Source organism: Lissotriton vulgaris, chromosome 1_1 (assembly GCF_964263255.1).
Source record: "Lissotriton vulgaris chromosome 1_1, aLisVul1.2, whole genome shotgun sequence".
Lineage (NCBI taxonomy): Eukaryota > Metazoa > Chordata > Amphibia > Caudata > Salamandridae > Lissotriton > Lissotriton vulgaris.
The window spans coordinates 1,898,044,760-1,898,621,475 of record NC_141685.1 but is presented as its reverse complement, the minus strand read 5'-3'; positions in this window follow the sequence as shown (position 1 = coordinate 1,898,621,475).

Genomic DNA, 576,716 nt, shown 5'->3' with positions numbered 1-576,716 from the left:
CGTGCTTGAAATCGTCTTTAGTGCTCAGACCGGTGGTAGCAATGCCTAGTTCAATGCAGAATTGTTTCAACTCACGATGGTTGTACTCCTCCAATTTCTCCATCTGGAATTTCTCGGTGGATCCGCTCTCTTTGGTTGTCATTGTGGTTTAGTTGTGGGGTGAGCTACTCTCTGTACGATTACGCGTTGATTCGGATCGCGCCGCTGGCAACCAATGTTAGACGGACCGGGAGGGTCGGCCGAGGACTAGGGGAGAGGTCTTCGGGGAGAGCCGTCTCCAGGGATCGTACAGACGAGTAACTTCCCCCCCACAGACGTACACCACACAAAGATAAGGTTTAACGTTCTTTATAAGTAATTTTTAGGTACGAGAAGATGGTACAAGGAGGTCTGGACTCAGGGGTCCCCTCGATTCTAGTCTCTTGGATGGGACAGGGGGTAGCGGGACAGTCTTGTTACCAATCTGGTAGATGCGATGATAAGATGGATAGCTCACAATCCTCGAGCTCGGCGTTCTAGATGGACGGGCCGCGGCAGCGCCAGCAGGTCCCGAGATGATCGTAGGTAGCGACGGTCCGCGGCGGCGCCAGCAGGTCCCGGAGAAGGTGGTAAGGACAACGGTCCGCGGCAGCGCCAGCAGGTCCCGACGAGGATGAAGGATGCGGAAGGTTGCGGCAGCGCCGGCAGGCAGGACAATAGTTCACAAGGCAAGGCTACGGCAGCGCCAGTAGTCCGTCAAGGATGAGTTCTTCTCGGTGTCTCTCGACTCCAGGATACAACTGCCTTCCTGCTCTGGAGTTGCCCCAGTTATAGGTCTGGCCTCCTTTGATGTCCGGACCCTCGCACTTGGAGGTCGGGAGGTCCGGGATGAGGGATTCCAGACACCCTGCAGGGGGGTGGAGCCAGCGCCCGGGGGAGCTGGGGGCGATCGGCACCTGGCGGGGGAGAGCCATCAACACTTCTTTCTCCCATTGACCTGCCAAGTGGTCCGTTCACCTCCTGGGTGGATGGTGGTGCCGGGATGTCGGGGCCTGGCCAGGCCCAGGGTTAGGGTCGAGCTGAGGCCACGCGGCCTCGTGGTGCAGTGTCCAAGATGGCAGCAGGGTCGGGCAATGGAGCTGGTAGTGGCTCGGCCCCATGATACGGAGATGTCCGGGGTCAGGAGTCCCGTAGGAGACGGGGTGCGGGTCGCTTCTGTGGGTAACACCTGGAGGGCCGGGGCTCGGGCCCTGTCATGCGGGGAGGGAGCAAGCCCTTCACGTGGCCTGTCCAACAGCCTGCAGCCAGTCTGCCTTGCTTTCATCCATTATGCCCAGGGGCAGTCAGTGGTGCATGTGCCAAGTCTTTCTGTGTGTTCTCTTGATTTTAAACATCATGTAGGGCATTGATGCTATTGGATTGGGGTGATTTTTGTGTATATTTCAACTTTTTGGGTGTTGTTGGGGTCTGGTCAAGGGCCTGGCCATGTGGGTGGGGGCCATTTTGAGGCCTGGTCCAGGGCCTGGCCATGTGGATGGAGGTCTATGGGCCATTTTGAAGCCAGGCAGTGTGTTTTGTGCCAAAGGCCTGCACCCAGTCTGCCTTGCTTTCATCCATTATGCCCAGGGGCAGTCAGTGGTGCATGTGCCAAGTCTTTCTGTGAGTTATCTTGATTTTAAACATCATTTAGGGCATGAATGCCATTGTATTGGTGTGATTCTTGTGTGTATTTCAATTTTTGGGTGTTTTTGGGGCCTGGTCCAGGGCCTGGCCATGTGCGTGGGGGTCATTTTGAGGCCTGGTCCAGTCTGCCTGGCCATGTGGGTGGGGGTCTAGGGCCTATTTTGAAGCCAGGCAGTGTGCCTTGTGCTATAGGCCTGCACCCAGTCTGCCTTGCTTTCATCCATTATGCCCAGGGGCAGTCAGTGGTGCTTGTGCCAAGTCTTTCTGTGTGTTCTCTTGATTTTAAACATCATTTAGGGCATGGATCCCATTGGATTGGGGTGATTTTTGTGTGTATTTCGATTTTTTTGGGTGTTGTTGGGGCCTGGTCCAGGGCCTAGCCATGTGGGTGGGGACCATTGTGAGGCCTGGCCCAGGGCCTGGCCATGTGGGTGGGGGTCCAGGGGCCATTTTGAAGCCAAGCAGTGTGCATTGTGCCATAGGCCTGCACCCAGTCTGCCTTGCTTTCATCCATTATGCCTAGGGGCAGTCAGTGGTGCATGTGCCAAGTCTTTCTGTGTGTTCTCTTGATTTTAAACATCATTTAGAGCATGGATGCCATTGGATTGGGGAGATTTTTGTGTGTATTTTGATTTTTTGGGTGTTGGTGGGGCCTGGCCATGTGGGCGGGGGCCATTTTGAGGCCTGGTACAGGGCCTGGCCATGTGGGTGGGGGTCCAGGGGGCATTTTGAGGCCAGGCAGTGTGCTTTGTGCCATAGGCCTGCACCCAGTCTGCCTTGCTTTCATCCATTATGCCCAGGGGCAGTCAGTGGTGCATGTGCCAAGTCTTTTTGTGTGTTCTCTTGATTTTAAAAACATCCTTTAGGGCATGGATGCCATTGTATTGGGGTGCTTCTTGTGTGTTTTTCAATTTTTGGGTGTTGTTGGGGCCTGGTCCATGGCCTGGCCATGTGGGTGGGGGTCCTTTTGAGGCCTGGTCCAGTCTGCCTGGCCATGTGGGTGGGGGTCTAGGGCCTATTTTGAAGCCAGGAGGTGTGCTTTGTGCCATAGGCCTGCACCCAGTCTGCCTTGCTTTCATCTATTATGCCCAGGGGCAGTCAGTGGTGCTTGTGCCAAGTCTTTCTGTGTGTTCTCTTGATTTTAAACATCATTTAGGGCATGGATCCCATTGGATTGGGGTGATGTTTGTGTGTATTTCGATTTTTTTGGGTGTTGTTGGGGCCTGGTCCAGGGCCTGGCCATGTGGGTGGGGACCATTGTGAGGCCTGGCCCAGGGCCTGGCCATGTGGGTGGGGGTCCAGGGGCCATTTTGAAGCCAAACAGTGTGCATTGTGCCATAGGCCTGCACCCAGTCTGCCTTGCTTTCTTCCATTATGCCTAGGGGCAGTCAGTGGTGCATGTGCCAAGTCTTTCTGTGTGTTCTCTTGATTTTAAACATCATTTAGAGCATGGATGCCATTGGATTGGGGGGATTTTTGTGTGTATTTTGATTTTTTGGGTGTTGGTGGGGCCTGGCCATGTGGGTGGGGGCCATTTGGAGGCCTGGTACAGGGCCTGGCCATGTGGGTGGGGGTCCAGGGGGCATTTTAAGGCCAGGCAGTGTGCTTTGTGCCATAGGCCTGCACCCAGTCTGCCTTGCTTTTATCCATTATGCCCAGGGGCAGTCAGTGGTGCATGTGCCAAGTCTTTTTGTGTGTTCTCTTGATTTCAAAAACATCATTTAGGGCATGGATGGCATTGTATTGGGGTACTTCTTGTGTGTTTTTCAATTTTTGGGTGTTGTTGGGGACTGGCCATGTGGGTGGGGGTCCTTTTGAGGCCTGGTCCAGGGCCTGGTCATGTGGGTGGGGGTCTAGGGGCCATTTTGAAGCCAGGCAGTGTGCTTTGTGCCATAGGCCTGCATCCAGTCTGCCTTGCTTTCATCCTATATGCCCAGAGGCAGTCAGAGGTGCAGGTGCCAAGTATTTCTGTGTGTTCTCTTGATCTTAAACATCATTTAGGGCATGGATGCCATTGGATTGGGGTTATTTTTGTGTGTATTTTTGATTTTTTTGGGTGTTGTTGGGGCCTGGTCCAGGGCCTGGCCATGTGGGTGGGGCCATTGTGAGGCCTGGCCCAGGACTTGGCCATGTTTGTGGGGGTCTAGGGACCATTTTGAAGCCAGGCAGTGTGCTTTGTGCCATAGGCCTACACCCAGTCTGCCTTGCTTTCATCCATTATGCCCAGGGGCAGTCAGTGGTGCATGTGCCAAGTCTTTCCATGTGTTCTCTTGCTTTTAAACATAATTTAGGGCATGGATGCCATTGGATTGGTTTGATTTTTATGTATATTTCGTGTTTTTTGGGTGCTGTTGGGGCCTGGTCCAGAGTCTGGCCATGTGGGTGGGGCCATTTTCAGACCTGGTCCAGGGCCCGGCCATGTGGGTGGGGGTCTAGGGGCCATTTTGAAGACAGGCAGTGTGCTTTGTGCCATAGGCCTGCGCCCAGTCTGCCTTGCTTTCATCCATTATGCCCAGGGGCAGTCAGTGGTGCATGTGCCAAGTCTTTCTGTGTGTTCTCTTGATTTTAAACATAATTTAGGGCATGGATGCCATTGGATTGGTTTGATTTTTGTGTATATTTCGATTTTTTGGGTGTTGTTGGGGCCTGGTCCAGGGTCTAGCCATGTGGGGGGGAGGCATTTTGAGGCCTGGTCCAGGGCCTAGCCATGTGGGTGGGGGTCTAGGGGCCCTTTTGAAGCCAGGCAGTGTGATTTGTGCCATAGGTCTGCGCCCAGTCTGCCTTGCTTTCATCCATTATGCCCAGGGGTACTCAGTGGTGCATGAAACAACTTTCTCTGTGTGGTCTCTCCTAATATTTTAAAAATCCATTTTGAATTTGGGTGTGTTGTGTTATAATAAATGCCTAGTTGCAAATATCAATTGAAGCACAACATATGCAACATTTATTTAACTGATGTTCCTCTGGCTTCCTTTGCTTTAGGTGCACAAAGGCTGACAACCAGGAATCATACTCATCACCATCACTTGTTGTAGTGCCAGGAAGAAGTCCTGCTGCGGTGTGTGCACAGCGTCACATGACGTCACGTGTGGTAGACACAAACAACTCTGCAACTCGTGCAACTGCGTCCTGCTGTTCTGACATCTAAAGAAGAGGGGCGCAAAGAAAGGAGGCCGTAGCTCCTCTACCAAGAAAGTTGCCAGTGCCACTGCCAGTAAGAAGGAGCAGAAGAAGCAAGAGGCTCCACTTACCAAGGAGACTGGTGTGCCGACAGACACTTTTTTTGGGAGAAAAAAAACTACACTTGCAGCAGCGGTGTCCGCCGGGGAACTAGTGGGGAGCAGTACCTCCCTTCATTGGTCTCAGTGCCACCACGCCAAGTTAGGCCCAAGTCCATGAGTGCCGCAGAGGCAGCCTCTTTAATTGCTCTTTCACCATCGACCAGTGATGTTGGTGTTGACTCATCGCAAAGTAGCATCAACGCAGGGTGTAACTCATCTTCTCATCTTACGAGTGTTCAACCACAGCCGCAACGACAACCACAGGTGCAACAAGGGGAGGCGCAAGGAGAGGCGCAAGGAGAGGCGCAAGGAAAGGCGCAAGGAGAGGCGCAAGGAGAGGCGCAAGAGGAGGCGCAAGGGGAGGCGCAAGGGGAGGCGCAAGGAGTGGTGCAAGGAGTGGCACTAGGAGTGCCGCAAGGAGTGGCCCAAGGAGTGGAGCAAGGAGTGGCGCAAGTAGAGGAGCAAGTAGACGCGCATGGAGAGGCACAACTGCCCACAAAGCTTGTTCCTCCAGAAGTAGGGGCACATCAGGAAATCGAGATTCAAGCGGAGGTATCAGCCGAGCAAGCCACTCCTCCTGATGATCCATTATCTTCCAGATCCCCAGCAAGAAAAAGGTCAAAGAGGGCTAGTACAAGTTCTTCTTCAAGCCCCCTTCCTTCTGATGATCTAGATCTTGATTGGCACCCACCAATGCAGTCTGAGAGGGAGGTACGCCATGAGCCGACAAAGCTGGTTAAAAGGAAGGTTCCCGCAAGGCTTTCACTTAAGGGTGATGACGAAGAAGAAGGAGTGGAAGTGGTGTATTCTGCTGCTGATGAACAGTCTGACAATGACGACCCAGTCATCACAGTCGTCACTCCAGCCCCAGCGGGCATGCAGCAGACAGATATTTTTACCCTATCCAAAAATGCTGCTGTGCAGGATGTGTGTGGCGTGGCACCACTGGTGGTACCACCACCAACACAGGTAACTACTACAACAACATGACCTACAGCTTTCACATTTTTAGGTCAGAAGGGCCGGCAGGGACCTCGATCCAGCTCGACCTCCATTACCTCAAGTAGTGGTGCTGTAAGTGCACAACAGAGTCAAATTCAGCCATGCCCATACTCAACTTCATCTGGCATTGAAAGTAGCATCTCCACCACCACCAGAAATCGCAACTCCCCAGTTTGGGACTTCTTTAGTATTAGCAAAAAGGCAGAAAACCTAGTCATTTGTTCGATTTGTAAACAAGTAGTCGGGGTAAGCTTGGTACCAACTATGGTACCGGAGGACAGAGAGGTCATCTAAAAAAACATCACATTATCCAGTGGGAGGTGCACCTAAGTAACATCCGGAAAGCTAAAAGTACAAATCCAAATGTAGACATTGCATCTGATGACGAGGAGGAGCTAATCGTGCAGTGGGGAGGTGAACAACCGAGAGACATTTTTTCTGGTACACACAGTACCCCTGCCAGCAGCACTGCAGTGGTAGCGCCCACACCCTCCTCTACCCCAGCAACATCAAGGAGGCGCAGTAGTCTGGTAGAGACACCAATACGAAAAAGTACATCACTGAGCCTAACTGGGTTGAAGAGGTCTGCATCCACATCACATATGAAAACGGTCCAGACCACCATTAAAAGCATGTTATGGTCGGAGGCGCCATTGGAGCGCAACCACCCATCGGCACGTCTTTATAATGCAATGCTGGCTAAAATGTTAGCGCTGGACCTTCTCCCTTTTTCTTTCGTGGAATGGGTGGGTTTTCTAGAATTTGTGGCAACAGTCTGCCCTAAATGGAAGGTTATTCTCTTTACCTTGAAAGTTCTTCTTACACGATGTATGTAGCACCCATCGTTTTCCAACATAGGTTGTTTTCTGATATATACTGATGGTAAACGGGAAACATTAGTGGTGTCTGCCATTCCAACTTCTACAGAAGCATATACTTCTTGATCATTTTGTTTTATCACAGGTCTAACTAAGGTAGGCATACTATTGTTAATTTGTATTAGTTCCCCAGCAATTACCTGTAGCTGGCTCTTTTGAGCTTTGGCCAACCAAATGTTTCCTATCAGCGCTTCTAGTATTCCCTGCAAAGTTTTCTACATTTAAAACATGACCTCTAACATAGATGTGGGAGGCTTTTCTGAAATATCAAACCCCAAGGAGGTCTGTGAGAGGGAGGGGAGAAGGGTATCCATCGAGTGTTGGTCCTTGTTCCTGCATTATCCAAAGAACCACTCTTCCCCTTTCCATTTTTCTCGTACCTCAAGACAGCCTCATCCTGGAATAGACCCTCATTGCCCACTAAAAAACTTTTAATCACAAAAGTAAAAATGCCAGGTGATGAAGATACCCTTGGTTCAAGTAAGGGCCTTGTGAAAATAGCACCCCCCTTGGGGGATGTCCCCTCAATGCACAGCGAAATGTTTGTTGTTTACAATAAATCATTTGAAACATATTGATCTGATTTCATTGAATGAATGTATTCAATGTTGTTTTGCAATCCACATTGATTCAAACTGAAGATGGTGAGACTGGAAATTCCAAAATTATATTCCAAATTGGTAATCAAATTAGTCCTCGCGAGGAGTAATCTTAGAACCTGTATACTGGTAAGGTGCCTTATTTTTACCTGCGTTGCATAGCAGAATCGATCATTAATGTTTTAAAACATGGAATACCGGCAAGACACATTTTACCGGCAGATGTAGGGGCATATCAGCAACAGCAAGCAATAATTATCGCTAAGCGCGCTTAGCGGTGCACAGACATAATATCGACTCCAAAATATCGATTGGACATAATATCGAGTATTAAATATAGACTGGACAAAATATCGACAGGACAGAATATACATAACCAAAATATCGTTTTTAAGGTAAGTGATTTAATATCGACTGTTAAAAATATAGAAAGTTAAAATATCGAAGTATATAATATAGATAGTTAAAAATATCGATTTTTTAATAATATCTAATTTTTTATAGTGCATTTTTATGTTATAATATGTGTGAAAAGTGTGTATTTATGTTATAATGAATTTTAATTAATGAATTTTGTTTTTAAAATTACTGCGTAATTTAATTCTGTAGCGGGTTGTGGGTTTATAGGGGAATAGGGTGGGAAGTAATTTAATTATAATTAATTAAATATGTACATTTATTTATTGATAGTAATTTTTAATTAATTGTTAATTAATTTATATATGTTAATAAATTACATTTTAATTGGTAATTCATTTTAATTAATTGATTAATTGGTAATTATGTAAATTTTACTAATTTATTTTCTGTAGCGGCTTGTGGGTTTATAGGGGAATTGGGTGGGAAGTAATTAAATTATAATTAATTAAATATGTAAAATTATTTATTGGTATTTATTTCGAAATAATTATTCATTAAGTATTTATGGGTAATTATAAAAAATGTATTTGCCAATTAATTTATTTTAATTGATTAATTGTTAATTATGTTAATTTTAATAATTAATTTTCTGTAGCGGGTTGTGGGTTTATAGGGGAATAGGGTGGGAAGTAATTTATTAATAATTAATTAAATAATTAAATGTATTTAAATTTATTTAATTGGAAATTGTTAAATAATTTTTAATTATTAAATAATTAATTGTTAATTTTTCATTAATTAGTATTAATAGGTGATCAATTGAAATAATTATTGTTAATTAGTAATTGTAATATATTAATTATTATATTATATACAATTTTTAATTATTTTTAATTAGTTATTAATAGATATTCATTTTAAAAATTTTAAATAATATATGAAGTATTTACTTTCCCTAATGTTGTATTCTCTGGAGTGGGAATAGTAATTTTAACCCTTACGCTATCCAACGTTTTCCCTACTGTTGCACCCACTGGAGTGGGAATAGTAATTTTAACCCATACGCTATCCAACGGTTTCCCTACTGTTGCACCCACTGGAGTGGGAATAGTAATTTTAACCCGTACGCTATCCAACGCTTTCCCTACTGTTGCATTCTTTGGAGTGGGAAAAGTAATTTTAACCCCTACGCTACACAACGCTTTCCCTACTGTTGCACTCTTTGGAGTGGGAATAGTAATTTTAACCCCTACACTATCCAACGCTTTCCCTACTGTTGCACCCACTGGAGTGGGAATAGTAATTTTTACCCCTACGCTATCCAATGCTTTCCCTACTGTTGCACTCTTTGGAGTGGGAATAGTAATTTTAACCCCTACGCTATCCAACGCTTTCCCTACTGTTGCACCCACTGGAGTGGGAATAGTAATTTTAACCCCTACGCTATCCAACGCTTTCCCTACTGTTGCACACACTGGAGTGGGAATAGTATTTTTTACCCCAACGCTATCCAACGCTTTCCCTACTGTTGCACACTCTGGAGTGGGAATAGTAAATTTTACCTCTACGTTATCCAACGTTTTCCCTACTGTTGCACCCACTGGAGTGGGAATAGTAATTTTAACCCCTACGCTATCCAACGCTTTCCCTACTGTTGCACTCACTGGAGTGGGAATAGTAATTTTTACCCCTACGCTATCCAACGCTTTCCCTACTGTAGCACCCATAGTAATTTTAACCCCTACGCTATCCAACGCCTTCCCTACGCTTGCACTCTTTGGAGTGGGAATAGTAATTGTTACACTTTTGGTATTGTACGTTAATAATATTGGCTATTATTTAATTTTATGTTCTTACTATATATATATGTTTTAACAAATATGAATTTAAAAAAAATGTTTTTTACTTTAATTAATTATTTAATTATTATAAGTTAATTAAAGTATTTGTAAGTATATTTTAGTAATGAATTTTTTATATTAATTTAATTTACCATTGTGTTTAGTAAAGTCAATATTTTTTAAAACGATATTTTAGTAAACGATATTTTTAACTCGATATTTTTATACTTACCTGTTTGTAGATAGAAACTCGATATTTTGACTGTCGATATTTTTTCAACGGTATTCTGTCCCTCGATATTATGTCAGTGATCCGCGCTTAGCACGAGGATAAATATCGCCGGCTATCACTGGATTTTATCCCAGAGATATGGCGCTATCAGCAACGCTTATCTCCAATGTGATAATAAATCCAGCGATAACTGCAAAATGTGCGATTAATGCTGGAAATCCAGCGATAATCACACAGCGATAGGCAATACGTTGATGATAGGGCAGGGTGGTCTCATCATTATGATCCACCACCCATAGACTATAATGGCTTAGTCAGTTTACAAGAAGGTGTAAGCAAACCTGCGATAAGCGTGGTTAGCGCTACTTTTCTTGTCGCTACACAGGTTAGTGATTAGCTTGATAATTGGAGAAATATCTGTTACCGACATTCTCCATGGTAGTTTAGCAGGGTACGGCCACTTTGCATATCATTGGCGTTGCAAAGATGGGCGTTAGGGAAACCGGCGCAGAGGCATAGGAACACGCGTTAGCGTGTCCTGGCTGATAGAGCGATAAAATTATCGCAGCTTTTCACCCAAAAACAGACGCTAAAGCAGCGATAATTTTATCGCAGTCCTTGATAATATGCCCCGTAGTTGTAAACCCACCTTTGTTTAAAACAAACTATTACACAAGCTTGCAGTCACAATGGCTACATGTGCTTATCTGACCCGCTTTTACGAGCACGAACACTCCCATTTCACATTTTCGGAGTGTGTTCTTTGAGAGTTAGCATGCACAAGCCATTGCATGTGAATAATTGTGCATTGGCAAAACACGGTTATCCGACCCTCGTCCATAGTATGAGCACTGTTAATTTAAATTTTTAAACCCGCATTTATAAATACACATCTTTGAATGAGAGTGCTGGCATATCGGCCACATGTGATGATCAGACCAGCATTTAGCATGAACACTTTTAGTTTATATTGTGAATGATACTTTACGAGCACAAATTGTTAACTAACAGCACGGCAGGACGCACACATTCCTCTGTTATGCACGAATACAAGCTCACCCCTTGAACACTCACACTTTATGTTTTGAACCACATTTTCTTACTAGTATCCCAAATAATGGGACATTGTCACCCACATGAGCATGTTAACCATTAACCATTTCAGATAGAATGAAAGTGTAGTCACCATTACATCTCCGAAGTATCATTCGCTGGCACGCAATATTTAGGGTACTTTCACTGTCAAGTTGCACCCAATACATGTATTGGATTTTTACAACAAGAGGTAAGGGCATGAACAGTGCTGTTCAGTGACCCCAGCCTTTCTGCTTCATTTTTTTAGGAGTTCAATATACCCCTGATGAAGGGCTCCCAGTAGCCCGAAATGCATTGGGATGACCAATTTGGAATACAATTTTGAAATTTTCAGTCCCACCATCTTCAGTTTGAATCAATGTGGATTGCAAAACAGCATTTAAAATGAATACATTCAATCTATGAATTCAGATTAACGTGTTTCAAACTATTTAATGTAAACAACAAACATTTCGCTGTGCATTGAGGGGACAACCCCCCAAGGGGGGTGCTATGTTCATTAGTTATCTACGCTCAACGATCAGTTACCGATGCCCGATCTGCACGCACAACTTCACTAATTTCAAACAAAAGTGAGAGTGAAAGTCAACCTCCAGAATTCAGGTATGCATGAACCACTGCCTTGCATCAAGTAAGGGCCTTCCCATAGTCTCCATGTCCTGCTCTCTCCCTTGGAAGTGATACGGGTTTGGCACTGATTAAAAACAAAACTGTCATTTACATTCCCCCTACTCGCACCCACTCTTCAGTAAGTAACTTTGGTGACAGTATAGACTGACCATTGGTGCTTCCCTACAATGCTTTTTATGGATTGTCCCGAGGGTGTCGCTCCAACGTCCTCCGCAGGCCTCTGAAAGTTACCACTGGGATCAACCTCCCCTGGTATGTTGACATTCATGTTTCCTTCAGATGAACCTATCACAATGCTCCCAGCGGTGTCACTATGACTTGTCTCATGGGCCAGATGCCTTTTTACTGCAACACCTCCACAACCCCTCTTTTGGGTATAACCACTCCGTGCTTTGGTTTTACATCGCAGCATCTTCCTTCAGACTATTCGTCTGATCAAACCCCTTGTGTGGAGCTTCGCAAGGTACCCACTTATCATATGCACGGGCCCAACCAATACTATACTAGGCCCTGTATAAAGTTGCAAACTGGCTTTTCCCCATCACACTTCAGCTAAGGTGAACAATACAGAATCCCAAGAACAAGCACTTACTACCACACGTCTCCTACCGCCACTGTCATCGCCTCCACCAAACCCAGCTAAACAAGCTATGAGTATATTTAATTCTGGCACAGACTTTTGAAAGGGCAGCTTGGCCCTACTTTTATAATCAGCTCTTGAGTCTTATATCCTGCCGTTTTTTGTGAAGGAAATCTATCTTGCATCCACTGTTTGAGAAAGACATTTGTTTGCAGCCTTTCTATACTTAATATTATGAAGAGAGAGCCCAAACCTTTGAGGCGGGTAATCTCAGGAACCACAGCACTAATCAGAACACCCAATACAGCATTGGAAAGGACAGTTGCAGCAGATGGACAAAGGCTATACAGCTGGCCACCATATACATTCGAAGTGTGAAAGAACCTTAGGGGCAAAGTAGTCCCTTGTGAGCGTGGGTGTTCTGCTCGGGACGCTCTGCTGGGGGCCTGTACGTGTGCCTTGTGCTGGGGGCGTGGCCAAACGGCGGTGGGCGCGGCATTCACTACATGTTAGTACTTCCTTGTGGCCGTGTGCGTTGTGCTGGGGGCAAAAATCTGGTAAAACAAGCATTTACAGGGCTCCGTTGTGGGCATGTGGGGGCGTGGCCAACGCTATGTGTTAGTACTTCCTTGTGGCGTGTACGTTCTGCTGGGGGGGGGGGAATATAGGGGCGGAAATCAGGTAAAACAAGCGTATGCGTTGTGCTGGGGGCAGAAATCTGGGAAGGAAATCAGGTAAAGCAAGCGTTTAGAGGGCTCCGTTGTGGGCATGTGGGGGCGTGGGCATACAGTATCTGGGGCGGAAATCAGGTCAAACAAGCGTGTGCATTGTGCTGGGGGCGGAAATCTGGGGGTGGAAATCAGGTAAAACAAGCGTTTACAGGGCTCCGTTGTGGGCATGTGGGGGCGTGGCCATACAGCAATCGGCGCGGCATTCGGCAAAAAGGGGGTGCGGAAATCCTGCAAAACAAGCGTTCACAGGACTCCGTTGTGGGCGTGTGTATACCCGGGCAACGTCGGGATGGGCTGCCATTATGTTATAAAATGTTTGCTGGAAAAGTGAAATAGGAGTGACTGCAATTACCTTTCTCAGTGTCAATGAACATTTCTTCCAGGAACAATGGATGCAAGTCAAGGTGGGGAATGGATCTTACATGTCCACAAATAGTATTCACTAATGGGGGCTTAACTAGAGGCATATGATAATAACCTTACTTTTTAGTCGCTGTACAATAGATATGGGAAAGCGCTTGCTTGCCTTTGGTGGAGCCTTCCCACTACCCTAAGCAATAGTCACAGACAAATCATGTGCAACACTGATGACAACTTGTTACTTAAAAAAAAACAGTAAACCTTAAGGGGTTCAAAGAAGACTTAATTCACCCTACTCTCATCATCACTCAAGGGATTAACATTGCCAGCGTTGCTGCAAGGTCTACTGTCATTATACCATTGCACTATGAAACTGCAATATATCACACAAAAAGAACTCTATATAAATCAATGTTGTTTTATAATTTATCATTATTGTTATTATTAGCCTAATCACAGGGAACTGAAGTATAAAGTAAAGAGAGAAAACAAGTCAAGTGATGAGTAAATATATTGGTGTTTAAATAGAGCTAAACTTAGTTGGGGTGGAACGGAGCAATGTTTCAAGAGAAGTTTACAGTCAATGTCTTAATAATATAGAGGTAATAAAAACATATTTCATTGTCCAGTACCACTGTGAAAGAAAAGGAATACACATACTAGATGCATTTTGATACTTGCCCAACTAGAACAATGTCCATTAACCCCTTCGCTGCGGGGGTTAACCCCCCGCTGTGCTGGGGGGGAGGGGGGCGCTCACAGCGCCCCCATGCTCATGACGAGCTGAGCTCGTCATGAGGCACGGCGCTCCTGTGCTCATGACGAGCTCAGCTCGTCACGGCCACACCCGTTCCCGTGGAACGCTCAGCACAGCGGGGGAATTATCCCCGCATGCGAGTGTTCCACGGCTCATGACGAGCTGAGCTCGTCATGAGCACCGGAGCGCCGTGGCTCATGACGAGCTCATGAGCCTCGAAGAGGTTAAACTCTTTCACCAGAAATGGCTTGAGTAAAAAAAAGTTGTGTTCGCCCTCTCCCCCATACTATACTATATTTCAGCACCTCCGTGTCCCCTTGCCATCCCTTGTGTCTCTAATGGGAATGCAGGAAGCGGAGAGAGAGAAAGCTCTCAGGCTTCCGAGGTCCAAGCAAGCTCATCCAGGCCAGGTTTTTTATTTACATTCTAGTGCTTGTAGCGCTGAATTTAGACTTAAGCATAAAAAATGAACCTGCAATTGAAAAGGAGTGTGATCAGAAATTTACCGATTTTGAAAAACTCCAGGAACAACAAGCTGCTGGACAGAATTGTACATGCAGGGGGTGTGGGAGAAAGTTTACTTATCAGAAAAATTATCTAAAGCATCTGAAATCCTACATGAGGAAGGGCATTTATGTGTGTGTGACAAGAACGCAAAAGAAAAACCTGAGCTGGATGAGCAAATTTGACAAATGCTCATTGGGCTATCAAATAATTTTGGCTTCTGCTTATTTTGTCCAGTTCTACATTTAACTTAATTTGGACAAAATGTTTTAGAAACTTACCAACACTCTAAGGGTTCCGTTTTAACATTTCAGAATCAGCTTGCTTTTCTGTTGACTCTTCACGGAAACGCTAGAGGCGTGTTTCACGTAATGCACTTCATTCAACTTGCCCGTCCTACCTGGCTGACTCCTACGGCGGATTCAGTGGAATTACACGATTCGAATCGCCCTTGTACCTCACATACAAGAAGCACAAGTATCCAAGAAAGTCGTGCTGACGAAAGGCAGAGGAATGTCTCAGACAAAGCCCTCGAGTACTTTCCTACGCTTGGAGCGAGTGGAAGAATCTGAAAATGCAGAGAGAGCCTACTTTGCCAACACATGTACAGAAGAAAGACGAGTTCTTTTGATGCGTCGAGAACTCCCTCTGAGAAATCCTGCTTAAACACTTAAGTATTTTGACAGCACTGAGAGTTCAGTGTCCCTGCTGCTCCATCAACATCTCCCTGGCAATTCTGAGATAAGAAGGCTCACAGTTTGCGGTCGCTACGGATTTATTTGTCCTGAGCTGAAGTTCCCGTTCTAAAGTATCCCGCTTTGTAGCTGTAGTTTGTTTTTTGAATTAGAGGTATAAAAACAGTCTGCTCCGAGAAGCAAGGTTTTCAAAAAGAGCAGTCTCGTTCTTTGAGGTCATGTCCTTGAAGGTTAGCAGTGCTTTAAAGCCCATGCCTGTCTACAGTTGCTATCCAGAAATACAGCCAATTCAAGCATGCAGCCCTGACGACAAGAAAAGCAAGCAGTGGCCAAAACGGTGTATTGTATTGTACTTGCATTTATATAGGGCTTACTACCCCTAACAAGGCGTCAAAGCGCTTTTTCGGCAAGTAGCACGCTACTCCGGAACCCATAAAGGGTTAGTGGTGAATTAGTATAGTGAAATATGAAAGTAATCTGAGTGGTGGATATGTTAGTCAGTTATTTAGATTGAAAAGGATAGTAGAGGGGTAGAAGAGGGGAAAAGGATTGTATTTATTTAGCGCTTGCTACCCCTGATGGGTTGTTGAAGCACTTTTTCGACACTTGCAGCATTAGCACAGGAAACCGAGACACTTGGGAGGGAGCAAACAGAAGTGGACAGAGAAGACGCAAGTGGAGGAGGAAGTTCTAACCAAGCAGCCAATAACATTAGGCAAGAGATAAATACTCCAATGAGCAGAGCCAAATGTGACTGACAAAATATCAAGGCAATGGCTAAAAGAGGTAGCTCAAATGAAGCCTATGGTTGAAAAAAGTGGAGTGAAAGCCCATTCTCTGCATATTGTTAGCAATATTTACGCGACTGCCAGCGGTCGGCGTTCAATTCTTAAGGGGACAAGTGTTCAGCCACAAGAGATCAAGCAATAAATGGCCTGTGATGTCCTTTGTTGACAGGGCGGCACACACGCTAATAAATGGCTACTTTTTGATGACAGGTCCAGGGAACCTGTTGAACCCGGTTCTTTAAAGGGATTATGGATTGCCATATTGTTAGCAACAGGCTGCTTTGACCGCAGTGCTGTCAAAACCCAGACCTAATAAGAAAGGAGGCAGATGTGTCCTCACTGACACCCTCCTAACTCAATCACAAATAAACACCAAGGTGATTAATGGAAATTATCATGCACAATTATAGTTTATACATATTCATTGTATTAAAATTAAACTACATTATTTGGGTCCAATATTTGAGTCACAAGACAAAATTCCCTAATTTGTTATCTTGCCCTTAATAAGCAATGTATCACTTTCTATCCCCGGTCATGTACCAGACAGGTCCCCCCTGGCCATGCCTAATGCCCCAACACAGCCAGTGCATCTATAAGATAAGGTAAGGCAAGTGCTTTATGATGAGGCTAGCAGGAGGCTGCAAAAAGTGGTTTACTGCAACTCGGAGCTGCAAATACAGTTTATTTTGCTCTGTGGTGCACCCAGGCAATAAAGTATTTTTGTTTGAGACACTGACAATCCTTGCACAATTTCCAGCGCAAACATTTTCTGCATTTTGTGTTTATTTTCATCAACAGTTCCAAGCCTGGGTTTAACAATAGTAAAGATATACTTCAATGTTTCCAACTTTTCTTTATAGTTTTAAAACAGCTTTTGGATGATTTTCGGAGGGAGAGGGGGTTCAAGGGTCTGCAACAACAAGCACATTACTGACTCAACAAGAACATTCATTTTTGTTGCCTCAACAGTACATTTGGAATTTATTTTTCTTACTAACTAAAAATGTTTTCATTGGAGAGTGATATCAAAAGATCTAATTGAACTTGGATTTCCCAATCGAGTTATAGCACATTGAGCTCTTTATCCTTCTGAGCATTTTGAAGAAGAAACTATGCTCAAAGCTACAGGCATCTGACACTTCCTGTGTACAGAGCTGCTACAGTTCACAATGCAATGCACTTGCCCTCCCCCAAGCCACACACACAGACATGTCCCCCTGACTGGGCTGTGACCCGAGGGCTCCAGCTGAGCTTCAATTAGAAACAGCCTCCGTGCAGAGCCCAGCCAACACACATGACAGGAAGACTCCTGCTCTCAGGAAACAAAACAGGAAATGTTTTATTCTTGTAGACAGACTGAAGAGGCGGGAGGGGATAAACAGGTCTAACAGCCTGATTCAACAACGGGCCGTTTTACGAGCCCCTAATAGCGAATCATAGCGATTCGCTATTAAGGACTCGCAAAACGGTAATCATGTAGGAATCGCATAATAAAATGCGATTCCTACTGATTCCTTATTTGCGATTAGCAAATTGCTAATCGCAAATAAGGAATAACTCGCCATACATTCCTATGGGCCAAAAGGCCCATAGGAATGAATGGGGAGTATTCCTTATTTGCGATTAGCAATTAGCTAATCGCAAATAAGATTGCGATTTGAAGGGTGCCAGGGGTGTCCACAGGACACCCTGTAGCACCCCTCAAATGAAATTTCACACAGGTGTTGCACACACACATGTCCAAAGGACATGTGTGTGTGTAACATGCAACTCAGAAAAATGCATTTAAATGCATTTTTCTGAGTTTTCGCAATTTACCGCGAGGTCTGACCTCGCGGTAATTTGCGGCAAGAAATTGCGAATTCGCAAATTTAAATTGGATGTTGAATTGCATTTAAGGAATCTCTAATAGAGATTCCTTAAATGTAATTCCTCGCACATTTGCGACATCGCAATTAGCGATTTTTGCATTTGGGATGCTGAATCCCAAATGCAAAAATCGCTCTCGCAAAGGGCCAGATTCTCAGAATCCGGCCCCTTGCGAGCGCAATTTAGGTTCATGAATCGGGCGGTAAATCACCTACACCGTCGTACGGTTAGAGGAGACTGGGTTCACCTGAAGAAAGCCAATTACGTCATGCATTACATATGGAGATAAATATTTAAACAAAAATTACTCTACTTCCTGTTTTGTTACATGGGTTTCCCTTCGTCTTTGAATTCCGATGCATGAGGCTGAATTGCATAAATGGCCCGGGTGGTGCTGCTCTTGTTTGTCTCTGTTACTACGACCGAGTTGTGAGTTCACCATTTTGCAAAGGTTTGAGGAGGGCTATTTGTGCCATTTATCTTTGCAAAGATAGAAATATTTTTTTATCTACTAACATCAAAGTTTGTAAACTGGCGAATGCAGACACAATACATATTATTGGGGTTTGCCTCGAAAATTGCACAAATCACTTCAAAAAGAACCACAGCAAAATCGCACACCATACACAGGTCTACTGTGGTGTGAAGTAGCACCGACACAAATTAATGCAGACCAAAATCAATAGCACTGCCCAGCACTTTATGCCGTTCTGCTCGCTTCACTCAATAATGTTGTTGTGGGATTTATTTTGCTCTTCAAGCGTAAACAATGCAGGGCATACATGGCAATTTCTCAAATCACCCGGAGCAGAGCTGCCAAGGGGCTACACGTCACAGGTGGCTCCTCAATAGCACTGTGAATCCTTGGGTATTAAAGACCATATTTAAAATGGTTTAAAACAGTACTGAAATTCCTAGTATGCAGGTATGATGGCTTAGAAGCCAGAACTGGCAGAATGTCCAACATTACAAGGGTCCTCTAAGCATGCATCAAAAGACATGCTGAGGTAGTTGGCACTCAATGTCGTGCAAACTATTTGCAGTTGGCACCCGGTTTTATGCAAGAATGTGGCTTCTGTGAATTCCACGTTATATTGCAACTGACACAGAATGCATACTTACCACAGAATCTGTTGATTCCATGAACAAATCAGTTTAATATATTTTAATAGCAATATATCAAACAACATGGAACGAGCTTCAAATTTCCTTCGAGAGCAAGTTGTAAAACAATGATTCATATTATCCTTAGAAGACATAAGTAGACATCAGCAACCAGCGCTGTAAATGTGTTGCTTGATGGGTAAACCAAATTAGCAGAAAATCACCAGAATTCTTTTTTGAAGCCAGACATGAGAAAAAGGAAGCCTAGCCTATGTTAATAAACATGTAAAGTAGCCAATATCTAATCTATGAATGTAAAATTACTATCAAAGTGTTGGACAGACAACGTCAGAATAAAAACATGATTGGAAGATTGAAGAGAGAAAACCAAGATAGACCGTTTTGGACTTTGGATAAAGGGGAGCCACAAACTTTAAGGCTAAAAGTTCTTTATTCGTTGATTTGACTGAAAAAGATTGTATTTTCAGAACCTATAAAACGAAAAGAAAGCACCAGAGAAACTGAAGCCCTATTAGAAAAAGTTCGAACGTTTTGGAACTTACAAGTGAAATGCATGATCAGTGTTGTGTTTTCGCTGTTACGTTATCTTATCTCTTTAGGAAGCTGCAGTTTTCTTCTTGCAAATGGATTGCCTCCTTTTACACTAAGTTTTACTTAGCAATATATTGACGGGGGCGTTCACTGAGGTTGCAATGTATGTTCACAACTCTGAAGTGTAGTGTTGTCTTCATGGATAGCTAATGAAGGCCAAAAAAGAATTTCATAGTTGAATGCATTATTACATGTGGTACATCAACCATCTAAGTGAAGGACTCTAAGCAGTCAAGGGTTATCTGGCAAAGTACCCACTAGAGTATTGCCACACTTAGGTTTGGGATCAGTGCTTGAACCACCTGCCATACGTTTTTAAAGTTTACAGATGATAGAAACGAAACGTAATGATCTTTGATACTTGATCTTCCATAGTTAGGTTAAAGTGAATAGCTAATTCTAGTAATCTTAATGCTGATACAAGAACTGGTAAACTTTCATTTGGTTTCTTCTGCTCAAAACATTCTTCAATGTTAGAATGCATTTTACTGTTTGTAGACAGAGAGCTCGGTTTACTCTCAGCTTTGAGCAGAAGGTTTCCAGATCTTTCAGGAAAAAGTTTCAGCCTACCTATATCCACCAGATATGCTATCCAGAGACAAAGACGGTTTCATCTGCGTATATTGGGTGACTATTTGACATTGTTCCCTGACAGGAAGGTTTTGCTACTTAAAAATTTACTTCTGGCACCTTAAGGATTGGGTCCTTAGGTTTTGTGGAGATACATTTTAATATTAGTGACATGCAAAAGCAGACTTGATATAAGTGTGTAGTATTCACACCTAAGCAACAGTTTCCAATTCAGTGAATGATGTCTAAATCCAATACTTACACATTTCTCAGCTTTATACTCTGGAACTACATGTTCTATAAATACTGGGATTACATAATTGTCAAAGCTTTTATACTGTTGACGCCTAAAATCTCAAAGCATCCAAGATGGAACACACTAGGTGAATTTTACCAGGGCCTATTTAACCAAAACCTTTCAAACAGCAAATACATGGTATTACTTTTTTGTTCCTAGGTTTGTTCTTCCCTCATTAAGTGTGAGGAACTCAAATGTGCACCATTTTTAGGTCTGCGTCTCTTCGAGACATTTAGTGAGTGGCTTTTAAAAGTGCCACCAGAGGCTTTTGCTGGCGTACAGCTTGCGTTCACGAGCTTGTGCACTTGCACAGCTGCCATCTGTGTTTTTATTGCTGTAACTAGGCTCCTCTGCTTGCACTACCCCCCTCCCTTTTCCCCCTTCCGCCTGGTCAGCTTCATTTGAGTGCTCTAGCTGTGAATCATGCTCCTCTGCTCGCACTCCCCCTCCCTTCTCCCCCTCCTCTTCGTCAGTTTCATTTGTGTCTTCTTTCACTGTGAATGTAAATGTAGTATGTAAATGTAGTAGGACTTGTATAGCGCACAAATCAACCATGAGGCATCTCGGCGCTTGTACGCATACCGCTGTGGAACCCTTCCTAGCTTTTCCCTGTGAAGTGCCCACACCTGGGCACCCCCAAGGTGAAGCCAGGCATCCTAGCGTTGTTGGGGCCGTTGTGGAGATTAAGCAAGCTATTGCCCAGAGTTGCAGAGTGGGACCCATGAATTAGATAAGGCACTGAGGCGAGAAATATCAGGTCCGAGGAAATCTTCGCCCAAGACCCGCCGAGGCGGGAATAGAACCCTGGTCCCAGGCTAGACCTCTGCATCAGGGTCTGCCGCTCTAATCATTGAGCCACACTTCTCTGAATGCTCCTGCTTCCACCAGGCACACACACCATCAGTCGTCAGTGCACGCTTCCACCGGGCGCACACACCACCAGCCGTCAGTGCACGCCAGGCACACACACCACCAGCCGTCGGTACACGATTCCACCAGGCACACACACCACCAGCCGTCAGAGCACTCTTCCATCAGGCACACACACCACCAACCATAAGTGCATGCTTCCACCAGGTACACACACCACCAGCCATCAGTCCACGCTTCCACCAGGCACACACACCGCCAGCCGTCAGTGTACGCTTCTAGGAGGCACACACCACCAGCCGTCAGTGTACTCTTCCACCAGGCACACACACCACCAACCATAAGTGCATGCTTCCACCAGGCACACACACCACCAGCCATCAGTCCACGCTTCCACTAGGCACACACACCACCAGCCATCAGTGCACGCTTCCACCAGGCACACACACCGCCAGCCGGCAGTGTACGCTTCTACGAGGCACACACCACCAGCCAGCAGTGCACACTTTCACCAGACATGCACACCACCAGCCGTCAGTGCACGCTTCCACCAGGCACACACCCCCAACCGTCATTCCACGCTTCCACCAGGCACACACACAACCAGCCATCAGTGCATGCTTCCACTAGGCACACACACCACCAGCCATCAGTGCACGCTTCCACCAGGCACACACACCACCAGCTGTCAGTGCACGCTTCCACCAGGCACACACACCACCAGCCGTCACACACTACCAGCCGTTGGTGCATGCTTCCACCAGGCACACACCACCAGCCGTCAGTGCATGCTTTCACCAGGCTCATTCACACCACCAGCCGTCGGTGCATGCTTTCACAGGGCACACACACCCGAGAGTGCACGTTTCCACCAGGCACACACACCACCTGCCGTTAGTGCACGCTTTCACCAGGCACACACACCACCAGCTGTCAGTGCACGCTTTCACCAGGCACACACACCACCAGCCGTCAGTGCAGCAGGCAGGCTCTTCTCCGAGTTTCTTGGTAAATGTGTTCGATGCCTGGGAGGGAGTGAGTGGAGTTTCCTTAAACCATGCTTAGTATGCAGGTGCAGTGCATGAACTCCTGTGTGAGTGAGTCATGCTGCCTGGGGCTCACTCACTCCACACTTGTAAATTGCGCCTGCACCTGACTTTTTCTCATTTGCAAAGTTCGGCGCAAGCGCACAGCTAGGCAGCCCCCAGCCCCCCCCCGACTCCCACCCTCCTCCCCCGAATGACTGCTTCCTACAACCAGAATGGAAACAACATTCAGAGCAATGAAAACAAGTTTGTTTGATGCAAATAACTGTTAACAAAAACCATGTCCAGTTATTGTAGATCTGGCAACTTAAACAAAAGAGCAACGAAAACAAACAAGCATTGGCAAAGCCATAAGGTCTTGCTTTTTGGACCCTATAAGTATTTAGTTATGCAGCAGAAGATCCTTGGTGCAACAACACCAACTGTTGCATGGCTAAACACTTATAAGGTCCCAAATGCGCGACCTATTGGCTATGCCAATGCTTAATTCTATTCCATTCTGCCCGGCATTGTACTTCTTTAACCTCACTGAGGATCATAAGTAAAATTAAGCAATCATTGATGCTCTCAGTCCTCTACATACGGATGTGAAGGTCATGCAGCAGTAACATTATTACCCTTATAAGCATGACAATTTTCACATACCTATCTGTTTGTTGTTATTGATGGAATAGCAGTGATATGTACTAAAACATATGTTCTATATATAAGTATGTTTTAAACCTTGCGAACATGAAAACTTAATTGGAATTCCTGCAACGTCATTCAGGGCTTCCTCAGCAGCAATACAATAATTCATAATGTGTAATGATATCATTATAAACTGAAGATAAAAGACTGGGGTATCCCTGGAACCAAAGGCCAAGAACGCTTGTCATAAACACCTAAACAAAAAATATCCTCATAACTGATGATAAAGGAAAAAGGAAAGTAAATCATACTTATTTGAGAGATGTATTGTGAATAATTTTAGATGAACTATTTCAGAATCTTTAAAAAAAGTCAGCAACAAGTGAGAAGGAAGTGCACATCTCAGGGCTATAGTTCACTCAGCAGGTTTTGTAGGAATATTTGAGAGTCCTTTCCTATCCACAAATGTTCAAAAAATGGAGACAGCCTGTGCATTGCAGCACAATAAGAGAGACAGAGTGTTAGAGATCAAGTGTTTAAATACAGTTGTCAAAAATACATTCTTTAAGGCAATTCTAGAGGGAAATTAATGCAATATAATCCAAGGAACCCTTTTCAGTGTGGCAGTAAATCATGAACGTGCTATAAAAAATGTGTGTTAATTGCAAAACACTGAATAATCAGCGGGCACGTATTTGTGTCACAGGAAAAGTAATGCCTACATGGTACAGTTTGTATTACTTGAAAAAAAATTGGCATCAAAAAGCCTCTTTTAGGAGAAATGGCACCTGTGTTAAATTTAGCGTCAAAGCAAGATGTTCCTCAGTGTTCTTCTTTCTGGAAAAAGCCAGCTGCATTAGGTGTTATTACATGGCTCATTTGCTCAATAAGAGGATGCAGGAGAAGGAGAAGGAGAGCAGCTATCTACTATCAGCTGCCACAGAGATTCGATCACAATTGTGCAGCACACACTAGGGCAGCTGTTGCAACATCTTGCATTGATTAGCAGCAGTGTCCCACAGTTGTGAGACATGCAAATGATATATGGGCTTAACAATAGTGAATCAAAACATTACATATTAAAAGAGGCACGATAGGTCAATAGGTCATGCTGTCTCGTAGACTTGTGTCACACATGCTAAACAGCACTCTGCCACCCCTAAAATTGGCAATTTGTGTCCAGTCACATTATCCTCCCTATATAAAAGCGCTCATAGGTATGCCCTGGTGGTCTAATGAGAAACTATGGTGAGGAATGAAAGTTTTTCTTGTGGAACAGGGTCTGTACTGAGGTGTCCTCTGCAACCTGCCATGCAAACCTGTTTGGAGTGATATGTGTTTGGTTGTTTGTGTATCACTGTGGAGGTGTGGGTGTTCGGTTTTCAGAATAACATGGCGTTCTATTAGTCCCTCTCCTTTGATGACCTGTGTCATCACAAACTACACCCTCCTTGGGGAAAGAACCGACGTAAACAGAACTTGTTGACACTCTTCCTCTCCTGAGAATTTCCATGTTTTTCAGATTCTGGTATTGACTGTTCTGCAGCCTCTCCATTCATCTCTCTTGCACTCTCAGTGATCTCTCCACTCTACTAGACTTATACCACTTATAAGCTCTTATCAAACTCCACAATCCAATCACACATGCCACAACTATAATAAGAGATTTCAACACATAGCCAAGGAACCCTTTTCCAAGGATCGCAAGCCAACTCCCCACTTTGCCAAATCCCTTCCTGACTTTTTCCCACACAGTTTCTTCAATCAAATCCTCAATCTCATAGTGAATGGCAGTGATGTTACTTATATATTTTTCCAGATCTTTGCTGTTGTCTGGTATATAAGTACAGCACTTTTGAACCTTCAAAAGTTTACAGACTCCTTCCTCTTTTGCCAGAAGGGCGTCTAAAGCAAGACGATTTTGTAAAACCATTGTCCTTATCAATAACATCTCTCCTTCCACCAACACCAATGGTTAGCTATATTCATTGACAATTCGTCCACAAAAGTCGACAACCTTCTAACCTTCACGTCATTCAAAATCACTCCCAAAGTTGATATTATTGCTCCAAAAATATCTCCAACCACAGCTACTGCGCCTTTCACCTCGCATCACTCTTACATATTGCCCTCCTTCTAAGAGCTCAAAACCTTCTGTATGATAAATCTTGGGAAAAATTATCGCTAGATAATATGTACCATACCATTTCTCAGGCAATCGCACATAGGCATTTCTCCCACAAACAAAATACACAGTTGGAATTATCTGCACTACACTTTGCAAGAAATCCTTTGCATAATACTCTAATGTAAAAGTATGCTCACATGTGGTCTGTCCCACATACACATTCTCGTAATAAGTCTGTGGACGACTTATGCACCACTTCCCCTTCTGCACTTCATCTAGGGCTATCTGTCCATAACTTCCCTTCGACTTGTGCAACTTCTACTCATCTGTCCAGTCTACTCTACCTTGTTCTGAGTCTTGCAAGTGCTTTTGTTTCCTTTATCTATCTTCTACTTGATCTATACATTTCTTTTCTGTATCTGACAACAGGCACGTCAGATGTTGGCGATAAGCATAAGCTGTATCCAACTCCTGAGTCGGAATGAAATACGTCCTAAGTCTATCTTCTGATTTATAATAATCATACGTATTTAAATGCTTATAAGCTGGCACTTCAGGAAGAACTGCATCATAATTTGAAAAGAAATACTCAAAATAATTTCGTCCATAGAAAATGCTAAGCAACAAACTACATGTAATACCATAGGTCAATGGGAGATGATGGTATCTAATACCCTCATCCACTGAAGCTGGCAGTTGCATACACACATAGCAATCTTTCGCTTTAATCGCATCAATATACTCATACAACAACTTTGCATACGCATTTAGCTTAAAATTACCTCTAGACAGATCTGCATGTTACCTACGACTCTCCTCTACTAGCAAAGCTCTTTCGTTTCCTACTTGACCTCTTATTTGCTAGGAGTAGTAGGTGTACGGGTTCCCTCTACCTCTACTGCCTGCTCATGTGGTGCTAAATACGAAACTACTACTACTAGAATTATGAAGAGTATCACTCCTCCTACAATTGTGCCTACTATGCATCTAGCCCAACGGTTTGTGTTTCCAACCTCCATGGTCTCAGAAAGATTTTTAGCTTCTTGTTTCAAAAATAATAATAGGCTCTTTTCTCCTTCTTCAGATGCTTGTGAACCAACTTGAACTGCACCTCGGAAAGCTGGAAGTCCCCTTTTTGTTTCAGTTCCTTATTTACAGCAAGCAAAAGACAACCGTTACCCTTCTCCGTCCTCTGTGGAAAGCCCCTAAATTTCTACTTCTTCCACTCGGACCTAGGTTATTTAATTCAGCTTATTTACAACAAAGTCTTTTCAATCCAAGATAAGGTTTGCTCCAACAGCTTCTAGAACATGCTGCAAAAGTTCAAGACAAAGAACAATAGATTTATGAGATGGTATTTCAGTTCCAAAGGTAGGGAAAACAGTCTATTCAAGATCAAGTTGCTAATTCTGCTTAGAATCGGAGCGTTTGGAACTGTGATGGTCAGCACTCCTTCAATTTCAAGTCCTGGTACTAACTGTAGGAGAGTAGGGTCTGCAATCCTATGGTCACCCCAGATTTTTGCTTTTTGCTTCACTGGTTTACGACTTTCCCTGGCTGTGGGCCTGCTAATCAGACCCACAGCCTAGCTGTTCTCTCTCTAAATTAATACTCATGTACTTTAGGTGCATTTACCTATTGGTATTGAGTCACTCTTGTAAGTCATTTTACAGTGTACCATAGGTACCCAGGGCATAAGTGTACCCAAGGCCTACCGGGGACATCAGCATGTATTATGCCACCCCTGGCTGGCCATCTAAACAGACACAACTGGCTGGTAACACAGCTCGGGCAAGGTGGTGTAATCACCCTTTTCTGTAGATATAGTATACCTATATCTAACCTCAAAATGGACACATATACTCCTATAAGTCACTCCTATGACAGGCCTTTTCAATCCTGAAGGCAGAGTGCTTGGCATTATGTGAGATGGTGCTCTAGCATGAGCTGAGCCTGTCTGCAGCTTTCGGAACCAAGTCCTTATAGCTGTTCCATGATAACGCTATACCATATACTTTTAAATGCATTATAATCCTCGCGGTTATTGCTAACTTTGGAATTGCATTATCAAAACATGTCGAGTAAGGTGTCATATGAATTGGAATACTACCCCCTCACCAGTTCTGGTGACGGGGGTAGCATTCCACCCTTTTATAGGGACACGACATGTAAGTAACTAGAACCCCGGTTAAAGTTAACCCGAGCCTCAGCATCACAAAATGGATGCTGCTGCCACAGACACAAGTCTGACCTCCTGCTGCTGGGTGTCCTTCCAGCAACGGAGGCCTGGACAAAAGATTTCCTGCCTGGTGAGGTGCCAGCACCACCCCAGACAGGACTTTGTGTATCCAGATAGGCAGGGCTGAAAGGAATGAGACATGCCTGGGGCACACAAGGTGTCCCTGTGCATAGCCTGGTTCAAACCAGTTGCTGGGGCACTCCAGCCCCAGCTCTGGTACGAAACCGGACAAAGGATAGGGGGTGTAACCACCCCCCTTCCTGATACCACCCATGGGAGGGACCTAGTCACAGTACAGCCCCCTTTAGCAGAATAAAGGTAGGAGCTGGTCCCATTCCAAATTAGATTATCCTGAATTGAAACTACACAGAAGAAACTCTGGACTTCGACGTTCTGCTCCACAGAAGACTGAAGAAAATCTCCATTGTGGCCAAGGAGTGACCACCCTGCATCCGCAGGCACCATCAAGCGTCCTAGCGGTTCACTTTGTCATCCTTTCCGGTGGAACCAGACTTCAGAGCCCGATGAGACCCGGACTTCCAGACCTCTCTGACCTCTACCTACATCTGCAGCACAGCTAGACCACCGGGCAAGGCCCCCTCTACTCTACCGGATTTTATTGATCTTATTTATGATCTTTCTAACTCCCACAATCGACTGATAGTTCTGGGAGATTTTAATTTGTGGTCAAATGGGCCTCTGGATTCTGCCTACCATGACCTCTGTCAGGCCTGTAATAATATTCAGCTGCAGCAGCTGGTTTGCTCTGCGACCCATCAGAAAGGTCATGCTCTGGACCTGGTGTTTGCTGATGCCGAGCATGTAGTGGTGAATGACATCATGCCTCAATGCTGGATCACGCGCTGGTTTTATTCCATCTTTGCCTTCCTGCAGCCCCGGGTGACACAGGGAAGAGCAATATTAAAATGGGTAGATCTTGGTCCAGACTTTTAAGATCTTCGGCCTTGCCCACCCTTCTTCCTGAAGGCTTTGAACTTGGAAACAATGTTGATAAAAGTTATGCCAGTTTATGTCGACAGATCTTTGCCTCCCTGGATACGGCGGCTCCAATGCGTCGATCAGGGAACAGACAGAACCGCGCTATGCCCTGGTACACCCCTGACCTTCTGCAGCTAAGGTTGAGATGCAGGCGGGCAGAGAATGTGTGGAGGAGGCACTATTCAGAAGCGGAAAAAACTGTGTTTAGATCGACACTACAGGAATACAAAGCACAGATTAAGTGTGCTAAGGCAATCTATCTGGAGGAAACGCTATACCAGGCAACCAATAAATCTCAGTCCCTATTTAAGATTGTGAATGACCTCTCCCATCCGGTTGGTGCCATGAATACTATTCCAGTCTCACTGGTTCTATGTGATTCCCTGGCAGCCACCTTTGAGGCTAAGATCTCCACCATTCTAAGTGGACTTGCGGGGGAGCCTTTACCTCTGTCGACTTCCTTGGACTGTTTATCTAGTCACTCTACCATGGAAATCCCGGCAGAACCTTCCAGTCGACCCCAGTCGAGTCGTTTGCCTCTCGACCTGGGAGCTCCGGAAGAACCTTCCAGTCGACCCCAGTCGAGTCATCTTCGCTAAAGCGCCGGGACACTCCTACTGGAGTAGCCGTTGCGCTATAGAAGAACCCTAATAACATAACATAACATAACATAACATAACATAACATCTGCTTCTCGGCCTGGGAGCTCCGGAAGTGACCTCCAGTCGACCCAAGCTGAGCCGCCCCACCTCTGGCCCGGGAGCTTCGGATGAGTCTTCCAGTCGACCCCACCCCCCCCGAGAAACTCTTCTCTCGGTGTGGGAGCTCCGGAAGAGTCTTCCAGTCGACCCCCACCGAGAAACTGTTCTCTCGGTGTGGGAGCTCCGGAAGAGTCTTCCAGTTGACCTCGGGAGAGTTACCGGCTTCTCAGTTTGGGAGCTCCAGAGGAACGTCTTAGCTTTAGCCATCTCTGGCGGGATGGTCTTCCTCTTAGTGGGGGAATTATGGCTGAACCTCCGAGTCATGCTCAGTTGAGTTGCTTTTCTCTGCCTTCTTTCGAGGAGTTTTGTAAACTGGCACAGACGGTATCCTCTGGCTCTCCGCTAGACCCTCTTCCACATAAAATCTGGAAAGCATTCCAGGATGAACTTTTTCATCCTCTGTATTCCATCTGTCAGCAGTCGCTTGCTACCGCGACTGTCCCGGAGAGCTGGAAACTAGCGGTGGTCTCCCCCCTCCTGAAAAACCCCTCACTTGATCCCACCTGTTTGTCAAATTATAGACCTATTTCCCTGCTCCCTTTTCCGGCTAAAATCCTGGAGAAGTTGGTCACCCGCTCCCTATCTAGTTTTCTTGAGGATAACGAATGGTTGGATGTGGCCCAGTTTGGGTTTCGGCCAGCGCATGGGACAGAATCAGCGCTGGTGGCCGTGTTAGACAATCTTCGTTCGCGGGTCGACACTGGCTGGGCAGCCTTTCTAGTGCTGCTCGACATGTCGGCCGCGTTCTACACGGTCAGACACTCCACCCTCATCAAGAGACTGGAGGAGAGCGGGGTTACGGGGCTGGCTAGGGACTGGTTAGTCTCCTATCTTGACAACAGACAGCAGGTTGTGGCTCTGCCGCCTTTTAAGTCGGATGTGCGGAAAGTCGGGCAGGGGGTACCACAGGGCTCGGCCATCAGCCCCATACTTTTCAACTTGTACCTCCGCCCTTTGATCCAACTGATAAAATCTTTTGGCATATCGGTGTTTAATTACGCCGACAATACCCAGTTGGTTTTCTCCTTGGAGGGCAAAGATGCCATCCCTCTAGAGACTTTCCACCGCTGCCTGCCTGCTACATCGAACTGGTTGCGTTCCAACTCCCTCGAGTTCAACGGATCTAAGACGGAGGTACTCTACTGCTCTAATGACCGTGTACCACGTGCTCTACCGGACGATTTCTGTCCCCCTTCCTTTTCTGGGACAGTGACGGCTGCAGAGTCTGCTCGAAATCTGGGGGTCATGTTTGGCCCCAACCTTCAACTGGATCTCTTCGTAAACAAATCAGTGGCCACATGCATGATGCTGCTACGGATGCTGCGGAAGGTCCTACTACTTCTTCCAGCCCAGGCTAGGCCAGAGGAAGTGCGGGGTCTGATCCTAAGCAGATTGGACTACTGTAACGCACTACTTCTGGAGGCGCCTAAAACGCTGGTGGGCAGGCTGCAGCGGGTTCAGAATATGGCGCCAAGCTGACACTTTCTCGCCCACGCGCTGCCTCATCTACTCTGGTACTACAGGATATACATTGGCTGCCGGTTCATCAGCGGATCCTCTTTAAAGCATCCTGTCTGGTTTTTAGAGCTTTACATAGACAGGGTCCAGTGTTGTTACAGAACCTTTTCTCCTGGTACACCACATCTCGGAGCCTGCGTTCCTCCTCTGCGTACTTGGTGTCGGTCCCCAGAGTGCAGGGAGTAAGGATGGGAGGACGGTCGTTTAGTTTTGCAGCCGCCAGACTCTGGAACTCCCTCCCGCTCTCGTTAAGAAGTCAGGGTGAATTCCCTGCCTTCAAAAAAGGGCTGAAAACTCATCTGTTTCCTAGAGTAGCCTAACTCTGCATTTGTTTCCTAGAGCAGCCTAACTCCGTATCAATGGTTCGGCTTATTGAGTCAAAGCGCCAGGATGCCCTTTGGGTGACAGATTAGCGCTATATAAGTATGCCAAATAAATAAATAATAAATAAATAAAATAGATCCGTGGGTATGATGAGACACGTGGGACCGGCCATCTTGGAGAAACTGCACTTCGCTTCCAGCACGACTTTAGAGGCATCCTCGAGAAAGTGCTTTAGGGATTGATAAGCCGCAGCCCAGAGCAGCTCCTGCACCAAAGACCAGCCCTCCAGGATCCACGAGATCTGCGTGGGGCCCTTTTGCTTGGCTGCTGCTCGACGTGTTGTCTGGTCACTTGCCGGCTGGCTAGTGGCCTCCTAGACAACAATCCTTGAAATCCACACCACTGGTCTGGTTGCTCCAGACTGGCCCTTACTTCCCTGCAAAGGAGAAGCACCCCGGACTCTCCTGGTCCGCACCAGATGCCATCTCCACTCACCACGTGGGTTGCCTTTGCCAAGGCCTGTTGCCTCCGAATCCGGATCAGACACCGCCGACAGCGAGAGCCTGCGTGGGACAGCTCGTGCCTCCATCCTGGTCATCGAAGACACCTCCTGGTCCACTATTCACCTGATCGCGACAACAGCATCTGGTTCCTTCCTGGTTCCACGCCGGTCACTGGCTAGTGGCTGTGAACATTGTCCCCTCTGCTTTCAGGTCTCCATCTTCCTCGATCCGCCCTTGGATCACTCCGGACATCTTCCTCCTGGTTGCCTGCAGCATCTTTCTTCAAGGCTCCATTGACTTCAACACTTTCACACCTATGCACCCGCAGCCCGTGGGTGAGGTAACGAGAGTATTTTGGTGCTCATAGGTAGATTGACTCTCTTAGTGTCCAGGTATCCTGTAGTTTTGTTCGTAACCAGTCGGACCTGTCCGTATTCACCTATTTTGTAACTTGTTCGTGCCCATTGACTTTGTACCGCATCTCGCGCGTGAGTTCACACTCTGCACACGCGTTCCGTGGGCCTCCTGCTCCTCACCTAAGGTTAGGGTAGTGTAGTCCCAGTGATCCTACAGCCTGTGGGCATCTTCATTTCTTCTATCGTTCACCTTATACCATTTACTTAGTATATAGTTTGTCGTGCCCCTAGGGCACCATTGTAAATTGTGCGACTTACTGTATTTTTCTTGAGAGTCTTGTTATGTGCTTAGCCCTCTGATCTCATAAAGAGTTCAGAGGTGTTTGTTAGTAATAAATATATTGTTTATTTTCATAACAACCTGTGTGGGTGTCCTTTCATCTGGTATTCAAGGGGTTATATGTGGTAAAAAGCTGGCTTCACATGCCAAAAGAGTTTAGCCTAAGACTGCTTTGTCCATGCTACCATTAGGATAGCTGGTCTATAAGGTTGACTTACAACCAATCACCATAAGGGTTGTTTGGACTGATACAAGGTGATCACTAGAACTAGTGAGCATCATATATCAGGCCAACTTCTCACACTAACAACACTACATCCAACTTCACGTTAGGGCTGGTACTAATCCCTGTCACTGCCCTCACCCTCCCCGATCTCAGCACTCCTAGCATCAGTCACAACGTATGACCACTCTGGAGCCGCGTACTTTTGGCAAGCCACTCTCTTTCATCTTGATCTCCACAGACCTCTATCACCTTTCTCTTCCTCACCTTCGTCTGACTCTGTCTCTTCAGACACGGGAGCAAGATCTCTCTCAGAACACAGTGTCAAGTTCAGTCGCCTCTGATTCTCTGGCCACTGCTCTTCAGCTCTGCCTGCTCTCCTGCTTTCTCGTTGCTCAGCCTGCTCACAATTTCTCTCAGCTGAATCTGACTCTGGACCACTTGCACAGCAACTTCCCCTTTCGGAGCCAGTTTCAGTGTTGCTGTTGTGACCCTCCTCAGCTCGATCAAGTGAGCAACCAGCTTCTTCAGACACCCTCACAGATTGGCTTGTCCCCTCCTATGGCCCTGCCACTTCAGCTGGATTTTCATTAGGGAGAGGAGCTGTTTCTTCCAAGGGTGCTGAAACTCGACGGGTGTGAGAAGTATGCACCCAATTCCGCAATCCTCTACACTTTACTGCAGTGTTTGTCACCAAGATAACCTGGTAAGAGCCTCTCCAGCGAACATCCAAGCAGCTTTTTCTCGCGTGCTTCCGAACCAGCACCCAGTCCCCTGGGCTTAGGTTGTGACAGAGCTCACTTGAAGCCGAATTCACAGCAACCTGCACCTGATGGGACACAGAACAGATGACATCAGCTAGTCCCATGCAATAATCAAGGATCAGATTGTCTGTGATGCTTATTAGAGCTGTTGATGGAACTGCTGGTAACCTCATAGGAGGTGAAAGACCTGTTCTCCTGTCTGGGGTACTGCGCATACTCATCAACACCAAAGGCAAAGCATCAGGCTATTTCAAAGACGTGGATGAACACATTTTCGCCATTTGAGCTTTCAAAGTGTCATTAATCTGCTCCACTATCCCAGAAGTCTCTGGACGATAATGACAATGGAGTCTCTGATCAATATTCAGTGCTGTGCAAAGCATCTTCATGATTTCGCTATGGAAGTGTGTTCCTCTGTCTGATTCCAAAGAGGTCGGAATCCCAAACCTAGGCATGATTTCCCTAAACAACTTAGCTACAGTGATTGTATCGCACCTACGGGCAGGGTAAGCCTCCACCCACCTTGAGAACACACACACCACAACCAAAATGTACCTCAGCCTGTTGCACATAGGCATCTCAATAAAATCCAACTGCATCCTGTTGAAAGGTCCTCCTGAGCTTCCAATGTGACTCATTGTAACCACAGTTTTCTTTCCAGCATTCATTTGTTGACATGTAACACATCTCTGACCCACAACCTCAGATACTGCACGAAATTGTGGATTGTACCACGTTTGTCTGAACTCTCGCACCATTGCATCTCTTCCCAGATGTACCGCGCCATGAATCTGTCTTGCAATTGGGCTCAACAACTCATCCGGCAACACTGCCCTTCCATCACATGGAAAGGCAGTGTTGCTGGATGTCCACATCCCCTTTCACACAGCCTGAATTGATCCACACATTCTTCTCCTGGTCTGAAACCTGTTCCTGCAGGCACTTGAGCTCATCCCAGGTATCTGCATGGCCAAAATCATATTGAACTCGGTTCTTTCTTGGCTCCCATCTACATGATTCTTAGTGAAGGAACAACCTTGTTCAGCACAGAAACGTGCAACTTCGTCTGCATAGCGATTGCCAAGTGACACGAAATCTGTCCCCTTTCCAGGACCTGTGCACTTAACAACTGCAATTGCTTTGGGGCACTGTAAGGCCTCTAGGAGTAACCTCACTAACTAGTGATCCTGACAATGTCATGTAACCTCTCTGTGACCATAACTGTCCGAAGTCATGAACCACACCAAACAGGTACTGGCTGTCAGTGTAAATGGTAATTCGAATATGGTCTGCTGCCAAGCAGCCACGAGTCAAAGCAATGATCTCAGCCACCTGAGCGGAGTACACTCCTTCCAGGCACACAGCTTTAACTACTCCTGTAATGGTACATACAGCAAATGCTGCTCTCAACTGACCCACACTGTCTCTTAAACATGAACCATCAACAAAGAAGATCTCATCAGGGTCGGGCAATGGTTTATCAACAATGTCAAGTCTCAGTTTGGTGCAAAGCTCAGTCACATCAAGACAATCATGGTTTGCACAGTCTTCATCAAGTGTGTTTGGCAACGGCATCAGTGTGGCAGGATTCAAAACAAAACACCTCCTAAGGGTCACATTTTCTGCAGCAAGTATAACCTGCTCGTAGCATGTGAGTCTATTATTGGTCAGGTGCTGTGTCTTGGTCCTGGTCATCAACAATTCAACAGAATGTGGAACATGAACTACTAGAGGATGACCCATGACAATCCTCTCACACTTTTTAATGCTGACACCCGTTGCAGCAACGGATTTGAGACATCCGGGCAACGCTGAAGCTACTGGATCTAAAGTAGCTGAAAAGTAGGCATCTGGCCTACGGACACCTCCATGATCTTGAACTAAAACTGACAGTGCACAACCTTCTCGCTCAAAACAGAATAGTGAAAAAGGCTTGTTGTAATCAGGCATCCCCAGTGCCGAAGCACGACAAAGGTACTCTCGGAACGCCTTCATACAGTCTTTGTCCCATGGTACCAGATCACTTACATCATTGTGTGTCAGTCTCTGCAAAGGCTTCACTTTCAATGAGAAGTTGGCAATCTACTGACAACAGTAGCCAACCATCCATAAGGACATCCTGACTTGTCTCTGAGTAGAAGACACCATCATTTCCATAATTGCCTCTATCCTGTCTGGTGACACCTTCCTCTTGGCTTTTTTCTATCAGGTGACCCAAATACTGCACCTTCATTTAAGCAGTGCTGTAGCTTATTAGCGCCACTTTGTGTCCATTCTCTGCCAAATGGTTCAGTAAGGCGATGGTATCAATCCTACAGGCATCTGAAGAACCGGGCCTTATGGGCCTGGCGGCGCAGGGCACGCCTTAAATCTCAGAGTTCACCTGCCTTGTCAGACAGAGACACGAGACACTATGTTAGGCGTAGAAAACCAGGTTTATTAGGTGCAGCTAAGCACAGTTGTCCCAGAAGTACAGAGTAGGTTCTCAGGAGACTGCCACTTTATTTTGTGTCGCACAATCTTTTGTAGCACACATATTCACAATGTATACTCCCAATACATACAAGGCTAGCCAATAGGTAAAGTTGGAAAACAAGCTATCAAGTGTCCCAAATACGCCCTTCTTTCAGACCCTGTGTGTTACCCCTCCCCACAAGTTAATCAGTGCTAGTGCCTACAATCCAATTTGCAGGTGGCAGGACGTATTTGTGTGCCTCAAAGGATAGTTGTGTAACAAGAGAATACAAGGAGAGAATAGCGAAGGCCAGTCGGATAAGATAAAGTAAGGAAAGAATAGGGAGAGCCAAACAGTCAGTCGAGACAGGTATCAATCAACCTAGACATGGATTAGTGAACTCGGCCAGACCTTGACATCGGTTTCGTAAACAAGGGCAGGGTGTTACTTTTTAACAGAAGAGACACGTAGCAGCTGGAAAAGGCAAAAACACTCCGTTCGCCCTGCTGCCTGAGTGAGGGCAACACAAAAGGGCGACGGGACACAAAATGGCGGCCGAATACAGGACAAAGTCGAAAACCAAAGAACCTCACATCTTCAGTCTCTGACGCCACAAGGAGGTCGTCTATGTACTGGACGAGAACGGAGTTCTTTGGCAGTAGAAGACTCTCAAGATTTTTCTTCAAGATCTGATTAAAGATCGATGGACTCTCTGTATACCCCTGTGGGATACAACACCTTATTAAAACATGATTTTATAGATTAAACGCAAAAAGAAATTGGCTCTCCTCATGCAATGGAATCGAGTAGAAAGCCTGTCAAAGGTCAATCACACTGAACCACTCCGCTTGACATGGAATCTGAAACAGTATTAAAGATGGGTTTGGTACTACTGGACAACAAATCCTACTCAATTCTGAATTTCCTGCTCGGCTTCTGCAATCCCATAATAGGTGAGTTGCATGGACTGCCTTTATCTCCTTCAGAATTCCCTGCTTAATCATGGACTCAGTCACAGGCTTTATTTCTGCAACTGTCTCTGGCGTCAAATTGTACTAAGGTTTTCTGGGGAACTCAACATTCTACTTGATCTGAATCTTAACTAGAATCCTCTGTACTTCCCTTTCCCTTATTCTGACGGTTCTGTTTCCTTCCAAGCGTACCTCCACCTGACTGTACTTGGCCCCCCTTATCGGCAGCTTGCTTCTGAACCAGCATCAGCTTGTCCTTGAGTTTCTTATGCTTCGAATTGACCTCATCACTGCAATATCTAACATACCTCAATATTTCATCCAGCGGCTTGTTCTGCAAACAAATCAAATGCTGCTGGATCATAAGACAAATCTCAGGTCTCAACCCTAGAACAAACTTTGTACACAAACTGTCCCATATCCTTAGGATCTATTATATCCAGCCCACTGTACTTCTTAAAGACTTGCAACAACCTTTCGTAATACACATGCACCGTCTCCTTCGGTTCCTGAACTGGCTGACCTATTTTCACCCAGTCAATATCCTGCTGGGGTACCTTGGATTTCAATCACGTGATCACCTGCTCATACTTTTTCATAACCAAAGGATATGGACCATTAGTGACAACATCCCTGTCCGGTTCAGAGGTGGACCATTTGACAGCAACCTTACGTGCTACCCACAAGTCACTCGGAACCACAATGTCAAACAGTGTGTTCAAATCAATCCACAACACCTTTGAGATCTTGACAAACCTCTCAACCTGCTTGTACCAATCAACTGGGCTCTCCCTCAGTTTTGGGAAGTCATTTGTGAATGCCGCCAAATCTCCTCTATTCAAAGGCACATGCACATACCCTCCACTAGCTACTTCCCGTAAAGGGTAGTTCAAATTCCTTGTACTCCCCCTCCCGGAGGAGGTGGTTCTGCCGCATTTCTCTTAACACTCTTTTTCTTCGACCATCTTTCTTCCCACGTATCACGCTTATTCCATGCTCGTATCCCTATAATCAGCTCTCTGATGTGGGTCTTCAGTCCAATTACCCTCTTTTTGTCTAAATCTTGATCAGTATACTGTAACCGGTGACCACCCTGCAACATTTTAGTTTTAGACAAATCCACTTCATTTCTAGTTGGCAATTCAGTTAGTTTCTCATGTGCTGACCTTGCCTTATGGGTCACATCCTTTGCCACAAACAACAATTCATCTGGCTCATAGAGTTCCTCTCTCTCTAGAGGCAAGTTCCCTTTAACAATCTCGTCCACTTCTGCTTTCAATCGCATTACATCTAACCTCTTTGCCCTTATTGCTGCCTTAAGAGTGCCTCGACTCGATGTACCACTCGACCCTGCAGTCACCGTTCTGTTATCTGCACATACTTACTTCAAATGTGTCCCTTAAAGCCACTCTATTCTCTGCATTCCCATGATCCCAGTCTTCCCTTTGCCTGTCACTTGGAGTCCCTTCAACTGGCTCCCATGTTCTCAAATCTGACCTCATTTCTCCCAGGGATTTCGGTCTTGGCCCCCTCAGATCCATCGGCCCTCTTGACGAATCTGATGTAGCCGGCAACGGTGTGCTCGACTCTACAGGCCTCGGTGATGGAACCAACTTATTCACTACATTGTTTCCTCCAAAGCAAACACTTCCTTCCATTCCTGTCTGTGGTGGGCCTCCATTCCTCACCTGCTCTGGATTGTACACTGACACTATGGGACCAATGGTAACCAGCACCCTTGGAGCATCCAGTAACCTCTGAGAACTGACACTTTCGGTGTTCTGCATTTCCCCCATTGAGAGCCTTCCCACTGCGTCAGAACATGGTGGAGATTGTGGTTCCCTAGCTCCCTCCGTCAGGGCTGATCTTCCCCCTCTGACTCCGGGTTGTACAGAGGTGATCTCTCAGACAACAACCTTTCTATCAAGCTATTGTCAGTATCACTGTCTTCATCCTCACCCTTCTTTTTCTGCGTATCCCCTGACTTGACCAACAATGGATACAATGTATCCCCCTCAATCGTCTGTACTCTCCATCTCTTTTCCAATGCATCCCATCTCGCATCTTCAATCAATCAGTGAACTGGTAAAGTGCGCTACTTACCCGTGAGGGTCTCAAGGCGCTGGAGGGGGAGTGGGGGGGAGGGGTACTGCTACTGCTCGAAGAGCCAGGTCTTGAGGAGCCGTCTGAATGTGAGATGGTCTTGGGTCTGCCGCAGATGGGTAGGGAGGGTGTTCCAGGTCTTGGCGGTGAGGAAGGAGAAGGATCTGACGCTGGCGGTTGTTCGTCAGATGCGCAGGACGCAGGCAAGGGCAAGGCTTGTGGAGCTGAGCTGGCGGGCGGCGGTGTAGAAGTTGGTCCAGTGTGGTCGGCCACCAGGAGTGGTCCCACCCAGAGGGGGTGGGGCCGAGGATGAGGTCGTCCGTCTTGTCCGAGATCAGCTTCAGGTGGCTTTTTCTCATCCAGTCGGTGACGGCCTTCATTCCCTTGTGGAGGCTGGTTTTGGCGGTATGTGGGTCTTTGGTGAGGTAGAGGATGTGCTGGGTTTCATCGGCATAGGAGATAATGTTCTGGTGATTCTTGCGGGCCACTTGTGCGAGGGTAGGCCATTTAGAAGTTGAACAGGGTAGGGCTGAGGGATGAGCCCTGAGGTACTCCGCAGATGATGTTAGTGGCTTGAGATCGTATGGGTGGGAGGCGGACTCGTTGGGTTCTGTCGGAAAGGAAGGACGTGGTCCAGTCCAGGGCCTTCTTCTGGATTCCAGCTCCTTGGAGGCGTGTTTTTAGTGTGGGGTGGCAGACTGTGTCGAAGGCGGCTGACAGGTCCAGGAGGATGAGGGCTGAAGTTTCGCCGTTGTCTAGTTGGCGCCTGATGTCGTCTGTGCCGGCGACGAGGGCTGTCTTGGTGCTGTGGTTTCATCCGAATCCGGATGGAGGGGTCTAGTATGTTGTTGTCCTCGAGGTGGCGGGTCAGCTATATGTTGGCGATTTTCTCGATGACCTTTGCCGGGAAGGGGAGCAGGGAGATGGGCCGGAAATACTTGAGGTCTTTATGGTCCGCCTTGTGTTTTTTGAGGAGGGCGTTGATTTCGGCATGCTTCCAGCTTTCTGGGAATGTCGCAGTGTCGAAGTAGATGTTGATTATCTTCCGTAGTTGGGGAGCGATGGTTGCATCGGCTTTGTTGAAAACGTGGTGTGGGTAGGGGTCTGACGGAGATCCTGAGTGGATGGAGTTCATGATCTTGCGTGTCTCGTTGTCGTTGACGTGGGTCCAGGAGGTCAGTTGGTTGGTGCCGGTGGGGGTCGGGTCGGGGTGGGGTCTGTCGCTGGCGGGGCGGGTGATGTGTTGAAGCTGTCGTAGATGTCGGCGATCTTGCGATGGAAGAAGTTGGCCAGTGAGTCGCACAGATCTTGCGAGGGCGGGATGTCATTGGTGTTGGCGCTGGGTTTGGAGAATTCCTTCACTATGTTAAAAAGCTCTTTGCTGTCGTGTGCGTTGTTGTCCAGGTGGGTTTTGAGGGAAGATCTCTTGGCTGATCTGATGAGCTGGTGATGTCTGCGGGTGGCGTCCTTTTGGGCTGCGTGGCTGTTTGGTGTGCTGTCGTGTAGCCATTTCTTCTCCAGCTTCCGGCATGTACGTTTGGAGGTCTGGAGTTATTCGGTGAACAGGTGGCTTTCTTGCTGTGGTGGTTGATGGAGGGTTTTTTGAGCGTGGCGAGGGTGTTGGCGCAGTCGTCGATCCACTGTCTGAAGTTTCGGGTGGCGGTATCCTTGTCGGTGGGGTTGGTTGGCGGGTTATGGGCGAGCGTGGAGGTCAGATGGTCTTCGGTGACTTTGCTCCAGCAGCGGCGGGACTGCTGTTGGGTGCAGTGGTGGTTGTTGGTTTATTGAAGGTGAAGTGGATGCAGCGGTGGTCGGTCCAGTGGAGTTCGGTGGTGTGGTTGAAGGCGATGTGGGTGCTTGTGGAGAAGACGGGGTCGAGTGTGTGGCTGGGATCGTGGGTCGGTTCGGTGCCGAGTTGTCGGAGACCAAGGTTGGCGAGGTTGGTGATCAGGGTGGCAGAGTTGGCGTCGTTGTTGTTCTCGAGGTGGAAGTTCAAGACCCCGAGGAGAATGTAGTCCGTGGAGGCGAGTGCATGGGTGCTGGCGAGGTCGGCGATGGAGTCGCTGAAGTGGGCCTGGGGTCCGGGGGGTCTGTAGTTGAGTGTTCCTCTGAGGGTGGTGTTGGGGTCGGTGTGGATCCTGAAGTAAAGGGGTTCGGCGGAGTTGAGGGAGTAGTCTGCGAGGGTGTGGACCTGGAGGGTGGACATGTGGACGATGGCTATTCCTCCTCCAATTCCGTTGGTGCAGTCTCTGCGGGAGATATTGTAGCCGTCCGGGATGGCTATGTTGATGTCCGGTGTTGAGGAGTCGTTCCACCAGGTTTTGGTCAGGAAGGCAACGTCTGGGGTGGAGGTGTCAAGTAGGTCCCAGAGCTCGACGGCATGTTTACGTGCGGAGCGGGTGTTGAGGAGTATGCAGCGAAGGCTGTTGTTGGGTCTGGTCCTGGGAGGTTTGGTTGTTCTGTCACAGGTGAAGTGGCAGGTGTGGCAGGAGAAGGGCCTGTGGGTTCATTTCGGGGCAGCCTGGAAGCAGCGATGGTCTCGGTTGGTGTTGAGAGCATGGAGGGTGTCGGCATCGCACCGGAGTCTGGCGTCGTAGAGTGCTCAGGATCTAGGGAGTCTGGCGCTGGGGGGCGGTCCAGGCGCGGACGGGCACAGATGGGCGGCACGCGCGCTGTGCCGCCGGGCAGCGGCCGCCATTTAAGGCAGGGAGGGAAGGAGGACCAGCTGTGAGGCGGTAGCGGGCAGCGAGGGGGTGAGGAGGCGTGGCCACAGGGGGCAGCGGCGGGAAAGCAGGAGACAGAAGGCAAAAAAGGAGGGTTGGGGAGAGCGATCTGCGCAGCCGCAGGCAAAAAGGAACAAGTGGACACAAAAACAGGCAGAGAATACAAGATAAGGCAACTTAATACAGAGGACAAGTGAAGAAGGCAAATTAGGGCAAGTCAGTATACAGCGGTGAACTGGGGCACCGGAGCCTCGAACACAAGTAAGGAGCGGCAGCAGCGGGGCAAGCACACACAGGTGGTGCTGTTTGACAGTGGGGTGACCTGGCCTATATTTCTAAACATTATTCCTTTTCACGTTAGAGCATCATGCATTTCTTTAATAGGCAACCTATACGTGCAACTTTTAATATGGCACGCTCAATCTAATGCAGCAATTTAAACACAAAGCAATAATTTCTACATTACTTAAGGCATATTCTCGAATCTGGCACTGCATTAGTTCTTTAAACAATATAAGCACACAGCTACATATTGCACTGATCCCCGGCCTAGTACTACAATTTAAAGCCACACGCTAACATGGTCCTTTAAATGTGCGGGTGCTGAATACTTGGGATTCTGGTGCACCCCTACAATTTTCAGAATAACATGGCGCTCTATCAGGACCAAAGTTAGGGGATGATAGGTGCACAAAGGAAGAAGACATGGATAAAAGTAGGAGCAGGGAGTATTGCGGGAAGTGACTGTGTAGTCGCCATTGAAGTTCAATCAATCAATCAAAGACATTTATAGAGCGCATTACCTACCCGTCTCAAGGCGCTTGGGGGTGTGGGGGGGGGGGTGCCGCTACTGCTCGAACAGCCAGGTCTTGAGCTCCTTCCTGAAGGAGAGGTGGTCGTGGGTCAGGCGCAGGTCGGCCGGGAGGGAGTTCCAGGTCTTGGCGGCCAGGTAGGAGAAGGACCTTCCTCCTGTGGTGGTTCTACGGATGCGTGGGACAGCGGCGAGGGCGTGGCTGGCAGATCGGAGGTGGCGTTTGGGAGCATAGAAGTTGATGCGGTTGTTGAGGTAGCTCGGGCCTTGATCGTGGAGAGCTTTGTGTGCGTGGGTGAGGAGACGGAAGGTGATTCTCTTGTTGACCGGGAGCCAGTGCAGGTCTCTTAGGTGTCCGGAGATGTGGCTGTGTCGTGGGATGTCGAGGATGAGTCTGGCTGAGGCGTTCTGGATGCGCTGGAGTCTCTTCTGGATCTTGGCGGTGGTTCCGGCGTAGAGTGCGTTGCCGTAGTCCAGTCGGCTGGTGACGAGGGCCTGGGTGACGGTCTTCCTGGTCTCCGTGGGGATCCACCAGAAGATCTTCCGAAGCATGCGCAGGATGTTGAAGCACGACGAGGAGACGGCGTTGACTTGCCTGGACATGGAGAGGGAGGAGTCCAGGATGAAGCCCAGGTTGCGTGCGTGGTTCGTCGGTTTGGGTGCGGTGCCCAGGGCGGGGGGCCACCAGGAGTCGTCCCAGGCGGAGGGCGAGGAGCCCAGGATGAGGACCTCCGTCTTGTCTGAGTTCAGTTTCAGGCGGCTCGTCGTCATCCACTCGGCTACCTCTTTCATCCCTTCGTGCAGGTTGGCTCTGGCGGCGGCGGGGTCGTTGGTCAGGGAGAGGATCAGCTGGGTGTCGTCGGCGTAGGAGATTATGTTGAGGTTGTGTTGGCGTGCGATGGCCGCAAGGGGGCTCATGTAGACGTTGAAGAGGGTAGGGCTCAGCGAGGATCCTTGAGGGACGCCGCAGATGACTTCGGTGGCCTCTGACTTGTACGGTGGCTGGCGGACTCTCTGTGTTCTTCCGTCGAGGAAGGAGACGATCCATTCCAGTGCCTTCTCCTGGACTCCGACGTTGCTGAGGCGCTGCACTAGGGTGCGGTGGCAGACGATGTCGAAGGCCGCGGAGAGGTCTAGGAGGATGAGGGCCGCTGTTTCTCCGTTGTCAATCACAGAGTTACACGAAGGGCGGCGCGACAAGGGGCAAACAGGAAGGAAAACGCAAATACGATTAGAAAATACTAATCAGGCACAAAGGAACGACAAAACAAAACAAAACAATAAGCAATCACAGAGTTACACCAGCAGGCGAGCACGGACCACGCCGCTCGAAGGAGGGGGCGTGGTCACGCGGCGGCAGCGAGGCAGGCAGCGAGGCAGGCAGGGCAAAGGGGCACACGCAGCAGCTGGTGGCCGTGCGGCGCGGGGGTGTCCTACAACTAGGTCACTTGGAACTCATCTTTGGGCAACAGACAGACAGTGGTGCAACAATGTAATTTCAGTGCATCATTCAGAAAGAGGAAAATGTTAGGGTAAATGAGATATCAATCAGACCACCCTCGTGTATAGGGAGAGAGAGCCGCTGAAAGTAGCAATAAATCAACAAGTTGCAGAAATCACTGGAATGCAGATCGATAGGTAAGGACTGTTCACAGAGAGGCTTTAAGTGGAATTGAACATCTGTACCCGAGTATTATTATCCCAGTTCACTTCTCATTAGAGCCTTCACATCCACCACCTCTCAACCCTATCCTTCCTGGGTGCAAACAGTTTACATTCAACTAATTAGAATGCACCCAGAAGCATGCAAGGTGCCTAGTTAAGGGAAAATACCAACTGGTAGGAATGACAAACTAGTAAAAGTTTGTTTAGAATATCATGTTTCTGTAAGCAATGCTACTACATGATTCTTTACAGTGGCGGGTGCTTGTACTGCAGAAAGTGTACCATCACATTGTGTGTACTGTTACACAACTATGTATGTTTAATAATTAATTGTTTGTGCCTCAACCAGAATATGTGTAGAATATCACTCTCTATACAAGGGCATGTTGTTGTACATTGACTGGGGTTTTTATACTAACAGTTGTGTGTGTACAGTAAGGCAAGTATGACCATGAGTTTAACCTAAAGAGCACTGTCTTTGGACAATTGTCAAAATAGAGATAGTGTGGAAACTGTATATGACGGCCGAGGACCAAAAAATGGATTAAATTACCTTAATTTTGGATTGGTGGTTTGTACATACACACCACGGAATAAACAAGGTTACTTCAATTATAAGGGGAGTAGCCATAGAACCAATTTTCCCCGTAGACAAACATGTCTAGTAAGACCATAACTCTGGGGGATGCAAAGAAGGTAAAATTGGCAAAAGGGATAAAAGAAGCAGTGGCAGGATTTATACCTTTAGAAAGGGAGCTAAAAATGTATATGAGTGTCATGGAATTATTGTTCTTGCTTACCATTGGTTTTCAAGACTCAGTGGAGAAAGAAAGTGAAGAGAGTCCCCCTTTGAAGTTGCATTAGCTGTTGTCTCTTCATGACAAAAAACAGCTGTGACAGCTGTTTAAGCGAGAAAGAAAGAGTTGGGGCTTGCAGGATTAGAGTCAGGGCTGCATATGAAAGATCCATATTTAGAGTGAGAGACAATCACTGCCCGTTGAATACAGTCTGAACCTGGCGAGGCAAGTACAACTGAGACAGGAGTATCCGTTCAACCAAGAACATCAGGCAGCACTAGTTGCCGAAGTGACCCAGAAAACGGGTCTAGATGTGAAACATTGATAATCTGCATGTGCAAAGCTTGAATTCAGTGTTTTCTGCAGAGGTCGTGGTGCAATGAAGCCCTCCAGGTTTAATGTAGATCATCAGGACAAAGCGAATAATGAATTTCTGCGTACACCAGTATCAACAAGGAGTACAAAAAGGTTACGTCTGCAATTAAGTGCTAAAGACTTTTTTTTTATTTATGAAGTTTGTACCATAGCCTTGCACAATCACCATAAGTTTAGCAAATAAAAAATACTAGTATGGGGAGGACATGTGGAGGACAGATGAAGATTAAAATGTGGAAATAAAGCAGTCTAACCAATCTAGTCTGAAGGGGTACAGATGTGTAAAACATGTCCAGCATACAATATGTTTGTGTGGTAATTTAGGAATAATGTTTTAGTAGGTTGTTATAAGACAGAAAGTATTTAACTAATAATGTGTAGGTGTCTCTTTTTTTTCTCAATGGTGGTTCAAATCTCCCAGGAAAATGTAATCACAGTCAGATATGGGTGAATCAGTGATATAACTAGAGAAACATCTATAAAACTTTGTTGCCGGTTGGGAAGTATAAGATGTCTGCCCTCAGCAGATAAGGTATCATGTGTGTAACCTCAACATTGAGGCACTGGCACACTGAGCTCATTGAGTTAATCAGTTTACTTTTAATAGAACCTCAGTGAAGAAATCACCTGCTTTGCTGCCCTCTCACCATGGAGAAAGTCATATCCTTGACATAAAATAGGTGTATGGAGGATGAGAAGAAAAATGTTTTATTTGTTGGGGCAAAAACCACATTTAGGTGCAAGCACATGTTAAGGTACAAAATCACATTTCAGCATAAAATCACCCTTGGTATAACACTAAACGGTGTGTGAAGACACGTTTATGTGCAAAAACACATTAAGGAGCAAAAATCCTATTTAGGTGCAAACTCATTTTTGATGCAGCCAGCAGGAGGATGGTATCACATTCTGGTGCACAGCCACTAATCAAGAGACAACATGTAGTAGTAACATGAAACTCAGCATAATGAAGTGCAAATTAATGCCTGGTTTGACATCAGTCTGAATGTAAAAAGTATTAGAATTATACATTTTGTTTAGCAATTAAATCATGAGTAGGTGCAAAATCCCTTTCATGTGCAAAATCAGCATTGGTACAAATAAATAGCTTAGGAGCATAAAATGTATTTGTAAATATATGAAAGTTATTTAGAGGTCACCAGAGGTAACAGGAGCTACATCTGACTTGCCATTGCTACCCCTGGCACAGCCAGTGTGAACCCTTGGCCTGAGAGGTTGTAAGAACAGTTCCATCAACAGAAGGTAACTATTGTAATCATGAGCCCTGTTCATTTTCCATAGGTGAAAAACCAAAGGGGATGAGAGACGGAGCGTTGACAACACAAACACTCACCCCCAGTCAACTGCTCTGGGTTTAATCCATCACCGTTCTTTAGCTCACTCCACCACCCCAGTTCAGACATGGCCATATGCAAGTCAGTCTGACCCTGAGCCTCATGGGAACCGTCCAGCCCGAACTGCCAAGCCATGTCTTCCCTGGACCGGAATCAAGCTTCCCAGGACCGGTTTCTGGCATTACAGCCGTCTTCAGCCGGGCTTGCTTGAATCCAGTGGCAAAGTGAGCAGGGACTCACGTCTGAGCATACCCTGCCAACTTAGGGCGAACAAAGAAAAACCAAAGGGGATGATGGACGGAGCGTTGACAATACAAACACTCACCCCCAGTCGACTAATCTGGGTTTAATCCATCACCGTTCTTTAGCTCACTCCGCCACCCCAGTTCAGACTTGGCCATATGCAAATCAGTCTGACCCTGTGCCTCATGGGAACAGTCCAACCCGAACTGCCAAGCCATGTCATCCCTGGACCGGAATCAAGCTTCCCAGGACCGGTTTCTGGCATTACAGCCGTCTTCAGCCGGGCTTGCTTGAATCCAGTGGCAAAGTGAGCAGGGACTCACGTCTGAGCATACCCTGCCAACTTAGGGCGAACAAAGAAAAACCAAAGGGGATGATGGACGGAGCGTTGACAATACAAACACTCGCCCCCAGTCAACTGATCTGGGTTTAATCCATCACCGTTCTTTAGCTCACTCCACCACCCCAGTTCAGACATGGCCATATGCAAATCAGTCTGACCCTGTGCCTCATGGGAACAGTCCAGCCCGAACTGCCAAGCCATGTCTTCCCTGGACCGGAATCAAGCTTCCCAGGACCGGATTTTGGCATTACAGCTTGCTTCAGCCGGGCTTGCTTGAATCCAGTGGCAAAGTGAGAAAGGGACTCACGTCTGAGCATACCCCGCCAACTTAGGGGTATGGATTAAACTCAGATCAGTTGACTGGGGTTGAGTGTTTGATTTGCTCAAACGTTCCGTCCATCATCCCCTTTTGTATCGCTTTGTTCGCCCTAAGTTGGCAGGGTATGCGCCGACGTGAGTCCCTTGCTCACTTGGCCACTGGATTCAAGATAGCCTGGCTGATGAGGATTATGAATCCGAAACCGGTCCCAGGATGCTTGTTTAAGGTCCAGGGAAGACATGGCTTGGCAATTTGGGCTGCACTGTTCCCATGAGGCACAGGGTCAGACTGATTTGCATATGGCTATGTCTGAACTGGGGTGGCTTAGTGAGCTAAAGAATGGTGATGGATTAAACCCAGATCAGTTGACTGGGGGTGAGTGTTTGATTTTCTCAAACGCTCCGTCCATCATCCCCTTTTGTATCCCTTTGTTCGCCCTAAGTTGGCAGAGTATGCTCAGACGTGAGTCCCTTGCCCTCTTGGCCACTGGATTCAAGAAACCGGTCCCAGGATGCTTGTTTCCGGTCCAGGGAAGACATGGCTTGGCAGTTCGGGCTGCACTGTTCTCATGAGGCACAGGGTCAGACTGATTTGCATATGGCCATGTCTGAACTGGGGTGGCTGTGTGAGCTAAAGGATGGTGATTGATTTAACCCAGATCAGTTGACTAGGGGTGAATGTTTGATTTGCTCAAACGCTCCGTCCATCATCCCCTTTTTGTATTGCTGTGTTTTTACTGAATGTCACAAATGTGGTCAGCAACAGAAAGATTTATTTTCAAAACATTTAAAATATTTGGCGTAACCAATTATTTTGGCAAATAAAATAAGTGGAAACAAAACAATTGTTTTACATTTTGAATATTCTATGACTTGGGAAAAACCAAATACTTTCTATCCCTAGATGCCCAGGGATAAAACGTACTCCTATGTTTAGGGATTTATTTATGGAAGTTGTATTAAACTAGCTAATAAGAATATGATAGAGCTAGCAAGATGACCAAATCTAAAACTGACTTTACCAGGAAGAATAAATCAGGCAAAAATTATACTAATTCCTAGAATACTGTTTTTATGGCAGTCACTCCCTATGCATATTTCAGATTAATATTTTTCCACATTCAGACAGTTTTAAACGGATCTATCTTGCATTATTACCAATCAGGACTAGCATGGGGAAATCTTTGACACCTGAATTTGACAGCAAACTGAACATTACCCACTGTGAAATTTCATTTCTGTTTGGCAGAGTTGAAAAAAAGTTCAGTGTTCAGAAACCCTCTGTTGGAAAGCCACACAGATGCTAGCATCTGCAAAGCTTTAAAGTGACTGCTAAATTTAGAGTTATATGTATGTAAATCTCTAAATCTTAGGTTTCTTCGAACTTCCCCATAGAATTTACAATGAAATGAAACAGTGGCTATAGAGATATTGTAATGAAAGATATAATGTAGGGAGTGGAACTGAGGAGTCTAAGGTTTTTTTTTACAGTTTGTTTGGCTGCCCACCATCAGCTGAGGAGCAGAGATAATAACTTTGCTATCCTGCAGGTTTATGTCCACCGTGCTTAGTGATCTCCGCTAGCTTACCCTACGCATTCATAGGAGCTGCTGCCATGCTGGCTCATCTGAAGGCATTGTAAGATTGCAAAGCTGACCCCTATATTTCATGTGGTCTCTCAGCAAAACTTGCTTTGCAAAAAAATGAATTTCACTGCCGTACTTTGTTTTTGTAAAACAATAAACAAAATGGCCCTGACCCCCTGGGAATTTTCTTCCATGGCTTGCGGGTAATTTTGTATTTTTTTGTATAGGACCACAAGGCTGTTCCAGGAAAAAAGTACACCAGACCATCCACTCTAAACAGGGAAGATGGCTCGTTGTACTTAGATCAAAAGACGAACTCTGTGGGGTCATCAATCTAAGGTTGTGTCTGGCTGAGCCAGAGTGAATACCACCAGCGAAATCTTGACATCCCACCTGACTCTAAATGGAAGGGGCTGATATCAGTTTAGCAGACAGACTGATACTTTTGGCAGAGGGCCCTTTCTGCCAAACCCAACATTAGCCCCTAAATGGGCTTTCTCAATGTAAAATATAGTTTGGGGTACAAATACTGAAATTATTTTTCAAGGATAATAGGTTATATATGTGGCACAGAGAATCAAATAAGTACAATGCGTGGGAGGTTTCCCAGTTATATTAAGCTCCTCTATTCAACAGGAGACAACTGGCAGCAATAGTTTGATGTGAATATTGAGGAAAGAAGTGAGCCAACATATGCAGCACAAATATAAAATTATATCAATTTAGTTATGATTGACAGACTGTATTACATGCTAGATAGAATCTCAAAGTTTAGGTGGAAATTACTGACTTCTTGTTTGTTATGTGAATGAGCGGTTACTTAAAAGTAATTTTATATTTTGCTAGTTGCTTAATGTTGGTAAACCACCGGTAAGGAATATTTAAGAAGATATCAGAAAAGTGCAATATAAACTGAGATTCTGAGTTTCTTACATTTAAATGCTGATGTGGTTTTATTATTTAAAATTAATTCAACAAGGGAATTGTGCATTAGTAGTAATGAAGAGAAAGGAGAGACACAATTCTCTTAAAGGTCTGTGGGTGGTGGGAGGAATTAACAAAGGACCGGACAGTGGAACACAATAACTTTTTCAAAATAGCTAACAAAGTACTCTGTATAGAGTTTAAAGGTTTTCACATTCATTTATTACATTGATTTATGGGAGGACTGAAGGATGGTAACATCGATGCTGAGCAGCATAGCTAAAGAATAGTAAAAAAAAAGCATTTGACCCAGCTGCCCGCGTCATTTTGTAGGCGGACGCACCACACATGCGCATGCCTACAAAAAGATGTGGGTGCTTTCATTTTCTGTTTAGTTACCTAACCCAATTGGATTGGCAACAACAACAAATCTGCGTGAACATATCCACAATTCTATGTAAGTTGCAGGATTGGTTTTAGAATAACACATGCATGTGCTTAATTGCACATATGTTTAAAGTAACAAGTATATATGTGTGTATGTGTGTGTCTGTTTGTCTGTATTTGTATGTGAGTGTGAAATTCCAAACCAAGATGTCTTCAGCAAAACAGGAGTAAGTACATGTGTGCTATGATACATGTTCTGGAATATGCATGTGCTTTAATGCACATATGTTTAAAGCAACAAGTATGTGTTTGTTTGGGAGTGGGAAATGACACAACACTATGTGTACAGCAACACATGAAAATGTACGCTCCCCCAGCACTCTGCTCGCACAACGGAAGCCTTCTCCTCGCTGCTTGCCTTGCCTGCCCTGATACCTGCTGCCTGTTACAGCGCATTGCTCAGATCACAGCGCTTGGTATTGTTTTAGCTCGCATTGCTTTATTGTAATTTTTATACATCCACGAACTGCATAGCGGCTGATGTAATTGCTGGTGAAGCGTCTCTTTGTGTATTTTGTATCAAGATTGCATTGACTCAGGCTCCGGCTGTGCCACAGTTTCGATTTATTACCGGGCGGCCATTTCAGTTTCTATTTACTTTTACCCGTGTCTCCTCCCAGACCCCGCCTCCCAGCTGACCCTCCCACGCTCCGCCCCCTCCAAACTTCATTTATGCCTGATGTCCCAACGTGCAGCGTCCACGCGCTGCGGCCGCGCCGAAGGTGCGCCAAAGGTAAGCCCGTCTATGCCCGTCCACGCCAAGCCCGCGCCCAGCGCCAGACCCCCTGGTCCCCGCACCCCCCACCCCACCCGCACTACATATGACGCCTCCACCCTCTTAGCCCTTAATCCCGGCCGTCTCCCCACCTGCGTCCAAGCCGCCCCTGGACACACCCATGGACCCTTCACATGTAACTCCTGCAAATTTGACGGCACCAAGACCAACTCCACATCCACGAACACCAAACAGAGATCTGACACCAACCACCTAAAATGCATCCTGCTCAACACCCGCTCGGTCCACAGACACGCCATCGACCTTTGGAATTTACTAGACACCATCTCTCCGGACGTCGCCTTCCTAACAGAAACATGGATGAACGCCTCATCAGCGCCGGACATCGCCATAGCCCTCCCGGAAGGATACAAGATTATTCGTAAAGACCGCACCAAGCAAACAGGAGGAGGCATCGCCATCGTCCATAAGAATTCCATCCGCATCTCAACCAGCTCAGACGGCAACCTCACTAGCGCCGAACACCTTCACTTCCAGATCCACACTGACCCCAAGACCACTCTCAGAGGCACCCTCCTCTACAGGCCACCAGGACCCCGTGCACAATTCAGTGAACACTCCTCACGCCCTCCCCTCCGAGGACTACATTCTACTGGGAGACCTCAATTTTCATCTGGAAAAGAGCAACGACAGCAACGCCACCACCTTACTGGACAACCTCGCCAACCTTGGACTCAAACAACTTGTTAACACCCCCACTCATCACGCAGGCCACACACTCGACCCCATTTTCACCTCCAGCAAACATATCTCCTTCAGTCACACCACAGTTCTCCAATGGACAGACCACAGCTGCGTTCACTTTGTCTACAAAAAGACCACAACCCACAACCATCCTCAACCCACTCTACGAAGAAACTGGAACAAAATCACCATCGACCATATCTCCTCCTCGCTTCTTCAAACCCCCCCTGCCCACTCTTCGAACCCCAACCAAGCAGCCATTAACTTCACTCAATGGCTAACCAACAGCGCCGACAACCTAGCACCTCTGAAAAAACGTCAAAACAAACTAGACCGCAAAAACGCTCCCTGGTTCAACGATGATCTTAAGAAATCCAAGAAACTCTGTCGCTCCCTCGAGAAGGCCTGGAAAAAAGACCCGAACACCAGCACCAAGGACGCCATCAAAAACGCCACCCGCACACACCACCATCTGATCCGGACTACCAAGAAAGCTGCACTTAAAGATTGACTAGACAACAACGCCCACAACAGCAAGGAATTATTCAACATCATCAAAGAATTTACCAACCCCTCTGCCAACTCCAACGACATCACTCCCTCTCAAACCCTTTGCAACTCCCTAGCCTCGTTCTTCCACGACAAAATCGCAGACATCCACAACAGCTTCGACAACCAACCCAGAGACCAACCCTCACAACCTTCTGCCGTACCCTCACCCCCCTCGAACATCCTCAACGACTGGAACCCTATCTCCACCGAGGACACCATCCGCCTGATGAACACCATTCACTCTGGCTCCCCTACAGACCCATGCCCTCACCACATCTTCAACAAAGTAGACTCCATCATAGCACCACACCTCCGAGACGTCATCAACTGCTCCTTCAACTCCACCACCTTCCCGGAAAGCTGGAAACACGCCGAACTCAGCGCCCTCCTGAAAAAACCCACAGCCGACCCCACCGAACTCAAAAACTACCGCCCCATCTCGCTACTACCTTTCCCGGCCAAAGTCATCGAGAAAGCTGTCAACAACTAGCTCGCCGCCTTCCTCGAAACCAACAAATCCCTCGACTCCTCACAGTCCGGCTTCCGAGCAAAACACAGCACTGAGACCGCCCTCATCGCAGCAACAGACGACATTCGTACTCTACTGGACAATGGAGACACAGTCGCCCTCATCCTCCTTGACCTCTCCGCAGCCTTCGACACAGTCATACAACGCCTCAGAAACATCGGAATCCAAGGAAAAGCACTGGAATGGATCTCCTCGTTCCTTGCCGGAAGAACTCAAAGAGTCCGCTTCCCACCATTCAAGTCAGAGGCCACTGAAGTCACTTGTGGAGTTCCACAAGGATCCTCACTCAGCCCCACCCTTTTCAACGTATACATGAGCCCCCTCGCGACCATCGCACGCCAACACAACCTCAACATCATCTCCTATGCTGATGACACTCAACTGATCCTCTCACTCACCAAAGACCCGACCACTGCCAAACCCAACCTACATGAAGGAATGAAAGAAGTTGCCGAGTGGATGAAGCACAGCCGTCTGAAACTGAACTCAGACAAAACAGAAGTCCTTATCTTAGGTACTTCTCCCTCCGCCTGGGACGACTCTTGGTGGCCAGAGGCCCTTGGAAAAGCACCCATCCCGACGGACCACGCACGGAACCTAGGCGTCATCCTGGACTCCTCTCTCTCGATGAACAGACAAGTCAACGCCGTTTCATCATCTTGCTTCAACATTCTTCGCATGCTCAAAAAAACATTTCGCTGGATCCCCACCGAAACCAGAAAAACGGTCACCCACGCACTGGTCACGAGTCGCCTAGACTACGGGAACACCCTGTACGCCGGCACCACCGCAAAACTTCAGAAAAAACTCCAACCCACGTACACAAAGCACTTTACGAACTTGGACCCGAATGCCTCAACACTCGACTTTCCTTCTACACCCCCCCCCGCCAGCTACGCTCCTCCAACCAAGCCCTTGCCACTGTACCTCGCATCAACAAGACTAATATGGGAGGAAGATCCTTCTCCTACCTGGCAGCTAAAACCTGGAACTCACTTCCCACTCACCTTCGCCTCACTCAAAACCATCTAGCATTCAGAAAGCAACTGAAAACCTGGATATTCGACAAGTAATTCCCCACCCCATCAAGCGCCTTGAGACCCTAGTGCGCTATATAAATTATTTGACTTGACTTGACGTGAATTGATGGACAGAATGCAGAACAATGTCATACATTCACTCCAGTACAGAGATCTGGGCCCAAATCCATTGTTTGTTTGCTCACCATGCCATTCCAGTTTGGACCCAGCCATATGCAAGTCAGTCTTGACCCAGTGCCCAATGGGAACTGTCCAGCCCGAGCTGCTAGGCCAGGTCCTACCTGGACTGGAAACAAGCATTCTAAGACCGGTTTTGGGCTTTCAGCCCTCATCAGCCAGGATAACTTGACTCCAGTGGCATGGAGAGCACAAGACCCACATCTGGGCATAACCGTCCCACTCGGGGTGACAAATGCAAAAAGAACAATTGATGGACACAATGCAGAACAATGTCATACATTCACCGCTGTACAGAGATCTGGGCAAAGCATCCTAGGACCGGTTTCGGACTTTCAGCCCTCATCAGTCAGGATAGCTTGACTCCAGTGGCATGGAGAGAACAAGACCCACGTCTGGGCATACCTGTCCCACTCAGGGTGACAAATGTAAAAAGAACAATTGATGGACAGAATGCAGAACAATGACATACATTCACCCTGGGACAGAGATCACGGCCTACATCCATCATTTTTTTGCTCACCATGCCATTCCAGATTGGGCCCAGCCTCATGCAGATCAGTCTTGACCCTGCGCCCAATGGGAACACTCCAGCGCGAGGTGCCAGGCCAGGTCATCCCTGGACTGGAAAGAAGCATCCTAGGACCGGTTTTGGGCTGTCTGTCCTCATCAGCCAGGATGGCTTGACTCCAGTAGCATGGAGAGCACGCGACCCACGTCTGGGCATACCCGTCCCACTCAGGGTGACAAATGCAAAAAGAATAGTTGATGGACAGAATGCAGAACAATGTCATACATTCACCGCAGGATAGAGATATGGGTCTAAATCCATCATTTTTTTGCTCAACATGCCATTCCAGTTCGGACCAAGCCCTATCCAAATCAGTCCTGACCCTGCGCCCAATGGGAAGAGTGAAGCCCGAACTGCCATGCCAGGTCCGCCCAGGACTGGAAACAAGCATCCTCGGACCAGTTTAGGGCTTTCAGCCCTCAGCAGCCAGGATAGTTTGACTCCAGTGGTATGGAGAGCATGGGACCCACGTCTGGGCATACCAGTCCCACTTGGGGTGACGAATGCAAAAAGAACAATTGATGGACAGAATGCAGAACAATGTCCTAAAGTCACCGCAGTACAGAGATCTGGGCCTAAATCCATCGTTTTTTTGCTCACCATGCCAGTCCAGTTTGGACCCAGTCATATGAAAATCAGTCTTGACCCTGCGCCCAATGGGAACAGTCCAGCCCGAACTGCCAGGCCAGGTCCTCCCTGGACTGGAAACAAGAATCCAACGAACGGTTTTGGGCTTTTTGCCCATATCAGCCAGGATAGCTTGACTCCAGTGGCATGGAGAGCACGGGACCCACGTCTGGGCATACCCGTCCCACTCGGGTGACAAATGCAAAAAGAATAATTGATGGACAGAATGCAGAATAATGTCATACATTCACCCCTGTACAGAGATCTGGGCCTAAATCCATTGTTTTTTTGCTCACCATGCCAGTCCAGTTTGGACCCAGTCATATGCAAATCAGTCTTGACCCTGCGCGCAATGGGAAGAGTCCAGCCCGAACTGCCAGGCCAAGTCCTCCTTGGACTGGAAACAAGCATCCTAGGACCGGTTTCGGGCTTTCAGCCCTAATCAGCCAGGATAGCTTGACTCCAGTGGCATGGAGAGAACAGAACCCACGTCTGGGCATACCCATCCCACTCAGGGTGACAAATGTAAATAGAACAATTGATGGACAGAATGCAGAACAATTTCATACATTCTCCCCAGGGCAGAGATCTGAGGCTAAATCCATCGTTTTTTTGCTCACCATGCCATTCCAGTTTGGACCCAGCCATATGCAAATCAGTCTTGACCCTGCGCCCAATGGGAACAGTCCAGCCTGAAGTGCCACACCATGTCCTCCCAGGACTGGAAACAAGCACCCTCGGACCGGTTTTGGGCTTTCAGCCCTCATCAGTCAGGATAGTTTGACTCCAGTGGCATGGAGAGCACAGGACACAGGTCTGGGCATACCCGTCCTACTCGGGGTGACGAATGCAAAAAGAACAATTGATGGACATAATGCAGAAGAATGTCCTACATTCACTGCAGTACAGAGATCTGGGCCTAAATCCATCTTTTTTTGCTCACCATGCCAGTCCAGTTTGGACCTTGCCATATGCAAATCAGCCTTGACCCTGCGCCCAATGGGAACAGTCCAACCCGAACTGCCAGGCCAGGTCCTCCCTGGACTGGAAACAAGAATCCTAGGACCAGTTTTGTCATTCTCACACATTTATAACATACATGTTTACTGTAAGACAGCTCTGTTTACAGTATCAGCAGTTTGTGCAGTTATGCAAATACATATATACAATAGGACATGTGGATATATTGTGTGTGCAGGAAAATATATTTTGTATGCAACAAAACTTCTTTTAACTAAGTGTGTACACTGTAAAATAAGTGCATATACAGGCACACAAACGTATGTATTGTAGCAAATTACAATGATAACACAATTAGGGAATGAGAACTAAACATGCCTAGAGTCATATAGGTTGCTGTATAGCACCATGTGTGTACAGTAAAAGCTAATTTGTATTGTAAATGAGACTGTATTAAAAATAAAAATCATTGTGCACTGAACCAAATGATTTGTGAGAGTCTCCTGAGCAACCTCTAATATTAAGAAAATAATGGGGCATATTATCAAGGGGGTTTATCTCCGCTTTTTTGGCTTTAAAAGCCAAGAAAGCGGAGATAAAATTATCTCCCTATTACCAAGCTGTCGCTAACACCAGTTAGTGACAGCTAATAGGAGATAGCGACCATCTTGGGCCCCGCTTTGCATGTCAGTGATATTTATTGGGGACACTCGCACGCCGAGGGCTTACCGGCGTTATCCTGTGATAGCTGTGGACACCACTGTAGCTGTTGCTGCTGTTGCTGCCTTTGCTGCCTTTCGCTACAACTAGCCGCACCCGCTCCGCGGGTGCCGCGTCGCAGCTCTGGTCCGTGAGGCTGTTGGGAGCACGTTTGCTCACAGCCCTTAACAAGCACTCGAGGGAGCAGGCCCACGCTCTATTCACCAGCGCTGCCGCTGCAGGGACTCAAAGAACCAGGAGTCCCTGCGTCCCGGCACACCTGCAGACCTCTTGCCCCTCCCACCCCTCGCTCAGAGGGTGGAAAAGAAGCTGAACGCTCCATTCCAGCGGGACACTCGCACGCCGAGGGCTTACCGGCGTTATACTGTGATAGCTGTGGACACCACTGTAGCTGTTGCTGCCTTTGCTGCCTTTCGCTACAACTAGCCGCACCCGCTCCGCGGGTGCCGCGTCGCAGCTCTGGTCCGTGAGGCTGTTGGGAGCACGTTTGCTCACAGCCCTTAACAAGCACTCGAGGGAGCAGGCCCATGCTCTATTCACCAGCGGTGCCGCTGCAGGGACTCAAAGAACCAGGAGTCCCTGCGTCCCGGCACACCTGCAGACCTCTTGCCCCTCCCACCCCCTCGCTTCACGCCCCCACAAAGGAACGCCTTCATCCCGCCGTGCGGGAGCACGTGGGAGCATCGCGGGAGAAGCCCGGGACAAGGGCGGGACCATCTGTGGCCATCAGGGGCCAGAAGAGGCCGGGCTGGGCCACATCTCTTGGCTCTCCTAAGAGGGAGGGCGAATTGTAAGAACATGGCCACAGGCACAAGATCAAGTAAATCAAGGAAAGCTGCGAGAGACGTTGTTATAGGCACAATGGACCAATTTATTACCCGGGCTGTTTCCATCATAGAAAAGGAGATAATCCTTGCTGAACGAAGATTATCCCGGGACTCCAGGGGTCTATCTCAAAAGCGCTCATCCTTGGGCGCCCTTGCCCTAGCCCCCAGCCCCGCAAACGTGCCTACTACACCATTGGTCGTAATCGACTCTCCGGACATTGACGAGAGAGTAAGTTGGATTAGGGCAAGCTTAGAAAGGGTAACCACCACTGCACCAGTCATTGCTCAAGACCCAACACATCTAAATCCTCTTGATCAAACTGACCCTTCGCAGGGGGCCCAAAATGATGATCTTTACTCAGAGATCAATAATGCCCGTAGCCCCACAGCGTTGCCTAACAAAGCCACACAACCTTCCCCCACAGTTGAATCCATCGAAGTTAGCACCCCCTCAGCAGTAGTTCAAGAAACTACCTCTACTGGGAAACCAGCCTTAGGACAAGTTGCACAAAAAAAGCGAAAGCGTCCTGCCAGTCCTCGGAAGGGGGGGTCTCATAAGCCACACAGTAAAGTGAGTAGGCAAAATGCGCCCAAAGGGGGTTCTACTACAAACCATGCCCCATACTCAAACACTTTTACCATCCACACTAGAGATATTGCACCTGAGGGCATACCAGGCCCGTTGGCTCCTCTAGGTTCCACCATACTCCCCCAGGCTGTGCACACCGACTTAGATGTCGAGAACTTAATCAGGTCTGTGGTAATGCCGCTCGTAGATAAGATTGACAGTCTCACACGTAAATTAGCTGCCCTAGAGCAGTCAATGCTGGACAACTTTTACGCTGTGAAATCACTGGTCAAATTCCATGCTAAGGTGCAGGGAGAAGAAAATGGCGGGTCAAGGAGTGGAGCTGTCACCCTAGTCCCCTCTGATTCAGTGCCTCGCCAAAAACCGCCTGCACCTGGGGAGATCCCTCAGTCACTCCAACCCAATACTGGAACCAGTCCTGTTCCAAAAACTCCCGCTCTTGAGCCCAGCTTGGGCCGCCAAAAGAAAAAACCCACTACCCAAGCGCCCAAGGCCCCGAAGGTTAACTTTGCTCCCAATCACAAGCCTATAGCCTTCAACCCTAATACAGTAGGAAACTTGCCTACCACGTCGAAGGGAAACACAACTCCATCCCTTCCCACTCCTGGCAATCAGGCTACGCCTAAACCCCTAGCCAAACCCTTAGCTAAACCTCCGGGCACAACACTAGTAGATAGAGTAAAAAGGCACACACCCAATGCTAGCCTCCCCCCTGGTTGTAAACCGTATGTGGTAATCTTAACGGGAGTCCCGGAGCTCGAAGAGGGTTCTGTTGAGCTATATTCTGATCTTAAACATAAGACACTCTCCTGGCTCAAAGTAAATAGACCCCTCCCAGGGCACATTGACGGCAGAATAGCCTATGTTCGCCGTGTGGGGTGGATCGGTAATAGACGTAAGGACCTAACAGGGGACTGCGTACTGATCAATTTTAACGATCCCAGAACAGCAGGCATGATATGCAGCCAGCAGTCGCATTATAACTTCTGCGACATTCAAACTAGGGATTTGGGGTATTTCTACCGCCCCCCTCCTTCATCGAGGCATAAGAAGTTCTTGCCGGATGAGGGTAGAGGTGCATGGTTCCCGCACCACCCAACGTTAGACGCTAGAGCAAGGGCATGGACACCGACCCAAGCGGCCCCCCCGCAGGGTTGGGGTTGGTGACTCGGTGATAAAGTGGTAACAAACGCCCCCTCACCAAGGGTTATTACATCACGCATAGCCGAGAGGGTCCCTCCGTCACCAGCCAACATTTCTGTGCCCCAACCCACGCCCAACCCCCCCATCCCTTCTTCTCCAGGCTATTGGACCGGGTCCACTGAGTCCGTGGATGGAGTACAATCTACGGCTGAACAGGGTGAGGAAGTTGGATGTGTTGAGTCTCCAAATTGCCCTACCCTGAAAACCATTAGTTGGAATGTGGCAGGCTTAAACAACAAGTTGGATGCCCCGGACTGGGTGGCGCTCACCGAGCCCCACGCAGTCTGTGCATTCCAAGAGACGTGGTGTGTGGAACCAAGGCATAGAGTAGGCTATGCTACCTTCTTTGTCCCGTTTAAAGTTAAGGAGGTAGGTCCCGGGACGTAGGGTAGGCTGGACCGTATATAATTTTTAGAAAAACAAGTGCCACCCCACCAATTCTCAGTGCTCTTTACTGCGAGCAAACAAATCAAAAATGAATTACAGATTTGTTTGGTATATTTATTTTTACCTTTTGCTTTAGAAATTTCAACGTATACACTCAGACGAGTTGTCTGAGAAAGACACTCAACATGTGACAACTACTAGACAATAATGCAACAAAAAAGAATATACATCACAAAACTTTCGAAAAAGATTTCAAAAGGAACACACAATTAGTATGATACACATTTCATAGTGAATGATCGTTTGGAAACATTCATCAAATTGATTGGAACATTTACTCAACCAAAAACAATATGGTGCCATTGGAGGAATTTGCAAAGGATACAGAATTTATTTCTGGGTCTCACTGACTATATGATTAATTTGTCTATATTCTTCCAATGTTTTTCCAGAACGTGTCTCTTTCATTGAGTTGATATATTGTTTTTGGTTGAGTAAATGTTCCAATCAATTTGATGAATGTTTCCAAACGATCATTCACTATGAAATGTGTATCATACTAAATGTGTGTTCCTTTTGAAATCTTTTTCGAAAGTTTTGTGATGTATAATCTTTTTTGTTGCATTATTGTCTAGTAGTTGTCACATGTTGAGTGTCTTTCTCAGACAACTCGTCTGAGTGTATACGTTGAAATTTCTAAAGCAAAAGGTAAAAATAAATATACCAAACAAATCTGTAATTCATTTTTGATTTGTTTGCTCGCAGTAAAGAGCACTGAGAATTGGTGGGGGTGGCACTTGTTTTTCTAAAAAAAAAAAAAAACCTTCTTTGTCCCGGCAGGTATTCCAGCTTCGGGAAGAGGGCGCCCGTTTGGAGGCCTCCTAGTCTGGGTAGATATATCTTTAGGTTGGAGGGTACATCATCACCCCCAAAAATCTCCAGACCTTATGCGGCTCACTGTAAAATGCCCAAGGAAAGCCGTAAAACTGGAGATTTTTAACATCTACACACGTGGGGATTCAGGGAGGGCTTTGTCACCAACCCTTACTGCTTTGGAGGCAGCCTTAGGGGAGTGCCATAGAGACTTCCTAATCCTGGTTATGGGAGATTTCAACTGCACATTTGAGCCCCTGTTAACCGATGAATCGCTGGACCTGTACGACGAAGATTCAAGGAGAGGTGTTCCGTCCCTTGATTTACCTATTGTCAAAAGATGGACCCCTAGAGTTGTTCAACTAAACTCCCTCACACTTGAGTATGGCTTGAGAGCAGCCAACGGGAGAACACGCTCTGACCCAGCGGGGGCTCACACGTATAATAGGGTGGGTCACTCATCCAGGATAGATTACATTCTTCTAAACTTTCCTTTGTGGGCCCACACGAAGGACATGACAGTTTTACCTTCCCTGGATAGTGATCATAATGCGCTCTCATTATCCCTAACATACTGGTGGAGGGACAGTGGCTAATTTTATCGAGATCGTGACGTTCCAGAGCAAAGGTCATCGGGGGGGGGTGGTCCCCTCAAATTGCCTCAGACGCCTAAGATGGGACAAAGTGGCTATCGACGAAGAAAAATTATCATGCATTAAAGCCGTCACTGCTGCAGCCTGTGAACTCCCGGAAAGGCAGCCTCCCAGTCCGCACAGGATTGCAGCCATGTTTAGCGAGGTTTCAACGTCGATTGGGGATTTGTTCATGGTCAAGTCAAAAAAGGGGAGCAAAAACCTTGACAAACGACAAGGCAAATCAGGCTGGTATTCGTCGGAGTGCCATGCTGGAAAGAAAGCCCTAATACTGGCAGTAAAGAGCGGTGATCCAACATTAATAGCTAACAAACGCAAGAGCTATAAAACTGTGCTAAGGGCAGCAAGGAGAGACTGGGAAGATGCCTTCTGGCAGGAACTCCGTGCCGCCAGTGTGGAAAAAAATGCTAAAGGCTTCTGGGACTTATTGCGAAAGAAAAACAGACCCCTAGATACTGTCATCACATGCAATATAACCGAAGAACAGTGGCTTGCACATTTCTCAAAACTGTACACATCATCTGAAGTAGAAGTAACGGACTTCTCGCTACCACAGATCCTTCGAGGTGATGGGAGTTATGAGGAAAGTCTGTTTACCAGGAAAGAAGCTGAAATTGCTATAAAATCCTTGGTTCCCCGTAAAGCAGCTGGTCCTGATGGCCTTCCTGGCGACCTTCTCCGCGCAGACCCAGATGACTGGAGTATACTAATCGCATCTGTACTAAATTCTGCCATGGCAGGGGCCCCCCTCCCTACTTCATGGAAGGCCGCTGAGGTGGTACCCCTGCACAAAAAAGGCTCAAGAGACGATCCAGCCAACTACAGGCCGATTAGCCTGATAGATTGTTCTCAAAAAGTAGCGGGCAAGGTCCTCTTATCCAGAGTTCAGCAATGGGCAGAGGAAAGCATGATACTCTCGGACTTCCAGGCTGGGTTCAGAGCTGGCACAGGAACAATAGAACAATCGCTTAGGCTGCTCATGATTCACTGGAAGACCGTCACGATTGGGAAGGGTACCTTATACCTGGCCTTCATCGATCTCCGAACGGCTTTTGACTTGGTACCCAGAAACAACCTTTGGAAGGTACTGAGTGACCTTGGCATGCCACCCTATCTGCTTCATTTGATCATGAGGTTTCATGAAAAGAACTATGCTCAAATACGCTGGGGGCCAAATGGTCAAAAGACCCCAAAAATAGAGGTGAATAGAGGAGTGCGGCAAGGCTGCGTACTGGCCCCGACCCTATTCTCCCTCTATGTCAATGGGGTGGTGGACTTCCTAACCAAGTTACCAGCAGTTGCCCCCCGTCTGGCAGGCTGTCTAATCCCTACCCTGCTCTTTGCTGACGACACCTTACTATTGTCAAAATCCCCAATGGGCCTCCAGCAACTTCTTTCTGGATTTGACGATTTTTGCAAGCAAAGAGGCCTCTGTATCAATACAGATAAAACAAAATATCTAATTTTGAACCCCCCGCAAAAACTCGGACCCCCTCCTACACTGGGGTCCGTTGCATTGGAAAGGACTAAGACGTTCGACTACCTGGGCATTCGGCTGGTGGACTCCATGAAATGGGACTGTCACTTGACCAAAAAGTTATTGAGTTTGAAAAGAGTGACCGGGGTCTTGTTTAAAGAGCAGAGAGCAGCTTCTACAAAACCAATAGCGGCAGTAATGGACATTTATTCGGCTAGAGGAGTAAGCGCAGCACTTTACGGGGCAGAGCTCTGGGGGATGTCAAATATGAAAGAGCTAATCCGAGCAGAGAATACCTTCCTGAGAAGTTTAATGTCTCTCGGCCCATCTGTCCCCATCTTACCATTGCAACTGGATATGGGATGTCGGGCGATCGAAGACCAAGCAAAGTTACGCCCCCTGTTACTGTGGGCCTGCATCTGGAGAGTACCAGAGCTCTCAAGTTATGCGGATGGCCTTCGGGAAATAATTAAATCCCCGGGTTGGGCAAAAATTAAATGGCTAAGGGACATCAAGGCCCTACTTGCCAACCTGGGGCTGGAAGAAGCGTGGCTCCAACAGTCAGCCCCGCCCAAATCCACGATAAAAAAACTCTATTGGCAGTGGGTGGTAAACAGAAGAAATTCTTCAACAACAACCTGCAAATCGACTAGAAACTTCTTGGAGATCAAAGATGTCCCTATCAGAGAATTGTATTTGGATACTATCACTGCCCCATGGGAAAGATCACTGTACTTTAAATTCAGATTAGGTCTCCTCCCTGTAATGGAGCTCACATGCCATTGGAAAATTCCTTACCAGACTGCTCCATGGTGCCCCTTTTGCCCTCAGCGGCGTGAATCTGTCCCCCATTTGTTATTCGAGTGCCCTGCCTACAAGGTTCCTCGTACGAAATGGATGAAACCGATGTGTCTCACCTTGGGCACCAGACATTGCAATGTGGCACTAAGAATACTACTTACAGACACTCGTACATTTTTTGCATGCGCCACCTCGAAATATCTTGGGTGGGCATGGCGGATCCGGTCAAAAAGACTTAGGCAAATTGTTTAATCTTGATTTTAAATTTACGGTCCGTTATTGGCCTATCTCTTTTAGGTAATTTATTCAATCCCCACATCAGAATTGGCAGGGAAAAAACAGCTGATTCCTAGCACGTAGGGGTTTTTATGCTTTTTATCTAGCAATGTTAAATACTGAATTTACTATGTATGTATGCTTTTTAAGATACTTTTTATGTCGAAATAAAGCCTATTTGACTTGACTTGACTTGATATTTATCACTAATGACATGCAAAGTGGGCGTGCCAAGATGTTAGCGACTGGAAACAGTCCCTAACATCGCTATCTCCTATTACCAACTTTTGGAGATATTCGCGCTAAGCGCGAATATCTCCAAAAGCTAACACCTGCCCTGAGCAGTTCTTAGCCATGTTATCCAATGGGAGGTGGATAACATGGCTAAGAGCATTTGCTCGATAATGCATGAATATCGCTGACTTTTCAGCGATATTCATGCATTGCGGCCGTTTTTTATCGCATTTGCGATAAACCTTGCTAATAGCAAGGTTTATCTGCGATAAAAATCACCGATTTGCGGCGATAATTTTTGTCTCTAAACAAGTTAGAGACAAAAATTATCTCTAGTTGTTGGTAATATGCCCCAATGTTTCAAAAGTCAGTCCAAAGTTAATTGTCCTTCTTTCTTTTTTATTCCTTGAACTTCACATGTATTCAAATATCTTCGATAAAAACCCCGTAGCCAACATGTGTTACTTCATTAGGTACATCAACCATTGACCCACACTCAAGTTTTTAAGCAGATCTGCAATTGTATTGCAATCTTTTCTAGAACTCATTTTCTCCCTCAATTCTAAACCTAATTTTAGGGCACAGATGCAGCAAAAAAACAATCTAATACATAACACCTTTTTCACATGGAAAAGTAATTAAGTGTGCAAAACTGTGTGTACCTACTAGTAAATCTTCGATCTATCTTTGAGTGCTCCAAGAAGAAGCAGCTACTGTCACTCCAAATATCAGAGACAAACAGCCCCCAATTAAACAATGAAAGAGTCTCCTGAGCAACCCCTAATATTAAGAAAAGAATATTTCAAAATGTAGTCAAAAGTTAATTGTTCTTTCCTTTTTATTCCTTGATCTTCATATGTTTTCAAATATCTTCGGTAAAAAACCTGTAGACAACACGTGTTTTGTCATTCTGTACATCAACCAATGACCCACAATTTTAAACAGATCTTCTGCAATTTTATTGCGATATCTTCAAGAAATGATTCGTATAAATGAACGCAAGAGTTTCCTGGTTATGAATTAGAGACAAATAATCAAGTTAAGCAAGAAGAAGATAGGGAAAAATAAGCAAACGGCTAGTAATGGCATGATCTGCAATGATCAACATCGCCAATGTAAAATTATGTTTCTCCTGCCAGTTTTGCTGTATTATAGTAATACACTCAAATTTGATTATAGTAATAAATATATTAATTTATTAGTACAGATGCTCTAAATACCATATTATAGAGAGACACACACAGATATACATTTATATAATTCATATATGGCTGTATGTATGTGTATATATTACACAGTGGTAGTCACAATTATGTAGGTATAGTTTGCTCTGTTTCATAGTAAACCATGTACTCTCTTTAATACGCTTGACAGTGCTTGGCACATCTGCACAAGACCTTCCAAAGAACAGACCATCCACATTGGCTTCTTCGTGGAAAGTTTTGCACTGATCCCTGAAGCCAGGGCCAGGACCATGAAAAATAAAGTCCAAAAGTGCACTTTCCCCTGGTAATTCCCAAAAGAAAGTTTACTAACCAGTAGAGAGAAAAAAATCTAAATGGAATTGCATCAGGTTTTCCCAAAAAATGTGAACTTTACTCAGAAAGCATGCTTTTTGTTACTTGGTTTTAAGAAGATGCTCGGGTGAGACTGTAGGGGCTAACACTAGTAAAAGATAGAGATAGCTGGACCGTTGGTCAATATTTTTCAGCAGCCATTACAGGACTAGGGGACTTGGCCACGAGTCCTGAAAAAAGAATTAGAGGCCATATTTGGGTGTGCACACCCTGGCCCCAGGGTCATATGGGAGAGGGGGGATTTCCAGTGGACCACCTTAACTAAAAAGTTTACAAATGTATATTTTGGGCTGTGGGTATCACCAGTTGGCTACCAGGGAGGTGCTGGTGAAAAGCCTGACTGAAAGCCAGAGCCTGTGTGTAACACTGGCACCACAATGCCACCCCCCAGTACTACAGTATACAGAGAGGACCACAGTGAGGTACTGAAATACCAGTACTGTTGTCAAGGAACTAACAATACTTTTAAAAAAATGGGAAGTGTCCACTCATAGCCCAGATGCTGCAGCCAATTGCCAGCATGCAGCCGTAGGCAATGAGCAGTGGGGGTTGGCAACCGGTAATGGTTTGGGCACCAGCAAAGCAACCCATTTCAGAGGGGTTTGGGCATCCATGGTTGATTGGCTGCAGGGTCCTGTGGCCATGGGCATCAGAGGATCGGGTTCTGGTTGCCCAATGAATTGGCGTATGCTCAACTTTGAATATGATAACAAAAACAAAGTAATTCACTAAAAAGCAAAATGTTAAAGTAATGCTTATGTCAAACAAATGAGAATGAACTTGCTACCATCCAAATGTGCTGTCACAAATGTCTTTCACTGATATCTCGAACAAACCATTAGGTTTTTAAAAGAACCCTCACCCACTAACCTAGTTGGTGGCATGCTTCAGCATTGGGTTCCCACCTAAGATGCTGAATGTAACTTAGGTGTGGTATGACACCTTATGTGAGAGCTGTTTCTTTTTGTATGATGTGGTGAATTTGTGAGTGGATTTAAAACTACCTATAGGATATCTGTCCCTTGAAAAATTTCTAACCGTGGATTCCTTGGGTAGGGTTAAGAACAGTGATGGTGGATGTGCAGGGAAAAATTTGTGATCTCTCACATCCTGGTATTAAGTCGACAGGTGTCAGTCAAATATGAGTGCAGATTGATTCACAGTGGCTTTCTTCAGGATACAAATGCTAGGGAATACTCTTGTCAGTAAATGCATACACACTAAGGCATGCTTGTGTAGGCTGGAACCATCCATAACATACAATTGTTATCCAACTCTTTTTTTAATCTAGAGTGGATATAAGGAGAAAGGCATTATGCAAACATTCATGGTAGATAATATCATTGATGAAGATAGTGCAGAGTCAGCACAGACCTCATATGCCATACAATGTGCTCATCATGCATCTATATTTCCATTGTATCGGCATGCGAGTGGAAATCATAACACATATCATTTCAAGTGGTTGTTCCTTTCATTGATTTTATTAAAATACTCTTTTTGTGATATTCATATCAGTGTGCTCATCATCATTCCCCGCAACATATATGTAAAATAATGGTACATGATCAGCTCAATATTGTCACCTTTCTGCAAATGTTCCTGTGGTATTTGCAGTTTGCATGGTAGACTTGCTTCATACTACTAATCAGGCAGAAAGCGCGTGGCATACACACATGCGTCACATCACGAGGCTTGCAGTATGATTAAGGTGATTAAGAAGAAAGGCAATGTGTCTCCACAATTTATCACCTACTTTTATTGCTAATGAATAGGGTGACATGGATCTGGAGAGGTGGTGGTGCATATAGTCACACTTTGTGGGAAAGAAAAATGCACTGTCAGTTTGTGTTCCCCACATCCTCCTCCTCAATTAATCGCCCAACTCTCGAAATTGTTCTCCTCCGTAATCACATCAGGCTCATCATAACGATGATCACCCATGGAATTTCATTCAGTGTGTGTGGCCTTACTTAAGAAGTGATCTATCATCCTTGTGTATTCCCTTTGCCTCTAACATTGCTGTGATGCTTGCAGATCCGTGTTTTGATATTCTTACTGGTCATTCCTACGTAATGAAGCTGGCAAGGACATGTGATCATATATATCACATTCATTGAGTTGCAATGAATGTGTTTGTTTATCTTCCAAACCATACCAGTTTCCAGATTCTGCGTTTTTGTAGTAGTAGTAAGATGGCACATGCCACAATTTCCACAGGTATATCACCCACTACATAAGGTAGACCCCAACTATTCAGTATTGTCTTCCTAGGTTCTGTTGGTCTGCTGGGGCATGTGGAGCCCAGGCTGTCCTTTCAACTCCTAGCTCTCCTAAAGGAAAACAACCTTTCCAGTTGAGATTCCCTGTTTGTAATATGTGTCAATGCTTGCTAATTCAAAATAGTATTGAAGGTAGTTACCCACGTCAAGGGTGTGGTAACGTCCATCCGAGCTTGTTCTTCTAACAGGGCTTCCCTGTTCTGATTGCGGGCCCGTTTTTGGGTTGTCCTCCGGGAAGTCAGGCTCTTGTAATTTTTCTGTGAGAGATTTTGCTTGCGTTTTGAAATCTCCTGTTTGCTGTAGTTTCCCATCATCTTAGAAATTGCCACAGGGTACATTCTTCGTAGGTGCGCTTGGGTAGAAATTGTAAAATTTCATTAGTGTGTTCTTGTATGTGGGTTTTTGGTAAGTTCCTCCTCGAATATGGTAACATCCAGAAAAGTAATAGATGTGGAGTCCACCCTGTGCGTGAACGTTATGTTCATGTTACAGTCGTTGATCCATTCTAGGAATGGTTCAAACAATGGTATCTTTCCATTCCAGATGATCAGAATGTCTTCTATGTACAATTTCCACAATTGTATATGACTTCTGTAGGAGTTGTTATCTTTGATGATGTGTTTCTCTCAAAATTGAACACATATAGCTCTGCCACTAAGGGGGCAAAGGTACTCCCCATTGAATTCCCAAAGGTTTGCAGGTAAAGGGTATCCTCAAACTTGAAGAAATTCCTCATTAGAGCTAGGCACACACAATTAATTATGAATTCCCAGGGAGTGTTGTATTCCCAATTCTCTTGCTCCATCTCGTCCCTGATGATTGTCATAGTATCATCCTGGGGTAGGTTTGCATATAGGCTTTCGATATCAAGGCTCACCAATTAGTTGTTCTCAGGGTCAAATTCTATGTCAGGAGATCTTTTGTATCCTTCAAATACGTCAAGGTACCCTGCACTTTGTGTTTCTGAAAACACTCACAAAACTGAGAAAGTGCTCCAAAGGAAAGTCTATTTTATTTTTATTTATGCGATTTTATATAGTGCAAACTCTACCCGAGGTATATATTCAATTCATATGACAAGATCACCACAACGTATGATAAAGTAGATAGACGCCGGTAAACAGATGTAGCGAGAACCAGGCTCAGGACGAAGCAAGAACCCGGATTCTTGCTTCGTCCTGAGCCTGGTTCTCGCTACATCTGTTTACCGGCGTCTATCTACTTTTTCCACCATACGGACCCCCTGAGGAAGCGCGCTTTTGTGCGAAATGCATTGGGGATTTAAAACAATGTGGATGATTGGCATACTGTCTATGGAAAATTAATTATGGAATATACGTTGTGGTGATCTTGTCATATGAATTGAATATGATGACAACAATAAACTGTTGAAGAAATTGCAAACTTTTATGGAGTAAAGAACATATTCTACTTCGGATAAATTGTGTTTACTAGTACACAGCACAGATTGTGCCCAAGAGTACCCCGGGTTATTCTTACACGCTGTAAGATTTTCTAGATATTTGACTAACAGCACCTCATGATCCAGGAGGTGAACACCCGGTGTACCTATAAGATTTAATAATTGGTTTACCTTCAAGAACCTTCTATACACATTTGGAGTGCAGCGGTATTCATTTCTTTTGAAACATTTGTTTTAGACACAGAAAGGATTCCATGTAATGGGAACAAGCACAAAAGCACATGGTTCCTGAAAGATAACAAGTACATGTCTGCTACAGTGAACAGAGCAGAGTGGCTTCAACACAGGCTCCAAGTGACTTAGCTAAAACATCAACCAACCCGCTCTTCTTATGTTCACATCTTCGCCCCTCCCTCTCACTTGGAGTCATAAATTGGAAGTTGCCCTTATCATGCCATGTTTTTCTGTGTGCTGCTGCAGTCCTCACTGAGCACTTTTGGATCAGCAAGGTCTGTCAGTCTGGCTTCTTTCTTCAGAAGGTGTTGAATTTTACCAGCCATTGATGAATAAAGTGGACACCGAGGCTCTCTGCTGGGCTGGTTGATCTATTTCATCCTTGGAGTCTGGCAGTTTGGTATCCAGGGACTGGCAGCAGCATACACACTTTGCAGGGATCCTTGTTTATCTTTACCTCGATCAATTGGCTTGTGCACTCCTCTTTATATTATGGAAAACACCCAGGGTTTACCATCTCCTGGCTCGGTGTGTGTCTTAATCATTGGCAGGAAGTCTCACCTGACTCTGTCTCCAGCTCTGGAATATATTAAGACCCACGTCGGAATGCTTTAGGGGATTGTGCCTTGGCAAAGGACTGACTTCACATTTAGAGAGCTGTACAGGTGGACCCTTGTTGGGAATGTTGTGGATCTTGATGTGACTGTCTCTGAGTTTGTGTTCCTCTCATTCTGCAAGCTTATGTGCCTTTGCTGCACAATGTGCTCAACTATACCTTGATCATGTAATCCAGCATCTGCTCGATCATTCTATTACTTCCTCCTAGGGTAGTGACTGTCTGTTGTCCTTGATCAGAAGCATGCAGGATGGCTTGAAAGGGTGGCTGCTTCCACCAAACCTTGAGCAGGGTTTTTCTCTTCCCCTTCGAGCATCTGCTATGGTTATTTATTGATTGAATTGGAGGGAACTGGTAGCTGTGCTCAAGGTCTGCTCTGGTTTGCTTCTCCACTGAAGGGTGAGTGGTCCTGCTCAGGCAACACACTCATAAACTCTTATGTGAACAGGCACTCAGGAATGGATTTGAATGCTCCAGTGTCCCTGGCCTCCCAGACTTGGGTTGAGCACAGTTCCACCTTCCTGCCCTGTCAGCCCTACACATTCAGATAGTGAGCATGGTGTTCCCTCTGTCCCATAAATGTGTTATGGATCTCGCACCTTAACGAGTTATTTGGTGACCCTTTGGTGGATCTCTTTATGGGAAATGCTCTTTTCTCCTGCTCTCTTTCCTGGTCCCAAGGGGTTTTAAGGTGGATGCCCTGACCTCTAATTGCCCCTCTCTTTCACTATACATGTCCCACCTTTTCCCCTGATTTACAGACTTGTGAGGCAGTTTTGTGGGGAGATAGATAACAGCATTCTGGTGGTCGCCTTCTGACCTCCTTTCCCCTGCTGTGGTCGATGGAGTGAATATTTCCCTTGGATGCTTGCCAATTTTATTTTGTAGTGCTCTTCTGTGTTAGTTTGTTGCCAGAATCGTTGCCTGCCAGCTTGGCAATTGAGAGGAGTGAGCTTCAGGGATTAAGTCTATCTTCCCCCTTTAGGAAACTCGCAGGAGGTCATCCAGGTGATCTTTCAAACGCCTCTGGACTTACATGTGCAAACAGTCCGGCTACTCCATAAATTGGTCCAAATCCCCAATCTACATACTATATGGACCACCCCCAGGTCTTCAGGCAGAATGTGAAGCAGCGGTGATAGTAGCAGGCTTCCGCTATCTTGGGATATTCATGACGGTGACCTAGATCTGCTTTATGCCCAAAATTTACAGGCCCCTCTGAAACGTCTCTGAAGTAATGTCCAGCATTGAAGATCACTGCCATTATCATTACTGGAATGTGTAGCCCTATTCAAAATGATACTCATACGAAATCCATCAAGCGTTCATCCGGGCGGTTGAGAGTGAGGCGCAGGTTCTGCTCTGGGAAAGGGAACCTCCACAAATAGCTATGCAGAATTTGATACGGGAGTGGTATGATGTGGGCATAGCTTTTCCAAATATCCTGATATATTATTGGGCAGCCCAACTGGCAGTCATAAATCAATTAGTGCATCAAGCACACGATGAACTGACCTACAGGATGGATAAGTTTCTGATGGGCACAGGGGTACACTCGGGACTGGTATACCAAACATAGAGAAAATGCACTCACAGGACCCACTGCCCAAACAAACCTTCTTTGACCCAAGTAAACAAAAAGCTGGGGTGGTATGACACTCTAACTCAAATCACACCACTCTGGGAAAGTGAGAAGTTGGGCTGGCTACATACCAGCACGGAATTCAACAAGTGGGACCTTATAGGAATCTTGACAGAAGATTTATGGACTGGGGGGGAGCTATCCCTTTTGCTGATTTACAGTTAAAATGTACTCTTGCCACAACTGAAGCATTCAGGTAGCTAGATGTGAAACATGTCCTTATGACTTCCATTCTTCCAGGTAGTAACCTCCCCGAAGCCTCGCCGTTAGAGGACAGATATCTTACAGACTATATGAAACATAGAGCAATCTCCTTGACCTATCAAAACATAATACATTACTCCTCCGATCCCCTGCAAATCTTTATAGACAATTGCACTGGAACCTAGAAGAGCTGGAAGACGAGAATTGGCAAGAAGCCCTCTGTTCCCGAAAAGAAGTAGCAATCTCCATGACATTACGGCTCATCCAACTTAGAATCTTACACAGAGCCTACCTCCCTAAAGCTACATTGGTCAAGATGGGTAGGGAAACTACCGCACTTTTTCAGCCTTTATGCGGACAGGAAGGAGCATTTTATCATCTGTTATGGGAATGTTCGACAATTAAACAATATTGGAAAGCAGTGGTGAACACAATGGCACATGTGGGTGGGGGAGAATTAGAACTCGAACCAAAACAGTGTCTCCTCAACATGAGGGAGGGGACTGATGTGATCTGTAAAGACCAAATTTAGGTAACACTGGGAATGGTTATAGCAAAGTGCAATGTAGCTAGAAACTCGGGGGCTCAGACTGCACCAGTCCTGATGAGTGGGGGAAAGATATGGACTGGTAATTGATCACTGACAGGGCAGTGTGTGATAGCAGGGGATGCCCCAGGAAATGGGACCAGGTCTGGGGAAAGTGGAATGCTCACAGTGGAGAAATCTGCACTAGCCCCTCTCTGCGCCCCGGTGGTGCAGCTATGTTGTATACTACCAGTAATGATTTGGCCAAGGAAACAATGGAGATGCATTAATATAATCTGATTGAACGCTGCACTATTTTGCGATCAAATTATAGAATTGCACGACTGCGATGTCATAATGATTGCATCCAATTTGATTATATTTTTCTCAAATAAAAAGGTATTTAAAAAACAAAGAAACTCTGGACTTCTTTTACTTCTTGATACCAAGACAGAAACATTTGTTTCAAGGAGATGGATTTGATCTAATATTAGCCGTTGCACTCTTAATATCCAGCGGACAGCTAGGAAGGTTAAAGAGGTCCTTAGTAATGTTTTTATAAGATGCAGGGGATTAGAAATTGCCGTCGCATGGTTTTAATCTATGTCTCCTTACTGCTATGTTAGTCACTCCTTCATCAGACTTGCTGCTGTTTCTCAGTCCCCTGCACCAGCCTCCCTGTGAGTCTCGGCTGAGGATGTCCTGACATTTTGACTCTCTAGACATTCTTCATGGCAGCTTTCACTTCCACTTGTTTGATCAGTGAATTGGTCTGTGCCTATACCATCGCTTTATATGGGGAATTTTCACAACACAGTGGTGTTGCACCTGGGGTCTGACTTTTGTCCTACGATGATGTCTTCCTTCCACTAGGTGTTAGAGATTCACTTTGCTTCTTTTCTTACTTCTCCCCTTTTTGCAGAGGAATAGGCTTGGCATAGCCATAATGTGACCAAGGTCTGCCCATCCATGATTGCAGACTATAAGCTCAGCAAGAGACTATTTCTCAGTTTTGCAGCCTTCTGACAGGGCTTCCTTTTTAATTCACTGGAACAAGTCTGGGCCTCCCTTGCCTATGACTTTCTGTTATCTTCTCAGCCTGGTACTATGCTTAACTGGTCCACTAGTGGGATGGTTGATTTATGGGTTGAGGCTGGGTGGGCTTCAATTCTGAATAGGGGTAGGCCACTTCCTGAGTGGCCCCTCCCACATTTGTCTGGCACTATCGATTGGATGTGGGGTATCACTAGTTCCTGGCCATTGTGATAAGAGTGACTGCTGCTTTTTTGTCTGACTGAATTCTTCTGTAATTATGTTGTTTTTATTATAATTGTGTGCTCCTTTGGGGCATGTTTCTCATGATTAGTGCTCAGGCATATCATCATTCAGTCAGGATGGGAGGCATCTAATGGGGAGGTAACACACCGATAATCCAGCACTTTTGATTACTCTGATTACCCTTCTTCACCTTAGTACCATCAGTCCACCCTCCGTTCCTGTTTTCATAACCTTAATACCTCAGTGCTGGGTGATGACAGGATGTGGTATAGGTATCCTATCCAGTACTGTCACTTGTCTTTTTGATTACTTTCACATTTTAATTGTTATCTGCTTCTAATTTCTTGAACCCCTGTACCCGTTCTAGTTGCCTTCACCTCGCAGCCACCTCGCAACCCCCTTGCTGCTTCTCAACGCACAGCTGCGCTTTACCTCCCCCTCCTCTATTTTATGGTGGCTGCTGCAGGGATGATTAAGAAAGTCCTCTCTCTCCCCGCAGCTCTGCTTCTACCTCACTGCCGCTGCCTGGTGCGAGCAGCGTTTGAGACCGCTCTCAACCCGCTCTCTGCCTGCCCCTGGTCCTCTCGGATTGCCCGACTTGTCACTTACCTTTTTGTCTTTTTGATTATTTTGTAATTTTAATTGTTGCCATCTGCTTCTGTTTTCTTGTACCCCTGTGCCCGTTCTCGTAGCCCTCGCCCCGCCGCTGACCCTGCGGCCCCTCTCCCTTTGCCGCGTCCCACCTCCCTGCTGCACTTTCCCTACCCCTCCCCTATTTTATGGCGGCTGCCGCAAGGGTAATCGAGCAAGTCCTCTGACTTTCTGGCCAGAGACCTGCTCTCTCTCCCCTCAGCTTTGCTTGTCCATGGCTGCCTAGTGCAAGCAGGGTTCGAGATAGCTCTTGACCTGCTCTCTGCCTGCCCCTGGTCCTCAGCCGGTATTGCCTGCCTTGTCTCTTGTCTTTTTGATTATTTTGTCATTTTAATTGTTGCCTCCTGCTTCTATTTTCTTGTACCCCTTTGCCCGTTCTCGTAGCCCTTGCCCCTCCACTACCCCCGTGGCCCCTCCCCGTTGACGCTTCCCACCTCCCAGCTGCACTTTCCCTCCCCTATATTATGGAGGCTGCTGCGCGGATGATCGAGCAAGTCCTCTGACGTTCTGGCCAGAGACCCGCTCTCTCTCTCCGCAGCTCCGCTTGTCCATCGCTGCTTCGTGTGAGCAGGGTTCGAGACCGCTCTGGATCCTCTCTCTGCCTGCCCCTGGTCCTCTGCCGGTATTGCCTGACATGTCACGTGTCTTTTTGTCTTTTCGATTCTTTTGTCATTTTAATTGTTGCTGTCTGCTTCTGTTTTCTTGTACCCCTTGTAGCCTTCTCTACGTGGCCGGCCCTGTTGCCCCTCCCCCTTGTGGCTTACCACCTCTCAGCAGCGCTTTCCCTCCTCCCACCCCTATTTAATGGCAGTCGCTGCATCGATGATCGAACGAGTCCTGTGACCTACTGGCCAGAGACCCACTCTTTTTACCCGCAGCTCTGCTTGTCCATTGCTACCCTTGCCTGGTGCAAGCAGGGTTTGAGACCACTCTCAACCCGCTCTCTGCTTCCCCCTAGTCCTCTTATGGAAATGCCTGCCTTGTCAGTTGTCTTTTTTGGTTATTTTGTCATTTTAATTGTTGCCATCTGCTTCTGTTTTCTTGTACCCCTGTTCCCGTTCTCGTAGCTTTTGCCCCACCGCTGACCCATGGACTCTTCCCCATGCGCTTCCTGCCTCCCAGCTGCGCTTTCCCTCCCCTGCGCTATTTTAATGGCTGCCCCTGCGCTGGTGATCAAGTTAGTCCTCTGACATTCTGGCCAGAGACCCGCCTTCACTCCCCGCAGCTCAGCTTGTCCATCGCTGCCATTGCCTCCACTGCATACACTTCCTCGTCGACAAATCCAAATCACCCAAACCTGCTCCAAAGGAACTGGAGCAGAGTCACCGAAGAGCCGCTCAACTCCACCCTCAACCGCAACAACACCCACCGCTGTAACCAAACCCAAACTCGCAGCCAGGGAATTTCACACGTGCATCTCCAACTGCGTAAACAAGCTTTCCAGCTACGCAACTCTGACAGACACCGCCCCAGGAAAGCCACCTGGTTCACCACCAACCTCCAAGAAGCCAGACGCACTTGGAGATGCCGCAAGAAGAACTGGAGCAACAGCAAGACAACTAATAACCACACCATCTACAATAAGGCCATGACGGAGTACTACCAACGCATCACAACCACCAAAAGAACCTTCATCCCCAACAAAATCCTGACAACTCCAGCAACTCCAAGGAACTCTTCAGCATTATCCAGGAATTCACCAAGCCCCCAGTGAAGCCATGGACGTCACCCCTTACCAGGATTTCTGTGACAAGCGTGGATCCCACTTCTACCTGAAGATCAAAAACCTCTACGACAACTTCAATGACCAAGCTCCTGACTCCGCAACCATCCCACCCTCCGGAAACACCAGCCGGCCCACCATCTCCTACTGGACTCTGTCATGAAAAAATAGACCACCACGACCATGAAAGGCATCCACCCAGGGGCCCCAACAGACCCCTGTCCACGACACATCTACCTCAGAGTCTGCACAGCCATTGCGCCAGAATTACGGCGCACCATAAACATCACCTTCAAGACAGGCACTTTCCCCGCTGACTGGAAATGCGCAGAAGTCAGACCCCTGCTCAAGAAGCCCTAAGCAGACCCCACGGACCTCAAGAACTACTGGCCCATCTCGATCCTCCCCTTTGTGGAAAAAGTCACTGAGGAGACCATCAAAGCACAACCAACAGGGTTCATCGAAGACAACTCCATCCTCGACCCTTCTTAATCCAGATTCCGGAGCAACCACAGCACCGAAGCAAACCAGGTCCAGAGCACACAACAAATGTTTTGATAAGTGTAATCACAGTATGTTGATAAGGATAGGATCGCACACAAATGTTCTTTCTGTTGGTTTTAATGAGTGAAGTAAAGGTCTTCCTTTCAAAGGAGACCCAAGGAGCATGAAACCAGCCGACACGTGTTTCGTCAGAACGGGTGTTAACCCGTGACTCTTCAGAGCTGGGGGTGACACAAAAGGGGATAGTACAGTAATAATGCGAAAGAACACATTTCTTATTTAACCAAAAAAAGGGAGATGTAAAACATAGGTGGTTGGAAAGGACACCTGGTGTGAGTGGAAACCATGGGGATTAGTGAAAAGAGGCTAATGAGGTGACTAATCACCTAAAACACAGACAGAAAACCAAAGTGAGTGCGGATAACCAATTAATTGCTAGCAATGGATGTTCATAAATTCAATTAACAGGTGTTTCTTAAACTGTAAAGAGAGAAAACACAGAGAAAAGAATGATAATGGGAGGAAGGGAGAGAAAAAACACATCAAATGAAAATTCTACATTTCCTAAGTTGAGTCATGTTGCCTGTAAGGGAATGAGACAAAAAGACAATAAGGTGGGCAGCAATGGTGAGTGTAGGGATGTGAGTACCTGTGAAGAAAAAATAGTACAAACAAACAGAATGTATTTTTAGGAAAATGTAGCAACCTTCATGCAATGCCGCGTAAGGGAATCACCAGAACCTAGGGAGAGATTTTAGCACTAGAGAGGAAAAACACATGTGGTAATGAATGTATCACACAGTACTACTGGTTCTGTTCTTCATTGATAACGGTAAGTTCTGTGGAGAAAGAAATGCCTATGTACCAACATCCTACTATACGAACCACAAGTCGTGTTTATTTCGGTCTTCGTTGCCTAAAAGTAGTAACATTGCGATGAAGCTCAAAGAACTCAACAAGAAGACTGCTGTGTACAGGAAGGAAAGTCGAGAAAAAGGAAAGATTTGAAGAAAAGATAGTAGTGAAGCTCGTCATCAGAATTCTGTCCATACTTCACTGAGTGAAGACGCAAAATCCAGGTGGCCTCTTGCTGTCTCAGTCTCATTTCCACCCCTGACATTGGCCTCAGTTACGTCAATACCAAAGAAACAAAAATTCTTGGTCGTCCCTTGTGAGGGGCAGGTTGCCATGTGTGTTGCCATGGGGTAGCGTACATCTTGATGAAGAATGGCTCGTGCATGTTCCCTGATTCGTTCTCTCAGGGGCCTGATTGTGCTGCCTACATATATGCTGTGGCAAGTGCATTTAATAAGGTACACCACGTATCTGGTGTTGCAGTTGATGTTGGTGATAATCGGGTCATGTGACCTAAAAATAACACTTTTTATTGGTTCAGGACAGTTTTGGTTTCCAAATGATGAAAGCCCTGGTCATGTGACCTGAAAATAACACTTTTCATTGGTTCAGGACAGTTTTTTTTCCTAATGATGAAAGCCCCCACCTTTTTTCCTCATTCTCACTTTGTGCTTTGAGTGAGGAAGACCTGTTTCCAGAGCTATTACTAATTTGTACTCAGAAATGGCTTCAGTAGCAGCAGCAGCAGGAGCATCTCAGCCACCACCACCACCACCACCAAGAGGACCACCACAACACCACAGTGGTGGAGATGAAGAAGAGGAGGAGGAGGAGGAGCAGGAGGAGAGGAGGAGGTTTCTGCCTGAAGATACTACCCCATATAAGCCAAAGGAGCACATCATCTGGGAGTTTTTTTCAATCCCAAAGGACCTCAAGAAAGTAAATGCGCCATGGGTTACTTGTCTAATCTGTGGCACTGTACTTTCCAGGGGGAACCCTAACAAAAAGTACTCTTTTGGCAATAACACCATGATTTGCCACATGCAACGCCGGCACCCTAACAACTATGCTGCGGCAGAGGTCCGAGAAATGACCAGAAACCCTCCCCAATCTTCATCCAGCACCTCCAAAAGTAAGCAACCCAATCCATCGGGTCCAGAGACAAGGGAGATGGTCCCAAACATACAAACCCAGTTTGGACAATACAAAATCGTTTGTATATTTTGTGGAAAAACATTTACCTATGGTGAGCAAAGCATTAAACTCATCAACCGTTCTGGTGACAACCACAATTGCCCAAAAATCCTTAATTTTTTTCCTGATTTTTTTTGCTCCAGTTGAGCCGTTTACAATTCCCTGTTTTTTGTTTGTCCCCATAAAAATATCAAAAAATATATAAAATTGTTCATAAAAGCCAAAAAAGTAAAAAAATTCAATAAAACAACAAAAAGAAGAAAAAAACCAGTTCTTTTTAGAACTACCTCCAATTTATAAAAAAAATGCTACATTTTAAAAAAAATCTGTCATTCTTTTTTCCCCATGGTGCGCTCCCCGGTACGCTCCCTTGTGTGTGTACCGGGCGCTCACCCACGCAAATCGAAAAAGAAAAAAAAATTGTTGTTGCCCCGCGGGGCCCTTTTATGGCCCCCACATAAAACCTAGGGGGTCAGGGGGGTCTACCCTGCCCCCTTTTGGTCATTTCCCCCTTTGTTTTTACCACCTCTTGTGTCTCGATCCTACCGAGACACAAGATGGCGGCCGCTCTGGACTGTTTCGAATGTTGACAGACACCTGAGAGCCAATCAGCTTTCCGCTCGCAAACTCGCGTAGCGCGCTGGTACTTGCCCCGGTGCGCGTACCGGGGCGCGCTTATAGATATATATATTTTTTTGAACCTAAATTACTTAAAATCCACTGGACCACATATCTTGAGACATAGCAAAGGCACATCGGGCTACCAGTCCCTACAATTTTGCCAAGTTTGGTGAAAATCCATTCAGCCGTTCAGGCGAAAAGGGAGTCCAACCGCCCTATGGAAATTAACATGGGGAAAAAACGTTTTGGGACCCCCCTTTTATCTCGGCCCCCGCTTGACAAATCCCCCCAAACTTCCAGGGAAGGAGCGGAGCGCCGCAAGGCAAATTTGAGGAAAATTTCAGGCAGATCCCTCAACCGGCTCCAAAGTTATCCCCAATAGAATGTTGCGGATTCCGTATACAAACTAATCCTAACTATAACTACCTACTGGCGACCGCCAGTAGGTAATATCTGTGCTTTAAGTAAACTACTGGATCCGCGTGATTTCCTGGGTCGCTGCGGTCGGAGCCTGGGAGGTTGCACTTGTTCGATATATATATATATATATATATATATATTCACTGAAAAAACCATAGGTTATAGACCATATATAGTTAGGAATTAGCATTTACAAAACCTTGAAAATTCACTGAAAAAAACATAGGTTATAGACCATATATAGTTAGGAATTCGCATTTACAAAACCTTATTTTACTCACACAAAACCATTGAAATTCCATATATAGTTAGTTGCACTAACTATATATCGCGCACCCGCAATCCACTGCTGATGATGTCACATATTACATCATTCATGACATGGTCAGTGACATCACTGATGACATCACTGATGACATCTCAAATGACATCACTGATGACATCACTGATGACAACATCCAGTGACTGTATGTTTCTGTAAAGTTAAAATATGTCTTACATATTGAAGAATGAGTGGATGTATAAGTGTCTGGATGAAGGATTTAGTAGGTGCATGACTGACTGTATGAGTGAGTGATTAAATGTGTCTCACTGAGTGCATGGGTTAGTGACTAAACTGTCTTAATTTGTGCATCATTATGTCTGTTGTTCTGTAAACTGTTGCATGTGTTGATAAGTAGCTATATGAGTAACTATATGGGTTATTGATTGGTTGCCCAAGTATTTGTATGGGAGACTGAGTGTGTGTGTGGGTGGCTGGGAGGTGTATGACTCTGTGCCCTTACTTGCACCTTCTTGTGACTGCCTGAAGATGCTTATCAGCATTATCTAATGAAAAGACCGACAAGGAATCTAGCAGGCCCCTGCTGCTTCACACCCTCATCGCCGCTCCGCCCCCTCCCCTGTCTGCCGTTAACTTGTGTTATATGTTTTGAAGGAAATATAATTTCGAAAAACCCCGTCCAATGGACTGAACTCATTTTCGGCGTTGAAAAAGACGGCCTTTAAACCTGGGGGCCGGGATATCGAACGCACTTCTCTTCAATGGACTCGCTCATACAAAATGTATGTTAACTTATCACTTATCTTCCATCAACTTAAGCTATTTGTATGTTGATTACTAAGGGGCGCATTTATCGGCAGGGCTGCAAACACATACAGCAGAGAGAGACGGCCTCAAATCTGCAGGAGCGCACCCCCGGAACTTTGCTGCCATAACTTAGTCGAGCCTTCATTGCACGCTCATTTCAGCAACGCTACCCTTGTGCTGGGCTGCGCTGCAATCAGAGTGGTTTACGGGGGGTTTCCAATGCTCCCCGCACCACTCGCAAATAATTGTAATACTAACCAAATTATATAAATAACGCATTCTATTTAAAAATCAACAGATATCTTAAAAAAAAGGACAAGGTATCTCGCGCTCTTCCCGCCTGTTGGGATCCACGCGGCCCGTGCACTGCAGGAACGTAGCATGCACCAATCCCCTTCTCTTGTCCACCGGCCACTCACAAGATAACAACTATGAGTGTGCCAATGAACCTGAAAAGAGGGTGGTATTTTGAGGAGACACAAAGTCTTCCACCCTGTATATAATGATAGGACACAGCCAGAATCAGTAACCATGTCCTGCCATGGCATTCGCAATATCTCTTACCAGTGGTTAGTGCAGGCTCAGCTTCGTGGAGACACCGGGGAACAGGTGTAGAAAAAAGACTGTTCAAAATAGTGTCTTTCAAACAGAACAAATAAACAGGAGTGTTCAAAATAAGTGTCCTTCGTATAATATACTTGTGCAATGTGAGGAGGGGAAAAGGGGAAAAAGGACACGCAACAATTATTGGCATGTACCAGAAAAAACCTCTCTGTGTATTCTTACAGGCAGCAAAGGGAAAGGGATAGGTAGTAATCCACTCGGAATACCGAGTAACCCAGTTTCTGAAAACAAAGCCCTTCGCGGAATGACCCGAAACGTTACTTCCGCGTACAATGAAACTGAGAGGCGTCTAAGTGAGGATGCGCGAACACGGAGCATAACGCTCCGAAAACACCATCGCGTCCTCTCCTCACCAATACCTCCAACAAGGGCACAAAACCACCAAAGAACGTATGTGAACGGGAGCCCCTGAACACTAAAGCCCAATAATGATTACTGGGAATAATACAAGGGAGGAAGGGGAAACGAAAAAACGGGACGGGGCAAACCTGTCTAACTAAGGCGGGGAAAGGAAAACAAGCCAGGGGTCCAAGGCAGGAACAAAAAATTCATCTCACGAGCCCGTGAGGAATGCGAGGAACTTCAAAAATAGCAGAAAGCCAGCCAGCAAACAGCAACCAGGAGATCAGGAAACTGGAACCCACACAAATGGCAATATCGAGCAAGGAAGTAAAGGTAGGACCAACTTTTATCCCACTGCCAGCAGGTCATGTGATGTCAGTTCATGGTCACTGAAAGAGGACTAGCCCCAGATCCTAACAGTACCCCCCCCCCGATGATCCCCCCCACCGGGCGGGGTTTTAAGGGATGTAGTCTATGGAACAATCGAACCAAACGTGGTGCATGCACTGCCCCAGCTGGCTCCCAAGTCCTATCCTCCGGGTTGTATCCCTTCCAATCAACCAGATAGAAAAGGCGACCCCTAACACGCTTGGAATCGAGGATAGCCTGAACCTCGAATTCCACCTGTCCATCAACTACCAAAGGTGGTGGAGGGGGCAACGCCTGAATCGAGGAAATGTAGGGTTTCAACAATGACGTATGAAACAGAGGATGAACCCCGTAGTCTTGTGGCAACCTGAGCTTCATAGCTACTGGATTAATCACCTGAGTCACTGGAAAAGGACCCACAAACCGAGGCTGCAACTTGCGTGAACCCTGCAATCTCAGATTGCGATACGCCAGCCACACTAGATCCCCCACCTTATATGAGGGAGTAGGGACTCGATGTTTATCGGCCTGTGCTTTCATAGCGGTCTTGGCGTCCAGTAGGCTTACCCTGGCCAAACCCCAGATGTCTCTCAGTCACCCACACATATCATCTATGGCTGGCATGCGCCCAGTAGGTTGGATAGCTACAGCTCTAGGATGGTACCCCAGTGAGCAATAGAAAGGTGTCATGCCCAAAGCGGTATGCAGACTGTTGTTATAGGCAAACTCCGCTATGGGTAAAGCAGTCACCCAATCACATGACAAAGATGTAACAAGACACCTCAAGTATGGCTCCATGGTCTGATTTGTTCGCTCAGTCCGACCATCAGACTGAGTATGGTATGCCGAAGACATTCGTATCTCCGTTTTGAGCACCAAACAAAGCTCAGTCCAAAAATGGGACACAAACTGAGCTCCCCTGTCGGATATTATCACAGCCGGCAAGCCATGTAACCGCACAACCGAGGACATAAATACCACAGCCATCTCTTTTGCCGTAGGGACCTTGGCGAGCGGAATAAAATGTGCCATTTTTGTGAATGAATCCACCACCACCAGAATGGCAGTGTAACCAGACACAGATGGTAAATCAGTCACAAAATCCATACTTATGGTGTGCCAAGGGGCAGGAGGTACTTCCAAGGGTTGCAGAAGCCCAGAGGGCTTACAGTGCGAGGGCTTGCTGATGGCAGATATAGGCCAAGCGCGCACATATCCCTGTACATCGCTATGGACTCCCACCAAAACCACCTCATACACAAGTCCTTAGTTTTCCGTATCCCTGGATGTGCCACCAGGGCAGAGGAATGACACCACTCCAAAACCACTTCCCTCAGTACGGGGGGAATAAACAATCGACTCTCATGATACAATAAGCCCTCCTTTACTACTACCCGGGGCAACGACAACCAAGGAGCCAGATCCAACTGACTCAACCGCTCTTTCACCAATGCAGGAAAGTCATCGATAGTAAAAGCCCCTATGAGCCTCTCTGCCTCAATCATAGGCCTACCTTTACCCATGGAACCTTCTTCCCTGGGATCAACATGAATCCGAGAAAGGGCATCAGATTTGATCTGCTGAGCTGCAGGTCTATATGTAATAACAAAGTCATATTCGTTAAAAAACAAAACCCACCGCATCTGACGAGGTGTTAATGCCCTAGCAGAACGGAAAAACTCTAGATTTTTGTGGTCAGTGTAGATGTTGATAACATGCCGAGCGCCCCATAAGTAGTGGCGCCATTCTTCAAAAGCCAATTTTACAGCTAACAATTCTCTTTCTGCCACAGTGTAGTTACGCTCCGCCGGCAACAGGGTTTTAGAAAAAAAGGCAATGGGGTGCATATGACCAGTGGCTTCATCACGTTGGGACAACACCCCACCCACCGCACACATAGAAGCGTCAGTTTCAACAAAGAATGGCAGGGCAGGATCAGGATGCACCAACACAGGTGCCGATGTAAACTGCTCAAGCAATAACGGAAGGCGTCCTGAGCCTCATTGGACCAATCAAAAGGAACACCCTTTCTCAAAAGGCGGGTCATGGGCGCTACTATGTCGGAGAAATGTGATATAAACCGCCGATAGAAATTGGCAAAGCCTAGTAGCACCTGAATCTGCTTCACGGTAGTCGGTACCGGCCAGGTCACAATGGCCTGTATCTTTTTTGGATCCATCCGAACCCCTCCCGCCGAGATTATAAACCCCAGGACCTCCACCTCAGGGGTACTGAACTGGCACTTCTCCAACTTTGCATACAGTTGATGTTCCTGCAATTTCTGTAGCACTTGTAGCACATGTTAAGTATGTTCGGTTCCAATCTCAGAATAGACAAGGATATCGTCCAAATAGACGATTACTGTTCGATCTAGATATTCACTGAGGACCTCGTTGATAAAAAACTGGAATGCCGCTGGCGCATTACATAAGTCAAACGGCATAACAGTGTACTCAAACAGGCCATATTTGGTTTTAAAAGCCGTCTTCCACTCATCTCTGGGTCGAACCCGAATGAGATGGTAGGCGCCCCGCAAATCCAATTTGGGGAACACCGTAGCTTTGCGGAGCTGGTCCAATAACACGGAGATGAGTGGAAGAGGGTACCTGTTTTCACTGTAGCCGTATTCAAGGTTCTATAATCTACACAAGCCCTCAATGACCCCTCCTTTTTCGGAATGAAAAATATGGCCGATGACACAGGCGAGGAGGAGGGACGAATGAAACCCAACCGCAACATCTCATCGATGTAATCTTTAAGCTGTAGTTCTTCGTGTTCTGTCAATGCGTATATGCGGCTACATGGCAGCGGAACCCCTGGTACCAAATCGATCTTACAATCATAAGACCGATGCGGGGGAAGACCCTGAGCACATCCTTTGTCAAAAACATCCTTAAAAGCGGAATACTGTGGCGGGACAAGACACACATCAGCCACAGCACAGGACAAAGGATGGATCCGCTCCCTAGCCTCATTATAACAATGTTTTAGGCAATGCATGGAATCCAGTGTCACCAGTCTCTGTACCCAGTCAATCTTAGGGTTATGTTCCTGTAACCAGGGAACCCCCAACACCAAACCAAAGGAGGGGGCATCAATCAGATCAAAAACCACTACTTCGGAATGCCCATTCTCACACAATAACCTAATGGGAGCAGTCTGACGAGTGATACAACCAGACGTTAACTCGGTCCCATCAATAGCCCTCACTGGTTCCGGCTGCTCTTTATAAGAACAAGGTATCTTCAGTTTCTCTGCCATAGAAATATCTATAAAATTTCCAGTAGCACCGGAATCCAGCAACACAGACACAGGGACATGGTTCTGTACCGAAAGTAATAAATGGGCATTAATAATGAAATGTCTAGGGGCTTGGTCTACGGCTCCCAACACCTCGTACTGTTTCTTCCATTCCTCCTCTTCGGACCAATGACCACCCACCTGTATACATGCTACTTTCTTGCCATAACCCGCACCTGACGGCTTCACAGGACATTCCCTATCAAAATGACCTCCCTGTCCACAATAGAGACATAGATTCTTCTCTCTCCTCCTCTTTTTCTCTTCCGGGGTCAAAGGTCCCCTCACCCCTCCTATTTCCATTGGTTCGGGCACTGACTTACTCTCCCCCACCTGCTTTGGTTCAGCTTTCACATAACTACCCGGGGAAGCTTGGAACCGACCGCGTTCCCCACGCCTCTCTGACACACGATGGTTTAACTTGACCACAAGGTCAATGAACGCCGCACAATCCTCAGGCGGGTTCACCACCTGTGATACGATGTCCTTGAGCTCTTCACAAAGACCCTGATAAAACAGGGATATCCTTTTTTCTATTGGCCAGTGAGTCTCTGATATCAACCGGTTAAAGGAGGCTATATAAGACAATAGATCCTGCCTGCCCTGCCGCAGCTTCAGGAGCTCTGCATCGCTCGCCTGCATAAACGCATGCTTGGCGAACAAACCCCGCATCAATTCCTTAAATGCTGAATAGTTATATAGCACACAATCATCGCTTTCCACTAAGGGACTAGACCACTGAGCAGCATTACCAGCCAAATAAGATATCGTGAAGGCGACTTTCGCTGAGTCATCGGGGAAAGCACTCGGTCTGCACATAAAGTGAAGCTGACACTGGTTCATAAACATCCCAAATTTGTCGCTATCCCCAGTGAACCGCTCAGGGGGGGCTAAAGGTACAGCAACAGGGGATGTCACTGTAACCACTATGGGATTGCTACCACCAGCCGCACTTTGTCCCGTCGCACCCCCATACTGAAAGGTAGCAGGCTGTATAACCGGACCCGGCCCCCTGTGTTGCAACTGCTCTCTAGCCCTCACCGCCACTAGCTCTTGTTTCAGACCCACATTCTCTTGCTGTAAATCCTGTACCTGAGCCTGCAGTGTATGTACTTCCCCCATTATGTCCTGCATAGAGGGACCACCCGTACCCCCACCTAATGGGTTCCCGTCCTCATCCATGCTCGTCCGGGCAGTGCTATTTATCCTGGGCTCGATATTCTGTTGGGATCCACCCGGCCCGTGCACTGCAGGAACGTAGCATGCCCCAATCGCCTTCTCCTGTCCACCGGCCACTCACAAGATAACAACTATGAGTGTGCCAATGAACCTGAAAAGAGGGTGGTATTTTGAGGAGACACCAAGTCTTCCACCCTGTATTTAACGATAGGACACAGCTCCCTCCTCCACGCTTCTGCACCTATGTAAAACAAAAGACACACACTTCACAGTATATGTACTAAACTTCACTTCCCCAGAATCAGTAACCATGTCCTGCCATGACATTCGCAATATCTCTTACCAGTGGTTAGTGCAGGCTCAGCTTCGTGGAGACACCGGGGAACAGGTGTAGAAAAAAGACTGTTCAAAATAGTGTCTTTCAAACAGAACAAATAAACAGGAGTGTTCAAAATAAGTGTCCTTCGTATAACATACTTGTGCAATGTGAGGAGGAGAAAAGGGGAAAAAGGACACGCAACAATTATTGGCATGTACCAGAAAAAACCCCTCTGTGTATTCTTACAGGCAGCAAAGGGAAAGGGATAGGTAGTAATCCACTCGGAATACCGAGTAACCCAGTTTCTGAAAACAAAGCCCTTCGCGGAATGACCCGAAACGTTACTTCCGCGTACAATGAAACTGAGAGGCGTCTAAGTGAGGATGCGCGAACACGGAGCATAACGCTCCGAAAACACCATCGCGTCCTCTCCTCACCAATACCTCCAACAAGGGCACAAAACCACCAAAGAACGTATGTGAACGGGAGCCCCCGAACACTAAAGCCCAATAATGATTACTGGGAATAATACAAGGGAGGAAGGGGAAACGAAAAAACCGGACGGGGCAAACCTGTCTAACTAAGGCGGGGAAAGGAAAACAAGCCAGGGGTCCAAGGCAGGAACAAAAAATTCGTCTCACGAGCCCGTGAGGAATGCAAGGAACTTCAAAAATAGCAGAAAGCCAGCCAGCAAACAGCAACCAGGAGATCAGGAAACTGGAACCCACACAAATGGCAATATCGAGCAAGGAAGTAAAGGTAGGACCAACTTTTATCCCACTGCCAGCAGGTCATGTGATGTCAGTACATGGTCACTGAAAGAGGACTAGCCCCAGATCCTAACCCGCCTCCCTTCATACACATATGCCACCCCTTCACCCCTTGCCCCGGATCTATCCCCACCCGCTGTCCTTCTCCATCCTCCGTCTGCCCCTAGGATTCCTCACCAGGATTCTGCCTATTCCACCACCACCGCTCCTTCAGCAGCGTTTCAGCGGCGTCCGTTACCAGGGCAACAATCAGGTTGAAGGGCCGTGTGCACTGTGGTTGTGCCGACATGTAAGCTCGAGTAAGTACGACCCAGGCTTAAACTTATATTGAAAAACTTCAATAGCGAGTGTCTTCATATTTTTAAGTGTGTATATTTATTTTACATTTCATAATGTTTGATTCTATTCCTTTTTTAACTGCACAGCGTTTTTAATATTTGCGAACAGAAGTGGTATGGTTGTTACTACGTTTATCAGAAGGCTATACTTTTGTCTTTAAAGATGGCTACTTCGCTGATGTCTGACTTTACTTTCTGCTTTATGCAAACGTGCCATTATGCATTGAGCATTTTTGTATTGCCATTGTGCAAGCGCATACAAATGTTTTTTTTTTATTCATCACACACCCTCACATCCTCTCACCCTCACAAACCCTCACCCTCACCCACCGTCGCACCCTCACCCACCCTCACCCACCCTCACACCCCCTCACCCTCACACCCTCACTCACCCCCTCATCCTCACCCCCCCTCACAACCCTCTCACCCTCACTCAGCCTCACACCCTCACCCTCACCCACTCTCAACCTCACACCCCCTCACTCACCCTCACACACTCACACACCCACTCACCCTCACCCTCACACCCCCTCACCCTCACATCACTCAGTGCTACAACACATATGTGTGTGTAGGTGCAAATGCAATGTTCTTGGATTTTCGTAACAATAAAATACACTGAACATAATCTTCACAAAATGTATTTACAAACGTTTAAGCTATTGCCATTATAAATTACAATAACTTTTATTTAAGTATTAATTATTTACAAAATTAAAAGCCATTGTTATTTGTAATATCAATACATCTAAGTCACGTAAATGCAACACACATTGCATTACAAATGCTATAGGTGTCACATTTGCGAAAGTTAAAACTATTGACATTGTAACTGACAAAGCTATTAATTTTGCTATTTTCAAAACCAACACATAAATTTAAAAAGTGTCATTTACAATACCAATCGCTCAAACTTTCCTAATGCGAAAAGTTAAAAGTATGGGCATTGTAAATCACAAAACAAAAAAATAAAATGTCATTTAGAAAACCAATAGCTCAAACTTTCATACTGCGAGACCTATTGGCAACGCCAGTGCTTGTTACTATTGCCAAACAACATCTCCTCCCTCTTCCTAGTTTGAGTTTTCATTTCTTCTGCCTTCAAAACTTCCTCACTGTAGCCTCTTGTTTTAAATCTTATAAAGAGATCTTTGGTGGCCTAATCACATGCCTCCTCACTACTGCAAGTGTGTTTCATACCCAAACATTCTGCATAGGGAATCCTATTCTTGAGTTTGGTGGGATGAAAACTACTGGCATGCAGGATTGAATTACCTGAAGTGGGCTTCAGTATGTAGAGGGTTGTTTTTATGTTTTGCCTAGCCAATGCGTACGAAGTACGCATGCGCTAGGAAAAACTTAATGATATCTGTGTGTGGGGACTGGACCGTCCCCACTCTCTCATAGGCTAGCTCCATAAATGGAGGCTAGCCATTGGGAGAGGGCTCTGTTCGACAATCTCGGACCAGATTCGGGGGCGTTCCCGAGAATTTTTGGCTTTTGGCTACGTCAACCGAAAGCCTGTTCTCGGGAACGCCCCCGAGTCTGGTCCGGCATTGGAAACACCGGAAGAAGATGTCCGGCCCACCGCCTGGTTGTGGGTGGGGCCGGGAGGATGTGGTGTCCGCTTCCCCCTTCCTTGGGGAAGCCATTGCCTGCCTTGCCGGTCTCCCGTGTTGTGAGGGAGACCGGAGATGCTGCCCGCAGCGAGAAGCCGGCCCGTAGGAAGCAGCCGTGTGCCTCCAGCCAGGGCCGCGCTGGGATTGGCCCAGCCGGCCGAGCCTCCGCCACGTCATCCGGAGGAGGAGTGGAGAGCAGGAAGCAGCCTGCGTCTGTCCCGAGGCTCCCGAGCAAAGGAGGAGCCCCGGGGAAAGAGCAAGTCCTGGCGCGGCCCCGGAGAGTCCCGAGGAGCGGGAGCTCTCCTTCTGCAGCAGCCGCCAGACCAGGTGAGTGGGGCAAACGTGTTCACTGTCGGCACTGTGCAGTACCGCCCTCAGAAGCGGAGCACAAGGACGAGGACGAGATGTGGTGCTCATGGGCGTCCGCAGGGGGGGCAAGGAGGGGCACCTGCCTCCCCCTGGATCTTGTGTGTGTGTGTCTGCAAGCACACCTGCTGCAACGTGTTGCCAGTCACCATAGTCAGTAGTGCGGTGGGTGTGCAGTCTGTGGGTCTTGTCCCTGCTACTACAGATACAGTGAGTCACTAAGTAAGACCAACGGGCAATGGATTTCAAGAGTCCCACTTCCGGAGACTGATGGAAGATGGAAAACAGCCCTCAGTAAGCAGAGAGCCACAAGGTCACAAGCACAGGAATGGAGCATACTCTCAGGACTGCAGACAACCATCCTTAGTGTGGCGTGTGCACAGTGTGTGCGGTGGGTGAACATTCAGGCATACGGTGGTAGGAGGCGAGAGCAACCAGCAGGGCACAACAGAGAGACTACCTCATGCGGTGTCATAGGTCATTGCTAACGGTTTTTATAGTATCCTGAGTTGATTTAGATACTTGAGTCTTACCTCGAGGTGGCAGGGCAGAGTCTATGCAATTCTTGTCCTGTTATCTGCTGTTAATTAACCGCAAACTACCTACTTCAAGAGTATCTACTGCTATAATCCTTGGCTAACACAGGAGGAAACCTATTCAGTCTGAAGCCATCACTTTATTATTGTTGCTATGAATGGTTCTTGTTTTTATTTTTCTTATGATTATTGGCTTCGTTATCATTGTTCTCACTGTTGAAGTTCTTCTCTTCACTACGATGATAATATTATTATCACTTTCTTATTTTTATTATTATTTTTATTGTCATCATCATCCTCTTCATCATCACTTTACTGCTTTGTTTAGATGCCTACGCTTTAAGCAAAATCTGTGTATATATACGAACATAAGGTCAGATGGAGAAACATGACCAGAGCATATCCTGCTACGGTCAGCTGCTCATTTATGTCATTATCACTATAGAGGGCTTTAATATTGAAATCAGTATTTTACCACTAGCTGTAGCCTTATCTTGTTTCGATGTATCACCTTGGTTAATACACCTGATAGCAGTAACTTTATGTCAAGACAAAGATGGAATGGGATAGAAATGGGGAGGAACAAGCCAATAAAAGAGGAGAGAGGAATCAATAGCAAGTTGCAAGATGGAAACAGAGAGGAAGTGGAGATGATGTCATCTTCCCACCATTAGTACATTCCGATTGGCAGTAAACAGATCGAAGAAGGAACAGGGACAGGTGTAGAGGAAGGCAGAAACAGTGGGGAGATCGGAAAGGGTGTAAAAGGGGTGGTATCGGGAAACACGAGTTTGCAAGCATCAAAGGGACGCGCCTAATGAGATGCACGGCTGAGACAATAGACCGGCACGGCAAGATGAGCCTCGAGCGGGGCCATCTGCCTTACAGTATCATCCCCCACATCATAAAGACACTTTCAAAGGAAAACGTGTCTTCCACAAGAGTCTTGGGAATCCCAGGGTCGCGAAGCGGACAGCGTCCGTTCGCTGGCTACTTGAGGGCAAGAGACAAAATGGATGCCGTATCTAAGATGGAACCCGTGGGTACAGATATAGAAACCCACGAAACAGACGAACGGTTTAGGTTAGCACAGCGAAACTGCGTACACCCACTAAACTCGTCATTTGCGGTTCATAGATACCAGACTCGACCATATTCGTGCGAGTCAAAAACACCACTTACGATCGTCACGGGACCTCACATCCAACAGTCCCCAATGGAGAGGGCCAGTTCTGGGGGATTGGGTCCCCGGGGCTAGAAGGGGCCCGGGATGGAGCCACGTGCCCCCCCCCTCAAAAAAATAATAAATAAATCAATAAAGGCCAACCCCGGGGGATGGAATCCACGGGGCCAATAGAGGCCTCAGGAGGGGGTCCACGCAGCCCCCCTCCATAAGAAAATGTTGACATGTATGTGGCCATGCCCCTGGGGATGGGGTGCCTGGGGCTGGAATTGACCACGGGAGGGGGGCCCACGCGGCCCCCTTCCGGGTCAATTATTTTTTTTTTCAATAAGGGTAAGGCCCTGGGGGATGAGGTCCCCAGGGCTCAAAAAAGTAAAAAGAAGGGGGCCACACAGCCCCACTTCTAAAAAAAAAAAACTGGATCGTGCCGGAGGCCCCACCCCCTCACAGCAACAGTCTGCAATTGCACCCTGTGGCACCATGTGGTGCGTTTTACAATGGAAAATTAATTTCCCTTCAATACTGGGGGTCCCTGGGGGTTCCTGGGGGTCTACTAGCCCACAGGTACTTCCAGTAAGCGTCACAGGGCTGCGTTGCAGAGAGGTGGTACAGGCCACGCCCCTTTTTATACCTCTCTGCAATGCAGCTCTGTGGCACTCACTGGAGATACCTGGGGGCTAGTTTGACCCCCGGGACCCTGAGGATTCAAGGGGACTTAATTCCCCAACTTAAAACGCGCCATGGGGCGCATTTGCATAGAACACATCAGTGATGTCGTTTGAGATGTCCTCAGTGATGTCATGAGTGATGTCACTGACCATGTCATGAGTGCTGTAATATGTGACGTCATCAGCAGTGCATTGCCAGCGCGCGAGTTATAGTTAGCTGAACTAACTATAACCTGGGAATTTCTATGGTTTTGTACGATTGAAATGTCCAACTAACTATAACGCCCCTGAAACCTATGGTTTTTTCAGTGAATATATATATAGATGAGGTCCCAGAAGCTTGCCTAACAATGTTTTGCATAAAGCATGGCAAAACAAAGGAAGCAGTAAAAGTCAAAATGCTGGTGGCCACCACCAGACCTACTGGCTTGGCTAATGTTTTCTTTCGTTTGTATGGCATTTGAGAATGACAAACATGCAAAATGTTATCTCATACAGCTGCCTGTAACATGGAAATGCAAAAAAACTGTTTTAATGTTCCCTTTGTATGTTTTGGATGAAGGCCCAAAGTACTTGAAAACTAGTGATGTGAGGCCTAAACAAGGCAATCGAGTCCTTTTGACAGCGAAAGTGAAGAGGATTGGAAGGAAACATAAACTCCGCCAAGTAATGATTCTAAATTAAGAAGCTCTGTCAAGTCTGAAATGGTGAGGCGAAGAGGCAGTTAGCCATTTAACTTTGTTTCCATAGTGTGTTTTCAGAAGGCAGTAAGAGGAGTGTTGACTGGTTTGAGGCCCTGTTATTGTCTCTGAGCTGGCACACTTTTCTTTCAGAGGCCAGACAGACTCCTGAAAATCGTTAGGTTATCGAAACAAGTTGAAGCAGCTTTCTATTTGTTCTTAAGACTCGTCTCATTTCATCTCAAACAACACACTGAAATCAGGTCGTACAGAAATAACCCCCTGACTAGAGCAAAGAAAATAACGTCACTGATCAACATGTGCTTTCTTTAAGAAGGAAAGAAGATAAATGACAAACCATTAAAATATTTGTCTGTGGGAACTTGAATAAATACACCGCACGGGGATACACGATTCAAGCTTTAAATTCAGTACTGAATGAACAGATTTTGTTTCTACAAGTTCAGCAAATTCTATTAGTTTTCTTTCCCATAGGATACGAAAATATTTCCTAGAAAATGCCATTCGAATGGTAAAAAATGAGCTTGCTCTGAGAGCTTCCCCTTTGTAATAAGGGCTGCTGTCAACAGTCAGACTGTCTTGCGGCAAGCACGAGACTTGTTGACATGTTCTACACGTAACAGGACAAAATGGTTACCAAAGCATTCCTGCTCCGGCGGGCTCGGCGTTTATCAGCTCCACGCAGCTTTCCGATAGATAAGAGAGAGCCTGCCCTGAGACGAGGCCCACGGGCGTACTGCGTCTGCAAATTGTTGTGGCTGTTAAAGGAATCATCCTTTCAAGGAGAAAGAAGAGCTGGTGTTCAAGCCATCATAAGCCCACAACATGGAAGGCTGATGACAAAGTCTCAGCAGGACTGAAAGCAGCCGGCCATCTTTGATGTACAGCTTCCAAAAGCTAGTCCAGCTACAACAGATGGGTTTCCTCTCCTGTAACAGAGCAAGCTCATCAGCACAGTGCATCTGCTACTTCAGCCAGACTTCAGAAGGCAGATTTGCATATTAATTATTTTATATTGTCTTTTCATCCTCCACGGTATTAGAAAATGATAGACAAGTCGTTGTGCTCGCCCTAAGACTTTTTGTGGATATTGAGATACAAAGAATCACTGAATCAAAAAATACGATTTAATTGACACTTCCTTCCTGTCCTTGTTTAGCCCCCTCTTTGATAGTGATACTTCAAGAAAAGAGCAAAAACACACTTACTATACGATTTCCATTATTGATCAAACTCCAGGGGGCATTCAGGTACATTTCGTCATTCAATCAAGACTTGAAACAAACGTATAAAACAAGCTCCTCGAACCAGAACTGGTTTTCCTGCTCATTCTCATCCCTGGGTAGGATTACCTGTATTAAAGTTCTCCCAGAAACCAAGGCTAGAGTATGGGCCACACTGCATTCTGGGTTCGTAGAGTGGCCTGCTGCAGATTCGACTTAAGCTTTGACAAGAGTTGTTAAACTTCCATGGACAAGCTGTTCCCGGATCTGCAAAAATCTGCTTGGCTCTCCACTCTGTGAGGGGGGAGCATATTGACGTCATGCTCCTCTTGTTCACTGAGGTCGTTTAGTGAAAACACATATGGCAGGCACATCCTGCATAACTTAATGACACCCCACAGGGATCAAATGATGTTCCTGTGAGTAATTAAACTTCTGGTCACTTCATGTATTAGATTTAATCTAGCTTTTCATTTCCACACGTTTAAATAAAGATGTGCCACCATAGTTTAAGGATGTATTTACCAGGGATTATGATCTTCATAAAGGCATTTCTATACATTCCTTAAAAATACCACTTCTCCTGGTTCCTCTTCCGTTAAAATAATACATTATTATACATTGTAACCTAAAGTAAAAAATAACTTTTGAACATGTTTGCTAACTATGTGAGACACCCTATTGATTATAAACTGTGAGAATCAGACAAGGTGGTGTGAAATAATGAGAATGGAAAGTACAGTTATACATAGTACTAGTTTGAAAATATGCTCTTTAGCCCTGAACGGGTAGTACTTATTGAAGCTCTGTTAGAAATTGAATTTTTGGTAGGCTAGGGCATGTGTCAAAGTCAGGCAGAAACCACCAATCTAGTCAGGATAAGGGAGTTACACTCATAAAATGACCCCTGCTCACCCCCTTGGTAGCTTGGCACGATCAGTCAGGCTTATCTTAGAGGCAGTGTGTAAAGCATTTGCACATAACCAACAGTAATACAGTGTAAGCACTACAAACAAATACCACACCAGTTTAGAAAAATATCCAATATTTTTATATGCGTAAGACAAGACCAAAAAATATAAAAATCCACAATACAGTACTTAATAATCTTCAGTTATCAAAATATGCTTGAAAAAAAGTTCCTGATGTCGATAGGTCTCGCCCGGGGCTATCAGAGCGCCATGAGCAAACAAATCCAAACAGTTCTGGCTGACAGCGGCATCGCGGGCCAGCTACGGTGTCAGGAAGACCTGCAAACAGTACCTTTTAGAAATGCAGGGTGTTGGTGACCTCTCGTTGGGCTTCCGAAAGCATGGCATATGCAGGCGTCTGTTCCGGAGGTCAGTGTAGGAGTCGTCGGGCCCTCAAAGTCACACGCTTTGCAGACCGATCTCTCTGTTGGAGTAAGAAGCGCTGGCATTGGCAGGCATCAGGTGCTGCAGTACAAAGTGCAGCGGTGCGGTGCCCTCAGGTCGTGATGCAAGCAGCGGCCTGGTGGTGGCGTCAGATGGCGTCGTTTGTGAGACCAGGGTCGCGGTGCGAAGTGAATACCGTGCTTGTCGCGGTGCAGGTAGTCGTTGCTGAAGCTCTGTCATCGGCTGACGAACTGGAGTCAATGGCGCCGGCATCGGTAAGCCAAGACTGCAGTGCGGGATGAGGGTGATGCATTGTGTAACTTTATGAGCGCTGCCCTTGAACCACTGTGCAAGCAGCGGAGTAGATTTTGGCATGGAGCGTCATCGTCAGGGATACCAAGGAATCGTTGAGAAGCGAGGCAGTGCAGAATGCGGTGCCCACAGGTCGTGGTGCGAGCAGCAGCTTGGTGGCAGCGTGTGCAGGCATCGTCGGTAAGACCAGGGTCGCAGTGCGGTGTTGCGGTGGTGCTCTCTGTGATGCCTTCAGGACACAGAGTCGGCAATAGCGTCATCAATGACGTCGGGCTGCTTCTTCTTCTGTTGCAGCACAAAACACACAGTCTCCAGTGCTGAGAGCAGAAGAGATTGAAGGTCATTGCTGTTCCTGAGACTTCGTGAACAGGGGGCGAGCTCTACCTCAAGCCCTTGGAGAAACTCACAAAAGTAGATTGCAAAACGTTCAGTCCAGTCCTTTCACTGCCCAATACAGAAGCAACCACTGCAGGCCAACACAGCAAAGCACAGAGCAATGTGGTAGTTCCTCCTCACAGCTTCTCCAGCTCTTCTTCTTGGCAGTATTCTTGATACAAAAGAGTTCTAAAGTTCAGGGGTCTGGGCCCCAATATTTATAACCAAAAATCCTTTGACCTCTTAGGCAGAGAGTGTCTGAGTCCAGCCAGAACCAGTTCTGCTTTTCTGGTGTGACTTCCTGGAAGGAGGTGGAGACGGCATGGTCCGAGGCAGACCAGGCCCTTTGAGGTGCAGGGAAATCTCCTCCCCCTTCCCCAATTGCAGCCCAGGTCTATTCAGCCCTTACTTGACCTATCTAGACTATCTGGAGCTACTCATACTCCCCAGCATTCTGTCATTCAAAACCCAGACAGGCAATCCACATTGCAGCAGAGGCACACGGGATGACTGAGCAAGAAAATACCTACTTTCTAAAAGTGGTATTTTCAAACACAGAATGTAAAAATCCCCTTCACTTAAAGGTGCATCTTTAGATTCGGAGTTCAGGCATACTAAACTTTATTTCCCTACTAATTCTCCGGGCCAGTTATGTTTATAAGATATGTTAAACAAACTCCCCATTCTATCCTATGGAAAACATGTAGCCTTACAATAGCGAAATACGAAATTGGCCATAATTCAGTACCAGGACATGCCACACACACCAGGGCATGTCTTACCTTTCACATACACTGCACCCGGCCCATTGAGGTACCTTTGGCCTACCTTAGGGATGGCTGATATGTAAGAAAAGGGAAGGTGAGGGACTGGCAAGTGTGTGCACTGGTCAAGTCGACATGGCAGTTACAAACTGTGTGCAGACTCAGCAATGGCGGGTCTGAATTAACTTTCAGGGCTACTCATGTGGGTGTTACAATCAGTGTTGCAGGCCCACTAGTAGCATTTAATTCACCTGCCCAGGCACACTCAGAGCATTTTACTAGGGACTAACAAGTAAATCAAATATCCAAACATAGAAACTTTCCCACTGAAGCACTTGCACTTTACCACTGATCACCAGTGAGAAAAGTACGCAGAAACACTACACCAGCAAAAACAGAGTCAAAACTGGGAGGTCAGAAAGCAAAAACACTGGAGAAACATGCTAAAAGATGCCAAGTCTAAGAAGCCCAGTCTGCCATACTCAGTAACATAATGTGACCAATGTTATGCTATGTTGGTTATACTGCTAAATTTCAACACCCGGAACGTCGTGGTACAAGAATATCGAGCACAGATTATTGAGTGACAAAATATAGAAAGGTAAGTGCATGCCCTAGGAAAGCATAGATTTTCTATTTCCTAACTCTACATCTATGTACCATGAATATATATATGGGGGAGGGGCGGCTCCTCCACTAGGGCAGAGGAGCATCACCCCACTACTTTCTCGCAGTGCGAGAAGCAGAAATATAAAATGGTAAGAACAACCATTTTATGTTTCTGCTTCTCGCACTGCAAGAAAGCAGCAAGGGTTGGTTGGGGGTGGGCGGGGCTGCTCTAGGGCAGGGGAGGAGTGGTGTGCCCACTATATAGTTCTCCATGCCGGCTGCAATGCAGCCTACATGGAAAACATGGTCTCCCTGTAAGTCCACAGCTGGGCAGTGTCCCGAACAATCACAACCCTCCACTGGAGGGTTGTGATTGACTTAGGGGAGGGAAGGGAGACTCCCTGCTTCTTGTTGCATGAGCCGAGAAGACGCGGCACCCCGCCAGCGAAAAGGTAAGTTTAATTTTTTTTAAATTAATTAGATTAACACCCCGTGCAACACTGCCTTCCTCATGCACCCCCTCCCGCGTGCCCCCTTGGCCCCACATCCACAAGACATGACGGCTGCGACTGATATGGGGCCAAATATAACAAAAAGGCTGTGCACCTCCTCCCCCTATGGAATGTGGCCCCGGGGATAGGCCACCAGGGTCTAAAATTGCTTGGGGAGGGGGTCCGTGTCCCTGTGTCCCCCTCTCCTTAATTAAAGTATGTAGTTGCCATTTTTTTTTTGCTGCAATCCAGCGGGAGTCCTGTGGGATCGCTGCAAAAATTGCTGATTTTTTTGTATTTTGGACCTGGGGTCCCTTTGGGCCCTCCCCACAGCGGCCAGAGCGGCAGCATTGTTCTCATGTTGTTGGCCACCAATTAGAGCACTTGCTCCTGTGGGAGACTGACTCCTGCTGTAGAAAAATGGTTCAAGGGAAAAAAAGCTTTGTCTGTCAATCAGAATACTCTGGGCCCGATTCACAGAATTAACTTAAGACAAAATCCTAAACTTAGTACTTTTGGTATTCACAGAATGCACTTACTACTTTTGGTATTCACAGAATGCACTTACTACTTTTGGTAGTCACAGAATGGATTTACGACTACTAACTTTACGTCCGCACTCGGGCCGGTGATTCCGGCCCGGAGGCGGATCTTCTGGCCCGGAAGTGGAGCTTCCGGCTTAGAAGCGGGGCTTCTGGCCCGGAGGCGGAGCTTCTGGCTTGGAGGCGGAGCTTCCAGCCTGGAGGTGGAGATTTTGGCCATGGCTAAATCTCTACCACCGGCAGGAAGCTCCACCTCTGGGCCGGGAGCTCCGCCTTTAAGCTGGAAGCTCTGCCTCCGGGCCAGAGGTTCTGCCTCTGAGCCGGAATCTCCGGCCCGAGTGCGGACATAAAGTTAGTAGTCGTAAATCCATTCTGTGAATACCAAAAGTAGTAAGTGAGTCTATGAATACCAAAAGTAGTAAGTTTAGGATTTTGTCTTAAGTTAATTCTGTGAATCGGGCCCTCTATTTTTATATTGGCGCTCCCGCGATACTCTCAAGATCCCCTCATGGACCCAACTGTCAAGATATAAAAATACTTTTAAACCTTAATTTGTCAAAAACTACTGAATGGATTTACACCAAATCACAAAAAGGACTTTCTGTGGACCAAGGATTAGCTTCCTGCTAAATTTTTGTGTGATTCCGTTCAGCAATTTTTGTGGTAGTGCTTTTTCTAGAAGTCTATTAACTGCAGGGGGATTTTATGTTTTAGGGCCCTCCCCATTTCTCAACCACCCTCTGAAAGTTCACCCCAAAGATTTACATGTACAAACTACGCAAAGTAAAGAGCACTTTTTTAGAAAGTTTTATGTAGATTTGTCAAACGGTGCCAACGTTATCAGCAGCACAAAAACATATTTCCTACGGAAATGCTGACTGAAATATAACTACCCAGTTGCGATTGTCCCTTTGTAATATATATCTATAGCAATATAACTCTTAGGCCACTCATGGTGTTGACACTATGGCCCAGATGGTGCTGCTTACCTGGCTCATAGTGGTGACTCGCTGAGGACGTGGGTCACCACTGTACTGCTAAGCTAGTGATTGCTGGTGCTGGTTTGGGTACTGGAATTTGAGGAGCGTCTTCTTTCAAGGGATAGCCTGAATACTGCTCCCACTCATCTTGGTGACAGGTTACACCATGGCAACAAAGACCTGGAGTGGGTCTCAAGACTTGTTGGCTGAACCTGTCTGTTAACAGTTATATGGAGCAGACTGTCATAACCAGTGTTTTTCTGCTGTTCTGGCCAAGAACATGGGTCACAAGCTGCCTTACTTTCTTTCTTTCTTTTGATCAGTCATTATTGGCAGCACCCAGGACCCAGGCTTACTAGACTGTGCTGTCCAGGTTAGAGTGACTTGTACCAATCCAGGGCATGTGGTACAGCGACTGTATTATACACTCAGTAGTGACACTGTTACTCAATAGCAGATGGACACCGTTTTTAGTATGCAGCCGGGACAAAAATGTGATGGTCTGACTTTCATCCTGTGGCTTTTCCTAATACTTGACAACTCCAAACGATGTATTGCTCACTCTAAGGCTCCAAAATTGAGAACCATTAACTGTAATAGTAGTAGGCAAGTCAAGTGCAACAAAGAGCCGTAGGCAACAGCACGAAACAAGATGTTTACTGTCATTTTAATCACATGTCCCACATATTGGGAGGAGGCCATTATTGCCCAATGACATAAACACAAATATTTCCACTCACTGACTACGAGCCAGAACCCTACTGTCATTACAACTAAGGCTCTGGGGTTTTGCAGCTGGCCAGCTACCTACTGTTATTAAAGTTGAGGCATGCAAGTCAAAATTCCCTAATAATTACTAATCGCTTGTTTCAGTTTATATATTACCCAATTTAAATTACGAGTACTCCATTTATCGCCTGCAAAAAGATGAGAGGTGTCAATTGGCCTGCTGGGATTTGGACTGGAGACTTGCAGGTGATACAATTGTCAGTGGTGCATGCTCTCTTACTCTCCTAATAATTGAAGATTTTCCTGTGATTCATTGGGAAGGGTAGAAGTTGTAGTTAGGCAGTGACCGCATTGCTTGTATCTTATTTTGTATCTGTATTTTGTAGGAGGTTTAATCATTTTGTGTTACACCAGCCCCGACTGTGGTATTAAGCAGCTGGTTGGAAGATGTGCCAGATTAGGAGATTATGATGTGAATTCAGGTATTTGCAGCTAAGAAAGCATCCTCTTTTAACTACATCCAGGTGGATTTCAAGGGAGATATTTTAACCATTGTCTAATGGATTTCAAGGAAAATATCCGTCTTCAGTAAACTTTTAATATTGTAAATCCTTGTTCATAGAATTGTCAAAATGGGACCATTAGTAGATGTCAGGTCCTGTTCAGTGGGCTACAAGGCAGACAGAGGCTTCTGGGCCCCATCCATTGGGGTTGTTTGCCATTGCACGATGGCTGTGCAAACTGGGTCAAATACATCCCCTCTGCCATTGACTGGCAGGGTAGTGAGGCAGACCTGTCAAAGGCTTATCATAGAGTTAATGTGGGATGCTCAAGCTCAACACTCAACAATCAACCAACAAATACAATAAGTCCACTGTGCCGTGCTGGGCTTTATCCCTTCAAAGAAAAAAAGCACTTTTGATAACACAATTGTGCAAAATACGACACAATGTAATGTTTTATATGTTAGTGTTTCTCTGTGTGATTCATCATCATAGCGCAATAGTCTCCCCGATCCCTCTCTTCAATATTTTCCTTGGAAAACCCCAACCTCTGAGAAAATATTACATGGCATAAATCAAGTGCAGGTGCTGCCTTTCTTGCCCACAGTCAAATGGGAACTCATTGTTTAATCTTACCCCCTTGTGGTACTGGGATGGCAAGTTCAAGTTGTCAATTGCCCCTTCCAGGCTCTGTCAGCACCTCCCATATGTCTACTGTAGGAGCAACATGTTTGCTGGGCAGCAGTAGAAACCAGGTGCTGGCTGCATCCGACTGCTCATCTGCCCATTCTTATTTCTTTGAGTCTGCTGAGCCAGAACAGATGCAGACCTGGACAGAGGGGCCTCCGATGCAAGCGGTGATGCAGCCCTGACATGACCAAGGACAGTCCCAGCCCAGAACAGGCCAACAATATCCACAGAAGCTTCTGTCCTAATTGGGCCAAAAGAATGTGAGGCCCCGATTGGACATATGTTGACCAGGGTAGTTGCAGCCCCTATCTGGGCCAACAATTATCATGCAGTTGCAGCCAGTGTCCGGCCCTACAATTATCATAAAATTGCAGCCCTGTCTTTGACCTACAATGATCAAGCCTTTGCAAACCTAACTGAGCCTCCAGTGATCATGCCAGTTGCGCCATCTGTCCACACCTATGATGATCACGCAGTTGCAACCAATACAGGGCCTACAACGGTCACGCAATTGACATCCCTTGATTGGGCTTTGGTGATCACAGCAGTTATTGTTTTCACCAGAAACCAGAATGAGAAACCCTGGGGTTACACTTAACACAAGGGTCCTCCCTATCTCACTCTTGCGCAGTCAGCTCTCTGTGGATTTCCCAAAGCAAAAAGGGAAAGACTGCTCCCCTCACTCAGAAAGAAAACAGGAACCATGTGCTTCAGGGCAGTTACACAGCTCTTTCAGCAGAAAGTGCAGACTTCAGGTGATGTCCAGTCAGGCCTAGTTCTAGAGACTCCTTTGAGAACTCTGTGGAGCACTTAACTTCACTGGTCATAAAGGACTTGGAATTGTAATCTATGGTGTGGTACTGCTCTTACTCTTAAACACAATGTTCTTGAGAGAGGATGCGGATCCACTGTCTCCTATTTATTATTTGTATTTATTATTTATTATGTTTTGGCTCTCAAAAAGAGGGCCACATAAACATATACATAAAACACAAGACAATAGAAAACAAGAATTGTAAAAACATACTATACAAATCGAGGTAGGTGCACTGCAAACCATCAGTCCCACAAGCCCAGGCCAGGACCACCTTCCAGAAAATTAATAAATAGCTAAAAATCCTTTAAAAAAGTTAAAAACATAGGCACAGAACATTTCATTTGGTGGGCAATAAAGTGCATGAAGAAAGTCTTGAAAAGTGACGATGCTGAGGCGTAGACAGATTACTTTAAGCCATCGGATTCGCAAGCTACGTAACATAGGACAAATCAAAAGTACATGCATACAGTCCTGGTTATTCAATTTACATAAATTGCACAACGGCGAGGTGCCATGCCATTTGGACAACAGCACATTAAGAGGGATTAAGTCATACCGTAATAAAAACCAGAACCTGCGTATGCCATGTGGTAAATTCCACAGGGCGTATGGTTGGGGCTGTTTCAACCTATAGGAGGAGATTAACGACTCCACGTTCCTTTTGTCACCAACTGTTTTTTTATCGGATAAGAAACAGTACTCCCATGAAGCCTCCTTAAGGGCCTGTTTTAACTGCGTGGGAGTGTAGGAGAACAGTGCGCTTTCCTCCAGCCCCAAAATTTTCACAGCCCTTCTGAAATTGGCAACGAGTTTGGAGAACTCCTTGAAATTGCCCAAAAGTTCTTTTTTGAGCAAAGCTCGCAAGGTTCCTTCTCTCGCTCTAGCCAGACTGGCTACCCACCTTATTAAGGCGCATAGACCCTGCACCCAGGCACTCCTGAGTCCAAAATCCAGCCTACAGGCGGCCAGCGAACAGGCATTATTAAGAGTCGAGAGGGATCTAAGGAGTTTTCCCTCAGTCTTGTTGCAAAAGTCCCAATATTTTAACTCAATTATTTCTATACCATACAAAATGGTTGCGGGGATTTTAGCTCTAAATACTTCCAAGAGACTAGAAAAATGTCTTCTCCCCGTTGCCAGGTATAGGGACTTTAACCCGTTGCCATGGGCGAGAGCTTTGCGAGAGCAATGCTCTATATGAAGACTCTCGCTCATATTGGCCGAGAATATTTTCCCTAAAAAGGTATAACAAGTAACAACCTCCAATCTGTGCCCTCCGATGGCCCAACGAAAGTCTGTGGAACGGCATTTCTTTCGACCAGCAATACACATCACTTTACTTTTATTGGTATTGATCTTCATATAGTGCTCCCTGGCGAAACCCTGCAAAGCCTGAAGCCGATTTGCCAGTCCCACGGGTGTTAAATCAAGCAATAATACATCATCGGCATACATCAGGCAGGCCATTGGCACCCCTCCTATCGATGGAGCGATCCCCTCGCTGAGGGACACAGCAGCAGGGAGGTCAGTTGTATATAAGGAGAATAACAGGGGCGCCAATAGACAACCCTGTTTAAGGCCATTCTGAGCTGGAATTTTGGCCGAAAGCCCCCTTTCACCCCCCATTAAGACCCTGCACCAGGTCTCAGTGTGCAGAGCCCGCACCAATTCCAACAGGTGTGAGGGGAGGCCCAGCATCGCCAATTTTCTCCACAGCGTTCCCCGATCTACTTTATCGAACGCTGTGGAGAAATCAATGAATGCGGCGTATACCACTCCTCCTCTCACCTGGACATATTTATCTGTAATAACCTGCAGGGCAGTCAGGTTGTCCAGCGTACCATGTTCCCTTCGGAAACCGGTCTGTTCCAAGGGCAGGATGTTGCGCTCCTCGACCCAATCGGAAAGAGAACTCAGGAGGCATTTCGCAAAGACCTTTCCGATGGAGTCGAGGAGCGCAATCATCCGATAGTTATTGGGACTGTCCCTTGCCCCCTTTTTAAAAATAGGAACCAGAATGCTTCCTCTCCATGATGCAGGGACACATTTAGAAGAATGGCACGCCTTAAACAGGGGATACAGGATTTTACTCCAGGTCAATGGATCTTGTTTTAGGACCGTCATCGGAAGCTCGTCCGGTCCCATGGCCCCAGAGGATCGCATATTTTTTATAGCCAACTCGATTTCCTTCTCAGAAGGAGAGAAAACCGAGTCGTCAGGGGCAGAATACGAAAAGTTATCAGCAACTAAGGTCCCATTTCCAGCATATAGTTCACTAATATGGGAGAACCATAGATCTTCTGATATAGCTATCGGGAGAGGGGCGTGGCGTGTACCACATCCTTTCCCAATAATTGCCCAGAAATCTTTAATGTTGCCATGTACAGCGGATTCCCTTAATTTAATCCATACCTCATCCTCCCTATCCCTTTTGATTTTTTTCTTAAGTCTGCTTCTCTTTCTTCTTAGCCTAGAGATAACTTTCCCACGTTCCGGTACCCTATCAGCATACTGTGCACGGATTAGTTTGTTTAACTCCCTGTTCAGATTACGGAGGGGAAGAGGCACTACCTCTCCTTTTTTCCTAAGCGGGGCGGATTTTTTAGCATTCAACAGAATCTTTGACATGAATGCCTCAAAGCAAACTATTTCACTTCCGTACCACAGTTCTATTTCCCTGAGTGTATCGAACAATAGCTCCTGGACCCCATTAATGGCAGTATTATTCCAGAAGCATCTTCCAGCCTTTGGGTTGAAGGTAGCCTCTTTACCATTTAGAGCCCAGGATGCCGTATTCAGAGAATTTAATGAAATTGATAGTGCTAAAATACTATGGTCACTCAGAGTCGTGGGTATAATCTTTAAGTCAAGAATCATGGGAAACAGGCTGTAACTGGCGATGGCATAGTCCAAAATAGATGATCCAAAGGGGGAATTGTGGGTATAATTTGCGGGGACGTCAGACGGAAATCTTCCATTTAATATGATACCATCCCCGATTGCAAGTTCTTTTAACAAAATCTTCCCCCTTTTATTTGTTCTTAAGTTTTCCGGGAAAAGCGTCTGGGGGATGCAATAAGTTTCCTCCTTAGCTTTATCCCTGAAAAGTGTTAGACTAGCATTTGATACTTTACAATTCAAATCACCAATTAACAAAATTACAGGGAAAGGAGGAGAATTTTTTATATTTTCCATATATTGGAGGACCCGCTTCAATTTATCATTAAAACCCTCCTCAGGCGGAATGTACACATTAAAAATGACCATGGAAAATTTTGTATTATCATGGTACATATTTTCCAAAGTGATTGTGTGAAAGAGTCCGGTTGGATCAATATAATGGGAGAATCTCCATTGGAACTTAGTAGACAGTAAACAGGCAAGCCCCCCCCTGGCATGCCCTTTTTTAGAGGGTGCAGCCGGTACTTCCAATACATAGAAATCTTTTAAAGGCATTAACCTATCTATGCACCATGTTTCCTGGATACACCATATATCGGCCTCCAGGGTGGATAAGAAGGCCAGTTTCTCCGGGCTACTATGAAATCCGGCCGCGTTCCAGGAAATTATGTTTAAGCTTGGGTTAAAGGCGGGGAAACAATTTGGGGTTATCCTTATTTTTTGTTGATAAAGCACTATGGAGCCAATTCCACCGGTTATTGTCATCATTGAGTGTGGAATTCTCAACTAGTGGAAGTGGCTTCACGTGTGATACAGAACGTTTTCCCCTGGAGACCCAAATTTTCAGGTCCCTCAGAGGAGAGGTTATCCAATTTTGCTCTCCGCCTCTCAACCCCTGCTTACCGAAAGAGTTTGGCTTGCCAGGGGTAGAGATAGGAAGGATATCAATTCCTAAACGTTGGAAATTTTCAGCCTGTTCAAGGATCAGATTGGTTATAATCGGGGAATAAAATTTCACCTGAATACTCAATGCCCGGCTACCCCCTAACAGAGATACCAATTCTATGTCTCTAGACTGAATATGATAGAGACATTCTACCTCACTAAAGCGCTTAAGAAGCCAGGCTCTATTCAATAGGAGGTCAGTATCAAATAATGGAACAAATTCTAGCACACGTACATCCGCAGTAGCCTTAGGTACATTTACAGGCCGAGCAAGAGGACAAGCATTTTCGGAGTCAATTGTTACCACAAAGGGAGCGGCCAACGGATTTAAAGTCTCAGATGGAAAAGAAAGTGGCCCTCCTGCTGCACTCCGAACCGGAGAGCATGGGAGAGGGCTTCCAGTTTGTGGAAAGACTTCCAGGGAAGACAAGCTGCCTTGATCATTTTCCTCCTCCACTGAGGTTGAAGTGATTAAGTTCTCATCCAAATCCGCTTTTAAGGAAGTAGACAAAGGCTCCCCGTTCCTTATTTCATTCTCCCTTATCTCTGTGTATTTTTGGAAAATGATCCTCCGTTGCTTCTTCTTTCTATATTTTCGAATTGGTTTCCTCTTGCTGGCTTTGGTACTTTTTTGTTTTCCATGTTTTTTCTTTTCTTCGTTAAGTTGGGGTTTGTCGGCCAAGAGTTCTTTCCCAGCATCCGGGACAAAGATAGGAAATAACTCCTGAGCCGTTTTGGGGTCAGGCAAGACTTTATCCACCTCCTCTATCTCGAGGACTATGTTCTTGATGCAGTTTGAAGCTGCAGTATGAAGCAACTCCTTATCGGGGACCAAAGAAGGCGGTTCATTATCCTTAACTAGTTCGCTTCTAGCGGCTTTGATTTCCCCCTCCGATGCAGGTTGTTCAGGTTGTTGAGGGGAGAAGGCCTTACCCAAATCCGGCACTTTCTGCAGCATTAACTTTAAGATTTGGGTAACTGATTCAAGGATACAGTCCGAGCTACCTACAAATTTTCCTAGAAGCATCAATATTGAAGCAAGAAGTTGTTCCAGCGCGATCATAGATTCAGAGATCGGCTTTTCTCGTGCCTCCACCATGGAAATGTTATCCAGAAGATTAAGATCGGGACTCTTTGATGAATTTAACAGGTCAGAGATTTCATGTCTGTTTAGTGACGGAGTGCTACTATACAACATTAGTCCTGATGGGGTGGCTCCCCCCTGAACTTTAAATTGCTCCAGGGATTCCACTTTGGCAGGGCTTATGTAGCGACCCCATAGTTCCAAGTCAATAGATAAAGCGGACAGATCATCTCCCGGCCTGTCATTCGTGGAAGCCTGGGGGATCGATGGTATATGTACAGGCTCACTTACTATCGTCGGCTTCCCGACTGTAGGGTCCCGTGGGGAAGACCCTCCTATCATGAGTTGGGAGGCCCCCTGCTGGGCCTGGGGAGAACGAGGCTCAAAGGTGGTTGGTAAGTGTACTTCCAGTACCTCAGGGGCTTTGGAATCTGAGTTGAGTAGGGTAGCACATTTAGGTTTGTTACTAGCGATTAGATCCCACAGTTCGGATAACTGACATTGACCTTTCAGAGGAGGATTGTTTATTGATTTATTTCTTGTGCGGATGGAAGGTAATTTCCGGGTGGATTTTTCTCCCACTACCCTTCCAGAACGTAAAATTTTAGACATTTTTCACAGAAAAAGAAAAAGGAAAAAAAGAAACACTATAAAATGGATAAAAGTCTGGAATGAAGTTGGTCCCTAGCAGGACAGGTAGGACCAGGGTGCAGTATATCTATCACAGTGTTTACGGCGAATTATCCTTCTACTCAAATGGGCACAGACACAAATAAATAATAACTGTGCATGAGAGAAAAAGTAAGGGTCCAGGCCCAGCCCGGCCTACCTCGGTCACTGAGGGCCACAGAGGGCCCGCCCTTTGCCCGGGCTTAGCCCGGCGTCGCCCGCGCGCGTCCCGCGATGCGCGGACCCTCTGCGCAATTGTAGGCAGGTGAGGGGGGCGTGGCGGGGAGTTGTTCTTGGCCCCGATGGTTTTGTGGGCTTGGTAGTTCTATTAGCGCTGACCTGCCACCATCCGCCGCCTTCACTCCTTACACGAGTGTTTCCCGCGCAGCGGGAAACGCGAGCTGTTTACCACCAGCGCTGTCAGCTAGCGCCTTGAAGAATACTGGGCAGGAAATCGACGAAAAAGCGTAGCTCCCAGGTTAGGAGATGCAGGTTTCTCAGCAGCGGCCAGGAATGCAGCAGAGTGAAGAAGTTCTCCGCTCCACAGCGGACCCTCTGCGCAATTGTAGGCAGGTGAGGGGGGCGTGGCGGGGAGTTGTTCTTGGCCCCGATGGTTTTGTGGGCTTGGTAGTTCTATTAGCGCTGACCTGCCACCATCCGCCGCCTTCACTCCTTACACGAGTGTTTCCCGCGCAGCGGGAAACGCGAGCTGTTTACCACCAGCGCTGTCAGCTAGCGCCTTGAAGAATACTGGGCAGGAAATCGACGAAAAAGCGTAGCTCCCAGGTTAGGAGATGCAGGTTTCTCAGCAGCGGCCAGGAATGCAGCAGAGTGAAGAAGTTCTCCGCTCCACAGCGGACCCTCTGCGCAATTGTAGGCAGGTGAGGGGGGCGTGGCGGGGAGTTGTTCTTGGCCCCGATGGTTTTGTGGGCTTGGTAGTTCTATTAGCGCTGACCTGCCACCATCCGCCGCCTTCACTCCTTACACGAGTGTTTCCCGCGCAGCGGGAAACGCGAGCTATTTACCACCAGCGCTGTCAGCTAGCGCCTTGAAGAATACTGGGCAGGAAATCGACGAAAAAGCGTAGCTCCCAGGTTAGGAGATGCAGGTTTCTCAGCAGCGGCCAGGAATGCAGCAGAGTGAAGAAGTTCTCCCCCACTGGGTGGTGCTAACAGAATGTTGCAATGTCAGCAGAAATCGGAAGCTTGGATGCGCGCGCAGCTGCATGACGTGTGATAGACGGGGTGCAGGGGACTTGACATTTACACTGGCGGAAAGAGACAGAAGTCTGGCATGTCAGATCAACTTGTGCTTCTATCATATCTGATATCTGATGTTTAGGAACTAAGCTATCTGGGCAGAAAGGTTTCTAGAGCAGAAGCTATTCTATACTTGCTGTGAGTGCGTGTATAAGCGCCTTAATGTCTGTATGAGAAGCGTGGGGGCATGGGGCCTTCCATGGAAGCATGGCAACAGAGGCTATGAATTACTTGCATAAAGACAGGTCGGCCCTTTAGCCCTTTAGCTGGGGAGGGATGTTTACTGAAGCTAGCAGGCTGGAATGTATCTTCGGGAGGAAAACAGATAACTCGAAGGTTATAGTCAATCTTGGCAGGCAGCAGGCTGAGCTGAGCACGGAGGGCCGCGCTAGAAGTAAGTCAGAGTTCACGGGAACGGGGGCTGCTTGGGCAGAGGCCCTCGCAGTCAGAAGCCAGGAAAGAGGCTCGATGGCAGAGATTCAGGGCCTACTTTCAGCCAGGCTGAAAAACGTAGGAGTACACTTCAAAAAGACGTTGGCATAGCATACTTAGGAACGGACCATCAAACCCATTCATGGTGGGTCTGAAAGAGGACAAGTTAACGTTGGACGCAAATGTATTTGCGTCTTCATAACTGATACAGGAGGGAAGTTACATGCACTTTTAACTCGTACATGGAGTCGGTGGGGTACTCGCTAGGGAACACAACATGACCATAAAATTTATATTACCTCATTCCCTCCTTGTTCCCTACGGACCCTTCATGATATATCGATCCTCATAAATCGATCGTAGTCCAGAACCAACCGGACCAAGTCCAGGTGCCTGGATTCTGATGTATCTGATTTGCAATTTTATGTAAACGGGTGATAGCTTGATAGACAGATGGTGCATTTTGTGGAATGAAAACACAGCAACTTGACCCGATGACCTTACAAGCTCCACCTCTATCTGCCAAGATGACGTCAATCACAAGACGATTTTGAAGGACAACAGTCCGTATAGCAGACTGCTCCTCTGTTAAGTTACCTAGAGCGGAGGCAGTTTCGTTCACTACTGCTTCAAGTGTTCTCGTTAATCTGCGTATTAATTTACTGTTTTGGACAGGTCCTAGGAAGAAAAAGAATCCTTTATTGAAATCAGTGTACTGTTCCCATGCCGTTTCTGTGTAGTCGACAAGGGGAATATCTCTTTTGGGTCTATTCGGTGCTAGATTCGTATTTCTATGGTAATCAGGAGGAGCTAGAAAAACAGGTGGCAGAAGGAATGCAATGTAACAGGTACCATCCCAATCTGGGGGCAAACGTATGTATGCGGTATGACCACAAACAAAGTAGGAATGACTGGTAGCTTTAAAAGACGATTTACCATGGTCACTGAACTCGACCACAGTAGTGCATTTACTATGACCTACGTGTACTGAACCTTTCTTGCTAACACATAATTCACCTGTGACTGGTAACACTAACATATGGGGCAAAACTGGAGCAGTTTCAGATTCAACAGTGAGGATCATAAGGCTAATTGTGTAATTACCTAATCCATATACTTCATTTTCTAGATCAGTTCCTATTCGAGTGGGAAGTCCTTCTTTATCAGGATAACAGACGTTGAGCAGGACTAAGTTCAAGTTTCCCCAAACCCAGCCCCCATCGAAAACAGCAATATCAGGATCTAAAGAATTAATTATTTTAAACCATGCTCCACAGGAGCCATTGTGAGTGAATGGGTACGGAAAGAGAGGCAGAGCTCCCTTGTAATTCTGGTAGGGAGGGAGTCGACCACATATCCAGCAGTCTGTAGCATTACTTGTCTGATGGGAATGGTGTAACATACTAATGAATGTATTGTTGCGCAGCGCAAGTCTGTAAGAGAGTTCATGTGCAGGAAGTTCACTAAAAGTGTGTTCAGCAGAGACATTGTAAGCAGATTGTTCACGCCTGAAAATAGGCCAGTACATAGGAAGCAGAATGCTGGCAATAATAATTAGAATACTCAGAATAAACATGATTATTAGTGTCACTATGCAGTGACTACGAAGTGATTTGCAATATGTTCTTCTCTTTTCCTCTCTCTCTCTAACTCGATCTAGGGGATACATGTCAGAAACTATTTAACCGATTCACCTAGGGGAGGACTTAAACAATTAAACTGTCTGACTTGCTAGATCGAAGCTTCATTCGGTAAAGTTCTTGAGGAGTCTTTTCTCTTTTAGGCACAGTAACGTCTTGTGCTTCGACACAGTCTTTGGTGGGGGTGGACGAGTCAGAGTCCTGTTTCAGTCCGTTTTTTAGTTCATTGCATAGCTTGATGTGACTCGTGTGGACCCACCCCTTTCTCCCCTCGATTTTCACGGCGGTCCTGGTGGTAAGCAGAACGGTCTTTGGAGACTTCCAGCGGGGCTCCAGCGGACTTTTCCGGTCGAAATTCCGGACGACTACCAGGTCACCTGGACGGACCTCATGCGCCTTTACATCGGTGTTGTCAGGGAAGGCTGCGGCAACCTGTGAACGACATGATTGGAGTGCAGACATCAAGGAGGCAAGGTAATCTGTCAACATGTTACAATCAATATCAGTGATCTTTTTCGGAACGGGCGTCCCCCACATATTCGGTGGTCTGCCAAAGACCACTTCGTACGGGGATAGCCCTGATCTTGAGTGGGCGACCATTCTCATGTATAATAGTGCCACGGGCAGGGCGACTATCCAGTCGACCCCTTTTTCCTGACAGATCTTGGCAAGACGGATCTTTAGTGTCTGATTATGCCTTTCTACAAGGCCAGCTGCTTCAGGATGTCGGACACAGTGGAACCTCCACTGATATCCTAGCAAGAGGGAAACTTGTTTCATCAACTCGGACGAGAACGGCTGTCCGTTATCTGAGTACACGACACGGGGCAAACCGTACCGTGGGAAGAATTCACGAACCAACTGTCTGGCAGTGGTCGGAGCAGTGTAGTCTGGGACTGGGTATGCTTCGGTCCAGCGGGACAGAGCACAAACAATTACAAGGACATACTTAAATCCTCTACAGCTATTCATCTGGATATAATCCATCTGGAGGACTTCAAAAGGGTGATCGGGAGGATGGAATCCACCTTGCTCAACAGGGACGCTTTTACCTGGATTGAACTGACAACAGATCATGCAAGTACGCACTTTCTGTTTTGCTGCTGCTCGTAAGTGTTTGTTGTACCAGAGGTTCTGTAAACTGTCTAACATGGCTTTCTCTCCAAGATGGGCAGGACTATGTGCTGTATTTATCATGACTTGAACCATTGAGTCGGGGAGAAACCATATAGATTTTCCCTTCGTCACCCAACCTTGATCTGTCTGAATCCCTCCTAGTTCAGTCCATTTCTTTATTTCCTCTGGAGTAGCATGTGTCTGGATGTCAATTACGTCTAGGGCGGGATCTCTAACTGTCATACACTGTGTTTGTACTATTGTCTTTGTCACATCAGTAGTCTGGGTGTGAGTCAATGCTGTATGTTTTGCTGTCTGGTCTGCCAGGTCGTTACCCTGGGAAACAGAATCTGTGACTTTAGTATGTGCCTTACACTTCATGACTGATATGCCCGAGGGCAAATGTATTGCTTCTAACAGTGCTTGAATGAGGGGGCCATGTTGTATCTTGGCCCCATGAGAAGTCAGAAAACCTCGTTCTTGCCAGAGGACTCCGAAGTCGTGTACAACTCCGAAGGCATAGCGGGAATCTGTGTATATGTTAACATTTCTGTTCTTGGCTAGAATACAAGCTCGGGTCAGAGCGATGAGCTCTGCTGCTTGAGCAGACAGGGTGTCAATACGATGTGTTTCTTTAATTTCAGTTTCAGTGGTCACGGCGTACGCGGCCACTAATTCTCCTGTACTTGTTCTCATGCATGAACCGTCCACATAAAGTGTCAGGTCTGGATTTGTCAATGGGACATCTGTTAAGTCTCGTCTAGGCTTAGTTACTGCATTAATTATTTCTATACAATCATGCGGAGCTGGATCTGTCATAACTGTAGGTAACAGTGTTGCTGGGTTCAGGATGCTGCAACGTCTGATTTCTATGTGTGGCTGGAATAGTGTTAATTCATAACCTGTCAGTCGTGCTATAGTTAAGTGTTGAGTCTGGGTTCTGTTTAACAAAACCTCTACAGAATGTGGTACTTGAACTGTTAACTGATGACCTAAAACAATTGAATCACTTTGTCTTATTGCTAACGCTGTTGCTGCTACTGACTTTAAGCACGCAGGGAGTGCTTGAGCTACTGAATCCAATGTACTAGAAAAATAAGCACACGGCTTATGTGAACCTGCTTGGTCTTGAGTGAGGACAGACAACGCTGTGCCATCACGTTCTGTAACAAAAAGTGTAAACGGTTTGCTGTAACATGGTGTCGCTAAAACTGGTGCTTGGCATAAAACTTTCTTTAATTCTTCAAAAGCTTGTGTGTGTTCCTGAGTCCAAGGGAGGACAGTCGAAGTCGCTGCCTCCTGTGTCGTTAACTGGATGAGTGGTTTAGCTAAGAATGCATACTGGGGAATCCATTGTCTGCAGTACGAGGTGAGGCCTATGAAGGCCCGCACTTCCTTTTGTGTCTTGGGTTGCGGCATGTTCACAATTAACTGAATGCGATCGGGAGTGAGCTGTCTCCCCACTTTGGACAGTAAGTGACCCAAGTACACAACTTGCTGAGCACAGAATTGTAGCTTCGAAGGAGACACCTTGTGTCCCTTGTCAGCCAGGAAATGTAAAACTGTCAGTGATTCTCTTTCACATTCGGGCTCACTTCGTGCGGTGATCAGCAGATCATCGACGTATTGTAGTAAAGCGGTGTTAACTGGCATTTGAATACAATCTAGTTGTCTTTTCAGTGCTTGACTATAGATGCTGGGGCTTTCTGTAAATCCTTGAGGTGCGCGCGAAAATTTGAAACTGCGTCCATTTAAACAGAATCCGAAGAGATATTGGCTCCACTGTCTCCTACTTTAGGAACGGTTTGGGCTGCATCTTCTTTCAGGTGCTCTCCTCAGCTGCTCTCCAGTCAAAGCCTTTATGAAAAGTCATGCTTCTCACAGCAGGTAGAAGTAGGGCTGTCTCAAACCTGCAGCACCCACATCAGAGGCACAAATAGGTGTGAGGTTTATAGACCTGGCTGTCATCCGCCCAAATGAAGGAGCAATCAGGGGCAGACAAAAGTACACACCTCAACTAGTAACTTGCTCCCCACTCACAACAGAGACTGCCGTCCCACCCAACACCTCTACCATCCGTCAAATGCAGTGCTCAGCACGACTAATCAGTAGCTCCTTACTAATAAAGGCCTAATGGAAATTTGAAAAGTAGTCCTGTCACCATCCTCTTCACTTCAGTATCTAAATGTCCTCCTTCCAGCTACAGAATTGCAGGCACTACACATCCACTGCCCGGAGGATAAGTCTCACTCTCCATCTTCTGCTATGCCATGCAGGGGCATCCGAAATAGATCACTCTAGATTCAATTACTCAGGCTCACACGCAGGGCCTGATGTAGATCTATGTCTGTACGGCCTGTGATCAAAAGCCTAAAGCTTTAGATGACTCATCAGCGGCTTGTTGTTATTTACATACTTGGCTTGCACTTTTTCGACACTGGCCTCTACTTGCTTTGAGCACTTAGCTGAAGTCACAGGGCAGCATTTGTTGCCTGCTGGGGCAATCTAGTGCCCCACCGCTGTCTGTCACCTAGTCTTCCCTGGTCCTACAGCCGCCATTTTCAGCAGTTCTCAGGGGCGGTTTTGCCTAAATGGAAGGCTCACTATACTGCTTTTAACATAAATAAATGCAGAGGATATTGGCACTAATATCTCGTAATCTTAGAAATGCGGGTCCAGTTTTTCTTTCCGATGTGATGTCATGCAACAACTGCAAGTCACTTATGTAAGTATCATGTGTAATTATTTCTCTGCCTCTTTGTTACCCAGAGTGGTGTGAGTCTACTGGTTTTAAAAGTGAGTTCGAACTAGACACCCTATTAATGCCCTGAATTTACCCCTTATAATGCAGATAGTTCAATGCGAATTTCTACCTACTTCTTTAGATTACAAAATGTATTTTCAGGAAATTATCCGAAATTGTGTGGAATTGGCTTGGACCTTGGAAAAGGCTTGGTGACCTTTTAGCCCTTCCCTTTAACCACTTCCTGATGTTTGGAAACAGTCATTATATTGTTGTGCAACCTTCACTGAACTGATAGCCTCCAAACAGGCTCCGGCTCATTAGCACAATGCTCCCACTAATATTTATGCAGGCTTGTTTGGGGCAGTTAAACATTGTACCAGACGGCAGGGCGTTGGACAACTAGGATTATTGTGAACTGCCTTGGGCTCCACATGGTTTATTCGGTAGTATTTTCAGATTCAATGTATTGATAGAAGCACAGTAAGTAAGAGTGGTCGGGGAATCAGACCGGAGCCTATTCCCTAATTTACATTTTGTTTTGAAATGTTGCACCTTGGGGGACATTGTAGTGTAAACTTTGCACTGCGGTAAAACAATGCTCATTTACGTTTTTCACCAGGTATCCTTCTTGTACAGGAGACCATGGGGGTAAACAAACTATGCATCAATCTGTATTTTACTAAAATATCTGCAAAATCGAAGACGCCAATAGTGAAACCGCTATAACAAAAATACGTTGCATTCACTGTGTGTGTAAGGCATTTTGAATGTCATGTAGCTTTTAATAAATAAATAATCACCGATGAATAAATTACATTAAAATGAAGCCAGCTGGTTTGACACTATTTTTCATGCTAACGCAATTGGGCACGTTTTGCATCCGATTTATGCTTCGTTTTTTATATTTAGAAGGGAGAGAACATGTATTTGCCCCATTTCATATCTTGTAACAGTGCCAATTTTGACGATGCCATTTTTTGCTCAGGCACACAACTTCAATACTGAGATAATCCTGCTTGCTTAATTTCCTACTCTGCAGACAGCACAAGACTTTGCTAAATGTATTTTCGCAACCTTGTGAACCAGTTTAAAAGGGTGCATAACTTTGCACAGATCTCTGTTTTCTCACTCTATGAAATACGTTAATGGTGCCAGTGAGAAAGAATAGATTGAGTCTTGAGCATGCATTTTTTTAAATTGTAATACATGGGAACTTGCAGCCCTTCTATATAAACCTGTCCCTAATTTCCTTATTACAGGCCACGCTCAACTTTAATAACTTATTACAATTCTGAGTTCTGATGTCACAATGCTTGCTATTTGAGGCAGGAGCCCAATGGAAAAGTTCATAGAGCACGTTAAAAAAATAAAAAATAACTGTTTTTCCCTTTTCTGCTTTGTTTCTCTAAGCGGAAAGGAGATATTTATAGAACATATTATTTTTTCTGTACTTTCGGTAAATATAGGTAAGGTAGAATCTCTGCATATGTTCTATAAACTCTGAGGACAATTTTTTTGTAAAAGTCTGACTTGTATTAAACAGATTCTAATATATTGTTGAGACAAATATCAAACTGCTTTTTGGTGTGTTTAACTTTGCACTAGCGATTCTAGTTGCATTCTTCATGTTTACAAACATCATATCATTTTCATATCAAAGAGCGTCACACCAAAGATTTAAATGGTTTGTGGGAAGGTTGATGGTGTGACCATGTATTATAAGGAATAAAGTCCCCCTGCCATACATTATAAGGATATTTATTGCACGTCACCTCGGAGATCCACGACTTTATAAAAGAGCTCTGCTTTTGGCGTAATTCCTCAATATGGTCACAGAACTCCTCAGTGACTTGCAATATCCTTTTAATGTACAGCAGGGGATACTTTATCCCATATGTAATAGCATATCAAAAATAACGTCTGATAGCTGAGCAGCATAAATGGCGTTTCATTTTGTTTCAATAATTATTAAGGTGCTGCATTACAGGCCGCGCACATGAATTCTAATTTAATTGCATATTTATGCATATGTTTTTAATGCTGCGAAGAAGATGAGGGTATTGTTCTGCGCCCTTGAAATGGTACTTTGAATTGAGTTACGTAAACTGGCACGTGATTCATTAATGTGGATCCAATTATAAGATAGACGAAGAAACAATGGAGAATCTTGACACAGCTAATGATATCAGAGGCAGTTAAAGGGACTCGGTGGACCCCCTACCTTTTGCCCCCCTCCATGCTGCAGCTGTGCCACAGTTGGTGCAAAACTGCTTCGATATGACATCCGCCCGCCTTCTCTTTTGTCGTCCTGTTTGAACGAAGAAATGGGAAAACAAATTGCATTCTGCGTGTTATTTAAATAAAAAAAACACTTTCGCAAGGCCGACGTCTGCTGCCTGAGACAAAGTAAACAATCATGGATTAGTCGTATGTGTGGAGGTCTTAATTGCAGCCTGAGTGTGAGTAGGCATTGGGGTGCTCTCCAGACATTAGGGTCGCTCCAGGCTCTGCAGAATAGATGCCGGCTCCGAAGAGCGCCCAGAGGCTTCAGAAAGCTGCCTTCATTTGAACGCATTACCTTAGGCAGGAAATGAACTTTGAGGTCGAAAGTTCACAGGTCGTTGGCTTGTTGGCCTCTGTATATTTTTTAGGCGTCTCTTAATTACCTGCTTACAATATGTAGAGACTGCAGAAAAAAACATGAGAAGGACGTGCAGGATCGCACACTTCTAGTGACAGGAAAATTGCTTCGGAAAAAAGTAATCTATTGTATGTGTTTTGTAGTTGAAAACATATGTCTACACATATAAACAGACGTGTGTGTGTGTGTGTATATATACAGAGAGAGAAATATTTATACACATATTCACACACACACACACACATATATAAAAAAAAATTATATATATATATATTAAACTGGCACTAGACAATGGTAATGCATAGTGTAAAATCTAGCCCAAAAAGAGTATAGTAGGGAATTTTGAGTTGCTAATGTGTTTGTCAAAAGACAGATTAAATGCGTAAATGAATGCTTCACTTATATAACACCACATACATCCATATAGCGTAAACAATCCTTTGTTGTTTGGATGGCGATGATATAGGTATTGTAAAGAAATGATGACAGGTGAGTAAACTAATCAAGCAGAAATAGATGCTGTGGTAGGTAGGTCTTGAACACGCTTACCTGCAAAGTGCTACATAAATATATGCTTAAATCACAACTCTGAGTCTGCCCTGATCGCAGCCACCGAAGACATCAGGACCCTCCTAGACAGGGGAGAGACCGCCATCCTTGTTCTCCTCGATCTCAACAAACATTCAAAACTGTGTCCTACCACACCCTCCAGCAAGGTCTTCACCAATTGTGGATCCAAGGGAAAGCACTCGAATGGGTCTCTTCCTTCCTGTCCGGTCGAACCCAAAGAGTCCGCCTCCTACCCTTCACCTTGAGACCTAAAAACATCCTCTGCAGTGTCCCACATGGTTCCTCTCTAAGCCCTATTCTCTTCAACACTTACTCGGCACCTCTGGCTACCCTGGTCAGATCCCACAGCATGTATATAATTTCCTACGTGGATGACCCTCAGCTCATCTCTCATTATCCTCAGACCTGGCTAACCCAAATCCAACTTCCACAGATGCCTGACCAACGTTGCATGCTGGATGCACAGTAGATGCCTCAAACTCACATAAAACAGAAATACTTAGCTTTGGAACCAATAATTCCCTGTGGGACAGCTTCTGGTGGGCCATAGAGCTTGGCTCGGCATCCGCACCCTTGGAGCATGCAAAAAACAACGGATTAATATTCAACAGCAAGCTCTCAATTAGGAAGCAGATAAACGCTATTTCATCCTCCTGCTTTCTCAACCTGCACCTGCTCAGAAAAATCTTAAAATATAGCACCATCACCCAGGCCCTCATCACCAGCCGCCTGGACTATGGCAAATCATTCTACATGGGAATCACCGCTCATATTCTTAACAGACTCCAGACTATCCAGAGCACAGCCGCCAGGCTCATCTTGACCTAATGAAGACCCACATCTCTCCAAACCTCAAAGCCCTACACTGGCTCCCGTTCAGCAAATGTTGAAAGTTCATACTCATCACCCAGGCCAAAAGATCTTTATAACAAGGGTCCGGCCTACCTTAACCACAGGGTTAACTTCCACCAACCCACTCAGAAATGGCGCTCCTTGTTGCTCTTTTTTACACCCCATGCCACCTGCATCCACAGAAGCAGGAGAGGTGGCCGGGCGTTCTCACACCTGGCACCCAAGTTCTACAACGCCCTCTCCTTCCACCTCCGCACATCACCCACTCTGCTAGAGTTCATGAAAGACCTGGCTTTTAGATTAATTCAGCACAACAGCAGCACTCCCACCTCCCCAGCACCTGGATACCCTAAGGGGTGCTAAGCAGCGCTTTACAAATCCTATTTGATTGATTGATTGATGTGTTTATCACACCGTATCATGATCATGGTCAGTGGCTCCCAACAGGCGTGAAGCAGATTATGTGCAACTTAGTGAGGAAATTGCACTCATTAACACAGTAACTTTGCATATACACTGCAGATGTCAACTGGCAGAAATACCGCACAGATGGTTGTGGCCTGTGCTTCTGAGCTCCAGTGGCCCAGCACTTGAACTTACTCATCGAGTTGCAGGGATGGTGCATCTTTTCAACTAGCATTGGCAAAGCCAGTAGGCCTGGATTAAATGTGCTAATGCATGCAAAAGCAGGGGTTTTTATTGCATGTCTGACTAAAAATAACTGAGATCAACTGAGAAAGTCGCTCAGAATTCCACCAAAAATCAGCCTTTGGTTGGGAATATCTTGCTTAAATCGAAGCTCCAGCATTGCCTGGCTGCTCTTCAGTCTTCACTCCACCCATTTGCTTCGCTTCATGAGGAGTTCTCAGCACTCAGAGTTTACTTGTGTGACTGTTCAGATTAGTGTCAGCTCTGTAGCGAGATTGATTTCTTGTATAATGCTCTCTCTCTGCATTAATAGGCAATGTCTCTCATTCACACTATACATTTTCTTCTCTTTCAAACATATTTAGCATTTCTGTACTGTGAAAAACATATTCATAACATGAGGTACACAAACAAGGAACTAAAGTAGCCTAGGCGAAATATAGCTATTTATTTCAGAACCCCCATGAAGCATACTTCAAAACTGAACAGGTTTTGTAGGAAAACAGACAACTCAGACCCTTTGCTTCAGGTGAGAAAATCGTGGTTCCTATCTGACTTCTTAGTGTAATCCTGGGCAGCTGCTATTTTGTGGGCCACAGCAGATGAGTGAGGCCTGAACCTGTAGGTTCTGTGTTATGCACGGTATAGCTTTGCACTTTAATGCCAAAGACATAGGATTTGTTTCCCCTTACGAAGTAGCTCTGCTTTCTTAAACAACCAGAGTGATAGTTTTTCTGCGTGAGGCTTTATCCTGCAAGGTCTCTGGCATCAAATATGATCAATTAATTGAAACTTTTTTAAGTGCTTGGATTGTACGATGTGTCAATTTATCCCCAGCGTTAGATTGCACATATCTACACAGACCCTCTTATGGAGGTCCTCACACTATCCTCATTTGCCCTCATTCCTTTTTTCTTGGGCAATCCTCTAAAGTATCCTCCAAGCCCCATGCATTTCAATAAAGTCTTCTGGTTGAACAACTGTTTCAACCTTCATTGCATCTGTGATATTTTTTTTAAATGTGATTCTTTACATTTCATTACAACTCTAACAAGTTGAACCGTGGTGAAAGGAGAGTGAGGGTATTTCAAATAGTGAGAGCAGAAAGTGGGTCAGTGTGATTCAGGTTCACCAAGGGGATAAGCGGCAAAGCTGAGTGAAGGGATGCAGAGTGAGCAAAGGTGACGGGGAAAGCAGTGCAAACCTGAGAGTGAGTGAGGATATCACATATTCAGAGCAGATACACAGTGGAGATGAGGGGATAGTTGTAGTGATTTTGTTCGGGCACAGAGAGGCCGGGGGCACAAAAAGTGTGACGAAGCAAAAAGTGGGAAGAGGAGAAACAGAGAGTGAGGGCACACAGAGCAGGATAGTCTCACAGAGTCCGAAGGCAAGAGTGGGTGAGAGCAAAAAGTGTATGAGATGGCATTGTGCACTTGGTCATATTTACAACAGGAGTTAGAACATTTACACTTCTATTTGGACGCCTTGATACCTGTTGTAACAACGAAGATCAATCCTCGAGTGTCAAGCCCCTGGTATGATGACGCTCTGCGCGCTCTGAAGGGAGCCTGTAGACGGGCGGAGAGGGCTTGGCGGAAGACATATGGGGCTGAGTTAAAAGCTACATATGTCGCGTCCGTCAAGCTCTATCACCGGGCCATTTGTCGTGCCCGAGCGGCATTTTATGCTGAGGAATTCCGGAACAGCACTAACCCGTCGAAGGCTATCTTCAAGGCGGTGAAAGATCTTATGTCTAAGCGGTCTATCTCCACGGTTGAGAGCTCTGTCACACATTGTGAATCCCTCGCTTCCTATTTCTTGGGAAAAGGCCAGGCCATATATCGGACATTCCCGAGCACTGGTAAAGTGTTGGGTGGTCCTAAGGAGACACCTCACCTGCCCGCTTTGCTCTCATTTCCCCCTCTCACTCTGGAAGGGTTTGACAAACTTGCTACGCAAGTTAAATCTGGGTCTCCATCCGATCCAGTGAGGCCTGCCCTCTTTCGAGACCAGACCTTCTTGGGACGCGCGGCTATACGCTCCCTTGTCAATCTCTCCCTAGAGACGGGGGTTGTCCCCATTAGCTGGAAGCAGGCGGTGGTGTCGCCGATCATTAAAAAACCCTCTCTTGACCCGTCTAAGCCGGAAAGCTATCGTCCCATCTCGCTGCTACCCTGGCCAGCTAAGTTGACAGAGGCCCATGTCAACCTGGCCCTGTCTGAACACTTAGCCCGGTCCAATGCCCTCGATCCCACACAGAATGGCTTCCGTGCTGGCCACAGCACGGAGACCGCCCTTCTTGTGATGGTGGAACATCTCCGTGCAAGGTTGGATGCTGGTCAGACGGCGGCGCTGATTTTGTTAGACCTCAGCGCCGCCTTCGATACTGTATCGCACAGCATCCTCATTCAGCGGCTCGTGGAGATTGGTATCGGTGGCCAGGCGCTGCAATGGTTCCGCTCCTTCCTAGACAACCGCTCCTTCTGTGTTGCCATCCCTCCCTTCAAGTCCAGGTTCCAGCCTCTGGCCATGGGGGTTCAGCAGGGGTCCTCGCTGAGTCCCACGTTGTTCAACCTCTACGTGAGACCGCTGGCTGATGTCGCAAGGCAGTGGGGCCTAACCATGGTCTCATATGCCGACGACACACAGCTGGCGGTTACTCTCAGCGGGGATGCGGAACAGGATGCCCCCAGGTTTCAGTCTGGACTGAAGGCGGTGGCCAGCTGGTTGACAGGTAACTGTCTCCAGCTCAATGCCACAAAAACAGAGGTTATGGTTGTCGGGAAGGGAGTGGAGCTTTGGGGCGATCAGTGGTGGCCTTCGGAGTTGGGCCCCACTCCGACCCCGGTGCCGGAGGTGAAGAATCTAGGGGTCTGGTTAGACGCTGGTCTCACTTTTATAGGGCACACCAAAAAAATCGCAGCCTGTTGCTTTGGACTCTTAAGAGGTTTAAGGCCGGTGCTTAAGTTCTTCGATGCCCCTACCAGACAGCTTGTGGTCCAGGCAACCATCATCTCTCGTCTGGACTACGCCAGCTCTTTGCTGGCTGGGGCGAACCAGGCTGAGTTAACCCGTCTGCAGCGGGTGCAGAACGCCGTGGCGAGAGCCATTGTTGGACTACCTAAGTTCTGCCCGGTGTCTAATGTCCTCCGCTCCCTGCACTGGCTCCCGGTCAGGAAGCGTATTCTTTTCAAGGTTTTGTGTCTGACCTTCAAAATCTTAAGAGGCATAGGCCCTGAGATTCTGGCCAACTCTATTTCTTTTTATGTCCCTACCCGCAATCTTCGATCTCAAGGTCAGGCCCTTGCTGTTGTCCCCAGATTTAGGCTCAGCAGGATGGGGGGCCGCTCCTTTAGGGTGAGAGCCGCGTTAATCTGGAACACCCTCCCAGTTGAAATTCGGCTACTTGAGGACTTGCTGTCTTTCCGTAGAGCCATAAAGACCTTCCTGTTCTAGCCTCCTGTTTTTAGTCTGTTCTTGCACTTTTCTGTGGCATTATCTCCTTGTTGTGTTATGTTTGCTCCGTTTCTCTGCGCCAGGATGCTCCTTCGCTGGAGTCGCTGTGCGCATAATAAATTGTTATAACATAACATAACATAACATTTACATATGTAGACTTAAACCCGGAATCGAATTCATTCTTCTCTACAACTGGACTGACAATAGGTTTATCCTTACAATACATTGGAAACTGAGATTTGCTGAGGCCAAATGCACATTACACTAATCTTTTGAAAAGACATAGAACAGGCACACATTAGCACAATACATGACCAGAGTTATATGCACTATACTCACATTTTTTTTGTCTGCTGCGACAGAATAGATCAAGGGAGGCCAGGATGAGTTGATCTCAGCATCTGCCCCGAATAGAACAGTTTGTTGTTTGTTGGCTGCCACTGCCTCTCATGACATGTCTCTCTGACACATTTCAGTGCTTCTGAAGATTATCTTTATACGTTTGCGTCAGAAATGTGAAGGAGTGTAAAATGCTGCTCATCTTTCCTAGAATGCAAAGTACAGAATTTGCTGGCCCCTAAATACTGTCCCGAGATCACCTGTTTGATCTTGAACTTGCATGAAGTCATGTGAACAGCTAAAATTGAAAATACCACTAAATTCCCTTTTTCCAATTGCCTGTAGGTTCCTAAATTATTGTATGGGTCATTAATGAAATTTATTTTCAGAATATTGCTGCTAAATTGTTTGAAAATGGCTATTTGATTAAATATATTTTGGACATTTAGGAGAGATAAGGGACCACCTCAAATACTTATTAATAGTTGGACATATATGTTATGCTCAACTGTTACACAAACATCCGTAGAACAGTAAACATTCCATTTTATAACCAGTGCACACCGCTCATATTAGCCTCATAGATGCTCGTAAACATCCCTCCCCAGTGCTGCGCTGTCCATTGGAACTAGTGCTGAATGGACGTCGAATGGTCGTGCTCAGCACTGGGGAGGTAGTGCTGCCGTCGGCCAACGCACCGAGGCAGCACTTAAGGGGTTAACTTCCTTCAGGTTTCACAAAACCGAAATTTGGTTTTCTCAGCGTCATACACCAGGATTTACATCATGTGTGTCTCAGATAAACCAGGTGCTGCCTGTTGCCTACAGCCCGCACTAACTGCAACGTACACAGGGAGAAGAAAGATAAAAAGAACAACTTGCTGCGAGATACCATGGCTTTCATGCTCTCCTGGTGTACTCGAAACATGGACAGACTGCAATAAGGTCCTCTGATAGTCCCTCTGTGTGGCCCAGCCCTGTGTTTTATGACACGTTTCTGAGAATACAAGCTGCCAGCATGATGCCAAACAATATTAAATGTTATGGTGTATTATGTCTTGCCTGGGACCCAGAGAAAGTCAGGGGTAGAGGTAGGCAGAGACGAGGGGCCAGATGTAGGTAGCCTAATACCGGTCGGAAACGGCCGAAAATCGGTATTTTCGGCCGTTACCGACCGGTATTTGGACAATGAGATGTAGGTCGCCCAAATCCGGAAAAAATACCGAATCGGTAGATTACCGGCTCGGTAAATATACCAAATCGGTAATAATTCCAAATCGGTAAAATTAACGAATCGGAAAAAATACTGAGTCGGTAAAAGTTCCGAATCAGTAAAATTACCGAATCGGAAAATATACCGAGTCGGTAAATGTTCCGATTCGGTAAAATTACCGAATCGGAAATTACGAAATGGTAAAAACCACACCATTGAGATGTAGGTGATCCTGAAATTACCGAATTTCACCAAAATTCGGTATTTATGAATCTGTATTTAACATGGATTGCAAGCAGGTGGTAATCAGGTGCAGCCTATAAAAAAGGGCCCCAAAATGCAACACTGGAACCAGAATGGCGGCTTTTTACGTCATAGCAAGACGGCTAAGGCTACAGGCAGCAAGTGAGAGGGTATGGAGAAGGGAGGAGCAGGTCTATAGGCAAAGGATTACACTCTTCCAATTGACAGAGCCAGAGATACTGCAGAGATACAGACTGCACCCCGAAACCACCATGGACCTGATCAGAGACCTGCACCCACTCCTGGACCACCCAAGACCAAGGGCCCACGCCATCCCACCCCATGTCCAGGTGCTCTGTAGCATACACTTCTTAGCATCTGGGAGCTACCAGAGTGTTGTGACAGCGGTAGGTGGGGTGTCCCAGAGCTGCCTGTCGCGTTTTTTCAGAAAGTTCCTGGATGCCATGATGTAAAGAATGGATCATTACGTCCACTTCCCAGACACTGATGCGGACTTGCTCAGGACCAAGACTGACTTCTACCTCATGGCAAACTTCCCACACGTGATTGGCTGCATTGATGGGACCCACATCCCCATTTGCCCCCCAGCTGCCACTGAGCACATATACAGGAACAGGAAGTCATCACACACAATTAATGTACAAGCAATCTGTGATGCCAAGTACATTATCACCGATATAGTGGCCAGATACCCAGGAAGCACACACAATTCATATATATTCAAAACAGTGGGATCTATACCCGCCTGACAGCGGGTGAATTCGGGGAAGGATACCTGCTAGGTAAAGAAATGGGTGACACTCCCTTGATAGATGAAGCAGACGTATGTCAATGTGTGCATCTGAGTAATGTATCTTTTTTCTTCCACATTAGGGGATAGTGCATATGCACTCCGTTCCTTCATCCTGACACCCTACCTCAACCCTACAACCCCCAGCCAGAGACGTTACAATGTGGCACATAAATCCACCCGGAACATCATTGAGCGCACCTTTGGCCTCCTGAAGAGCCGGTTCCGCTGCCTCCACAAAAGTGAGGGGGCACGGCAGAACGCACCTGTAACATGCTGTAAGATAATTGCAATGTTGCACAACCTTACAACTAAGAGGGGCACAGAGGTGGAATTGGAGGACTATGAAGACCATGATGATGGACAGGCACTACCAGCAGCCAACACAGTAGAAGTACCAGCACCCACAGACGGAAGACAGAGATGGGCAGAAATCACACACAACTACTTCTGAGTAAGTATCGAGACAAAGCACGTGTTGTACGTCAATGCACGTAGTTTATTTTGCACTACGTAGAAAAGACATGAGCCACAAATGTGCCTAGCACTACTGTGTGTACAGGGGTTACCTCACCCTCACATGTCCAAGTGAATATGGCAGACTCACTGCTTGCACCCATGAACAGCCCCGCGTGATGCATGAGGTTGGCTCAGTTCCAAGTCTGCTGTGCCAGCGCCGGCACTCTGGCGTCTGCTACTCCTCCTTACTTCAGGGAAAGGGGTGCTGCCCCTGTTACTAGCGGTATCTGTGTCCCCAACACCTTCTGCTCCTGTGGTGGATGACTGGTTTGTCAGCAGCACTTCCATCGCTGTAGTGACTCTCCCCATCCCCCGTGTGAGATCAGTACAGCAGTGCACCAGCCCCTCCTGCATCGCAACTGAACGGCGACACATCAGTGAAGTTGCAGTTGCAAGTTGGCGCATACCGCTTGTCTGCTGGTGTGTACGATGGCTCTCCCTGCGCCTTTGTGCACGGTCCTCACGTAGTTCCTCACAGAGTGTCATCACACACTGAGACATCTGCCATGTCCCTCATGCTGTCTGCCATTGATGCAATGCCCTTGTTCATGTCAGTGACATTAGTGTTCAAAATGCGCATTTGCCTGTGTACTGCACTTATCCCTTTTGCCTGCATGCCCTGCACCTTCACCATTGTGGTCTCAAGGCCTTGGAGCACATCCTCATCACGGCCACTGGCGCCTGACTCCCGGACCCTACGACGTCTTGTTCCACCGGATCGCCTGACAGGAGTGGATGTATGACCTGGTGCATTTCCTGCCATGGACTGCATTGACTCCTCACACTCCCCTTCCTCATCCGAGGATGTTTGTAGGATCCTATGCGGGGGACCCTCATGCCTCACGGGCCTGAAGATTTCTGACACCTCTGTGTCTGTTGGTGTGTCTGGTTGTTGTGACTCATGTAGTAGTGAGTCAAGGAGCACTGGAGATGCTTCCAGTAGCATGGTGTCGTCTGCCTCTGGTATGTCAGCTGCTTGTGTACAGGGTGCTGTAGGTCTTGCACTGCTGGGCCCAGCATCCCTGCCTTCTTGCTCACTCCTATCCCTTTGGGGATGTGTCTTCTCCCTCACCTGCTGTGACGTGCGTGATGTCTCCCCTGTGGACAGATATGGACAGTGTCTTAGTGGTGCTTTCACAGTGTAGATCACTATTAAATTACATTTTTATATCACTATTTTCTGCTCCTCCCATGTCTCTGTTTGTATTGTTTGGCATGCCTGACGACATTTCATGTTGACTGCTCATATGGGTATTCTTATGACTACCACTCCCATAATGCATTGCAGGTGCATACTAAAGTCAGAACTGGATTCCCTCAATACATTGCCTCATTGGGGGAGGAACACAGGGGGTGGGGGATGATGGACATGTCCCTTACCTTTCTTAGCTGCAGCTCGGGCTGAGCTGTCTGCATGACCAATCCCCAGAACTCACTCTGGCTCCAGTGTGGACTCCACAAGCTCTTCCAGGTCCATGAGTGGAGGTGCCTTGTTCTTCCCTTCAGCTGTAACATTGGCCTCCTTGCTTCTTGCTGCCAGTTTTTTCTTAGTGATGATCCTTAGATCGTACCATCGCTTCTTGAGGTCGTCCACTTCCCTGTTGGTCACTCCTATGGCATTAATTTTGGTGTTCCTGTTGACAGCCTCTGGTACCTGCAGGGACTGCTTTCCAAAGATTTTTGGGTAGTGCTTGACTACCTCCTCCACCAGCACCTGACGTTCACCAGTGCTAAACTTCATCTTCCTCTTCCTCTCTGCACCTTCCCTCTGAGCGTCTTGGGGCCCCATTTGTTTCTCCTACAGGGCTCTGCTTCACAACAGCCTGTCTCTGTGTAACTGCTCTCCTGTGTGATCAGGTACACTGCACCTGCATGGGTGTGGCCACTTCCTGGTTGTGGGGTGGGGTCGATGCACAGGATTGGTCTATTGCTCTGTTGGTTGGCTGAGGGACGGGGTGGAGGCACGTGATTGGTTGATACTTCAACTGCCTGATATTTTGTATCCCCGACTCGGTATTTACCGATTCGGTATTTACCGATTCGGGAAATACCGATTCGGTATATTCAATGCATTCCTATGGACCTCCGGGCCCATACGATTGCATGTGAGTTACCGATTCGGTCTTTGCCGTATTGGTAAATACCGATTCGGTAAATACCGAGACGGGGTTTCTGACTTTTACCGAATCGGTATATTTTACCGAATTTTGACCTACATCTCGTTTCCCTTTTCTAAAATACCGATTCGGTAAAAATCGGTATTTTAGAGTCGGTAAAAATGTGTTACCTACATCTGGCCCGAGGGGTTTAGATAGAATAGACAGAGTTCAAATTGGAAGTTCACTTTCCAAGGGGCCCTTGAAATGTGGGTGCCCTGACCAAATGCCCCTTTTGCAGATGCCTGAACTTTTCCCTGTTGCCATCCACGAATGAAATTAAATGAAAAATAAATTTCTAAAGCACGCTAATATCTGAGGGTGTCTACGCGCCGATGCTCAAAGGAGAAGGAAACAGAGTCTAAGTGGAAAGAGCAGCTCCTCACAAGAGATCATCAATTAAAAAGCCAAGTTTTAAGGGCTTTGCGGAAAGTAAGAGAGCAAGTCTGCATTTTTTTTAATCTATCAGCAGGGAGTTCCATAGTCTGCAACTGTAGGTGACGAAACATCTTCCAACCTAATTAGCTTTCCTGACATTGGGAATAACAAGATTATGAGCAGTGGAAGAGCGCAAAGATCTGCCGGGAACATAGCGTTGGAAACACTGTTCAAGGTAGTCTGGTCCCGAGTCATGGACGGCTTTAAAAGCAATACACAGTGCTCTAAATTCAATCCTTCTACTAACCGGGAGCCAGCGTGGGAGTGCAAGAGCATAAGATACAGATTGATGGTTTGGACTGGCCAAAAGCAGCCGTTCTGCCGCATTTTGTACAATCTGTAGTTTGTTTAAAGATTTTTTCTGAATATTGGTAAAAAGAGCACTGCAATATTAAATTTTGAACAAAATGAGAGCAGAGATCACCACTGTCAGCAGTTCTGGAGGAATGTAGGAGAAGATTTTTCTAAGGGTTTTAAGCATGAAAATGCCCAAAGAGGTGATAGAATTCACATGACCTTTAAAGGAGACTTGATTGTCAAAATAAACACTGAGATTTTTAACTTTAGGGAAAGGAGTGGGAGTATTACCCAGTTCCTGTGGCCACCACTTACGGGTCCAGAAGGATGTGTTACACCCAAAAAGCAATACCTGGGTTTTAGCCGAGTTCAATTTAAGACAATTGCCGGCAATCCAGTTCCCTATTTGGAGCATGTAGTCTTGATGCTTGATACTGTGTCATCAGGATTGCTAGCTACCAACACCACGATTTAGGTGTCATCAGCATAGAATACCACTTCCAAGCCGTGAGATCTTATAAGGCTGGCCAAGGGGGTCACATATAATGTAAAATGGGTCGGACTCAAAGACTATCCTTGAGGGACCCCAAATGGCAAGGTGAAGGGGGAAGATTTAAACCCATTGAGCTCCACAAACTGTACTCTTTTTTAAAAGAAAGGATTTGAGGAGCACAGGAGCCTTGTCTCTAATACCTTAATTGAAGAGATTATCAATCAGAAGTCCGTGGTTGGCAGTATCTAATGTTGCTGAGAGGTCTAAATGAAATGAAAGCACCATTGCCACCATTGTCCACGGTTTGCCTTATTTGCTCAGATGCAGAGATGATTGAATGGTCACTTCCCCTGAAGATCCTATTTGCTCAAAATGCCCCAGCCTGCCCCTGAAAGGATGCACACCCCATAAAAAAGCATTGGCAAAACCAATAGGTCTCACTTATGAGAGCTATTGGCATTGGTAATGCTTGTAGTGATGCTGTACAGCAGCATGGATGGATTGCAGTGTGGCTAAAACTAATTTAAAAAGGAGCTATGACGCAGTGAGGGGTAATCTGTTTTTTTGTTTTTAAAAAGTGCATTAAGGCTGTATATATCATAGTTTTTTTTCTTACTATTATTCTAGTCATGCTGCACAGCAGCCACTCTGCTATACGGCATGGCTACAAATCATTGCCAAAGTGGGCATTGCCCATGCTGTAGGGCATGAATAAAAGGCAATAGCAGAGCCGATAATCACCAAGGCAAGATCTATTGGCTTTGCCAATGCTTCTTAAGCCTCAGCAGAACACCCCAGTGATGGTGAGCAAATAAGTTATTCTCTTTCACACGTGAAAAAGAATAAGAAATATGACATTTGGCAAACAAAATGATCACAGAATAATGTAAATTGCTCTTGTGTCCATGCTTTGTGAAAATACATTTGGAAGCAGATATCATCTGTTGACACAATAAAAGCAGATTACATCTGTTGTCACAATTAAGATCCATTTCAAAGGAGAAACAGGACGTTTGAAGTTCAGTGACATAGTAAAACACAGCAACAAATGGCAAGCGGTTCAACAAGGACAGAGAAAATGAAAGAAAAGTAGTACCTCAGTCAGATCCCGATCAGCGAAGGACAGCAATTAAAAACAGAAGCAATCAGTACTTGGCCCAGGCTCTAGACGAAAGAAAATGAAGTGAAGCCAGCATGTGTTGGGAAATTAGAAGGCAGCAAATAAGAGTGACAATGAAGCCTACAAATGTTAGGCGATGAGCAGGGGATGTATGACGTTACAACGCATACCATTACAACTACCTACCATTACAACGCGACCATTACAACGCATACCATTACAACGCATAGCGCTTAGAGGTGCTGGATAGTGGTAAGTATAATTTACTATTCCAACTCCAGTCCCCGTGGACACTAGGGAAGGTGTTGGATAGTAAATTAAACTATCCTATCCTAGAGCGCCCCCCAGCGCAATGCGTTGTAATGGTATGCGTTGTAATGGTAGGTAGTTGTAAAAGTTGCGTTGTAACAGGTGTATACCTGAGCAGGCTGCAAGTCTCTTGCTGTAGGCAATACCTCTCGCAATTGAAAGAGCATGCAGCTCATGCGCTAACAGGACCAAAAAGAGCATTCCCAGGTATTTAGTAATCGGGTACAACCAGAAAGGCACTCAGAGAGAAATATGTCTCATTTGTATTTGATTTAATTATAGAGATATATATAGCATGAACATGACCCAAGAGAGTATTAGAGCACTACAAATGGTCAGGGAGAGGAAACAGGTAGGGCAAAACAACAACATGTTCAAGAGTGATAAAGGAAGTCACAACGCTAAGCTGGGGGACTTAGACCCATATAGACCCATATAGAGCAGGGCTGACAAGTCTATATAGGAGGAGCGCAGATAGGAAGAACAAAAACATGGGTGAATCAATAGAACAACATGTTCAAGAACGATGCAAGATGTCGCAACTCCATGCTGGGGGAGGGAGACTCTTTCAGACCAAGGCTGACAAGTCAATATACAAGAGCATAGATAACAAGTAAAAACATGGGTGAAGAGGATGCATCATAACGTAGACCAGAGGGAAGAGTGTGTGGATTGTACGTTCAGAAAAGTATTCATACGTGGGACTTTCAGTTATTCTTTTAAATATGCAGTTGAGGGATTCAGTCTGGTTTCAGGAGGCAGGGAGTTCTACTTTCTCAGAGCAATACCAGAGAAAGCACTATTGTAAGTTTTAGTTCTATGCAATTGTTGTGGTTTCAGCAATAAAGTGCTGGAGCTTCTGGAGGATCTGCAGCCTCCAAATAGTTCCAGTTTTTGTATAAGGTACAGTGGGGTGCTGAAGTGGAGGGCTTTGTGGGTCACAAAGGCAATTTTTTATTGGATTCTCACATCATATGGAAGCCAAATTAGAAATTTCACATCAGGAGAGATGTGATTGTCTCTTTTGTATCCTTTGATGAGCTGTGCGGCAGAGTTAAGAGATACCCTTAGAGAAGCCAACTTGTAGCTAGGTAAACCGTTGCACTCCCATAATCCAACCTAGAAATGGCCTGAACAGTGGGCTTGAAGTCATCAGGGGGGAGGAAGGTTTTTATTTTTCTTAGAACTCTCCTTTGGACGTTTGCTCCTTTGGTGGCTTAGCTGAAGTGCTCCTGCATGTTCAAGTTCTAATCTAGGACTATTACCAGTGATCTAATGGAAATTATGATGTGTGGTATGCAGTTGAGAGCTGTTAGTTGTTTCCTATATTCTTCAACAATAGGAGATTGCTTGGGTAGGGAGATTAGGAGAAATTCAGATTTGATAGAGATTAGTTTGAGGTGGTTAGAGGTTACACCATTTTGGGTTTTGTGTAGAGTTATGTTGAGAGACCTGATATCATCAGGGACAGAGATATTCATCAGCATGAGTGTCATCAGCATACATGTGATAGTGGATGTTGGAGAATTTGAGAATTTCAGTTAAAAGCTCCATGAACAGGTTCAAGTGAGTGGGTGAGAGCAAGGACCCGTGTGGGATCCCTAGAGTGATCAAAGTAAAATTGGACAGAGTCTGATGAACTTTAATTCTTTGCATTCCATTGTGGAGAACCAAGCCAAACCAGTTAACAATGACCCAGATAATCCCATCCTACATTCTAGTAGGTCTAGGAGTTTGTCATGTTTGACAGTATCAAAAGCTGACAAGAGGACGAGGTGGATTAGAAGGCAAGATTAGGTCTGATCAAGCATTTTTAATACGTCAAATATGTGTAAGGGACAGTTCAGTGTTCTGGCCCTGACAAAAAACAAGATTGGAACTGGTCAAGGCGATTGAAATTGATCTATGTGGTTAAATAGTTGGACATGGACACATTTCTCGAGGAGCTTCATCAGAGTTGGAGTGTTAGAGGATAAAAGTTATTTAGGTCTAGAATGTTCAACATAGAATTGTTGTAATGATCAGTGGGGTCATGGACCTCGCACATGTCAATAAGCGGAGGCAGGGTATTATTGCTAAAGAATAGCATTAGATTCAGGTTTGCATTTTGCATGGATCTTTTGTTATGTTATGTTATGTTATTTGTGTCTTTTATAGCGCTCAGCTACTCAAAAGAGTATCCCGGCGCTTTATTGACAGCCTGAAAAAGACAAACACAACACACAGAATAAAAAAGAACAGGGTCAGCAGAAAAAGAAATCTAGGAAGCAAAAAGCCAAGTTTTTAGGCCCTTCCTGAAGGCCAACAAATTTGAGGTGCTGCGCAATGCTAGGGGCAGGGAGTTCCAAAGCTGTGGGGCCCGGAACGTAAAGGTGTGAGTTTGTTTTTAGTTGAGTTCTATTTGTAATCCAATATTCTATGATGTGGAAGGAGATGCAGTGGCGGTCAGAGCATTGTCACAGGATGATTGATTCTAGTTGAATGGAATTGGGCTATAAATTATTACGTCCAGTATCTCACCCACGATGTCAGTAGGGAGGTCGCAGATTTGGATCAGGTTGAGGTCTACTAGGAAGGTTTTGAGGCTATTCACTGCAGAGTCATTCGGGTCATTCCAGTGTAGATTGAAGTCTCAGAGAAATCGCATGCAGTTTGCATGAACTCACCCTGCAACAACTTACAAGTGCGATGAGAACTGAAAATTCCGGGATTCCTGGCTTCAAAACATTAGGTGAGCACTATGAGTGCTTGATTACGGCACAGTCGCTGCCACAGTTTTGGGCTGACTGGTGTCTTAATTAGTTGAGGAACTGGGGCAGCACTATTTCACCACACTAGACAGTGGCAAATGGTTGCTTGTCTTAGTAATTTTCAGGGCATGTGCTGCTTTTAGCTGGAAATGTAGCAGCAGATCTGCATGTAGCCAACAAAATATAACAGAATAAAAAATGCATAAGTTTACAACTACCGTACAACACAATAAACTTCCATTACAATAATGCAGCAAAAACCACAATAGCACAAAAAGGAGAACACATCACCAACACAAGAAAATTCCAGTCAATGAATATACACAAAACTACTTGTCACACATTAACCTCCATCAGAATCCTGTTTCATAGTACGGTGGTAAAATGTGTTTGGACCAAACACTACCTTAACGTACCACCAAAGAGATGAAAAAGCATAAATCATAAATATTTTGTGGTCTGACCTTAGGTCTCTACATCACTATTAACAATGGCAACTTACTCCGAAATGAACAGAACAAATGCAATATTATTTAAATTCCCTTGAAATAGGTATGTAAAGTAGCTCAGATTTACAATATCAATTTCCTTGTATGCTAAAATCCACAGCAGCCGGTGACAATGAACAAATAGAACAGCAGTGCAAACTAAACACTCCACTCCGGTTAATATACAACATTTGTCACTAAGATAGTCCTAATGCGTACTAACCCCCAGTCAGCAAACATCACATGAATAGCAAATCTTCCAAAACTGGACCCTTATTCCTTTGCATGCACAGTGTTAGGGGAATTTACCACATTTTTGAGGCAGGACATAATACAACAGTGGTTTGCTCTGGATGTAGTAGAACATGAGCTGCACTCCACATTCTGATGTGCTTTTGATAATTAGAACCATGAAGTCTCAAATAAACATTGTAGTAAACTGGATATATACTATACAAAGGCAAACATTTTGGGGTCAGCACAGGGCTGCATGCGGTGCATGATAAAACCTACAACATCTTAACATAAGATAATCTCAAACATCATAACACCATTTCCAGCCATATCCAACAGACATTTATGGGTTTTTCACAGTTTCTTTGGCTACTACAGCCACATGCTTTGTAATAGATTAATGCCATAGTAGGGAGAATGTCAATCTTTAAATATTTTTCACAATAAAATCACCCAATATCATTCACAGGACTATGGTGGCTGGCTTTGTTGTACTCAGTCACGTACAGAGATACTCTCACCTTTCCTGTAGTTTGTAATTTATTCATATCCTAACACATCAAGGCAATTAACTCAAGTTACAAGGAGAAGTTATTGATTCTATTGTATTCTGTCCTGCCTCAAAAATGTGGTAAGTTCTCCTAACACTGTGCATGCAAAGGAATGAGGTTCCAGTTTTGGGATATTGGTGTGCCATATATTAAGGATGCATAGTCCTGATTCCACTTCATGCCTCATGAATCCACCATTAGATATTCCCTGCCTATTTAGCTGACTCTTTCAGGTTCTTTTTCCATCCTACTTTGTGCCTTTGCCAATGTTTTTCAGTCTTTCTATTCCTCCTCCTTACTGCCTTGTGTATTTTTCACTCTCTTGCTTACAGTCTGATGAGGAAAAATAAGTGTTGGTCACCAAAACAACTGCCGGAGGACCCCAAGGACATATTAAACACTGCCTGTACAGATTTTATAATGAAAACGTCTGTCTGTTTTTATACTTCCTGGGGTGATCGTATGTAAGTGGCCAATACTGTAAAGCAAAGGAGATTTTTGGATACCACCACTGCTTATTCTCCACTGGGCTATCTGTGACACTGGAAATGTCAAAGGCAGTGATTATTGGTTACAATCATTGACGAGAGTTTGTTGTTTTCAATGCAGGAATTTGGTGTGAATTAGTTCTTAACATAGACTTTGGTTTCATGACACTAAGGCCCTCATTATGCTGGACTGAGAGTAATCCTGCTGTTTCTCCACACCTTGAATTACCATTATGTGGAGTCCCAGTATTACAGAGTGGGGAAATAATTTTGGTTAAAAGTTTTTGGGAATAACATGTAGGAATTGAAGTTTCCGTGCCAATTACCTGGTGTTTGTCCCCAGGGCTTCTCAAAGAGAAAACACATAAGTTATAACTCCCAGTAACTCTCTGTACAGAGCTCATTCGAATTAATTGCCCACTTATATTAAGTGCCTACAGGGAGCAAGTGTCTGAAGTGGACCTGAGAAGTCATGTCCTTCTTTGTCAACTCTCGGAATGCCTTGGCCATGATCCATGGCCAATCAAAACCCGGCTCCTTCCGCATTCTCTCAATCTATTCTTTGAGTGAAACTCACAATAGAGAGGATACCGGTCTAACATGTCCTTATATTCCCCTCTCTATCTAGAGAGACTGGTAGCCATGGTAACCAACCCAGAACATGGTGAGGGCAAACATGTCAAGGGAGGCCTGGTAACTAAATTGAGTTATTGCCTTCAAGTGGAAAAAGTCCAATTGCTGGAGACATTTCATGAAGGTTGTCAAACCACCTGCCACCTAATGCAACTGGTGATAAGCTTCATTTTCCTATTGTGTTAGTCCAGTATCTATTACTGAGAAAGTCTGGCAAGTTCTGCATCCGCCATGAAGCCTGAGCCCTAGCTGATCCTGTGACTTGCCTGGGAGCTACCATGTAGATGGGCACCTAAAACCTACCATTGTGCAACATACCAATGTGCATGAATCCTAGTGTATATTATCAGTGTCACCAATCTTTCGGAAAGTGGGCAGCACAACATTTTTCTAGTAGGGCTACAGGGGGTCTTTCCTTATTGTATTGCATTCTTTTGTAGCATCTTTATAGCACTTTCCTGCCTCTTTTTGAGGCACAAAGCACTTACAAGATGGTTATGTTAAAACAGTTATTAGTGCTGTAACACATGAACGTAAGAAAGGGGTTGGGTTAAAGTGACATTCATCAGTGTTGCCTTTTGGTGTGGTGTGAGAAATGTGCACCAGTCTTGGTGTGCTGGCATGCACTAACATATTGCTCTTGTGGTTATAGGGGAAAAGTATTTGAGGATAGGACTGAAAGCTTCATATAGTAACCATTCAGAGTTGAGTCATTTGGGGCCTCATTTTGGAAAAAGCCAGGTCTTTATTGTAAATTCATGAGGTTTGATGATTATCATTACCCTCTTTAGGGGAATAATACATCTTGCATATATACACCAAGCAGGAGTTTCCACATATGCAGGAAAACTGAAATTCCACTTGTCAGGCTTCCACATTCTGGGTTCTTATGGGGAGATTTACCAAATCTTCATGCAATGAAGTGCTGTCCTCGTTAGGCTGCACTGCTTTGCGGACAGTGAGGGAGCAGGAGAGCACCATATTTTCAAAGATATGGCTCTCTCCTCCCCTTTCCCTTGTGCCAGCGCTGATTACAGCTGCTGTGCACCACCCACACTCCTTAGCGCCATAGCGCTAGAGTGTGTGTGTGAGTTCAGCATAGGTTTGTACAGGAAGGATACCCTTTCCTGTACAAAAAGCTATTCCTAGAAACGAGGGAAAGCTTTTCCCACTTGTATGCATGCCGCACAGTGTAGCATGCGTGCAAAGTCAGAAAAGGAAGGAGAAATGAAAGCATTGATCCTTCCTTGCACCTAGTTTAAAAGGGTGCAGTTTTCTCACGCTAAACCCAATCTACTGTATTTGGTTAATTGGTTTTAGTGTGAGAAACCTTGGGTGGTTGGATGGGAACACCCATGCACCATCCTTGGCACGCCCACATGGGACAAAGAAATGTGAAGCAGCGCATTACTTTTATGATATTTCCAGCGTGAAAGTAAATTAGGAAAAATTATTTTGTGCCGTTTTGCGTCACTTTTGTGACACAAGCACAGCGCAAAATCTTAGTAAATCTCCCCCTTAGTTTTCTAGTGACTCCAATACAGAGGCCATTTGCATACAACAAATGGAAATTGATTAGGGCTTGAGACAACTGTATCGCAGTAGTAGTACAATTTGGTACCTAAACTTGAGGTAAGATGTTATCCATTGCAGCACAGTGCCCTGGATTCTGGTATCATAAGGTCTTTGGTGGACTTTGGCAAATGCTGATAATATATGCAATAGGAGTAGAGCAGCAAGTCTGCTAATGTCAACAGAATACTTGAGATTGTCCCAGAAGGAGATTGAAGGGGATTTGGTGCTTATTTGGGGTCAGATGCCCTTCTGTTTATTGGATATTTGATTGTTTTGTTAAAGGAATGTAGAGATCTGGAAGACAGCTGCCTTTTTGATAAGTTTTGTTTGTCGGCCCAGCCAAGTTCCTCTTTGTTTAGTATTGGTTTAATGTAGGATGTTTTCAAGAAAATTGAGAATTCACCTGCTGAGCTCACTATTGTGATAGCAGAGGATTCTAGTAGTAGCATAATGATCTTGGAAACATTTGGAGGACAGGAATCCACTGAGGAACCTGTCATGTTTATTCTTTTGATTAGAGTTATGATTTCATTTTATGTCAATGGGTTGAATGAGCATTGTTTAGCTTGAACGAAGGGTCACGGTTGCCAGTTCCTTCAACAAAAAAAACAACAAAATAGGTTTTTGAGATACTGGCAGGGTTTTTGTAGTGGGGCATTTAGTGTCAGTAACATTTTAATTATTGAGGTCCTATCTATTGCGACTCAGTCTTTTGATAGATTTGATTTATGTTTTTTCAAAGATTTACATCTGTGTTTACCCTCCTGCCTTCCTTCAATTAGGTTGCTTTGAGAGGATCCATCATGTTGAATGTCTCTATCAACCATTGATGGAGCTGTTGTACTGTCATTACATGGCCTCAGGTGAAGGATGCATAGAGTTTTCTTGTAGGGAGTTTAGGCTTAAGTTCTTTCCTAGTTGAGAAGCTATGGCTTTCTCAAGGTCATTAGGTGCTTTGAATGTCAAAGGAAGGTTGATCTTAAAATGGATTTAGGTAGTAGTGGTATTTCTAGTGATTGGAATTAGACTTTTTAGAGTAACTAGCTCATTAAGGCTGCAGCCAGTTAAGTAAGTGGGTTCAGTGACCAATTGGTGATATTCAGTTGCTGCAGTGATAGCAAGTACACATTATGTCTGGTGTAGTGCTGGTTACTTAAACCAGATATTGAGACCCCCTATGATGCAGAGGTTTTTATGGTCACTGAGTCCACAATAGCATCTGGGAAAGCAGGACGGAGTGTGTGACAACAATATATTTAAGAGGAAGGGTGGGGGTAGACTGCGGAGGGGGAGCATCACACAGGCTTCACAATTCAGGAGAGTGAAGTCATTTCTGATGGCTGTAGATAGTGTATTTTATAACTTTATAAAGGGCCTTAAGTCCCCCAACTTTCTTACCAGCTCTAAAGAGAGTAGGTGTATCCACAAAGATTGCATTATGTAGTTTGGGTGTTGCATCATTGCCTAGCTTAGTTCCAGTGATGAAAAAAGGAGGTTCGTTTTGGGGTCAGCCAATAGAGCATATATGTGATTTGTTTGTACTTAATGATCTTGCATTGATTATTGTGCATGACAATTGATGGTTGTTTTGACTAGAAAGGGTTGGCCATGTCCTGCTGGGGCAATAGACAGGGCCTGTTGAGATCTATGGAGTTTGGATATGGCTTCATGATTTTAGGTTAGATTTTGCTACTTCATCCATCTATAAAATACAGGTCGAAGGTGTTATTGATTCCTTATTGTTGGTGTTGGTGTTGTGTGGGTGAGTATTTCTACAAATGTTTCTAGATCAGCCTATTTTATATTGGCACTGCTGCAGGTACTGAGCTTCTATGTTTGAAGTAAGGAAGGTGATGTAGATAATTCCATTGAGTGTTCTGGACATTGGTGCAGCTGCAACTCTTTCTTTTGCACTTTAAGTGCGTACAGTCTTTATTTTAGCCCCTGTCTTATTTGTAAATGCCATCTACAACTGTACAGTGCAATGTGTGGTCACTTACTACTCTGCAGTATTTGGATAAAGTTTTGTTCACATTTTGTTTGTGCAGTATCTGACTTGCCATTTTGAATTAGTTTAACACTATTCAAAGACCAATTAATGATAATGCTGATTCATACTGGCACGGGCAGAACAACTTTAATGTCACATCAGATATTGGAAAGTAATCTCTTTGTCATTTTTCCAAAACCAATTCAGACTCGACAGCCGATAGTTCCCACCAGAAGGAGTAGTCTCAAGAAGTAAGGAAACTCTCCAGTGATCTCAACATGTGGATTTGATGTTCAGGCTTTGCAATATCCAGAGATGGGTGGTGCCCATAGTCCACACATTTTTTAGAGCATTTGGAGACCACTCATATCCCAGAGGATTTACTTGCAAAATGCAGGTGCATTAATCTGAAGTGACTGAGAGGGCATTCTCTATCACCGGGATAATCTGAGAATGCATGAGCTGACTAGCAAACTGAGGCCATGCATTGTCTTTTTCATAGCCTTTCAGATAATAAAACATTGTTTCCTTCCGGTGCCCTTCATCTTTTTTTACTTTCACTGCTGCAAGATTAGCTCTCAAGACATGGCTACGCGCTAACGTACTACATTTTGTGTGGCCTTTGCCAGACAATTGTTGATCTATTCTCTGGTTGTAAGATTTTATGGTAATGTACAGTTGTAATACTTTTATTTTCACTAGAACTGCATCTTTTAGGCATTACATTGTAGTGTTGGCTAATATCCCTGGAATGCTTAGTGTGCAACTGACATTTTATCAATCCATGGGCTTTGTGGTAGTATTGTTCCAGATCATTCATGGTTAATAGGCATAAGAATGCTCTGGCCCCTCTGTCCCCACCCCTTGTGATACTGCAGATCTCACCTATAGCTCATAAGCATAGAACTTGGTTACTCAAAGTGGTTTAAGAGAGAGCGGCCTCTAGAGTATGCAATAATATTTTTTCCAGTAAATAGGGCAATTTCCTGTGCATGGTGTGAATTCAAGCTGTTTACACAGTTGACTCTTCTGGAAAACTTAGGAGTAGACCACTACTTTATTTTGAGCCTTCATGATTAGCCAATGACAAAAGAACAAACCAAGAACTCTAATTTAATTGTATCTGGTAATTTTGGGGCCTTTAAAGGTCGACAGTTTGTGACAATGAGTTGGATTTAAATCACCCAAGATTTATAGAGTCAGATCCATTACCTGCAGGTAACACTAGGGTTAGATTAGTCATTGCCAATGCCAAATATGGTAGGAGTTAATATTATGGTCAGGTGTATAATAGAAGATTAATGAACTGCGTGTGTCAGAGTTGTAATCTGTGAAAGCAATTGATGAAAATATCTAGGGAAAGTTATATTTAGAGGATAATGTTAGATATTACTTGTCTGTTGCATACATTGCAACTTAACCATAACAAACTGATTATCTAGGTAGGTGCTGTTATGCTTGCAATTACATTTGCCCGCTCACCCTCTTCAAACATATTCTTTCCTTTCCAGTCTTAGAATAGAGCACCACAGCCTAGAACTTGACAAGAGGATAGTCAATTTTATGGCAAGCTCCACGGACTCGTGTTTTATACATTAGTCTGTTTACCTGAAACTTTTAAAAGCAAATGAAAGGTATTGGAAGAGATTAATGACACCAAAATACATAAGCAGCTTAATATTACCTAACAGCTCATGGCCTACACCTACTACACCTATTTGCTGATATCAATGTAATAAATGTTTGATTTTGGCGACCTCCTTATTTTAATGTACAGCCTTATTAAGGATACATTACATTGAATATGAAGTACAACGCTCTCTTTCATAAATTCCGGAATTTCTTTGCATCAAAAATCAAGAAACTTCTCATAGCACCAGTAAGAAGAGAGCAAAGCAGGACTCTCAAAGCTCTTGAAAAATGGAAGATGCTGAGGTTCTGCTCGTCACCGCCCTCATGGTCCTTTAGAAAACTGGCAGTGGGCCAAGAAGGGGGAGGTATGGCAAAACTATCCCAAACTTTGATCTCCAGTCCTTTAAAAACATCCTCCTTCGTCACTCTTCTTTCCAGCTCATTGACACCCTAATGGAAGTGAATAGTGAGCAAGGCAGGACTGTAAATAAATATAGAGGGAACCTCTCATCCTCCCTACTGTTGCATTGCCAGTGATTTACCCAACCTCATGATTTTGCATACATAACCTCTCATTCTACTTTGGCAATACCTAGTATTATGATACTTTTTAGAGAGCATTTCAAAGTATGCTTTATTCTTTAATTAGTAATTTTGTAGCCTGACAATTGCTGCATATTTTCAGCCAACTCATGCTCAGCTGCACAATTGATTTTATAGGGTTTTGGTAGTTCACATGCATTAGTTCATCCATGGCCAACGTTCAGTTCTAAGGAACTATTTAAGTGTAACTGGGGAGGACACTTTATAAAGAAATTGCAAGTCCGGGGTCTTTATGGTATGATCTACAGCACCAACAGCACCAGACAGTAAGAATTATGTGCCGTTCTTTTAACAGTTTGGGCGGCACCAGAAGCTCCAGCTTGGGGTGTGATGGATGATCCTATCACCCTTGTCACAGCTCTTAATTGTAATTCTAAGATCGATACTGTGATCTGGAGAAATAATTGTTTGAGAGAAAGATGATAGAGGACCCAGGAGGGGGATGCATAAAGAGGTAGCAGAACATTTCTTTGACATTCTTGCTCACTCTCTGTTAGGAACAGAGACTCACTATCACTAGTGAAAGCTATTGCTATTTCTAGACATTTTCTTTTTAGCCCTTTGTCAACCTTGGAACTGTCCCAAGACGTTTCTCCTCAGAGGCATGCCTAGAAATTACTCTATATAATGATAACACATAACAAGTAACCACCGTTTCCTCAAAACAACCAAAGGTTGGCTATAAAAGATTAGCCGGGTGGTCTGTGACCTAAATAAATTCAAAGTCTCATCCAGAAAAAAAAAGCCTGCAGATGCTTTAGTTACTCCTTTCTTCAATCTCAAGAAGCAAGACTTGATGCACGTTTTTAAAGGTTGCTGGGAACAGGGGTACGAAGAGAAATGTAATATTTACCCAATACACTGCCAACATAGAAAAATAATTTACTGTGTCGATGGGTGACCACATTTTGCACTTAGTTTTTAAATGATGATAGTACGTCTGTAGTGCAGTTACTTGAGACAGATAGTTTACAATGATTATTCCAGATAGCAAAAGAATTTAACATAAGGTTATTGTTACCCAGATGGCCTGAGATAAATGCTAATGGAGTGGTTAAATGGAGGATATCTGAGAAAGAACAATTGGAAAGCGTGTATGGTATTTTCATAATGTGCATTTTCAACTGAAAGAGTTATTTAAAAGAGATCTGGATTATGATAGACAGGATTAAGACAGTGCTCAAACAAACATGCAGGAAAGCAAGCTTTGAGATGCATAAATTGATGACAAAATATGTCCAAAGATTTCTTCTTACAATCAGTACACAATCATACCAGACCACAAGACCTATCTCACTCCTGGCATTCTCCTCATCTAACTTTTACTATTTGGCTCCTTGTTTGTACATCCAATCTAAATTATGTTATAGTCTACTTTCAGCATCTCATTGCAACATTAAATAGTTTTGAATAGTAAATCTACATAACAATTTAATAACATAACCTTATTAGAATTTTTCTTGATCAAAGGAGCACATCTTACTTCATTAACATATACTGAACATCTAAACTGACTTATGGAAGAAATGTATGCAAAAAATAATTAAGAAACCAATACAGTTGAATTAATGTTAACAAAATATATGAAACTAATAGATCACAGATGATATTGATATCAAATTGGTGTATCGATAAATCAACATATTTGTATTCAAATAAATGAGCCACAATCAATAATGAAAGCAGGCATTGTCAAATCCAATAGATCTCGACTGTAACACCTACTGGATGTGCTAATGATGTTTTCCCAAGATGGCTGCATGGTATATGCCCCCTTGTTAGTTGGCCACCTTGTTATGGGTATGCTTGATATTGTTTTTTCATCTATGCAGAGAAGTTAATAACCATGAGCTCCTCTGTGGCTCTAGTGCAGCTTCTAAGTTGATGAGGACGAATGTGCACCCCCCAGTGAACCCTGCAAGTGGTGGGTGGACCCACCATGCACCCTTTGTGGTCATTTACTGGAGCATTCATACTGACCTTGTGATTGTGTGGGCTCCCACTGTGTGAGATGGTCCACAATACCTGGGTAGATCCAGCTGAGACTACAATAGGTTGAGGGCACTGACAGGGCTTCTGCACAGAGCAAGGACATACACATCGACCCGCTAGACATATTGGAACTACTTCCTCATAGAGTAACACCCACATGTGTGCTGCTGTGTTGCTGAAGCTTAAGAAGACATTGTGCCGGAAATAGCCTGCTGAGAATAAAGATACATTTGCAGTTTGCTGGTGTTTTGGCTACTTGACAATTGTAATGAGGCTCCAGCACATGCAGGGACGTCTTAAGGATTTTGGGGGCCCTGGGCCAAACATATTTGGGGACCCCTTATCAGAACAGCTTTGAATTTATGATCCAATTTGAGCCCCTGTTTCCCACACAGTTTCCGCTTCCTCAGCTGCGTTAGCGATCCAGTTTGAATCATAGGCATTAGCCCCCATATTCCTTATGTAATAAGGGGCGCGCAGCTGACAGGTGAAGGATTAGGGGGCAGATTTACAAGCCCCTTGTGGCACTTTTACACCGCTGTGGCATCACTTTTGTGATGCAGCGGTGGTGTAAATCATGCACCACAATGAGACTTATTTACAACGTGACGCATCTAGGCAGATGAGTCACATTGTAAAGCCCTGTGTCACATAAAACCTGCGTCAGGTTTCATGTGGGTGTTCTTTCGCAGGGTGGGTGTTCCCTCGCAGGAAAGCCCCGTAAAACTGACGCAGTGAAATCTACAAGATTTCACTGCATCAGTTTTACAACGCTGCTTCGTCAACTCCTTACGCCTGCTTGAAGCAGGCATAAGGAGTGGCGCACCACGTTAAGTATGGGCGGCCACTGTGCATGCAAAAACCACAGTTGATGGACAGAATGCAGAACAATGTCATACATTCACCCCAGTACAGAGATCTGGGCCTAAATCCATCGTTTTTTTGCACTCCACACCACCCCAGTTCAGACATGGCCATATGCAAATCAGCCTTGACCCTGTGCCTCATGGGAACAGTCCAGCCCGAACTGCCAAGCCATGTCTTTCCTGGACCGGAATCAAGCATCCTAGGACCGGTTTCTGGCTATCAGCCGTCTTCAGCCAGGATAGCTTTACTCCAGTGGTGTGGAGAGCATGGGACTCACGTCTGAGCATACCCATCCCACTCGGGGTGACAAATGCAAAAACCACAGTTGATGGACAGAATGCAGAACAATGTCATACATTCACCCCAGTACAGAGATATGGGCCTAAATCCATCGTTTTGTTGCATTCCACACCACCCCAGTTCAGACATGGCCATATGCAAATCAGCCTTGACCCTGTGCCTCATGGGAACAGTTCAGCCCGAACTGCCAAGCCATGTCTTTCCTGGACCGGAATCAAGCATCCTAGGACCGGTTTCTGGCTAAAAGCCGTCTTCAGCCAGGATAGCTTGACTCCAGTGGTGTGGAGAGCATGGGACTTACGTCTGAGCATACGCATCCCACTCGGGGTGACAAATGCAAAAACCACAGTTGATGGACAGAATGCAGAACAATGTCATACATTCACCCCAGTACAGAGATCTGGGCCTGAATCCATCGTTTTTTTGCACTTCACACCACCCCAGTTCAGACATGGCCATATGCAAATCAGCATTGACCCTGTGCCTCATGGGAACAGTCCAGCCCGAACTGCCAAGCCATGTCTTTCCTGGACAGGAATCAAGCATCCTAGGACCAATTTCTAGCTATCAGCCGTCTTCAGCCAGGATAGCTTGACTCCAGTGGTGTGGAGAGCATGGGACTCACGTCTGAGCATACCCATCCCACTCGGGGTGACAAATGCATAAACCACAGTTGATGGACAGAATGCAGAACAATGTCATACATTCACCCGAGTACAGAGATCTGGGCCTAAATCCATCGTTTTTTTGCACTCCACACCACCCCAGTTCAGACATGGCCATATGCAAATCAGCCTTGACCCTGTGCCTCATGGGAACAGTCCAGCCCGATCTGCCAAGCCATGTCTTTCCTGGACCGGAATCAAGCATCCTAGGACCGTTTTCTGGCTATCAGCCGTCTTCAGCCAGGATAGCTTGATTCCAGTGGTGTGGAGAGCATGGGACTCACGTCTGAGCATACCCATCCCACTCGGGGTGACAAATGCAAAAACCACAGTTGATGGACAGAATGCAGAGCAATGTCATACATTCATCCCGGTGCAGAGATCAATGTCTAAATCCATTGTTTTTTTACACTCCAAACCACCCCAGTTCAGACATGGTCATATGCAAATGAACCTTGACCCTGTGCCTCATGGGAACAGTCCAGCCCGAACTGCCAAGCCATGTCTTTCCTGGACCGGAATCAAGCATCTTAGGACCGGTTTCTAGCTATCAGCCGTCTTCAGCCTGGATAGCTTGACTCCAGTGGTGTGGCGAGCATGGGACTCACGTCTGAGCATACCCATCCCACTCGAGGTGACAAATGCAAAAACCACAGTTGATGGACAGAAAAAACTATGGATTTAGGCCCAGATCTCTGTACTGGGGTGAATGTATGACATTGTTCTGCATTCTGTCCATCAACTGTGGTTTCGGCCCCTGTGCATTGCAGGAGTTGCGTCGCGCTTGCGGGGCCACTCCAGCAATGCGCCACCCGTATGCCACAAGATGCGTCACGCATCTGCCCCTCCTTGCACCATGGTGCGCCACATTGTAACTGCGACGCATCCGCCGTGGCGCAAGGGAGAGATGGCGTGAGGCATCGGTTCTGGCACATCCCTGCTGATTTGCAGAGATGCGCCAGAAGTTGTAAATCTGCCCCTTAGGGTTTTGTGCCCTGTTACTAAGTTTTTAATACTTTTTAGATTGTATATGTGTGACTGAATTACTCTGTGCTTTTTAACAATTTCTCCTACCTAGACGCACTTGCACTTTACTTGATTCTGCTTGCCTATTCCTCCTTAGCTGATTCGATTCTCATTTCTCTTTTCCTCCAGTCCTGGTCCGCCACGGCTGATACACCAATTGTGAGGAGGGCTGGGGCTACTATCGGGTTCCTCACTTCCACCCATGCAGTTTCCACTTCCTCAGCTGCGTTAGTGATCCAGTTTGCATCATAGGCATTGGCCTATATATTCCTGATGCAAATGAAGGTGTGCCAAAGGCAAGCCCGTCTGCGCCCAGAGGTGTCCGGCGCCGGCCATGCTGCCCAGTTCCCCTCCGATGAGTTTCTACCACTATATTACAATAGGGAAACACTGCTTAGCCTTAGGCAGCTACGATTATGTCAGTGTACATCGGCTGATTCGAACTTGGAGGTAGACTTTCGACGCAATAAGTGCAACTGGTCTCTCCTCCAGCCCAGGAAACTCACATCCAAGATCCTCCCACGCCACAATAAGTGTAAAAACAATAAGAAAACAGAGGACTTAAAGGCCACCCTTTTAAATTGTTGCTCAATGAAAAAGTGTGAACCACACATTTATAGCCCACTTTTAGACGAACATCCAGAACTTTTATTTTTCAGTGAGTCCTTTGCTGTCTGAAGCCTCCAACCATACTATCACCTCGGCCATCCCTACAAGTTATAAAATCCTTAGAAGGGACCGATCGAGTGGGAAGGGGGGCAGTGTCGCCATCATTTACAATCAAAAACTAGACTGCTCTCCCATCCTGATGGAAAACATTGAGGGCGCAGAATCTTAGGCTTCTGCTGTTTTTGCATTTACCTTATCCCCCATCATAACATAGCTGGTTTTCTGATTTACAGACCTCTCAGTGCAATTGGAAATTTTATTACTACCCTTAATACAGCCACCACCTCCCTGGCCTTAAAATTCAACTGCCTTGTTCTGGGAAATTTCAATATACATATGGAAAAGACCCTCAAACAATTTTACTTATTGGAGACGCTGTAGGCCTGCAATAAGAGCAAGGAAATCCTTTACCGCCCCGAAAGCCAGCACAAAGAAAGCGCCATGCACGGAAGAATGGTCTGAGCAAATAGCTCAATTCTTCCACAAAAAGATCTCTGTGATGCAACAAGCCTTCACTAAAATCTCAGAGAAAGAACTGACCTTCTACCTTGGTTCTAATAGCAAATTTCACCTCTTGGATCCTCCATCTTTACTAGCCTTCCCTGAGTTTCAGCTTGAAGAGTCACTGACTCTTCTCCAAAGCATTAAGTCTGGCTCTCCTACCGACGCATGTCCAGCTAATATCCTTAACCTATTAGCTCCCCCCATAAACCCCACTGTCAATCAGCTCTTTGCTTACCTCTCCTCAGGCATTATGTCGAAATTATGGAAGCATGCAAAGATTCTTCCACTGCTAAAAAAGGCTAATGCAAACCCAATACAGGCCAATCTCCCTTCTTCTGGCCCTCTGTAAAGAATAGAGAAGCATGTAAACAAGGCCCTGCATAAACACATTGAAGATGGGAAGCTCCTTCATGGTTCTCCCCTTTCTCATCCCCGGTGCCAGTCATGAATGTAGGTGTCCCTCAGGGCTCCATTCTCAGTCCTACCCTTTTTAATATATATCTATCCCCCTTGCATTTCTGGTAGAAGAAGAGGGCATCAAAATTGTTTCCTATGCTGATGACACTCGGCTGATTTTTACGTGTGAAAAAGGAACCAACTTTGACGGGCAATGATTAGGTCTTGCCTCACAAAAGTTTTTAACTGGCTTACGATCATTCAGCTGAAGTGTAAACTCGACAAAACTGAAGTTGTTTTCTTTGGTAATCCAGAAAGGCCTGACTGGAGCTCTTGGTGGCCAAAAGATCTGCCGCCCCGCCTGCACACTCTCCATGCGCTTTCAAATCCAAAATCTAACTGGCGCTTGCTTTGGCATACTCCGGATGCTAAAAAAGAAATCCTGCCACTGTTACCACTTGAGAGCAGAAAGATCGTGGTGCAGGCTCTGGTGACATCAAAGCTTGACTATCTCAACAGCTTTTACCTCAGTCTTCCCAAATTCCTTACCCAGCACCTACAAGTAGTACAAAACGCGGCGACCAAAGCCATCCTGAGACCTGACAGTGCAAAGGTACACTCATTTAAATTCTAATGGCCTTATTTATGAGGCCTTGCTTCAATTTTATGCCGCCAGTGCGTCACTTTTTGTGACGCACCAGCAGCGTAAAAAATGTGCCATGTTGCACCCTATTGACAAAAGTGACACACATAGGCAGATGCGTCACTTTGTAAACCCCTGCACCACATTATACCTGCGCCAGGTTTAATGTATGCAGGGTGGGTGTTGCCCCGCAAAAAGCCTCATGGAAGTGGCGCATTGAAATCTATGAGAACACAGTGTGCCACTTCTAGGATGCCATTGCGTCAATATCTTATACCTGCCTCACATCAGGTGTAAGACTGATGCAGGCAAGCCCCATGTGAAAGGACACATTGCTGGCGTTGCGTTTATTTTCAGACACACCCCAGCAATGCATCACTTTTGTGCCTACAGATACGTCAGAAATACTGACATATCTGTAACTCCTTGAGACATGATGCGTCATAGAGTAAATATGGCGCATCTATCATATCGCAAGGAGGGCGCTTTATGAAGTGACGTATCCCTGTTTTCACACAGCGATGCTTCACTTCTCATAAATAAGACCCTAAATGTGTTTACATCTAATATTCAGGGATAGCTATGTGTGTTTTCAATATTGTAACACAGCAGCAGCTCACCAATATTACTGCAAATAATCTCTGTGACGCCCTCCCATTTCTTAAATGTAAGGCCTTGTTTTGATCTAAAAGAAACTTTTTTTATGTATGTTGCTGAAATCTCTTTCTCACCATATTGAAATAAATAATCTCCTGCAGCACAACCAGGCAGGTTTCAGGGCCCACCATAGGCACTGAAATGGTTATGCTGGCAGTGCTGGATGATCTGAGGCTCCAAGTTGACAATAAGAGGCCGTGTGCCCTGGTTCTACTGGATCTATCCGCGGCATTTGACACGGTTAACCACAAGCTGTTACTGTCATGGATACATGATCTTGGAGTCCAAGGCACAGTATTTAATTGGCTCACATCTTTCCTTAGCGGTCGGACCCAGAGACTACAGTTGGCATCCCACATGTCTGTTTCGGGCAGTCTCTCTTGTGGTGTCCCGCAGGGATCGGCCTTGTCTCCTCTTCTTTTCAATGCCTACCTGCAGCCCCTGATAGGCGCACTAAACACCATGGATTGCCAGATCTATAATTATGCGAATGATACCCAACTTATCATCCAGATCGACAATTTCTCAGTTTCCCATGTTAAGACACAGAATTTTCTTAAATTTATCACCAACTGGAATACAGCTACCTCTCAAAAAATTAATCCGGATAAGACAGAGGTCTTGGCCATCACTAATGTCTCCAACCCGTGGAGCAATCTCTTTTGGCCACAGGAACCCAGTCCCGACCTCGGTCATGAAGAGTCTTGGAATTAAAGTAGACTTCAACCTGTCCATATCTCAACAGGTGTCCGCAGTACTGGGAGCCTGTGCTGGCCTGATGAGACAGTTTTTCAAGCTCGCTCCCCTCCTGAGCTTCTCCACTCTTAGACTGATTGTGTCGGCAATGATAATTTCCCGCCTGGACTACGGTAACGCCTTTTACATCGGCCTTCCAGAGAAGCTACTGGCTAGACTTCAGGTTACCATGAACAATGCGGCCAGGTTGATTTTTAAACTGCCCAGAAAAGCCCATGCCACCCCTCTCCTCCAACATATGCATTGGCTCCCGGTAAAGAAGAGAGCCAAAGTCAAGGGCCTCTGCATTGCACATAAGGCCATCTACGGTCAAGCCCCCCATTATGTTAAAGATCGCCTTGTACTCTACATTCCGACTCGGGCGCTCCAGTCCTCAGAGCCCTGTGTACTGAAGTGTCAGCGATTCAGGCTGGTCACAAAAGGGTGTAGAACTTTTTCTATCTATATAAACAAAAAGAATCCACCTTGTGATTTGGTGAAGTGTTCCTCACAATGGTGGGGAGCACTCAGTGTTGTTTAAATACCCCTCACACACCAAAAGGACCCTTAGTGTCATGCTTCATCATTGGGGTCTTCGCAGCGTGCTACGACCTACGACTACGCGGGAGCACTTTAATCAATGACTTTGTATGGTGCGTGTGAGGGTTTTGTATTTAAATGTTTATGTGAGTGAGTGGTGGGTGAGTGAAATGATAAAAAGTACCTGGCTCGTAGGATAGGACTAAAAATATTTTATTTAGGTCCCCGGGCTGGTACTGTTAAAAACTGTGACTTGCGAGGTGTTTATGTCGTGATTATGTACATCACCTCATGTGTGCGTCGACATGTTTTGGAGACCAAGCTCCTTCTTCAGGACGGGGTGCACAAATTCCCCACCTTACTCACGTTTCACTAAGTAAAATCAATGTTATGTATTTACAAAAGTGAAGAAATGATATGTGTCCTATAGGTTATAATGTACCTACAGCGGTGTATCCATAGTTTTTATGCCAATTGCATTATTTGTCTCTATGGTGTCGAGAACTTCATGAGCTTTCTGAACGTCTGGGGTTAACTTGGCAGTCTGCAAGGACTCGGAGGAATCAGAGTCGGTATGACCCCCATGCGCGGCTCCGCGATTCTTTTTGTTTATATAAACTTGCCCAGGGAGTACGAATCCGCTATTGAGACTCTCTCTCCCCTCCTTTGTTATCTTTTGAGCTTTTTCTATCATCATCCCCCCTTTGTGGAATAAACTACCAGAGACAGTGCATAAAGAGCACACCCTTCTCCCTTTCAGGAAGAAGTTGAAAACGGTTCTTTGCCAAGAGGCCTGGGGGTCGGGTTAATCTCTGCCCCTTGTGCTTGTAGGCTAGTCCGTGTCTCTCTCTTCTTACAGCGCTTAGAGACCAGTTGGTGATAACTGCGCGTTACAAATGCAAAATCAAATACAAATACAAATACAAATACATAAACACAACATTTCTCTGCAAAGTGGCTGTACTAGAATTTCAGACATCAGGTAAATAAAACATAAATTAAAGAAAACAGTATTTAAAACAATCTGTTTCAGAAATATTCAAGGTCATTAGGGCAAAACTCTGGAGAATGGAGCTGACTCTATCAGGGGGGGCCCTGAAAAGCTGGGGCCCTGGGCCAGAGCCCACTTTGCCCATGCATTAACACTTCTCTCTGTGCATGGGCTTCACGTTTCAGCCTCTCCTCAATGATAAATAGATAACTACAGCTCTATTTATCAGGACTTCTAAAAAAAGATAAAACCGTGTTCACACCCACTTGAGTATACCTAGGTATAAAGTTAAATCATTGATGCACTACATAACACATTTGCTATAGCCAGCTACCACGAAAAATGGCTGACCACAGTAAAAGGCCCACATGGTGCACAGAGGGAAGTACAGACAGAAAACCAAGCCCTACCAGCGAAACATATGAAGCACCGCAGACGACCATTGCTCCACGCCACATACATTGCATCTCTACCACAAAGCTAATTATGTCACAGCTCATCCACTACTTACACAAAATATTCTGTGAATTAAGCCGAATGTCCTTTGTCTGCAGCAAAGCTCTCACTTTAGCACCTCTGGGTCATCTAACAACCAGTTCTATGGCTAAACATATTCTGCCGTGCATCTGGGAGAGGGATGCACTGCTAATGTGTAATATGGTGTGCTATTGGAGCATATGAATCATTTTAACCAATAATACAGCACAGCAAAAATCCAGAAGTGCTGATTGGCTGTAGTGTCATCTGTCTCTGTCTTTCCGCTTTGACAATGCCACAGTGTTTTTTAAGCTAGAATACATTTGCTGAAGCTCCAGGGTAGGTGTGGCATGAAGGTCCAGTGACAATGATAGTCTGTCTCACTCGACAGCAGACCTGCCAACTACAATAAAAACAAGCATTTACAATGCAACGGTTTCGCCTTTGCCAAAGTTAGAGCTATTGGCATTGTAAATGACAACATTTTTATTTGTGTGTCTATCGCATCACCACAGCATTACTCAGCACCACCACAGCCTCACTCAGGGGCACCACAACCTCACTATGCGTTACCACAGCATCACTCAGCGCTACCACAGCATCAATCTGTGCAACCATTCAACAACTGGTTCAAATATGTTCTCTCAATGTTTCAAGCTTTATTACAAATGTCACAAAAAAATGTTAATATTTCACTTCTGTTCTTGGATTTTCGTCATAATAAAATACATTGAACATAATCTTCACAAAAGTTATTTACAAAAGTTTAAGCTATTGCCATTATAAATTACAATAACTTTTATTTAAGTATTAATTATTTAAAAAAACAAAAGCAATTGTTAATTGTAATATCAATACATCTAAGTCACGTAAATACAACACATATTGCATTACAAAGGCTGTAGGTGTCACATTTACGAAAGTTATAACTATTGGCATTGTAAATGACAAAGCTATTAATTTCCATATTTACAAAACCAACACATAAATAAAAAATGTGTCATTTACAATACCAATAGCTCAAACTTTCCTAATGTGAGACCTATTGCATTGCTTGTTATCCTGGGAGTTCGTTTTAAGGAGCAGGGGAAGATATAAGCAGAGTTAAAGGTACCAAGATTTTGGCACCGCTTCTTTCTAATTTAGATGGAGCACCGCAGCAAAAGAATATTTGCAGAGATCAATAGGCAGTGTAACTTGTTTGTATGCAAAACCCATAATAACTGTGACAATACATAGTTCGCAAGGCGTTGCTTGAGTTGGCGACTTGAATGATTTAGATCGATTAATAAGGGAGCAGAAATGTCAGAAGAGAGGGCTGCAGTGTTTAGGTTCTCCACTAACAGGAGACATTACAAATAATGCATCTTGATTATGTTGCTAAAAGCTTTAGACAAAAGGAGGATATATGCCCTAATGGCTACATCTCCGGCTTTGCCACCTGGAGACCAGTAGCTTATTCTCACGGATTTCCCTCAACTAAGCTGGGTCATCCTTGACTTATCACAATTTCCACCTTAGTCGGCAATCTAGTCTCTACAGAAATAGGGGCCCTTAGAAACAAAAAAAATCACATTTTAAGCATTTTTTACAAACAGGTCAAATGTCATTAGTATTTCCTCAAAAGGAGATAATACTTTCATGAAAACGGTACAGTTAGAACCCGTAAATATATATAAGTAGTGCCAAATAAGATCTGTAATATTTGTTGAGCAAAAAGCAACAAAATGTTAATCTGGTGAGGAGTTAACATATTTTATAAACCAGGGCTCTCAAATGTTATAAAATATCAACTTGACCAAGAGGCGAGATGCTTTAAAAACCTACTTGACGTGTAAAAAGAATTGTTTGGTATATAAGTAAAACACATTTGTTTTTTTTCCTCCTATCATATCACTGAAGGGACACGAGATAGTGTCGGACAGCTGAGGCACACAATAGCTAAAAGTGTGCCTGTTTTTTTTCAGCCATAGACCAGCTAAGGTCTTATGTCCTGCAACTAATCAATACAGTAAAGCTCCTCCTTTTTCATTACATGTCAGAGAATGTATGCATATATAAAGGTATCATCCACGAATGGAGGATAAAATTATGTGACATGTGGCAAAATAATGCAGCAAGATAGGACATTCAGCGGAACACTGCGCCAGTATTCTGTTGGCATTTTACCACATAAACAGCAGAGTCTGCAAAAGACACTCCGTATTTGTACCAGATTAGCACCCAAATACAGTGGGGGTAGGGGGTGAGGAGCTCACGCACACAAGCAACCAGGGGGAGGGGCTGAGGAGCGCACGCACATTAGCAAGGAGGGGGGAGGGGGTGAGGAGCTCACGCACACACGCCAGGCGAAACCTAAAAAAGTAGAGGTCTAGGAACATAATGAAATAAGGTTGGGCAGGCCATGCCCCTTAGATCCCGCCCACTTCGTCCACTGGGATAACATCGACCTGGACTGCAGCAGCTCCAAGCCAAATGCCTCCAAGAAAGTCAACACAAGAGTCAAACTCCATCCAGTCTCGCTGCGATACCGACAACAGATCCGGGCCTGACCGCAATCTGAAGCATTCAGACCGGCCCCCCACGGCTCTCGCAGTCACTCACAGAAAACACTCATCGACGCCAATAAAAATATCCCAGTGAGGGGCGTGGCTGAGACGGCGATGTGAGCAGACGTGTCTCACTTGAGCTCCGTCGCCCCGCTGCTTTATTTAGCCTGCTTCAGCGTAGTTTTCGGGGGGTAATCACTCCTGGGGACCCCTACGCATCACTGATCCTGCTGGTGCCCCTCATCGGCGACGAGACGCGGCCGTGAAAGCTCCGACGGCCACACCGCCAGCCGTCGGGATCCCCGCCAACGGCCGCTGACCGCCATCTTGCCCTGGGTCTGCTGCTGGAGAGTCGAGACGAGCCCCTGGGGAGAGGACCGGCACTGCGGCCCGGAGGAGACACCGGAGCCCTCCTGGCCTCACCTGCGGCCGTGCGGGACCAGCGGACCCAGCCTGTCGCCGGCGGAGCCGCGCCGGAGCTGCTGAAGCCGGACTGCCACCAGCGAGAGGCACAGCGGCGGCCCGGACGCCGCTTCTACCTGAGTCCCCGGCCTCGGCGGGAAAACCAGGCCCGGATCTGCGGGATTGCCGGCGGCCCCCGTGCACGCGAGCCCTGGTCGGGACTCCATCGCCCGTCGCTGGGCCCAGACGGTGAGCTGCAGCGCGCTGCCCCCCCCGCCTGCCATCTCCCGGAGGGGCCCGGCGCTTGCGGGGCCCGGCGGTTGGTCTTCCCGCCACTTCCCCCCTTTGGCGGAGGGCCGACCCCCACACACCGACAATCCCAGCCTGAGCGCCCCCAGCCGCCCTGGACACATGGACTGCGGCCTGGTGCGCTGTTGAGCCGCTGTGCATTGGCGACCCCTGAGCCTTGGTGGGCCCCAGCCCTGCAGAAACCGACCCCTGGCCGCCTTGCCGCCGAGACCCGACCCTGCCACGCCTGGCGGACCTCGGACTGGGTGACCCTGCCGTGAGCACGCGGGGACCCCAGGGATCTCTGCTGCCTGCTACCCCCTGACACTGGGCTCCTCGCCGCTGGGAGGCAGGGACCCTCCTGGACACTCCTTGCCTGCTGCGGTGGGACCGGCTAGACGCTACGCTGGGAGGAGGCCCTGATCTGGGCGGCGCCGGGGGACTGAGCCACACCACGAGACTGCGAGAGGCCCTCCGCCTGCGGACCCCGGCCCGGCCTGCTGTGGCCCATCTACAGTCCTCACCCCTCCGCCGCCTCCCCTGCCTCCGCGCTGCCTTATCTTCTCGGGTGCGCTGCCCACCCTAGCTCCGGCGGCCCCTCCACGGCCTGGACTTCTTCTATTTGAGTGCGGCCCGCGTGGACCATGACCCGCGGCAAGGGGAATAAACCGGACCCCACACCCACGACGACCAGAGGGGCGTCAGTAGCCTCTATGTGGGGTAAGGCGGGCTCGCCATCACCCTCCGGAGGGCCCTCGGCATCGTCAGGGGGAAAGCCCCCACCGCCACCCGACTCTCCACCGGTGACGCAGGCCTTCATGACCTCCTTTATGGCTGATCTGAAGACTGAAATTGGGTCCCTCAGGACGGAGGTCCACACCTGCGTCAAAGAAATGCGCAAGGAAGTCACCGACCTCGGCGATCGCGTCGACGGCCTGGAAAGAACGGTCGACTCCCGCACTGAGGACCTAGAACAAATCTGGCAGAGAGTGGCGACCCTCGAGGAACAGCATATCCAGCTCCAGATCAAACAGGAAGACTTGGAAAACAGGGGACGCCGCAACAACCTCCGCATACGGGGTGTGCCACTCGGAGAAGAGGGGACTAATACCATGGCCTATGTGGCCCTACTCTTGCAAGCGGTGTGGGGCGAAGAGGACGCCCCCCCGCCGCGCCTAGACCGCGCACACCGTGTCTTCGGAGCGGGAGGAAAAGCGGGTCTCCTGCCCGACATCGTCACCAGGCTCCACTACTTCACCGAGAAGGAGGCCATCTTGAAGGCGGCCAGGGATAACCCGGACCTGCGATACGAAGGCCACAAGATCCAGATCTTCCAGGACCTGGCCCCCACCACACTCCACAGACGGCGAGTCTTCCGCCCGATCACAGAGAAGCTCCGGACCCTCAACATCTCTTACCAGTGGGGACATCCCTTTGCACTCATCTTCAGGTGGGAGGGCAAGCGCAGGTCACTCAGGTCCTACCGAGAGGCGGCACAACTGCTGGACATGCCGGAGTCATGAGATCACAGCCCGACACGTCCTCCCCACTCGGAGAAGGCCCCTCCACGCTCTGAATGGTCCACTGTGCGCAGACGTCGGCGGTCCCCTCCGGTGGACGCACTCTCTACCTCGCAGACCAAGCAGGACATCATTGCCCACATCCGCTCCCTCGAGGGCGACCGCGAGGAGCGGGCCTCCCAGCCCACTGCTTCTGGATCTGAGGGTGGGGATCACCCCTCGACTCCAGATGACCACTGAACGTTGCCACTGTGACTCCAGCTACCCTGTACACACGCTCGCCTACTAGGCACTTCAGCGTGTCTTCCTGCTCCATGGTGGCCTACTCCCATTGTTCGTGGAAAGGACGACGCCCTTTGCCTCCTTCAGGTCACGGACTTCACCGCGGAGCCCCGGCGCCCCACTGGCGCCTGAACGGACCAAGTGGCCCCGCAGCCTGACACACCCCCGGACTACCTCTAGGCAGCGGGGTGGATGGGCTCTGAGACGATTTGATTCTACTTCACTTGCCCGGATCTCCGCTCCCTCCCTTTGTCCTGTAGGAAGTGACATTCCTGGCTTCATCCAAACCCTCGGGTAGAGGATGTCCGGTACCTGGGACATTGTATACTGGCCCTGTTGGCCTGTTTTGGTTCGATCTCTTCTTTGCGCCTTTCTTCTTTTTTCTCACCTTTCTCTTCCTACTTCGCTCTTATACTGCCCTTTCCTTTCGCGTTCTTCTCGCGCCTGCGGTGGGGTGGAGGGGTGGGTTCTGCGGGGGCTGGCGCGCTGGAGGCGAGAAGTGGCTGCCGCTGTATTGTCTGCGGGAGGGTCTGCTACACTGGGTTATGCGCGACTCCACTCCCCCTTAGTGCTATGACAGCGAACATCCCTACACCCTTGAAGGTCCTCTCTCTCAACGCAAAGGGCTCAACTCCCCCAACAAGCGGCAGCAGGTATGGCGCTACCTCCTACACCACGCCCCTGACATTATCCTCCTCCAGGAGACGCACCTTCTCAGGGGAGACACCAAACGCATGGCCCACCCTAGATACCCTACACAGTTCTGGGCATCCTCTGACACCAAGACAGCGGGGTGGCAATCCTCTGCAGGGCTGGCATTAGGCGGGGATCCGTGAAACCTTTCAAAAGTGCTGACGGGCGCTTCCTCCGAGCCACGATACAGATGGGCCGTGCGCAGTTCACGCTTGGGTGTGTCTATGCTCCCAACCAGTCGCAGGACAAATACCTCCAGACACTCCTGCGGGAACAGTTCCCATCGGGCGACAATAATGTGATCCTGGGCGGCGACTTCAATCTTGTTTGGGACCCCGAGCTAGATCGGGCGGGAGCCCCCTTTAATGGAGCGGGAGCAATGTCTTCTACTCTTAGAACACAGCTAAGGGACCTGGGGCTTGTGGATGTGTGGCGCTACCACAACCCGGGGGCCCGGGACTACTCATTCTACTCACATTCTCATAGGACGTACTCCCGAATCGACTATCTTTTCACCTCCCTTGAGGTGGCCCGAGACTCTTTAGCTGCTGCTATCTCCGACATCTCCCTGTCGGACCACGCTCACGTGGAGCTCTTGCTACAGGACCCCCTGTCCCACGCCGCTCGTGAACGCCGATGGACGCTCCCTCCGAGGATCCTTCGGGACCCGGACGACGTCGCCAGCATCCGTGACGCCATAGACTCGTATTTCGCCGTTAACGACACCCCTGATCTGCCGTTTCACACGGTCTGGGACGCCTTCAAGGCCACCATTCGGGGTCACATCACCTCCCTGGCGGCGGCACGGAGGAAGGAAGCGTCCAAGTTGGAAACCGACCTGGCAAGCGAGATCAAACTTGCGGAGGCCCGGGACCGGGCCTCCCCCTCGCGGGCGTCAAAGAGAACTCTCGCTAACCTACGGGGGCAGCTCCGCACCCTGCGTACCAACAAGGCGGAACACTCCCTGCTAGCGCTCAAGCAACGGTATTACGAGGGTGGGGACAAGGTTGGCCGACTACTGGCCGGCAGGCTACGGGCACGTACCGCTAGGGCCCACATCGCCAATGTCAAGCAGCAGGACGGCACTTGCGCCACCACTGAGAAGGCCAAGCAGGCCGCCTTTGTTGCTTACTACTCCTCCCTATATGCCGAGGAGCCCACCTCTCCGGAGGCCCGGGAGGCCGTCCTCGCAGACTACGGGGGGTCTACCCTGTCCCCGGCGTGTGCGGCCTCGCTGGAGAGCCCCTTACAGGAGGAGGAAATAACGGAGGCTGTTAAGGATCTCCCCGTGGGGAAAACCCCGGGGCCGGACGGCCTGCCGTTGGCCTTCTATCGCCTGTTCTTGACCCAGCTCCGCCCGCATCTGTTGCGACTATACAGCTCCTTTTCTGACACCGTCGGCCCCTCCCCCGACATGGGTCTGGCGGAAATAGCCCTGATCCCCAAACCTGGGAAAGACCCGGACCTGTGCGCCTCCTACCGCCCCATCGCCCTCCTTAACACTGATCTCAAGATTTACACCAAGGTTTTGGCCAAACGACTTGACCCACACATGCCGGGCCTGGTGAATCCGGACCAGGTGGGATTTATTCGGGACCGCCAGGGAGCCGACAATGTCCGCAGGCTGACGCACTTGGTGGGAAAGGTGCACCATTGGAAAATACCGGCTTGCCTCCTCTCGCTGGACGCAGAAAAAGCCTTCGACCGGATCGATTGGACCTTCCTGCGGGCGGTCCTCAAGAAACTAGGTCTTGGCCCTATCATGATATCCAGGTGCATGGCCCCCTACCTAAGACCGCAAGCCCGAATTCGGGTCAATGGCCAATTGACATCGCCGCTTTCGGTCCACAGGGGCACGAGGCAGGGATGCCCGCTGTCGCCGCTCCTGTTCGCCCTTGCGGTTGAGCCGCTGGCGGAGCTGATTAGGCGTACCCCTGACATTCATGGTATCCCCCACGGAGGGCGCACTAATAAGGTAGCGCTCTTCGCCGATGACCTGATTCTTACTCTTACGAACCCTCGGGTCTCCTTCCCAGCGGTGCACGAAGCCCTTTCCCTGTTTGAGCAGGCGTTCGGCCTTAAAATCAACCACGCCAAGTCTTGGGCGCTTAACCTCACCGTCCCCGACGAGGAGATCTCTTTCCTGCAGGGGGTCACGCCCTATCGCTGGGCGGACAGCCATATTCAATACCTGGGCCTGGACCTCACGCCCCATCTTGACTCGTGGTCCTCGAGGAATTGGGCCTCTTGCCGCAAGGAAGTTCTGGCTGACCTGCGAAAATGGAAACCCTTGATGATTTCCTGGCTGGGGCGGCTCAACGCTGTCAAGATGTCCGTCCTCCCCCGCATTCTGTATGTTTTCCAGTGCCTCCCCACCCCGATCCCGATTCACTGCATCAGAAACCTTCAACGCGACCTCACGTCCTTCATATGGGGGGCAAAAGACCCCGGTTCTCGCAGAAAGTCCTGATGGAACCGAGAGACAGGGGCGGCCTTGCCTGCCCGAATCTCCTCCACTACTATTGGGCGGCACACCTCCGGTACGTGATCGAATGGGGTGCACGCGAAAGCGACAAACACTGGTTCCACATGGACCGATCGGTCACGGGGCGCACCATATGGGACCTGCCTTGGTTACCGCGGGTGGCACGTTCCAGAAGTGCATATCTTGCGGTCCCCACGAGGACGGTTCTTGAAGTATGGGACAGGGTGGCAGTGGCCAAGGGTCTCACCACGTTTCCCTCTCCACACACTCCCATTGCGGGTAACCCGCACTTCCCCCCAGCTGCCCGGACCCGAGCTTTTGAGAGCTGGACGCAAGGCGACTGCAGAGTTGCAGGAGACCTTTTTCTTGGCGGGTCGCCTAAAACATGGCTAGACTGCAAGGAGGAATTCAGGCTCCCCCTCACCGCCCACTTACAGTATGCGCAGCTGCGCCACTGGACCTCGGGAGATGACATGTACCAGGCTGCTACTAGGGCATATACCCCCTTTGAGAAGTTGGCACGATCCCTCGGGGGACTGAAACGGCTCATCTCCCAGATCTACAACATCTTGCAACACCCCACCGCCCCACCTGTGCACCCCTATCAGAAGCAGTGGCAGTCGGCGACAGGCACTGACATCACACCCTCTCAATGGACTCGGCTCTGGAACGACATCCCCAAAACCTACCGCAGCATCCCGCAAAGGGAAAACGCATACAAGATGCTGACGCAATGGTACTACACCCCCCTGCGACTCAGCAAAATGTTCCCCACTTCCTCGCCGTTGTGCTGGAGGTGTGGCACTGCGACTGGTGACTTCGTACACATCTGGTGGTCCTGCCCTACCCTAGCAGTCTTTTGGAAGGAGGTCCTCAGTCACATTAAGAAGGTGTTGGGTTTCCCCCTCCCTGAAGAGGTTTGCACACTCTTACTGGGCGTTCGACCCCCCACACTTAGAGCCCTCACGCGCAGCGACTGGATCCTCACCCTTCACATGTTAGGTGCTGCCAAACAGCTCATCGCCCTGTACTGGAAGCGAGCAGAGGCGCCGCCGATAGCATCCTGGTTCGTGCGCCTCTGGCAGGTCCTGACTATGGAACTACTCACGGCGCGGATACAATCCAGGGGGGTGCGCTTCAAGGCAGTGTGGGAACCCCTAGTGCGTCACTTGTGCTCCATCAGCTATGCCCGCCACATGCCTCCCAGGCTTCGCGCTCTGCAATTGTTCGAGGACGCCCTCATTCCTGCTGACCCAAGCAGACTAGGCTCTTAACCGCTACCCCCAGTGCCGCTTTGTGTTTCGCATTTCCTGTTTGTGGCCACGGGTGCACCCCCCTGCCTCCTCTTCACCTTGACACTGCTAGCTCCTTTCCCGACTTTACTTCCTTCCTACTTGCCACTCTGGCTTCCACCCCTCTTTGGGGCAGTTAGGTCCCTGTTGGGCCTGTTGAAAATGTGACACCATTGCTATTCCTCACATACGTGCCTACCCCACACAACGACGCATTGCCAGCTTATGGCCACCTCTTGCTCTGCTCTCCCCTAAGCCACGCGGCCGGCCCCCCCTCCGGGGGTTGTAGGCAGGGCGCTGTGTTAATGACTCCACCTCCCCTGTCTAGTTTTACCTACTGGCTTTTCTATGCGCGGCCGGCTCCAGAAAGGGGTTGTAGGCTTATCGCTGTGTTCACAATAAAAACAGATTTGAACAAAAATATCCCAGTGAGATCAATCTACCCTCGCTAATAACAAATAGAATGGGCAGCGTGGGAAAGGTGCGAACAGAAGGCGCGTGCCCAGCTGGGGGTACTCGAGAGCTCCAGCTCAGAACACCATCGGGTACAAGGCGCTCAGTTTTCTCAGCGGCCCCATTCCAGAGCTGAGAACAGCAGCACGCCCCGGGGTTTAATTAAAAAGTAATTTCACTGCAGCCGCCGCCTCCAAGGATGCCTGAACAGGGGCCGCTTAAGAGGCGGAGGCGAGGAACACGGGAGGGGGCCGTGATGCCACCAGTGAGCTCTCAATCATCTTTTGTTGATGGCAAACATTGGTACACTACAGACAATCGTAGAAAAACTAAAGGCATGGTGCACCGTGCTTCCAAAAACTAGCGCCAACCACAGCAACAGGGGAACAACCCGTGGAGTGTGAAATAAGCCAGAAGCAAACATTAAACTAACTCGGCTGCAAGGCCACAGATACCGGAAATACTACAGGTCTTGGCTTGGAGCAATAGGGTTTACCGGGAGACATAGCTAAAATAATACAGCTAGAGAAACACGGGGTGTGCTGGGAAGACACAACGGTACACAGAGAAGCCACGATGAAATGATCAAAACATGCCGTCCCCCCCAAAAAAAAGAACCGCCCACCGCCGCAATGACTTCACAGAGGGGCGGAGAGCGAAAAAATCGCTGGAATGCCCACAAATCTGCTCCGGCAATGACGGACAGATCTCTCTTCCAATGGCTAGCCTCCATTTATGGAGCTAGCCAATGGAAGAGCAGGTGGGACAAAGCCCCCGTACTGTTCTAAAATAAGATTTCGCCTGTGCGAACGCTGCTGCGCAGCGGATGCCAGGTGAAACCTAACAAGCAACTGTTAAAGCCACAGCATAATGATACAAGAACACGGTGTGGGGACAGTGATTTAAGTGCTATGGACTGAGCAGTAGGAAGGGTGCACGCACAGTGCCCCCGGGCTCCGCATTGTATTGCATACATTGTCTCACGGGAGCAGCAGCAGCCTTTGTGACGAGATAAGAACAAGATTTATACTCTTTACAACGGAGCTCGAAGTGACTGAAAATATGATTGCTCGTGTGAAGTGCTCCAACATTAATGAGTACAGAGCTACAAATTATAGGTAGGATGCTCCCTGAATGACATACCTTATGGGCAAATGAGAACAACATCTTGTCAGATACCCTGTATGGGTTCAGACGGGGTGAGCACGATTGAGCAAAATCTCAGCTTGCACTTGCTTATATCCAAATATACTAAAGCATAGGGGGGCTCTGTGCATTCGGCCTTCATGCACCTCGGTTTGGCCTATGATATGGTAAATACAACTAGTCTCTGGGCAGAGATGTATGTTTATTTACCTTGTCACATTTTATTTTGGAGCTTTTTTATTAATATGTGATTTTAAGAGAGTTTTTTTTAGCTATGCATTTGATCTATTTTGCACATTAAGGAGAATGTTGTATTTCTCAAATGAGGTGTTGTATATTTGGTATTGCTGGTATACTTTTACGATTTTTATCTTAAAAATAGAGTAAATTAGACAATGAATGAACGAATGCCAAATTAATTTAAGTATATGCTGCAGTCTTTCCATTTTAAAACTGACGATTCAATTGTTGCAGATGCTGTATTTGAAGTGTAGCACCATTATGCACTTTGAAACGTATCATGACAAAAACTAAATCTCACATACAACTTTGCCATTCTCTCTTTCGGGAAACTGAATTTTACTTCTTCTCCGAGAGATTGGGGGACGTATTACTTTGATTTCTTCTAAGGCTGAGAGAGCGCAAACTGACCAAAATGTAGAAATACATCACACTTACACGTAGTAAGCACAAATCATGAAGAGAAATGCCATGAGTGCTGATAGTATCTATAGTTATATTCTGAAATGTGTAGTTAATATAGAAGTTTAAATAGAAGTGGAACTAATACAGAAATGTGTGAAGTAATACAATTTTATTAAGCGTGATTATTCTTGAATCCATGTTGTGTAGCTGCTAAATGTAAGATGGCATATGGAAAGTTGAAATGTGGTAGGCCTCAGGGCCAGAGCAAGGCGGGAGGGGGAAGGTGATTAAAATTCACAATATGGATTGCACTAATGTTTAGTATTAATGAGTAGGCTTTTTGATTTATAGACGTGTTTACCGAAATCAGTAGAATATGAGTACTAACATGCTAATAATTAAAGAAGAAGTTGAATGCTATAAAATGTGGTAGAGCTGGAAAGCTTTAAATGTTGATTTATATGTATTAGTTTGGGTCGAAGAATGTTGCAATGCGGTTGGAAAACCATGAGAATTGGGATTAGGCTGCAGATGTCTGTCTGGAAGAGAAAAGGGGGTATTCAATTATTAATATAATGAATAGAAGCTTGTTCAAGAAATGGACCAGACATGGAGGAGGGTTCCGGAATGTTTAAGGGGTATCAGCGGGCCGGAGACGAGTCTGAGAAGCAAGGTCGACTCTAACCACAAGGCCTCATCATGGAAACAGCCAGAAGCTACACCACGTGAGGGGCGTCTCACGAGGGGCGTCCTAAATGTTGTTGTATTTTTGTATTAGGGACAGCACCCCTGGGGGGAGTTAGAGCAGACGCCTGAGGATCCTTTAGAGAGCGGATGGGTAGGCAGAGAGGGGCCATGATTGGAGAACTATAGGTTTTCACCAAGAGTTCGAGAGTGAGTGGCTTCCCTTGGGAGTCATTCACTGCTGACACCTTTAATAGATTGAGACCTGGTTAAGTAGGGATACCATCTAGAGCAGGGTAGGGAAAGCCTAACCTGTATTTTCCTTCCGCCTGTAAATGAGTGATAGATTTCAATATGTGTCTATGCTAACGGCACTATTGTTTTTAGAACTGGTATTGATAGTTTCCGTTGTTCGTCTGAGGGCTTTCAGAGAACACGTGTACGTAGTGGGGCCCGTGTATTTGGTGAATCTCATCTTGAGATGCTTGTACTTGCAACTTATAATAAATCTTTGAAAGCTAGAAGTTGTTTGTGGTCCTTTGAAGCAGAGTCCTTTACTGGGGGAACTAACTTGGTAACAGATGCACTTTCTTTCCTCAATGACAGGCAATAAAGATTCAGTCGGCCAGACCGGGGTTTTAGATCGATAGTGATAAGGTATTGATCAAAATCTCAACCCTTCCAGTTGGTAGCTATAGAGAATGGTTGCCTTCTTGAGGAAGGTGATCTAGGCCAGGTTAGATTACCCCAAGCCCCCTAGAGACCGATGATCGGAGGAACCGCCCGCGGAAGAAGGACCGGATGACGTGAGACAGAAAAGCAGCAGTATCGGTCGAGAGTGAGTATAAAGGGTCATGCGTGTTAAGATTGCGGTGTTTTGTATTGTATCTATGTTGTAATGTTTGGCGGAGTTGAATGACTGTAGAGAGACTGTGGAACAGGTTGTGAGCGCGCGCAACCGGTGGAAATCTTAGGCTCAAGGAGAGCTTAAGTGGTTCGGGTGTATCGGACACCCAGAAGTAATTGTTAACCAGGGTGAAGGGGGTCATGAGGTACCAGTGACCACCCGAAGGACCAGATAGGGGGAGTGAGTGCGCGAGTAACAGACGCTGGTCGGAAGTTACTGTGTGCGTAAAGAACCTATCAGAGTGACGACAGACATCTCGTCAGTTGTGTTGATAATTACAGATAGACTGTGGACGTACAGTCGAGGGAAGTGACCGCTTGGTCGGAAGTAGTCATTTTTCGGAGTATGAATGGGAAGCATGCATGACCGCGAGGAGAGCTGAGAAAGGAGGGGTGCTGCTGCGAAGCGGAGACTAGTGACGTCAGAAAGTGCCGCGCTGGGATTGGTCGGCCGGGGAAAGACCGCGCTGCGATAGGCCAGCTAGCTAAGCCGCGCTAGGATTGGTGGATTGTCATCAGGAAGTAAACAAAGTATTCAAGCTGGAAATTTTGCGCATAATTATGAAGTGTTTTAAATGGTTAAGAGCGCTGTTTAAAAGAGAGCGCAGGGGATCGTATGAAGGGGAAGAAGCCCCGCCGGAGGGTACGCCAGCTCATTACATGGGGACAAATGTTGGGCTGCACACGATTCTGTGGATCTCAGAGTGGAGTAAGATGACAGATGGAAATGAGGAACTCACGTTCCCGAAGTACGGGACGTATAGATTAGAGGTGCTACACAGATTAAAAGCAATTATGACCTCTACGAGACCCTTGCCTAGACCAACTCAGTTCGAAGCCCTTAATGCATGGATTAGGGCAGCGCATGAGAAGAACATGAATAGACGGCAAGAAAGAGTGAAACGTTCGGTAAGAGCAGTACAGGATTCCAAGTGGGATGAGGATGCTAAACGATGGAGGGTGCATAACATGGAAGTAAATAAATTGTATCCAGTGTTAGAGATGCCCGGGAATAAAAACCCCCTAGAAGAGGATGACGAGAGCGAGACAGAGGATAGCCTGATAAACAGATTATTGACAGACAGGCCGCCTCCGTATAACAGAGCAGGGGGAGATGCCGAGAAAGGGGGGGGCAATGCAGGAGAGCATGGGCCACTTCCCAGTTCCGAATGGGATCCTGCTGCAAAGAAAGAACTGTCCCAGCCTAGCCAAGTGCAACAGGTGGTCGGGAGGTTTGTGGTGCAAAGAGCGCCAGAAATGGAGTGTGCCACATCCTACGCGTTACCTGATGCACTACAAGTACCGGTTACCATAGGTCCTATAGTATCGGTATATGATCCAGAAAGGGCTAGAGGGGAGGAACGGGTACGGAGGGACAGAGAAAGAGCAGAGATGGCAAGGAGGAATGATACGATCAACTCCTCAAGCCAGTTGCCGATACCAAGAGATTGGAGCACCCCAGTACCCACGGCAGGGGATCTGGGGGACATTAGATACCCAGAGGATATGAGGGGACCAGGACGGAAATCCTTTCAGGAGTTAAATGAGTACATGAAAAAGTGGGATGAGGCAGTAGAGGCTCACAAGAACATCATAACTGCGGAAGCTGAAAGGGAAAGGCAGGACAGCAGAGCCCGGACTCACTGCGGGGCTGAAGAGAGCAGTCCGGAGTGGGACGGGAGGGAGAAAGACAGTAGGAGAGGCACCCATTGGGCCCGGAGTGGAGGTAGATCAGACCTGGAAAACGGAGGGGTGTCTCGCCCAATACGTAGTGATGAAGACAGAAGGGCTCGGGAGTACAGAGACAGCTTTAAGTGTATCCACTGCGTGCCAGACAATAGAGAGCAGAGTGGGAGTTGCGAAAGGCCGCACCATAGTCCCTGTGATGACGGACATGAGCGCAGCCCAGGGAATATGGGAAACCAAGAAGGATCGTATCAGATACTGAGTGATACAAGGCCAAGAGGGGATGGGGACCGAAGGGAGAATAACAGGGAGTCCTACTGTGAGAAAAGAGGAGAGAACGGACAGAGTAAGGTAGGGGGTAACAGGCCTGTGTTCCATCACCTTCCAAGATCGGATGGCCGAGCATGGGATCTGGAGAGATGGGAACAAGAGAGAGCACTCCCCAACTCTCCCGAACCCAAACGAAGGGCCCGGAGTTGGGATGGGAGAGACACCTGTGAACCTCCCTCGAAGGAGATATTACGAGCAGAAATAAAAGCCAAAAGGCTCGATGTCTCCAGCTTAAAGTCAGATCTGGATGACATGGTAGATGGTACCCTGCCCTTAGAAAGAATAGACATGTATGAGCAGGGTGAAATTCTGTTCATGGCAAAGGACGTAACTCGAAAGGCGAGAGCAACCCATGAGAAATTAGTGGAACTAGCAGGCAAGTACATGGTAGACCTGTCAAGAACCAAAGCCTTACAGGGCAACCACAGGCTCCATTACACAGACCGAGACCTAGATGAGAGGCGAACCATCGGATTGAAAACACACATAAGGGAACTGATCACTGGAATAAGGACATGGAGGGCCCTAGATAAGTGGGAGGAGAGGTGGTCCAAGAGAGGGACCGTCAGGAGAAGCACACTTATGATGACACCAGGAGGACAGCAGGGAGTAGAGACATACCCTTTGAGGGAAGTCGCAAATGGGACCTATGTCCACGTCCCTTGGAGTAGGGGGGATTTAGCTGCTTTTACCACCTCTTTCCCCAAATTGCGGGAAAACCCAGTGGAGTGGTATAAGCAAGTTGAGAGATTCGTAAAAATCTCAAAGGTCTTATGGATAGATTTGAACACGCTGTTTGACATAGTAGTGCCAGGAGATTTGTGGACCGCATGCAAGGTTAGCGCTGAGTGGCCCACCATAGAGCCCGAGAGAGATGCTAAGACTAATGGGCCGTCCGAGAGTGTGATGGCAAAGTTCGAGAGAGTAATGACTTGGCTGAAAGATAAAGTGCCAATGCAAGACATAGATTGGGTAAAAATTGACCGAACCAGACAGGAACCCAAAGAGACAGTTCACGAATACTATGAGAGATTGCTGAAGGCGTTCAAACAGTATAGCGGTCTGGATGTAATGGATCCAAAGGACATAGGGCAGTTTGTGTCCAAATTCGTCTTGGGTCTGAGACCGGATATTAGTTTAATGATACAGCAACACTTGATCTGTTGGCAAAATAAACCCCTAGACGAAATACTGAGGTATGCCAGGTACTGCTGTGATGAGATAGACTCCAAGGCTAAGAAACTAAAGGAGAAACTGATGGTGGTACAGATGCAGGCAGCAGGGAAGGGGGGACAGCAGCAACAGCAACCGGGAACAGGTACTGGAGGAAAGAAACAGTACAGTCAGAACAAGGACAATGGGGAGAACTCCACCTTTAGACCCAGGATAGATATAACTGCCTTAAAGAAAACAACTAGGTGCCACCAGTGTAACGAGGTGGGACATTGGAAACGCGAGTGTCCCTATAATGTTGAGATAGGAGACGAAGAGGTAGAAGAGGAAGCGACCCAGAGTGCGCCTGCAAGGGGGGTAACGCAGTACCAGGGAAAGGTGCTCAAAGGGGGGGGGCCACCTCCCCGAGCTCAGTTCCCACAGCCACCCAGATTAGGGACTATGGGTAAGACCTATAGACAGATGCCACTGTTTGTCGGGGGAGAGGAATGTTATTATGTGGACCCACTAACTGGACAGAGGGTAGAAAGGGATGACTGCACCCTCGGGGCAGCTCTGGAGGTAGATCAGAGGGGACCCTACGTTGAGGCCGAAGTGGCAGGGTTCCCCACGACCTTTCTCGTGGACACAGGAGCCACCAGATCCACGATCAGGTCAGCCGCAGTGCCAGGCCTGCCCATGTCTGGAGAGACCATACAAGTGGTAGGGGTCGCTAACAGGAGAATGACCAGTCCTCTGACGGAACCCGTGCAGGTGAAAATAGGGAAGTACAGTGATGAGCACCAGTTTGTGGTTTGCGATTCTAGCCCTGTATGTCTGTTAGGAAGAGACCTTTTATGCAAATTGAACTGCACTATATACTGTACACCGCAAGGAGTGGAGGTACTGACAAATGATGATGATGCTGACTTTAAAGTCGCCAACTCCAGAATATGTGTGGAACTATATCCCACTTTGACAGTAGACGAGCTCCCCTGGGATCTGAGAGAGACCGTTGCTCCAGAAGTATGGGATTTCACTGGGGAAGAGATTGGGTTGGTGAAAGGAGTAGACCCAGTGAAAATTGTAGTGAAACCACATGCTGAGTTCCCAAGAACCCCTCAGTATAAATTGACCCCAGAAACGATTGCAGGCATACAACCCGTGATTGAGTCCATGATTAAGCAGGGAATACTAAAGGAAATCGTGGGTAGTCCATGTAACTCCCCGATTATGGGTCTGCAGAAACCAAATGGGAAATTCCGGATAGTGCAGGACCTCAGAAAGATTAATAACATAGTCGTTTCGTGTTGTCCAGTGGTACCAAATCCATCAGTGATACTGTTTCAGATACCGTTCCAAGCAGAATGGTTCACTGTAATTGATCTTTGCCAGGCTTTCTTTTCGATCCCTTTGGACGAAGAAAGCCATTTTCTTTTCGCATTTAAGCTGGAAGGTCGCGTCCTAACATGGTGTCGTATTCCTCAGGGGTATACAGAGAGCCCATCGATCTTCAACCAGCTCCTGAAGAGGAATCTTGAAAGTCTAGTACTGCCCCAGAGGTCAGTTCTGGTCCAGTACATAGACGACCTCCTTGTAGCGTCAGAGACAGAGGAAGCTTGCAGGGAAGACTCTATTGCTTTGTTAAACCATCTAGCCGAAAATGGGCATAAGGTGTCCCCGGGAAAATTGCAGTACTGCCTGACAGAGGTACAGTACTTGGGACACAGAATTGAGAAGGGGAAACGGAAGGTGTCACCAGACAGGATAGAGGCCATCATGAAGATGAATGCGCCTAAAACGCAGAGAGAAGTCAGGATGTTTCTAGGAATGGTGGGATATTGCCGACAGTGGATCGCAAACTTTTCACTGAAAGCAAAGCCCTTACAAAAACTGACGCACAAGGAGGTGAGTGATCCGGTACCATGGGACAAAGACTGTTTGATGGCGTTCCTGCAGCTGAGAGAGGACTTGTGTCGTGCTCCGGCTCTGGGAATGCCAGATTACGATAAACCATTCTTGCTCTATTGCTGTGAGAGAGAGGGATGCGCGCTGTCTGTGTTAGTCCAAATCCATGGGAATGCCCGTAGACCAGTCGCGTATTTCTCGGCTACCTTAGACCCAGTAGCCGCAGCGTTGCCCGGATGTCTCAAATCCGTTGCCGCAACAGGTGTCAGCATTGAGAGGTGTGAGAACATTGTAATGGGGCACCCGTTAGAGGTGCATGTGCCCCACTCTGTTGAATTGTTGATGACCAGGACCAAAACCCAGCATCTGACGAATAGCAGGCTCACGCGCTATGAGCAAGTTATTCTTGCTGCAGAGAACGTGACCCTCAGGAGATGCTCTGTTTTGAACCCTGCCACCTTGATGCCACTTCCAAACGATATTGAGGGTGATGATGAATGTACAGACCATGACTGCCTCGATGTGACTGAACTATGCACCAAACCAAGACCCGACATCGTAGATGAGCCACTGACCGACCCCGATGAAATTTTCTTTGTCGATGGCTCATGTGTAAGAGACGAAGTTGGGCAGTTAAGAGCAGCTTACGCTGTTTGTACAATCACTGGAGTAGTGGAAGCTGGATGCCTGGAAGGAGTACACTCCGCTCAGGTAGCCGAGATTATTGCCCTGACGCGTGCCTGCCTGGCAAGCAATCAAATCCGAGTCACCATATACACAGACAGTCAATATGGTTACGGGGTAGTTCATGATTACGGGCAGTTGTGGTCTCAAAGAGGTTTCATGACCTCTTCAGGCTCTCCCATTCGCAATGGAGAGTTTGTGCGCCTGTTGTTGGAGGCATTGCAAAGTCCAGCAGGTATCGCAGTTGTGAAGTGTACCGCACATACCAGAAATATGGACTTCGTGTCACAAGGCAATAGATATGCCGACGAAGTCGCACGGTATTGCGCGGAAACAGGGTACTCTTTCACCGAGGCGGAAGTGGGTGGAATAAATGTAAGGACTGAATTAGCTATGATATTGGAAACTGTTGATACTTGGGACGAACTGAAGGAGATGCAAGAAAATGCTCCTGATTGTGAAAAAGAAACATGGCAAAAGGCAGGATGTGTAGTGGGGGAGGCCCATTTCTGGGTTTCAGCAGATGGCAGAGCAGTGTTGCCCAACGAGATGGTGAGCCCAATGGCCCGACAAATACATGGTCCTGTCCACCTAGGAAGAGATGCTATGCTGAGAGTGTTTAGACAGACCTGGTACAACCCCAAGTTCAGAGTAGCAGCCGAAGCAGTGTGCCAGCGTTGTGTGACGTGCCAGCAGTTGAATGTAGGGAAAAAGACACCAGTTGCACTGAGCCACATAGGGAGGTCAGGAGGTCCATTCAACCGAATGCAGATAGATTTTATTGAAATGCCAAGGTGCAGCCGCCTCCGTTATATCTTGGTGGTTGTTTGCGTTTTCTCCAGATGGGTTGAGGCATATCCTACACGCAGGTGCGACACCCTCACAGTAGCTAAGATATTGCTTAGGGAGCTTATCCCGCGCTTCGGGGTGCCGGCCTCTTTGGAATCAGATAGGGGAACGCATTTCAACAGCTCGCTTGTGAAAATGATTTGTGCAGCTTTAAATATAGAACAAAAACTACATTGCAGTTATCGACCAGAAGCTTCAGGAATTGTGGAGCAGATAAATGGCACCATCAAGGCCAGAATTGGGAAGGTGTGTTCATCAACATCTTTGAGTTGGCCTGATGCGCTGCCATTGGTCCTTATGAGCCTCCGTAGTACCCCGGATAGGAGAACTGGTTTGTCTCCTCATGAGGTACTGATGGGAAGAGCAATGAGGTTACCTTCTGTCCCAACTGCTGCATTGATTAGCATCACAGATGATATGATCCTGGACTATTGTAAGGGGCTGTCTGACGCCATTCATTCTGTGTCCCTTCAGGTGCAGGCTGCCAAGGTACCATCGTGCCAGGACCCTTGTCATGACTTGCTTCCTGGGGACTGGGTCCTGGTGAAAAAGCACGTGAGAAGCAGCTGCTTGAATGTTCGTTGGCGTGGGCCCTTCCAGATCATCCTGACCACAAACACGGCCGTGAAGGTGGGAGGCCTGCCCAATTGGATCCACGCGTCGCACACGCGGAGAGTTCCAGCACCTCTGGAAGAAACAGCTCCTCTCTCGGATAGACGTCCAGCAACGGACCGAGAAGCCATAGAGGGGGCTAGCCAAGCTGTAGAGGTGCCAGCGGAAGCAGGGAACGAGTCTGACCAAGCTGAGGACGGTCAGTACAACAGCGAGACAGACGACGCTACTGAAGGGGAAAGTAGCTGGGAGTACGAGTCAGATGCTGATAGGTCTGACAGAGAGCGTGAACAAACGAGAAGAAGACGGAGTAGAAGGGTACGCGGAGAAGCTGATTGGCCGCAGAGAAGGAGCTCTAGCCTAAGGTCAACTCTGGAGAGAACCCTTCCTCCGATATCAGAAGACTCGGACCCAGAAGACGGTGCTCAGGGCGCTGAAGCACCGGAGTTGAGGAGGTCAAGAAGAGTGCGGGTGCCTAACAGAAGATACTCCACCCCTGAGTGGACATATCTGGTGACAGATGGCTTCGAAACCAGTGACAGGGAGGATCAGAGCGGTGGTGGTGTCCAGTTCTGAGCCCATCGTAACAGTGGAGATACGATTGTTAGTACCCGGAGTCGAACAAGAAGGGTCACTGACATTCATGCTTCCCCGTCCTCCCCGCCTCAGCAAGATAAAGGACATGTTTCTCACAGAATTGCAATTCCCTGATTTTGGTACAAAGATATCAGCCGCAGAAGAGCACAATCTTCGTCTGGAAATATTGAATTTTGCTGTCGAAGCTGCAGGCGAGCGCCTGATAGTGGATGCTTAAAAGACTTTGTAAATAAGCGTGAAGAAAAGAAGATTACCTAGCGCCTAGGAAGCAGAGAATCTTAGGGACTTTCCCTGAGTTGATGGAGAAGGGCTAGGGTTGTCTATATTGAACTAAAAGGAACTTTGGCGGAAAAGGTTGTCAGCTTCCAGTTGCGTGGTTCTCAAGACAAAAGGAGTAAAGAGACTGTAAAGGAAAGAAAGAAAGAAAGGAACTTTGTGCAGAGTTACGAGAGAGCCACACTATCTGACGAAATGGAGGCTGGTACCCAGAACCGCAGAGCGAAATGTATAATAGGTACACTAATAGTAGGAGTGATAATATTAATAGCTTTAGTAGTAACAGTCTCCTATGTAAAGGGACGTGAGGAAGAGGCAAAGGTAACTGATGTGAAATCTGTAGAGGCGCTTACACCCACCGTTGCGGGTGGGGAAGGGGAAAACACACAAGAGAAAGCGTTATTAGCTGCAGAAGCCCGCAGGTTACACGTAGATGAGTCCCAAGGTGACTTTAGGTCAAATGCTTATGCAAAATTATTGTATGAATATGTGGATGCCATGGAGGTCAAGGACTGCTATGTCTGCATGCAGTTGCCGGCATCTGTAGATGAAGGCATTCGATATCATCACCTCCCGCTGACATATGGCATTACATGTAGCTTATTGCTTAGTATATTTTATGGGAGAGATAGTTTTGAATACTATTTCTCCAATTATGACTCAGTGCTACCAGAAGTCCCAAATTATAAGCAGATGAACAAATGGGACTACTGGAAGAGTGAAGACAGATTGGCCAAGTTCTTCATTCCTTGGATTACATTAGACACTTCACATGCCCGCAGAAATAACCTGACATGTAAGGTGTCAGAGGTCGAGAAACAGTTCATAGGGCAGGTGGATGATCGGAATAGGAGACAAAAGATTTTGAAAAAATCAGGACAAGGAAAAACAGATTGGACCGATGAAGAAAAGGTACACAAAAGAAAGGGTAGTAGTGGTCCAATAGCTTTAGATAGAACGCAGAGAGGAAAGTTATGTCTTCATAGAGCCAAAACGTATTATGAAAATGTATATGTGGGAGAAGTTAGCTGTGAACATGCTTTCAATTTAGAGTACTACACCAAGGACTTCCTGAAGGGAATGCAAGTGATTCCAAATGTATATTTCGTATGTGGAAGAAATGCTTACGTGAAGCTACCTGATAATTGGTATGGCTCATGTTACTTGGCAATTATCTTCCCTAAAATATACCATGCCCAAGACTTAGAGATCATCGAGGGCAAAACATCATCGAGGGGAAGGAGAGATGTAGGAGGTGTAGAAATGGTTGGGGATGTTTTTGGAGCTGTGTTCCCTTTTCTAGGATTAATTCTTAATGATGTTAAAATTAGACGACTAGCAACAGTCGTAGACAGGTTGTCTGCCAGTACTGCTCAGTCCTTAATGCTGGTAGAAGGAGAGATGCAATCGATAAGGGCTATGGTTCTTCAGAACCGTCTTGCCTTAGATGTCCTATTAGCAAAAGAGGGCGGAGTCTGTAAGGCTTTGAAGGTCCAAGAATGTTGTACTTACATTCCAGACAATTCGAAGCCCCTTGAAAAGGTTATTAGGAACATAACTGATATTCACAAGGAGATCGAAGACCTGAGCAGAGAAAATGTCTGGGAAAGGGTGGGCCAAGGGATAAGTGACGCTGGAGGTTGGCTCACCACCTTAGGCAAAAGTTTTGTGTGGAAAATACTAAAACCTATCATCATAATATTGATCTGTGGGATCGTGTTGTGGGGATTGGTGAGGGTATTCAAATGGTACAGATCAAGAAGGTCAGAGAGGGCTCAGAGAAAGCAGCTGCAGAGATTGGCTGCCATACAAGATAGTCAGTACCGGAGTCTGAGGGCTTTGGAAACCCAGAAACGAGTTATGCTAGCAATCACTGCAGTTTGAATATTAATGATGACCCCGAGAGGTCATCAAAGGGGGGAACTGAGAGAGCGCAAACTGACCAAAATGTAGAAATACATCACACTTACACGTAGTAAGCACAAATCATGAAGAGAAATGCCATGAGTGCTGATAGTATCTATAGTTATATTCTGAAATGTGTAGTTAATATAGAAGTTTAAATAGAAGTGGAACTAATACAGAAATGTGTGAAGTAATACAATTTTATTAAGCGTGATTATTCTTGAATCCATGTTGTGTAGCTGCTAAATGTAAGATGGCATATGGAAAGTTGAAATGTGGTAGGCCTCAGGGCCAGAGCAAGGCGGGAGGGGGAAGGTGATTAAAATTCACAATATGGATTGCACTAATGTTTAGTATTAATGAGTAGGCTTTTTGATTTATAGACGTGTTTACCGAAATCAGTAGAATATGAGTACTAACATGCTAATAATTAAAGAAGAAGTTGAATGCTATAAAATGTGGTAGAGCTGGAAAGCTTTAAATGTTGATTTATATGTATTAGTTTGGGTCGAAGAATGTTGCAATGCGGTTGGAAAACCATGAGAATTGGGATTAGGCTGCAGATGTCTGTCTGGAAGAGAAAAGGGGGTATTCAATTATTAATATAATGAATAGAAGCTTGTTCAAGAAATGGACCAGACATGGAGGAGGGTTCCGGAATGTTTAAGGGGTATCAGCGGGCCGGAGACGAGTCTGAGAAGCAAGGTCGACTCTAACCACAAGGCCTCATCATGGAAACAGCCAGAAGCTACACCACGTGAGGGGCGTCTCACGAGGGGCGTCCTAAATGTTGTTGTATTTTTGTATTAGGGACAGCACCCCTGGGGGGAGTTAGAGCAGACGCCTGAGGATCCTTTAGAGAGCGGATGGGTAGGCAGAGAGGGGCCATGATTGGAGAACTATAGGTTTTCACCAAGAGTTCGAGAGTGAGTGGCTTCCCTTGGGAGTCATTCACTGCTGACACCTTTGATAGATTGAGACCTGGTTAAGTAGGGATACCATCTAGAGCAGGGTAGGGAAAGCCTAACCTGTATTTTCCTTCCGCCTGTAAATGAGTGATAGATTTCAATATGTGTCTATGCTAACGGCACTATTGTTTTTAGAACTGGTATTGATAGTTTCCGTTGTTCGTCTGAGGGCTTTCAGAGAACACGTGTACGTAGTGGGGCCCGTGTATTTGGTGAATCTCATCTTGAGATGCTTGTACTTGCAACTTATAATAAATCTTTGAAAGCTAGAAGTTGTTTGTGGTCCTTTGAAGCAGAGTCCTTTACTGGGGGAACTAACTTGGTAACAGATGCACTTTCTTTCCTCAATGACAGGCAATAAAGATTCAGTCGGCCAGACCGGGGTTTTAGATCGATAGTGATAAGGTATTGATCAAAATCTCAACCCTTCCAAGGCCAAGAGGAGAAGTTCATTTCTATCTCGTTTGGATCTTATAGTGTGATGTAGTATTAACCTCGGCGTGGAATGATTTCAGATATTGCCCCCTTTGTTATACTGTTTGACTTCTGATCAATAAAGTAGAATATAGTGTCACATTAACTACCCTTGATTAAGATCTTTCTGGTAAAAACCTTTGGGCTTATGTGGGCTGTAGGATATCTATCTGTTTTTCAACAGAGAGATGGCTAAATCCAAAGGTCTGGGTAAATCTAACGAGGTGGACTCCAGATAAAAGGGGAGCATGTAACATTAGAAGCCACATTTTATTTCTGATCCAGAGGAAAAAACAAATTCTACCTCCAAACAGCCATCCTTCTTAATAACTGTAGTAATTAGCACCATAATATTTAGATCAGTGAACCTGGTCTGGTATTATGCATGAGAGAGTTAGATTTGTGACTGATATTCAACTGCTGCCTGCTGCTCGAAGAAGAGCTGCTCAAGGAGGAGCTGTAGACATGTCTGCAGATCTTCTTTAATACCCCAGTATGTTTTCACTAGATAAATACTTTGTGCACTTGGGCCTGAAGTTACTCATCAAACACCTGATGACATATGATTGGGATGGTCAGAGCGACGGCAGCAAATAAGTCTTTGAAATTAATCAGGATGGATTGAGAAGAGTAGGATGTGTAAGTACTAGCCATCATTGGCAAATCCTCTCATGCATGTGACTTTTTCAATCCTGCATTCTCTATTTGTCTCAACCTGATACGTAGGTGACATAATCAGTTGCTAGCAACGTCCTCCTTTGGGCAATTTTACCACAGACATGACTCAAGTCAGTGTCTCATCCCTGCAGGAAATGACACCTGAGCCACAACCTCTGACTCCAGTCATGCAGGAGTTAAGCAAATTTAGCTCATGACTCCGGGGACTGAAAATGTGGTGCTGCTTTGCCTAGGGTTGTGTATTATGCTGCCATGGAATGTTCAGAGTTATGGGATGTTTGTGTTCGGAGACTAGAAACATTTTGTGATCCTAAGGCAAAATTGGCCGCATGAATAATGGATGGGATATGGAAGAGCAACATGAATGTAATGCTATCATTCCACTTCCTGGTGGAAAATTCAGACCTGCTCTACATTACAGTAGAGAGCTGGATTTGTGAAATATTTGCACAGCATGCTGGGAGAAGACTCACTGCCCTCACTGGTGCTACATGTGGTATTTACATGTGTTGCTCTAAAGCACATTAAGTTAAAACAAATATTGACAAAGCCAATGGGTCTCGCTTTTGGGACCTATTGGCTCTGCCAGTTTTTTTAGCCATGCTGAGCAACATAGCTAAGAGAAATAAAGGTAATAAAAGAGCAGATCGTGCTGTGTGATACTCAAAGGACGAGGGCCCTTGGTATCGAATTACAAGAAACTAAACACAAGAAAGCACACAAAAAGAAAATTTGCAGCCAACACAAAATTCAAAGTACAAACCATGAAGGTTTATTTAAAATTTTGAATCAACACAGAAGCAAAATCATTACAGTGAGTTCAAATCAAAATGCAAATAAATGGAAATTACATAGGACTAATATTTTATTCTAGTTAAATAGCCAGTATCAGATATGGGCTAGGACAAGACAAAATAACGCATTGTAAGAAAACAGAAATAGGTCTACTAAATTTTACAAATAAGGAAAATGTATGAAACATTCTGAATAAAGAACAGTCCCTGTTGGACCCGGCCCATTGGGCAGGTTCACCCCTAGACTTTTTGCTTTTTCCTAGCCTGTTTATGGAACCTGGTGTTGGTGATTTTAGGCCTCTGCGCACTTTTTCACTGTGGTACAGTGTAAAGTGCTTGAGCTCTCTGTGAATGAGTGGTGAGTGACCTGCCCTCCCATAGGAATGAATGGGGAATATGTATGCCATGGTAGTTCCTGATGTGTGGGGAGTGCAGGGCGAGTTTGGTATGTATGAACTCGTGAGAGTGAATTCTGCAAAATGATGTATGCGGCATGACTGTGTCTAGTCTAGAAGTACTACTTTTGGAAGTTGGCATATTTGTGTAAGTTGGTGCTAGCGTGTGATTGGCTGGTGAGCCTGGCCCAGAGTGCCTGGGCCTGCTTGTGGATTGACTGTCTGGTTTGAGGATGACAGGGGCTGGAGAGCCCAGGAGGTTGTCTGAGTCAGCCCATGGATGAAAGGCAGCATCTGCTGCCAGGGAAGTGGGAGGAGATGGCACCTGATAGTGAAGGGCTGTGCCTGCCTAACTACAAAGCTGGCTCCACCTCCCGCTGGGCGACTGTCACCTCTGTCCCTGATACTGAAGGGGACTTCCCTCTAAACCAGTCCAGCTGGTTCTCACACTGAGACTTCAAAGGCTTCAAAGACTTTTCACTGTATAAGAAGGGTCTGTGTCCCCTTCCAAAATGTTCTTGTTTCTAACTTGAATCTGCCAGGGGCATGCTGCTGCTGGGGCTCAGGGGAATCCCTGGGCCCTGCCCATCCCCTGGACCTCTGATGGACTTTCCTGGACTCCTGGGGGACCCCTCTGCCTTGCTGGGCTGAGGGGGGGGACTTTTCTTTGCCCCCTGGGACTCTCTGGGACCTTTTTACAGCATGGCGGAGCTGCATTTCCTGAAGGACCTTACTGCTGGATACTTTGCCCTTTGGCTAAGGCTTATTATAGCCTAAAGCGCCTGGAAGCGCTGTATTTTGGGCTTTAGCGCTTGAAAGCAATTTTTGCCGGTTTGCGGGCATTTCGTTGCACGCATTTTGCGTGAGGTTTGTCAGTTGCCGTTCTGCGAGTGCCCACCTCGCTTATTTTTGATTAATTTGCCCCCTGGCAGCTGCCTACCCTGCCAGGGACCTTGCCGCGATATATTATTTTCCACTTGGGAGCCCACTCCTCGGGAAACTTTGCCTGCCCGCCTGCCTGTCTGAAAACGGGCCGCCGTGCTGCCCGCGGTGACCCGGAAGTGCTTGGCCGGCCGGCCAATCGCAGCGCGGCCGGCCAGAAGTCCCGCCCCCGCAGCCCGAGAGGAGAGAAGCTGCCGAGTAATCACCGCCAGGCCCGGGGAGAAGAGGAGGAAGAGTGATGGCGGCTGGTCTGCAGGGCTCCCGTGAGCGGAGGGAGCCCTGCAGCGAGAGGAGCGGTAGCGGGGGGGGGGGGCGCGAGGCACATTGTCGGTGCCTGCCCCCACCGCGAGTGAAGGAGAGCCGCCGCCCGGAGGAGCCCGCCCCTGAGAGCCCGGTGAGTCAGCAGGGCTGGGGGGGGGCTCCGTGTGGCTGCGGTTAAGTGCCGGTCGAGGCACTGAGGAAGGGCGGCCCCGAATGGCAGTGGGTCACCCCACCATGGTTGCAGAGCCCGTGAGGCTCTGGGGGGGCATGTTGTAAAGCTAGAGTCCCCCGTAGGGGACTCCACCGTGAATGCCAAGTCAGGGCGGCCCCGATTGGCAGCGGGTCGCCCCAACGTTCTAGAGCCCCGAGAGGCTCCCTGGGGGGGCCATTTTAATTGGAGGGGGGCGCCGGGGTACATTGTCGGTGCCCGCCCCCTCCTACCAGAGAGCACATTGTTTTTAGAGCCTCTGTGGCTCCAACAATGGGCCTGCCTAGTCCCAGAGCCTGTGTGGCTCCAACAGTGTGGCGCAGTTTGCGCCTAAGGGCCAGTGAGGGCCCTGGCGCAGTTTTGGTTGATTCTCCAGTTGCCCAGCAGTTTGTGGGCAGCTGCCACGTTTAGGCTTTTGGTACTTTTGGACTGGCGCTGCATGGCAGCGCGCTCTGACATTGGACACAGGGCATCCTTGCCCCATCAAGGCCGGTTGGCCTAGGGACTGCCACATGGTGGCATATGTAAGTTATGCGCAATGTGATTCCTATGTTTTTCATAGTGATTGCCTACTGTGTGTTTTTGCGCTATCGTGTTGTTCTGGCAACTCTGAATGTTTTTAGGCATCATGTGTCTTTCTTTCCATGCGCTGCACCTCTGAATGTTTAGTCATCATGTGTCTTCTTGCGCTGCACCCCTGAATGTATTTTATTGCATCATGTGCTTTATTCTTAACACCTCTGAATGCTTTAGACATCATGTGTTTCTCTTTATTACTCCTCTGAATGTAGGTTATTGCATCATGGGTAATGTGTTCTTTTCCTATACCCCTAAACGCTGAGTGATACTTAGGTGGTTGTCTTTTCTACTCCTCTGAATGTAGGTTTATTGCATCATGAGTAATGTATTCTTTCTTAGACCCCTAAATGCTGTGTGATACTTAGGTGGTTGTTCTTTTTAGTACAGGTGGTCCTAGTACGGTCCTGGTTCCTGTTACCAGTGGTTGCTGGTTGTGATCTTTGTGATTACCATTTTATGTTTATTATTTCTTATTCTAGAAGTGCTATATCTGACTATGACAGTGGCCCATGTGGCCCTGTCTTGTAAGTAATCCCATGTGAACTTTGCCCGTGCCAGTTGGCACCACGTACATGTGTGATTTTATCTGATATGTTTTTACAATACAAAAGTTATTTTTATAATAACCTTGTGTGGAGTCTCTTTTGTGGTGTGCCTAGTATGTTGTTGCTGTTGTGCGCTGGCGCAAATGCTTTACACATTGCCTCCGAGTTTAGCCTTACTGCTTGAGCCAAGCTACCAAGGGGGTGAGCAGGGGATATCTTGGTGTGTGACTTCCTTGCCCTGACTAGAATGGTGGTTTCTGCCTGGCTTTGGCGTCAGCCTTAGCCTACCAGAAATAGCCAGTTCTAACAGTCCCTCATAAGGCCATACGCAATATGTGTTTTGGAAAAGTCTGAGAACATCCCAAAATGCGGCATGTTATGTAATTTCTCAAATGGAGAAATCATACTGTCAACATAGCATGAAATAAATGATGCACCACAATATCCAATGGTATATTAGAAAACACGCCATATGGAAAATTACTTTTGCTCTAATACTAATGAATAATCCTATATTATACAAAACAAGGAAAGACAAAGGCACATTTGAAATGACATACACAACCTCATATAGCCAGAGGAGTGGCCTGTAAAGATACATTTGAGCTCTGCTCCTTCCTCTGGAAACATTAAGAACACAAAAATAATGCATTTTAAGATACAATAGAATAAGTCTGTAACATTGTTTGAATTACAGGTATTTTACAAAATGCTGATGGATGTGTTTGTAAGTCTCAGTACACAGGCAGAGAAATGAGAAACTGTGTTCAATCTAAAATTTGCAATGTAAAACAAATGATAGAGTGAACTGGAGGCATGGCCATGTCTGTCTACTTAAAAAGTCTTGTCATGTACAGCTCAATTATATTATTTGTGACCTATTCATGTTAACTAAACACACGTTATTTATTCACTCTAAATTCCCTCTTACAGGGGTAGATAACACAAAGGGAAAGAGTAGGGATAAGCAACACGGAGGGCTGGGGAGGCAATGAACGCAACACTGCAGGGGTGGTGGAAAGCAAGACAGATGTCAGGGTGTGGAGCAGAAGCAACGTGTGAGAGAAAAGAAGAGCATATGTGGGGGAAGCAACACAGAGGGTGGGGATATGGCAGAGACGCAATGACGAGAGCCACATGGTGTGGGTGGGGGGAAAGCACATGAGTCCGCTAGCAACTGGATGAAGTACAGTGTCGGGAGGGAAAGCAACAGGTGAGGGTGAGGGGAACTGACACCGATGGAGAGGGTGGGGAAAAGAAGCAATGGGTGAGGTAGTTATGTAGAGGAGAGAAGTACATGGGCAAGAGAGTGGAACATGGAGCACAGAGCGGTGAAGCATACTACGCAGACAGCTGGAAATCACATACGCTCTCAAGGAATGCTTACAACTAAAGAGAAAAGTAGGTCTTAAAATTTGAGCAGTGCAAGCCCAGGCGGACTACAAAGGACCCTCTGGTGCTTTGCAACAGAGGGATTCCTTTTTTTAATTTTTATGGTCTGGCTGCTCAGGAAGAGCTTCCAGAGCAGCCTGAGCTTGTTCTTCTCTTGGTAATGCCGATCAGCATGCAGTTCATGCAGATGTCATTATCAATAATTTTACTTTCCCTGTATCAGTGCTCGGGGCACATCCCTTCCCCGAGCACGGATTGTGTTGGGGAAGGTATCATTAGAAAGGGAAAATCTCCCCTAAGCCATGGTATCTCTGTTCATCGGATTCCTGCTTCGGGATCGCCACAGGAGAGAGATCCCCAAGCAAGGATCCTCCGACTAGACACCAGGGATTTGTGGGATTGGCCCCTTAAGGAAGGGTTTGTGTTGCTCAGAAATGACCCCTTGCTGAATTTAGAATTGTGTCTACTTTCCAGAAATCGGAGAAAAACCAAAGGAAATGATGGACGGAGCGTTGACAATACAAGCATTCACCCCAGTCAACTGATATGGGTTTAATCCATCACCGTTCTTTAGCCCACTCTGCCACCCCAGTTCAGACATGGCCATATGCAAATCAGTCTGACCCTGTGCCTCATGGGAACAGTCCAGCCCGAACTACCAAGCGATGCCTTCCCTGGACCGGAAACAAAACCTACAGCTTTCTGGCCTCACTCTTGGGTTTCATACTGGTTTCCACCACAAACGAGAAGCGGGTGGAAAGTACACACATTCGGAAAATTAAGCTACCTCTTAGAAAAATGCCAAAACTGAAAAGGTTGGTATTCCCATGCAACTCTGCATGGTCCTGAAAGCTGGGAAGATGGTGACTCTAGCCCAGCAAACCTTTTATGGATGCTGTTTTTAAATAATAAATAAAATACACTTTTTGTGGAGCACTTTCCCCCCTATTGTTACCCAATTAATTCACAATTTAGCTATGTTTTGGCAATTTTTTCCCTTTTCTTTGGGGAATCCACAAATTCTGGGGACCTTTAGAATCCCTATGATGTTGAAAAAAAAGAGCGCACATTTGGGGGCGTGGCTAGCACCCGCCGGAGATGGCGGCGTTTTTGTGACTCTCCCGGGAAGCGGTGGTGAAGAAGGGCATGGCGTGGCTCTCGCCTGTTACCTGAGATACCAATTTACGTGAACAGCTGTGGGAAGGAATGCAGTGTCGGAGTGTCTCCTTTGCTGCAGTCTACGAGGTCGAGAAAGTCTGCTCTCATACTCCGAATATTCGGCGGAGCCTGGTGAGGTTGCAGCCATTTCCCAGACCCCGCTGACGGAGCCTCGCTCCTAGCGGTAATCCGGTTTGCATACGCTTGTTGCGAGCAGCTTCTCCTGTGGCTCTTCCCTCATGCCCAAGTGCTTTAATGGCCTCATTTTGATGAATGACTAACTCTAAATGCGCAGCGTTTGTATTGGCATAACACGCATTTAGTTTACTTCTGAGGAGACGCGGCCGCCATTTTACGAGCCCCGCTGACGGAGCTCGTCTCCTAGCGGTAGCTCGGTTTCCTTGTTGGGGGCTGCGTGCTCTGCCAGTCCCACCTTATTTTTGCTGCTGCTTCATAAAGTGAAGGTCCCTTCTGCGACATGCTGCCATTTGATAAATATCCTTCACTGTGCAACGTTTTAATGAACTGATGAGGTCATTCCCTATCTCTTCACCATGATAGCCGTTTTTACAGTTCAACTTCTGATTTATACATGAGGAGAACGTTTCTTAACTATTTCCTCGGCACTGCTTCAGTCCTCAGCTACTTTTGTGTTAATGCTCAAAATTCTTGCTACAGCCTTGATGTTTAATTGTACATTAGCCTGCGCTTAATGCTTCAACGTCATCTTTCCCCTGAACTTTTGGAGCTTTATATCTCCTATTCATTCAAGATGGTGCTTCGCTATTTCTACATGCTTCATTGACTTTTATTATAGCAAACTTTCTATAATGTTCCTCACAGGTTCTTTATGCATTATTTACTGTATTGAGGCTTTTGTACAATGTTTTATTGAAGCATTTGTGTGCATGTTTTTCCTCGCCTCCTTTTCTATTATGACATGGGGTTTTTTTTACAGTAAATGTTTGTAATTTGCCCTATTACTATATTATGATGCGTTTTAATATGTTAGTACCATGTGCATAGTAGGATTTTGAATTCACTATCTCTACACCAGTGGCATTTGCATCTTTACTCTAATTCATTGTTTTATTATTACATTACTCGCATATCTCTTTAAGCAAATATTCTGGTGTCACTTTTATTTTTCTTTAAGTTTTCTCATATATACACAGTGTCCTGTGAGGAGTATCAATTTGCTTTCTTCAGCTTTCAACTTGTGCTATTTTGCACTTGTCAATTCCTTGATGGGCAGGTTATTCAAGGATTTGCATAAACCTTTGTCTTCCTCACGTAAATTCCTAATTCATACGAGCTCCAGATATCAGTGCCTTACAATGGAGGATTCATTGGAGTCATCTTCTAAACATTCATCACCATCATCAAATCCGTCCATATCCTCAGCTACTAAAGACACTGTGAAAAGGTTAAAAAAGGACCCTCCTTCTCCTCCAAAGCAGCCCAACCTGGCCACCATGGATATCCTATTGGAAGGAATAAGGGCGCTACGCCCTTTCATCGATGAAACCAGAGCCACACTCCTAACAATCATGGACAAATTGTTGACAGTAGATGGTCATGTTACCCAACTGGAGCAGGATGTTATTTCCTTGAATTTGTCTGTCTCTAAGGTTGACCCGTTGTGCGCACAGGTCTTAGTCATGCATAAACAACTCGAAAATTTAGAAAATCGAAATAGATGGAACAACCTACGAATTTATGGCCTTCCGGAGGGAACAGAGGGGTCAGACCCCTTGGTGTTTTTCAAGACTTTCCTACCAAAACTTCTTTAATTACCTGATACCATCATCCTCAATATACAGAGAGCGCACCGTCTGGGCCCCCCTCCTAATGCGATGTCTACTTCAGCGGTCAGGAAACCAAGGAGTGTTATCATTTACTTCCTTGAATACACTCATTTGCTCAAAATTCTCACAGCCGCAAGAGCCATGAAGCGAATTATATGGTCGGGTAATCCTCTTTTCTTCTCTCCAGAGTATGCCAAGGTTACAGCTGACAGACGCAAGGAATTTTTATCCCTATGTCCTCAACTGCGCTCGCTGGGAGCGCGCTTTGGTCTATTCCACCCATGTCTCTTCAGGGTGACTCTCAACAACAAAACTACCACTTATGAGGACCCATTGAAGCTGTAGAGTTTTCTCTATTCTCATAGCTCTACTGCGATGGATGTTGCATCTACGTCTCATTTTACTTGAGTTTCACTATTGTTGAATTAAGGTTATGTCCACATGCATTTATTGCTTTTGACTGTTAGCTTATAGGCAATGCTTTATCTTGATTAATATTTCTAATCTCTAGTTGTTAATGTTTTTCATATGTTCTTTTGTATCCATGTTTATAGATCATTGCCCTGTGTGTTTTCTCTCCCCTCATTATATTCCTGGAGTCTGCCGAATGGTCTCTTCTTCCCGCCTTCCCTTACGAGTTATGAACCCGTCACTGGCCTCCATCCTCCCTACCCGTACATGTCTTGGATGTTCTGTAAGTCATATTTCTCCCTTCAAATCTTTCTTCAATGTCTTTTTCTTTTCCTGCTTTCCTCTTTTTCTCGTCCCTTGGATTCTAGTCTTTTTTCGACTTTTTCCTCTTCTCCTATTTCTTCCCGGATGATTTCATGTTCTCTCTCTTTTTCTCCTGTTTTCTCCATTCTCTTGTGTTTTCCATCACTTGCTCTTTCATATACTTTTAATTGTTATTGAATACAGTTTTCTTTTCATTGGTTACTATATTAAATGCTATTTGTCGATTTTTCTTAAATTTTTCTGCATACAAAAATGTTGTGTTATGTATTTTTTATGTATACCCACTTTAAGAGTTTTTTGCTGTTTATTTTCAATATATTGTATTGATTGTTATGCATTCATTTTTGATTTTCTTATATTGTTGCTTCGCCTTAACTAGCTTAGTATGTACTTTTTGTGTCTTGTTAACTGCCTTTAAAAATTGTTTCTTGGAATGTTAGAGGTTTGCACTCCCCATAAAGAGGCAGAGAGTCTTAACACACCTAGCCAAGCTTAAAACAGACATTGCTTGTCTGCAAGAATCACACCTCTCACCCGAAGAATCTGTCAAACTCAAAAGAGGTTGGGTTGGGGAAGTCTTCTTTTCTCCGGGAGACGGAAAGCGTAATGGGGTTCTCATTTTGTTTCATAAATCCCTCTCAGTCAAGATAATCGCTAATTCAGCAGATCAGATTGGTAGATGGGTTTTAGTTAAATTTGTTGTGGATAAAACCCCAGTTTCCCTTCTAAACATTTATGCTCCAACTACAGGAGACGCCTCTTTTTGGTCTTCTTTATCTCCTCACATTACCCAACATTATGAGGACATCTTCATTCTAGCGGGAGATTGTAATGAAGTTTTCGACCCCTTTTTAGATAGGCATTCTACTAGCACATATGCTCCTCATAAGTCACATAAATCTTCCAAACAACTCATCCATCAGTTTAAATGTATTGATGCTTGGAGATTATGTAATCCCACTCTAAGAGAGTACTTTTTTTCTCCGCCTCACCAGACTCAATCTCGATTAGATTACTTTTTTATCTCACATCATCTTTCCCAATCCTTGTTTGCCTCTGATATTGGCTCTTTTTTGATCTCGGACCACGCACCAGTTTCCATTCACCTTGATATTCTGCGGAAATCATCCCTTACTAAGAAATGGCGCTTTAATAACTGCTTGCTTCTTGATTCTAATTTTGTTTCCTCCTTTACTGCTTTTTTTCATTACTTTTTCCTACAAAATGAATCCAATGAGGTGTCCTTTCCTGTTGTGTGGGATGCTTTTAAGGCATCCGCTAGAGATTTCATTATTGGGTATGTCTCCCGTAAACGTAAGAAAGCTGAGCAAATTACTAATGACCTTTTCTCCAAGATTAGGAAATTGGAACATTCTTACTTTGCTTCTAAATCTAAAGAGTGTCTACATGAGCTTATAGCTACTAAATTACAATTTAACAAGAATACTACAAATAATGCTTCCAATTATTTACTGCGCTCCAGTGCCAAATTTTACGGAGGTCAAAATAAGGCCGGCAAGTTATTGGCAAATTATTTGAAATGCATGAGGGTGCGCTGTGGTGGCTGTGGTGGCCCGAGTGTTGCCTGCTGGGTTCCCGCTCGAGTTGCAGCTTGACTTGAGTGGTATGTTTCCACTGGTGCCGACGGGTGGTAGGCGAGACCACAGTGGGACTAGCCGTTGGTTCCATTCGCAGCACTGAACTATCTGACCTTGAGGAGATGCCAATGCTCCCCTCAAAATCACTTTCCTTTTTAATCAAAAAATCCCCCTCTTCCTCACTTATCTTTTACAGATAATTACCTTACAGCGCAGGTCCCACAAGAACAGTCTGTGGGTACCAGCACCAGTTATTGAGGGTAAGTCCAAGAAAGCTGATCACCTTTGTTTTTAGTTCTCCCTCACCTAGAGCTAATTTTTGGCGCTATATTCCTCACAGTACCAACCAATGTACTCGGCCATACGGTTGAGTCAGGATATGTTTGTTGGAAACCCAACACGGTAAAATTGTACCTGTTTTAAACCTTCCTTCGATGTTAAGTATTCTTTCTCCTCTCTCCACTTAGTTGTTTAATCACACACCCCGGGTGGGCGTTAATCAGCGCTCCACACTAGGGGTCTAGGATCTTTACACTTATATACAACATTGACTATTTAATACGGATAAGTCTGCGGAGAACATTCATTATTATATGTTTATCTTTCTCCCTTTAGGGTGGATTCCAACGCAGGAACTCCTCCTGTTCCAGTCTCCGACCCCTCAGGTTGTATCTACCACACTCCTCGGCCCAATCTGGGCTCACCATTAGTTTATGAGCACAACCTAGGTCCTTAAGAATTGCCGATAAGGCATGAAACATGTTGACCTGATCACAGACGATGGTTGAACGGGACCAATCCCCATAGCTTGTTTGAGTCCCGGTACCCCTCTCATTTTAACAAGATAGTTAGCTACATGAATAAATTGATCGGAGTAGACTATACTAACCTTTTTTAACACACATCCCCTCACGCTCACTACTTTACAACTTGGGCCCCTCACACTCACTCGATCAATGGCCAGGAACAAAAGATCTCCACAAAAGTGTAACACTGCATGCTACCCGTCAGGCATTGCAGCGCCGGCTTGACGTTGGAGCAGGAAGCCGATGATGACACGAGACGACTAGCTGGCAATATGACAACAGCCGTTAAACCAGCCTGTTGTGTGAGGCATTCCTAGTTCCGACAAGGGATACCTTTCCCTGACCCTTGTATATATCCGTACTTAGAGAGAGGAAGAAAGACCACCCCACCATACTAACACTACCCCCTAGGGGAACTTTGTGCATCTTTTGGATATAGATTGATGGGACACGCACACTGGACCCTTCTAAATATTGTCCCTTTAATGTCCCTCCCTGTTGTTTACAAATTATTTGAAAGTCAAGAAGAATAGAACTAATATAGATAATATTTACGGTAAAGATTCTGTTTTGCGACATAAGGATGAAGACATCTTAAAGGAATTTCTTCAATTTTACAAAATATTATATTCTTCTGAAGCAACTTCCACGACCCAAGATATATGTCAGTACTTTTCTGGTATTGAGTCACCTTTTGATACCCCTTCTGACCTTTCTCCATTAGAATCAGATATAACTCAGAAAGAACTTCTAGGTGCTTTGAAATCTCTCAAAAAAGACAATGCCACTGGTCCAGATGGCTTTACAGTGGAATTTTTTCTCCATTTCTCGGCGTTATTTGTCCCGAAATTACGTATACTTCTTTCTACTTTTCTAGATTCTGGCTCTTCCTCAGGTTCCTTTTCTGACGCTCTCATTTGCATTCTTCCCAAACCTGGCAAAGACCCACAACACTGTAAAAATTATAGACCCGTTTCCCTAGTAAATATAGACTACAAGATTTTTTTTTAAACTTTGGCTCTTCGTTTAGAATCATTCTTACCAGATTTGTTGGGGAAAGAACAGTCTGGTTTCGTTAAGGGCAGACTGCTTTCAGATAACACTAGACTATTCTTCGATATCCTCTCGAAGACTTCTCATTCTTCTCAATCTCTCGCTGCAATTGCCTTAGACGCGGAGAAGGCTTTTGATAGAGTCGAGTGGCCGTATCTTTTCCAAACATTGAAGTGGTTCGGCTTTGGTCCAAAAATTTCTACTCTCATCTATCTCTTATACTCACACCCCAGAGCTGCTTTTGCAGGGAATGGAGGGGTTTCTTCTCATTTCTCCCTTGCTAGAGGGGTTCGCCAGGGATGTCCTCTTTCCCCTTTCCTATTCAATCTTGCCTTAGAACCATTCCTACTAAGCATTCGTCAAAATATTGCCATTAAGGGCTTTACGTTCCAGCAATCCACAATTAAAATGGCGGCGTACGCTGATGATGTTCTATTGTTCTTGGCTGAGCCCATGACTTTGTTACCTGCCTTTTTGACTGAAGTCAACTCATTTTCCTCTGTCTCTGGCTACAAATTAAATAAAGATCAGTGCGAGATTTTACCCTTAACTAAATTCACTTATAAATCGGATTTCAGTACTTCGGGATTTACAGGGAACCCTAATTTTATCAAGTATTTGGGTCTTCACTTTGCCCCTACTCTATCAGGTACGGTTTCACGTTGCATGGAAGATCGCTTAAAAAAATTGACGGACCTTACCACAAAATGGCATCCTTTATATTTATCTTGGTGGGGTAGATTGGACACTATCAAAATGATGCTTTCTCCCTTGGTTTTATTCACAATTTCCAATATTCCGTTTTCTATCCCTTTATTTTATTTCAAGAAAATTAACTCCATCTTATCTTTGTTCCTATGGGGTGTAAAAAGGTTTGCATGTCTATATCTAAATTAACGCGCCTGAAAGCAGAAGGTGGGGTAAACTTTCTGAATTTTTCTCTGTATCACAAGTCCTTTCTATTGAACAGAGCATCTAGATGGTTTGAAGATTCTTCTACATTCTCTCCCTTGTGGACATCGTTAGAATTGGCATATATTTCCCCTTTCTCTTTACTGGAATACCTCTCTTTTTCTCGTTCAACACAGTCTATTTCCACTCCGATTCTTAAATACACTTCTAAAATTCTGCCATCCCCCTTAATTTCCTCCTTTTTTGACCAACCTATTTGGCATAACTCATCGATTTTAATAAATAGCAAACCATTTTTTTGGAAGTCTTGGAGAAGTCGTGGTCTCATATGGGCGCATTAACTATTCCAGCAATCTCGTATTATTCCTTTCTCAGAAGCTGCAGCATCTTTTCATCTCCCTTCCTCTTTTTGTGCTAGATACCTCAAATTAACACAAGCACTTCAATCAGCATATGAATCGCACATCATGTTACATTCCACGTCACCTCAGGAGTCTCCTATCATATCTCAATTGCGCACATTACTTATTAGAGGGACTAGGACATCCAAGATTTACTCTTTGATACATGCGGTACAAAAGCAAGCATCACCACATACAAAGACTAAAACGGAAGAAGTATGGGAAGTGGATATAGGTCTCTCATGGTCTATTGAGATGTGGGACAAGCTGTGGGTAAAGCTCCGGAAATCCTCTGGGGCTGCAAATTCTATTCAGACTTTGCTTTTCATTTTTAATCGACTCTTACTTTCCCCACTCACTCTTAGTAAAAGATACCCTGACCTGTCACATACATGTTGGACTTGCTCTGCACCTCATTGGCTTTGCTACACTTGCTTTTTAATTGTACTCCGGTTCACACTTTTTGGGTTAAGGTGTGGTCTCAAATTAACAATATCTTTTCCACGACACATCCTTTTCATGTATCTCATTTATTTCTAGGTTGTCTCCCCCCCATTTGGGATCACTGCACTTTCAGCATAAAAATTATTGACCTGCTTATTGCAGTAGCTTTTCAACAGATTACTAAGGCTTGGAAGGATCTCACTAAACTCTCGTATCAGGCTTGGTGGTACGCTGTATGTTACAATCATAGGCTAGACACAACGTTTGTTCATCCACTTGCTATGGCCCCAAAACGAAAACAGCTGTGGGATCCAGTCACCTCATTTTTTGATACATGTGCTCTCCGATCTCTGCCTAAATCCCCCTTTCAACAGGAAGTCGCTAAACCTCCATGACTTCCCTTTGTTGCTTTATCTATTTTCTATTAACAAACATTTTATCATCTTTTAGTTCATCATACATCAATAATTGTTGCATATTTTATTACTGCTGGTTTTGTTTATAGTTTATTTCCTTCGGAATGTCTTTTTCTTTTTTATTTACTTTATTGTATATTTTCTCTTTGCATTGATATCTTTCATTTGTATAAATACATTTTTTGACTGTTAATAAAATATATTCTGAACTTAAAAAGAGATCTTATGCAGAAAAAAGGTTATGAAGGCATAGGTGCGAAGTACCCCAAATAGTCCCCCCAAAAAAGGCTCTGCACTGGGGTGAAATAGCCTCAGCAGTTAAAGGGTTAACAATGTGCTTATCAGGCATGTTAAAATGAGCCCAGCCTTGACATGTACTATTGCTCTGTTTGGATAGAAAAAAAACCAGAGGGCTATTTGAAACCAGAGGGCTATTTGAAACCAGAGGGCTATTTCAAACAAGACAAAATAACCCATTACAGCAATCCTTTCATCCAGCGAAACCAAAATGTGCATATTTTCTTCACTTTTATTCACTAAAATGCAAATTCGCAGTGGTCGCCTCCAGCTGAGCCCTTCCTGTTCCATAACTAGCTGGGTTAAGGGCCCTTGACTTCAGCTCCAGACTCTCGTCTCTTGCAGGAAATGCCCTTCCTCTTAGCAATCACTGCAGAAAGATGTCTCACGGGGCAGAAAGACGACAGTCTCGGTGCTAACGCTGTGCCGCGCTGATCTGCTGCGCTTGAATGTCATTTCCTGACAAGCTGCCTCTTGAAGGCGGTACTTAAAGAAGGGACTTCTCCTTATCGGGGAATCGGGATTTCCGAAGCTAAAATGGCATTTCCTGGAGGACTAAACAAGATCTGATTATAACTCCACAGTGGGACTGAGGCTGCATAATTATGTTTGGTAGTGGTCAATGGAAACCCGGGCCTATCCTCGCCTCGCATAACAGCTCTACGTTTGCAGTGTGTCAAAATGTGCACACAATAGTTGATGTTAATGTAAAATGCTGTAAACAAGTTTATAGGCGTGTTTACCTTCGTTGGATTCGCTCTTTTTGCAAACTTTTGTTTTATCAAGAGCAAGTGGGTAACACTGTGTTTGAGAAACAGGTTTTTTAAAAGAGGGGAATGGGGGAAAACCGTTTAGACGCGCTGTGAGTGCGCTGTGCGCTGTGAGGGTCTGTCTTCCTTAAAAGCTGCAAGGATCGAGCGTCGGGAGGATAATGAAACCAAGATTGGAATCACGGTGCTTTGTGAAAGCGTCTTGAGGGAATCTTCCTCAATGTGGAAGTAGCTGTGTTTAGATACTTTAGCCTGTGTACTCCAATCCAACAACCAAGGCCTCTTGAATCTGCAGAAAAGGTACCGATAGAAAACACCATTGTAAACTAGTGTGTCCTCCCCATACACTTCTCGACCCTCCTAGAGGAAGGGAGGAGGCAAAACCTTTAAACAAGCCTTTAGTAATATTTTTACTGCACCATATACATTTTTATCAGACACGTCCAATAATTGTTAGAGGGTACGAACACGTGGCGGGTTCTGTAGCAAATTAAAACTTCCTTCTCTATTCTTGTTGCATTGTTGCAGCTTTTGAGTGCCATTTTATATTTTGAACAACCTCCTCTCTCACAATGGACCAGTTCGCTGTTTTCGATTCTTTAAAATGATGTGTTCTCTGAGGTCTCATTCTGTGCTATCTCTCTTCTGCCTTTGACACCACAAGCATGCACAAAATGTGTAAACAGATGTGCAGCCACAATTCCAGATGTTGAAGCGCCAATTACGCATTTACTTGACAGGAGAATCAAATGCCACAACTGTCTGTCAAAGCAGTGGAAAACCCAGACGTTTGCTGAGCTGAATATTTCCTTAAATATAGAAAGTTAATTTATCAGAAATTATATCTTTCGAGATTCTGTGTATCGGTGTGGATGCTAAATATGTCAGACTACCAAGACCAAGTAATGAAATGATGCGGTACAAGAAATATTGTTGGAATTTACGTGAATGCAGGAGCGCGATTTATTGTCAAATACTCTCCTTATTTAAAGGTGAGTGATATCTCGTTGATTGAAGGACTGCATTCTTCAATTGCATATTTATTTATTTATTTTTCTCTGATTTTAGAATGACGGGGTCTCTTAGTTTTGCACAGTGACAATAGATTGATTTTTAAAATTACTATTTTTAATTAGAACACATAATAAATGTACCGTACGTTTAGTAAACAATGAAGTTGCATGAATATTAATATATCCATAACTGAAAAGTGTTTAAATGTGCAAAATGCATTTTACTAGGCACATTGTTACTGTTGAAGGAAAAATGTGAAAATAAGACTTTTGAATATGCTGTATGCAATTAGGACGCACCACACTCATCTCATAGAACTGGGCACATTTGGACAGAGCTCACAAAATATATATGTTATGTTATGTTAGTGACCTCTTATATAGCACATGACTCACCCAAGGGCATCTCAGCGCTCACCTATAGAATAACCAAAGAGAAGGTCAGGTGACAGGGAACAGTGTCAGAGACACAGCATTAAAACAAGAAAGCTTTAAGTTGTTTCCTAAAAACCAAATAAGAGGTAGATTTACTCAAAGCCTCTGGTAATGAGTTCCAATATTTGGGAGCAATATATGAGAAAGCTTTGCCCCCTGTGCGGCTACGCCGAATACGGAGGATCTTCAAAAGTGCCAATGAGTTACACCTCAGATTACGACAGGATATCTGCTTGCAGAGCTTATTTTGCAAATAGCCAGGTCCTGTTCCGTTGATAGCTTTAAAGGTGAGGCAACAGATCTTAAACAAGCATTGGAAATGCAATAGGTCTCGCACCATTAGAGTTAGTGCTTTTAGAATTGTTTATGGGTTTTTTTTGTAAATGTTTAGCATTTTTGTTTCCTGTAGCCAATGCTAAAGAATTACAAATAAAAAAAGCCATAAACATTTCTTAAAGCTCTAACTGAAATGGTCTGAGACCTATTGCACTGTGTGAGGGTGAGGGGTTGAGGGTGAGTGAGGGTGAGGGTGGGTGAGGGTGAGGGGTTGAGGGTGAGTGAGGGTGAGTGAGGGTGAGGGGTTGAGGGTGAGTGAGAGTGAGGGTGAGTGAGGGTGAGGGTGAGTGAGGGTGAGGGGTTGAGGTTGAGGGTGAGGTGTTGAGGGTGAGTGAGGGTGAGGGTGAGTGAGGTGTTGAGGGTGAGTGAGGGTGAGGGTGAGTGAGGTGTTGAGGGTGAGTGAGGGTGAGTGAGGTGTTGAGGGTGAGTGAGGGTGAGTGAGGTGTTGAGGGTGAGTGAGGGTGAGTGAGGGTGAGGGTGAGTGAGGGTGAGTGAGGGTGAGTGAGGGTGAGTGAGGGTGAGGGGTTGAGGGTGAGTGAGGGTGAGGGTGGGTGAGGGTGGGTGAGCGGTTGAGGGTGAGTGAGGGTGAGGGGTTGAGGGTGAGTGAGGGTGAGGGTGAGTGAGGGATTGAGGGTGAGGGGTTGAGGGTGAGTGAGGGTGAGGGTGAGGGTGAGTGAGGGTGAGTGAGGGTGAGGGTGAGGGGTTGAGGGTGAGTGAGGGTGAGTGAGGATGAGGTGTTGAGGGTGGGTGAGGGTGAGTGAGGGTGAGGGTGAGTGAGTGTGAGTGAGTGTGAGTGAGGGTGAGGGGTTGAGGGTGAGTGAGGGTGAGGGTGAGTGAGGGTGAGGGGTTGAGGGTGAGTGAGGGTGAGGGGTTGAGGGTGAGTGAGGGTGAGTGAGGGTGAGTGAGGGTGAAATTTGTAACTGACATTGGTTTTCCCAAAGGAAACATTCTCTGCACTCATCCCTGAAACCATTGAACAGAAATACGCCAAATTCTAATGGCACAGCAGTCTTTTCGTCATCCAATGCCTCTTTTTGATGCAATTAATTCTTTTTCAGCTGTTTTGGAGATGGAAGCGAAAATGTGACTATTAGGAGTACATGTGCCAATTAGATGTGTGTAAAATATATGTATATACTGCCACGACTTCCTTCGTTTTTTGCAAAAGAGTCAAGCACTCCAAGGGGGTAGCGTAGTGGATCTTTATTTAGCAAACAACTCCACCAAACAGACGCGTTTCGGAAAATCCTTCGTCAGTGTCAACTATGATCACTGCGAGGAAGTTATTTAAACTAATTGACGTCACCCGAGTAACAAACTCGATGACGGTAGGGAACACTCTCACAATGCATCGATAATGGTGCCATCTTAGCATGGTACTTTTCATTGCATCACAATGCTTACTCTTTAAATAACATAATCCTTCTGTTAGAAAACAGTCCTTAAATGTGCAGTTATGGCAGTATCATGCCCCTACATACAATTTCATGTGCCGGTAACATTTGTGTAAAACATTCTCATAATTATTTATAATTCACAACAATCAATGCCGTGTATCAGCTTTCCTGGGGTTAGCGCGGGACGATCTCCCGGGTCCCAAAACAAGCTGAATGCTGGTATTATGGGGCCAGCCGTCTTATCGGGTGGTACTGGATGTTGTTTGGGAGCTGCAGTAGGCGGTGTGAGGATACTGGATGGAAGAGAGGGGAGGGAAGAGAGGGGAGGGGGGAGGAGAAATGCGACACGGCGGGAAGGGGAGGGGGCGGAGCGGGTGGTGCTGGATGTTGTTTGGGAGCTGCAGTAGGCGGTGTGAGGATACTGGATGGAAGCAAACAACTCCACCAAAGAGACGCGTTTCGGAAAATCCTTCGTCAGTGTCAACTATGATCACTGCGAGGAAGCTATTTAAACTAATTGACGTCACCCGAGTAACAAACTCGATGACGGTAGGGAACACTCTCACAATGCATCGATAATGGCGGCCATCTTAGCATGGTACTTTTCATTGCATCACAATGCTTACTCTTTAAATAACATAATCCTTCTGTTAGAAAACAGTCCTTAAATGTGCAGTTATGGCAGTATCATGCCCCTACATACAATTTCATGTGCCGGTTACATTTGTGTAAAACATTCTCATAATTATTTATAATTCACAACAATCAATGCCGTGTATCAGCTTTCCTGGGGTTAGCGCGGGACGATCTCCCGGGTCCCAAAACAAGCTGAATGCTGGTATTATGGGGCCAGCCGTCTTATCGGGTGGTACTGGATGTTGTTTGGGAGCTGCAGTAGGCGGTGTGAGGATACTGGATGGAAGAGAGGGGAGGGAAGAGAGGGGAGGGGGGAGGGAAGAGAGGGGAGGGGGGGAGGAGAAATGCGACACGGCGGGAAGGGGAGGGGGCGGAGCGGGTGGTGCTGGATGTTGTTTGGGAGCTGCAGTAGGCGGTGTGAGGATACTGGATGGAAGAGAGGGGAGGGAAGAGAGGGGAGGGGGGAGGGAAGAGAGGGGAGGGGGGGAGGGGGGAGGGAAGAGAGGGGAGGGGGGAGGAGAAATGCGACACGGCGGGAAGGGGAGGGGGCGGAGCGGGTAAAACAAGACGGACGTGCACGCGCTTTTAAGCTCAATGCGCATGCGCATTGAGCTTAAAAGTCACGGGCACTGCAAGGAATCGCCACGATTCCTTGCAGTGGATAAAGAGTGGATAAGCCCCCATAGTCTTGCTTGCTCGATGCGCATGCGCATCGACAGGCGAGACCTAAAAATGATCTCTTTTTCACTGAGAGCCAGTGAAGCTCTCTGAGCAAGGGGAGTGATGGCGATCCTGGGGGACGGTTTAAGACCATCCTCGATGCGGTATTTTGGATAACCTGTAGCTTGGCTAACATAGTTTCACCCACTTCTGCCAGGAGCGCATTCCCATAGTCCAGGCGGCTCACAACCATCGCCTGGACCACCGTTCTGCGATGGTCCACTGGCAGGTAGGTGAGTATCCTACGTAGTAGGCGAAGGCTGTAATAACAAGAACCAGCGATGTTTTTGACATTGTCCTTCATGGTCAACTTATCATCCAATTGTATTCCCAAGCTTTTCACTGTGGCGGAGGGACTGGGGGCCACTCTCAACTGGGAAGGCCACCAGTCGGCCATACAGATGTTAGTGGCTCTTCCAAGGAGCATAAGCTCTGTTTTTTCTGGGTTGAGTGGAAGACAACATTCTGTCATCCATTTTGAAATGGCAAGCATTCCCGCTGAAAAATGCAGTCTCTCATCTATTGGGTTGGATCCTATTGGGAATATTGTGAGAAGTTGGCTTGGTATATGATGTCCACTATTCTAGTGGGAACCCTGCACCAGTCCAAACAACCCTTATGGTGATTGGTTGTAAGTCAACCTTATAGACCAGCTATCCTAGAGGTAGCATGGACAAAGCAGTCTTAGGCTAAAACTCAAGAGGGCATGTGAAGCCAGCTGTTTTACCAATACAATCCCTTGAATACCAAATGAAAGGACACCACACACGATATATATCAAATATAGATGTATTTATTCTAAACACATACCCTCTAAACTCTTTATGAGGTCAGAGGTCTAAGTACAATACAAGTTACTTAAATAGCATACGTTAAGTTGCACAAATACAGCTTTTGCCTAGGGGCCTAGAAAACCATATACTAAGAAAGTGGTATAAGTACCACAACAGAAATACAGACAAGGCCTAAGGCCTAGGGAATCGCTGGGGCTACACTAAACAACCAGTAGTTAGGAAGTAGGAGGCCCACGGGAGGCGTGTGCAGTGTCTAAACACACACAGGGGTTTTCATAGACTTTGCATGGGAAGGTAAAAGTTACGAAGTAGTAGATTCAGGGCAATTCCGGTTCAGCTAGGAGAAAACCCTGTTAAACTAGGGCACTAGGATAGTCAATAACCACGGGAGTGCCGGAGTACTCGAGTTACCTCATCCAGGGAAGCCGGGTGCATAGTGTCAAATCATGTCGGGTTTCCCTGCTGTTTCCTATGGAGATCTGCAAAGAAGTGCTGCAGGCTACCAGGAGAGAAGTGTCCGGATGGATGCAAGGGTGGATCAGAGCTGTGAAGAACCTGAAAGCAGAGGGGGCAGAGTTTGGGTCACTAGCCAGTGACCAGGATGGAACCAGGAAGGAACCAGGCGATGTCTGGTGCTTCAGGTGAAGACGGTGAAGTTTGTCTCCACAGCCACATGGTCCAGGAGGTGTCGACGACAACCAGGAGCTGGATTCGAGCTGTCCCACAAAGGATCTGGATGTCTGCGGCATCGGTATCCATATTGGACCCAACAAGCCTTGGCAACCGCAACCCATGCAGGAAGTGAAGATTCGCTTCAGGATATACCAGCAAGGCCTGTGGTGCTTCTCCTTTTCAGGGAAGCTGGAGCAAAATTGTAGCAATCAGGCAAGTAAAGAAGTTTCAGGATTTCGTCTTCAGAGGGCTCACTAGCCAGCAGTCTAGCAACCGGGAAGATGCATTAAGCAGGAAAATGCAGAAGGACACAACGCAGAACTCATGGAGTGTGGAGGGCTCATCTTCGTTGAAGATAGTGCTTGGGTCTGGGGTATCTCAGTCCCCAATGCACAGCTTCAAGGAGGCTTCAGGAGCTGCGCTGTTAGCAAAGAGTAAAATGGCCAGGGCGTCCAGTCCCACGTCTCTCGTGTCCACCATGGGTCTCAGCTTTGCTGCAGATGTGGGTCAAGGTCGGAGAAGTCTGGGACTCTAGTTCCTGTTAAGCAGAGTCATTGTGATCCTTCAGGAGCAGCGGCAAAGCAAACCGGCAATTCACTAGTCGGTGCCTGTTTGCACAGGGTGGTCACTCCTTGACCACAAGGGAGATTTCTTCAGTCTTCTAGCATGTAGAATGTCGAAGGTCTAAGAGTACAGCAACAGAGTTTCTTCAAGGGTAATCTGAAGTCTCTAGACTAAGCTCCTACCTATATACTGATTTAGGGGGCTGGATTACCTACTAGGTCCCTCCTATGGGTGGGACCAGGGAAGGGGGTGGTTACACCCCTTTCCCTTTGTCCAGTTTTGCGCCAGAGCTGGGGCTGGAGTGCCCCAGCAACTGGTTTGAACCGGGCTATGCATGGAGCACCTTGTGTGCCCCAGGCAGTGTCTCATTCCTTTCAACCCACCCTGCCCCAATACACTAAAGCCTGTCTGGGGAGGTGCAAGCACCTCCCAAGGCAGGAAACCTATTGTCCAGGCCTCCCTGGCTGGAAGGTCTCCCAGCTGCAGGAGGACAGACTCGTGTCTGTGGCAGCACCATCCATTTTGTGATGCTGAGGCTTTGATTTACTTTACCCGGGGAAAGCTAAAAGTACATGTCTTCTCCCTCTAGAAGGGTGGAATGCTACCCCCACCGCCAGAAGCGGCAGGGGGGGTTAGTATTCCAAAGCGTATGACACCTTACACGACATGTTTCGATAAAGCCAAACCAAAGTTAGCAATAACCGCGAGGATTATAATGCACTTAAGAGTATATGGTATGGCTATATCATGGAACAGCTATAATAAGGACATGATTCCGAAAGCTGCAGATAGGTTCAGCTCATGCTAGAGCACCACCTCACATATTACCACACACTCTGCCTTCAGGATTGTTAAGGCCTGCCATAGGAGGGACTTATAGTTATATATGTGTCTATATGTAATGGTAAGTATAGGGATACTATACCTAAGCAAGGGGTGATTACACAACCTTGCCCCAGCTGAGTGATCAGCCAGTTTTGTCAATGTGGAGGGACAGCCAGGGGAGGCATAATACATGCTGCAGCCCCTGATAGGCCTTGGGGGCACCTATGCCCTGGGTACCTAAGGTACACTATACAGGGGCTCATAAGGTGACCCAATATACAATCAGATATGTACCTAAAGTACATGGTATCAATTTAGAGATAGAACAGCCGGGCCGTGGGTCTGATTAGCAGGCCCACAGCCACACTAGAGTAAAAAAACCAGAGTATCAGAGCAAAAAGTGGGGGTGACCATAGGAAGCAGACCCTACTCTCCTACAAATATCAGTTGGGTATCGTCTGCATATGATACTATCTCAAACCCAAAAGGTTGGACAATCTTGGCTAAGGGAGCCATATACACATTGAAGAGGGTAGGGCTCAGACATGAGCCCTGCGGTACTCCCTTGTCTAACAGGAATTTTTGAGACCTGAGAGGACCCAGAATAATCGTTTGCCCTTATCTGACAGAAAGTTTTTAGCCATTCCAGAGCGAGACCATCAACACCACACTCCTGAAGACTCTCCACAAGCAGTCGGTGAGAGATGGTATTGAATGCTGCGGAGAGGTCTAAGAGGATAAGTATCGCGGACCCACCATCATCAAGGGTTTGTATTATTGAATCTGTGACCGCCAATATGGCGGTCTCGGTACTAAAACCCGGATGGAAGCCAGACTGTGAGGGGTCAAGGATACCGTTGGATTCTAGATAGTGGCTACGTTGTTTATTTATTAGAGTTTCCAGTATTTTACCCAGCAAAGGCAACAGTGATATCTGTCTGTAATTGCTTAAAACCGGAGGATCTACTGTAGGTTTTTTAAGAATTGGCCAAAAATAGGCTTTTTTCCATGCAAACGGAATGGAGCCATTTAAGATAGAGGAATTGAACATTTTCTGGATTTTCACAGCCCAACAGGGGAAAGAAGTGCCATAGTATTAGGAGAACATATGTCACCTGGTGATCCAGATTTCGCTGCCAATATTTGATTATTTATATCCTCCAGCGAAATAGTTTCAAAGTGCTTAAGAAGACAAAGAGGCGATATCGTAAAAACATCCTGATCCCTGGTAGATCTGATGTGATTTATACTCATGATAGGAAAGTTGGCATAGATCAGAGAGATTTTATTTTGAAAGAAATTCGCTAATGAATCACAGAGCTCCTGCGTTTCTAATGACGACTGTTTGCACGCTTGGGGAGACGCAAAATCCTTGACAATATTGAACAATGCTTTAGAGGAATTGCTGGCTTGTTCAATTTGAATATAAATATACGAACATCTACCAGTTTTAATTTTTTGATGGTAATAGGATAAGGCTAATTTATAGCTTTGTTTATCAACATCATTTTTAGATCTTCTCCATCGTCTCTCTAAAGCCTTACACATTCCCTTATTGATTTTCAAATCGCCTGATTACCATGGGGCCGATTTCCATCGGGTAGCAAGGTTCTTCTCACACTCAGGAATAACTGTATCTAAAGTCTTCACCAGAGCTGAATTAAAACTAGCCAGCATATCAGATATATCCTGGTGACTTTGCCCAAAATCCTTATTATAGAGTCGGAACATCTGCTCAAAAGCTTCCAAAGAGAGTTTCTCTGTGTCTTTGATGGGTTCAAAGGCTTCATATGAATAGCACCAGTTTGAGGCAAGAGAGTGAATAAGATCATACAATGATCTGTCAAAGTCTGAGTGAGCGGGGAATAAAACTTTAACTGTTCCATGTTCGTAAAAATAAGATCCAGCGTATGGCCTGCACCATGGGTGGGTCCAAGCACCCGTTGTAATACACCCATGTCACTCAGACTGGAGGTTAGCTGCATAACGTCAGGATTCATCAAATCCTCTCCATAAAAATTAAAATCCCCCAGCAAAATACATTTGCTGGAGGCCAAGACCTGCATGGCGATAAATTCTGTCAAACAATTGACAAAATTCGTTTTCGGTCCTGCTGGCCGATAAAGTAAAGAGACATGGTAACCCTAAAAAGCAGCTATTGTCTGGCTCTTACAGCATTTAATTACTGCTACCAACGACTACCTTAAACTCTACTCTGCAACCGCACAAACTTCTTCCACGGCAAGATCGCCAAATACTGCAGGAACTACAAGCCCAAGCCCAAGGCCATTGACTTCTTCAACCAACACAATAGCCCACCACCTCCGCAGACAACTGACTGACTAACTGGAAGCAAGTCACCAGGACACCACCTTCATCATTAGCTCAATCAACTCAGAGGTCCCCACTAACCCATGTCCACACCACATCTTCAACCTAGGCGGAGCCAGAATCAGCCATTAACTCATCACCCTATTCAACACCTTGTTAGACACAGCCACCTTACCTGAGGATTGGAAACAACAGAGTTCAATGCTCTACTAAAGAAAGCTTCAGCCGACCCAAGTGAACTCAACAACTACCCCCTAATATCCCTGCTCCCATTCTTGACCAAAGTACTGTAAAAAGCCATCAACCAACAACTCTACTCATATCTGGAATGAAACTACCCACTCAATACCTCCCAATCCGGACTCCGCAGCAGCCACAGCACAGAGACAGCCCTCATCACAGTCACCAATGATATACGAGCCCTACTCGGGCAGAGATAGACAGTGGCACTACCCCTCTAGACCTCTTGGCAGCATTCAACACAGTCTCTAGCCACACACTCATCACATGTCTACACAACATCGGTATCCATGGAGCTGCTCTCAGATGGATCGCCTCCTTCTTCACTGGAAGAATGAAACAAATCAGCCTACCACCATTCACCTCAGAGCTCAAAGAAGTGATCTGTGGAGTACTGAGAGGATCCCCACTCAGCCACACCCTCTTCAACATGTACATGACACCACTGGCCAGCATTGCCAAAACCCACAGGCTCAACATCACATCCTACGCTGACAACAAACATCTCATCCTCTGTCTCTCTGAAGACACCCCCAATAGCAAGACCACCTTCCGCAACAGCCTGGCATGTGTCACCGGCTGGATGAAGAAGAACTGCCTGAAGCTTAAGACAGAGGTACAGATCTTTGGTGAAAAAGGTGGGACATCTTCTGGCGGCCCATGGAGCTCAGGCCCATGCTAGCCCCGACTGGCCACGCCAGAAACCTAGGCATCATTATGGACAAGTTAACAATGATGGCCCAGATCAACTCTGTATCATCTTGCTTCTTCATCCTTCGCTTACTTTGCAAGATCTTTAAATGGTGATCGCAAAGCTCTAGATACGCCATCACCCAGGCCCTCATCTCCAGGTGATTGGAATACGGCAATGCTCTCAATGCAAGGATCACAGCCCAACCGCTCTGAAAATTACTATCCATACAGAATGCCACAGCCAGACTCAGCCTTGACCTCCTAAGATGAACCTACATCACCCCCCCACCTCAGGGAATTCTACTGGCTCCCTCTCACGAAAAGATGCCAGTGCAAGCTCCTGACCCACACATTCACGACCCTTCGCAACTGTGGACCCACCTACATAAATTACAGCCTTAATGTTCAAAAGCCGACCAACCACTTCCGCTCTGCCTCCCTCTTGCTAGCCCACCCCCCCCTATCTGACAAAGCAGGAGTGGAGGATGCTCTTTCTCCTACCTGGTAGTGAAGACGTGGAATGAACTTCCCCTACATCTCCGGACCTTCCCATTTCTTCTGGAGTTCTAAAGGCTCTTAAGACCTGGCTCTTTGGATGATCAACTGGACCATGCCAGCACTCTACAAATCAACTGACTGATTGATTGATTACTTCTGCTGTACAATGAGCATGCCAGCCCACTGTGGTAAGTTATGTATTATTGTTCCCTTGTATTAATAAAGCTGGTTTATTTTGTACTGTGATGTCATTGGAATCTCCAGATTCTTTGTCTCCAGAGATCTAGATTATTTATCAAGCTTATGTCATTACCTGCTTGCCGTTTCTCTGGAGCTGTCGTTGGTTCCTATTCTCCTGAATAAAGCTTCTTTTGAGAAATATTCCTGGAGCCTTGATTTCTACTTTATGGACCTTGCTACGCCCACCTGGAGATACATAAGCAATTTGGTAAAGCCCTTTGGTCTCACCAATGAAACACTCACATTGGATGGACCTGGAACGGACATGGTTTGAGTATCTGATTGGAAATTAAGAAGCTTTATGTTGGTGGTACATATCCAGAACTCACTGTTTGGGACAAATATATTGGCATACTCCTTGTGCATGAAGACATAACTGTCATAGAGTTATACACAGAGGTGACTTCCATGAAGCTAATGGAAGCTGCATTGATGGAAAAACAACTGGCATTATAAATTAAATTGGGTTGGACCGTCCATCAGCAATGTGACTGAGGTGTTTCAATCATCACACCAATGTCTCAACCATAAAGTTTAGTGCTGTTCTTTAAATTAGCCCCTATTGCCCTAACTTTCCTTTTAATTCAGATAGTTGCACTTATCATAACAATCAGAATTCACTGGTGAATGTTAATCCATAAAGAGATTTCACCTGATACAAGCAAGTGACATTTCCGGGTGAGCTACTGAGGAAATACAAAGAAATCGGCACAATAATTCTGATTCCTGCATGTTGTTGCCCAAAAAACATATAATTGGCATTAGATCCAGTAGGTAATTGCCTATTTGTCTATGCTCAACGTAGAGTATAAAATCCTAAGCCGTGTTCTGGTGAGCAGATCCTTACCACATATGCCCTTTGTAATTCATACTGATCAAGCTGGCTTTATTCCTGGGTGTAATACGGAAAATTAATATTCAGAGGCTTATCTCTCTCTTAAATGATGATTTTGTGACTAAGGAGAGGGCAGCGGTGATGGCAATAGATATTGAGAAGGCCTTTGACAGTTTAAACTGGGAGTTCTCATATCCTGTAATGGCTCAAATGGGTTTGGGTGCAAGATTTATTCGCTGGATCAAACTTCTGTATACAGGTCCTAAGGCATGGGTGCGTAATGGCAGAGTGGTATCTGAACCCTATGACGTGGTACTCAGTACTAGACAGGGGTGTCCAATACCCCCCTTGTTTTTCGCTATCACAATGGAGCCTCGGGCCGGTTGTGCCCGTAATCGGAATTTTTATCATGGGATAGAGGTCCGTGGTAAGTATGGGCGGAAAATCCGTTACGCTCGCGGATTTTGCGGATTTTCGGTAAATTCGCAATCCGCGAGATTTGCGAATTTCCCGCAAAATCCGCAAATTCGCACGCGGCGGATTTTTTTTTTCTTGGTGATACAATTTTGCGGCGCGCGGCGTTTATCATCGTTTGCCGAGTTGTTTTTCTCGATATTTTGCGAGTGCTGCGCCATTTTGGATCTTGCTGCGGGATCCCGCGGGAATTTGGCAAGCACGATTACGTAATCGCGGCTTGCCAACTTTTGCAGCGAGCGTTTGTCAACGCGAGTACGCCGAGATCACGTCTCGCGGTACTTCGCAATTGCGAGCTTTGAGATGCGGCGAGCAGCAACAATCTCGCACACGCGAAAATTTAAAATTTGCAATTCTGCACAAGAAATCCACCAGCAAGCAGCATAAACCTTCTTGAAATGATGATTTTTATCTGAATAACTCCTTAGGTTGACATTTGCCTGCACTTTTTTTGCGAGGAGTCCATTTTGGGGAGGGGGGGAGGGGGGTGGGACGAAGGAAGTGCCCCACAGTCTTCAACTTCCTGTTCCTGTCCAGCAGGCTCCTCCCAGTGCTTTGTCCATCTCCTGGTCACTTTTCATTTGGATCTGGAGCTGGAAGGATTACTTTTTGTGGATGCTGCTGGATATTTGGATTTGAGGCCTTTTTGACTTTCTTTGGATCACTTTTGGATTAGAAATTTTACAAGTAAGTTTGTTTGGGGCATTACAGTTGCTGCAACTACGATTTTGGAATTTTCGATTTTTGGGCTGTTTTGGGGCCTTTTGCCCAGGGGTACTCAGTGGTGGGTGGACTGAGTCTTTCTGTGGGGTGTCTTGAACTTAAACATCAAGGAGGGCATGGATGGATTGGGATTGTGCTGATTTTTCAGTGATTTTCATTTTTTGGGGCTGTACTTGTGGCCTTTTCACCAGGGGTATTTGAGTCTAGCATAGGCCTAGTCTTTCTGTGGGGTGTCTTGAACTTAAACATCATGGAGGGCATGGATGGAATTGGATTGTGCTGATTTTTCAGTTATTTTCGTTTTTTGGGGCTGTACTTGTGGCCTTTTCACCAGGGGTATTGAGTCTAGCATGGGCCTAGTCTTTTTGTGGGGTGTCTTGAACTTAAACATCATGGAGGGCATGGATGGAATGGGATTGTGCTGATTTTTCAGTGATTTTCGATTTTTGGGGGTGTTCATGGGGAGGGACAGGCCATGTGGCTGGGGGCCATTTTGAGTGCTGCTGCAGGCCCTGGCCATGTGCAGGGAGGCAAGTGGCCATTTTGAATGTAGGCATTGTTGTTAGGCCTGCAACCATTTTGCCTACTTTTCAACCTTTATGCCCAGGGGTAGTGAGTCTTGCATGGGCCTAGTCTTTCTGTGGGTTGTCTTGAATTTAAACATCATGGAGGGCATGGATGGAATTGGATTGTGCTGATTTTTCAGTGATTTTCGTTTTTGGGGGCTGTACTTGTGGCCTTTTCACCAGGGGTATTTAGTCTAGCATGGGCCTAGTCTTTTTGTGGGGTGTCTTGAACTTAAACATCATGGATGGCATGGATGGAATGGGATTGTGCTGATTTTTCAGTGTTTTTCGATTTTTGGGGGTGTTCATGGGGAGGGACAGGCCATGTGGCTGGGGGCCATTTTGAGTGCTGCTACAGGCCCTGGCCATGTGCTGGGAGGCAAGTGGCCATTTTGAATGCAGGCATTGTTGTTAGGCCTGCAACCATTTTGCCTACTTTTCAACCTTTATGCCCAGGGGTAGTGAGTCTTGCATGGGCCTAGTCTTTCTGTGGGGTGTCTTGAATTTAAACATCATGGAGGGCATGGATGGAATGGGATTGTGCTGATTTTTCAGTGATTTTCGTTTTTGGGGGCTGTACTTGTGGCCTTTTCACCAGGGGTATTGAGTCTAACATGGGCCTAGTCTTTTTGTGGGGTGTCTTGAACTTAAACATCATGGAGGGCATGGATGGAATGGGATTGTGCTGATTTTTCAGTGTTTTTCGATTTTTGGGGGTGTTCATGGGGAGGGACAGGTCATGTGGCTGGGGGCCATTTTGAGTTCTGCTACAGGCCCTGGCCATGTGCTGGGAGGCAAGTGGCCATTTTGAATGCAGGTATTGTTGTTAGGCCTGCAACCATTTTGCCTACTTTTCAACCTTTATGCCCAGGGGTAGTGAGTCTTGCATGGGCCTAGTCTTTCTGTGGGGTGTCTTGAATTTAAACATCATGGAGGGCATGGATGGAATGGGATTGTGCTGATTTTTCAGTGATTTTCGTTTTTGGGGGCTGTACTTGTGGCCTTTTCACCAGGGGTATTGAGTCTAGCATGGGCCTAGTCTTTTTGTGGGGTGTCTTGAACTTTAACATCATGGAGGGCATGGATGGAATGGGATTGTGCTGATTTTTCAGTGTTTTTCGATTTTTGGGGGTGTTCATGGGGAGGGACAGGGCCCTGGCCATGTGCTGGGAGGCAAGTGGCCATTTTGAATGCAGGCATTGTTGTTAGGCCTGCAACCATTTTGCCTACTTTTCAACCTTTATGCCCAGGGGTAGTGAGTCTTGCATGGGCCTAGTCTTTCTGTGGGGTGTCTTGAATTTAAACATCATGGAGGGCATGGATGGAATGGGATTGTGCTGATTTTGCAGTGATTTTCGTTTTTGGGGGCTGTACTTGTGGCCTTTTCACCAGGAGTATTGAGTCTAGCATGGGCCTAGTCTTTTTGTGGGGTGTCTTGAACTTAAACATCATGGAGGGCATGGATGGAATGGGATTGTGCTGATTTTTCAGTGTTTTTCGATTTTTGGGGGTGTTCATGGGGAGGGACAGGCCATGTGGCTGGGGGCCATTTTGAGTGCTGCTACAGGCCCTGGCCATGTGCTGGGAGGCAAGTGGCCATTTTGAATGCAGGCATTGTTGTTAGGCCTGCAACCATTTTGCCTACTTTTCAACCTTTATGCCCAGGGGTAGTGAGTCTTGCATGGGCCTAGTCTTTCTGTGGGGTGTCTTGAATTTAAACATCATGGAGGGCATGGATGGAATGGGATTGTGCTGATTTTTCAGTGATTTTCGTTTTTGGGGGCTGTACTTGTGGCCTTTTCACCAGGGGTATTGAGTCTAGCATGGGCCTAGTCTTTTTGTGGGGTGTCTTGAACTTAAACATCATGGAGGGCATGGATGGAATGGGATTGTGCTGATTTTTCAGTGTTTTACGATTTTTGGGGGTGTTCATGGGGAGGGACAGGCCATGTGGCTGGGGGCCATTTTGAGTGCTGCTACAGGCCCTGGCCATGTGCAGGGAGGCAAGTGGCCATTTTGAATGTAGGCATTGTTGTTCGGCCTACAACCATTTTGACTACTTTTCAACCTTTATGCCCAGGGGTAGTGAGTCTTGCATGGGCCTAGTCTTTCTGTGGGTTGTCTTGAATTTAAACATCATGGAGGGCATGGATGGAATGGGATTGTGCTGATTTTTCAGTGATTTTTGTTTTTGGGGGCTGTACTTGTGGCCTTTTCACCAGGGGTATTGAGTCTAGCATGGGCCTAGTCTTTTTGTGGGGTGTCTTGAACTTAAACATCATGGAGGGCATGGATGGAATGGGATTGTGCTGATTTTTCAGTGTTTTTCGATTTTTGGGGGTGTTCATGGGGAGGGACAGGCCATGTGGCTGGGGGCCATTTTGAGTGCTGCTACAGGCCCTGGCCATGTGCTGGGAGGCAAGTGGCCATTTTGAATGCAGGCATTGTTGTTAGGCCTGCAACCATTTTGCCTACTTTTCAACCTTTATGCCCAGGGGTAGTGAGTCTTGCATGGGCCTAGTCTTTCTGTGGGGTGTCTTGAATTTAAACATCATGGAGGGCATGGATGGAATGGGATTGTGCTGATTTTTCAGTGATTTTCGTTTTTTGGGGCTGTACTTGTGGCCTTTTCACCAGGGGTATTGAGTCTTGCATGGGCCTAGTCTTTCTGTGGGGTGTCTTGAACTTAAACATCATGGAGGGCATGGATGGAATGGGATTGTGCTGATTTTTCTGTTTTTTTTCCCGATTTTTTGGGGGTGTATAACTGAACTGATGTTCCTCTGTCTTCCATTGTTTTTAGGTGCACAAGACTCAAGAGAACCACCAGTGCCAGGAAGAAGTCCTGCAGCGGTGTGTGTGTGCAGCATAACGTCACGCGACGTCACGTCTGGCCTCAGACAACTCTACAATGCTTGCAACTGCGGCCTGCTGTCTGACCTGCTCTGAAGAAGATGGCCCCAAAAAAAGGTCTCTGTAGTTCCTCTAGCAAGAAAGTTGCTAGTAAGGAGCAGAAGAAGCAAGTTACCAAGGAGGCTGGTGTGCCACCCGCCCCGTTTTTTGGGAGCAAAAAAAAAAGTACGCCTGCAGCAGCAGGATCTGCTGGGGACCAAGCTGGGAGCAGCACCCCCGCTCCATTGGGTTCAGTGCCTCCACCACCACGCCAACTTAAGTCAAAGCCCTTGAGTGCTTCAGAGGCAGTCAGTGTACTTCTCCAATCACCATCGACCAGTGATGTTGGCTCATCGCAAGAAAGATGCAGCAATGTCCCTGAATCAACACAGCTTGTTGTAAGTCATCTGACAAGTGTTGAACAACCACAGCCCCAACAACAACACCATGTGCAAGTACAAGCCCAAGTACATGTGGAAGGAGAGGCAGCGCAAGGAGATGCGCAAGCAGAGGTGCATGGAGGGTCACAAGTGCCCACAATAGTTGTTCCTCCCGACGTTGGGGCACATCAGGAAATCGACAATCAAGGCAAGGTATCATTTGAGGAAGCCACTCCTCCTGATGATCATTCATTGTCTTCCACACCCCTAGCAAGGAAGAGATCAAGGGTGAGGTCTACATCTTCTTCAAGCACACCTCCTTCTGATGATCGGGATAAAGATGGGGAACCACCAAGTCTGTCTGAGAGTGAGGCACACCATGATCTGACAAAGATACCTAAGCGTAAAAGGAAGGTCGTCGAAAAACTCATACCTATGGAGTGTGATGAGGTTCAACAAGAAGTGACGCATACTGCTGCTGATGAAGCCCTTCACGACGACGATCCAGTCATCATAATGGTGACTGCAGCCCCAGCGGGCATGCAGCAAAGAGACATTTTGACCCTATCCCGAGAAGCTGCTGAGCGTGATGATGATGTCGACGAGGAGTCAATGGAAACACAACAATCATTGGATTTGGAGTTAACTAGTACACCAACACCTACCGCTTCCATATTTCTTCCTCGCAAGAAGGGAGTGGGACCTCCATCCACCTCGACCTCAATTAGTGGTGGTGAAAGTGCAAAACGTACTGAAGTTCGGCAATCCACATCCTCCACTTCATCTGGCATTAGCAGCAGGACCACCACCACCAGTATCGCCGCCTCCTCCGGCCCCCAAAGACATTTCAAGTCTCCAGTTTGGGACTTCTTTAGTGTTTGCCCAAAAAAGGAAAACGTAGCCATTTGTAGCATTTGTAAGCTTCGAGTTAGTCGTGGTAAGTTTGGTACCAACTATGGTACCGGAGGCCAGAGAGGTCATCTTAGGAGAACGCACGCTGTCCAATGGTTTGCGCACCTAGAGGCGGTCAAGGAAGCCCGAATTGCACGTAATAAAAACGTTGATTTTTCATCTGATGATGACGAGGAGGAAGAAGACGATTCAAACACTTCACTTACACCCAGTACCCCTGTCAGCAGCACACCCCATGTGAGCCACACTAAGAGTGTGGGAGAGAGTGAGACATCAATGCGAAAAAGTTCATCAGCGAGCGTAACAGGGTCGAAGATATCATCATCATCCCGTAAATCCTTGGTCCAGGGCAACAATAAAAAGATGTTGTTTACAGAAGCGCAATATGAACGCAACCACCCACTGACGCGTCTGTATAACACTAAGCTGGCTAAAATGCTAGCTCTGGACCTTCTCCCTTTTTCTTTTGTAGAAGGGGTTGGTTTTCTAGAATTAGTGGCAGCGCTCTGCCCTAAATGGAAGGTTCCCAGCCGGTTCTATTTTGCCCGAGTTGCGGTTCCAGCACTATATGAAGATGTTCTGGAGGTGATTGGGGCAGCTTTGCAGAAGAGTGCTGTTCACACTATACATCTGACAACAGACATGTGGACCAGTGGCGCAGGCGCTGATTACATGTGCATCACTGCACACTGGGTCTCTTTTTCAGGGGCTAAAGCAAAGCTAAACACAGGTGTTGACACGGACATTGTTTTTAAAGCTGCTCGGAAACATGCAACACTAGCCATGTTTGGTTTGGAGAAACGTCACACAGCAGAAAACATTTTGGATGTCTTTAACACAAAGGTCCTTAAGTGGCTGTCCCCAAAAAAACACCAGGTTGGTTATGTTTCCACGGACAATGGCGCCAATATAGTTAAGGCCATGAGGCTGGGTGAGTATTTCAGAGTGCCGTGTTTGGCGCACTGTATAAACCTGGTTGTCCAAAAATTCTTGGGTAATAAAGACAGTGCAGCGTACAGAGTATTGGACACCTGCCGAAAAATGTGCAACCATTTAAGCCATTCTTTTAAGGCCCAGAAGCAGCTGAGGAGCCTGCTATATCGACGTCAAATGCCAGTGAAAGCACTCATCCAGGAGGTGGTAACACGTTGGAACTCAACCTTCTACATGCTTGAGCGTCTGAATGAGCAGTATACGGTACTCGATCAATATTTCTTAACAGAGGGTACAGCTCAGGAGGACCTGAGGATGGGTGCGGCGCAATGGAACATAGTTCAAAGCCTGACACGCATGCTTCGTCCTTTTGAGTTCTTTGTGCGTGCAGTCAGCAAGGAGGACTGTAATTTGGGAAAAGCTATCCCATTGTTGTACATGCTGGAGCACCAACTGAAGGAGGTGTGTTCTGTGTTTGAAAAAGATGTAAAAAACCAAGACTCTTTTGTTCTGGCTGATAAATTATTAGAGCTCCTACAAGGTGATGAACGTCTTAAAATGATCCACTCAGAACAGCATTACATTTGTGCTACTATTCTGGATCCACGCTACAAAAAGGCGCTGGCAGGCCAAGCATTCTTTCCTTTTGATGATGAACATGTTCCAAAGTACAAACGTTGGCTAGCCTTGTCAGCCAAGAGGTTTGAAAGAGAACGGCAGAAAATTGAAGGAAAAGGCAGTACATCAACATCAGCAGGCCATCCCCAGTCAAAACAATCCACTTCTGCACCTGTGGCTGTGGCACAAGTGACCTCTCAGCCGTTAAAGACACCGGCAACCGGATCATCTGCACCATACACAACAGAAACATTGGAGGCTGAAGAGGATTGGCTAGCTCGGCTTGGGTTTGGTTCTCAAAAGGTCACAGGCACAGCAACAGCTAAGCAAAGTGGAGGAACCTTGGATGAGGACCTTAAGTCGATGGTGAAGGACTATCTGAATGACTCAACAGAGGTCTATGTTAATGCTGACCCATTGGCGTATTGGCATGGGAAAAAAGAATTGTGGCCACAGCTCACCAACCTGGCTTTAAACTACTTGTCTTGCCCACTCGCAAGCGTGTCTTCTGAACGTGTTTTCAGTGCTGCTGGTGGCATTGTAACTTCCAAACGGAGCCACCTCTCGCCCAAAAATGTGGAGAGGTAAACAATGATCAAGATGAATCAGCACCTCATACCACCAGATTTCAGAGTACGAGAAAGCACGCCGGATGAAGACGAGGTGGCCAGCAACATAGATGAGGGAATTTCTACTCTGTCAGGTGACACTGAGCTCACCCTGCCTGAATTCGCAGCGTATGATGACGAAGCCTTATTCTTATTCCTGGACCATGATACCGAGCCCTGAAAATGAGACAACGAATCAATAACTTTCTTTTTCGTCCTTATTCACTTTTATTCCTGTGTGTCTGTCTTTCTTTGTTGTGCACAGTTAATATAATTCAAACTTTAATCAGATAATCACAAAAACAAGCCCATCAGCAGAACTGTCTTCACTTGTTTGCTAATTGATTTGAAGGTGCCACAGTCTGCATTCCTCAGGTTCACAAGTTCAGAAGAACATGCTCCTCTATCCTCCTCCTCCAGACTCCTATTTCCATCAAAGCAGAGGGCTGGTTTACGCCCAATGAAGAAAGACTCAGCACTTGTGGGGGTGTTGTTCTACCTCTTTGCAGGTGAGTTGACGGCTCTGGGGCCATTGTTGGGAAGCTCTAATACCGGATAAAAGTGGTTTGGACCAAATCCGAGGCGCACATTTTTTAGTGTTTTTGCTGACTTGCTTGCCTTTGAGGTGCTCTTAGGGGGGGTTCCGTCTGTTTGTGGGTGAGTTTCGGGGTCTGTCAGCACTGCTGGGACACTCTAATCTTGATTGCATTTGCTTTTCAGGAAATCCGTGGTGGCAACCCCGACTTATGGCCTAGCTACGCAGCGCGTTTGGACCGAAGGCCGAGAAATATTGTAAGTAGGAGATGTTGCTTTTGGCCTGTTTGGGGGTGTTATGCTTTTTGGCGGGTGGGTTGGCGGGTCTTGGGCCATTCCTGGGAAGGTCTAATAACGGGTGGAAGTGGTTGGGACAAAATCCAGGACGATTTTTTGGGGGGAATTTCTGACATTTTGCTCAATGTAGCGTTTTCGGGGGCCGGTTCGGGGGGCTTCCTGGTGTTTGTGGGTGGGTTTCGGGGTCTGGGAGCACTGCTGGCTATGGATACTTTACATTGCAAGAGGTTTGAAGCAAATCCATGGTGGCAGAGGGGAGTTAGGGCCTAGCTGCAGAGCGCGCGCGGAGTGATTTGGGAAATTTGGGAAAAAATGACTAAGTCCCCATTTTTGTACTTTTGCTCTTTGGCTGTTTGGGGGTCTTCTACTCGTTTTCTCTTGGGTTGACGGCTCTGGGGCCATTGTTGGGAAGCTCTAATACCGGATTAAAGTGGTTTGGACCAAATCCGAGGCGCAAATTTTTTAGTGTTTTTGCTGACTTGCTTCCCTTTGAGGTGCTCTTAGGGGGGGTTCCGTCTGTTTGTGGGTGAGTTTCGGGGTCTGTCAGCACTGCTGGGACACTCTAATCTTGATTGCATTTGCTTTCCAGGAAATCCGTGGTGGCAACCCCGACTTATGGCCTAGCTACGCAGCGCGTTTGGACCGAAGGCTGAGAAATATTGTAAGTAGGAGATGTTGCTTTTGGCCTGTTTGGGGGTGTTATGCTTTTTGGCGGGTGGGTTGGCGGGTCTTGGGCCATTCCTGGGAAGGTCTAATACCGGGTGGAAGTGGTTGGGACAAAATCCAGGCCGATTTTTTTTTTGCTATTTCTAACATTTTGCTCAATGTAGCGTTTTCGGGGGCCGGTTTGGGGGCTTCCTGGTGTTTGTGGGTGGGTTTCGGGGTCTGGGAGCACTGCTGGCTATGGATACTGTACATTGCAAGAGGTTTGAAGCAAATCCATGGTGGCAGAGAGAGTTAGGGCCTAGCTGCAGAGCGCGCGCGGAGTGATTTCGGAAATTTGGGAAAAAATGACTAAGTCCCCATTTTTGTACTTTTGCTCTTTGGCAGTTTGGGGTCTTCTACTCGTTTTCTCTTGGGTTGACGGCTCTGGGGCCATTGTTGGGAAGCTCTAATACCGGATAAAAGTGGTTTGGACCAAATCCGAGGCGCAAATTTTTTAGTGTTTTTGCTGACTTGCTTGCCTTTGAGGTGCTCTTAGGGGGGGTTCCGTCTGTTTGTGGGTGAGTTTCGGGGTCTGTCAGCACTGCTGGGACACTCTAATCTTGATTGCATTTGCTTTTCAGGAAATCCGTGGTGGCAACCCCGACTTATGGCCTAGCTACGCAGCGCGTTTGGACCGAAGGCCGAGAAATATTGTAAGTAGGAGATGTTGCTTTTGGCCTGTTTGGGGGTGCTATGCTTTTTGGCGGGTGGGTTGGCGGGTCTTGGGCCATTCCTGGGAAGGTCTAATACCGGGTGGAAGTGGTTGGGACAAAATCCACGCCGAAAAGCCTTTTGGCACTTTTTGTAACTTAGGGTTTGTTAGCCCTAGCAGCAGGATTGCATGTGTTTCGGGGTGTTCTACATTTTTGCAACTGAGTTCTGGGGTCTTAGAGCACTCGTGAGAATGTGTAATTTTGGTTGCAAGTCATTTGAAGAAAATCCTGGGTGGGAAAGGGGGGATTTGGCATAGTTAAAGAAAGCCTTTGCCAATACTCTTAACTTAGGGTTCGTTAGGGTTAGCAGTATTTCTATTGCATGTGTTTGGGTGGGGGGGTTTTCGAGTCTTGGAGCGATGCTGGCTATGGATACTTTTACTTGGTTGCTTGCAAGTGGTTTGAATGCAATCCACGGTGGGTAAGGGGGTATTTGGGCCTACTTTTACTTTCAAAGTACGTTTTGTCACCAGTTTTCTGCTAGGCCTCGTTTTTTCCGATTTGATTGGGGGTCTTCTACAGTTTTTGCGACTGGCTTTAGTAAGGGTCTTGGTAGGAGCACTGCTGGGAAGATCTAATTTTGTTCTAAAACACAGTTTACAGTACACCTAGCTTGAGGGGAAAGATCCGCTACATTAATTTGCCCATACTTATTTATCCTTCAAAAGGTGACTCAGACAGAGTACGCACTGTCAAAAATATTGTACTGTCTACTAGGAAAAGCAAAGTGTGACTTTTTGCACTCCACAGCCTACATACCTTATATTTATTTATCAGTGGTGTTGTAATATTATATCACTTCCTGTTTTTCGTTGAATAATTACAGGCCGGGTTTCAGTCTGTGCAATGGGGAAAAAAGGATGGAGTCAGGCTTCACATTAGCGAGCCGCAATTCAGCATCCGCCAGGCAGGCAGTGGACAGGGCGTCTTCTGGTCACCAACATTGATGGACGAAGCGTGAGATGGAATGGAGGAGTGCCGCTAATAAGAGGATTTTTTTTCTGCATGCAACTTACTTACCAAATTCAACAGGGACAACTACAACAACATACAGATACAGTATCCATTGTGTTTTTCTATGACTGTGACTGCATTTCTTGGATCTCTCTCTGCTTCTAAATTGAACCCTTAACACATCACTTAGTCCACTACACTATCACATCTGCACCACACATAGTCATTTGTAAGTGCTCCTACGTAATTCGCAATTCGCAGCACGCCCCAGCCCGTAGAGGACTGGGATGGCCCCAATGATGAAGCATGTCACCAAGGGGCAACCCTGGTGAGTGAGGGGACACCAAAAAAAGAGCAATTTCTCCTTTTCTATCTACTACACCTTCCAGACCAACCCCATTGAGTGTTGTGAATGGATTTATAGTGACCAGCAAGGCTCTCAGGTATCTGGCAACAGAGACCTTATGTTGAATATAGTTATCAATAATTCCACACACGCCCTGTACTGTCGCATTCTTTCTTCCACAGTTGTCGAAAGTACTACTGACTTTTCACTGACATGCATGCAGTAGTGCATGTACTTTCAAAGATTGATGGATAGGTTTGTACCCAAAGATTTGTTTATGTTCAATTGTTTGTCCATGCTGTGCTTTTTTTACAGGGTGTCTTCTGGTGGTGACCAACATCGATGGACGAAGCGTCAGCTGCAATGGAGGAGTGCCGCTAATAAGAGGATTTTTTTTCTGCATGCAACTTACTTACCAAATTCAACAGGACAACTACAACAACATACAGATACACTATCCATTGTGTTTTTCTAGGACTGTGACTGCATTTCTTGGATCTCTCTCTGCTTCTAAATTGATCCTTTAACACATCAATTAGTCCACTCCACTATCACATCTACACCACACATAGTCATTTGTAAGTGCTCCTACGTAATTCGCAAGTCGCAGCACGCCCCAGCCTGTAGAGGACTGGGATGGCCCCAATGATGAAGCATGTCACCAAGGGGCAGCCCTGGTGAGTGAGGGGACACCTAGAAAAAGAGCAATTTCTCCTTTTCTATCTACTACACCTTCCAGACCAACCCCATTGAGTGTTGTGAATGGATTTATAGTGACCAGCACGGCTCTCAGGTATCTGGCAACAGAGACCTTATGTTGAATATAGTTATCAATATTTCCACACACGCCCTGTACTGTCGCATTCTTTCTTCCACAGTTGTCGAAAGTACTACTGACTTTTCACTGACATGCATGCAGTAGTGCATGCACTTTCAAAGATTGATGGATAGGTTTGTACCCAAAGATTTGTTTATGTTCACAATTGTTTGTCCATGCTGTGCTTTTTTTTCTTGTCTCACAAAACCTTTCCCAAAAACCCCCGTACCCATCCATTTTTCAAACCCTAACCCTCTTCCCCCGGGCTGTGTGGTTTTGATTGATGTGTGACTAAATTACAGCAATAAATCCACACACTTGCTGGGGAGGATAAGGTGATACCAACAGGCTGGTGAAGAAATCCGAGGATATATTCTTACTCTGCTTGACAAAGACCCATGGCTAATGTCAAAGAACTTCAACCGAATTAGTAGTTATACTTTACCATTTGTTAGGCTACAATGTGGCACTGTTCTAGTGTACTTCTGTCACCTGCTATATTCTCTATTGTACCGTTGTATTGCTCAGGAGGACAAACCAGATTTCATTTTCTTTTTTTTCATAGGCATGCAACTGCCACTGTGTCACACCACTAGTACCACCGCTATGAGGAAATTTTATCCGCCCAGGATTGCCAACCTTATTCGCTGTTTCCCGTGGAGCCAGCCCTGGGTCTAGCCCTACTTTCAAACACAAATTACAGGTAAGATAAGCGTTTGGTGGTTTGGGAGTATAATGGAGTATTAGGAGAGACGAGAGACTGACGGTAGTACTACTAAAGTCCTAGGACTCTTGAATTCACTTCACTTACTCTGTGAGAGGCACTTAGTGTTGAAAACATTTGGGCATTTACACTTAAAGGAAGAAAATGGAACTAAACTTTCAGGAAAACAAAGTCACTGTTAAACCCTCACCCACCAGGCAAGCAGTAAAAAACAGGTATGCTCAGATAAAGTTTGAAAAAGTATATTTATATCCCTAACAAAATAATCTCCCGCAAGACCCTCCCTAACCCCAACGATTGTCCTTCAAAAGTCCCCAAAAACCCAACTCCCAATTCCCACCCCCCAAAAGTCTCTAAAAAAGGGGCAAGGGACACTATGGGTAGATGCTGTTTACTTTTTGGGCCAGGGCATCATACTCCTGGCGGAGCAAGGCGTGCTCTACGCGGAGCCCCTCCAACACGTTTGTAAAGTGGTGGAGCTCCTGCTGAAGGCGGGACACCCTCAGGGTACTGCGGCGCAGGCGTGCCTTCACTGCCTTGCAGCTGCAATGGCTGTGAGAGGCAGCTGTTGTCCTTGCTGCTCGGCGGTGGCGTTTGGCTTTGGCAGCCCGGCTCAGTCTGGGTGGACCACTGTGCTGGGTGGCAGCCCGTGGAGGCACGGAGGCGGATGCACACGACGTTGTTGTTGTGGTCGAATGACACTTTCGTCGTCCTCCAGGGCCACCAGCCGCCGATATTCTGCAACAGTGGTATCAATCCTCCGTTGCCGGGCCGCTCTAGCCAGCTCCTTCCTCCTTGTTTGTTTGGAAGGAGCATCTATATGAAGAAAGAACGACATAGTCTGTAACCAATGCTCTTTAAGATTAACTCAATCATTCAGCAGAAATTTGTGTTGCAGTACAACTAGCAACTTGCAAGCGCATTCCATAACTATTGAGGCCAGTATCTATCTAACCTCACACTTCTTCATCCTTGCTCTAACATTAGTGGGAGTTTAAGGAACAAATTCTACGAGCACTATGGACTTCCATTGGAGTCGACTATGAAAGTACACCAGTCTTATTCTTCTTCTTGTCTCTTGTTTAGGAAAATTGGTACGTTATCTTCTGCAAGCCGGCATAATGCCAGCGCAGTGAACTTGCACCCGAGAAAAAGAGACGCACGCCATGATGAGTGACCTAGACTTGCGTTGCGTTACTGTACCGGTCCAGTACATGCAGGTGGTGAAGCTCTTACTTTTCTATTACGGGTGGCACTGAGAATACTGTGTTACAAGGGCTACTGCTTAATTAATTTAACTTTCACCCTACAGTGCAAATGAGTACTAGAAATGGAAAATTGAAGAAGATAAATAATCTGATTATCTATCACTTCACATGGGATGTTTTTGCTTATATATGGGATGACTTTAGGTGCTTTGCTTTTTATTGAGTGACCAGTGATACATCCACACATGAATGACTGAGTACTACTAAACTTATTAAGAGAGGTAGGGAGTAGCCACCGTAATAACTGGATCTATGCTGTGCTTGCAATACAAACTACTGCTAGTATTGATGGTAGTATTTGGACACAATTACAACTTCTTTTCCTTGCCTTTCCTACACTGGAACGGACGTGCGGGTGCAGTGTTACATGCTCTTCAAAGTTACACTTAGTTCATCCACTGACCGTCTACTCTCTCTAGATCATGGGTACTCACAAACTTTCTCTCAGGGGCTAAACTTACAGTGTAGTTTGTGGCCGAGGGCCGCACTGGTGGGGGCGGAGTCAGAGGGGGCGGGGCTAAAGCAAAACAAAAACTTGTGAACATGAGGTTGCACACAGGTCCCTGCAGCAGATGCCTTCATCCACTGAGCCACCAGACCCAGCATTTACATACATCTCTCTCCCTCCTGCTCTCCCTCCTGCCCTCCCTCTCCATCTCTCTCTCCCTCCTGCCCTCCCTCTCCATCCCCCTCTGTCATCTCACTGTGTGTGTGTCTGTCTGTGTCAGCCTTCAGCCCGGGCTGAGACAGCTTCCTCAACGCGCACACACAGACAGCCACACCAAAGTACTTAACAGGTCTTTAAAAGACCATTAACATATTATTGAGGCTTTGTTTGTTGTAGCGCCCCTGCATCTCCACCCTGACAATCACTGCTTGCCCGGCCCCACAGAGCAGAGGCTTTGTTGTATTTCACCTCTTTGTGGCCCTGCATCTCCACTCTGCTCTGTGGGGGCCGGGGGAGCAGTGATTGTCAGAGTGGAGATGCAGGGGCGCTAACAGGTGAAATACAACAAAGCCTCTGCTCTGTGGGGGCCGGGGGAGCAGTGATTGTCTGCAAGGTCTGCGCACCGCCAAGGAAGGCTTGCCGGGCCGCCACCGGCCCGCGGGCCGTACTATGAGTACCCCTGCTCTAGATACACATATGCTATCTAAGAGTCAGATAGTAGCATGATCCAGGTATATCATGGGCACATACAGTTTCTGTGTCACCCACCCAGGCTGTTGTCCTTCCACCAATCATTGCTTCATCATTCACCCAGCCATGCATCTCATATTCTTTCCTTCCCAACCACGTCTTCAATCTCAATAAGTAAGGAATATATAAGAGCTTACCTCTGCCCGCCACCACCACCGTCTGAACTCTCACAGCCGGCACTGGAACCGCCGCATCCTCCCCTGAGGAATTGCCCTCCGCCTCCGTGTCGAGCACCACCACCTCCGCGTTGGCCCCGCCACCAGATGTTCCACCTACAAAGTACATTTAAGAATGTTAGAATAAACCACTCACTAGTATTTGGTCTAGGAATGAAGACATGTGAAAACAATGTAATTTGTGACTGTGTACTCTAAAGTAAAAAAAAATGTCCCTTTTTCCAGGGAAGGGTGTTGTCTTGCTGCACTTTTTGGTACAACTGATGAAGGCTGGCTTTTTAACACGCACCATTTTTCTCCACACAGACAGAAGATGGACTTCTAACAACAAGATCAAGTTGAAACAAGGTGAGAGCTCGGCTCGACCACAAGAAATGTCTTCAATTAATCGTCAGCACTAACCACTTTTCCAGTCTCAGTTAAACGTTTCGTTTTTTTATTATGACTTCATTTTAATAAATGTGTTTACTTTTAATAAAGCTTTTAAACTTAAATAGACTCTGTGTTTTTTGGTCCTGACTAGAGTGACTGAGCGAAAGGTTTTGCAATTTTTGCAAGCATGAGTCCGTGCCTCTGACACTTCTTGACTCTGAACAGCACAGCTTGTGTTTCCAGGAATACGGCACACTGTCCTATATTCATCAGGACCCGTATATATGTCATCTGCCTGGAATAACATCCTGATTTATGCAACAAATTCACCATCTCTGTGTTGCACACACCAGGACTATAGGAATGATTGGAAGAATGAAAGTTGAATGATAGAATATGAGGTTGATTGAACTGAAATTAGTAAGTATGAGAGTATGATTGAAGTGTGGTATGTTACTGGGTAGGTCACAACGTAGGATGAATTTTCCTTCTTTTTATCTTTCCCCTCACCAATGTATGTTTTTTGATGTTCTAAAAAATATTATGTGGATTTAAAATGCAATCTATTTTTGTACCTTCTTGCTACCTCAATTCAAAGAATATAAAAGAATAAAAATATATATATATTCTAAATACCTTCTTTGAGTATACTTGGATTGACTCGTTTCCTGTCATGTGCAATGCTGGCTCCTAGACAAATCACCCCATATATATTGTTTGGATCCTACTCTTAGGACCATTATACCACAAGGCAGGGTTGCTTTCTTTTGTTCTATTTTCAGACTTCTTGACTCTGACTCCGTACTCTTGAGCTATGTTGGATAATCATCATTGGGGATCAATCATGGATGAATTCGGGAGGTAAATGACTGTGCCACACTATGTAGTCACTCAGTAAGGACATTGGGGGTTCAAAGTCTGTTATCACAGAGGTATGTGGAAACTCTAACAGCACCTATTATAATTGATAAGCAATGCACTATTTATTGTCCATAGTTGTTTCTGCAGAAGAATTGTCCCCTCAACAGTAGTGGTATGGATTGTCCTCCTATCCAAACTAAAAGGTAGTATCTTATTCTTTCTTGGTGGTCATTCACATTTTATAGTTGGGAATTTTCAAAGCAGATAGAACACTTCAAAAGACATTATGGACAATCCCAGAGGACTGCACTGCACTAAGTTGATAGAGCTATTGCTGACTAGAATGGGAGTTTCGCCAACCGTGCAATCTTAGTTAGCTACACAGACAGACTAATAAGAATAATCTAGTAATACCACAGGGGAGTCATAGCAGAGGCAGGATAAGAATTTAGATACAGTCTACAAGAAGATCAAAGACGATTTTGAAAAAATCAAATGAGGAACGCTAGGAAAAATAGGTACTAGTCTAAAATGAAAACTTACTGGGGCCAGCAAAGGAGCCCTCGCCTGCCCGATCCTGGCCCTGTTCAACAGCATCCGCCGCCTGCTGCTCCTGTGTCCTCCCCTCGCCCCTGGGGGGAGCTGACGTACAACATGAAAGAAAGAACAGAAAACATGGATGATTGTTGCTTGTCAATGTCAACCAAATCAAACATTTCAAAACAACAATAACAATATTTCCGCGAAATTATATTGATTAGGGTTAGTTTTCATTGATTTGCGGACCTGCGACTTCGAAAGTCACGTAACACACTAAACAAAGTACTGAAAGGTTCACCTAGGACTGGCAGGCAGCAGTCCGCAGGCACGACGCAAAGTGACAGACAAATTCCATTGTGATTTCAGTCAGATCAGTGACAACACTAACAGTTGCCTGCTACATAACCAGTCATTTAAATAGTCAAACTATCAATCCACCGCCACTATTTTTCTTATTGTCAGGGGTACAAAGGAAGGGGCAGATTTAAGCCCCTTGCGGCTCTTTTGCTCCGTTCTTGCGTGACTTTTGTGACGCAGCAGCTAAACAAAAGAGGCGCCATGGTGTGGCGTATAATATTATAACAACGTGACGCATTTGGGAGATGCATCCCGTTATAAAGCCCTGCGCCATCAGGGGGCGTTCCGGCGCAAGGGAGTGCATTCCTGCGCTGGAACACATCCTAAAAGTGGCTGAGGGAAATCTACAAAATTTCAATCAGTCACCTTTAGGACAATGATGCGTCACACAAACCCTGCACCTGCTTGAAGCAGACGTACGGCTTGACCCAGCATTGGGGAGATAGGGTACCCCAGAGCATTGCTGGAGCTGCGCCATCGTTGCGACGCAACTCCAGCAGTAAAGCTTTGGTGACGTTTTGGGCCCATGGTGCGCCGCATTGCAAATACGGCGCACCATGTTTGGTGGTGGTAGCGGGCCGCACAATTAATGGCGCATCCCTGCTACTTTGCAGGGATGCGACGGTAATTGCAATTCTGCCCCTTAGGGGCATACTTACTTACGCGTTCTGTCGCATCTCCAGAGATGCGCCAGATCAAATGCGTCACGCAAAACTACCCTTGCAACACGGCAGATGCGCCTCATTTACAATGCGGCGCGCCCTGGCGCAAGGGTAGGCACTTGCGTGACGCATCTCGTCTCGTAAGAGCGGCGCATCGCTGGAGTCACGTCGCCAACGCAATGCAACTCCAGTAATGCTCAGGGCCACCCAATACTTAACATGCTGTGTCAGTCCTTACGCCTGCTTCAAGCAGGCATAAGGAATTGAATTGACGTAGCAGCGTCGCAGAAGTGCCTGCGTTAAATCTTGTAGATTTCACGCAGGCACTTTTGCGAGGCGCACAGCCGCCGGACCGCCCACCCTGCATACTAGGAACGCACCCATTGTGGTGCAGGCCCCTGGCTTTATAACGTGACGCATCTCCCTAGATGCGTCACGCTGTAAATGACTCGCAGGGATGCGCCACGTTTACGCCGCTGTTGCCTCACGCAAGGCAACATAAACGTGGCGCAAGGGGCTTGTAAATGTAATCTGCCCTCTAGTGTCTAGCATTACGCAGTTCTGTAAAGTACACTCATACATAATAGTTACTCAGGCCAATGAGACCACAAAATAGAAAACAAATAAGCATAGTAGCAACGCCACTGAGAAGGAGAGCAGTGCACCTGAAATGCACAGAAGATTTTGAAATATAATTTAACTACAATGTAATCGTCATCAGCGGCATTATTGGCTTGCTCCATGTAAAAAACAAATATTTGCAATACAACAACACAGAGCAGGAGAAAACATAGTAGTGAGTGATGAAATAGCTACTACTACTCACCAAGCCCGGGGATCTCCAAGCCGAGCTGGTCCAGCAGGTCGCGCTCCTGGTCCAGGAGGTCCGTCCAGCGGTGGGTGGCCTGGCTGTAGGTGCGCTGGACCCCGTAGAGGTGGGACATGGCCCAGCACACCTTCTCCCACCGCTTCTGGCGCTCCCGGATGTTGTAGCCGCCGGCCGCGATCCTGCCGCCTCCTGCGATGGTCCTGGGCAGGCGGCGCTGGACGAAGTAGACCAGCGCGCCCACTTCCTCCGGGCTGAAGATCTCCCGTCGCGTCTCCTGCTCCCCCCTCAATCGACCGCATGCTGCCCTGCCACGGGGTCCAGGACTCCTCCTCCCCGCCGCCGCTGCGGCCCTCAAGTGCCTGGGCAGCTTCACGGCGCCTGGCTTCACCATGGTCTGGGCAGGTAAGCTAGGAAGTAGAAAATTAAGAAGGAATAGGATAGGGAAGAAGAAAAGAAAAGAGTTTAAAAAAGTAGTTTAAAAGTAAAGAAAAATAGCAGAAAAGACAAAAATATACAGCTAGGAAAAGAGAGGGATAGATAAGAAGCAAAATCGTTAAAAAAAAACTGAAAAAAAGCAAAGGATGGCAAAGATAGCAAGAGGATTAAACACCATGCCCAGACACTGGAAATGAATGAAAAACAAGATGGCCGCCCGTTCACGAGCGCGAAAGTAAGTTCGCACGAGATTTTCCTCGCGATCTCGTGCGAACTTGTACTCGCAATGCGCTTACTTCACGAGATTATACATAGCGGGCGGAAACGGAAATACGTCACGCAAACAAAATGGCCGCGCCCGTACTCGACCTTGCAGTAAATTCGCGTGTTGCGCTGCAAGCGGCTCGCGAATACTGCAAAAAAACTCGCGAAACAACAAGCCGCAAAAAAAATAAAGCTCATTCGCACAAATTGGCGGCTTCCGCGGTCGGTTTCGCACGACGCCGCGCCTCGCGAATAGCGCGAAAAAACCAAAAAAGCTTTTTGTAAAAGCAAAAGCAATGAGCAGGTGCAAAAGGTCAACCTCATGATTTGTAACGATTCCCTGTAGTGCTTCCTGAGGGGGCCCTCCAGAATTCGATTGCCTGCTTGCAACTATTGTGTGACCCTGCTCTGACCTTAACTGTATGCCACAAAGGTCCTGATTTACAGCTAAGGGAGCAGACAAGCAGGTGCCAGGCTGGAACTTCTAATTCAGTGACACATTAATTAGCCCCTAATTCATTATTGTCAGTTGGGGCAGGGCAGGTGTTGTTAATAAACTAACCCCAAATTAATTCATGTCAGTTCTAGCAGGGCAGGTGGGCTTGCTTTTCCCCCGCATCTTCTACAGTGATGATGAACCAGAGGGTGGCATAACAGAGGGTGGCATGGGTCAAAGAGAGGGTGGCAGTGGTGAAACAGAGGGTGCGGGGAGGCTGTGATGATGAACCAGACGTAGAAACAACATAGTCGCGACCGTTGCGAGCCGACAAGTAAGTTCGCAATTGCGAACTAGTACCAAATCCTCGCGAACTGGCAGAAACACTTGCGAACACAATAAAAAAAATCCGCAAATTCGCGAGAATTCGCGGATTTTGCGGATTGCGAGTTCGCAAATCCGCAAAATTCGCGAACGCAAGATTCGCAAAATTCGCCCATGCTTAGTCTGTGGGCGAACCCATTTTCCAGTATCATATGCTGATGATGTGATGGTGTTTCTCAGAGATGTTTGGATGGATTTTTCTGGTAGTATAGACTTATTAAACTGCTTTGTATGGTATCTGGGCTACTTATTAATTTACAAAAATCTCACTTGTTTCCACTTTGCTGAGATGCCGTGAAGCCCCTGAATTTACATGGGCTCAATTAAAGCCCTACCTGCCTTAAATATTTAGGTGTAAAAATACATCATAGCCAGCAACATTTATCAGATGGAATTTTGGCGCAGCTGTTAGAACACTTAGAACTAGCATCCATTTTTGATCAAGCTTACTATTATCTGTGGCTTGCAGAATTGTGGTAGCTAGGATATATTAACTTATTTGAGGTTTTATAGAGCGCAAATGTGACCCTTTAGGGGATCAGAGCGCTTTACAGGGATAACACATTATGTTTAGGTTAGGCACAGACAAAACACAAGGATGGAGAATAGAGAATTGACTACCTAAGGACAAAGCCAGAGTTATATAAAATAATCAGTACAGTACCATAATGAGCAGAGGGACAAGTCAGCGTTAAAAAGAGAAAAACAGCAACTGTATAAGAGGGGAGATATGATGGCAAAATGGCAGAGAGGACCAGCAGAACATTTGAAGGAGTAGGAATTGGTACACGGAAAAGGCCAATCAGTACGGGTAACTATGCTCAGAAACAAAAGCCATGACAAAGGGCGGTATGCGCGACAAGGAGAGTTATTGGAGGAATGTGTTCATTAGGAAGATTTTTTCTTCCTTTTTGAAGATTGACAGAAAAGATATTCTTCTGATGGAGGATGGTAGCGAGTTCCAGACTCTAGGTGCAGCCCCAGAGAATGCTCTTTTATATGTTTTTTCCTTGCGGAAGCGGGGTGGCTGGAGCACGCGGTCTCTGGCGAACCGGGAGTTTCTGGGTCCCCTAGATACCACGATTTTCTGGGCAAGATATGCCGGGGAGTTCTTGTACGGGGCTTTGTGTGTGACACAGGCCAGCTAGAGCTGGATTCTAGCTTCAAGAGGAAGCCAGTTCAAGGCCTTCAGATGTGGTGAAATGTGGTCAAATTTGTTTGAGCAAGATAAGAGAACAGCGGCTTTGTTGAGACAGGCTTTTAGAAGGGCTGTGGAAGTCTTTGCTAGGACAGATAAGGTAGAGCAGCCATATTCAATTCTGGAGATAACTAACGCCTGAACTGAGGCTTTTAAGTCCGGAGTTTCAAGGAAGGGTTTTAGTTTTCTCAAGTAGCTCAGGTGGAACCTGGCAGTTTTGACCATTGAGTTGATGTGTTCACGCATATTCAGGTAGCTGTCCAAGGTTATACCAAGAAATTTAGCAGAATCCACTATGGTCGGTGTGGAGTTAAGTGCTGTGATCAAGTTGATCCATTCCAGGATTTCATTGGAGTTTTTAGGGGGGAAATGAGAAGGAACTCAGTTTTTGGGGAATTCAGTTTGAGCTAGTTGTTGGTGAGCCATTGTACCGTCAGTTTCAGGGCGTCATTCAGATGGGTAATCTCCTCTAGCTAAGAGGTTTTGATGTAGATTTGAGTGTCATCGGCGTACATGTGGAAGGAGATGTTGGCCGTGTGAAGAATTTCAGCTAATGGTTCAAGGTAGAGATTGAAGAGGGTAGGGTACAGAGTAGAGTCTTGAGGGACACTGATTGATATTGGGGAGGGCGCAGATGGGTTGCTGTTGACTAAGAATCTTTGGGTGCGGCTCTGGAGGAAGGAACCAAACTATTTGATGACGGTACCTCCAAGACCCATTCTATGTTCGAGGCGTTCACAAAGTTTCTCGTGGTTGACTGTGTCAAATGCCAAGGAAAGATCCAGAAGGATCATGAGACAGGTTTTGCCTTGGTCAAGGGCTTGGAGAGCATCATCTACGATGTGAACCATAGTAGTTTCAGTGCTATGCCCAGGAATTCATCAAGCAAGCTGAAATTAGTGATATGTTAGCTTAGTTGTAACTGCTCATATTTCTCCAACACTATCGCAAGAAGAGGAATATTGAAAATTGGTCTGAGGCTGTCTGGAATTTCCGGATTCAGAGTGGGTTTTTTTAGGATGGGGATGACTTGCCCGGTTTTCAGGCAGTCAGGTATGGACCCTTGAATAAGGGAAGATTGCCCTATTTCTTCAGCACGTTGCCATTGGTGGTGCCTCACCAATTATTTAGGGTACTGGAATCGCTACTTCTGACATTGTCTTGGGTAATAGGTAGGCATAGAGTAGCACTAACAAAACAAGAGCGCCCTGTAACGGAGGGAGGGTTGGCTGCTCGCGATCTTGAATCTTATTATCTGGTGGCTCAACTGCAATGGTTAAATAGATAGGTTTACTGTCAAATGAACCCTGGGGAGGGTGTTATTGGCTCACTGCCTGATTTACCGGATTTATTGAAAGTTATTTTGTTTCATTGGCGGAGAATGCCTGCAATTTCTGAAGAGCAACTAGTGATACAGGAGTGCTGGCTACGTTGCCTGCAGCAAACCCAAGTCCAGGTACCCTATTCATCTGATATGCCATTAAAATGGATGGAAATAGTGGCCTAGGTAGGAGCATTAGCAGGGATTGAAAGATGGACTACCTTTGGGGTTGACTGTGTTGGAGACCTATATCGGGATGGAGTATCGCTTGAGTTTGAAGACTTGGCTGAAGAATTATTAAATCTGTAGGGCAATTTTTAGCACACTGGAGAAATGGAGAAGCTCAACCTGCCACACATCAGGTGTGTCAACAGCTCTGTTCAACTACAGGGTGTGTAAGAGCAATCTTGTATCTATTTTGTGCGATTCATGCAAATATTGTTTCTCCTCTTGCTGAATTTAAAATAAAATGGGAGAGAGACTTAGAGATTCACATTATTGATTTGGACTGAAATAGGATTGTAGTGCATATACTAGCTGTTTCTAAACATACTAGGTTCAAATTGATGAACTTCTGTATCCTGCATGGAGCTTATTTTACACCTGACAGGTTCAAAAAATTCTATGCAACTGCTTTGAAAAATGCCCTAGATGTGGGGAGTTGAGGGCAGAAATGTTGCACATGGTATAGTCCTGCCCTTCATTAGTGGGGCTCTGGGAGGAAGTAATAGAATATATTAATGGAATAACCTTGAAGGATGTCCCTTGTACACTCTGGGTCTGCCTCCTAGGGTGATACCGTTGTCTTAAAAATAAAACTACAACTAGATTTACTGACTTGGGTTTGATTTTGGCAAAACAAGAATCGACTATGCACTGGAAATCAGCTCAATGTCCTCAAATTACTAGATGGTATAATACATTATTAAATGGGCAAGTATGGAGAGTGCTGCGTTGTTTCGTGAGATGAAAAGAGGACAAGGGAACATTGAAAGGGTTAAAGCGTGGAAACACTTGGTGGATAGATTGTTGGGCAAGGTAACAGACACAGATTCATCGAATAGCTCCCCGAGTCCTTGAGGGTAAGGGAAGCGAAATCTAGTTTAATTCTGATAAATTGGGTGATAGTGGGTACTACTGTGATATACTTGTGCATGCAGAATATTTTGATACTTTATTTATGACTGCTTTTCTTGACTAGGGGTAACTGCGGGTGGGGGGATTAATGTTATAGTTTTATTGTACTAATTTTATAAGACTTAAGATATGTATAAAATATACGGTAGTTGGAATATGCGTGAATGCTTGTGGATGCATGTCATATCAGATAGCTTGATATCACTTTTAATCTGTAAATTGTAGTTATCTGGGTATTAAGCCTTTTTAACTTATATTTTAATCTATGTATTATAATCATCTGTGTACCTTCTTAAAGCAAATTACTGAACATGTAGTGCACATCATTTATGATCTGTATTATATGTCTGACGCTATTGCACTAAGGTCTACTTAATGAAACTAATAAAAATGATTTAATAAAAGAAATTGCCATTATTTCCCTGCTCCATAATCTTTTGGACTCCGGTAATAATGGAGTTAGGAAATAACGAGGATTACTCAGGGCACATGTAATAAGCACCTAAGGGTTCATCTTATCCTTTGAAAAGAGCTCACTTTGATACTCCCATATTGTCCACGAATATACAAATTATTTTAATACAATGGTAGCTTCAGAACATGTGTTTTTAAGCAGACAGCCTTTGAAATATGATCAGCTAGTACTTCCCATAAATCTTATGTGAAAAGATAATACCATACAAGGATGAATTACACATGCCACTTTATTAAATTTAAATGGTAGCCAACAACCAATTAATGAAAATTGGCATAGTGAAAATGTAATCTCCAAATCATTTACCATCCCTCTACTGAAAGATCTACAGTCGGCTTTCACCCGAACAGTGGCACTGAGACAGCCCTTCTCATTTCTAAGTATTTTAGTATTAAACCTTGTAATGCTAAATTACGCTAAACTGTGCTTATGCTATACTATGCCACACTGCACAATGCAGCGATATCCCATGTTTTGGCAAGTCAGTTTGAATCGTGTCTTTCTATGTAATATTATAGCATTGTTAAAAAACTAATCGTGCACAGATTTTAAAAAATCAGATATCCCTGGATTAAGCTCTTGGAAAATCATTCTTAAGGAACTACTCGAATGAGGATGCTTTCCAAACTGAGTTACAGTTGCAGGTGATACTATTCTATCACGATTCCATTATAAGGTCATTCCAAAAGATGACCTCTACCACTATTAGTCACCAATGTCCTGGACATATTCTTGAGATTTTAAATGAACACAGTTAAAACGCATGCTTAGCTAGAGAGAGCTATGTCCACTGCTTTGAATTATTTCTCTGACTGGGAGCAAGTTAAAGTCCCAGCTCCCAGAAAAAGAAATATTGATTGTATTGTTGTTGTGTGGTTTTACCATGCAGCCAGGAAACTGGATTGTGTAGGTTATGTGATACATCTATCTCTTTCACTAGCAGCTCAATCGGGGCAGTAGCCAAACTGTTCAAGAACTAATATTGTCTAACTGCTGATGATCAATGGGGTGAGGAGGCTTTTGCTAGATTACAGACAACGATTTACATTTCTAAAGCAAATTATCCTTTAAGACATTTTGAATCCTTGATAATTCAATCAAGAATGTGTGTTGAGCATATTGATATAGTGCCCTGGTTATAATCTGGCTTTGTCACCTAGTAGCAAATGGGGATATTGTGCCTGTACATGTTAATGTCAAGTAGTACACATCTATTTAGGGGTTGTGGGAGCTTTAAACAGATGTTAAAATGATCCAAAAATAATGTACCTCTTTAGAAAACTCTTATTTCACAGGTAAGCAGTCACATTTGCTATCCAATCTCAATTGTTTGACTCCTGTCTAATCAAAAGGAAGTGAATTATTTTATTGTAACACCCATCTTTCATCAGACATGTCTTAAAAATATACTTTATTTTATTTTATTTAAATGATTCACATAGTGCTACTTTGTGACAAACATGTCACTTCATAATCACTTGTGCCAAGTAACACAGAGCAACGAATAATATCGAACTACTCTATCTTACTAACAGTGAAAGTAGTAAAACTTCTCTAAATTTTTTTTAAATAACATTGTGAAATTCTGTAAATCAGCATGCAAGTCCTCTGTGCATAGAAGTGTTCCAGTGCACATCTACCGACATAAAGGAGTCCATTTGTTTATTGAGTAATACAAATGCCACTGTTCTAATGGTACAGTTCCACATAACTTCAACAAAATCAACATTTTATTTATTGAGATTCTTTTGCACAACGATGGTCCTTACAGACCAGATGTTCTGGTCGGTGTTCCACGCCAAACTCTAATGATTACCAGTTTTCTCCTGAAATAAACCAGGGGATATGGGGTCCTGAAATGTGCATTTTATCCTGATTCTTAGAAGAAAACCTGTGGTATTTTCCACCTGATCTAAGCAGGAGGAAAGTGTCAGCACGAAAGCCTTTGAAGAGTTCAGAGGTGTAAGGAGAAGATGTGGGATCAGAAAAGGCTTTGACTGTCCAAGGCAGAATTGCCTGCTCCCCATATACTACTGCAGTGGTGAGGCAGGAATCAGGCTATGTTGCTGCCCACCGCCTCTGCCCCTGTATAGCAAATTGAGAACTGATGGAGTTTGCAGACAGCAGTTGGTGGACTCCACCCATAGTTATTGCCCCAGGTCAAATCCCTCATAAGTAATGAGGATCTCATAATTAAGTGTTTCTGGGCATCAAGTTAACCAGACTACAAGTGATATCAAATGCTGAGGACCTATCGGCCGTGGAACAAACTCAATTTGGAACACTTGGAAACACAACTAACATCCAGTGCAAATCAGGAAACCATAAATTCTGTTCAAAATCTATATGAGTGGCTACAGGAAGCTTTTGACATCCTGATACCACTCAAAACAACACAACAGAACAAAAGAAAAAAAGTGCCTTTGAGAAACATAGAAATAAAAGACATAAAACAACAAATTAGAAAGCTGCAACGTACCTGGCTCAAAACAAACGTCAAACAAGACAAACTTCACCTATGGAAAATTAACAGTCTATACAAGTCTGCTATCAAAAAAGCTAAGAAAAGGTACTATTCAGACAAAATGCTAAATGTGCGAATAAAGAATTCTATAAAATACTCAATGAATTTCGCAAACCAAATTGCCTGGAAGCAACTCATCCTGTTACTCAAGATTTCACAGAAAAAGTGGCAAATCATTACACGGACAAAGCAGACACGTTGGAATCGTACTTAAAACAGAAACAAAGCACCAGCACTGACCCTTGTACAAAACAACAATCCAAGAATGCTCTAATCAAGCCTCTGATTCCTTCCAGCACATCTCACACGATAAATTTATGGACTTGGTCAAAGCAAGCAATCCTGCCGGCAGCCCTTCTGATCTCTGTCCGCCACAAACTTTCAAGACAATTCTTTTAACAACCTCTGCTGCCACTTCAGTAAGAAGAATCATCAACGATTCCTTAACTCCTGGAATATTTCCAGAAGAACTCAAAAAGTCATACATATGCCCTTTACTGAAGAAAACAAACTTGGACCCGCTGAACCCTGACAACTACAGACCCATTACAAATGGACCCTTCCTGGGCAAGCTGATAGAAGCGTTCGCCCAGATGTCACAATTTATTATTGAAGAGAATGACATACTTTCAGACTTCCAAACAGGATACCGTTTGGGAAGAGGCACTGAATCTGCCCTCCTTGCCATCTGGGTTGACCTAAAGAATACAGTTGACCACAACAGGGTTGCTGCGCTACTCCTCTTAGACCTCTCAGCTGCCTTTGACACGGTTGACCATGACACTCTGAAACAAAGACTCTATGAAGTCGGCATAGAGGGAACTGCTCTAGACTGGATTGCGTCCTACCTTCGAAACAGAACTAATGTCATCCATACCCCACCTTTCTCGTCCAAACCATACTCCACAAACGCAGGGGTCCCTCGAGGTTCTATCATCTCACCCATGCTTTTCAACATCTACATGAAGTCATTACCAGTACTGATCAATAAATTTCCCCTTACGTGCTATGACTATGCGGATGACCTGCAAATAATCTTTCACTTGTCATGCCCCAAAGACATTGGAAAATCACCAATTTTCAGCTGTCTCAGAGCCGTGGATCAGTGGATGACCTGGAGCCATCTCAAATTGAATGCTTCACAAACTGAAATACTCATGTGTAGCGATTGGAAATATTACAACCAGCTTGCCGCATGGCCTGATGACTGGGATCACTGCCTAAAGTATCGAAGGAAGTAAGAAACCTTGGAATGCCCATGGACTCCAAGCTGTCGATGACTGGCCAAGTGGATAAACTAGCAAGATCAAGCTTTGCTACTAAAAAAATGCTGCTACAAATTTTCCCTCATTTGGGATTTCCACATTTGGGATTTCCACACAAGGTCCAAGCTACCATCTCCATTGTTCTGTCCAAACTCGATTACGCCAATAGCCTCTACCACAGATCACCTTTAACGACCATGAAAAGACTACAACGGATTCAGAACTCGGCTGCCAGACTACTTTTGCATATCAAACTGCGAGAACACATCTCCTCTGCCTTGAAAGCCCTGCATTGGTTACCGGTTGCCAGAAGATCCACGTTCAAGCTGCTTTGTATCACCTACAAAGCAATACATGGAATGAGACCACTCTTCATCAGGAATAAAATCATCAAACACATTCAACAAAGGCACATCCACTCTAAAGGAGCATCTCGCCTCAAAATCCCACCATACAAGAAAAAAACCATGGTTGGCACATCCTTCTCTGTTAAAGCAGCCAAACTATGGAACTCTTTACCCCCCAACATAAGGTCCATTGACAACCACCTTATCTTCAGAAAATTACTCAAGATTTGGCTCTTCCCCACATAAGCACCATACGCAAACAGAAATTTACAGCATATCCCTCTGTATACAAGCATTTTATTTCACTATAGATATGTATTACTTTGTATAAACATGTAAAATAATTATGTTGTTGAGAGAAAATAATAATAACAATAAATAAATAAAAATCATCTTTGCTCTACATGTACATACTTCCATTGTGCATCTAGGTACCTTCCATGTACTTGGATCTGTGTGTCTGTTACTTTGCTCCTGAAAAGCATATCAAATGCACTACCCTATTTCTCATCCTATGCCTCTATCAATATCTTTAATCTACATATACTTACTTCCTTTATGTATCTATATACGTTCAATGTAATTATGGATCTATATGTTTATCACTTTCTTCTAATTTAGAATTTCCAATGCACTACCCTATTTCTCAGCCTATACTTTGCTCAATATATCTTCTAGCCAAACCTTCTGACTCATCTCAAACTTCTTCTGCTATTTCTTCCAATGCTCTACTCTCATCCTATACATCTATTAAGATATCCTCTACATCCACTCTCTCATTTATCCCAAACCCCATAACACTACTATGATTGTCAAAATAACCCTTTCTAGACTCTCTCCTACTCTACCCCTCCTTGCATCATCTGACACCTCTTTTACTATACCGATCCCTAAAACAAACCTTCCCTCTGAGTCTTCCCCTCCAAAACTCCTTTCACTCATCCAAAAGCCTCCTCCTACTGCTAAGACCTAAAATAAAAAAATAAAAATCCTTCACTCTTTCATCTCTCCACTATCCTTTTAAATCGAAATTAACAGACTCAAACTATCTCTTCTCAAATTCCATATTAAACTATACTAATATACTACTCAAGTAACTGAATAACATATCCACTACTCAAATTACTTCATTTTTTTTACTAACTAATTTTCAACAGTAAACCTTTATGGGTTCTGTAGTGGTGTGCTACTCGCCAGAAAAGTGCTTCAACACCCATCAGGGGTGACACGTGCTAAATGAATGCAAATCTTTCTTCCCCTTTTATCCGTCCACTATCCTTCTCACTCCAAGTAACTGACTAATATCCACCACTGAAATTACTTCATATTTCACCATATTAATTCACCACTAATCCTTTGTAGGCTTCCTGAATAGCATGCATCAACAAGCGCTATATAAATACAAACCTTTGTCCTCCTCTATCCTTCTGCTATCATTCCAAATCCAATTAACTGACAAACCTATCCACCACTTAAAATGTACTTGCATGTTTCACTATACTAATTCAACACTAATCCTCTATGAGTCCCGGAGTAGCATGCTACTAGCCGAGAAAGCGATTTGTCGCCTCGTCAGGAGTAGTAAGCGCTATATAAAAGCAATTACAATACAATACAATACAATCTCATTCTTATGTAACAGTATTCACATCTGAATCCTGTTTAATGTACTTACATACTCCCATTAATTTTTATTTGAGTTTTGCAACTCATCACGAAAGTACCTTCAAACAGCATTTAATGCACAGCAGAGAGCATTAAGGGCCAAATGTATGAAGTCCTGGTTTTGCGATTTCTGAATTGTGAATCTTTGCGATTCGCAATTAGGAAATTGCGTAACGGAATGAAAGTGTCTTTCACACTTTTCGCGTGTCCTTGGCAATTGCAAATGACATACCTCATGAATATTAATTATGTAGGCTGCAGTTTGCGACCCCCTAGGAACCGTAAAACTCACAGGGACGGTGGCCTGCTGGGCTCAGCAGACCACCATGTCTGTGATTGCTTTTTAATGAAGCAATTCTTTTTTTTTCAAATACAAACGGGGTGCGTTTAAAAAAAAATTACAAGTTTTCTTTTCAATTTTTAAGAGCAGGTAGTTGTACGTAGGACCACTGCCTGCTCGTAAAAGATGATTTTCCTAACATTCACAAACGGGAAAGGGTCCCTTGGGGACCCTTTCTCATTTGCGAATGGGTTACCACCTACTTGAAGTAGGTGGTTAAATATGAATGTTTTGCGACCGCATTCACGGTCACAACACATTCATGCATATCGTTAGGATTCGCTATTTGGAAGAAACGTCCTAAACATGCGCCTTCCAAGTAGCGAATTGCAACCCCATTTTTCAATTAGGTAACAGGTTACTGACTCGCACATTGGGTTTGCTGCATCAGAAATGCATTTTTTGCGATTGCAAATGGCCTGATTCTGCGAATCAGCCCGTTTGTGAAGAGCAAAATGCATGATGCATCTAAGTGTTAAACTTCTACAAGAACATCTTAAATATCATATACATAGAACAGTATAGTGCTTGTCGTCTTCTTCTGGTCAGATTTCTTAAACCAGGATGCGATAGAAGAGGAGTTAAAATATACAATTTGAATAGTACTAGACAGCACTATAGTTTAGTTATACATCATGCTTGGGTACATACCAAAATCAGCCTTTGAATGAAGATAATAAGAAGGCACCCAACTAAACTACTAGACCAATGAAATTATTGGGCAGACAAAGAAGTCAACCTTTGATGGCCCTTATTCCTTTGGGCAGTTGGAGGGGTCTAACCATGGTGGAGGCAGAGTAGTCTACACCGTGGTTACACCAAAGGTCTAACCATGATGGAGTATCTTTATCGCCAACATGTAAACCAGGCCCTTTATTTGGAAATAATTATTGTTCGCAAGTGCATACTAAAATACCAGGATAGTAAGGGCCAGCTGTACAATGCATTTTACTGGTCGCAAATAGCCCAGCAATAAAATGTGTTTTGCTATGTACCAACCTAATTTTGCAAGTCAGTAACCTATCACCGACTCGCATTATAGGGTTTGCGAGTTACTATCAGGAAGGGGTGTATAAAGGGTGTTCCTTCCTAATAGCAAGTCGCACTGGTATGTATGAATGTTTTGCGACTGGCAATGTGGTCTCAAAACATTTACAGACTGCCACCAATTTCAAAGTTGTGGTAAGAAATTTGCAAACAGGAAGGGGGCCCCTGGGGAACCCTTCCCCTTTGTGAATGGCGGCACCAGCATTTTTCCAGAGAAGGCAGTGGTCCCACTGCCCACTAAAAATAAAGAAAATAAGCTTCTCATTTTTATTTTTAAAAAGCATATTGTTTTTCCTTTAAAAAAACAGGCTGCATTAAAAAAAAACCCTATTTAAAAAGCAGTCACAGACATGGTATTCTGCTGACTCCAGCAGGCTACCATCCCTGGGAGTGCTGGCCATTCCCAATGAGTTGCAAATTGCAGCCTGCCTCCTGAATATTAACGAGGAAGGTCCCTTGCAACCCATCTGGATATCGCAAACAGACTGTTGTACATCAGATTTTATGAGTCATAAAAATTGCAATTTGCGAGTCGCAAAATCTGACAGCAGTACATGTGGCACCAAATCTTTTCAGGCTAAAATAGGGAAGCCATCTAAAGGTCTACTTCTTATTGGGACAATTGGGCTGCTTTGTATGTTGTCCTCTAAGGAAACTGTATAAGAGCAGCAGAGTATCCTTACTGCCAACATCATAGACCGCCTGCCTGATTTAAATGTGGGCAGATCTTTGGTGTGACCACAGCAAAGATGCTGTTTCCACCATGACTAGTCCCCTCCGATGGCCCGACAGAGTAAGGGCCATCAAGGGTTGACCTGTTTGTCCACCTACCTAATTTAGATGGGGAGACATTCAGGCCAGTTTTCACTGCCCGTCACCATCATATTAATAACATTGAACATGCCTTTCAATTGTGATCCCTGTAGCATTATTCATCCTCTCTTGGCAGAATACAGTAGCTGAACAACAGTTAGAGAATGAAAATCCAGAAGTTTATTGTGCTAGCTGTTTAGACTACATCAGTTCCACAATAGCAATTTTTTACGCACTGATTCTCTTTCTCGCACTGAAAGTAGGCAGAGTATAAACAGGGGGAAGGTCTAAACTATTGCCAAGAGAAGATCATGAAAACTTTAGACTCGCAGGCTTTAACAGAGATTAAAGTCCTTTGTAACTCAGCTCTTTTCAATGGCACACAGGCATCCTCTTTTCTAATGCAATGTATAGTGTAGTACTAATCAATTACCTATTAAAATCTTAAGAACATATCGGAAAATTGCTTATATTGGGAAAGAGGTTTCTTCAAATACTATATACAATTTGGCAAAATGAGGAAGACTCAAGTTAGGACATATAGAACCTTTCAGGTGTCTGCTCCTTCACTCCTAATGTGTACAACAACTAGTCTGTGACATGTATGTTATAATACTCAAAGCTACATCTGGCTAGGAATGTAGTAATTATTGCTACCTCATCGAACATACTGAATTTTATAGTTCATTCATCTTATTATTTGCTATGTTCATTTAATGCTTTGGGTAAAGAAAAGAACTTTAAATGGCATGTTCACAAACATGTTTTCAGCTATTAACACACAAACATGACAAAAGGATTTCTAGTGTGCTTAAATGTATTAACTAGTGACAATTTCTTTGTGACAAATGCAGTGAAATCAAAGTAGTAATTGCCACTCAAGGAGTAGTAAGTGGGTGTTCAAAGGTATGGTTTGTCTGGGAAGTCTGAGGACATCCACAAACATGGGCATTTGTGGATATTCGCAAACTTCCCCAGGGAAATGGTCAGGGGTTTTACTCTAGGTTATGGCTGAAGTATCTCCCTTTCCAATATGGGCAGAAAAATGGATCACACCCAGATTTACAGGGGGTACAAGTAAAAAGATTTTTCCAGGGAGAGAAAACAAGCCTTGGCAAGTCCATTAGGTCTCACCTATTGAAGCAACTTGGAAAAGGGGTGGGTAGGAGCAACACAGAGAATGTGTAGGTAGGGGGGGGGGGAAGCAGCGCTACAGACAAGAGGGAGTGGTAGAGGAAGAAGAATTAGTACCTCAATCACAGCACGAGCAGCTCACGGTCACTAATCAAGAAGAAGCGGTCTGTTCTTGGTCCATGCTCCAAAGAAAGAAAAGGAAGTGATGTCTGGCACCTGTTGGCCAATTAGGAGGCAGCAACAATGAAGCCAACAAATGGTAAGCAATTAGTGGGCTCCAAGCACTTCATTGTAACCAATTCCCCTCACCACGACGGAAAGAAGGAGAAAAATGTGCATTTGCTCTAGGGACTCCATTACTTCTTTTGGGAATTCTATGTTATGCAAAAATGTTTGCAGCGGGAAAAGGAGCCTGTAGGAATATCTCATGACATTCCCAGTAGTAGGCCTACAAGACTGCACTGAGTTGAGCTTTCAAGGCATACTATTAAGCATGTTAATGAATACCAATAAAAGTAAAAGTACATTCAGGATATAAATCTCTGCAATTACTTTTATGATTTTATTAGTGAATTGAGTTGTAAGTGTGGTGTGCACATTTTTGGTGGAGAGGTTACCAAACATTTATTTAATTATTTACATTGAACAGTCTTCCTATTACCGTACCATGGATTGACTTGAAAAGCAGTCTCAAGGTCTTGAAGGGCAACCTTTTTGAAAATAACAAGCTCCACAGGGGATAGGTCTAATTCAGTAAAGTTCATACAACATTATAAGAAAGAGTTCCCCTGATACCTTTGACACCTTGGATGATTAATCCAGGGTAAGTGCTGCAAATAGTTTAACAAGACTGCTTTGGACTTGTAGTCTTACTGTAACATCTGCATTTCTGTTATTCTCTGGTCAGTGGATCACCTATCTGTTGAAAAGATGACTATTGTATTCTACCTTAGCTAAGGAGTCCTTTTTCCTACAGCAATTGTAGGGGACTAGACCAGAGAATGGTCAGAGGAGAACCCCAATGTCATATTATCTTCATGTTTAAAGAGGAAAAAGAGAAATGGTGCCTCTTGTTTCTTGGAAATATAACTGACTTTTGTATGGTGTTTATGTTCCTGGTCAAGCTCATGATAGAGCCCACAGAATGTCCCTTTAACTTATGGAAATTGGAGCGCTACAGAGGAGAGTATTATTTGCAAAGAGGGAGTTATACAAGGTTGCCTCTAAGGCACAATGGAAACATGTGATGAGCTGTAGCCCTGTCAGAGTCATATTTTAGGCAAGCTGATACATCCTGGAGGAAATCTCACCATTTAGGAGCCCACCCAGTATTGTAGCCCTTGTGTGTAATGCTGTTTTTCTCCCTCATAGTCAGTTTGCTAGCTAGAGTGAACTCAAGGCTTAACCATGCAAAAAAGCGATTGGATAATCAAAAAACATCATGTTTAAAATGACAATTTGGCAAAAGAGTTTTAGAGATTTACTACTATAGTGCAGGTCTATACGTACAAAATAAATTCTAAAGTACTATGTTGAATATTTTATTTATGTTAAAATGAAAATGTTCAATGTCGCAGGATTTCTTGGCAGGCCATTGCAGAAGAGGACCACAGAGCATGAATGTTTATTGGGCCCGCTGAACATTGATACTTTCTGATAATTAGACGCTTTGGTGAGCTTTGTCCTCTCCATAGACTGTAGGCTCATAGACAATGTTCAATAAATTATTCTTGTCTGCAAATGTACTCTATAGAGCCTCTTGATTAAAATGAGGGAAATGCTTCAGACAAGTAAAGGCAGGCTGGAACATCATAGGATGGTCAAGGTGGTTGCATGTAGTTATCTCTTTTTTGGTGCTTAAAGTTGGTTGAGAATTCACTGGTGTCGCAGGTGTCTGACCTGTGACTGTGTGCCTGGCTATTCCCCATGATTTTGGGCAGAATGCATTGGCAGGGAGCACAGATGAACCAAACATGTCATCCCTGTCAAAGCCTTTACTTTTGTATTTATCTCTGAAATGGAATCCAAAATTCAAATCTTCTTGCAGGGTGGGGTACCTCGAAGTTGGACGAATCCAGTGGCGGCTCTTCTGCTAAGGCGGAGGAGCGTCGACTCACTGAGCAGGTCAAAGAGGAAAAAATTAAATTATAATAACTCATTGTAATTATCATTTCATTTTTACCCTTGCTCAGCTGGGTTTGCGTGGGGCTGCTCTGCTCATAGAGCAGGGCAGGGGAGGAGTGGTTTGCCCACTCCAAGTGCGCAGGACACTTTGGCCGGCCGTCTCAGGCTGGTCAAACCGTCATGCACACTTTGCATGTACTCCATGCAGGCTGCATTAAAACCTTCATGGAAAACATTCCCAGACTCCCATTCTCTGGCTGAGTGCTGATCCATAGCGCTCAGACCAATTGCAACGCTACATTGCAGCTGTGTAATCGGTTATCAGGTTCCCGGTCAGCCGGATGCTTCGTGTTTCCTGCCTTGGAAGCGGGTGAAGAGATAGAGGAGGCAGCAGCGGCAGGCCGGTAAGTGTTTTTTTTTCTTTTTTCCCCCCTTTCCAGCCCAGCGACCCGCCCTCCCTACCGCAATTAATTACCAACCGCCCCTGGACACATTGTTACTGAGTGGTTGCTGAAGCTGTTAGTTTTGGCGGCAAAAGCTCCTAGTGGAACAAACCTGGATTTCTGAGGTTGCTTTGAGACTTAGATAGATTTGCTGCCTTACCCCGGTCCACTTTTTTACCTTCAGACTTAGTCACATTTTTGTTATTCAAAATGCTCCAGCAAGGTAAGGCCGGAAGCTCTATCTGGATATGGTTCCACACGGCCATATACCTTGCTCTGCCGAACAGTTTTCAAGGTAACAAAAACTCTGAGTGGTTTGGGTTTTCTTGCCTGCCTAGGGTGTGACCTTCCAATGGAAGTCCCACTCATCTCCAGATGGTGGGAAAGTTCTTTCTAGTCTGTCCTGTAGCTCCAAGCTCCTTAAGACAGTCTTGTAGGCAGGAACTCACTATCAATCGAGGGCTCCTGCAGAGTCTAGTCCTCTGTGGTATGATTGGCTATCTTGCAGCCATGAGTTCCCATGGTTTTTGTGTCCCTCATGCAGGCAAATAGGACTCCAACTACTTGACCCTTGGAGAGCAGTTCAGAAAGATTCAGAAGCCCCTGTGACCTTGAGCAAGCCCTCTTATTCCAACATAAGTCAGAAGTCATTAATCTCCTTGCAGCACAGGCTTCTTCTTCAGGTGGAGCCTTCCCAGTTCCAGAAATGTTCCGAGGAGGTGATGGTTCAGTTGCCAAGTTTATACTATGAACTAGATAGTGATTGGAAAAATTCTGCCACTCAATCCTATTTTTTTTTCTGCAATCCCCATCGTCTTTTCCAGCATTTCCTCTTTGTCTTGCTTTAAGATTTCATTGGTACCCCTGTTTCAATATAGCAGAACCTTAGGGCCACCATGCAAGCCTGTGTTCAGCTCCCTGATAATTCTCATATTGAGATGAGCTCTCTTCTTACCTGACATGGTCCAAATAGGTCTTGTCCCAAACTGTGACTGGAACCTGAATGTGCGTTAGGGCCCTGGGAATGAATAGGAAAATATCTCCTTGTTTTTGCCAAGACAAACAAAGTAGTGCTAAAGGTGTCCTTTGTTCTGTAAACTGTTCCTGTCCAATCTCAAATAACTAATGCCTGCTAGGTAATAAGCAGCACAGTGTACATTTTTATAAAGTCACCATCCAATCAGATTTTCAAAATTCTGCAAGAAATTACTTTGAAGATTTTTTTGCATTTTCCTAGGTGGAGATAGAAAATAAAGTTTTCATCCCATCTAGGCCTGTTCAGAAAAAGGTCTAGAAAAGCCTACATAGTGAAATAGCAAGTCAAGTCAAGTCAATAGCACTTTATTTCAATTACTAAAAATCATAAAAGCGATCACACAATTATATTACACACAAGAATATTATAAACATTAAAATATATACATGTAACATGTAAAAAAGACATAAAATCAGGTATTGGTAATGGGCTCATTCAAAAGTTAAAAAAAATCTCAAAATTCATTTGCAGAGGGGTATAATCAGTTCATTGAGAAGGGGATATAATCAGTTCTCCAGTTGCCTAAATGCCACCCTCTTATTCTTATTACGGACAGCAGCCACCAGGAAGCTGGCAACCCCGAACATCACCTTCGGAGTGCTTAACATTTGTAAAAACATCAGTGCTGGTTTGACCTGGGTGAATCCCGCTTCTCTTAGTATTAGCACTAGGTATTGCTTCCTGATATCCGAGAAATGTTGGCAAAACATAATAAAGTGCAAAAGGCTTTGGGGAGAGACACTATCACAGCTACAAGGAGGTGTAAGGTCCTGTTTCCCCCACACACAAGAAATACCCAGGGTATATTGAACAATACTTAATCTGAATCTAATCAGAAGATGTCGATGCTGTGGAATGGATACAATTCTGAGGTAAGGTTCTATATGTGGAGTAGTTTTTAAAACATAGTTAGATCTAACAAGGGGTTTATACATCTCCACATATTCCCGCTCTTGTTCTACCATCCTCTTGAAGTTCGTTTTTATCCACTTCAAATCATTTTTATGCAACAAGTGCGGAGAGTGAAAAAGCTCTGGGCGTCCCAGTTTAGCAAAGACATCTCTAATGTAGCATAGCCAGGGTATTTTGGGTGAAATAGCTTTTTGGTTTTATTTAACTGTGAGAGCACACTCATCTCAATATGTAGCGTGCATATGTTTATCCTGACGTGGGCTTACAAAGCACATGTTAAGGTTGACATGAATATATTGAAATAGGCTTTTTCTACGTGCCAGGAGACAATACATTTATAGACAACACCGCCAGAGCATAATAGTGTTCCTTGCAGACATATATTTTGATCATTTATGCGGGTGGTGTAGGAACACACTGACAACTATGCATGCTATTTATCTTCCATGCCCATGCAAATGTTTTGCAACTTTTAATATGGCCTTATAAAACATTTAAATAGACTATTTGGATGAAACACATTTTATTAATGCGAATCTAGTGGCCAGAGACAAAGCAGTTTGGCACTGATAAGCAGTGTCACAAGGTACATGCTAATAATACTAACAAAACAGGGTCCAAAGCAGACAAGAAATTGTGGTATGGCGTGCAGAAAAGGTGAGTTTGCTATAGGGTCTACAACAATGGCTTATCTTTTGACTGAAGATTGGATACCAAGTACTTCTTCCTAATTCATATCAGTCTTCACAAAAAAAACCTTTGTAAGCTCTAAGTTACCTGTGACCATATTACTCAAGCTTTCTTCGGGGTACATCAGGGATTGCTTTGTTTCTCTTTGCACACCCGGGGCCCTTTAGTACTACTGAAATGGCTGCAGATGCTTGTTCAATCACTCAATCAATCAGGACACTTGTAGAGCTCACTACATACCTGTGAGGGTCTCAATCAAGGCGCTGGGGGGTGGGGGTAATGCTTCTGATCAAAGAGCCAGGTCTTGAGTGGTCTTCTGAAGGCCAGTAGGTCTTGGGTCTGCCGTAGGTTGGTGGTGGGGCTGGGGGGGGGGTGTTCCAGGTCTTGGCGGCGAGGTGGGAGAATGATCTGCCTCCGGCTGTCGTTCTTCGGATACGGGAAACAGCGGCGAGGCCGGCAGAGTGGAGCTTGCGGGTGGGGGTGTAGAAGCTGAGTTTCTGTTGAGGTACGCTGGGCCGGTGTCGTGGAGGGCTTTGTGTGCGTGGATGAGAAGCTTCAAGGTTATCCTCTTGTTGACGGGGAGCCAGTGTAGGTCTCTCAGGTGGGGATTGATGTGACTGCAGCGGGGGATGTCGAGGATCAGACATGCCGAGGTGTTCTGGATGATTTGCAGCCGTCTCAGGAGCTTGGCTGGTGCTCCTGCATAGAGGGCGTTACCGTAGTCCAGCCTGCTGGTGATAAGGGCCTGGGTGACTGTTCTTCTTGTTTCAGTGGGGATACACTTGAAAATCCTACGTAGCATTCAGAGGATGTTGAAGCAGGAGGAGGAGACGCGTTGACCTGTTTAGTCATGGTGAGGGTGGAATCGAGGATGACCCCTAGGTATCGTGTGTGGTCTGTGGGTGTCGGAGCAGTTCCCAGTGTGGTCGGCCTCCAGGAGTCGTCCCAGGCCGAAGGGGTGGACCCAAGGATGAGGACCTCCGTTAGGTCCGAGTTCAGCTTCAGTCGGCTGTTCCGCATCCACTCGGCGACGGCCTTCATTCCTTCGTGGACGTTGGTTTTGGCTGTGTGAGGGTCTTTGGTGAGGAAGAAGATCAGCTGGGTGTCGTTGGTGTAGGAGATGATGTTGAGGTCGTGTTGACGGGTGACGTGGGTGAGGGGTGCCATGTAGATATTGAACAGTGTCGGGCTGAGGGACGTGCCCTGGGGTACTCCGCAGATGATCTCGGTGGTCTTGGAGTGGAAGGGGGGAGGGGGGACGGTGGACGCTCTGAGTTCTGCTGGAGAGGAAGGATGTTGTCCAGTCCAGGGCCTTCCCTTGGATTCCGGCGTCATTTAGGCGTGTGCGTAGGGTGCGGCGGCAGATTGTGTCGAAGGTGGCTGACATGTCCAGGTTGATGAGGGCTGCTGTTTCTCCGTTGTCTAGAAGGGTCCCGATGTCATCTGTGGCGGCAATGAGGGTGGTTTCGGTGCTGTGGTTTCTGCGGAAACCGGACTGGGATGGGTCCAGGATGTTGTTGTCTTTGAGGTAGTGGGTCAGCTGTTTGTTGATGATTTTCTCAGTGACCTTAGCCGGAAATGGGAGCAGGGAGATAGTCCAGAAGTTCTTGGTATCCACCTTTGGTTTCTTGAGTAAGGCGTTGATCTCGTTGTGTTTCCAGCTTTCCGGGAAGGTTGCAGTCTCGAAGGAGATGTTGATCGCCTTGCTGAGATGGGGTGTGATGGATGCGCTGGCTTTGTTGAAGATGTGGTGGGGGCATGGGTCTATCGGTGAGCCGGAGTGGATGGTCTTCATGATCTCGCTGGTGTCCTTGTTGTTGACGCTTGTCCGGGAGAGTAGATGGTTGGTGCGTGTGGTGGTGGTGGGGGAGGTAGTCGTTGGTGCGGTCGTGGCATTGAAGCTGTTGTGGATGTTGGTGATCTTGCAGTGGAAGAAGGTAGCCAGTGAGTCGCATAGGTCTTGCGAAGGCGGGATGTCATTGGCGTTGGAGCTGGGGTTGGAGACTTCCGTCACGATGTTGAAGAGCTCCTTACTATTGTGTGCGTTATTGTCAAGGCGGTCCTTGAATGAGGCCCTCTTGGTGGCTCTGATGAGTTGGTGATGGCTGCGGGTGGCATTCTTGTGGGCTGTGTAGCTGACCGGTGATCGTTCGCGAAGCCAGTTCTTCTCCAGTTTTCGGCATTTTCTTTTGGAGGCCTGGAGGTCTTCGGTGAACCAGGTGGCTTTCTTGCTGGTGTGGCTGTTGGAGGGTGTCTTGGGCAGGGCGAGGGTGCTGGCTAAGCATGAGCGAATTTTGCGGATCTCGCGTTCGCGAATTTTGCGGATTTGCGGATTCGCAATCCGCAAAATCCGCGAATTCCCGCGAATTTGCGGATTTTTTTTTTTTTTGTGTTCGCCCGTGTTTCTGCCAGTTCGCGAGGGTTTTGTACACTTTCGCAAATTGCGAACTTACCTGTCGGGTCGCAAGTTTCGCGAACTTGTTGTTTCTACGTGTCCAGCCTGTTTGGGACACTCTTCTTCATCACTGCCACTCTCTGTCACCACTGCCACTCTCTGACTACTCATGCCACCCTCTGGCCCACCCATGCCACCCTCTGTTTCATCACCACACCCTCTGGTTGTCCAGTGTACATTATTTTCGGCAAAGCAAAGCACACCTTCCCTGCCTCAAGTGACCTGAATTAATTTGGGGCTGATTCATGTGTCACAGAATATTTTTTTAGCTGGCACCTGCTTCCTTAGTGCGCCCTGATTAGTGATCTTTTGCACTTGCTAAGTGCTTTCATTGTTGCAAAATTAGTTACAACACCTGCCCTGCCCCAACTGACAATAATGAATTAGGGGCTGATTAATGGATTTTAACTTCCAGCCTGGCTCCTGCTTGTCTCCCTTAGCTGTAATTCAGGACCTTTGTGGCATATGTGTAACTATTCTGAGGTTCAGAGCAGGGTCACATACTAGTTTCAACTGGCAACTGAACTCTGGAGGGGCCCCTCAGGAAGCACTCCAGGAAATGGCTACTAATGATGAGCCTGAACTTTTGAACCTGGTAAGTAGTTACTTTCAGTTTTGCTAAAATCGTATTTCTGCAATTTTGCACTTATTCGCGGGGCGCGAACTCACGCGAACAGTGCGAGCAGTGCGAGCAAAATCCGCTGCTCGCGGATTTGCGGATTTTGCGGGAAATTCGCAAATCTCGCGGATTGCGGATTTCCCGAAAATCCGCAAAATCCGCGAGCGGAACGGATTTTCCGCCCACGCCTAGTGCTGGCGCAGTCATCGATCCATTGTCGGAGGTTGCGGGCTGCGGTGTCGGGGTCGGTGGAGTCGGTGGGTGGGCTCAGGGCAAGGGTGGTGGTGAGCTGGCCCTTGGTGACTTTGCTCCAGCATCGTCGGGCAGAAGTTGGGTGCAGTAGTGCATGGTGGGCTTCCTGAAGGTGAAGTGGATGCAGTGGTGGTCGGTCAAGTGGGGTTCGGTGATGCGGTTGAAGGAGACGTGGGGACTTCCGGTGAAGATGGGGTCGAGAGTGTGGTCGACAGTGTGGGTGGGTGTTGTCATGTGCTGTCTGAGTCCGAGGTTGGTGAGGTTGTCGAGCAGGGTGGTGGAGTTGGCGTCATTATTGTTCTCGAGATGAAAGTTCAGGTCTTCTAGGAGGATTTAGTCCGTGGAGGCGAGGGGGCGTGTGTGCTGACAAAGTCGGCGATGGAGTCGCTGAACTGTGGTCTGGGTCAGAGGAGTTTGTAGATGAGGGTTCCTCTGAGGATGGTGTTGGGATCGGTGAGGATCTGGAAGTGCATGTGTTCGGCGGTGCTGAGGGTGTCGTCGGTGTTGGTTGATACTCTGAGGGAATTCCTGTGGACGATGGCAATTCCTCTTCCTGTTCCGTTGGTGTGGTCCCTGTGCGTGATCTTGTATCCTTCCGGGATGGCAATGGCGATGTCGGGTGTGGAGGTGGGGTTCAGCCAGGCCTCTGTCAGGGAGGCGACGTCAGGGGAGGTCCCAGAGTTCAATGGCGTGTTTGCGGGGGGAGCGGGTGTTGAGAAGGATGCATCTGAGGTAGTTGGGTTCCATAGTGGGCGGTTTGGCTGGCCGGATGCTGGTGAAGTTGCAGTTCCGGCAGGAGACGGGTCCTTGGGTGCGCTTTGGGGTTGCCCAGTAGCAGGTGTGTTCTCGGCCGGGGTTGAGTGCGTGGAGGTTGCTGGCATCGTAGTGCAGTCGGGTGTCGTGGCGTCTTCAGGGTCCAGGGGTCCTGGCGCTGGGCGCGGTCCAGGCACGGACGGGCGCGGACGGGCTTGCCTTAGGCACGCGTTCGGCGCACCAGCAGCTCACCTGCTGTGCGGCCTCCATATGAGGGCATGTGGGAGGGAGGAGCAGCTGGGAGTCGGTGGCGGGGTGGCCAATGGGAATACAGGGGGGTGGGCCGCAGGGGACGCAGAGGCGGGAAACACGGAGGGGGGCGAGCAGGTGTCACAGAAGGCAAATAGGGACACAGGCAAGACTGGGGCAGAAGGGAGTCACAGGCAAAATGGGGCAAGACAGCAGAAAGCAGGAAATACACAGAAGTAGCAGTGGGTCACAAAAAAGAATACAGGCACCAACCAATTACGGGGCATAGACCAAAATACGTGTGGCAGCAGCAGCGGGCACAGGGTGCACAGGGGGGCTGCGTGGCGGTGAGGGGAGCGACCTGCCTGGTTCAGTCACTTCTCTAAAAAGATTATGCTTTTGTTTTGCATGGGGTCAAACAAACCATTGCTCCTGCCTTGAATAACTGACACAGGCACAAGTGCAAAGCATCAGGAGTTGCACTGATTGAGTGCCACACAGAGGTAGCACACCATTATGGTGCCTATGAGGACAGTTCTTTAGGGGGCAATCAGTTTCAGGGGACCCCCAAGTCAGCCCCATCCAGATGGGTGCAATTACACACTGCACCCACCTGTGGTGGTCCTTTGTTCTCCTCTTGCATTTAAGGTTGGTCTGCTGTTAATAAAAGAAAGAAATGCAGTTTAAAACCGTTGCTGTGTCTCTCACTGCTGTAAGATGAAGTTGCACCTCAATTTAGTTGGTCGGGCGGCATTACATAGAGAGATGGACTGTGACGGAGGCGAACGTGATATCATAGCGACAGTGACGTGACGTACTGCCAAATAACTGTTGATCCAGACGTATGATCATCGTTATCCAAAGAAAGAAAGGGAATGATTATGGAGTGGAAAAGAACATAATTTCAAGGTGTCCTCTTGGCCATATGTACAAACATTGGAGCTATTTCCCTTAAAGAATAATCCTCCCCTGTGGAACCCTAGAGGTATATGGCTGGCGAAATATTTGAGAAAAAAAGAGAAAATTCTGAACAGTTATAGCGCCATCAATAGGAGTGAACATCCTCTTCCAGTCTCATTGCAAAGACTATTTAAGCTTTTCATGGCCACAGCCTGGTCGTAATAAAAATTCTTGACGATTTACTGTTATCTGCTCTGAAGAAATACTATGAATATTTCCAGGTCTTAGAAAACATCTATTCTATCTGGCGGGTCCTGATGAAGGTGGTTCCCATTGCTGTTCTAACCCACCGAAACGCGTTGACCATGTCCTTTTAAGATCTGACCAATCAGAGTGGTCATATTGGGCAATAGAGATAACAACTAAATAGACGTGTTTATAAACCCAGATGTGTGAAGTTGTGATTGTGAAAGAGTGAGAGTGGTATGTGTGGTACTTTTTGTTCTCTACCTGGTCATACATGTATAAAGGTTTAGATATATTGAAATGTGGACTTTGAATAATTTGTTGTTATTTTTGATGGAATTTTGATACCTAAGAAAAATGTGTTTTTAAGAAAATCATGAAAAAAGAATTAACTGAATGTTAAAGAAATTTGAAAAAAAAATAATGCAAAAGTAAAACAAATGTGTTGTACTGATATGTCTGTATAATTGGGGTATTTACCCTGAGAAATTAATAGGTCACAAGGGAGTTTTTCTCATTTTGTCTGTTCCTTTCTCCCCTCTGCTACCTGACCTAAAAGGAATTGCCCTAGAGGGGGTCCCCCTAATTCTTTACTTGCACCTCAATTTAGTACTTGAAGAGGACATAAAACGCAGAAGCCACATCTAGTGTATCTAAATGCAGAACTACCAAGTGTAGGCTTCAGTCCACTAGGACAGGTGCATCCAAAGTTGGTCCATGACACATGAAGCTGTGCCAGTTTTCTTAATGCACAGTGACTGAGTTTTTGACTCCAACTCAGCGACGGCTCCTTCGCAATGGCGGAGGAGTATCACCCGCTGCCTGGCTCAGAGCCAGCGTGTCAGGCTGACCAAAACACACGTGCGAACGTAGGTTTCTCCAGCATGACTGCATTGGACAACCAGGCTGGCGAAGCCCCCACAGACTCCCTGGTCTGAGCCGAGCGTCTTTCTAGCCCGCTCAGGCCAATCCACGCGCTGCTCTGCAGCACAGGTATTTGATTGGAGTCTGTCCCATGGGCTCCTGAGATCAGGAAGAGGCGAGGAGGCACGAGGCGGCCGGCGGCCGGCGGCTTCAGGTAAGTTCTTTTTATTTTGTATGTATTATTTCTAACACCCCTCCCCCACGCTCCCTCCCAAATCCCATTATTTCAAATGAGATCAGAAGGGTACTGCTTTCATAATGGCAGAATAAAACACAAACCATTGTTTGAATGGTGGTTCCTGGTGATTCCTGTCTAATTGGAATAAATAGTGGCTTGTAAAATGTGCAAAAACTAGTCACATTTAGGTTCATGGGTTTTATACCGCATGTATCCTAATGATCGTTAATTGCAGCTTTTTGCCTTATGCAGTTTTTATGTGCTGTGCACATACCATGGTCAGTGTTTGATTTGGAAAACAACGATAAGTGCTGGTGCCCTAAAACGTTCTTTAGGGCACAGCCCACCTCAACTGCTGGGCACGGAAGCACCTCTACCAGTTCTTTTCTCTGTGTGACTCACAGAATGATCTGCCATGGCTAGACTCCTTACCTCAGCAAACCATTGCCTGCCTCCAGAGGTGCACCTGATACTATGCTTTCCTCCAATCACAGAAACGTACCTGCCCTCCATACAGCCACCAAGCAAGACAGCTCATCCCTTTTCCATTTACACCTGCCCGCTGCAGCGTGAACCTGATCTCTAAGGTTGGCACATTAACCTACTGATCAATGTGTCTGGCTGGCTGACTTTTGTTTCAAGTGCTGAACATCTAGAATTGCAGCACATATTACATTATTGCTTTGGCTAATGTGATTAAAAAACAAATCTCTTTTGCAGTGTTCTCCTAACTTTACTAAATTATGTGAAATATACCCAAAAAAGGTTGTCTTTCAATCTAAATCTGCCTGAATGTTGCCTTGCTCGTTCTCTGCATCGTTCCCTCTCTCTTCTCCAGACACCCCACCCTCTCTCCCTAATCCAGTCTTTCACTCGAATGGATGTTTTTTCTCTCTCAATCCAGTTCCTGTGTGTCCTTTATCGTTATTTTACAGTGAAATGATTTCATAGAACTAGTAGGATTTCACATTCAGTTATAATTGATGAACTGCCCTCATGCAGTCTCCTTCTACCACCTACTGTAAGAGTCTATATGAAGTTAGGAAGAGACCATGCATGTAAGCCTTTGCTGCCTTAGGAAGTCATAGATAAACAAGCCTTTGCAAAGCCAATAGGTCTTACTTTTTTAACCTATCTGCTTTGCCAATGCTGTGTAGTATCCGTAATGCTTTGTGTTCATGTAGTGTAGCATTCACAAAACATCTCAATCAGGTGATAATGCAGCCACTGCTGGCAGCCACGCCATTTCTTAGGCTCACATATTTGTGATAATGTATGTGCATTCTGTCGTCACTGCACATGCACACAGAGGGCCCAATTCACTTCAGATCTAAGTTTACCTTTGTGAATAGGGTCCTTAGACTTCAGACCTACTAGACTTTAGGGTTAAAGATAGACTTCAGGTTTAAGTTTACATTTTTACATTGGGCCCTTAGGGAACAACATGGGTAGCATTTTTTAAATGTATTTACCAATACAAAATGGTAAACCCAGGTGGATCATTAAATAAATAAATATAGTAATTATATAAATTTGCATCTACCCTACAGGGCGACGTAGAAGCAAATGGCAGATGATAGGCCCTGCGAAAAATAGTTAAATAAATGTTAGGGTCTACAAGGAATTCAGAAACTAATGGGGGAATGGGTGGAGATAGCAGGTGGAGGAACAATGGTAATCGAGTGGGAGTAACAGAGGTGCTTGAGGCTGAGCGCATGGGAGGTAAAAAAAATAACAAAACCAAAGTCATTTGAGTAAAGGAAAGGAGAGCTTGGGGGAGAGATGAATGATCAACATGGATTGCACAGGGAGGGGGTGTTTTGGGTGAACTAGCACACCAGGGAGAAAGCTAAAAGACGTGCACTCTCAATGAGTGTTGAAAGGAAAGGAAAAACTTTGGGGGCATATTTACTAAAAAATGAAACAGCCTGGCGCTGCAAGCCATCTTGCTGCGCCAAGCTGCGTCATTCGGAATGTGCAGGGATGCATCATAAAACAGCCATTTGACGCATCCCTGTGCTTTCCTCTGTGCTGGCACAGAATTGGTTGCCTAGCACCAACACAGGCCCCTTTGCACCATAGTGCAAGGGTGCCTGTGTTGCAGGGGTGATTGTTTTCGTGCAGAAAGGCATACCTTCCTGCACAAAAACAATAATTGATTGCATTTTCCTCCTTATATGTGTGCCTCAGAATGCAGCACACATAGAACAAAATAACAAGGAGAAATAAAGCTATTTCTCATTGTTGCGCCATTGTAATGCCTCCCCTGGGGAGGCATTAGAATCTATATATATAAAAACGAAAGTATGTCTGTCTGTTTGTCCTTTATGCATTACTACACCATTCATCCGATCGCCATAAAACTTTGGGAAGTTGTTGAGTATACTCCTGCGAAGGTTTCTGTCAAAAGTTTTTTTTCAAAATCGGCCCCCAGGGCCCTCATAATCTTTCGAATACTGAAATAGACAGCGAATTTGCGAGCATCGTCGACAGTTATGACCCCCAAACGGAAATCGATTAGTCAATCTACATCAGACGCACGAAAGAAAAAGGCATTACGAGCTTCAGAAACAGACGAGCAACGGGAAGCAAGATTAGAAGCTGTCGAATACAAACTGCTCAAGCCCGTAATGCTGTTCGAATACAAACTGCTTAAGCCCGTAATTCTCAAACGAACGAGCAAAGAGAATCAAGATTCGAAGCCAATTGAGTACGCACTGCTCAAGCCCGCTCTTCTCAAACAAACAAGCAATGAGAATCAAGATTGGAAACAGATCGATTACGCACTGCTCAAGCCCGCTTGAATGAAACAGGAGAGCAACGAGAATCAAGATTGGAAAACAATCAATTACGCACCGCTCAAGCCTGCTCGAATGAAACAGGAGAGCAACCAGAATCAAGATTGGAAGCCAATCGAGGATGCACTGCTCAAGCCACACTTAGAAATGTTTTAAAAAATAAAATGAATAAGTTTCAATAACAATGATACAATGTAAATGTAATGTTATCATAACGAGTTTCCTTGAATTTCCTTTCTTCTGAGATCGCAGCAACGCGCAACGGGTAAGCTAGTCTGATATATTCCCAGGTTTACGAAACCTTGTAAATCTGGAAATGCATTTGAATCCATGGGTGTTGCGTGGGAACACCCACAGCAACAACCATGGAACGCCCCTTTCCTGCTAAGTATTGCGGGAAAGGAGGAAATTTACAAGGCCATGAAAAACGATGCAGGGTGGCTTTGCATGGCCTTGTAAATATGGCTCAGCATTATGCGCCACCGGAGCACCAATGATAGTGACACTCAGGTGGCACATGGACCTTGTAATTATGCCCCTTAGTTTATTGACTGTGAGCATTGGAAGAATACAAGTCTTCCAATCAAGTGGATGCCAAAGAGTCTAGGCTCCCGGGGAGAGATACACAGAAAAAGAGGAAGGCAAGCCATCGAAAAAGAAGCAAATAAAGCCTACCAAAGATAAGCAAGGTAGAGGCTTTTGCCTACAGACAGCTTAAACCTCTCTGTATGAGGATACCTAAAATGGTAAAATGAAGGTACTATCACTTAGTATTTTCAGCAACATCAATGACTAAAAAAACGTATGGATTAAATTCCTGTGGTCCAAAAACAGTCCCAGTGGTGCTAACCGCCAGCCACCTGATCAAATTAATCACAGCATAGTTAATATTATTAGGCTTAATCACGACTTACTTTTCATCCTTAATGCAAAACATTGCGGCCTTAATACCAGGGCTTTAAGTGTGCCGGGTCCCTCCAGGTCTCAGACCCGATAGTAATTAAAAACAGACTTTGAAACAAGTCCCTTCGAGGCCCTGTAACCATATCCTTATTTTACAGGCAAAACGCTGATCGAGTTCTGAACAAGTGTAAAAATTGTTAAGGTAATCCATGTCGTTTTTGTTTACATTTGACATGCTTTACTTAATCTTGCATTCCTTAAGAGTGTTTGTCAATGCCAGGATGTTGTGTGACAGGATTTTTTCAAGTAATATATTTCTCTTGTATAATGCATTCTTTGCACTTCGAAAGCCTCTAGGTGTTTATAACAGGTCACAATTGCGTTGTGGCTGAAGGCAGTGCGAGTTTCTTTCAGTATCTGTCCATGGATCAAAAAGGTGTTCAGAATACATGCGCATCCAATCCTTGGCCTCTCTGCAGGGTGCACCGAGCAATAGTTATGTATGCCAGTGTGGGTAGGGTGGCTTTCTATGTGCAGTTTAGTTGCATGATTAAGCCACATCCTAATTATAAATAGATCATGCTCTTTTAGGGACCATCCACTTATTTTTATTCCACTTAAAGCCCCGCATAATACTGATACCCAGCTTATAGGATGTTAGCTGCAGTTTTGTAAAGCAACAATATAGCAACAATATAGGTGAGATCCATAGTAGTCCAATTAAAACCAATGGGAATCGTTAGAAAAGGTATTGCCAGCCTCCCATGTAATATATATATTTGTCAACAAATAAAACCCTAGATATATTAAACTATAACTTGAAAATATAGCAGTAATTTTGAAGGGAACCACAAAGCTAGGTTTGTGCTTATCCATAGGTAAATTGTTGATGTTGCACAAAAATCTAAACGCATGGAGGCTAAAACCTGTGCAAAGAGAATGTGTTCGGACTCTGTAGAGTATGAGAAATGATGAGCAGGCCATGCCAGTAATAATTCACTGGTGCAATGCCTGACGCAGAGCTGATCTAGGCCAGTAGAATTATGCCCCTGGGCCAGGCTTACATTTGTGCTGCAATTACCGTTCCTGGGAAAGCAGAGTTCTGCTCTTGCAAAAAGTGGCACTGAGTGCCTGTTTCTTCTAAAAAGTGATTCAGTTCATCTGTGCCCAATCCAGTCATTATAAAACATGCAGAATTGTAGTCAGTCTCAGATTGACTCCATTGTGAGAAAAAGATCCTTTGGACAACATTCGCCTGGAATCTCAAGGGACTAAGGAATGTATTGTTAATGTGACCGTATCTAACCATAATGGTCATTGTACTAGTCAGATGGATGTCGAAAAGATTTCCAAAATCTTCAGTGGGCTTCTGCAGAAACCACATATGCTACCTAATACAGGCTCTGAGGCCAACCTTTGTTCAACACGGATAGTATGTATTGCAAAGTAAAAAACGACTGCCTTTGTTTCGTGGAAAAAAAATTGTCCAGTCATGCAAGAGATATGGGGTGAATTACTGAGCTAACATGAATGGGTTCCCATTTAATTCCCAAAGACTTTGTGGGTCTGGCATTAGGCAAGACCTTTCCTATTTACTAAAATTATATGAATAATATACTCACTTACAGGGGCTTTCAGACACTTTTACGATCATGTGTTCTTTTTGAGAGCAAAACTAAGTTTGTTTTTTTTGTCCTCATTTGCAGAACTCTCGTTCCATAGAAAGAGCCAACCACCTTGAGTAGCAATTGGCACAAGGCAAAAAACATGATCCTTTCCCAAGCCAAAACAAAGGTACCAGAATGGCGGGAGAAGCTTTCAGGAATCTTTACTCCATCAGGGCGTCTTTCAGCCTGTTGGACCCAGTTTGTTCTCTTTGTTGGGCGGATCCACAAACAGGTTCGAGGAGTATGTCAGCTTAATCATTGGACCCGGGGGAAAAAAAAAAAAACCCGCAAACCTGACAATCGATCTAACTCCACTGGACCAACAAGTTCCAAAAGGTGAGGTTTCGCTTGCTACAGGACCTGGCCAAATCACCCTTTGAGGTTTCATACAGAGACATTAGCCAACCTGCATGTGATGATGCGTTCGACTCAACCCAAAATTTGCAGATCCGCCGTCTCGTGAGGAGAATTGCATAGAACAAGAAGGACCTTGCAGGCCCGGTGATGTTTTCATCCAAGCCAAATATTATAAGGGACAGGGTGAATGGTATTGATGTTTTAAGAATCGAATCCAAAGTGCCCTTTACTTCGTCCCAGAAGACTTTGATGAGGGGACAATCCAGAAACATATGAATGTCGGAGGCGGCAGGGTGGAGACACTTGTTACAACACTTACCTGATTGAAATTTGGATAACCTAAGGGGGGAAAGGTATGCGCGATGTAACATATACAAATGGTTGCGCTTCAACCAAGCAGGCTTAACTGTTTTAAACAAGAGAGTGAACGATCTTGTCCATATCTCCTCACACTGGACACCCAGGACCTCTCCCCACAGTTCGGGAGAGTGAGCTCCCCGTCTACCTCCTCTAAAATAGTCCAATACCAAAAGGCTACCTCTTTACCCCCCACTTGCTTCTCTACCAGTTGTTGTTCCAAAAAGCTACTCCTTCCAACTGGGGCCTCTTTCCTAATCAGCACCCTGGACCAGCTGACAAGTTGTATATATTTGAATTTGGATAAGGCTGGACCAACCCTCCCGTATAAATCCTCCCAATTAACTAGTGATCCTTCTACTATCAACTCCCCCCATGTTAGGATTCCTGCCTCCTTTATGGGGACTGCAAGCCTATCCTTTAAGCAGATCGGAAGCCCTGGGGTGTCCCAGATTGGGGCAAGAGCTGAATAGTAAGCTAACCCTACTCTTCTTTTGATTTGTGCCCAAGCCTTCGCCAAGGATTGTAAAGTCTTCAACCTCACCTTCTTGAAGTATCTCTGATCTCCGAATTTGAATAAAAATCCGTCAAGCGGCAATTTCGCCCCAGTTAACATAGCCTTAAACATGATCCCTTTTGCGAAGCCTGATGGAGTTTTCAACAGCATCCTTGAATGAGACAACAGGAATGCCCAAGCATAATATTCTAGATCTGGCAGTGCGAGTCCTCCCTCCTCCTTAATTTCTTCCATGCCAGCCTAGTTGACTTGTAGCACCAAATAAAGGAATTGATTTCCTGCTGACATTTATACAGTTGTTTTGAGCCGAAGGCTACTGGGATGGAGTTGAAAAGAAACATAAACTTGGGAAGAAAGGACATTTTCACCAGGCTTTTTCTCCCGAGAATAGTCAAAGGGAGGAAAGACCAAGATTTTAATAGTACCCTACATTCTCTAAAAACCCTGTCAAAGTTAGTCTGTGCCAGGGTATTGATGTCCTGAGTGATCTTAATTCCCAGGTAGCGCATGGATGGAGTCGCTACAAGCTGTGGGTTGTCAATGTTCCAGGTCATGATCTCGGTTTTTCCCACATTGATTTCATACCCTGAAATACGCCCAAATTCCTCCCCCCTTTTTACTACTACAGGAAAGGCTCGAGCTGGATCAGTTGTATAGACCAGGATTTCATCCGCATAGAGTCCTACCCACTTTTCCCAACCTCCGAATTCAAATGGGGGATCTTTTGATCTTCTCTCAATGTTTGCACGAAGGGCTCAATATATAGATTGAATAGGAGCAGGGAAAGCGGGCAGCCCTGCCTTGTAACTCTCATAATTTGGAAGGGTTCAGTGAGGGCACCATTGACCTGCAGTCTGGCTCTAGGGTCCCGATATAGAAGGTTGGTGGCTCGGCAAAACTTATTTCCAAACTGAAATTTCCTCATCACTGCAGCCAGATAGGGCCAGTTGAGCCTATCAAATGCTTTGATAGCATCCAAGGTCAAGGTAGCCAGGGGGAGACCAAAAGCTGAAGCGATATCTATTGCACCTACCAGATCCTGGGTAAGTTCAGCCAACTGGCGCCCCCTTAAAAATCCCTTCTGGTCTTGATGGATGATTTAGCCTATCTCTCTTCCAAGCCGTGCCGACAAAATTGCAGCGAAGATCTTGTAATCATTGTTTAGGAGAGAGATAGGCTGATAGGATCCGCAATCAATCGGGTCCTTACCAGGTTTGGGGATCAAGACGATAGTTGCTTCATTCCACGTCTCAGGAGGTGCCCCCGCGTTTTTAAAGATGTCATTAAAAAGGGCAGTCAAGATTGGAATAATAGCAGGGCCCAGTACTCGGTAAAGCTCCCCGGGCAGGCCATCCGGCCCTGCAGCCTTCCCCCGCTTCAATTTACTGATAACCGTGTTGACTTCTGCCTCAGTTATTGCCTCATCCAAACGATTGCTCTGCATTACTGAGAGGGTAGGCAGTCTAACTATATCTAGCCACAAATCCCTGGCCGTTTGGTTTTCTATAATCTCCTCCTTGTAGATATTCCGGAAAAATTCCTGAAAAGCACTTCCAATTTCTGGGTTTGAGGTCCTAGCTGTAATCTCCCCTTCCACTTTTATTTCCCTGATATAATTTTTGGCTTGGTCTGATTTGACTTTCCATGACAGAATCTTGCCTGCTGCATCACCATACTCGAAGTGTGAAAGCTTACTTGCCTCCCACTTCTTAGCCACTCTTTCTTGAAGTAAGTTTTCAAAATTTAGTTTTAATTCCGCCCGCCTCTCTTGGTCGACTGAAGATCCAGTGACGAAGTCACTCCCCTAATCCAGGAGAGTCAATTCCCTTTCTATATTTGAGATTGCTTCTCTATAAACCACCCTCTTAAGTAGTTTTGAAAGCTTCCCACACAATCACTGTCTTGGCCGAATTCACATTCATTTCTAAAAAAGAGGCTGACTCTGCCATAAGAAAACCTGTCTCCTCTTCCTCCAGCAGGATTGTTCGGTCAAAAGACCAGGAAGGGTGTTTAGACCGCTGAAAAAGATTTAAAGTGAAAAGGATAGCTGAATGATCAGACATGTGCGAGGGGATATATACTAACTCCTTCAATGCGTCTTTGAGACAATAACTGAAGAGGGCGTAATCAATTCTTGATCTGTGTTTTTCTTTATAGTTGTGAAAAGAGACTCCTAGAGGATTCCCCGCTCTCTCACTCCAAAGATCCGCTAGACCCAGAGTAGACATTATTGCTAATAGGGTTTGACTGGATTTTGCGTGCTTCATTGCTCGGGAATTAGGTGACTTATCCAGCTTTGGATTTAAAACAATGTTGAAATCTCCCACCCATATTACCGGGTCTGGGGAAGAAATCAAATGGTTCTCAATCTTATTCAGGTATGAGAGGTCATCACAGTTCGGGCCATAGTACCCTATTAAAGTGTGGGGACATCCGTCTAATCGAATATTTAAAAGAAGCCATCTACCGCTGTGGTCCTCCTTATAGTCCATGATTTGAACTTTAGCCTGCTTTTTGAATATAATAAGAATTCCCCTTGTGTTAGAGTTATGATCCGTACATAAATAACTGTCTACCCACTTCAGCTTCTTCAACATGTCGTTGACCTCAGTTTTAAGTAGGTGTGTCTCCTGGATAATGCTGACCTGCGCGGGGGAGTCTCTCAGATACTGTAAAATTCTATGTCTCCTACTCCTCACACGCAGGCCATTGACATTCCAGGATAAGAACTGCAACCCCATCATTCCCTTTTTCCTCTTTGTTTTCCCACCCACCTGTAGAAGCATCCTCTCTTATGTACTCAATGTGCCATTTATTACCCTGGCTTGCCCTGTTCATGGGGCGCTTAAAGCAGTTAAGAATCGGAACGTTAGAAATGAGGATACAAGGATTTTTTAGCTCCCCCCCCCTCTTGGAAACCCCCCCTACTTACGCTGACCAGATGGATAGCCAGCTTTACGTCTGTGAACAGACCCTCTCCTCTTGCCCTGCCAACCCTATATCTAATTAAGATACGGCTATACACAGGCATTTTGATTGAATATTTGTTAAGCAGGCATTAGTTTACCAGGATGGGGTGCCCCACCACCATCCCCATTTGTGACAGAATTCAAGACCTCGTATAGCCAACGTATAAGCATAAACAAGTTATTTTATTAATATGTTGTTTTATATTCTTTTTTTTTCATAAATTCTTTTTCTTTTCATTTAAGTTTCCTGTCATTTTATTTTTTTTACTAAAGTACACTGCTCTCTTTTTTACATTTAATTATGACCTTTTTCAAGCCCTCTGTATGGGTGTTTAACCTAGGAGTAGAAGGACCTTAGTGACCCCCCCTTGAGTGGTCGCTGATGGATGCTACCAACTCGTCAGCCTCTAAAGGGAAACGGATGTTGTGCATTTTGTTGTTATACATTACCCTTAAGAAGGCAGGGAATCTCATCTGTACAGTAGCCCCAAGGCCCTAAAATTCTCCATTTTCTGGCCCAGCTCCCACTGTCTGTCTAGTGTAGCTTTTGACAGGTCTGAGTGGACTTCAAAGGAAATATTAGGGGCCTTTAGCAACTTTGCTTTTAGTGCGAGATTCAAAAATTATTCTTTTATAGCATAAGTGAGAAAGTTCACCAAGATCTTCCTCGGCTTCACTCTCCCTGGGTTAAGGCAGAAAGGGTCTCTGTGGATCCTCTGAATGTCTTTCTCCAGATCCTCCATTGCTTCTTCCAGGTTGAGGGCATTCTTCAGTAATGACACCACATATGCCTTGATGTCACCCCCCACTTTACCCTCTGGGATCTTTAAGAGTCTAAGGTTATTCCTTTGTGAGTAATTTTCCAAGGACTCGACCCTGTCCTTCATTGCGTCCCCATCTCTCCGAAGGCCTTGGATTTTGGTCTCTGCAGACTCCAAACTGGCTTTTAACTCCTCCACTGACCCTTCCAGGCTCTCTGTTCTCTCAAAGAGGCCGTCCACTTTTTTTCCAGGGTCTCACATGCCACCCTAATCTCGGTTTGATTCATCTTAGATTCAGCAAAGCCACTTTTAATCTCTTTCCTCATAGCCGTTAGAAGTGCCTCCACCAAATTGCCCCCACTTTCTATGCCAATGGTGGGACCGACATAGATGGATGCCCCAGGATCTACTGCTGTCACTGACTTCAGCGCCACATCAGTGCTGGCTGAGGGAGGGGACTCTCCCTCCTGCGTGTTAGTGTTAGTGGCACTCATGTTCCTTTCACAATTGCCACTGACCACCTCTATGTTATGCCGAATGTCAATGACTTGGGGCAACACTTTAAAATAAGAACGCAATGATGGCGTAATTCGTGTCGCACTACTGCGTGACCCTTTGGATTTGCTTTCCCCCCTTAACTGGGTTCCTGAGCTCGCGCTGGAGTTTGTTGTAAGGTTGGCAGAGCCCTCTCTTATGTTGGACCCTTGAATTTTACCCACGGAAGCCACAGCCTCAGCCCCCACCTCACTCTCTGGCTCACCTCCCCCCTCCGAGCCTAGTTCGTGCTCAGGACCGCGCTCAAGTGTACGCTCAGGTGTACGCTTTAAGGTTATAGCAGATATGCCTCCTTTGGTGTTTTTCCCTCGTCTTTTGCCTTTTCCCCCATGCCTGCCAATAGTACTGCAAGCTGTTTTGGGACAATTCAGAGGTTCGCCCCCTCCCTGCGCCCTCTCCTTACTTTCAGAAGTGTTGTCCCCTGGCGCTGGGGGAGATCCGCGGGCTGCCGTTGCTGTGGTCCTCCACTCCTTCTCTTTTAATGCTCCTGGCACCAGCCACGGCCAGTAGCAGGTGTAACTGCAGGGTGGTGATGTAGGGAGGGGGAGGGGCAGGGTGGGGGGTTGTAATGTATGGATTACGGACTATAACAGGTAAGTACACTTATAAATAAATAAAACGAATTTCGTTGTGTGCACTGCATCACCAAATGCGATGCAGCACACACAACGAAATTCGTTTTATTTATTTATATGTTTACTTACCTGTTATAGTCCGTAATCCATACATTACAACCCCCCACCCTGCCCCTCACCCTCCCTACGTCACTGCCCTGCAGTTACACCTACTACCGGCCGTGGCTGCCTGGCACAATCTCCGGCTCGCTCTCTCCTCTGGAAACGCGAATACTCCCTCTAAGGAGTCCGCGCGCTGCCGCCCTGCGGCCCCGTTGAAGCTCCACTGCGGCTTTCCTCTACCGCAGGAGAGAGGCGGGGGCGGTGTCAGGCTCGGGCTCACACACATCAGCGCTGGGCTGATCCTGGCGGAAGTGAGCCGTCTCCCACACGCCGCTTCGGGGTGCCGAATTATAGATGCAACTGGGGGGAAAAAAAACAGGGGATAAGCTTTTACCTACGGTAAGCTGCCAAGATTTTCACTGTTTTGAAGCCCGGTGCAGAGTACATGCAGAACTGCCGGTGAAACGCCGCTTGCTACTCCAGGGTAGAGGAGAGGTCTGCTATAGACGTACACACCGCCCTAACCAGCGGCCACCATATTTTCCCTGCAAAACTAAGTTTTGTGAAAAAAACTCCATTGACAAAGGCAAATCCTGGCAGCCAGCGCCAGACCTATTGTCTTTACCAATGTTTGCTAAAGAGATTCAACTATGGGCAAATGTTTTAACATATAATCTGTTGGTTTCAAGTGCTTAGTCAAATCAAATCAAAAGAAGCTTTATTCGATTGTAAAATTGTGCAATCATAAAAGCAGTACCTACATCGATATAATCAAAATGACAATATAAACAATGTAACTCCATTGGTATCAATCATATATGAAAGTTCAAAAGACATAAATGTAGTCAGGATAACAGACTTGAGATCCACATTTAATTAAAACACTAAGCTCTTCCTGTAGGCGATCGTCAAAAACATCGTAACTTTCCAGATCATATCAGCATTGTCCAGGGCTTGCAGTTCAATATACGCAAGTCGACAAGTCGACTAAAAAACCCGACAGATCCCAGTCCCCCATAGACTGCAATACCTTCCAGGGATACTTTCTGGAGAAAGTAAGAACTATTATCCAGGAGATAAAAAGTAGTACGTTAAAAGGGATGGATACACCTACAGCCCCTCATGAACCAGTTGATTGCTCCATCGCACTGTTTCCAGAGATTGACACACTGAGTCTGGAACAGCTGATGGATAGAATCAAATCTGGGTCCCCAGCGGACCCGTGTCCACCGAAAGTCTTTCAGGCAGCCCGTCCCTTATTGGAGGAGCGCGTTATCTCCCTTCTAAACAGATCCTTGAAGACAGGGCAAATACCAGCAGAACTTAAAGAAGCGCGTGTAAGACCCCTACTGAAGAAGCCAGGCGCAGATCCTGCAATACTAAAGAACTACAGGCCGATCTCTCAGCTACCATTCCTTTCAAAAGTACTGGAACAACATGTACTAAAATCCCTGTCCAAGTACTTGGAGTCTCACCATCTACTCCATGAACGACAGGCAGGGTTTCGAGCACATCACAGCACCGAGTTGGTGATGCTCGCGGTGCTGGATGAATTGAGAAGCCTGGCGGACGGCAAGAGACCGAGCGCCCTGATTTTGTTAGATCTTTCAGCGGCGTTCGATACCGTCAGCCATGCTCTGCTCCTAGAAAGAATGAGTGACTTCGGTATCAATGGCCTGGCCTTCAAGTGGTTGCAATCCTTCTTGTCGGGTAGGACCCAAAGAATACAACTTGGGGAAGAAACATCTGTAATGGGGACGCTAGAATGTGGGGTACCTCAGGGCTCGGCCCTATCCCCACTTCTATTTAACCTATACCTGCAACCTTTGATTGCTTCCCTCGCGCGCATGGGCTGCACAGTATTTAACTATGCAGACGACACTCAGCTGTTGCTGAGTGTCGATAACACAAGTGCCGCACAACTTCACACCCAGAACATCTTGAGGTACACAGTCCAATGGATGACTGAAAATCTTCTAAAAATTAACCCAGATAAGACCGAGGTATTGGTGATCCCATCTGCCACCTCACCGTGGTGTGACCTCTATTGGCCAGCAGAGTTAGGCCCGGCCCCAAAACCAAGCCCAAATGTAAAGAGCCTGGGGATTAAACTTGATTGCGACCTATCAATGGTCAATCAGATTTCTTCCGTGGTGGGTAGCTGTACCAACATTATTCGACAGCTACGTAAGCTAGTACCTGTCATCTCCCAATCCATGCTACGTTCCATTGTCGCAGCTACCGTGATCTCGAGGATAGACTACGGTAACGCTCTTTACCTTGGCCTGCCAAAAACCCTGACTAATAGGTTACAGGTCATTATGAATGACGCTGCTCGTCTCATCTTTAGACTGCCAAGACGCTCCAAAGCATCTCCCCTGCTACAGAGCCTCCACTGGCTTCCTATTAAGGAGCGAGTGGAATTTAAAAATCTGTGTATAGCTCACAAAGCAATCCACGGGCTGGCGCCCGCCTACATCAAAGACCGCATGGAGGTGTACAGCCCAATGAGAACCCTTAGATCTTCAGACTCTCAATTATTGGTCTGCCCCCGGTTTAAACTTGTTACCAAGGGAGGAAGAGCCTTCTCTGTGCTAGTTCCTCAGCTATGGAATACACTACCTGAGTCGCTGCGCAGGGAAGAGAACCTCCTACGCTTTAGGAAAGGTTTAAAAACGTTATTGTTTAGGAGGTCTATGAATACTATCTAGACTAGTGGATGCCGCTCTCTGTACTGCCAAGTTGTTGTTTGTACCATCTATTTCCAAGCGCCTAGAGGCCTGTAGGTGATTGGGCGCGCTATAAATCAAAAATAACAATAACAATAACAATAACAAGTCCTAAGTCCCATCATTTTTAACATTGGTAAAATCCACACTTTTCTAATTTCAGAGTAAAAACCACAAAAAAAGATAAATGGAGGGTGGATTGACATGAGCAATTGTCACAAGGACAAGCTATCAGAGTGCGACTCCAATTATTCAGATTAGAAAAGCTAGTGAGTCTGTGAAATATACAGAGTCGAAACCTTGTTAGTAAGAACCTATCGGACCCTGCTGGAACTATGGCTAGATAGGGCTGTATTTTAAAAACACTTAAAGTCATTTGGTTAGCTAGTACAGAGGGTTTAAGACTTTCCGCTGTCAGCCTTATCATTTCCAGCATAGCAATACCTCCTTTTTCAGTTCCTTCCTGCTTGCTGAGTGCAACGATTCAGGGTCAGTAAAATACTCAGGATGACCCAGATTATGCTTAAAATTAGAAACATAATGAATCCAGGGAATCCCTAAAACTTTTTCCAATTTTAAATTATCCTTTAAAACATCCCTATTTAATGTGGGTTCTTCTTTAGTCCATACACAATGCCACAATAAAATTGGCTCAAGTTTAATGATGTCAGTCAGATATGTTAATCCCAACTCTGCATGACATATAAAGGCAGGTGTTGTTCTTGGTAGAGACAATAAATATCTTACAAATGTATTTTTCACTACTTGTAGGGAGTTAGGGCCAGATGTATGAAGCTGAAATGGGTTCGCAAACGCCGAAATTCACAGAATTTCGGCGTTTGCGAACTCATTTGAACAAAATGGTATGTGCGTAGCAAATTTCAGTGCAAAAATAAGGAATTGCAAATTTGCGATTCCTTATTTTGCGATTGCATTTAAGGAATCTCAAAATTTGCGATTCCTTAAATGCAATGTATGAAGCAAAAAAAAGTGCTAATTGTCCTTAAGGAATCGCAAATTACCACCAACTTCAAGTTGGTGGTAATTTGCGAATTTCTTGAAAAATGCCACTTTTTGCATTTTTCAAAGTGCCATGTGATGCACATACATGCCGTTAGGGCATGTATGTGAACCACATGTGCACCCATGCTTATTTCAGGGGTGCAATAGGGTGTCCTTTGGACACCCCTGCACCCTTGAAATTATTCTCAATTTGCGAAACGCAAATTGAGAATAATTTCACATTCATTCCTATGGGCCATAGAAATGAATGGGAAATTATTCCTTAATTGCGATTAGCAATTTGCTAATCGCAATTAAGGAATTTTAAGAAATCGCTAAAAAATAGCGAATTTCTACATACATACCATTTTGCAATTCTCAAATAGCGATTCCTTAAAAATCGCTATTTGAGAATCGCAAAAGTTTATCTTGATACATCTGGCCCTTAGTATTTGCAATACCCCAGATTCCAGACCCGTAAGATGCGGTGGAAGTACATTTTGCCTGATAAATTTGTAAAAGTTCCACTGCTGGTCGTAACCCTAATCTTTTCGCGAACTGGGTGAGTGCGGATATAGTGTTAGTAAAACTAAGGGGCAGACTTATGTTAACTGGCGCATCCCGAGGGATGTGCCAGTTAACATGCGCCACAGTGCGCCACAGCTACGCCACCCATGGTGCGCCGCATTTATGATGCGGCGCACCATGGGGCAAAAACGGCACAGATGCGTGACGCATCTGTGCCGGAAATGTGGCGCATTGCTAGAGTTGCGTCGCAAGCGCGACGCAGCTCCAGCAATGCTCTGGGGGGGCCTATTCTTTCAATGCTGCCTCAAGCCTTACGCCTGCTTCAAGCAGGCGCAGGGTTTTGACGCAGCATTGCCCTGAAAGTGACTGAGTGAAATCTCATAGATTTCACTCAGCCACTTTCAGGAGGCGTTCCTGCGCAGGAACGTCCCCCCTGCGCAGGAACGCCTCCTCATGGCGCAGTGCTGTACAACGTGACGCATCTCCTAGATGCGTCACGTTGTAAATAGGGCGCAGGGATGCGCCACGTTTCCGTGCCGTTGCGTCACGCAATGGCGGCGTAAACGTGGTGCAAGCCCTTCATAAATCTGCCCCATAGTGTTTTAAATCTTATTGCCTGTGCCCACATGTCCTCTTGGTGGAACATAACACCCACATATGAGAAAGTTTTTGTTGTGTCAATCTTTTGACCCGCAATGAACACTTTATAAAACATTTTCCTCTCCACTCCGCAGTTCATTATGTAAGTTTTAGACGTGTTCACAGTTAGTCCTAAATCCCGCATAAAATCTTTAAATGCTTAGTCATTTGGGCATGTTCTACGTCTAACTAATGATGCAGGGGTGGAGGGAGGCCAAAAAGGGACTATGAAAAAGCAGGTTGTCTCAACAATTCATTAATGCCTGCATATTTTTGCAAGGGGAATTTGCTGCCCCCCGGATCAGGGGGAGCAGTACTACTTAAGATTACGGAACTAGGGCATGTATGTACCATGCTGAAACATCATCGTCTTAAAACAGAAATAACTTAAAATCATATTTAAAATGCATGACTGTGAGTGTATAAAAGGTATTAAAAACAGGAGCATCCATAACTTAAAATATGCTTCACTTAAATGGAAAATAACAGTCATTCAGTTTCAGTCAAAGTACCAGTCTGTACCAGAGTTTATGGGCTTGCTTCTGAGTAAAGAGTTTCATTGCAATCCCAGCATACCTTTGTGGGCAAGACAGAAACTCTGAGCTGAGTGATAATTGTGACAGTCTGCTGTTTTTCCATGACACGTTTCAGAAGGTTTTACATTTATGGGAGGGAGTGGCTGAAAAGGCAAAACATGCAGAATTATGTGCATTAATTACTGATGCCACATATTATGCCTCGTTTCCACGTGAACACTTAGAACAAGAGATATTTACTCAAGTGGAAAAATACCTCACCCTCGGGCCGAGCGAGGTCCTGGGACTTGCAAGTACCTCACCCTTTTCTCACATTCTCGGAATCAGAGCCTATGGGTTACACATAAACATGCAAACGAGATGTGAATTTCCAAGAAAAACACAATTATTCAGCTGCTTCAGCTTGCATCTGCTTCTTTACTACAGAGAGAAAGAAAATCCTTATTGAACTGCTGGTCTTTTATGTTTTTTTAAGTGAATTGTATCAACATTAAGAAATTAATTTCAGTGCTGAAACAGTACGTCGTAGTTGCCATGCGTGTATTTTTATATTTGTACATGGGTTCACATAGTCACTTTCTTGCTTTGCCTTTTTTTAGTAAAGCACCAAAATTACATAAAAAAAGATGTTCGGAACAGTCCTACAAGGCAATAAAAATGCACCGACAAAGGGAGACAAGCTAAACACTTTGATTTTCATGTCCAATTATGTTTTGATGATATATGCTTCCTGGCACCGAGCCAGTGCTGGAAGCAGGGCCGGGTGCCAACATTTGATCATGCTGACACTGCCTCTGCCTCCATTCCGTAGCAAACCTGCACGCTCCTCACACAGGCAGGAGCAGTGTGTGGTGATGCTGTAGGTGGCTGAACACCTGCTTCCCCCAAGCAGGGGCCGCAACAGCTGTTATCCACACCAGGTCTGAATTCTGTAGGCTGATTGTTTTTGATGACATATTTCCACAATGCCATTTCTGAGAACATTTTTATGGCTTAGCACCATCTGGAATTGTTTTCTCTTTCTAAAGAAGAGGAAAATGTAGTATACTAGGGCACACAAGGAGGCATAGAAAGATTGCCTTGTCAAATACCTGAGGTTTCAGTGATAATAAAATTGGTGTAGCTACACAAGAATTATCTTTTTTAAAAGGCCCCTAAGGAATTAAGTTGTCTTAAATCACCATTATGTCCGTGTTTTTGTGTCTGTGCAGGGAACTGTGAAGAAGACATACAGGGCAGAAATAGTACAGTGCTTATGGCAATGCATAAGTCTTGCCTTATGGCCGATGGAATATTGGTTCATGGGTGAACGTTGGTGAAAATAAATTGCAGAATTGTGAATTGATCTTTTTTTGCAATCCTTTCCCAGCCCAACTCTTGTTTGCTCTAAAAACATATGCCTAGCAAAAAGTGATTGAAATTCGCAATTTGGCACAAATAAAAAAAATAATAATAAAGGGAGATCAGGCACAACCCCTCTTGGAAGAAGTGGGTCACTCACTGCTCTCGTTTGTTCAGCGGTCTTTGCACAAAGCTTGAAACCTTCCGCTTCTCTGACCTTTGTAACAAAAAGAGTGTTTATGCTCTTTGTGCCTCGTTTGACAAGAGTTTGGCTGTGGCTTTTTTATAGGCGTGATTGTAGGACGACAAAATGACTGAGATTCACAGGCTGTACGCAAATAATAAGACATGTGGTCTATCCCGCTTCATGTATTTCCTGTGGACAACAGGCGCGAGGGCCATCAGCAGGCAGCAGCTATGGCTGGCCCGAGGAAAAGGAAATGTCATTGAGGTATAAAAAGAACTCATACGTGCCAATTATTTTTTTTCTTCAAAATGCAGACTCTGAAAATGTTAAAAAGTGTTGTAGCTCTTTTAGTTCATCAGTATCCAGATACTGCTAAGTGTTCTTGCCCATACTTAAATTGCTCCCAGAACGGCGAGAAGTACAGATCTCTAACATAGAAGCCCTCTGCATCCTGGCACGCGAGACACGAAGTTGTAAGTTAACTTGATGAGCCGAAAACTCTTTATATTTGTGTTAGTGGTGCAGGCAGCTTCCTAGACTTCATGAGCACAGCCAAGGCACTGCCTGTACTCTTGGTGACATTTTTGTCATGGGATCAATACTAGACAGCCATGTGGAGTGCAGTGCACATTTAGGTCCAGTTTTTGTTTGGAGAATGTGTCTCCACCTCTAATTGTGTCCCCTTCACTCTCTTTTTCACAGCCCCATGGCTTTTCTTTTGCCAAAAAAACACATCAAACTCACTTAAACATGAAACTAAACTTTCTTCAACAAAGCTTGGAAAAGGGCTTGTTTCCTTTTCCATAATTCACAGAATTAGAGAGAACTCTTATGGGGAGGACAAGTATAATCATTGCCTCCCCAGGGCAGAATCAGACATGGAGAAAGATCGCCAGAAATGAGGACAGGCAAACGGAGGCTGTGCTTGTGCCACCAGAAAGTCCAAGTGTTAATGTCTTGCTCTTGGGTCCTTGGTCCTTATAAGGAGTGACTGCCTGCTCACTGTTCCAGTCATACCTTTGGCAGACAACATTGGCTGTCGCTGTAACTTAGGAAACGCTCACACTTAAACTAAATAAAGCTCGTCAAACGAGAATGGAAAACAGGAAATCAAGGCACTTCCACTAAGAACAGACTATTGAGACGAGTCTTTTAATTCAGCATCTTTGGCCATGCAGTTTTTAGTTTACAGCAAGCTCCCTCACATTATAAGGTCATCATTCCAGTACAGATGTGGCACACACAAGGCTTTTACAAGCATGTCTGTTTGTTATCTAATACCAGATGATTAAAATCTAATTTCTCCGTTTACATATGGTGTTTTCTGGTGTTTGTTCTGTTGTCAGCAGTTGCTATGTTCTGATTTTTCATTTGCTTCTATGGTGTACTTATCAACCTGCCAGCTAGAAAAGAAACGAAGATGACGAACACCCTATTATAGACAAAGCTGTATTTATGGAATACATGCAAAGAACAGTATGTGATCAAAAAAGGAAAACTCACAGATTGCAAGCAGAAAAACTAGAGTTCATTTAAGGATTTATAACTATGGATACGCTGAGGATGTGTTTCCTATACAGAAATCTGTTTTCTGCAGTGAGAAGCAGTGCTTCTATGCAGTAATTTCATGATAGCTATTGCCTCAAAGTTCAGAAACAGCAAAATATCCGTGTTCAAAACATTATCTTAAAAATGACTTGGATAGACGTCACTAAAAATGACTTTGCCACCTTCAGTTAATAACCCTTAAAATACAACATCAAGCAATTTGCAATTGTTTGCTGGGTATTTTCTTCCAATGTGGAATCCTTTATTGATTTGCCACCACAACAGAGACAGCATATTTTACCTTTCACTATATACATAAAGCAAGAATATAATGTCTACCTATTACGCAGCTTGTGAGTGGAGGGAGGGGAGAGGAAGTAGAGGGCGCAAACTGGCAATACACCTGTCCAGTTTAGGTGGGGTAGGGTTTTCCAGGGGGTTGCACAGGGTGGCAGGGGTAAAAATAAAAAAATAAATCCTCAAATGTCTGAGCCCGAAGGGTACTTGTATGCAAACAGCCTAACCTATCAACGAATATTTCTTGTCTTATGCCCCATAAAAATCAGAGTAAGACATGACAACAAGATGGCAGGGAATTTAGAGGAGGCAGGGGGGAGTGGTGACTGTTTGAGGAGATGATTCAGTTAAATTTTTTATCCTGGAATGTCAATGGCCTGCGCTCTAGGGGGAGGAGAGCAAACATTTTTCAATATTTGAAAGATTCCCCGGCACAGGTCATAGCCATTCAGGAGTCACACCTCCTCAAGGTAGAAACAACAGAGCTTCTAAAAAAGGAAAAATGGGTTGACAATTTTATTTGCACAGACCAATCAGCAAACATTAGGGGGGTGCTCTTTATTTTCAAAAAACAAGCAAAAGCACAAATCATGGAATATAGGGAGGATAGAAGTGGTAGGTAGCTTATTGTAAGGGTTATGTTAGATGGCCTTCCTTTTACCCTGATCGGGTACTACGGCCCTAACCAGGACGACCCCACCTTTTCAAATATCATACTAGACAACCTACTGGCTCTTCATGACCCAGTTATTTGGATGGGTGACTTTAACATCGTCCTAGACCCAAAATTAGATAAGTCTGCTAAATCTAGAGCCTGCGCCCTCTCCAAATCTAGACAAGACCTCTTAATAGCAATGTCACAACTGGGTCTTGCAGATGTTTGGAGGGAAAGGGCAGGGGATACGTTGGGGGTTTCTTTCCGAAACTTTAAATATAAACATGTGTCTAGGATAGACTATGCTTTGTTTAGCTATTGTCTGAAAGATCTATTGATAGATATTTCCTACCTTCCCTCACATCTCTCTGATCATTCGGCCATCTCATTTATATTGAAACCTGGACACAAACATAGTCATACTTCTTGGTCATTCGACCGCACCATTCTTTTAGAAAATGAGGAGGTCAACTTTTTTCGATCAGAGACCCGGCATTTCTTGGAGGTAAATATAGATTCTACGGAAATCCACGTTATGTGGGATGCATTAAAAGCCTTCTGGAGGGGATGTATTACGAGCAGAGCTTCCTACAGAAGGAAGAAATTCAGGGAAAATATTGAAAATCTGGAGGGGGAAATGAAATCTATTGAAAGCACCTTGGGTGCCCAAACTAGATCAGGTGCAGACTTTGAAAGACATGGAGAGTTAAAGTCACAATTAGAAAATATATTACAAGCTAGGGTCTCTAGAAGGTGAGAGGCGAGTAAAATCTCTCATTTTGAGTTTGGCGAGGCGGCGGGGAAAATTCTCGCTTGGAAAACTAAAACCGACCAAGCCCGAAACTACATCAGGGAGATTAGGGTGGAGGGAGATGCTGCCCCCCGGACCACTAAGGAAGAAATAGGAGGTGCTTTCCGACACTTTTTCCAAAATATCTATAAGGAAGACACTCTGGAGGATAAGGCAGGGAGGGAGGCCTGGCTAGACCAACTTTCTATTCCAAAGCTATCACCAGAGCAGAGTAGGTCGTTGGAAGAAGAGATTTCTGTTGAAGAAATTAAGAAGGTTTTGGGGCAAGGAAAGCGGGGGAAAGCAGCAGGCCCCGACGGGTTGCCAGGGGAATTTTATAGAGCACTTAAGGAGGAGATTGCCCCAATAATGGTTTCTGTTTTCAATAACATCCTTTTGGAGGGGAGGGACCCTCCAAAGTCTTGGAGCGATGCCACAGTTGTCGTCATACCTAAACCAGGGAAAGATCCGAAAGAATGTGGGTCATATCGCCCGATCTCGCTCCTCAACAGCGATTATAAGATCTTTGCAGCCATTATGGCAAGCAGGCTGGGGAGGGTGGCGAGCTCTTTAATTCATGAAGACCAAAAGGGCAGATACTTAGCTGACCTCACGCAAGATCTGGTTGGGGCGATTGACATCGCTACCACTTTTTCTCTGCCTTTGGCTTTCTTTACGCTGGACGCGACTAAGGCCTTTGATAGGGTCAACTGGTCCTATTTGGCTGCAGTCATGGAGAAATTCAATCTGCCCGAAAATTTCTGCCGTATGATTTCACTCATATATAAGACCCCGACGGCAAAGCTTTATGTAAATAACTCCCTAACAGAGCCTTTTGAAATTTCAAGAGGCACAAGGCAAGGTTGCCCGCTTTCTCCCCTCCTTTTTAACCTTTATATTGAAACTTTCGCACAATTTCTTAGAGAGGAGGCTAATATACCACCATTTAGCTTTGGAGGGTGGGAAAAGCGGGTAGCTCTATATGCCGATGACATCCTCATAATGACATCAAACTTAGATCTGGCCCTTCCTTCCGTGATCAGGAGGGCTGAGGAGTTCGGTAAAATCTCCGGATACAACATAAATTCCGAAAAAACTGAAATTATGGTTTGGAATATCCCAAATACTCAGGTGGATGTAGTGTCCTCTATGCGTTATCTTGGCATCAGAATAACCCAAGATATAAGTAAAATCGCCACTTACAATCTTGAGCGAGTACATAAGGAATGTCAAAAACAACTAAAAACATGGAACCATCTCCCGTTATCTATCTATGGGAGGACAAATCTTATAAAAATGTCTATCCTGCCTAAATATACCTTCTTGTTTAACTCTATCCCTATGGCTTTCGATGTCAAACAAATATCTAAATGTCAACAAGAAATAAATTCTTTCATTTGGAGGAATAGAGCCACAAGATTGGCTTGGAAAAAACTGAGGAGAAGGAGAGAAAAAGGAGGGTTAACGTCTCCAGATATCCAATATTATGCTTGGGCTTTCCAATTATCTTTTTCAAGAATGCTTCTAAAAACACCAGTGGATAACCCTAGGGGGAGGATGTTTCGAGCTATGTTGGAGGGGTCAGAACTTTCATCTGACGGTTTTCTTTTTAAGTTTGGGGACCAGAAATTCTTTAAAAAGATAAAATTAAAAACTCTTCATTCATTGGCCAGTAGTTGGTCCATAATTAGGAGACGAACAGGGATGAGCTACTTTTCCAACTTAGCCCCCATCTGGGATTCGCCAGGCACTCCTTTGTGTCTTAAAGACAGGCTGGCATGCTCAATAAAGGAAGCCGGAATTCTTAACTGGGGAGAACTGATAGCAGGATGTTCATTGTTACCCTGGGAGGCTTTGCGGGAGAGAGTCGGGCCAAGGTTAACCAACTTTAAATACATGCAATTGACCAGTTGGGCTCAGGCATTGATAAGGAAGGGAGCCCCCCTGGGAAATTACAGCAACTTAGAAAATCTATTGATGACAAGACCAGGGGGGGGAAAGGAGGTTACATGTTGGTACTGGGCGATCCTGGAGGAGATAGATGATGACATCAACCTCCCGGAGGTGCTATGGGGTAGCAATGTGGGGGAACAGTGTCAGCATTTGTGGCGGAACTCTTTTAGTTTACTGTATAAAATTGTGAAGCCAGCTTGGCTGAGACGAAACCACCTATTTACTTTACATCGGGCATATCTGTCTCCACAAAAATTAGCCAAATTCCAGCCTGGTAAAAAGTGTAACAAATGTGATCTTGCAGAAGCTTCAGATGTGCACATGTTTAAAGAGTGCCCAGCCATTAGCCGTTTTTGGGAAGAGGTGATGGATACCCTTTCTTCTATTCTAAATATCACTTTGAGTAGTACTCTCCCTCTGATTATCTTCGGGATTGATGAAAACATCTTAGGGCATGCCAGATCCTTCCTGTTTTTTGCAATTTTAATGGCAAGGAGACAGATCTGCAGGTTTTGGGTGGATACAGCCCCTCCTACATATGCAGGATGGTTATCGTCCCTATATGAAGTTTCTAAAGTAGACCTGGCCAGATCCTGCAGTAGGAAAAGAGTTGCTTTTTGGGAATACCTGATACAGTGGAAGTAGGTTTCCGGGTTTTTTTTTTTTTTTTTCTCCGGGTCCTATGATTATGCCGGTTTCCCTGCTCCATGGACCTACAACAAGGGTCTTTCTCCGAATCTCTGGTCCAACAGGCCGAAATATGCCTAGATGGAGTTTTCTAAAGGTCCCCCTTTTTGTGTGTGGGTTTTCTCCTTCTTCCGCCAATCTAAGATCTGTTCCCTTTGTGCAACTGTCTGACGCACACTATAGTTTCCTGGTGGGCAGGACAAGTTAGCACAATATGGCGGTCGGTGGTTTCTTCAAACACACATAAGGGTTCAGCAAATGAGGACAAAAAAAAAGAAAAGAAAAGAATATAATGTCAATAATCACTTTATCAATTAACTACATCAACTACTATGTTGTAATCCTAAACCAGATTCCAACACTAACCCTTGCGCTAATTCTGTACTTAACCTCAAGCCATACCCTAACCTTAAACCTAATGCTGAAGCTAACCTTAAGTCTAGTCTCAGTCAATAACACCAAGACCCACGCTAACCCTACCCCAACCTTAGATGTAAAACTACCTCAAATTAAAAGCTTAATCTAGGAACTAATATTACCACTACTATTACCCCTTCATAATTGTAACCGTAAAACTAACCCTTAGCCGTGACCTTAACCATAAGCCTGCCTCTTAGAATAAATACATCTTAAACAGTATACCTAATCCTCACAAACTACCCTAACCCCAAACCTATCTCTAAAGCAAAAAGTACACCTTATGCTAGCTATACCGCTTCACTACATTTAACCCAGTGCTTAATTTGAGCCTGTGGTTTTTGGTGCTCGGCACTGGCACTTAGTTGGTGGCACTGGCACTTAATTGACTGAACCTGCCCTTATGACAGCTGCCACATGGTGGCACTATTTGTGTAATTTAAAGGTTAGCAGAAAAAACAGTTGTTTGTTAATACAATATACATTAACAACAACTAATACTGCCAACCAAACCATTCTTAAGCAATGGCGGCCTCATACAGTCTGATCTGTCACACTTAAATGTGGTTGTTAGTAGCTGTGTAAATACAGTGGCAAGGTGTGGTACAAACTGCAGTAGCCTCCTGACGAGGTCTCCGGCACTTATTGTTTTTACAAATTAAGCACTGGTATAACCTAATCCGACTCCTTACCATTACCCAAACCTTTACTTTTCACCATCTACTTGCATTATAGGGAATATAGGTATTTTTGGTATTAATATTTTCAATAAAGAGCAGGTGAGGCATTGGTCGATGTAGAGGACTCATTGTTGTTCTCAGGACACCCCCGCGCCGCACGGCCCCCAGCTGTGTATGTGCCCCTCGCTGCTGCTCGCAGCCTCATTGTGCCGTCTGCCTGCCTCGCTAGCTGCCTGCCTCACTGCACCTTTCCCCAGCTGTTTCGCCGTATTTTCGTCTCAAGTTGTTGTATTTTGTAAAACACTAGAACAGGGGTATTAGGCCAAAATGCTGCACTTTATCCAATCTAGTCTGGTATAGTAGATTAATTGTGGGTGCTAAAAACCTGGAGTCATATACCCCTAGACTCCCAACATAATTTCAAACAGCACAATGGTTAAGCACTCCACACAGTGTATATTTAACAATAGTAATGAGTACAATGATCCGAAAGGAACACTTCAGTAGGACTCAAAGTTCTTTCCTTGCTTTTATTGACAATCTTCAAGTAAAAAAACGTAGCCAACACGTTTCGTCCGTAGGACTTCTTCAGGGCTACAACAAACAGATATATAAAATACATATATTATACAAAAAGCTATTTACAATTAAAACACACATCTATGATACATATATCACAATTGTAAGTGAACACAGTTGCATATCACTAGATTATTTAACAAAGATATCCTACTGAGAAGACTTGCTCTTGAGCATTTGTGATTCATTGAAGAGTGAAAGAAAACATGTTCTAAAGCACACAACTACGTGTTACATTATTTACATTTTTTCACTTATTCTTTATATTCCTTTATATGTACAGAGGTTTATTGATTGTTCATGATTTGTGATCTTCTGGGAGAAATGAAGATATCATAACATTGTTTGATAACAGTAACAACTACACTGAAGAGTAAGGCAGAGAAAAGGAAGAGCCATGTAATTTATGGAGATAAAGTCTACGCATCACTTCAAAGAACTATTGACAAAGCCAGCACTAAATCTTACCGAAAGGTATTCATACGTTTTTTTCAAAATCTTTCTGACAGAACCTTTCTATATTGTCCGTGGTTATCCGTTCAAAGGTAAGCAGTAAGTGGTATTACCGGCCTATTTTAAAAGAGATACAGTATTTTATAATTATATGTCACAGAGCCATAATTGTTTCACAAATATAGGGAGCATATATGCCACACACCTTATTATATGTAGCAGTGGTCAAATCCCTTATTTTCCAAATTTTAGTTTTCAAGACATCAGAGGTGTGAGGCATAAGTGGCCTAATTAGAAAAGAAAGGGGGGCCTAATCTAGTATCATTATGGATCCCACAATATAAACATATAGATTTGTATAGGCACCATGCATTTGTATCACATACCTTATTGTGAAGGATAACAATCACATCCTTCTGTGCATCATGATCAAAGGGTCGCCAAAGGGCGTATTTATCCACTGTCCATGACCCATCAGTTCTAAGAAAAAAAGGGTTATCATGGTTTAACTTGATTAGCTCATTTATTCTGAACATAGTCTTCAAATTTTTAAAATGTTTTTGAGATTGTTTAAAGAGGAGCAAGACCCTAATTCTCTATCATTCAATATAGTTTATTGACAACATTTTGAGATGTAACTGGGTCTGAAGGTAGCAAAATAGTTTACATAATGAGTTCGTTTATAATGCGGGATGGTGTTTGTAGTTTATTAAAGGCAAGTGACAAATACCACCAAATTTCAAATATAGAGTCGGAAAAGAGGCGCCTGGAGCCGGATGTATTTACGGCTATAACTTCAGTGTATCGTGAAAGCGGGCCAGAAACGGCATTGAATGTCTAAATATACAGTCGGAAGAAAGCGACGGGAGCCGGCAGTGTTTACGGCTGCGAATACCGCGTGTCATAAAAAGCCAGCCGAAAACGGCACACATATAGCTTTCAGAAAAGGCATATGATTGTAGCAATGGTGTCCCTTAGAAAAAATATTTTTCTTAAAGACTATCGATGTGTGCAAAAAAATGCCTCTAAGTTGTGTTACAATGGCCTATAAGAAGTGACAGTTACCAATACACCATAAAGGTAGAGTGCTACCCTGACCGGGGTAACAGGTTACTAACATTCAATAATAAAGTAGGGCCCCCCAAGTTTCTACTTATTTCTGTCACAAACTGCGTGTGCCGTCTCTCTCAATACCGGGGGTTTGAAATACCGGTGAGACTTGTGGGTTTAAATAGACCGCAAATTAGCATCAGCTGTGTCAGTGCAGGTACAAGCAGCAAGAATGCCTGCAAACACGGCCGCCATCTTATAATGGACATAGGTACTATAGTGGCCATTGAGCTGAAGGGCAATATAAAAATGTTTAATGTATAAACAAATACAAGTCGATTCTCATTTCAGTGTATATCTTCTGGGTATGTCCACCAAAAATTATCGTTAGTGAAAACGATATCAAATAATATAATGTAATATATGTATAATATTGAGTTGTAAACGGTTCAAATTAATTTAAACAAAAGTGAGTCTCTCCATAAATCCGATTTTGTGGTGGCGAAACCAACAAAGTGATGCTAGCCAATCTATGTGAGATCGGCATTTCCAAAAGAAGGCATGGCAATGATATCGCGGTAAAAAGTGCTAATGCTAAGCATTGTCCGCTACTGCTGTACAGCAGTATTAGATCAGTAGACTGGTTTAGCCCAATTATCGCAAATTAGAGATAGTATTTATTCATATGAGAGGGATATGTAAGGTTCTAAGTTGTAGGTGCTTTGAGTTTCGCTATAGCCACACTAAGGGCCCGATGTAGGTAAATCCCATTTACCGATTTTGAAATACCGAATCCTACCGATTCGGTATTTCAAAATCGGTAAATGGTATGTAGGTCCCAACATCTGGATTCGTTACCGAATCCTTAACAATTCTTTAATTACCGATTCGGTAAATACCGAATCGGTAATGCCCATTCATTCCTATGGGCTTCGAAGCCCATAGGAATGATTAGGCATTACCGATTCGGTATTTACCGAATCGGTAATTAAAGAATTCACAAGGGTGCAGGGGGTGTCACTTTGACACCCTCTGGCACCCCCAAAACAGGCACAGGTGCCATGTGGCAGGCATACCTGCCCTAAGGGCAGATCTGCCTGTCACATGACATAGGTGTGCATCCACACATGTGCATGCACACCGGAATCGGTATTTTACCATGGATTTGTATTCCATGGTAAAATACCGATTCTGTAAGCCATGTGCAGAAGGTACATTGCCTACCTACATTGCATTTTCGGTAATTTTACCGAATCGGTAAATATTACCGAATCGGTAATTATTTTACCGATTCGGTACATATTACCGAATCGGTAAATTTACCGATTCGGTAATGATACCGATTCGGTAAAATTACCGAAAATGTGCCCCTACATCTCAATAGCCCTTTACCGATCGGAAACGGCCGAAAATCGGTATTTTCGGCCGATTCCGATCGGTAAAGGGCTACCTACATCTTGCCCTAAGTCTCCTCATAGAAACGATTTCATTGTGGGGAAAAAACGGCAGAACAAAGCAGCACACTCTGTGTAAGCTTGGTATTTACACAGAAATCACTATACAGGATGTCGAAATTGGAGACTTTGTTATTGGATTTTATAATCGGTTGCAATGCAACAGTATTGAGTCATGAACAGTTTTAGTGCAAGTGTTAAATTTACCGAAACTGACGGTGAATGACCATGCCATTCTTCAAATACAAGAGCATAATGCTATTTAAAAAAAGTTTCAACATGCAGAGTTAACAACTATAAACAACTATGCGGCCGTACAGCTTTGTGGCCATATTTGTTACATTTTGATTTTCATGATAGCGTCAGTATAGAGCTAGCATTTCCATTAGAGAACTGAATAAAATGTCATGATTTTACCTTTCGGTAAGGTTTAGTGCTGGCTTTGTCAATAGTTCTTTGAAGTGATGCGTAGACTTTATCTCCATAAATTACATGGCTCTTCCCTTTCTCTGCCTTACTTTTCAGTGTAGTTGTTACTGTTATCAAACAATGTTATGATATCTTCATTTCTCCCAGAAGATCACAAATCATGAACAATCAATAAACCTCTGTACATATAAAGGAATATAAAGAATAAGCGAAAAATGTAAATAATGTAACATGTAGTTGTGTGCTTTAGAACATGTTTTCTTTCACTCTTCAATGAATCACAAATGCTCAAGAGCAAGTCTTCTCAGTAGGATATCTTTGTTAAATAATCTAGTGATATGCAACTGTGTTCACTTACAATTGTGATATATGTATCATAGATGTGTGTTTTAATTGTAAATAGCTTTTTGTATAATATATGTATTTTATATATCTGTTTGTTGTAGCCCTGAAGAAGTCCTACGGACGAAACGCGTTGGCTACGTTTTTTTACTTGAAGATTGTCAATAAAAGCAAGGAAAGAACTTCGAGTACTACTGAAGTGTTCCTTTCGGATCATTGTATTCATTGCTATTGTTAAATATACACTGTGTGGAGTGCTTAACCATTGTGCTGTTTGAAATTGTGTTGTATTTTGTGCCTTAACTGTTAATAGTGGTTATATTTAGTGTTTTTCCCCTTGTGCCTGCCCGCCCCGCTCCCCGCCACCGTTCAGGCAGCCACGCCCCCTTTTGTTCCGTGTCCTCCCCGCTCCCGCCTCCCAGCTGCTCCTCCCTCCCACTTAGCCTTAAATGGCGACTGCACGGACACGCAGCGGTCAAGCGCAGTGGGCGCGCCGATTGTGCGCCGAAGGCGTGCCAAAGGCAAGCCCGTCTGCGCCCATCCGCGCCTGGACCGCGCCCAGCACCAGGACCCCTGGCCCCGCCAACGCCAGACAACACAACGTACCTACGATGCCGCCACCCTCAACGCACTCAACGCCGGCCCTACCCCCGCCTGCTGCCGAGCCACCCCAAAACGCACCCACGGACCCTTCACCTGCCAAGCCTGCAAGTTCACCTACCTCCGGACCTGCACCGCTCCCGCCAAGCCGAGCACCCGCGGTAATCACCTTAAGTGCATCCTGCTCAACACCCGCTCCGTCCGCAGACACGCCGTCGAACTCTGGAACCTGCTCGACACCACATCACCAGACGTCGCCTTCCTCACGGAAACCTGGATGAACGCCTCCTCAGCGCCCGCCATCACCATCCCGGACGGATACAAGATCATCCGGAGGGACTGCGTGAACCAGACTGGAGGAGGCATCGCCATCGTACACAAGAACACCATCCGCATCACGACCGACTCCAGTGACACCTTCCCCGCCGCCGAGCACCTCCACTTGCAGATACACATGGACCCCAAGACAACCCTCAGAGGCACCCTCGTCTACAGACCCCCAGGACCACGCACACAATTCAGCAAAGACATCACGGACTTCATCAGCCTGCACGCCCTCCCATCCACGGACTACATCCTCCTAGGGGACCTCAACTTCCACCTGGAGAACAACAAGGACCGCAACACCACCGCTCTGCTGGACAACCTCGCAAACCTCGGACTGAAATAACTGGTTAACACCCCCACTCACTACGCAGGCCACACGCTTGATCCCGTCTTCTCATCCAGCAAGCACATCACCTTCAGCCACTCTACCGGACTTCACTAGACCGACCACAGCTGCGTCCACTTCAGCTTCAGAAGAACAACGACCCACCACCACCCGCAACAGGTTCCTCACAGGAGCTGGAGCAAGATCACCGCCGAGCAGCTCACCACCTCCCTCAGCCAGAACCCACCCGCAAGCACAACGGACCCCAACAAAGCAGCCCGCAACCTCACACAGTGGCTGACCGCCTGCACAGTCGACCTCGCGCCACTGAAGAACCCTCCCAGCAGATACAGAAGCAAGAAAGCCACCTGGTTCACCGACGAACTCAAGGACTCCAAGAAGAACTGCCGCACCCTCGAGAAAGCCTGGCTCCTCAACCAGACCACAGACAACATGACCACCCTCAAACAAACCACCCGCAAGCACCACCTGCTCATCCCCACTACCAAGAAGAAAACACTGAAGGAACGACTGGACAACAACGCCCACGACAGCAAGGAACTCTTCAGCATCATCAAGGAGTTCTCCAACCCCAGCACCGGCAACAATGACATCACTCCTTCTCAAGACCTCTGCGACTCTCTCGCCTCGTTCTTCCACCGCAAGATCGCCGACATCCACAACAGCTTCTGCGCACCAGCCACGCTCCCCACCATCGAACCAACGCCCCCTACTGACACCCTCCGCACCTTGACCACGGTGACCATCAAAGACAGAGCCCGCACGATAAACACCATCCACTCCGGATCTCCGACCGACCCCTGCCCCCACCACGTCTTCAACAAGGCCGACTCCATCATCGCACCCCAACTGCGGGACATCATCAACATCGCCACCTTCCCGGAGAGCTGGAAGCACGCCGAGCTCAGCGCCCTACTGAAGAAACCAACAGCGGACCCCACCGACCTCAAGAACTTTCGCCCCATCTTGCTCCTCCCTTTTCCTGCCAAAGTCATCGAGAAGACCGTCAACAGACAACTGGCCGCCTTCCTGGAGACGAACGGATCCCTTGACCCCTCGCAGTCCGGTTTCCGAGCCAACCACAGCATCGAGACCGCCCTCATCGCAGCCACCGACGACATCAGAGCCCTGCTCGACAACGGGGAAACAGCGGCCCTCATCCTCCTGGATCTCTCCGCAGAGTTCGACACTGTCTGCCACCGCACCCTAGTCCAAAGCCTCAGCAACACAGGTGTCCAAAAGAAGGCTCTGGAATGGATCATCTCGTTCCTCGCCGGAAGAACACAGAGAGTCCGCCTCCCCCTGTTTCGATCCGAGGCCTCCGAAGTCATCTGGTGCGTACCACAAGGATCATCACTCAGCCCCACCCTCTTCAATGTCTACATGAGACCCCTTGCAGCCATCGCATGCCAACACAACCTCAACATCATCTCCTACGCCGACGACACCCAACTGATCCTCTCCCTCACCAGTGACCCCGCCAACGCCAGAACTTGCCAACACGAAGGGATGAAAGACGTCGCCGAGTGGATGAAGAACAGCCGCCTGAAACTGAACTCAGACAAGATGGAAGTCCTCATCCTAGGACCATCGCCCTCCGTCTGGGACGACACCTGGTGGCCCCCGGCCCTAGGCAGTGCACCCAAGCCAACAGACCACGCACGCAACCTGGGCTTCATCGTGGACTCCTCCCTCTCGATGACCAGACAAGTCAACGCCGTCTCCTCATCATGCTTCAACACCCTACGCACGCTCCGTAAGATCTTCCGATGGATCCCGACCGAAACCAGGAAGACGGTCACCCAGGCACTTGTCACGAGCCGACTGGACTACGGAAACACCCTCTACGCCGGAACAACAGCCAAGCTACAGAAACAACTCCAACGCATCCAGAACGCCTCCCCCGACTCATCCTGGACATCCCGATGCAGCCACATCTCCAGACACCTGAGGGACCTGCACTGGCTCCCCGTCAGCAAGAGAATCACGTTCAGACTCCTCACCCACGCACACAAGTCCCTCCACGACATGGGCCCCAAGTACCTCAACGAACGCTGGACCTTCTACACGCCCACCCGCCAGCTACGTTCGACAAGCCTCGCCCTCGCCGCCGTACCACGCATCCGAAGAGCCACCGCCGGAGGAAGATCCTTCTTCTACCTGGCGGCCAAGACGTGGAACTCCCTCCCCACCCATTTCCGGCTGACCCAGGACCATCTCGCCTTCAGGAGACAACTCAAGACCTGGCTGTTCGAGCAATAACAGACCCCACTTCCCCTTAGCGCCTTGAGACCCTCCGGGTGAGTAGCGCGCTATACAAATGCCATTATTGATTGATTGATTGAATGTATTGGAGCAAAGTTAGTATAGTTGCAATGTGAATGACATTTTGCACTGCTACTCAAGTTAAACTGATTTTTCTTTTCCTCTTGTAACTGGAAAAACTACCAAGCACTCAGATTACAGATGTAATGAAAACTCATCACATTATTTCTTTTTATTTGGGGCCTCCTGTGTGTTAATGGATTTTATATCTATATATAAAGACTATACATAAAGATCAATTGCCCCCAATATTTCCAAAAACTCTTTAACAAATGTTAGTCAATTGTAACATGTGCCCTCAAGAGATAGATTACATATACACATGGTTTCCTGTAGGAATTTGTATCAGTTTACCAAAATTTATTTTTCAAAGAATCTTCAAATCATTGGCAGAAAAAGAATAAAAAGTGGCAAAGTTATTTTGCCTACAGGACATCTACTGTGTACATCATGCCTGATCATCCTCTCCTTCCTGTTTTCTGTGGAAGGGTGTTGCTGCAAATTGGTGTCGATATCTCGTATCCTTTGAGGAGGGTGGGTAGAGGCACATGAGACTGTTCATTTGAAAATGTAGATCTTAGAGGTCACATGGGCAGACAGCATGTTTACTAGTGAGACCATTAGGTCACAGTTGTAACCACAAGTTAAACTGTAACGGTCATCCTCCACTACCAAGAACTCTTCTCTTTTGATTTTAGATCCAAGAACGTGAATCAGACCCGAAACGGGTTCTTTGTTTTTTTCTGTTTGTTGCTCTATGATCAATCAGCAAAGAACCAAGTATAGTATAAATGTAGATATGGAGAGTGTAAAATGGTATTTATTAGCATTGTTGAGTGTGGGATAGGTCACGCCTCACTATGGTAAGAAATTACATATTACATTTTCCATATACACATGTGTGATATATGTTATTCGGTTTTGTCATGTGCAGTAGTTTTATAAACATGTATTTAATGATAAACAGCATCCAATGGATTCAACTTATCCATTAAGTAAAAATAAAACCCAAATATCTAATGCTTTCGAACTGCTTCAAAGTATTTGATAGATCTTGGGAGACAAGATTTCCTGTGAACCACGTGGGTCAATTGTGCATGCCCCAAAAGCCTTTCTTCGAAAATTCCCCTGCAAATCATCTGTGAAGAAGGGCGGTAATAGAGATTTTTAGGCGTGGAATGGGGAGGGATGATTACTGTCAGGAATGTATCACTCCACCAAGGGAACAGTCAGCTGATGAACAAGGGTTGGTCATGGTTCCGTGATGCATTTTCCCGATGGCATGATTGAACTTCTGGGGCACCAAGTGCACGCACACTCTGTAGGTAAGCTCAATGTGCAAAGAAATTCCAGGTAAGAAGTGAGAGCAGGAAAAGAAAGCCACTTGTTAACGTTAGTGTAGCTTACTCAAGATAATATATTAAGAGGCCAAGTTTATTTTAGTTTTAGTTTCTTCACTTACAGAAATATTTTTAGTGCAGTAATCTAGACTATGATAGACTTTTCTCTTTTATGTTCTAGGTTTATCTGAAATCCTCAAAATAATCCAGATAAGAGACTTTTCCTAAAAGAGTGTAGTTTGCTGCACAGCCAATGGGCCTGTAGGTTGCAAGAGGACTTTTTACTAATACGTGTGAAATCTGTTATCGCTTTAAAAGGTGAATCTTAAGTGGAAGTAGTCCAATGGGAGGGGGCCGATGATGTGAAATAGGTAGTGGTGTGCATGGGGGAGAACAGGGTTAGGTAGGGGCCTTTATGTGACACTAGGAGGGGAGGGTAAATGTAAGAAAGGCAATGGCCAGTGGAATGAGAGTGTAATGCACTTATTTGGTCGTGGTTCATCAGATCTGTACCAGCGAGAAGAAATGTCCTATACATATTCCACTATACTAATTCACCACTAATCCTTTATGGGTTCCAGAGTAGTGTGCTGCTCACCAATAAAGCATTTCAACAACCCATCAGGGTTACAAGCGCTATATAAATGCAAACCTTTTTCCCTTTTCCACCCCTTCTCAACCCTTCTCAATCCAAATAACTGACTAACATATCCATCACTCAAATTACGTTCATGTTTCGGCATACTAATTCAACAGTAATCCTTATGGGTTCCAGAGTAGCATGTTACTCGCCAATAAAGCACTTCAAAACCCATCAAGGGGTAGCAAGCGCTATATGAATACAAACCTCTTTCCCTCTTCTATCCCACAACCTACCCTTCTCTATCCAATTAACTGAATAACATATCTACCACTCAAATTACTGCATATTTCACTATACTAATTTTCAACAATAATCCTTTATGGGTTCCAGAGTAGCGTGCTACTCACCAGAAAAGTGCTTCAGCACCCATAAAGGGTAACAGGTGCTATATGAATGCAAACCTTTCTTCCCCCTCTATCCGTCCTCTGTCCTTCTCACTCCAAATAACTGACTAATATTCACCACTCAAGTTACTTTCATATTTCACCATTGTAATTCAACACTAATCCTTTATGGGTTTCCGGAGTAGCGCTACTCGTAAAAAAACCCCTAAAAAACACTTCAACACCCCCATCAGGGGTAACAACCCTATATAAATACAAACCTTTTTTCCTCTTCTATCCTTCTGAATCCAAATAACTGGCTAACCTATACACCACTTAAAATTACTTTCATGTTTAAATATACTAGTTCAACACCAACCCTCTATGGGTCCCGGAGTAGCGTGCTACTCACCGAGAAGCGCTTTGACTCCTCGTCAGGAGTAGTAAGCGCTATGTAAATGCAATTACAATACAATACAATAGAAAACTTTCTCCATGTTAGTGTAAACATTGCCTAGACTGTGAGACAATAACCAAGAGGGAAAAGTCATAGGGTGTTTCAAGTCCATGTCCACCAATTCTTCCAGGACAATTTAACTTGTAATACCAGAAAGGAAACTAATAGGCCATTTCCACCTCTCCCCTTTACATTCGTGTGGGAGTGCCCATGCATGGTCTCATTACAGACTTATGAATAGTGTTCTAAATTGCCATGAGTTCATCCCCTCCTTAGAATGTTACTTAAAATTAGGTATTCTAATATGGCTTTAGTTCCTCAATTACCGCCAACCCTAATACCTATGTTTGAAAAAACACAAGGGAACCCTCAAGGTATATAATGACCTTTGGTAACAGTTATATATGCGAACAGTGGTCCTTAAATGAGTAAGATAACAACAGGATAAACATAGATTGGAATCAATGCTATATTTTGAATGTCAGCCGGATAAACAATTTAATGATATAATAAATACAAGAAACAGAATAGAGAACAGTAATCTAGTGGGACACAGTCCCTACAGGATACAGGACTGTGTCCCACTAGATCTACTCCACATATTGTTACTACCCCTCTTGTTCTCCATCTTTGGTGGACTATAACCCTTTTAGTATTCTTCAAGACAACATGGAGGAGTAGGAGCAAGGTGCATCACTTGTTACGTTAGGAGCAGCACCATCTAACATTCTGCTTCCTTCATGTAATCCTGCATTTGAGTTGGTCTCCTCCTCAACGCTTTTGTCAAGCAAACGGATCTAAAAAGATCCCCCTTCACCCGCTCTATCTCCTCCACCAATATCTATGGAATCATTCTTGAGGAGATATGAGCTCTAAACCTGCATATGGAAGAAACAGACAAATGGTCAAATATGGAGCACAAAGTTACCCAAATGGAGAACATAGTGGACTCTTTTCAAAATGTTGTGAATAAAGTTCCTTCTATTCATGTGGAAATTTCACTTTTCAAAAAACATGTTGTAAACCTTGAAAATCGCAACAGATGCAATAACTTACATATTTATGGACTGGCAAAGGGACTTGAAGGTTTCAACCCTCTTTCCTTTTTTCAATCGTTTCTTCAAAAAATTCTTGGCTCTCCGGAAATTCCAACATTAAATAGCCAAAGAGCACATAGTTTGGGTCATAACCAACGTTCTACATCTTCATCAGACAAACCAAGAGGTGTCATTCTTTATTTTTGCAATATACTAATCTGGTAAAGATTTTACAGGCAGTAAAATTGAAAGGCAAAATCTCATGGCAAGGATCTTTCTCAGGACTATGCTAAGGCAACGGCCGACAGGAGGAAGACATCTTTGGAAATATGATCTGTGCTTCAGAGTCTAAATGTCAGATATGGCCTTTTCCATCCTTGTCTTTTTAAAGTGACTTATATCATCAAAACCACAAACATTTTTTCTAGAAAATGAAACTCCAAGTAGTTCACCTCAGATTGTTCGGGACACCTTTAAAGCTGCCTCTAGAGATTTCAATCTTTCTTTTGCTGCTCATATAAAATGAAATCCAGTCACTTAATGGGTGTATTAAACCATTAGAACATTCTTTTATTCTACAAAGTTTAACTCTGATTTTGAGCAAATTAAAGTTAAAATTACTTTTAATACACTTTCCACAGAAATTGCTAATTTGTATTTACTTAAATCGAGTACTGATTGATTCCCTTCTAACTTCTACTAATCACATTGATCCCAAAAATGAAGATTTACTCTCAGATGTACTAATTTCTTTCAGACTCTTTATACTTCTTCTATATTGGTCCTCTATCACTCCTACCTCTTCTCTCAATGTAGATGATTCCTCTATTGATGCGGAAATCCAGATTAAAGATATTCTTACCACTATAAATGCTAATAAAAGAGGGAAAGCTCCTGGTCCTGATAGTTTAACTATAAAGTTTTATGCCCATTTCTCCAAAATCGTATTCCTAAATTACTGCAATTGTTTCCTTATTTTATATCTTCAGAGAAATCTTGAGGGTCCTTTCAATATGCTTTACTATGTCTCCTTCCCAAAGATTGAATTATATTGTAGTTGCATTTATATGGCGTTTACTACTCTTGATGAGGCGTTAAAGCTCTTCTTTGGCGAGTAGCACACTATTCCGCAACCCATAAAGGATTAGTGTTGGATTAGTATAGTGAAATATGAAAGTAATTTGAGTGGTGGATTTGGTTTCAGAAGGTTAGCAGAAGGGTAGAAGAGGGAAAAAGGTTTGCATTTAAATAGCGCTTGTTACCCCTGATTGGGTGTCGGAACGCTGTTTGGGCGAGTAGCTCGCTGCTCCGGAAACCCATAAAGTATTAGTGGTGAATTAGTATAGTGAAATATGAAAAGTCATTTGAGTGGTGGATATTAGTTAGGTATTTGGAGTGAGAAGGACAGCAGAGGGATAGAAGAGGGAAACAGCTTTGTATTTATATAACGCTTGTTACCACTGATGGGGTGTTGAAGCGCTTCTTTGGCGATTATCACGCTATTCCGGAACCCAAAGTATTAGTGTTGGAAAGTAGAATAGTGAAATATGAAAGTAATTTGAGTGGTGGATATGTAATTCAGTTATTTGGATAGAGAAGGTTAGTGGAGTGATAGAAGAGGGAAAAAGGTTTGCATTTATATAGTGCTTGCTACCCCTTGTCAGTAGCACGCTACTCTGGAACTCTTAAAGGATTAGCGGTGTATTAGTAAAGTGAAATATGACATTTGAGAAGTTGACATGTTAGTCTGTTATTTTGATTGAAAAGGATAGTGGAGGGATAGAAGAGTGAAGGACTTAGGGCCAGATGTAGGAGCCCTAATACCGGTCGGTAACGGCCGAATTCGGCCGTTACCGACCGGTATTTGGGTTTCCAGATGTAGGGGGCCTATATTTTACAGATTCTGTAAAGTTACCGAATCGGTATATTTACCGATTTGGAAAAACCATATGTAGGTGGCACTCCTAAGAGTGCCACAGGCCCTTAAAAATCGGTATTTTACCACCCAATCCTATTGGGTGGTAAAATACCGATTTCAGGTGTGCATGCACATCTGTGCATGCACACCTGTGCACTGTGACACACAGACATGCCCTAAGGGCATGTCTGTGTGCCACATTGCACACAAGTCCAGAATTGGGGTGCTAGAGGGTGTCAAAGTGACACCCCCTGCACCCTTGCAGGATTCGGTATTTACCGATTGTGTAAATACCGAATCTGTATTTCACATTGATTCCTATGTGCTTCAAGGCCCATAGGAATCAATGGGAAATACAGAATCGGTATTTACAGAATCTGTAAATACCGACTCTGACAGATTCGGTAATTTTTTACCTACATCTGCCTCCTTCCAATTTACAGACTTTTAAATACCGAATCGGTATGACTCGGTATTTAAAAGTCGGTAAATCGGATTTACCTACATCTGGCCCTTAGTCTTTTTTTTTTAAGTTCGTAGCAGTAGGAGGAGGCTTGGGATGAGTAAAAAGGGATGTGGAGGGGAAGAATTTATGAAGGCTTGTTTTGGGGATTGGTATAGTAAAAGAGCTGTCAGATGATGCCAGGAAGGCTAGAGTGGGGGAGAGTATAGGAAGGGATATTTTGGGGATCATAGTAGTGGTATGGGGTTTGAGATAAATGAGAGAGTGGATGTAGAAGATATATTGATAGAGGTAGGGTGAGAAATAGGGTAGTGCATTGGAAAAAGTAGTAGAAAGAAGTTTGAGATGAGTCAGAAAGTTGGGGTAGAAGATATATTGAGAGAGGTATAGGGTGAGAAATAGGGTAGTGAATCGAATATGCTTTTTTAGAAGAAAAAGTAATAAATATATAGATCCAAGTACATGGAAGGTATATAGGAAGTAAGTATATGTAGATTAAAGATGTCTTGATAAACTCTGGTTTTCAAGTGTTGTTGTACTTAAAAATGAATTTTATATTTTTTTTAACAACATAATTATTCCATATGTGTATGCAAAGCAATACACAAAGACAGGTACATATCTATTGTACAAATAAATGGTCGTATACAGGGGGATATGTTGTATATTTCTGTTAGCGTATGGTGCTTATGTGAGGAAGAGCCAATTTATGAGTAGTTTTCTGAAGATAAGGTGGGTGCCACTCTAGAGCGGAGGTTTCTTTGTTAAATTTGTTTGGTGATTTTATTCCTGATGAAGAGCGGTCCCATTCCATGTATCGCTTTGTGGACAATACAAAACAGCTTGGACGTGGATCTTCTGTCAACCAGTAATCAATGCAGAGCGTTCAAGGCAGTTGAGACATGGCCTTGTGGTTTGGTAAGCAAGAGTAGTCTGGCAGCTGAGTTCTGAATCTGTTGTAGTCTTTTCATGGTCGTTGAAAGTAATCCGTGGTAGACGTTATTGGCGTAATCAAGTTTGGACAGAACATGGGAGAAAGTAGCTTGGACCTTGTGTGGAAATCCCAAAAGAGGGAAGATTCGTCACAGAGTTTTTATAGTGACAAAGCTTGATCTTGCTAGATTGTCCACTTGGGCATTCATCGATAGCTTGGAGTCTATGGTCATTCTGAGGTTTCTTACTTCCTTCAATACTTTAGGTGGCGATTCCAGTTCATTAGGCCAGGCGGCAAGTGGGTCATAATGTTTCCAATTGCCACACGTGCGTATTTCAGTTTTGGAAGCATTCAATTTGAGGTGGCCCGATGTCATCCACTGATCCACGGCTCTGAGACAACTGAAAATTGGAGAGTTTCCAATGTCTTTGGGTCATTCCAGTTGAAGGAGTATTTGTGTGTTATCTGCATTGTTATAGCACGTGAGATGAAATTGATTGATCAGTACCGTAATGACTTCATGTAGATGTAGAAAAGCATGGGCGAGATGATAGAGCCTTGAGGGACCTCTGCTTTAGTGGAGTATGGTTTGGGCGAGAAAAGGGGGGTATGGATGACATTAGTTCTCTTTTGAAGGTATGACGCAATCCAGTCTAGAGCAGTCCCCGCTATGCCGGCTTTATAGAATCTTTGTTTCAGAGTGTCATGGTCAACAGTGTCAAGGCAGCCGAGAGGTCCAAGAGGAGAACCGCAGCAACCCCGTTGCGGTCAGCTGTGTTCTTTAGGTCATCCCAGATCGCTCTTCCCGGACGGAATCCTGTTTGAAAGTCTGAAAGTATTGCATTCTCTTCAATGTATTGTGACATATGGGCGAACGCTGCTCTTTCTATCAGTTTGCCCAGGAAAGGTCTATTTGTAATGGGTCTGTAGTTGTCAAGGTTCAGCCGATTCAAGTTTATTTTCTTCAGTAAAGATAACAATGGTGCAGATGTATCAAGCCTTTTTGAGTTCGTAAGTGGGTGGATTCGCAGAATCAGCCCATGTGCGAAGGCAAAAATGCTTTTCCAATGTAGCAAATACAATTTTGTGATTCGGTAACCTGTTACTGAATCGCAAAATGGGTTTGCGATTTGGAATTAGGAAGGGGCTTGTTTAGGGCGTCCCTTCCTAATACTTAATCGTATTGGTATGTATTAATGTTTTGTGATCATAAATGCAGTTGCAAAACATTCGCATTTTACCACCACTTCAAGTAGGTGGTAACCCATTCGCAAATGGATAGGTGTCTCCAAGGGACCCCTTCCCCTTTGTGAATGTTTGGGAAGCATTTTAAGAGCAGGCAATAGCCCCACGGACCACTGCCTGCTCTTAAAAAATTAAAAGAAAACTTTTTAGTTTTCTTTTTGTAAAGCATCTAATTTTTCTTTAAGGAGAACGGGCTGCTTTACAAAAAATTTAGAAGCAATCACAGGCATGGTGGTCTGCTGATCTCATTAGGCCACCTTCCCTGTGATTATTGCGATTCCTAGGGGGTCACAAATTATGACCTACCTGATTAATATTCATGGGGTAGGTCATTTGCGACCCCCTAGCATTCGCAGAAAGTGTACTACACACCTTCATACATGCCATTTTGCAATTTCTTAATTGCGAATCCTTGTGATTTGCAATTAGGAAATCGTGGGAAACATCCTTTACGACGCAACTTTTACAACACAGTACCTTTACAACGCAGGTTTTTCAAAGCAAGTCATTACAACGAATTGCGCTGGGGGGCCCTCTAGGATAGGTAATAGTTTAATTTACTATCCAACTCCTTCCCTACTATCCACGGGGACTGGAGTTGGAATAGTAAATTAAACTATTCACTATCCAGCACCCCCCAACGCAAGTTGTTGTAACGACTTGCGTTGAAAAACCTGCGTTGTAAAGGCATGCGTTGTAACAACGTACATCCGAAATCGTAAAACAGTATCTTTTTACATGTGGCCCATAGACTTTACATTGTGCTAAAACTATTTATTTATTTTATTTATTTGTTTAAATTTATATAACAGTGCACAACTACCCCAAAGGGTTTCCCGGCACCGACAGAGGAAGCAGGATGAAAAAAGGAATAAAAACTATTGGCTAAAAAGCCAAGTTTTGATGGATCTACAGAAAGATAAAAGATCAGATTGTAGCTGAAGGGACAATGGGAGCGAATTCCAGAGAGTAGGACCAATATAGGCGAAGGAGCGGCCTCCCATGCGAGACAGTTTAATTCTCAGAACTTGGAATTTCGCTTGAGTAGAGGATCTGAGTGTGTGGGTGGGAACATAAAGGGTGGCAAGCTGTTGTACATATTCGGGGGCCTTGGCATGCTTGATGCGAAACATATACGTGAGGGCTTTGAATTTTACGCGGTTCTCCACTGAAAGCCAGTGGAGATCAGTCAGTGACTTGGATGCCGAAACTGTTTTAGGAACTCGGCAGAGTAGTCTCGCGGCAGAATTTTGAACTCGCTGAAGTTTGCGCGTTACTTCCTTGTTGATACCCATATAGAGGATATTACCGTAATCCAGCCTGGACTATAGGCTTATTTCTTTAATAAATTTGGATTATCAGATATTTGCAAAAATTCTCGCCCTTTGTTTAGTTACTTTATTGCCCCAATTGATTGGGAATGAACAATGGGGTTTCGTTTAAGGAAGACAGATTTCAGATATTACTTGATTATTTTTTAATGTGCTAAGTAAATCTAAAGCATATAAACATTGGTTAGCGACTCTTCCTTTAGATGCCGAAAAGGCTTTTGATCGTGTTAACTGGTCTTTTATTTATTTTTTTGCGCCCTCTTGGGTTGGCTTCAAATTTATTATTTATGCTTATTTGCTATATTCTTCTCCTAAATCTTCTATTTCAGTTAACATAGTTATTTCGCCATCATTCTCACTTAGGGGTGTCAGACAAGGCTGCCTATTATCTCTTCTATAATTTATTCTTGAACTAGAACCTTTTTTATTAACAATTCATATGAACTCACAAAAATAAAGGTTTTACCTATGGTGATACACGGGTAGAAAACTCAGTTTATGCTGATGACATTTTGGTCTGTATTTCACTGGCACAGACTTGTTTACCAGCTTTTTTAACATAGGTAGATACATTTTGCTTTTGTTTCAATGCTATTAAATGTGAAATTCTACCCCCTAAACAAATTATGTTTTCATGCAGATTTTAAAGCTTCTTCTTTCCACTGGAATTCAGATACAATTAATTATCTTGTACTATGGTTTATTTGTTCCATTAGAGAGAATGCCACCTGAAATCTGAAATAATTACATCTCAGGGCATCCCTTATTCTTATCTTGGTGGCGTCATTTAGACAGTATACAAATTAAGATAGTTCCTATAATATTGTTTTATCTATCTAATATTCCTATAAATAATTGTAATTCTCTTTATAACATTTATTATAATATGTTATCCAAGTTTTTATGGAACAAGAAAGCTAGAATGTCTATTGTTAAACTAATAAGACCTTAACACATGGAAGGTGTTAACTTTCTGGCATTTCATTCTTATCATACAGCTTTCTTTCTTAAACAATCTTGATTTTTGTTATTTGACAATAATTTTGCAGCCTATCCTTTGTGGGTAGATCTTGAAAAATCATTATTTTATCCTTTCTCTTTTGAGGAATATCTCTCCTTTACCCATAAATCCTTATCATAATCTCTTCCTATTTTTAAAAATGCTGGTAAGGTCCTCTACCCTATTTTCTTTTCTCATCAAAGCACCGAGGGCCAGATGTACGACCAAGAAAATTGCGAGCATTGCAAATTACAACTCTTTTGAGAGGCGCAATTTGCAAGGTGCAATTTCCGATGTACAACAGTGTGTTTCACACTGTTTGTGATTCCCAATGGGGTCGCAAATTGCGAGGCTCATTAATATTAATGAGCCTCTCACAATTTGCAAGCCCATTGGGAATGACCGCCCTCCCAGGGATGGTGGCCTGCTGGGCTCAGCAGACCACCATGTCTGGGACTGCTTTTTCCTTAGAGGAAAATGGGCTGCATTTAAAAAAGGAAAATGAAACCTTTCAGTTTCATTTTCTTAAGGGCAGTCTCTCGGACCAACCCCTTCCTCTTTGCGAGTGGTTTACCACCTACTTGTAGTAGGTGGTAAACTGCAAGTGTTTTGTGGCAGCAAATGCAGTCGAAAAACCCTAGTACATAGCATATTGACTTGCTATTAGGAAGGGACGCCTCTTCTTAATAGCGAGAATTGCAAATGCTATTTTGCGCGTCAGAAACTCGCAAAATAGTAATTGTACATGCTATTGCCCTTTTTTGCGGCCGCAAATGGGAGGTTCTCACGTTTGCGGCTGAAAAAAGGGTCGTACATCAGGCCCTATACCTCAATGTTTAACTTCATCAATTTGGTACAATAAACATATTAAAATGCATTTGTTTGGAAAGATTGGTTTCCTAAAGGACTTAATTGGACTCAAGATGATGTTTGCATTCCCTTTGCGATAGCTCAAATACATGTTCCTTGCCATCATCCCATCACACTAAGTACTAATCTTTAATTTCTGTGGTTTAATCCTCATATAATCAGTTTCATTCTAATCATATACCTAGCCCTCCAGCATCTACTATAAAATTGATTTTATGTACTTCTCCTTCTGTTCCTCATATTTATAAACACTTAACTTCACTTCCAGATATTCAGGAGAAAACAGAGGTGAAATGTTCCTGGGAGTCTGATTTACAAACCTCTTTTTCAGTTCTAATATGGACTAACATTTTCACTAATATAAGGAAGTATACTAGAGCAGCGAATACAATTCAAACTTTGTTTTTCATTTACAATAGACTCTTGGTTACACCTGCTAAATTATATAGATTTGATCCTTATATTCCCTTTACTTGTTGGTCCTGGTCAGGTGTCTCTTCTCGATCATGAGCCAGTGTAACGGTTGCAAGTGTTGTGAAATATGGCAGCCCAATTAGTATGTGGGCTGCAGCATTTTGAATAGTGTGCAAGCAAAATATCTGGGTTTTCTACAGGTGGATAGATTGCATCACAATAATGTAGGCTGTATGTTATGGTAGCTTGGATGAAAGGTTTCCTAAAAAGCCATGGAAAAAGAGGTAGAAGCTTCTTAAGAGTCCTTAGTGTCACGAAACATAGAATGTGTTTTTGAGAAATGCCATTGAAAGTAATTCTTTTAGTGAAATAGACCTCATAATGTTTGGCAGATGAGACTGATTGAAGAGGTGTAGGCAATTTGGCTGGCCACCACACAGAGGTCCAACTGAAGCATTGCAAAATGTTAGAATATCAGTTTTTGTAGTAACTAATCTACTTAAACTAGCATTCATTATTTGGAAATTTTCTAATATGCAGCTTTCGAAGTTAGTCCGCATTGTGGTAAGATCCCGATCTAGTTTAATTAATTGCTGAGTATCATTGCTCTAGTTATAAAAGGCACAGCCAAAAGGACCAATTGATACTCGCCTACAGTCACAGAATGATTAAACCATGGTGTGATGAGTGCTGAGCCCTAATGTTTATTTTGAGCCTGGGTTGAAGTGGTGGTATGAAAATTATTTGGGCATGGTCTGACATGAAGGATATAAGCTAGTAGACAACGCTCACACCCACACCACTTTCAGATGGGAAAGTCCAATTTCATGTGAGAATATGTAGAAGGCTGCAGACAAATTCAATAATATCAGGGCAGTAGCGTTACCCAAGCCAAAGCACATGGGTGAGTCATCTCAGACTTCTGTAGAGACTAATTCAGTCCTCAGACCTCACATAAACCTAGGCTGCTGCTTGAAGAAAAAGTCCTCTTTTTGCATTTATTTGATTAATGCTGCTGGATTTTGGAACCGTGCACTGGGACTCTGCCAATGTGGCCCCAGTGCATGTCCCCTAAAACATGTTGAATTGGTGGCTAAATCCCTTATTTGCACACTTGACTTACCTTTACGTACACAGAATATGGTACCCTGTGTAACCAGGGTTTGTGAGTTAAATGTCACTAGTGTGGAGAAGTGTGGCTCAATGCTTAGAGCGGCAGACCTTGATGCAGAACGCTGGCCAGAGACCAGGGTTCAATTCCCGCCTCGGCGGGTTTCGGCCTTAAATTCCTCTGACCGGATATTCTCGCCTCAGTGCCGATTCTAAGCATGGGTCCCACGCTGCAACTCTGGGCAATAGCTTGCTTAGTCTCCACAAAGGCCCCCTGATACACAAGGGATGCCTGGTTTCAACATGGGATGCCCAGGAGTGGACACCCCACAAGGGAAAGCCAGGAGGGGTTCCCTTGTGGAAGGAGTACAAGTGCCGGGATGCCTCCGGGTCACTGTTCGCGCTATACAAATACGCCACATTTACATTCACATTAGTAGACTGCTGCACTCATAGTGCCACCTCCAAAGTGACAATTTAAACAATGTCACTGAACTTCGAACTGCAGCCTGGTGGTGAAATTTGAAAACTGACATTTTCACCTGTGAAAAAAAACATTTTACAGGCCTAAAATGTCCTTTTAATCCTTACAAGTCACCCCTAATATAAACTTGAAATGCCCGGGGGTCCCCGTAGTATTGAAAACTAGGAACTGTATGTTTAGAATGTTACAAACCCTGGCAGTGGTAAAACCTCTATATTGTTCATTGTTTTCAAGGCTGGCTCTCCCATCGGCTAAAACTATAAGCGCTAAATTTAGTTTGGGAATTGCTAGAAAACTGGTTCAAGGGCTTATTTAATTAGTAATTTAAAATTCTAATTTAGTGGTAAAGTTCGATTTTATATTACTAATAAGGAATAGACACATTTTGCAAATTACCTGTTTTCTTCCCAAAACCAAAAACCTTCCCTGCCACTGTCCAGTTGTCACGTGACCCCTGCTGGCTCCTCTGAAGTTAGATTTGAATAGCTCCCAGCTATGTTGTCCAAGTTCAACACGAAAAGGGGAACCCCAAAACTCAGATTCTGCATGGATTATAGAAGTCTGAATGCCATCACCAAGACTGACGTATACCCAATTCCCAACGGATACGCTTATTGACTGGTATGGGGCTGCTAAGTATCTAAGTATGTTTAATTTTACTGTTGGAAACTGGTGGATTGTCCTAATTGAGGAAGCCAAGGGGAGATGAACATTCTCCAGGCCTAAGGGCCTCTTCCAATTCAAGATAATGACCTTCGATTCACAAATGCCCCTGCCACCGTTCAGAGGCTGGCAAGCACTGTCGTATCTGCGCTGGAGTTCTAAAGCACAGTATATCTTGATGATATTGCTGCCTTGCAGGAACACCTGACCCACTAAATGGAAGTGCTTCAGGCCCGCAACAGGTGGATCTGACTATCAATGCCAACAAGTCCAACATTGGGAAGAGGTTTGTAGTGTACTTGGGCAATCAAGTTAGCAGGTAAGAGGTGAAATATCTCCAGCCAAAGATCCAGACAATCATGGCTTAGGAGCCTTTCAAATCCCAGACCTAGGCCAAAGCTTACCTCGGTCTGAGAAGTTACTACAGAAGGTTTGTCAAGGGGCATTGCACCATTGTGTCATTACAGCTGAATGGTCAGAATCAACCGTTTGCCTTTATCATCAGGCAACTACACTCCAGAGAGCGCAGCACTGGTATGCAATAGAGAGGGAAACTTTTGCTCCTGGTTGGTCACTGAAAAAACTGAAACTCTACCAATAAGAACTCACTACAGGTTTCAAATTGACCACACGTCTCTCAGACTGCACATATTGATGAAGTAGGAAAGCCTCAAATTGTTGAAGTGGGTATCTCCCTACAGGGTCTGCACTTTGAAACACAGACCTGGAACAGATCACAAATTCATCTGAAAATGTATACCTAGACTTAGTATGTCAAGAGGTTTATCCAGACCAATCATCATACCCACATACCAATGGAGGTAGCCTTTCCATCTTCTTCTACTAAGATGATGAGAACTGCCACGCAAACAGCTGAGTTGCTCCTCTCGTTTATTCTGGATGGGAGACGACTAAGAAAATGCCCTTCTTTGAATGGTCCCCCCATTTGGACAGATGTTGCTGGCCTTTTGACTCTGTGCGCTGGGGCTCTGCTAACCAGACCCTAGTGCATGTGCTTTGACCCCTAAAACTTGTTGAATTGGCTTAATCTATAATTGGCACACTGACTTGCCTATAAGCCCCTAGTTTATGGTACCCCATGTACCTTGTGCCTGTAAGTTAATGCTCCGAAGAATATATTGTGCCACCTCAAAGTGAAAAAGTAAAACATGTCTCCAGACCTACTACTGCAGCCTAGTGGTGCAGTTTTAAGACTGGGCTTTTGGCTTGTGAAAGTAAACCTTTTGCCAGGCCTAAAGCTTTAGTTTTATTACTTATAAGAGAAGTGTGGCTCAGGGGTTAGAGGCGGCAGACCCGGAAGCTGAGATCCGCCCTGGACCAGGGTTCAATTCCCCGCCTCGGCGGGTCTTGGGCTCAAAAATTCCACGGACTCGATAATTCTCGCTCCGGTGCCCTCTCAACTCACAGGTTCACACTCTGCGACTCTGGGCAATAGCTTGCTTAATCTCCACAACGGCCCCTCGCGGCGGGATGCCTGGCTTTCACCTTGTGGATACCCTGGCGGGGTTATCTCACAGGGGAATACCAGGACGGGTTCCCTAAGCAAGCGCCGGGAAACCCTTTGTGGGTAGCTGTGCGCTATATAAGCTCAAATACATTTACATTTTATAAGACACTCCTATGGTAGGCCTTAAATGCCCATAGGGCAGTGTGCATAGCATTTTAAAGTAGGACATGTATGTTTAATTAAATGCCCTGGCAGAGAAAAGCCATCAGAGTTATTATTCACTGTGGCAAGGCTGGCTCCATCATAGGCGAACACGGGTTCACACTATTGCATTTAATAAGTGCTGAATTCAGTTTGAGAATATCTAAAAAAAATGGTCCAAGGACTAATTTTAATGATAATTTAAAATCCCATTTATTGGTAAAGTCAGATATTATATCACTATTAAGGAACAGACACTTTCAGAAAATTAGCCATTTTCTGCCTAAAACCAAAAAGCTTCCCTGCCAGTGTCCAGTTGTCACCTGATCCACTCCTGTTAGCTCCCCATGGAGTGAGGTGTGGATTGCTCCCAGACAGTGATGAAAGGGCTTTGGTTGTTGGGGGAGTATCTTTATTCCTTTAGCAGGATGGGCTGGGGTTTTCACCTTGCTACTTCCTAATCTTCTAAGGGGTTACTGGCAGATATAGCTCACTCCTTGGTCTTTCTCCCTTTTGTCCCTCTAACCAGGACAAAGAAGTGGAGTCCGAGGGTCAGCTGGCTGACATCCTGTTACTCTACAGGAACGCAAAGGCTGCGAGAAGTTTTCTTCAAAGAATCTATGTAGTACCGGGACCTATCTGATCGCCGATCTGTGAAGGGTGCATCAATAGTGGTATTGGACTTCCCTCAGCTCCCATTATGTTCTTCAACCGGATCAAAGTTGAAGCTGCACCCGTCGATGTGAAACTCTTTGTTGGCTCCATCCCACAGCCTTACTCCACTGAGGGAATCCCAAGCTCCAAAGAAGCATCAAAGACTAACTGCCAATGGCTTCCCTGGAACCGACCGACAACCGAGCGGCATTGAGGGCATTTTTCATGTGAATCGTGAACTTCCCCTGCTCAGAGTGTTCCCGCCTTTGTCGACAAGCACATCAAAACCCTGCCCTCTTGCAACCCATAGCCATTGAGTCCTGCTTCATTTGTATATCAATAAGCAATTCAAAGTCACACAGAATAATCAGGGATTATGAAGTTAAACAAATTGCAATGAAAAGTTAAACAAAGGTGGCAATAAAGTTAAGGTTTCTTTTAGGAGATTTCATTGGTCAGTAACAGTTTAGTATAGTACAATAGACTAGTAAAGTAATTAATAATATTTCTGCTTTTTTTAAATCTAATGATTGAATAAGAAAATAAAAACCAGCCCTGTGCCTAATTTTTTTAAGTGGTCTCTTCTAATGACCGTGTAAACTGTTTGAAAGTCATAAGGATATCAGCATGAGAATTATCCCATAGACAAATATTTTTTATAAAGAGAACATCCAGATGGTTCTTAATCAATCAATCAGGGTCTTGTATAATGCGCTACTCATCCATGAGGGTCTCAAGGCACTAGGGGAAATGGCCTGCTGGTCGGACTGGGTGAAGGATCATTAGAAGAGCCAGGTCTTGAGGTCCTTCCTGAGTTGGGTCAGCGATGGGGATTGTGTTCAAGGTATTAGCAGCGAGGTAGGAGAACGACCTTCCCCTTTTATGGTCTTGTGGATCCTGGGGATGGAGAAAAGGATGAGTTGGGAGGATCAATGTTGTCTGGCAGGTACTTGGGATGTGAGGTGGTGATTCAGGTATGCTGGTCCTTCATAAAGAGCTTTGTAGGCATGAGTGAGGAGCTTGATAGTGATTTTCTTGTTAACTGGGAGCCATTGAAGTTGTTGGAGGTGTTGCGTGATGTGGCTGAAGTGGGGGATGTCGACGAACAGTCTGGCTGCTGAGTTTTGGATGTTCTGTAGTTTCTTGAGCTGTTTTTGGGTGACGCCGGCATAGAGTGCATTGCCATAGTGGAGTCGGCCAGTAATGAGTGTGTGGGTGACTGTCTGTCTGGATTCTGTGGGGATCCATCTGAATGTCTTTTGAAGCTTGCGGAGCATGTGGAAGCAGGCTGAGGAAACTGTTGATTTGGCGGTTCATAGAGGGCGATTTGTCTTGTATGATGCTGCGGTTGCGTGAGTGGTCCGTTAGGGTGGGAGAAGATCCAAGAGCGGCTGGCCACCAGGAGTCATCCTAAGCTGCAGGTGTGAGTCCTAAGATGAGTACTTCAGTCTTGTTCGAGTTGAGCTTGAGGCAGCAGTTTTTCATCCAGTTAGCAACGGCCTTCATTCTGCCATAGAAGTTGGTTCTGACAGTTGTGGATTAGTTGGCGAGGGAGAGGATCAGCAGGGTGTCGTTGGCATAGGAGACAATGTTGAGTTCACTGCTTTTGATGATGGCTACGAGGGGGGACATGTAGATGTTGAAGAGGGTGGGGCTCAGGAAGGAACTCTGGGGCACTCCACAGCTTATCTCTGTGGGTTCTGAGAGGAACAGTGGTAGTCTAACTTGATGGGTCTGGCAGGTGACGAAAGAGTGGATCCAGTCCAGAGCCTTGTCGCGGATGCAGGCATCATGGAGTCTCATGATGAGGGTGCGGTGGGAGACGGTGTAGAATGCGGCCAAGAGCTGAAGTAGGATGAGGGCTGCTGTCTCATCCCAGTCGAGGAGGAAGGGGATGTTGTCTGTGGCAGCGAGGTGTGCGCTCTCCGTGCTGTGGTTGCTTCAGAAGCCAGATTGGGAGGTGTCCAGGACGTGATTCATTTCAATAAACTTGGAGGGTTAGGCTTTTATGGCCTTCTCAATGACATTGGCTTAGAAGGGGAGGAGGGAGTTGGGTCTGAAGTTCTTGAAGACAGCTTCTTCAACTCCTGATTGGATGCTCTTAATAGTCTTGAGTGTGTCCTCTGTTGTGAACGGGGTCCAGCAGAGCACGGTCTGTTGGGGTGCAGCTTCGTTGTGTGCGATGGTGTCTGATGTGGTGTCGGGTCCAGGGTGTCGAAGCTGTATCCCTTGTGTTGGGTGTGGTTCAGGCACGGACGGGTGCAGATGGGCTTGCCTTTTGGCTGCCTTCTCCATAATGAGATAATTAATTCTGGTCTTGTGCTGCTTTGCCATTGATCGGGCACTTATTAAGACACGGTATTGAATGGGCAAGAAGAAGTAGACACAGTCGTACCTTGACTTCCTGAGAAGCAGGAGTCTTAGAGTTCTTCAGCAGTACACAGGTGTAAGATAGGTTTAAGATGGCCAGCACATTTGTGTACAATATCTTCAATGTTGGAGAAGCAGAACAAGAGACTGTTTTTGAATGGATAGGGGTAAGACATGATATTTGTTGCCAGCAGTGCATCTGCCTAATCGTCCTCCAGACGTATAATGTAGGTAAGAGCCAGAATAGCCCAGGGAGTGCCAGAATGGAGCTTTCTCGTGAAATGGCTTCAGACAAGGCACTACGTAAAAGTACAACAAAAATAAAAGTAAGTTGTTTCTAAATAGGCCTATAAACCTGGGTAACTCATATCCACTTACAGAATACACTACGGTCTATTACAGCAAGTATTTGTCAGTTTGAATAAATATCCCTGCCCCAATGTTAATATCTGTTCACTCAACCCTATGTGCACTGTCATCATTAAATGCAAAATATACAATTAAACCGTCTGTGAATCTTGTAATGGGTTCCAAGTCAGGCAGGGTAAATCTAGTTATCTTATTGAATGAATGAATGAATGAATAAATGAATGAATGGCTTTATTTCGATACATAAAATATCATAAAAGCAGAAATACAACATATTAAGAACAATAAAAACAGTCACATTCTATTTATACAGATAAAAACATATAAAACAGATAATACAAATATTAAATAGCCAGGGAAAGCCTATTCAAACGAATTAACCATGACCATTTTAAAAATTTGGACACACCGCAAACAACCAAGGTGCATGTGTCGGATTTTAAGATACGGAGCGCCTCTCTATACTGCTGGGTACCTAACTGTCTACATAAGGGTTTGAGCCATCTCCGCCTCGGCAGTGCATACGCTGGACATTCAAAGAAGATGTGGGCGACAGATTCTATGCGTGATGGACAGGTCGCACAGGAGGGGGAAGACAAGTGGGATCATTCCCAGCGAGCAATAAATTCGCCTATAGGTAGTGTCCCCACTCTAAATTTAAAATACAAAGCCCTATCTGTTGGGTTGGAAATAATGTCGAGATAGGGTTAAGAAGCCACCACATCCTTCATTTTCATAAATTCATCGGTAGATTTACAATGTTTCACATCAGTGGAGTTTTTAAAATGGACCCAGCTCCAGTAGAGTTTCTTAAGAACAGCTTTAGGGGGAGCGGTCCTGGCTTCCCACGCATCCCCAAGACCCAAGGCTCCTAGCAACCGTTTCACATCCCTCAGCCACTTGATCTTAGATCAGCCCTCCAAAGACATGACCTCTTTCAAGGCCTCTGCGTATGAGTTATCTTTTTATAAAAAGGGGCCAGAAGGTACTCTGTTGAAAAGATCATGCAAAACACCGTGAAAGTAACACATTTTTTATTAGACAAAGCATTAGGCCCCCCTAAATTTAGTAGATAGCATATAGATCAAAAATCATAGCCTGGCCCCAGAACTTTATTAATGTTTTGTGACCTCCGGAAAAGAGAATTTATTAATATTGGCTGTATCCCCATTTGCACTATGCTCTCAATAGCAAGCTCCTCCTAATTAACACTTTGGCTACACCTCACTTATAAGACATCAGTCTTCTGTTTCCTCTCCAGAATGACCGGATCTGAATAGTAAGCCAACATTGGGTCCCTTGTGCTCACCAGGTTCCAAAAATGTATATTAGACCTTTAGTGCAAATTTAGCTGTAAAGTTAACCCATTCATTACAATGTATCCCCCATTCCTTTAAAAATATCAAGGCTTTTAAGTTAGATTTTGAATTTTTTTATGTACTTGTCTTGAATGGTTGGAGTGAATAAGGGTAGTAAATCCCTCTTTTTCTTCCTGCAATCCTTTTTATTACACCTCTTTGACAAAGATGATTTGGGCTACATTAACTATTGTGTGGACTGTAAATGCCATCTTTATTTAATTGTGATAGTATTAGGTATTTCATTGGGATACACCTGGGAAAACCAGCAACAGGAGAATGAAACCTTTGTTTCCTCCACTATACTGCTTGTTCCTTTGACAGATCTCAACCTATCCCCTAGAAGACCCACATATCCTTTTCTACATTTAGGTTCTGTCAGCCGGAATGCTGGTCTTAATGGTTGATATCTCATAGTGATGTTATTGTCAAAGAGTGTTTTCGTGGTCAGATTCAGCTTGTGAAAGTATCAAATATTGATGGGGGCATACATTTCGGCTCATCTTTCGATGGCATGATATGCTCCTCCAGCTACTCTCGGTCTCTCAGGTGTGGCATGACTTGGACCTTGGGGAACAATGAATCACAGCCAAAAACACAGGGGACAAGTCTGTTGTCCTCATGCTGGTGCTATGAGTGGTCAGAGTTATCAGACCTACAAAAGAACAGAAATCAAAACCCTCCATCATCGCCCAGGAAAGACAAGCAGTCCTTGACAGATTGATAGGAAGTCAAAGCCTGCATGAGGCACAGTAGATCCTATAGCGACAAGTGTGGGGGCCTCCTGTAAGAGGCAGCTCTCCCAGTGGTTGAATCACAGACCCTGTAAATGTAAGTGCAGACTGAGGTTGGACTGGGCTGGATATTTCACAATGAAGACACCCAAACTGAACCACAGTTTCACCATATCCAGGGAAATACCTGATGCATAGGTCCCTATTAGTGCTATATAGACTGGACTAGCAGTTTGATTTGGTATTTAGCTTAGATTTGGGTTATTGTTTGGAAACTCATAAAGTTGCAATTCTTAAGACTCCTAATCGAACATCCATTTAATGATAATAGTTATCATTATTTTCTCTCATCTCTGCTTACTGATACCATGTGCAGGATATCATAAACAAAGGCAAAATGGTGCAGTTTCAGAACATTTCAAAACGTCACTGTGAAAGGAATTTGTTTCAAATTCCATCGCCTGAGTAGCCCGAAAACACAAAGATAGTGCTATTGATGTTCAGCAGGGCAGATTGTGATATTTTTCTTATTCAAGAGACCTCTCCAAAGACTGGCAGGGGTTAAAATTGTGCTGCTTCACCAGATAATATCAATCTTCTTTACGACCTAAAAAAGAAGTGGCGGGCATAATCTTTCACATAAATTTCAGTGGGTGTTTTAGGAAAAGTTACCAAGGTGAGTGATAGAGTGGTCACTTACCAAGTGAGAATTGGGACTGACAGCCTGATTCATGTAGGCAATAGCGCTCGCAAAAGGGCCAGATTCTGAGAATCTGGCCCTTTGCGAGTGCGATTTTTGCATTTGGTATTCATGATACCAAATGCAAAAATCGCTATTTAAGAAGTCGCAAATATGCGAGGTATAGCATTTAAGGAATCTCTATTAGAGATTCCTCAAATGATATTCATGACACATCCTGAAATTGCGATTTAGCACTTTTGGGGCCGCTATTTACCGAGAGGTCAGACCTGTCGGTAAATAGCAGAAACTCAGAAAAATGCTTTTAAAAGCATTTTTCTAAGTTGCATGTTGCACACACACATGTCCTTTGGACATGTGTGTGCGCAACACCTGTCCAAATGTGCATTTTAGGGGTGCTACAGGGCGTCCTTTGGACACCCCTGGCACCCTTTCAGTCGCTATCTCATTTGCGAGTAGCAAATTGCTACTCGCAAATAAGGGATACTCCCCATTCATTCCTATGGGCCTCTTGGCCCATAGGAATGAATGGGGAGTATTTGCGAGTAGCAAATTGCTACTCGCAAATAAAGAACATGTAGGAATCGCTATTTTATTAGCAATTCCTACATGAATGCCGTTTTGCGTGTCCTCAATAGCGAGTCGCTATGATTCGCTATTAGGGACACGCAAAACGGATTGTACATGAATCAGGCTGTGAGTCCTTTATTCTGGCCAATATCCATGTACCCAATGAAGGCCAAGAGTTAGTCTTGAAACAAGAGATCTCAAACAGCCTACAGAGACCTAAAAAATCAGCCTTGTTTGAGGAAGACCTAAATCTTGCCATAGAGAATGAGAATTATAAATCTCGCTAAAGGTTTGGACAAACAGTAGCATTCGCTAATGAAGGGAGGACGTGGCTCAAAGAGGCCGGTTTGGAGGATATCTGAAGGGAAGAAAAACTCTCAAATTAGACTTCACCTATTTTATGACTTCACACAGACCGTATGCATGTCAGATTATTTCCTAGGCACCACACCAATACAAGATAAAGTCAGAGGGGTAGAAATTGAGGCTATTCGACCATGCTCCAATATTTTTTACTCTATATTTCATGGGTAAGATAAGCCAACGTGGCCGGGGAGGCTCTGAGATAGCATAATACAGTGACAAACACACAAAGCTGTCAAACTGTCTACAATCTCCTAAACGCAAGACACACATAAGTAAAATAATGAGTCACAACCTTTCGGAAGATACAACCTGACATCACACACAAAGGTTGGACACATCATACCAACAAGCCAGGTCCTTCTTTGGTAGTTTTTATGACATCAGGTGGGGTATGGTGCTGCTCTGCAGTACCAAGGAGTCCCTGGCAGGTCTTGGGAATCTGGCACAGACAAATGAGAAGTATAAATTCACTAAAGAAACCACTTGCACATTGATAGAAGGAAAGTGCTACCTGGTCCTATAAACCTGTTCTCTGACTTGCGGTGGTACTAAGGCAATATATGTGCTTTCAATAGATCCAGCCACATGAGTGAGGCAACCAAATCCATAAAAGTCTCCCTCTAAATTGTTCAAATCCTCACGTCTGGGAAACTAGATATAGCTGTCCATGTGTCTCATCATTCCTGAAAGGACATAACTTAGTATGCCACCGAACATAGGTTGTGAAATTCCACTAGATAGAGCCACAGTGTACTGAAATTAACCTGTGGCCAGGAAATGCTACAGCTGGTCACATAGATCTGGTATTGTCTGCCTATTGAGACAAAAATTCCTGATGATGTCTATTTCTTCCGTAGTTTGAAGGTCTAAAAATGGGCAGTATACTGGAGCCGGTCATCTCCTTCCTCTGCCAGGGTCCCTGTGTATGGAGTGCAGAGACATATGGATAGTGGTGACAGTGTCCACACTGAGATTAACCAAGACACACCCAAAAGTCATGTGACCACACATACCAGCATATGTTAGCAGTACACAGCAAATTACATCATAACTGTACACAACAGCATAAATAGCAACTTCTTGGATGAGGAAAGTGAAAGAGATGTCTGACAAATATCTGGCTGATACAATTCCACCCATGACCGCTGTTGTAAGAGAGGCCATTTCAGGTGGGAGCAGCCTGAATAGTTACATTGACTTACGAGATAAATAAGGAAGTCACCTGGATGAATCCAATTGCTCCCCATGGCTTTAAGTTCCACCTATCAACCCCAATCTGGACTCGACGCAGTAACAGCACTGTGTACATCATGTAGCCTCAATCATATGGTGGATACCATCATGTTATGTAGTCTGCATTGCACACAAAATTACAGTCACTGCCGGTATACAGTGCACCAAGGTGATTGTGTGTTCATGCACAGTACTGTGCAACATTGACGTTTGAGTATTGGGATAGGCAGAGGAAATGGTGACAGACAACAGGTGACAGGTTTCAACATATTTTAACTGGTGGAGATGCACTTAGAAAATCGTTTTCTATGCGGTCTTCAACCCCGACATGGGGGATGACTGACTTTGCGAATGAGACATGCTCATTTGCCGACCACTGGCTGATTTAAACTTGCTCGGTAGGTGGCTTCTTCCACAGGCTAATTATGGATAATGTGACTGCCGTAATCCAAGGGCTGTGTACGTCTACATAGGAGACCACCGATGGGGTAGCCTGACCTTGCTAATGGGACATGCTCATTCGCTGAACGCTGGTTGATTTTAAGCTTGAGGTAGGCAGATCCCTCAATGGTAGTCACAGCCATAGGCTATCATTGGATTATGTGACCACTGTGGTCCAGTGGCTGTGGCCGTCTACACAGAAGACCGCCTATGTGGCTTACGTCTTTGTTGCTGTTTGAAAATCAAATCACTTGCCTTCAGACACTGCCGATTACACCACCTACTCATCATCAGCTGCTGTTTGCCATCTCTGGGAGATGTCATGTCAGCTGTACAGGTGGCAGAGCCTGGAGACTCGGGTGGAGAAGGTTCTTCTCCTCTATCGCCAGCTCAATGTGGCTCAGAGTGCCAGACTGACATCCAAGTTTTGTAAGTCAAATAATGTGGCTCCTACATAGGACAATCATATCATGCCTCATCTGGCACCATATTTAGTGGACATGACATCACCGTATTGATGTGTAATCATCTCTCAATCCTATATCGGTTGCATGCACATATCTATGCATGTATGTATGTATATTATGTTGACTATGATGAATTTGCTATACAGTTAATGGCAGATGTACTTACAAATATATAGGCCTTACACCCTAACTTGTGTGTGTTTTCTTTGAGTAGCATGTGAGGCTGATATGAAATATATGTACTGTCCCACATATCACTCAACACATATGAGGGCTCACCAAATTGTTGTCTGCGAGATACCAACACCTCACAGACCCCTTCAGAGTATCCCACAACGGTCATGTTAAACACAGGGATGTCCCAATATGTACTGTTAGTTATGGAATATGTGGGCATATGATGGTCATGTGGGAACAGTATGCACAGCCTGCAGAGACCAAACCCTGACAATGAGTTTTGCCCAGTATGGTTCATGGCCAGAGCTGTGGCTGGGATTATGTGGCTATGGAACTTATGCACAAAGTACTCTCCCTGTAGATTTGCCTAAATAAGTGTCAGAAGACCATGGGTTAGCCTAAATGCACCTAGTATGGTGCATAATGACATCCCCAGACCCGGGATTACTGCCCATGGACCCATATTGTCACTGTGTGTCATAGCCTTAGAACAGGCCACTTACTCCCGCATTTCATAAACAAAGACCTGGTTACATGCTTGCACATTTAGGTCAAATTTTCAACATTAACAACAGAATGTCACACCCATTCTTTATCGGTGAGACAAGGTTGACTATCTAGTCATAGCCACCCGTATGAGTCATTTAATTCATAAAATGGGTGCAACATTCTTTTGTAAATGCAAAAAATGTGACATATATGTGCAAGTATGTAACCAGGTCTTTGTTTATGAGATTTTTGGGCGGAGGTCGTCTTAGTTCCTTTTCCCTCTTATGCTCCCTTTTTGTGAGATAACCTTACCCCCAAATGTCTGATATATGACTGGCCAATGAGTGAATCTAGCATTGTACAGGAACATTGCTCATGTGAAACATGTGCACTGCAGATAGTTGCTTACATATGCAGTGCAGTTCAGAAGTGCATCACCAGCTATGTAAGAATGACCAATCAGGTAGTATGTACAATGGTATGTTGATGTCATCCTATATGCAGTGCCACATAGGGCACACAGTGTGTCCCGTGATGACAGGACTTCCCACACAAATAGAGGCAAATGTAGTCTGATATCCAGTTGAGTAAATCACATGTCCACTGATCCTCAGGATGGGAGCTCTCAGTGACACGCATGCCAGCCCTTTCATTGTTATGTTATGTTATGTTAATTTATTTCTTCTATGGCGCTCGGCTACTCCAAGGAGCATCCCGGCGCTTTGGCGAAGAATATCAGCAGGTAGAACAACAACAATAACAGCTAAATCGCAGACAAACAGAAGAGAAAACTATTTAGTAAAAAGCCACGTTTTTAGGCCCTTCCTAAACACAAAATCGCTGGTAGCCTGTCTTAGGGACAGTGGTAGTTCGTTCCAAGCCTTCGGGGCTAGGTAACGAAACGACCGACCTCCCATTCTTACGCGCCTAATGGCAGGAACTGACATCTTGGACAAGCAGGATGACCTCAAGGTCCTGCTGGGTTGATACAAGGAAAGACGTTTCCCAATATACTTGGGGCCTATGCCATGTAGAGCTTTGAAAGCCAGAGTCAGGCTTTTAAAGAGAATCCTCTTTGAGGTAGGTAACCAATGCAAGGTATTCAGTAAAACAGTGGCGCCTGCTCTTCTCGGGAGTCCATAGATGGCTCGGGCTGCCGAGTTCTGTACTACTTGCAAACGGGTCAAGAGGTATTTCGGTAGACCAAAAAAAGAGCATTTGCGTAGTCCAGTCGTGATCCAATCAAGGCCTGAACAATAGATTTCCTGTGATGGAGTGACACTAAAGGAAGAAATGTTCTCAGCATCCGCAGAATGCCGAAACACTTTCCTGAAAGGCACGAAATGTGTGGCCCAAAAGACAGTTCACTGTCCACTATCACTCCCAGGTTCTTGGCCTTGAAAGACACACTGTCAGGAGGAAACATATCTTGTGGCCACCAAGATTTCCAATTAGGCTCGGGAGCGCATCCAGAAGAAGAGCAGTTCCGACTTGTCGGAGTTGCACTTTAGGCCATGACATCTAAACCACTCAAAAACCGCACCAAGACAATCCCTAATCTGTATGCCATCAAACGACCCGCCCCTGTCGCATGTGAATAGGAGCTGGGTGTCATCGGCGTAGGATATGATCTGGGCGCCAAAAGACTCCACCACCACCGCCAGAGGGGCCATAAAGATGTTAAAAAGCATGGGGCTAAGAATGGAACCCTGTGGGACCCCAACCTCTAGCGGAGTCATATCAGCGGAGAAAGGGGGCGCCCAGATCGTTTGCCGGCGGCCGGCCAGAAAGGATTTGAACCAGTTCCACACCGTTCCTTGAAGGCCACATTCCCAGAGTCTTAAAAGGAGGCCATCGTGAGGAACGGTGTCGAAAGCCGCCGACAAATCAAGCATTACTAACACTGTGGGACCACTGTCACACATGACAGCAAAAGACAATGTAGGTCATCTGTGACATAAGGTAGCCATGTGGCTGTTCAATTCTGGACGCTGACATTTGATAGGACCCTGCTTAGTTTCTGTTCACATCGACAATAGTCTATGGTAATCACCATGCACCTAGTACCACACCTACACATGCAACAATGTTCCTATTGCATGGGACATGAGTTACCTTCAAGATTGATGGGGAGATAGCTGCCTGTAACAAAAGATAGATGGTCATGCAGAAGTTTACACCCAGGCCAATACTCAACCCCTTCTAGCTAATGTTGGCCTCTCAACTGCCCATCAGGGTCTAGGTAGGCCACTGCCAGTATGTGGGCCAATACGGGGGTCAGGGTCCAGCGCTTGCCTCTTCGGCCCGGGGAGGACAGCCGATCTTATAGGTCCAGCATCTTAGCTCCTTCAACCTTTTCCTGCAATGAACACTGTGCCGACACTAGACCCCCAGGGTCCACATCTTCCGGGCGATGGCTTTCCATAAGGATACCTTCAGATGGGTGTTGACTTGTATGGATGCAATAGATAGACTGAGTACACATGCTAGATACAGGTTAACGTCTAGGGTGGACGAGAGGTTGTAGACAGCTAGCATAACTATTGATCAATAGTCCACACACTACATGTATCAGGGGCACATGCTGTGCAACACAAACAGTATTACTACCCGCTATTTAATTCCCCTAAGGACAACACTCAATTCTGATTATGCCTATACTGACTAGACCAGCCAAATGACCTTACGTAGTCCTGGGCCATACAAGATGTGCTCTGAAATGAGTTATCATGTTACACAGCAGACCATTGTGTCCTGCTTAAGGGGTACAGTACTATTTCACAACTGGAGAGGCACCTGCACAGTCTGGGCAAATTATTTTAGTCAGACAGTCCAACACATCACTGGTACCATTGCATTGACAGAATATAAAGGTTTTGGGTTAGCAGGTTAATGGCCTCTGGATCGTTCCTAAACCTCATGTCCTTTTAGTGGTTTAATGCCATTGACATTTGCAATGTGAAAAAGGTGTGCTCACATCAACCAATCTTGACTGTAGGCAGACTCAAGTACAATGTTCCTTTGTGCTGAAATCACACATCACTGGGAACCAAATTCTCTCCATTGAACTCTTCTGTAGCACATGTGACACCTAGCTAAGCTACTCATGTGCAGTTTTCAACTGTGTAATTTGGCAGTGGACAGATGTAAAAGTGCCACTTGGGAAGTGTGAACAGTGTAGATAGGATGCTTCCATGTCACATTCTACTTGCCAGTCACATATTGCTGCAACTTATCTGCAGCTGCGGCCCAGCAGTTCTACATGTTGTGGGTTGGTACAATGAACCATTTTCTTACTGCAGGGCCTTGTGTGGATATGTAGTAATGCATCCCATGTGGACATCCCCTTTGATGATATCAGGTAACTGTGGTATACTACAAGGGCCTAGGTTGACCGGGTGATGATATCTCCTGCTAACCCAAAACCTTTACATTCTGTCAATGCAATGGTACCAGTGATGTGTTGGACTGTCTGACTAAAATAATTTGCCCAGACTGTGCAGGTGCCTCTCCACTTGTGCAATAGTACTGTACCCCTTAAGCAGGACACAATGGTCTGCTTTGTAACATGATAACTCATTTCAGAGCACATCTTGTATGGCCCAGGACTACGTAAGGTCATTTGGCTGGTCTAGTCAGTATAGGCATAATCAGAATTGAGTGTTGTCCTTAGGGGAATTAAATAGTGGGTAGTAATACTGTTTGTGTTGCACAGCATGTGCCCCTGATACATGTAGTGTGTGGACTATTGATCAATAGTTATGCTAGCTGTCTACAACCTCTCGGCCACCCTAGACGTTAACCTGTATCTAGCATATTTTTCACCCAATTTTGCAGAACGTTTTTCTACTATTATTTCAGCATCAACCCAGGGCAGCGTCGGAGACAGGGATGAGACCGTTGGAGAATTAGCTGGCCACAGTGGTTCCCATCGCACCAGTGACTCAGAGGCAACCAGTGGATCGGAGGGTGATTGGAGTACCATGGAGGAGGAAGAGGAGTCATCTGCATCTTCATCATCAGAGCCTAGCTGCTGTGGTCACTCCCTGATGGTGGGGGGCACTCCTGGACCTGCGCCCGCAACATCCAAGTTCACCACCCCCTGTGTCAGCTCCACATTCCCTGCTGTTCCCCAGCCAGGAGGAGTCTCCTTTGGACCAGGCTCCTCACCACTGCCCCTGTCTTCCCTGCTACCCTCAGTGTGGAGGCAGTTGACATCCTGAGGCAGATCTTTGTGAGTCAGACTGCAGTGTTGAATGCCATCCAGGTGGAAGCCCCCAGCTTACACAGATGGTGTTGTTCCTGGAAGGCATTCATGCTGACAAGTCTGCCCTACAGAGTTCTTTTTCAGGCTCTGGCTCCCTCGCTCATTGGGGCCTTCCAAAAATAACAGCTTTCCTTCCCCCCTCCTGCATCTTTCTCATCCACAATCCTTATTCCCGTATCTACCCAAGCACATGCACACATAAGCACACATCAACCTCAACATCCACACGCAGCACATGACTACAGAAACAAAAAAAAAGACAGGCATGCAACCCACTCAAAAGGCACTCGATGCCCTCACCACGGCATCCAGTAACATACACCCAGACACCACACCAACTGTACCACATACATCCACAACACACATAGATCTAGACCGATCCCCATCAGACATGGCCGCTACACACATTAAGGCAGACACCTCACCACACCACCTGACACAGCCACTACACACATATAGGCAGCCACCACACCACCAGACACAGCCACTACCAACATCAAACACTCAGATGCAACACCCACACCACCAGCCACAGACACATCACACATTGGATATGGCCCTACGAATTCACCAACCAAACATACATCATACACACAGACACATGCATGCACAGCCACACCTCAGACTTTACATTCTTCTGCCTCCAAACCCCATCCCAACCCTGATGCTCTAAATCATCCAAAAAAAGTAAAACATCTGTTTCTCACCTCCCTAAACCCACCACTTCCCTCAGGGCTACAAATTCCCTGCATGGTTAGACCCACCCCTTCTCATCCTGAGACCAGCCCTACCACAAACTAAAATACCCCACTCCACCCATCCCCATCTAGAGACCAGCCCTCCCACAGACCAAGCCGACCTTCCCAATCGCAAGCCTAGCCCTTCCAAAGAGCAAACCAGCCCTCCTAATCCTAAACCCAGCCCACCTGAGTAACATCATAGAGGTGCCTGGACTGCCCACTAGACGTGCCCCTTCCTAGGGAGTATCCCAAGCTGTGTTCTGGAAGGCAAGTTTGGGGGCACAGTAGTGCGCTGGCCCACACAATGAAAGTTGGACTGGCCATTGGCCTCTATTTTGGACACAGTTTTGGTATCTACAATAAAACTTTGTTGGTTTTGTAGAGCTTTGTCCTGCCATTGCTACTGATGCTAATTGTTGTTATTGGATTATTTGGGAAGTATGACTACAGTTGTGTTTGTATAAGAATAGTCAGACCTTGGGACATGTTATAGAGTTACAGAGACCTAGTGTCAATGTTCAATGGATGTGTATTTGGGATGAGTTCCATTTGGGGCAGACATTGCATTGGGTGGTATCTGCTACGGTAATTATTGCAGCTTGCCTTGGCCAATGCCCATGTCTTTCGGCTTGCAGTATTACCAGAGATGTAAGGTGAATATGTGCGTAATATGTGCAAAGTAGGCCTTTCTTTCTCAACAAATGGATGATGTTGAATTGTCAAACCTAAATGATACTTTGGATGCGCATGTAACCATCTTCTTGTGTGTTCTTTCCACATACTTCTGAGGGATGTCTGATAACCGCTGTTGCTGTGTTGTTTTATTTAAGAATTTGCTCTTACACAGTAGCCACATGGTCATACCACTTAGTGACAATATTGTTTGTCCCTGATACACCTCATACCACAGTTACTGTGCACATAAAGACTTTGAGGCAGGTGCAATATGGACTGTGGCATTGGCCAGTAGCCTTCCAGCAGTCTCCCTGGTTTGGGGAACCCACATCTGCAGGGAGTGTTTACATTGTTGACTCCAAAGGTTTTACACTGTGGTGTTTGGGAATCCCATTTAACTGACTTAACATTTTCATGTGGGTGATGTATGAGGGACCAATACAGTGCTTTAAAAGGAAAGCTGTGTTTTACATTCCTGAAATATCCATACTGATGCATGTTTGATATCACAACAGGACTTGTTTTTAAACAATATGAGGGTGTCACAGAAGATGATGGCTATTTTATTCATGTGGAGTTGCTGTTTTGTGACACTTTATTGCACACATCAATACAGCAGCTTCTAGAATGTGCACACGTAGAGTTTGTGAGAGTGTGCCTGTACTTTGTCAGTGACGTGGACATAGAGGGCATCATGAAGATGTGATGGAGAATATACATTCAGTGATGCTGCGTACAGGGGCCCATAAAATATGTTTAGAACTGGAATACAATGGCCCATGCCTTATCTACTGTTGTGTGGCTCCAGGGAGGGTTTATGTAGTGTCACAATGATTGGTGTATCATGTGGGACATAGTTGGCTAGGATGGCTTCAGTCATGTGATGTGAAGTGTGTGTAGATTTTCACCAGGGATATTTTACTTGCCATACTGACACATTAACACACACTCTGTATTCTATGTTGTGATGTATTAGAATAATGTTGTCAATATTGTGTTTTTGTTTTTTGTGTTCTCCACAACAGGACTTTTAGTGGGATGAGTGTACTGGGGCAGTGTCTCACGTGGGTGTGGCATAAAATCACATAAAAAAGCTGTACATCTGTGATTGGCATAGTGCCCCACATGTATGGTATGTTACTACTTCTGTCATTGCCCAATATCCAGATATGTGATATGACAAGTTACATTGAACCTAAATATGCCAGAGCTATTGGATTTGCCAAAGGCTGTTAGTTACATGAGATATAACAACTGGGCCTTGATTGCATAGGAGTATGATGATACTTCAGTTCTGCCAAGAGGAGACTGTGAATTGTCTGAGTCTCTTTGCAGTTACATCTGCGGCAGTGGAGGGTGGTTCTGCTGCAGAGGTAAATTGATGTCTATCCTGAGGGTGGGGGAAAATTAATTTGAGTCCATTGGGACCTATCTCAGCACCTGCTTTTTCGACCTACCGGTGCTAAGCAACGTGAGGCCCTGGACCACCTCATTGCCCTGTACACAATTGGCACTACTTGCTCTTTCCACTGACCGTCTATGCCCCCGCATATCCTGCTTCTCATGATATGTGTATATATTGGCAAGATGTCACTATGTGATCATTTGTGGACTGGTTTCATTGGCGGTACATCACTTTGCTGAGGAATCTATGTACAGGTGTAGATGTGACACTTACTGGCAGTTGCATCCACAACGGTGTTGAATTTGTCATCGAGTAGGTACAACAGCGGCAGGATGTGTGTAAAAGACTCCATGTTTGCATAGGATGTGAGAAGCTGCGTACAGGTGAGTTTTGTCATATCCCTCCCTTTCCGCCAGCTCTGATGATGTGGTTGGACCACCATGGTTAGCTTGTTGGAAAAGAGTATTGTAATTGGGTGGCAGCTCGTAAGGAAGTCTGCTCTCCGACTGGATCCAATGGTTCTTTCCGACCCCACCAGCCATAATTTGCTGGCAGAGTCAGAAGGACCACGTCGGTCGGAAATCTATGTATACAAATGCATTATAATACGGCGGTCAGAGTGTCCACTTCGGATGTAAGCACAGCTGTCTGACCGCCTCCGATGGGACTGCGGAAGCCAGTCCGATGGCATCGTAATGAGGCCCTTAGTGATTAGAAAAATCAGACTCTGTTCTACTGGCCAGGGATCTGCAGAGACCAGAGTGGTTCTGTAGAAAGGTGTTTGGACAAAATATCCATTTAAAAACCATCGGGAGACTGAAATATTGAAAATTAAATACTGTGACACTCAAAAGAAAATCTTTCACTAATCTTGTGGTTAAAATATTGTTTTTCAATTAACCAATCAATCATAACATTTGTAAAGCACAATATTTACCTGTGTGGGTCTAAAGGTACCGGGGAGTGCTGCTACTGCTCGAAGAGCCAGGTAAGGAGGAGTCTTCTGACGGTCAGCAAGTCTTGGGTCTTCCGTAGGTGGATGGGTAGGGTGTTGGAGGTCTTGGTGGTGAGGTGGGAGAACGATCTGCCACCGGAGGTCACTCTTCAGCCATGTTAAAAAATCCTAGCTATAGAGAGTCAATCAAAAGACCAAAAGGTATCCCGGCTTTAGGGAGGGAGGAATGTTCTTGACGGAAAGCTATGGTGCCTTGTGGTGAAATCCAGAGATCCCTAGAAGCCACAAAGCCGACCCACCTGCTTTCGATCAAGACCCCCACCTTCGGGAAATGGAAAGTAAGGACCATGTATGAGACAGGCAAATTTGCCCAAGTGGCAGTGGAGATAAAGGATAACAACCTTGCCCCTGCTTGGAATCACCAAGACTAGATGGACACAGTCCGTGTAGAGGTGACTGGCTACAGGAACATGCTGCTGTATTCTGGACACTGGTAAGAAAACGCCCCACTCATTCAGGTAGTAGCACTGATGCCAACCAGCAGCTAACAGAGCTCTGGTTGGATGAGAAGCCCATGGCCCCAGAATCATCACAGCTGTTTTCCGTAGAAACAAAAAGTGGAGCAATATGAATGTTATTCAGTGCTATGTACCTAAAAGTGATAGAAAGAGGAGGAAAAAGAACAGTGTTACAAACGACTCCAGTCCATCCTGAAGAAATGCCTTGAGAGGGACATCACCACATTGATGGGGGACCTCAATGCAAAAGACTGGAAGCGACAATACTGGGTACAAAGAAGTCATGGGCATCCATGGCTTTAGCATCATGAACAAGAATGGTGAATAGCTTACAGATCTCTGTGCCATGAACAATCTGGTGATAGGCAGTAGTGTATTTCCATACAAAAAAAAACATGGGAACACGGGTGTCACCAGACCAGACCATCCAATATAGAACCAGATAAATCGTGTTTGCATTTCCACGGTGCTCCAGGGGTCTCTAAGGGATGTGAGAGTGATGACAGGAGCAGAGGAGGCATCAGAACTTCACTATGTTATGGCCAAACAAAAGCTGAAATTGAAGAATTGACAAACCAACACCAGTGTTTTTATACCACCCTCCTTAAAGATTCACACAAGCACAGTAAATACTTAGTCACCCTCAGTAACAGGTTTTAGGTCCTGCAAGAACTAGAGGATGACAGAGACACAGTATAAAGTCATTCAGAGAAGATCAAAGAAACTGTGAACGCCACCTGCCAGAAGGTATTGGGGCCCAAGACACACCAGCATAAATAATGGATCCCCAACGAGATTATCTGCAAAATCCAAATGAGAAAAAAAAAGAAAGCTACAGTCAACACCAGCCAAACAGAAACAGTGAAAGTGAAAGGTGAATACACCAAAACCATCAACAAAACAAAGAGAAGTTTAAGAGAAGCCCAGGAAGCAGCAAGCCTTGAAAATGTGAAAGAACTCTAGCACATAACAAGGAAACTCTTTTGCAGATACAGCAAGCCACATAGACCAGTTAGAGACAAGGCTGGCATGACAATTATGGGTGATGAACGTCAAACAACGGTGATGGGTAGGGCACATTGAAGAACTGTTGAGCCAGCTGTTGATGCAGTCTCCACCAGACAAAGAGCCTGCTGACAAGGACTTGCCAATCTACTGCAGCAGACCAACCAAGGAATAAAGACGCCAATCCATCAAACATTTGAGAAATGGAAGTCAGCAGTACCTGATGACATTCCTACAGAGGCACTGAAGGCAGACATTGAAACATCATTAGACATGCTCTACCCCATGTTTGGAAGGAACTGGGAAGAGGAAAGGGTGCCATGAGACCGGAAGGAGGGATATCACATCAAGATCCCCAAAAAAGGTGACCTGAGTAACTACACAAACTACAGAGGATAACTCTTATATCAACCCCAGGTAAAGTATTCAGCAGAGTCATCCTGAACGGAAAGAAGGAAGAAGTAGATGCTCAGTTGTAAGATCAGCAAACTGGCTTCCATAAAGAAAGATCTTGCACAGACCAGACTGAAACACTGCGCATCATCATTGAACAGTTGGTGGAATCAAACTCCCCCCTCTATGTCAACTACATTGACTATGAAATGACTTTCAATAGCATGGAGCGATAAACCCTTTGGAAACTCCTCGACCACTACCATGTGCCAGATGAACTCACCAGTGTCATCAGGAACTCTTCCTAAGGAATGATCTGAAAAATAGTCCATAGAAGAGAACCCATAGCAGCCTTTCGAATGAGGACTGGAATCCCCTAGGGTAATTTGCTCACGCTGTTTCTCGTCCTGCTGGCCATAGACTGGAACATGAAGACATCACAGGAAGAGGAATAAATGGGACCCAATAGACACCTTGGACGTAGCTCGATGACCTGGACTTTTCAGATGACCTGGCCCTACTCTGCTATACCTATCTGTAAATCCAACTTTGTGGCAGCCTCATCAGCACCACTTGGTCTCAAGATCCAGAGGAGGAAAACCGAAATACTGAAGGCTGACACTGGCAGCATAACTGCAGTCACTATTGCAGGCGATGCACTAGAAGAGGTTGAGGCCTTTCCCAACCTGGGCACTGTCTTAGACAAGCAGGGCAGCACAGATGCTGATGTCAAGGCAAAAATTGGCAAAGCAAGGCCTGCCTCTATTTAACTAAAGTAGATCTGGAGCAGCAAGGACCTATCCGTGCAAACCAAAATCAAGCCTTTTAATACCAACATAAAATCCCTCCTTGTGTATGGAGCAGAAACCTGGAGGACAATAGTGACCACCACCACCAAAGTACAGACCTTCTTCAACACCTGCCTGAGTAAAATCCTCGATAACTGCTGGCCAAACACCATCTGCAACAATCACTTATGGCATTAGACTTTCCAATTCCCTGCTCAATAGGAAATGCTGAAAAGGTCCTTTGAGATTTCCAACCTCCTACTCATGAAAAAATGCTGAAAAAGACTTGGGCTGGACAGGTCACACCCTCCACAAGCCAGCATCAAATACTACCAGGCAAGCCCTGACTTGGAATACTCAAGGAAAAAGGAAAAAAGGACGGCCAAGAAACACCTGGCCCCTGAGACCTCGAGGCTGAATACAAGGTTATGCTACACCTGGAGTCACATTTAAAGGTAAGTCAGAGATAGAAATTGCTGGAGAGTCCTGGTTGATGGCCTATGCCCTGGGAGGTGTTTTACGCACAAGTAACTGAGTAAGCAAAACTAAAGTGTGAATAGTGTATTTAATATTCCCTGACTCCTATAGTTTTAATAATATTGGTTAAATAGATTGTACAGCATTAATTATTTTAATTTTTATATTTTATATTATTTGCTTTTATTTTTAAATGTAGTTTAATGTTTGTGGTATTTTTAGCAAGTGTGGTTTTTGGATTTTCAATTGTTAAAATGTTACTTGTTGCTATATTAATTAATGTATTTTCTTTTCTTCAATTGTTTATTTACATACTATGTAGTTATAGTTAGAGTGATCAGAGATAGGGATTCTTTTTGATTGTTTGTCCCTTAATAACTTTTCATGCGTTTGATGAATGTCTGCAGAACTTTGCAGACCTTGTGCCTCCATTTCATTCATGAAGCCCTGAAAGTTTTGAAGCATTTTATTAAGGGTGTGGAAAGAAAAAAGTGGGTTCCAAATCGGGCGTAAAATCAAATGCATTTTACACAGACTTTTGCATTTCACGTAGCTCAAAAACGTCTGTTGGATTTTGATGAAGTTTGGAAGAATGATATGTTATGGCGTGCAGACAAATTCATGGGGTACTGCAGGTAACTATTTTATAAGTTTTAAGTGTTTTTAATTTAGGTATATCCATGGCCGCTGCACTCCAGAGCTATATAGCGATGACAAGTCATTAGCTGGTTGGCTGATTACCTTTACAAAAATGAGAAGCAGCCATATTGAGTTTCTCTGTGTTCTGTGTAACGCTATTCAATGTAGGTAAGTATTTGTTCTGGTATTTTTCCTATACCTTTTACCACTTTATTTAAGTTGTAATAGGTAGAGAAAAATATTTATAAGTTATTTTCTTTAAATCGTGAATATCACAGTCCCCATAATAAATAAATAAATAAATAAATAAATGAAAATACACTATAAGACACTGTAATTCATTAATATAAGGTGCTAAAGTGTTATGGAGTAACACATTAATTAGTAACAATTACCATGCTACTTGAAAAAGAAATTAAATTCTCGGTACACATGTACAAAAATATACAGACACAAAAATGTTAACCATAGAAAGTTTTTTGGGTTACCGCAGTACTCCCGCATTACTCCCTAGTTTTAAAACAAATAACTAGAAACATATAAATATTATGCTCTACCTATTACCACTTTACTAAACTGGCAATATTCAGGGCAAAAATACTAAACCTAATAATTCCCTACATGACGCACAACACAGAGAAAATGTACCTAAAAATAACATGTATGACTTTACCTTTTGTGATAACTATGTATCATGGTACTACCAATAAATAGCCCCACATTTCCCCCCAAAAACGCAATAAGAAATATTACTAACTTTGAATAAATTAAAAGTAACAAAATAATTACATTACTTACCTGCGCAACACAAAATAAACATGTGCACTCCATAATATGTAATTCTGCCAAATGTCACAATATATGACTCTGGCTGTTCACACAATGCAAAATGTATGCTAAATATATTTGGTTTACACCCCCTTCAGACAGCCCCACAGAACTTTTACTCCTTCCACGATTAAACTGGTGAAAGAAGTCCACTAAAATGTAGACATTTCTCAAATAGGTCTAAAGTTATTAAGGTATTACATTTTTAGAAATTCTTAGGTCAATAATATATACAATTTTCAAAACCTATTACTACTTCATTAAAGTGGTAATAGGTTCTTAACAATAATATACATAATAAATAAATATATGTGACACTCTAACCTACAGATCAGTGAAACACTAATCGTGCAATAATGCAAAATTGCAATGCAAACAACATGGCTGATTTCTACCTTAGGTAAACACAGCCATCAACCAAGCACATCACCAGTTCTAAACCCTAAGGGGTCTATTACGATGGGGGGCGCCCACCACCGTAACGGCAAAAGGGACTGGCCGCCATATGTGCGGCGGTCCCGTGATTCAGATTAGGATGCGCCCGCCACACAGGCGGCCGCCATTGAAAGGCACATCCCCGCCTGCATCATAATATGGATGGCGGTGTCTTGCAGACACCGCGACTATATTATACCCCTTTTCCGCCGGTCCCCCCGGGTCATGGTAATATGGCGGGTGAAATGGTAGGCGGGTGGGGAGGAATGGCAAGCAGATCGCCACAGCCATACGGGCAGTGGCGATCCGCCCGCTATAGTAATAGACCTGTGTAAGTACTGTGGTATACCGTGAAGCATGCGCAGTATGCCACAGAAAAATATATAAGTACATTTCATACAACATATATGTTTACAATTACTTACACTATTCATATAAACAGCTACAATATTTACACTTAGCTAAATAAAATTCATATTTTTCAGATATAACATTAACATGTTTTAACTTAATTTTATGGTACTTTTCATCTTAATTACACACTCCATTTTACGCCACTCCAGTGTATGAGTTGACTTTATGCCACTGCTATTTACAGTATGTCACTCCACTTTATGGCACTCCAGTATACGCTATCACATTCTACGATAATCTATTGTACTTTATTCCACTTTTTTATGCCCAACTGTTCACCACTCCAGTTTACACCAATATACACTATGCTATTGTACTGTTCACCATTGAATTGTATTACACTTTCGTGTTTGCCAGTTTAATGGTCGACCCTACACTGTACCGCTCGCAACTGTATGCTATTCCACTGTATGCAACTCCACTTTGCGCTATTCTGCTATATCAGAGGTCTACAAACTGTGGGCAGCACCCCTGAGGGGGCCATGCCTATGTTCCCAAGCGGGTGCACATGCCTTTGCAAATACTTGTAAATGAAGATGGCCTGGCATTTCCAGGCTGTCTTCCTTTACATCCAGCAGATAAGGTACATATAAAGTATGGGGACTGTTATTCTTGGTGTCATGGTGAAGCAGCTCAAAGACGTGGGTAAGTGGCTTCAAAGAAAAGAACTACCTTTTCTGCGTAATCCTGACATGTGTATTTATAATGCTACGAAGTTCCAGACTGTGACATAAAGCACTGTGAATATGCAGGTCATTACTTAAAAATGTATTACACACTGTATAATCAAGGCTGCTGAAATGATGCTGTGGGAAAGATGAAATTATGTGGCAGGGATTGCCGCAAAAAAAAGTTAACATGTGCAGCTTAATGCAGTACTTTTTGTGATAGTGTTATGTCATTATTTTATCAATTTTACACATACTAACACTGTGTAGGCAAATGTTTCACTTAATTAGTGCCAGATTAACACACAAATTCAGCAATAAGCAACTGACTGTCAACCTTTGCAATGGGAATTTTACTGCGTGGCTAAATGTGTTTCTTTTTTAGAAACTTTTGGTCTAATAAAAACGGATTTTTGTTTGTTAAAGTCTGTAAAATATGCAGCAGATGGTAAATTATGTGACAGAAACAGCAAATCCATAAGTATGTGAAAATGCTGCAGCCTCAAAATTGCATAGTAGCAGTGATCCTAGGTATAAGATAGGTTGCAACAAAATAATTTAGCATTTTAAGATAAAATAAGTGCCTTTAAATAATACCTTTTAGAAATGGGTAATTGTACCTAGTGCAAACATTTTTAAAAGTCCATTAAAAGGAAGCTTACTAAAACTTTAAACCCTTTACATTTGATGGTTAACCAATATCAAACGTTTACATTTCTTTCAGATTGCAGGTACTTTGATGAGAAAGCATGTTTCCCAATTCCAATTCCAATTCCAAAAATTCTTTATTTCGGCCATATAGGCCATAAAAGATGCAGTAAAATACAATACATACATTTAAAATAGAGAATTTAATACATATAAAAGGTCTCTACTGGACCAGCGGGGAATAGAGGGTGCAAGACAGTACCAGTTTAGGGGGACATTTTCTTTCTAATTATCCACGCTGCCATTAAGAATTTTGATACAGCAAACACAATGTGGCCCAGAGTACTGGTTTTCATGACCCTGTATGCCTGTAAGTACTTCCTGAACTCCAGGTTCCGGCAGAGCGGTGCTATCCAGTGCTTCCTGGGTCTATGGTAAGCATGGCATACAAACATTATATGTAGGTCAACTTCATCATGGGCTTTACAGCATGGGCAGAATTTGTCACCCCCTATGGACCATTTGCAGGTAAATATTTTAGTGGGGAGTGTACCGAACCTCCATTGCACAAACAATTTCCTCGCCAGGACAGGAAAGATAAAATCCATAAAAGGTTCGAAAACATAAGAATTTTTGGATTCCATAAAACGTGCCGTCAGGGTGCCACTATTATAAGCATTTTCCATGTGAGACAAGTTCTTATTCTTATACATCTGGGCCAGGGTTTTACAGGTAATCCTTTGACAGCCTTGAGCTGGATCATCCCATAGGTCTGGCAAGTTCATACTAAGCAATTCCGTCTTGATAAAAGCCAGCCAGGGAATTTTATTGTTGCCATTCCAGCTCATTACATGAATAAGGTCCTGTCTGTAATGGTATAGTTCGTCAGTGGTCCAAATCCGGTGCCAAAACTTCACGGGTTTTGACAGAAGATCTTCAGCAATGGAGGGAAGACCCAAGTCTAACCTTAAGGGCAGAAGTGGCGTGCCTTGCGGGAGACCAAGTAAGCGCCTTAGAAAACTGTTTTCCACTCCTGCCAAAGCCTTCCCTGCCTTGTGGCCCCATAACTCGCTACCATACATGGCTCCTGCCTTGACTTTGGACCTATATGTTTCCAGAGCCGGGCTTACAGGCTTAAAGGTGGACTTATTAGCCACCTTCAATATTGCACCCGATAACTGGGACAATTTTACCCTGGATCTAGCTATCTGGCAGTCCCATGAGAGGTTTTCCTGGAGTGTTACCCCCAAATATATGAAGGTCGAGACCCTCTCAAGACTAACTTTTCCCAGTGTTGGATTGGGTCTGGTTTTGGTGGGGGGGTTGAAGATCATGAACTTGGTCTTCTCTGTGTTCACCTCCAGCCCGTGTTGGCGACAGAAAAGACCAAACCCGTTCACGATCCTCTGAATCCCCATGGGGGATTAGGAAAGCAGGAGGGTATCGTCAGCAAACATTATTGCCAGGACCCTCCTGCCTGCCAGGAGCGGGGCATCATTGTCCTTAACGTTATCAAGATGTAGTATAACGCTATTAATGAAAAGACAGAACAGGGTCGGTGCCAGGACACAGCCCTGTCTGACTCCTCTATTCACCGGAAATCTGGACGAGAGCTTGCCATCCCTCCCACACCTCACTTGTGCATAGTTGTTCTCATGCAACCTGATTATAATGCTGAGTAGCTGAGGGGGTACTCCTAGCTTTTCCAGAACCTCCCATAATTTCCTTCGTGGGACTAGATTGAAGGCTGACTTCAGATCCACGAAGACCATGTACAGTCTTCCCCCCTCTAACGTCACCGTCTTCCAATAAAGGAGGAGGAGGCGGAAGATCTTTTAAGGAGGAGGAGGCGGAAGATCTGGTCCATGGTGGACGTGTTCTTTCTGAAGCCAGCCTGGAGGGGGCTCATGATGTCATTGTCCTCCACCCAATCCAGCAGATGGTTAAGAATGAGGTGCGCAAAGAGCTTTTGGGGTACATCTATTAGGCTAATGGGCCTGTGGTTGGCCGGGAGCAGAGTAGACCCCTTCTTATGAATCGGTACAATCTCTGCCCCCAGCCAAGAGCCGGGGATCGCCATACCTCCTAGAATGGCATTAAAAAGAATAAGGAGGTACGGACCCCAGATGTCCGGATGATGCCTAAAGAGATCCCCGGGTAACTTATCCAGACCCGGCGCCTTCCCCAACGATAAGTGCTCCAGAGCAGCCTCCACCTCCCCAAGGGATAGTTCCAGGGCTGAGTCCTGGGTGCATGTGGGCACTGACAGGGCTCTATCTGGCCAGGTATTAGTGTCTTGATAGAGTGCCCCATAGTGAGCCTCCCAAAGCGCGGGGGCGATGTTGGGTTCAATTGCTTTTTTGAGTTCCCCCATCCCATTATTTACCAGGGCCCAGAATTTCCTGGAGTCTCTGGCTTTTAGGGCATCATGGAGGTCATGCCAGTGGATCCAGTCCCACTCGGTCCTAGCATTTGCCATCACTGATTTATACACCTTCCTGAGGTCACGTACCTTGGCCTTATTTGACCCCTCCTTAATTGCGGCGATAAGCTCAGATTTGGCTGCCCTGCAGGAGGAGGTATACCAGGTGGGAACACGGGACTTTTTCTTCCGGGTTGGCACCACCGGGTGAAAAACCTCTGCCAGGTCCCTCACTAATTCCTGGTGTATGCTACCCAGTTTCTCATTATATTCTGGGGTTCTTGGTTCATTTAAAAGCACATCCACCTCCATGAGCCTTGGGAGTGCCAAGCCGTATAACTTACTAATGGCATCTTCTGAGCTCAAGAGCTTTCCCCACTTAACCCGACGCTTATTTGTAGTAAGAAGCAACTCCCCCATGTCTTCTCCGCCATTGTCTTCGGAGAAGCCCGCTAGGGGCAGGGGCTGCTGGATGTTTAAGCAGAGGGCATTGTGGTCACTATCTGCCCTATTTATTACCCTAAAGTCGAGGACTTTTGGCCAAAGTGTGATATCTATCATGATGTAATCTAGCCTCGACTCATGGCCCCTTCTGTTGAAAGTACACACTGAGGGGGTATCGGTAGGGGTACGACCATTACAAGCCCTCAGTGCGAAGTTCAAGGTGAGGGACATGAGTTGTATTGCTAGAGGGGACCAGGCTTTAGGGTGGGGCGAGGACGAGGGTGGTACCCCCCAGTAGTCATCCTCAGCAGTGAGTGCACCCTCCAGTAGACCTTCCAAGGGTTCAAAATGACAATTAAAGTCTCCTCCCAGCACTACCTTATAGTCTCCTGGCAGTTGACCCAGGAAGGATGACAAATCGTTTAGGGTGGGTGATTCATTTGGCGCAGCAACTGGTCGCGAGTAGACATTAACTATGGCCCACAATGGTTTGCCAGGCCATGTGAGCAGTACACACTGGATGTCCTGCGAAGACGTATGCATCTTTTCCGCCTGGCACCCAGTGTGACTCGCTATCCAGATTGCCAAGCCTCCTGACGGCCTCCCCCTCCCACTCCATTTGGCAGGGATTTCAAATATTTCGAACCCTCTCCTGGTTTGGGGTTCCCTCGCCCATGTTTCCTGAAAAAGGAGGATATCACTGGTACCTAATAGGTGATCCCACTCCGGTGTGCCTTCCTTGTTTGCGATTCCTGCGACATTCCAGGAGAGAATTCTCAACCCTGGATCTTGTGGTAGTGTACCTTGGTCTCCAATAGGAGGTGGTGCAGTGACTGTGGGGGGATAGGAGTCTTGCGGAGCAATGTTACAAACCGTGGTGATGGGTGGACCATCCCCCTCCATCTCCACAGTTTGTAAACTATGATCAGACCCAGTGTTAGGTGATGGCCCTTGTTGGCCCAGAATATCATCCAGGGTAACCGTTCGTTCTTTGGCGTTATCCTGTGGGCCAGACTCAATGATAGGGGCAGCACTCAATCCCACCCGACTTAGCGCCTCACCCACTATCTTTCCAGGGCTGAGTAGAGTCTCCCCAGTTTGTGGTCAGTCCACTTGGTCTAGGCAGGAAAATCTATTGTGATGTATGATATTGACCGGAACAGGAGGTAAGTAATGCTTTGGTCTATGAGGTGAGCCATCTACAGCAAAGCCTACTCTAGTCCACCCCTTCTCCCTCCCCACCTCCGTATTACAAGCATTTGGGTAGAAGTGTGAGAGGGGTACTAATTCAATGTTGGACTTATCAGGCCTTACGAGCCAATTACAAATATAGTTGGCGACATGTGGGCTTTTGAAACTAACAATAATGCAATCCCCAGCCCTGTTCTTTGGGGTAAGGCCAATCCATGGGATCCTCCTGACCATCAGAACCTCACCTTTCAAGTTTGGGGGCAGAGGCCTGTTAATACTAAGCCAGCTTATAACCTTGTTGCGTAACGAGTCCTGAGGCTCCCTTGTGTCACCAGTTAGCTCGGGTACTCCCACCATGATTGCCGTGTACGGTACTGCTTCTGGGGGCAGATTAACCACCCTACGCCTATCATAGGGGGTAGTGGTGTGGCCAGTGGGACCATTGGTAGAATTCTCATCTCCCCTAGATTGAGGAGCAGGAAGTGGCTTAGATCTCCTAGGGGCCGGAACAGGGGGCCTAGGCGTTGGAGCTGGCAAAGGGTGCGTTTGGGGGGCAAGCGCACCGTTTGAGCTGCGCAAGTCCGAATTTGGGTCCTGGGTCGATGCAGAAGACGACGGTCTGTTCCCAGATGGATCCCGGGGAACTAATGGAGCATTTGTAGCTGACCCAGGGCTGTTCCTTTTGTGAATGTTTTCCATAGCCTTGAGTCTAGCCTCTATGGCATCTAGTTTGTTAGAAATAGGGATCAGCAAGTTCTTAAGAGTGTCTTAAGAGTGTCTGTGAGTGAGCTGATTAACAAGTCTGTGCTGTTGGAGGTTGCCCCACCGAATATAAATGGACCCGGGTGCAGTGGTAAGGCCGTGGGTAGTGGAGAGCCTATATGATCCGACCTAGACCCTGGTGGAATGAGCTCAGGGGAGGCCGAGATGTCTGTGCTGTCATCCAGATTTAACTCAATTGTATCAACTTTGGCCCTTTTTGCCCTCTTTGGTTTCCTGGACCTTTTCCTTTTTGGTGGTTGTTCCACTCCGCTACTTGCAGGCTCTGTGAGAAGGGCAACCTGTCTCACTTCCTGCGACTCTGTTCCCATGTTGACCGGAATAGAAGAGTGGTCAGTGATCCCAGATGGCCGAGGGGAATCACTATCCCTCTGGGGGATTGATGGAGTTCTTAACTGCTGGAGAACCGACTCAATGGTCTGATCGATGCTGTCCATTAGTGACAAATGGGTGGCTTCCAGTAGTATAGGCATACTGACATCAGTAGAAGAAGTATCCGCGGGGTCCAATGTCACGCTTTCAGATCCCACCTCCAGGTGTGTTTCCGTAACTGACTGGCATTTATTGGCTCGAACACTCGCCTTAGGGAAGAATTTTTCCAGTGTCCTTGAACACTGTTGAGCAGATTTACTCCTTGAGACCCTGGACGCCATTTTGGGGTTAAGCAGATAGGGGCTGTGGGACAGGGAGCGTCAGAGGGGTGGCCCGGTCCGGTCTCTGCCGGCATCTAACGGCCTAAAACGGCCCGCTCTTTGCCCGGTCTTCGCCCGTGCGCGTCCGCGCGCGTCCCGCGGGCCTGGTGTGGACGTCCAGTTATGTACGCTTCCTGGCAAAACCACGCCCCGGGAGGGGCACGCAGAACCCAAGTCCTGCCCCTAATTTCAACTGCAGGGAGGAAGCGGCGGGAAGAGGACCAGCTGTGGCAGATTGTCGCACTGCCTGCTGGTCCTCGCAGTCCCGCTGCAGCCTTTGATGTGACACGGCTTCACTCCCTTGTCAGCAGGGGTCCCGATGCAGGCAATCCGGTCTGGTGATCTCGAGCGGCTCCCGCGGAGCGGGGGCCGCGAGGCGTGGGTCCGGTGCAGGGGTCAGGAAGCAGCAACCACAGAGAGCGACGCCCACAGGTCAGTTCGTTTCCCGGGAGGGGCACGCAGAAGCCAAGTCCTGCCCCTAATTTCAACTGCAGGGAGGAAGCGGCGGGAAGAGGACCAGCTGTGGCAGATTGTCGCACTGCCTGCTGGTCCTCGCAGTCCCGCTACAGCCTTTGATGTGACACGGCTTCACTCCCTTGTCAGCAGGGGTCCCGATGCAGGCAATCCGGTCCGGTGATCTCGAGCGGCACCCGCGGAGCGGGGGCCGCGAGGCGTGGGTCCGGTGCAGGGGTCAGGAAGCAGCAACCACAGAGAGCGACGCCCGCAGGTCAGTTCGTTTCCCGGGAGTTTTCCCAGAGGGAGTGTGCAATGTGTGGGTTAATATTTTCCTTTACAAATCCACAGACCCAGCTCTCGTAGGGAGATCACCTGAGGAAGGTGGATATATATTTTTTTAATGGCCATCACTACTGTTAGTGTAGCAGGTGTAGTGACTCTAGAGCAGTCACCCCAATTTCATCTGGGCTTCCTAGCAAGGTGAATGGGAACCCTTTTTTCCTTGTTAGCATTAGGGCCCATGTTACCCTTGATGCACACTGATCAGGTCCAAAGCAAAAGCCAGCGAGATGTGGGATTTACTCCCTATTTTTCACAAAGGAAAGGGGCAGACATTCTTCTTTGAACCTCATGTCTACAGGCGATGGGCTAGTGGGTGGAGTAGACGGAGTAGTAGGGGCCCAGGGGTGTGAGGCTTCAAGTAAACCCTAATTAGAATAGTTTTACTATTGTTTCTTGCTTACGTTGGGATCCGGTGCACCAATGTTTATTTTATTTATTTATTTATTTGATAAGTTTTATATAGCACTGGCTAGACCCGGAGGTATCAGAGCGCTTTACACGAGGTAGGACATTGGTTTGAGAACATTGTTACATAGTTACATCAGTTGCTGAAGCATCGCAGAACTTAGGGAAACAGTATAACGTAGTTACATGAGTAACAAAAGCATTGTGCCAGTGTTGCTTTGGGCCTCAGACCACTGGCCCAAGAGAAGGTAAAATAGAAGCAGGGGAGACACATTAGCAAAGGCCTCAGAGAGATGACGGAGTGGAGAAAGTGGTAAGATGGAAGACCATTCTTTTGATAAGGGGCAGAGAAGGCCTCCAATTCACAAGCCAGTAGATCTCATTATTGGTTTAGGTGCAAGGACACTGGGGCCTAGGATTAAGATACTCACTGCATATCAATTATGCCTGCCGTCATTTATAAAAGAGGATTAGAGGCTCACTTTTCTTCCCAGCATTAGAGCTGACGGCACCCCTGTTGGAAAGTGGTGGGCAACATGCCGGAGCTCATTTTATTAAAAAAAAGACAGAAAATCTGTTCCAAGATTGGAATTATGGCCATGCATGGTGGCGAATGAGTGAAAGAGGCAGTGGACACAGTCTGCTACTCAGGGCTTCAGCTATCATTAGCCCCACAGGGGCAGTTGCATTAGGTCTCAGGAGAAGGAGGGGTTTGCAACACCCCAACTATCAGGCTTGATATATCTGCTTTTTTATAAGTTTCACATTTAGAATGTATTATCATCTACAGAAAAAGTACTCCTGTAATTGTAATCCAGCCCCCTGCACTTGGCCCGCATCCTTCTGCTTCCCCAAGGACTGCCATAAAGATTAGGAAGGGGGCACAACTTGTAAATATTTTGCTCAGGGGGGCTCACAGCAAAAAAGTTTGAAGATCTCTGCACTATATACTACTCCACTATGCTCCACTTTCTCGAACTTTAGTAGAGTGCACATTATTCCAGTGTACGCTACTCCACTCCACTCCATAGCACTCAATTCTACTAAAATGTAGTGTACGTCACAGCAATGTACCACAATATACTGCATACTATTTCACTTTAAAAAGCTACAATCTGCGCCATTCCACTAAATGACACTTCAGTGTATGTTACTAGACTCTACGCTTCTATAATTAACCCAATTAAATTGTACAACACTCTACTGTAAGCTACTCCACTACATGCCACTCCAATATAAGTCTCAAGACTTAACACCAGCAAACTCTGTGGTATTAGAGTAAAGACTACTTTAATTGTTCACTACTATATTGTATGGCACTACATTTTACGCTACTCCTGTATAGGACATTGAACTGTAACCTATTACACTATATTCCACTTTAGTGTACGCCATTCTGCTCTGCACCACTGCACTGTATGGCACTCCAATATATGGTGCTCCAGTGTACACTATTTAAAATTACACCACTCCACTGTACCATGCTCTACTGTATGTCACTCAACTTTATGCTGTTTTAGTACACGATAAATATAAGCCTATACACTATAGAAGACTCCATTTTACCACACTCCACTGTATGCTATGCTATTCCTCTTTATACCACTGCGCTGTACACAACTACACTCTATGCCACTGCAATATACACCACTCTACTGTATTTGACTTCAGTACACACCACTCCTCTGTATGTGACTCAACTCTATGACACTTCCCTGAATGTCATTCCAGTAAATTTGTATTTTATTTATTTTTAGAGTTTTCTATAGCGGGGACCAGACCCAGGGCAGGGTATCAGAGGGCTTTACAATGAGTACGCAGAACGAATAAAACAAGTATTAAAATAAAGCGATACTTTCAAAATCAGCTTTTTTTTTTTCAAATATCAGAGGGGCACAGGCGTCAAAGTTTTTCTGAGCAACAGGTAATAGTGCCGAGGGAGTCCTTAGTGGGGGAGAAGAGGCAAGTATGAGGGTGTAGAACTGGAATGGTTCCATTGGAGAGTTTACGGGAGGAATTTGCACATCAGGAATGATTTTGCTTCACTTTTGAACAGAGGAGTAGAGGAGATTTTTCTGATGTAAGGAGAGAGTGAGTTCCATATTCTTGGTGCTGCTCCGAAGAAGCTCTGTCAGATGTTTTTTTCTTTCTGAAACGTGATGGTTTCAGGAGGAGGTTGTCGACGCTCCTAGAATTCCTGATTCCTCCAAATATGGTAATTTTTTGGGATAGGTACTGGGGCGTATTGTGGTGAATCGCTTTATGAGTGATACATGCCATCTTTAGGTGGGTTCGAGCTTCATAAGGTAGCCAGTTGAGTGCTTTCAGGTGTGGTGATATGTGGTCAAATTTCCTAGATCCTGTTAGGAGTCTTGCTGCGGCGTTGAGACAGGCTTTTAGAGGGGCGGTTGAGATTTTAGGAAGCCCCGCAAGGGTGGTGCATCTGTACTCCATTATAACCAAGTAGGGGGGGTCACTGTTCCATCGGAGGGCATGCAGTGAAGTCACATGCACACACCGATAAGGAAAAAGAAAAAGCTGGAGATACTATAGAAGGAAAGAAACCTAGGTTTTGTCTAGGGCCCTCTCAAGGTGACAAAAGGGAGGGAGGGGAAGGGCACTTTTTGTCTCTTGTTGCCCTTACACATCTGGAAAGATGTCATGCTTCATCATCGGGCGGTGCTCCTCGTCGGTCAGGCACTGCAATGCACTACGGGTCCCCCAAAAGGTCACTTTGGCTGAGATCTTTTAAGATAACAGCCATTAGATGGGTGCGGGTATGTGGAGAGGGTCCTATTTTAGTGGTGGTGCAGGTGAAGAAATGGATAAAAATGGCTAGGGTATCCCAGAAGGTGGTAATTGTAATAGTGTTGTTTGGGTTCCCCTGTCATGATAAAAAAACTGTAACGTTCTGTGTTACAAGAGGGTATCAATGTACCCTGGGTAACATAGGGTGTGGTCAGGTCGACATGTTTCGCGCTAGCATGGTCAGATTGATCCAGTGCTCTTCATCAGGACCAGTGCAAAGACAAGAACTGTGTGGTTCAAAATTGTGCAAGTGTAGGGGGAAGGATTGCTAGCCCCCTCTGCTGGAGTTACACGCAGTGCTGTGCTCCTATTAGAGCGCTGCAGTGAGCAGATAAATTATCTTCTCTCCTAGACAACCTCTATAAAACAGGAGAATTACTCCGTGGGTGGCGGCGTAGGTATCACCGTCGACTCACAGTGTTTTTGTTGATTCACAGACGCTGATTAGGACCTACCCTCCATACGCAGGCCCGGATCTTCAGTGCCAGGCCTGGGGCTCCTGCAGATATGCCCTGCTCTGTTAGTTACAAGGCGGCGGTCATTTCCTGTTGCTGAGTCAGGGCCTCAGTACTGCGCATGTGTTAGGCGAACAGTGTGTATCCCCTGTGCAAGTGCAGCGGTCCGCGTGCACGTGCGCACCTGACTCATTGTTTGTGAAAGCAGTAGTTTGTACCAAGCCCCGTGGCAGAGTGTGCCTAATGTTTATCTGATCACCAAAAGTGGAAGGCAGACACGTCAATCCGCTAAAATAAATGACATGTGGTTATGGGAGAGAGGTTTTATTTCCCATTTTTCACATTTAAGGTATTATGTACAATATTATAAAGGGTACAAAGATTATAAGGGCACTCCTCCTACCCAGATATCAGTTAATGTTCAATCAGGTATGTGTTCGTATTGATTAACATTATGCTGGGTTGGTGAAAGCTGTATGCTGCTGTGAGAAGTATGATCTGCTTTATGTAGATAAGCAGAGGACATGATACCCAACGGGTGTTAGTAAAGGCAATGTAAGTTCGGTAGGTGATGGGCAGCGAGCCGATCACGGAAGGTTGCAGGTGTCTGTGTTCCTATTGTTATACCCAAAGGTGCTGGCCTACTACTGAGTGAGACATAGAGGGAGTCAATAGATTAGGCCTCGCAGCTCCGCCCATGATATGTCGCCATTGAGGCCATGTACATTGGTACGTAGTCGGTGGACCCAGCGTTGCTACCGTCTAAAGAGTGAGCTTTTGTTCCATGCTGGATTTGCCTCTAGGATGGTCCATTCCATTTCTTCACTTGTATGTGCTTTCTCGATAAAATGGTTAGTCATTTTTGTAGACATGAGCCCTCTGCGTATCGTACTCCTGTGTTCACTCATCCTCGTCTTCACAGGTCTTGTGGTCATGCCCACATACCTCATCTGACATGGGCACGTGATCAGGTATACTCAGTTTTTGGTGTTACAATTTGTGTGGGCGTTTTGAGTCCATGAGAAATCCCCTATCTGAATAGTCTTTGTGTGCTTGGTAGTGGGGCACGCAGTGCATGACCCACACGGATAGTGACCAGATACCGGTGGAAGGTTCCAAAGAGTGCTGTTGTTGGGTCTGTTCTTTGGTTCGGGACGGGTGTAGACCAACTGGTCGCGTAGATTGATGGTACATTTAAAAGCAAAGCGAGGTTCATGAATCTCCAGAGTGCCTGTGTTCAGGATTTTCGAGTTTCGTTTGGTGATTCCTTTGATCTGATTTGATAGAGGCGTAAAGGTAGTGGCACAAGTTATGGCTTCATTAACTGGATGTTAGAAAAGATATTAGAGTCCCTGTCTTTACCGTGGCTGGCTAGATACACTAAACCATATCTCCCAAGTAGGGTTTAAAGTTGGAAATAGGAGTGATTCTCTTTAACCTTATGACAAATGAATACCAAAGGCAAATGAATAACAAAAGCAGGGCAAAGTAGACAAAGAACATAGGATCACTTAGGATTAATAACACTAAGCAAACAATATTTATCGAAAAATAAAGCGTAAAATTTATTCACCTCCCGAACGGGTTACAATCTAAAACATATTAAAAACAATTAGTTAAAAAAACACCAACAGTGGTAATGCAATACATCTATATGCAGTCAAGAGTGAAACAGTCATGGACAGTCAAGAGTGAAACAGTCGACGCAGCGTTTCGGTGCTTTGTTTGATCTTCACACCTTCTTCAGGACATTTACAACAATTGACTTGGTATCTGAGAAGTTAAAATAAAAGTAATTTAATACTACTTGTCTACACCTGAGAATAAATGTTGCTCCTACCTTGCTATTTGAGTATCTGCTTTCTAAACATGATATGATGACCTATTGCTATACAAGTTTTTGGTCAACTGGAAAACCACCATTGGGAAGTTTCAACACATAGTCGCTACATAAGCTCTCATACTAAAAATGTATTCATTGCATTTTAACCTTGTGACCTATTACTATATAGACTATTGGTCAACAGGAAAAACCACCAGTGGGAAGTATAAACACATGGTCGCTGTCTGCGTTCTCATCATTAGAATGTCTCATTTACATTTCAAAACAGTATCATCATGTACATCTAGAATCTACTTTTGGCCCACAACTTGGACTCTATGTATATAGATGAATTGTGGTTCGTACCTGTGTTACTAATGGGAAAAGCATTTCAATTCTTTTCCACTGTGTTAATGACTTCTCAGCTATTTTACTATCGCTGGAGCTATATACAGGAAATAAACACATAGATGTTTCTTAGTAGTCTATTCTACTATCGTGATAATATCCTTATGGCTATGGTGAGTATTATACTTTAATGGGTTACCTTCAATGCAAATAAACAAATATTCTGTGTGCACGGAGGGGCCACCGTTGATAATGGGGATTGTTCCTTAGATTCTTGTGGACCTGGATAAACAAGAATTTGTCTGAGTTGTCTGGATGAAAGTTTATTGAGAAAGTGTTGTCTATTTACAATATTTCACCGGCAACCTCTACTAACCTGTTGTTATTTCAGGTTCGTCATAGTACTTTATAGAATTGATGATCTTTGCTGATACAAAGCTTCTCTTGTTAAATTTGAAGAGGGAATCTGTGAGTCTATAATAAAAAAGAATATAGAGGAAAAATGATGTAACTATATTCTTACTGCTCCAAATGAACGTCTCTCTACTCATCTCTCAGTTAATCTTATGCGTCAAACTATTATGTTTCGTTTACACCAATTATAAAGAGATAATCTTTTTATATTGTCTCAAGTTATATCTAAGCACTACGATAAACATCAGTTGAAGAAACGTCGTTACACCTTTCCTGAGTAATCTAGAAGTGCTTTCCTTCTCAGATGTTACAAGCTATAAATAGGATTATCCCCGGGAGGATACAATAAGCTATCCCAAAGATTAGAGATGACCTATGGGTTAGGTTTGTTAACTACTAATAAGCGCTAAAATTTATGCTGTCTATCTGAAGCCCATTTGACAGAGTATCTGCCTACCTTATGAAAAAAATACGGCCTCCCTGCTCCTCCGTGCTCTCGTATGTGCTGACGTCTTCGTGAAGATTCGAGGTCTGCACTGAGAACTTTTTGGCGGCGTCTTTATACTGACGCTTCTACTATTAACCCGGAAGAGGTAGATCCACCATGATTCCCCGTAATTGTTGTTGCCGCTTCTGAATAGAGAAATAAGCCTGCGATTTGGGCTCATTATACACAATCTGTATCTTGGTATGTTACGGGATTAACTCATAGTTTTATATCGAAAAACGTACCGAGTGACCTGGAAGTCGATAGATTTTATATCGGCTATTAACAATGTATACTAATATTAATGGTCAGCGTCTCACCAGATTGCATATGCAGAAATGCGGTCTATACACTGGTTGTGCTAACTAAAAACACAGTTATTTATATATTGTTACGATGATTCTCTTTTCCATGTCGGCCATATTGGATTGGGACAACTACGGATCAAAAAACGATAGATTCAGCATACTGTTTATATTGGTGACCAAAGCACCGGGTTTTGGTACACAATCGCGCTTTATATTGCTAGAATTACGCTATTGAGGGTCATATTAATTACCAACTGTCATAAAACATGATCGTAATGAACATTGTGTTAATTTACAGCCTAATCAGATAATAGTCTAATTCTCTCAACAATATCTACAATCTACATATAATACAATTGTCATAGAATGTTGCATTAATACAAACAATATCTACTTCATCTTTGGGTTATATGTATGTTACAACATTGATATTGGCAATACATCATTAGATCTCCACTTTAATCACAAAGACCACAGTGATATTAAGTTGGCTAACAATATGAGTTCACGGCCCAACAGCTAACTATTCCTATTTGTGTGCATTACATAAAACAATATAGGCTTATGCAAACTTTAATAATAGCTCACATATCTGAGGGAGTACCTGAGGGATACATTCAAATATTCACCTAAACTGATGGCTTAGAAACCCGAATTGTATGACTCCTGTTTCCCTTGGGCTGTGCTAAACTCAGGGTTGGTCTGGGATAAGAACTGTTGCAGATGGATATCAGATAGAAATGTTAGTCTATAAGATTAATCTTTCCCACTCTTCTCTATTATTTAAGCCAGTGCGAAAGGTGTTGAATAAGGACATATAAAACTGTTCTCTTTTCACTCTTTTATTGTTCCAATTACCACCTCTGGTACTGTGTGATATTGTCTCGATGACACACCATTTAAGATCTTCTAGTTTGTGGTTGTGTGTTATCCAATGTTCCACAAGTGGGGCTGATTTCTTTTGTGTCCTGATAGCAGACTTGTGTTCTGTTATCCTCGTTTTTACTTCTCTGGCTGTTTCTCCAATATATGCTTTGTTGCATGGACATTTAATCATGTAGATCAGGTCTTTAGTTTTACAGTTTACAATTTTTTTTATTTTATGTTCTATTCCATTGTACTGTATTGAATTTCCTTTGATCATTGATGTACAATTGGAACACATATTGCAAGTAAAGTTCCCCATGGGAAGAGAAGTATTATTGATTGTATTCAAGGTATTACGGGTCTTCTCTTTAAAAGTATGAACCAGACAGTTTTTAATTGTTCTGTTTCGTCGAAAGCTAAACATAGGTTTCGGAATATTTACGCCTGGTCTGTTATTCAGTAATGACCAATTGCGATTTATAATGTTTTTTATTTTATTACTTGCTGCACTGTAGTTAGTTACAAAAATTAATCTGTCATTTGTTCTATTGTTTTTTTCTTTATTTTTATTGAAGAGTGCCTCCCTGTTGTAATATTTTGCGCGTTTATACGCTCTTTTGATTAATTTGCTAGGATATCCTCGGTTTCTAAGTTTCTCAGATAAAACATCTGCATGTTTATTGTAATCTTGTATGTTGGTACAATTTCGTCTAATACGTAAGTATTGACCAAACGGTATGTTGTCCTTCTGACTATTAGGATGATTACTTTTGTAGTGAAGCAGTGTATTTCGATCCGTCGGTTTGGTATATAGATCGACACCCAAGACTGCATTGTCTACTCTAATTCTGATGTCTAAAAATTCTGATGTCTAAAAATGTGCTATACTGTTAAAAATGTGTTTGTCTTCAAAGGCTGCAGTATAGCACCATTCAGTGAAAACATCTCATGTTGGTCGAGATACATCGACAACATTTTTTTCATTTGGACGGGCACCTTAGAATTACTTAATGAATTTATTCTTTGGTTGAATTTAGGGGACAAAAACCTCAAATTCCCCTCCAATTATAACAAAGAAGCAATTGAATTTTTAGATATCAGAATTAGAGTAGACAATGCAGTCTTGGGTGTCGATCTATATACCAAACCGACGGATCGAAATACACTGCTTCACTACAAAAGTAATCATCCTAATAGTCAGAAGGACAACATACCGTTTTGTCAATACTTACGTATTAGACGAAATTGTACCAACATACAAGATTACAATAAACATGCAGATGTTTTATCTGAGAAACTTAGAAACCGAGGATATCCTAACAAATTAATCAAAAGAGCGTATAAACGCGCAAAATATTACAACAGGGAGGCACTCTTCAATAAAAATAAAGAAAAAACAATAGAACAAATGACAGATTAATTTTTGTAACTAACTACAGTGCAGCAAGTAATAAAATAAAAAACATTATAAATCGCAATTGGTCATTACTGAATAACAGACCAGGCGTAAATATTCCGAAACCTATGTTTAGCTTTCGACGAAACAGAACAATTAAAAACTGTCTGGTTCATACTTTTAAAGAGAAGACCCGTAATACCTTGAATACAATCAATAATACTCCTCTTCCCATGGGGAACTTTACTTGCAATATGTGTTCCAATTGTACATCAATGATCAAAGGAAATTCAATACAGTACAATGGAATAGAACATAAAATAAAAAAAATTGTAAACTGTAAAACTAAAGACCTGATCTACATGATTAAATGTCCATGCAACAAAGCATATATTGGAGAAACAGCCAGAGAAGTACAAGCATTTACAATGCAATGGTTTTGCCTTTGTTAAAGTTAGAGCTATTGGCATTGCTCTTGAAATTTTTTTTATTTATGTTTTTTTTAACATAAATAAATGGCATTGTCATTTACAATAGCAGGGCAGGGCACAGGGAAGGGGGGAGAGGAGAGACGAAGGAGAGCTGCGGGCTCAGGGAAGGGGGGGGCGAGGAGAGACGAAGGAGAGACGAAGGAGAGCTGCGGGCTCTTGTTGTAATGCTTGCATAGATGAGTTGGTGGATGCATGCATGGGTGCATGCATGGATGGGTGTATGGATGGGTGTATGGATAGATGGATGGGTGGATGGATAGATGCATATATACAGCCAATCCCTCAACAATTTATGCAATCCACCAACCCATCCAACCAACAACCCATCCATGCATCCACCCATACATCCATGCATCATGCATCCATCCATCCATCATGCATCCATCCACCCACTGTGTCCCACTCCGACCCCTCTAAATATAACTCATTTTTTCTGTATAAAGAGATGACTGTATTCACTAGTATATGCAGTAGTGTGTGGTGGACTTAGTTTGAGTGTTTGTTTCATGCACACTCACACACTGCCCCTACACATTCACACACTGCTCACCCTGCACACTCACACAATGTGCACCCTGCACACTCACACACTGCAGTCACTGTCACTCTGCAGTCACTGTCACTCTGCAGTCACTGTCACTCTGCAGTCAGTCTGCACTCACTGTCACTCTGCACTCACTCTGCACTCACTGTCACTCTGCACTCACTCTGCACTCACTGTCACTCTGCACTCTCACTGTCGCTCACTGTCACTCTGCACTCTCACTGTCGCTCACTGTCACTCTGCACTCTCACTGTCGCTCTCGCACTCACTGTCGCTCTCGCACTCACTCTGCACTCACTGTCGCTCTCGCACTCACTCTGCACTCACTGTCGCTCTCGCACTCACTCTGCACTCACTGTCGCTCTCGCACTCACGCTGCACTCACTGTCGTTCTCGCACTCACTCTGCACTCACTGTCGCTCTCGCACTCACTCTGCACTCACTGTCGCTCTCGCACTCACTCTGCACTCACTGTCGCTCTCGCACTCACAGGCACTCGCACTCACTCTGCACTCACTCTGCACTCACTCTGCACTCACTCTGCACTCACTGTCATTGCACTCACTCACTCTTACACACACTGTCACTCTTGCACTCACTCTGCACACACTGTCGCTCTCGCACTCACTGTCGCTCTCGCACTCACTGTCGCTCTCGCACTCACTGTCGCTCTCGCACTCACTGTCACTCTCGCACTCACTGTCACTCTGCACTCACTGTCACTCTGCACTCCCTGTCACTCTGCACTCACTGTCACTCTGCTCACTGTCACTCTGCTCACTGTCACTCTCACTCAGCACTCACTCTCACTCTGCACTCACTCTCACTCTGCACTCACTCTCACTCTGCACTCACTCTCACTCTGCACTCACCCTCACTCTGCACTCACCCTCACTCTGCACTCACCCTCACTCTGCACTCACCCTCACTCTGCACTCACTGTCACTCTGCACTCACTGTCACTCTGCACTCACTGTCACTCTGCACTCACTGTCACTCTGCACTCACTGTCACTCTGCACTCACTGTCACTCGCACTCACTGTCACTCACTGTCACTCTCGCACTCTCTGCACTCACTGTCACTGTCGCACTCACTGTCACTGTCGCACTCACTCTGCACTCACTGTTGCTCTCGCACTCACTCTGCACTCAGTCTGCACTCGCACTCACTCTGCACTCAGTCTGCACTCGCACTCACTCTGCACTCAGTCTGCACTCGCACTCACTCTGCACTCAGTCTGCACTCGCACTCAGTCTGCACTCAGTCTGCACTCGCACTCACTCGCACTCACTGTCACTCTCGCACTCACTGTCACTGTCGCACTCACTGTCACTGTCGCACTCACTCTGCACTCACTGTTGCTCTCGCACTCACTCTGCACTCAGTCTGCACTCGCACTCACTCTGCACTCAGTCTGCACTCGCACTCACTCTGCACTCAGTCTGCACTCACACTCACTCTGCACTCAGTCTGCACTCACACTCACTGTCACTCTGCACTCACTCTCACTCTGCACTCACTGTCACACTGCACTCAGTCTGCACTCACTCACTCTGCACTCACTCTGCACTCACTCTCACTCTGCACTCACTCTCACTCTGCACTCACTCTCACTCTGCACTCACTCTCACTCTGCACTCAGTGTCACAAACACGTTGCTCGGGGCATTTGTTGACAAAGCAAAGCAGTTCCATTAAGTGTCAAACAGGTATGGAGCAGGTTTGCTTTCCCATGTATGTCTGTATTTGAGGTGAGTTGCATGAAAAAGATGCATCACCTTATCAAAGAGGAACTCCAATAGCCCCCAGCACCTCCCTTTGCCAGGAGGATGTGAACTCCTACACAGAAGCAGGGCAGAGTCCTCCATGCTGGGCCCTTGGCCCAGGATAGAAGGAGACGCATTCTATGGAGAATGACAATGTGCTAAATGGGGACCCTGCCCCAGACCTGACAAACAACACCTACATCTGACCTCGGGAATTTGTCTTCGGGCCCCAGAGAATAAATCCGACCCTGTCTGAAGCCTTAGGCCGGTCAGCAGGTCGAAAGCAGCAGGGCCGTCATCCCATGCGGATGTCAACAGTGGAAGTGCACAGTTTTTCTGTCGACCTAAACTTCTACCGCGTGTCCCCTCCACTCCAAAATCTAGGGGGGGAGGGGATAAATCCCTTACGCTTCCTGTTCCCAACAACGAAGATAGTCAGAGCAGTCACAACAGACACACATGGACATGGTCATACACGAGCAGTCACCGAGCAGGAGCTCACACAGACGTGTAGGCGCACACAAACCGGCGGTGTCACCAGCAGCATTGAAGTTTGACAACTCGTCTGGACATCATTTAACAATAGTATTAGACAGGGGGCTTCTTGCAGACAGTCACAGGGCCTCGAGAAGAACCACCCATAGGTCCCCGACAGACGTTCGTAGTCTTTACGGTCTATGGGGGCGGACATTTCCAGTGTCCTGCGGATCCTGCTTTGGAGGTGTTTATGGGATGGGGAAAGAGACGAACACCCCCACCCCCACCCCCCGCCTTTTTTTTTGTATTCAGTCTTGGTACACGCACTCTTCCTGCGCGCTGGGTTTGCCCTAGTTGCCTCCAAGTTATGAGCACGAGGGGCAAATATGAGTGTATCCAGACCATTCAATCCTTGGCCTCTATTTAGAAACAAGAACCTCCCACCCCGCCCCCCCTTCCCCCACACACACTTCTTCGGGCAAGAAAGTCGTGCCATTTCCAGGGAATTCCAAGGTTAGGAGACAGAGACGACTGCTGACATGACACCGTGCCAGCCCCTCCGCCTCGCCTCCTCCTGCTCTTCCTCTTTTTACCTCACCGGATCGTACCCGCAAGAACCTTATCTGTTTTGGGAGTCGCTGGGCCTCAACCCTCCGCACTGCCAGATGTTCCTCAATGCCACTCCCTTGCCTACATGTTTGTTGTCCCTGGCCCTTCGGATTGTGGCAAGCCCTCAGCCCACCCTCCCACCCACTCTCACGTGACCAGCCCCTCTGACCACCCTCCTACCCACCCCTCCAGAACCCAGTTTGTCCGCCCAGGTTCCCAGTCACGTAGCAAGCGTGACACGAACTATAGCTTAAGTGAAGAACATTGCCTACGAAAGTCCGCGCTATATAAAATTGCATAAATAAATTAAAAAATAATCACCAGTTGCTTTACACACGTACACACTAATTTTGTTATGCACAGGCAGATTAAGTGATTTGCTCAGAATCACAGGCTGTTGAGCGTCCCTGCCGAGACTCGAACTCTGTTCTACAGCTTTGAGGTTGACCGCTGTAGCCGTTAGGCCACATCCTGGTAAACCTAACCTCAAAGGAGCAATGTTTTTTGCAAATAATATTTACAACACAATATTTACATCAGGTGATAATTTTGTTATCGATACTCTGACATACAACCAATCTAGTGCCGTCCCGTTAAATTCCCCAAACCTTGCTGTGCTGCCTTCAGTCTTGCTACATCGCACTACCAGGTCCATACTACTGGAAATAACTTCGTGCCACCTCCTCTTTCTGCTTTAAAAACTTCCTTTTAGACTCCCCTTCTCATGCTCGAAAGTGGCCACAATTCTTTGGAACTCATTCTTGCACCTGGCTGCACTCACGTGTCCCCCGTAATGTGCGCATGCCACGTTGTCTAGCTTGTGTATTGTCCTCCAGTAAACACATTATGCATCCAGGATAGAAACAAACTCTACTGTCACCCGCACTATTTGTGACCTTCTGTGCTGTGGAGGACACTTTTTGCGGGCAAGGAGTGTCTCTTTCCAGCTAAGTAAATGTCCACTTAAAAAAATGGAAGAAACGGGCTCAGGGTGCCAGGCCGTCCCAGTCCCATTAAAAGTAGATTTCCTTGGGCACATGACCAGTCTGTCAAAGCCAAAACATGTAGGTGATGGCACGTGCCTGCTGGTGCTGTCGGGCGTCACCTGGTCCTTCTATCAGCCATTTTCTTTCTCATCCCAGTGCTATTAATAATATGGGGCGTCTGTTAATAAAAAATGCTTACCCTCAAAGTGCTCGTGGTGCCCTCGGTTTGGAGAAGAGCCCCTCGGTCATCCGCCCCAGGGGTTGCCCCAGAATTCGCACAACTAGGGCCGATGTGGGTCCCAAGGTGCTGAATCCATTCTTTGTTGAGGCGGAGCCCCCGCGAGCCTCCTGCTAATGTCCCCCGCCGCCAGAGTGGAAATTAGCGGGATTAACCGGAGCGGCTCCCGCTATCGGAAATGTCATCGAAAGCAATTGTTCAAGACCATTTTCTTCAGCCTTGGGGGAGCCCTTTGTAGCCGGCATCTTCCTGCCCTGCAGCCATTAACACTAGGAGCCAGTTTCATTTTACTCAAATTATTACAAAACTATAAATTCATTTTATGACTTGGGGGAATGGCAAACGGCTCTTGAAATGTTCCTCGGGTGATTAGATATGAGACCTGCGGGTTATACCGGCTGGTCCGCTCCATTACTTCAGGGTCGTATCTGCTCAGCTTAGTACTTTAAAACATCACTATTTATTTTACTCCCAGTGACTCCGGCCTGGAAGGGAAGCAGGTGAGGGAGGCGCCTCCGTTCTTGATGTACCTTCGCTGCTAATTGCCTGGTAATGCCAGGGCAGCAGAAGCTGAAGCCCTTACCTTCCTTACTGGGGCCTCCCTGCTGAAGGCCAGGCCAGGCCAGCCCAGTGAAGGGTGCACGGTGGACGTGTAATCTGTGTGAGGCTCTGCCGTCACCCCGGGAGTACCATGGCTCCCCGGGGCAGCGGGGGCTCCAGTTCATCAGTGCATTTGTAAATGTCAGGTTCTTTTTACGTTTTAGTAAATATTTAAGGTCGGACTGTTTCTAATGCTGCTTAAATTCGATGAGATCAAAATGATTTACTTGGAATCACAGGTGAGACCTCACTGGGAAGTCGGGATGAGAATTTGGGTCCGTCCCCCCCTCCCGCTTCAAAATCAGTCTTCTAGGGTCGACTGTGATGTCGGAGTATTCTGTGAATATGACACGAGGTAAACGGAGGGAGGGGGAGGGGGAGGGGGGGGCGGAAAGGCACGGAGAGCGGGAGGGGGTCGGGAACGGCCACACACGAGGTAAACGGAGGAGGGGGGGCGGAAAGGCACGAAGAGCGGGAGGGGGTCGGGAACGGCCACACACGAGGTAAACGGAGGGGGGGGGGGCGGAAAGGCACGAAGAGCGGGAGGGGGTCGGGAACGGCCACCCACGAGGTAAACGGAGGAGGGGGGGCGGAAAGGCACGAAGAGCGGGAGGGGGGTCGAGAACGGCCACACACGAGGTAAACGGAGGAGGGGGGGGGCGGAAAGGCACGAAGAGCGGGAGGGGGGTCGGGAACGGCCACACACTGACAGCGGGAGGGTGAGGGGCGGGAACAGACACACACACACGGACAAAGCAACAAACTAAAAAACAAAGCACTCACCTGGACATCTTCCGGCAGATCTCTTGCTTCCTGCTCTCCACTCCTCCTCCCGATGACGTGGTGGAGGCTCGGCCGGCTGGGCCAATCCCAGCGCGGCCCTGGCTGGAGGCGGACGGCTGCTTCCTTCGGCTGGCCGGCCTGAGGAGAGGGAGGGAGACGGGCTGCCACGGAGCGGGAGGGAGGGGCTATCGAGCGACTTTTGTGCAATGTCCCGAGCAGGAAGGCAGAGGCAGGTGCCGGCAATGCCGGACCAAATTCGGGGGCGTTCCCGGCTTTCGGCTGACGTCGCGTGGCGTCGGCAAAAGCCAAAGAATCTCGGGAACGCCCCCGAATCTGGTCCGGCATTGACGGACAGGCCCGTCGTCCAATGGCTAGGCTCCATTTATGGAGCCAGCCAATAAATGACGAGGGCCGATCCCAAACCACACTACAGTTCTCATTAGGTTTTCGCCTGCGCGAAAAAGATGCGCAGAGCGCATCTTTTCGCCAGGCAAAACCTAAAAAACGAGGATAACAGAACACAAGTCTGCTATCAGGACACAAAAGAAATCAGCCCCACTTGTGGAACATTGGATAACACACAACCACAAACTAGAAGATCTTAAATGGTGTGTCATCGAGACAATATCACACAGTACCAGAGGTGGTAATTGGAACAATAAAAGAAAGAAAAGAGAACTGTTTTATATGTCCTTATTCAACACCTTTCGCCCAGGCTTAAATAATAGAGAAGAGTGGGAAAGATTAATCTTATAGACTAACATTTCTATCTGATATCCATCTGCAACAGTTCTTATCCCAGACCAACCCTGAGTTTAGCACAGCCCAAGGGAAACAGGAGTCATACAATTCGGGTTTCTAAGCCATCAGTTTAGGTGAATATTTGAATGTATCCCTCAGGTACTCCCTTAGATATGTGAGATATTATTAAAGTTTGCATAAGCCTATATTGTTTTATGTAATGCATACAAATAGGAATAGTTAGCTGTTGGGCCGTGAACTCATATTGTTAGCCAACTTAATATCACTGTGGTCTTTGTGATTAAAGTGGAGATCTAATGATGTATCGCCAATATCAATGTTGTAACATACATATAACCCAAAGATGAAGTAGATATTGTTTGTATTAATGCAACATTCTATGACAATTGTATTATATGTAGATTGTAGATATTGTTGAGAGAATTAGACTATATCTGATTAGGCTGTAAATTAACACAATGTTCATTACGATCATGTTTTATGACAGTTGGTAATTTATATGACCCTCAATAGCGTAATTCTAGCAATATAACGCGCGATTGTGTACCAAAACCCGGTGCTTTGGTCACCAATATAAACAGTATGCTGAATCTATCGTTTTTTGATCCGTAGTTGTCCCAATCCAATATGGCCGACATGGAAAAGAAAATCATCGTAACAATATATAAATAACTGTGTTTTTAGTTAGCACAACCAGTGTATAGACCGCATTTCTGCATATGCAATCTGGTGAGACACTGACCATTAATATTAGTATACATTGTTAATAGCCGATATCAAATCTATCGACTTCCGGGCCACTCGGTACGTTTTTCGATATAAAACTATGAGTTAATCCCGTAACATACCAAGATACAGATTGTGTATAATGAGCCCAAATCGCAGGCTTATTTCTCTATTCAGAAGCGGCAACAACAATTACGGGGAATCATGGTGGATCTACCACTTCCGGGTTAATAGTAGAAGCGTCAGTATAAAGACGCCACCAAAAAGTTCTCAGTGCAGACCTCGAATCTTCACGAAGACGACAGCACATACGAGAGCACGGAGGAGCAGGGAGGCCGTATTTTTTTCATAAGGTAGGCAGATACTCTGTCAAATGGGCTTCAGATAGACAGCGTAAATTTTAGCGCTTATTAGTAGTTAACAAACCTAACCCATAGGTCATCTCTAATCTTTGGGATAGCTTATTGTATCCTCCCGGGGATAATCCTATTTATAGCTTGTAACATCTGAGAAGGAAAGCACTTCTAGATTACTCAGGAAAGGTGTAACGACGTTTCTTCAACTGATGTTTATCGTAGTGCTTAGATATACCTTGAGACAATATAAAAAGATTATCTCTTTATAATTGGTGTAAACGAAACATAATAGTTTGATGCATAAGATTAACTGAGAGATGAGTAGAGAGACATTCATTTGGAGCAGTAAGAATATACAGCCTGATTCATCATTGTTAAATCCGGTCGCAAAGGGCCAGATTCTGAGAATCTGGCCCTTTGCGAGCGGTATTTTTGCATTTGGGATTCATCATCCCAAAAGCAAAAATCGCTATTTAAGAATTCGCATATTTGCGAGGAATAGCATTTAAGGAATCTCTATTAGAGAGTCCTTAAATGCTATTCTTGAAACATTTTTAAATTGCTAATTCGCAAAAATATTCCGCTATTTACCGTGAGGTCAAACCTCGTGGTAAATAGCGGAAACTTAGAAAAATGCATTTAAATGCATTTTTCTAAGTTTCATGTTACACACACACATGTCCTTGGGACATGTGTGTGCGCAACACCAATGTAGCATACATTTCAGGGGTGCTACAGGGTGTCCTTTGGACACCCCTGCACCCTTGAAATCGCAATTTCAATATGCGAATCGCTAATTGCGATTCGCACATTGAAATGTCTTCCCATTCATTCCTATGGGCCTTTGGGCCCATAGGAATGAATGGGGAGATATTCCTTAATTGCGATTAGCAATTTGCTAATCGCAATTAAAGAATAATTAGAAATCGCAATTTATTTAGCGATTTCTTGGTGAATAGCATTTTGCTATTCCTTAATAGCGATTCCTTAATAATCGCTATTAAGGAATAGCAAATACTCACCTTGATGAATCAGGCTGATAGTTACATCATTTTTCCTCTATATTCTTTTTTATTATAGACTCACAGATTCCCTCTTCAAATTTAACAAGAGAAGCTTTGTATCAGCAAAGATCATCAATTCTATAAAGTACAATGACGAACCTGAAATAACAACAGGTTAGTAGAGGTTGCCGGTGAAATATTGTAAATAGACAACACTTTCTCAATAAACTTTCATCCAGACAACTCAGACAAATTCTTGTTTATCCAGGTCCACAAGAATCTAAGGAACTATCCCCATTATCAACGGTGGCCCCTCCCTGCACACAGAATATTTGTTTATTTGCATTGAAGGTAACCCATTAAAGTATAATACTCACCATAGCCATAAGGATATTATCACGATAGTAGAATAGACTACTAAGAAACATCTATGTGTTTATTTCCTGTATATAGCTCCAGCGATAGTAAAATAGCTGAGAAGTCATTATCACAGTGGAAAAGAATTGAAATGCTTTTCCCATTAGTAACACAGGTACGAACAACAATTCATCTATATACATAGAGTCCAAGTTGTGGGCCAAAAGTAGATTCTAGATGTACATGATGATACTGTTTTGAAATGTAAATGAGACATTCTAATGATGAGAACGCAGACAGCAACCATGTGTTTATACTTCCCACTGGTGGTTTTTCCTGTTGACCAATAGTCTATATAGTAATAGGTCACAAGGTTAAAATGCAATGAATACATTTTTAGTATGAGAGCTTATGTAGCGACTATGTGTTGAAACTTCCCAATGGTGGTTTTCCAGTTGACCAAAAACTTGTATAGTAATAGGTCATCATATCATGTTTAGAAAGCAGATACTCAAATAGCAAGGTAGGAGCAACATTTATTCTCAGGTATAGACAAGTAGTATTAAATTACTTTTATTTTAACTTCTCAGATACCAAGTCAATTGTTGTAAATGTCCTGAAGAAGGTGTGAAGATCAAACAAAGCACCGAAACGCCGCGTCAACTGTTTCACTCTTGACTGTCCATAACTGTTTCACTCTTGACTGCATATAGATGTATTGCATTACCACTGTTGGTGGTTTTTTAACTAATTGTTTTTAATATGTTTTAGATTGCAACCCGTTCGGGAGGTGAATACATTTTACGCTTTATTTTTCGATAAATATTGTTTGCTTAGTGTTATTAATCCTAAGTGATCCTATGTTCTTTGTCTACTTTGCCCTGCTTTTGTTATTCATTTGCCTTTGGTATTCATTTGTCATAAGGTTAAAGAGAATCACTCCTATTTCCAACTTTAAACCCTACTTAGGAGATAAGGTTTAGTGTATCTAGCCAGCCACGGTAAAGACAGGGACTCTAATATCTTTTCTAACGTTAAGATCCCCCTCCCTGTCATATATCACAGGGGACCCTCCTTCTTTATTGTAAAGTTCATTAACTGGATGCAATTTGGTCTCCAGTACGCCCTGTCGGTGATTGTTTCTTGTGCATTTTCTCGCCTTGCAAATGACTTCCATGGGATACGCTCTTTCCTGTAGGTTTTTGCTCAGATGTTCAGCCTCTTCATCGTAATCTTTTATTTCATTGCAATTTCACCTTATCCTGAGGAATTGGCCGTAAGGGCAGATTCTCTGGGAGTGCCTTTGGGTGGTAGCTTTTAAAGCTTAGCAAGCTGTTGCGATCCGTGTTTTTTTTTAAAGTTTTTGTGTGGAGCTGACCCCCATCAAGGGTGATGAGTAGGTCCAGGAAGGGGATCTCTTTATTAGAGCTTGTCATAGTAAAGTGTAGGTGAGGGTTGAGATGGTTTATCCATTCATGGAACTTGATGCATGTCTCCTCTGGACTGTTCGATAAAATAATAACATTGTCAATGTATCTCTTCCATGTAACCAGATTCTCTTGGAAGGGGTTTATACCCGTGAAGATGTTGGTTGATTCAAAGTGTGACATGTACAGACCCGCCAGACTGGGCACAAAGGTGTTACCCATAGAGGTACCCTGCACCTGATGGTAGGTCGTGTTTGTGTACTGGAAAACGTTGTTCTTCAGAGCGATGGTGATGCAGGCCAGGATAAAGTCTGCTGGTGTAATGGTGGGTAGCTCAGCTTGATTTAGTAACTCCTCCACTGCAGAGATTGTTGCGTCCTGAAGAATATTCACGTAGAGCCCTTTTACATCAAGGGTCACTAGAAGCTCAATAGGCCTGGTGTTGTCTTCATTGATTCCTTGGATCAGGTTAAGCACCTCCTGGTTGTCTTTTAGGTATGCGGGGGTGGCCTGGACCAGTGGCCGTAGAAAGAAATCACTGAATTGGCTAAGAGTTCAAATATTGAGCCAATCCCTGAAACAATAGGACGTCCAGGGGGAGGGACAATCCCTTTGTGTATCTTAGGTAATAGGTAAAAGTAGGGTCTCTTTGTGTCATCATTGATCAGAAATGCTGCTTCCTGGGCCAAAATCCAAACTTCTGCGCTCACCTCATTGATCATGAATCTGATCCTGGTTAGGAGCTGTTCCATTGGGTCTGAGTCTAGTTTCTTATAGTAGTGGGTGTTGTTCAGCTGTCTGAGGCATTCCTGTTCATAGTCGCAGGTGTTAAGGATCACAGTGGCGCCCCCCTTGTCAGCTGGCTTGATCGTGATGTAATCATCATCATTGAGGGAATTAATTGCTAGACATAATCTGTTAGGTAGGTTGTTGAACGTTGGTTTTTATTCTGTAGTAGGTTAGCCTCTTTTAAGACTGCCTTCTCAAAGGTGAGGACCTCGCTAGGTACCATCCCTGCTGTTGGTGTGAATTTTGATGGGGGTCTGAGCCCAGAGTCCCCTCGTTCAGGTGCCGGTTTGTCCATGAAGAAGCTCTTGATTCTAATCTTTCTGAACAATTGGTGGAGTTCCTCGTTCATCCGGAAGTTGTCCATGTTTGGGGTAGGCACAAAGCCTAGTTCCATCTCAAGTACAGTGGTCTTGTCCAGGGACTGGATCTTATTCGATTAATTGACAATCAGGGTTTTGGGTTTGTCATGCTCCTGGTTGTCCGTTGGTTTTCCATGTCCAGCCAATGTAGTTGTTTGTTCCCTCTTCTTCTTCCTCTAACTCTGCCCCTGCTCTGAAAAGGAGGTGGCGGGTGAAGAAAGAGTGGTTGTTGGAATCCTTGGTGCGAACCCGGGTACATGGGATACCAAACTGGTCCCTGTTGGTGGAACGGGTGGTTCGGATACCCATAAATAGGAGGTGGTGGGGGAGCGGAAGGAGTCCTTGTTTAGGAGTGTTCCTGCCCCAGCTTGAGTTGCTCCAGTTACTGTAGTTTGAACGGTTGGAGGTGGTCGAGGTTGTGGAACCCTCTTCTGAGAGGGCGTCAATGTCAGATGGTTGGTAATCATCCTTGATACAGGGGTAGACTTTTTCTTTTGAGAATCTTTTCACGTCCTTCTGCTGTTTTTGAATCTTTTGTTGTAACAGATATACCCGGTGGTCAGTAATCTCTGCATTGATTTCTGCCAGACGTGTTTTGTAAGCAGAGATGCTGATGCCAGTTTTCAGGCCGTTTTCTGATATATTTATCTTGATGATGAGAGCCTCTGATAGGCGTTTTGCTGTGCCTATAATCAGAACTAGCCAGTCCAGTGTGCATTTCAACGCAATTTGGCTCCACTCCCACCTGAAAATAAGGTCATAAAGAAATATGTGGGGTACATTTCTAACTAGTAATCCATTTGGTGATGTATTAGCCCTCAGGTATTCTGTCATAATTGTGCCATGTAATGCAATTTGACTTGTAGTTTTTTAAGGGAGGCTAGAGAATTCCAGTCCCCCTGTAAACTGGTAGAGGTCATGTTTCCATCAGTGTCTAAAGGGGATGGTGTTTTTAGAATTTCTGCCACTATGTCATCGCCGGATCCTAAGCCTAGGATATCGCCCATGTCAGTGGTGGTCATGTTTCCTACAGGGAAAGGTGAGTAGAGATACAGATAGGATCCCTCGGCTAAGCCATTGTGCTATTACTAAATCAAACAAGAAGGAGGGGGAGAGCAGGAGCTTGCTATGGTCCAGGGCCCGTACTCCAAATCAAATGTTATAACCAAGTAGGGAGGTCACTGTTTCATCGGAGGGCATGCAGTGAAGTCACATGCACACTCCGATAAGTAAAAATAAAAAGCTGGAGATCCTATAGAAGGAAAGAAACCTAGGTTTTGTCTAGGGCATCCATACTCCAGCCTTGAGATGACTAAGGACTGAACTACAGTTTAAAGGTCTGGGTTTTCGATGAACGGTTTAATTTTTCTACGGTAACTGATGTGAAAGCTTGCGTTTTTAGCTGACAGATTGATGTGTGTTTGCATGTTAAGGTTCTTAACTACTGAAATTCCGAGTGATTTTGTTAAGTCCACCAAAGTTGGCGTGCAGTTCAGAGCAGTGATTAACTTGGTCCATTCCTTTGTCTCTAGGGAGTTATTGGGGGCGGGGGGATCAGAAAAAAATCTATTTTTTGCGAGATTAGCTTGAGGAAGGTAGTTGTTAGCCAGTAGACGGTCTTTTCGAGTGCCAGGTTCATTGTCTTTATGTCTTCAATGGAGGAGACCTTGATGTAAAGTTGAGTGTTGTCCGCGTACACATGGTAGGCAATGTTCGCTTACTGTATAGCACAGTTAATGGTTCGACATATAGGTTGAGTAGGGTGGGTGATAGGGTGAAGCCTTTTAGTACTCCTAGAAGGTTTGGTCAGGAGGGCAAAAGATTTTTGTTCACCATGAACAATTGCGTTCTGTTTTCCAGATTTGAACTATTGAAGGACTGTGCCAGCTAAACCCATCCTGGTTTCCAGTCGTCTTAGAATTTTGTTGTGATTGACCGTGTCGAAGGCTGAGGAGAGGTCGAGCAGGAGTAGTAGACAGCTTTTGTTGCGGTCAAGAGCTATGAGGGCGTCGTCATATAGGTTGAATAGGGATACAGACATTCACACAGTTTAGTCACTAATCCATGCATTTAGTAAGATACGTTTAACCACTCACTTATAGAGTCAGTCACACACCTACTAAATCATCCATTGAGACACTTATACACCCACTCATTCTTCAATACGCCTTTCCCTAGATATACATATATATAACATATTTAAACTTTACAGAAAAACACAGTCTCGGGTTGATGTCATCAGTGATGTCATCAGTGATGTCATTTAAGATGTCATCAGTGATGTCATCAGTGATGTCACTGACCATGTCATGAGTGAAGTAATATGTGATGTAATCAGCAGTGCATTGTGGGGGCATGAGTTATAGTTAGCTGAACTAACTATAACGGGAATTTCTATGGTTTTGTACGACTGAAATGTCCAACTAAATATAACGCCCATGAAACCTATGGTTTTTTCAGTGAATTTCTAAGGTTTTTTAAATGCTAATTTCTAACTGTAACATGCCTGAAACCTACAGTTTTTTTCAGTGAATTTCAAAGTAGCTTGACTCCAGTGGTGTGGAGAGCAAGGGACTCACATCTGAGCATACCCATCCCACTTGGGGTGACAAATGCAAAAACAACAGTTGATGGACAGAATGCAGAACAATGTCATAAATTCACCCCAGTACAGAGATGTGGGCCTAAATCCATCATTTTTTTGCACTCCACACCACCTCAGTTCAGACATGGCCATATGCAAATCAGCCTTGACCCTGTGCCTCATGGGAACATACAGCCCGAACTGCCAAGCCATGTCTTTCCTGGACCGGAATCAAGCATCCTAGGACCGGTTTCTGGCTATCAGCCGTCTTCAGCCAGGATAGCTTGCATGTTTTTTTTAGTCAAGTCAAGTCAAGTCATAAAATTTATATAGCGCACTACATACCCAGAGGGTTTCAAGGCGCTTAGGAAGGGGAGGAGGATTATTTGTCAAATATCCACGTTTTAAGCTGCTTTCTGAAGGCTAGGTGATTCTGGGTGAGGCGAAGGTAAGCGGGGAGTGAGTTCCATGTTTTGGCAGCCAGGTATGAGAAGGATCTGCCTCCCATGGTGGTCTTGTTGATGCGAGGTACAGTGGCGAAGGCTTGGCTGGAAGAGCGAAGTTGGCGGGAGGGGGTGTAGAAGGACAGTCGAGAGTTGAGGCAATCTGGTCCGATGTCGTAGAGTGATTTGTGTGCGTGGGTAAGCAGTCGGAAAGTAATCCTCTTATTAACGGGTAGCCAGTGGAGGTCTTTAAGGTGGCCAGAGATGTGTTCGTTGCGTGGGATGTCTAATATGAGCCTGGCTGAGGCGTTTTGGATTCGTTGTAGTTTCTTCTGGAGTTTAGCGGTGGTACCTGCGTAGAGGGTGTTTCCGTAGTCCAGTCGGCTCGTGACTAGAGCGTGGGTGACTGTTTTCCTTGTTTCGGTGGGGATCCAGCGAAATGTTTTTCTGAGCATGCGAAGAATGTTAAAGCAGGAGGAGGATACGGCGCTGACTTGTCTGTTCATTGAGAGTGAAGAATCCAGGATGACGCCAAGGTTCCGTGCGTGGTCTGTCGGGATGGGTGCGTTTCCGAGGGCTTCCGGCCACCAGGAGTCGTCCCATGCAGAGGGGGATTTACCTAAGATGAGGACTTCTGTTTTGTCTGAGTTCAGTTTCAGACGGCTTTGTTTCATCCATTCGGCGACTTCTTTCATTCCTTCGTGTAGGTTAGTTTTGGCGGTGCTGGGGTCCTTGGTGAGAGATAGGATCAGTTGAGTGTCATCCGCGTAAGAGATGATGTTGAGGTTGTGTTGGCGGGCAATGGCCGCGAGGGGGCTCATGTATACGTTGAAGAGGGTGGGACTGAGTGAGGATCCTTGTGGTACGCCGCAGATGATTTCAGAGGCCTCGGACTTGAATGGTGGGAGGCGGACTCTCTGGGTTCTTCCGGTGAGGAACGAGGTGATCCATTCCAGTGCCTTTCCTTGGATTCCGATGTTTCTGAGGCGTTGTAAAAGGGTGCTGTGGCAGACTGTGTCGAAGGCTGCAGAGAGGTCGAGGAGGATGAGGGCGACTGTGTCTCCATTGTCCAGTAGTGTTCGAATGTCGTCTGTTGCTGCGATGAGGGCGGTCTCAGTGCTGTGTTTGGCTCGGAAGCCAGATTGTGAGGGGTCGAGTGATTTGTTGGCTTCGAGGAAGGCGGCGAGCTGGTTGTTGACGGCTTTCTCGATGACTTTGGCCGGGAATGGAAGAAGCGAGATGGGGCGGTAGTTTTTGAGTTCGGTGGGGTCTGCTGTTGGTTTTTTCAGAAGGGCGGTGAGTTCAGCGTGTTTCCAGTCTTCTGGGAAGGTAGCGGAGTTGAAGGAGCAGTTGATGACGTCTCGGAGGTGCGGAGCTATGACGGAGTCTGCTTTGTTGAAGATGTGGTGAGGGCATGGGTCTGTGGGGGATCCAGAGTGGATGGAATTCATCAGGCGGATGGTGTCCTCAGTGGAGATTGGGTTCCAGGCGTTAAGGGTGTTCACGGGGGGAGGATGGTCAGCTGATGGTAGGGTGGGTTGGCTTCCGGGTTGGTTGTCAAAGCTGTTGTGGATGTCAGCAATCTTGTTGTGGAAAAAAGAGGCTAGGGAATCGCAGAGGGCTTGAGAGGGGGTGATGTTGTTGGAGTTGGCCGAGGGGTTGGAAAATTCCTTGACGATGTTGAAAAGTTCCTTGCTGTTGTGGGCGTTGTTGTCAAGTCGATCCTTGAATGCTGTTTTCTTGGCTTTTCGGATTAGTTGGTGGTGAGTACGGATGGCGCTTTTGAAGGCGTCCTTGTTGCTGGTGGATGGGTCTTTTTTCCAGGCCTTTTCAAGGGAGCGGCACAGTTTCTTGGACTTCTTGAGGTCATCGTTGAACCATGAGGCCTTCTTGATGCCAAGTTTGTGTTGACGTTTTTTCAGTGGTGCTAAGGTGTCGGCGGTGTTGGATAACCAAAGGGTGAGGTTGGAGGCGGCTTCGTTGGCGTTAGAAGATGGGGTTGGGGAGGTTTGAAGGAGTGATGTGGAGATCTGCTCCGTGGTGATTTTGTTCCAGTTTCTTTGTAGAGTTGGTTGGAGGTGGATGATGGGTTTCGGCTTGTTGTAGGTGAAGTGAACGCAGCTGTGGTCAGTCCAGAGGAGATCCGTAGTGTGGCTGAAGGAGACATGGTTGCTGGAGGTGAAGATGGGGTCGAGTGTGTGACCTGCGATGTGGGTGGGGGATGTGACCAGTTGTTTAAGTCCGAGGTTGGCGAGGTTGTCCAAGAGGGTGGCGGTGTTGTGGTCGTTGATCTTTTCAAGGTGGAAGTTGAGGTCTCCCAGAGGGATGTAGTCTTTGGAGGGGAGCGCGTGTGGGGTGATGAAGTCCGTGATGTCTTCACTGAATTTTGCGCGGGGTCCTGGTGGTCTGTAGAGGAGGGTGCCTCTGAGTGTGGTCTTGGGGTCGATGTGGATCTGGAAGTGAAGGTGTTCGGAGTTAGCGAGGTTGGCGTCAGAGCTGGTTGAGATGCGGATTGATTTCTTATGGACGATAGCGATTCCACCTCCTGTATGGTCGGTGCGGTCCTTGCGAGTGATCTTATAGTCATCAGGGATAGCGATGGCGATGTCAGGGGCGGAGGAAGCGTTCATCCATGTTTCCGTTAGGAAGGCGACGTCAGGAGAGATGGTGTCTAGTAGGTTCCAAAGGTCAATGGCGTGCCTGTGGACCGAGCGGGTGTTGAGAAGGATGCATTCTAGGTGGTTGGGGTCGGGAATCTGTGTTGTGGTCGTAGCGGAGATGTTGTCGGTGCCGCTGAATCTGCAGGAGTAGCAGGAGAAGGGTCCATGGGTGTGTCCAGGAGCGGCTTGAACGCAGGTGGGGGCGCGGCCGGGGTCAAGGGCTAGGAGGGAGGCGGCATCATAGGTAATGCGGGGGGGCTGGGGAGCGCGAGGGGCAGGGGGTCTGGCGCTGGGCGCGGTCCAGGCGCGGACGGGCGTAGACGGGCTTACCTTTGGCGCACCTTCGGCGTGTCCGTAGCGCGTGGACGCTGCGCGTGGAGACATTGGCCATAAATGGAGGGTGGAGGGGGCGGAGCGTGGGAGGGGCAGCAGCTGGGAGGCGGTAGCGGGGAGGAGGGGCGGTCCAGGAAACCACAACCAGCAAAATGGAGGGTGATAGTGAAAGTGAGGCAGGGGCAGCAAATGGACCAGCAGGTCGTTTTACAAACACAGCGTCAGCAAGGTACAGTGCTAATGAAAATCGGGCGTCTAAACACACAGGCACAGCGCTAATGAAAATCGGGCGTCTAAACACACAGGCACAGCGCTAATGAAAATCGGGCGTCTAAACACACAGGCACAGCGCTAATTAAAACGGGCGCTTAAGGGCTAATAATGCAGTGTAGGCGTACAGCCACAGCGCTAAGCACAGAGCACAATGTTAATACAGCGTCACCACAAAGTACAGCGCTAGTCACCCAAATTCGATCTGCAGCGTCCACAGTGCGTGAGACCAGCGAGGGAGGGAGGGAGGGAGGGAGCGACCGTTCAGGAGCAGGTCCAGGTGGTCACAGTGGGTCAGGGGACGAGGCTATCCCTGTGTTCGTGGGTGGGAGGGGCAGCAGCTGGGAGGCGGTAGCGGGGAGGAGGGGCGGTCCAGGAAACCACAACCAGCAAAATGGAGGGTGATAGTGAAAGTGAGGCAGAGGCAGCAAATGGACCAGCAGGTCGTTTTACAAACACAGCGTCAGCAAGGTACAGTGCTAATGAAAATCGGGCGTCTAAACACACAGGCACAGCGCTAATGAAAATCGGGCGTCTAAACACACAGGCACAGCGCTAATGAAAATCGGGCGTCTAAACACACAGGCACAGCGCTAATTAAAACGGGCGCTTAAGGGCTAAGACTGTTTCTACCTCACTGCATAACATTGGCTGACCGTGCTTTTCAGGTTACCATGCCGTTTTTTAGTCCATTCTGAATACTCATCTGTACTGACAGACCATCCAAAATATGCTTGAACTAAATAAACTTTCTTGCTTGTACTAAACTTCACAAAGACTGGTTTTTGAGCCCTGAAGAAGTCTCATTTTTGAGACGAAACGCGTTGGCTAAAAAAGAGGCTAAAAAGAAAAATCTGCTGTGATATTCGATCGTTTTTCTACTGTTGAAAACCTTAATAAAGAATTGAAAGCATACTACTATCAAGCTCGGACCTGTTCATTTGGAATGGATTCTAATTACTGATTGAAGGACACTAAATATTATGGAAAACACTTCTTGATGGGTGCTGATTCCACAGTCTGTGTTTCTACCCTGCTCCGTTTTCTTGTTTTTCACCTTAGTTTTTCTGTTTTCTTGTGCCTCGGTAAACTTCCTGGTTTGGACTGTTGACAGCCAATTAGCATGAAGCTCATGATCGGCAGGATGTGCGAATCCACTCCGCCTCTATATATCGGAACTTTTATTTTTTGATTTTCTTGGCAACAACTGAACAGATGTACACCATTTAAGAAAAAGAGTTCTTTCTGAGGCAAGGGCTACCTTCATGCCAAATTTGGTGTACTTCCTTTCAGCATTTCGAGCTGTAGTCGTGTCTAAAATTTGCTATGGAAAATGCATTTTTTTACCTCTTTTTTTTAATTACTCTGGAACTACTGAACGGATTTACACCATTTAAAAAAAATAGTTCTTTCTGAACCGAAAGCTACCCTTTGGCCAAATTTGGTGTCATTCCCTGCAGCAGTTCGGGCTGTAGCCATGTCTAAAGTTTCCTATTGGAATTAACATGGAGAAAACATGTTTTGGGACCCCCCTTTTTTCTCGCACCTCCACATTCCAAATCACCCCAAAACTATCAAGATAGGAGCTGACTGGAGTGGGCCATAGGTTTTGAAAATATGGTGAAGATTCGTCAACCGGCGTCAAAGTTATTGGGAAAATAAAAACCGCTTTTCCTATGGATAATAGGTCCTAACTATAACTACCTCCTGGCGACCGCCAGTAGGTAATATATTCAAATATATATAGATATATAGTGTAACATAACTAATCACAATATTTTGTTTTACATTATAATAATCGTATTATTAATTTACATGTTTTCATATGAATATATGAACACACATATTCATATTAATAAATTAAAACTAATGAAAAATAATACATTGTAAAATAGGTATTTGTGTTAAATAAATATATATATGAAAAAAGGGTTAAAGTAGCAATGTAGTTAGGTGAATTTCTATATGACATTATCATTTTGAACTAAAAATAATGCAGAAATTGAGCAGTTATAGTTAGCAGCACTAAGTATAGTTTGTACCGCTTCCATGCTCTGCTAAAAGGATGTAAATGATGTCCTAGAACATGTCTATGAATGATGCCATATGTTAGGTTATAAGCAGTGCATGGCGGGGGCACAAACTATAGTTAGTGCTGCTAACTATAACTGCTGAATTTCTCAGTATTATTAGTACAAAACGTTAATGTTGTCACTGAGAAATTCACCTAACTATAACGTTACTTTAATCTTTCATTATGCAGTGAATTTCTATTTTTTTTAACAAAAACAGATATTTTTACACCTAATTGTAATGTTACTTTAACCTTTGTTTTTTCCAGTAAATTTCTAGGTTTTAAAAAAAGTTTCTTTTTAAAGTCTTGGGGGCTGATTACGATGTAGGACAGATCGCCACCGCCCGCATGGCAGTGGCGATCCGCCCTATATTTACCTCTGTCCGCCGGTCGACAGGTCGGAAAAGGGGTTAGATACAGTGGCGTTGTCTACTAGACACCACCATCCATATTAGCATGGGTGCGAGAAGCAGCCTTTCCATGGCGGCAATGCCGCCACGGAAAGGCATGCAGATTTTGCTGTCGGGGGCACGTTGCGGGCCACCAGGTTATTGGGGGGGGTGGGAGTTGCACATAGGGGGGTACCTATGTGTTGTATCATGGAATAAAAGGAAGATTTATTCTTGATAGAAGTACAGCACTTAAGATCCAACAAAGTGTCTCACTTCATCAGCATCCACTCTCTAACTGCAAACTGGAGCTTTCAAGAGAGGAACATTTTGCATTGCTAGGCAACAGAAAACATTGAAAGATGCAGACTTGAATAAAGCAAAATGGATTAAAAAAAAGTAAATAAGGAATGTAACACACCTTCCCTCCTATAACAGCAAATAAAACAATGGCAAGGATAATTAACTCTAAGTAATATAATCCTCAAGATATTTAGGTCTAAATTTTTGTCTAGAACAAGAATCAATATGTGATCTTAAAACAGTAGAAGAAGAATGCTCAAGCTTCTCAGCAACCTTTTCAGATGAGGAATCACCTAAAACTTCTGGACGTAAATAATCATCTTGCAAAACTTCAACTTGTGAAAAGGGATCACATGACGAACTTTCGAGAACATCATCTTGAGCATGAACATAGGATGCCTTATCATTGAGAATAGTTTCAGAATCTAAATTAACATTCATGTCAATTGAGCAATCAAAGGTTTGAGAATACTTTTATTGACGACAAATATTGGAGTCAATATTCTTTGCCTTGTTAACATCTCTTTTATTCCACCATATTCCTCCTGAAACCATAACAGCATGTTTACTAATTTTAACAATGGTTATTTCAGGATAAAACCTAGAACCTCTTATTTTAAATGGTCTTCTAACTCAAACTATATCACCAACATTAAAAATGTCATTAACATGTTTATTTTCATCATATCTGAACTTGGATTTGATTTGAGATTGTATAACATTTGCCTTAATTTTATCTAAGGAAGGAATATTTCAACTTGAATTAGTGTTAGTGTTGACCCATTTAGGAGAAAGTTCATTGAAAGACTGCCTTCCCCTCAGCATCGCAAAGGGAGTGACACCTGTGGTTGAATGAGGTGTGTTATTATAAGACTAAATTCTATCACTCACAACTTCTTGTACCTGCAAACCTGAGGAAGATGCTAATTGAATCAAATCTTTCAAAATTCGGTTCACTCTTTCCACCAAACCATTGCCTTGTTGACTATATAGTGCAGTTGTAGGATGTTTAATGCCAAAGCTTTGTAGGAAACGTTTCATGTTATGTGATACAAATTGTAAACCATTATCTAAGACCAAGAAGGAAGGTATTCCTTCAGATCTAAAAAGTTGTTTCAAAAACATATTTACATTCTCAGTGTTAGGATCTCTCATGAATTCATATGAAACCCACTTGGAATAATAAGCAACAATGGTTAATATGTACCTAAAACCTTGGTTCAGACCACCAATGGGGCCGAGAAAATCAATGCCAAGTTTTTCCCAAGGGTTATGAGGAAAATCAATAGGACACAAAGGGGAATTGGCAGTATGAAGGGATTTTTCCACATGTGAGCACTCAACACAATTGTTTAAGGAGGTTTCTACAAAAAAATGTCCATTCCAGGCCACCAATAATAGAATCGCAACCTTTTCTTAGTACTAATTATGCCACCATGACCTTTGTGAGCCAAATAAATGAGTTTATCCATGAAGATAGCTGGAGGAATGAGAAAGGAACCTCTCATAATGAAATCACCTTCAACACTTAATTCATCCTTGACTTTAGAATAAGGAATGAGTTCTTTGTCAATTTGAACTTCTCTAGGCCAACCACTGGAAATTAATTTTTTGAGAATGATTTGGCAACTATCAGAAGATGAAGGTTGCAACCAATCAGATTGTGAACTGCTTTCTTTAGTCAAAATCAACCCATCAATTAAATTAACAACAATTTCTTTATCATCCAAAAATGTCTCAATATCATTTTCATAAATGGGACATCTGGACAAAAAATCAGGAATATGCCTCATGGAGAAATTATAATTATATAATTTCGAAAATAAGCGTACAAGCCTGGGGCTGGCATTTCTTAAACCCTGATCATTCCAAATAAATATTTACGGTTTATGATCAGAAACTAGCACACATTCTCTTCCCCATACATAAGTGGAAAAATGTTTAGCACCCCATACACAGGCTAGTGCTTCCTTTTCGATGGTGCTGTAATTTTTCTCAGATGAAGGAAGTCTACGGGATGCAAATGCGACAATATTTTCAGCACCATCCACCATTTGACTGAGGACAGCACCTCGCCCAGAATTGCTAGCATCAACAGTGATGAAAGATATGGAACTTTCATTGAAGGATTTGAGTGCAGGAGCATCAATTATTAAATTCTTTAAACTTTCAAATGCAGTTTGTTGCTCTTTACTCCACATAATTTTAACGTTATTTCTCGTTAATTTTCTCAGAGGTTCACTGATAAGAACAACATTTTGTACAAAACGCGCTCAATCCTAAAAATGACCTCAACTGATCTTTGTCTCAACATTGAGCACATTCTCGGATAGGTTTTAAGAGATCTTGTTTTGGACTGATTCCTGTCTCAGAAATTACATGACCTAAATATTCCACACAATTCAGTAAGAATTAGCATATTTGTTTCTTAACTGTCATGCCAAATTTGCCTAGAATGCCTAAAACTTGGTTTACATTTTCTAAATGTTCTTGAACAGAATTGGTAGAAATTAAAATATCATCTTGATGAGCTAAGACATCGTTGATGTCTCCAAAAAGTTGAAACATACGCTTTTGAACGACTAAAGCTGCTGAAGCCAGTCCAAAGGGCATTCTAAGAAATCTAAAGGCACCAAAGTAAGTGTTAAAAGTAGTCAAATCTCTGGAATCTTCATGTAGCTCAATTTTATGGTACGCTGCCCTTAAGCCTATGGTGGAGAACATTTTAGTGCCTTTTAACTGAGCTAACATGTCTTGGATGTGTGGTAATGGAAAGCAATCAACTTGTATGTTGTTATTTAGAGATCTTAAATCAATTCACAGCCTGATTTCATCACAATCATTTTTAAGAGCAACAACAATTGGAGAAACCTATAGAGAAGAATCAACTTGCTCAATGACTCCATCTGCACAGAGCTGTTGAAGATGTTCTTTAAGTCTATCTCTGATGCTTAATGGGACATGTCTAACCTCGTGAATGACTGGAATGGCATCAGGTTTCAAAATAATTTTGTGTTGGAATCCTTTAACTGATCCAAGTTTGTCATTAAAATTTTTTTTATGTTTGTCAAGAATAGCTTCTAATGAGGAATTTTCAGAGTGTAAGGCATTAATGTTAGTAAAATCATCTAGAGAAATGGGATCGTCAGTACCTGGCCTTAACACCATGCGAAATTTGCCTTGATCTTTCCAACCAAGTATAGTATAACCCTTTTTAGCTACATAAATTTATGATTGGATAATTCTATCCTTAAAAATGAGATCATTAGTGAAATATCCCATGATATCAATTTCCTGACTTCCAAAGGCTACTGTGCAAATGTCTGGAGGAAGTAATTTAGTTTCCTTCCATTCTTTAAAAAAGAAAATGTCAGAGAGAATGGTTACAGGTGAACCAGAGTCCACAGTAACTTTAATAGAGATGTTGCCAATTTTAATGTTACAAACAGGATCACCATTATCAACTTCTTCGGCCTACTCTAACATGTCTATAGACAATAACATTTTATTGATTGTGGCATTATCCAAATGAGAGTTTGAGATATTGGTGTCTATGGATTCTAAATGCATTACTTTGGACTTAAACTTGCATACTGAAGTAAAATATCAAATTTTCTTACAATTGGTACATAGTTTATTAATAGCAGGACAATTAGAGGCATTTGCTAAATGAGATTTGGAACTACATCTGTATTATTGAAACGGTTTATCTGGTTTCTTCCAATCATGTTTTTTTTGAGGATGTATTACATTGAGTGACAGTTAATAGTGTTTGATGAGAAATGTTGTTTATTGACTCGGTGGTGTTTTTTGGATTTCCTAATTCTTTAGAAGCAGAAACAGATCTTTCAATTCCTCTTGCAATTTCTAACGTTTCATTGAGCAAAGTATTTCTGCAGCACAAAATTCTTTCTTGAACCTTGTTGCTGAAGCAGTTCACTACAGTTTGATCTCTTAAGTATTGTTCAACAGGGCATTGAAACTTACATGAGGATGCAAGCACCGTTAATTCAGCTAGAAAATTATCAATGCTTTCATGTTCGCGTTGCTTACGTGTACAAAATGTGTGTCTTTCAACAATTATACTTGGTTCATCCTTAAATGTTTTTTAATCTCAAAACTGCTTCAATGAATTAATTCCAATCATCAGAGGGAAGACAAACTATAGGAGGTTGATGATCGAAAATTCTTTGTCCTTCATTCCCCAGACAGTTATATAACATAGCATTTTTTCTAACAGGAGAAAATTTTACACCATTTATAGCTATAATATAACTATTGAATGATTTATACCATTCCATTGGGTCCATTTGATTTTGAAGTACCAGGTTCTGGGAGAAAAGGAGAAGGAAGAACAGGAGTTTGAACAGCCATGTCTTTAAACACAATGTAATATTGAAGTAGATGTAATAGTTCAAGGTAAACAGAAAGTGAAGGTTAATGTATTAGAGAAAATATTCAAAAGTGTTACCACAGTAAAATATTAATGACATTGAGTAAAAGATGTAATGTGCAATAAGTAAATGGCATTAAATTATTACGTTGAAAGTTCAATAAAAAGGTGTGCACATCACCGCGCAATAGAATAGTCATTATGCAGGTAAACGTATAAAATGTAACTGAATATGGTGTACGTGTCACGCGCTCAAAGTACTTACGAATGTTGGAATACGAGGATAAAAAACTGTAGAAAGAATTGTAAGTCATATTAAGGTGTGCGCATCACCGCGCTCAAAGAGAACTGCAAAACGATATAAGTCAGGCTTAATAGTAAGTGGTATAAGGGTGTGCGCGGCAACGCGCTTGAAGAGAACTGCAGTACAATGTGAGTCCGGGTGGTTGCTAGGAGATGTGAGAAGAATGTAGGGTAATGTGAACGACGTGCGCAATGTAGTAATGAAAGACGCGCCACGGATTGATGGAGGACGTCGTCTGCAGCCAGATAGGGAGGAATGAAGAATGAAGAATCCGGTCACGAAGAGTGTAGAATGAAGATTCTTGAAGATTCCAAAAAGTTCAGTTAGACATTGGTAGTCTTCGTAAAATTGAAACCAAACAATGTCGCTAGGTTTGAAAAATATCCAATCTTCAGCGCGCAAATGAAGTTTTTGGAGAGCAAAAAAATACAAATTTAAACACGACAATAAATTGCGTGTAAATAGTTTTTTTAGCATGGGAAAAATATTGAGAATCTGGGTTGAGATTAATCTAGGCAATGTAGCTAGATTGGAAATATCCAATCTTCAGCGCACAAATAACTGTTTCAGAGATTGAAGAAATCCAAGTTTAAGCACGTCGGTTGGATACTGTAATAGTTTTCAATAAAAGAAACGTATCAAAACCCAATGAATCAGTGGAGCATCAGTTGGAAGTAAATTAAACAGATAAAATTGTTATTTAAAATAGATTGAGTCCACAAATCAAAATTGAACACGTTGCTCGATACATGTAGAAGAATCTATAGCGAAAACGGATATCATGTTCAATGAATCAGCGGTAATTGATAGTTGAAACATTAGGCAGGAATCGTTAAAAATAAGTTAAAATCCAGCAAATTCCATAGTATTTGATTTGAAAAAAAAATATGGAAATAAGAGATGACACTGATGAAGTTCTGTAGGATCATAGGATGAGTTGATGAATGAATGAAATGGTGAGTCCGTGGAGTGCTGTCTTTGCCCACTCGTCGCCAAATTTATGTTGTATCCTGGAATAAAATTGTAGGAGTCCAGGAGGTAAATAAAGGTAAGATTTATTCTTGATAGAAGTACAGCACTCAAGATCCAACTGAGTGTCTCTCTTCATCAGCATCCACTCTCTAACTGCAGACTGGAGCTTTCAAGAGAGGAACATTCTACATTGCTAGGCAACAGAAAACATTGAAAGATGTAGACTTGAATAAAGCAAAATGGATAACTAAAAATGTAAATAAGGAATCTAATACTATAGTACCCCCTACATTGCCATGGACAAGGTGGCAGGCACCACGCGGTGCCTGTCACCTTGGGCATGACAATGCACACAGTGAATTCCCAGCATTGTGGCGGGGAGTGCTGTGAGCACTGCCTGCCACAACGCTGGGAATAGAGGATGCCACCGCCACGGTGGTGGTGGCATCCTAATTGCAGGTGCGGGACCGCCGCACCACTGGCGGCCGGTCCCAGCACTGCATAGTAGAATAACTCAATAATATGTCCTGTGTGCGGACATTATTCTGAAAGGGAATTGCCTTCTATTGTAACTTAAAAGGGAAGGGTGGACACTTTTGCGATATGTTCTAAGAATTGGTGTTTGGTATAAAACAGAGCAATACTACAATATTTGTGTTGAAATTGTCTAACCCCTCAGTTCTTTTGACTCTTATATTCAAACATTTTCCTAGCAAATGTGTTTTTTACATTAAAGTCATAATTATAATTCAGCAAGAGAGTCATCAGTTTTTTGAGTATTGTGTAGTATTGTTTCATTATATGAATCTATTTTTTAAGTGTGTGATTTCTCATTCGATTTCTATATTTTGTTTTAATCTACTGTTTAAAGTTCTTGTTCATGTGTTCAATCATTTACTGTTAAGCTGTTTAAAATATGGTTGTAATATTAATTTGTACGTTTTTTTAAACAGGTGATGACTCTCGCGGGATGCTTGCGGGACTCAATGACACAGTCCCCTACGTGGACTCTGAGGGGGATGAACTTCCTTGGTGGCTTTTTTGACTCTCTGGCGAGATTGTACATTTGGGATTAAGTTAAGAACAGTGTTTCCTGTAATTTTGAACAAAGTAACAGATTACAAAAGTTAATTTTGTAAGGAAAATTGATAATGATTTGTTCCATTGAATATATAAAGCAATAATGTTTTTACAATCTTGCAAGATGCTCACTGGGCTTGAACACACAATACCCTCTGCGGACTCCGAGAGTTGTATTTCTTGTTTGGGTCTCGGGATCTTTGAGCCAGATTGAGCACTGGAATTAGGTTAATAACACTGTTTTTTTGTAATTCTGAACAAATTAAGACATTAGAGATGTTGATTAGAATGGAAAAATTGAATATGAGTTGTTCCATGAAATATATAAAGCAATAATATTTTTATGATCTTGTGAGATGCTAGTGGGAGTCTCGCTAGAAGTACAAGTGAGAAACCACACCCTGAGGAAAAATTGTGATTGGTTCATAAGGATGTCTTTTACTAGAAGAAGAAAATTACTCCCTTTATGCTTTATTTTACTATTAGATTATGGTGAGAGTAAACATATTTGGCTTGCTCTCCTTTCCTGTTTGCCTCTCTTCACAAAGATGTCTTCATCAGGTTCAGACGAACAGCCAGGGGCTTCTACCAGCTCAGCTATCTCAGCCCCCCAATAAATCCTTGGTGCAGTAATTCTTTGCAATGAAGGCAGGAAGCAAAGAACGTATCTGTGAAGTATGTTACCTTTAAACTAAACTTTGCAGCAAAGAGTTCAGCCAGGTGAGAAGAAATAAACAATATAGCATGAGTACCACAGGGATGTGGAGAAACAAAAGGTCAATGCTTCTGAAAAAGGCCTGCACAAGCAGAGTTGGCTTGTGCTGAGGGTAAGACAACTCTACTGTGTCTTCAACATCATTTGCTCCAGGAAATACTCTGCTTGTGCAGGTTCTAAGTGCACAAGCTGACAAAAACCCTGCTTTTTTTAGTAAAGCACTGTTTTGCTGCTGGTGTAAACAGATCACATTTTCATTAGATGTAAGCAGGTCTGCCCAGGAGAATCTTTTCTAACAGCACAAGTGCCCTCCCAGGCATTTGTTTTTTTAACAGTTTTTCCAAGTTTTTCTCATTTTTCTTTTGAAGGAGATGCTGTTGATGTGTGTGTAATACTTCAAGGTCTATGTTTTAGTCATACCTTTTTCTTAAAAATCTATTTTTAAAAATGTTTGAAAACACAACTTTTTTTATAATTTTTTGAAAAATATTAACAAAAACAGCTCTTTTCAGAGCTATCCTATACTTTCATGATCTATGTCTTTTGTATTATGTTTTATCTTTTTTCTTTTCTGAAGCTCTCATGAGACTGTTGTGAGAGCCAGGGAGTCAAGCCCTCCCATGAAGTCCAGAGAACAGTGCTTCCTGGTTTGCTTTCGTGAATCTCTCACAAGAGCGTACATTTTAAAATGGACTTCACATTTACACTGAATATATCCTGATGTAGTATGTATAATTTATATAAACCAGAATAGTAACATTGTGTTTAGTTTAATGAAATGCCTTACATTATAACATTTTGGAATAAAATAAATCACTTAGATTTATGAAAAAAACACTTGCTTTATCTGCATGAGACGAACAATCGTAAACAGCACACATTGATACTCATTTATTTATTCCATATATCCAGTTATCGTTATTAGAAAAAGTTAAAAGACCACATTTTTCCATCCCACATGTGTGCTGCAAGATTGTAAATATTTGTTGGAGAAAGAATTCACACTTTCCTTTATTACTTGACTTATGCCTTGTAGGCCCCATTAGTAAGGCGTGGGGATAAAGTAGATCTCAAATGAGACCTTTTCACAGTACAACAGTGCACAGTAGGGTGTAAGGGGACACTTGTATCTCGATGACAGCTCCCCACAACCTACCAACTGTGTATAGTAGACTGTGGGGGGAGACTGGCCTCTTCAGTGAGACCTTGAATGAAGGTAACCAGTGTGTAGATTTGAGTGTAAAGAGACACTGCTTCTCCATTCACACTTTTCCCCAGGCTCAGCAGTATGCAAGTAGAGTAGAGTAGGGACAAACCACACATGTAAGACCTTATTATTTCATGGTAAATATAACAAGTATTGACCTCTCCACTGGGACCTCTACCCTCTCAAGGATCACGGGCATATTCATTAGTGTGCAGGGAAATATTCTCCTCTCCATTAACATTTATCTCTAGAACAACATAAATGAGCAGAATAGTGTTGGAAAGTAGTAGCCCTCCCTGCTGACACTTCTGCTTAGACCAACAGTATAATGATGTACAAATGGGTGTCTGGGAAGGGAGCTAACACATAATACCAGGGTAAGAGGTGTCTGTATAAGGGTTTGAGAAAAATGTATCTCTCTCCTGACAATATCTCTCTTTATGATAAGTCTGCATAGTACACTGAGGAAACAGACTGGCCCCTTTCCTGTGAATTGTGTCATGGATGATGGGTGTGCAAATGAGGGTGTAAAAAGGGACTTACCTCTATTCACAGCTCTCCCTAAGATGAGAGATGTGTGAGTGAGGTGTATGGATGAAATTACCTCTATGCTGAGAAGTCTGTCTTCCAAAACAACTATAGAGACTTTGGTACGGAAACACACTACCCTGTCAGCTGATACTTCTTCCCTAAGTAACATATGTGCAAAGTAGACTGTGGGTAGAGACTATTCTCTCTGTGCATACCTCTCTTCATACTAATGAATGTCCATAGAGGAGTTTAACATGGAATATCATTTCTGTTGAGAACTACCAGTTTATAAATATTGTATAATAACAGTTAAAAAAGAAAAATGAAAAGTAAGTGTAATAATTTCTATTACAACAGAACAATTTAACAACAATACAAGATGACAACTATGTGAACAAACTATATGAACAACTATAACACAAATAAAACAAACCACTTTAGAAACATATATCTTCTCTGACGCTCATCAGTAGGTTCTAATGCCTCCCCTCCTTTGCTTTATTTGCCTACTGTTTTTTTTAATGTCAGTAGCATTTCTTTTCCACTCCTTTAGCCACCTTAGCCCGCCAAAGAGTCTTTACTTTCCATCTATATCATAGCAGGCTAGGTGTCAATAAAGTCTCAGCAAAGCAGTATATCTATAAACTACAGTTCACAAAGACTAGCTCATGCAGATTTAGCTAATGCAGCCGACCTGCACAACTGTTCGGGTGCTTCCACATCCTTCCAACCTAAAACACTGCACTTCAGGAGGTACTAATAGCTGAACAGCAGAATAATCCTGCTCCTGTTAACAAGGCTCATTTTTGCTGCTCATGAAATAAGCAGAAAATGATTTCCTGAGAGACAACTTTTCATTTTCCACCTAAAAAAAGACAAATAACAAAAAGCATATGAGTTGCATACTGATCAATATTCAATAACAGTGATATATCACTATACTGTCTATGTTTTGCTACATTTTCCCCCTACAATATATTTACATCTGGTGAATCAGTAACTTGTTATTCCTTTCTCCTAAAACATTTCACACTCTCAAACAGTCTGTTTTCATATTTTCACAATTAAATTATAACATGCCATGAACTCTGCTTCAATAATAGTTTATAAAGTAACATATTAACATATTGAAACATCATTGCTAACACTCACAACAGTGTTTCACTCTAGAAATAGCAATATCGCCACTCAAACATCTGCTGGGGATAAAATATATACACAATGAGGTTCATAAGCGCAGTGGTGCTTGTATTATTACATTATTTGTTTAATGATTTAGGAAACAGTATTTCCTTTACTTAAAAGTATATAAGTTAAAACACTTCATTGTGTAACACAAAATATAGGTATAGTATAGAGGTATAGTCGCCATACGTGGGAAGGGTCTGCCCAGACGTGGGTCCAGTGCTTGCTGTGCCACTGGATTCAAGTTAGCCTCGCTGATCAGGGGTGGTACCCCAAAGCCGGTCCCAGGATGCTTGTTTTCCGATCCAGCGATGGAGGACCTGGCCTGGCAGTTCAGGCAGGACTGTTCCCAAGAGGGCAGGGTCAAGACTGATTTGCATATGGCTGGGTCCAAACTCGGAAGGCATGCTTAGCAAGAAGACGATGGATTTAACCCAGATCCGGGACAGGGGTTGAATGTTTGGCAATGTTCAGCATTCCATCTATCATCTTTTCGTGTTGCTATAGCCACCATAAGTGGGAAGGGTATGCCCAGACATGGGTGCTGTGCTCCATGTGCCACTGGATTCAAGCTAGCCTGGCTGATGAGGAGCAATACCCCAAGAATGGTCCCAGGATGCTTATTTACTGGTCCAAGGAGACCTAGCCTGGCAGTTCGGGCTGGACTGTTCCCATGTGGAGCAGGGTCACGACTGATTGGATGTGGCTGGGTCCAAACTGGGGTGGTATGGTGAGCAAAAACACAATGGATTTTACCCAGATCTGTGACTGATGGTGAATGTTTGACAATGCTGTGCGTTCCATCAATCATCTTTTAGTGTTGCTATAGTCATCATAGTTGAGAAGGGTATTCCCAGATGTGGGTCCTGTGCTTGCTGTACCACTGGATTCAAGATTGCCTGGCTGATTAGGGGTAAACCCCAAAACCAGTCCCAGGATGCTTGTTTTCGGTCCAGGGAGAACCTTGCTTGGCAGGTCAGGCTGAACTGTTCCCATGGGGAGTAGGGTCAAGACTGATTTGCATATGGCTGGATCCAAACTTGGGTGGCATTGAGAGCAACGAAACAATAGATTTAACCCAGATCTGGGACTGGGTTAAATGTTTGAAAATGTTCAGCATTCTGTCTAACATCTTTTTGTAAGTAGGAAGGGTATGCCCAGATCTGGGTCCTGTTTTGCTAGGAAACTGGATTCGAGCTAGCTACACTGATGAGGGTGATAGCCCGAAACAGGTCACAGGGTGCTTGTTTTTCAGTCCAATGAGGATCTTGCCTGTCAATTCAGATTGGATTGGTCCCATGGGCAGCAGGGTCAGGACTGATTTGCATATGGCTAGGTCCAAACTGGGGAGGCATGTTGAGCAAAAAAACAAGGTATTTAACCTAAATCCATGACTGGGGGTAAATGTTTGACAATGTTCAGTGTTCCATCCATCATCATTTTATGTTAGCCAGTATCAGTTCACTAGTTAGATTGCAAATCCATCCCTTTCAAACAATGTATCACATAAATGACATTAGGGTGGATTTTCACAAACAGCAATATCTTTCTGAATCATGTTAATCTCCACAGTGCCAAATTATAGTTTTTGTCTTGACACCATGTAAAATAGATTAACAATATTCCCTGAGAGGAACAATTGAGAATTACACCTAACTGTCGCAAAGACAACTCTGCATTAATAGAGAGTGAATATATTACTGCAAGAATAGTTAGAGAAAGCAAATCTTGTGAACTGACTAACTTAAATAAGCTAAAGAAAAAATAATGTTCATATAACTTTTTTGAACCTAATTCCCAATTTTGTATGTGCATTAAATATGTTTTCAGTATTGTGAAAAAACATTGGGTTGGCCTCAATCTTTGTAAGGATTTCACAGAGCTGCTTCCAAATAAACAGCTGCTACCTTCCTCAAACCAGCATCACCTACACAGATTTTGAGTTTTAGTTATGTTTTTAGGTACCATGAAATGGACTTAGGCAAGAATTTGTTAGTAACATTCACTACAAATGTGTTATTGATGTCTGTACTGCAACCATATGATGAACAAATGTAAAGAGTTTCAGAACAGGACCAGAGGTTTTAAAATTAAGGAATTCATTAACTGTAATACTGCATTTTAGGTACATATTTGATCTTAGGTAAATGTGGCAACCAATTAGAATCTGTAAAGGGCCCCCCCCAAATGCCCACTGGAAGGAACACATTCAAGCCCTGTAGCATCATTATAATATATATATATACTGTGGCAGCTCACTTTATGACAAAACTTAGAAATTAAGACATCCGCATGATTAGATTTATAGAGATGCAGGTTGTCAATGTGGATAGGTATGTTGGCGCATACAGGTGATTCTGAGAAGCAATTAGCGACATTAATTGACATTTTGGACTCAACATTGAGCTGAAGTTAGATAATGGAATTTTTGGAAAATATTATTTTGCTATTATCACTCTTTTACCTTATTTAGATTTTCTATTTTTTCCTTGAACCCACTAACTGATAACATGACCAGCCGTTGATCTAATCCACTGATGATTTATTAGTTTGATATAAGAGGGTTATTCTAACAGTAGTTCAAATAGGCCTCTGGATTGCTGCCATTAGCCTTGTATTCAACAACTAGAAGCTGCATTATATCAGTGATACACCAGTATTTCCTTCCTAGCCAGACAAGGTTCTAATTCAGGTGTTGACAGATTATACCAATTCTATTGCTTTCTTGTGTTATAGTGTTTAGTTTAATTCTACTGCAATCTTCCTCAGTGAAGTGTACGGTGTGACTATTTTTCCAATTGATTATAATTGCTGATGTTTGCAAATGATCATATATGATTTTGCGTGGTGGCATATCATTAATAGTTTAATGCGATGTACTTAATGTACTTGGTGACAGTACTACATTATTAAGATGTAGAACCAGGCAGAAGATTAGCAGAGGAAAGTGCTTCAAAATTGGTAATTCGTTCATATCTTTCTCTTATGTTTTGGATCTAGTGTTAATGGTGGACTCTTTTGATAGTTCTTACTCATATGAGACATAAATATTATTTTTCACCTAAGCTGAGTTTATAATAATCATTTTGAATATGCGGTTAATAACAAGACTAGACAACAGTAAGCCAGAGTTGATTTTATGAATGGTGATTGTTGTTGACATAGGAGAGCATATAGTTAGTCCTTCTGGGTCACTAAATGTGCTGTTTAACTTGTATGATTCATCTTCATCTGTATCATGGACATAATGTAATTCTGGTAAAACATATTTAGTTTTGCACTTTATAATCAAGGTTCTTCCTCAGTTGTTGGATTGGACGATTTTGTACGCAGTTGACATTGCTGCTGCTCAGTGAAATAACACAACATTATCAAGTCTGAAAAGGTGATGAATCCTATTGCATACTTGATTTTTCTTCAGGCAGGCGCTGGTGGCTTTTATGATGTAATTACCTACTTAGAATGTATATCCATTGTTTTTGAAACGTATGTCACGTTATCAGTAGTCCAGGAGTTAGACATAATGTGTTTGCATAAAAATCCATGAAAATTATCAGTGAACCCTACAACAGTACAGTAAATGCAACTACTGTGTGAATGTTAACATAAGATCAGTACAGTAAATTCCACCACTGTGTGAATGTTAACATAAGATCAGTACAAAAGTGGCCTCAACTGCTTGTCTGTTTGTTACATTAGTGACAACAAAAATAATTAAATAAGTGTGATTATGAAATTAAAACAGTATTTACTCTGACATTAAAGGATATGCAGCCACACTCAATTACTGTTTTCAACATGGATTTATTTTCTGACCTAAAATTTTGAACACCACTATGAAGTCTATTGGTGTCAACTTTGGTTTCCTTCTATCCCTATTTTTTCAGCACCCATAAGTCAATAACTATATAGATTTTGTCTGATTTACAATAATAAGGTGGAAGTTCCCTTTGTCGCTTTGATTGATTATGCTGTTACGGTCTTGCATAGGTAATGCACCGAAATGGTATATCTATTAATGATACATTTATTGTCAACATTGCATTTTTGTAAAAGTGGGTGGTCTGCAAAAAATGCAAAAACTGTTGAAAACTAACAAATGTAGTGATGTCATAAGCATACAGTAGAACATGTATTAGGACAAAGTTCCTAGATAGACTTGAAAACAAAATATTTCTTAAAATTAGATGTTCATGAGATGTCTAATATTGTTTCTTAGAATAAAAAACTTAAGTTCTTGAACAAAGTGTAAACATATTTATAGATGTAAAAAGACAAAGGCAGTCTGGTCCACAGTTCTATAAGGCAATGCTTGATACCAAATATTTTTGGATAAAACATATATGGCCAGATGTACAAGCCTTACAATTTGCAACTCGCAAAATGTAATTTACAATAGTGTCTCAGACATGGTTTGCGATTCCTCATGGGGTAGCAAATTGCGTGTTTCATTAATATTCATGAGGCAGGTGCTATATGCGACCCCATTAGGAATGGCTAGCACTCCCAGGGTTGGTGGCCTGGTGGGATCAGCAGACCACCATGTCTGTGACTGCTTTTTAAATAAAGACTTTTTTTTAATACTGCCTATTTTCCTTAGAGGAAAACAGGATGCGTTTAAAATAGAAAAATCTAACTTTTCAGTTTCATTCTTTTAAAGTAGGCAGTGGTCCATGTGACCACTGCCTACACTTAAAAAATATTTTCGCACACACTCACAAAGGCGAAGGGGTCCCCTGGGGATCCCTTCCCTTTTGCAAGTGGCTTACCACTTACTTTAAGTAGGTGGTAAACTGCGAGTATTTTGCTACCGTAATTGCAGTCGCAAAACAATGTTATATCACATTGTGAGATGCTATTAGGAAGGGACTGCTTGCCACGCCCCGTCCTAATAGCCAGTTGCAAACCAAATTTTGAGAGTCGGGAAAATGTTATCAACTCGCAAAATAGGGTTTGTACATGGGGCAGACCAATTTTGCGGCCGCAAACGTGCCAAATTACCATTTGCTACCGCAAAAAACGGTTGTACATCTGCCCCCTAGAATGCACACAAGGCGTGTATTTTTATTGGTAGGCATTTGCTGCATGGCTAGTTGTTCTATAAACTGATTGTGAAGAGCTTCTGTTAAAAAGAAAGCATGAAGTCAATGTGATATAATCTCTTTCCTTGAGTTTGATGCACAGAAATGTGAGCCTTTATGTGATCTCCAAAAGCAAGTACTATGATGTAGGGTGCTGTTATTTCCTAGCTCCCAAGTCAAGTTGACAGTCTTTTCCAGTTACGTAGAAACCATCTATTCTCCTCTGGCAGCCATCCAATTTGGCTTACACATGGAGACATTCTTTCTTTTGGAGTTGAGCATTCAACTGCTTCCCATCTGTCTATGAAGACAACAGTAGGGCTTGGTGTCATCCACCCTTGAACAACCTGGAAACTGTGGTGTGGGTAAAAATATTTAGCATATGCCTAAGATCTATGAAATCAATCTGCCGGACTGGCCTGTGGTGCTATCTTGTTTCTTTGGGCTTTAGCTTGTTGGCTTTACTACAATATGAGCATGGGACAATCCTGCCATTCCTAACATGGTTGACTAGATGTTCATGCATGACACCCTAAAAGTGGATACTTTTCTTCCTTCTTTCTATAACTGTTAACTTTGGACAATCCACCTGTTGGGTACTTGATTTGCCATCATATCAAGGGATTGGTAGGTGAATATCTGCCAGAATGTCCAGGTTTTATTCCCTACTCTCAGGCCAAACTGCGGTCTTTTCCATCTTTTACCATGTGAGCTACCTCTTCAAAGGCAGAGCATTGCTCTATAGATCAGCTCAAAGCAGGGTTAACCAATTAACATTTGATACAGACCTCAGCATTAAAGATTTTATGGAGCACAACTACAAACTGTGTGCGTGTGTGTGTGTCTGTGTGTATCTGTGTGTGATTGGTGTGCTTTAGATGTTAAGTGGTCAAATAACAAAATGAAGACCCTCAATATTGTTATTTAATATTTGTGAAGTCATATGGACTTAAATATATAGTTTTCATGTGGGAATTGACTATTAGTCTTGTCATGGAAATCCAGCTCATAAATCATGACAGTTTAGAAAGTAGTTTTATTAGAGGGAACACGGTCTTTAAGATCAATACGGATTTAGTGTAAGCTTCATTAGCCTCACTCAGTGAGGGAGATAGCATCATTTATTTGACTTTTCCTTCTAAACTAGAACAGTAACACCATGTACAACCAGGGTATGACAGTCAATTAGTGTAAGAGACTTTATCAGAGGAACATCACTTGGCTACTAGTATTACAGATCTGCTATAAAAAGATAAAGCCCTAGTCATGCTGCAGCTTCCACATTTGTGGACATCTTAGCATACTGTCTACTTTTTTAAAGAGAGTATTCTTTTCATCCAAAGGAGCCATGAGAACCTTTTGAATGTTTTCCTCCTCAGTTAATATTTAAAAATGCTCATTCATCAACAATAGCTTCAGTGTGCCATTCACTGCAAGAATTATGTATGAAAGGAGGAGCAATCAATCAACATCACAGAATAAAGTACAAATTCCTATTACTGCACATGTGTATTCTCCAGGTGTATTTCTTTGTCGTTTTTTTATAACCTACCTAATTGCCTTTTATTGCTACAAGCAGTTATCTGCTAGATGAAAATAAACTTCAAATCCATATCTCAACTGTCTTAATATTTCTGCCACAGCTTGCCAACACCAGGTACCTTTCATCTTGTTACCAAGAGACAGCAGCTTCCAATCTGTATTTATCTATCTGTCTCCATGCAGTGATAGCAGACATTGTTTATGGCGGTTCCGATATACATTATAGTAGTAGACGGTACAAATAAATGAGCCTTTATCACCTATTCCAACTGTAGAAAAAGAAGAATTGCACCCTTTTATATTGAGCGTTGCAGCTGTAGATCTAATATCGTTCCCTTTCTTTGCCTTTTCATATGTTATATTACATTTTTATCACGTAAAATCATTACACAATATTTATTTTCCTTAGTTCAAACAACCAAATGTAGCTTCATGAAGAAAATGTTTGATCAGGGATAATCTACCTTTTGCTGTGAACTGTGGTATGAGGCACATGCTAAGCTTAGTTTCGCGACTTTTTACTATTTACATCCAGAACCCCAACTTTAACTAAAGTAGTCCATTAGAAAAAAAGAACACTCGCTTAGAAATGGAAATCCAGGTTGATTCTCAATTCAAATTACTTAAACACACATCATTTATTAATTAAATGATTAATCCCTCAAATTTGTTTTGCCATTTCATCCTAACAGCTTCCAAGTCAAACAAAATCGTGTATAATTGTTTTAAAGGCAAAATCCTTTTTATGATGAAAATGCCACTTTATGCTTTAGATTGTTAGAGGTAGGAATAGAGCTTCAAAAGATTCTACCATCTACTTTAGTAATTCAGTTTGAAACCAGAAAACATGTTGCTTCTTAGCATTTGAACAACACACCTAGAGATATGGATTTGAAGACTTAATCTACAAGAATAAAAATCTGCAGTTGTGACAAGCTGCGCCAAAATCGATAGTATACTGTTGGCATGACATATATTTGATCTCAACCTATAGGATAATCTAACCAATTTCCAGCCCCAAAAGCAATTATAACAAATTATGGAAGTATGAGAATAAGAATACAATTACAGACAAATATCCAGAAGACAAACAATCTAATTCCCTTTAACTGAATATTTCTTATTTGAGAGCATAATGAGTAGCACAAAACCTGCCTATTATCAGCCTATTTATATCAAAGCTGGTGTTAGTTACCTTGAGCCATTTTAAAATTATCAGCATTCCAAAACAAGGTTCCATGACAGCTCTAATTACAATAAGCCCAATCAATAGGAGTGTACTAGATCAAATTAGCCTTTTCATATTCTGCACATACTAAGGGCCCGATTCCGATCTCGCTCGGAAATCCCTATGGCCGACTAGGTCCTGTAGAGCTTTCCGAACGACTTGTGCTCGGTTCGCTCGGAGTCCCATTGAAGTCAATGGGAGCATGTTGTACGTGGCCTACATAGGCTTCTACTGAGAAAAAATTACTTCACAGAAAAGGGCGCCACCCGCACCGTACATGAATGTATAGGGGGTCCCCCATGTGACCGAGTCATAGGGCTACGGGTGAAGTGGGCCCCACTACTGCCCCCCAAAGTCCCCTTCCCGAAGCCTTTTCGAGTTAGAGGCTCCGAGTCGATCCGGCCCTCGATGCGTGCATCGTACTTGGTCGCTCGGAAATCACACCCATTGTCCTGCACGAGTTGGCCATGTTGTAGTTGTCCAGAGGGCTTCGCTGACAGATGCGAGTTGCTTGGAGCGCAAGGCAATATTCACATCGTACTTTCTCGCTCGTACCGCGGGACGAGTTGGCCGGAAATCGCACTCGTGACTCAGACTCGCTCCTTACAGATGCTGTCAGGAGCCCTTCCGAGCGAGATCGGAGTCAGGCCCTACTTTGTGCAGATAACTTGATTAATTAAAGTGGATTCTGCTCTTGGGGTTATCCAGCAACATTGAACTCACCTTTCTTCCTCTGACTATGCAAGACACTGTACCGCACATATTCATAAGCTCTTTGATTTGGGTGAGAAAGCACTAGACTAGTAGCAATTTATGTTCTAGTGTGGTTCAATTTACAGTACAGTTTTAACATAGCAATATTTTCTGTACAGCGGCCACCCCATTTCTTTTTCATGGAGCGACTTCTCATTTGCAGCTGACTCGTACGTCTTACTGCAGGATTGTTCCAGAGGCATCATTTAGCTATATTTCTGTAGTTCAAATTCCGCGTTTGAGAGTAGATTGTATACATTAATTTTGTTCTTGTTCAAGTATCTTACACCAATTAGAACACTGAAGAGTTAGTGTGTTGTCTTTGATACTGTGAGTGCATTGTAAGTGAAAAGTGGTTAGCTGGGATTGAAAAGGAGTGGATGTTGCATTTTTCTCAGAGTCAAGCAGGCTGCATAATAACATAAAAGGATTTCGACAGGGAGGAGGTAGGAAGGGTGAATTGCAATGGTGGGTGTTTGAGGAGGAGTGGGTATGAGGGCGGCGGGCGTTGGAGGAGTGTTCGTGTACAGGAACCTGTAGGGATGGGGTGAAAGAAAGAATAAATGTTGCAGCAGGATGGTCAAAGGATGAGAATGTGAGATATGAGTGATATGAATTCTGGGGGTTTCACTCGTGTATGTAAGGAGTAGAGAAATAGTGTTGCAGCAATGAAGAAAGGATTTACAGGAAATGACAGTTGGGTGAAGGAGTAATGGACCTGGATGGGAGGCAAGTCAGCTTGCAAATGGTACAGAGAAATATTGCAGGCACAAGCATAGTCAGCAGGATGAAAGAAAGGAGTGTCAGGATGCAGTGCAGTCCATGATTTCCTCAACACACAGGTCCCAAGTGTAAGAAATTGGGTTATTGGTTCAGAGGGGTGGAAGCTCCACTCAGGCAAAACCACAATCCTTGTCTGGATGAACCACAAAAGTCACTAAATTAACCTGTGATTAATCGTTGGGTAAATTGGCACAATAGCAGTTAGGCTTAGGTTATAGGCAACGTGTAAAATATTATGCAGTATACAAACAGTAATAAAGTGGAAACACATAACAAGAAAAATCCCAAACCAATTTAGAAAAAAGAGTACATTTTAATAAATACACTTAGATTAGAAAGACAAAGAAACAATTATTAAAACCGGAGGAATTAGATTTCAAAGTTTCTAGTAAAAATAACGCATAAAAGCACAAGTGCACTGGTTATCTGGTTATCTGGTCGAGCTTGACCGGGGGAAAGTCACAAGTTCAGGCTGACCACCATGGCGCACGGGACGGATATATAGTTCCTCTGGCATCAGGGCAATTCTTCTTCTGAATCTTCCACAGGTCCAGAAGTGTTCTGAGTTCATGTTCTGAGAGTGCCATTTTTATCTCCAGGTTATCCCCAGCCTGTGGATGGGGAATGCGCCCTTTGTCTACCTGCTCCCCTCCCATTCTTGGGCTCCGAACTGGCTAGGGCCAACAAAAGACAGCCAGGCCTAATAGTGAGCTGAAATGTCAGTGGCAGGGCAGGCAGCCCTTAGACATCAGGACGGGGAGGGCAAGCACTTAGGCTATCCCTTTGAAGCCCAAGAAATTGAGTTGCAACCTCCCAGGGCACCCTGCTCAGGGAAACAACACCCTGCCCCACACCTAAACTCTTTTGTGACAATGTCTGTCAGGAGTACACAAAACACCGCAGGAGAGCAATTCACACTCATGTGTCTCTGGACACTGGCAGAAGGCACATTTGGTTGAGGCAGAAAAATGCAAACTTTTTGTAAGTTGCATTTTGAGAATACGAACTTAAAATCCACTTTGCCACTCAAGGATTTTAAATTACAATTAATTGTTATCTATATGCTCCCAATCTAAATAAGCACCCTGTCCTAGGAGCTGTCAGGGCCTGTCTTAGAGTGACCTATATGTCTTAAAAAGGAAGGTTTAGGCCTAGCAAAAGGTTTATTTTGCCAGGTTGAAGTTTAAAAGTGTACTACAGGCTGCAGTGGCAGGCCTAAGACAAGTTTTAAAAGGATACTTTAGTGGATGGGACATTGAGTGCTGCTGCTCACTAGTATCAGTTAATTTAAAGACACTGAGTACATGTCATACCATATAAAAAGGCCGTATAATAAATGTGTCATTTAGGCGTATACCAACTTTACCATGCTTAAGAGAGAGAGTACAAGCACAAGCAGTTTGCCACTGTATAACAGGGGGAAAGTTCATAGAGCCCTAACACCAACAAAAGTGAGTTCAGCAAAAACAGAGGGTGAAGGCAAAACGTTTGAAGGAACACCACGTCAAGATGTCAGGTTAGAAACCAATCTATGCTCTTCATTTTCAAGCTCCTGAACATGCAGGTTATGTGAAGCAGAAGAGGATGGAGTGATGCACATAATGAAGTTGCCACCTGGACAGAAGTCCTGTGTCTCAAAAGCACAGGCTCTGCTAATCACTTGAATAAAGACAAAAAAGACGACATTTTCATTGGTACCATAAAACTCTTCTAAAACTCACTAATGGTATGCAAAACCTATCAAGGATGACAGAGCCCCATGGAGTAAGGGGAAGAATACAGCCTATGTGTCTATATGTGATCTTAAAGATTGTGCAGGGCCAGAAATCATGCTAGTCTTCAAGTGGAAAACTAATGGGACAGCACAGGAGTCGCTCAGGTGAGGCTCTAAGACTAAAACTAGACACTGCAGTTGTGGGCTTATAAGGTGATGCCAGGAACTGTTAGTGTGCATAAAAGGTGGTGCTAGCAGACATTAGTGAAGAGTCTATTCTGACAGCTAAGAAACTTCCAAAGTACAGGCTTATGGCTATTTGAGTAAACTCTACAGTAGTGGAATATGGCATTCACTGGGGACTCACTAAGGCACTCTAATGAAAGTTGAAGCAAACTAGCGAAAATGCCTATGGGGTTAACTGATACGCTGCAATGGCATAGCTCTGGAATACTGAATTAACACACAGACAAGGATCTGTAGGGTCAACCAAGGCGAAACTAATGTGCAGCCCTAGGACAATTGAATGACAAAAAGGTTGTGGTCAGTTGAAGAGCAGGCATGCCCTAGGAATACCCCAGTGGTGGGCTTGCGTGGTCAGTCGAGGTCCTGCAGAGGTTCAATCCTAAGAATTCTTGTAGTTAACACCAGTAGAGTACTCCTGAGGTGAGCCCAGAAACAGCTGTAGGCTGAGTAGTAGACACAGCAGTCCAGGAGTGGGCCTCAGGGTTCAGCCAACAATGCTAAGGCGCAGTCTTATGATACTAATGGGCACTCTAGTTGTTGGCCAAATGTGTCAGGTGAGGAGCCACTGAGATGCCAACCTAAGATATAATGTAGAAATGACTAGATTAGGCCACTAGTGTTAACCCAATAGAAAATGAGGTTCTGCTCTAAGAAAGTTGATCAGACTTCAACATAGTGGGCCATTGAGGTCAGCTGATTAGCAACCAGGTCAAAGCCTATGAATATTGACTAATTAGCACTGTAGTGGTACTAAGAGGCCCCAATGTGGCAAAAGAAAGTACTTCTTTGAGGACAGGTTTCAGAACCTATCTAAGAAGGTAATTAGACTAGGAGGAAATAGTAAGTTTAGGATTTACACATAGACAGGTTATAAGGGGAAAGGAAAGGGATTTTGCCACAATCCTCTTTTGAGGCCCTTACAGACCATGAGAGGAAAATTGTAATAGAAAGCCACCTTTAAGCTCCTTGCCTTTTACATGGATGCCTTTGCAGGAAGCCCTGTGAGGTGAGTTAAATAGGTTGACCATGTCAATATGGTAGAAAGGACTAGGTAGAATGGTAACTTGACTCCAATTGACAATGGAATCGGCCAGCATCACTGTGATGATACAGGGAGCCGTTGAGGGAAGGAGGTAAAGTGAAGATGAGTGGCCAATGCCTGCAAGAATGTAAAACCTACAAAAGCCTAACCAAACTCTAAACCTGAGTGGTGAAATACATTTATTTTCAGAAATCAAGCTTCTAAATACAATGAGGTACAAACACTGTAGACACTAGGAGCAATATTGATCACAACTGAATATACTCTGGAATGAACACTAAGGCTTCGTTTTAAGTTGGCCACCTGCTAAAAACCAATAAGCTGGGGCTCAGATTTTAACAGATGATATAAATTGCACCTATTACTCGTTTTTCCCATTGCAGTGTGTGATACATGAAGATTTTCCGACTTTCCGCACAGAACTCCTCATGTTCGGTGTTTACTCAGTCTTTCAACCCAGTAAACATGAGCAGCTTTGACCTGCCAATATCTACCTGTGGAAAAATGCAAGGAGTGAAGAAAACACTGACCCACTCACGATTTCAACAGAGTGAAAGGGTTTGTTACATTTTACCACGGCAGTCTTAATCAATCTAAAAATCCCCTTTGTGAGCTTCAAACAAATACATTCTGGATGCTCTCTCGTAGTCTTGCCACCTGAGTGCAGCGGGACAAAATACAACAAATTTCATTTTTTATCAACATGTTTTCGTTTATATAAATTTTGCAGCAAAATAGAATAATTTCAAATTATAAATTAAGGTATATTTGAACAATCCATGATTAGTGGCAAGCCTACCTCAAATATGAAATAAAATGATAAATAAGTGAACACAGCATTTGACTTAGTAAAACTACCTACAAAGATGTGAGTACAAAAGTACTCACATAAGCATTCTCAGCACGTACCTCCCTTGACCAAATCAATGAATAAACTATGAACATACATTAGTTAAAAAGAAAGATAAAGATGAATGGAGGAAATAATTGAAGAACATAGCTATGGTGTTAGACCTCTAGTTCAGACTGACACACAATAGCCTCAAAATTCCCCCAGATCTTATGAAAGCTCCTCGGATCATTTCATCCCCATCCAGCTTTCTTTACACGCTAAATGTAAAGGTTCCCAGAGCCACTTGAAGATATTGATCTCATTCGTACTCTTCCAATTTGAAAGGATGAGCTTGTTCCTTCCTATTATCACTTCGACAAGGCAAGATGGCCGCCAGACAGTGAGCTCCTCCAAGTGAGCGCCGGGTTGGGGATAATCAAATCGCTGATATCCCCGTCTAACCCTGCCATCCACCACTCTACTGCCCCTCTATCATTCCATAACAACACCCGGGACCTGCAGATTATACTCACGGACCTCACTCGCCTTTCCTCGGACCATCGAACATTGGAGGTGATGGCAGCTTGAGGAGAACATCGGGTGGCCAGCTGATTGACAGACGACTACTGGGTGCTACCATCGACTGCTGCTCTCGAGACTGTGGTCTCTGATCGTACGACACCGACTCCGGCTTGGGCTGCTGGTGGCCACTCACGGTTCCGCCTGGAGCTTGGCACCGGGTGTGTCCCCTGATCCTGCGAATTTGGCACCATTGGCTCCCGCACCTGCTGCCTGCATGGGGCTGACCCCATGAGCCCTGAGACGGGACCCCTGTGTATGGGAACAAGGAATCAAGACTCCGGGAACCTAGAACCAAGACTACGGTGAGTTCCCCGGTCGCTGCCAACTCAACCTATTTTCCTTAGAGGAAAACAGGATGCGTTTAAAATAGAAAAATCTAACTTTTCAGTTTCATTCTTTTAAAGTAGGCAGTGGTCCATGTGACCACTGCCTACACTTAAAAAATATTTTCGCACACACTCACAAAGGCGAAGGGGTCCCCTGGGGATCCCTTCCCTTTTGCAAGTGGCTTACCACTTACTTTAAGTAGGTGGTAAACTGCGAGTATTTTGCTACCGTAATTGCAGTCGCAAAACAATGTTATATCACATTGTGAGATGCTATTAGGAAGGGACTGCTTGCCACGCCCCGTCCTAATAGCCAGTTGCAAACCAAATTTTGAGAGTCGGGAAAATGTTATCAACTCGCAAAATAGGGTTTGTACATGGGGCAGACCAATTTTGCGGCCGCAAACGTGCCAAATTACCATTTGCTACCGCAAAAAACGGTTGTACATCTGCCCCCTAGAATGCACACAAGGCGTGTATTTTTATTGGTAGGCATTTGCTGCATGGCTAGTTGTTCTATAAACTGATTGTGAAGAGCTTCTGTTAAAAAGAAAGCATGAAGTCAATGTGATATAATCTCTTTCCTTGAGTTTGATGCACAGAAATGTGAGCCTTTATGTGATCTCCAAAAGCAAGTACTATGATGTAGGGTGCTGTTATTTCCTAGCTCCCAAGTCAAGTTGACAGTCTTTTCCAGTTACGTAGAAACCATCTATTCTCCTCTGGCAGCCATCCAATTTGGCTTATACATGGAGACATTCTTTCTTTTGGAGTTGAGCATTCAACTGCTTCCCATCTGTCTATGAAGACAACAGTAGGGCTTGGTGTCATCCACCCTTGAACAACCTGGAAACTGTGGTGTGGGTAAAAATATTTAGCATATGCCTAAGATCTATGAAATCAATCTGCCGGACTGGCCTGTGGTGCTATCTTGTTTCTTTGGGCTTTAGCTTGTTGGCTTTACTACAATATGAGCATGGGACAATCCTGCCATTCCTAACATGGTTGACTAGATGTTCATGCATGACACCCTAAAAGTGGATACTTTTCTTCCTTCTTTCTATAACTGTTAACTTTGGACAATCCACCTGTTGGGTACTTGATTTGCCATCATATCAAGGGATTGGTAGGTGAATATCTGCCAGAATGTCCAGGTTTTATTCCTTACTCTCAGGCCAAACTGCGGTCTTTTCCATCTTTTACCATGTGAGCTACCTCTTCAAAGGCAGAGCATTGCTCTATAGATCAGCTCAAAGCAGGGTTAACCAATTAACATTTGATACAGACCTCAGCATTAAAGATTTTATGGAGCACAACTACAAACTGTGTGCGTGTGTGTGTGTCTGTGTGTATCTGTGTGTGATTGGTGTGCTTTAGATGTTAAGTGGTCAAATAACAAAATGAAGACCCTCAATATTGTTATTTAATATTTGTGAAGTCATATGGACTTAAATATATAGTTTTCATGTGGGAATTGACTATTAGTCTTGTCATGGAAATCCAGCTCATAAATCATGACAGTTTAGAAAGTAGTTTTATTAGAGGGAACACGGTCTTTAAGATCAATACGGATTTAGTGTAAGCTTCATTAGCCTCACTCAGTGAGGGAGATAGCATCATTTATTTGACTTTTCCTTCTAAACTAGAACAGTAACACCATGTACAACCAGGGTATGACAGTCAATTAGTGTAAGAGACTTTATCAGAGGAACATCACTTGGCTACTAGTATTACAGATCTGCTATAAAAAGATAAAGCCCTAGTCATGCTGCAGCTTCCACATTTGTGGACATCTTAGCATACTGTCTACTTTTTTAAAGAGAGTATTCTTTTCATCCAAAGGAGCCATGAGAACCTTTTGAATGTTTTCCTCCTCAGTTAATATTTAAAAATGCTCATTCATCAACAATAGCTTCAGTGTGCCATTCACTGCAAGAATTATGTATGAAAGGAGGAGCAATCAATCAACATCACAGAATAAAGTACAAATTCCTATTACTGCACATGTGTATTCTCCAGGTGTATTTCTTTGTCGTTTTTTTATAACCTACCTAATTGCCTTTTATTGCTACAAGCAGTTATCTGCTAGATGAAAATAAACTTCAAATCCATATCTCAACTGTCTTAATATTTCTGCCACAGCTTGCCAACACCAGGTACCTTTCATCTTGTTACCAAGAGACAGCAGCTTCCAATCTGTATTTATCTATCTGTCTCCATGCAGTGATAGCAGACATTGTTTATGGCGGTTCCGATATACATTATAGTAGTAGACGGTACAAATAAATGAGCCTTTATCACCTATTCCAACTGTAGAAAAAGAAGAATTGCACCCTTTTATATTGAGCGTTGCAGCTGTAGATCTAATATCGTTCCCTTTCTTTGCCTTTTCATATGTTATATTACATTTTTATCACGTAAAATCATTACACAATATTTATTTTCCTTAGTTCAAACAACCAAATGTAGCTTCATGAAGAAAATGTTTGATCAGGGATAATCTACCTTTTGCTGTGAACTGTGGTATGAGGCACATGCTAAGCTTAGTTTCGCGACTTTTTACTATTTACATCCAGAACCCCAACTTTAACTAAAGTAGTCCATTAGAAAAAAAGAACACTCGCTTAGAAATGGAAATCCAGGTTGATTCTCAATTCAAATTACTTAAACACACATCATTTATTAATTAAATGATTAATCCCTCAAATTTGTTTTGCCATTTCATCCTAACAGCTTCCAAGTCAAACAAAATCGTGTATAATTGTTTTAAAGGCAAAATCCTTTTTATGATGAAAATGCCACTTTATGCTTTAGATTGTTAGAGGTAGGAATAGAGCTTCAAAAGATTCTACCATCTACTTTAGTAATTCAGTTTGAAACCAGAAAACATGTTGCTTCTTAGCATTTGAACAACACACCTAGAGATATGGATTTGAAGACTTAATCTACAAGAATAAAAATCTGCAGTTGTGACAAGCTGCGCCAAAATCGATAGTATACTGTTGGCATGACATATATTTGATCTCAACCTATAGGATAATCTAACCAATTTCCAGCCCCAAAAGCAATTATAACAAATTATGGAAGTATGAGAATAAGAATACAATTACAGACAAATATCCAGAAGACAAACAATCTAATTCCCTTTAACTGAATATTTCTTATTTGAGAGCATAATGAGTAGCACAAAACCTGCCTATTATCAGCCTATTTATATCAAAGCTGGTGTTAGTTACCTTGAGCCATTTTAAAATTATCAGCATTCCAAAACAAGGTTCCATGACAGCTCTAATTACAATAAGCCCAATCAATAGGAGTGTACTAGATCAAATTAGCCTTTTCATATTCTGCACATACTAAGGGCCCGATTCCGATCTCGCTCGGAAATCCCTATGGCCGACTAGGTCCTGTAGAGCTTTCCGAACGACTTGTGCTCGGTTCGCTCGGAGTCCCATTGAAGTCAATGGGAGCATGTTGTACGTGGCCTACATAGGCTTCTACTGAGAAAAAATTACTTCACAGAAAAGGGCGCCACCCGCACCGTACATGAATGTATAGGGGGTCCCCCATGTGACCGAGTCATAGGGCTACGGGTGAAGTGGGCCCCACTACTGCCCCCCAAAGTCCCCTTCCCGAAGCCTTTTCGAGTTAGAGGCTCCGAGTCGATCCGGCCCTCGATGCGTGCATCGTACTTGGTCGCTCGGAAATCACACCCATTGTCCCTGCACGAGTTGGCCATGTTGTAGTTGTCCAGAGGGCTTCGCTGACAGATGCGAGTTGCTTGGAGCGCAAGGCAATATTCACATCGTACTTTCTCGCTCGTACCGCGGGACGAGTTGGCCGGAAATCGCACTCGTGACTCAGACTCGCTCCTTACAGATGCTGTCAGGAGCCCTTCCGAGCGAGATCGGAGTCAGGCCCTACTTTGTGCAGATAACTTGATTAATTAAAGTGGATTCTGCTCTTGGGGTTATCCAGCAACATTGAACTCACCTTTCTTCCTCTGACTATGCAAGACACTGTACCGCACATATTCATAAGCTCTTTGATTTGGGTGAGAAAGCACTAGACTAGTAGCAATTTATGTTCTAGTGTGGTTCAATTTACAGTACAGTTTTAACATAGCAATATTTTCTGTACAGCGGCCACCCCATTTCTTTTTCATGGAGCGACTTCTCATTTGCAGCTGACTCGTACGTCTTACTGCAGGATTGTTCCAGAGGCATCATTTAGCTATATTTCTGTAGTTCAAATTCCGCGTTTGAGAGTAGATTGTATACATTAATTTTGTTCTTGTTCAAGTATCTTACACCAATTAGAACACTGAAGAGTTAGTGTGTTGTCTTTGATACTGTGAGTGCATTGTAAGTGAAAAGTGGTTAGCTGGGATTGAAAAGGAGTGGATGTTGCATTTTTCTCAGAGTCAAGCAGGCTGCATAATAACATAAAAGGATTTCGACAGGGAGGAGGTAGGAAGGGTGAATTGCAATGGTGGGTGTTTGAGGAGGAGTGGGTATGAGGGCGGCGGGCGTTGGAGGAGTGTTCGTGTACAGGAACCTGTAGGGATGGGGTGAAAGAAAGAATAAATGTTGCAGCAGGATGGTCAAAGGATGAGAATGTGAGATATGAGTGATATGAATTCTGGGGGTTTCACTCGTGTATGTAAGGAGTAGAGAAATAGTGTTGCAGCAATGAAGAAAGGATTTACAGGAAATGACAGTTGGGTGAAGGAGTAATGGACCTGGATGGGAGGCAAGTCAGCTTGCAAATGGTACAGAGAAATATTGCAGGCACAAGCATAGTCAGCAGGATGAAAGAAAGGAGTGTCAGGATGCAGTGCAGTCCATGATTTCCTCAACACACAGGTCCCAAGTGTAAGAAATTGGGTTATTGGTTCAGAGGGGTGGAAGCTCCACTCAGGCAAAACCACAATCCTTGTCTGGATGAACCACAAAAGTCACTAAATTAACCTGTGATTAATCGTTGGGTAAATTGGCACAATAGCAGTTAGGCTTAGGTTATAGGCAACGTGTAAAATATTATGCAGTATACAAACAGTAATAAAGTGGAAACACATAACAAGAAAAATCCCAAACCAATTTAGAAAAAAGAGTACATTTTAATAAATACACTTAGATTAGAAAGACAAAGAAACAATTATTAAAACCGGAGGAATTAGATTTCAAAGTTTCTAGTAAAAATAACGCATAAAAGCACAAGTGCACTGGTTATCTGGTTATCTGGTCGAGCTTGACCGGGGGAAAGTCACAAGTTCAGGCTGACCACCATGGCGCACGGGACGGATATATAGTTCCTCTGGCATCAGGGCAATTCTTCTTCTGAATCTTCCACAGGTCCAGAAGTGTTCTGAGTTCATGTTCTGAGAGTGCCATTTTTATCTCCAGGTTATCCCCAGCCTGTGGATGGGGAATGCGCCCTTTGTCTACCTGCTCCCCTCCCATTCTTGGGCTCCGAACTGGCTAGGGCCAACAAAAGACAGCCAGGCCTAATAGTGAGCTGAAATGTCAGTGGCAGGGCAGGCAGCCCTTAGACATCAGGACGGGGAGGGCAAGCACTTAGGCTATCCCTTTGAAGCCCAAGAAATTGAGTTGCAACCTCCCAGGGCACCCTGCTCAGGGAAACAACACCCTGCCCCACACCTAAACTCTTTTGTGACAATGTCTGTCAGGAGTACACAAAACACCGCAGGAGAGCAATTCACACTCATGTGTCTCTGGACACTGGCAGAAGGCACATTTGGTTGAGGCAGAAAAATGCAAACTTTTTGTAAGTTGCATTTTGAGAATACGAACTTAAAATCCACTTTGCCACTCAAGGATTTTAAATTACAATTAATTGTTATCTATATGCTCCCAATCTAAATAAGCACCCTGTCCTAGGAGCTGTCAGGGCCTGTCTTAGAGTGACCTATATGTCTTAAAAAGGAAGGTTTAGGCCTAGCAAAAGGTTTATTTTGCCAGGTTGAAGTTTAAAAGTGTACTACAGGCTGCAGTGGCAGGCCTAAGACAAGTTTTAAAAGGATACTTTAGTGGATGGGACATTGAGTGCTGCTGCTCACTAGTATCAGTTAATTTAAAGACACTGAGTACATGTCATACCATATAAAAAGGCCGTATAATAAATGTGTCATTTAGGCGTATACCAACTTTACCATGCTTAAGAGAGAGAGTACAAGCACAAGCAGTTTGCCACTGTATAACAGGGGGAAAGTTCATAGAGCCCTAACACCAACAAAAGTGAGTTCAGCAAAAACAGAGGGTGAAGGCAAAACGTTTGAAGGAACACCACGTCAAGATGTCAGGTTAGAAACCAATCTATGCTCTTCATTTTCAAGCTCCTGAACATGCAGGTTATGTGAAGCAGAAGAGGATGGAGTGATGCACATAATGAAGTTGCCACCTGGACAGAAGTCCTGTGTCTCAAAAGCACAGGCTCTGCTAATCACTTGAATAAAGACAAAAAAGACGACATTTTCATTGGTACCATAAAACTCTTCTAAAACTCACTAATGGTATGCAAAACCTATCAAGGATGACAGAGCCCCATGGAGTAAGGGGAAGAATACAGCCTATGTGTCTATATGTGATCTTAAAGATTGTGCAGGGCCAGAAATCATGCTAGTCTTCAAGTGGAAAACTAATGGGACAGCACAGGAGTCGCTCAGGTGAGGCTCTAAGACTAAAACTAGACACTGCAGTTGTGGGCTTATAAGGTGATGCCAGGAACTGTTAGTGTGCATAAAAGGTGGTGCTAGCAGACATTAGTGAAGAGTCTATTCTGACAGCTAAGAAACTTCCAAAGTACAGGCTTATGGCTATTTGAGTAAACTCTACAGTAGTGGAATATGGCATTCACTGGGGACTCACTAAGGCACTCTAATGAAAGTTGAAGCAAACTAGCGAAAATGCCTATGGGGTTAACTGATACGCTGCAATGGCATAGCTCTGGAATACTGAATTAACACACAGACAAGGATCTGTAGGGTCAACCAAGGCGAAACTAATGTGCAGCCCTAGGACAATTGAATGACAAAAAGGTTGTGGTCAGTTGAAGAGCAGGCATGCCCTAGGAATACCCCAGTGGTGGGCTTGCGTGGTCAGTCGAGGTCCTGCAGAGGTTCAATCCTAAGAATTCTTGTAGTTAACACCAGTAGAGTACTCCTGAGGTGAGCCCAGAAACAGCTGTAGGCTGAGTAGTAGACACAGCAGTCCAGGAGTGGGCCTCAGGGTTCAGCCAACAATGCTAAGGCGCAGTCTTATGATACTAATGGGCACTCTAGTTGTTGGCCAAATGTGTCAGGTGAGGAGCCACTGAGATGCCAACCTAAGATATAATGTAGAAATGACTAGATTAGGCCACTAGTGTTAACCCAATAGAAAATGAGGTTCTGCTCTAAGAAAGTTGATCAGACTTCAACATAGTGGGCCATTGAGGTCAGCTGATTAGCAACCAGGTCAAAGCCTATGAATATTGACTAATTAGCACTGTAGTGGTACTAAGAGGCCCCAATGTGGCAAAAGAAAGTACTTCTTTGAGGACAGGTTTCAGAACCTATCTAAGAAGGTAATTAGACTAGGAGGAAATAGTAAGTTTAGGATTTACACATAGACAGGTTATAAGGGGAAAGGAAAGGGATTTTGCCACAATCCTCTTTTGAGGCCCTTACAGACCATGAGAGGAAAATTGTAATAGAAAGCCACCTTTAAGCTCCTTGCCTTTTACATGGATGCCTTTGCAGGAAGCCCTGTGAGGTGAGTTAAATAGGTTGACCATGTCAATATGGTAGAAAGGACTAGGTAGAATGGTAACTTGACTCCAATTGACAATGGAATCGGCCAGCATCACTGTGATGATACAGGGAGCCGTTGAGGGAAGGAGGTAAAGTGAAGATGAGTGGCCAATGCCTGCAAGAATGTAAAACCTACAAAAGCCTAACCAAACTCTAAACCTGAGTGGTGAAATACATTTATTTTCAGAAATCAAGCTTCTAAATACAATGAGGTACAAACACTGTAGACACTAGGAGCAATATTGATCACAACTGAATATACTCTGGAATGAACACTAAGGCTTCGTTTTAAGTTGGCCACCTGCTAAAAACCAATAAGCTGGGGCTCAGATTTTAACAGATGATATAAATTGCACCTATTACTCGTTTTTCCCATTGCAGTGTGTGATACATGAAGATTTTCCGACTTTCCGCACAGAACTCCTCATGTTCGGTGTTTACTCAGTCTTTCAACCCAGTAAACATGAGCAGCTTTGACCTGCCAATATCTACCTGTGGAAAAATGCAAGGAGTGAAGAAAACACTGACCCACTCACGATTTCAACAGAGTGAAAGGGTTTGTTACATTTTACCACGGCAGTCTTAATCAATCTAAAAATCCCCTTTGTGAGCTTCAAACAAATACATTCTGGATGCTCTCTCGTAGTCTTGCCACCTGAGTGCAGCGGGACAAAATACAACAAATTTCATTTTTTATCAACATGTTTTCGTTTATATAAATTTTGCAGCAAAATAGAATAATTTCAAATTATAAATTAAGGTATATTTGAACAATCCATGATTAGTGGCAAGCCTACCTCAAATATGAAATAAAATGATAAATAAGTGAACACAGCATTTGACTTAGTAAAACTACCTACAAAGATGTGAGTACAAAAGTACTCACATAAGCATTCTCAGCACGTACCTCCCTTGACCAAATCAATGAATAAACTATGAACATACATTAGTTAAAAAGAAAGATAAAGATGAATGGAGGAAATAATTGAAGAACATAGCTATGGTGTTAGACCTCTAGTTCAGACTGACACACAATAGCCTCAAAATTCCCCCAGATCTTATGAAAGCTCCTCGGATCATTTCATCCCCATCCAGCTTTCTTTACACGCTAAATGTAAAGGTTCCCAGAGCCACTTGAAGATATTGATCTCATTCGTACTCTTCCAATTTGAAAGGATGAGCTTGTTCCTTCCTATTATCACTTCGACAAGGCAAGATGGCCGCCAGACAGTGAGCTCCTCCAAGTGAGCGCCGGGTTGGGGATAATCAAATCGCTGATATCCCCGTCTAACCCTGCCATCCACCACTCTACTGCCCCTCTATCATTCCATAACAACACCCGGGACCTGCAGATTATACTCACGGACCTCACTCGCCTTTCCTCGGACCATCGAACATTGGAGGTGATGGCAGCTTGAGGAGAACATCGGGTGGCCAGCTGATTGACAGACGACTACCGGGTGCTACCATCGACTGCTGCTCTCGAGACTGTGGTCTCTGATCGTACGACACCGACTCCGGCTTGGGCTGCTGGTGGCCACTCACGGTTCCGCCTGGAGCTTGGCACCGGGTGTGTCCCCTGGTCCTGCGAATTTGGCACCATTGGCTCCCGCACCTGCTGCCTGCATGGGGCTGACCCCATGAGCCCTGAGACGGGACCCCTGTGTATGGGAACAAGGAATCAAGACTCCGGGAACCTAGAACCAAGACTACGGTGAGTTCCCCGGTCGCTGCCAACTCAACCTATTTTCCTTAGAGGAAAACAGGATGCGTTTAAAATAGAAAAATCTAACTTTTCAGTTTCATTCTTTTAAAGTAGGCAGTGGTCCATGTGACCACTGCCTACACTTAAAAAATATTTTCGCACACACTCACAAAGGCGAAGGGGTCCCCTGGGGATCCCTTCCCTTTTGCAAGTGGCTTACCACTTACTTTAAGTAGGTGGTAAACTGCGAGTATTTTGCTACCGTAATTGCAGTCGCAAAACAATGTTATATCACATTGTGAGATGCTATTAGGAAGGGACTGCTTGCCACGCCCCGTCCTAATAGCCAGTTGCAAACCAAATTTTGAGAGTCGGGAAAATGTTATCAACTCGCAAAATAGGGTTTGTACATGGGGCAGACCAATTTTGCGGCCGCAAACGTGCCAAATTACCATTTGCTACCGCAAAAAACGGTTGTACATCTGCCCCCTAGAATGCACACAAGGCGTGTATTTTTATTGGTAGGCATTTGCTGCATGGCTAGTTGTTCTATAAACTGATTGTGAAGAGCTTCTGTTAAAAAGAAAGCATGAAGTCAATGTGATATAATCTCTTTCCTTGAGTTTGATGCACAGAAATGTGAGCCTTTATGTGATCTCCAAAAGCAAGTACTATGATGTAGGGTGCTGTTATTTCCTAGCTCCCAAGTCAAGTTGACAGTCTTTTCCAGTTACGTAGAAACCATCTATTCTCCTCTGGCAGCCATCCAATTTGGCTTATACATGGAGACATTCTTTCTTTTGGAGTTGAGCATTCAACTGCTTCCCATCTGTCTATGAAGACAACAGTAGGGCTTGGTGTCATCCACCCTTGAACAACCTGGAAACTGTGGTGTGGGTAAAAATATTTAGCATATGCCTAAGATCTATGAAATCAATCTGCCGGACTGGCCTGTGGTGCTATCTTGTTTCTTTGGGCTTTAGCTTGTTGGCTTTACTACAATATGAGCATGGGACAATCCTGCCATTCCTAACATGGTTGACTAGATGTTCATGCATGACACCCTAAAAGTGGATACTTTTCTTCCTTCTTTCTATAACTGTTAACTTTGGACAATCCACCTGTTGGGTACTTGATTTGCCATCATATCAAGGGATTGGTAGGTGAATATCTGCCAGAATGTCCAGGTTTTATTCCCTACTCTCAGGCCAAACTGCGGTCTTTTCCATCTTTTACCATGTGAGCTACCTCTTCAAAGGCAGAGCATTGCTCTATAGATCAGCTCAAAGCAGGGTTAACCAATTAACATTTGATACAGACCTCAGCATTAAAGATTTTATGGAGCACAACTACAAACTGTGTGCGTGTGTGTGTGTCTGTGTGTATCTGTGTGTGATTGGTGTGCTTTAGATGTTAAGTGGTCAAATAACAAAATGAAGACCCTCAATATTGTTATTTAATATTTGTGAAGTCATATGGACTTAAATATATAGTTTTCATGTGGGAATTGACTATTAGTCTTGTCATGGAAATCCAGCTCATAAATCATGACAGTTTAGAAAGTAGTTTTATTAGAGGGAACACGGTCTTTAAGATCAATACGGATTTAGTGTAAGCTTCATTAGCCTCACTCAGTGAGGGAGATAGCATCATTTATTTGACTTTTCCTTCTAAACTAGAACAGTAACACCATGTACAACCAGGGTATGACAGTCAATTAGTGTAAGAGACTTTATCAGAGGAACATCACTTGGCTACTAGTATTACAGATCTGCTATAAAAAGATAAAGCCCTAGTCATGCTGCAGCTTCCACATTTGTGGACATCTTAGCATACTGTCTACTTTTTTAAAGAGAGTATTCTTTTCATCCAAAGGAGCCATGAGAACCTTTTGAATGTTTTCCTCCTCAGTTAATATTTAAAAATGCTCATTCATCAACAATAGCTTCAGTGTGCCATTCACTGCAAGAATTATGTATGAAAGGAGGAGCAATCAATCAACATCACAGAATAAAGTACAAATTCCTATTACTGCACATGTGTATTCTCCAGGTGTATTTCTTTGTCGTTTTTTTATAACCTACCTAATTGCCTTTTATTGCTACAAGCAGTTATCTGCTAGATGAAAATAAACTTCAAATCCATATCTCAACTGTCTTAATATTTCTGCCACAGCTTGCCAACACCAGGTACCTTTCATCTTGTTACCAAGAGACAGCAGCTTCCAATCTGTATTTATCTATCTGTCTCCATGCAGTGATAGCAGACATTGTTTATGGCGGTTCCGATATACATTATAGTAGTAGACGGTACAAATAAATGAGCCTTTATCACCTATTCCAACTGTAGAAAAAGAAGAATTGCACCCTTTTATATTGAGCGTTGCAGCTGTAGATCTAATATCGTTCCCTTTCTTTGCCTTTTCATATGTTATATTACATTTTTATCACGTAAAATCATTACACAATATTTATTTTCCTTAGTTCAAACAACCAAATGTAGCTTCATGAAGAAAATGTTTGATCAGGGATAATCTACCTTTTGCTGTGAACTGTGGTATGAGGCACATGCTAAGCTTAGTTTCGCGACTTTTTACTATTTACATCCAGAACCCCAACTTTAACTAAAGTAGTCCATTAGAAAAAAAGAACACTCGCTTAGAAATGGAAATCCAGGTTGATTCTCAATTCAAATTACTTAAACACACATCATTTATTAATTAAATGATTAATCCCTCAAATTTGTTTTGCCATTTCATCCTAACAGCTTCCAAGTCAAACAAAATCGTGTATAATTGTTTTAAAGGCAAAATCCTTTTTATGATGAAAATGCCACTTTATGCTTTAGATTGTTAGAGGTAGGAATAGAGCTTCAAAAGATTCTACCATCTACTTTAGTAATTCAGTTTGAAACCAGAAAACATGTTGCTTCTTAGCATTTGAACAACACACCTAGAGATATGGATTTGAAGACTTAATCTACAAGAATAAAAATCTGCAGTTGTGACAAGCTGCGCCAAAATCGATAGTATACTGTTGGCATGACATATATTTGAGCTCAACCTATAGGATAATCTAACCAATTTCCAGCCCCAAAAGCAATTATAACAAATTATGGAAGTATGAGAATAAGAATACAATTACAGACAAATATCCAGAAGACAAACAATCTAATTCCCTTTAACTGAATATTTCTTATTTGAGAGCATAATGAGTAGCACAAAACCTGCCTATTATCAGCCTATTTATATCAAAGCTGGTGTTAGTTACCTTGAGCCATTTTAAAATTATCAGCATTCCAAAACAAGGTTCCATGACAGCTCTAATTACAATAAGCCCAATCAATAGGAGTGTACTAGATCAAATTAGCCTTTTCATATTCTGCACATACTAAGGGCCCGATTCCGATCTCGCTCGGAAATCCCTATGGCCGACTAGGTCCTGTAGAGCTTTCCGAACGACTTGTGCTCGGTTCGCTCGGAGTCCCATTGAAGTCAATGGGAGCATGTTGTACGTGGCCTACATAGGCTTCTACTGAGAAAAAATTACTTCACAGAAAAGGGCGCCACCCGCACCGTACATGAATGTATAGGGGGTCCCCCATGTGACCGAGTCATAGGGCTACGGGTGAAGTGGGCCCCACTACTGCCCCCCAAAGTCCCCTTCCCGAAGCCTTTTCGAGTTAGAGGCTCCGAGTCGATCCGGCCCTCGATGCGTGCATCGTACTTGGTCGCTCGGAAATCACACCCATTGTCCTGCACGAGTTGGCCATGTTGTAGTTGTCCAGAGGGCTTCGCTGACAGATGCGAGTTGCTTGGAGCGCAAGGCAATATTCACATCGTACTTTCTCGCTCGTACCGCGGGACGAGTTGGCCGGAAATCGCACTCGTGACTCAGACTCGCTCCTTACAGATGCTGTCAGGAGCCCTTCCGAGCGAGATCGGAGTCAGGCCCTACTTTGTGCAGATAACTTGATTAATTAAAGTGGATTCTGCTCTTGGGGTTATCCAGCAACATTGAACTCACCTTTCTTCCTCTGACTATGCAAGACACTGTACCGCACATATTCATAAGCTCTTTGATTTGGGTGAGAAAGCACTAGACTAGTAGCAATTTATGTTCTAGTGTGGTTCAATTTACAGTACAGTTTTAACATAGCAATATTTTCTGTACAGCGGCCACCCCATTTCTTTTTCATGGAGCGACTTCTCATTTGCAGCTGACTCGTACGTCTTACTGCAGGATTGTTCCAGAGGCATCATTTAGCTATATTTCTGTAGTTCAAATTCCGCGTTTGAGAGTAGATTGTATACATTAATTTTGTTCTTGTTCAAGTATCTTACACCAATTAGAACACTGAAGAGTTAGTGTGTTGTCTTTGATACTGTGAGTGCATTGTAAGTGAAAAGTGGTTAGCTGGGATTGAAAAGGAGTGGATGTTGCATTTTTCTCAGAGTCAAGCAGGCTGCATAATAACATAAAAGGATTTCGACAGGGAGGAGGTAGGAAGGGTGAATTGCAATGGTGGGTGTTTGAGGAGGAGTGGGTATGAGGGCGGCGGGCGTTGGAGGAGTGTTCGTGTACAGGAACCTGTAGGGATGGGGTGAAAGAAAGAATAAATGTTGCAGCAGGATGGTCAAAGGATGAGAATGTGAGATATGAGTGATATGAATTCTGGGGGTTTCACTCGTGTATGTAAGGAGTAGAGAAATAGTGTTGCAGCAATGAAGAAAGGATTTACAGGAAATGACAGTTGGGTGAAGGAGTAATGGACCTGGATGGGAGGCAAGTCAGCTTGCAAATGGTACAGAGAAATATTGCAGGCACAAGCATAGTCAGCAGGATGAAAGAAAGGAGTGTCAGGATGCAGTGCAGTCCATGATTTCCTCAACACACAGGTCCCAAGTGTAAGAAATTGGGTTATTGGTTCAGAGGGGTGGAAGCTCCACTCAGGCAAAACCACAATCCTTGTCTGGATGAACCACAAAAGTCACTAAATTAACCTGTGATTAATCGTTGGGTAAATTGGCACAATAGCAGTTAGGCTTAGGTTATAGGCAACGTGTAAAATATTATGCAGTATACAAACAGTAATAAAGTGGAAACACATAACAAGAAAAATCCCAAACAATTTAGAAAAAAGAGTACATTTTAATAAATACACTTAGATTAGAAAGACAAAGAAACAATTATTAAAACCGGAGGAATTAGATTTCAAAGTTTCTAGTAAAAATAACGCATAAAAGCACAAGTGCACTGGTTATCTGGTTATCTGGTCGAGCTTGACCGGGGGAAAGTCACAAGTTCAGGCTGACCACCATGGCGCACGGGACGGATATATAGTTCCTCTGGCATCAGGGCAATTCTTCTTCTGAATCTTCCACAGGTCCAGAAGTGTTCTGAGTTCATGTTCTGAGAGTGCCATTTTTATCTCCAGGTTATCCCCAGCCTGTGGATGGGGAATGCGCCCTTTGTCTACCTGCTCCCCTCCCATTCTTGGGCTCCGAACTGGCTAGGGCCAACAAAAGACAGCCAGGCCTAATAGTGAGCTGAAATGTCAGTGGCAGGGCAGGCAGCCCTTAGACATCAGGACGGGGAGGGCAAGCACTTAGGCTATCCCTTTGAAGCCCAAGAAATTGAGTTGCAACCTCCCAGGGCACCCTGCTCAGGGAAACAACACCCTGCCCCACACCTAAACTCTTTTGTGACAATGTCTGTCAGGAGTACACAAAACACCGCAGGAGAGCAATTCACACTCATGTGTCTCTGGACACTGGCAGAAGGCACATTTGGTTGAGGCAGAAAAATGCAAACTTTTTGTAAGTTGCATTTTGAGAATACGAACTTAAAATCCACTTTGCCACTCAAGGATTTTAAATTACAATTAATTGTTATCTATATGCTCCCAATCTAAATTAGCACTTGAAATAAGATATTCCCTGTTAGCCTATGAGAGAGATAGGCCATAACCCAGTGAAAAATGACTTTAGGAGTTTTTAATTGTTAGCAATATAAAACGTAACCCCACATGTTCTACTTTTTAAATGCTAAGCACCCTGTCCTAGGAGCTGTCAGGGCCTGTCTTAGAGTGACCTATATGTCTTAAAAAGGAAGGTTTAGGCCTAGCAAAAGGTTTATTTTGCCAGGTTGAAGTTTAAAAGTGTACTACAGGCTGCAGTGGCAGGCCTAAGACAAGTTTTAAAAGGATACTTTAGTGGATGGGACATTGAGTGCTGCTGCTCACTAGTATCAGTTAATTTAAAGACACTGAGTACATGTCATACCATATAAAAAGGCCGTATAATAAATGTGTCATTTAGGCGTATACCAACTTTACCATGCTTAAGAGAGAGAGTACAAGCACAAGCAGTTTGCCACTGTATAACAGGGGGAAAGTTCATAGAGCCCTAACACCAACAAAAGTGAGTTCAGCAAAAACAGAGGGTGAAGGCAAAACGTTTGAAGGAACACCACGTCAAGATGTCAGGTTAGAAACCAATCTATGCTCTTCATTTTCAAGCTCCTGAACATGCAGGTTATGTGAAGCAGAAGAGGATGGAGTGATGCACATAATGAAGTTGCCACCTGGACAGAAGTCCTGTGTCTCAAAAGCACAGGCTCTGCTAATCACTTGAATAAAGACAAAAAAGACGACATTTTCATTGGTACCATAAAACTCTTCTAAAACTCACTAATGGTATGCAAAACCTATCAAGGATGACAGAGCCCCATGGAGTAAGGGGAAGAATACAGCCTATGTGTCTATATGTGATCTTAAAGATTGTGCAGGGCCAGAAATCATGCTAGTCTTCAAGTGGAAAACTAATGGGACAGCACAGGAGTCGCTCAGGTGAGGCTCTAAGACTAAAACTAGACACTGCAGTTGTGGGCTTATAAGGTGATGCCAGGAACTGTTAGTGTGCATAAAAGGTGGTGCTAGCAGACATTAGTGAAGAGTCTATTCTGACAGCTAAGAAACTTCCAAAGTACAGGCTTATGGCTATTTGAGTAAACTCTACAGTAGTGGAATATGGCATTCACTGGGGACTCACTAAGGCACTCTAATGAAAGTTGAAGCAAACTAGCGAAAATGCCTATGGGGTTAACTGATACGCTGCAATGGCATAGCTCTGGAATACTGAATTAACACACAGACAAGGATCTGTAGGGTCAACCAAGGCGAAACTAATGTGCAGCCCTAGGACAATTGAATGACAAAAAGGTTGTGGTCAGTTGAAGAGCAGGCATGCCCTAGGAATACCCCAGTGGTGGGCTTGCGTGGTCAGTCGAGGTCCTGCAGAGGTTCAATCCTAAGAATTCTTGTAGTTAACACCAGTAGAGTACTCCTGAGGTGAGCCCAGAAACAGCTGTAGGCTGAGTAGTAGACACAGCAGTCCAGGAGTGGGCCTCAGGGTTCAGCCAACAATGCTAAGGCGCAGTCTTATGATACTAATGGGCACTCTAGTTGTTGGCCAAATGTGTCAGGTGAGGAGCCACTGAGATGCCAACCTAAGATATAATGTAGAAATGACTAGATTAGGCCACTAGTGTTAACCCAATAGAAAATGAGGTTCTGCTCTAAGAAAGTTGATCAGACTTCAACATAGTGGGCCATTGAGGTCAGCTGATTAGCAACCAGGTCAAAGCCTATGAATATTGACTAATTAGCACTGTAGTGGTACTAAGAGGCCCCAATGTGGCAAAAGAAAGTACTTCTTTGAGGACAGGTTTCAGAACCTATCTAAGAAGGTAATTAGACTAGGAGGAAATAGTAAGTTTAGGATTTACACATAGACAGGTTATAAGGGGAAAGGAAAGGGATTTTGCCACAATCCTCTTTTGAGGCCCTTACAGACCATGAGAGGAAAATTGTAATAGAAAGCCACCTTTAAGCTCCTTGCCTTTTACATGGATGCCTTTGCAGGAAGCCCTGTGAGGTGAGTTAAATAGGTTGACCATGTCAATATGGTAGAAAGGACTAGGTAGAATGGTAACTTGACTCCAATTGACAATGGAATCGGCCAGCATCACTGTGATGATACAGGGAGCCGTTGAGGGAAGGAGGTAAAGTGAAGATGAGTGGCCAATGCCTGCAAGAATGTAAAACCTACAAAAGCCTAACCAAACTCTAAACCTGAGTGGTGAAATACATTTATTTTCAGAAATCAAGCTTCTAAATACAATGAGGTACAAACACTGTAGACACTAGGAGCAATATTGATCACAACTGAATATACTCTGGAATGAACACTAAGGCTTCGTTTTAAGTTGGCCACCTGCTAAAAACCAATAAGCTGGGGCTCAGATTTTAACAGATGATATAAATTGCACCTATTACTCGTTTTTCCCATTGCAGTGTGTGATACATGAAGATTTTCCGACTTTCCGCACAGAACTCCTCATGTTCGGTGTTTACTCAGTCTTTCAACCCAGTAAACATGAGCAGCTTTGACCTGCCAATATCTACCTGTGGAAAAATGCAAGGAGTGAAGAAAACACTGACCCACTCACGATTTCAACAGAGTGAAAGGGTTTGTTACATTTTACCACGGCAGTCTTAATCAATCTAAAAATCCCCTTTGTGAGCTTCAAACAAATACATTCTGGATGCTCTCTCGTAGTCTTGCCACCTGAGTGCAGCGGGACAAAATACAACAAATTTCATTTTTTATCAACATGTTTTCGTTTATATAAATTTTGCAGCAAAATAGAATAATTTCAAATTATAAATTAAGGTATATTTGAACAATCCATGATTAGTGGCAAGCCTACCTCAAATATGAAATAAAATGATAAATAAGTGAACACAGCATTTGACTTAGTAAAACTACCTACAAAGATGTGAGTACAAAAGTACTCACATAAGCATTCTCAGCACGTACCTCCCTTGACCAAATCAATGAATAAACTATGAACATACATTAGTTAAAAAGAAAGATAAAGATGAATGGAGGAAATAATTGAAGAACATAGCTATGGTGTTAGACCTCTAGTTCAGACTGACACACAATAGCCTCAAAATTCCCCCAGATCTTATGAAAGCTCCTCGGATCATTTCATCCCCATCCAGCTTTCTTTACACGCTAAATGTAAAGGTTCCCAGAGCCACTTGAAGATATTGATCTCATTCGTACTCTTCCAATTTGAAAGGATGAGCTTGTTCCTTCCTATTATCACTTCGACAAGGCAAGATGGCCGCCAGACAGTGAGCTCCTCCAAGTGAGCGCCGGGTTGGGGATAATCAAATCGCTGATATCCCCGTCTAACCCTGCCATCCACCACTCTACTGCCCCTCTATCATTCCATAACAACACCCGGGACCTGCAGATTATACTCACGGACCTCACTCGCCTTTCCTCGGACCATCGAACATTGGAGGTGATGGCAGCTTGAGGAGAACATCGGGTGGCCAGCTGATTGACAGACGACTACCGGGTGCTACCATCGACTGCTGCTCTCGAGACTGTGGTCTCTGATCGTACGACACCGACTCCGGCTTGGGCTGCTGGTGGCCACTCACGGTTCCGCCTGGAGCTTGGCACCGGGTGTGTCCCCTGGTCCTGCGAATTTGGCACCATTGGCTCCCGCACCTGCTGCCTGCATGGGGCTGACCCCATGAGCCCTGAGACGGGACCCCTGTGTATGGGAACAAGGAATCAAGACTCCGGGAACCTAGAACCAAGACTACGGTGAGTTCCCCGGTCGCTGCCAACTCAACCCCTTGGGCTCCTAAGCCTGCAGGGGGCTGACTCCCAGAACCCTTGTAACAGGTCTCCTGGGATCGGCCATGGTTCCTGGCTCTGGCCGAGCCTCTGGAGCGGCCGCTCACCTCCGGGTGCTCCCCTGCTACGGACCGAGCACAGGCCATGGTGAAAGGAGGCACCTCCCTGCCTGCAATGTAGCATTGCACCGATCTGGACTGGTGCAGTGTTCTTCTCAGCTCCTCTGGAGTTTCCTGAGGTCTCCTGCCGATGTTGTGGAGAGGAGGGACCTAGTTGAGGCCTCTGGTCGTTGGCATCGGCTGCTCTGTTTTGCCGGGTCAGGAAGGGTGGGGTGGGTTCCCCGTTGTTCAGAGATTCGGACCCCCATTTTCGTCAGTTATTGCTTTGAGGGCCCTCAGCTCTCATGGGAAGATGGTGCTTACCTCCCCAAAAATAGCCAGAAAAAGAGGACTCAACAAGCAATGCAAAAGCGGCGGCCATCTTGGAATGGCCTTTATTATTAATCAATGCTCTGCCCAGACAAGAGATACCACAAACAACAGAAAATGAAGGGAAAGAGTATCCCTATGGAATATAGCCCTAACGAAGAAGGTCCACCCTATTATCTTCGGGCTCAATGCTAACACCCTACGATTTTTGGTTTGATACGCTGACACTGGTCCATGTCGAAGCTCCTCCTTGGTGTCCGAGGAACTGCAGAAAATTTGTCTCGATAATCAAGAGTCTTGGCTGTTAACACTAGTTGCAAGGGTGACACCTGTATTGCGGATGTATTTGAAGTGGTGCCTGATATGCTGCTCTGCCTTGATGGCTGAGGAGTTGCACTCCTGAAGGACCCCTTTGATGCCTCTACTTCGCAGGTCGGAACGTGACCCCGATACCCACTCTAGGTCCGATTAGCATCGACTTCTACTGGGTCCCGGCCTACCCTGTCTTCACATAGGACTGAAGTTTTTCCGCTGGCACAGCCTATCTGCCCCTACCGCTGCCCTACCCTCAAAGATGGCTGCTTTCCACCATCTCAAGTACGCTTGGGCCAAGGTTATTTCAAGAACAGCTTCACTTAATAAAACACATAACGCTGCTGTGATGGGGTTAGCCTGCCTCTCCGCCTTTAAGAGGCTAAGTCAGCCACTAAGTCCCTCATGCATTGGTATGCAGACACCCACCCCCTCTGCTACGTAACTGACCCTTATTGTTCCTTGAGTGACCCACCCGAGCCAGCATGGCAAGTCCTGGCCTGACCTACTGGGGAAAATTCATACACTCTGTTTATCCCCTCCTGCCTCTCTTAAACCGCAGCAAAATCCTTCAAGCACTCCATCCTGAAAAGTCATCCTGAAACACTGATCTCTGACCTGGGCTACAGCACGGACAACGGCACAGTCATTATTGGCCTCGTTTTCTACTCCAGAAAAACCTCCAGAAGAACCTCCTCTTGGCGCAAAACCTTTGGTCATCTCTTCATCATACGCGCAACCAAGAACACTCCATATGGCACGAAGCTTTGAATAGCGCCCTCCCCAACCCTGCAGGCTGACCTCACCATCACTCTCTACAAAAATGGCATTGTCTTGATCCAAGCCTCAACCAAAAAACCTAAATAAATTTGCGGACCTTTTTACCCTCCTCACAACCCATGTGCACGACAATGGCAGGGTAACCAACACCAGCCTCCATCCAGCCCTTCTAGCATGACTGGTCACTCACAAACGACCTCTCTAAGGTTTTCCAACACAGAACATCCTAACTACTCCAGCACACCTCCCGGCCCTGCCAACACAATCATCCCTAGGCCTTAGGTCTCCTCCCTGCTAGCTCTCCAATATGACTGGTACGCCTCTAAAGACCAATGCTATAGGTCGATCTAGCCCTTCTAACCCACAAACCACCTCTCTTAGGGTTCCCAACACAGATCATCCTAACCCCTCAAGCACATCTCCCAGCCGTTTCATCAGAAACGCCCCAAGACTGTTGGCCCCCTCCCCGCTAGCTCCACTCTATGAGACTAGTACGCCACCAATGACCTACGTGACAGGTCGAGCTAGCCCTTCCACCCTATCACCGACACATGCCTATGGAATTGCTCCTGAACCATTGCCCCCAGCCCTTTAGCACCTCCCTCGTATATGGATTTTAAATCCCTACATTCCAGAGCTGCTAAACTAACCCAGAGCATTTGCATCTCCATTCGGGATCTAATGAACCTCCTCCACCTTGCAGAACTCTCCTTCGCCTACCTCATACCCCAGCCAAACTCCACCCCTCGCATATCGCAGAGTTCCCTAAACACCCTCTTCCGCTTTCCTTGAGACATCTTCACCCTCGCAAGCAACCATGCACCCTCTCAAAGGAGGAAACCCTTGCTCTTGTCCTCTCCTATAACTCTACCCTGTCCACTCTAAGTCTGCTAGACCTCACGGAAATGGAAATCCTTGCCATCCTCCGGGTCTACAATGCTGCCCCAGCTAACCCTAATTCACTTGAAGTGAGTGCTGAACATGCTATCTGCACGGTCACTATCAACCCCAACAGACCAGCTACACTCTGTAACAGATTTGTAATCAAAAGTAATCTAGCACCTGTCCACCATACTCCCGACATGCCTTCCGACCCCTCTCTGTCTGGTCTCTTAATCAACTGCCGATCGGCATGCCGCTGATATTGCTGATCTCATCCTGAACAACTATTTCGACTTAACAATCCTAACAGAGTCATGGCTCAATGAATCCTCATCTCCATGCCTGGACCTCCTAGTTCCTCCCAACTATAACTTTGCATGGCTGGACAGGCAATCTAACAAGAAAGTAGGAGGCATTGCCGGCATCTACCATTTTAATCTTCTTTTCACGGAACTCCTGGTGGATAACACTCAATCCTGCGAATACCTCACCCTAACTTTTTGCAGCAATTCCACCCAACTGTGCAACCTGCATATTTTCTACCACCGCCCCCCAGGCATGAATGACTCCTTCACTGACCACCTCATGGAAATCATCATAGCTAAGATTTCCTCCAACACTAAATATATTTTCCTTGGTGATTTTAGCCTGCACTGGAATGATCCAAAGGATCGACATGTCAACGCCATCAAAGAACTCCTGACCGATCAAGCCCTGACCCACACCTGTTCACTCCCAAATCACTTGAAGGGGCCACTCTTGATTTTATCATCTCTAAAGAATCAGCAGTCGAGCTTATCTCTATAGACCCATGTGACTGGTCTGACCACCACGCCATCACCTTCCTACTACCTGGCACCCACAAGACAAGGGCACCGCAACAGGTGATTCCCAAATGCTGGATCTGGGACACCAAGAACCTGGACCAGCGGGAACTTGAGGCTGACTGCAAATCTGACCTCCCCCCCCTCTCATATCACCCCAACGATCACTACTTTGCGACTATATCGAACATTCTGGATGATCTAGTCCCACTAAAACTGAAAAAACCCCAAATCAAAGACAGAAACCCCTGGTTCCCGGGATCCCTCAACAATGAGAGGAGATCCCTCCGGCAATCTGAAAGAACCTGGATGCAGCACCCCTCTGCTGCACATCAAAATCTTCTCTGCCAGGCCAGAAATGCCTACAACAGGAACATCCTCAACTCATTAAAGAATTCTTCAGATCTGAACTAGGAAAGGCCAAGAACAGACACCACAAGCTCTTTGAACTGGTCAAACACCAATCTAATAAATTGACCAAAACATCTAAAAAAAAAAAGTCCCTAATATCCTCTGAGGAATTCTCCTCCTTCTTCGCTGACAAAATCATAGCATTAGGAAACAAACTCAGCCCGCCACATACTCTCAACTCCTTCCGGGCATGCCTCCTCCTGCCGCAACACCCCCACAGATTTCACCTAAAAATCAAGCTCACTGGACCAACTTCAAAGGTTATGACGAAGACTTCATCTCTAAATTCCTATCTAACTCAAACCCAAACAACCATTTTAATGACCCGCTCCACTCCAACTGCCTAGCTGCTGTTGCCCAATCCATTATTCCTAGCTAGACTGCAATAATTAACGCCTCTCTCTGGCAGGGATCGATGCCTGACTCTCTGAAAGCCGGCCAAGTCGTTTATGATAGTTGTGGATGGTTGACTGAAAGTTCTGCACATGGCTCTGTTCTAGAATGGTTTAGGTCCTGACTCCATAACCGATCACAGAGATTCCTAATCAACAGCAACCTATCTGCTCCCTCCCCGGTCACGGTTGGAGTCCCCCAATGATCAACCCTGTCCCCGACCCTCTTTAACCTTTACCTAGAACCGCTTGCCGAAGTACTACGCACTACCAATATCTCCTACCATATGTATGCTGACGACACTCAGCTCTACATCAAAACCTAATCTCTCGAGGAGATCCTTTCCCTGAACGAAGCCCTGAAACTGACTGTCCAATGGCTCACCTCTAATCAACTCAAACTGAACGCAAAGAAACACCCAAGTCCCTAATATCCTCTGAGGAATTCTCCTCCTTCTCGCTGACAAAATGATAGCATAAATCCATCATGAAGAATGACGAAGTGGTATAGTAAAACCACTCTTCGGGGGCTAAGTGAGTCCCTCTTGCCAGCAACCAAGTCTTTGCTGGCGTAAAGGCAAACCCTCTGTTCAGTAGCAGGGCTGCCTCCGGCGAGTTCTGCGGACGATTTATGACTTATAAACACAAGATCCACACTTAAGAAAAGAATTCAGAAATACACTAAATTTTGGACACAGTAATCACTGTTGCCCTTAACTGTGCAAATACCACTGAAGTACTAGAGCCCTTTCCAGGTCGGAAATACAACCGGAACTGAGGATCCATACAAAGAGATTAGAGCCCTGAAGTCTCTGTGCACATCAATTAAGCGCCACAAAACACCTGTTGGCTAAGGATCTCAAGATTAAATTGAAGTGAGTGTTTAAATAGAGGAACAAGAGTGTTTTTTTATTATTGTCAATGATACAAAATTGTTGAATATAATTCCTCTCAATTATTTTCAAATTTTCTGTAGAAAGCCTGAGCCTATTCCTTTCATTTTTTCCAAACCCAATTTATCTGGTTTGTATATTGAACTGTTGTTAAAAACAGCATGCATTTTGAAAAAAAAACTAAAACAGGTGTTGCCTGCTAGTACTACGTGCATAAGGCTATGACCACTGCTTACAGAAGAGAGCACATATGAAGTCAGAACTTTAGACTACTTATTCCTCATCATTTTATTGGCTTGATCTTCAAAGTTTGTTTCCTGAGTAGGTTTATGCATTGTCAAATGAGTTGGCATTTCCATGATCCAGCATAGGGTGGTCCTGAGGACGTCATGCACTATGATAGGTTGGTATCTCTATGGTAGAATGCAGCACAGATTGGTTGTGTAGAGTTTGTATATCAAATGAAGTGTGATGAGTCACCTTCAATAAGAAGCAGTGCATTTTAATGGGTAGATGAGGGTGCAAGGAAGTACCTTCATAACCATATGTTTTTATATAATGTAATCAAATACATTTTATATATCATAAACTGAACCCAAAGGTATTGGATCACTTTACATGAGCAAAGGCAACAGTTCTGGCTGTAATTTAACATCCTGTCCTTTGTTTGCGATTAAGCCTGGTGGGTCCATGCCCTTTTGGTGAATTCATTATTTAATATAATTTATGGTAGTGGGTTAGTGTCTATAATTTTCTCTGCAGGATGGTGCATGGCCAGGGGATTGATGAGGGAGAACACTGCCAGCAAGCTAGCACCAGTTATCTCAATACAGGTGTCAAACGCTAATCTACTTGTAATTAAAAAACACTATGAACTGAATCTACCAGAATGCACTGGCAGAACCGGTGTTGACTTTCTGGCAGTGTGCTCCCTTCCCTTTTTAGTGTGGTAGGTATGTTTTACCTTGTATTAGTGGGTTTGTGTCACGAGCATGTATCGCACAATTTACGGGTTACCTTCCCTAGAGGGTAATACTCACTAATGGATTAGTGCCTAGAGGACACAATTCAGTAAAGTTTGTTAATGTCTTTAGAATAAAGCGCAATGTGGTGGCTTAGTGCCCCTATGGTGCAGTGTAATGTGCCCAGTCACTGACTGTATGCTAGGGTTAAAGTTTGAGAGGTTTTACTACCTGGGACATAGCACAGTGCTGTTGAATAGAGGACCTTGAGTTTGAAAGTAGAAAGGTGGTTTGCTGCCTCTAGGAAGCAGTGCTTCATGGTGGCTTGGTGTCCTTCTGCAGCCCTACCATGTTGTTAGTTTTTGTAATGATATTTTGCAGAGTGATGGGTTACTGTCCTTTGTAAGCTATTGAACCTGGGATGACAGTCATCCTGGGACATTGTTGAGAGAAGTAGGTTAATGCTAACAGGAAGTAGTGTGGTAAGTCAATGTTCCTAGTATACAGTGTTATAAGGTGACTGGTAACTGCAACATGATGTGGTTGGTCAATAGTGGTGGCCACCACTAGTAAAGGGTGGTGGGCGGGTTGGGAGAGCGTTGGGGGTACTCAGGGGGGCGTGTTAGTAATTAGAAAAGGAAGAACGTACCTGAAGCCGCCAGCCGCCTATCGCGTCGCTCCTGCTGTCCTCTTCCTGGTCCCTGGAACAGACTCCCATCCAATCCCCGTGCTGCAGAGCTGCACAGGGATTGGCCTGAGTTGGCTGGAAAGACTCTCCGCTTAGGTCAGGGAGTCTGTGGGATTTCTCCAGCCCGGCTGCTGGATGCAGCAGGGCTGGAGAAACCTAAGTGCTCATGTGTGTTTTGGTCGGCCTGAGATGGCCGGCGAAACACATATGTGCAGGTAGGGAGTACACAAGCACTCCTTCTCCCCCTCCCATGCCGCACCCCTCCTTGCACAAGCTGGCTCAAAGCCGGCAAATGAAAAATAAAACCATGCTAGAACATCGTTTAATTTTTCATTTGCTGGCTCTGCGCCAGGCAGTGGGGCGATGCTCCTCCGCCATTGCGGAGTAGCTGCCGCTATTGGTCAATACTTCTAAAATGCAGTGCAGTGTATTAGATCCGCAAGAAGCTGAAGATCTGGCTTTTCAAATAGTCCCACTAGCCTGCATAACATAACATGGATGAACTCCAGTTTGGTTGATTATTGCCTCTACGCCATATTACAATGTGTTGTGGTAGCATGCACTTGTGCATGATATATGGTCCTTGGATACACAGTCCTGGGTTATAATAGAAGCAATAGAGATAGTGATCCTTGATAGCTAGAATCAATTTAGATGAAAATAAGCAATAGTGTTAGTGACCCGTGGATACCTTGTCCTGAACAATAATTGAACCAACAGAAGTAATGCATTGTTGTGAGTTTGTGCAACACAATGTATTGTGCTAGTGTCACTATCATGTAATGCGTTGGTGCCCTTCAAATGCAGTATAGTGTAGTGGGTTACTTCACTTTGAATCCAGTTCCTTATACTGGGGTAGTTTCTTTATTGTGCAATGTATTTTAATAAATGTCCTTAGAATGTTGTGCAATGTAGTGGGTTCGTTTCTTAAGGATGCAGTACAGTGTGGTAAGTCAACGCCCTTAGGTTGCCGTACAGTTCGAAGGGTCGGTGCACCAAGGATGCTTGTCGTCCACGCATTATGTTGGCAGAAAGACCTGAAGCTTTTTCAGAATTGCTCTGTCTCTAAGGCAGGCAGACCTAAAAATGCTGCAGTGCTTTCTCGTTCTGTTGGAAGAGCCACAGGAACCAAGGACAGTTACCCCCTCCCTCCCGCTCCTAAACCAGCTGATGTAGAATTCCGGGAAGTGAGAGACCAGATTAGTGAAGGCCAAGTAAATGGTCTAAGTGTGCACTTTAATGCCAGGACTTTGCAAAGGTCTGCGTGACAGCATGAATCCCAAGCATGTTATGGATATTATACTGTGGCCAGGAGCAAGCACCTACTCTTATCACAAGATGTGGTTCACTTGATAGGGTTAAACAGAAGCAGCTACCCTCTCATAAAGGTGGCTTTTAAAAATGAATAAATGTCAACGTTAAATGTAACTGCAACCAAGGGTGAGCCAGTGGTTGCAGTGTTTATGGAAATTCGAGCTGCAAGATAAGAAGGTGGTCTTTTTTTGGCGGGCGCTTCTTATCTGCTAATGGTGTTGCCTCACTCACAGGCCAGTCTACAGGAAACTGTTCCACTTAGCTTCTTGGCTTTTACATGGCTGCCTGTGCTCCTGAGCACTATCTAGAGATAAGGTGCTATCGCCGAAGGGCTCTGTGGACATGCATAAAACTCAGTCCAGGAATACTAACGTAGGAGAGTTTAAAAGGTAAACCCTTCCAGGATGTGTGCAATATACAGCTTCCAAAACCATGTCTGAAGTTAATGCACCGTGGGTTTCCCGGTGACAGCGAGACTAGCAAATAGCTGAAATATAATACAGCCAGCGAGAGATTGTTGTTCCTAAATGCATTCTCCAGACAATGTGTCATGAGCTCTGCAGTATGAGCAGCTTGTAACACAAAGGAGCAAGCAACCTTATGGCTGGCAGAAGAGCTGAGCCAGCACATCTGAAACACATCATAGGAGGCCTGTCTTATGACTGCATCAAGCATGGCGGCTCCACCCTGACCTCTGACTTTATACGTTCCAGATACGTGGGGAGTGTCAGGAACAGCAAGCCAGCCACAGAGTCACGAAGAGCAATCGCATCAGCAAAGTATCAGGGTCTGCTTAACAAACCGCACTATTCAGATAGGTTTCTTTCTCGATAGATTAGAGCGAGACTGCACAACAATAGATGGAAACACATGTTTACTATTAATAATAATAAAGATTGCTTTCATAAACAGGCCTGCCCTGAAGCAAAGCAGAAAAATGAGCCCATGCCGTATGAATACAGTATGGGGGTCAACCCAGAAGGTCAGAGGGGCCTGGGTAGTTAAGTGATATAAATAGAGTGTTCCCTGACCAGGTTAGAATACATATAAAGCTTATAAAAAACAATCAATGACAGAAATATTAACAGCACACTATTGTTTATTCACATAGTGTTAATACGTATTTCACTGTATTTTTTAATGATAGGCAACTAAAAAGAAAAAATACAGTGATATACGTATTAACACTATGTGAATAAACAATAGTGTGCTGTTAATATTTCTGTCATTGATTGTTTTTTATAAGCTTTATATTTATTCTAACCTGGTCAGGGACCACTCTATTTATATCACATGCCGTATGAATAGCTGCGAACTGGCGATATGTCATAAAGGTAACTAGGAGCACTAAGCATGGCAGGTCTTGTGGTTCTGGCGATATTAGGTCCGCCATTTGAAACTGCTTTTGCTGTCCTACAAATTAACAAGGTGTCGTTCAAAAAGAAATAATCATGCATAACACATACTGAAAGAGGCTTTTTAAAGTAGGTTTCATACATTGGTCACTTAAATTGTCATTCACATTTTTCTCCCACCCACCACAGCCATTAACATGGGGCAGTCCATTTTTCCCATTGGCTCCCTTCAGTTTGAGTCGAAATACAAAGCCTGCGCAGATTGTTCAAATCAGCCTACAGCAGTTCCTTTCTCGTCAGTGACAAAGGAGGTTCAAAAGTGGTGTGTTTTTTTGTGGAAAATATTTGCCTTTTTATTAAGTTTAAATAACAGCTATCTGGAAAAAAAATCCCGAAGTCTTCCAGGACCGCCCTAATGATGCTGCTCCAATTTAGGAAAGAATGGAAAACTCACCTATTTAAAGAACATTACAGAATGTATTAACCATACACAAGTCAGCTTGCTGTCCTAGTACTCGTTGACTTTATGAGTGACTTTTCCCATGTGTAGTGCCCCACTGCCTCAGTCGTGGCTGGCATGACTCACAGGTGAGCGGAAGGGGGTCGCGAGGGGGGTGGGGGGGGGGTGTTTAATTTTTAATAAAAGAGGGGTTTAATTAAAAAAAAAAAGAAAGTTATCTTGCCTTAGCCTTTCTGGTCCAGCATCGTCTCTGCTTCTCTGCTCCTCACAAGAAGCAGGCAGCCTCCCTCCCCTCCCCTAAGCCAATCACTTTGCTGCAATGGCAGCGTTGTGATTGGTTGGGACGCCTACCACACAGGCGTTTATGGGGAGGCCATTTTCTCCTACATGGAGAAAATGCAGAGGGCGTATGACTGGATTGGTCGTCCCTGCAGCCAACTAAACAGTCAGCACCCTCAGAATGGGCAAGCCACTCCTCCCCTCCACTAGAGCAGGACCACCTACCCGCCCTCCCCCAACCAAACCCTTCTGCTTTCTCGAAAGCATAAAGTTATATTTATAATACCATTTTATGTTTCTGCTTCTCGCACTGCGGGAAAGCCGTTCGGTGGAGCTCCTCCGTCCACTTGGAGAGCCGTCTTCGTGTTGCCTTTTGGCAAGATTGCGCTATACAAATAACATACAGATACATAACAAGCTATGTCACAGATGGAAAGACTAAGCTGAATCCAAAGCTGCATTCATCATCAAACTGGAGCTTCATAATCTAAGCAATGCAGGAAAGACAGTCAACGTCTCCTTGAGGATAAGAGTTGCCATATAGTCAAAAAGTGAGCCAGAGGGGGGACATAGTCAAGCGCCAAATACAGCAGAAGTCTGTCTCCGGAGACAGGGATCCAGGGCACTCCATTCTTCCCCTTATCAATAATCCAGGGCCCAGTTCAAGGTGAAACCGAGCCGACACAGGCAGAAGATCGCAGTCGCCTCTGATGCCTCATCTTGCCACACTGATGGCCTGGAAAGTGATGTAGGCCTTGTCACAGCAGCGCCAGGCGCAGGGCTGCCTCCTCAAAGAAAGCGTAAGTGACAGTTTGGGTGGAGGCAGAGCAAGCCGGAGGCCTCCAGTTGCTAGAGTAAACGGTAAAGAACAGAGGAGCCAGTGAATAGCATGCTCACACTCCCTCCTGTCATACCACACGTGACAGGGCCATAGCGATGCGGCCCCCAAGCTTAGCAGTGCGATCTCCATGGCCTATGGACTAGTGATCCCGTGAATTCTGCAGCTGCCCCCAGGCTCTAAGTTCATTGAGTGCCATAACGCTGAGGCCAGAGGTTGCGATTCTGGCAGGTAGGCCTTGTGCTGAGGCCCTGAAGGCACATGGCATTATGTATACCCCCAGCGGCCGATCACACTTGTAAGCCATTGCCACACAGCACAGCAGAATTATTTACCATTGCTGGAAACACATGGAGGGCACCTGAGACTGCCATAGGCCTTCTCCACCTCTGCATTTACTGCACCTTGGGGTCCAGAACCCTTGAGAGATTGAGCCTAGTCTGGACAGCCGTGGGGCCACTCATCACCCCGGTGCCCAGCTGTTCCTTGACCTTAATTCCATTACTAAAGACAGTGGTCCCTAGACAGTTACGGAGTTCAAGCAAACAATGAACATAAGCTAAATAGTCTATATGTTCTTTGTCCAGCGGGACAGAATTTTAATCAATCAGATAAGTGCATTGAAGTAGAATCAAGTACAGTTTCAAGTGGGACACAACCTGTATTCAACTTACATACATAGACACACAAAAAAAACAATTTTAAGGGAAAGTTTTGCAGGTGAGGAAAGAGAGGGAGTTTCTGCATATCATAGAGTTAGGCAGAATTAGATTGCATTGAGGTACCATTATACAACATCATCCGCATTGTTTCTAATACATATAGGGGCAGATGTATCAACATCCGTGTTTGCGATTCTCAAATAGCGATTTTTTGAGAATCGCTATTTGAGAATTGCAAAAAGGGATGTATTTAAAAATTCACAATTATTTTGGAAATTCTTAATATTCCTTCATTGCGATTAGCAAATTGCGAAATCGCAATTAAGGAATACCTTCACATTCATTTCTATGGGCCAAGAGGTCCATACGAATGAATGGGAAGTCTTTCTCAATTTGCAATTTGAGAATCACAAATTGAGAATAATTTCAAGGGTGCAAGGGTGTCATAAGGACACCCTGATGCACCACTGAAATTAACATGTGTGCGCATATGGCGCACATACATGCCCTAAGGGCATGTATGTGCGCCACATGGCACCTTTACAAATGCCAAAAAGTATATTTGTAAAAGAAATCGCAAATTACCACCAACTTGAAGTTGGTGGTAATTTGCAATTTCTTAATGAGAAATCGCACAACTTGGGTGCTTGATGCATAGCATTTAAGGAATCGCAATTTGCAATTCCTTAAATGGTTACGCCAAATTAAGGAATCGCAAATTTTGCGATTCCTTAACTTTGCGAGGCGATTTTACTTATAAATCGCGTTTTGCGAATTTTTAGTTACAAGCGCTGCTTTTTTGCGAATAGCAGCGTTTGCAACCAAAAAAAATGGTTGACACATATGTCCCATAGTACATTAAGTGTCAACGACGTTTCGATCCCTAGGGCAAGGAGTCATGGGATCATCATCAGGACTTATTAAATAAACATGCTTGTATAGGAAAAATACTTGACATTTGGTACAATCATGTTAGGGAGAGCATGTGGAGGCACACTGGACGCTGTGAAGAGGACACCAACACGGAGGTGTTCCGAGGTTAAGATGTGATCTAATCTACCGGATTCCACGGAGAGGACTTTCTGCGAAGGATTTAGGCAGGGGATAAAACGTCCTTATATCGGGAGAACAACGAATGCTTGGTAACGGTGACCAGCACATAAGACGACCGAGGCGGTGCTCAATTCGAGGGGCGCGGCTCCAGTGTGGAGTTCAGTGCTCTGCGTCGTGTCAAGTGCGCCTCCACATGCTCTTCCTGACAGGATTATACCAAATGTAGAGTATTGTTCCTATGTAGACATGTGTATTTAATAAGTCGTGATGATGATTCCATGACTTCTTGCCCTAGGGATCGAAACGTCGTTGACACTTAATGAACCATATGTATTAGAAACAATGCGGATGCTGTTGTACAATGGTACCTCAATAAAATCTAATTCTGCCTAACTCTATGATATGCAGAAACTCCCCCTCTTTCCTTGCGTGCAAAACTTTCCCTTAAATTCTTTTTATTTTTTTTGTGTGTCTATGTATGTAAGTTGGATACAGGCTGTGTCCCACTTGAAACTGTACTTGATTCTACTTCAATGCACTTATCTAATTGATTAAAATCCTGTCCGGTTGGATAAAGAATATATAGACTATTTAGCTTATGTTCATTATTTGCTTGAACTCTGTAACTGTCTAGGGACCAGTAATAGCTTACGCACCCAAGGTCCCTGACGTATTGCCTTTGGGTTCCCTTGTAGTTTAAAATAGCATTGACCTTAATTTCGCCACCCGGGTGACCCCAGGACAGGGGGATTGACAGCCAGTCTATCAACAGTGGACAAGGCCTGCTGGGCCAAAACTAACTCATAGTAGTTGTGAAACTGCCACTTAGAGACTGACTGACTGAGAGGAGGAAGGGCAAAGACTGACAAATCAATTAAAAACATGCCACAACAAACCTTAACAATTCGACACACAGTGGATACACCACAGCAACCCGAGTCGCTGGTGGGGGAAATGCACCGTGAGACAACCTCTAGGGATTCCAGCATCAATAAAGATTTTCTTCAGGCAGCTGTTCAAGATCTCAAAAATAAAATCCTGACCTTCAAATCAAACCTACACAGCAATCTGCAGGTGGTCCGTAGGGAGAAAGGTTTTCACGAGCAAGTGAATGATTGCAATAAGCTCCAACTATGAGAACTCACCCTTGAACAACATCTGCAGCTTTAGGGTCAATGTGAAGCCTTCGAGAACAGGTCACGCTGAAATAATATTCGCATTTGTGGGATAGCGTTGGAAATTCAGATAGCAGTCTTCCCCAAAAGACTACTTGGAAGCAATCCTGTAAGACCCTGCATGCTTGAGAATCTGATTGGCAGAACCCACAGGGTGGTCCCCAGATGTTCAGGAGATGCCCCTCCCCCAGACAATCTCATGAAAATCCATTTCTATGAGGACAAGGAGACCATAATTTCCAAGACCCAGAGAGGGGGCCAGATTTCCTTTAACCGAGCCTCATTACAACTCTTCCTGGACCTGTCACCAATCACTCTCTCCAAACGTAGGTCCTTCAAACCCATCATGGACCTCCGGAGAACTGGTGGAGTCAAATACAGATGAGGGGACCCTTTCCAGCCATTCTTTCAGTGGAAGGACAAAGTCCAGACACTTGCTTTGCAAGAAGTGGCTTGCAACTTGCCATCTTCTCCACCAGCTTCAGCGGCACAACTTTGGAGAGAGAAGTGGACGACTTCCCAAAGCAACCACCACTCCCAGAGCTGAACAGCAAAGAAGTTACAGCTGGCCAAGAAAGAATTATCTCACACCTGTGACAGGTGACCGGAGACGACCCAGGTATAACCCAGGGACATGGGTAGATGAGGCAGGTACAGACCCAGTGCAGCAAACATCAGAAAAACTCAGACTCATGTTGCTCCCTGTGACCGCGCCGTCATACCAGTTTCCCAATTTCCTCTGCTCCTGGGATGCGAGTTTGGGAGGGTCTAGGGATGGTCAACCAATGCACACTCACAAGGCCATTACACCACTACACTATCAATTGTAGCACTACCCTAAGGACTTCCTGAACTACTGTGACCTGAACTTCCCGCTACCTTCTGTTACTTAGCAACTATAAGTTTCCACTGTTTGAAAGTTGTCGTGTACAGGGTTTATCGGGTAACTGAGGGGGCAAATTACACCACTCAGCATTGGCCTCACTGAGGTGATGGCCTCCCCTGTTGTCAGGCATCCAGGTGAGATGTATACTTCTGAGCATGCATAATACCCACACGCTACCATCACTAGAAGTACTCATACTGGGATTTTAATCACTCGATAAAGCGCCTCAGCGTTGTTGGGAAATTAAGGAGATCGGGGGCAGATGTATGCCTCCTGCAAGCAATACACCTACTTAAGGGGGACCAATTCCATCTCTGCTTCAGGTATTTCTCTACCAAATATCATGCATCTGCCCCCACAAAGACTGCAGGAGTTGCGATCTTGATCAGGAAAGCCACATAATTCCATGAAAGGAAGGTCCTTGTAGATAACTATGTTCTACAGAAATGGGCAACCCAGTAACCTAGGGACCTGGTCCGAACAATTATTAACAAAAAGGCGGTCCCTATGGGGGAAGTGTAGACTTGCACTACCAAGTCAATAGTATCGTCAAGGAGAGTTTTTTACTAAATGTTATTACTTTAAGCAGTCAATGCATTTTTTGTTGGTAACAGAATAATGACATATTATTTACATTAATCAAAAAAGACTAGGGGCCCGATGTAGGTAAAATTGATTTACCGATTTTCAATTACCGAATTTTACCGATTCGGTAATTGAAAATCGGTAAATCAATGTGGTGGACATGTAGGTATTTCCAGATGTGTAAATACCGAATCTGTCACATTCGGTATTTACCGATTCTGTAAATACAGAATTGGTATTTACCATTGATTCCTATGGGCTTCAAAGCCCTTAGGAATCAATGGGAAATACCGATTCTGTATTTACAGAATCGGTAAATACCGAATTGTACAAGGGTGCAGGGGGTGTCACTTTGACACCCTCTGGCACCCCACAAATAGGCATGTGCGCCATGTGGCACACAGACATGCCCTAAGGGCATGTCTGTCTGTCACATGGCTAGGTGTGCATGCACACATGTGCATGCACACCTGAAATCGGTATTTTACCACACAATAGGATTGTGTGGTAAAATACCGATTTTGTAGGGCCTTTGGGACTCAGAAGAGTCCCACCTACATCTGAGATTTACTGAATTGGTAAAAATACCGATTCGGTACTTTACAGAATCGGTAACTTTACCGAATCGGTAAAGTTACCGATTCTGTAAAATTGTGCCCCTACATGCCAAATCATGTATACCGGTCGGTAACGGCCGAAAATACCGATTTTCGGCCGTTACCGACTGACCTACATCTGGCCCTAGGTGCTCCAAAAAATTCACGGCGCAGTGGAAGTGACTTGTGTGATAAAGCAAGGGCGCTAGTGCTTGATACAAATATTAGGCCTGGGTGGAAAACTACACTATGCTCGCGTAGTTTGCGTAGTTTGCACAACTACGTGCTACGCGAATTGCGCGTAGCACAATGCAAAAGGTGTAGCGGGCATTTTTTGCTTGCTCGCGGTCCTCAATGTCAAGTTGGCGACCGCGAGCGAGCAAAATCACATCACGGAGAGACTTTTCCTACTTCGAGATCAGCAACATCAAGTTGCCGATTGCGAGCGTGGAAAATAAACCTCCAGGCGAGATTCTCGATGTGGGGAGGTCAGGTTTCTCATTGCGAGTGGTCGCGTATGCTCGCAACCACTCACAATGAGAAACTACCAGTCTGCGATGAGTATAAATCTACTCGAACGGCAGAAAACAACAGATTGCACTGTGCAAGATGCCGTTTGCAATGATTGCACATTGCGGACAAGCATCCGGCACTGTGCAATCATTGCGAACAGCATTTCCCTACCGCACTACGCAGTTCGCTTAGTGCTACGCGTAGCTCGCGGAGTGCGAAGTGCACTTCAAGTAGCTACATATAGCTCTACTACGTAAACTACTCCCAGGGTTAACAACTATAAACATGTATCTGATTGTGATAATATGGTGTTGTTCATCTGTTCACATTTGTTGTTGTCGATGTTTTGACCCTTTGGCACAGTGGCTTATAGCAGGGTCATCATCAGAACTAAGGTTAAAAGGCAGACACCAGAGGATTGAGGTGCAGAGACCCTCAACCGTCGACGTGTCTGTCTTATGTATGGGTACAAGTGTCTGCTAACTGTAGGCAGGAGCCAAATATAGGGTATGTGGCCCTCAGTGGTAGGAGTGTCGGAAAAAGGGAGGTACTACAGCAAGTTTCAGGAGGAGATGTCGGGAAACTGGGGTTCATGTATCCACATTCAGATGCATATAGAACCAGTTGCTTCAGTGGAACAGCAGCAGACTGGAGGCGAGTAACTATCAAGGATTACTGCCACTGTTGAGGTAGATCCTCCAATGCTGGTTATCTCTGTGTTTTGACGAATTAGAGTGGTCTGGTTGATTACCCAGATACTCTCTGTATTCATTAACGGGGTGTGTAAAGTATGAGGTATTCACTTAGCACCCCTCTTCCTGCATGAATCATGTGGTTACAGACGTGACCCACTGAATTCCAAATTAATTTGACTTGTAGGTCTACCGCACCGGGCAGGCAGACCGTACCGGTCAACTACCTTGCAGCGATTAATGTAAGTAATATGTGATTATTATGTTACCAATAATAAATGTAGTGACTGCTTAAAGTAATAAAACGTAGTAAAAAACTCTTTGTGACAAAACTGTTGCAGTGGAAGTCCAAGGTTACACTTCCCTCAAAGAGACCGCCTTTTTGTTAATAGTTGGTGGATAACTAAGCCAGATGGCTCATTGTAGTGGTCAATTGGATGGGTACGTCTGTAGCTGTTGCCAACATCTACTGCCAAAATATCAGTCTAATTCATGTGATTCAAAAGTTGACAAGATCCTCAGACCACCCTCTACTGATCACGGGAGATCTAAACAGTATTATGCACAAGATAAGTCGCAACAAAGGGTTTGTGGAACCTTGGCCATTTTGCAGTGGGTAAAGCTGTCCTGGATGAGCTGGGATTGGTAAACGCCTGGCGCCACTGCCGTCCTCTACTGACCAATTATTCTAATTGTTTTGGCGCCCACCATACTTACGCCAGAGTAGACTATCTCCTACTAGAGCCCTCCTGGAAATTTTGGTGGAAACTGATGTAACTCAATAGCAAAATGACTTCCCTAAAGTATGACAAGCTAATTATATTCTGGCTAGATCAGGCACTTTGTTTTTGCATCGGAGGTAACAATGCAGGCTCTCCTCTCGCTAATAAGGAATTGGCTCAGCATACCAGGGGTTTCATTCAAAAGGTCAAGAACCCAGCCGTAGTCCTATGCACCTCTGAGGAGGGAAATAAACAAGCCCGAACTGCCAAGCCATGCCTTCCCTGGACCGGAAACAAGCTTTCTAAGACTGGTTTCTGGCATTACACCCGTCTTCAGCCAGGCTTGCTTGAATCCAGTGGCAAAGTGAGCAAGGGACTCACGTCTGAGCATACCCTTCCAACTTATGGCAAACAAAGCGGTACAAAAGGGGGTGGGATTGTTTGTCGGGAGCATGCGCCTCCCCTTTGCTGCCAGCGGACGGAAGAGAAGGGGGCCATTATATTGTTCCGCAGAATTGGGGGTGTTTGGTCAAATGCGGGGGACTGGAGATGGTGGCCGTGCTGCCACCCTAACACACAGAGCAAGCCAAGCTCCGCCAGGGATGTTGCATTTTCATGGCGGTGCCGCACCATGGAGGCCAGACCCTTTGGAGGTTGGAACGATCAGGCCGTGAGCCTGAGGTCGACCCGGCCGTGAATCACGTGGCTGAGCGGGCGCTTTTGCTGGAACTCCTCCTTTGTCACACGTCTCTGCTGACAGAGAGAGGCTGACGTTCAAGCTGGGGCCGATATCGGCTCGTGTGACCACACCCGCGAGGCCTTGGTCAGATTTTGGGTGATGGGATTCGTTTAGCACCCGCCCACCTCTTGAGGAGGCATCAGCACTGGTGTGAGCTACGGCAGTATGAGGTGAGGAGCTGATGGGTGCAGAGCCAGCACTTTAGCTATGGCGAGATTGGCGCTACAACTGCAGGCAGGCCCCCAGCGAGCTCTATCGAGGCCTGGGATGGGGTCTGACAGCAGAGGCAGCGTGGAGGCATAGTACTGCGCAGGGGGCCCTTGCTAACCAGCTGGAGCAAGCAGTTTGTCCCGCTTAACCTCAGTACACCACCTCTGGCTCCTTTGGGGAGAACTTCATAGCCTCTCCTAGACTGGAATCTGGGGATGCTTGGGTGCTGCCACCCAGGAATGGATTGAGAGCGTTGGAAGAGGCAGAATCCACAGACTCTAACACAGACTACCCATCAGGTCTGAACGATGATTGCAACACCAGAGCAATAGGCTGAGCAGGCCCTGTCCAACGCAAAGACCCGCCGTTCCCCCATGCCTAGCCTAAGGCAGTATAATGTGGAAGAGGACTTGCCTGCATGATTTTCTGGTGTACAGCCTTCTCCCCCTTGCTACTCACAGCCCTGGTGCCAACCGAAGGCCAAACTAAAGTAGAGAGAGTACTTAGACTGGGCTGACCGTCAGCTTGCCAGGGCCTGAGACGCACCTAGCCTAGGAAAACACTCCTTGGCACAAGACTACGCTAACGAAGGAGAGATCTACGGCCTGCCTCACAGCTGGAGTGGTGCTCATCCTGACAACTGCTTTCCTCTCCTCGCCCCTGACATCATCCTCCTACCTGGTTACTAGTTACGAAAACATGGCACAAAGCGAAAAAAGAGCGCTTTGTCCAAGATTTACTTTTGAAAACCATAGTGGAACCCCAGAGTGACAAGGGGTCCACAGGAGAACCGCAGGCCAGCAGGAGGGAATGGACGGTTTGGTGACCCGCGAATATTTGGAGATGCTGTTTGCCTCCCTTCATGAAGAAATTAGTGGTGTAAAGACGGAACTGCAGACTGATCTGAGACAGAGACATCTTAAGGATTTTGGGGACCCTGAGCCAAATGTATTTTGGAGGCCCCTCCTTGAAACAGCTTTGAATTTAAGATCCAGTTTCAGCTCTTTTATGTTTTCTTTGGCCAGATCACTAACGCACTTATCCAAATTCTAAATGTGTTTACATCTGATATTTAGGTGTAGTGACCTGTGTTTTCAATATTATAACCCAGCAGTAACTCACTAATTTTACAGCAAATCATCTCAATGACATATGAATATGTGAGGACCTGTTTTGATGTAAAAAAAACTTTTTATGGATGCTGCGTGAAACATAAACACAACGGGCCTTATTTATGAAGACCTTGCGCCACCGGTGCGTGTCTTTTTCCCATTTTAAAAGTCACGTAAAAGTGGCGCAAGTCCTTCATAAATAAGGCCCAACATTTCTCTGCAAAATGTCTGTTGTAGACTCTCACACATCACCCCCTTTAAAAATAAAGTAAAGGAAAATGATATTTGAAACAATCTTTTAAATAACTATTGAAGTTCATCAGGGCAAGACTCTCTGCAGAATAGAGCTGGCTGTTTTGTATATTTTTAGGGCAGTACCACTCTTAGTTGACAACAAATGGTTCAAAATTTGTGAACAGATGATTAATCGTTTTATTTGGGCCAAAGGTAAGACACGGAGGGCACTGAGGTATATGTCATTACCACAGGAGAGAGGGGGCTGGTCACTACCGGATTTAAAGTTATATTATTGGGCTGCTGCACTACAAAACATGTTGGGACTGATTGGAGGGGCTGAGGTGGATGGTTGGGATAATATTGGTTCGCTCGTTATCTATGGTTTGGTCTTGGGTAGAAACGCTGAAAATGTTTTCCTGAGATTCACGGAGGAAAGTCATTTCAAAAGAACACGATTCAAGACAATAATGGCTGCTTATAATATATGGAAAGGAATTTCCATAAAGGTTGGAATTGGGAAGTATAGTGCATACATTAGATTTAAAAACAACCCTTCTTTGTCTAGCATGGTTTTCTCAGGAGTTGTATTTCAAGAGTGGGAGAGACGGGGAATAAGAAAGATTGGAGATATGTTGGGCGGTTACGGCATATTACAATTTACAGAATTGCAGAATAGATATACGTTGAACACAAAACATTTCTACAAATACCTCCAAATAAGAAGTTGTATATCAAATAAAAAAGGGGGATCACTGGGCTTTGAAAGAACTATAATGATGGATCTTATAGAAGATGGCTCTGATTGTACTATAAAGAGGTTCTATTTGGAAATGACAAAATTAAAGAAAGATGATTTGGAGAAATGGATAGATAAATGGTCTACAGATTTGGATATAGCCAGGGATATCTTCACTGAGTCATTAGAAATGGGAGGAAAAATGTTGTGTTCATCGTCCCTACAGGCCCAACATTATAAGACTTTATATCATTTATATTACACACCTGGAAAAATTGCTCAATGGGGGGGCTTATCCGGAACTACCTGTTTTAGGTGTGGCAGTGTAGAGGCGGACTTGATACATATCTTTTCGGTCGGTCTACACCTATATAAGGTGAAACAGGATATTGGGAACTTTTTGCAGAACGCACTATTAACAACAATAGAATTAAATCCAGCTGTTATGTTATTGGGGGTCAGTCCCGATGGACAGTCAAATTGTAAAAACTTTATATTTGTAGCAATGGCTATTCTTAGATTGTTAGTGGCTTCGGCCTGGCTTGACCCTAATCCTCCTACATACCATCAATGGCTGGGTAAGGTATTATCAATACAAAAATTGGAAACTGCTATTTACGCTAGGAAGGGAAAAAAGGGTAAGAAATTGGGTATGCAAATTTGGGATCCTTTTATTCGGTGGAAGTTAGGAACTGAATGTTGAAAGATGGAGAATTTAATATACTGAATATTTGAGTATTTGAATATTTATGTATGATTTTGCGTTCTATGGTTTTGTTTTTTTCTTTGTACATATGAATTTGTGTTCTATGTTTGTGTATTCTATTGTGCCCTGCTCATGTCATAAAGAAAAAAGGGGAAAAAATTCTTCAATAAAAATATTTTTTAAAAAAATAAAGAGACAGAGACATCTTAAGGATTTTGGGGACCCTGGGCCAAATGTATTTTGGAGGCCCCTCCTTGAAACAGCTTTGAATTTAAGATCCAGTTTCAGCTCTTTTATGTTCTCTTTGGCCAGATCACTAACGCACTTATCCAAATTCTAAATGTGTTTACATCTGCTATTTAAGTGTAGTGACCTGTGTTTTCAATATTATAACCCAGCAGTAACTCACTAATTTTACAGCAAATCATCTTGGTGACATATGAATATGTGAGGACCTGTTTTGATGTAAAAAAACTTTTTATGGATGCTGCGTGAAACATAAACACAACATTTCTCTGCAAAATGTCTGTTGTAGACTCTCACACATCACCCCCTTTAAAAATAAAGTAAAGGAAAATGATATTTGAAACAATCTTTTAAATAACTATTGAAGTTCATCAGGGCAAGACTCTCTGCAGAATAGAGCTGGCTGTATCAGGGGGCCCCCTTAAAGGTTGGGGCCCGGGCCAGAGCCCACTTTGCCCATGCCTTAAAACGTCTCTGATCTGAGAGAAGTGCATCAAGATGTTGATGCTGTTGGTGAGAGAGTTGCAGCCCTAGAACAAGGCACTGTAGCTAGAGACGAAGAAATCGCTGCGCTCCAACAGGAGGTCATTCTATAACAGGACCAGCACATTGAACTTCAGACTCATGCTGAGAACCTGGAAAATAGGTCAAGGCAGAACAATATCTGCATCCGAGAGGTCCCCACAGACGCAGAAGGAACATATTTGGAGGTGTATGTATAAGCTCTGTTTAGCTCTGTCCTGGTCACCACAGCGGAAAGTGTAGTTAAAGTAGACCGGTGCCACTGAGTGGGCCCTCCCCAGCAGTCCAGTCGCCCTCACGCAGATATTTTGGTGTGTGTGCATGACTTTAAAGTAAAAAAAGACATACTTAATGCGGTCGGATCCGTACAGTCAATGCAATTTAAAGATCATGCTCTGCAGCTCTTCCAGGACCTTGCAGCAAGCACCTTTGCAGAAGAGAAAGGACTTTTGGCCCGTAACCAACCATCTGCGTGCATATGGAATCACTTACTAGTGAGGCCACCCCTTTCATCTTATATTCTGACCCGAAGGCAAAGCTCATCAGCTCAGATCCTTGGAAGAAACACGCAAAATACTCAACTTGGACCTCAGCAAACAAAGAACGTAGAGTTCTTCTACTGAGGACAGGGTGCCAGCCAGATGGGGGCGAGGCCCGAAAGCCGGACCCAGACTAGAGCATCTTCACCCTGACCCGGATGCAATTGTTGAAGAAAGACCAGCGTTGCTTCATTCCCTCTCTGGCATGGGAGAAGAAGAGGCTGATCCCCACAGCTGAGGTATTTCCAAGATGGTGGGGTGGTTTGGGGTCTTGGGTACGGCAGGGATGGGAGGAGGCAGATTTCTGAGTTGATTCATTTCTCTTGCCGTCCTGGTTGCCCCCCTATATACTGGCCTCCTTTTTGTGATGGACTTTGTCTACTTTGTACCTGTTAACAATTTCTTCCATTTTGTAGTAATGTTGGGGTTTATGATTGGTTGTTTGGGGACCCCCTCAGATGAGCCAACCTGTCTATGCCCTCGATTTATGCACTTTTCTGGTAGAAGGTATATCCTATCACACATTTCTCGCATCACCTCTGGGATCAGAATGACACAAGCCCAGTCCATTAAGAAATGCTCTTGTCCATATGATTATGGGGACTAAGATAATTAGCCTCAATGTTTGAGGCCTCAATAATCCTACTAAAAGAGGGTCAGTGCTCTCTCTGCTGGAGCACTCATTGGGTGATATATGCATGCTTCAAGAGACACACGTACTCTCAAAGGACACACATAGAATGCACACTAATTTATTATTTATTTATTATTTATGACATTTGTTAAGCACGCAGCTACCCCCAACGGGGGTGTCCCGGCGCTGAGGACAGCAACGACGTGGAACCTAAGGTACGCAGCTGGAGAACTAAGAGGTTTCCACAGCAATACTGGTCGCCAGAGAAGGGCAAGAGGGGGGGGTGTGGCTATTCTATTTTCTAAGTGCTTCTCTGGTACTGTCCTAGGCCCCATAGCGGAAATTAAGGGTGATTACTGTCCCTTTGGGGTGCAGATTGGCAGGTTCCACTTTACAGTGGCTTTCCATTTATGTCCCTAATGAGCAACAAAAACCTTTCATACTGGAATCTCTACCCGGTGTACTTCATACCTCTGACACGACAGTGGTAGTGGGCGAGGACCTAAATGTGGTGATGTATGCAGGATCATTCAGGCCTGCGAGCTGCTATCATGGGGGCTTTGTCAGTGGGGGATTGTGAATTGTTAGAAGAATGCGGGCTGTGAGATGTAAGGCACGCCATACATCCGGATGAGTGGAATTACACCTTTTGCTCTGCGGCCCATAAAACATATGCACGGCTGGATCATTTCCTAGCTTCCCCTTCAGCCTTGGAGCGGGTGTTGGCCTCTACTATCAAGGCCCATTCACTTTCAGATCACTCGCATATTACATTGACTTTACAAACCTCTCCCGCCGCTACACAGGCCCCGCCGTGGTTCCTCAGGGTTACCATATTGCTTTCAACTGCTGTGCTTAAACCCACTATACAGGATTACCTAAAACTTAATGACACTGGGTCCACGGCACTGTACTCGATCTGGGAGGCTCTAAAGCTGGTAGACTGTGGGGCTCTTTTAACTAAATCTGCTCATGAAAAACAAATGAGGAAGGCCAAGAGGGGAGAATTAGAGACGAGGGTGAGAGAACTGGATTCTATTCATAAGCACACCAGGGCTCCCCAGATCTGGAGGCAGCTTGAAAGAGAACGGCTACAACTTAAACGCCTTGACCTAGATAATGCCAAGCAAGTGATAGTGCGCTTGAAGCACACATATTATGTAGGGACTAATAAAGGAGGTTGCATGTTGGTGAACCGCTTTTGCAGTAAGCAACACGCACAGGCTGTTAAATCAGTCCAGAGAGACTCCGGTGCAGAAGCAATGGAAGTTAATAGCATAGCAGACACTTTTCAGGCCTAATATTCCGAGTTGTATACTTGTGACTCCTCAAACTGTTTGGACCCGCAGGACTACTTAGAGACTGGCACTATTACCCCCTCCCCGCTACAGAAGCTGCAGCTTTGCACGAGCCTATTTGCATTAAAGAAGTAATTTCAGCGATCGCTCGTGTGAAACCCTTGAAGGCGCCCGCCCGGATGGGTTCAGTGCTGCTTTGTATATGATATTTTAGCCGGAACTAGCTCCATTACTCACACACTTGCTCAAATCGTTTGCCGAAACAGGTACGCTCACAGAATCGATGCTTCAATCCTTGATATCAGTTATCCCGAAGCCTTGGAAGGACCCTAAGCTATGTAGCTCATACAGCCCAATTTCACAGTGGAACATTAATGCAAAATTGGTTGCTAGCATCCTAGCCCATCATCTTGATCCCCTGATGCCTTGTCTCATTGACCCGGATCAAACAGGATTCATTCCCGGGAGTGAGTGTAGAGACAACATTACATGCCTCTCCCATTTGATTCATAAAGTACAGCATCCCCGTGAGGAAGCTTTGCTACTGGCAGTGGATGCAGAAAAAGTGTTTGATAGGGTCCACTGGCCCTACCTATTCGCAACCCTTGAACGGTTCGGATTGGGCACATGTGTTTGAAGTTGGATTGCGAGCATCTATAGCTCTCCCACCCCAGAGGTCAGAGTGAACGGGGTCAGATCTAGAGGTTTTCCCATTTTCCCATTGGTTGAGGCAAGAGGCCGGGCTGTCCTCTTTCACCACTCCTCTTTGCCCTTTATATGGAGCCCTTTGTGTAATAATTATGCGACAACTCTAATGCTACGGGCACCCCCTATGGGGCAGATCAAAATGTGGTCAGCCTCTATCTGGATCTTTTCAATCACCGGCCCAGTGACCTTCCTTCCGGCTATTGTTGCGGAACTCTGAGAGTTTGGGGTGACTTTAGGCTTTTGTATCAATATGCAAAAGTCACAAATTTTAAACTTCACCTCTTCTGCGCACACAGAAGGCACCTTGAACTCTCAGTGTGATTTCACTTGGGTTACGGAGAGCCTCCCCTATTTAAGTCTGGTTCTCAGTAGAAGTCTCTTCAAATACCTCAAAAGCCAATGATTCCATGCTCCTCGCTCTCATCTGCAAGTATTTGGCTCATTGGCAATGGTTCCCTCTGTCGTGGTCTGGTAGACTTGCTGCAGTAAAAATTAATGTCCTTCCTAGAGCCTTCTACATATTCCACAGACTCTCCCGCTTCTCTCAACCCCAGGCTTGCTTAATAAGCTCCAAAAAGAGGCTGAGCGTTTCATTTGGGGGAACAAGAAAACCAGGCTGGAGAAACAGTTTCTACAGCTTTCGAAGCAAGAAGACGGCCTCTCAAAACCAACGTGTCACGCTACTACTAGGCATTGCAATTGCGGTATATGGAGGAGTAGAACCTCCCTTTCACGGAGAAGCATTGGGTCTACATTAACTAAACGGTAGCACACATTTGGAGGGAGCTGTGGCTTCCTCTGTACTCTAGAGAATGGGGACTCTATTCCTCCCCTGTAACTCTCCCGACATTCCAAGACTGGGATAAGGTCGCAAACTCCGGGGAATTCACTACCTTCCTCTCTCCTATGAGACCCATGTTCTCAACCCCGTACTTTTCCCCAGGCATGGCTATGGGCGTCGATAAGGATTTGGTGAAGGGCTGGTGTAGCGCTTGGGAAGCCTCTTTGATTACATTGGCCCTATACCATTCGACTAAATTAAGGAGGACTATGGCTTGTTGGATTTGGATCGATTTACCCATGTGCAAATGTTACATTGGATGCTTAGTGCAGACATGAGACCTAAGGCAGGTAGACCAATGCTCGCTTTTGAAAAGTGGTACAAAAGGGGGAGGTGATGAACGGAGCTTCTGAATCAATCAAACACTACCACCCAGTCAAAAGATCTGGGTTAAATCCATCACCGTTCTTTAGCCCACTCTGCCACCCCAGTTCAGACATGGCTATAATCAGTCTGACCCTGTGCCTCATGGGAACAGTCCAGCCCGAACTGCCAAGCCATGTCTTCCCTGGACCGGAAACAAGCTTCCGAGGACCGGTTTCTGGCATTCCAGCCGTCTTCAGCCCGGCTTGCTTGAATCCAGTGGCAAAGTGAGCAAGGGACTCACGTCTGAGCATACCCTGCCACACTTATGGCGGCCAAAAGCGGTACAAAAGGGGGTGGTCATGGACGGAGCATCTGAATCAATCAAACACTACCACCCAGTCAAAAGATCTGGGTTTAATCCATCACCGTTTTTTAGCCCACTCTGCCACACCAGTTCAGACATGCCACTGGATTCAAGCAAGCCGGGCTGAAGACGGCTGGAATGCCAGAAACCGGTCCTCGGAGGCTTGTTTCCGGTCCAGGGAGGACATGGCTTGGCAGTTCGGGCTGGACTGTTCCCATGAGGCACGGGGTCAGACTGATTTGCATATAGCCATGTCTGAACTGGGGTGGCAGAGTGGGCTAAAGAACGGTGATGGATTAAACCCAGATCTTTTGACTGGGTGTGAGTGTTTGATTGATTCAGATGGCTCCGTCCATCACCACCTCCTTTTGTACCGCTTTTGAAAAGTAGCTGTTCTTCAAGAAAGACATTAAAATATTATTTCTGAGATCTATTCATACTTGACTAAGATGTTGATCAAAGGCAGATCCCCGGAACAGAAATGGTGGGAAGAGAAACTGGGCCGAACGATGTCAGATAAAGAATGGAACGACATTTTTTATAGGATGCACCACACTTCACATACCTCAGGACATACAAAAACTGCTTATAAAATCATTTCCTATTTGTGTTACACCCCCTCCCAGATACAGAAATTGAATTCTCAGTGTGACTGTCTGTGCTGGCGGGCTGTGGCAACCCTGGCACATTACTTCACCTCTGGTGGCATTGCCAAGACTTTACAGGTACTGGGTGCAGCTCCTGGATGATATAGATCGGGCCTTTGAAACTGCCATCCCCAGATTCTCTGCATATACACTACCCAAAGCTCTGACGTTCCCGCTTCGCTCCATTATAGGTAGACAGATGCTCTAGCACTCAATGCTGCTCATCGAGTTTTACTGTCCAATGTCAAACTACACTAAAATCTGGGCCCCTTTTATCTCAATCCTTTCCTGTGAGTTTCAGGAATTGATCTGCCCGAAATACTTACGCATCTGGAGGTTGTTCACAGACAACCAGGAGGTGGAGGAAGCTTCCCGCAGTACTTAACTATCACTTATTCTCTGATTCCTTCCTTGAATGCAATGATTCTTGGTTCTTTGGCTCACTTGGATGGGGTTGGGATGGGGGGTTTGGGGACTTGTGGTTCTTTTTCCTTGTTTTTACTTTAAGAGTACCACCCCCTTTTGTTTTGGGGTTTGAAACTGGTAATTTGGCCATCTTAGCAGCTAAATATTTGAGATGGCACCTACATGATGCTCAATCGTGTTGACATTCAGTTTGCTTGTTACTTGACATCTATTTGCACACTAATCCAGCATCTTGTACCAAGCAGGGTTGTAGGCAACATGCTGTGTAACCCCTATTCTTTATTAGGCCCTAACTGAATGTTCTGTGCGCTGGTCTTAATGGACTAGTCAATGTGATTGGCCCATTATGGTTGTAGGCAGCATGCTGTGTACTGATTTTGCTATGTGCTTCGACAATAAAAAGGAGAATTATTCCTAAAATCAACCTGAAGTTGATGAGCCTAGTTGTGTCTGGTGGGAAGAATCTTCTTCTTATGCTGCAACCAGACACCCCTTCTCACTGGAAGCTAGATTCTTTACAGTATTTAGGGACACCGGACCTCCACGACTGTGCCAGAAGCAACTTTAAACAACGATTTTGATCCCGCAAGGCACTTACCCCATCATGGCCCGTACAGGCCTTCTCGTAGATAGGATGAATTTCATCCTTCAAAACATTGGCCCTCCCAAAATATTTAACATATTTCAGGCTATCCCACACCCCCTAAAGAAGATTGAACTAGCAAAACTCACAGATCTTTGTAAGTCTTTCATTGGGACAGGTAAAATACCCCAACTCCTCTTCGAGGTCATCCCTCTACACCCGTAACAAGGGGGGGTTGGGGATTCCTAATATACACTATTATTAGCTCATATCACAGGTGTTATGTGGCAGAGTAAATGTAAATGTACATGTATTTATATAGCGCAAATCACCGACCGAGGTTGGTATCTAAGCGCTTGCTTAGGGAACCCATCCTGGTATTCCCCTGTGAGATAACCCCGGCAGGGTATCCACAAGGTGAAAGCCAGGCATCCCACCGCGAGGGGCCGTTTTGTGGAGATTAAGCAAGCTATTGCCCAGAGTCGCAGAGTGTGAACCCGTGAGTCGAGTAGGCACCGGAGCAAGAATTATCGAGTCTGTGGAATTTTTGAGCCCAAGACCCGCCGAGGCGGGGAATTGAACCCTGGTCCAGGGCCGATCTCAGCTTCCGGGTCTGCCGCCTCTAACCCCTGAGCCACACTTCTCCACAAGTGGCCTCAAAAGGAAACTGACAGACTCTGTCCTTCATTGACCAAAACATAACTGCCAGTCCGCTAGTGGAACGCCGGTCACAAGTATCACCCTCGAAGAATGTGACAACCTTTACATATCTAAGGAGATGAACACCTATACCTCCCCCTGACCCAGATACAAGGGAGCGCAGATGTCTTCTAAAGCCTGGAGAGATCCAAATTGCAGATACAGATAGCGAATGAGTGTTACATCTCATGGATATTTTCCACAAGTGGTCAATTCACTCCTTTGTGGACTTTAAAATTGCATACAACATCGCAGATCAGGCACTGGACCGTTCACCCCCCTATAAAGGTAGCAGCCACAAGATCTCTTACTTATTTTGAGTTAAGTTTTTACAAGGCCTCACAACACCCTGCCATTTAATCTCTCAGATATGCTCTACACTCAGTCTCGACATCATACAAATGTGCCCTTCATACCGGAAGGGCTGAGAGGAAGACTTTGGGGTACCAGTGGCCCAAAATCAGACCTGTATGATCAATTTATCCAAGCATGCACAAGAAAGGGAGACACTGTATAAGATACTATACATATGCCAACACAGCTTCACATTAAAGACAACAGCCACTCAAAATACTGTTGGAGTGGCTGTAGACGAACGAGTACCAAATATTACACATTGTGATCTTGACCCCGGTTGAGTCCTTTTTGAGAAGAAGTTTTGGCTGCCATTGCTGCCATTGAGGGCAGGCTTGCCAATGATCCAGCGTAAATACTTTTGGAAATCCTCCCCAGGACAATACATATCCCTTCCACTCCCCCAAAGAGAAGAGGATCTCTCACCTCCTCTTGGCCAAAAAACAGACTATATTTGGCCTCTGGGGTAAGGAGCTCATTCTTAACAGTACAATGTGGCTACAAATGATCTGGCAGCTCCTAGCATTTAAGAAGATTGCATAAGATCTGAAGAATGAATCAGACTAGTTCACTACAATGTGGGATCCTATCCTGATGTACCTCAGCTGGGACAACAGAGACATGACGTGCCCTAATCAATTGCAAGCTCTGGGCCTCATGTCTCAGATCAAAGTACAATCTGGAGACGATCCCTGAACATTGGTCATTCCTATCTCTTCTGTATTCAAGAAACATTACGTGGTGTCATGTGGTGGGGTGAATGTGAGAAGTTTAGGTGGGGAATATACTTTGTTGTCCGGTTGTAATACACTACTGCTCATATAGATGGGTATGCCCCCTTTGTTGTACACGAAAATATAATAAAAAGTGGTCAAAACTAAAAGTGAGCCAGAGGAGCTAATTGATGAGATCATTACGGTCATCTTTGGGCAGAAGTACAGACTACCATCCGGGGTGATGGAGGAAAATGTGAAGAGTCACTGCAGACAGAGTAAATGTTGTCTTTATAGCCTCAAATGCTGGATGATATATGTAAAAGGTGGAGTAGCCTTCAGTGAACACTTGATGTTCTTTTTTCAGGCCCCAAATGGCAAATCTTAGTCCCTTGAATAAGGACACCATTGTCCCTCGTGGTGCTTTCTGATGTATGGAGGGTAGACGGGACAAAGGTGTTGGGCATGACATTATCTGAAAGCATAGTTGGTGCATATTGTGGTATGGACACAGCTAAGTAAATGTCAGTGTTGCACACCAATAATAGGCCTTGCACATAAGCATGAAGTATTGCCATGTACATGTGCCACGCATTGGCTGCCCAACTCATACTACAAACACATGTCCCTTGTATCATGGTGTTTATCCTCTGGGATCCCTACCAAAATAAAGTTGGTCAGAAAAAAAGAAGCCACAGTCCTGGCTGTTAACTTAACAAATGCATAATGGGAGTTGACATCTCTTTTATCACCTGAATACAAGATGCTTGTTAAATTACAATCTATGTTCATGCATGGGTTGAATTACGAGTTGTTAGGTATTTAAAACATCCGCAATTATCGAGCGGGTAATTAATAACCCTTTGTTACATTTTGACAGGTCAAACCTGCTGAGTTATAACAGGGGAAAATCATATGGTATTCACTGTATCATGGGCGTTTTGGTGCATTGAACACCAAAATCCACGTTATTCCGCAGCAACTCGTAAAAGGTGGGATTTACTGCACTCAATAAATAACACACCCTGTTGTATTGTTATTTATTGTGTGCGATAAATACCACTTATATTCCGAATCAGGCCCTTAATGTCCATACAAATCCTTAGAAGTTGTGTACCTGATATCAATTTTGTGTAACAGAAAAGTCCAACATCCAAAGAGCTGTGATAATGTCAGGTCCTCCAAAAGTACAATTGGACTTGCCATGATAAACAGTGGCATACCACAAAATGCTGCCCCCCCCCTTCACAATGTATTGAGGGGTTCCTAAGTCCCCCATACCTCACAGAGGTACATTAACTTTGGGCTGAATGGGGGTCCTTTGAGGGTTTGGGAGCCCCATTGAAGGGTTTGGGGCCTCCCAATTTCGCAGTTGCTGCAGGGCCCTGCGTTATTCTCCTGATGCTACATTCTGAAAGTAGCAATTCCTTTGCTGGTGATTTCCCAAGCGGAAATCACACTTATGAAGGAAATGGCTGTAACAATGATGATTTGATATTCATACATAAACCATCTTTAATTGATGGCTCATGTTGTCCGGGGAACATAAATGAAGGCAGCAATACTCCTAGCTTGTGGTCAGGCTCAGTTGCACAGTCTAACCTCTGTACATGCACTCCAATGAACAGTTTCTGGCCCAGAGAAACCATCTGCAGTGTAATGTTTGTGAATGATGTTCGACATAGAGGACACAAACTAGATGTTGTTTAGGTTTTTAGGAAACCTACCTCAATAGCTGTTAACGAAATGAGTTGGGGCAATGGTACATAAAGGCTTTTTGATGTCAAACAAATTGTATGAATGTAACCGATGTCTGATGTGTCCCTGTATAAGTCATGATGCATGGTGGAACTACAGTTTAATACATTGGTAATTATGACCAGGGTATACCTTCAAGTCCAGAAATGGTTATACACCTGTACAGTCAACCTATGTAGGTATACATGTTTGTAGGAAATCTGCTTTTCTGCCTGCCCGCCCCAGATTTTTCACCTTTTGCCAGATGCTACACTTTTGCTGGCTTTAGAACTCTGTGCACTTTACACTTGCAATCCAGTAGTAAAGTGCTTGTGCTTCGCCTTTAAACATGGTTGAATTGGCATACTCCTAATTGGTATATTTACGTTGACTATAAGTCCCTAGCATATGGTGTAAAGTGTACACTGGGAGTGTAAGTTCAATGCGACTAGTGGACTGCAGGACCTATTGTGCCATCCAGTACAATATGCTTGCACAGTGGCAGTGCAAGCATGGTTTTGTCCTACCACTGTAGCCTGACTGTAACAGTGCAAAACATGCACTGCTACCTGTTGAAATTAACCCTTTTGACAGGTAGAAACCTGCCTATTAAATATTCATAATTCACCCCTATTCAGGCCTTGTAGCTCACAAGGCTGGGTGCATGGTATTTAAAAATAGGACATGTAGAAATGTAATATTAACATGTCCTTATAGTGTCTTGCACTTGAAAGATATTTTCACTGTGGCAGGCCTAGCTGTTCTATGTAGAAAATCAGAATACACATTAAAAGGCTAATACTGTATCTCAGGAATGTGAACAGCTAGAAATAGAATAAAACAAATATGTTTAATAGGTATTAATATCCAATTTAATGGTGTTGTCAGACTTTAATAAATATTAATGAAAAGTAACTTTTAGAGAGCTACCTTTTTCTCTGCCTGAAGTTCCAGGAGTCTAATTTGCATTGCCTTCCTAGCTTCTCCCAGCGATCCATTAGTTTTGAATAGGCGGGAAATGCCTCCCAGAAGCAGACAGTCATCTGACTTAAATGGACAGAGATGATTCCTCTGAATATGCAGGGTGGGGGCTGTGGGAATCGGTTTTTACAGTACAATGGCAATCAATCCTGTCAAGCAATCCTGCTTGACAGGTCTACTGTGTTCACATAACAGCATTTAGGGCACACTTGAAAGGAGAGAGACCAGTATGCCAAGGCAATTTGTGTGGGTCCACTGTCTGGTTGCTAAAGGACTCTAGTTTTGTCCTACCAGATGCCTGTCTCTGTGTTTACGTATAATCCTTAGGGCACACTTGAAAGCAGCAGTGGCTCCCCCGCTATGGCAGAGGCGCATCATCCCCCCAAACACAGCAGAAAAGGACAAATAAAATGACAATAAACACTTGTTTTATTTTACCTTTCCTGCTGCGTCTTGGGGGCAGGGCCTGGGGTTGACAGGCACTGAGGGGAGGGGTAGGTGCACTCCCTTTACTACGCATGATGGTTTGGCCAGCCGTCTCAGGCTGGCCAAACTGTGATGCACAGTGAATGCTCTCCCCAACCCAGCAATGCAGCTGTGTTGGAAAGAGCAGGCATAGACTCCCAGCGTGTCCTGGAGCACAAATAGAAGGTGCTCAAGCCAATCCTGAAGTTGCTCTCATGCGTAAGAGCAGCTTCAGAATTGGCCGCAGGGCATTATGGGAGCCCTGTGCCACCTGGAAAAGGGAGGCAGAAGAGCGCAGCGCAGCCGGCTGCAGGTAAGTTATTTTCTTTTATTACTTCTTTTATTCCCCCTGCACCCCCTATGCCCCACCTATCCCTCACCCACCCACTCATCCAGCACACTGGCCACTACTGCTTGCAAGGGGAGATAAATGAAGCAATGAAAATTCTTGTGGATACACTGTTTGGTTGCTGAAGGACTTTAATTTTATCCAAACAGACTTCTGACACTGGGTTTATTGTGAGTGCTGTAGCTGCCTAAAACTGTATTTTATTCTTAGAAGTGGCATGATGCTAGAATAACTATTGTACCTCACCACTCCCAGACACACACACACACACAGCCCTAAGAGACCACGTTTAATGAGACTGAAGATTTTCATCATCTTGAAAATGTCCAAAGTGAGTAGGATTGGCCCGGGAAGTCATTCCTACTTAGTAACTAGTGTAACACATAACTGTGGCACCACCAGGCACCCCCTGGAGGACATATCCTGGGCCTTTGGAAGATAAGAAGAGGACAGGATCTGCTGTCTAGAACTTGAGAGGAGCCCTGCAGGACTGGGCCTGCTCACTCTTGTACCCAGGGCAGAAAAAAGTTTCTGGCAAGGGTCATTAGGTTGACTTCCTGTTTAAGATACATGGATACAACAAGCTACAAGATGCCTTTTCCTAGAACTACCCAGCAGACTAGTTGCATCTTGACCTGAACTGAACTCTGCTGTTGGTCTCTGCCTGACACCCTATGAATCTCTAAATGGCTTCCCTGAGGCCCTAGGGCGCTGTAGAAGTGTACTCCTGTGGTGGATTGAGACTTAAAGGCCTAAGTCAGAAAGTAAAATCTTTGACCAGAATGAACCTTGTTAGTATATCTGACCAGCGCGCCATCTCAGTCAGCCTCCAATTTTGTCTTCGTCCCGGTGGACCATAACTAGTGACTATCATTGGGGCTTTGTGCTTTTTGGTGCTATTCTTTACGTAAAACTTCAAAATATCTTATCCCTGGTTCCTCTTATTGGATTTTTTGTGTGATTTTGTTTATTAAATTTCATTCTTCTTTCCTAATTTGGCTTTGGATTTTCATTGTTTTACATTTTGACTGTGCTACTGTTTTGATGCTTAAATAAATACTTTATACATTGCCCTAAGTTAAGTTGTTTATTCTGTGGTCATGCACAATTGAGGATTTGTGAAAAACAAAACAACCTCAAGGCATTAGCACCTTTCAAATCGTCTATCGTTATAAATAAATATTCAGTTAGCTACCTTTCTGCAAAATACCCTGACCCCTTCCAATATAGAGGAAAGTGATAAAAATAAAACAATCAAAAACGAAAAATTAAACAAAAAAATAGGACATAAATAAATCAAGAAAATGTCAATTTTGAAGTGATGTTCTAAATATAAATTGAGTGGTTTGTGGCCCGCAAATCGTCATTGGTTTAAATTAAGTAAAACATGAAATAATGCATGATTATTGAATGAACTGACTATGCTAATCAATCATGTAACTGTATGGAAATTATAACATAAAGCCTTGAATTAGAGATTTTACTATGTATGCGTAGGAAATAATGCTGTACATTTAGGAGTAGTGTTACAGCAAACAAATGAGGGACGGAATGCTGACAATGAAAACATTCTCCCCCAGTCAAAAGACGTGGTTTAAATCCATTGTTCTTTTGCCCACTACGCCACCCCAGTTTGGACCCAGACATATGCAAATCAGTCTTGACCCTGTGCCTCCCTAGACCAGAAACAAGCATTGCTGACAATGCAAACACCAAACTTCCAGGCCAGGTCCTCCCTGGACCAGAAACAAGCATCCGGGGACCGGTTTCAGGGAATGTTTGCATTGTCAGCATTCCATCCATCATCTGTTTGCTGTAACACTATGGCCGGAATGCCCGCCACCCCCTCCCAACACCTATCCCCAAGGATGGGAAGTCGGACACTGGTTGAACTTTTGGAAGGCGGGAGGGAGTCACCCTCCCGGCCGTATTTATTAAAATATGAAACAAAATTTAAAACATTAAATAAAAGTTTCATCATATGCATTATGTACAATTTTACATTTATTACATTTCAATGAAGACATGTACTTTGGCTAACCTTAACAGATCTCTAATACAAAGGTTTCCTAGCCGAGTCTAACATCCTGAAAATGCATACATTCTAAATTAAAATTGTACATCCTAGCATTAAGGGCCAACGGCAAGGTCTTAACCGGTGTCAGATCCCTACTACCGACTCTCGCCCTCACGGTGTGAGCGGCGCATGCGCTGAGGACTCTACCCTCATTGCCTACTGTAACTTCCCTTGTCGTGGTGGGGGCCCCCTTTCTACTCGACGCCATCTTAAAGGTCGTCCGAGTTCCCGTGTGAGGTATCTGTAGGAAGGACAGCGTGGACTCCCCCCCATCCCCACACTCTCTATCCGCCGTCGCAGATATCCGGCCCCCAGGAAATTAGTAGGAGAGGCAACTAACCGCCTCCCCCCCCTGGGAGCGGCCTATGGCCGTCTCCCCATAGGCGACCCATCCTTAGTGGGTGCTGCCTCCCCGTGGAAGGGGCCAATGGCCGCCTCCCCCCGGGCGCTCCCATCCATTCTGGGTGGCGCCCCCCTCTAGGGACCTTGAAATTACTGCTCACCGATCATGACCTTACCGCCCGACCAGAAATAAATACAACAGTTGTTTACCTACTAAAGAAAGAAAAAATTCTGACATAGCCTTGATGTGTCATCAACTGCTCTCTCCTGCAAGAACACATTCTGTAATGCAAGTCAAATCCTTATCCTAAACATTCCTTTATTCTTTCTGAGAAGGAAAAAGGCCTATACTCCTATTTCTCCCAATACTTTATTTACACAAACATTTGCCATAAGGGGCTGGTGGGTGGGTCAAAATTGCTGCTTGTTCCGTCGAGGGCTCACGAGCAACGAGTGGGTGCAGCCTTCCGAGCCGAGGAACAAGAGGACGCTTCTTCGGATTCCCGCTCTATTTATTCTTCTGCGGGAGGGCGTGTACCCTCCTCCTGTACGCCTACGGAGCGTGGTCTTCTGTGGAGATGTCTAGGACAACCCCTCTTGGGCGGGAGAAGGCGCGCCCCAGCTACGCCACTTCGGGCATACCAGCCGGGCCACGCCCCCCCGCCCAAAATGGTTTCCCGGGGGGATCGAGGCACCCAACCATACGTTCGGGGGGACCGAGTGGTCGCCCTTTTCCATATGGCCGGAATGCCCGCCACCCCCTCCCAACACCTATCCCCAAGGATGGGAAGTCGGACACTGGTTGAACTTTTGGAAGGTGGGAGGGAGTCACCCTCCCGGCCGTATTTATTAAAATATGAAACAAAATTTAAAACATTAAATAAAAGTTTCATCATATGCATTATGTACAATTTTACATTTATTAAATTTCGATGAAGACATGTACTTTGGCTAACCTTAACAGATCTCTAATACAAAGGTTTCCTAGCCGAGTCTAACATCCTGAAAATGCATACATTCTAAATTAAAATTGTACATCCTAGCATCAAGGGCCAACGGCAAGGTCTTAACCGGTGTCAGATCCCTACTACCGACTCTCGCCCTCACGGTGTGAGCGGCGCATGCGCAGAGGACTCTACCCTCATTGCCAACTGTAACTTCCCTTGTCGTGGTGGGGGCCCCCTTTCTACTCGACGCCATCTTAAAGGTCGTCCGAGTTCCCGTGTGAGGTATCTGTAGGAAGGACAGCGTGGACTCCCCCCATCCCCACACTCTCTATCCGCCGTCCCGGATATCCGGCCCCCGGGAAATTAGTAGGAGGGGCATCTAACCGTGTCCCCCCCTGGGAGGGGCCTATGGCCGTCTCCCCATAGGCGACCCATCCTTAGTGGGTGCCGCCTCCCCGTGGAAGGGGCCAATGGCCGCCTCCCCCCGGGCGCTCCCATCCATTCTGGGTGGCGCCACCCTCTAGGGACCTTGAAATTACTGCTCACCGATCATGACCTTACAGCCATAGACCGGATAGTTGACCGACTATCCGGTCCCCCCTACTCCTCCTAAAGGTCTCCTATGAGTAAGTCATTCCCCTCCCTGGAAAGGTGAACCCCATCGTTCAGATACATGTGATCACCCCGAATACACCCATGAGGAATGCTATGCAACTGTGCAGAGTGGAACAATCTACCAAATTTATTATTGACTCGTTTCAATGAATGGTTCAGTGCTGACACCGAAAGGCCCCCCCGCCATACTTGCCTTGGAATCATGTGGGACCAGGCAATCGTGCACCCCGGGCAGGGCTTTAAGTGGGCCGGGTCTCCAGGGGTCTGAGCACCGGCAGTTTTTTAAAAGGGGCCTCGAAACGGGTCTCTATCGGGCTCTGTTTTGTGTGCTGGCACAGACGGTCCGTTTTTTTCCGGACTTCAGTGACAGCAGTTTGCTGTCACTCCAGTCTGGAAAAAAGAGCCAAGGCGCAAAACAAACCCATAGAGACCCGTTATGAGAGAGCAGGCACATCGATGTGCGCTGCCCACACTGCTCACTTCTCACTAGCAGAGAAGTTACTACATGACGTCATGCCAGGTGAGAGTTGTGGGGGAAGGGAAATCCTTTTAAAGAGTCATGTTCTTTCTGGATTTCCCTTCTCTTTCTGAAACGCAAGAGAAGCAACATTGTGGTAGGTTCACCAGGGCTTGAATTGGAAGCGTTTTCAATATTATATGTAACAAGCAATAGTTGCAGCTTATTTATCTTATGCAACTAATAACACTTGGCAAAGCCAATAGTCCTTACTTGTTGTAGGTACGATGTTATTTGTTGTATCACATACCTGGATGCAATGGCAGAAACAGCAAAATACATGTCGGGCAGCACACTATGCTAAACACAGATTTTTAACATAAGTGTTTTAAAGCCACGCCTCTAATTACACGGCCACGCCCCTTTTAGAGACCCCCCAGTTTTTTAATCCCACTTAAAGCCCTGACCCCGGGACTCTTTTAGCCAACCAGCTAACAGCCGACAAAATGTGTTCAAATAACACTCGTCTACCTAGTGTAACCAAGTCGTTGCCCCCCAGGTGTACTATGACTACAGATGGCGGTGACCTATGCCGCCCTAAAAGACCCTCAAAAAATGATTCAAATTGGTCAAAACAGAGCCCGCCCTTCCCATGGAAGACCACTCTGTACCCGTATTCCCCAGGTGCGTGAATCGCGTCACCTGCCATGAATACGTCCCCGGCGCGCCTCACGTATGAGTGGCCCACGACCCATACCATCCTCTCTCCAGTCGGTGATCCTTGACCGCTGGTCTCCCGATGTTGGGTCGACTTCCAATTCCGCCCCGCGTGACAGGCTCGCGAAACTGCAAAGCAAACAAAAGACAAGAAGCGTGAGTGCATGTCAATTGATCTTTACAACATGTGCAATCGCACATACCTTCTGAAGCAATTCGAGGACCAACGGCCCAGCTGTTTCACTTCCTCCGCACTCTGACCCCTGGCTGTAGCCTCAGTAGCAGCCCCTATCCTAAAGGAGTGGGTCCCAAAATCGCACGGGTCCATGCCCGCGGCAGCGATTGACAGTGCTAGCACCCTCTGAAACTGAAATCTCGTCAGTGGGGTGCCATCCTTGTGCCGAAGCAAACTCCCACCCAATGCAGCCGTTCGTAGCGCCAAATATTCCTCTACACACTTCAACGGGCAGATGGGGGACCCTCGCGCGCGCTGCACGATAACACTATTCCCTATAGCTACCTGGTCAGTCTTGGACCTGGCTATCGAGATCACCATCGAATCACCCCTTATTTGGACGTGATCCCTGGACAAGCCTCCCTCCATATCTTTCTTGTTCCTTGCGACAAGTTCGCTCACCCGCATAGCCCCATGAAATGCCAATGCGAAAGCTGCCCGGAACAGAACTGCTTCGAAATGGGAGGAACACGTCTCATCCAGCTTTGCTAAAAGCAGAGAGAGTCTGTCCAAGCCAATCGGGTGCCTCGTATCTTGCTTGCGACCATCGAGGCGCTACCAGCCGCGAAGGGCTTTCTTAACCAAAAAGGAACCCGTCGGGTCTTTTATGCCATGCACCTGGGCCATGAATGAAATGGCCGCTCTATGCCTACTGGCCGTTGCCGCTGATCGGCCCTCCCTGTGCAGCGCTACCAGGAATCCCAGGAAGGATTCCTCCTGACCCCAGTTCTGACTCCCTGTGGGACCCAAAAATGTGCATTAGGAACGAAACGCTCCTTCGTATGCCTTCCTCGTCCTGGGGGCTAAGCTCGCTGCCACGAGGTCCTGTAATCCGGGGCACCGATTAGCTATAGTGCTTCGGGGAATGGTGCCGCCTCTAGGTCCGCTGTAGGTAGATAACCCCTGAATGCCTGCATATGTGAACGAGAGAGTGCATCAGCCGCATGATTCAGTACGCCTGGCACATGTTTCGCCCTGAACTGTACATTCAATCTAATGCAAAGCTGCACAATTTCTTTCAACAATCTCAAGATCCATTTGCAGCGTGCTGCCTTTTGGTTAATGCAGTCGACAACAGTCATATTATCAGACCAAAACACCACTGAGCAGTTCCTCAAGTCGTCAGGCCATGCCATCAGAGCGACCCAAATGGGGAATAACTCCAAGAACCCAATGTTACCTGTGAGACCGTTGGAGTGCCACCACGTCGGCCATGTTGGCGCAGACCATCGATTACCTAAGATGGCGCCAAATCCCACGCTCCCCGCTGAGTCAGTCCATAGACCTAGTTCATCCGAAGACACTGGCGGGGAGTTCCACACGACTCGACCGTTGAAGTCCGCCAGAAATGCCAACCAAATGCGCATATCCTGGCGAACGTCTGCCGACAGTCTCGTACGGTGGTGACCCTCTTTGAGACCAACCATAGCTTGTGCGATAGATCGCGAGAAGGGGCGGGCCATAGGCATCACCCTCAAAGCAAAATTAAGCTGACCCACTGTTTGTTGCAGCTGGTGCAGGGTCATTTTCTCCCTGCCCAGGCATTGCGTCAAGGAAGCCCTAAACTTGGCCACCTTTGCTATCGGTAAACGGAAACATCCCTCCACAGAGTCGAGTTCAATTCCCAGAAACTCCAGTGAAGTAGATGGTCCCACCGTCTTACCTGGTGCCAATGGGACTCCAAACTCCCTCATGAGGATGCAGAAGTCGTGCAGCGCCTGCGCACAGTTCGTATGGCCGGCTGCCCCCAAGAACAGGAAGTCATCAAGATAGTGCATAACATGCCTATGCCCTGTAGCCTCGGTGAATGCCCACTCTAAAAAACAGCTGAACATTTCAAAATAGGCACAAGAAATGGAGCAACCCATAGGCATGCATTTATCCATGTAATAACTCCCTTGAAATGCAAAACCTAGCAAGCGCTGATCCTGTGGGTGCACCGGAAGCAACCGGAACGCCGATTCGATATCTGATTTCGCCATCAGCGCCCCGGGGCCTAGGTGGTTTAACATGGCCACGGCATCATCGAACGATGCATACGTACTGAACAAACTTCTGGGTCAATGGCCTCGTTCACCGAGGAACCCCTTGGAGCAGAAAGGTTATGTATAAGTCTAAACTCCCCCGGGTCTTTCTTCGGGACAACCCCCAACGGGGAACAGATGAACTCCGCCACCGGCGGGCGATGAAAAGGCCCTGCACACTCGCCCTAAACTGACTTCTTTTGCTATTTTCATCTCTACCACGCCTGGGTTGTGCTGTACCGATAACTGGTTCTTACAAAAGGATGTGGAAGCCATATAAGAATCCCTTCCTCAACACCCCAGCGGATACATGATCAGGGTATTTGTTCAACCAAGGAGTCATAGCCATGAGATCAACGGGTGTAGGAAATCGGTCACAACGGTCTACCTCATTCCTGCTTAGACCCCCCTTTTCCGCCCTTCCCGCTATTTTTTGATCTACATGAACTCTCCGGTGTGAGGAATTCCCACAGCCGGCACACACATGCTTAAACCTACATGTTCCCTGCGGTTTGCTACAGTTGCCTCGATTGAAGCCCCAACAGACCCCACGTTTGCCGCCATTCCCGCCGGTCTTAGGCAGGTAATCCCCACCGGTGCCTGCTCGAAAGGGCACCGCGGGCTTTTGGCGGACAATTCCTGACCCGCTCCCGCCTGGCAAGAGCTGCTTGTGCCATGACACCGAGTCCAGACAATCCCAAGTCAAAGTGGCATCATATTCTTTTGCTTTTCGGAATTTCATGTCATAACCTTTCCATTCCTCCCCCTCATACATTGAATAAAAATCCATAATGCGATTTTGGTAGCAAGTCAACTCAGTCATAACCTCGGGTTTACGTTCCCCCATAACTGCAGTAAATATAGAGAAGGCCTTAACCCAGTTCGTTACTGTCTCATCCACCCTAAATTCCGCCATCTTGGCACGCCATACGCTCGGGTGACACAAATCCTTCTGTGTTTTAGCATATTCCATCTCGCGATGGTCAGTTAATAATGAAAATATGTTGACATACTTGTCCCCCCATATTAACTCTTTCGTGGCCATGGGAATGTGCTGTGAAACCTTTTCCCGCCTCGAGGGTATTGAGCCCTCCCCCGCCATTGGCAATGCGAGCTTACCCGGATCGGCCGTTGTTCCTGCCGTCTTCTCCTGACCAACTGCTGGTCCTACCGGTGCCACCTGTGGGGGAACAAGAGGAACACTCGCCTTTGCGACATCTCTCGACTGCCGCAATTGCTTGATTAGTATTCTGGCCTCTTCGGCCGGGTCTCCAGGGGCCACTGTGCCCCCAGCCTTTTTCTTGAGCCATGCTGCCAACTGGATGCCGAATTCGGGAGGCATTTCCTCATCATCAGCAGGAGTGATCACAACCGGGATCGGCTGACCTATATCTGGGTTTTGAACCAGGTTGTCTGCTGGCATGAGGGGGGCAACTGGGGGTACCTCTGGAACCGGGACCTCCCCCGAAACCGCCCTCTGCTTAACCCGTTTCCCTCTACCCTCGGGGACGACTCCCGGCAAGGCCGGGCCTATTACCTTTTTAGGGTGACCCGGGTCGCTCAGTGCGGCCAGTTGCTTCTTTACCTCCGCCAAACCTCTACCGATCGATTGGACTTGTCCAAGTTTTCGGTCCATGCAAGCCATCCGGTTCGACAACAGGCGTAACACCTTATCCGTCTCGGAACCCTTTCCTGCTTTCTTGCCGGCCATGGTTTCGAGTATTCCGCCTTTAGTCGATCTACGAGGTCCTGTACTCACAAACTCCAGATAACTGAAAGAGAAAAAACAAGATTACAAGTTCTCAAAATTGCTGCTTGTTCCGTCGAGGGCTCACGAGCAACGAGTGGGTGCAGCCTTCCGAGCCGAGGAAAAAGAGGACGCTTCTTCGGATTCCCGCTCTATTTATTCTTCTGCGGGAGGGCGTGTACCCTCCTCCTGTACGCCTACGGGGCGTGGTCTTCTGTGGAGGTGTCTAGGACAACCCCTCTTGGGCGGGAGAAGGCGCGCCCCAGCTACGCCACTTCGGGCATACCAGCCGGGCCACGCCCCCGCCCAAAATGGTTTCCCGGGGGGGATCGAGGCACCCAACCATACGTTCGGGGAGACCGAGTGGTCGCCCCTTTCCATTTTCGCCCTAAGTGGGATGGGTATGCCCAGACATGGGTCCCTTGTTCACTGTGCCCCTGGATTCAAGCTAGCCTGGCTGAAGAAGGGTGACATACCCTGAAGCCGGTCCCAGGATGCTGTAGTACATTTAGGTGTAAGCAAAACACTTAGGGACAAATGTATGAAACAATTTTGTATTTGCAAATGACGCGAATTCCAAAATTTGGCTGATTACGAATGCAAAATAGCCTTTCAAGATGTATGAAAGGCTTTGCAGTCACAATTTTTGGTAATTGCAAAAATAGCGATTACCTAAAATTGCGACTACAATAGGGATTTGTCATTTGTGATTCCTTTTAGCACATGTACGAAGTACTTTCTAAATGCAAACTCTGCATTTAGGAAAATGCTATTACCATCCACTCCAAGTTGATGGCAACCATGTGCAAATTTTGAAAAATGCACAACAATGCATTTTTCTAACTACCATGTAGCTCCCAAATGCCCATGAGGTCGGTGGTGCATCAGGGGGGCCTTAGGCCCCTGAGCACCCTTGGCTTTGCATTACATTACCTATTTTGCAATTCCCAGTAATCGCAAATTAGCTAATACAAAACCATTTACAACTATGGGCCTTTTGGCCCATAGGGACGAATGGAGTAGGATTACTTAATTGTGGAAATTAGCCAAATTAATGTACCTAAGCGGCGTTCATTTGCCCTCCCCCGTCCCCCTCCCTGTAGACACCACGTATACCCTGAAATATTGACCGTATCACTCCGCCAGTAAAAGCCCGTGCCCATATGTACCTGACAGCCATTTTAGGCACCTTGGCCTCTTGCCCACTCATTAGAATCACTGGCTTCCCTCCTGCGCGCATTTGAGCACCCCCCCCCCCACTCTCACATGCATAGACCATGAAACCCAGCACTCTGCGCGACCCTGCTATGAAAGGCAACCCTCCTGCTTGGCCCAGGCACCCCCCCCCCCCATTTCCCTCTTGAAGAAGCATCCTTCGCCTCAGCTGACCTAGCCCCCCCCCCCCCAGCTGTATCTGACTGCCCCTGTTCTCTCATGTACGGGTCATAAGATCTCTCTCTCTCTCTCTCTGTGCGACTCTGACCCTGCGCGCACCCTGACCCCCCCCCTTCTCCCTCACATGGACAAGTCATAAACCTTCCTCCTCTGCAAGACCCTGTCCTTGGGAGTCACGGCCGCGCCTGACCAACACCTCCTTTCCTTCCATGAATACCCCTCTGTTGACGAGCCTTCCCTCCGCGCTCGATTGTCCACGTGGCATGAATACCACTCCTTTGATGACCCCTTCCCCCGAGTCCGGCTGACCACACATGTCCGAGGCCATCGCCTGAGTCAGGGGATACCATTTACTGCCCTTATTGTATGCCACTATTGATCCTAGCCACCCCACCCCCTGGGCTATGATCAGGCGTACACATCCTAAACAGTTGACGGAACACTCAGCTGCGTGATTGCCCTCCCCTCTTATCAGCAGGTCAAGGGCCCCCATTGTGAATGTATATGGGTAGGATCACCACGAGGATTATGGGGATGTCTTTCCTTTTGCGTCACACCGTCCTAATTGTGTTATCATGTGTTCTGTAGAGTATAAAAAGCCAGAGTCTCAGCTCACTTGTTAGAGCACCTCCCGAAAGACACTGTGTTTCGTGTCCGAAATGACTGGCTCTCCTCATGAGTAATAAACTCTGCTCTTGATTCCTGCTGCCAGCGCCCGTCTCTTTATTTTGGTAATTACTCAACATGGGAACTAAGGCGGTTTGCGCCAGCAGCCTGGGCATCGATAGGATTATGGGTTTGTGTTCCACAATTGGCGTCCCAACGCGGGGCCCATCAGTGACATAGGGTTCGGTAAGAGAGATCCAGACGAAGAAGTGAACGTCTAAATGATCGGGGCATGCCTGCCTTAAGAGGGCCCTCGCCCGGCGGCCGATCGACAGAACTTCACCAATTCTGAACGGACCTCTCTTCAAGTGACCTATTGTCCTGACTGGAAACCCACAGGAATGCTACATGGAGTAAGAGAACGAATGGGCGCTGGAGGAGGAAATCGAAGAACTGTCCGTATGGTCCGGTCCGGGTAAGATTAAGTAGGGCGTTTTTACGCCTGATTGGTAGGGTGGTTCTATCCACCTGATTGATTGATTGTTTGTATTGAAAATCGGTATTTGTATACCGAAATTGTTGGTATTGGTTCATTTAGCTTTGAGGGCTACTTGACATATTGGTTCTCTTCTGAGAACGAGACATTCTCTGTTTTCAAACAGCGGCGAATAGGAACGTCGTCCCTCTTTGCAGATAGAGAAGGGTAGGTAATGAAGACCTTTTTCCCCGGTATTAATCCGTCATACCTACTTTTCTCCCCACTGAATTGTTTGAAGTCGATTGATAACCGATTGTTGTTCTTTAAGAATTGTTGAAGTCGATTGATAATCGATTGTTGTTCTTTAAGAATTGTTGAAGTCGGTTGATAGTCGATTGTTGTTCTTTGAGATCTTCCCTGTCTACAAACTGAGACGAGTAGAAATATTCTGTCTTCCTTTTTGGATAGCGAAGGGCAGGTAATGCAGACATTTGTCCCCGTTGTAATCCGTCATGCCTGTTTTTCTCCCCACTGATTGGTTGGTTGCCTGGACATTGTTGTTCCAGGAATTGTTTCGTTTGAGGTATTTTCTGCCTGCAAACAACGTGGAATAGAAATATTCTATCTAGTCTTTGCAAGCAGTAAAGGGTAGGTTATGCCCCTTTGTGAATTCGTCAGTCCTACCCACTCCCCACTGTTTGGGGGGTAGCTCGCATGGTCCGCCCAGGAGACTACCCTTATGGAGGACATATGCTCCCCGCTCATGGGCCATTTAGTGGAGGTAGACCATCTGGTCCGTCCAGGAGGCTACCCTAGTAGATGGAAGTACATCGCTCGGTCTGTCCAGGATGATACCCCAATGAAGGAATATATGTTCCCCTTTTGATCGATAATCTCGTTCCACCCCGGACCATTTATTGGAGGGAACTCGTCTGGTCCGCCCAGAAGTACCCCCTAGTGAAAAGGACACATAAAAATATGAAGTGATCACCGTTCCCTACTAACAGAAAGCTTTAGCTCGAAACACGCTAAGGAAGAGAAAGAAAAATAGAAAACTAAAAAGAAATCAGGCTAAGTCAGTAACCCCCTGATGAGCTTTTGACTTCACTAAAAATAAGAAACATTAGAAACAGTTCATAATAAGAAATATAAAATGGCGAAAAGTTTGGCAGCAAAGATAGCCACGAGGTAGCTAGGCTTCAACGCCTGTTCCTGCTCCCAACATGCCCGCCTCATTGCCCGCCACGCCCAAATAACGATCACATGAAATAGAAACAATCCAATAGGTACCTACCCTCATTCCGGAAGCTCCCAAAATGCAACAGGTCCGCGGTTACGCCCATCCAGAAGGCGAGGCCTCGAGGCACAAGGGTCCCGCCTGCCCACGATCGGGAGGAGATGATGTTGGGCAGGCGGTCCAAAGAATGGCAGAGTCCTCTCCTTCTCTCCTCTTCCGCTGCCCTGCAGGCCACGGGGGGGGGGGGGCTGTCTTGCCTCAGCCACCGACCACCCCCCCCCCTTCTGTCTCTCGCCTGGTCTGACCCACGAAGAAGGCAGAAGCCGAAGGCGAGAACGGCGGCGAATCAAGTAGTCCCGCCACATTTCGAATTCGCCGCATGCCATCGCCTGTTTGTCAAAGGCCGAAGCCAAGGCGAAAACGGCGGCAAATCAAGTAGTCCTGCCACATGCCAAATTCACCGCATGCCGCCGCCTGCATAGGCACAGGTAGTCCTGCCACATGTCAAGGAAAAGAGGGGGGGGGGGGGGCTGTCTTGCCTCAGCCACCGACCACCCCCCCCCCATCATCAATGGCTGGCATGGCCGATATCGAAGACGACGGAGCCGAGGAACGGCGCGGGGTCGCTGGAAGGGGGAGGCGGCGCGAACGACCCTCCCCCACCTCCCTCCAGGTGGAGGCTTCCAGCGACACCCCAATGCTCTTACTTAAAGAGGGTCAACATCATAAAGCGGTCTTCTGCCCAGGACGGGCACTCGCTCCATATCGCCTCTCCTCGACCTTGAAGATTCTATAAGAGCCGGGGGGCCCCCGACCCCCTGCATGGGTGCCCCCGCCCCCTTCACCGGGAACCACGACATCGGTGCAACTCCTGCCGGCGCCAGCCTCGGATTAGAACTGGCTAAAATGCAGCCACGGCACAGACTTGTTCAGTTCCGGAGGAACACCAGGATGACCCGGTAGGAAAATTGTTGCCGCCCTTCCCACTCTTTGACTCATTGTCCATATTGTTAGACTGTTAACCTTATAGCACAAAACTTTTTGAATTCCCAACGGAAGGCTCTGGGCCAACCATGTAAGACTAGAGACATCCTGACTGTGCTGGAACTCGCCTGACCCCACCCAAAATGGCGCCGACACAAAATGAGAGTTTTTGAATGAACTTTATTGTACCGTGACCTTGCAACTTTTTAACCCCGAGATATATATATATAACGTTTTGGATAATGAAAGTAGATATGAAGGATATTGAGCATGTGCTTCGACAATGAATTGACTTAGGGTGGGTACTGATTATGAGTTGGAAAATGAATTGGTGTAATTTAGATAAAGAATGAGTATTGGATAATGAATTATGAATTGATTAATAATGAATTTTTGACATGCATCATGTCTGCTCTGTAAGGTAATTTCAATACGATTTTATTTGCACTGCTGCACTTTATGAAATGAACTGCTACCAATTTCGTTTATTAAAAGTATTTTGAAGGAGAAAGCATGGTCGTTGCAGTTGCATTAATAAGTTTTGTAATGCCTTACTACTGCGAGCGAAGATTAAGTATGATGATGGATGTAGATCAAAAGGGATCAGGTATTTGGCAGCTACCTTATGTGCCGCAAGCAACCGGAAAAGTGTTTTCAGATACCCTTAAAAATGACACCACAGAAAATGCCTTCTGACCGTCACCCTTGCACCCGATAAAGACGGTTACGACCAGGTAGCTCATGTAGATGCTCGGATCGTCAATGATTATCTATATGACACCACTGGTCCCTCTGGGCTGAAATGCCGAAGGGGCAAGGGAATGCGGTACGAGGAGATAGGGCGAGTATATGGTAGGTAAAACATTTTCGAACTACCGCATGATGATGTGCTTTGAATGCTGCCCCCCCCCCCCTACCCCTTCTTTTCCTCCCTTCTGCAGGTCACGTCAGAACGTCGACTGAAGTATGGAAGAGCGACGGTCGGACCACCGACGAAAAAGGGAAAAGGGGAAATCTGTGTTTAGTCGTTATAACAGATAAACTTTTTAAAGACGTAGGCTTAACATGACTGTTCCTCCTTAGGACATAGCGACTGAGAGGATGGACTGACATAGAAACTGGACAAGTACTGAATGACGAAAAATTGACTAGAAATGACGTGCTAAATAATGTAACTGGACGTTTGACTAGGTAGGGAAAGGACAAAGAAAAATTATACAGGTAAGGGTTGCCACGGCACCACCCGTCTAGGAAGTTAGAAATATTGCTGATGTTCAAAATGCACTACCCCCTTTCTCACACTCTCATAGAGATAGCCAAGCTGCCCGACTGTTCTCCCGATCAATGCTTGCCGTTGCCTCAGCCTGGAGAACTTCCCACCACAGGAGGGAACAGAAAAATGGCTTAAAGATCCAACCATGGGTAACTAGCACGACCAGGTTAATCACTGATCGACCAGCCGAGGTGTGAGTATTGGTAATTGGGAACGCTCGCAGGCGTGACAAGCGAGAAGGAAAAGGGGGGAAGGGTAGAAAGAGCAAGCACATAGATAAAACAGGATAGTAAAGATACGTAGGATATACGGATAAAAACAGATGTTGTAGGCTAACAATTGTTTCCTGTCTCGTCGTGAAATGTCTTATATATGTGTAATACATGTGCTGTCTTCCCTGTCTGACTTTGTGTGTGTGTAATGTATGAATTTATGTCTTCCCTCTGTCCGTATCTGCGTGTTATCTGACCTATGCTGTTCTGTGTTGTGAGCGCACTAAATGACCTATTTGCGTACACCTCTCTCTCTCTCTCTCTATCTCTCTCTCTATCTCTCTCTACATGTCATACGTGTACCAAATGGCTCGTTTAGATCGCGGACGACTCTCGCTCTCTACGAGAGTCTCCCTATTTTCTCTCCTTCTTTTTGGTAAAATTGTGCCCCACCGGCACCAGTCTGATTTGATACATATTGAACGCGAAGGCGTTCAGCGAAATTGACCGAAACTAAAATGATTGAATCTCGCCATATTACTGCCTCTCCTTTCTGCAAAATGAATGAACTTGAATTGGCTGAGAAGGAAAGGACAGGTAAGACGACTGAAGTCCCCCAAATCTGGCCATTTACAGGGGAACTGTATGTCAATGGCACCTTATTTCTGTTCATCAGAGACGAACGCCAACGTCTAGATTGACCCCCAATGCCCAGATTGCCCCACCCCTTTTGCACCCAAGCGCGAATGCCCGAAGCATCCCCGCCCCACTTGATTGACCCCAGCTGCTGTCCCGGATATAAACACGATGACCATGAGTAACTGTCGTCCCTCGAGAAACCCCTGTTTTACCTGACTCTCGATGATGGCACCCCCGCCCTGTTTTGAAAGGTTAGCCAGCCTTGAAGGGAAATGTTCCGAAATGTTGAATATGATGAAATGTACAGTTGATGGGAATCTTATTTATCCTCACTTGAGTTATAAATAGGACGATGAATAAACTTGGCCTGAACTCAGTAGGAATGCCGGCATATGCACTGCTTGGTAATAGACCTCTGACTGTGACCGATGAGCGTATCTCCCAAGTGCGTTGGATTGAGGGAGGAATTCACATGCATAAATGTCTTCTCCTGACCAGTTCTCTAAAGCTTGTTTTGTACCTATTTCAAAGATATGCGATCACCGGAGGAGAAGGGTCGGACGTGACACACAGCCTAGCTGCAGATCTTGAGACACATGTGACCTCGACCAAAGGTGGAGCTGCAGAGCAACAAGATACGGGACGAGACAGCAATTTCAACGTGGAACATGAGAAATGACGGGCCACCCTGAAGCCCTCCGTCTGCTAACCCACGTGTGCCTGGAGTCTCCGTCCCCCTTCTTTGGGCCCGATTGATGGGCTTGCTTGCTTGTTATCATTTGCTCCCTTGGTCCCCTTGGTGTGTCCCAGGAAAATCTGCCTCCACTCCGCCCTCTCACTCCCATCGACTATCGAAACCACACACCCTCTTTTCCACATGACTTCTTGTCGAAAGGAAGAACAGCATCCAGGTGGAAATGGGGTGCACCACGGAAATATAGGTGCCGAGCATAAGGCGCCGTTAAACGGATTGTTTAGGGAACAGGACTGTGGTCTAACAGCAGAGGACTGACCGCACCCTGCAACGCGTATGGATAGAACCGAGCTGGACCTATAGCTCCACCGCCGGTGCTCAACAGCGCCAACGAAAGGACACGGACTAGAGCCTACCAGTGATGGCTCACTGATAAAAGACACTGTGACGAAGAGACCCTGTATATAGAACTGATTCCGCCCTCAACTGCTTGGTCAAAATGTTCATTGGTCACATTTTTAAGTCAGAAACATTCCTGCTATGTAGTGCTTTTGAAATGATAGGAACTCGACAAATGCAATTTCCTATGTGCTGCATTCTGCCCATCACTTCAACTGTTCATGATTTTTATGTAATATGTTAGTATTGACAAATGCTATTTCATCCATCACATGTTTATATGTACGCCCCTTAACTAGAAAGAATAGGAAAATGAACTCGCTTATGTTAAAAGCGGCGACTGTGGAAATTAGCCAAATTAATGTACCTAAGCGGCGTTCATTTGCCCTCCCCCGTCCCCCTCCCTGTAGACACCACGTATACCCTGAAATATTGACCGTATCACTCCGCCAGTAAAAGCCCGTGCCCATATGTACCTGACAGCCATTTTAGGCACCTTGGCCTCTTGCCCACTCATTAGAATCACTGGCTTCCCTCCTGCGCGCATTTGAGCACCCCCCCCCCCACTCTCACATGCATAGACCATGAAACCCAGCACTCTGCGCGACCCTGCTATGAAAGGCAACCCTCCTGCTTGGCCCAGGCACCCCCCCCCCCCCCATTTCCCTCTTGAAGAAGCATCCTTCGCCTCAGCTGACCTAGCCCCCCCCCCCCAGCTGTATCTGACTGCCCCTGTTCTCTCATGTACGGGTCATAAGATCTCTCTCTCTCTCTCTGTGCGACTCTGACCCTGCGCGCACCCTGACCCCCCCCTTCTCCCTCACATGGACAAGTCATAAACCTTCCTCCTCTGCAAGACCCTGTCCTTGGGAGTCACGGCCGCGCCTGACCAACACCTCCTTTCCTTCCATGAATACCCCTCTGTTGACGAGCCTTCCCTCCGCGCTCGATTGTCCACGTGGCATGAATACCACTCCTTTGATGACCCCTTCCCCCGAGTCCGGCTGACCACACATGTCCGAGGCCATCGCCTGAGTCAGGGGATACCATTTACTGCCCTTATTGTATGCCACTATTGATCCTAGCCACCCCACCCCCTGGGCTATGATCAGGCGTACACATCCTAAACAGTTGACGGAACACTCAGCTGCGTGATTGCCCTCCCCTCTTATCAGCAGGTCAAGGGCCCCCATTGTGAATGTATATGGGTAGGATCACCACGAGGATTATGGGGATGTCTTTCCTTTTGCGTCACACCGTCCTAATTGTGTTATCATGTGTTCTGTAGAGTATAAAAAGCCAGAGTCTCAGCTCACTTGTTAGAGCACCTCCCGAAAGACACTGTGTTTCGTGTCCGAAATGACTGGCTCTCCTCATGAGTAATAAACTCTGCTCTTGATTCCTGCTGCCAGCGCCCGTCTCTTTATTTTGGTAATTACTCAACATGGGAACTAAGGCGGTTTGCGCCAGCAGCCTGGGCATCGATAGGATTATGGGTTTGTGTTCCACATAATAGCGATTACCTATTTACCAAATCGCTATGAGGTAATATTAAGGAATCATATATTCTTTGGCGATTCTTTACATACATAACATTTTGCGATTACCAAATAGCAATTTGGTAAAAATCGCTATTTGGTAATTCCAAAATGCTTTCTTGATACATTTGGTCCTATACATATCAGAATACTCAATGGGCCACTTGTATGAAACAATTTTGCAAACGTAAATGGTGCGAATCGCAAATTACGAATGCCAAATATCCTTTCAACATGTTTGAAAGGCTTTGTAATCGCAATTTTAAGTAATTGCAAAAATATCGATTACCTAAAATTGCGACTAAAAAAGTCTATCGCAATTTAAGATTCTCTTAATACATGTACCAAGCATTTAAAAACATGCAAACTGTGCATTTAGGATAATGCTATTAAGATCGACTTCAAGTCGATGATAACCACGTGCAAATTTTGAAAAATTTAAATTTTTTGAAGTGCCATGTATCACATACATTGAGTTCACTTTACATGTGCTTTTTTGGGGGGGATGCTTCAGGGGGACCTTAAGCCCCCAGGCACCCTTGACTTTCAATTACCTAATTTGTGACCATCTTGGGCCCCACTTTGCATGTCAGAGAAATGTATCACTAATGACATGCAAAGTGGGCGTGCCAAGATGTTAGCGACTGGAAACAGTCGCTAACATCGCTATCTCCTATTACAAACTTTTGGAGATATTCGCGCTAAGCGCAAATATCTCCTAAAGCTAGCACCTGCCCTGCGCAGTTCTTAGCCATGTTATCCAATGGGAGGTTGATAACATGGCTAAGAGCATTAGCTCGGTAATGCATGAATATCGCTGACTTTTCAGCGATATTCATGCATTGTGGCCGATTTTTATCGCATTTGCGATAAACCTTGGTAATACCAAGGTTTATCTGCGATAAAAATCGCCGTAGGTCGGCGATACATTTTTGTTTCTAACCAAGCAATAGCGATAATTATCGCTATTGCTTGGTAATATGCCCCTCAGTTACACATATATCAACCCCCTTCTTTTTATGTATTTATTATTGTTGCATAACTGTATTTAGTTCAACCAATTGGACAACACACATTACTGTTTAGTGTGGTTCCCCTTGCCAGTATCCACTCAGATCAGTTGCAACCCTTGCTCAACATTAATGGCACTGTTTTTATTACAAGCTCATAAATCCCCAAGGAGGCTGTTTCGGCAGAAACCGCAAGCCTTTTGTCACAATAGCAACTGAAGGACTACATGCAATAGTTTGCTATTAGTTGGTGGCAAAAGCTGTTCCTGTACTTTGCAGATCTACTATGGCCCTGTGATACCATTTATATCAGGGATGACTGAGTTTCCCTAATTTAATGGAGATCAATCTGAGACACAGCAGTGACCAATTAGAAGGGACGGTGCTCTGCGTGGCATGGAGCTGTGAAACTATACTGGTGCTTCAGTGCAAGAGACGAGGGGACTTCCTGCACTTGTGTCTTACCGTAGACTCAGGACATTTCTGATGGTCTTGTAGTCAAGTGCTGCTCCTCCGCTAAGGTGGAGGAGCTTCGCCCCATTTCTATCAGAGCAGGGAAAAAATAAAATGATAATAACTTTGTCTCTGTGGGGTTGTGTTAGTGCGGATCGGAGCTGGTGTCACAGGGAGAGGAGTGATGGCACACTCTAAGTGTGCATGACTATTTGACCAGCCGTCTGGGGTCAGCTAAACAGTCATGCGCACTTTGCATGTTTCCCACCAGGCTATAATAAACAGCCTGGTGAGGAACATGCACAGGCTCCTTGTCCCCCTCTGAGCACCGAACCACTCAGACCAATCACAACACTGCATTGAACCGATGTGAGTGGCTTAGGGAAGCATGTGTGCTTCCACGTCCTCCTTTCGTGACGCGCCAGGAAGAGGAGCTTCGGAGGAGAGACGGCAGCCTTCAAAAGGTAAGTGGTGTTTAATAAAACATTTTATCCGCCCCCTCCGCCCTCCATAATCCCCCCCACCACTACTCCATCCCTGGCCCCTGCCAGCTTCCACTGGTTGTAGTATGTTACAACCCAACACAATTTGACTCTAGGTGAGCCCTGGGTTGCAAATAGTGGGCATCTTGTTTGAGGCTCCTATTTTAACTATATTTCGAGAAGCATATACTAGTACAATAGATGCATGAAAGTGTAAATTGTTGACAGCGTGGATTGGCTTTAGGTCTCACCTATATACAGCTCTGTTTGTGAAAGACCTCTTGTGGTCCATACCAAAAACAGTGGGCTTAGATCACGCTCATTGCTTATTATTGGTTGACTTGATTGTCATTCATTTGCTTACTTCTTATTCAGTGGCTTGTCTTCCTCTTCATGTGTATGTGTATTTTGTGGAGCATAGCCTTTTTAGGTCTCCGCCTGCGAAGGCTTCGCTTGCGCAGTCTTGCAGGGGAGATCTTATGTTTTTCAGTAAGGGGCTTAAACCCGCCCCTCTTTTCCATTGGCTGGCTTCCTAAACGGAGGCCAGCCATTGGAGGAGAGGGGCGTCACTCCGTTCAAGCCCCGTCTTTTTGGGATTCGGGTGGGTGTTTTTTACTTTCTTTCTCTCCTCTTCCCATTGGCTGGAATTTTACCTTCCAGCCAATGGGAAGAGGAGAGAAAGAGAAACACGCCCCCGAATCCCAAAATGAGGCTGCGTTTCTCCGAGGCATTTCTGCATGGCCTCGGAGAAAGATGGTGGTGTCATGGCGTGTTCCGAGTGATGCTTGTTTTTCTTTGGTATAAAAAAATATACATTTTCAAGAAGCATGTTTTTTTTCCTTTTTCTGTGTATTCGGCTGTTCTACACGTTTGGTTCAATAATCATTGCATTGCGTCTGATTTCATTTCCCACAGTGGTGATTTGCAGCTGCAGCAGCCCGCGCCGCCGCGTGAGTAATCGTAGCAGAGAAAGTATTGCCGGGGTATAATTGGTCTTGCAGAGCTCTCGAGCGTTAATTCCTAGAAATGCTTGGTGCAAGTGGATTCCCGGCTGTCCAGCCAGCGCCTATCAATCGTGCCCTGTGTTTATCAGGCCTTCTGTCCACATCGATCGGTCCCGGAGACGGGCCAGACTTTTGTTCCCTAGCGCTTCCCGCACCAGGCAGCGAGGCCCCTACACCACCACCACCGGAGGACTGGGTGTCTGGGTGGGTGGAGCGTCTCTGTACCGGGGCTGCGGCACGTGCCGCCGCCTCGCCCCCAGGGATCGTGCGCTTTGTACCTGGAGGGTCATAGAGTATTCTCCCGCGTCGCCCCTCCGGTCTCCGTACTGCCGAAGCTCCGGTGCTAGCGACGAACTGCGGGCGGCGGCTACTGCCGGTGCTGCTGCTCCGCTCCAGTCCGGTTGCGTTAAAGGGTCACATGACCATCGGCGGCGGGGCCCATTGTGCAGCAGCAGCTCCTCTCCCGCCGCGAGACAAGGCTGGCGGCGAGAGGCTGTGGCGGCAATCACCCCTCCCCCTCCTCTAGCGGCACCATCCCCGCCAGCAGCGCACTCACAACACATACCGCCAGCACTCAGCCTGTGTGGTGATCACACGAGGCGCTCTCAGCCGCGCTCACCAGTTTAAACCCCATACACGCCCTTCAGAGTAGAAGACCTGTTAAGCCACAGGCCTGAGCATGAACTGTAATTAGAAAATGCAATAAAAATGTTAATTAACATTTTGTTGTGGAGTTTTTTTATTTTTTATTTTTGTAGGTGGGCAATATTAGTTTATAGAGTCCTGGGGAAACTTAATACCAGGTTGTACTTAGTAAATGGCTCCATGTCAGTCTCACGTACGCTGGATCGTACTGCTGTAACTTTTCCCTTAAACGTGGATTTTGTGTGTACGTTTAGTGGTGCGGTTTTAACAACTTTATTCACTTTGAAAGCTTTTGATATGTAGATTTTTTTTCGTGTCTGTTATGCTTCCAGTGGTTGACGGGCACTAACCATGTGTTCCATTTTTTTGGGGTCTTATTTTTTCTTTCATTTAACCGTTGTCTGGTTTCGTTATGTTGTGCCGGAAATTAAAAGTGCATTTTACCTACTAAATGCTCTGACTTTAAGCGTGTCTTAACAACAAGGTCAGCCTTTTTGAAAGGAGAAAGGGCTTCTGTCGCAAAACAGATGATCTGGAACGGCAAAGACCTTGAGGAGAATACTCGTAGTGAGAGCTTATAGGAGTTGTTTATGTTCTATTATTAGTCGATCGGTATGGATGCATAAAGATGGGAGTACCAGAAGACCTGTTGAATTGGGGTACCTTTTGATTTACATTATGTTTTACATTTTTGGAAGGGATTTTTTTTAAGTTTGTGGAAATATAAAAGACACATTTCTTGTTTTAAATAAACACTTAGTATATTTTACAAATATGTCCGTTACCTCAAGTGGCAGGCCTTGTTACTAGGAATAGGTATGTTTAGGTCGGAAGGAATTCTTTTTTGGAGAGGTGTGATTGTGGGACCTGTATTTCCCCTGTGCCCTCAAAGATTTTGTGATTACAGTCTGGTTGTTTATGTATTGTCTGCTCGTGGAATAATATCGGAATTGTCACAAAGTATGTACTGAATAGCAGTTTCTTTGTCAATTTATTGGGCAATTTTGGATATTTTCGGACACTATGTCATGTCCCATATTTTGGGAGCTAATCTTGAGTAAACTTGCCCAATATTATGTGTGCTTGAAGTTGAGGATTTCAAGTGAGAGGTTTACAAACTGTTTTTTTGCCAGCTTGTCTAAGAGTGCTGCTGCTTTAAATCAGCAGTCAGCCGCCCATGGATTTATTTTATTTGATACGTTTTATATAGCGCTAGCTAGACTCAGGCGTATCAGTGCACTTTACATACATAGGTGCATAACATAGCATGACAGAGGGATCAGGCACCTTAAAGGCCATCCTCACGCGCGCCTTGAATGGAAATGGTGGGCAACGACGTCACTTCTCTGTTAATCGTACGCAGTGGCCTAGCGGGAGGGGGCGGGACTTCGCGCCAGGTGTCAGGTGTTTTGGGGCAGTGGCCTCCCCCTTGCCCCCTCCTACCTGCCGCCACAGCTCTACTACGTCTACGCCACTGATTATACTCGCTGCTTGAGCCTGGCACTGACAGCCTGCTCACAACATACAATGGTAGGAAGAAGGCCTTGTCTGCTTGGAAAAGGTAAGGCTACTAACGGCTGCAGAGTTTTTTTTGGTTTGCAACTTCTGCAATTTTTTGCAATTTAACAAAGGTCGCGAAATTCTTTTCAGTTTTCTACTTGTACATATAAATTCTCCACGAAAGATAAACGTGCAGAAACAGTTTCTAAAAACATTTCTGAGTCTGTAGTTGAAAGCTTTGCAACAGGTAGAGTTTTCAAAGAAATGTCTGACACACATTTTACAGCGTTGCTGTGTCTAATTAGAGGGACCATGTTTTTCGAAATGCCGAAAAACAATTTGTGGAAAAAACCTATTAAAAAACTTTGCAACCTTCAAGGAGGGAGAAAAAAAAAATGAACTACACAAAACTTTGCTGGCAGAAAGACACCACCTTGGGAAATGTGTGTGTGGCTCTCTGTGTGTGTGTGTGTGTGGGTGAACTGCAATAGGTCTCGCATTTGCGAGAGATTAAGCTATTGGCATTGTAAATGACAATGCCCTTTATTTATCTGTTTTCAAATCCAACACATTAATAAAAAAATTGTCTTTTACAAAGCCAATAGCTCTAACTTTTGCAAAGGCAATACTGTTGTATTGTAAATGCTTGTTACTTTTCTTTTGATGGGCTGGCTTGTATAATTTCATTGCTCACATTTAGGGAACTATTTTGTTTCTTTTTTAATGAAGCACACCATGAGAATACATATGTTTTCTTACTCTCTCTCGTGCGCTGCTTCTCCACCAATATCCATCCCCTGTTTCTTCCCCTTTACCTGACTTTCACCTGCTTCTCCATTTCTCCTAACTAATTGCGGTCCTTTAAATTGAATATTTTTACTTTGTATTTTATTTTTGGCAGCTGCTGTTAGTTCCGCGACTGTACTACACTGCATTACAAAAAGTGCTTTTGTAAGCCTCTATATCAACAGCCCCCCTCTTGCTTCCAGTCCACGAGCTCCTCTTTTTGCTTTCCCACCCGTCTTGGGCTTGTCTTTAAAATGTTTTAGTTTTAGTTTTTTGCATGGCCCGGCAGCTGATATTTGTTGCCAGGCCGTCCCAGGTTCCAACCCGCATGTTCGAGCTAATAAAAAGAGATTATTTTATTTATCAATCCAAGTAGTGTCTACCATCTTAGACAATGTATGCTGCAGAAGGATGCAGGTACGGTTTTCTTCCTTTCTTTTTTTTGATGTATGTGTATGCATGTCTGACAATAGACATGCATACACATACATCATTGTGCATGTATGCATGCCCCTACGGAATGATTAGGCTGCCAGGAGGGCTGCCGCGTCATCGCATTTTTTTCATTTTTGCGTATGCCACACATGATTGGTAAAAATCTTTGGCAAAATCAATAGGTCAACAAGGCGAGACCATTTGACTTTGCCAATGCTAGTTAGTTATATTTCTGTCGTCGGTAGAGAGTTGTATATTATTGTTATTGGATTAGCAGGCAGGTAGACATCTACATCAAGGAGAATCAGGGGGAGTGTTGTCTTATAAGAGTTCTTGATTGCAGTGTTTTCTTATGTAGGAAGCCGTTTGGTGTTGTTTGAGAATGATCAAAGTTGTCCTTTAATCCTGACACCGGAAGCTGCTCTTAAGCATGTGGTAGAGCAAAGCCTGTCATCAAGAGCGATTCTTGGGGGCGGGGCACCAAATTTTCTCTAAGACATGAAACGTTGCCCACTTCACCAAGGGAGGGTTGTCAACATGCCACTTCGCTGACAAAAAAGATTTGATTGCTGTGAGTTATGTCTGTATTCACATTCAGTTAACATATTTACTATATATGCACATCAAAAAAAAACACAGAAATGTCAAGCATAGAGTCCAGTTTTTACACACAGCCTTTGCGAGAGTACTCTTGTCTTGAGCCTTGGAGGCCTTTGCGTAAGGACCGGATGCTGCTCGCTTTGTTGCATACGGAGACAGGCAGAAATCCCTTTGCTGACGGCCACAGGGGCGATCAAAAAAGATTGGTCAAAACCCACACCACAGTTACTGATTGCTCAGCAGCAGTACTCAGGCTTCCAGGCCCTCAGCAGGCATGTCTTCACTCATCAGCCTTTGAGACCGTTCCCAAGTCTACATCAAGAGCTTTCCTCAGACACGTCTTCACTCAACAGTGAAAAAGAAGTGAACAAATCAGCCCACGCTGTTCTCTGAGATAAGGCCACCGAACAACTGATTGTTAATTCCTGCTAATGCTAGATTAGGAAAGAACCACTCCACCAGGTCATTGTTCGCTATTTTATGAATTCTTTCAAAGAGGTGAGAAAACACTGTTTTCGGTTTTCAAGCATCTTTCTGGAAACCTTTGGTTGGGCGCAGAGGAGCACCCTATTGCCCTCACAGTAAACCAGCAACCTTTGCAAGACCTATTTATCTACCAGTTCAAGCATAATGTTTCCACAGGTAATTATTGCACAGATGCAAAAACACTTGAAACAGCAGCCAGTAAGAAATGATTCCAAACTCTTCTTGTTCAAACATTTTTTTGTTTTTATTCCACGTTCTCCTTATATCACATAGCTTCCCTTGATTTTTCACAATAAGACTGACAGTAGACTCCTTTTGTTTCAAGTGCAGCAATTATGCCCATCCGGGTCTTTTATTGCAACACGTGGGGTTACAAAATTCATAATAAGCAGCAACATTTCTTTTTTGATCATATCCCAATGCATTTCGGGCTTCTTAGTGCCCTTTGTCTGCGGAGGGTAGTATATATTTCTTACACCCCAACAGCGGAAACCCAAATATAGGAGCCGATAAGAATGGCGGACGGATCGCCACCGCCTTGCAGGCGGGGTCTTCTCGTCTGCCACAGTCCCCCCGCCATTGTAATATGGCTGGGGGAAATAGGTGGCGGACGGGCACGGATAGCGGACTGATCACCACCGCCTGCATGGCGGTGGCGATCCGTCCACCATCCTAATCGGCCCCTATATTTGGGTTTCCGCTGTGGGGGTGTAAGAAATATATACTACCCTCCGCAGAGGCCATTTTACTGGGGCCAATGTTTGGAGGAGCAACCACAGAGACTTTTTAAGACAGGGGCAAAGTGGGCTATGGCCCAGGGCCCCAGGATTTCAGTGCCCCTCCCCCACTGATAGAGCCAGATCTGTTCTGCACAGTCTTACCCTGATTACCTTGAATAATTCTTAAACAGATTGTTGTAAATATTGTTTTTTTCATTTATTTTTAATGTGTGAGTATATTACAGATATTTTGCAGAAAAAATGTGGTTTTATGTTTCATGCAAGACACATAAAAAAGTTTATTTTAGATCAAAACAGGACCTCACATATGGGAAACGGAAAGGTGTCATGGATATTATATGCAGTAATATTGGTTGCTGCCTCACTACCAATTCACACAATTGAGAACACAATTCACTATCCCTGAATATTTGTTTCATCAGTTCATTGTTTATTTCAGATAAAATCTAGAAAACACAGCAAGATCAGTAGAACAATGAAAAAACAAACATGTCATTCAGCAATAATAGCTATAAAATCACAATTCATCGAGACAAGTCTGGGCAGAACCAGAGCATCACTTAATAATAAAAACTGTAAAACAGAGAAATGTGGGCTGGGTAATAAGTTAAAATGTCCATATTTGCCTAAGTTTCCTTTTTCATTTTTAAGTCCAAGAAAACATTTCTATTGAGAAGAATAAAAGTGTCAATATGCGATACAAAATAAAGAACTCACATCATTGCATAATAAAACCATTACATTCAAATTACATGAATTGGACTAATTAATAAAATTAGAAAAAGCAAAGCAATATAAATGCAATATGTACATCACTAGAATATAAAAGTACTTAGGAACAATTAAGGGTATTAAGGTGGTTTAAGGACTTATTGTTGAGATGGCTGCAATTTGGAACTTCGTTTGGCGCTTTCATCAATATAGGTTGGAACAGGTAACCACAAGTTTAGTCTTTTCATTGCAAACTGTGTAGGTTTGACGAAGGTGGTATCCAACCTATGGTTATGACAAACAGTGTACCACCAAGCCCTATATGATATTTTTGTAAAATCTTTCCAGTTAATGGTGATCTGCTGAAAGGCAACTGCTATCAACAAATCAATTATTTTGACATTAAATGTGATGTTATCCCAGATAGATGAAAGACTGCCGATAAATATGTTTGTGGAGGCAAAGGAAAATTTGGTACCAAAAATTGAATTAATTTGATTCCAAACTTGTTTCCAAAAAGTAAGAACGCATGGGCATGAAAATAGCATGTGAAATAAATCTGCGTTTGAGGATGAGCATGTCCAACAAGTATCTGACAGAATCGAAATCCTTTTACTTAATTTAAGCGGTGTTAATAAAAGCCTGGTATATACAAAAAATAATGTCTGCGTCATGTTTGCAGCTTTGGAAGATTTGCGCAATTCGACCCATATGTGTTGCCATAATGATAGTGACCAAGATGTATTGAAATCAGTCTCCCAGGCTTCCTCTATTTTAGACTTCTGTCGAACAGTATGTTTATCTTGTAAATATCTATATGTGACAGATGCTTTGGGCTTAGTGATTAACATAGAAGAGAGTTGTGTTAAAGTATTCAGTGTGTTAGAGATGATAGGTGCATCTATGAGTTGAGTATGTGTACTCATCACAGCGTTTCTAAGTAAGTTGTATTTATGGCCGAATGAGAGGGGTAAGCCTAATGAGCAGCTGAGTGAAGAAAAAGGTATGAAGTCTGATCCTGAGAATAATTGATGAATCCATATTAGTCCCTTATGCTTCCAAGTTTTCCAGTAAAGAGGTTTGTTTCGAATGAGCACATTCTTATTATGCCAAATTGTTGATTTGAGTTCTTGTTTGTGTGGGATGAAGAAGAAGTTGATTCCAGAAGTTTGGAAGTTAGTTTTTATTATAGGGGTTGAAAGGGACTGTGGTGTATGTGAAAAAGATAAGTATTCATGGAACGAGAAGGGGAGAGAAATTGACGTTCTATTAAGGTGGAATAAGGGTCTCATTTGTGGAATCAAGCAACTAGAACGAAGCTTGACGAAAAAGGAACACTTTTTGGTATGTCAAGAAGTCAGGAAAATTAACTCCACCTTCCATTTTATGGCGAATCGATTTTGATAAAGAAATTCAGGATTTCTTGTTCTTCCACAAAAAGGAGGGGAGGATTGAATTAACCCTCTAAAAAAATGTTGCCGGGATGGGGACTGGAAGATTGGATATAGTATATAAAACTATAGGAGATAAAATCATCTTTATAGTGTCTAAACGACCCACCATGATAAATAAAGAGGATGCCATTTGGCGGTTAGTTCTGAAATCTTTTCAATGGATTTATTCATACCCAGTGCTACTGTGTCCTTAATGGAAGGGGGGGGAGTATAATCCTAAGTATTTGCTGGAGTTAGGGCTCCAAGTGAAGTTAGAAGAACTAAAGTCTGATTTAAAGATGAAATTAGTTAAGGGTAAGATTTTACATTTATCATTGTTTAATTTGTAACCGGAAACGAGTGAGCACGAACCTCCTGTCTCTAAAAAAGCCGGAATTGAGTCCTCTGGTTTAGACATAAAAAGCTAAATATCGTCGGCATAGGCTGCTAATTTAATATGGGAAGTTGAGGTTTGAAAACCATGCAAGTTAGGGTTTCGATGCAGCTTAAAAAGAAATGGCTCGAACGCCAAGTTGAAAAGGAAGGGGGAGAGAGGGCATCTTTGTTGGACTCCTCTACCTAAATCGAAGAACGAAGATGTGAGGCCATTAGCAAAGACCGCAACTCGTGGGTTAGAATAGAGGAGAGAAATAAAGGATATGAATTTCAGTCCCAAATTGAACCCCTTAAGGGTATAAAAGAAAATATTCCATTCTACTCTGTCGAAAGCTTTTCCACGTCTAGTGCTATTCCTCCAAGGGGTTGTTTTAAGTGTGAAGACTTTGATAAAACATTAAAAAAGAGTAGTGTGTTATCAGTTATGAGTCTCACCTTGACAAAGCCAGATTGTTCATTGCCCAACAAATTTGGCAAATATGAGTCTAAGCGAAGGGCTAATGCTTTGGATACATATTATAATAAATATTGGCCAAAGATATGGGTCTATAATTTTTGCAGAATCTGGAATCCTTGCCTTCCTTGGGGATGAGACAAATGTGAGCTTCTGAGAAAGAGCCCACGGAATTGTTAACAGAGCAAAAAGATTGTATCAGAGAATGCAGCTTGGGTAATAGGAGTTTAGAGCAGTGGAGGTAAAATTCAACGGTGATTCCATCCGGACCTGGTGCTTTGTCTTTCTTAAGATATTAAAGAGCTTTCAAGAGTTCATGTTGTGTTGGGTCTAATTCCAAAGAGGACAAATCAAGAGGGAATTGTTGGGGTTTCTGAACTGTGGAAAAGAAATGTGATAATGAATGATCTGTGGAATGTGTTTCGGATGCGTACAGTGATTTATAAAAATAGAGAATTCCTTCAGTATTTCTGCATCTTTAAATTTTTAATCGGCGTGCTCATCATACATGGATTCAATATTTAACCTTTTAGGTCAGATTTTCAAGTAATTAGGCAATATTTTCCCTGTAGACTTCTTGTTAATTTGCATTTTGGCATCAATAAGAGTGGTTAAGCACTCTTTTGAGTGGGCGGTATAGTAAGAGTGTTCCAATCTCTTAATGTCCTGGAGGAGATCTTTGGTAATCTTACGTGCAATTCTACATTTTTTGGCAGTGAACCAATGATGAAATCTCTTGCTGAGGCTTCAAAAGCATCCCAAATAGTTGAAAATGATAAAGATTCATCTTGATTGATTTGCAAAATACCAATTGAAGAAGGTGGTGAAGGAATCAGTGAACTCTGGATTTAGAAGAAGGGAGTTGTTAAAACGCCATCTTCTAGGAACATCAATTTTGGGGAATAAGTCAAGCCCAATCAGAGAATGCGGTACCAGTTGAGAAACAAATAACATTACGAAATAAATAACAATACCTACAAAAAAGGAAACGTAGAACGGGGGTAGGTGGAACCACATGGAGCAGACGGACGTCTAGGGATGGGTCAACTCAACCGGGGAGAACCACACCATAACTAGGATGTAACTATGAAGCGAAGAGAAGCATACTTAACATTAAATTATGAGAAAACAATGAACCAGGAATATAAAGACTTAGTAACATGGATTAGGTAGACATTCAAAATTGAGAAGTTACCAACATATATATAAGATCTACATCTTAAAATACGCTTTCAAAGGAATGATTATATCTACGATATAAGGTACAGGAAAGTCAAGTAACGTGTGAAGAGGAGGATCCTGAGGAATACATATGAACCATGGTATGCGCGTTGATGAAGCTTTGCAAGCGAACTGGATCTTCATATGTTGTTGTTTTGTTGTTGTAGGTAACCTTGAAAAGACACGGGTGAAATAAACCATATCTAGCTCCCATGGAACGAAGGTCAGGTCTCATGTTAAGAAAAACTTTGCGTCTGGTTGCTGTAACCTTGGAATAATCTTGCGCAAAGAATAAAGTGGATCCAGACCAAGAAATCCGTGGAACAGCTTTAGTAGCCGCCAACACTTTCAACAAATCTGCATACTCTAGAAAGTAAAGAATGACTTCTCTTGGTCATTGTGAAGATGTTAGTTGAAATTCAACCCAGTCTCTGGGCGCATTGTATGTTTAGTGCAGTATCCTCTGGCAAGTGAAAGATTTTAGGAAGGAATGATTTAAAAAATGCAAGAGAATCTGTACCTTCGGCCCCTTCTGCCAAGCCATAAATATGCAAGTTGTTTCTTCTTTTGCGATTTTCAAGGTCCTCGACTTGCTTTTGAAGTGTTGAGACTTGAGAATGTAGAGAGGTAACAGTTTTGGTGGTGTCACTAAAGGAGGAGACATGTTGTTCAACTACTGTAAGTCTTGTATCAAGCTGAGACCAATTGTCCAAAAGAGCTTGTAATTTATAGTTGGTTTCCTCCACAAAAGGTCTGAGGGCTCCTATTTCTTGAAGTAGTAACTCCATTGAGACTGGAAAGCCAGTTTAGGTGGTGAGGGGGGGTCCTTTTTCAGGGGTTTCAGGTTGGATTTTCCTGGTGTCGCTTGTGAGGGGTCCATTGTTGGATCAGTATTCTCTGTTGCAAGTAATCCAGTATCCTCCAGTTTGGAAAATTCTGAGAAGAGCGTAGAATTTTTAATAAAGGAGCGTTGTGGTTTAGGAGTGATATGAAAGGATTCTTTCATTCTTCCCATGTACTTTGAAGTGTGCAATGCAAAGTCAGCGAATGTTATTGTCAGAATTGGGAAGTAAGTAAATAAATGTAATCTGTAAGACGCTTCAACTGCAATAAGCTGTGCGTACTTGGTGAAAAATGAGGCACGCTATATAGCGTAAATCAGTAGCTGCCTTGAATCGTCAAGGATTAGTATGATTCCTGTTACACTGAGAACATGTAATTTGCTCAAAAAGCTGTGCCCCTCCACTTGATGTACTTCATTGGAGCTAATGCGTGATAAAGGGAAGTGGAGGGTGTCGAGGTAATCTCCTATTTAGAAAGTTATGCAGAAGAAATAAAATATAGAGTTACCATGCATAGTCCAGATATAAAGTGGAGCATTCACCAAATTTAGTTGCCTCCGTAGAATTATATTAGGCCGTTGTGGCGCGATAAAATCCTATTAAAAGGGAGTACTGAGGATGTATTTTGCCAGGGAAGCTAGGGCGTTTGTGGAAGAAAAAAAAAAAGACATTTTCCTTCATGTATGTGGAAGAAAAACGCATGTCTTAGAAATTTAAGATGGCGGCCGCGATCCCTCCATTACACTGAGGGACGCTTTACCTCTAAATATATCCACATATTACTATAAGAAGCTTTAAGCGTTGTCCTCTATCAGCGTTCACATCTTCCGATAGGCATTCCTGCGTGCAACTTCGCGCTGCGTGTCCTTTGAACATGATTCCGCCGCACCGGTGAGCGGAACCTCACGGAAAGGCCGCCATACTCGCTGGGCGCCTGGCCACGGCCCAAGTTTTCCTTTCCTAAACATTAGATGTGAACTCGTTTAGAATGTGCTTGTGCACTGTCAGTGACCTGGCCAAAGAGAGTTTGAAAAGAGAGTTTGAAAGAACAGAAATCCAATCATGAATTCAAAGCTGTTCCAAAGAGGGGTCCCCCAAAACGTGTTTGACCCAGGGCCCCCCAAAATCCTTAAGCTGTCACTGGGAGCAAGTGGCCGTTCAAAAAACAGTAGGACTTTACTATAGCGAGCGTTTTGGGAAGTCAAAAGTGTCACAAGGAGCAAGTAGTTACTATCAGTCCAAATGCTGAGCATTTCCTGGTTGGAGTTTACTTTCTTTGTCTTTCAGCCCTACCTCCTTCCCATTCATTAGCTACAAAGCTCCATGAGCTGAATACAATCTCGCTTTAAGTGCATAGTTTACTTTATAGAAGTTAACCCTGTTGATAGGGGAAAACAGCAGTCGAAGTAAATTAAAAAAATATTGGGAACTGTGATTGGGTGTGTGATGGGGCGGGTCGGTGTGTGTGGGGGTTGGAGTCAGGGAAAAGTTATCTGCAACTATATTGTTGGTCTTTCATCGTCAGGTTACGCTTACAAAACAACACACACCTAGAATGAGAAATAAATGTAAATTAAACTAATCACTGAAAAATACACTGCTTTACATAATGAAACCTCTGGTGGTTAATGTGATCACTGCAGATGTCTGTGTGTATAATGAGAGTGCCACAGAACTTAATTCTGGTTTGTGCAGTGCGGAAGATTGTCTTGTGTATTTTCAGTACTATGAGTTCCAAACATAAAGCGGTGTTAATATGTAAGACATTATTTTAAACTTGCATATAAAATAGACTGCCACACAATGCCCCAAAATATTTAGGTTTAAGATACAAAAGTGCTTCCAAAATACAGATTGCAGTAAATGTGCAATCAGATTGTATCTAGTGCAAACTTTTTTTCATAGGATTCCATTAAAAGCAGACACTCTACAGATGAGCTGGTAACACCCTTACAATACCTCTCAAAAAGATTAAAACTTTATCATCACAAAGCTTTAAGTGACTCCATCAATTAAAACTGATATCAGCTTGCAAACAGTCTTTACATTTGAAAATGTACTAGTTGCACACATTAACATGTGTTTCCGGCAGCAGGCATTCTAAACTTCTGCCTCTCCCTTGTCTTAAGAGTACAGAAAACTCTCTCCCTGCCATTCTAACTGAGCCATCTCACCTGACGGAATAAAGCTGAATGGTTATCCGTTGGATTTTGCGGAAGAGCAGGGATGGCTGGACAAATCTCAGTTCGGTTTTCGTATACACCATGTAACTGAAACTGCTTTAGTCTTGGCCAGAGACTATATTAGGCAGTTAGTGGATGAGGGGCAATGTGCAGCATTAGTCCTTTTAGACCTGCCCATAGCCTTTGACACCATCTCCCCCTCACTGCTGACCGCCTACAAGATGTGGGCATTACAGAATAGGCACTGGTTCTACTGTCCTCATTCCTTAATGATCGCTCTCAGAGGGTATTGTTAAATCCTTTCTATTCAGATGTTACTCCCTGCCTTGCGGAGTGCCGCAGGGCTCAACCCTGAGCCCTAAACTATTTAACCTATATGTGTCCCCTCTTGCTGCCTTTGGGGTGTATGCAGTCTCCCAAGCTGATGGCACCCAGATTTTTTTGTCGATCCCAAGGAACTCTTCTGCTACTGCAAATAATTTTTCTCAATGTATGTCTACAGTAGCTGATTGATGGCAAGAAATGTCCTTAAACTTAATGGGGAGAAAACCAAGGTGTGACTCTTCGGGATGCAAACTTCGATTTAGAATAGAAATTGGTGGCCGAACACCTTAGGCATCACCCCACCCACCTTGATTCCAGCTGAGTAGGCAAAAACCTGTGGGTGATCCTGGACACTGATCTCTCTCTGAATGGACAGACCAATCGCACTGTTGTAACCTGCTTTTGGATTATTAAGAAGTTGGAGAAAATCTTTCCTTTTATCTACTTGGCGCCGCGAAAGCAGGTCGCTCTAGTGTTGGTCATGTCCAGATTGGACTATTGTAGCTCCCTCTGATTGGATTCTAACATCAGTGTGCTGGCAAAACCCAAGGTGGTTCAGCATGAGCTGGCAAGAGTGATTCTTGACATTCCCAAATGCCAGTCACCTGCTGCAGGGTTATGTAAGTTACATTGGCTTCCCATCAGAACGAGCATTATGTTCAAAGCCATTTGCATTGTACATAAAGCTCTATATGTTCCAAGTCTGGCTGGGATCTTCCAAGTCTGACGGTTGTCTTTTTAACAAAAAGACGGGGGAATTGTTTTGGATAAATTAAAAAAAGTATGAACACGTTGTACCACACAGATCCCACACACTTTGACCTCTGACTGAAAGAAGGAAATATACCATGATCTTTACAGGAACTAGTATTATTCTGGAATAAATAGTGTCATGTTCCTTCAAAGGAGTATAAGGGGCTCGCAGTAACACTGTCTTGGAAGCTCCTGGTTGAAGACTGATTTATTTGAATGTATATTTGGATATATCTTAGCATATTAGCCCGTCTCAGATGTGGTGTGTCAGCAAAACAAGTCACCCACTGTGCATTGATGAGGTGTCATCGGGCTGAAAGATAGTGAACAGGGGCTGAGGGTACTGATTCTGAACTGTCAGGAATAGAGAATTTTGTTTAAAAAAATGATCATGGGTTTATCTTCAGTAAAAACTTGCAAATTAAGATTGAGCTCATTGCTTTATAATCAACCATTTAGATGGCAAGAAATAGCTGTCACTATGAAGGTGAACAACCAAGCCTCCTTGAAATAGAAAAAGTCCAAGACCCTGGTTTGAGTGGGCTGTATTTGAAAAGATATGTCTACGCAGTGTTTTGCAAACTGTGGGTCACAAGCCGGTTTTTGGTGGGTTGTGAAAGTTCAAGCAATAAATAAAGATGCCTTTAAATTCTGGGGAAGATTAACTAGGACAAAATCCTATTTGGCATTTACTGAGCCACGCAAAGCTACTTTGCGTGGCTTTGCACCATTTAGTAAAAACAAAGTAGCGCAGTGCAGCGATAGAACTGCTTTGCGTTGGAGACCGTGGTCCATGGGTGGAGCTTGGGTGTTCCCATGCAACCACTAATGGATTTTGGCACATTCCCAGATTTACTAAAGCAAGCAAACCTTGGAATTTGTAAAAATGCTAAGCCTTCTCCACTTTGGTGTAAAAAGGAGAAATATGTTTGGTTCTCCTTACTTCTATTTTCTATGTGTGCTGCATTCTGCTGCACACCTACAAAAGAGGAATATACTTCTCAGGATTGCTTTTGTGTACGAAGGTATCCCTTCCTGCACAAAAGCAACTCTGCCCACAATGAAGGCACCCTTGCACCATGGTGCATTTGTGCTAGGCAGCCAGCACATGGAGTAAGCTAAAGAGCTCCATATCTTAGTAGATGTCGTGCCTTTCAGCTCTCTCCCATTCATGCACTCCATTGCAGGAACTTGCCTTGCTGCACTGTGTTGCGTGATTTCTAAGCAAATCTGCCCCAATGTATTTCTTTTCTCACATTTGCTTCTTCCCAAAGAAAGAGGTCAAATGTCAAGCTATGTCCTCTATGTCCTCTGACAATTTGCTGATTACTTTTTTAACATGGGGTTTGGTGATTACAAATGCTCCTCACTCTGTAGTCAGAGAAAGAAAAGTAAAGTGAAGTATGGGCTCATCTTGGCAGAGTACAGAAAGTGTGACAGGAAAGGCTGTAGGATGTCATTTATTTTTAAATACCTGTAATTCCCTGTATATGTTGAGCAGTTAGGAAAGCAAAAGGGAAGCACATTTTAAGTAATTATGAAGTGTGATGGAAACAAAGATTTTAATAGGATCAAATCCAATCAAGACACCTCTTGGTGATGTACATAAAAATTCACTGAAACCCAATTTCCACATATTATCAATTCTGTGCAATATAGTTCTATCAGTAAAACTGTACGTCAGTGCAAATGTAGTTTCCATTTCAATGGAACATTTGCTCTCTATAAATGACAGTGCACTACTACAAGAGGCTTTAGTTACATAAAAATCACATGCCCCATGTCCATAAAAGCTAAGTGGGTCCCAAAAGTTGTCATTCTATGAAATTGGGCCATGGTTCTAAAAAGTTTGTGAAGCACTTGGCTGATGAAATACCAGCTCCAGCAATAGAAAGATATGCATACTCTTTTCAGTAATTACAGTTTATGTGAAGTTGTTTGTCTCTAAGTGGGTCTGAATTGGCAGGAAGAGGGTATGCAACAACAAGTTAACCGTTTAGAATCTAAGCCATCATATTTGACAATTGATCAAGTGGTGGAGAGTTGTTTTCATAAAAGTATGTTTTAAATTAGGAATTTGATAGAACATGAATTGGTTAAATGATTACCCACACCACTCCAAAGCATCTGTTTTGGCCTTTTCGTGCTTTTCATTGGCTCTATTACCAATTTTAGGTCTTGCCCCAAGACACCAGGCGCGTGCTGTCCCTGGTAAGAGATTTCTACAAGGGGCACAAACCCTGCCATTTGCTTATCATTCGTTGGCTTCATTGTCACTCTTATGTTCTGCCTCCTAATTGGCGAGTGCATGCCAATTCCACTTCCTCTTCTTTTTTGTGTAGCGTAGACAAGTACTTTTTACTTCATTTTGTTTGGGGTCCTTCCACTGCTCACTCTGTGATTTAGGTACTATGTTTCTTTCTTCTTCTCCAGTTCTATTGCTTCTTCCCTCTCACCACTGTTGTTAATATTGCTTCTTCCATCCCACCCTATGTCGATTTTGCTTCTTCCCTCCCACCCTCCTGTTGCCATGTTGGTTCTTCCCTCCTGTCTCCCCCTCTCCCATTGTCCTTGTTGCTTCTTCCTCCCACCTCTCACCCTCCACTTGTCTGTGTTGCCCCACACCTGCCATAAGGAAAAAGCACTATAATGCGGCCAGCACTGGCTGAGGCATAGCATACGTTGTCTGGGTTGCTTCTTTCTTCCCACCCCCTTGTCCTTGTTACTTCTTACCACCCACCCTTCACCCTCTCATTTACTCTGTTTCTTCTTCCCACCCACCTCCCACCCTCCCGTTGTCTGCGATGCTTCTTACCTCATACACTCCCATTGTCGGTGTTGCACCCCATCTGTATACGGAAATAAAAACCTATGCTGCTTGCCGCGTCATAGTGCTTTATTTAATCTCCCATTGTCTGTATTGCTTGTTCCCTTTCTCCTGTTTTCCATGTTGCCCATTTCATCCATCCATTCCATTATCCTTGTTGCCGCTGCACCCGCAATAAGAAACAAGCATTTGCAATGCGATAGTCTCGCATTTGCGAAAGTTTAAGCAATTGGCATTGTAAATGCCTTTTATTTATCTGTTTTGATAATTAACACATACATAAAAGGCGTTGTCATTTACAATGCCGATAGATCAAACTCTTGTAAATGCAAGACCTATTTCATTTCAAAGAAGTGGCTACTATTGTCCTGGACATCTTGGACAGGGAAAGCATGCATAGTGCGCTAAATGTTGCAGGAAAGCATGTTGTGCCTGCAGTAGGAGAAACTAATTAAAGAAAATAGTGCTTGCAGGCTACAACCTTTTTAACCTGGCTCAATACACAGAATGAGTTCCTATGATTTACCAGTACCATGAGTAAGAGGGAATTGGTGTTTCTGGATCTCAACATAATATTGGAACAACAAGGAGGTCTGAGAACCACTACACATGAGAAACTGACAGCAAAAAATTGCCTTCTACTATACAACAGCTTGCACCCCAGGCCAACTGTTAGACCTGACATCATTGGCTTGAGTCTCTCCTCCATTTTTTCTGTTTGCCTCTACTGTTTTACGATGTTTTGCTGGTATATGCTTTGGGCGCCGTGTCACTGCTGATCAGTGCCATAGCGCAAGTGCTCCCTATGTTAAAATGATGTATCTATTGTATCCATGTTTGGCTTATTTTGGTTTACTGTCAGTCCCTAGTCTAGTGCACCAGGAGTGCCAGGGCTTGTAAATGCAAATGCCGCTCGTGGGCTTGCAGCACGTGTTGTGCCACCCACAGGAGCGGCTTCGTAAAAGAATGTCTACGGGTCGGTCATTGCGAGACCCACGTGCAGTCTTGTACTGTCACGCAGGCTGCGCGGGTATACCTACTTGCCAGCCCCTCCAACCTTCCCTTAACTTCATGTTAGTCACCCCTATGGTAGGCCCGTGGGCAGGGTGCATTGTAAGTGTAAGGTAGGACACGCCTGACCAAGTTGGCATGTCCTGATAGTGAAGTGCCGCCATCTTCGTGCTTCACTATTGCGAGGTAGCCTGCTCTCCATTGCTTAGAATGGGCCGCCGGGATTATTAATGCTATGATCCTAGCTGGCTCGGAGAGTACGGTGCAATGTCGAGTTTGGTATCCCTGAACTCGGGGTTTAATTACGCATCCGTTGGTGTGGATGGTTTTTGGACTCTGGGTTCGAAAATAGCACTTTTAGAAAGTGTCTATTTTCTTGCCTAACCATATCTGGTTTCTGCTGGTCTTGCGTGTGTGACAGGAGCTGGGTGGCTCCAAGAGGTCTGGATGAGTCAGTGTGGGATGAGTGGGACGCTTACGTTGAGAGTAGGGGGAGAGTAGTTGTTGATAGCCTGCCTTGCCTGATACAATGCTGGCTCCACCTCCTGCCAAGCGACTGATGGCTCTGTACCTGCCATGGACGATCCTAGCCCCACCTCCTGCCAGGAGGGCGATAGCTCTGCTCCGGCCAGTATCGATGTTGGCTCCACCTCCTGCGGGGCGTCTGAGGACCCGGCCCGGCTCAATGAATAGGCCAGGTGCTACTGCCTAGCTCCACCCACCACAGACCCAGGATGTTGGGAAATCCCCGGCATAGACAAAGGGATCAAAGACGAAAAGGGGTATAAGAGAAGGACCCCTGAACTAGGAAATCAGATCACTTCTGACAAGGAACCCTGTAACCAAGGACAAGAAGCCTGCTGATCTAAAGGACTGCCTACCCCTTCTGCCAGTGTGCTGTTGTTGGGGGAATCCTGCAGTGCTTCTTTATTTTTGCCAAGGAAACCAGGAGAGAGGAACTGTGTGTGTACTCTCACGCTTGCTAAGAAAATCTCCAAGGACTGGAAGAGTGCCAGTCTCCTGCTGAAGTCACAGGGCTAAAGGACTTCATCTGCTAAAGGTGCTACTTGCTGGAAGTGTGAATCCAGCACCTCTGAAAGGAACAGCAATCACGACGACCGGACGGTGGGCCCGACCGACGCCAGCAGCAACGCCAGTGAGTGGGAGTACGGCTCTAGCTCCAGAGGACCTCGTGTCTGCACCGCTGCTGATCGCATCAACCGTGTGCCCCTCGACGCCGTGAGCGCTGCTCACTCTGTGCAACTGCATCATCGACAACGCCTGCTGAGGCCTGATCGACACCGGAGACGCGACGCCGGATTGCTCGACGCCACTGATCATCGTGTGCTTCATTTTCCTAAGGTACTGTGTTGTTGGGGGTCCGTGTGACTCCAGGCCCGACGCAGCGCTCCTCGCGGTCGACGCCGAACCTGTGGATTATCTTTGCCTCGACGTTGTGTAGCTCCCGTGTGAGTTACCCGGTTGCTAAGAACTGTGTTTCCAAGAAGAAGATTTGCTTGATACTAAAAGACTTTTGTGCTAAAGAAGAAACTACCTTTGAACTATCCTTTTTCCTTCCCGAACGTATTTATTCCGATTGTGTACAGTTTTGCCGTTATTTTGGTCTTGTGCTAAGCCTTATATAAAAATACTTATTTTTATAATACTACGGTGTCGTGTCCATTTGTAGCGTATTCACTGTGTTACTGTATGTGGTCATAATTGCTTAACGCACAGCCTCTGAGATAAGCCTATACTGCTCTGCCAAGCTACCGAGGGGGTGAGCAGGGGTTATCGAAGGGTGTGATCCCCTTGCCCTGACTAGAAAAGGAGTGTCCCTATTTGTCAGAAGTGTATACCTCTGCCAACTAGAGACAGCCGGTTCTAACATTGGTGGGTCAGCGGTGAGGATTTGGACTTTGCATTTATGACCCATGTACAGTGATTAGTGTGCGCTACGTAGTGAAAGCAGACCATAGCGCAGTCACAATCTGATTCGGAAGGATCCTATTTTTGTTCTCCGCTTTCCGGAAACTTGATTTTTTGAACACTGCCAGTTTTAACCATGAGTGACAACGGAGTCACTGCCCCTGCTATCGTTGTTGTGGAAGAGTTCGAGAGGAGTAAGCTAAAGAGATACAAGAAAGATCAGCTGAAACACTTTTGCGACCAGTTTAAAGTTCCTACCACCGGCCTCTCGAGAAAAGATGATTTTCGAAAAGTCTTACAGGCCTGGTGGGAGTCCAGAAATCCCTCTGATGTGGTGGTGGTACCCACAGATGAAGGGGATGAGGAGGTGCCAGTGAATGGACCTGTGCCCTCTCCCGGAAGCAGTGTTTCCTCCAAAGGTCTTTCCCCTGAAGAAAGAGAAGAAAGGGCGAAAGAGCGAGCTTACAACATGGAGATGGCAAGGCTAAAAATAAATGGGCAGTTGGAGTTAGAAAATGCAAGAGGTAGAAGGGAAGCTGATTTAGAGATCAAAAAGTTGGAGTTTGAACGAGAGAAGTTAGCTTTGGAGCGTGAAGCCAGGTTGAGGGAACTGGATATCCAAGCTAAAAAGTTAGAGTTGAATCCCTCTGGTGGCAGCATTCCATCCGAGCCTGCAGAAAGTAAGTTTTACTTCCCGAAAGATGTGATCAAAGATTACAATAAGAATGAAGATATTGGTCAATGGTTTAAAGCATATGAGTTAGCATTGTTGGCCCACCAGGTCCCTGAGAAGAATTGGGGAGCGGGGTTGTGGGGTCGCTTTGTGAAGGAGGGAAGAGATACCCTGTTAGACATGCCTGTAGCGGATAGGATGTCGTATGCTCATATGAAAGATGCTTTAATGTTGCGATATGGCTTAACCCCCGAGCAGTACAGACAAGCTTTTAGAGAATGTAAGAAGTTGCCTGGTACGACGTGGGTTGAATATGTGTCTTATTTTTGCAGAGCCATGGATGGTTGGGTAAAGGGCAGCAACGTGGAAAGTTATGAAGCTCTTTATGATTTGTTTGCTTGGGAGCACTTGTCTAATAACTGTTTTCCAGAGCTGCGCCAGCACCTGATTGATAGCAAGATATCTAACCCTAGAAAACTTGCTGAGGAGGCGGACCGCTGGGTCAGTACCAGGGTCCACAAGGGTCCAGTGGGAGACTCAGCCAAAGGTGGGCAGGGTCCCCAGCAGAAGAGTGGGGGGGACAAGGGAAAACAGAAGGAGTCTCAGAAAGGGCCCCAAAGTAATCCCCAAGGGAACCAAGGGAAAGGTTCCCAGCCTCCCCCTGAGAAGAAGTCAGGGGCCCGACGGGTAAACCTGTTCATAGGGGCCCCCTAACCTGCTACGGTTGTGGGCAGGTGGGACACCGGTTTTATGACCCCCAGTGTCCCAAAAAGGATTCGAATGCACCGCCGCGTGCACCCCCTCGTCAGTTGGCAAGTGTAGCCTTGGGAGGGGAGGAGATGGTTGTCCATGGGGGGAGGGGTCCCGCAGAAATGTCCCTGGTCTCGCTAGGAGACATGCAAATGGTCCCTCCACCCCCTCTGCCTAGTAACACTAGTAAATGTAGGCAGTGGGTGACCATTAATGGCCATAGAGTGGAAGCTCTCAGAGACACCGGAGCGAGTGTGACAGCTGTCAAGTGTCACTTGGTGTCCAGAGAGCAGGTGGTTCCCCACGCATTCTACCCCGTGATAGCTGCCGATAACTCCCAGAAAGAGTGTGAGGTGGCTCAGGTTTCCTTTGAATGGGGGGGAGTTTCAGGTACTCTTCAGGTTGCTGTGAGGCCCGCCATGCCTGTCGATTGTCTCCTGGGCAATGATTTGGAAGACTCCCCTTGGGCTAAGGTGGAGAGAGCGGCGCACTTGAAAATGTTGGGTGTGCCAGAGTGGGTGTGTGCAACCACTCGTTCGATGACAGCGAGTAAGGGTGTTGATGGGGTCCCGGAGCCTGAAAGTACGGCCCAGGACCCAGCTGTGAAGGGAAGAGGCAGGAGGCGCGGGAAACCGGCCCCCGTAGTTCCCGTGGTCCAGGAGGAGGTAGACCCTGAGGGGGATGCCCTGGAGCCCACAGGGGACAAATTGCCGAACTGGGAGATCTGCCCGAGGTGACTCATTGGCAGCAGGACGGTGGTCCCTCCAGGGAGGAATTCTGTGCGGAACAGAAGGAGTGCCCTTCTCTTGTGGGCATGAGGCACCAGGCCTCAGCCCAATCCTCAGGTGATCAGTCAGGGTCACATTTTGTGTACTGGGAGAACGACCTCCTGTATAGCGAGCCTAAGGCTGCTGAGCCTGGGTCAGCCCGTGTGCTGGTGGTACCCCAGCGCTTCAGAGCCTTCCTACTGGGTTTGGCTCATGACGTACCGTTAGCTGGACATCTGGGGCAGGACAAGACCTATGATAGGCTTGTCACCCATTTTTATTGGCCTCAGATGCGTAGGGATGTAGACATCCATTGCAAGACTTGTCGCACTTGCCAGGCAAGTGGGAAAAGCGGAAGGAAGCAGAAGGCTCCCCTCCAACCTTTTCCAGTGGTCAGCACCCCCTTTGACCGGGTGGGTATTGACATTGTTGGGCCCCTGGACCCCAAGACAGCCCTGGGCAACAGGTTCATCCTGGTCTTGGTGGACCATGCCACGAGGTACCCGGAAGCCATCCCTCTCAGAACAGTGACGGCCCCCGTGGTGGGACGGGCACTGATGGGTGTTTTCTCCCGGATGGGGTTCCCCAGAGAGGTGGTGTCCGACCGAGGCACCAACTTCATTTCGAACTATATGAAGTCTCTGTGGAAGGAGTGTGGGGTAACCTACCGGTTCACCACTCCTTACCACCCTCACGGAAATGGGCTGGTTGAGAGATTCAACCGGACCCTGAAAGGCATGATTATGGGTCTGGAAGAACCAATGAGGCTGAAATGGGACGTCCTCTTGCCATGCCTGTTGTTTGCTTACCGTGAGGTGCCGCAGAAGTCTCTAGGGTTCAGCCCCTTTGAGCTCTTATACGGTCACCCGGTAAGAGGACCTTTGAGTCTGGTCAAGGAAGGCTGGGAGCAATCTCCCAGGAAACCTCCCCAGGATGTATACAGCTACATGCTGGTCTTTCGGAACCAGACTCGGCGCTTCAGAGAACTTGCTCAGGCAAATCTGGAGGCCAGCCAGGAGGAGATGAAGCGATGGTACGACCGGAATGCCACTCTGGTAGAGCTTCAGCCTGGTCAGGAAGTGTGGGTCATGTCCCCTGTGGAACCTTGTGCGCTCAAGGACAGGTGGACTGGACCGTTTAAGGTTGTGGAGAAGAAGAGCGATATCACCTACTTGGTGGACTTGAAATCTCCCAGGAACCCCTTGCGGGTCCTGCATGTCAACCGTTTGAAGCCCCACTTAGAAAGGTCCGAAGTGGGCATGCTCCTAGCTACAGATGATGGAATGGAGGAGGAGAGTGAGCCTCTCCCTGACCTCCTGTATGCTAAAGAGCAAGACGGGTCGGTGGATGGTATGGTCCTCTCTGACACACTGACCCTTGAGCAGAAACAGGATTGTCACCAACTGTTGGGGCAATTCCCGGATCTGTTTTCCTTGGTTCCGGGTGTCACGCATTGGTGTGTCCATGACGTTGACACCGGAGACAGCCCTCCTGTGAAGCACAAGGCTTACAGGGTGACTGACAAGGTCAGAGCGTACATTAAGGAGGAGGTCTCCAAAATGTTCGCGTTAGGGGTGATTGAGTCCTCTAGCAGTCCTTGGGCCAGCCCAGTGGTCTTGGTCCCGAAGGCTGCAGCGCCTGGTGCTTCACCGGAACTCCGGTTCTGCGTGGATTACCGGGGACTCAATTCGGTCACGAAGACTGACGCGCACCCCATCCCCAGAGCTGATGAGCTCATCGATCGGTTGGGGGCTGCCCGGTACCTTAGTACGTTTGATTTAACGTCTGGGTACTGGCAGATCGCCTTGACTGATGGGGCAAAAGAGAGGTCAGCATTCTCCACACCAGATGGGCTATACCAGTTCCGGGTGATGCCCTTTGGAATGAAGAATGCCCCTGCCACCTTCCAGAGGTTGGTCAACCAGGTCTTGGCTGGACTGGAGGATTTCAGTGCCGCCTACCTGGACGACATCGCAGTGTTCAGCGCCAGCTGGGAGGAACACTTGCGCCACCTCCAGGAAGTGTTGTTGGCCCTGCGCGGAGCAGGCCTCACAATCAAAGCCAGTAAGTGCCAGATTGGGCAGGGTTCTGTGGTGTACTTGGGGCACCAAGTAGGGAGCGGCAAGGTTGCCCCCCTACAACCCAAGATTGATACCATCCTGGCGTGGGCGCCGCCCAAAACCCAAACGCAGGTGAGAGCCTTCTTAGGACTCACGGGTTACTACAGGAGGTTCGTCAAGGATTATGGTAACATTGTGCACCCCTTGACGTCGCTGACTTCCAGGAAGCAGCCACGAAACGTGATCTGGACTGATGCCTGTCAAACGGCCTTTGACACCCTGAAAACTGCAATGTGCACAGCACCTATACTCCAAGCACCCGACTTTTCGAAAGAATTCATTGTTCAGACGGACGCTTCAGAGCATGGCGTGGGAGCTGTTCTAGCTCAGGTGAATGAAGAGGGCCGAGACTTGCCTGTAGCCTTCATCAGTAGGAGGTTACTTCCCAGGGAAACGAGGTGGAGTGCGATAGAGAGAGAAGCATTTGCTGTGGTCTGGGCACTGAAGAAGCTAAGACCCTACCTGTTTGGGACTCACTTCCGGGTTCAGACAGACCACAGGCCCCTCAGATGGTTGATGCAGATGAGGGGTGAGAATCCGAAACTGTTGAGGTGGTCCATTTCTCTACAGGGGATGGACTTTACGGTGGAACACCGCCCTGGTACAGATCACGCCAATGCTGATGGTCTGTCCAGATTTTTCCGCCTTAGTGATGAGGACTCCCTAGGTTAAGGGTAGTTCTCCCCACATTTCAGCTGGAGGGGACACGTGTTAGACCTGACATCATTGGCTTGAGTCTCTCCTCCATTTTTTCTGTTTGCCTCTACTGTTTTACGATGTTTTGCTGGTATATGCTTTGGGCGCCGTGTCACTGCTGATCAGTGCCATAGCGCAAGTGCTCCCTATGTTAAAATGATGTATCTATTGTATCCATGTTTGGCTTATTTTGGTTTACTGTCAGTCCCTAGTCTAGTGCACCAGGAGTGCCAGGGCTTGTAAATGCAAATGCCGCTCGTGGGCTTGCAGCACGTGTTGTGCCACCCACAGGAGCGGCTTCGTAAAAGAATGTCTACGGGTCGGTCATTGCGAGACCCACGTGCAGTCTTGTACTGTCACGCAGGCTGCGCGGGTATACCTACTTGCCAGCCCCTACAACCTTCCCTTAACTTCATGTTAGTCACCCCTATGGTAGGCCCGTGGGCAGGGTGCATTGTAAGTGTAAGGTAGGACACGCCTGACCAAGTTGGCATGTCCTGATAGTGAAGTGCCGCCATCTTCGTGCTTCACTATTGCGAGGTAGCCTGCTCTCCATTGCTTAGAATGGGCCGCCGGGATTATTAATGCTATGATCCTAGCTGGCTCGGAGAGTACGGTGCAATGTCGAGTTTGGTATCCCTGAACTCGGGGTTTAATTACGCATCCGTTGGTGTGGATGGTTTTTGGACTCTGGGTTCGAAAATAGCACTTTTAGAAAGTGTCTATTTTCTTGCCTAACCATATCTGGTTTCTGCTGGTCTTGCGTGTGTGACAGGAGCTGGGTGGCTCCAAGAGGTCTGGATGAGTCAGTGTGGGATGAGTGGGACGCTTACGTTGAGAGTAGGGGGAGAGTAGTTGTTGATAGCCTGCCTTGCCTGATACAAATCTGGCTCCACCTCCTGCCAAGCGACCGATGGCTCTGTACCTGCCATGGACGATCCTAGCCCCACCTCCTGCCAGGAGGGCGATAGCTCTGCTCCGGCCAGTATCGATGTTGGCTCCACCTCCTGCGGGGCGTCTGAGGACCCGGCCCGGCTCAATGAATAGGCCAGGTGCTACTGCCTAGCTCCACCCACCACAGACCCAGGATGTTGGGAAATCCCCGGCATAGACAAAGGGATCAAAGACGAAAAGGGGTATAAGAGAAGGACCCCTGAACTAGGAAATCAGATCACTTCTGACAAGGAACCCTGTAACCAAGGACAAGAAGCCTGCTGATCTAAAGGACTGCCTACCCCTTCTGCCAGTGTGCTGTTGTTGGGGGAATCCTGCAGTGCTTCTTTATTTTTGCCAAGGAAACCAGGAGAGAGGAACTGTGTGTGTACTCTCACGCTTGCTAAGAAAATCTCCAAGGACTGGAAGAGTGCCAGTCTCCTGCTGAAGTCACAGGGCTAAAGGACTTCATCTGCTAAAGGTGCTACTTGCTGGAAGTGTGAATCCAGCACCTCTGAAAGGAACAGCAATCACGACTACCGGACGGTGGGCCCGACCGACGCCAGCAGCAACGCCAGTGAGTGGGAGTACGGCTCTAGCTCCAGAGGACCTCGTGTCTGCACCGCTGCTGATCGCATCAACCGTGTGCCCCTCGACGCCGTGAGCGCTGCTCACTCTGTGCAACTGCATCATCGACAACGCCTGCTGAGGCCTGATCGACACCGGAGACGCGACGCCGGATTGCTCGACGCCGCTGATCATCGTGTGCTTCATTTTCCTAAGGTACTGTGTTGTTGGGGGTCCGTGTGACTCCAGGCCCGACGCAGCGCTCCTCGCGGTCGACGCCGAACCTGTGGATTATCTTTGCCTCGACGTTGTGTAGCTCCCGTGTGAGTTACCCGGTTGCTAAGAACTGTGTTTCCAAGAAGAAGATTTGCTTGATACTAAAAGACTTTTGTGCTAAAGAAGAAACTACCTTTGAACTATCCTTTTTCCTTCCCGAACGTATTTATTCCGATTGTGTACAGTTTTGCCGTTATTTTGGTCTTGTGCTAAGCCTTATATAAAAATACTTATTTTTATAATACTACGGTGTCGTGTCCATTTGTAGCGTATTCACTGTGTTACTGTATGTGGTCATAATTGCTTAACGCACAGCCTCTGAGATAAGCCTATACTGCTCTGCCAAGCTACCGAGGGGGTGAGCAGGGGTTATCGAAGGGTGTGATCCCCTTGCCCTGACTAGAAAAGGAGTGTCCCTATTTGTCAGAAGTGTATACCTCTGCCAACTAGAGACAGCCGGTTCTAACACCAACCATGACAGCGTTCTGTCACGGCCGCACTTCACTGATCTGTGGTTCAGCTGGTTTAAGTCCTTCTTAGCGGGCCGCCGCCATATGATCTGTATTTACAACAAGGGGTGGTGAGGGACAGAGTCTCTGAATTAAGCAGAATGCTCTCACCCAGTCAAGAGATCAAGGTGAAGAATTGGCTTGGTAGTTTAGTCTGCCCTGTTCCCATGATGCACTGGGCCAGGGACAGACTGATTTGCATATAGCCAGGTTCTGAGCTGGGATGGTGCAGTGAGATAAATAACGGTGATGGATCAAGCCCTGATCTTTGGACTGGGTAAGAGTGGTCTGCTTAATTCAGACACTCTGTTCATCACCACCCCCTTTTCTGAGCCATATGATCTGGGCCCCCCCGTTCTCTGCTGAAGTGCTGCCATTGGAGGTCGGGGTGCCTCAGGGCTCCGTTTTGAGCCCCACCCTCTTTAACATCTATCTGGCACCCTTAGCGGCCTTGGCAGAGTCCTTCGGTGCCCAGATCGTTTCTTACGCTGATGACACCCAGCTTCTCTTCACCTGCAAGAAGGGCTCGGACTATGACGGCGTACAGATCAGAGGCTGCCTGGGGGCAGTGTTTGAGGGGTTTGAACATCATAGCCTCAAATGCAATTCCGATAAATCGGAGCTGCTGTTTTTTGGCTGTCCCGCCGATCCCAGATGGCAGTCTTGGTGGCCTCCGGCCATGTTTCCTCCGTTGGCTGTCTCCTCCAAGGCAAAGAATCTGGGAGTGCAGATTGATGAGGGTCTTGCTCTGAAACCTCAGATCCTAGGTCTTGTTGGAAAGTGTTTCAGCATTTTGAAAATGCTCAGGAAATTTCTTCCTATGCTCTCTTTTGCTCATCGAAAAGTCACAGTACAGGCCTTGATAGGCTCCCGCTTGGATTGTTCCAACGTCCTCTACCTGGGCATGCCTGAATACCTGTTATCACGCATACAGGTAGTGCAGAATTCGGCTGCTAGAGCCATCTATGGCCTCCATCATAGAACCAGCGCAAAAGAGCTATTGGAAAAATTGCATTGGCTCCCAATTAAGAAACGGGTGGCCTTCAAGGCACATACACTAGCTTTAAAAGCACTTCACGACTCTGGAGCAAAGTAAATTAGAAATCGACTGGCCTTCTACATGCCATCCAGAACGCTGAGGTCAGCCTCTCTGGCCTTGGCACTTGTTCCATACATACGTCGGGCCCGGATCGGGGGTCGCTCCTTCCGTTATCTGGCACCCAAGCTATGGAACTCCTTGCCAGCTTCTTTGAGGAAAACCACAAATTTGTTGACTTTTAGGAAAGAGTTAAAGTCCTGGCTCTTTGTTCAATAGTTTCCTGACCTCCACTGCTCCCAACAGTCGCATCAGGTTTTTCTAAAGCGCCGGGACACTCCTCGGAGTAGCTGAGCGCTATACAAAACCATCAATAACATAACAACATAACATAACATCTGTTTCTTTTTGTTTTTGTTCTATACAAATGTGCACAAAAATGTCTGCACCTGCCGTCATTCGGTGCAACTGCAATCCAAAACAGAAATTTGGGATTTTGGAATGGGGCACCATTAAGCTCTTTGTCCGTAACCAATGAGACAGGTTTTCTTTTTTATTCTTTCTTTATTTAATTCCAGTTCATTACATCTATGCACAACATCCAGCCAACACGTTTCGTTCAGTTAAAACTTGAACTTCATTAGGGCTTTTAAATATTGATTCACTGGATTGTCCAGATAGTCCCAAAATGTTCTTTGTAGGGAAGACATGGCTTGGCAGTTCGTGCTGGACTGTTCCCATGAGGCACAGGGTCAAGGCTGATTTTCATATGGCTACATCTGAACTGGGGTGGTGTGGAGTGCAAAAAAACAATGGATTTAGACCCAGATCTCTGTACTGGGGTGAATGTATGACATTGTTCTGCATTCTGTCCATCAATTGTTGTTTTTGCATTTGTCACCCCGAGTTGGAAGGGTATGCTCAGACGTGAGTCCCGTGCTCTCCACACCACTGGAGTCAAGCTATCCTGGCTGAAGACGGCTGATAGCCAGAAACCGGTTCTGGGATGCTTGACATTGTTCTGCATTCTGTCCATCAATTGTTGTTTTTGTTTTTTCATGTGGAAAGTATGGCATTTGTTTATTCCCAATGTATCACTCCTTCATGCGCAGAACAGGCAAACTTCAAAGAGACATGGTCCAATAATAGAGCCACGAGTTTGATAGCCTGTCAAAGCTCCAGCTTTTTAACCATACCGACTAGGGGCTGAATACAAAACGAAATCTACTGGCCAAGTATTCTTAAAACAAGACTTTTTCTCCCTTCCCCACTCCTCCGTCCTAGATCATCTCTTCTGTCATTTGCATAGTCATTAAAACTGCTCCCGCGTAACTCTTAGGTCGCTGCACATCCCATTCCGCAGTGGAACGAGATGGACAAGTGAGGAAGCATGCCACCAAGATGTAACCCTGGTGGGTGAGGGTTTTACAGAAACTTTGTGTTTTCTCCCAGGCAAAGGTTAGACTTTCCTAAACGGCTAGGTGCCTATTTTGTGGTGTTGTAAATTTGGTTTGGAGGATGGCCCCAGCGCTTTCCTCTCACTCCCTCTATATTTTTTGATGCAGACTAAATAAGACATACAATGTAACAACAGAAGTAAAAGGGCCAGTCCTTATGGGAGGTTACGAATTAAGACAAGGCAATAATAAGGAGGGACTAACAAGCCTATTAATGAATCGAAGCCAGCATTTACAAAGGACAATGACACAAGCCCATCCAAAATATGGGAGGAGACTGGGTGGAGCTTCAAGTTCATATTCGATTACAGCATGCCTGGCAGCCCAGGCTCGACCTAAAAAGAATTCTATGATGCAGTGAGTGGTGCTGTGTCAAAGCTTTCTTTATATCATCTTTATGTCATCTAAGTGACTGTGTTGCTTCTTCCCTCCCACACTCCAATTGTTTGTATTGCCCAACCCACCCTCCATTAAAAAAGCACTATGACACGTGTTGCTTGTTCCCTCAATCCTGCTCCCATCCGTTTTCCATGTTGGCCTCCGCCACCTTCCATAAAAAAAGACAGCACTATGGAACAGCCATTTCTGGTCACATCAGAGCATGTTTTTTCTAACTTTTTGACATTGGCAAAGCGAATAGCTCTCAAATAGGCAGACCTATTGGCTTTACCAATGCTTGTTTTAACCAGGGTCCTTTATAATTGGGGAAACATTCAGTTAAATGGGACAAAGGCTCTAAATTACTACCCATATAACTTTAATATCAGTATGGTACCTTTGCTCTGATCTGTCTAATTGGTGTTGCAATATTATAGGGCAATTTGCCAGCATGTCACTTAACACTATCTTCTAAATGTGCAGCGAGGATGAGGCATACAAAATAGACATATTTGCTAATTAACTTTTTCTCAAATCATTACAAGGAATACATGAATTAGTTGAAACTCTTTGAAAAAAGATATTTACATTTGAAAATGGGTTACAGGCCACTCTAAGGCCAATAAGCTGGTCATATTACTAACAATTACAGTTGGACATATATTGATTGTAGCAAAGTATTACAATGTTTTTTCTTCTCTGTTTTATGTACGATGATCAAGGTTCTGAATGTTATCAGCAGGAAGAATAAACAGCCCAGTCTGCTTGCGAGAATCTGGAACTCTATGGTCTTTGAAGGGGGAAGCATCAACGTGTGTTTCGGTTAAATATCCTCTTACTGAGGAGGGCTAGTGTACATTCAGACAAACTTCTCAGTTCCAGCTCAGATTCTAAACACTAATACCACAGTGGTTCTTATAAATATCTTACCATGCATTCAAACTGAGGAGAAAGTTGCTTTTAAATGATCATGTGCCATTGTGAAATATCTGCGTGTCTCCGTCTCCAAACATATCCAAGTAGAAAACTGGGATCAGCATTGTCAAATTATTTGGATGGCTTAAGGTGCACAATTCAAAGAGAATAAGGGACTGACTTTCAGTTTGGAGGCCCAATGAACTGTCAAACCCATGGTGGCAGTGTGGATAATGCCGCACCAGCGGTCTGACCGCCCTATTACGTGTTGGGCGGTTGGACTGTCATGGGACCGCTGCTACCACCAGGGATCCATGATTCCTGGTGGTCTTGCAGTGGTCTGAGGCCTGCAATATGCGGTGGTGCCACAGTTTTCATGGTAGTGAGCAAAGCCCCCTGTTACCTCAGGGCCATGGAGTGCATGCAGGGGGCACATGTTGTGTCCCTCTGTGTGAATGCACCTCATTTCCTGCACGGCATTGAATGCACCAGTACATGCCATGAGGGAACAGGCTTTGATATTTCAATTGTGGTGCCATTCTAAAGCTCACCGCCTCGGAACGCCTTAGCACCACCCGCCAGACCACGAAAATAATCTTAATCTGCCAGGCGGTGTGCAGAATAATTTGGTGGTATGGGAGCGGGGCGCCGGTGTGGCAGCCCGCTCCTACACCGCCAAACTCGTAATCCGGCCCTAAGTCTTCAATGACAAGAAACACCATTAAGAATGTTTACTGCGCACAGATTGTGCTTGTTAGGATGAATTAAATAGATTTCACTGCGTTTCGTGCACAACAGTGCATGTAGACGACTCATGAAGGTAACATTTAATTGAACATATCACAGAAATGCCCTTCACTGGAAGGAACTTTATGGTCATTATTTTGACGTTATGAAATACTAAAATGTGCCATTTCTAGTTACCGAAGCTTCCCTATCTCATCCCCATCGCACTACTCATGACCTCAAATGATGTCTTAGATGCTGTTCCACAAATATTATGTTAAGATACTCACAAAATGGTACATTTTGTGTGCAGACTGCATCTGACTCTAGACACTAATGACAGGCTTCAGAACAGCAAGGTCAAGGATGAATTTAAGCTTCTACATGTTTCTGAAACTGTGGGGCGGGTCTCGCCCCTGTGGTTGCAAGTGAGGCAGGGAAGGCGGAGGAGTGTGAGTAAGAAGCAAGATTGTGCAAGGAGGACTTGTTCCATCCACCGTTCAACCTTGAAATGTCTTGTAATGACAAACTTGTTGAGATAGATTGAAAAGTAACAGGATTATCATTCCATCGCTATATTTCTTACAGAAATGCACTTTAGTTCCATTACAATGTTTTAGCTTGTTTACTATAGTTAAATGTTACCATAAAAATTGTAAGACAATATTGCTACATAATGTATTACATTTGGTATGGGAAATCAAATTATTTCATCCAAGGGTGAATTTGCTATAAACAAGTTTTAAGACCACAGTGATAATCTGTAGCAAACGCTTAAAATAAATATCAGGGGCCTTATCTAAAGCTCATTCCAAAGCCACAAAGACACACCAGTGCAAATGCGTTTGCACCCGGTTGTGCTTGGCCACCGCTATCCATGACCATTTGGAGTTAGTAGCGTGACTGAGAGAAGGGGTTGTTTAAAGAACTTAGAGCTGTTTAAAGTAGTTAATTGAGCTGTTGTTAAAGCAAAGTATCGAATTACTTCGAGAATGGATTGTGAAACTGAGTTTTAGTGCTGCTAGTCCGCTGTTTGTTATTATCTTATTAGGTTGTGCCCGTTCTCTTTCGAGTTATTGCAGCATTATTAAAGAAGCCTCTGCTGTTTTGTAGTTCTGATGGTTTATTGATACTTTCATTCAGTTGTGCGATCCGTCAAAGAGTGGAGGCCAGTAATTTGTTAAATCATAGTTTTTACTGTCTAGCATGCAGAAAAAGGCAAGCTGGTGTCAAAGAAGAAAGCCAAGCTGTGCAAAGTTTTCAATCAACCAATCAGCATTTGTAGAGCGCAGCACTGTCGCCCCTGGGGTATATGAATGCTGAGGGGCGGGGTCTCAGTGGAAATGCCAGGTCTAGAAGAAATTGCGGGAAGAGGGAAGAAAGTAGCAGAAAAAAGGCAATAGAGAGGGCAGAAAAATGTGCGAGCAGAAAAGGCAAAAGAGAGGGCTGAAAACCGAGCAGAAAAGGGAAAAGAGAAGCAAGAACATTGAGCAGAAAGGCAAAACAGAGCAGAAGAGGGCAAAACAGAGGGCAGAATACAAGCAAAAAAGGCAAAATAGAGGGCAGAACAATTAGTAGAAAAAAAGAGTGCAGAAAAACAAGCAAAAAAAGATAAAACAGAGGGGAAAAAAATTTGCAGAAAAGACAAAGCAGAGCAGAAAAGGGCAGAAAACTAGCAGAGAAGTGAAAACAGGGGGCAGAAAAACCAGCAGGAAAAGGCGAAACAGAGCAGAGGAGGGCAAAACATAAATCAGAAAATGAGCAGAGAAGGGAAAACAGAAGGCAGAGAAGCATGCAGAAAAGGCAAAACCAAGAGCAGAAAAAGGCGAAACAGAGGACAGAAAAAAAAGAGCAGAAGAGGTAAAACAGAGCAAGAAACGAGCAGAGGCACAAAAAGAGGGCATCAGGAAGACAGCAGAGGGTAGCGGACTGCAAGCAAGCTGTACAGAACTGTTGCAGGGGGCGTTGGCACTTAAGGCATGGGCACGCTGGACAGTTGTCAGGGTCCCCACAAGCATAGGGGCCCCATGCAGACCTGCATTGAACACATATTTTCGGTTTAAACATTTGCATTCCTGTGAATGGTTGTGTAGGCAGGCCCCAGTGCCCTGCTTTGCCTGGGGGCCTATAATGCTATTCAGGCGGCCCTAGTTACCACCCATATTCTATGCGGACACCACCTAGTCCCACTGCAGTTTTTTTACCTCCCGCAGTATGTCTCGGACCCCACTCATTCGCCAGACACCCTACTTTAATGTAATTCCACCGCAGCGTGTCTAGTTTAATTGAGAAATGTTTTTCCATCTCCTGTTTTTCAGTCATGGCTTCCCCTTCCTCCTCCTTTCAAGCCTCTTTGCATGCCTCGCCAATCCTAGCCCCAGCATGATATTTCCTCAGTTCCTCACGGGTATTCTGTCATGTTAAGTAAACCTCTTCCTCTCGGAAGGCTATGCTGAGTTCAATGAATGAAAAATCCCTCACTTCTGCACCACTCTGCCAGGGGCGAGGCCAGCTGTGGGAACAAAGCAGACTCCCGCCATGAGACCGCTCCCCCATAGCTTAGCGCAGCATTTATTTGTTGTTGTACTAAATGCATACTTTGACTTGCGCTCTTTTTTAATGCAGTCAGACATGGTCGTTCTTCATCGAGATAGGTAGACAGATAGGCAAGTCGTATAAATAAATAGAACTTCTAAATAACTGAAAAATTAATTTTAAGGTTTAGCTGTTCAAGCATGTTATCTATATGACATGTCTTCCCTTAACCTAGAGCTAAACCAATCAGATTAGAGATCCCAAGCAGAGATTTTTTGTTAAATCTTGCAATGGGCTTAAACGTTTATCAGAAGCCCTGTGGTAGATGTAATATGCTTTCTGTCAGAAGCAGTGGCAGCTGGAGACATTTCATGGTGGTGAAGGGAGGGTGGGGGGAGGGGTGGAAAGGGGGGGGGGGGTAAAAGTTGGTGGTGAGTCTGACCGAATGACTGAAATAAGGTTTATTCGGAGTGTCTCCCCCTAGAAAAAAGTTTGAAAAAAGGAGTGGTCAGTGACACATCATAAAGCTAATCTTATTTTTAAGAAATGGTGGAAAAGAAATAAGGTTTATAAATAAATTCTGAAGGTGTGGTCTTGAAATATTTAAAAAGCTACAAGAGTGCCCTGTATGTTCTAGCCTTAAATATTTCCCAGCACTGTAAAATCATGGAAGTGAGAAGGTGATCATGCTTTCAAATCGGAAGGATTTCATGAACATAACCAAGATAAAGAAAAGATATGTACAGAAACTAAACAGTGTGGCGGTGGTTGAATGACACAATTATCCTGTTGGGAACTTGCACTAGGATCATGGTTATAATCCCCATATTGGTATTTATATAGAGCTTACTATCCGGAGACCCACAATAGTCGACTACGCAAATGCACAACAATGTCATTATAGCACACGCGCTTCGCAATCTGCTGTACCGGCGCACTTACCTATTAACACCAGGATGCATACTGTCCTTGTAAGCACCAGACCGATCAAGCTTACTAGCAGACTCCCTTGACCTCCGCGCATCTGCAGTCTGTGGGAGCGCAGAGCAGGGTCCACTATAAATTGATTATCAGAAACAGATTGCCATATTGATCCCAACTTTCAATTAGATAAAGTGTCTAGTAAATATATGCCCACTGTCGTAACAAAACTTGAGGGGTCCCCCCTGCAAGGTGTGTGTGAGGGCCAACTCTGAACTCAATCAGTAGCTCTCCTGCCAGGGTACTGTTCAGAGGGGGGATCCTGGAGCTTGGGGACCCCCGCATCACGCGGGGACTGCAATGGCCTGTGTTATGCTACTGGATACTCCTGTACTCTGCATGCTCTCACGTATAAATCTCCTTACATACAGAAATAAAAAAAAACATCCTTATGCACTGTTAGGTATATTTGCAGCTGAGCAGTGGCATGTATCCCTCGTGCTTCTAAGTAGCAGGTCTTATCACACACATTCACCTATGAGGATCCCCATACCCTTTAATGATACATTTATATAGTGGTTTATATAGTGCTTTATGCCTCTACATAGTGACCTTTCGTGACTCACTCATGAAGCCCACTTTTTCTCACCTTGTAGACTTTGTCAACTTTTCTCATAAACAGGTAAAACACCTAGGGCCTCATTTATGAAAAGTGACGCATCGCTGCGTGAAAACAGCGATGTGTCACTTTTCACTGCGCCCTCCTTGCGAGACCAATGATGCGTCATATTTACAGTATGACGCATCATGTTGCAAGGAGTTACAGAACGTCAGTATTTCTGACGTATCTGTATGGCGCAAAAGTGACGCATTGTTGGAGTGTGTCACAAAAGTGACGCAACTCCAGCAATGTGTCCTTTCACATGGGGCAAGCCCCATGTGAAAGGCCCTGCGTCAGTCTTAGGCCTGCTGGGAGGCAGGCGAAAGGAATTGACGCATTTGTGTCCTAGAAGTGGCGCAGTGAAATCTTATAGATTTCACTGCGTCACTTCTATGACCCTGTCTTGCGTCAGAACGCCCCCCCCTGCATACATTATACCCTGCGTAGGTATAATGTAGCGCAGGGTTTTACAAAGTGACGCATCTACCTAGTTGCGTCACTTTTTAAATATGGTGCAACGAGGCATATTTTTTACTCCGCTGGTGCGTCACAAAAAGTGACGCACCAGCGGCGTAAAAGTGACGCAAGGGCTCATAAATGAGCTTCCTAGAGAATAGTTTTTTCTTTTTCTGTACTGAGTCCTAAAGTACGAGAGATTCCCTCTGCACATGCTTCACATTTAGAACCTTTTAGCTCTCGATGAGTTTCACTGAAGATAAGTAGCTCTAATTTCAGAAAAGGTTGGGGACCCCTGCTCTATAGCTATCTGTAAGTAGTTTTCCTGACTGTAGTCCAGCCTATTAAATTCGAAGTGTTTGCTTGGTTATATAAATAAACATATACCAAAATTGAGATTTTGTGTTCGAAATAAAAAGGGGGTTCTTTTCACAACTCATTAGTTGTTATTTGAATTAAAATTGCTGAATTTCCAAAATATATGAATAGCTGATACTTGAGTGATAAATCATGTGGCATTAGGGAGACCATTTACAAATATTATTAACTTGGTACCAGAGGTATTGCCATTGCAGCTATGGCTGTTATGTACTACCCATGTAGAGGCATTACACATGGACAAAGCCTTTATTACACTACTTCTGGAGACCATGGCTGATGGACTGAGGTGAGAGGTGGTAATAAACTTACATATTGTGACCACTTATTACAGAATATTACATATGAGCCCACAATTAGTTTCACTGAACATAAGTAGCTTTCATTATAGAAAAGGTTGTAGACCCCTGGCCTAGATGGTGACTCCTATAGAATTAGCCATTGATAACTGACACCAAAAGGCAAGGCCTGCCCCCCGTATTTTCTTCTTGCCCCAGAGGTGACTCATTTAAAACTACGGAGCAAGCACAAGAAGATGATGGACAGAGCACTGAAACTTTTCAGACACTCACCCTCAGTCAGAGATCTCAGTTGAATCCATCATCATTATTTAGTTCACTTCGCCACCCCAGCTTAGACATATGCAAATCAGTCTTGGCCATGTACTTCATGGGAACAGTCGAGCCTGAACTGCAAAGCCAGGTCTTCCTTGGATCGGAAGCAAGCATCCTGGGATCAGTTTCAGGGTAACATCCCTCATCAGCCAGTCAAGCTTAAATCCAGTGGCAAAGTGAGCAAGGGACCCACGTCTAAGCATACCCAGCCAACTTAGGGTGAACAAAGCAAACACAAGGAGATGATGGGCGCAGTGCTGAAACTTTACAGACACTCACCCCCTGTAACAGATCTGGGTTGAATCCATCATCATTCTTTAGCTCACTTTGCCACCCCAGTCGAGACCCATCCATATGCAAATCAGTCTTGACCCTGTTCCTCCTGGGGACAGTCAAGCCTGAACTACCAAGCCAGGTCTTCCTTGGACCGGAAACAAGCATCCTGGGTCCGGTTTCAGGGTAACACCCCTCATCAATCAGGCTAGATTCAATCCAGGGGCAAAGTGAGCAAGGGACCCACATCTGGGCATACCCTGACAACTTAGGGCGAACAAAGCAAACGCAAGGAGATGATGGGCAGAGCACTGACATTTTTCAGACACTCACCCCCAGTCACAGATCTGGGTTGAATCCATCATTAAAACTACACCACATCCATATTCTCACACAGATCACCAATAGACAGTGGTTTCATCACCATCTGCAGAACCTCTCTACAAATGACTCACCTAAGGAGACCAGCTTAATAGTCTGGCTTTCAAGGAATTTGAGGCAAACAGTCACGGTCTCAAGCTGGATCTCTCTGAAGATGCTTGCAGTTCATAGCAGTTCTCAGGAACTGGTTCATACTCCATGCATGTGCACACACACACACACATTTCATACACACATCACATGCGGAGACACCCAAAGCATGTACATAATTCTTCCACACACATAAATCCCATGACCTTTACACATCATTCTAATGTGCACCTACTCCTGCAAATCAGTTCCCATGCACCACACCACACAAGTTGCAGTTTCTAGTAAATGAAACTTGCAGCCTTCCCTGTCCTGTTTAATGAAAGATAACATTGACTTGAAGTCTGCGTGGTTCTTCACAGTGTACATTCTGAGCATAACTGTTAGATCTGGCATCTTTGGCGTGGTTTTCCCCTATCTTTTTGCCTCTGCCTCCTGTATTTTTGATGCTGTGCTGTATTTCGTTTTGCTGGTTTAGATGCTTTGGACACTCTGCCACTGCTGATCAGTGCCAGAGTGTAAATGCTCCCTATGTAAATTGTTATCACGATTGGATATACATGATTGGCATATTTGTATAACCCCAAAGTCCCTAGTAAAGTGCACTGGGTGTGCCAGGGCTGGTGATGACAAATGCTACTAGTGGGCCGGCAGCACTGATTGTGCCACCCACATGAGTAGCCCTAAAATGGTGTCTCGGGCCTGCCACTGCAGTGCCTGTGTGCAGTCTAGGAATTGCTGTGTCCTCCTGGTCAGTGTCCCCACTGACCAGGCCTAACCTTTCCCTTTTTGTGCACATTAGTCACCCATATGGAAGGCCCAAGGCACCCCCCTAGGCAGGGTGCAGTGTATGTAAAAGGTAGAGCATGTACTAGTGCAGGTGACATGCTCTGGTAGTGAATTACAGCCATTTTCGTTTTTCACTATTGTAAGGCTATCTTGCTCCATAGATTAACATGGGGGATGTTGGCTACAGTGGCTTCCAGCATTTCATCCCATAGGAACAAGATAGGACATAAGTATCTAGTATCCCTGAACTCAGAATTTAATAACACATCTTTTAGGAAAGGTTGCTTTTAAATCCTGTGTTTGAGAACAGCACTTTTAGAAAGTTGCTGTTCTCTTGTCTGACCCATCTGTGTGCCTTGGCCTGTTTGTGTATTGACTGTCTGGTTTGAGAGTGACAGGGGCTGGGGATTCCCCAGGAGGCTGGCTGAGTCAGCCCTAGGCTGAATGACTGCATTTGCAACCTGAGTGGTGGGAGGAGTTAGCACCTGGGCCTGAATAGGGCTGTGCCTGCCTGCCACAATGCTGGCTCCACCTCCTGCTGGGCGGCGGACGACCCTGCCCCTCACTCTGAAAGGAAAGGAGAAGTCAGGCAAACAAAGTGCCCAAACAACACCCAGAACTGGTTCAGACCGGGTTCAGGGCCCACTTGCACAAAGAAAACAAAAACATTTAGGGGTATAAGTACAGGACCCCTGACAACAGAAAATTAGATCATCCTGGAATAAAGAAGGAACCTCTGCCAAGGAGAAAGCTGAATCTGAAGAAGGAAGACTGTCCTACTGTTGCTCTGCTGGACTGACCTGTTGCTTTGCTGCCAAGGAGAGGGGAAGGACTTTGCTGTTGTGCTGCGTCCCCTGTCTTAAAGGAATCTCCAAGGGCCTGAGAAGAGCTGGCTTCCTGTTCTGAAGTCCCAGGAACAAAAGGACTTCACCCCTACATTTACATTTACATTTACATTTACATTTACACCCCCAACTTCCCTGAACTCTGATGAGAGAGTTCTGTCCTTCCTAGAGTGCTTGATCCAGTTGTGGGGCCTCTGGAAGTGGCACCTGTGCTGGGAAGCTTGAAACTAAGCTTGAGAGACTTTTGCAATTGAAAAGTATAACATCGCTCGCTGCGACAGTGCGAGAAGTTTCCCGCCGCTACGAAGGTCGAGATCGTCGCAGCGCCTGTTGCCGCTGTCAGAGCAGTCGCATCCTTCGTTTGCGGGACGCACCCGATCGGTGCGGGAAGCCTAACATCGCTGCGAGTGTCGTCACAGAACCTGTCGTCGCTGGGTGAGATCGCCGCACTGCTGGCTTGCGGACTGCATCACGTCGCTGCGAGTGTCGTCGCAGAAACCATCGTGTCGAGGAGCTGCGAGAGAGAAGATCACCGCTGGTCCGCGCATCGTCGCCCCGGAGATCGTCGCACCTCCAAAGATCGTCGCATCGTGCCTTTGCGAGAACAAACTTCCTACGGAACCTACGCATCGGAATCCATACAAGTGGCCTTCCTCCCCATACAGACCGGATTCGTCGCAACGCGCCTGCTGGTGCAGCGGGGCAGTCGCATCGCCTCCCCTGGGTCTCAGGAGCAACGCATCGCTTGTTTTCCACCGCACGAGCTTCTGCTTTTGGAACTTTGTCGCAACTAAAAGGTACTGTGAGTAAACATGACGCAACTGTGAACTTTTCACGCATCTGTGGATGATTTTATCGCAACCTAAAGAACTTACATTACAACCTTAAGAGCTCTTTTGAAACCATATTCTTGAACTGTGTATGTCGGATTTTTGTCGTTTTGGTCTTGTGTAGTTTAGAATAAATACCTTTGTTTTTCTAAACTGTTGTGGAGTCAGTTTGTGGTGTTTTCACTGTGTTACTGTGAGTGTTGGTACAAATACTTTACACATTGGCTCCTGAATAGCCTTGACTGCTCATGCCAAGCTACCTAGAGGGTAAGCAGGGGTTATCTCAGAGGGTTTCCTACTTACCCTGACTAGAAGCAAGGGTCCCTATTTGGACAGTGGTACCTACCTCTGCCAACTAGAGACCCCAGTTCTAACATTGTTGGTCAGCGGTGCAGATTGAACTTGTATTTGTACTAGACCCACAGTAATTGGTGTATATCACTTGTGAGTGCAGACCACTACGCCACCTCATACTACTGGTTTTTGATTTTTGATTCGATTTTTGAGTAACTCTTCAAAGCATCATGTCTGTGAAAGGAAAGGCACTCAGTCAGGGGGCAGAAGTAGAATTGGAGTTTGCCATTGGAGATTTGTATTCATACAAAGCTGCGCAACTTAGGAAATTCTGCCTTGAGTTTGAGTGCCCCATAAAGAGCACCTACAGAAAGGAGGAGCTGCAGCGAATCTTGAAGGCCCATTGGGAGGCACAAGAAGGAAATAATGATGTGAATGGAGAGAATGGTTTTAAAGTCACAGATCTGCCAGTGGGCAGAGTAGGCTCAGGAGCTGGCACCACCCTGATGTACTCCGCCCTGTAGTGGCAGCTGACAGCTCAGTGCGCCTTTGCAAGCTTGCGCTTGTTCCCTTTGAATGGGGGGGAGTCTCTGGTCTTTTGGAAGTTGTTGTCAGTGATGCCTTGCCTGTAGACTGTCTGTTAGGTAACGACCTGGAGAGTTCTCCATGGAAGGATGTAGAACACAGAACTCACTTAGAGATGTTGGGGTTGGCTGCGTGGATCTGTGTGACCACGCGTGCTATGGCAGCCAGTAAGGGTGACTCAGCAGAACTGGAGCCTGAAACAGTGGCCCAGAGACCTGCCAGGAGAGGAAGAGGCAGGGGGCTCGGGAAACCCACCCCAGCAGTTCCCACGGTCCAGGAAGGAGCAGAACCTGAGGGGTATGCCCTGGAACCTACAGGGGAACAGGTGTCCGAACTGGGAGACCTACCTGAGCTGACCCATTGGCAGCAAGAAGGTGGTCCCTCCAGGGTGGAATTCTGCCGGGCGCAGAAAGAATGGCCTTCTCTCATTGGTCTGCGGCAACAGGCGGCAGACCAGGCAGCAAGTGGAGCGTCCAGAGATCACTTTATCTACTGGGAAGATGACCTACTATATAGCAAGCCTAAGTTTGCTGAGCCCGGTGCAGCCCGTGTGCTGGTGGTACCCGAGCGCTTCAGAAACTTCCTAATGGGTCTGGCTCATGACGTGCCTCTTGCAGGACATCTGGGGCAAGACAAGACCCTGAACCGGCTTGTCACCCACTTCCACTGGCCCCAGATGAGAAAGCACGTTGGTTCCTTTAGCAGATCTTGCCAAACCTGTCAAGCCAGTGGCAAGACTGGAATGAAGTTGAAGGCTCCCCTTCAACCCTTCACAGTGGTGAGCACCCCTTTCGAGCGGGTTGGCATAGACATAGTAGGGCCCCTGGACCCAAAGACAGCCTTAGGCAACAGGTTCATCCTGGTCTTGGTGGACCATGCCACCCGGTACCCAGAAGCAGTCCCTCACAGGACAATCACAGCACCCGTGGTGGGCCGTGCATTGGTGGGATCTTTTCCCGTGTGGGGTTCCCCAGAGAGGTGGTCTCCGACCGGGGTACCAACTTCATCTCTAAGTACATGAAGTCTCTGTGGGAGGAGTGTGGGTTAACTTATAAGTTTACCACTCCTTACCACCCTCAAGGAAACAGGTTGGTTGAAAGGTTTAACCGGACCCTAAAAGGTATGATTATGGGCCTAGCGGAGCCCATGAAATGGAAGTGGGACGTCTTGTTACCATGCCTGTTGTTTGCCTACAGGGAGGTGCCTCAGAAGTCCTTAGGGTTCAGTCCCTTTGAGCTCCTGTATGGCCACCCTGTTAGAGGACCTCTCACACTGGTGAAGGAGGGGTGGGAGAAATCCCGTGGGAAAACCCCCCCAGGATGTGTTCAGCTATGTGCTGGCCATTCGCAACCAGACACAACGCTTCAGGAAGCTCGCTCAGGAGAACCTGGAAGCTAGCCAGGAAGAAATGAAAAGATGGTACGACCAGAATACCACTCTGGTCGAATTTCAACCTGCGCAGAAAGTGTAGGTGATGGCGCCAGTGGAGCCTTGTGCGCTCCAAGACAAGTGGACTGGGCCATATGAGGTGGTGGAAAGGAAAAGTGAGGTAACCTAGCTGGTTAACCTGAGGACCCCCAGGCATCCCTGAGAGTCTTGCATGTGAACCGCCTCAAACCACACTTTGAGAGGTCTGAAGTGACAATGCTCATGGCTACAGATCTATGAAGGGAAGAGGATAGTGATCCTCTCCCTGACCTCCTGGCAGTTAAGGAGCAAGATGGGTCAGTGGATGGTGTGGTCCTCTCGCCCACCCTGACCCCAGAACAGCAAAGGGACTGTCGCCAAGTGTTGGGTCAGTTCTCCTCTCTGTTCTCCCTGACCCCAGGTGTCACCAATTGGTGAGTCCATGATGTGGACACTGGAGATAGTCTGCCTGTGAAACAGAAATTGTACAGGGTAGCTGACAAGGTCAGGGCCAGCATCAAGGAAGAAGTTTCCAAAATGCTGGCGCTAAGGGTGATTGAGCTCTCCAGCAGCCCCTGGGCTAGCCTAGTGGTCTTGGTACCCAAAGCTGCTGCGCCCAGTGCCACTCCAGAATTCCGGTTTTGTGTGGATTACCGCGGGCTCAATGTGGTCACGAAGACTGACGCACACCCCATCCCCAGAGCTGATGAGCTCGTGGATCGGTTGGGAGCTGCCCAGTACCTCAGTACCTTTGATTTGACCTCTGGTTACTGGCAGATCGCCTTAACTGATGGGGCTAAAGAGAGGTCTGCATTCTCAACACCAGAGGGGCACTTCCAGTTCCGAGTTATGCCCTTTGGGTTGAAGAATGCCCCTGCCACGTTCCAGAGACTGATTAACCAGGTTCTGTCCGGGCTGGAGGAATTCAGCGCTGCATACCTGGATGACATTGCTGTGTTCAGCTCCACGTGGGAGGAACACTTGCAACACCTCTGTGAAGTGTTGAAGGCTCTGCAAAGGGCAGGCCTCACTATTAAGGCCAGCAAGTGCCAGATAGGGCAGGGATCTGTGGTGTATTTGGGACACCAAGTGGGGAGCGGCCAGGTGGCGCCCCTACAGGCAAAGATTGATACCATTCTCGCTTGGGAGCCCCCAAGACCCAGACGGAGGTGAGAACCTTTTCAGGACTCACCGGGTATTACAGATGGTTTGTCAAGGGATATGGCACCATCATTGCCCCCTTGACAGAGCTGACTTCTAGAAAGCAGCCCAAGAAAGTGAACTGGACCGAAGCCTGCCAAACTGCTTTTGACACCCTGAAGACTGCCATGTGCACAGCCCCTGTGCTCAAGGCAGTCTTCCTGACCTGATTTCTTCAGTGAGTTAATAGTGCAGACAGACGCTTCAGAGCATGGTGTGGGAGCAGTACTCTCACAAATCACTGAGGAGGGAGGAGACCAGCCTGTAGCTTTCATTAGTAGGAGGCTACTCCCCAAGGAACAGAGGTGGAGTGCGATTGAGAGAGAAGCTTTTGCTGTGGTCTGGGCTCTGAAGAAGTTGAGGCCCTACCTGTTTGGGACTCACTTCCGTGTTCAGACCGACCACAGGCCCCTCAGATGGTTAATGCAAATGAGGGGTGAGAACCCAAAACTGTTGAGGTGGTCCATCTCCCTACAGGGAATGGACTTTACCTTGGAACACTGCCCTGGTACAGAGCACGACAACGCTGATGGTCTGTCCAGGTTTTTCCGCCTTAGTGATGAGAACCCCCAAGAGGGTGGGTAGTTCTCCCCACTTTCAGCTGAAGGGGACACGTGTTAGATCTGACATCTTTAGCGTGGTTTTCCCCTATCTTTTTGCCTCTGCCTCCTGTATTTTTGATGCTGTGCTGGATTTCGTTTTGCTGGTTTAGATGCTTTGGACACTCTGCCACTGCTGATCAGTGCCAGAGAGTAAGTGCTCCCGGTGTAAATTGTTATTATGATTGGATATACATGATTGGCATATTTGTGTCACCACGAAGTCCCTAGTAAAGTGCACTGGGTGTGCCAGGGCTGGTGATGACAAATGCTACTAGTGGGCCGGCAGCACGGATTGTGCCACCCACACGAGTAGCCCTAAAATGGTGTCTCAGGCCTGCCACCGCAGTGACTGTGTGCAGTCTGTGAGCTGCCATATCCCCCTGGTCAGTGTCCCCTCTGACCGGGCCTAACCCTTCCCTTTTTGTGCACATTAGTCACCCATATGGAAGGCCCAAGGTACCCCCTTGGCAGGGTGCAGTGTATGTAAAAGGTGGAGCATGTACTAGTGCAGGTGACATGCTCTGGTAGTGAATTAAAGCCATTTTCGTTTTTCACTATTGTAAGGCTATCTTGCTCCAGAGATTAACATGGGGGATGCTGGCTACAGTGGCTTAGAGCATTTCTTCCCATAGGAAAAAGATAGGACATAAGTATCTAGTATCCTTGAACTCAGAATTTAATAACACATCTTTTAGGAAAGGTTGTTTTTAAATCCTGTGTTTGAGAACAACACTTTTAGAAAGTTGCTGTTCTCTTGTCTGACCCTTCTGTGTGCCTTGGCCTGTTTGTGTATTGACTGTCTGGTTTGAGGGTGACAGGGGCTGGGGATTCCCCAGGAGGCTGCCTGAGTCAGCCCTAGGCTGAATGACTGCATTTGCAACCTGAGTGGTGGGAGGAGTTAGCACCTGGGCCTGAATAGGGCTGTGCCTGCCTCCCAAAATGGTGGCTCCACCTCCTGCTGGGTGGCTGATGACCCTACCCCTCACTCTGAAAGGAAAGGAGAAGCCAGGCAAACAAAGTGTCCAAACAACACCCAGAACTGGTTTAGACCGGGCTCAGGGCCCACTTGCACAAAGAGAACAAAGACTTTTAGGGATATAAGTACAGGAGCCCTGACAACAGAAAATTAGATCATCCTGGAATCAAGAAGGAACCTCTGCCAATGAGAAAGCTGAATCTGAAGGAAGACTGTCCTGCTGTTGCTCTGCTGACCTGTTGCTTTGCTGCCAAGGAGAGGGAAAGGACTTTGCTGTTGTGCTGTGTCCCCTGTCTTGAAGGAATCTCCAAGGGCCTGAGAAGAGCTGGCTCCCTGTTCTGAAGTCCCAGGAACAAAAGGACTTCACCCCCAACTTCCCCAAACTCTGATGAGAGAGTTCTGTCCTTCCTAGAGTGCTTGATCCAGTTGTGGGGCCTCTGGAAGTGGTACCTGTGCTGGGAAGGTTGAAACTAAGCTTGAGAGTCTTTTGCAATTGAAAAGTATCACATCCCTCTCTGCGGAGCGCCTCCCCGACAGTGCGAGAAGTTTCCCGCCGCTACGAAGGTCGAGATCGTAGCAGCGCCTGTTGCCGCTGTCAGAGCCGTTGCATCCTTTGTTTGCGGGACGCACCCAAGCGGGAAGCCTAACATCGCTGCGAGTGTCGTCGCAGAACCTGTCGTCGCTGGGTGAGATCGCCGCACTGCTTGCTTGCGGACTGCATCACATCGCTTCGAGTGTCGTCGCAGAAACCATCACATCGAGGAGCTGCGAGAGAGAAGATCACTGCTGGTCCGCTGGTCCGCGCATCGTCGCCCCGGAGATCATCGCACCTTCAAAGATTGTCGCATTGTGCCTTTGCGAGAACAAACTTCCTACGGAACCTACGCACCGGAATCCATACAAGTGGCCTTCCTCCCCATACAGACCGGATTCGTCGCAACACGCCTGCTGCTGCAGCGGGGCTGTCGCATCGCCTCCCCAGGGTCTCAGGAGCAACTCATCGCTTGTTTTCCACCGCACCAGCTTCTGCTTTTGGAACTTTGTCGCAACTAAAAGGTACTGTGAGTAAATGTGACGCAACTGTGAACTTTTCACGCATCTGTGGATTAATTTATCGCAACCTAAAGAACTTACATTACAACCTTAAGAACTTTTTTGAAACTATATTCTTGAACTGTGTATGTTGGATTTTTGTCGTTTTGGTCATGTGTAGTTTAGAATAAATACCTTTATTTTTCTAAACTGTTGTGGAGTCAGTTTGTGGTGTTTTCACTGTGTTACTGTGAGTGTTAGTACAAATACTTTACACATTGGCTCCTGAATAGCCTTGACTGCTCGTGCCAAGTCACCTAGAGGGTGAGCAGGGGTTATCTCAGAGGGTTTCTTCCTTACCCTGACTAGAAGCAACGGCCCCTATTTGGACTGTGGTACCTACCTCTGCCAACTAGAGACCCCCTGTTCTAACAATAACATTATTCAATGCAGCTCAGCAGGGCATTAACCGCCCTGAACTCTGTTGTGGTGAAAGACACTGCCACCTGCCCCAAGCAGAGCTGCAGCTTGGGCACGCTAAGGTTTCTCAGTACTTAAACCTGCACGCTGAATTCAAGCTGCAGTGAGCGGTCTCAGCATGGCTTGGGCAGAGAGAGCTCACTGAACCCTTTCACATAACTATGGACTGCAGGAGGCCCTTGTGAAGTCAGCCAACTCCTCGCCATTATAAACTCCGGTTTTAGATAAAAATCTGCCCCATTTCACAGATGAGATGGGTAAGCCACTAAGGGTTTGAGCCAGATGCATAGCTTGGTCTCACCTCGAAGTTCTTGTGGAGCCTCAAGCCAAAAACAAGTTGAATCATCATGTCCTTTCTGCTGTCCTCCCACTTCTTGTTTTAATGGGGTTTATCATGTATATATATCTCTTTAACATAGAGTTCTGATGTAGCTCCTCGAGAAATTGACTGCATAAACCATTGAAGTAAAACAGGATTGAAAAAAGTGACCCTTCTATTTGCTTGAGGGCACATCCAGAAAACATGGGCTCAATCTCTGCTCCCCAGTTTGACCAAATTGTTTGATCTGAGACACTTTTATTTCATTAGGCCTAATTTTCCTACATCATCACGTTTTAGAGCACCTTGAAATACATCCTTCAGGGTATATGTACATCAACATCTGTTTTTTATTTAGTAGACTTTAATGTTCCAGCTATTATATGCTAGGACACATATAGGGTACACATGACAACTGACTGCCCTCAGAGATATGACCTGGTGGCTTGAGCAGTCAAGAATCAACTACGTTTTGGGACTTAATTAAAGTTTCTATTCGGAGAGGCTCGGATCCTATTGTAAACCACATCACCGCTCAACAATGGCATGCCCATTTCTCGAACCTTTATTGTGGTGATGCGGTTTTGGAGTTGGAACCAGAGCCTATAGCTGTGCCCTATCTGGAGTCTAGCTTGGAAAGCCCTCTTAACCCTGACCCCTTCACCCCTAAAGAGGTTGAGCGAGCCATTAAAAACATGGCCCCAGGCAAGGCTGCAGGCCCGGATGGCCTGCCTGCCGACCTACTCTTACATGACCCAGCGACCTGGGATCCCTACATTAGTCTCTTGTTGAACCTAATTGTTCAGGGCCAGGATGTCCCGGAGTCGTGGCAGACGGCCGAGGTGGTGACAATATACAAGAAGGGGGACAGAGAGGACCCTGCCAACTACAGGCCGATTAGTTTAATCGACGTGGCGCAGAAGAGGTAGTTGGCAGGGTCATTGTCTTGAGAATGGGAGCATGGCTGGAAGAAGGAAATATCTTGTCACACTTCCAGGCAGATTTTAGGCGGGGAGTGGGTACGATGGACCAGGTTTTCAGATTCTTTGTGGTTTTCTGGAAATCTGTGTCCATCGGGAGGGGTTCCCTTTACCTGGCCTTTATCGACCTGAAAACCGCTTTTGATCTGGTGCCCCGTAACAAACTGTGGCAGGTGCTACATGACATGGGTTTCCCGATCTATCTCCTTGAACTAATAAAGAAACTACACAAGGGCAATTATGCCAAGATTAGATGGGGGAGCCAGGGAGAGCTGACAGGGGGGGTAACTGTGAACAGGGGGGTGCGCCAGAGCTGTGTGATGCCGCCGACCCTATTCTCCCTCTTTGTGAATGGGGTGGTGGGCCATCTGAGGGAGGACCCGGCCGACGCCCCAGCCCTGGCGGGGAAAAAACACCAACCCTCCTCTTCGCAGACGATACCCTCTTGCTCTCTGAGACCACAATGGTCCTACAGAAACTACCGGACAAATTCAGCTTGTTTTGTGTTGAGCGAGGCTTAACCATCAACCCCTCCAAAACAAAGCTGATGGTATTGTCCTCGTCCAAAAAAGCAAAAAGGCTAAACATCTCACTCAATGGGGCGCCCCTGGAGGTAGTCGAGGCATTCGATTACTTGGGAATAAGAATTAACAATAAAATTACCTGGAATTCCCACGTCGCGCAAATGCTCCTGAACCTTAAAAGAGTGTCAGGAGCTATCGCAAGAGACCAGCGAGGCTCGACCAGCAGACCCATAGCACCGGCCCTGGCAATTTTTTAAGGGAAGGTATTGGCTTCCGCGGTTTATGGCTCCGAACTCTGGGGGTTCGAGAATATCTCGGAACTGGTTAGGGCAGAGAATAAGTTTTTGTGAGATCTAGTTTCGCTCCCAGTCTCAACCCCTCTAAAGCCACTTTATCTTGATTTGGGCAGACGCTCAATCAAGGATGTAGTCCGCCTGCGAACATTATTGTTCTGGGTGCGCCTGCGAAGATCAACAGATCTAGCAAACTACGCCGCAGCATTTGATGAACTCATCAGCTTGGGCGGCTGTGTTAAGATCCGATGGCTGAGCAAGCTGAAAGAGTTGGTCACGCGGTTAGGATTGGGTGAGCTCTGGCGGACTCAATCCACCCCACCAAAACATTTTGTTAAGAAAATGTATTGGGATTGGGTCCAGAAGGAGGAATTAGAGGGGCAAAGGTGGGGACCTCTGACCGACCAATTTCTGAATAATAAGTCTGTCAGAAAGCTCGAACCATTTCTGGATTTTATCCAATCACCCAGCAACAGAACTCTCTTCCTAAAATTCAGGTATGGAAGCTTACCATTAAACTCCTTTACTGAGAAGTGGAGATCTTCCCTGCCCGATCATACTTCATGTCCATGTTGCCCATGCCCCAAAGAGTCTTTAGCCCATTTCATGTTCGCTTGTAGAGCCTATAGGGGGGCAAGAAGACGGTGGCTTAAACGATCTGTAGGGAGTTGGGCTTTAGACGGCATCTTAATGCCCTACGCATTCTTACAACAGATGTAACATCTTTGGCTTTGGTGTGTGGGGTTGCAAAATATTTGGGAAGAGCCTGGTAGATCTGATCAACCAGATAAAGATGATTTCAAACGAGGGTACCAAAAGATAACTTAGGCCAACTGTGTCTGACCCTGCTGCTATTCTGTTTCTGTTTTTTAATGGCCCTCCTGGTTCGTTCAATTTTAATTGTATATATGCCTTTTTATTGCTTTTAAGATCTGTATACTGTTTTGTATTAACTTTTAAGGGTTGTTTGTACTTGAAATTGGTTTTTACTTTTATGATAAATGTTTTTATCGAATAAAGTACTACAATGCTAATGCAACCAACCAGGGATCTGTGGAACCAGGCTCAAATCCAGCTTCACTGACTAAAGCAGGCTTCTACAATGACTAGCTTGTGAACTACTGGTAGTTCTCCAACTACCTTTAAGTAACTATCCTGTGTGCAGCCTAGTGAAATAAATTAGAAGCTTTTGCATGGTTGAATTAAATATATGTATACCATAATTGAAACACAGGTATCTGAAATGAAAATTTAAAATGTGTATATTTTCAGAATTTGTAAGCCAATGTTTAGAGAAAAACAGTTGAATTTGCAGCTGAAATTTGCGTGATGAAAATCGAACTCATTTTATTAACTTGGTTCTAAGGTCATTGCAGATATGGCAACTATTGATTACTTGTGTAAAGGCATTCCACATTGATAAAGCATTTTGTACAATACTGCTGGCAACCACACCTGTTGCACTGGGGTACTTCTAGTAATCGTTCATAAGGTGACCATTAACATCTTTTCTGATGTGGTTACTACTACATCTCTAATGTTATTAGTAACCTGGTAGGATTTTCACTGAAAGTAAGTAGCTCTTTCTACAGAAAAGGTTGGAGATCCCAGGGCAAAAGCAATTGCGTAACATAGTTGGGTTCTCTTGTACAGCGCCCTTATGCTGTCAGGTTTCATTGTTAAAGTAGTGGTGCTGCATGCTTAGAAACTATCACTATTCTTTGAAACTATCACTTCAAATGCACCCATGTAGTGCAGTGAGAATATAATTCACGAGCGTGAAGGCCTTCTGTGTGTTAGTGAAATACACTGTTTGACGGTTGAAGACTTTTCCAAACTGTTAGATGCATTTGTTGAATGATTTACATTAAAAAAAATATCCTTACTTCGTTTTAGGGTTCTGAGAGCCAAGCCGAACCCTCTGCACTGCTCTCCCTGTTAATCTGCTGCCTCACCCACCTCTGTTTCTTAGTCTACTCAACCACCGCTGCCAGAGTTACACACTTTTCTTTTCCCCTGGATGCCCTGCCATAACAGTGTCATGACCATAATGCATCACAGTATCACATAATTCTTGGGAGGGGACGAGTAGTTGGTTTTCATAATGCAATAACCCTTCTTTTTCCATGATGTATGTGGATGGAGATACTTCGGTTTGTGCTTATTGACGCTTTCCCAGGAACTCCTGTGAGGAACAGAGATCAATGATTTTTTTCTGGGGGTATAAAACTTTGCGGTTGTTCTATCTCTTAGTCAGTGGTTGAGAACCTCACATTGGACAGTCAGGGCCGGACTGGGAACCTAAACGGGCCCTGGCAAAGAGCTCGGCCGGCCCCCCATGGGTGGGGCCGAGCTGTTTACCAGGGCCGGCTTCAGACGATTTTGCAACAGGAGCCGATTTTGCAGCTATGCTGCAAAAACGGCCCTGAAACAAAAATGGCCCCCACCATAGTGGCTCACCGGGGAAACGCCCGGTGCCCGCTGCGGAATCACTGAAATAATATCGAGGGACAAAATATCGACTTGCAAAAATATCGTGGACAAAATAGCGACAGTCAAAATATCGAGTTTGTATCTACAAACAGGTAAGTACAAAAATATCGAGTACAAAATATCGTTTACAATAATATAGTTGTAAAAAATATCGACTTTATTAAAAACAGTGTTAAATTAAATTAATATTCAAATTTAATTACTAAAATATACTTAAAAATACTTAAATTAACTTATATTACTTAAATAATAAATGAAAATAATAAAAATAATTGTTTACAATCTTATTTGTTAAAACATATATATATAGTAACATACTATAATTACATAAGATACTATTATATTACCGTACGATACCAGAAGTGTAAAAACTACTATTCCCACTCCAAAGAGTGCAAGCGTAGGGAAAGCGTTGGATAGCGTAGGGGTTAAAATTACTATTCCCACTCCAGTGGGTGCAACAGTAGGGAAAACTGACCCTGAACCCAAAAAATACCCCTTTACCCAAGAACTGAAAACTGACCCTGAACCCTAAAAATACCCCTTTACCCAAAAACCCCAAACTGACCGGGAACCCTAAAAATACCCCTTTACCCAAAAACTGAAAACTGACCCTGAGCCCAAAAAATACCCCTTTACCCAAGAACTGAAAACTGACCCTGAACCCTAAAAATACCCCTTTACCCAAAAACTGAAAACTGACCCTGAACCCTAAAAATACCCCTTTAGTCAAAAACTGAAAACTGACCCTGAACCCTAAAAATACCCCTTTACCCAAAAACTGAAAACTGACCCTGAACCCTAAAAATACCCCTTTACCCAAAAACTGAAAACTGACCCTGAACCCTAAAAATACCCCTTTACCCAAAAACTGAAAACTGACCCAGAACCCTAAAAATACCCCTTTACCCCAAAAACCAAAACTGACCCTGAACCCTAAAAATACCCCTTTACCCAAAAACCCAAAACTGACCCTGAACCCTAAAAATACTCCTTTACCCAAAATTAATTAATATTATTTAATTACCAATTAATTAACAATAACAATAAAGTAAATATATTAGCACATTAGCTGTAATTAATTTAATTTAATAATTAATATTATTTTTCCCGATTAATTAATTAACAATAACTAAACATTATATATATAAATAAATTACTCTAATTAATGTAATTAACTAATTAATATTATTTAATTACCAATTAATTACTAATTAAAAATATGTACAAAATTATATTAAATAATTAACTAATTAATATTAATTAATTACCAATTAATTATTAATTAAAAATATGTACAAACATATATTAATTAATTTATTATTATTAAATTACTCCCCACCCTTATCCCCTATTAACCCAACATCCCGCTCCTAAACATTACCTACAATTTATATTACTATTAATAAAAAAAAATTGTTAACCTTTTTTCTACATATTATCGATATTTTTTACTTTGACTATTTATCGATTTTTTGTCTTGTCAATGTTTTTGAGTCGATATTTTTATACTCGATATTTTTTTATCATTATTTTATTCGATATTTTGACCAACGATATTTTTGTTATCGATATTTTATTGTTGTCGATATTTTTAACTCGATATTTTGTCCATTCGATATTTTGGAGTCGATATTTTGCCTGTGCACCCCCGCTGCGGCCAGTCCGGGCCCTGGGGGCAGTGTGTTATCCCTCAACTGAGCAGCACCAGGACGGTATGTAATAACATAACCATATTCATTAAAAAATTGCCAGTGAAGCTGTCATGGCGTCAAAGCCTTTGTTGCCTGGAAGAATTGTAAGTTACGGAAATCTATGTATATTTTGACTGTGTGCCTAGCTCCCAGCAGGTGATGCCACCATTCCTGGAAGGCCAGCTTTATGGCTAAAAGTTCTCGTTCTGCAACAGTGTAATTTTCTTGAAGAAATGAGCCACTGGGTGGAAGCAACTTGAGTCAAGGTCCCTGTGAGAAAACCCCCCCCTACACTGCAATTTGGGGGGGATCCGCTTCCATAAAAAAGGCTTGGGAAGGATCTGGCTGGTGTAAAAGAGGTGCTTCAGTGAAAGTATGCTTGAGTTGCTGAAAAGCAGCTTCTGCTTCAGAATTCCACTGGAAGGGACCCCTTTCTGCAACATGCATGGGATTGGTGAAACAGATGGTGGAGAAATGGAGAATGAATCAACAATGCAAATTGGCAGTGCACAGAAGCCTCTGGACATCTTTAACCAATATTTGGGCGGTCCATGGAGATCACATCAGGGATGATGACATGGCCTAGGATTTCAATGGTTCTGGCATGAAATATGCATTTTTCTGGCTTAGCAAATGCCTGATATTTTCAAAGCCGTTGAAGTACTGCCCTCACTTGCCCAATATTTTTGCCCCCAGAGGATGAGTAGATATCATCTATCTAAACCACAACACAGGTGAAGGACTGGGCTATTCTAAGACCCAGCGGTGCCAGGGGATAACACCTGAAACCTTCGTGGGTTACCTGTTCCGGCGTACAAATCACAGAGACACGGGACACTTCCTTCGGCGTCAAAGATCAGAGTTTATTTACTGCAGGGATACAGAAATCGCAAGTACACTGCGTGTAGGTTCTGAGAGACTGCTTCGAATTGCAACAGTGGATCGCTCATTTTATACATATTTTAGTCATAGCACAACATGGCGAACAAAAGGTTACAACTCAGTTCCCACAGTAAACTTCAAAAGGGTCGCTTTCATGTATTCAGAAGCCCGGAACATAATTACTGTAACATCGCCGGTTCCCAACTGTAAAAGTACGTTATCCCACCATTAGGTACATTCCATTCTGGCTGTAAACGAGTTAAGGAAAAAAGAGACAGAAACAGGTGCAAGGAAGACAAAGATAGACAACAGATTGAAAAAGAGTGTAGGGGGCAGTATCGGAAGCACGATTGCAGGATCAAAGGATTCGTGCCTAATGCATGCACGACTGAAACAATAGACCGGCACAGCAAGATGAGCTTCGAGCGGAGCCATCTCCCTTTGCAGTGTCATCCCCCTCGTCATAAAGGCACTCTCAAAGGAACACGTGTCTTCCGCAAGAGCTTGGGAATCCCAGGGTCACGAAGCGGACAGTGTCCGTTCGCTGGCTACTTGAGGGCAAGAGACAAAATGGATGCCGTATCTAAAATGGAACCCATGGGTTCAGATGGAGAAACCCACGAATAAGACGAACGGTTCAAGGCAGCGTAGCGAAAATGCGTAAACCCACTGAACTCGTCATTTGCGGTTCATAGATACCAAACTCGTCCATATTCGAACAAGTCAAAAACGTTATTACGATTCTCACGGAACCTCAGACGCTCCTTTTGCCCTCATGTAGGCAAGCACTAGTCGATATCAGATTCGATCTCGATATTCATCAGATCGTTCAGATGTTGCTGCAACATTATTCTATCCATCAATGCTTCCTTGGTAACAGATGGCCGTCTTATACACGTTGTGGCACAGAGGCCACATAAGGCAGGACCACACTGTACGCAAAGACAACACGTGAATAGGAACGTCACGACAACCCCGATGATCATCAGAATCTTCCAACCCCACGTCGACATTAGGCCCCAAAACCATCCTAGTAGCGTCCAATCACCTACGTCCACGTGTATGGACTCGGAGATCTTATGCAACTTCGAGATGGCTTGATATACAGTTGGAGCGTTATCAGGAATGAAAATGCAGCAACTCGAATGGATCACCTTGCACACACCACCTCTATCTGCAAGAACAACGTCTAGAACCATACGGTTCTACAACGTCATAAGTCTATCCGCCTGAAGCTCTGCTGTTAGATTACCAAGAGCACTCGCAGTTATATTAGCAGTCGATTCTACCACACGAGTCAACTGTCTCAGGTTCCTACTATTAACCATAGGTCCCCAAAACGGCAGGAAACCCTTAAAGAAATCTCCTGCTTCTTGACCGGCAGTGTCCTCTTTGCTACTAACGCCTCTCACAACTCTAGTCTTGTGGTAGTCCGAGGCAACTGTGAAAGTTGGTGGCAAAAGATTCGCAATATAACAGGTGCCCGAGAAGTCACGGGGCAACCACGTATATGCGCGATCATAACATACAAAGTATGTACCCTTGGCAGTCAGGAAAACAGGGGAAGAGAGCATTGGTAAAACATACGTTTCAGTGCAAGCACTCTTCCCAAGTTGAGCTCGCGGATTTCGACCAAGTCCTTGCAAGCAGAAATTACCAATATGGGGTACGATCCAGATCGGAGACGAGCTCTTAAGCTGTCTATCACCCACTGACATACTATACTCAGCCTCACTCAGATCCTTGTAGGCTCGCACCTCTTCCTCCGGAATAAGCGATGCATCAAAAATATCTCTATCTAAGTCAGCAATCGCTATTGCCAGAGTCTTGTGGTACGGGCCGGGACCAAGACCTGCAGAGCGTGGCTCTCGATGGGGGTAGGAATCTAGTGCACTACGGAACATGGTTTGGAATGCTCGAGCTGACCCCTGGGAGCTGTAAGGAAGAACCAAATACGGAATACCCCTATCAATGGTATGTGGCATTAACCCAAACACCCATTTAAATAGAAAAAGAGAGTACCCTGCCTCAGGATATACAGGCCCTAGCTAAAGGGTCCAACAGATATATGTGAAGGGGTGATTGACCTAGGGGTTGACACTACACATAACAATCACATGGTCAAATCAAATAGACTATTCAGTTCATTTTAGAAAATATATATATTTTTTATTGTTTTTTGATAACAAGGATATAAAAATTTAATGAAATGTTTTTTTGTATCATAAGTACATATACGTCATAAATAGGACAGACATAGATATGAGGACAACAACACCAAGGAAATTCGTCCTACCCAGTAACGGCCACACTTAACACACACTGTCTCATTCACTTCAATCCCTACTTACTCTTTCTCATCTAATACCATTCACCATTCATTCTACCATTCATTCTTCTAATCCTGGCGAGTACAGCACATGGGTGGTTAATGTGTTGTATAAATCGGGGTGTTAGTCCAGGTAGATGGTTTTAGCTACGGGTCCTGATGTAGTAAGGACAATAACCGTATTCCTGGAGACATACGCCGACGCGCGTTTCGGTGACAGGCCAGTTAGGCCGCACCTTCGTCAGGGCAAGGGGCAGTATACTGGGAAGGGCACAGGGGTAAAAATCTGAAAGATAGAGAGCAAAACAAAATTCATTTTACTTTTGTGTATATACATATGCTGTTCAAGAAACAGTTCTGTGCTAACAACATATATTCATCATGATTAATGGGCAACTACACATTTCAGACATTTAAAAAGCTTCTAATATTCCAGCACACCATTTTGTCCATCTGATAAACATTGGAGCAATGCTCCTACAATTGACCGTTGATCGCTATGCAATGTCAGACCCTCTAGAAACACTCCCTAAGATAGATTCCCTATTGCGTGGAATCTAGAAAGGCGTCATGATAGCCTTAACTGAATGGACCATAGAGAACATTTCACACAACAGAAAATCTTCACTTGCACGCAAGTATATAGGCTTCTTTTTGTCATATACGTTCAAATAGTTCATGGTCTATCTCAGCACTCATCTCTTTTGTACACACATGATCCTATAGTACAGATCAAGAACAAGGTCCTGGGAAGGCAGATAGTTCTGCTAATCATAGTTTGGTCAGTATAGATCTTAGCAAAGGGCTAAACAATCATTTATAACCATATGGGGAGGGCAGCTGGTTAATTATTCCTAAACCTTTCAACTCAATATTTTACCTGTTTGCGTATTTAACTCTGTTATTCAAATATACCAGGCATCTGATGGCAACATTAAAATACAGGGGCACCGCTGCTGCTGGTATTTCATAGGCCAGACTTCAGGTCAATTCAAATCCTGTAAGGGGGACAGATGAACATCCTCCTATATCAAGCTGCTAAGGTACCTCTGATAGGGTCAGATTTAAATTATTAGCCCATACCCCTAATAATCCCTGGGCTAATCCCCGTAAGATGTTGTTGGTGTCTTAAAATATCCCTATCTACAATCTTCTTATTTTCTTGGGAGATCGAGGCTCCTTGATTGGATCTGGCTGGAAGGTATTGATATTTAGAAAACCGAGCATAATGTAGCACTGTCAGTGTTTGAAATACCTACCGGTATAGGCCGGCACCTCAGAGTTGTGCTTTTTTTCTAATGTCTTGGAGGTCATGCAGGTTCTAAACAATAGTTGGCATCAATAGGGCCTGTAAATGGAAGAGTAGCTAGGTCATTATGGTGTCATGGCTAGTGTTGTTGATTATTATCACTGTAAAGCAACAGCGTGTTTCAGGGTAGTTACTTAGAACCTCACATCGCTACACCCCGGCGCTGCTGGTGTTATAAATACATACCGGGGATGCCGGCTCGTAGGGCTGAGTTTTTCTTTCCAATGTCCAGGGGGCGCAGAGGTACACAATTATATTGGGCGTATGGCGAGCCTAAGGATGGAAGCGGCAGTTGATAAGTGCTAATCTACCCCACCCTCACAGCCTAATAATTCACGCTTTTTCCTGTATTTACCTTTCATGAATTGAGTAGCCGTTCCTAGACGGGGGTTCAAATATTTCTTTGCTTTATCAATTTTCTCAGAAAATAACAGGTGGATGCGATGCCATCTTAATTTGAAGGGTTGCCTCTGTGGGGGGCTGGCTGATGCAAAGCCTAGGTTTAGGGAAAGTAGAGGATATTATAAAATAGTTAAGCCCGTGCAGGTTTTCTTCGTTTTCAGAGCACTCGATTTTGCGTGCTTACCTTCGTCCCAAGGGCTGTCTTCTTCAAGCTGGGATTCCGCCGACCGAGTCTGCCGGCCCAAAAGCGGAGACTGGATTCTCCCTTGTTATTTCCGGCGTCTTACTTAAATACCGTCATGTTCGCGCCTCCTGGGTTTGCGATGCCAGCTGAGTCTGATTGTATAGAAATAATCGACGGACTGTCCCTTCCTCCTTACACTTCGTCGCCATCTTGTGTATACCGAAGGAGAGCAGATACGCTGTTTATTAGGGTATTGTTTGAAGTACTGTAGCGGCCATCTTAGTAAAACCGGTAGTCTGCTATCGTTTTTTTATTATTATTATGCTCCTCTTGTGGATACGGTTGGTAATTTATTATGCAATACTGTTATGATCATACATACAGTGCCAAATGGACAATATACTATCCCTTCCTTTTCGATTATTTCACCCTCCCTTGTAAAACGTGGGGGAGCCGATGCGCTGTATTTAAAGATCAAATATTTGAGATAATGTAATGGCCCTTTTCATTGAACCACGATTAGCAGGTCCTTGATCCATCTCCTATATATGGCCTCGGTGCGCTGTATTCAAAGATCGAATTATTGAGATAAAATGGAGGCCATCTTTATTCAATCACAATTAATATATCCATAAATCCATCTCTTATATATGACCTCTGAGTCATTTTTTTTCCAGACAGGGCTGTAACCTACCCCATTGCTATAGATCATAATGTTGTCACACGCGTAGTCATGTCAATATTAGTAGGGAGAATGACACTTAAACCTATTGTCCATAATTCAAGTATAGGTTTTCCCTTTTTGGACATTGAAATGCCACAGTATTGTTATAAAAAGGCCTGATGCCAAGGGCATTCTTCATTCAGTCCTTTTTCCACAGCATCCAGATAAAAAATCCAAAAGACCTCCCGTTTCTTTCGGAGGCATGTTGGGTCAGTTCCAGGATTGGCTTTTATCTTTTCCAAGATAAACCAGCGAATTTCCACGTCTTTGTGGTCCTTCTCCAGCCAGTGGGCCACAATAGGGGCTGCCATCTTTTTATTTCTTATGTTGGACTTATGCTCCCCTATCCGTACCAGGCATTCTCTACCAGTTTCTCCAACATATGGGAGATTGCACGGGCACAATATTAGGTAGACGATATTACTAGTGCGACAATTAGTTAGCGTGGTATTTCGGCTGACTGAAATCGTGCGCGTATTAGTGATGACAGTATCACCCACAATCGCCTGAGGGCAAATATGGCATGTCCCACACTTGTGATTGCCATATATTGGATCCATTCCTGTCATGGTGGTTTGTTTGTTCATTGAGGGTTCCTGTATTTTTCCCTTTACCAGATGGTTTTTTAAATTCTGTTTTTTTTTTAAGGCAAAAATGGGTCGTCTTAGGTGTGTTTTCTCATTCTCCAGATTCAAGATATGTCAGCTAGAGTTTATAGCCTGCCTGATCTTGTGGTTCATTTCGGAGTGACGAGTTACACATACTAGTTGATTTGATTTCTCCGATTCTTTCTCCGTGAACATGGCTTCCCTGTTGGTATATCTAGCTCGTTTGAAGGACTCTTTGATCAGTCTCGGGGGGGTATCCCCGGAATCGCAGTTTCTCTTGAAGTATGTCAGCCTGGGTCAGAAAATCCTGTAGGTCAGTACAGTTCCTTCTAATACGAAGGAACTGACTGTAATGGATACTGTCCCTCTGGCTGTGTGGATGGAAGCTGGCATATTGGAGCAAGGTGTTTCGAGCTGTCGGTTTGGTATACAAGGATACTTTGATGATGTTATTCTGATGTTCAATCCAGATGTTTAGAAATTCAATTCTAGACCTGCTAGTGTGACTGGTAAATTTCAAATTGGTGTCTGCCACATTAAGCCATTCAATGAATTCAATCAGTTGTTCTTCTGCCCCCCTCCAGATGAAAAAGATGTCGTCAATGAACCGTTTCCAGCTCATGACGTTCTCGGGGAAGGGGGCCATCTCATTGAAGATATTTGTCCTTTCGAATTCCCCCATATATAGGCAGGCAATGCTAGGGGCACAACTCGCTCCCATACTGACACCGGAGGCCTGTCTATATAGGGTGTTATCAAATTCAAAGTAGTTCTCAAATAAGACTACTTTGAGACATTGTAGGATGAATTCAGAGTTGGTTATGTTGGTATTCCTGGAGAGTACAGTTTCAATGGCATCGTATGCTCCTTGTTGTGGTATATTCGAATACAATGCCTCCACATCAAGTGTAACCATTATTTCAGAGTTTTCGTGGAATGGAATGCCTTCCACTTGCTGGATAAAGTGCCCAGTGTCCCGTACGTACGATTCCAATTCTGTAACCATTGGGTTTAGAAATTTATCGATGTACTTCGATAATGGCTCGGTGGCGGAGCCAATGGTCGAGACTATTGGTCGCATGGGAGGATCTACACTATTTTTGTGAGTTTTTGGTAAACCGTATATATTAGGTATTTTGGTGTTGGATGGAGTAAGATGCTCCGCCTCGGCTTCACAGATGTAGTCTTGATTGACCGCTTTTTGGACCATTGTCAGTATACGTTTTTTCAGGGCATTTTCGGGGTTCCTGGTAACCCAGATGTAGTGGCCTGAGGACGACAACAATTCATTCATTCTCCTTTTGTAATCGGTAGTATCTAGTAGTGTAATCCCGCCACCTTTATCACAAGGTTTAATTGTGATGTTTTTGTTTATTTCCAATTCCTTCAGGGCTTTCTTTTCTTGGATAGATAAATTAGCTTTTGGTAGGGGCACATATTTAGTCATCTTGTTGATTTTATGCATGACGGTTTTTTCAAATATATTGACCTCAGGTCCCACCATTTCCAAAGATGGTGTAAATGAGGATGGGGGTTTACAGCCACTGATGATGGCGGGTATGCACATACATCTGCGGCTGTCCGCGACCCTGATGGTAATTCCTCGTTTGAGGGGTTCTCAATGGGGGACGGGTGTTGCCCCGGCGGTTCCCTAAAAAACGGTTTGGTTGGTAATTGCGGTCAAATCCTCCATTTCTATTTCCCCTGTTGGAGTTGTGCCCTTGGTTTGGATTATGTCCCTGTTCATAGCTAGGGTCATATTCCTCAGGGGTATCCCCTTCGGAGTCGGTCGTTTCAGAGAAGGTGGTGACTTTCCTTCCTTGTCCCCACCTCGATGTCTGTCCTCGGGGGGCATTCTCTTCTTGAGTAGTATAGAAGTTGGTCCCTAGGTAAGGGTAAGCCCTTTCCTGTGAGAACATTCGGACGTCCTTCCTAAGTTTTTCTGTTATTCTTTTAAGTAAGTAGTCAGTAACCCAAACCCAAACAGTAACCCAAACACCCAACAGTTAGTAGTATTCATCACCAACTGATGCTGATGTAGGAGCTGGACAAAGGAGTTGTTCATGAATTCCGCACGTCTAACCTGTTCATGTTGGGGCAGAGGATGAAAGGAATGTGGAGAAACAGTGGGAATAGAATCCAGTTTAGGAGAAGAGAAAGTAGGTGAAGCGGAAGGCAATAACGACTGTATTCCAAAATACACTCCACCCACTAGTAGCAAGGAAACAGTCAGAAACAGCAGGAATACCTGAAACAGAAAGCATTTTGTTCGTACAATCTTATGTAATTTCGAACTTTGAGCCGACATCCTCTCTACTTCCGACAACTTAGAGAACGCCATCCTCTAAAAAACATCCGTAACGTTCTTGACGCACTTCGTTCTGAGTAGCGAATATCAATTCCCAGGAGTTCCCAGGAATCGACAAAAGTAACCGACATAGTGTCAGGAACCTGCTAAACAGAAGGAAGTACCCGCACGGCCCTACGGTCAACCAGGATGAAAGGTTTTCTTTAATCAAACATTCAATTTTAATGCAAATCTCCTAGCTGTGGAAAAAGAGGAACACACGTAAAAAGAAACTCAAAAATTAATAGAGGATGCAATTGTTCATAATGTTCACGGCAACAGTAAGGGGGGTAATATGAATTCAAGAGGGAAAACAAAAAGGGATGTCTTTATTAGTCTTTGTCACGAGAACGAAGGAAATATCGACTTCTTCCAGGTCGAGTCTGTTCTTCAAATAATTGTTCAGATTGTGGAACAGCGTTCAATCTATCAGAGGACAGTTCAAGCCTCGAATTCTCCAATGCTGGTGATTCAACAGATGTGTCTGACTGCAATGAATTGTCTCCTACAGGTTGAGCATCACTGAACGGCACAAAATGTGTTGGAGTCTCAGTTTCTGTTGCAGCAACTCCAGTTCTCACCCAAGAATCTGCTGGCAAAGGGATCGGAACTTTCTTGGTGTGGGTGGCGTGCACCCAATTCTTTCAGCCTTCCAACCAAACTGCAGTTCTTGTTGCCAGCAGGACTTGGAAGGGACCCACAAATCTCGGCTCCAAGTTACGCTTTCTCCCAAAGTTGCGGGTGACCACCCAGTCACCCGGTTGGAGCCGATGTCCAGGACCCTCTGTCTGTGCCGGTAGAGCTTCAAAGACCTGTTGATGAATTAACCTCAATTTAGCAGTCAGATCATAAAGATAATCAATCAACATTGGGTATTCGAGACTATCAAATGCCTTAGGCCTCGGGACTCCCCAAATGTTCGCAGGACGGCCGAACACAATCTCATATGGGCTAAGCCCTATTCGAGAGTGCACAGTCGCCCTGGTCGACAAGAGAGCTAGAGGCAAGGCATCAGGCCATGACAGACCAGTTGTAGCTTGAATCTTAGCAAGTTTCAGTTTCAGAGTACCATTGTACCCTTCCACTAAACCTGCTGACTGGGGATGATTGGCGCTATGGAATTTTTGGTGTATTCCAAGGCCCTTACACACACTCTTCATCACACTCCCCACAAACTCACTTCCCTTATCTGACCATACAATCCGTGGCATTCCATACCGAGGAAAGTATTCCTTCAGTAGGACTTTCGCTGTGGACAGGGCAGTATTATCTTTAAGAGGATAGGCCTCAATCCATCTGGAGAACGCGCAAACCACAACTAAAACGTACTTCAGGTTATTGCATCTCTCCATATGGATGAAGTCCAATTGGATAACTTCAAAGGGACATGTAGGAGGAGCAAAATGGCCAGGTGGAGTAGGGGTGCCCTTGCCAGGATTATACATCATACATACCATACAATTCTTAACCACTCTCTCAGCACACTTAGCGATACCATCATTCTTCCATACAGGGGACAGCAACTTACACATACCTTTCGTGCTAATATGTGACAAGCCGTGAGCCATAGTCACAACGGCTAGCACATATCCATCCGGTAACATCCACCTCTGGCATTCCGACAAATCAACCCAACATCCATGCGCATCTAACTTTCCCGTGCTTTCTTTCCACTTAGTCTTTTCAGTTTCGGTGGCCTCATTCTGAATCGCTTTCACGCTCTCAACAGTGTCCTCACACATACCAGTCTCAGCCGGCCACCTTACTGAACTCGTAACGTACATTCGGGTTGCAAGATTCTTAGCCATTTCCTTTGCAATCTCATCCATAAACGCGTTACCACGACCAACATCATCCGTAACCTTTCGGTGCGCGCTGCATTTAATGATTGCCACCTGCTTAGGCAATGTAAGTGCGTCCAAAAGATCGTTCACGAGCTGTCCGTGTTGGATCTTCGTGCCATGCGATGTCATAAATCCTCTTTCTCTCCACAAACGACCAAAGCTATGTGCAACGCCAAACGCATATTGACTATCTGTAAACACATTCACTCGCTTTCCCTTAGCCAAAACGCACGCTCTCGTCAACGCAATCAACTCTGCCGCTTGCGCTGAATTCTGGTTCAATCTCGCAGTTTCCACAACCGTACTCAACGTCACTACAGCATACGCAGTCGTCACATCACCATTCGGCAACTTAAAACATGAACCATCAACATACAAAGTACCATCGGGATCTGCCAATGGAGTGTTTTTAGGTCAACACGACCCTTCGTTTCTTCCTCAGTTCGTAGATAACAATCATGTGGTGGTACATCATCTGATTCCATATTAGTCGGCAACAATGTCGCCGGATTCAGCACATTACAACGCTTGATCTGTATATGACTTGCCAAAAGCGTCAACTCATAACCAGACAACCTTGCGCTCGTCAAGTGCTGAGTTTTCGTTCGATTCAAGAGAGTGTCAACTGCATGCGGAACCATCACCGTAAGCATATTATCCATGACCAGTCCTGCAGATTGCCGGATGGACACCGCAGCTGCCGCTGTCGCTCTTAGACAACTCGGCAAAGCTCTAGCTACTGGGTCCAAGGTCGAGGAAAAATATGCACATGGACGCTGCTTACCGCCAAATTGTTGCGTCAAGACACTCAACGCACAACCCTCTCTCTCGTGAACGTATAGTGTAAACGGCTTACTGTAGTCAGGAGTACCTAACACAGGAGCCGAACACAACGCATCACGCAATTCAGAAAAACTTTTCTGACACTCTTCAGTCCATGGCAAAGGAGTCGGAACATCCTTGCACGTGAGGGCTAACAATGGCTTCGCTAGCAATGAAAAATTTGGAATCCATTGCCTGCAGTATGACGTGATACCTCAAAAGGCACGTACATCTCTCTGAGTTGTTGGCACAGTCATTCGAGCGATCGCTGCAATTCTTTCTGGGGTCAACCTTCTTCCCTCCTTTGACAATAAGTGGCCTAGATAGGTTACTTCTTGACAACAATATTGTAGCTTAGAAGGTGACACCTTGTGATGTAAGTCACAGAGATGCTGTAACAGCGATACTGTAGCAGTTTTGCAAATCTCTTTAGTGTCAGCAGCCACTAACAGATCATCAACGTACTGAATCAAGGCCGCACCAGCCGGTAACACAAACGCATCAAGTTGGCTCTTTAGGGCTTGGCTGTAGATCGATGGACTCTCACAGTAGCCCTGAGGAGCGCGTTTAAACCTGAAACTGCGACCACCTAAGGAGAAGCCGAATAGATCTCTGCTTTCCTCAGCAATCGGAATGCTAAAGAAAGCATTCTTCAAATCGACTACCGAGAACCAAGAGGCAGAGGCTGGAATCAGAGTCAGTAAGGCCGTAATGTCAGGCACCACAGGAAATTGTGGAATCACAATTTTATTTACCTCTCTCAAGTCAATGACAAAACGGTACACAGGAGTCTTGGAAGGATCAGTTCGTTTCAAAATAGGTAACACAGGACTATTACACACATTTCCCCGAGTTTCCTCAATAACATCCTTCTTGATCAAATCTTATATGATCGCTAATAGCGCTCGTTCACCATCAAGGGAGATACGATACTGGGAAATACGTGGTAATCGAACATTCGATTTCAATTGAACAACATAAGGTGATATGTCCAGCAGGCCCACGTCATTGGGACCTGTTGCCCACAAAGACTCAGGAAGAGAATTCAATTCTGGTGGGAGCTTATCAGATGACAAGTACATAGGAGAGATCACTCTCTGACCCAATGTAAGCTCCACTCCCGCAGGAGAACAATACAGAGTCGCATATAACCGTTTCAACAAATCCAGGCCCAAAAGATTCTCACCACAACCAGTAGTTAAATTCAAAGGAGCGAGGAGGCCATGTTGGTTCTCCTCGACCTGTCCGCCGCTTTCGATACGGTGTCTCATCAAATACTCTTAGACCGACTGGAGCAGATTGGACTGGGTGGCTCTGCACTGTCTTGGATCACATCTTTTCTCCAGGGCCGATCACAGAGGGTTCTCCTCAGACCTTTTAAATCAGGGTCCAAACCTCTTGTCTGTGGAGTCCCTCAGGGCTCGGCATTGAGCCCTCTGTTCTTTAATGTCTACCTGGCTCCGTTAGCCAAGGTTGTGGAGGCATGCGGAGTCAGAGTGATTTCATATGCTGATGACACACAGCTGATATTCTCCTTTAGAGATCACTCTGACTCCAGCCTCTCTAGCTTCCGCCACTGTTTGGGAGAAATCTGTTCATGGATGGCCTCGAGTCACCTTCGTCTTAATACGGATAAGACGGAGGTCCTGTTCTTCAATCAAAAAATGACAATACCCCCCTCTCTGTGGTGGCCTACGGTACTTAACCCACCCCCTATTCCGGTGCACACGGCCCGTAATCTGGGATTCCAGTTTGACGATACGCTCTCCTGCGGCCCTCAAATTAACAAAGTCACGGCGGCCTGCTTTGGTAAGCTAAAAATGATGAAAAAAATCTTTCCATTCTTGCCTATGGATGCGCGCCGAACAGTCACCCAGGCGCTAATAACGTCCCATTTGGATTATGCCAACAGTCTTTATGCAGGGGCCCCTCTATAGAAAATTGAACGCCTGCAAGCAGTTCAAAACGCGGCAGCAAGACTGATTGGCAATATCCCTTTCCGACATTCGATCTCCATGTTTCGTAAAAAGCTCCACTGGCTGCCTATAGCTTCTCGGATTAAGTTCAAAACACTTACTCTTGCTTTCCGTGCTCTCAACGGGACCGGTCCTGAATACTTAAGAAAGAGACTGACATTATCCCATTCAGTGAGAGACCTACGTTCCAACAGCCTACGCCTTATGGTTGTGCCACGCTTTCGCCGCACACGAATGGGCGGCAGAGCTTTCGCTGTCCTGGCTGCGAAACATTGGAACTGCCTCCCTTTAGACCTCAGATTTGCCTCATCTGAAACACTGTTCCGCAGCCGCCTGAAAACTTGGCTATTTTCCTCATCCTAGATAGATACTTCTTTATCTCTACTGACAGTTTTTAGCGCCGGGACACCTCCGATGGAGGTAGCCGTGCGCTCTACAAGATCCATAAATAAATAAATAAATTCTAGCTCACGTGGCCCAATTGTAAGGGGCAAAGGGCTAGAAACCGGATTGCTAACGGGGGCGCCAGAGAATCCATCTGAAACATTCGTTAAGCCAGACAAAGGTGCGCCAGGGAGTTTCGAATGCATGATGGAACTTTTCGCTGCACCAGTGTCCAACAGAAAAGGCTCAACTACGCCCGATGTGGCAACTGCGACGTTAGGCCCTCTCTGATCAACCGGAACTGATACTACTCCCTCTCTTTGTCTGTGGCTGTCCTAGTAATTACCGTCAGCATCAATGTCATGCTCGACGTAATAATCGTCCACATGACACTGTGCAGATCTACCAGACGATGAATTGCGCTGGTCAAAGCAATTGTTCGAGTCTGATGAAGTGGTAGAACGCTCAATCTGATTTTGAGTGACAGCGCGACCTCTACCACGTGATGCTTGTTGAGGACCGCTACGACCTCCTCGAGCCGAAACACCATTATTTCGGTCACGTAAAACCGGACAATTAAACTTCAAATGGCCCTCACCCCTACAATATGCGCATTGATTGTACCCAAGCATAGATCTCGGTGTAGAGGAGTCAGTACGCGACTGCGTCCTAGAAGACTGTGATTGCGATCGATTTTGCTGCTGGGAGTCATTTTGATTCGAGCGCGGAGGATACGCTTGTTGCAGCAAAACCTTAGTTTTAAGATCCTTTGTTTTCTTATCTGCACGATCACTTTCTTCCTTTTCTCTGTTTTCGTAATATTGAGCCGTGGCTAATATTTGAGCAGTAGTAGAAACAGCCCACGAACTTTCAGAATTCTTCAATTTGTTGCTGAGTTCTGGCAACAAATTCGACACAAATTTATCAACAAATAGTCGCTGACCTCCCTCAGTGCTCATATCCTGACCACTGTGATCGATAAATGCCTCCTCAAATCTGGTAAAGAAATCGGAGACACTCTCGTCCTTCTTTTGCTTGCACGCAGACAGTTTATCCCAGTTAACTCTCATAGCTGGCATAAGTGTCTTCATAAGAGTAATTATTCTTTGGGGCAGATCCGTAATGATCTGTTCAGGCTTAGCCCCACCAACTTGTCGTCCGTCAGCCGCCACAAGAGCAGCCCAATCACCGCCTAACTCAGCTACGTGATTCTCTTGACGGATTTTTGCCCAAATTGGTTGAGGTACTACGTTACCGAACAACATATCAATGTCGGCAAGGTTCATAATAGTAGCATCCCCTAGCTGGGATAACTCCTTGTAATAACCTGCCGGATTTTTCCGGGGGTCAGGCAAAGATTGCTTCACCTGCAAAACTTCCGATCGCTTCCATGGGAGGTGTATCCAAACTCTCTGGAAGTGTGGCAAAATGGGTGGAACTCGAGCAGCATCACCTGGCATCCACACTGGAGGAACTTCTCGCTTGGGATACTGACCAGGTTGTGCCATCCACTCCTCAGTTTCGTCATTAAACAACGCTCGAGGTTGTAATGTAGATCGAAAGGATAAGAGACGCTCTAAAGCACGTCGAACATTACCACCCACAATCATACCGTTCGAAAACTGATTCTGGAGTTCAGTTATTTCAGACGGTACATTGTCTACCTCATCATTATCCCACTCCTCTCTTAGGGATTTACACATTTCCTCAAACACGAATCTTTGTGTGGGCTCATTAAATTGAGAAAACGTGTCGAAAACTATGCGCGGGGTGTATTTAGCAGGATACCTAATCCATTTACGCGTCATTTTCACTAACGTCTCACTCTCCCTACCACCAGGAATTTGGCTTCGTCTCTGCGAGACGTCAGAAACATCGGACCCAAGGATCGGTTCAAATGGAGAGTAAAGATTGGCAACAGCATTAGGAATGCGACTACAGACAGCAGGAGAAGAGGAGAAAAGTACAGGGGCAACAACATGAGGGCTGAACGTAGGAGCAGTAGGAGTAGCCAAGAGAGCAGAAGTAGTGGGAACAATAGACTGAGAAGGTATAGGCAGTGGAGCAGTAGGAAGAAGGGCAGGTAAGGGAGCAGGGACAGCTTGAGGAACAGGAGGATTCGGAGGAACAGGACCAACGGCAGGCTGACCAGCAGCTTCCGGAACAACAGGTTGAGGGACAGGAGGAACCACAGGAGCTGTAGTATCCTGCGCGTATGGAGGTGGTGATTTCAGTAGATAAGACAGCAAAGGGTCCTCTACCACTTCTTCTCCCTTCTTATCAGAACTTGACTGTAAAACAGGATAACACTTATCCACCGCCATATGTTGCAGTCTAGCAAAAACTTCCTTTTCCTTCTCTTCTTTGTCTCGCTGAAACTGCTCTGCATTTCTCATCACCGTAATGATACCTTCCCTCTTATTTTTCTTAATCTGTTTGATTTCTTTCTGCTTGGCCTCTTTGCGCCATAACCGAAAGGAATCAAACATGGCCGGCCTAGCTTTCTTTTTAAACAATTTTGCTTCGAGATTGTCCAAAATTGCAGTTTCGAAACTACCATGGGGTGGCCAACTAAGGACACCATCATCTTTAGTGTAACGGATCCAATAATCATTATATACGATAGGACCTACTCCGTGGCGACTATAGAGCTCATAAATTGGAGTTCCAACTGGAGGTATCGGACATGAGTCCTCCAATCGGGAATCCGTACCGCAACATTTAAAGAAACCAAACAAAGTACTACGGCCAGGCATCGTGCACACTAACCGAGTTTACAAACTTCAAGGGTTATCGAATTACGATGTCCTCGCAAAAATGCAAGACCCTTGGTTTTTGGCAATTGCAATCGTCAAATAAAACCCAACAACTAAGAACCAACAACTAAGGACCACAAATGCAATGGAACCATGCAAAACAACCAAGTTACAACAACAACCAAGGATTCTGGGAGCGACCCACAAATACTTAACTGAAAGAACAATGGCGTCACCAGGAAGGCCCGTCTATCGTCTCGCCGTACAAAGGACTACGCCAGGCGCCAAAACAGGTCGACAGTCAGGGCATCAGTCCGTCGCAGCCGTCAGGAGGCGGGAATCTTCGCGGGAAAAGTCTTCGGACCACTTATTTCGACAACAGGATTGATGAAGCGGGGTGCACCTTCCCTCGGAGATTTCACACGAAGTTCCTCACAATCGTCGGGCTTTGGACCGGTACCGCTGATGTCGCCCTACGTTGGGCGCCAACTGAAGGACTGGGCTATTCTAAGACTCAGCGGTGCCAGGGGATAACACCTGAAACCTTTGTGGATTACCTGTTCCGGCGTACAAATCACAGAGACACGGGACACTTCCTTCGGCGTCAAAGATCAGAGTTTATTTACTGCAGGGATACAGAAATCGCAAGAAGTACACTGCGTGTAGGTTCTGAGACACTGCTTCGAATTGCAACAGTGGATCGCTCCTTTTATACATATTTTAGTCATAGCACAACATGGCGAACAAAAGGTTACAACTCAGTTCCCACAGTAAACTTCAAAAGGGTCGCTTTCATGTATTCAGAAGCCCGGAACATAATTACTGTAACATCGCCGGTTCCCAACTGTAAAAGTACGTTATCCCACCATTAGGTACATTCCATTCTGGCTGTAAACGAGTTAAGGAAAAAAGAGACAGAAACAGGTGCAAGGAAGACAAAGATAGACAACAGATTGAAAAAGAGTGTAGGGGGCAGTATTGGAAGCACGATTGCAGGATCAAAGGATTCGTGCCTAATGCATGCACAACTGAAACAATAGACCGGCACGGCAAGATGAGCTTCGAGCGGAGCCATCTGCCTTTGCAGTGTCATCCCCCTCGTCATAAAGACACCCTCAAAGGAACCCGTGTCTTCCGCAAGAGCTTGGGAATCCCAGGGTCATGAAGCGGACAGTGTCCGTTCGCTGGCTACTTGAGGGCAAGAGACAAAATGGATGCTGTATCTAAAATGGAACCCGTGGGTTCAGATGGAGAAACCCACGAATAAGACGAACGGTTCAAGGCAGCGTAGCGAAAATACGTACACCCACTGAACTCGCCATTTGTGGTTCATAGATACCAAACTCGTCCATATTCGAACAAGTCAAAAACGTCATTACGATTCTCACGGAACCTCACAGGCGTCAAGAAATTCCTGCAGTGCTTCACTGATAAAAGATTGGAAGGCTGCAGGAGTGTTACACAGGTCAAAGGGCATCACGGTATACTTGGTCTGAAATGCCGTCTTCCCCTCATCCCCCTCCATGACCCGGATCAAGTGGTAGACACCCCGTAAATCATGTGTAGTGTAGATAGTAGACTGCTGCACTGGGTCTAGGGGAACATGTACGAGTCCCAATGAAGTTTTATGGTTGCTTTGTTGACCGTGTGGTAGTCAAAGCAGGTGCACAGCTCGCCATTCTTCCATAAGGGGGAATGATACTGGTGAGGTGGAATGATGTAGGAACCCTCTTGGCTGAAAGGTTGTCTTGGTATTCACTTTATACTAGTTTTCTGGCTAAGAGAAAGCATACATTCTACTACACAGTGATTTGACTCCTAGGATCAGATCATTGTTGCAGTCGTAGGACCTCTGAGGTGGCAACTGGGTAGCTTTCTGCTCATAGAACTCATCTTGGAAGTCAAGGGATGGCTCAAGTCGTGCCAGTGCTCCAGTGGCTACTTTACCTGTGTGGACGCACAAGAATCAAGCGTCTCCGTTCTCAATACCCAATCTATTTTTGCGTTATGAAGTTGTATCCAAAGAATACCCAGAAGAGCCCTAAAGACATGAGTGTCGATTAGACCAAATTGTATGTGTTCTGTGAGGCCATGGGCACATATAATGGTCAAAGGACAGGACTGGTAAATAATGAGCTTTTATGACAACTCGGAACCATCCATTGCTCGAACGGGTTCAGAAGCCTCTATCTTAACAGTCATGATTCCAAGTGCTTTGGCCAGACCCAAGTCTAAAAAGTAACCCATGGCCCTGGAGTCCAGAAGTATGGGGATAACCTTGGGGGCTTTCGTAGGTAGAATTAGTGTCACCATGAGTGTCAGGTGCTGGGGTAACATCAGTCGCTGGGGTCCTGTGCAGGTGGTATTTGTCAGATATTGTGATACTGCCACAGTCAGCAGCGCTCAATGAAGTGGCCTCTCTCTATACCAAGCTTTGGAGTCTACCTGATCAAGGTTGGTAAGGTCCAACACTTCCACTTCTCCAATTGCCTTCTTAGGAGTGCTGTGTTTACTTGTGGATTCTCAGGCAATATACCCCGACTTGCCACAATACAGACAGAGGTTCAACGATCTTTACTCGCCTGCAATCTTTTTCATCCTTGGATACAGGGGCTCCCTCACACTACCAATTTGCAATGGTTCTGCGGCATCAGGGACTGAAGCGTAAGATTCCTTTTTCTCAGATTTTGCTACCTCTACTCGAGCATCTACCTTGGTTTTCTCTCCCTTTCGTTCACCCGGTCAGTTGTCCAACTTGACAACCATATTAATGAGCTCAGAAAATCAGTTGATTGGCTCCACAATGGGCCAGGATGCCATGAAGCCCCCGGTAGAAGAGAATCATTTGTTTCTCTTCAGGCCATTCTGTTTCCGCAATGAGCTGATTGAAGGAACCGATAAAAGGTAGTAAGTCCTTATTTACCTGACGTAAGTTTAGCAGCTCATTGCCGCTAGCCTACATGAAAAGATGTTTGGGAACCGCTTACGCATAGATTCCTTGACCTAGTCAAACATGTAGAGAGGGATTATTCCGTTCCACCAAAGGGATGTGCCACGTAGCTGCATTCCCACCTAAGTAAGAGATTACAAGGGCCACTTTAGCTGCATTGTTTGAGAATGCTGAGGGTGACACAAGAATTGCAACTGGCACTGATGCATAAAGCTATTGTATTTTGTGCTGTTGCCTAAGAACTGCTCCAGGGGAGCTAACAAGATGAGCGTGGGCGTGGTAACTGTTACATTCAAGGGCTGTGAAATGAGAGTCATAGTGCCAGTGACTGTTACTGGGAAATCAAAGTGCAGTGGCTGCATCACCGGTGCTTTAGTCTTGGGCATATTGGGCATCGTGGTACCACCCCTGGGTTTATATCTCTGTAGCTCATGGTTCAAATCTTGGTTTTTTTGCTTCAATAACAATCCTTCCTGCTGCAGTCTTGTTAAGGTCCTGGTTAACTCCAACAAGTAGGGAGTTTCGTCAGCCTGCACGCCTTGGAATAAGCCTTCAAGTGTGTCTGTGACGGATGGATCCATTGCCCAGGCAGAACTTATCTTTTGTGGCTCAGTTCAGTTCATAAACTTTTATTCGATTATTAAAATTTTACATAATCATAAAAAGTACAACAGTTTTAAAAAACAGTCAGTTTTAAGCTAGAATTCGGATGATACATTTTATAAAACAATGTCCTGCCGTGTTTTTATAACTTTTTTTAAGAAAGTCGCTGTCATTTTGGCTTCATGGGGGTTTAACGGCGACTGAAGGTAGGCAAGCGCTGGATACGTATTCCTGAGGCCGCTTGAGCGTAAGAGGGGGAGAATCCATTTTTTCCTAGCCATGCTGTAATATTTGCAGAATAAAATGACATGGACCGTATTTTGCGTGGAGGCCCCATCACATGGGCAACAGATCAAAGTCCGTGACCATGTTTTCTGTTCTGGGAATGTGACCAGGCGGAAAAAAAGATCGAACCTGAATCTTGTCAGTAAAAACTTTTCATAGTTCGATAAGAAGAACGTAAGGTAAGGCTGTATCAGTCTCCCTGTTTGTATTTGGGAGATTTTACCATTTTGCGTTTTCACTATCTCCGCCTGGTTACGAAGTTCTCTCAAATGTCCTAAACACAGGTCTTTCAGCCGTTTCTTGGATATGTCTTCAATTGAGGGTGGATCATGAAAATAATGTTCACAGTTAAGGTCTTTAAAAAATTTGAAGACATAGTTAAGCCAGGGGATTTTTCTCCAATGTGCTAGGCTCAGGCAGTCTGTAATGATGGAGCGTGTGACGTGGCTTTCAGGATTGCACCAAATGCGATGCCATAAGATGAGAGGCTGGCAACGTATGGTGTCTGTCACATATTCCATCCCTAGCTCTCGATGTGACGCTAAAATCGGGGAACTTTGTGGGAGTGCCAGGACATACTTAATAAAAGCGTTCTCGGTTGCCTGTATTTGCTGGATGTTTCCGTGGCCCCAGATGCCTGCTCCATAGCTCGCCACACTGTGGCATTTTGCATAGTATAGTGTTAATAGCTCGGATGGAGCTGGTTTTCCTAATTTCCTGGAGAAAGCACAAAGTGCTGATGTTGCTCGGCGAAAGTTTAGGTTTCTGGCTTCGATGGCTTTTCGCCAGGTCATAGAGTCGTCCACGAGTATACCCAGATACAGGTAGGTTGACGTTTTTTCCAGCTTAGTGTTGTTTATATGTATAATTTTTATTTTTCCAGACTTGGGGCCTATGGACATTGTAAACGTTTTCTTCGTATTTACTTTCAATCCTAAGGAGTCCATGAACGTCACGTATTTATTCAATTGCCTTTGGAGTTGATTGGCTGTTCGGGCCAGGATGACCGAGTCGTCGGCGTAGAGTAGAATGGGTATTGGCCGCCGATCAATTTGCGGGAGGTCCTGGCTTCCTGCCAGCATTGCTTTTTCAATCCCGTTGGTGTACAGGTTGAATAGGAAGGGTGCCAGTACGCACCCTTGCCTTACTCCTCGCGTGATTTTAAAAGGACGTGACAGGTCGCCGCCAATGCCGTACCGCACTCGGCCTTCTGCATTAGTGTATAGGCCCCTGAGAAAGGCCAGTATCGGTGGATCTACTCCAAGGTTCGACATAATTTCCCACAGCTTTGCGTGCTGAACGCAGTCAAAAGCTGCGCTCAGGTCGATGTAGACCAGGTGAATTATCCCATCTTTTGCATGGACATATTTATCGGTCAAGAGGGTCAAATTGAGGGCTTGCTCCACTGTACCGAGCCCCTTCTGGAAGCCATATTGCAGGTCCGTAAAGATATTGTTTTCCTGAGCCCAGGATTGTAATCGGTCCAGGAGTAGTCGTCCTGCAATTTTTCCCGTGGCATCCAGAAGGGAGATCGGCCGGTAGCACGCCGGGTCGTTTCGGTCCCCTTTCTTAAAGATTGGCAAGAGTGTAGACGATGACCATGATGGTAGGAGACCGATCTCAACGACTGCGGACATTACCCGGGTTATTATTAGCGACCAATAGTCGCTGTTGTGCAGGAACAGGTCCATGGGTACCCCGTCTGGGCCGGGAGCCTTGCCAGTTTTGGATGCTGCAATTGCTTTTCTAACCTCGGTTACAGTGAAGCGTAGGTTAATAGGTAAATTGTTAGGGCAAAGGTGGGGCTCTGCTTCGGCCGCGTGATCTTGTTGGGACGTGGCAGGTAATGGATCAAAAATTTTCGAAAAGTGGCGAACCCATTCGCATTCAGTTACTGCTACGTCAAGTGGGTTCGGATCATTTTCTTTATCGAAGAAGGGTGATCTGATGGTCTGCCAAAAAGTTATGCTGTCTTTTTTTTAGTGCGCTCTCATGCAATTGGCACCAAAGATCTCTCTTTATCTGGGACCTGCGATTTTTCCTGGCTTCGTTGTATGTTTTCCTCCGGGATGAGATTAGTTGAGCGTCTCTTGGCTCCTTGCGGAGGGCTTCTTTTAGCAGCGACAGGGCCTTTCTGCAGTCTGAATTAAACCATCTTTCGGTTTGGGATATTGGTTTGTTTGACCTTTGTTTGGTTAGCTCGTCTCTTATTATCCCTTGGACGTTAAGGAAGGAAGTGACGATTGATTCAGGCGAAGCCTCTGCAGCGAGACAGTCCCTTAGCCAGGGATGGGCTTTTTCAAGTATTCTTTGTGAGGTCTCCTCAGGATCAACTTTGGCCCATTTGATTGCGAACCCGTTTCTTTTCCTCAGTGATAATGATTGTTGATCAAGAGGACTGATTTTCGTTAGGGGAGGATCTGGTTTCTCCATGATGATCTCCACACTTAGAGGGTAGTGATCGCTGATCGGGCAAGACCCTACTTTGTAGTTACTTAGCGAGTTCTTACTAGTGATGGAGGCTAAAATAAAATCAATGGTGGATGTGCTACCACGCCCGTGGAAGGTGGGTTGAAATTCCCGGGATGGGTGCACTAGCTCGTTTACAAAGTCAAGGTCCAGAGTGAATACTATTTCGTTCAGCTTATTTCCACTTTGGGTATGAGCGAAGTGGGGGATCGGATTGCCAGTTTCGGATTGTAGGCCACAGATCCCGCTTTTGTGATTTGGACATATGTAATGGTTAAAGTCACCACCCCAAATATATTTTATTGTGTTGCTCAGTTTCGGGTTTTGAAGTGGTGATATGTGGGCTACCATTTCGTCCAAATTTGTACAGCAATCCTGTGTGCCTACGTTGTTGTAATAATTTATGAGTATGTAGACACTCTTTGTTGCGGTGTTGTGAGGCGTGATCTGGATGACCTGAAAGGTTGGTGTTTCTTTCATGATTTTTACCTTTACTGCCAAGGTGTTGGAAATGTAGATCAGGAGGCCGCCTTTTGGTCTCCCCATTGTGCTTGGTGTTGCTCGCGTGAAAAAGGTTTTGTATCCCGCTAGATGGAGGGGGGATAGAAGCCAAGTCTCTTGTAGGCACAAGATTTGGTAGCTTTGTGCAGTTTCCAACCATTGAGGGCATGTTATTTTGCCCATCAGACCAGCTACGTTCCAAAAGACTATGCCTATGGTCGAGGCCTTGTTTACTGTTGGGGTTACCCCTGCTGTTTTACTGTTATTCAAGGTTACAGTGGTTGAGATTTGTACTGTGGGTGGTCCTGTGTGCGCTGCCAGATTTATTGGAGCCGGGAGGGTACGTGGATTGTTACATTTTGTCGATCGGATCTCTGATACTTCCGGCTGTTTGAAAGGAGTTACCTGGTATGTAACGGGAGCTATCTGATGTGTATCAGGCGCTGTCAAATGTAAAGCGTCAGCTAAGTGTGGGGAGACAGCTATGGGTTGTTCAGGGTTAGTGGTAGGTGGTCAATCGATCATGTCGAGACACTCGTAGCGGTTTCGGGTCGGAAAACCCTGCCACCCCTCCCACCCCTCGTACATTGGGTAAAATCTGTCCTGCCAGTATGGAGTTTGACTGTCGACATACCTTTCTCTTGGCCCCCCCCTGTCAAGAAGTTCAGACTGGAAATCCCTTCTGATCCATGGTGTTTGACGCCATGGGTCCTGGTTCCGTGGGTCTTTAGGGAGGTGATGCCATTCCCATGGTGGGGGATTGTGTTGATGTTTCGTAGGGGGGTAAAAAAAGGAAAGGTGACGGGTGTCTATTCCCCCTTTTTTCTCTAGTTGTGGCCAGGCACATATATAGTCAACCGTTGCGGGATCTTTGCAAGTTACAATAATGCAGTCACCGCGTGTTGTCTTCCTGGTTTTACCTATCCAGGTTACTCTACGTGCTGACGTAATTCCTCCTGATAGATGTGACTCAAGGGGTCTATTTGTGCTAAGCCACTGCATGGCCTTGTTTTTAAGCGACCACGCGGTTTCTGAGATATCATCTGCGAGCTCGGGTACTCCTGTTAGAACTATTGTATAAGGAGTAGCCTCAGGGGGCAAGTGGGCAGGGCGTCTCACTACTGGGTATTTTTTCTGGGTTGTTTCCGTTACGTTCTTAGGTGTTTTTTGGGGGGGTGGGAAATTCGTAAGCTGAGATTCTGGTTTTTCCAGGTGGACCCTACTATGGTCTAAGGGTTGTGCTAGACAAGGGGTTTGTGCATTGGTCTTCCCTTTGTTATTTGCCTGCTGTGTTTTTTGTGTTGTCTTCTGCTGCGGTGATTTGTCCTGCTGCGGGTGAGGTGTATTTTCTGTGGGGTTGGGTATTACGGAGAGTGAATTGGGATTCTTTTGTATTGTTCCTGTAGTGTTTGTGGGATTAGCTGCTTTCTGAGTAGGTTTTTGGATTTGCTTTTTTGGTGGGTGTGTGGTGTTACGCTGGCCCTTTACATCTATCCTTGTATTTGTATCCAGAAGGATAGCTGATATTATTGTTAGTTGGGCCTCGAGGTTTCTTACGCTCAACTGGATGGGTTTAAGGTACTGATAGAGTAAGTCTTTTGTAGTAGTTAGCACTTGGGATGTAATTCTGCACGTCTTACATTGCTCGGTTGCGTTACTGCTGCTAGATATTGGCTTGTGCGGGAGGGTACAGTCGGGAATGTGCAATACGCTGTTGGAACATGAAGAGGTTAAATTAGTCGTTGGTGCACTTTGTGTTTCATCTCTGATTAGAGGTCGGGTTTCCGAAGTTCCCTTTTCTTTCTCACCATATTGTGATAATGTGTTGGAAATTTGGGTACCTTCTTGCGTGTGGCAACCAACTAAATCTGGGGTTGCTTCCAAGTCATCTGTTGACAGTGAGGGATCTGACTCCGAGTGCGTAACTGACAGATCTACAACAGATGGTACGGTATTAAGTTCAGCGGCTGGGAGGAGAACTAAGAGAGAGCTGTTTTGGGGGGTTGGGTTAATTGGGGATGCAGCGTTCGCTATGGCACCGAGTGATGAGCGTTTGGCTTTTGCGCTCATGAGATCCATGGAAACTCTTTTTTCCATCAGGGCTATGCTTTGATCTATTGTTTCGTGTACCCGGGATATAAATAGGTCAATGGGGCCTGTTACCTGAGCTACCTCCTGCGCATGCTTGGACTTTGGTTTGGGCTTGGAGGTGCTTCTGGTTTTTGTCGGCATGTTTTTGTTTGTTGCCAGTTCGTTGATGTTAAAGAGATTAGAGATGGGGCCCGGTCCGGTCTCTATCGGGCACTAACGGGCAACAACGGGCCCGCCCTTGGCCCGGGCTTCGCCCCGGGCTGCGTCCCGCGCGCGTCCCGCGCAGCGGGTGCCGCGAGAAGTTATTGCGCTTCACTGGGGGCGGGGCACTGGAAGGGGGCGCGGCTCTCCCAGGAAGAGGACCAGCTGAAGGTGGTGAATGCTGGTCCTCGCAGTCCTGGGGCCGGCGCCTCGTCCTCCTCTGCGGCCCCCTCCTCTCAGTCGCGCTGCGGGCTTCTGAAGATACAAAGCGCTACTCCTGTAGCGAGAAACGGGAGCTGGATCACGCAGTAAGTCCTTGGCAGTCGGGCTGTTTCCACGAGTGGCACCCGCGCAGCGGGTGCCGCGAGAAGTTATTGCGCTTCACTGGGGGCGGGGCACTGGAAGGGGGCGCGGCTCTCCCAGGAAGAGGACCAGCTGAAGGTGGTGAATGCTGGTCCTCGCAGTCCTGGGGCCGGCGCCTCGTCCTCCTCTGCGGCCCCCTCCTCTCAGTCGCGCTGCGGGCTTCTGAAGATACAAAGCGCTACTCCTGTAGCGAGAAACGGGAGCTGGATCACGCAGTAAGTCCTTGGCAGTCGGGCTGTTTCCACGAGTGGCACCCGCGCAGCGGGTGCCGCGAGAAGTTATTGCGCTTCACTGGGGGCGGGGCACTGGAAGGGGGCGCGGCTCTCCCAGGAAGAGGACCAGCTGAAGGTGGTGAATGCTGGTCCTCGCAGTCCTGGGGCCGGCGCCTCGTCCTCCTCTGCGGCCCCCTCCTCTCAGTCGCGCTGCGGGCTTCTGAAGATACAAAGCGCTACTCCTGTAGCGAGAAACGGGAGCTGGATCACGCAGTAAGTCCTTGGCAGTCGGGCTGTTTCCACGAGTGGCACCCGCGCAGCGGGTGCCGCGAGAAGTTATTGCGCTTCACTGGGGGCGGGGCACTGGAAGGGGGCGCGGCTCTCCCAGGAAGAGGACCAGCTGAAGGTGGTGAATGCTGGTCCTCGCAGTCCTGGGGCCGGCGCCTCGTCCTCCTCTGCGGCCCCCTCCTCTCAGTCGCGCTGCGGGCTTCTGAAGATACAAAGCGCTACTCCTGTAGCGAGAAACGGGAGCTGGATCACGCAGTAAGTCCTTGGCAGTCGGGCTGTTTCCACGAGTGGCACCCGCGCAGCGGGTGCCGCGAGAAGTTATTGCGCTTCACTGGGGGCGGGGCACTGGAAGGGGGCGCGGCTCTCCCAGGAAGAGGACCAGCTGAAGGTGGTGAATGCTGGTCCTCGCAGTCCTGGGGCCGGCGCCTCGTCCTCCTCTGCGGCCCCCTCCTCTCAGTCGCGCTGCGGGCTTCTGAAGATACAAAGCGCTACTCCTGTAGCGAGAAACGGGAGCTGGATCACGCAGTAAGTCCTTGGCAGTCGGGCTGTTTCCACGAGTGGCTCACTTTTATGTCGAGACCACTCACCTGAAAAGCGTGTTTTCTGCAGGGGCAATGCTCGGCCCCGACGTCCTGAGACAACTCTCAACACTACCTTAGATTGCAAGGGAGTCTCGACAGGTGTCTCTAAAGGGAAGAGGGTTTGGAGATAGAAGAGTAAAACACACCGCTATGCCTTGCAGCCAGGTCCAGCCTTGCACCCGGGTTCTTCGGAAGTAAAGGGAACAGTGCTCCTCTAGAGTGTGTGTTGTTATGAACAAAAGGCATAGATAAATAACACTTACACAAGGGGTGCTCTTACTGATATGCATGTAACATTGGATCTGTGTCTTCTTTGAACAATAATCACCTTGGGAAGTTGTTGGGAAGTTCCTGCGTTTGCTCCTATCACTAGACGGTTGTGGTGCAATTGCACTAGGAAGCTGTCCGTATCAATGAGTTTACACAATTAAAGTCAGGGGTAAACATAAACAATGCCCTGTATGTACTGGATTTCAGCATTTAGGCACTTGCCACTGTTTGCACAAGTGCACGTTACATGAAGCATAAATAATAGCAATCCCACTGGTGCCACTCCTGTCACAAACAAAAGAAGCATAATGAGCAACAAAACAATAGTTTTCTGTTTCTCTCTTTCCTTCCGCACGCAACACAACAGTAATGAGAAAAACAACAATAAAATAGTGAGCAAGAAATATCACACCCCGTTTTCGCTTCTTTCATAACATAAATAAACATCAAGTATAGTGCGAGAAATGCACGCTTGTTTTGGAAGTGTCCAAGGTCAAGTTCAAGAAATGTACTAGACCAAGAAATGCGCTAGAATTTTTCAAAGTCTAGACTAAGAAATGTGAGTGTGTTTTCAGTGTCGAGTGCACATGCCACATAGCTCAGTTCTTCCCCGTCGGGTAACTCTTCCTCTGTCCTCAGGTTTGGAGACTTCCACATTTCAACAAGCATTGGCATAGCCAATAGGTCTCGCCTTTGGACCTTAAAAGTGGTTAGTCATGCAGCAAATTATCCTGGCTGCTGTCCCGCCATGGATTGAAGCATTATCAAGCTTATCTGCACACTTTTGCATCTTGTGCAGAAGGAAGGGAGAGTGAATCCCGCCAGGGAGAGAATGGGAGAGAGGGGAGACAGAGTGGCACTGCCAGTCAGGTTAATCATCCCCACTTTCATTAGCTGTTCAGCTCAGACACCGGCAGATATCAGACGGGCTCCCTCCCTGAACACACACAAGCATCTTAAAGTGAGGATGCGCTACAAGCCGTCTTCTTTTTGCCTCATGTCCACTTCTCGTCCACAGGTCCACTCCCTTGTGAGCAGAGAGAACCCTGAAACTCCCACAGATCCCAACACATAAGCAGTGTGATCGCATCACGCCTGTCGCGTCGAGCAGGACTGTTGACTGGACGTCGTTCAGACCCAGCCCTAAACTGTGGCCCACACCTTTTTCTGGCTTAGCAAATACCTGATATTTTCAAAGCCGTTGAAGTACTGCCCTCACTTGCCCAATATGTTTGGAGCAAATGTGGGTGGCAAAGAAATGATTCCCATGATACGTGTACATAAAACATGGTCCAGAACATATAACAGAGTCGAGAAACACTACATTGTACATTGTCCAGAAATGCTACATTGTATTTATGCAGGGGAGGGGGGCACAATAGCTATATGACCATTTTCCTGGCCAATAAACTGGAGCGGTCAAGGGGAAGTCACTCTTTAAGAAGTGGCAATTCACTATTGCTGAAACCACAGAAGCATAACAAGAAGAAAACATGCAACCACCCATTCTCTGGCCTAGCACCTAGAATTTGGAACTCACTGCTACCCACTATCAGAACCAATCCTTTGATTACTGCCTTTAAAGTAGAAATGAACACATTTCTGATTAACAAATATCTCTATTAACAACTTTACTGCACACAGGATGAATCTTCTGTTGGCAATATTTGACCATGCTTCAATGTACTAAATATATGCCTTGCAATTCGTGCTGCTCTCCCTCATAACTATCTTTGCCATGTACTCTGTATGTATAATCTGTCTACGATTTGTTTAGCACTCTGATACCCAAATGGCTTATGTCCACTCTTCATAAAACTCTTTAAAATAAAATAAATAAAAATATGATTAAACAGCAACCCTTGGGTTTGCTGACAGATGGTACAGGGCACAGTTCAACTGTAACAGACAGGTCGCAAAGTGTTTTTAGGGTTCATGGTGAGTGAGGGTATTTGAGTGGCAAGGGTGTTTTTGGGGTTTATAGTGGCAAGAGTATTTGAGTGGCAAGGGTATATTTAGGGTTTAGGGTGGGTGAGGGTATTTGACTGGTAAGGGTATTTTGTGGGTTTAGGGTATTTGGGTGGCAAGGGTATTTTTAGAGTTTAAGGTAGATGAGGGGATTTAGGTTGTAAGGGTATTTTTAAGGTTTAGGCTGGTTAAGGGTATTACTTTTTAGTTTTGTATAGTGCAAACTCGACCCGAAGATATCAGAGCACTTTACGTGAGCACCAGTTGCATCACAGATGGACACATTCATTTTGTTAATGTGAACAACAGTGGCCCCATGCATGGAGGAATTTCAAACCAAGGTTAAATATAGACACAATGGAAACTATATTGTATATTGACTTGCCCAGCCGGGCAGCGGTCCAATATTTAATTTTCAACAACAATTTTCAGAAAGAATACCTTCAACAATTTCTTAGAGACGCGCACAAGCCTGTACCCAAACATTTACAAATTGCCATAGTTAGCAGAGTGGACAGAAGATAGAGCGAGATTCTTAGGCAAGAGCTATTGTATTCTGTGAATATAACAATAACATAATTTTCATTCACACCATTACTGAAATTATAGTAATTAATACACAACACAGTATATGGTGTAGTAACTGTCGACGGCGTTTCGATCCCATTAAAAAACACAGGGATCATCATCAGGACTGAATAAAGCCTAATTATTCCTAGCCATGATAGCCGCAATAGTTAGCTTGCACGCTGCTGGTGCCGGCCGGTACAGGGTAAATAAATAATGGTTGCAGTCATGACCCGTGAAGGAACTCGTCGTTCCGTTTTAATCCGGGCAATATTTTCTACAATGAGACAGAGAACAATCTCCCCGATTTTTGATAAGACGCGCCAGCGGTAGGCTTGGTCATGTCACTTGGAGCATTCACAATGGACTGCAACAGCTTCCCGGGTGCACCAACCATATATATATATATTCAATAATCTCTCTTCACAAGGAAAAGAAAAGAAGTTGGGTCGCAGTTGATATATATATATCAAATCCAAAAACATGCCCAATGTGGAAACACCACACAACTGAGGGTTAAAAGCCTTTAATACAAGGACCTGCAGATAGGTAACAGCAACAGTTCACAAACCGGTAAATTTCCAGCCCATCGCGTTTCAAGCACTCCTGTGGTCTTGGTCACGGGCAATTAAGGCAGAAACACACGGCTGCTGATAGGACGCCTTGATAAGCATTACAAGTCCCACCCCTAGGAGCATGTGCCAAAGGCATGCTGGTACTTGATGTCCCTTCATCATAATTCACAGTGGATGCCGTTGTCTGCCAAAAATAAAACCACAAAGTGTTCCGACAGTGGGTGGGATATGTGCTGCCTCTCTCACCCTCTGTTATTCATAAACCTTGTACCGGCCCTCAGTTCAACGGTGCTCAAAACTTCCAAGCACCAAGTCTGCATAATAACGGCAGGGCGTTTCCGCGACCCGGGCAGAGCTGCTTAAATCAAGTCCAAAAACGTGCCCAATGTGGAAACGCCACACAACTGAGGGTTAAAAGCCTTTAATACAAGGACCTGCAGATAGGTAACAGCAACAGTTCACAAACCGGTGAATTTCCAGCCCATCGCGCTTCAAGCACTCCTGTGTTCTTGGTCACGGGCAATGAAGGCAGAAACACACGGCTGCTGATAGGACGCCTTGATAAGCATTACAAGTCCCACCCCTATGGGCGTGTGCCGAAGGCATTCTGGTACTTGATGTCCCTTCATCATAATTCACAGTGGATGCCCGTGTCTGCCAAAAATAAAACCACAAAGTGTTCCCCTAGTGGGTCGGATATGTGCTGCCTCTCTCACCCTCTGTTATTCATACACCTTGTACCGGCCCCTCAGTCCAACGGTGCTCGAAACTTCCAAGCACCAAGTCTGCATAATAATGGCAGGGCGTTTCTGCGACCCGGGCAGAGCTGCTTAAATCAAGTCCAAAAACATGCCCAATGTGGAAACGCCACACAACTGAGGGTTAAAAGCCTTTAATACAAGGACCTGCAGATAGGTAACAGCAGCAGTTCACAAACCGGTGAATTTCCAGCCCAACGCGTTTCAAGCACTCCTGTGCTCTTGGTCACAGGCAATGAAGGAGAAACACACGGCTGCTGATAGGATGCCTTGATAAGCATTACAAGTCCCACCCCTATGGGCGTGTGCCGAAGGCATGCTGGTACTTGATGTCCCATCATCATAATTCACAGTGGATGCCTGTGTCTGCCAAAAATAAACCCACAAAGTGTTCCCCCAGTGAATAAAAAAGCATAAATCAACAATATTGCCAATACATGTATGGGGATGCCTTAAGTGTTTTGGAAATACATGTGGTGATGATGTGATGCACATTGTGTATGCATCATGTTGTGTTAGGGTCAATGGTGTTTCTTGCTGTATCTTTGTTTGCAGTGACCAACTGTATTGTGGGGGTTGTAGTGTGGATCTAGTGCCCATTGTAATAATTGCTCTCCGCTAATGGCAACTAAGGCAGCTAATTTGGTGGCAGGGTCTGCAAGCTCATAACAGAGATACCGGTATAGTACCTTACTCCCGTGTTGGAAGTTAGAGCCTGCAGCAGTCCAGTAGGGCTATCACAGGTTCGTGCCTGTTGCAAAGTGTGTAATTGTATAATGTTTGGAGTCCAGTGACTAGGAGGACTACAAGGTGTTGGCTATATTGAATAGGAGTAGTGAGGGACCGAAGAATCTCTATCAACTCCAGTGCGCATACTTTTAGCCTGGGTGTGTAGTTCCGTGTGAGGTCTCTGCCACATGTATCTGTAACAGTCCAAAGAAAATCATCTTCAGCACAAGCTTTCTACCCCCTTAAGTCAACATATCAGATTACCAGCAATTACTTTTGATCAACAAGGTTATGTGAAATGGTGGTTATTCATTTCAAAGCACCACTCATATGGCCTATGTTGGTGTAAACAAGCTGTAAATGACAGAAAAGAGAGAGAGGAAAAGAGGTGGGGTGTGATTTATATGCCAAGATTGACCATATATTTAGAAACTTATGGTTTACAGGTGAGAATACATCTCTTCATCTTGGTTAAGGCCATCAGAGAATTTTGTGCCAGCCAGGAGGATGAAATGAGAGATTCCAATTTGCGTAGGGCTGCTTGGCGATTGACGCATCTGGGAGTTTTGTTCACTGTGTACAGCCCAAAGAATCTAGCTCTCACCCAGTCTTGCTCATGCCTGGTGGTGAAATGCTAGCTGTTCTGCAGCTGTGATCCCTATTCGTGATTGCCCTCAAGTGTTCTTAGATTCTCTTTTTAACCAGGAAATTTGTTGAACCTATGTACCAGAGGCCACAGGTGCAGACAATGGCATATACCAAGAAATCGGTATTGCAGGTAATCAGTTTTGGATATTCCAGTGAGTCTTGGTTCTTTCTAAGGTGATCTTAGACACATAGCTGCTGTTCCTGCAGGCTTTATAATTACAGCATCTGCGGAAGCCCTTGGTTTGTTTAAGCCAATTGGTTTCCTTCGTCTGCATGCGACTATGTACGAGAAGGTCTTTTAAAGAGGCAGTTCTCCTGTAGATCACAGAAGGCATAGTGCCTACCTTATTTATTAGGATGGGATAATGCCTGAGGATGTCCCATCTATTTCTCAAGATCTTACATAGCTGGTCTGCCTGACTACAGTATCTTGTAATGAACCTTATGGGTTCTTTGATCGCTTCTTTGGAAATTCTCTCAGATGTCATCTGTTCCTAGGATCTCATCCCTGGATTGTTTCCCTGCTCGTAATTCTGCTTGTATCAGTGCCTTGTTGGAGTAACCTCTTTCTCTGAACCTTTATTTCATGCTTTGCTTAGTTTGTTTGTAAGCCAATGTTGTGCTACAGTTACGTTTGGCACTTAAAAACTCACTATACGGTATTCCCCATCTAAAGCTAGGTGGATGGGAGCTGAATGCAAGATCGAGTTACCAGTGGTTTTCTTTCTGAAAAGCCTGGTGCTGATCTTACCATCCTCTACAGTAAGCTTCAGATCAAGAAAGTCAATGGATACTTTGCTGTAGTGCCTGTTGAATTTCAGATTGATCGAGTTCATATTCATAGAATCAATAAACTGGTTAAGATCACGTTTTGTTCCTTTCCAAGCAAAGAAAATATCATTAATGTATCTCACCCACTTTTTGACATTGAATATAAAATGCTCTATATCCTCATTCCAGAGCACCTGCTTCTCACACCACCCAACCATCAGGTTTGCATAAATCGGGGCGAAGCAGGTGCCCATAGAAGTCCCTTGTAGTTGTTTATAGTGCTCTTTTTCAAAGATGAATATATTTTCCCTTAGACACATCTCAATCATCTCAAGGAGCATTAGTGTATGTTCAAGATATTCAGCATTGCAGTTTTTCAAAAAGAATTTATATGCCTTCAAAACCTCTACATCAAGACATACCAGCCAATGATCGCCCCCAAAGTTAATATCCTGAATTTTTTGTAGGATGTCAGTGGTATCTCTAAAATATGATTTCAGATTTTTTACAAAGGGAAAAAGGAAATATATATATATATATATATATATATATATATATATATATATATCTCTATATATATATATATAGATATATATATATCTATATATATCTATATATATATATATATATATATATATATATATATATATATATATATATATATATATATATATATATAGACACATATATAAATATATGTTATTTTGAATCTTGATATAACACACAACTCATCTCCATAGGGACATCTTGGCGTGTGAGCAGCAGGTAGATGAAGTAGAAGCAGCATTAGAACAAACAGTGTTTAAGGAGTGCTTTTAAAGCCAGACTGGTGCATGCATGGATGAACAGGGGACGTTTGTTCCAGTTTTACAGGCCAAGGTAAGAATAGGCTCAGCTAACATGTTTAGCTGTGTGGATATGCCAGGGAAATAAAAAGAAATTGATAGCTAGGTTGTAAATTCCTGTTCAGAAGGTATAAAGTACGTCTGCCCTGAAGGTATTTTTGCCCAAAGCCTAAGAAGGATTTATAAGTCAGACAGAACAATTACAGTTCTCTCTAATGAATGGGGAGCTAATATAGGGCTCTAAGCATGGGGCCCGAAGGAGTCCTTGGAGGCAGGTTGTTTACCAATATGGCAATGGTGTTTTAGACAGACTGCAAATTCAATAGAAGCGTTTCATTAGAAGTGAGGATTAGGGCATTGCCATAATCCAGGTGGCTGATTAAAGCCTGTGTGAGTGTCTTCCGGAAGCTCAATGGAAGCTACCAAAAGATTTTCTTAAGGAGGCACATTGTACCAAAACAGGTACCACAGATGGAGGTAATCTGGTCTCTCATAGATAGTTGGTCTTCTAAAAGTATACCCAGGGTCCTGGCAGTTCTACTGGGCAATGGGGCATGACCAGGTTCTACCGGCCACCAATCCTCCACTCAATAGAGCTGGGTTTTGCCAAATAGAAGAATCTCTGTCTTGCCCCATTTAGTTGAAGTCAGTTGAGAGACATCAACATGGAAATCTCTTGCATGCAGATGACAAATTGCTGTTTGACATTCTCAGTGTCTTGCCCAAACGAGATGACCAACTTAGTGTCATCTGCATAAGAAAACATCTCAAACCCGAAAGACAACTAATTGGGCTAAGGGGGCTATATAGATGTTGAAAAGCATAGGGCTCAAGGAGGAGAGAAAAAGGGGTTTCACCTACCTGTGATATACTTACAGTTTCATTGTAAAGTTATGTGCGATAAAGGCATATGCGTTGTAATGACTTGCATTGTAAAGACATGCATGGTAAAGGTATATGGTAATGGGTGCGTGGTAAAGGCATGTGTGGTAATGGCATGCTTTGTTCCATCATATATCACAGGAAGAGTGCTATGAGTGGGACACATCATTTTAAAATATTATCAAGAATATTTTAAATATTATGACTCTTACACCCAAGAGGTGATATGCCTATAGTCAGAAGCCAGTATTACGTTTGCAGAATGTCACATATAAAATATCTTAGACCCAGCCCTACTTCCAGTCATTTAAGGCTTTTTGAAATGTTGCCAGATGTTTCTTGGTCACCCCTAAGTTGTCTTCTTTGTTGTTGATCAAGTAAAGCTACGAAAGTTAGTTGGGGAATATTCTGTCTGAATCCATTAGAATCTTTATATCTCTGCTCAAGATGAGCTCAGAATTTCTTGGCGGTTAACCCCATTCTCAGATTTTTGAAGGGCGGGTTCCCTACACTTCCTCCTCTGGGCCATGAAACAGCAGTAATCTATCGAACTGTGCAAAACAAAGAAGTGATGAGTAGATTGCATGAATAATATCAAGCTCTCATCATTACTCTGGCAATTATTTCGGCCATTGTTATTTTGTAGATTGTGCCATGCCAGACAAGAATCAACCTTATGTAATCAGACTAAGGGCCTGATTGCGAGTTTGCTATGTTGGTGCGGGCCGCCACACCACCGCCCAACTCCCACACCACCAAACTTGTGTGCCGACCACTCGCCATATTAGGAGTTTTCTCCTGGTCAGGCGGGTAGTGCTTTGATGGTCTCAGGCAGTGAGCCTTAGAAAGACACTGCAATGGGAACACCAAAGCAAGTTCCTGCATGCCATGGACTATTAGGTCCATGATGTACAGGAACTGGGGGATTCCTTGGGTCCCTATGCAAGCATCTCAATGTCCTTGAGGCAACAGGTGGCCCTGTAGGGCTCCCTTAGTTTCCTCATTGGCACATTTTTCATGGCAGGCTCACAGCCATGAAAACTGTGGCAGTGAGGATACTTGTAATATACTTGGCAGTGCCGCAGGAGCACCGCCAGTATATTGCAGGTCTCAGACCAAGACCTTCAGGGATCATGGATCCCTGGCAGTATCTGCGGTCCCATGGAGGTCCGAGTGCCAAACTCATAATAGGGCAGTCGGGCCACCAGTACGGTGGTAGTCACACTGCCACTGTGGGATTAGCAGTCCATTGGCCTGCCAAACTCATAATTAGGCCCTTAGCCCTTCTTCAGTAATTGTAGTTCAGTGCTAATTGTGAAGCGCGTTCCCCTCAGATTGAGAAACAGGCAACCATATACTGGTCTGGGTTTTATGATGCTTCACTGAAGATAACAAAAAGATGAAGAGTGTATTGCTTGGATTAATTTTAGCCAATGGTAATTATTCGGGGCTACTTGCTAGTGCATTTTTCTTATGCCCATTACACTTCTCCAGTCAGGAAACATCTTTGTTCAAATCACACTTGGTCCGACTCCACTTGGGACAGTTCAGTCCAAACTGCCAGGCCAGGTACTCTCGGAACAGGAAATAAGCCATACCAGACTGATATCTGGCAGTTACATAGCCTTTATGACTGCATACTGTTGGTTGCCAGTTGGTAATGGAATGGCAAGCAATGCTGGGCTGAGGTGATTAGTTACCCATTGTTGGGTTACATCACTTAGTAACCCATTACTGTGTGTGGTCACTTAGTAACTTATTGTTTGGCAAGGTGGCATGGCAACCACTTCATGCCGAGTTTTTGCAGGAACTCCTAGTAAAAGCTGTTTAGTGAACAACATGTATTCATGTTACAGCAGAATCAAATCTGTGGTATCTAATTCCTATCAAAAATATTGTGTTATCTTTTTATAGTTGTGACAGTATGCACATTAAAACCGTCTTAGGAACTATATACTTATATCTTTAGCGGTAGTTAGTAAAAAACAATATCTTAAAAAGTGTATAAGAAATTGGATAATTTATGGGTCCAGGGACAGCCAAAGTGAACACCTTAAGTCACTAAAATTAACCTGAGGTCAACCCACTGGTCGATATGGCACACAGTGATAATACTTAACTTAGAGGAATGTGCAAAGTGTTTAAGCAGTTCCAAAACAGTAATAACATTGAAATGCGGCACAATAAAAATCGCAAACTGATTTAGAAAATTAGAGTAAGATTTAATAAACTAAGTGATACAAAAATGGCATAAAATACAATAAGGGAAATCTGAGATATTAATTTTTCATGTTTTAAGTAGGAATAGCACCAAGAAGCACAAAATGGCAATGATAGTCAATGGACTTGGCAGACCGGGACCTAGGAGAAACTTGACTCTGACCATAGCAGAACGCAGGTTGGATACATCAACCACTTTTGTCCTTGTCAACAATTTTACCTTTTAACTTTTGTCATTTAAGTCACAATCCTTAACAAGGAGTACACTGCGAAAACCCCGGTGACTTCAGGGGAAGCACAAAGAGACTCACAATGTTTCAGGCAGAGGCCAAACAGCCGGGTCCACTTGTGGTAGAGTTTTAAAGAGTTATATTTTTGTGTATCATTAAAAATGTGCACTGTGCATTTTCTTGCGCAATTTTATATCTGCAAACTGATTTAAATCATTGCTTTAGAAAAAAGTTTCGTATAATGTATAGAATTGTATTAAATAATGTGTTATATTTAGGCCACCTTTATATGTAAAACGCTATATGAAATGGAAGCCATCTCTGCCACTCACTTGTACTTTTCCCTGCGCACATCCTCTCCTCACAGCCTCCGCAGTGCTGAATAATTATTCAAGAAACTTGGATTGGGCTTACGTGTTAAGGTAATAACATTTATTTTTCTTGTGCTCTGATTTGCTGAAGAAATTATACATTTGCTCACACCACTATGAATCTGCAAATATGTTGATTTAATATGCATGCTTTGTGTAGAAAAAGCCCTTGATATTGGGAGTGCTTCAGATGTTGAAGACTGTTCTGTTCTACATGTGATACTGCGCATTTCTTTATTGATTTTGCTGCCCAGTGGGCCTTAGAATATTTTCAGATTTTGCATGTGATTGCAAGTTCAATTGTTGTTTGATTACTATTGCTCTGATGTAATATACTTGTGAATTATATTGAAGAAGATTTTGTTTTGTTATTTGAGGATTTGTTTAACGGATTCGTCAAAATCCAAGATCTTGAGATATTGTGTTTTGTTTTTTTGCATAAGGTAGTGTGTTTTGTGAGGTGCTGCATACACACTCATTGGGGTTTTTAAATTAACAAGTTTTCTTTTTCAGGAGAGTGTGTATCTAATTAGTTTGTGTTTTTTGCTCCTGGGTGCACAGAAGTCATTGAATCAGCCAAGGTAGATTGCTGCTGGATGGATGCCTGCCTAGTGTGATCTGGATTAATTAGCAGCACCGTTTCTACAGCTGCTCTTGTTTCTATTGTTTGAGAGAATTGTTTTACTTTATTTTGCTTATTACTTCCTATTTTAAGACCAGGTTTATTTTGTTTTATTTAATGTAGTTTCATTTAAAAGGGCTTTCTAATGATTTTCTTCTATGACAGAGAGCTGTGGTGTGATTGGTTAGATAGCCAGGGAGCTGTGCTTGCATTGATGAAACTTCACCACAAAGCTATGCTCTCATTGGCTGATTGCTAACAAAGCTGTATTGTGATAGGTTGACCATTGACAAATCTGTGCTGAGATTGGTTGTTGTTCTTTATTTTATTTTGAGTTATTTTGAGATGATTTTGAGTAAAAGAAATCGCAAATGTGTTTAAAGCCTAAAGGTTTTGTTTTACCTTCTACAGAGGATCAGAAATTTCCTATCGAAGACATGCCTGCAGGCGAAACAATGATGGACATTGGGTTTTATAAATGTACCTGGATTTCTGAATGACATGACTATACTGCTTTTGATAAAGACTTACATTTCCCTTTAGTGGGTACATTTGACATTAGAAAGCTGGATTTGGTTTAGTGAGACAAACTATCAATGACAGAAAGCCGTTACCTAGACAACACAGTTTGAGGCAATGAACAAATGGGATCAAAAGGCCACAGAGAAAGAGAGAAAGATAATGCAAAACAGCGAAACACTCATTTAGACAATGGTTAGAAAACAGATGGGATTAACAAGAAAATGCTGGAGGGAGGATATTATGTAGAAAGTAAGAGTTTCCCCCGCAAAAGTCAAAGAGACAGATGATAAAAAGAAATCTTATGAGTAAGAAAAGCAGAATCAAGATTCAGATGAGGATTCACAGGGAAAGGGAATTGTACCTGGTCATAATGAAAATACCAAATATGGCTGCGGAAGGAGATAGTACAGGGGTTCAGACACAGGTACCAGCCCCATCTGTGGTTGTGATTACAATAGCAGGCACCCTACCTGAGTCTGCAATGGTAGTATTAAATTACCAAGTACAAGCAGAGATACCCCATTTGGTTCTCAAACTCAAATTGACCCACCTGTTAATACAGCAATGGTTAAGGAATCTCCTAAAGAGAGATCTATTAATAATTGACTGTTAAAATTTGAATCTGGAGAAATTTTGTAAAGGACAATTTATTTAAACTGATAATTAGCATACAATGTTGATGAGATGAGGTACTTGATTAAAGAAGCAGCCAGATGTGCAAATGATAAAGTGAAAGAATTGGCTAATGAATACAAGTTTGGCATCAGTAAAAATAATGTGAGAAAGAATTACAAAATTAATTTCACACATGAAGAAACAAAATAACTATGTGTTCTGACTTTCAGAGCTCACATTAAAGACAATTGAGAAAACCAAGGACTGGAATGATTTGAAGAAATACAATAACAAATGAAAGAGAGAGACATCAAGAAAAAAGAAAGCAACAGAAAGGAATGAAGTGAAAGGAATGTGAAGGAGTTACTGATTGAGAAGCATCAACAATTTTTGAGTTTCCACTTAGAGAGACACATGGAGGGAATTTAGTGCATGTGCCTTGGGCTAGAGCTGATCTGTATGCCTTAACATTAGAATTTCTAATGTTTGTGTAGTTTAAGTTTGGTATATATAGAAAGAATAACTAAATATTTCCTAACTATAACTAAGTTGTAACCTTTTAATTGAATCTCAATGTTCTTTTTTTAATACAATTTTTTTTCAAATGTACATTTCAGTGTCATTGAGAGTCATGCCATTATTTGGAGTGTCATACAGTACAGTGGAGGAGAGGGTCATCCAGTGGAGTGTCTTAGATTGTAGTGTCATAGAAAGGAGTAGAGTGCTGTGAAGCACAGTAGAGTGGCATAGTGTATAATGGAGTGAAGTGTCATATAGTGCAGTGGCTTCTCATAGAGTAGAGTGGAGTGGAGTGCAGTAGAGTGGAGTGGTATAGCATAGAGTTGAATGAATGAATGAATGAGGTAACATTTATAAAGCACGTGGTTACCCGGAGGCATCCCAGCACTGACGGGCACCAAGTTGAGGCTGTAGTAGCGTTAGTTGGGGAATAACCAAGTTTTCAGCCCCTTCCTAAAGATAGTATGACTGGGTTCCTTACGAAGCTGCAGTGGGAGGGCGGTCCAGAGTTTAGCCACATTTTGTGAAAAAAGTCAGCCACCACTTCTGGCCCTCCTGATTCTGGGAACTAAGACTAAATGGAGGTCATCTGAGCGAAGCCGCCTGTTTGCTAGGTAAGGTTGGACCAGAGAGGAGATAATGGCTGGAGCCTTCCCTCTCAGTACCCTGTGGGAGATGCACAGGGCCTTGAAGTGGACCCTTTCCCTGATCGGAAGCCAATGGAGGGCATTTGGGGCGGGTCTGGCCGATTGGCAGCCTGAGATCCCTAGAAGGATCCTGGCGGCACAGTTCTGTATGACTTGGAGTTTCGCCAGCACCGAGCTAGGAGTGCCAGGTATAAGGCGTTTCCATAGTCCATTCAAAACAATATAAATGCCTGGACCATCAATTTTTTTGCTTGAAAAGGAAGCAGAGGAAGCACCTTGTGGAATAGTCTTAAAATGCCAAAGCAAGAGGCAACCACTGTTCTGGCTTGGGTTTTTAAACTGAGCTCATCATCTAGCCAGAAACCTAGACAATGTATTACCTTTTTTGTAATGGGCGCTGGGCCCATATATGCTGGCCAGAAGAAGTCTTTATAAATGGGGAAATTATTGCAAGGAGCATAAGCTCAGTTTTGTCGCATTCAATTTTGTGAAACAGTGTCATCCATCTAGTAACCTCTTCGAGGCAGGGCCGAAGATGGGAAGAGGCTTTCTCAGCATGATTCAGTGAGAACACCAGTTGAGTATCGTCAGCTTAAGGGATGATTTGCACTCCAAAAGGGAGGACGCTGTCGGCTAAGGGAGCCATATAAGCATTAAAAAGGGAGGGGCTCAGGGAGGAAGCCTGCGAACTCCGCAATGGAGGGGGCGGGAGTTTGAGATGGCTTCGCCCTCAAAAACTTGAAAAGATCTATCCTCTAAGAAAGATCGTAACCATTTCAGGGCAACTCCGGACACGCCCAGTTTGTGGAGTCGTTGGAACAAGATGAGGTGATCAACCATATCAAAGGTCGTGCTGAGAATTAAAAGAATCACGGCCACAGATCCCCCAGCATCAAGGATCTTTCTAGTATCTTCAACAACAACTAATAACGCTGTCTCAGTTCCTTGGCGTGGGCGGAAGAGTGGAGAAGGTTGCCATCCTCCAAATGCCTAGAAAACAGTTAACGTATTTTTCTGCAACTTTGCTAACCATGGAAGACAAGAAATGGGCCGAAAGTTGCTGAGAAAACTGGAGTCTAAACTAGGCTTTTTCAATAGTGTTTTAACCATTGCTTTCTTCCAAGCGGGGGACACCACCCCGGAAGAAAGAGAGGAGTTGATCAGATCCAAAATAACAGGACTAACTAAATCAGACACCAACTTCAGAATTTTAAGGGGGCCAGGTCATTGGGTGAGCCACTCCTGACGAGTGCAGAGATTGTCTGGGATTTTTCCTTGTTTAGAGGAGGAAATACTTCTAACACTTGATTCTGGCTCTGAAAAATAAAGTCCTCCAGAGACAAGCCTGTGTAAGGATCAATCATAGGGAAAGTGCCACAAATAGTTTGAATTTTTTGTAAAAAAAACTCAGCAAGCTCATCTCAACGATGGGATGTTGCTTCAAGAGTAGCGGGGGTCGGAGCTTTTAACAGTTTCTTAGCAATACGAAACGTTTTGCAGGGGAATTTGCCGCCGGGGAAATGTTTTCCTCGAAGTAACGGGCTGAGCCTTTTTGAGTAGTGTTATAAATTGGAGTGACGTCTCATAGAGTACATTGGAGTGCTGTTTTGAAAAGTGTTGTAAAGTCTTGTTAAGTGGATTAGAGTGCTGTACATTGGAGTCTAGTGGAATAGAGTGGAGTACTGAGTTGTAATGGGGAGTTTATGGGGATAGAGTGGAGTAGATTCTTATAGAGTGGCCTAGAGTGTAGTATAGTTTTGCATATAGTGGAGAGGGGTGTTGTACAGAGGAGCAGTGTAGTGTGGACTCTGGAACAATGACATAGAGTTGGTTAAAGTACTGCATAGTGGAGTCGCGTAGGATAGAGTGGAGTAAAGTTTCAAAGAGTGGAGTGCTAAGTGGTAAAGTAGAAAGGCGTGGAGAGGAGTACAGTGGCCTGGCTTAGCCTAAAGTGGAGTAAATGATCACAGAGTGGAGTAGTCTGGTGTGTCTTAGTCTTGGAAAGTGTCAAAGATTGGAGTGCCACAAAGTTGATTATAGATTTGTACAGTGCACTGTAGTGGAGAAGAGTAGAGTGCAGTACAGTGTGGTAGAGTGGAGTGGCATAGAGTGGAGTAGAGTTTAGTGGCATAGAGTGACATAGGGCCCAATTCACAGAACTAACTGAAGACAAAATCCTAAACTTACTACCATTTTCGTATTCACAGAAGCCACTTACTCATTTTGGTGTTAACAGAAGGCACTTACTCATTTTGGTATTCACAGAAGGCACTTACTTATCAATGAGTAAGTGCATTCTATGAATACAAAAATGAGTAAGAGCCTTCTAGGAATACCAAAATGAGTAAATGGGAGTACTGTGTGGTAGATTGGAGGAGTGGCATAGAGGGAGTTGCGTAGAGTGGAGTAGAATGGAGTAGAGTGTTGTATAGTGTACTAGAGTGTTATACAGTGACATTGACTGAAGTATAGTGTTTTACAGTGGACTGGCATAGAGTTGAATAGAGTTGATTACACTGAAGGTGCATAGATTGTTGTAGAGTGGACTACAGTGTTATAGAGCAGAGTGGACTGCATTGGTATAGAGTGAAGTGGCGTAGAGTGCATTGTCGATCAGTGTCCTGTCAAAAAATGTCATATGATAGAATATCATGGCATAGAGTGTCATGGGGTATACTACTGAGGCATACAGTGTCACAGCATGCACTGGAATGACGCTCAGTGTTGTGTTGTACAATCTTGTGGGGTAGAGTGTCTTGACATAGAGTGGAGTGGCATACCATCAAGTGGCATACTGTAGAACAGCGTAGAGTGGGGTGGTGTAGAGTGACCAGGTACAGAGTGGTATAGCATACAGTAGAGTGGTATATTTTGGAGTGGCATAGAGTAGAGATGCATACAGTGGAATAGCGTAGAATGAAGTGGCGTACACTGGAGTTGCATGGAGTGGAATTGTGCAGGGTGGAGTGCTGTGGTATACACTGGAATACAGTAAAGTGGAGTGGCATAGAGTGAAATTGTGTAAAGTGGATTGGTGTACAGTGGAATATCGTAGAGTCGAGTCGCATTTAGTGGAGCGGAATAGAGGGAAGTGGTGTACATTTGGATAAAGTATAGTGCAGTGTTGTAAACTGGAGTGGGGTACAGTGGATTGGCATGTCGTGGAGTATAGTGAAGTGGCGCGGAGTGGAGTGGCTTGCTGTAGAGAAGAGTGAAGTGTTGTACAGGGGAGTGGCATAGACTGGAGTTATGTTGAGTTGAGTACTGTGATATGGACTGCAATGGAGTGACAGAGAATGGAATGGCATAGAGTGGAGTGGTGTAGAGTGGAATGGTGTACAGTGGAACAGCATATAGTGGACTGGAGTAGAGTGGAGTGTCATAGAGTGGAGTGACATACACTGTCATAGCATGCAATGGAGTGGCATGGAGAGGAGTGCAAACACTGGAATAGTATAGAGTGGAGTAGCATATAATACAATAACGTAGAGCGGTGTGGAGTGGTGTGGAGTGGCATAGAGTGGAGTAGTGTACAGTGGAGTGCCACACTTTGAAATAGCGTAGAGTGGATTGGTATATATAGTGGAATGGCATATAGTGGATTAGTGTAGAGTGGCGTGACAGACAGTGTAGTGATGTACATTGGAGTGTCTTGTCGTGGAGTGCAGTGTTGTGCCTTACAGTGAAGTGGAGTGGTGTGATGTACAGTGGAGTGGAGTGGTGTGTTGTGTCAAAGAGTCTAGTGCAAAGAGATGTAGTTTGAAAATGATTGAATGGTTGTTTCCTAAAATATTTCAGGGATGCAACATATACTGTGCAAAGTAACGCAAAGCAGTGACTTGTGCTCCCTTGCGTTTCTCCAGATTTTCCAAGCAACACAGTACAATGCATGATGGCCTTGCGTTACTTGTTAAATCTTACTTAAGTATTGCGTGGCCCTTGGGATACCATGCTTGATACAAGCGTAATGCAATCCAATGACAAATCTGTCCCTTTGGGATATTTTGTGCCATGGCATTCCACAATAACTTACGATATACCTTGGTACATGCTGATTACAAGGCAGTATATAATTGGCTAATGGCTGCCTCTACAACGTTAAAAGGCTGGCATATTTTGTTACTAGACTTTAGCTGTGTTCTGGTTTAGGGCCTTAAATATAGGTAAGTAGTAAGTTTTATTACTGCTCCCAAACTATTAACACTTTATTAAAGTGATAATTGGTAGGGAAATGTATTTACATTTGTCTATATATTTTGTTTTACTTTTTAGAAGTACTGCACTTGTAACTGGGAAGTACCATGTTTTTTAGGAAATGTATCTTTTAACATTGTGGTGAAATTTCTCTGTATTTCTGTGTTCTGTATTTCTATGGTACTTCATACACTTTTGCGTGAAGAATTAAATATGAAAACATTAAAAGTACACTGCAGTAAACTATACTTGTGAAAAATAGCGCATTACATTGTTTCTTTTACATGCTTTATTTGTTTCTTACTTGTTTTAAATACTACAGTACCTCCTAGGTAGTAGCGCATACTATGTGAATTCATCTTTAATATATAGAAACTATATATAATTTTTCCCTACATATGACCACTTTAATTAAGTCATAATAGGTAGGGTAACATAATAAAACCTAATAATTACCTTATCTAACCCCTAACCCAGAGCACAGGGAAAGTGTTCTAAAACAACATGACTGCCTTTAACATTTGTAAAGATTGTCCTTAGCCAATCACATGATGGCTTGTCATTGCCGTGTACCATGGCAGTTTTGTGAAATTTCGAGTAACACCTGCTGTCACAGATATAATTAAGTTTTAATGCCTTATAACTTTAAAACTATTTACCTTACTTACGTCTACTTCCCAAAAGGATCATCTGCACACCATAATGTATAAGCCTGCCAAATTTCATGGACATCTGTTCAGCCGTTTGGCCGCTATGCATAAGTACAAAGACTATGGAAAAGGTATTGGTGCCAAAAAGTCTCCTGGGACCACCCTTTTTTATTGCCACCCCTTGACGAATCTCTGCAAAACTTTGCATCATCTGCCAATGTAGAAAAAGCTATATGTCTGGAAAGTTTTCTTGGAGATTTGGTAAAAGGGTGCAAAATTATTAGCAAGCAATAATCCAAGGAATTCCGATGTCTAGGAATCCTAATTATAACTAGAGAATGGCTACTGTCACCTTATATAATCTATCTATTTATTTATCTGTTTGGACTCCTCCTTTCATCAAGAAGTACTTCTTCTTTTTAAAGCACAGAATGTAGCATGAGGATGCACTTGCGGCAGAAATTGAGGCCTAATTGATGAAGGGCGGACTCACAGCATCTCAAATATATGAATATTAATACGTACTAAAGGGACGTTTATTTTGAAATATTTAGACTACAATAAGACCAACCCATAGATCTATGACAGTAGATTTCTACAAATAAGTGTTGAGCTTAGGAGAGTGGTAGACTCCATAGCACCTGCGAGTTTGGGATCTAGGAACGGCACCCACCTATTTACTGCATTATCTCTTGGCATTAAACCTTACAAAAGGTATACGACCAAACATTGGCATTGCACAGTGCTGTGGGAGTCACATTTTGGGGTCTTGAAAAAGATGGTTTAATTGGATTTGTCTGAACTGGGGTGGCAGAGTGAGCTAAAGAATGATGATGGATTAAACCCAGATCAGTTGACTGGGGGTGAGTGCTTGCAATGTTCAACACTCCGTCCATCATCCCCTTTAGTTTTGCTTAACCATCAAAACGTGTTGACGTACATAAACCGTGTAGTGGCTGGAACTGTAGATAGAGAACTTGGCACAATTTATCAGGTTCCAGCTCCAACATATCTTAAACACGGATGTGTGTTGTCTATGACAAATTGTACTATCTTGTTTTTTACTCTCCACGTTATTGTTGTTTTTTCTTCAGTTTTTTTCTTTCATCTGTATGGAATGTCAACTTGATTTGCTGTTTTTTAGATATATTGGTTGTTCTCTCAGCCACTTGTAGGACTGTATCTATGATATATGATGCTACTATGTTTTAACTGATGTTTTATGATTAAATGTTTTTAATTATACAAAAATAAATAAGATATATTTTGTATCCTTTTGTTTTTGAGCCTTGGGTTTACAACTAGACTCTCTCCTTTATAATTGTGTGTAATTGGATAATTGGAGTGAGTACTGTCATTTTAATAACTATTTCATTTGGTGATTTGAACTCCATTCCTTTGGGGAAAGGGGTTCCTCTCTGGGTTTTCATATTTTATTCATAAAAAAACAGTGACATTCAGCAGTTATATTTACCTGAGCTAACTATAACTTACACCCCCCACAATGCACTGCTTATGACTACTCATGACATGGTTGGTGCCATCACTGATTACATCACTGATGGCATCTCAAATGGCATCACTGATGACATCATCCAGTAAGTATAAGTATTTTCTAAGAGTTTATGATTGTTATGCATGTATACTAACTTACTACAAAAGTTAAATTCCTAAACTAGGTGTGCTACTAATGATCGATACTACTTCTAACATATAATATGTGAGTGTCTGTGTGACTGTGTGTATATTCATGTGTGAGTTGGTTTCTGAGTGGCTTTATGGCTGCCTGAGTGGCTGTGTTGGTGTATAAGTGGGTGTGTGAGTGGCTGTGTGAGTAGCTGTGCTGTTGAGTTAGTGGGTGTGTCGTTGGCTGTATGGGTGAATGAGTGGGTGTTGGGGTGGGTGTTTGGTTAGGTGAGATGGTATGTGAGTGGCTGTACTGGAAATCTAGTGTCTGTGTGAATGGCTGTATGGTTCAGGGGAATGAGGGATTGCTTGTATGTATGTGTGAGGGGTTGTGTGAGTGTATAAGTGAGTGTGTGTATGCTTGCATGGGTGAGTGAGTGGTTGTGTTGAGAGGCTGTGAGGGTGAGTGAGTGGGTGTGTGAGTGGCCGTATGGGTGAGTATGTGGCTGAATGAGTGGCTTTATGGGTGAGTGATTGGTTATATGAGTACCCTGTGGGTGAGTGGGTGGCTTTATGAGTGTGTTACTGGGCATGTAAGTGGCTCTATGGATGAGTGACTGGTTGTTTGAGTACTTGTATGGGTCTTTGAGTGGTTGTGTGAATGTGTGAGTGGGTTATGACAGGTTGTATAGGGATGTGAGTGGGTATGTTAGTGGTTCTGTGGATGATGTCATCAGTAATGGTATTTCAGATGTGATCAGTGATGTCACTGACCATGTCATAAGTGCTGTACTATGTGAGATCACTATCAGTGCTTTGTGGGGTGTAGGTTATAGTTAGCTCAGGTTATTATAACTGCTAAATTTCACTGGTTTTGTATTTGTGAAATCAGAGCCTAACTATGTTGCTGCAAACGTTGGTTTTTGCAGTGAATTTCTAAGGTTTTTTAATTCCATTCCTAAGTATAATATCTTTGTAACCTAAATGTTATTTCCTTACTATAACGTCCCTGTAACCTTTAGTTTTTTCTGTGAATTTGTATGTTTTTTAAAATTTTATTTCCTAACTGTAACATCGCTTTAACCTTTGCTTTTTCCAGTGACTTTCTATGTTTTATAATTTTATTTTCTAATTGTAACCTGTAACTTCTGAGTGGGTGTGTGAGTGCCTGTGTGGGTCTGTGAGTGGGTCCGTGAGTGCCTGAGTTGGTCCGTGAGGGGGTAGATGAGCATCTGAGTGGGTCTGTGAGTGGGTGTTTAAGTGTCTGAGTGGGTCTCTTTGTAGGTGTGCGAGTCTCTCAGTAGGTCTATGAGTGGATGTGTGTGATCTGAGTGGGTTTGTGAGTGGGTGCATGAGTGTCTGAGAGGGTCTGTGAGTATGTATTTGAGTGTATTAGTTAGTCTCTGAGTGGCTGTTTGAGTGTGTGTGTGACTGTCTGTGAGTTGGTGTTTGCATGTCTGAGTAGGTCTGTGAGTGGGTATGTGAGTCTCTCAGTAGCAGAGTGGATGCATAAGTGTCTGAGTGGGTCTCTGAGTTTGTGCAGGAGTGTCAGAGAGGGTTGGTGAGTGTGTATTTGAGTGTCTGAGTGAGTCTCTGAGTGTGTGTGTGAGTGTCTGACAGGTTTTGTCAGTGGGTGCATGAGTGTCTGAGTAGGTCTGAGTGGGTATGTGAGTCTCTCAGTGGGTCTGTGAGTGGGTGCATACGTGTCTGAGTGGGTCTGTGAGTGCATGTGAGTGTCTGAGTGGGTCTGTGAGTGGGTACATCAGTATCTTAATAGAACTACGAGTGGATGCATAAGTGCCTGTGTAGGACTCTGACTGGGAGCATGACTCTCTGAGTGGGTTTGTGGTTGTGTGTGTGTCTGAGTTGGTCTGTGACTGGACTGGATGCATGATTTTCTTAGTGAGTCTGTCAGTGGTTGCATTAGTGTCTGAGTGGGTCTGTGAGTGGGTGCATGAGTCTCTGAGTGGATCTGTGAGTGAGTGTATGATTCTTTCTATCCTGTGTACAGACTGGGTATACTGTCTACCAATTTCAGCCCCGGGGACCCCATTCCCAGGTGCCCAGCTGTGTCACCTGGGTGTCCCTAGGGCACCCATAGTACAGTGGGACCTCTGGGGGAGCCTCAAGGCCCCCACAGGTCTAGCCAGCTCCCCGCCCCTTTCAGGAGTCGGCACTGTTCTGACAGGCATGGGGCTGCTGAAAGTTAGCTCCCTGTCCTTTCCTTGTATGCATATTTGCATACAGGGGAACAGATATATCTCCACTTTCTACAAGCTAGAGCTGTTTGACAGCTTTGGCTTCCAGAAAGTGGAGTTATGTTTGGTGGTGGTCTCTGGTGGGCCGCAACGGACCCCCTAATTAATGTATTTCTGCCCTGGGGAGGTGGCGATAACCGTGATAACCAGGATGCGGGGGGGGACACATGGTCCCCCATATTTTGAATACATTTCCCCGGGGAGGTGGTGGTTTCCCAGGGCTGCGGGGTTCCCTGGCTGGCCTGTCAAAATACAAGTTTTCAACTGCCTGGGTAGATGACAGTCTCCGGGCTGCCGGGGGACCTGCACCCCCCATTATTTTAATATTTGTTGTCATCAGGGTCAAAGAACATGGACTACAGTGCTAGCACCACTTTGATTCCAATGAAATGACTCTAGTGCAGGGAATGCACTAGAGTCCAAGTCGACCAAATCTGCATTGAGTATTGGAAAGTTATCATAAAACGTTGCTCCATCTTTCAGTCAGGAAAGGGGAAAACCTTCAAAGGCTCAACTGAAAAATCAAATCTCTTAAATTGTTTCCACATTTTTAAATTAGTTTATGTGAACACTTGTTCACTTATTTCCAATTGCCACATTAAATCATAAACCAATTCGCCCACCTGCGAAATTAAACCATTTTCAATTTTCCATGTTTAACTTTTTTTTCTCATTTGTGGTTCAACGAATAATGCAGATGCTTCAAGCACATTATATGAATGTTTAATTAACCTCAGAGATCTGGTGATCTAAGGTTTTATATCTCACTGAATGCCTTGTGACTCATAATATCCTTCTAATATTCAAGATGGGATAAATTACTCTGTATGTCACTGTTATACTATTATTATCAAATTCAGAACATTGAATACAGTGGAGCATATTTCGGGTTTAAATAACTATTATCAAAATTTCACAATATGTCTGTGAATGTTTTTTGTGCTTTTTGCAATAGGGCAGACAACATTTGATGAGCAGGCACATTCTGAATTTACCAATTTGTATTTCTGGAAGATGAACTAAACCACAGTAATTATATGACACATAATGAAGCCTTTGGTTTTCAAGCGTCAGGAGGTCTCTCAGGAAGCGGCCTTGTCGGGGGCTCACAGCACGTCTATTAGTAGTAATAGCACTAATAAATTGTGCTCAGAGGACGGTGGCAACGCTGATGGAAAGAACATTGATTCTACCACGCCTAATGGCATTATTGTCCATAGATGCTTTCCCAGGAGTATTCCTGCATTATTTAGAAAGCCACTACAGTCTACTTATTAACACACGATGGATGCATAATGAGCATAATGCAGTGCAGGCATCCTGGGGGACTTCCTCCCACTAGACAATTCTTAAAAGCTCAGGCCGCTGGGAGTCCTCAATGACAACATGTCAGAGCCAGAACTCGGGGAGACAGATGTCTCCATGCAGTCCAGTCAAAACAGGAATATGAAAACGTGGCATTTGCAATTGTCATTTCATGACACACTTAAAGGAGATATTCGATTGTAATCCATTTAAACATTGAAATACCAGGGGCTTCATCAAAAAAATGATTTTTTTTTAGATTTTGCAAGCTCGTTACAGTGCAAATGGCATGTCCATACTGATGAATTTACGAGACAGCGATTTCAAAATGTGATTGTTATCACAATAATAAAAATATTAATGCGTAAAAAACTCCACGACGGTATGAGGCGTGTTGCATTATAGAATAATAAGTGAACTGGCGAAAAGGAAATATTGGACTTCACAAAAGATCTGGGCTAGCTTTAATAGGCCAGAGCACATTCAGGGATTCTCATGAATGACTTGTGTAAATTAGTGCTGGAAGGCGTGCACCATGTACCAACATGTGTCCCAAAAGCAGCTCGTGTCTTAATCCCAAATGGTAGCAGTATTTTGTCCGCCCTCACAGCCAGGTCTCACAATCCTCAGGGTGGTTCCCAGCACACACGGCCAATACTACCCTTTGATTCTTGTGCAGGACACATGAAAATTGCACATTAATAATGTCTATCAGGCAACTTCCCCTTCCCGGTTATCTCTACCATTTTGTGTTGATATTCCTCTGCAATGTTCCGGATACTGCTAAGAGTGCAGTTGTCAGTCACTTCTAATCAATGTATCGGATCCGAATTGCATTTTCCAGTTATACTATAAATCATGTTCCGAAATAGCATTTATTTAGGCACAGATTTCTTTTTCATTTTCCTATGAACCAATTTACTGACTACTTTGGCAGTCATCCTAGTAATCACATCACAGCTATTTCTTTGAGGCAGTGAATTTGACCTACCTTTCATTTGCTTGTGTTTTAACCCTACATTCTTTATTTCAATAGTCTACAGATCTACCTCGTCCATAATACCATCGCCTACTACATTTCTTCACCCATAATATCGTTTGAATACTAATTACCACTGTAGCTGTTTTTGTGCATTGATGTTCTTTCACTAACTAGCTTCTATACAAGGCAGCTTCTGTAGGTAGTTCCTTCTTCCTAACACTCTCTTTATTGACCCATGGCTCATAGTGGGTCATGGTGAATTTACGTTGAAATGCATCTCATAATTAATGTTTGCTGTTATCCAACCAATTCTTAATTAACTCCTTAGCAATGTTTTAGATTTGATACATCCATACTTTGCATAAGACATTTTTACTGCTACTGAATCATTTTCTAACAAAATCCTTAACATATTTACCACAATTTTTTTTATTTTTTTATTTATTTAATTAGTTTTATATAGCGCTTGCTAGACCCGTACGTATCAGAGCGCTTTACGTTCGGTTACACAATGTTACAGATGATGATAACAATTACACATTACGTCAAAAATAAACAGCACATTAAAAGAGGAAAGAAAGGTGAGAGAAGTAGGAAGGAGGGGGAAAGGGAGAAGAGTGAAGGGGGAGGATGAGGGAAAAGACGGCAGGAGAGACGAAGGGAAGTCTGCCCAAAGACCGACTGGGTAAGTGACAACCGAGGAGGGAATCCACAGCCCGTCTACCCTTTAGTTAAACAGTGTAGCTTCATCGGGCATCAGTCAAATAGCTAGATCTCAACTGACGAGGTAAAGTTCACATAAGACAATCCAGTGGATAAACAGGGTGGGAACTATGAGCAAGTATGAGTGAGGGCAGGGGTCAATAGCTGGAAAGAAGAGAAGAGTAGAGCAGTAGGGGGTAGGGTGAAGGGGGAGGAGGGAGATAAGGTCAGGAGAGACGCAGGAGAGTTTGCCCAAGGACTTGCTGGGTAGGTGATGGCCAAGGAGGTAATCCATAGCCCGTCTCCCCGTTAGCTCACGAGGTAGCTCCACCGGGCATCAGTCAAAATGGCTGGGTCTCAGCTGTCGAAGGAGAGTTCACAGAGTCAATGACTGAGGCAACCATCTTGAGGTCAGGCAGGGGGGATGAGTCATTGATGTACCAATTCAGAGGATCCCCTCAATTGTCTACAATCCGGATGAAAGTTGGGTGCAAACTAAGAAGAGGATCGGCATGATGAACAGAGCCAGGGTCTGCATGTCTTTAGGGGGAACGCGTGATGTCTAGTGATAACCGCGAGAGGGAGAAACAGCCACCATTAGCAGACTGTTTCTTCCTCTGTTTCTAATTCTGTCCCAAGAGGTCCTCTTAATACAGTGTGGAGATATGGGTGGTGTCATCCCTCATAGGTGCATGCAATGCATGGACTCCCTTGACTGTTATTTTGGGGGTTAAGGCTTCCGCATGGCATAGACCCTCAGGCTAGTGCATATAACAGAAAAAACAATATGGTGAGGTAGGGCCTAAGGGAGTTTAGAGACCAGACAGAGACACATTCCCTAGGTAGATATTTGTTAAATCTACTTATGCTGCTCTTTTAATATTGGTGGAGCGAGCATAGAACAGAATAAAGTTAGTCTTACTCCTGCTCCCTCACCCAATTTTATTTTTCACTCACCAATCACACTTCTTCACATTAGCACTGCAAATCAGTCACCCTCATTTTTTATTGATGGGTAGCTTGTGACACTCCAAACCACTTTTGGCCTCTACTAGGTTCTTAAGAGGTTATACTATCTGACCTTCCATCTCAACCAGTAGTGTACCTACTTTGTGGTTAACAGGAATCCCAAATGATGAAGGGCGGTTCCGAGTGGTGACTGATGGGTATCCTGTTAGAGATCACAGATATCCATCTATGTATTTCTACAATTGTTAGATGAGTTGACACTGATTTTTGTTACTTTAATGAACCACACATAGACTTTATAAACCCTTTGACACTTTAGTGCATATAACTCCTCCACAAGTCCGCTGAACAGTTTTTTGTCCTGCACCGCTGCTGCGCTCTTAGGATCCGGCACGCAGCACTCATCTGGGCGGGTGGCCTGGGACCGCCATTTTAGGGTCAATCTTCATGTTCTTTCAGTTATATGTATATTCAATGAAAAAATACAAAGGTTAGGGATAAGTTATAGTTAGGAAAACCTTATTTAATCTTTCTATACAAACCCAACTTATACCACACAAACAATAGAAATGTTAAAGTTATAACCTAAATTTATATTTTTTGCACTATTACTCATGAACCTATGTATTCAGTGATGTCTCCTCACTCGCCACACTACATTAACTATAACTCACACCTTCTCCATGCACTGGTTATACCCTTCCATATTACATCACTTATACCATGTGAAATAATAGCATTCATACCAACACTTATGGCATCTAAATTACATAATTTATCATAAAACAGTGCTTAGAGAAGGAGTGTGCCACTAGTAGCTATGGCCAGGGCCGGACTGGCTACCGGGCAGTTTAGAAAGCTGCCGAGCTGGGGGGTGATTTCACTGCGGTGGGGGCTGATTTCGTTCAAGGAGACCTGCATGTGCTTCGAAATAATTAATGCAAAACTAATTTCGTTTAGCACACGCAGGTCTCCCTGAACTAAATCACCCCCCAGCTCAGCAGCATTCCAAACTGCCCGGTAGCCTGTCTGGTCCTGGCTATGGCACAGAGTAGTAAGGCTTAATTTAGAAGGAATATGTAAAGTATTTATGCAGTAATCAAACAGCAATAAACACATGAAAAATCCCAAACCAATTTAGAAATATTGAGTGAAAGAGTGATTTTTAGTCAATAAAATGACAGTGAAACAACTGAAATCCATTAAGAGAAACCAGAGTTATGGATTTGTAAAGTTTAAATGTGAAAATAGCACCAAAAAGCATTAAACGCAGTGGAGCCCAGGTTGGATTCACAAACTGGGTTTAACCCAGTTGGAAGTTTTAGCATCAGACTTAGCCTCTGAAATACAAGTCAAATATCCTCAGTGAGCCAGGCAGCTCGATGTAGCCGAAGAGGGCTCCACATCGTTGGATAGTGGCTGGACAATGACTCAGTGAAGCCATAACTTTTGCTGGGGGAGCTCTGAGTTAGAGTAATTGAGGTTTCATGCACAGAGAAAGTTTCTCTTCCCTTGCTCCTTCACCTGGTGAAACTTTCTGCCTGCTGAATTAGTCACTTTTTTGGAGCTTGGACTCTTCAAGTAGGGGAAGGGTGCAGGTTGTAGCCAAAGAGGGCTCCATGAGGCCGCTACCTTCTCAGCAAGGTTCTGTTGAATCATATTTGCTGTTGAGGAAATGCTCTGACTACGAGCCAACTGAATCCTTGGCTCAGTGACAACACACCATCGTCCATTCAGTTTGGTAGCCTCGCCCCAGTCCTCCGGAGGTCTTTAAAGCCAAAGCATTTCTGAGTCCCAGGTTTCAGGAAAAGTTAGGAGGAGTAACTTTTTATACCAGCCAAGGTTGCAGGACCTTGGGGATAGCACTGGGGGATCAGGACTCAATCCATCAGAGGTCAGGAGCAGGATCCGGTGTGGGTCCAGTTGGAACTGGTCAGCAGTGTTGTTGCAGAAAAGGACTCTTGTAGCTTGTATGTCCCTGCAGCTTGAACACAAGGTCAGTCTTATAACTTTTGAAGTCTAGTTCTTGTCCTGTGTACAAGAGTGAGTGTATGTCCTGTCTTCTAGGTTCTTCTCAGGTCACAGACAGTGGGTCCAGTCATCTTTTGTTCTCCCACAGGTCCAGAAAGTGTTCTGAGATGAGTCCTGTGGGTGTCACATTTATGCCTAGCACCAGCCTATGGAAGGTGGGTAACTACTTTCTCATCCTGAACCAATGGGTTAAAAGTTCATAGGGTAACCTCGCCAACTTTTGCAGTACTTCCTGAGTGTCCTAATGCAAATAAGGCAACAGTGTCCCTTTCTGCCTAAACCCAATATTGTGCACCACTTGTGCAGAGCATGTGTGTCCACCCCAGAGGTGTGGCCAAGGAAATGAGCAACTGCTCCTCCATGGTCAAACTAAGCCAGTTATTCAAGCAGCTTCTCTCCCACTGGGATTGGAGCCTTTCTGGCTGAGGGGGGAAACGAGGGCACTGCCCAGGTGTGAGCTAATAGTTGCCTGTGACTGGCTAGGTCTCTAATTAAGTTCCTGGGTAAAGCTCAGATGGTTATGCTGCCAGAGGAACAGAAATCCTCCCCACACTCAAGCCTTAGTGGAGCAGGTTCTCGTGTGAAGAAGGGTGTTCTTCAGCTGCAAGATGACAGCTGAAGTCTATGCAAATTGGCCTATAGAGGCTTTAGGCTGTGAGAAGGTAATGTTCTTAAAGTACCTTTTCCAAAATATTTATTACAATCTGACTTCACCAATGAATTGATTGTGCAATTAATATTTCAAAAAAGTCCAAAAATTAACATATTATTTGTTTCCTAGCCAAAGATGACAATATTAAATTTGATATTGGATCTCAGTGCTTTCTTATGGAAGAGCCAACCCTGTTATAGTGAAAATAGCTTTTAGAGCATTTTCACTGTAAGGACATGTTTAACATCAAATATGTACATGCCTCACTTTTTAAATACCTGCACCGACCCTTATGAGCAGTGAAGCTCACTTACAGGTGACTTATTAGTATTCAAAAAGGAAAGTTTAAGCCTGTCAAAAAAGGTTATTTTGACAGGTAAAATTTTCAGTTTAAACATGAACAGTCCAGCTACACATGGCAAGACCGCAGTCGGGTTTACACTGTCACAGGAGTGGATGGCACAATGGGTGTTGTAGTTCGCTTGTGACATTTAACTTACAGACCCTGGGTGCAATTTTGTATCATATACTTGGGGCTTACAGGTAAGTTAAATAGCCAACCATTAGTATGACAATGTCATTATGTTGAAAGGGGTAGCACAGGTACCCCACCACTGCTTAGCAAGGTTAAAGTCCACAGAGTTCTACAGACAGCAAAAACAGTCAAGGTAAAACTGTGGGGCAATCCCTTGCAAAAGATGGACATTTGCAACAATGGGGACTAGGTACATAGTTGGAGAATCAAGAATTTGGTAAGTGAGTAAAGGAACAATGTTCAGTTGGAACAACAACTGAGTTACGTATCAATCTGAAATGAAGCAAAACATCACTATCGTAGCGGTAGTTGGGACATCTGCACATTTGTTTCAAGACTGTTCTTGACAATACCATTGACGATTACAAGGAAGATCTCCAATGACATTTTTCATTTATGCTGGTCCAGTGTATCAGAGTGCTTTCATAGCACCAGTTGCGTTACATGATGACAGAGGACACATTCATTTTTGCTAGGCACAGGGAGATTAAGTGATTTACCCAGAATCACAGGATGTTCAACGTCATTGCCCAGACTCAAACCCGGTTCCCCAGATCCGAGCTCCACCGCCCTAGCCATCAGGTCAAATACTCTCCCCATATACACACACAAATATACACGTTTCCAAGTGTTTGGGGAATTCCATGCATTTTGCACAACCCTCCTGCCTTATTCCCTTTTTCACACACAACTGTAAACAGCTCTTCTATTATCATAAACTGAAAGGTCAGAGTGGACCGATAATAGAAAGAGTAACAGTTTGAGAATATACTTCTGGAGCCCACGAACCATCCTTGCACTTTTTCAAACCTGCACAATATAAACCAAATCTTCAAGAAATTCCCCCAGGCTGCACAGATTGTCATGAACCTTCTTCTGTCCTACGTCACTTCAGTTCAAGCTCCTTGAATCAAGGTGTATAGATTGTTGCTATTTTTTGTATATCTACATGTTTATAGAGTGTTGTTTTCTGTTTTTTGGGCCAATGTTAAATTGTAGGACAAGCTTTTCCATTTCCCAAACAATGCACATCTCTGGTACAGGACTTGGTAGCGAGTGGGACTTGTGTGATATACATGCACATCAATACATAATAACTACAGAGCAAACACGAAGGTTTACATTTTTATTTTCATTGTAAAAAAAAGTCTAATATCTATTTTATGAAACTGGAAATTGAAAATTTGCAAATGAGGCGATAAACATGCCTAAAATGTTCTGCTGAGGAAATCGCATTACAAAACACAGTATTCAGCTTTCTTTTAAATTAACTGAAATTACTCAAGCCTGGTCGTTTTCAATTTCAATCACATTTCCTTTCTCTTATCTTGTTCTTTAGACTTTCCTGTGCATGTTGCGTGATTCACTTCATTAACTTATGACAAAATAATTGATTCTGTTGGTGGTTGGCTGGCTTCGAAGAGAGGGGTAAGAGGAGCAATGCCGGAAGCGAAGCTCCGAGTTACGGTTCCCATTCATGGTGACGAACTTCAAGATAGCACATTGGCCTGAATTTGCTGATCTCCCGATAAAACATAGGGGACTCGGTAGTCCGTACACGTCACCCAAAAGGTGATGTTCGGATGAAGTGCAAGACAGGGATACATACTTACATACCTAGAGGTTACAAGTAAGGTTTTCAAGGGCATCGTTTAAGGGCCACCAGGGGGAGTCGCAGCTGAGTCACCCTCCCCTCACTTTTCAAAACCCCTGAGCGTCTTTGCTTTCAGATCAGCCATCACCCGAGTCTGTGGCGTTCACAGATCAGAGGGGCGTGCACTTCTGTGCACCACGCCCTTGCAGCAGGGGACAGTCATAAATGATGGCCAAGCATTGCCTGATAATGTAGCACGTGGACGAAGGGTTTCTACGTGCCCCTGATAGGGAGATACCGCACCCTTATGTGCCATTCTCTGCTTCCAGATTCTGTTGTTGGGAGAAGATTGCATGCAGATTCGTTCAACAGGGCAAAGCGCAGTGAAACAAAGGATGATTTCCCCGTGGAATGACGGACTAAACCATAACTACAAAATCAACAGCCCTTAATGTAAATAAAATGTAAATGGACCATAACGGGTGTATCGTTTCTGGAAATCTGACATTATTAACACATACACTAAAAAGTGTAAATCATTATTAGGACTCGCTATTCGATGCGCATGCGCATCGAGCTTGCGAGACTATGGGGGCTTAAACAGTCTTTAACTAACTTGCAAGGAATCGTGGCATTGAGCTTGAAAGCGCGTGCACATCAGTTCCCTCAGCCGCACTCCAGGCCCCTGCTGCTTTCACACCCTCTCCCCGCTCCGCCCCCTCCCCTGCCCGCCGTGTCGCATTTCTCCTCCCCACAGCAATGCCCTCCGCCGTACTTTCACTTTGACGGCCGCAGGCCGTCTCTCGTGTTTATCCTTGTTTCGCTCTGTCCCTCATACTTCTTTTGCTCCCTTCTTCCCGTCTTCCCGTCACTTCAAACCCATCTTGCACACAGCGGCGGAGGAGGAGACACAGCAGCAGTCTCATGCGGCACCGGTCACCTTTCCGCTTCCTCCCCCGGGTGCCTTCTCCCATTCACGGACTCCACCTCCCTGCTGTGACCCTCCGTCCCCGGGAAGCCCCTCCGAGAGCCCAGACTCTGCCCCCCAGGCACCGACGGCAGCAGCAGCACTTTGTTTCATTCACCTAATCCACCCTCTGCTAAGAAGCTGCCCCTGCTGATAAAAGGCTGAGCCTAGTTTGGAACGTCACATTACCATTTTGTGAACAGAATTTTAACCGCTGGATCGGAAGCTGAGGTTGATAAAGTAACTTGACATGGATGGGGGAGGGGCAGGATGAATGGGGAAGGCTAATTTCTATCACTTAAAATTGAGTCACGGCCCCTCTGCTTTTTAATTTACAGATCTCTCATCTTTGCCGGTAGTTAGCTGCTGGTGACGTCTTGCCTCCACATTCGCATGATCGCCTTATGTTATTTGATATATGCAGGCAATTACATGTTGGATTTGATTGTGCTCGTTTTGTATTTAATGGTGCAATTGTTCTTCTTTTGAGAGGATTTTGGACGCAATGAGCGCTGTTCTGGTGTTTTAGCTTATTAAACGTAGCTTCGTGAAGTCACACGATGAATATTGACCCACTCGGTAACTTATTGTTTAGAATTCGCCCCCAAAGATTTTCCGATTGAGGTGTTAAGCAAGGGCAAGTGCATCTTTCAAGACCGTTGATAGTCGTTGTTAATGAGAAAAGAATGCGTTAAATTTTCTAAACGCATAAATGCCCACCCTTCTGATTCCGGCGGGAGAGTTATGATTTTAAGGCTAGTCTCCACTCTCTCGATTCCTGAATGCAGAAGCCCAATTCCTTGGTGTGCTTCTGCGGTCAGTGACTGGTCTTGTCTGCCTCCGAGTATGCACTGCTGGTGCACAGCATTTGTCATGCTCTTCCTGCCTCGCACAGCGCGTCCTCCCTGCTCCGACCAATAAGGAAAAACAGTATTTTTTGCATTTCTGATATCTGATCCTGCCGCAGCAGTTTACAGTCACATACATGACATGGACCCGATTCAGGCCCGAGTAGAAATCAATGGGAGAAATACGGGCTCTCGATTCTTTTTTTTAATCTCCCACTTTAATCTTCTAAAATGTAGTTATGTATGAAAATGAGTATACTTTCAGTTGCATTTCGAAAGCCAACAATATGGCAGCAAGTTTAGGAAACCTGATTAATGCTTTATCGAACAGCGTGTTTTTCCACCTTGTCTTTAACCTGGCCTGTAAACAAGTTAATGCAAAACTCCTTTGTTGCCATAGAAACATAAATGCAAAGCCTCATTGTGGAGCAGGGAACTTTGTGAGAACCACGTGAGGAAACTGGGGAGCATCTACTCCTTCCTAGCTATGTTTCGAGGGTTTGTTTTACCTTTAAATCACCTACAAGCTAATACATCAAAAGTGGAAGGTTGACTCAGTCATTGAAGAAGGGTGGTAGTAACTTTTCGCTGTTTTCCAGGCTTGTAAATTTCAGTGGAGTAATATTTCTGGTTACATAAACATGCACTCGCATCATAAAAAAATAGATATTTCTTAAGTAAGAAAAGCACACCTGAATATCATAAATAGTAGAGCTGCCCCTCAAAATACAAAGAGCTACCCTCGGGTTGCACCAGCCCGCTCGCATTATGGACAGCAGACCACCGAACTGTTCCTTGGGTTACCAAGACACTATAGGCCCCATCAGACATCAGCACAGTTCCTTGGGTCCAATAAAGACAGCAGAACGGTCACCCAGGTTACTTAGACACTCTAGGCTCCCATCAGTTATCAGCACAGCTCTTTAGGTCATAGACACTAAAGGCTCCCATCAGTTATCAGCACAGCTCTTTAGGTCATAGACACTAAAGGCTCCCATCACTTATCAGCGCAGCTCTTTAGGTCATAGACACTAAAGGCTCCCATCAGTTATCAGCGCAGCTCTTTAGGTCATAGACACTAAAGGCTCCCATCAGTTATCAGCGCAGCTCTTTAGGTCATAGACACTAAAGGCTTCCATCAGACATCAGCGCAGTTCTTTAGGTCACAGACACTAAAGGCTGCCATCAGACATCAG